Source organism: Diceros bicornis, chromosome 39 (assembly GCF_020826845.1).
Source record: "Diceros bicornis minor isolate mBicDic1 chromosome 39, mDicBic1.mat.cur, whole genome shotgun sequence".
NCBI lineage: Eukaryota > Metazoa > Chordata > Mammalia > Perissodactyla > Rhinocerotidae > Diceros > Diceros bicornis.
In genome coordinates, this window is record NC_080778.1 from 4,451,323 (window position 1) to 5,028,038 (window position 576,716).

At 44.7% G+C, this 576,716-nt stretch overlaps 4 protein-coding genes, 1 long non-coding RNA gene and 1 other non-coding gene across 13 annotated transcripts; 4 read left to right on the forward strand and 2 right to left on the reverse strand.

Moving 5' to 3' along the window:
- Positions 1-5,526: 5,526 nt before the first annotated feature.
- RPS6KA2 (ribosomal protein S6 kinase A2) lies at positions 5,527-378,428 on the forward strand. Of its 5 annotated transcripts, XM_058534008.1 has the most exons (23): positions 5,527-5,881; positions 9,625-9,684; positions 65,350-65,400; positions 271,079-271,195; positions 278,475-278,556; positions 296,116-296,196; positions 298,932-299,011; positions 302,016-302,122; positions 304,892-304,929; positions 307,660-307,802; positions 314,894-314,964; positions 316,680-316,768; positions 328,021-328,085; positions 338,744-338,846; positions 344,641-344,771; positions 345,817-345,942; positions 361,888-361,977; positions 363,896-364,054; positions 365,695-365,856; positions 368,127-368,203; positions 371,887-372,004; positions 375,506-375,643; positions 377,952-378,428. In XM_058534008.1, exons 1-23 carry the CDS (start codon positions 5,819-5,821, stop codon positions 378,075-378,077), a joined length of 2,277 nt encoding a protein of 758 aa, XP_058389991.1. In that variant the 5' UTR covers positions 5,527-5,818; the 3' UTR covers positions 378,078-378,428. The 5 variants fall into 5 exon arrangements, with proteins under 5 accessions (XP_058389991.1, XP_058389993.1, XP_058389994.1 ...); XM_058534010.1 differs by lacking the exons at positions 5,527-5,881; positions 9,625-9,684 and adding an exon at positions 65,170-65,256; XM_058534011.1 differs by lacking the exons at positions 5,527-5,881; positions 9,625-9,684; positions 65,350-65,400 and adding an exon at positions 76,288-76,350.
- A 16,861-nt stretch (positions 378,429-395,289) lies between these two features.
- Positions 395,290-404,495, reverse strand: LOC131399641 (uncharacterized). 4 transcript variants are annotated; one of them, XR_009217178.1, is made up of 4 exons: positions 404,065-404,495; positions 401,923-401,997; positions 396,773-396,906; positions 395,290-395,530 (listed from the first exon to the last, which is right to left on the reverse strand). It is a non-coding gene; the product is annotated as an uncharacterized LOC131399641 (long non-coding RNA). The 4 variants fall into 4 exon arrangements; XR_009217176.1 differs by lacking the exon at positions 401,923-401,997; XR_009217177.1 differs by lacking the exon at positions 404,065-404,495 and having other exon boundaries at positions 401,923-402,517.
- A 140-nt stretch (positions 404,496-404,635) lies between these two features.
- On the forward strand, positions 404,636-415,942 carry MPC1 (mitochondrial pyruvate carrier 1). The gene is made up of 5 exons (XM_058534014.1): positions 404,636-404,776; positions 405,868-405,871; positions 413,981-414,077; positions 414,739-414,871; positions 415,395-415,942. The coding sequence occupies exons 1-5, from the start codon at positions 404,706-404,708 to the stop codon at positions 415,432-415,434; spliced, it is 345 nt and encodes a 114-aa protein (XP_058389997.1). The 5' UTR covers positions 404,636-404,705; the 3' UTR covers positions 415,435-415,942.
- A 27,252-nt stretch (positions 415,943-443,194) lies between these two features.
- Positions 443,195-461,005, forward strand: SFT2D1 (SFT2 domain containing 1). The gene is made up of 8 exons (XM_058534015.1): positions 443,195-443,370; positions 451,367-451,453; positions 452,040-452,122; positions 453,318-453,399; positions 455,491-455,526; positions 457,471-457,529; positions 458,955-458,984; positions 460,463-461,005. Exons 1-8 carry the CDS (start codon positions 443,308-443,310, stop codon positions 460,500-460,502), a joined length of 480 nt encoding a protein of 159 aa, XP_058389998.1. The 5' UTR covers positions 443,195-443,307; the 3' UTR covers positions 460,503-461,005.
- Positions 461,006-470,129: 9,124 nt separating this feature from the next.
- On the forward strand, positions 470,130-471,145 carry PRR18 (proline rich 18). The gene has a single exon (XM_058534298.1). It carries the CDS (start codon positions 470,222-470,224, stop codon positions 471,080-471,082), a length of 861 nt encoding a protein of 286 aa, XP_058390281.1. The 5' UTR covers positions 470,130-470,221; the 3' UTR covers positions 471,083-471,145.
- Positions 471,146-570,919: 99,774 nt separating this feature from the next.
- LOC131399809 (U6 spliceosomal RNA) lies at positions 570,920-571,026 on the reverse strand. The gene has a single exon (XR_009217236.1). It is a non-coding gene; the product is annotated as a U6 spliceosomal RNA (small nuclear RNA).
- Positions 571,027-576,716: the final 5,690 nt, after the last annotated feature.

Here is a 576,716-nt window from a genome sequence, read left to right on the forward strand (position 1 = left end):
GGTCATTTCTTTCTCAGTAAAGAGACTCAACCGTTATTAAAACTTAAAGAAATAATAATAATAGTAATAATAATAAACTGTATGCCATTGACCTCGGGAAGGATGAAAAGCAAAGAGCTTCTCGGGAGTTTCCCGGGTCATCGGTCTGCGCTGGGCTCCTGATGCCCTTCACTTCTCCTCAAGGCCGCATGCTCAGTCCACGGTTTCCATAGATTTCACACTGTTTTTCGTAAAAAGGCATTTTACACTATCAGCTTAGATATCAACATTAATATTTTGCTTTCAAAAGGAACTTGAGTTGGCCCAAGAGGGAGCACTTTTTTAAAAAAAATCTATAAATATATTTATTTTCCTTTAAAAATTTTTCTTGTAGGCCATGGTATTCATGTGAATCCAATAGAAATGCCTGGTATGTACATTGCTATCGTCTTTCAGATGAGGTGTAGCTTGGGGGAGATGGCAACAGCCACATCTTCTAAGTGACATTTTGTTCCTGTGGTACTTGCTGAAGTGCTGAATGATTAGCCTTATGAAAGCTGAAATAAATTTTGGAACAAATATGTTTGACTTGAGACTAAATTAAATAAATCCCTGGAAGTTCCTTAAATGACAATTACTGCAGAGTATGGCAAATTAGAAAAGAGTTCAGCTTTTGTCTTACCATCTCTGCAGGACCAGCATGTTAGTAAGACTCAGCCAAGCAGGCCGGTGAACCCCACAGAGTTTTGTTACCAGACTGTGCTAACTTCTGGGTAGTGTTGTCTATGGGCAAATAAGATGAGGGAATTAAAAAAGTAGGTGTAGCTGTTTCATTACTTTGAATCCTTCTGTATTGTGTGTGCGTGTGTGTCTTCTCTCTTGTCTTAAGCGTGAGATTCATGCAACTGGAACCCAGAAGTATTTGCCCAAGGCTGTATTTCTACCCCAGAGATGAGACTGTCACAGCACAGAAAGACCTGGGGCCCAGCTGGAGGCGACTCGAGGACTCTCATCGGCCGGTCACGTTGACTTTTCTCACCAGTGAGTTGAAAAATTAGTTGAGAGGAGTGCAAGCAAAGCTTCTTCTTTAAAATGTTCTCCTAGCATATAATTTGCTTTTCATAATAAAGAAAGGCTGTTTACTCTGTATTCAGCCTTTTTTTCTTCTTTGTGAATAATTTCTTTTGGAAAAAAGCCACTGTTATGGTTCAGTGTGCCACGAATGACTCTGTTGTGTTGGAAAGGAGGCTTGGAGCACATCCCGTAAAAGGGGCTGGTTTGGACTCCGACGACCTTCGTGTCTTTCTGGACCAAACTGCAAAATGTTAGTAGACAAAGTGGTTTCTAGAAGCCTCTGTCAGCTTCTTTGAAGCTTAACAGTTGCCGACTAAAATGATGTGCCCTGTGCCCTGGCTAGTCCCTGTAGAAGGAAGATGTGAACAAGGGTCCTTACATGCCATTCCTCTCTGGACCTCTGGTTCCTGACTGTTGGAGAACTGCAGCGTTGTAGAGCTTTCTCATTTACTGTTATATTTTCTCATCATTCCCCAATGGGAGTTTGCTCGAGCTGCGATGACAAAGTACCACACACTGGGTGGCTTAAAAAACAGAAATTTGTTTCATAGTTCTGGAGGCTGGAAGTCTGAGATCAAAGTGTCGGCATGGCCCTGCCTCTGAAGGCTCTGGGAAGGATCTGTTCCAGGCCTCTCTCCAGCTTCTGCTAGTTCCTTAGCTTGTGGCAGCTTAACTCCAATCTTCACATGGCGTTCTCCCTGTGTACGTGTGTGTGTCCAAATTTCCCCTGTCTATAGGACACCAGTCATATTGCATCAGGGCCCACCCTACTCTGCTATGATCTCATCTTAACTAATTACAATTACAAAGACCCTATTTCCAAAGAAGGTCACATTCTGACTAGTGGGGTTAGGTCTCCAACATGTGAATTTTTGGGAGGGTGGGGTGTAAGGGACACACAATTCAGCCCATTACAGTGGATAGCATGCCTTTTGTTAAAATTAAAATTAATTTGGCTTTGTGGTTTTTGGAGAATTTTGTGAAACTCTGGAGAACAAAAATACCAAGGCTGGTGACCACTCCGCTAGAAATTAGAAATTCTCTTCACTTTACCAAATCCTTTGGAAATATCAACTTGCAAAATGGAACAACCCAGGATATACCTTTTGGGTCATTTAAAAATGTCCATCACCATTACCATGGATGTCAAGCCTGTCTTATCATCTCAAGCATCAGACAACTCGGATTTAGCTGGGGTCTCTTCTCTCAGATCTCGAAACACACTGACACACATGATTTTATTGCCATGTCATCTGGAGACAGATCATAGCAGCCATTATTCTCTCAATTATACAGATGAGAAGATGAACTTCAGAGAAGTTGGTCTTAGTAGCAGAATTGGGGCCAATATCAGATCTTCCGATTCCCACTTCTGTTCTCAGGAAGACTTAGCCTGCCATTGGTTATTGGAAATCCACAGGCTGACGGGGCTTTCTCCCTCCCTCCTCTCCTCCCTTATTTCTAAGAGAAGAGACACTTATTAAGACTTAGGGGCCATAAGCACGTAGGGTCCTCGGATTTTCATTTCAGGAGAGTAACAAGTTCTACTGGGGGCCAAGTTTCAATGAATTTGATGCCAACTTGCACATCTCATTTCACAACGATTTTGTGACGAGGGACTCTTGAAAGACTTCTCACTGCTTTTAGTCTGCAGGATTTGCTTCAATTCAGCAAGTATGCTTCAATTGCTATTTCTTCTTGGAAACTGACGCTTGTGTGGGGAGGTTCTTGGAAATCGACTTCTTTAGGTGTTGTTCCTGTTGAAAAAGTGGTTCAAGTTTTCTTGGGATTCAGTCGAACACTCTTATCCCATTGCACACAATTTCTCTGTCCTTTATTTGAAGCTTTATCCTTTTACATATTTAGATGTAATCATTTTCTTTCAGGACAATTGTCCTTCTCTTCCCTAATTGTTCATGGTTTCTAATGCAAGCTTTATAAATGAGGCTAATACTCTCCTGGATTGATATGTCTTTTTGAAAGTTGTTGTTTTTATTTTATTTTTTGGTTTCCTAGGCAGTCCTTCTCCCCTCTCTGTCCAGCATGCCTGGTACTGTTTGCTTTTAAATAAAAGTCTTAGGTGTTTCAAAAGGCAGAGTGAATCAAGCATGGAAACGTTAATCCAGAGCCCCTGGGTTACATAAGATCTCATCTGCCTCCTTGATCAGATCATATCATTGCTCCAGGCTCTACTGCTTCACCTGTGAAACGGCTCTGTCATGTTCAATCCCTTATTAGTGTCACATTTGCATAGTTTAAAAAAGAGACATCATGCTAAATTATGAACCATATTTTCAGCAATTCCTAAGATATGCCTTATAAGAATAGCTCTTTTGTGTTTGATGACGGCTGATTCTGTAAGGTTCTAGCCATCGCCCCAGAGGCTTGGCTCTGTCAGCTTTCTCAGCAGAGGTAGTGTCTCCCACCTCAGTCGAAGGCAGGAGGCTTGGCCAGTCCCAGAAGGTCCTGTCCAACATTCTTTTCCTCCATATTCCTTCCCTAAATGAAAGGACCAATGTTTGCCTTCAGTCTGCCCCATCTCAAAGTAGTTGTGGAAAATTCCAGAAAGTGGAAGTTTTATAAACACACAGTAAGGAATCCTATTTCATTTCCCTCCCTGCTGTCTTCAGGAGCTCCTCGGTTTCAGTCCTTCAGATTAAAAAGTCTTGACATCTCTTCAGTACTGTTTTTTATATCAGTGATTTCCCTATCATTATTGCATAAAAACCATTTCATTTTATCTGTTATTAATCTGTGCTCTTTTACATGATGCCCCAAATTACCTTATTATGGTGAACACATTGGACCCCTTCACTCTGCTCTGTCAATCTGTGAACATCCACTTTGAAGACAAACAATATTGGTATCATTTTTATTTTGAATGGAATTAATTTTCAAGATCCTATAGGCCTCGTTTTGTAGAAAGATAGAGTGACTCTCGTAAACCAACACTAAGAATAGAACTTCTGTTAACTCTGACTCTATTCTTTTTGCTCTGAGATATGAAATATCTGGGATTTGGGCTAGTTGAGTTTTGTTTGTCTGTTTTTTTGCTAATGAACTGGATTTTTTGGTGATTTTATAAAGATGAAAAATACAAAGGGATTATCAATAATTTGGGGGAGTGGTAAGCCATTTTCTGAGATATTTTTCTCGAAGATAAAAGAATTTGCTGTAGAAATGAATACACTTACTCCAGAAGCAACATTTAATTGTACTAGACTTTAACACTATTTCCCAAAAGAGAGAACCAAAAACGCTGTCAGACGGGCACTCAGAAGTCTGCAGAGATGAATGTATTTTCACATACATATGTCTTTTATTGTTAGATAGAAATGGGGTTAGAAGGAAGACAAAAGAAACTCCCCCCAAAAAAAGGAAATAAAAGATGGAAATTTTCCCCTAGAAAACTGTGCTCATAGTGCTCCCTCTTGTAGAAGCTGAGATCATCCGTCCTCAGTTTGAGTCACCCACCCCGGGACTTCATTTCCGGTCCTGCTACCTGGGTGTGTGGCTTTGGGCAATTCCTTCTCTCTGAGCCTCAGGACTGTCTCATCTATGAAATGGAATTGTAAAATCCACAGTAGATGGGAAATTAAATGAGAAAATGTGCGTGATACATGCAGCTTTCTTCCTGGAACTCGATAAATGATTGATATTATATTGTTGAAATTAATATTCCTCCCCTCAAAATCCCTGTCCTGACTTCCACAGATCCTGTGATTTGGGGGGTGTAAGAGCCCACTTCCTTTTCATTCTCTCCACTGAGGCCAGAGTTCTGCCTCAAGACAGCTTTGGCTGGAGCAGGTCAAGTCAAAGGCTGTACTGAGAGGCAGCAGCATGTCCACACCAGCTGGCCACTGCCAACCCTCCCGCCCTCTAACTTGACTTCTCTCCTAGGGTGTCATCCCAATGCTTTGGGGATGGGGGGTGGGGAATGGGGGCATAGGGGGGCAGGCTGCTGGTTCTGCTGCCCAGTCAGCAGCAATTCCATGATATGGAGAGTTTCTTAAATATTAATGCAGGAGAAACAGCTCCACTGCACCTGGCTTCTTGCCTTGTCCGGTAATGTTCCGGTGGCTAAAGGTGTTCGCGTGGGCTGCGAGGAGTCGTTGGCAAAGGATGGGAGGGGTGTATGTGTATTGGTGTGTGTGCGCACCGGGAGGGAGAAGGGCAGAACCTGCGGCACCGCGCCCGCCCCGCCCCCCTCTCACCCTCTCTTCCCCAGCCCTTGGTTGCTATGCAGTTTCTATGGCAGCGGCATCCTCAGACCCAACTTTCACCCATCGTTTAGAGCCAATTAAGGTAAAATAGTGGGGGAGGGGGAGGAGGAGGGAGGGCGTGGCCACGCAAGGGGAGGGGGCGAGGCAGGGAATCCAATCTGATGCTGCAAGCGAAGCGTTCACTGCCCAAGTCGCAGCACAGATTCTAAAGCTGCGATTCTGTCTCCTTCGCTCCTCCCAGCCCGAGCGGGAAGCAGCAGCAGCTCCTGGCAGAGCCCTGGGGTTGACAGGGAGAGGACACGCTGAGCAGCCATATTGAAGACCCCTGGGCTCCTTCCCGGACCCCGAGGACCTGAGCGCCGGCGCCTGCGGTCCTCCCGGCGCTGATTCCATCCTCACCATCTCCCTTCCTCCCGGCACGCCTGACTCTGCCTCCGGGGCTCTGACATCCTGCCTGGCCATCTCTCCGTCCTGTTTGGTGCCTCTGATATTTTCTTTCTTACTATCAATACTTGATCAGAGGGAAAGGAAAGTTTTTAAAGATGCCGATTGCACAGTTGCTGGAGCTATGGAAAAAGATAGAGGTGGAGCCGATGGAAATAGAGGTGAGTACAGAAAAGAGAAGAATGTACTCTCTCACCGTTTCCTGGAAAATCCTAACTCTGTAGCAAACGGAATGTTTATTTACTGTAATGAATTCGTATTTTCTGAGTGACTCCTATGTGACAGAGACTTGAATACTTAATGTATATGGATGTATATATTGTTATACATATGTATGTGTATATATATACACACATATAAACATACAAATGTGTGTATATACACACATATGGCATTGTGTGTGGTGTAAATCTATAAAGAAAAATGAATGAGTTGAAGAAAAAAATTGTTGCTCTTAAGCCAAACTTCATGATGCTTCTTAAAGTATGTGTATGTCTTAAATAAAGTGTTCACATGTTTCCAGGGTAATCTGCCTCAGTTTAATTCTCCTTCAACAAGTGGTTTAATTATAAGTACTCCATTTGCTACAGTGAAGGATGAAACCAGAGGCAAAACAAATGATGAATTCTTTTTTAAGGAACAGAAGGCATAAAGATAATGCCATCTTAATAGGGTATATGTTCAAATAAAGAGGCGTAGTTAAAGAGAAAGAGAAAAAATAATGAAATGCAAGTGTCAGTGCCCATCCCCAGGGCTGGTGGAGTGCTGGAGACACTTCTGATATTAACTATCTGCTTCCCGAGGGACATGGAACTCTCCAGTCCATGGAATTTGATTTGCTTAATTTGAATTATACATGATCAACATATATTTTTCCTAGAAAAGAAAGTTCCCCAAAGTTATTAACACCTCCTGAATTATTAGATATACCTGTGCTGTGTTTATAGCTGCGCAAATTGCATTTGAAAATGGCTAACTTACTACATCTTTACAAAATCCAAGCTTTAATTTTTGCCTTATCTTCTATACCTAGCATCATATCTATAAATTCAATTCTTACTATTTTAAATGTTATTTGTTTTTATAAATACATACTATATATTGAGGCATTCACATAACATAATTTTAAACTGAGTGAGAGATTCTGTTTTAGAAGAGAATTTACTTAATGTTTTATATTTAATACTTTTTTGGGGAGCCAAACTAACTTAATAATACTGGGAATATATATTGGTGTTCAATAGAGACTGGTGAGCATAGCACGATATTCAGCCTATTTTTTAGTTGGACCAACATAGATATTGCTGCTGAGAAGTCCCTAAGTGGGGAGAGAGATGACACCACAGCTCTTTATTGCTATTGATTCTTTTGTTTGTACCTGATGTTGTTCCTGGCGTTGAAGGCAGTGCCTGAGAAAGAGCCTATCACTTACAAGGCTTGCCAATTCCAGTTTAGTTTTTTAATTGAATTAATGAATTGAATTAATGATTTCCAGAGTCTTTTTCTTATTTCCTGATGCTTTCCGAAGCCCTCCTGGTTATCTGAACTATGTTTGTGTTGGAGGCCCAGCTGTCAGCCCTCCAGGAATCTGGCCCCACGCAGGAGGCCCTTATGTCGGGGGACGAGTTTGGCCGTGGGGTTAGAAAGAAGGACGGGAGTGAGGAAGTGAAGGGGGCTTTGAAAACTTCTCGTGGGGCTCCAGACTTTACATTATTGCCACTGACCAAAGCTCTAACGAGCAGCTTGTTTTCAGTATTTCTAAAATTGATTGAAAATAGACTAGCAATGAATATACTCATATCATTTTAAAAATATGTCATGATCCTAGGAAGAACTTGCAAATGGAGAGAATTTGAAGCAGAGTTGACTGATGGACCACACTGCCTTGTCACCCGATTGAGAGGACAAATTATAAAAGTTGTGAGGTTGATGCATATGTAACAACAAATAATGAAAATTGGATCAATTACTTGGTCCTGAGGCAAAAAAATTTTCTTCGGGCTTCCTGGGTGAATGTTTTAGAATAGTACACCCTGTGGAGTATGTATGTTCAGATAGATAGATTATTGATACCCAATTTATTTGGAACCCAGAAAATCAGAGCTCTTTCTACAGAAAGATCAAACCTGAAATATTGATCCTGAGGTACTTCGAGTCCTGAAGAAACTCCCAAATCCACAAAGATGTGGAATTTCTCTATTTTGGAACTCAGAGGCTGATGGTACTTTCCAGTTTTTCCCATGTTTTACAGGGTCTGATGTTAAAATAACTCACATAAGAAGAAATTGGGCAAAACGACATGAAGTATATTTGGCCTCTGACCTCAAATGGAAGGTCGTGAAATCCTGGCCTGAAAGCATGCACGCTATTCTTATGAGAAAATCTGCTGCGTGATGTCAGTGCTTACCTTAGTTGCTTTTACACAAATTGAACGTGACTGTTTGTTGGTTTTCCCGGGGCTGGCAATCAGCACTCTTGGATTCTGGTTTTGTTTTATCTTTATGAGTTGCTTCCCCCTGTAGTCTATAGTCTGAGAGCACCGAACCAAGTTGGGTTTGAGGTTCCCTGCACCAGAGAATACTGTATGTCCTTTAGAAAAATCATCTTCGCTTCAGCACATCAACCAGGGGAAGCTCATTTGACTGTCTCGGGAAAGTATTTGTGGCTTTATGAATTATTTTGAGATATTTTGGATGGTATATTTTACCCATTAATGAGATATGTTGACGAGGAATCATGTGCTAATTAGAAACTGAGACCTCCGTAAAACCCCTGAAGAATCTGGCATTAAAAAGAAGCACGCAGTACGGTGTGAATTAGGTTTTAGCAGGTTAAATTCACGTCTCAAAAGCAGGACTTTTAAGTCATTGCTTTCGGCCGGGTTACAATGGCCAAGGGCGTGCTCCAGGGGGAGGTGAGAAAATGGGAGATGGATGAGTAAGGTCAGTCGCACACCAGCCCACAGGTCCGGCCGACCCATTTTCTCTGTGTTCTTGCGCAGGAATAAGCATGACTGTTCTTTCTGGGATGTCATCATGCATTAGAGAAAGGAAGAGTTCTGTTTTTAAACGATGCAGACCAAACATGACTCCCTGAAGTCTCATAGTCTAGCTTGTGTAATGACCATTATCTTACGGACACTAGGCTAGAGGATGAAGCTGGAAATAGCAATGAGAGCAGCTCACTTGAGTGTCTGCCGCGTGACGGAGCCACAGCTGAGCACTCTGCTGGCGTGATTTCACCGAATTCCCTGCCCATCTCCAGCTGGTAGATACTGTTATGTTCCTGATTTTGTATATGGGGAAACTGAGGCCCAGGTTAAGCAATTTGCCTAAGGTCACTAAGTAGTAAGCAAAGACTCAGACCCAGACCTCCTTGTTAAGCTTGTCCTAAGGAAGCACTCTGCCTTATGTTTTATGGGCCAACAACTTTGCTTTCTCTGATTTAATTCATTCTCCGAGCTGAGCCCGAGATTGTGATTTTGTTCTATTCAAACGGGAATGGTTACAAACGCTGTCCCTGTCAGTTCTCTTTTTCTGTCTCAAAAGCGTTAGTCTTTTAGCCCCATGTGAATCTACCCCCCATCTTGCTGGTCAGGGAGTTACATAAATCACCTTGCTTCTCCTTTCAATTGTGGTCTAAGTTGCACACAATTGGTTTAGTAACTTGTCATTGCAGATGTAAACACTCACAGCCTGGTTTGCCTGTTCTATAGAGGACCCGTCTCTGGCATGAAGCTTCATGTAGTTACAAGTAAAATTGGCAGGAAAGGGACCTTAATGCAGTCCCCATGTCCTCTTATGCTAATATTGAGTAGTTAGTCCTTTGTGTTGCTTACCTGTGTGATGCTATTTACAAGAACACTGTCGTGCTAATGCTGTTTAATATGTATCTCTGTTATCAGACCACCGAGGAGGATCTTAACCTGGACTCGGAGCCCACCATCGAAGAAACCGTGGAAGAAGTAACTATACGTGTTTTATTTCAGCCTGATTGTTGGGGGAGGAAGGTGGGGCGGAGGGGGAAATGGAAGATTGAAATTAATAGCCGTGAGTGGTTATTTTAGTGAAATATGTGTGTATATACACACACACAAACACACATACGCACACATCTGTATTGTGTGCATATTATAGTCAAGAACTTCCCTCCAAAGGGGTGCTTAGAACATAGGAAGGAAAACTACAAGCCAAGGTAAAATTCAGTCTTCTGGACTTGTTAAAGCACTCTATAGTCAATAGACAGGCGTGAAGACCAAGCATTGAAGTGTTAAATCATTTTACCTGCTGGAAGTTAGGTAATGTAGCCTTTTGAAATGTTTGGTGGCGTGTTCTCAGCGCTATGGGAGAGGAGCAAATTCCCTTTGTGAGGAGCACCTTGCCACATATTGGGGTCCGCCCGCGCGATGACGGGCTGAGCAGTAGTGCTGAGGCTGCTCAGGGGTGGGGAGAGTGAGATCGGGACGGGAGAGCTGGGATCTTGCTAGGAGGATAATATCCTGAGGTGGACATAAAATGAGCATTAGCTGTCGCTGACCGTTTTCGTGCCGCGTAGGAGCGTGTTCTGACCCGGGCAACAGGAAACTGAGTTAGATTTTAACAGAGTGAAAAGGTCCAGGCGACATTGGTGTCCTAGGGGAGATTGTGGTAACCACAGGCATCCCAAGAGGGGGCATGGATAGTAAAGAGCTAAATTCCACAGTTGGAGTGAAGCTGTAGTAAAGGCCTTCTATTTAAGCAGCCATATTTCTATCACTTATAAAGAAATTCTCTCAAAGGCGGTTGGAGTGAGGGAAAGCTGACGAGCAATTAAGAAGACTTAGCAACCTGAGTTGCTCAGCCGTGTACCACTTGGAACCACGAAATTTGCAAAATTTGCAACTCCCTGGACTTTTTAAAATAGCTGGCCAGGTATTGGAGGCTGGGAGGGGTGGATCCACGGACACTGCTGGCTTTATAAAACGGTCTGCTCAGATCCTGAGAACTGCGTTTCACTTCCGTCTAAACTCATGCACACCAACCAATACACATTTTAAGCCCAGTGCCACTGGGTCTTATGATCATGTGACATAATATGTTGGTTAAATAAAGAAAAAGGGCTCAAAGCTGCCTCATCTTTTGCTGGCTGCCTTTCAGTCTGTGCCGTTGTCGCTGATCCGGGAGTGTGGGGCCCGGCTCCGTTCCTGGCTTTGCAGTGATCTTCCTGCAGTCTTGAACAAAACGTTCAGCCTGGCTGTGTGCCTTTGGGTTCCCTGGGAGAGCAGCTATAGCCCTGCTTTTGCCAATTCCACAGAGGTCAAAGGGTAAAGACACATGTGAGCCAGTGACTTTCCTGAAAAGGTGGATATTCAACTCGATACCTGCCCAGTAGCAGAGGTAAATAAGCAAGGAGTGTCCCCCATGCAAATTAACAAGGTCGAAGGCCCAGGGTCTCAGAGAAACCAAGCCACCCATGGGCCTGCCACTTTTCTTAACACTTTGCTAGGTGTTTGTGGGACCTTTGATTTCCAGGGAACCTTTGGTGTATTTCTTGTGGGCGGATTAACCTGGTACTTCAGCAGGTAGTCTCAGGACATGGGCTGTCTGGCACTGAGCCAACATAGGTGTGCAGACTGTCAACTCTGATAGGCCACGCTGAGTGCCACGATGGTGTAAGAGGACAGGCTCACAGGTGCTCACGCAACTAACAGAGAATCTTTTAGTTCATTGACAATATTTATTTCCTAAGACCTCCCAGTCTCCAGTTGTCTTATCCTTAACATTTTTGATGGAAACGTGGATGTTCACTTGTTGCAGGAATGCAGTAAAATCAACTGACCTCTTTAAAGTTATTTTTGATAATGGAAAATGAGATACAGGAAATGATTACTATTTTTTGATGTTGCCTTTTCTGAATGATAGAAAATGAGTATAGCTTTGGCTCTTAATAAATGAAGGAAGAGAGTTCCAAAGAGATTTTAGGTGTATTTTGCAGGACATGATGTTGATATATAGAAACATTCATAGTGTTTGTGGGAATACTGAAAAATACTGAGGGAAACCAGTTGTTTACTTATATTTCTGATAGAGGAGCTGAAAACTCAGCATGCAGTTTTTTGTGTTTTTTTTGGTAAGAAAGATTGGCCCTGAGCTAACATCTGCTGCCAGACTTACCCTTTTTTTTTTTTTTTTTGCTGAGGAAGTCTGGCCCTGGGCTAACATCTTATGCCCATCTTCCTCCACTTTATGTGGGACGCCGTCACAGCATGGCTTGACAAGCGGTACATAGTACGCACCTGGGATCTGAACCCCGGGCTGCCGTAGCAGAGCACGCACACTTAACTGCTACACCACCTGGCTGGCCCCAACCATTCTTCCTCTTTTTGCTTGAGGAGGATGGTCCCTGAGCTAACATATGTGCCCATCTTCCTCTGCTTTGTATATGGGACGCTGCCACAGCATGGCCTGATGAGCGGTGCATAGGTGCATGACCAGGATCCGAATCTGTGAACCCTGGCCACCAAAGCGGAGTGTGGGAACTTAACTACTATGCCACCAGGCCAGCCCCAGCATGTATTTTTTTCAGTAAGGGCAAGCTTTTCCTTGTACATCCACCTTGGCCTTCAGAGTGGTAATTGGCAAAGCCATCTATAACTGAAGGATTTATGGCTGAGATAAACGAGGGAAATTAGATGGTAACTGAACTGAGTACAGAAAGTTTCATACCTCTTGCCAGTCTGAATGTGTATGATGACTAAAATATCTTATTTAGGGAAAAAATGTCATTCAGATCAACAATAGTTCATTCGTTCATTCATTCATTCAATCAATCAAGAATATTTATTGGTAACCTCTGGGCAAAACATCATGTTTAACATTGAAGGATGACAAAGTAAGTAGGGCTTGTCTTGAAGGAGGGCCAGAGGGGACACTAATTACTCCAACTTTGTAATTCCTGTAATCAATGTGGCTTTTTTGTGGGGGGAGTATTCTTCATATATAGAATAGAAAAGTATATTCTTTTCTAAAGAATATAGAACACCTTTGTGAAGTAAAGTATAGAACGTGTTTGGGATGTTTTATGTACAAACATATCCATGTGTGATTCTTGTGCAATTGTGTCTCACGTCGTGGCTCTGTCCAACTTCTGAACAAAGGACTCTGGTGAAGGTCTAGAATAAAAATTAAACATGACAAGAAGTAGGTGTTGGAGCCTGAGTGTTAATGCAACATACCTTTTCTTCACCACTGCTGAGAGAAGGGCTTCCTCTCTCAGGAAGTCTGTATGGGCGCAGGGAGTTTGTGTCAGAAATTCATAGGAGGCGTGGATTCAGTCTAATTTCACATGACACATCAGAGGTGGGCACCCTTTATATTCTGGAAAACAAAAAAAAAACCAAAACAGAAATGCCTCAGCAGATCCCATCAGAAACTATTTCCTCAGCCAGGTCTTTAAGGGATTATTGGAAGGGGCTCAGTATAGAGACAGGTCACAGTTGTGGAAGGAAACTCTGAAAGCAAAGTTCACCCCCATGAACATCTGAGGCCCTGCTTTGTGAGGTTTTGTGGTTCTATTTCCTGCCCCCTTTTTGCAGGTTACATGTAGCAAAGCCAATCAAAATGCTGGGAAATTAGGACACCCAACAGAGTTTACAGTTTAATGCAGAATCACACGCCTCACTCGGCTGGGCCCTGCGGTGTGGAGTGGAGGCCTCGAGAAGGTGAATCCAGAAGTGACCGCAGCCTCCGTGTCTGGGAAGCCCCTGGGGGCCCACCTCACCACACAAGAGCCCGTTCATCAAGCTCTGGGGGAAATGGTGTGGTCAGGGAGCAGGATCAGAGGAGCGAGTGTCCACTGGCTCGAGGCCATTTCCGTAACACAAATGCTAAACCTCTAAGTATCCGTCGCCCCCAAACTCCTACATCTCTGTGCTGTCATTTAGCTTTCCGTCTCTGTGTATTTTAGGCACATGGTGATTTTTAGGCGAGCTTCTAATTTCACAGAACAACCTGTGAAAAATATTAGCTGTGTATGTATTTTTTAAAGTGCTTCGATATCTGGGTTATGTTTATTAGTAGGGACCATTTTCTTGTCTGGTCAGCTTTAGAAACCAGGTCCAGAGAAGCTAGTCGCAACATTGGCCTGGCTTTACTTCATTTCCTCGTGACCACTGGGTGTTTCCCTCTACCCCCCTGGAATTCCACTCTTGGTTTTGGTAACAGAGATGCTGGCATCTTTAAGGCAGAACAGAGGCAAGACGGTGGTTCCCCTGACTTCAGTCATCAGTTGGCAGGAGAGGTGTGGGTGGATCACGGGAGACCTGCCTCGGGGGTTGGTGGAGGGAAGTCAACTCCCAGTGGCCTGGTGAGATGCTTGAAGATGTAGTCCCAGGATGTTCTGTGACTTCCAAGCATCTGTCAACGTGACCTCCTTCAATGACCAGCAACATGACAGGAGTGGCTACAGCTTGGACCCCTCAGTTTCTTCACTTGGGGAGCATGGAGCGTGGATCAAGGCCAGGGATGAGATTTGGGGGAGCATGAAGACTCCTTCACACTTGAAGGAGAGAACAACCCAAGAGTGTTATCCCAACCCTCTGGACTCGAGTCACGGTGACAGCGGGCTATTACCCAGGTCAAGGCCAGGCCACCTGGACCCAGATCACCTGTAGATTCCAATGTGTTACCTCTTAACTGTCTTGCCCCAGGAATCTAGACAGAGAGTTTCATAGTTCCTTTAAAAAAAGGAAGAAAAAACAATTTAAACTGGTTTGAATAGAAATGATACAAGAAGAATAATGAAGTCCTGGAATTAATAAAGCAATTAAGAGCAATGCAATTACAGTTTAAAGAGATAGTTAATAGTTTTGAAAAGAGATTGATGAAGCAATCTTCCAAGCCCTGCTTATTATCTGCTATCAGTCTGCCTTTAAAGCATCTACCGTTTCTCTAAAAGCTGGTGTCATCTAAGTCACATCACTCTGTCAACCCATGTACATTTGTATTTCTTGTTGTTTTTCTGTCCAGCAAAAGACAGGAATCCCTTTAATTCTTACAGAAATTCTAGAAAAGGGTAGTGTAAACATAACCCATTTTGGAGAAAGTGCCTAAGCTGTTGAAAACCCCATCTGTGTTTAAACACACTGCAGAGTGGGTGACAATAATATTGGCTTCATGACCCTTTAGCATTTATTGAGGCAGAAATGACGGAAAATGTACGATTAGTAATGAAAATTGGTACAGTATATCATTTGTTGTGTTAGTGGTAATTATTTGCGAGAATCAGTGCGAGACAAGAAGTCTGGCTCTTATCTGTGGACATCTGTTGTTCTGGTTATCTCATTATCACTTAAGTGTCAGCCATTAATCACCACTGGAGGATGAGGACGGCTTACAGCTATTTTCACTTTCTGGGATCCTCATCTTTCGCTTCTGTAACAAAGTCAGCAGTTAGCACGTTTCCAAGAGTGCTTTCTCTCTGAAAAAAAAAAAAAAAAGGATGACTCAGTGCTAACAGGACATTCTCTAGAACGCTGGGCACAGTTGGGGACCTGTCCTGCCGTCTTAGAACTCTGCATCAGGAGGCAATGTTGCCCCCTATTTGGGCAAGCAGAGGAACTGGTGGCGTCTTACTCTGCGCAGGCTCGAGCCGTGTGAACAAGCAAGGGGCTAGCGTCGGCTTCGGCACAGCGTGCGCTGCGGGAGGGCATTCCCTGCCAGCACAGTGTTTTCAGGGATGGTCCTCTAAAGAAAGCACTGCTTCTCCTGGAGAAAAGGTGCGTACCCGATCCCAGCCAAGAATAACCTGCCGTGTTGAGATCATTGCTAAATCATGTTGCAAAACTTCTCGTTAAAGCTGCATTTCACTGTTCTTTACCGTAGAGCAGTGGGTTGGAGAAAGCCCTAAGATCAAGTCTGGGGTGTCTTTTAAGGCCTCCTGGGTTTGCACCCCTTAGGAATGATGGGGCACCAGTCCTGCCTGCAGAGGAAATCCAATGACTCGATGAAATGAGAACCCTGCCTTTTACTGTATCTGACTTCTGTCACCTTGCATCCTTCCTGAACTCTGGGAAGTGGGTGGGAGCTCTTTTACTTTCCCTCTATGTTTCAAGTGCGAAATCAAGGCATCGAAGATGCTGTAATTTGCAAAGTATAGCAGAGAACCAACGAATAAGGGAATTTCAAACCAAAGCTTTTTCTACTGACATGTTTTCTCTTTCTAGACTCTCTGATTCCCCACTAATGTACCTGATGTTGGGTGATGGAATCAGGGCCTGTGGGCTCAGATCCATTTCCCTGGGCCATCAGCCGTGTGGAGCTCATGAACCCTACACTGTCACACATAATCCTCTCTCTTAATCTCTTTTGAAAGCTCTCTCTCCTTTCTTCAAATTGGCAAAGTACAAGAATTGTTCTTTTTTTCACGTGTACAAAAATATCCAGGGGAACTTTAGCTGGTGATGCTTTTAGAAATTATAATTCCCCCACTTTTTTTTTTTGGCTAACATCTCTGTCATAGGTGGGATATATTATTGACTTACAAGAATTCCAAAACTTTCTTATATTTTATTAATCTCCAGTGGATAATTTGGATGATTATGGTAGGAGAGGATACATATATATTTTTTATTTGAGTGGCTTTTACTCCATAGTAATGCTGTCTGTGTGTGGGTAAGATACAAGGTATCAGATAGAAAATTGTGTAGTTTATTATCCTTCAGATATTTTGAAGTAATAAAAAGTAAAACGAAAGAAAACAAACTCGCTCTCGTAACATAGATGCCGCTGGGAGCTGGGTGTGGAGACATAGACTTTGCAATTTGTGTGAGTCATAAAAATCTCTAGGGAATCATTGAAACATATTTTTTCCCAAGATGTAGTACCAAAACACCCCACAGTGCCAAGTGCATCGTGAGTAACCAACCGGCGCTGCGTAGGTGATGTCTCCCCTCTCTTCCTCTCTCGTCGGTCGGGGCTTCTGTGGGAACACTAACGAGGGGCCCCGGTTCCCTCCATCCCTAAACTCCATCCTCATCTTCTGTCTCCGATAGGATGAACAGACCCAACAGTGTATAACTTACATACAAAGAAAACAAAGTTCCACAGACTGGGCGGCTTAAACAACAGAAACGTATTCTCTTGCAGGTCTGGAGGCTGGAAGTCTGAGATCAGGGTGTCAGCGTGTGGGCTCCTCTTGAGGTTGGGAGGGAGGATCCGCCCCATACCTCTCCCCTAGGCTCTGCTGGTTGCCGGTGATCTTTGATGTTCCTTGACTTGTAGATGCGTCACTTGGTCTCTGCCTCCATCTTCACGTGGCCATCTCCCTGTGAGTGTGTCTTCACGTGGCTGTCTTCCTATTCGGACATCAGTCCTATTGGATTAGGGCCCATTCTAATGACTTTCTTCCTAACTAATTATGCCTGCAATGACCCTATTTCCAAACAAGGTCGCATTCTGAGGTACTGGGGTTAGGACTTCTACATGTCTTTTGGTGGCATAGTTCAACCTGTAACAGTATGATGCTTGGAGAACGCAGTTTTGTTGGTTTCATGGGTCTAGGTCTCAGAGTCTTTGCCAGAGACCCTGCTTTTTAGGCCATGAACTAAAATCCTTGAATTGGATGCTGACTGGAATTTTGTAGCAGTTTCTGCTTCTTCCACCCTAGCTGGGCGGTGCGTGGGGTTCCCTTCTCCTGCACTCTGCTCAGGAGTTTCTAGGTCCCTTGAGACTTGTCCAAGGGCACCAGGGCACGGGTGAGCCCTACGGAAGATTAGGCCACCCCAAACTCCCCGTGGTGGGGCTGCCCAGTTTGGGACCAGAGAACACTTCTGGGGCGGTTTTGCATCAGACCGTCCGTCCTCTACCTGCACAGCCCTCACCCCTGGTTAGTCCTTGACTTTTTCAGAGGATGGTCATGGGGTGTCACACTTACACCCTGTCAAAGGGAGGGAGTAAAACATAAGTCATATGACTGCTGGAGAACCTCCCTCCCCTTTTCTCAGCAATGAAGCCTTACTCACCAGGTCCTTTTCTGACAGCCACTATGTGCCTCTGGGAGGTTGGTGAAGCCCCTGCATTGTCTAGATCACACACGTCTAAAAAGCCACCACCTCACACCTTTTCATTTTTTATGTTTTCTTGCCTCTGCAATTAGGTTCCATTCTTGTGCTGTCATCTTGTCTTCCTATAATTTGAAAAACTGTATCTTCTGCAGTTTCCTGATGCCTGACTAGCTCATCTTCGGCCTTTGCTGGCTGTTAGTCATAAACCCAGAAACTGCTCTCTCCCCAAGAGCTGGAGGCAGCACGTGCCTCCTGCCTCGACGACAAGAACCAGGTGTCGAGTGTCTGGGCCTCCAGACGTATGCTCCTTCTTCCGCAAACAAGACAGCATGGAATGGGGGTATTCAGGATACTCAGCTTTCTTTTCAACACCGTGAAGCCATGTGTTTCCTGATTGGTGATTAGTGAAGACAGGGCTCAGAAAGCAGCTCGTTGGCATATTTATTGTAATAAGTCAGTGTGGTCACTACAAAAATTAGAACATGGTTAGTATTACGTATCACGTGTGCTGCTGGTGAGGACGAGGAGGCTTTGGAAGTCCATACCTTTGTATTACTGTTGGGTTTCAGTGGCACATTTAAAACTCAACTCTCAAATTGCCGTTTTCTCAGCCCTGACATAGGCTGTGCTGGGCAAACTTTCTCTGTTTTTCAGGCCTGGGTTGCACCAGAGAGGGTCCCCAGGCAACTCCAGCTGTGCTCAGCCTTAGAGGAAGGGGAAGAGGGAGGAAACCATCCTGCTCCCTGGTGGTGCACTCTCACACAGAAGTCTGGCTCCCTTTGCCATGCGAGAACCACCTGGAGATTTCCATAAAGCTGCAGATCTGGTTCAGTGGGTCTCAGTGGGCCTGAAATTCTGCATTTCTAATCAGCTTCCTTCCCAGGGATGTGGTGCTTCTGGTCCTCGGATCACACTTTGAGTTCCAACAGTGAGGAACCCTCAGACAAGGGCATGATGCTCAGTGCTAGAGAAGTCTGTTCTAGAAGCAAAGGAGTAGACTGGGGCAGTCTTTGAGAACACTGTCATTGGCTTCCAAGTCCTTTTTGTCTCCAAGCAAATGGCATCTATTTTTCTTTGTTAGTATTTACATTTATTGCTATGTCACAAATATTTTGCTATATATATGGATAATACTAATTTTATTCGATAGTTCAACTCATTATCTATTGGGGAGGTAGCTTTTTGTCCTTTTCTCTTTTAATTATTATTATTTTTAAACAACACAAGTTTATCATCTTACAGTTCTGGAGAACAGACGTCCAAAATCAGTTTCACTGGGCTAAAATCAAGGTGTAGGCAGGCCGGCGTTCCTTGTGGAAACTCCAGGGGAGAATCCATTTTCTTGTGTCTTTCCATGTCTAGAAGCTGCCCACATTCTTTGGCTCGTGGCCACTTCCTCCATCTTCAAAGCCAATAGCATGGCATCCTCTCTCCTCTCTGACTTCTGCTTCAGTTCTCACATTTCCTCTCTCTGACTGTGCTCTTCTGCCTCCCTCTTACAAGGACCCTGTGGTTACATTGGGATGGCATTTGTTTCTAAATCGATAAACTGTACTCCTCAAAAGTCTCCATTATAAAACAAGAGATCAATTTAGTTTTACATTTAGAAAATAGTAATAAATATCAAGTAGCTAAACTCTCACATGTGGTATATTTCCCCGTTCCTCCTCACTCCATCTTCTTTTATGTTCCTTAAAAGTTACTATATGGATAGTAAACATTTATCCACTTACTTATCTAAGAAATATTTTTTCAGCATCTATCCTGAAAGAGACAATTTAGAAGACGTAGTGATGAATGACACATGTCGCCTGGCTTCAGGTGTTTGTTGTGTAGAAGTGATAAGTACAGTACAAAGTATACAGTGATAAATTCATAAAACAATGCAGGAAGTTACTTTAAATGTAACTACCAAGTTCGAGGGGAAAATGAGTAAAGAAACTAGTGGGAGAACACCATGACTTAGTACTCAGATAACTCAAGCTGGTGGTTGTATTAGTTTCTGATCACTGCTGTAACAAATAACCACGAATTTAGTAGCTTAAAGCAACACAAATTTATTATCTTACAGTTCTAGAAGTCAGAAGTCCTAAAATCTAGGTGTTGGCAAGGCTGCGCTCCAATCCAGAATCAGATTCCTTGCTTTCTCCAGCCTGTAGAGGCGCCTGAATTCCTTGGCTCATTGCCCCCTTCAGCAATGGCATCACTCCGACGTCTGCCTCCATCCTCACATCTCCTTCTCTGCCGCCGACCCTTCTGCCGCCATCTTATAAGGATCCTTGTGATGACATTAAACCCGTCCATATAATCCAGCATAATCTCCCCATCACAAGATCCTTACCTTAAACACATCTGCAGTTCCCCTTTGCCATGGAAGGTGACATATTCACATGTTCTGGGGCTTACTTCAGGGGCATCTTTGAGTGCCATTATTCTGTCTACCACTGAGGTACTGTCTATGGGAAAACTGGTCTGGTCTCTTCACAAATCTGAAACAAAGACTGGGGAAGGGCTGCTACATATTATAGAGCCAGAAGGGATATAATAACAAATATAGTGCATACTTCTTGGTTGAGTCCTGAATTACAGAAACCAACTATAAAATATATTTCTCAGGACAGCTGGAGGATTTTGAACGTGGACTAGGTAACATTTTTGTTGATTTTTTTGTTAATATTTTTTGCTTTAAGTATTTTTAGGTGAAGTATGTAAACCATATATTTCACCCCTAAATGTTTCAATATGCCTTTCAAAAATAAGAACATTTTCCTATATAAGCATAATGCCCATTATGACTGACAGGTTGGTGTTTTCATTCTGCCTTCCCCAAAACCATTGAATTAGGAAGGTCAAAAGCACTTCACATTATAAGTTAAAAGCTACCCACCCTTCTCTCCATGTTATTTTACTTCCTTGAAAAAAATCAATTACAGCTAAATTGTGCCTCTGTTGGACAAGGCATTGATTCCTAGCTGTTAATTTTAACAAAGAACGTTAGCTGCTGACTTCCTTATCCGAGGATTTTGAAGACCAAGATGCTCAGCCCGTGACTCAGGCATCCCTGTTGACCTGGGGATTTTGGGTTTGTGGGCCAGTCCTTTGCCGAGGACTGCTTGCTCGTGCACAGAGGCAGCATTATTTTTGTGTGCCTGAAGACCGGAGTAAAATCTAGCTCTTAAGCTGATTGTGAGTTAGGACAAATTCTGCTTCTTGATGGTCATTTCACATGTGAAAGCTTTGTTTAATTCTGAAGGGAAAAATACTCGGATAGGTAATTGGTAAAAAGCAAGCAAGCAAACACACAACAACAAAAAACTTAGGCTTTCTGGTTCTGCTTAGGCTGTAGAAAGCCATAGAGAACATTGTCAACAATGAGAAGAAGCCAGATAACCTACAAAGTAATAACTTTCCTTGAACCCATCAGAGAGCAAGGCAGCCAGGTGAACTTTATCCTAAAGGATGCCAAACCCCTTCGAGGAGTGCTGGGACATGTTCTATTTCACCTGTGGCAGAGAACAAGTGGACGATGCAGTCACCATGAAAGTGGGTAAAAAGAAAACAACCAAGTGGGCTTGTGCACCAGTTTAGATTCCAGGGGCCCCAGGCACAGGGGAGCCCACACTCCCTCACATCTCCTCTCCATGAGCCTTTACTGGAGGTATGTGATAAAGACTGGGGGCAAGGCATGACTTGAGCCCCTCCAGTGGTGCACAGCCACAGAACCCCAGCCAGCTCCCAGCACTTGCCTCACATGATGCAAAAGCATAAGTCACTGATGGTGGGGGTGGGGTGGAGGAAACCCTCTACACTCTGGACTCTGGCAGGACCCTGCCTGTGGGGACGATGTGGAAGCTAAAGCCAACTGTTCCGAGAGAGGGTCAGGAATCCCTCTCTGCTCTAACTGCACTTTTATATATGAGCAATAAGAGTTGGAAATTGAGGGCTGGCCCTGTGGATTAGCAGTTAAGTGCATGCGCTCCACTACTGGCAGCCTGGGTTCGGATCCTGGGCGCGCACCAGCGCACCGCTTCTCCGGCCATGCTGAGGCCGCGTCCCACATACAGCAACTAGAAGGATGTGCAGCTATGACATACAACTATCTACTGGGGCTTTGGGGAAAAAAAGGAGGAGGATTGGCAATAGATGTTAGCTCAGAGCCGGCCTTCCTCAGCAAAAAGAGGAGGATTCAGCATGGATGTTAGCTCAGGGCTGATCTTCCTCACAAAAAAAAAAAAAAAAGAATTGGAAATTGAAATTAAAATTAACTACAATAGCATCCTAACATTATAACACATAACACGTAGGGATAAAACTAACAAAGCATATGCAAGGTTTGCATACTGAAAACTATAAAACTGCTGAGAAATTAAAGAAGACTTAAATTAATGAGGAGATATACTATGTTCATGGATAAGAAGACAATATTATTAAGGTGTTCATTTTCCTAACTGATTTTGTGATTCAGTGCAATCCCAATTGAAATCCCAGTAGATTTTTTTTTCTTTTTAGATATATTTTATTTTTTAGAGCAGTTTTAGGATCACAGAAAACTGAGCAGAAAGTACAGAGATTTCCCAAATATCCCCTGCCCCACCTATGCACAGCCTCCCCCGTTATCAACATCCCCCACCACAGGGTACATTTGTTACAATTGATGAACCTACATTGACACGTCATAATCACCCAAAGTCCACAGTTTCCATTAGGGTTCACTCTTGGTGTTGTTTGGACAATGCATAATGACATATATCCATCTTATGGTATCCTACAGAGTAATTTCACTGCTGTAAAAATTCTCTGTGCTCCTCTGTGAATTTATTTTACCTTCTCAGCTGTGTGACCATCTCTGTGCTTCAGTTTCATCATTGGTAAGTGAGGATAATATTCGTATCTACTTCAGAGTTGTGAGGATTAAATGAGCTGATACTGTACAGGTGCTTGGCTGACTGCACACAGTAAGCACTCAGTAAATGTCCACTATTATGATTATTTGCATTATTACGGAAGGAAAAATCTTGCCAAACATCTTAATTAGGCAAGTTAAATTGCTCTCACATAAGGAAGCAAGCTGTTTTCAAATACATTGGCAAGATCTATTTACAATGAGACATTTTAATGTGAAAATTATAAATACATTCTGCTCTTTAAGGCATTGTGGACAAAGCTTTGGCTCAAGGATGCTTTCCCAGCATTTAGTTCCTGTAATTATGAGTGCTTGAAAGTAATAAATGTACATTTAGAAAATATTATATGTGATTTACAATTTTCATTAATTCATACATACAACACATACAACAACTAGAAGGATGTGCAACTATGACGTACAACTATCTACTGGAGCTTTGGGGGGAAAAAAAGGAGGAGGATTGGCAATAGATGTTATCTCAGAGCCAGTCTTCCTTAGCAAAAAGAGGAGGATTAGCGTGGATGTTAGCTCAGGGCTGATCTTCCTCACACACACAAAAAAAGATGAAATTAGTTTCTCTTGAAGTAAGTTGACTGACCATAGAGAAAACACCAACTTAATTCCCACATTTGCGCTATTGTATTTAAGAGCTGTGTGTTTCCTGTGTGTTACATTTTTGTCTCTAGATGCAGTAATGGTATACAAGGGAGTATCACCCAGGGGTTCTGAGCCTGGGCTCTGAGGTCCGTCAGAACTGGATTCAGACTGGATTCAAATCCTGGCCTGGCCTCTACTATCTGTGTGTCTTGAGTAAATCCAAATATGTATCAAAGTCTATATCTCTATCCTGGCTCCATTGGATAATGCCTGAGCATCACATCCAACACGTCCAAATCTGACTCATCTTCGCTCCAACTCTGCTTTCCTTCCTATCTTCCCTAGGCTTGGCAATGCCATCACCGCTAACTGTTTTCTTCCTGTTTATTCTCTTTCCTTTAATCACTAAAAATATTCCCAAGTCTATCTCAAGGCCAAAACAGAAATCTGGTATGCATCTTATATTCTACCTCTGTCATACCATGCACCTAACTCTTTACTGTGTACACAATTTCTCTCTCTCTCTGTCTAATCTATCTATTATCTACCTATCTATTATCTATCTGTCTATCTATCTATCTACCTACATACCTACCTATAGTATGTAATTATGAGATTGTATATATGTATGTATATGTGGTGGAATATAGTTTGTTTGAAATATTTCCAGTTGTATTTTCCATTCTCAGTTTTGGAATTTCTCTCTATAACCTTTTGCTACTGCGACCAGGCACAGGGCAGGTGAGGATGAACGCTGCCAGGAAAAGAGGAAAGACAACATATGCCCTAAGGGAACTCCTACCAGGAAGTGTAAAGGCCTTTTTCTGTAGGAAGAACATGCTTGTCAAGAGATGCAGAGAAGAGCAAGAGAATAAACTCAAGGATCTTTGTTCTCATTTTCCTTAGAGCTGATTTTTTTGGGGGGTAAGGGTGGGGGGCTGTGATGGTTGTGTAGAAACATGCAAAGAGATTTAAGGATAAATTCGAGAGGGAGGCATCTTCCTCATTTCTCCTGGCCAGGCCCAGAGAATTCACTGCTTCTTTAGGGAAGCTCTGTGGTCAGGATCTCCATGTCCAGCATGGCCGAGGAAGGATCCTGAGGAAGTGGATCTGTGACAGGGCCTCTGGTTTCAGCTGCCTGGAACTCAGACTCTGAGATGAAGACCTGCCATCAAGCAAGTTTCACAGGAGTGCTCTCAGGATCCACACTGGTGGGGAGTGAAGGGAGAGGTTGGGCAGAGAGGGAAGCTGTGCACGTATGAGCCACAGGAGCATGGGAAAGAGTTCTAGTCCAGAAGGGAAGGGGAAAGAAGAAAGTAGATTGTGAATCTCAAATAAAAGTTCTTAGAATTCAACATGGGGGCCAGGATGGAAGGCCATGGCTCTGGGCTCCCACCGCAGATCTGGAGAAGGGAGTAAGGTAGCAACACAAATTCCAGACCTGCTTTCAGGATCTAGAACTGAGAGAACCAACACTAAGTGGATGGAAAGCATTAGATCCCACAATAAAAAGCACACCTATAGGAACACATACCACTGAGAAGTTACTGAACTGTGCCTCTAAGACGACAATCCTGATTTCACTTGCCTTGCAGAAAGACATCCATGAACTTGGTATATATTATTTCTTGTGCATGTATTGAGAGCAATGTTTTATACTTTGGATCTATGATGTCATTTTAGGGGGGAGATATTTTCAAAATTGTGGTAAAATGCACGTAAAATTTACCATCTTAGCCATTTTTAAGTGTATAGTTCAGTGGCATTAAGTACATTCACAATGTTGTGCAACCATCACCACCAACCATCCAGAGAGCAATTTTATTTTGCAAAACTGAAACTCTGTACCCATTAAACAATAACTCTCCATCCCCCTTTCCTTCAGTCCCTCCCTGCCCCTCATGGAGATAGACACCATTCTCCTTTCTGTCTCTATGAATTTGACTACTCTAGGTGCCTCATGTAAGTGGAATCATACAGTATTTTTCCTTTTGTGACTGGCTTATTTCACTCAGCATAATGTCCTCAAGATTCATCTATGTTGTAGTATGTGTCAAAATTTCCTTCCTTTTTATGGCTAATAATATTCTATTGTATGTATATATCACATTTCATTTATCCATTAATCTGTTGATAGACACTTGGGTTATTTCCATCTTTTGGCTACTGTGAATAATGCTGCTCTGAACATAAGTGTACAAATATTTGTTTGAATCTCTACTTTAACTTCTTTTGTATGTATACCCAGAATTAGAATTGCTGGACCATATGGTAGTTCTAGTTTTAATTTTTTGAGGAATCTCTGTACTGTTTTCCACAGCAGCTGCACCATTTTACATTCCCACCAACAATGCACAAGAGTTCTAATTTCTCCATATCCTCACCAACATTAGTTATTTTCTGTTTTTTTGAGAGTAATCATCCTAATGGATATGAGGTGGTATCTCATTGGGATTTGATTTGCATTTCTGTGATGATTTGTGACGTGGAGCATCTTTTCATGTGCTTATTGACCATTTGTATATCTTTTCTGGAGAAATGTCTATTTAAGTCCTTTGCCCATTTTTTTTTTTTTTTTTTGGTGAGGAAGGTTTGCCCTGAGCTCACATCTGTTGCCAATCCTCCTCTTTTTGCTGAGGAAGCTTGGCCCTGGGCTAACATCCGTGCCCATCTTCCTCTACTCTATATGTGGGATGCCTGCCACAGCATGGCTTGATAAGTGGTGCATAGGCCTGCACCCAGGATCTGAACCTGAGAACCCTGGGCCACTGAAGCGGAGTGCATGAACTTAACCACTACGCCACCGGGCTGGCCCCTGCCCATTTTTTAACTGGATTATTTTGTTGTTGTTGTTAGGTTGTAGGAATTCTTTAAACATTCTGGACATTAACCTCTTATCTGATATATGATTTGCAAATATTTTCTCCCATTCTGTAGGTTGCCCTTTCACTCTGTTGATTCCGTGCCTTAATACTCAGAAATTTTAAGTTTTGATATAGTCCAATTTATCTATTTTTTCTTTGTTGCTGTTTTCTTTTGGGTGTCATATCTAAGAAATCATTGACAAATCTGATATCCTGAAACTTTCCCCTGTTTTCTTGTAAGAGTTTTATAGTTTTAGGTTTTGTGTTTAGGTCTTTGATCTATTTTGAGTCAGTTTTTGTATATGATGTTAGGTATGGGCCCGACTTCTTTCTTTTGCATGTGGATATCCAGTTTCCCCAACACCATTTGTTGAATTAATGACATCACTTTTTAAGGCACATTGAATACATTTTTGTCACTGGCCTTCCTAAATTTTTGTGTGATGAATTTATTCACATAAGTGAAGCACTCACTCCACTTCTACCGTAGAAACAGTAAGAGCAGAAAGAATTCTGGAAGGGAGCATCAAAGGAAGGCTGAGTACGGGGTGAGTCCAGATGATTTGTCATGTAGCCCTGGGGACTGTGGGATGGCAGCGTCTCGCTTGGATTCTGTCCTTGGAGGAAGGAGGGTGGAAGGACAGGCTGATTGGAGTCACCTTCCGTGCCATTCTGGCTACTGGGCACCAATTCTGCTCCCACACCCTCTGGCTGTCAGACCATCATCAGCCTGGGCTATGGCTGGAGGGGGACTGGGTGAGCACTCAGCACCACGTGCTGGCTCCCAGGTGCTGATCTTCTCCTTCGTGAGATTCTATCAGATTTTATCCATGGGGGTTTATTTGTTTGTCCCCCTGGCATATTTCTGTGGTTGGAGGTACCAAATTCTGTTAGGTAGACTAGCAGATTGACATCTCTTCTGTAGAACATATGCATTTGTAATGTTTTTAAATATATTTGTGTCTAACCTACATTTGAAGAGGGATTTGACGCACCTTATTAAAAACGCTCCCAGTACAGTATACTGAAACTAAAAACCAGAGAAGGTGATGGGAAATGAGGCAGAAGAGTGAAAAAAAGATAAATCTGTACCAGCCCATCCTCCCAATTGTTAAAGGTGAGCTTAGAATTCAACTCTGAGCTCCCTAGAGGTCAAAGTAAAAAGGGAAACATGACCAGTTACACAATTCACAGCATTTACACATTAAAACACAACAATTACCCAGAATATAGCCTTTCTTAGCACTGTGGTCTGAGGTTAATTTTTCCTTTATGTTTCCATCAAGGGTACTCTGTAAACAATAGAATTAACATTTGAGACATAACTAAGATATGGAAACAGTCGTCATGTATCACTACTTTTCAGTTTCCTCAGAACAAAAAACTTCATTGTCAATTTTTAGATTAAAAATATAAACTACCTGTTGACTTAGAAAGAGTTGATTTGAAGGATGAAGAGAAAAATGTGGGGAAACATTTTCTCTGCTTCAGTTATCCCAGCAACTTAATAAAATTTACATCTGTTTTCCTCAGTAAAACTTAAAATACCCACCAACCTAGAAAATTTGCCAAAAGAGAACATCTATTTATGTCCAAAGTGTTATTTAATGACTCATTGTTGTGTTTGTCTTGATTCATTCTTTCAGGTTAATTTAATCCTGTTTTCTTTGTTTTCTACTCAAGATTGTTGATGTTAAAGGCAGGGTAGTAGGGTGACAGTTACACCGAGGTACCTGGTCTCTGCTGCTGGGAGATCTCCTCTGCAGGGTGCAGGTCCCCCCAACCCGGGTGGAGTCCGGTCTAGGTCAGGGGGTCTGTTTGTCCACAGCATCAGCTAAATATAAGAATTCCAAGTTACTTCCTTTTAGAGGTCGTCCCCTCCCCGCAGTCCCCAGCTCCCTGGACTCAGCTGTCACAGGCTGCACAGAGAAGTGGCACCTTCAGCCTTTGTTTCTGACCTCTGGGGTTTGGTCCTCTCCTTGCTTCCCCACCTGGTCAGCAGGCCACACATCCTCTTTTCCCTGTCCCCCTGGAAACCTCCAGCCCAGACTCCTCCATTCATCTGGAGACCCCATCACGGCTCTCACATTGAAGTGGATTCCTGATCATGAAGTCAGCTGAGGTTTTTAAAAGGATTTCAAAGAGTGTTTTTTTGTTTTTCTGGTGAGGAAGATTGGCCCTGAGCTAACATCTGTGCCCATCTTCCTCTGTTTTGTATGTGGGATGCCACCATAGCATGGTTTGATGAGTGGCAAGTAGATCCATGCCCGGGATCTGAACCTGTGAACCCTGGGCTGCCAAAGCAGAGTGCACGAACTTAACCACTACGCCACCGGGCCGGCCCCTTCCAAGAGTGTTTTTATTCATTTATGGAAAAACAGCACTCTGAAATGTTGCTGTGTGGGTGGAACTGGACAGATGTTCACTTCCCATTAGAGGCCAGGCAGGAAGAAGGGAAACACACAGTCAGAGACGTGGCGGGCCTGTTTGGGGTGTGTGGTTGTGGCCCAGCTGCTCCCTCGACAGCAGGCTCAGATGGCTGGGGTGTCAGGGCCGCCAGGCAGCAGATGATGCTAACACATGACACTTTGGCTTGTAACTGTCTTAACAGTGACAAGGTTCAAGCACATGCACACACACTCAGAAAGATTTGACTTAGGACCGGATTAAATACTCAAGTTTCATTTCAGGTGCATTTGGGAAATGTGCATCTTATAAAGTGAAAACCCCAGTGAGTTCTAGGCTGGTCAGGCCACAGGCTGGTGTGAGTCACCCTGCAAAGTGGGCTGTTCTGCACATAGTGTCCCTTGGGCAGAGATTTGCATTAGTTCTAGTGCTGGCTTTGGTTCATACCACACTTTCGTCATTGGTCCATGCACAGCTCTTCCTGACTTACGTGTTCATTTATGTATTGTCTGTAAACATTCTTATATGTTTAGAGACATATGTAAACATTCTTATATATACAATGCCTGGAGCATCTGTGTAAGTTTCTCCTGGATATGTTGACATGTGTGTACAAGTACATATACACACACACATCCATATGCACGCACACACCACATACACGTGTCTGTGTTCACATATACATAGAGGTATACCCATCTGCATGTACACACACACACACACACACACGCACACTCACACACTACCTGAAATGGAATTGTTGAGTGGGACCACATAGAGAATGTGAATGTTCAACTGTAGGAGAGAGTGTCAAGCTATTTTCTAAATCTTTGTGCCAGTTTACACTCCTAACAGCAAAACATGAGAGATTCTGGGCTCCACATCCTCTCCAGCACTTGGCGTAGTCAGACTTTTTAGTTATTTACCAATTGAATGGGTATAAATCGCACTTCCCTGATCAAATCAAGTTCACCTCTCTTTACATGTTTAGTGGCCATGTTTGACTTCTCTCCTGTGAAATGCTGCTTCATATTCTTTGTGCTACGTAGTTTCTGTTTTCATATATAACTTTATTTTGGAAAATTGAAGCAATTACAAAAGTTCGGGGACTAACATAGTAAGCTTCCTGTCCCCTGCGCACAGCTTCAGCAGCGTCACTCATGGAATCTTGTTCCACTCCTACCCCACCCCTTCTCCCCAGCCTGTCTTCACCAGGTTATTTTGAAGAAGTTCACTATCACACATTTCAGCTACAGCTATTTCAGGAAGTGTCTCTAAAGATAAGATCCCTCTTTAAACACAGACACATGCACACACACATAGCCACAAAACCATGATAGAGCATACAAAAAATAATTTTTAATATCATCAAGTATGAAGTCTTCAACTTTCCCCATTTACCTGCTTTTTAATAGTTTGTTTGAGTCAAGTGAGGCTCCTATCTTGTGGCTGGTTAACATGTCTCTTAAGTCTCAATTTGTGGTCTCCTTCCCCATCTGTTGTTTTTCTTGCATTTTTATTTGTAAAAGAAACCAGATCATTTGTCCTGGAGTGTTTCCAATGTTCTGAATTACACTTGCCTCCTTCTTGGGTCATTGAACATGTTCCTCTGTCCCCTGTATTTTCTATAATTTGTAAGTTGGATCTAGAGTTTTAATGATATTCAAGTTTGATTTTTTTTGTCAAGAATACCTCGCAGGTAGGGTTTCTTGCTTTCATCAGGAGGCGTATAATGTCTGGCTGTCTCTCTTTTTGCAATGTTGTTCGCCATTATTGGTCATTGCCTAGATGACCATTGGAAAGTACAGAGATTTCCCATATGCCCCCTGCCTCCATACATGCACAGCCTCCCCCATGATAAACATCCTCCACCAGAGAGGTACATTTGTTACGATCAGTGAACCCACACTGACACATCATAATCACCAAAGTCCACAGCTTACATTAGGGTTCACTCTTGATGTTGTACATTCTATGGGTTTGGACAAACATATGGTGACATGTATCCACCATTATGGGATCACGCGGAGTGTTTTCCCTGCCCTAAAAGTCCTCCGTGCTCCACTTATTCATTCCGCTCCTGTGGCGACCACTACTCATCTTTTACTGTCTCCATAGTTTTGCCTTTTCCAGAATGTCATATAGTTGGAATCAGACAGTATGTAGCCTTATCAGATTGACTTCTTTCACTTCATAATATGCATTTAAGTTTCCTCCATGTCTTTTCATGGCTTGATAGCTCTTTTTTTTTTTTAGTGCTGAATCATGTTCCATTGTCTGGATGTAACGTGTAATATTTTTTGCAGGTGTTCTGCACTTTGGCATGTGTATGGGTTTTGTCATCCTTACCGTGTAGCTGAGAGGAGGGAAGGGAATTGTGATAAGGGAGGAGGGAGTGATGGGTCAGGATGTAAAGGAGGCAGGATCTGAGCCTGAGTCTCCACCCTGAACCCCGCTCTCTTTCCTCCAGGTCACCTGCCTCTCCGTCCCATCCACCCCGACCTCCCCCCCTGCAAGAACCACACCCGTGGCCTGAGCAGCTCAAAGGCACCAAAGTGGACAGTGAGCGCCTCTGCTGGAGGGGATCCAGCTGTGGATTCAGGCTCAAGGCCCAGCAGAGTTTTCTCACCTCACTTTGCCTCAAGTGTCCAAATTACTGGAGAACACAGAGACAGGTGGGAAGAAACATGAGTTGAGACTTGGTTTTTCTCAATTTCTGCCTAAGTGTGTATGTCACACTATTGATGAGGAAAGGACAGTATTGATTGTCCTGCAGGAGCACAATGATAAGCCCATCAATTCCCTCATCAATATGGGGGGCTCACTCATTGGGCACCCATCTGCAGACCCCTCCTGGGAAGCTGGAAATTTCGTCGAGACCACACGGCCCCAACATCCCTTCCCGTTAATTAGGAGTTGGTGTGACATACTTTTTCCCAGTTTTCAAGAAAAAAGAAAGAGAGAGACACAATTTTCAAAAACATTAAAGGTACCAAATCATTTGAAGGCTTTATGAGACTTCAAATGTCATTTATTTGATCATTGCCTATAGGGCCAGCCTGGGTGGGCAGCCCACACCCAGACACAGTCCACAGCTCATTGTCAACAACTGAGAGGTGAGGTCTTGTTGCTAATGTAGGATTTGTAAATTATTTCCTTCACTTTTCAAATTAGGGTGGATTCAATCTCTTCTGCATAATAAAAGACATTCCCAGATCACACCAATTCAGTTCTCTCTGTGGTGTGCACTGGGGAGCCAGCACAGATCATGTGAATGTCACCTGTCATTCCTGGGGTGTGTCTGGTGGGAAAGGAGTTTAAGAAACGCTTGTTTAGGTGTTATGTGGTAACTTTTATATTTTAAAAATAAAACCATTAAACAATTTGAAATAACACTTCAAATGTGCCTAATTTACACTATTTTATCCTAATCAATGCATGTAACTCATATGTCCTAGCTCAGCTGGCCTGTGAGTACAAATACAGTTCCCTCACTGTCAGTGCTCAAATCTCAATAGCCCTGGGCCCATAGCATCCTCTGTGACAAAATATTATTTTGTGCTATGTCTAAAAATTCATCTGTTAGAGATGCTTATTGATTTTTACTTATGTAGAATTTAAGCAAGGCGGAGTGATTTCAAATAATGTTCCAAAACTAGTAATTAACAGTGCACTTTTAACTTAGTAATTGGTTCATCATAATTAAACAAAATAATTTGAGGCTATCATAAGTGGGTTAATTATTTTTTGTTTAGGAGGCAATTTACTCTCTCATGACAAATGTAGTTTAAAATTTCACAGGCACAATTCTTGACAACAGATCTTCTGAGAAATGTGGCTGCCTATAACATACCTATATAGTTCAAGGTACAAGCCAACTCTTCTTGAAATCATTGGAACAAACCTTTCCCTATTATAAGACAGGCCTTTGTTCTTCACGGCAAAGAAACAACGCACAGTCACTCAACTTCATGGTAACAAAGTAGAGCCTTTAACTTAAATCGTGTGCTAACAGGAACCTAAGTGTGTTTTGACCTGTTTTTCTATCTTTTGAGCAGCCCAGGGCTTCACATTCCAAAGGCAGAGCTCTTTGCTGCTCAAGGCTTCTCTTCAAATTCCATTAACACAACCTATCAATCTAAACATGATTTTAACCAAGATTGAAGCAGATAAATTGGGACTCAAAGGAGAGGCACTTGACCCAATCTCAGGATGAAGTAGAGGAAGGAAATCAGGAAATCTTTAAGGAGAAAAGGGCATCAGAGTGAGGGTCTGCAGGATGGTTAGGAGTTGGCCAGGCACGAGGGTGGTGGTGGTGGTGGCAGGGCCGGGGGGAGGGTGGCCAGAGATGGGGGTGTGATGGCAGTTTTACAGACAAAGGCAAGAGCACATGAAGAGGTCTGGAAGGGAGGAGGCGCAGACTTTCAGGGGCAAGTAGAAGAGGAGGTTTTGTTCACTTATATGGATATGCCCCATAGAAAGAAGGACAAGGAAATGTACGGGTAACTCTTAGAAAACAATAAACAAATGACCCTTAAACATATTCACGGGGTGAAAGATGCAGTTAAAACTACCTTGATATACCTGTTTTCATCTATCGTATTTGCAAAAGTTCAAAAGCTTGGTATCGCACTCTGTTGGCATTCTCACACATCACTGGTGGGACTGCAAAATGGTGCCACTCTTGTAGAGGAAATTGACATTATCCAGCAAAACTGTATATGCATTTACCCTTTGACCCAAAAGTCCCACTTCTAATAATTTACCCCGAAGACACCCCTCTACAAACACAGCATACAAGATTACTCCTTGTAGCATTATCTGCATGGCCAGATATTGGAAACAACGTAAAAGCCATCCATAGGAGACTGGCTGAATAAACTATGGTACATCTACAGAACACTACACACCCTAAAAAAGAAGGAGAAAGATCTCTATGAGATATTTTAGGATAGTTTTCAGGATTTACTTTTAAGTTTTTCACTAAAAGACTTTGCAAAGTATAAACAAGCAGATACCACCACCACACAGATGGGATATACCAAAGGTAAATAAAGAGTGAGTAGGAATGGGGTAGAAAGGATAAGGATTAGATTGAGACTTAACCACTGCACCACCGGGCCAGCCCCAGAGATTAAAACTTTTTGATGAGAATGCTACAGAGGTGGTGCCATGTATTTTTCTTTGCAGCACATCCAGAGGAACACTACTGATGATGCTGTGTTTGATCAATTGATTAAAGAGGTGTCCACCAGACCTCTCATTGCAAAGTCCCCCCCCTTTCTATTTCTCAGCAATAAGTCATTTGTGTGGTGACACATGGAGACTGTGTGACTGTCCTGCTCCCCAACAACCACTCACCTGATGGTTTTAGCATCCATTGAAGATCCTTGCCTGTACTCATTATTAAATTGGAGGTTGAAAATTGGTGACTTTCTAATTCTACTATTCTTGTCACTTATTGACTGATATTCATCTATTAAGAGCTTTTTCATGACCCCCTATTTTTTCCTTTTAGTATCACAGTATGTTTATCAATTATTTTTTTATTCAAGTTTTATAATACATTGCCATTATTATTCATTTTAGTGCACATTTTTTCAAAATTTGGCCAATAGGATCCTCTTCAAACCGGCTTTGAAACGTGGTTTGAAATAAATGTGTCCTTTCTACATGTTCCCACCAATCTTTGGGCAGGTCAACAAAATTCTCCAGGCTCATCTTGTACTTTGCCTGCTCCAGACCTGGAACTGGCCCCTACTCCAAGGATCCGTGATTCCTTTTAGGAAGAATGTGACTTAGAAACCAAGATCTGGGTGCAGGCTTTCTGATAACTACTGGAGTGTCATCCTTGAAAGCCCTTTCATTGGACAAAGCTAGGAATTTATGGTTGCTAATATATAAACAAATTGTTCAAAAGCCAGAATTTTTTTTTTTTTTGGTGAGGAAGATTGGCCCTGAGCTAACATCTGTTGCCAATCTTCCTCTTTTTGCTGAGGAAGATGGTCCCTGAGCTAACATCTGTGCCAACTTTCTTCTACTTTTTATATGGGATGCTGCCACAGCATGTCTTGATGAGCAGTGTATATGTCCACATCCTAGATCCAAACCCACTAACCCCGGGCAGCCAAAGCGGAGCAGGTGAATTTAACTACTATGCCGCCGGGCTGGCCCCCCAAAAATATTTTTTAAAATATACTCTGAGAAGTCTCAATCTAATCCTTATCCTTTCTACCCCATTCCTACTCACTCTTTATTTACCTTTGGTATATCCCATCTGTGTGGTCGTGGTATCTGCTTGTTTATACTTTGCAAAGTCTTTTAGTGAAAAACTTAAAAGTAAATCCTGGAGACTATCCTAAAGTGTCTCATAGAGATCTTTCTCCTTCTTTTTTAGGGCGTGTAGTGTCCTATAGATGTACCGCAGTTTATTCAGCCAGTCTCCTGTGGATGGCTTTTGCACTCCGCTTGGCTGCCCGGGATATGTGGGGTTTGGATCCCGGGCACTGACCTGGGCACCGCTCAAGCCATGCTGTGGCGGCATCCCATATACAAAGTAGAGGAAGATGGGCACAGGTGTTAGCTCAGGGACCATCTTCAAGCAAAAATAGGAAGATTGGCAACAGATGTTAGCTCAGGGCCAATCTTCCTCACCACAAAAAAAAAAGTTTTAATCTCATTCTAATATGAGTAAACAAATAAAAAAATTCAGGTTGTGGAAGATTGTCTAACGCAACTAGCCTGGACTCTTCAGAGATAAAAGGGTTGGGGTATTCCAGATTAAATGAGACTAAAGAGACATGATGACACAATGCATTATAATCCATGGTTTGATCCTGGCTTTAAAAAAAAAAAGCTACAGGGGGCTGGCCCTGTTGCTTAGCGGTTAAGTGCGCGCGCTCCGCTACTGTCAGCCGGGGTTCAGATCCCGGGCGCGCACCGACGCACCGCTTGTCCGGCCATGCTGAGGCAGCGTCCCGCATACAGCAACTAGAAGGATGTGCAGCTATGACATACAACTATCTACTGGGGCTTTGGGGAAAAAATAAATAAATAAATAAAATTTTAAAAAAAAAGAGAGAAGGAGACATAGATTCCGTGTCTCAAAGGGGACAATTGGAGAAATTTAAATAGAAACTGTACATTTTATAATATTATCAAATTAATTTTAAATTTCTGGGGCATGATAATATTTTTTTTTTTTGGTTTAAACCATAAAGGGGATTTATTGGATCACATAATATAAAAGTTCAGAAACAGCACTGCTCTCAAATGAGTCTTAATCCATTGGTTCAAAAGAAAATGTTAGGACACAGTTTTTCCCTTTGTTCATTTCTCAGCCTTGCTTTCTCAGTGCCAGCTTTATTTTTGTTTTTAAACTTATTTTCCCTCTGGTCCCAAGTTGACTGTCAGAAACTCCTAGAGCTTCAGGTTTCCTTGTCCACATCCAGTGAGGAAAAGAGAGCATTATCCTACAGTACACATTGAAGATAAAGAGATATTCTTGCATAAAACCCATAGAAGATTATCTTTTTATACTCCTACCATCTAGCATCTCTGAACCAATCATTTTGAATAAGGGATCAAGGGTTTAATCTACTCAGGACCTACCTCCACAGAGCTGGGAGTGGAGCTAATCTCATCTAATCTTCAGGCTAAGAAATGTGGAGATTGGTGGATTGGATACAGGAGAAGCAACTAAGTTTCTTCAACTTCTGGACGTAACCTATATTTCTATCCTTACCTCGCACTTTGGACTGTATTTTCCATGCATTCTGAACTACTTCTAGTTTGGCAAGCACACCTGGATCTTCCAGCTTCTGTTCCATTCTGCTTTCTTCCTGAAATGCCCTTCTTTTTCCATGTTTTCTAAGTTATATCCACCAATTTTAAGACCCAATTCAAACAGGCCCTCCTTCATGAAGTTCTTCCATATTACTCTCAGCTGGAAGTTCTTTCTCTATCATCTTATTTCCAATAGCAACTTATATGTCCTGGCTTTCTGAGTCTGATATCTTCCAACCTTGCATTCTATTGTGCTGCATGAGTCTCCTCTGGATGCTTCAAGTTCTTTGAGAAAGACGGTTGTGCCTCTTCTGTAATTCATCGATTCCACTTAGAGTACCAAGTACCTGCCCTGAATATTGCAGGAAAATCAGCCAATGGGTTTCGGAGGTCATTTTCCCAATAACGCACAGTCTGTACATTTCTATTACTATCAATAACCTCACTTCTATTTCTTTGAGAAGGTCTAAGCATTAAGCATTCTGGCAATTTGTTTATCTAGTAGCCAATTCTTCACCCTTCCCAGCTAGTTAGTGCAGTGAGCTTGTCAGCTGACACCAAAAAAGCACAAAACCAGAGGCTTGGCGAGTATTTATTTTTCACTTTTCAAAATCGTTCCTAATACAACAGCCTTGGGCCATAAGTCAATGATTCCTGGATCAGAATAAAGTAACATTTCTTTTTTACTCTCTTCTTTCTCATAAAATCACTCTATTTAGATGACATGTAATGGAGAGGGGGAAAGAAAGCATTGCATGTTTTCAGAAATGAGTGCTTTATAAAAGAAAGCACTGTCGGTAGTGTTGGAGCATAGGATAAGTAGAGGTAGAGATAGGGCACACACCACAGAGAGCCTTCAACACGAGGCTAAGAATCAAGACCCTTATCCAGGAGGTAAAGTAGGGCCGTAGACAGGCTTAAGCTAACAAGTGACCTGTTCACATTTTTTTTTTTCACCTTGTTGAGAGTCCTATCAATTTTCTTACCACAGGGAAAAGAGTTCCTTTGCACTCTCAAATTTTGCTGTTTTTATATTTGACTATATCATTCACAGATATCTCAAACTTAGCACATTTAAAATAAAACTGTGGATTTTCCTCCAGAAACATGGCTCTTCCTCTTGTCCTCTTCATCCCAGCAAGTGGCTCCACCATTCACCTTGTTTCTCAAACCAAAAACCTAGGGATATGTTTCTTTTTTTTTTTTTTTTAATTTTTTGTTTATTGCAGTAACATTGGTTTATAACATTGTAAAAATTTCAGGTGTACATCATTGTACTTCTATTTCTGCATGGACTACATCATGTTCACCACCAAAATACTAATTACAACCCATCACCACACACATGTGCCGAATTATCCCTTTCACCCTCCTCCCTCCCCCCTTCCCCTCTGGTAACCACCAATCCACTCTCTGTCCCTATGTGTTTGTTTATTGTTGTTATTATCTACTACTTAATGAAGGAAATCATACGGTATTTGACCTTCTCCCTCTGACTTATTTCACTTTGCATTATACCCTCAATGTCCATCCATGTTGTCACAAATGGCTGGATTTCATCGTTTCTTATGGCTGAGTAGTATTCCATTGTGTATACATACCACAGCTTCTTTATCCATTCGTCCCTTGATGGGCACTTAGGTTGCTTCCAAGTCTTGGCTATTGTGAATAACGCTGCAATGAACACAGGGGTGCATGTACCTTTGCAAATTGGTGTTTTCAAGTTCTTTGGATAAATACCCAGCAGTGGAATAGCTGGATCATATGGTAGTTCTATCCTTGATTTTTTGAGGAATCTCCATACTGTTTTCCATAGTGGCTGCACCAGTTTGCACTCCCACCAGCAGTGTATGAGAGTTCCCTTTTCTCCACATCCTTTCCAACACATATTGTTTCCTGTCTTGTTAATTATAGCCATTCTGTCGGGCGTGAGGTGATATCTCATTGTAGTTTTGATTTGCATTTCCCTGATAGTTAGTGATTTTGAACATCTTTTCATGTGTCTGTTGGCCATCTGTATATCTTCTTTGGAGAAATGTCTGTTCAGGTCTTTTGCCCATTTTTTAATTGGGTTGGTAGTTTTTTTGTTGTTGAGATGCATGAGTTCTTTATATATTTTGGAGATTAAGCCCTTATCAGATGTATGGTTTGCAAATATCTTCTCCCAATTGTTAGGTTGTCTTTTCGTTTTGTTGATGGTTTCCTTTGCTGTGCAGAAGCTTTTTAGTTTGATGTAGTCCCATTTGTTTATTTTTTCTATTGTTTCTCTTGCCCGGTCAGATGTGGTGTTTGAAAAGATGTTGCTAAGACCGATGTGGAAGATTATTATTGTGACCATGGAGAATATCCTGGATCTTAGGAGAAACATGCTGAAATACTTAAAGGTGAAATGTCAAGATGTTTGCAAGTTACTTTCAAGGGGTTTGGCCAAAAAAAAAGTCATATATAATTATATACAGAGAGATAAAAAGAAATATTGCAAAATATTAGCAATTGGTGAACCCAAGTGAAGAACACATGGGTGTTCATTGTACTAATCTTTCAACCTTTCCATAGGTTTATAGTTGTTTAAAATAAAATAAAATGAAACATTTGGAGGAAGAGGTGTCTTTGATGCTAGAATCTCAGCAGATCTCAAAGAAGGTCATAATAGCTAACTGGCAGGTTTTTAATTTTACATGTTGATATCTGTGTTTGGTTCTGCTCTGCTGTTTGTGGTTCATGGTGTATGTGTGTGTGTGCACCCATCTGTGTGTTTCTTTCTTGTTTGACTCATGAGGGTCTGTGTTCCTCGTCTGATTACAGAGCAGTGATCTATGCATAATGTGTATTATGGCCAGACTGAGCCACCAGGAGTGGTCCTGAATTTTGTGGCTGGGAAATATCACTGGCTTCTGGTAACATTTTCAAATTCAGTGCTTAAATCATGGTACTAAGGGAGAGGGCCAGGAAAGGGAAGAGTGGCACTTTGGCATTCAGGTCTGATTTCTGACTTTTATTGGATGCTATTAAAATAAAATACATATTTTCTCTATTCCTCTTCACCCTTATGAAATGTGTGAAATGTTCACACATTTCATCCTATTTGTGTGTAAAATAAGAATCTGCTTTCTCTGTGGGATTCATGGTTTTAGGACATTATAGCCCCATTCAGAGGAAGCCCGTGCATTTGTGTTTTGGGTGTGGACTTGGGTGTGTGAGGCCCAGGTGATTCTGTTCTGTGTTCAATGCTGGTATTGGTCAGCAGATTGCTGTTCCATCGAGCAGTGCCTTTTGGGTTACTTTTTTTTTTAAATTTAAGTATGTATGAAATTAAAAGTTTGCTTTTTCCCCCCACCTGACCATTTGATAACCTCCCGAGAGATATTTTTATTTTAATTTTTTAATACTTCCCATGGAGTAACATATACAAGAAGTTCTGTGTAAAATATTTTGTAATAAGACTGAGTCATTTTATATCCACTTATCATTTAGTTTCCTCAAAGAACAAGTAATGGGGAAGACATTACCACCATCTTCCAATTCAGTTCAGTTCAATAATTTTTTAAAGTAAACACTTTAAGAGTGCAAGATATGAAAACACAGACCCTGCAAGGACCTTGTGATGGTGTGTGTGTGGTTATGAAGGCAATGTTGAGAAGACCTAAGCAGGATTTTGCTATGTAAGGTTATAGAATTCTTACTTTATTTTAAAATATCAATGAAATTCTTTCAATTTTCTATCATCCATATTCGTGTTTTAAAAATTAGGATGTAGTTCTGGCACATCTTCATTTTTGACATCTTCCGAAGAGGCGTCAATATCCACAGCATTATTTTAAAAAATTACCCAAAGCTCTCTGATAGGCTTCGTGCTATGTAGAAATAAATAGTACATCTACTACCCTTTATGAGCTAAACTTTGGTTTGAATTCACTCCTTTTATTTGTAGAATGAGTTAGTATAGATGAAAAACTAAGGGAGGGCCGGCCCGGTGGCTTAGCGGTTAAGTGCGCGCGCTCTGCTGCTGGCAGCCTGGGTTTGGATCCCGGGTGCGCACCGACACACCGCTTGTCCGGCCATGCTGAGGCCGCGTCCCACATACAGCAACTAGAAGGATGTACAGCTATAACATACAACTATCTACTGGGGCTTTGGGGGAAAAATAAATAAATAAAATTATAAAAAAAAAAAAGAAAAACTAAGGGAAAGTAGACTAACACAAGACCCTTGTCCATGGTACTGAAAGCTCCTCACTCAGGCTAAAAACTTCTGTGATCATTCCCTACATATTCAATCAGCCATTCTTTTGAATTTCTCTTTTATTATCTCTTCCTTTCCAATTCTGTTACCGTGGATATATCTCAGGCCCATGCTGCCTTCCTGAAATGCTGTCCTATTAAGTTGATCCCCGTGTACTGGGGAGAAGAGATGGGCATGGAACCTCCAAGCCAATGCCAGCTTTCAGTGAGAATTTCTCCTTCTGTGCGCTGGACTACTTCCTAAATTAATTGGTATCTGCAGGCCTGTAAGTTACAAGATAGATGATACAATTTTGGTAGAGTGTATTAGTTTGAATTTAGGTTTCAATAGTATCTGAATCATAAGCGTGTAATTGTATGTTAGCAACTAGAAATCAAAGTATGCTAAAAACAGCAATAAACTATCCCAGTAGCTCAGAAGTTTGATGAAATAAATGTTCATACTTTCCCCACATCACATTCAATAAAATATCTGGTGGGCTATCTTCGCGTGTAGTGAAGTGGGGGTCCTTCAATCTGGTAGGCCCACCATGCCCACCTTGCAGGTCTCAGTGGGTCTCCACATCAGTCAGAGGGGAAGTAAAAGAGATGAACATTTTTCTAAGCCATGTAGAATGGTGACTGCAGGATAATTTTTAAATTCACATTTCTTGTTCATAAAAAGTAATTTTTGATCATTATTTCTTTAATAGAGCATGCATGAGAAACAGCACTTCCCTTGGAGTTCTCTTTTCTTCTTTGTCGTGCCACAGAATACCTTCTCTCAAATGCTAGGGTAAGATATTTCTAGCTTTAAAGGATTCGTAAGAAAGCATTAACACAAATTGCCAAGATATTTTCCTTTAGCTTCAGTGAACAATAATGAGCATTTTAAAAGAAAGACATTTGTCTTTGCTCTGCTGTGCCTTTAAAGGAAAGAGCTCATATGATTTTTAGATTAGATTTTAAAAATATTTTCTCTTTGTTCTTCACTGGTTAATACAGCCAACATTTAAAAATGGTTCTTGATTATAATTGGTTTTACAGACAATCCTTTTTAAAAACATGATGTCTTCTATGTGGTATCCAATAAAATGACTGAGGCACAATTAAAAGTTTTAGGCATAAAGCCATTCATACCTTTGAAAAACTTTAAATATATTTTATGTTTTTTATTGCAAAATGTATGTACACCAGTAACATGGAGTTCATTAGTAACTATCAATCAATCAATCAATATTTATTTAATTCCTGCTGTATGCCAGATAGAATACTAGGTACCAGCCATCATTAAACTTTGGAGTACAAGACAATCCAGCCTAAATATCCAACATAAACGTGTTGGAGGGAGGTAAAGTAAAAATCTAGCTGTCTCCCATGTTATTACTCCATAATATACTCTAAATTCAATTGTAATTTTAATATACTTCCTTTAGGAAAAAAACAATGCCCAAAGAGTTTCCTTTATAGTTAAAATAAATGCTTCTATACCATATGTTATAGGTTGATGTGTTGTAGTCCTAACCCCCAATACCTGTGAATGGGACCCTATTTGGAAATAGAGACTTCACAGATGTAACAAGTTAAGATGAGGTCATTAGGGTGGGCCCTAATCAAAATATGACTGGCGCCTTTATAAGAAAAAGAGAAGAGAAGAGAAGCCCATGTGATGATGGAGGTGGAGGCTGGAGTGATGCATCTACAAGCCAAGGAACACCAAGGATCGCCAGCAACCACCAGGACCTGGAAGAGACAAGGCAGGATTCTCCCCTGCAGGTTTCAGAGGGAGCATGGCCCTGCCAACACCTCGATTTCACATGTCTAGCTTCCAGAACTGTAAGACAAGAATTCTGTTGTTTTAAGCCACCCAATTTGTGATACTTTGTTATGGCAGCCCTAGGATATTAGTACAATGTATTATAAATGAACTTGGAAAACAAATTATAAAATATAGAATGAACTAATCGTATTAGAGTGAAACATCATCAAATCTAGAGTGTTAGCAGAGTCACTTCACAGATTCAGCGGTTCTAGGAAGCTGGTCACAGAGGTAACACCACGAGGTTTGGTCAGGAGGAGCAGCGAGGGGTATTTGTCAGATGTGGCTCCTCATCCCTGCCGTGGGGTGCACTTCACCTCGACCCCTTGAGCTACAAACAGTGACAGAACATAGAGATGCATGAGGGCCTCATGATTTAGTTTGAGTTCTTTGAAAAGAAAACCCCTGAGACTATTTTTCCTCTGAATTGTCTTAAAATGATTTTCAGTTAGAAAGGGAGAGTTTTCTGGCTTTTATAGGAAATAGTCTTTATCTGGGTGCTGTTTAGTTTTGAATGGGATCATTGTAGTTTGTAAACCATCAAACACTCCTTGGCATATTTCTCGGAGAAGTAACAGTGAAGCTAAAAGATGAAAAATGCGTAAAGCTGTTTGAATTGATCTGCTCACTAGATCGCTTGAAAACATGCAAGTGAGTAGGGTGTTTTAAGGTATTTGAAGTTTTTAGTTTAAAATTATGCATGAATTGAGGTGCGAAATTGCAGGGAACAGGGACTAGGACTAAGAAAACACTGGAAGCAGGTCATCTGAGCTTTTTCCTGTTACAGTTGAGTGGAGAGGGAGGGGGCCAGGCATTCAACACACAGGGCATCGAGGATTTCCACGTGTTAAATGCCCTGAGAGAAAAGCAGAGCATCTGCAATCTCCTAGAGAACCTCTAAAGGGGCTGTCTCTCCACATTGTGTACCTCGGAGCGCCTCTCAGAGGAAGTGACATTTAGGCTGAGAACTGAAGGCAGGGCAAAGGGGCCGTGGGTTGGAGGCAGGGGCTGGGCGTGGGCTGCAAATATCCGCGAGGCTCCGACACTTCCTTTCATCTCCTTGTCTTCCAAGATGAGATGATGACAACAAGCTCTATAAGAAGTTCCCTCTACACAATTCAAAGTCTACAGTGAGCTATTGTTCAGTTTCATAATTAACATCCTCAATGAGGTACTGAAATATCCGTGGATGACTTTCGGAATCACTAGAGACAGAACGCATTATGTTCAATGTAATTTTCTTGTTAAGTAAATTTTAATTTTTGAGACTTCTTATTCCAGGAATTATATATATGATAACTTGATTAAGAAGAACAGGTGATTAACCAAGACTTTTCATTCCCTGACTACACAACCGTAGCAGAAACCAGACTGGACTCAGATTTGCAAAAATGCTATTTTGGACTTATTTTATTTTATTTTTTTGGTGAGGAAGATTTGCTCTGAGCAAACATCTATTGCCAATCTTCCTTTTTTTTTTCTTTTTTTTTGCTTGAGGAAGATTGTCCCTGAGCTAACATCTGTGCCGATCTTTCTCCATTTTGCATGTGGGTCGCCACCACAGCATGGCCACCAATGAGTGGTGTAGGTCCGCGCCCAGGATCCAAACCCACAAACCCCGGCTACCGAAGGGGAGGGCACTGGATTTAACCACTGTGCCGTGGCGGCCGGCCCCATGTTTTGGACTTATTTTAAAAGGTCAGGGGATGCCTTCCTTTGATCACAGGATTAGAAAGAATTTTTGAACATATAAAATATATTTTTTAATTAGTAAATATTGATTCTGGAGTTGTTTTAACTTGCACCTCTCCAATTAATCACAGTTTTAACCACCTCTTCATAGGCTTGGTGTCCCCTCGGGTTTTCTCTTCTGAGAATTCCCTGTCCACATCCTTCGCCCATTTCTATGTTTGAATTCTTGTCTTTTTCTTTGGATTCATAGGCTCTCGTTGTTAGTTTTAAAAATTGTAAATATCATCTTCTAATATATCTCCTGTAGAGTAATTTTGTCCTTCAGTGAGTAAAAATCCTGAAGTTGATAGCGTCAAATTCACTTCTTTTTTTTTTTTTGCCTTATGGTTTGAGCTTTGGAGATTTTTTTTGTTTGAACGTCTTTCTCCATTCTTGAGTCACAAAACTATCCTTCTCTTATGTAGAAGGTATACTCTTGCATCTTCTCTGAGCTTTATGGCTTACTTTTCCTTGTTGAGCTCTTTAGTCTTCTGGGACTCCATTGCCTCACCTAGTGACACTAGGAGTCTGGCTTCACCTTCTGTATGTCCTGATCCAGTTTTCCCAAGACCACTGGTGAAAGGTGAGATTAAGGCAGATGCCAAGACAGGGTTAGACCTGCAAGAGATTTACCGGGGCAGGAGCGCAGAGACCACACAGCAGGCCTGACACCAGCAGGAGAGAAGGAAGGAAAAGATCATGGTAGGGAGTGTCTCGGATTCGGTAGCAGCCAGGGCATCAACCCATTATGCCTCCTACAGGAGATCTGAGCCCTGCATTAATGTGGCGCCACATCAATGAAATTGTTCAGTATGTTGGAAGGTGACAAGTGCTGTGGAAGAAGTAAGTACAGCGGGGGGAGCAGAACCGAGAAGCTGCGAGTGGAAGCTGCGAGTGGAGCGGTGAACAGCATGTTCACTGTTTAAGATGCCATCTGAATAAAGACCGAAGATGGTGAGGGAGTGAGCCCCGCAGCTCCAACTGAAGAGCATTCCAGGCAGAGACAGGAGAGCACTGGCCTATGTGAGGACAGTGAGAAAAAGTGAGGATGCGGCGTGACTGCTGCACAGTGAGTGTGCAGAGAACACTGGGGTGGGGTCATGGAGGTAACAGGACCAGATTGTGTGGGGCCTTCTAGACCACTGTAAGGACAGGGCTGTGACTCAGTGAATGGAAATCACAGGTTTTCGTGATATCCAGCTCATATTCTCATGGGGTCACCCTGGCCACCATTGGAAAGGGAAGAGACTGAGAGGGACAGGAGCAGAAGCAGGGAGCCTTCTGCAATAATCCATGCAAGAAGCCACGATTGCTTGGACCAGAGGGGTAGGTAGCTAGGGAAGTGGTAAGAAGAGGTTGTGTTAGGGGCATACGTGGAACGTAGAGCCATCAGCAGTTTCTGAAAGATTGGGTGGGGTCATGCGGAGGAGTTTATGGAGCCGAATGCTGAAGGAAAAGGGTTTCGAGTAGGAGGGAATGATCTAGGTGCCAAGCAAGGTGGAGACAGAAGGGACTGCTGGATTCCACACCATGGAGAGCAGCTACCGTTGAGGGGTGAGCTCCAGAGAGATGGGGAGGAGAGGGGGTGGGGACTGAGAAGGGGAAGAAGGCGCCAAGGAAGCGGCATGCAGGCAGCAGAGGAGGCAGGATTACACACTCATTGCCAGCGCTCTATCGGGAAGGTGGAGGCCGGGACTTTGGTGAACTCGTCCAGGCATGCGTAGCCAGGACCCACGCTCAGGAAGCCTGGCTTCCTAACCCCTGCCCCTCGCTCTCTGTGGCGCCTCTGCGCCCTCTGCTAAGTCAGTGCCCAGATGTTGTGAAGCTTTAGTTGTTGTGAATGGTGCATTCTTTTTATTGTGTAGCTGGTTTTGGCTGGGAGAGAGACATGTTACTGATTTTCGTAAAGTGAACTTGTCTCAGACAACCTTACTCACCTGTCATTAGGCCCCCAAGCTCGCCTGTGTGTCCCTTAGTGTTTCTATGTGAAAGGTCGTATCATGTACGAGGGACACGCTATCCTATCCTGTCGGCCGTGGCCCTGATGCTCGCTGGGTCCAGAGTGACTGCCTCACACCAGTTGAAAATTCTGTTGCTACAAATTTGAGCCAATTTCTCGTCTAAAGTTTTAGTTTCTTCCTTGTGACTGCTCCTGTGCTTTGAGGGTGATGGGCATGAGTTATGTGGATTTGCTGACTTGCTGACACCTGGCCTGAGGTGGCCCTGTGGCTGTGGTGAGAATGGGCTCCACGGGGCGGGAGATGAGTCCACACCCGCGGCTCAGCACTCTCTGTACCTGTGGCTGATTTGGCTCTTCTGGAAGAAGAGCCTTTGACAGAACCAGGAAAAAAAGAAATTACTGGACAAGATTTATGTACATTTCCATGAGCACCAGAATGACATTCACTTTTAAATTCAAAAAAGGGTCCAAAGTGCTGGTTCTTGGCCATAATTATCTCCACCCATTTTCCTTCCTTGTAGACCATGCAGACACCGCAGATCAGACAGTGGTTCTGAGCAGTGTGGACTGAGTTTGGGACAACCCACCATTTCGAGGCTGATTTATCACTGTGGGAACGGCCTGAGGAGACCAGCGGGTGCTCTGCACAGCTGACATGGGGCCCAAGGACTTACAAGAATGCAATTTGGTCACATGCAGAGGGGCAGTGGGGAAAGTGTGTTTCTTATTATTAATAATAATAATGTCTCAGGAGGAGAGAGGAAAGAGGTTTAACCTGCTGCCTTGGCTGCTGGACCTGCTGGTGTATTTCCTTTTGGGATGTCACTAAGTTCTTTTTTTTAAATTAAAATCTATTTGTTTAGGCATGCTTTTTATCTTGTAGCTCTGCATCATTCCTCCTGTTACTGCGGGTGCACAGATCACTTATGTTCAAGAAGAGAGTAAATTTTGATGTCTCCACAGGGGGTACTGGAGAATATGAATGCGCAGAATGCTTAATATCTTTGATAGAATTTTTAAAACCAATGGATAATAACAAGAAAAGGGATAAACATACAGATATAAGATACTTATGTATAGATAAATATCTTCTAGTTAATGCCTAGACCTTTCATCAAACTCTTTATTTTTATGGGCCTGAGAGTCATTATTTATCTTATAATGGGAAACTTTAGTGTTAACTCCAGCTTTATTAACTAACTTATTTCTATAATCATATAGCATTTTAGTCATATTTCTTATTTCACATGGTACTGCTTAACTTCTAAAAACCAATCATGGAAATCAGCAAGTGTAATCGAGTCAACAACCAGAATCATCAGAGACTTCAGACCCTGATGGAAATTTCCAGTGGAGAATTTTTCAGAGCCTCGCCTTTTTACAATATGAGGTCCACAAGAACAGACTGAAAATGACATCAGCACGCTTCCACTGCAGTTTTAGAGCAGCGTTACATTTACCATCCTCTAACATCTTAAAAGCAATTTTCAGCCATTTTTGCTTATTCCCAAGGGAGTTGCCATTTTTGAATTTTAGAAAATGGCTTAGAAATACAGCCATGGGAAATTTCAGGGCAATCTTCTAGATTTTAGGTAAATTAAAACATCGCATGCTTCCCAGCTGTTCACTCCGTGGTGACTGTGAATAACTTAGAAGAGAGGTAGGGAGTCTTTTTCGAGGGTTTCCTAGTCACAGATCCTGTGAAGGTCCCAGGTGTGGAATACGGTTTTGCCGAAATCCAAAAATGTCAGCCAAGCCTGTGGCATCCCCAGGGTGCTGGTTGGGGCCCACAACTGACATCTAAATGCCTGGGCTTGTCAGGATGATCCTTGCCATGTGTTGCCAGGACTCAGATCTTTAGATTAACTGCTGATTTGGTGCCCATAACATGGGAGTCGTTCAGTTTGCTGTTCCCTTAGCACCTGCTTTCATGGATGGAGACGGTATGTCCCGCCTGTGCCCAGCCGGGTCTTCTGCTGCAGGTCTCAGGAAGGCCACAGACCCCCTGGGAGGAGGCGAGACCCTCGCCTGGGCCCCTCTTGCTCTCCCACGGGAGCAGATTTTCACGTGTGCTTCCTCCTCCCATGCTGGTTTTTCCCCATCTCTCTGAGCTCCTTCAGCGTGGCCAGGTCCAGGGTGAAGGGCAGGGACACCTGGCAGGGGTCTGCACCTCACTGATTGACCAGGTGGGTGGGGCTTAAGTGCCCATCACTGTGATGTCCAACCTGGGAGCAGCTTCTGTTCCTCCAAACAAAACCACGTCTGAAGCCGAAAGGGCAGTTATTTGGCACTGCAGTCTGCATCTCAGCATCGTGTCATGGTGGGATATTTAGGAACTGTGGGTAACGATGAAACTTAACCGTGAAACTTACCAACTTTGGGAACACTCTTGCTGCAAACATGAACACATTTTACCCATCCAGGTAACATCGAGTGGGCTTTAAAAAACAATTTGCTCTTCGTACACTTCACTAGTGGAAGCTTCATTGATTTTCCTTTTAGAAGATATTTAGTCAAAGTGCACAATAATTTCTGGGTCTGTTTCTGGACATTCTTTATTTTTCAGACCTCGATTAGTTTGTACAAAGTCTCAAGGCCAAAGAGACAGATTTAGTACCCAGTATTTAAGGAGTATTTGTTAAAAGAAATGACATAAAATCAATATACATTTTAAAAATTATTCTAATTGGTCTCCTTTCATCATTTTATATAAATATTATTTCTTGTTTACCACTTAGTCACAGAGATTATTTTAAAAATAGTAACTATAATTTACGTAGCAGTTTAATATTATGGTTAAATATGAGTAAATTATTTTGTCTTTATTAATAAGGTGGCTTGTCTAATTTTCTCTATTTCTTAATAAATGGTAAGCTTCCAACCACGGCTAAACTTTACTCCGATGTCATTTAGTCCAGGGAATTGGCTGGGCCGCTGGCCGTCTGGGTGCCCCTGGACAGACCATCCAATTCTCCTGTCTCAGTTTCTCCATCTGCAAATTGGGGGTGCCTGTTGTACTCCCCTCAGAGGCATGCCTGGAAAACCCAACGAGTCAACCTGAAGCACATCCTCTTCAGCGCCTGGCACACAGCATCGCCCAGCAGAGGCAGCCGCATCACTGTGGGACAGTGCCTATCTCCTTTTGTCTGAATTCTGCCTTATTTTGACCACGTAAGACCTTCCGAAATCCAAGACTGGGTCTTATTTTAAAATCTTGTTTTATACAGTCTATTTTCCTTGCATTTTTTCTGTCATGAATGAGTTAAAATAAAGGATCACTATAGCTAACTAAAAGTAATTCACTTCTCTTTTACTGTTTGTTGATGTCTAGGGAGGGATTTTAAAAAACATTTTCTGAAATTTTCCCTCTAGCTTTTTGAAATTACACACCTTTGAGACTGCTGAATAATTATTCCTCCAAATCCTTTTCCTCCAATCAGTTATAAACTATTCACACAATTAATAGGTAATAAGACATAAATTTAACTAATTCGATTTCTCAAAATATTACATTTTTTTGCAATCAAATATACTCATTGATGTAAAATTATATGTGTGAGTATATGTATACAGAACATTTAAATATAAAATATTTTTAGCTTTTAAAAGTTGAAAATAAGAAGAAGAATAAAATTAGATTCATTAAAAAGCATATAAACCTTCTCTCCCCTTTGCTCTCTCCTCCTTCCCACTTCTATTTCAATGGCTCTCTTCTCTTTGGATGCTCTCTTTACACTTTGTGTTTAGATTGCAAACTATCAATTACACTTTTCACAAATCTAGCACATCAGATCCTTTTAAACACTTTAAACTTCTTTAAAAGTAGACAAAATTAAATTATTATAAAACCCATGACAACACTTTCAGCAAAACCACCTACAGCAGTGCTAATGTCCTGGTTTAAATTGTTTGCTTTATCTTCCTGCTTCCACGGAGACCTTGAGTCCATGAGAGCCTAGAAAATGTCTCAATTTCACTCTCATTTCCATTATATCGAAAACCTTGGCATTTATCGCATTCCTGTTGTAGAGTAGAAGTTTTATTCCTTTTAGATTCTTCCTGTTTTAAAAGCTGAAGTGAGGAGTCCCATTTCAGTTATTTTATGTTGTAAATATTCTTTGCAATTACAGGACAAACTGAAGTCATGTTTCCAGTGCCTCTTATGACATGAAATATTTTCCCTGGGACAAATGATCGAGTAAGGGCAATGGAATTTGAAATTATCCCAGGTAAAGAAATGCCAGCTACACAAATTCATGCCTGTGTAATTTGGCTGATACGTCATTTTTACGGCTTCTATTTCCCTCCTCCATCCCCTTCTTTTTAAAAATTGTGACCAGACCCAGCTCCCGATTTAGCAGGGGACCAGGATGTGGAGGTGGACTGTGCCCAGAACCTTGCTGCGTCTCCATCCCTGCACCTGTTCTGAGAGGGCTGAGGGCAGACACGGCTGCAGAAGTGTCAAAATCTCTGGAAACCTTTTCCCAGGACCCCTACCGTGTCCGCCTAATTGCACCAGAGTGTGCTCTCATCTAGAACTCAAATGAGTCATTGACTTACAATATTCTTCTAGAACTCCTAAGGAGTTGGCCTAATTGAAACAGTGATCTGTTTTCCAGGATTTAAATGAGTTTATTCCATCAGAGACTGCCAGATCTGCTAGAAACAAAACTAGTACCTGATTTTTAAAAAGGGACCCCACATCTGGCCTGGTGGTATAGTGGTTAAGTTTGCCTGCTCCGCTTCAGTGGCCTGGGGTTTGTGGGTTTGGATCCCAGACGCGGACCTACACACCACTCATCAAGCCATCCTGTGGCAGCATCCCACATACATACTAGAGGAAGATGGGCATGGATATTAGCTCAGAGCCAATTTCCCTCAGCAAAAAGAGGAAGATTGGTAACAGATGTTAGCTCAGGGCCAATCTTCCTCACCAAAAAAAAAAAAAAGGACCTCATAATCCTGACGAAGCTGCTGCAGAGCAAGTCCTCCTACCAGAGAGACTGAGGGGTCCCATAGCTGCGGCACGAGGAGGAGGGGCCGCCCAAATAACGCCTTATAAAATCTGCTTCTAAAAGAAACTTTTATTAGTTACAAAGGTGGCATCTTCTGCCGTTTAAAAAATATTGATATTTCAAAATAAAACTATTGCAACATTGTTAAGTGTCTCCCCTGGAACCTAAAGGTCATAGTGCCTTCATAACCCACCATCATCATTTTAAAAAATGCGTGAAAATGCTTTTCTCTGAGCAGGCAAAATTTTTCTCATGACTCCTTTTTCTCCTTGAATTCGGATTTCCATCCCACCTACTGCTTAGAATATTATCCTAAGGTGATATATATGGAAATTTGCTAAAAAGTCTTTTTTTCCTTCTCTTATTTTTTGCAGTAAAAGTCTGTTCATAAATTGAAATTGATTTTTAAATTTAATTTTCTGTAACCACAACACTCTGTTGTTTCTTTTGAATTGTTATTATAATTAGTAGTAGTATACAATTGATTAAAATAAAACATTTTTTAAAATTGATAATTGTTCAATATAACAAGTAAAATCATTGAAATTCAGAGTTTATGAATGATATGGATAGTCCCTCCAGGTCATGTATCCATGGAGGGCTGCTATGAGAAGGACTCGGCATCAATATTTTCCCTAGTTTTCATTCTTAGGAGCTGAGGCAACTTGCTTACATAAATAGGAATGAAAGACGAAAATGGGGAAAAATTTGTTATACTAATGTTACTCAGTGTTTTTGAGCTCCTTCCAAGCTGTACGCTAAAAATCACCCTGTGATTGTTATAAAGATTATTTTTAAAGCTCTATCTGCTGACAGTTTGAATAGCTTCTCCTAAATTTGTCTAAAGCAAAGAACTGGAAACTGTCGGACTTGCATGAGGACTGATTCCTTGGTCATTCAAGTACAATTAGCTACTAATGTTTCAAATAGGAGCTCTGCGTGGTGCTCAGAGGGGTTTCCATCCCCCGGAAAAATGCACTGGAGGGAGATTTAGTGGGGTGAGAGGTGTCCCTTTCTTTTGAAAAAGGGTGATGGTGAAGGGGGAGGTGGAAAAGGGGAAGCGGTCAGAGGAGTTCCTCCATCACTTTTAGGAAGAGTTGAAGATCTGAAATTATAAACAATTGCTTTAAAAATACTTATGCCCACGTACCCCTGAGAAGGTCTTTGCACACACACTTACCCCGTCTGAGGACCACTGAGGAAGGGGTCTCAGCCCTAGTGCAGGGCCAGCGCCCAGCAGGGTCTGAGCACAGCTGCTAGGAGCGTCACACAGGTGACAGTCTGCATCAGATCGGCAGAGGTCGTTTGGGACTTTTGGGGGAAGCTCGGTAACGCCCTCATTTGGCATCAGGATTCCAAAAAGTTTTGCCCACATAAGCTGCTCATGGATATGAAATATCGATCCTATAGTTATCTACTTTCAGAGTGAAGGCCTCATCCACACCCTCCCAGATGTTTCGTGCCAGGTGTCACGGTTTTGACTTGTAGGTGGTGGCGGGCGGCACACGTATTGGAGGCGACCTCTCGCTCCTTCCTTGGCCGGCTCTCCCCGTTCTACACCAGTACGTGTGCACAGAAGGAGAAACACAGCGGCACGCTCCATCCCGTGAGATGACAGTTTACTCGGGGAGGCCAGTGAAAGAGTGCACTGAAGAACCTGGGAAGCGCATTTCACGGGTCAACAGTTACAGCCTGTTTTAATTACCGTGCCAAAAAGACAGAAAACATGTGGCGGAACGGAAATTTACAAATCACCCACATTTCTATTTAGCCAATAGTTTGATCTTCACTCGGCTTGCACAGCCTACACGACCGTGAGGTTGGCGACTCAGATGTTATTTCCTTCTGCCTCTTCTCACAGTAACAAATCGGGGATTCTTTTTTCTCTCTTGCCCGCCCTTCACCCCAGCATCCACTGGTCATCGAGTCTTGATGCTTGTACTTCCCACTCTCTCAACCTTTTTTCCTCGTCTCAGTCCCAGCACAGCTGGGATTCAAGTTCTAGTCTCGTGTTAACCAGGTGATTACAGCTGTCAATCATTTCTCTGCTTAAAATACTTCAAGGGTTTGTCCACATTGATATATTTTTTTTCTAAAATGAAAAAATTACATCATTCCACTGATTTAAAAAACTTTGTGAATAAAATTTAATCTCCTTTCACTGCATCTATGCCTTCTGTGAGCTCTACTCTACCTATGTCGTGCTCGGATTACACAGACCTGCAGTGACTCCCTCCACTGGGGCATGGAGCGCGCCTGGGGAAGGAGATGCTGACGTAGCAGCAGAACCTGTGATCAGAGACACTGATTTTTTCCAGCTCATGCATTCTTTCTACCTTCGTCCTCAGCTTTGTTCAGACCAGCAAACCAGTGCTGTGACTGGTCAGCTTGAACTTAAGACTCATCCTTTACAAACCGCTCTCGAGCTGCCCTGGAGAATGGATTGCTGTGTAGGGGAAGAAAAAACTTTCCTGTCTCCTCTTATGTGCAACACTTCAGGGCCTGTGAATTAACCTGACAAAAGACAAATTGACAGGAAAAAAGAAAGAGTTTATTTACAAATGCAACTAGCATACAAACGGGAGTGCTTAGTGATGAGTAACTCTAAAGGGTAGTTAGAATTGGGGGCTATTATACCTAACTTAGTAGGGAAAGGGAGGAGAGAGAAAAGGCTCCTATGGGAAGAACAAATAAGTTTCTTTAGGAAAGATAAGTAGGTTTTTTCAGGAGAAAGTTCATAGACAGCATTTTCTCGCCGTGTTCTCACATAGGAGAGGGAGGGAGGGCTCTCTGGGGTCCCTTTTACAAGGGCACAAATCCCATTCATGAGGGCTTCACCCTCACGACCTGATCATCCCCCACAGGCCCCCCTGCTGACACCATCACATTGGGATTAGGGTTTCCACATAGGGATTTGGAGGGACACACTGGTAAATGGGTTGGAGTGATCATGGTGCACGTCCCAGTTTCCTCAAATCATAAAAAATGCCCATAAATGATTATTGGGAAAGAACACTGATTTGTATATTTTTCTCTGTCACATTTGTCAAAATCCCTTTGGTCTTAGAGTTAAAAAAAAAAAGGGCCAAATTTTATGTGTTCAATTATTGTAATTGGCTACCATTATTATTTTGTTAGATTATTATTGACCTTCTAGAACAAAAAGGAAGGTATTGGCAGTGCCTTATCTTTATACTAACATTTTCTAAAAATACATTTGTGTGACTGAAATCTCCTATAGACAAGATTAATGCGCTAAAACCATGGTGCTTTAAAAAGCAAAATGCCAGGAAGCAAACGACCGTGGTTAAGGATACAGGCTTTGGAATTCTCTGGATTTCAGTTCAAATCCCAGCTCTATGACTACTAGCTGTGTGACTTTGTGAAAATTACTCACCCTCTCTCAGCCTTAGTTTCATCTTTGGAAACTCAGAATTGGCACTCGTGGACTCCCTGTGAGGACCAAGTGAGGAAGGTCTGAGATTGAAAGTAATTACTTTAGAAATAATAAACCCTCTGGTAAATAGAAGAAAAGAGCAATAGCTCTCATAAACCAAAACAGCAAATAATGTGTTTTTCCAAACCTAGAACTTTTGCAGGCCGGCAGGCTGAAAAATCCAGCAGGAATTGATATTGCAGTCTGAAGGCTGTGTGGAGGCAGAATTCCTTCTTTCTTGGGAAACCCCAGTGTTTTTCTCTTAAGGCCTTCAACTGATTGGATGCGGCCCACCCACATTAGAAGGGTCATCTGCTTTACTCAAACGCTGTTGATTTAAATGTTAATCGCATCTAAAAAAAATACCTTTACAGCAACATCTAGACTGATGTTGTACCAAACAACTCGTCACCGTAGCCTGGCCACATCGACATGTAAGTTAACTGTCCCAAGAACTAAGGGCCTGTCATTGGCTAAGGGTGAGCAGACAGGTCCCGGGAGGGTCTCGATGTTCCATCTGGGGCAGAGGAAGAAGCGCTCTGCTGAAGCAACTCACAAATCACCTAGGATTTACGAGTATGGTTATAAATCTGTGCTCCCACTTTGCACGCATTCTGGTTTACGTAGGACATAAGGCTGAAGGGGGTGGGACAGTCCCTGGGGCCAGGAAGGCCAAGTCGGGCCTGCCCGGCCACGTTCCCCTGGAGCACGGCTGGAGCCGTTTGCTTCTCATCTGCAAGTCACACTTTGAGGCAATCCTGCCTGTGCCGAGGGAGGTTTCGGGAGGCTGGCCCTGCTCTCTGGGCCTCAGAACCAAGTCCCACTGTCTTCTGGTGGCTCTAAGCCTGAGCCACAGTCTTAGCATTGGGGCTTCTGAACTGTTCTCGAGAGCGTGGCTAAGGCCTTGTTTAACAGTCAGGTGTGTGGATGTGTGTCTTCTCCATTCTGGGGTCCTCTGCCTTCACAATCTGCCAGACCCCCGACGGGCTGGAGTCATGCTCCGAAAGACATGGCTGGTTCTCTCCCAGGGGTGGCCTTGCCCCCCGGGGACATTTAAAGATGTGTGGAGACATTTTTGGTTGTCATAACTGGGGGTGGTGGTGCTCTTGGAATCTCGCTGGTGGAGGCCAGGGCTGCTGCTAACCATCCTACAGTGCACAGGACGGCCCCCACAACAAAGAGCTATCCGCCCCAAATGTCCATAGTGCTGAGGTTGGCACACGCGGCCCCAAATGCTGGCTCCCAGGAGGAGCCTGCCACTGGAACCTCCGATCCGTGCGTGCTCCTGGATCCACCGGTTGCACCGTTCGACCCGTCTCTTGGCTCGTGGCTGAGCTCCCGTTGATTTCTAGATGCCGTCTCCACCCCTGGACCGCTCTGTCGTCTGGTGCAGGAAGGTTGCTGTGTGGCTTCTCCCTCATTTGCAGCTGGGCCTGTTCACCAAGCGCCTGCCCGGCCCTGGTGAGTGCGTGCAATTCCCAGGAGTCATGACTCTGATAGAGTTTGCATCCACATGGGGTCAGATAAGGACACGCTCCAGTGATGGGGAGAAGCCCCTCATATTCATATTGTCTCAAGTAATCCCAAAGGGCATAGTCAGTTTATGGATTATTAAGAATGAAAAATAGTCTCTAGTTTCTTTGGGAGAGTAGCTAACGATGACCCTGCTTGGTCTTAAATGCACTTCATGGGAACTGTGTGTAATGCCGAATCTTCTAAATGTATGCCCTTCATAAATGGAGGCAAGGAGGAAGGTCCAGATGGTTTGTGTTTCTGTGGGAGGAGAGAGCTCTAACCTACAGTCCTGCAATACTGTTTCTTTAGAGAGATTTCTAGTCCTCAAAGGCTGGGAGAGGATCTTGACATTCCGTTGGGATTTAATAACAAGGAGTTAACAGTCTCTTTATGCTAGCAAAGTATCACAAGATATCCGAGTGGTTGTGATCTGGATTACTTGGACTGCTGTGACCGAGCAGTGTTGATTGCCTGGCTCAGGGAGTTTCCGAATCGTAGAAACATGCCTGGCCCAGTCTGCATGACCCAGCCTGCCTGATTTGCAAAGCAGGGTTGTGAATGCACGGTTTAGCCCGAGTCTCTATTTAAGGTAAGTACATATTTGCTACAGGTGCCCAGAAAGCCTATAAATAACATGTTAAATGCCCTTAAGACAACCGCAGTAGCCTCTTCAGTGTCTGGGATTGGCTCTTATTTCGAGCCCAATTACCACAATTGTTTAAATACTCAATGGATGGATGTTCTGACCTGGTTCTCTGGCTATTCTGGGTTGGCCCACAAAGGAATCCTCTGACTTCCATGGCTTTATTAGTCAGCTAGAGCTGCTGTAACAAATACCACAGACTGGGCAGCGTAAACAGCAGACATTTATTTCCCCTTAGTTCTGGAGACTGGAAGTCTGAGATCAAGGTATCGGCAGGGCTGGTTTCTCCTGAGGCCTCTCTCCTTGGCTTGTAGATGGCCCTCTCCTCCCTGTGTCCTCACATGGTCATCTCTCTGTGTGTGTCTGTGTCCTAATCTCCTTTTTTTATAAGGGCACCAGTCCTATTGGATGAGGGCCCACCCACATGACCTCATTTAACTTAATCACCTCCGCAAAGACCGTATCTCTAATCTGGTCACATTCTGAGGCCCTGGGAGTTAGAGCTTCAACATGTGAATACTTGAAGGGACACAATGCAGCCCCTAACAGTCTGTATCTAAAAATGACAGGTGTGTTTTAAATTTTTACATGGATGGAATCGTAGTCCATGTTTCCTTTTGAAACTTACTTTTAAGAAAACTCTTCATGATGCATTTGAGATTTATTCATGTTGATCATGTAGTTCTGTTTCATTCATTTTCAGTGCTGTGTAGTATTTCACAGCATGAAGAATATCAGCTTATTTTTCCATTCCCTGACCAAGGAACCAAGTTAGGTGATTTCCACTTTTTTGCTCTTTTAAGCAGTGCTCAATAAAAACTTTATCCCTGTCTCCTCGTGAACATATATTAGAGCTTTTCTCCCTGGTCTACACATATAAAAGTAAAATTGTTGGGCCACAAGATACGTGCATTTTCAAATTAACTTGGTGTTGACAAATTGCTCTCCAAAATGGTTGAACTCACTATTCTCCCTCTGGCAATGTATCAGAATTCCTGTTTCTCCAAGTACTCACCAACTCCCCTTGTGCCAATACAACTGGGCACATGTATAGCACTGTTTGTAGGGGCAAAGAATTTGCCTGTCTGAGGAGGATGAAATGCATCTCCCTATCGCGTGTGTTAATCTTAACATATCTTAACATATCTCTGATGCTGATCCTTTTTGAGTCATATGGATACAAGTATATTCTTCTCATCTGTGGCTTATTTTGACTTTGTTTGTGGTATCTTTTGTCATGCAAAATATTTTTTATTTAAATGTAGACAAATCTAATGATTTTTTAAAAGAATGTATTTTTTTTTTACTTGTTTGAAAAATCCTTAGTAGTACCAGTAAAAACGTAGTCTCTTGAATGTCCTTTAAAAAATTCTGTAGTTCAGCCTTTTCCCATTTTGGTCTTGAATTTATTTTTGTCCGTGGTATGAGGCTGATTAGTCAATTGGCGGCACCATTCATGGAGGAGACCTTCTTTTCCCCACTGTTCTTCAGTGTCAGGTCTGCCCTTTGCTGGGCTCTCATGGTCAGGCGGGTCTCCCAGGCTCTGTTTTGCTCCTTGCATGATTTAATTCCTCTGACATTAGAGCGAGTGCTGATATCTGTCTGGCGGTGTGTGTCTCCTGCCTGCTCTTCTTCAAAATAGTGTTGGCTGTTCAACCTTCACGTTTCGGTTTGAATTCTAGGAAAAAATAATCCTGCTTGGATTCGGATTGTTATTATTACGTTACATTTATAGGTTGATTTTGGGAAAATTGGCATTTTTTATCATATTAAGATTTCCGTTCTTGAATATGACATTTATCTTCATTTCTTTTGGTTTTCTTTTATTTCTTTCAATAAAGTTTGTCATCTTTTCTGTAACATCCTTGCACATTTTAGTTAGATTTCTCCTTTTATACTGTACAGGTTCCTTTTTTTCTCTTTTCTTTTCTCCCTCCCCTCCTCCTTTTTAGCAATTGTAAATGCCATCTCTTTAAATTGTTTCCTGCTGATGTTCAAAAGCCCTATTAACTTCTGAATATTACTCTTGTATCCAGTAACCTTTTCAGATTCTCTGATTAGAATTAATAAATTCTTGGATTTTTATAGAGAATTACATCATCTGTGAACCATAACAGTTTTATTTTATCCCTCTCAACTTGTTTAAATTTACTTCCTTTACTGTGTCTTTTATGAGTTTAAAAATACTTATTTTGTATTCTCTCCTTTTTTTTTTTTTTGTGAGGAAGATCAGCCCTGAGCTAACATCCATGCTAATCCCCCTCTTTTTGCTGAGGAAGACCAGCTCTGAGCTAACATCTATTGCCGATCCTCCTCCTTTTTTCCCCCAAAGCCCCAGTAGATAGTTGTATGTCATAGCTGCACATCCTTCTAGTTGCTGGATGTGGGACGAGGCCTCAGCATAGCCAGAGAAGCGGTGCGTCGGTGTGCGCCCGGGATCTGAACCCGGGCCGCCAGTAGCGGAGCGCGCGCACTTAACCGCTAAGCCACGGGGCTGGCCCTTGTATCCTCTTGAATGTTGTCCTTCTGCTCGCTGAGGTTCTTGGCTCAGCTCTTGCTTTCTTGTGTGTCTGCTGTCTTTTTCTCAGGGTGGGTTGTTTCCTGGGGTTTTTGAAATTTTGGGCTGGGAGTACACTTTAGAGCCCTTGCTCCTTCTGTGTGAATTCTATGTGGCCTGGATTTGGATCAAGTCCCTCCAGAGGAGCCTATGTTTGCATCTGCTGGGCAAATATATTCCTGGCATAAGACCAACCTTCATGTTAAACTGAACTCGACTCATGCTGTTATTATAAATCCACACCCAGACTCAAGAAGGCACAGGTCTGACATTTTCAGTTATCAGGGATGACTTTAAGAAATATTACCCTGGAGTCAAACCCGGGCCGCCAGTAGCGGAGCGCGTGCACTTAACCGCTAAGCCACGGCGGCTCCCGGGCGCACACCGATGCACCGCTTCTCTGGCCATGCTGAGGCCACGTCCCACATACAGCAACTAGAAGGATGTGCAACTATGACATGCAACTATCTACTGGGGCTTTGGGCAAAAAGAGGAGCAGGATTGGCAATAGATGTTAGCTCAGAGCCGGTCTTCCTCAGCAAAAAGAGGAGGATTAGCACGGATGTTAGCTCAGGGCTGATCTTCATCACAAAAAAAAGAAAGAAGAAGAAATATTACCCTGAACCCAGGACAAGTTAGATACATTTCCTTATTCCTTTCTCAGGCTGATCAGTGGATGTTTGTTCTAGTCTCCCCTTTCACTAAGGCATGGCCCTCCCAGTGTTCTGGCTCCCCGCCTCCCAGGGACCAGGCTCTTCTTTCCTGTACCTCCACGGGTGTTAGAACCTGAGCCTGAACAACAAAAAGACAAACAACCCAATCAAAAAGTGGGCAAAGGACTAGACACTTCTCCAAAGAAGTGTCTCCTAGGAATAGACGCTTCTCCAAAGAAGATATATAAATGGCCAACAAGCACATGAAACGCTGCTCAATATCATTGGTCATTAGGGAAATGCAAACCAAAACCACAGTGAGACACCACTTTGCACCCACTAGGATGGTTATAATAATAATAGAAAACAGAAAATAATACGTTTTGGGTGAGAATGTGGAGAAGCTGGAACCCTTGTACATTGTTGGTGGGGATGTGAAATGGTTCCGCTGCTGTGGAAAAAAATCTGACAGTTCCTCAAAAAGGTTAAACATAGAGTTATGGTGTGACCCACTAATTCTACTCCTAGATATATACCCAGGATGGTTGAAAACAAGGACTCAAACAAGTACATGTACATGCACATTCACAGCAGCACAATTCTCAACAGCCAAAAGGTGGAAACAGCCCAAGTGTCCATTAACTGGTGAACGTATAAACAAATCGTAGTTCAGCTACGCAATGGAGTATTATTCAGTCGTAAAAAGGAAAGGAGTACTAACACATGCTACAATGTGAATGAACCTCAGAAAAGATTACGCTAAATGAAAGAAGCCAGCACAAAAAGCCATCTATCGTCTGATTCCACTTATGTGAAATTCCAGAGTGGGTAAATCCACAGAGATAGAAAGCAGATTGCTGGTTGCCAGGGGCTGGGGTGGAGGGAAATGGAGAGTGACTGCCTGATTCCTACAGGGTTTTCTTTTGGGGTGATGAAAATATCCTGGAATTAGACGGAGGTGGTGGTTACACAATATCATGAGAGTACTAAGTGCCCCTGAATTGTTCTCTTTAAAATGGTTAATTTTACATTATGTGAAATTCACCTCAATTACAAAAATATTTTTTAAAAATCTGAGCTCAGAGACTACAGACACTGAAACCCCCCAGGGCTGGTCCCTCTCTCAGCCCCTGTGGGTTCACCCCTCCTTCCTTCTTACAGCTTGGCCACTCCTGCAGCGGCTTCTCGTGTTTCTCCATCGGCTGTAAGTGTGCACAGTGAGATGGTTCTGCGTTATCCTTATACGACGGTTCTGGGTTATCCTTATACGACGTCTTGCTGGAAGCAGAAGTCGGAGCTCTCTCTCGGTCTGTTTCATCGTGGACCCGGCCCGCCAGGACCCGCGGTAGCAGGGAAGGCGCCGTGAGCTGCGAGCCGGAACCCCCTCATCTGGTCACGGCTTGGCCACCATCTGTGACTAGTCACACGCCCTCTTGTCGTGCTTCATCTACAGGAGACACAGGTCACAACCCAGAAACCAGCAAATGGCTGAAGAGGGCCGATTTCTTGGTGGGTGCTGTAACCTCCCCTGCCTAGCCCTTCAGAGCCCATCACAGCCCCGCTGACAGATCTGCGGAGCTGTGGCTTCCCCTGGCGGGGAGAGGAGGGCCTGGGAAGGAGGAGCGGGGCATGGAAAACAAGCCCCGCCTTCCCTGCAATTGGTCAGCACGTGAAATGAGCATTTTATTCCTCAGGAGCACGTCGGTAAGATCTCCCAGAACAAAGGCCCCCCTGCCCCTGTGGTAAGTGTCCAGGACTTCCCGGTGGCGCAGTCCTGCAGGTTTCCCCTCGGGCCGCGTCCTCTGCTGCTGTCTGGTGGCTGACGATGCAGGTTTCGAGGGAGAAGCCGCTGCGATTAGCGAGGACTACAGGACACGTGTACACTCAGACTCTCCCCAGACAGCCGGCCCAGCTGGGGGCCTGTGAGCCCTCCCAATATGGGTGTGTAGGGGGTGGATGTGGATATGGAAGCCTCCCACCATCCGAAGACGGTTGAGAATCAATACTGCAGAGAAAGGGCTGGAACCCAACATCTGAAATGAACTATTTTGGTAATTTCTAAATGATTCCGAAAGGACAGAGTCTGAAATTGATTTCCGGCCGAATTGTTTAGAAGCACGAGAATTCAGGCGGTGCGGAGCGCAGTCTGCGCCCGGGTCCCGAGTCCCGTCGAAAGGTCTCTGGTGCCCCCTGCTGTTTCCCCTTTGCTGTTCCACCCTCGCGAGCCGGAAGCTGGATCCGAGTCAGAAGTAAAGGCCGGTTAGATCTGCTCGAACGCCTCGAGGGGCAACTCCTAAGGGATCGCGGATGAGAATCACGGATGCCAGCGTTCTCAAGGAAGGGCTGGATGTCTTCGGGGACCTCTCTCCTGCTCCACTTTGGGGAACCCCGTCATGTTCCCACATCATCAGCATGGCCAACAGCCACCGAGGGCTACTGCGTTCTGGTGCCTGAAATGTACCAGCTCCCCCATAAGGCAGGTGTTGCCTTGCCTCAACTGTGCAAATGAGGAAATTGAGTGGCTAAGTGACTTGCCCAACGTCTGGTGCCCGGAAACTAACTCTGGTCTGCTGCTCGGGAGCCTGAGCTCAGCCTTCGCTGCTGTTGCATCTTCTGAAAGGTCATCAGCGTTGGCTCCGGGGTGAGAGCCAGGGAGGAGTGTGAGCCACAGCTTTCCCCAGCACCAACAGTGATCAGTTCTGAGCACATTTGTTAATTCAAAACAACAGCAATACTCTGACCGAACCAGGGCTTAAAGTATCAAGCCATTGTAGAATCCCATGTACTGCTTCCCTATCTAAATGTGGCTTTGGAGGACTGTACACCAAGCCTGCCAGATTCTCCGTCATCCAGTAAGCAGGGACTCTGGGAGCGAGCCAGACCGCTTGTGCATTATAAAATTGGGTTGTCAGCTTTTTATACATAAAGGCCAATATTAAAGGACACACAAGGATCAAATAAAGCTTGGTCATCCAGACTAGAAATTCCAGACGCCATGAACACTGCGGTGCATGCCTTTCACATTTGTTCCATAGCACGTGATTGCTTTCTAGAGCTTTACAAAAATATTCAATCCATGTTTTTTTCCCAAGATGGTTATTTGTCTAGAAATTTATGATATTTTGTTTCAAATCAACAAAACACAAAAATATTTGCGTGCCCATGTTCATTTATTTTCCACAAGTTCTCCACTTGGAGAAAAATCCGTTTGTGCATAGTGTTTTGTGTCATCTCCATTTTAGTTTTTTCCCTGGAGGAGCTAGCTGTGATGATACTGAAATCATGCTAGAGGTATTTTGATAAGAACGCAGTTGCAGGTATCCAACAGGATAACAGGGAAGAGGCAGCGGCTAAAAGTGGACTAATTTAGAGTCAGGATTTCCTGCTGGGCCTGACTCCTCTCGTGATGGAAAACCTGTATGAGGGTGTCACTGGGAAGCGCCAGCGTGCTTTCTGTCCTCCCCTTCCTGCCTCACTGTCTTCTTTGTCTCCTTCCCCACGTGCCACAATCACATGTGCTCCCAGATCTGGAGGGGAGTCCTGTCCACTCACATCCAGGGTTGGAATGGAGTAGTAAGGACCCGGGCCTTCACTGTTGGAGTTGAAAGATCCCCTGCTCCCTGCCCACCCACGTTTGGCTCAGGAGCTGAGTCCAGCTGCTGGCCAGGAAGTAGAGGGAGTGGCAGGGAAGAGGAGTGAGGAGGGAGAGAAGGGGCAGAAGGGGCAGAGGGAATGGCATGGTGAATCACCATTTCATTTCTAAGTCATTCCTGATTCCCTGTTTAATTCACTGAATCTTATTTGCAAAGTGGGAGGCCCAGAAGATGAGAAGAGGATTCCTAATTCTAGATGAGAGAATATGCAAAATGTAGCAACTTGTCTTTTTGAGGGAGGGCCACTAAACACGGACTACCCTGTACACACAGCCTTGGGTTTCGAGACGGCCGGTGTTAGGAGCACCACGTGTGGTGCATCCCCCATTAGAAGGTGGTCTGTTGGCGGACTGATCACAGGATTGACTGGGATCATGGACGGAATGTGTGATGTTGTGACACTTTGGGGATTTCCTTTGCTTGCTATTAGGCATTGCTTGCTATTAGGCTATTTATTTGTAAACACACCACTTATGTTGCATGAAGTCTCACACTCTTTTTCAAGTTACAGAAACCAAATCAAACTGGCTTAAGCAAGGCAGGCAGTTTATAGGCTCCCATCATTGAAAAGAGATGGCTTCTGGCAGGTTTGAAGGCAAAAGTTTGAACACGTCAGTAGGACACTGACTCCCTCCGCCTCTGATTCCGTCCTCAGGCAGGCACATTTCTGAGGTAAAACAGGCACAAACCCCGGACTCAGAGCATCTGCTAAGCTGGCCATCGGTCCAGAGAGGGCCACTGGCTCAGCCCCGGGGAACCTCACTTGTCGTGGGTTTCATGTCCCTCTCTGAACAGGCACTGCGCCCGGAGAGTGACCAGGCCTGAGTCCCGCCCCTGTCCGTGGTGATGGGGGATCCTGGCGGGGCCACTCTCTCCTGGACCACGTGGAGTTCATTTCCCGCAGAAAGAAATGTACTATTCGCCAGGAAGGGAGAGGGCTGTTAGGGAGAAGGACCCACAGATGCTCGCTGTGCATCCATCTGAGGTAATTCTAGCTCTCTCTCTTCTGACCCTTGAACCACCGTTATCAGTAAGAGGGAAAGAGGTTAATTTGAAGTTTGGCCTCTTTCTTCCTCTCTTACTTTTTAGTGGTTATGAGCCGAGGATCATAAAACAGAAGAGAAACGAGGAGGAATAAAACAGAAAATGAAAATGGAGCCCCCACCATACTGGGTGTGCAGAAATAAAGACAGCCATGATTTCTATTCTCAAGATCCTAAAACCACGTTGCTAACTAAATTTGTCAGGTTACTTCAGAATCTTATTCTAGCCAAAGAGAGGCTTACGAAAAAAAACGGAGTCCTAGATGTGTGTGTTTCTGGGCTGGAACCCCTGTGACCGAAGATGACTGGAATTTTAATTAGGTGTATGTTAGAGAGTTTACAGATTAAAATTCTTCACTCTCCTGGAGCTGGGATGAATATCTTCTGTAGAATGTAGAGCCTGGAGGTCACCTTAAAACGTTTGCCCAGTTCCGTGAGTGATAAGCATGGCTAATTCGTTAAATACTGTGCATCTGAAGATAAAACGAGTCACTTTTTTTTTTGGTTGAATTTTGAGGTTGGTTTTGGGAACATCATCACTTCCTTTGGCTGAATTGTACAAGTTGCACAAAAGTTTGCAAGTTCCCTTCTTAGGGCGTTTACTAAAGGGCTTCCTGAAAGCTAGAGAAACTCCTCAAAGTGTTTAAAACCATGTGGAGATTAATGTTTAGACATAAAAAATTCCCAGGCTTGGTGAGTAACCATGTAACTGTCCTTACTAACGAAGCTGCTCGCCGTAAACGATGTCCTGACGCTTCAAGGAATTCTTTCTTTCTGCTTCCACAGGGCAAGAGTGATGTGACCTTGCCTGAGACAAAATCGGCTGCCTCAGTAGAGGTAAGAAATACTCGCACCGGTTTATTTTTCTTCATGCGAATATGAGTTACATTTTTATAACAGTGTTAAACGTGAAGTCTTTTTTCGGTTTCTCCCATTGTTTCACACTGCCCACAATCCAGCAGTGCCAGCTGTGGTGTGCTTTTAGAAGAGTGGAACCCGACACAGTAAAATTTAAATTATTTGACGTTCTGGGTGAAATATAGAAATGCCTTGGGTTGTGCAATAACGTCTTTGTACAGCAGGGGTCTGCCTTGTGCGCTGAGCTGGGAAAGTCATCTGGCTTGCCGTTAAGAGTGTGAGTTTTATTCTGAATTTGTGGATCATTGGGGGTCTAATATATATGATTCTATGTGCAGTATTCCTTTTAAAACTCTATCAGGTGCCTTCACAGTAAGCTGGAGTTACAGACAGCAGAAAAGACACAAAGTGAAGCAAGGGCCGGGTGTGGGGCTGGCCCTGTGCTGGGTCGGCTGGTGGGATTTGCAGGCTGGTGGCCTGGGAGCTTTAAGAGCCTACTGCATGTGGAGTTCAGGGTCTCGTCAGAAGCTCTTCTAGGAATTAGGCCTAACATGGATCATTTTAGATGGAGGTAGAGTTCTCGTAAGATTTCAAGCAGCCATGTGGTCTGAATAGGAATATAAATAAGACATTTCCTAAGGTAGTTTTATGGGTATTTTGTTTCTTCTGGCTCCCATAATACTAGCAAGTAAGGATGCTACTTGTCTTAGCGAAGCCATGGCACCTGTGACTGTCGGGGCTAAATGTTCAGAGTAGGCGTGGCAGGTACAGTGGGTCTGTTCCTTATAGGGACCAAATGGGTCATTTGAAACTTCGGTACTGGTCAGGTTTCTTCAATTTATGTGAATGTGTCAAATTATATTCTGGTTCATACTAAACAAAAATACATACTAAAAAAAATACTAAGCATTTGGCAGCTTTCTAAGAGTCTCATTTCACTGGCCTGTAAGGTGGTGAAGCCCTGTAACCTGTGCAGGTGGGCAGCTGCATGGAGAAGTGATGTTTTCTTAGCAACTGCTTGGTGGGTCTGTAAGTCCCGAGGTGCTATGCAGAGTCCTGGCTGGTTCTGGTAGCCTGTGGTCCTGGAGGGAAGAAGCCACTTCCGAGAATGGTTGATCTTGCCTTCGATCGCTGACGTCCACGTGAACAATGCTTACCCCTGAATTTCACTGTTTCACTTTTTACATACTCATGGTACTCCTGTCTGGGTCTGAATATATTTATTAACAGCCGAACACTAAGAATTTGGTTGAGAAAAAGGTTTTCCATACTATTATCTTGTATGAATTAGATTTCCTTATTAGACATAAAAATTGTATCAGTAGAAGTGGAGGTTGATGATAACTGATTTATGGTTGTACAGTATCTCAAGATGATTCTAATTATTTTAGCTAGGTGACTAGACAAATGTCTGAATACTGTTTTGAATTTCTTCCTAATTTAAATAAACTCAGAAAGCAAGCCATGTTGTCAGGGGAGGAAATCATCCTTTCACTTCTCTCTCATAACCTCTTTCAGTCTGGTTTATAACCTGTTCAGGAAAAAAATAGTTAAGCTCTAGTTGGTGAATCTTAGCAAAACTTTATTTGGCTTTATACAGTGCGTGAGGAAACGTGTCTCCTGGAAAGATAAAAGGTTTCATTATTCTATATGTCGTCACAAGCCACCTTTAGACTGGCCACCCTGAGCAAGAATGCAGAGTTTCGATACTGTGTACATTTCTCTTTTCTTGATCGTAGAAGCGACCGTAGGCAAATCGAACAAGAACTGGTCTGGCGGGTGATGGAAACTGAGTAACAGATGTGCCCAAATGATGTGTGGGCGTCATTTGTGAACCATCCCTTCAGAAATCAATGATCAGTCCTACAAGAGTGTTACCAAGAAGAGCCGTGGTGGGAATTAGAACACTTCCCAAGGAGAGCAGTCATTTCTATCAGCTCCCTGCTTCCCCATCACCTCCTAGCCCGGGGCTCGGGTGAGCCCAGAACAATACTGCAGCAGCCACGGCCAGCCTGATCCCCTGGGCGCTTAGCTGTGTTTTCAGATTCACCTTGAATATGACGGCAGGAGTCCCTTCTTATGTTTAGGGTAAAAAAACACAAATCAGACCTCACTCAGCATCACCTGGGAGCTCTCCGAAAGTATGGAAAGGTAGTTAGGTAGCAGCGAGCTACAAGTTAAGAGTTCACCTTTTCCTCTGCGGTCCTCCCCTCTCTCTGTACAAGGCTGTGTTAAACAGGTTGTTACACCAAGTGCGAGGGCGATAGGGTCTCCTGTTTAAAATCCTCAGGCGGATGTGGCTGCTGGGGCATAAGCAGGCGCTACTCCAACTTTGACAAGAAGTGTTGTGATATTTTACCAGGAATGTCAAGGAAGCTGCGGATACGGCAAACACAGTGATTAGCCTGTTTTTATGTATTTGGTACCTACATGATGCCTCCAGTTTAACAGCTAATTGAATTTCCTCTTTCTCTATTATGGTTTCACTCTTCATTTAATTTTATAAAAAGAAATTTACAAAGGAGACGAAGGAGGTTAAAATTCCAAGAGGGGCTGTTTTCTTTCATCCAAGCCCTGAACCTTAACACAACAGAGGGGGCAGCTGATTTAGAGCCATTTCTGCCCATTAAGGGCTGTTTTGGTTCCTTCTCTCCTTCTCCTCTTTTCTTACTGCATTGGAATGAATGCACACGGCCCTCTTTATAGAGCCATACTGCTCAGTGGTCTCTTGATTCGGTGGGACTCTAATAAAGAAAACACAGTTGTTCCCTCAGACCTCCTGCTCTGTGGGGCAGAGGAATGAGTCCACTCCTGATCACTGTGGTGTGGTACAAGAGGCCAAGGTCGCAGCTTTAGGTAGAGAGACAAAGGCAGACCATACAGTCCTAGTAAAGAATGAAAAATACTTCTAAGGCTTGTGCCCGGACTGCGAGAACACGGGATGTACCTGACACGCACTTGTCGGCTATCTGCCTGATGTCAGGGCGTGAGTGTCTATTTGTGTTGTGTGTGTTTGGTGGTGTTTTAATTCTTCTTTTTTTTTTTTTGTGGTGAGGAAGACTCGCCCTGAGGTAACATCTGTGCCCATCTTCCTCTATTTTGTATGTGGGACGCCGCCACAGCATGGCTTGATGGGTGGTGTGTAGGTCCGCGCCTGGGATCTGAACCCATGAACCCCAGGCCGCCGAAGCAGAGTGTACGAACTTAACCACTACGCCACCAGGCCAGCCCTCATTGTTTTAATTCTTAATAATTTGTGAAACAGTCTGTTCTTTTGCCAGATACCTCGATATGCAAATAAAATAACGTGATGACCCAAACTCAGTCCTTTGAAAAGAAACTTAGAGAGTTAAAATGCTGATGTGCCTGGAACCTGATGGCCACTTAGCAGATATGGGTGGAATGTCAACCCTGCTCAGCTTCTGTTTGTGAGTTATTGGCAAGCAGAGGCCCCGCCCGAGAGGCTGCTGTGTGACACGCAGCCCCTGATGGAGTTACAAAACCAGCTTTCAGACTAGAATTTTGAAACTGGAACTTGAGCTGGGTTCTCCTTTCTGTTTTGCTTTCTTTTAACTAAGGTTTAATCTTTCCAATCCTGGACCAAATTGATTCTGAGCCTTTGGAGCTCTGAATAAGGCTGATATTTCTGTTTTTCTTGGTCTTTTTCATCAAATCTTTCCTTGCCTCTGCTTTGACTCCCGAAGCATGTGAAATGGTATTCACAGAAGTAGTTTGCTTTTTGATAGTGTTGATAATGTGAAGGTGATAGGTGACATTAAAAAATGGGTGAAGCATAGGGAATAAAATACAGAACTCTGGTTTTTCAGTCTGTTTTCAGGGACAAAAATTCTACTGTGGAGCTGGCTTCTTGCACAGAGCAGCTGAGCCGTCCCTGCTTGCTAGCTCAGCTCCCAGTTAAGACCTCTTCATCCATTCACCCCACAATGACTTATTGTAGAAGTCTGTGTGGGGTCGAGATACAGAGAAGAAATGCACTCCCACCCCTCGCAGACCTTGTCCCTGTAAAAAAGGCATGGGGGGGTCCCCGGGTGGTGGGGAGAGGCACATCAGGACTGGGCCACAAGGGTGGGTACACTTCCATGGGGAAGGTTCCGGAACAGAGGTGGTAGCTTGTAAGTATAAGGAGCACATCTATAACCTCTGTGTCTTTTTTTGTTTTCATTCCTTCCTTGAATAATCACGAAAGAGACAAACACAGTCTCATTCCTATGTTTTATCACTGGATAGGCTCTCCAAGTGTGTGCAGCACTTCAGGAGAGACTGGCTAAGTATTCAGAGGCAAATTTTGAGCTAAGAAAATCCTTTGATTGAGGTCAAACTTTTAAATTTCCTTTTGGGAGAGCTGGAGAAAAACCAAACATTAACTTTAAGGAAAAAGATTGACCTCAAATTTTAGTACATTCAGCTGTAGCCTACTTCCCAACCCCCAACCCAAAACAAACACGATTTATAGAAAAAAAACTCAAAAAATTCCCAAGGCTTTTCATTAAGTTCTAGGATGATTTCTTTTTCTTCTTCTTCCTACTTTACTATAATTTCTAAAGAAATCTAAACTACCAGTGCAATAATTGTTTTTAAGAAATTAAATTAGTTAAGGCTCAACTTATCCTAAAAATATTAAAAATAACTATAATCCTTGGGTGATGATATATTACAGATGTCTTGGGTTTAGTAATACATAAATAAGTCTCACATCTTAGGTAATTTCACCAATTAAAGATGAAATTTGGTGACATTTAGTGACAAATAGCATGAAAGGAAGTATTCAGTTCATTAATTGACAAGTCATTGCAATTTAGTAATGCAGCATAAAAGATGTCATCATCGTAATTATACCCCCAAGCAGTCAAAGGGAACTTTCTGTTTGAAATTTGTAATTCACCTTGTGGGTTTCTTATATCATAATCAGAGCCGTGATGACGTTGACCTCCAGTGAACCGAAAGAAGGAGGAAGTACTTTGCTTATTTTTAACAGGCATTTAGAACTTATTTTTAACAGGCATTCAGAACTGTGTCACTGTGAAAGGACAGCAGACTTATTTCCCATCAGCTCGTTTCACTTCTCAGGAGAAGAACCGATAATTACTGAGTACCTGCCGTTGTCCTAGTCGATTTTACATGGTTACTGTTTCTTTACTGTTGTTACTGCATTTCACAGATGAGGAAATGAAGTCAAAAGAAATAATTTGCTCAGAGTCATGCAACTCGAAGGTGATGCTTAGCTGCTGTCTTGCAAACAAGCAGGATGCTCTCTACATTCTCTTTTATAAATGCCAGCTCGATGTCTTACACCCTCTACTCCAATTTAGGCCAGCATTTTCTAAGTTATGGTTTCAGGAAAAAGAAAAAGAGCTATAGAAAATTATGGCTATCTTTCGTGATCTGCTAAAAGTTAAATAAAGCTGTTATTTTTTTATTATGTATGAAGTAGGCACTATTATTGTTACTATCCCCATTTTACAGTTGATTACACTGAGGCAATTAACCACTCAAGGTCACACAGCTAAGTAGTGGAGCTGGGATTTGAACCTGGGCAGCCTGGATCCAGGGTCGTAGTGCAACTATAATGCTGTGATATAGGCATTTGCCAAAAGCTAAGATAATTTTCTCCTGTAATTTCTTTTGTGGAAGTAAATAACAGTTTTATATTCTCTTCATATAGCCCTTTGATGACTTAGAAAGAATTTAAAATTGCTCTCAGTCTTACTTTTCCATGCTAAGCAAACAACATCAAATAGGGCTCAGTTGAGCCTGGAGATCAGATTCCTCCTACCATCCTGCTCTCACTCCCGGGAACTCTAAGGTAGTAGGTCTCACAGGTTCTTGAATATGAGACTCCTTGTTTAAAATAATAATGGTAAATCAGAGATCCCACATCATAGTAGTTACATTTTTGTTATCCATGCATCGAGGAAAGCCACGCGAATCCTCCAGTTTTAAATAGAGTTTTATTTGTCACGATGTTTTCATATTGGCAAGCAGTATCACACAGGTGTGGGACACAGCCTTTGTTCAGCCTATAGAAAGTGACCTGTGTGCCTGTGTGGTCACCAACAGTTTGCAGTAGCCTCTGTACCCTCCGGTCTGCAGTTCACAGCCTGGGGGCCGGTGTCCTCCAAGGAAAACTTGGGGGTTGTGGCTGCTCCATTTTCTGGTGCCTAGAAGTCATGGGAGTGGATGGGGCTGCGGAGAGCTACTTTTCCTCTGTGGAAGCTGATGGGATGTTTACTGGAGGCTGAGCAAGTTTCTCAGGGACTGGAGTAGATGGAGAACCTCTGTATCAGTTTCCAGTCCTGGTGCATGATACCTGAGAGATAGGGACCAGTTCTAATGTGGGAAGAGCAGGCAGCTTCCCCAAGGATGCTTTCATTTAAAAAAATGTCTTTACACGTACCATGTGGGCACTAGGAAAGGTCTGTGGGGGAATTTAGGACCTGTTTTTACACACACACACACACACACACACACACACAGGCACACACACGCACACCTGTCACCTCTGGAGTGCCAAGGGGTTAGGCCAACATGGTAAAGTGATCAAGAATGATGACCATGACACACGTCTGGGGTTAAGGTGGTGGCCTGTAGGAACGAGGGGAGTCTGAAGAGGGGGAGTGTGGGAGACATAACTCTCCTGCCACCCTGCTGTGTGGCCTCTTTGGGCCTTAGTTTCCCTCTGTGAAGCCAGATGATCCATCTGTAAGGTTCCTGCCACTGGTCTTAGTCCAGATGGGATAGAGTACCTTGTTTTGTACTGACCGATAAACACCAAATACCAGGGCCTTACCATAACAGGGCTCACTACCCCCTCACAAGGTCACCAGGCCAGGCGCCTGTCCCTGGCAGCTGCCCTCAGAGGTCCAGGGTCTTGCTGCCCCAGGTTCTTCCATCTGGCAACGCCACCATCCTGGGGCTCTTTGTTCTAATCTCAAGGCTGGGGTGGGGGGTGGATAACTTGTGCCCTTTAATGTCACTTCCATTCCTGTTCCCAGCAGCGAGGACCAGCCAGGTACTCTCAACCTCACCACACCCTGCCCCTGGGCCTGGGAAGAGCAAATACATGGTGAACACATAGTGTTGCCTTGGACACCACAGGTCTAAGATGGTCTGTCTGATTCTATAGGGGTCCAGAGAAATGGAATTCTAGGTTTTACAGAGGAAGACACCTACTCATGCTTCGAGGTTGGCATTATGGTGTTTAATGGAAACATGAAATGGATGCTTTCTGTTGTGGCGGTGATTGTTTATTTCTTGGACCTAATTGTGTGGGCATTTGGGTTCTGTTGCTGGAGGGGGGGAGCCCAACATGACACATGAGCAATTCCTTTAAAGCAGTGGCCAGTAAACAGTGATAGCTGTTTTTCAAAACAATTTCTTTTCAAAACGTATTTGGAAGATGAGTAAGCCAAGATTGTCATGACGGTTTTCCGTGGCGTAAAATAAAAGGCAATTTCTTGCCATAGTCACTATGACAACATTCAGTTCACATACTTACGTACACCTGCAATTAAATTCCATTAAAAATGAAAGGTTTCTATCGCAAAGCCATTAGATCTAACATGACGACTATTTAGCCAAAGACCCAAGACCCGGTCTATTTTGCTAATGCATTTTCAAGAGCTCTAAGCCATAGATAATTACTTTTTAATTCTTGTGGAACTTTGAATTGAATCACAGTTAGGACTACTCAACATACTGCTACAAAAAGCCTAATAACTTCAGGTCAGGATGATCCAGACCATTCTGCGTCTCCATTTCTCTCTTCCTGTACTCATGCACGCTGCTACCAGACGAAGACGGGGAACAAGAATGGTCAGCAGGCTGCTTCAAGTGATTTGACAAAATGTGTGGTGCAGGAAAGATGACATTTTTGGCTGAACCATTTTTGAGCGTCCCTGTGGCTTGTGTTAACCTAACCCAGGCTAGTTTCCTATTCCCAAGATAGAACAGCCCTCATGCTCCTCGTTATCCACAACCAGACCAGGTGCGGGAGTCTCCATTCTGAGCAATCGTCTTATCCCCCCCAGGTTCAACATACAGCTTTGGTGAGCCTGTTTTTGATATTGCTCAGATGCTTCCTGTTTGACTCTTGGGATTTCTTCTTTTAGGTAGTAGACCAGATAGATACACCCTTAGAAATAGATATTTAAGCAATTTCTTAAGAAGCTTTTAATTTTATTCTGCATGGAAAATAATCTAAGAAAATATTTGTGCCCTCAAATAAGCCCACTCTCCTTTCTCCAAATAGCCATTCCCCAGGTGACACAGAGGTTGGCTATGCTGTGAACATTCTCCACGTGAGATAAGGATCTTTTTCAAAGGGTTGAATAGATTACAGATAGTGAAAATAAACAAACTGTCTATTTGTATTCCTGTGTGTTTAAGATAATACCAGAGCCTCAACATCCTCTTTTCAGGCAAAAATTCAGTAAAAAATACTAAGTTTCAATCAAGCCTGGATGCTATATTCTTTCACTAAAGCCAAGGACTATTAAAATAATAAAAACGAAATACCCATGAAGGACCACAAGAGCCCAGGTTTTAAGGAAAATTTTTTATACTGTTGTCCTTCAACACTCAGATGCCATGCCTTCGGGCTTGAAGCAGCATAAAGTTGTCTTTTGACAATGTTCTCAATGCCCACGGCAGTACCACCAGGAGAGGACAGGATGGGGTGGCGGGCTGTGTCTGCAGTGCGAGCTGAGTCCTCTGTCAGTGGTGAAGGGTGAGCCCAAGAAAGACTGTTTATTTCTGTGAAAGACCACGTACAGATTTTCAGATCCAGAACTTTGCAAAGGGGTGAGATGTGTATTAGTTGTAGGGAGAAGGAATAGAACTGGGAATCTTTTTATGCTTCTGGTGATTTGACAAAGGGAGAATTTAAAACTGGAATGGGCAGAGATTGCCTAAACCCAAATGAAATAAGGGATAAGAAATTCGGTGAGAATAGGAAGAACGTTAGTTCTATTAATTTCTCTGTGTTACTATTTTGTGCCAGTTTTCATTAGCTAAAAGTAATTGGGAGAGTTTTAAAAACAGAGGCATTTTCCTCTATTGCCATAATTCGGCCTATGAATGATCATTCTGCTTAGAATGTACCAATTGCCAATGGCTCCAGAATAGGAAAAAGCTGCATATATGATGGCAGATGTAAGGCACATGTTTTTAAAAATTCTATATTATAGGTTCTATAAGTTTTTCTCATGGAAAGTATGATTAATAAAAATTCTACCTTAGAATGCCCCTCCAAAGGGCTGACCTAGTAATTACTCTGCCCAAAGCTCTCTTACATGTTATCTGAAATATGTATGTATGTGTATATACATGCATGCACACTTACACACAAATATGACATTTATATGGATGTTACATGTTCGTCAATTCTACCATTCGAGAAGAAGAACCTACAGTATATATGCTCCAGAAGCAGTGGAGTGAAAGAGAAGTTTTGGTAGAACAAAATTCCTGGAATAGCAACCACTTGAGAAAGGACAAGTATCTTCATCTATTTTCATTTGATTGGAAAAGATATATTCTTTATTTTTACATTTTAGCGTGAGGAAGAGATGGACAGGGCTGTCCCTCTACCACGTGCGCTGCTCTGAATCAGGGCAATTTCTGTCCATTTCAGTCTTGAATTTCCTCTTTGTCTTTGATGCCTTCTTTTCGTGCCCTATATTTTTATACCAACTTGCTTCCACTCCACATCCTTAACCACGACTTCCGTTATCTGTCGCCTAAAAGCTCACTGTTAGTTGGTGGTTTTTCATATTGCCTCTTTAGGTCTTCAAAGGAGGAGTCTATTTATGTACTAACAAGAAGCTTAAAAAATAAAAGGGGAAACTCTTAACCGGTGCCATAGGTCCCACTCTAACCTATTGCTCTACGCTCAAAGGTTGCTTTCGTGCTAGACCGTGCGTGCTTCTGGCTATACCAAGGCAAGGCTCGATGCGAGTGACAGCCACAAAGGGGCTGATTGTTCTGGAGGAAACATGGGAGCTCAGTTTTCACAAGGAAGGCAAAGCAGGTATTTCTATTGCCCAGGCAGGACATACTCCAAGTGAGCCTGAGGTAGTTAGTCGGAAAGAGAAAGTATGTGTGCATGGGAGAGTGTGTACACGTGTGTGCACATGTGCATGCATGAGTGTTGTATGTATGCATATGCGTGTACAGGTGTGTGCATGTGTGTCTGTGTGTCCATGCGGTGGAGGTATTAATCAGAGGAGCAATACAGAGGATAATGCGATTCTTGCATAACTGGTGTGCGTTAGTTGACCAGTGCCACCTAAAAAAAATAAGCAGCCATTTTTCTTTCTTTCCTGTCTACTTTCTCCTCCTTTCAGTGTAAATAACAGGTGAGAAGAATGGGAGGTGCCTTCTCCCGCTCTGGCAGTCGGCAGGTGTGCTGCCCCTTGGAGCATCTCCAAGTTTTGAACATTTGCCTGGTTCCCTGTGACAGATTCCACCGGATGTGGTGTGAAAGCCTGCTCGGACTCAGAGCAGTGTCAGTAACTTTGCGTTTAGATCAGGAGAAGCGCGCAACCTGAAGGCTGGTTTTCCTTCTACTTTCCCCTTCCCACACTGGTGAGTTCGCAAGGCTGAGGTTTTCTTGGCAGCCAGAGTATTTGCATCTCCCAGCCCATGCGAGGCGCGGAGGAAGCAGAGCACCGACTCCTGGGACTGGAGATCTGTTGCTGCTGCGGAGAGGGGCGCGGCGAGGGCGGGCAGATGCGCGGGGAGATGCCCCTGGTGACGCCGCGCGCGCTCTGGTGCCGTCTGCTGGGAGGTGATAACAGAAGAGGCGGCGCAGAATGGCTCGCACACAAGAGGGACCGGCCCCTAGGCTGCTGAGGCTAAATCATGATCCGGCTGCCGCACAGGAAGCTGCAGAAACTGTTCCTCAGGAAGGTAGGGGAGAGATCTTGCACTTGAATTGGGGATCCTGGAGAAGTTTTGATCGTTTTTATTTACTGCTGGGAAACTACGAATGTGATAGATCTTGGCCAGTGAGGGGCAAGTTCACATGTTGTTTTCTGGGGCAGAGTGAAATTCTGTGTATCATTAGACATGAAAGTGTCACAAGTCGCAGGTGGATGCGAAGAGCAGGCAGCAGCTCCGGTTAAAGCTGTCATCGTTTTCAGTTTGTCTTGTTTTTGAGGGTGTGTTACAGCCCAGATGAATTTAATGTTATTGTTCTCAGGTGTGTTTTCACAATCAAGGAGAATGGGGCCGTTCGGTCATTTTCCTGCAATTTTAGAAGCAAAAGGGAGAAAATGTGACAGTTGATGTTTATTGAAACTATTACTAAAAGGTAAAGTTTTAGGTAAAGAGAATCAGATTTACCAGTTTGCTCTTAAAATAATTTTTTTTGCTTTTTAAAAAACTTTTTTATTGTAGTAAAATATATAAGACATAAAGTTTACCATCGTAACCATTTTCAAGTCTACAGTTCAGTGGCATTAAGTATATTCACATTGCCTTGCAGCCATCACCACCATCCATCTCTAGCACTCTTTCGTTTTTGCAAACAGAAATCTATACCCATTAAAATGTAACTATCCCATTCCTCTCATCCCCTCCCCCAGTTTGCTCATTTTTAAGTTAAATAATTCAAACACGTTATTGTCATATGTCAATAAGTATGCATCAGATTACAATCCAAACTGGATCATGCAGAATAACTTCTACAATTTGTTTGTTAGGTGTGTTAGAGAAATTACTTTGAATTATGTCTCATATAACTCTCCTTAAAAAGGAGAAGTATGAAATACAAGGATTTAAAAATCACTGACATACCCATGGGTATAGGATTTGTGAGTCTTAACACTTCTTTGAAGAAAATCTGTGATTTTCCAATTATGTGCATAAAATTTTTTTTTTTAGCTAGGGCAAGAAGTGTTCTGATTCCCTTGTTTTAGTAAATATCTCTAAGGGTGTATATGCTTAGTTATATGCAGTTTTGTCATTAATAAATACTCTTATATTTGTAGATCTTTATGCATAAAATATAATTTTAAGGTAAATTTATGTTTCACCTTAAAGTCACTCCTAAAATAATATTTTTAATGATTTTACAAGGTGAATGAAAGTTGTTTCTTTCTACTTTTTGGATTAAGAAAACTGAGACATTAAGGAAACAAGGGGCATGTCCACTTTTAGAAGCACAGACAGATTGACATGTACAAGTCCCACCCCCTGAATTCTGGTCCTTATCTGCCCAGCCCTTAAGTCTACCAAGGCCTCAACAGTGCTCCTCATGTAAATGGTGTAAATGAACATCACATCCATGGGACTGTTTCCTTATTGATACGCCTCCTTATTCCCCAAGACTTCAGTAAAGTTAAATATATTCAATATGAGATTAAGAAATAAGAGATTAAGGGCCTGCCCTGTGGTGCAGCGATTACGTGCGCGCCCTCCACTTTGGCGGCCCGAGAGTTCACAGGTTCGGATCCCAGGCGTGCACTGATGCACCGCTTGTCAGGCCATGCTGTGGCGGAGTCCCATATAAAGTGGAGGAAGATGGGCATGGATGTTAGCCCAGGGCCAGTCTTCCTCAGCAAAAAGAGGAGGATTGGCAGGTGTTAGCTCAGGGCCGATCTTCCTCACAAAAAAAAAAAAAGAAAGAAAGAAATAAGAGATTAAAAATAAGTAACTGCATGTCTTGAGGTGAAGGAAATAAGGTAGAAAAAGTGAATCTGAAGCTAGGCATGAGGTTAGTACCCCAAATGGAGGTCAAAAGGCACGGCACACTTGAGGCAGTGGGCCACGGATTTGGTTCTGAGATTGCTGGCTTCCCCAGGGGTGGATCAGCGTAAGCTAAAAAAAAAAACAAAAAACCCTCAAAAAAACTGAAAAGCAGTTGTTCAGATGAACACATCTCTTTTTGTCCCTGAGCTCAGAGAGAAAGATCTCCCGCAGGTCCTCCTAAAGAGGGCACCACGTAAAAAGCAAAGAACAATATCCCCAACAATAGCCTCCGGTAAGTACAGTGCATTTCTTAATAACGTTGTTTGTAATTCCCTGAATTGTAGCCTGGGGGGTAAGACCAAAATATAAAGCAGAAAAGCAGTCCTATCAGAAGTCTGCTCTCTGTGGTCCAGGGGGACAGCTCTCTGAGCATCTGACTTCATCCAAGGGCGTTTGGAGCCGTCCGAAAGTATGCATGGATGCTATACCCTCAGAAAGCTCTCTAACTTTGGAGAGGGGATCCATACATTTCACTAGAATTTAGTGGCCCTGAGTTTGGGTTCCTTGACAAGGACAGGAATACAGATGTTTTGTGTTGCAGGTTATGAGGAGGAGCTCATAAAATTTGGGAACTGAGAGGGGTCTTAGAAATCAGACAGCCCATCCATTTCATTTCCTAGACAAGGAGGCTGAGCATCCAAGAAGTTGGAATGCCTTGCCCAAGGTCATAGAGTGAGTGCGTGTCAGAGCTGGGGCCAGACCCAAGGCTCCAGACACCCACTTCTGAGCTGTTCTCTTCATACCGTGATGAACAAACATTCATCAGGGGAGGATTCAGGACAGCCGCCAGAGTGTTGAGAAAGGGACCCCTGCTCATCTTCCTTTCAACTGTCGTGGTACGCTTCACAGACCTACATCTTAGAGGCTGTCTCCTGTGCATGAAGTTCCCATCATATTAACCTGTGGCCTTAGGTGGTGGCGATATTGCCCCATTTGCTAGGCTGGCCCCTGTCTGGAGGATCACAGGTTATTAATAACTAAAATAGTTAGAAACAAAGTTTTTATTTAAAATAATAAACATTGATTTTATCTAAATTCTAATAAATGCACCTGAGCCATTGATGTAGCCTTTGCAACAAGATTTTAAAAACATCAACACCCAGGTCCAGAATAAATACTCTTCGGACTGGACAGGAAAAAAGAGATGACCCACAGACCCTGCCTGGTCTTGCCTCTCTCTGTTCTTCGGGGTCCCTTTCTCATGGGAAGACTGGCTTCTACCTTTCAGGATTTTCTGTGCTCTATAGGGCTTGACTATGAATAGTCATGAAGAATGTTCTGTTTGTTCTATAGCTTTCCAGGAGTCTGTGGGTCTGTTTGGCTTCGCATAAAATCCCAAAATTGACTAAGTGTTAGAATCCACCAATGATACAAAGTTCAATCCCACTGCCTTAAGCAAAAAATGGGAATTTATTGCTCACAAACTGAAAATGCAGAAATACCACGATTCAAAGCTCAGAGGCTCTCAGACCCTTCTCTCCAGGCTCCTTGCTGGGGTAGGGTCCTTCCCGGGCCCCACAAGGTAGCCCCTGGCTGTTCCCACAGACTCGGGTCGCCACAACACCCAGTCCAGCAGGAGAGAGGATCCTCGTCCCCATCCCTGTCATCATCTGTTATCTGTCACTGAAGGGCAATGCTCCCTGGGGACAGGCCCTGGAGTAGGCAGGCCTGTGCCATCTGCAGGCCTGCCCTTTGAGGGTTACCAGCAGGTGCTTAGGGTCTGCTGTATTGGAATGGACAGCAGCCAGCCTGATTGGCTAGAGAAAATCTCCCTCTGACTGGTGTGGTTGACTTGGGGACCGTGCAATTCTCTTCCCTGGAATTCATCAGACCCGTTAGCCTGTGGGACCCTCCAGAACTCGCCTGCACACCTCAGGAAGGATAAACAGGCAGCTTTGAAGTCATATCTCTGAAGTTTTCAGGGCAGGCTGAGGTTAACAAAACTGCCTGCTGATGTGCAGAAATACCGCTGTAATATCTTGTTCCTCTGTTGTGTCCCCGCTGACTGGAGGAGGCTGCCGTAACCCGTAGCTGCAGGGGCTGTGTAAGCATTACAGGCTCTGCGACTGGCAGGGGCAGGGCTGCTGTCACTGAAGGACCTTTCACACTTTTGAGTATGGCCAGGCTGCGGCCCCACCTCTTTTAGGGCAAACAGACTTTGTCTCCGACAGAGCTGTGCTTTTCTCTCTGAAAATGATCAGTCCACACAGCATGAGGGAGGTCTTGAAGGGGAAGAGCTTAGATGTTTGGGATTTCCAGCTTCTGTTGCTTCACACCAATTCACAGCTCGACGCACAGGTCTGCTGAGCGGGAGTCACGTCATCCCCGTTTTTCCTGAGAGATCAGGAGCGAAGTTTTCCTGGCGAGTCTCCGGTCAGCCATGCTCTCCTTTACGCTGTAGGCTGGCCTGTTCCAGGTCTGAGGACACACCAGGAACACAGCAGGGTGGCTGCCTATCCGCTGACTGTGTAGACGGGGAGATGACTATATATGCGACCATGTGTCACAGCACACAAGGACAACAAAGGGACAGAGGGAAGCGACGTGGTTAGGAGGAGGCTGTGCCAGGAGGGCAGAGTTCTGACGAAGCCAGGAGTCGGGGTGTCTGGGGAAGAGGAGGAGGGAGTCACACATGTGTGGGGCTTGGGGAGAGCAAATGAGGGTGGGGAGGTCACAGGCGTGTGTGCGTGTGTGTGCACGCATGTTTGGGGATGTGGGGCCTCGAAGTCCATGGTAAGAACAGGTGAGTTCCAGGTCCTAGAGGGATGGGCAGCTGGCTGGCACCTGGCCAGCATTTACCTGCCAGGAAAGAGGCTGCAGAGGAGAGAGGAGGGAAGACGGCCAGCGTTTTTGGAGCCCTACATGCCCACCCACCTATGTCTCCTAAAACCAGGCAAAAAGCCTGAGGTGGATGGAGTCACCATCTCCAGTTGAAGAGAGGTCACCTCTGGTCACCTCTCAGGATTGCTGGGTCTGGGCGGGGCCACCACTCTCCCTCGGCTCCTCCAGCTGGACTGGGAACACACCTGCTCCTTCTGCCCTCAGCATTCGCTGTGTCTCAGCCTCTTTACTCGCCTCTTCGTTCTTCCTCCTGCCTTTACCTGCAAAGCTTAGAGTGGAGAGAGAAGTGAGTCTCCCGATGCAACTCCACGCAGGCCAGGCTGCAAGATGCAGGGGAGGGAGGTGGACGCAGGCCGCCCGGGCAAGGCCCTACCTCTGCCGTGGGCAGGGCTCTGCCGGCTGGAGCGCTTCACCGTCTTCCTAGGTGAAGGGTCCCTGCCTCTCGGGATGCAGCAACGCTCAGATGGGGTCACGTATGCAAGCTGCTCACACAGTTTCTGGCGTAGGGTAAATGCTGCAGAAATGTTAGTTAGTGATGATTCAAAATTTAGCCTTTTCTCGTCTCCGGACTGTGTGCTAGTGCTAGTGGGTGTGAGGATGAATCACGTGGAGGATCTGAAGACCCTGTGCCTACCCTGGACCCCTGGCTTTATGGCTGAGGCTTCTTCTAAGAAAGGAGCGGCTTGTGTTTATGCAGCTCTTCCTCTAAAGAGCTTCTTCTACCTTAGGGAAAGCCTCTCCTGCCCTGTCCACCAGCGCCTCAGCCTCTGCTCACCCAACGGCCGTGTCTCTACTCTCCTGCGTTTCTTTAGGCACAGTTCCTGCACTGACAAGTGTCCACGAGTTGCGCTGGCACCCTATGCACACTTTTCTGCATAACGCTTTTCTCTGTCGACAACGCCCTCTGGGGGTCACCCCCGTCAGGACACGCTCCTTGCGTGTGGCTGCAGGGTGCCAAGAGTCTCTTCAAGACTACAGAGGAGACTGTCTGCCACCCTTTGTTGGGGTAGCTTGTGTTTGCAACAAAGAACCCCAGCAAGATGGGAACCTTAACCTCAGGTAGAGCCAACGTGAGCTCGCACCTGGGCGTCCACCGTGTCTACACTGTGGTGAAGCTGTCCAGCTGTTAGAGCAGCTCGGGATTGTCATTCTGACAAGTCGGGCTCCCGTCTCAAGGACTCGAGGATGTGCATTCAGGAGGGATGTTGTGGGACATTCTCAGTGCAAATGTGTGGACTAGACAGCCGCTAGATGGTCTTCACCTCCATCGTTTTGTGATTATTGTTGAGTGCTCCTAACAGTCTCATGCCAGGAGTAAGGACAGTACCCCAGATTTAAAGATGGGGATTAGACTCGCAGGTGCATTTGGGTCTTGTCATGTGGCTGGCTGGGATAGGAGCTCTGAGAACCCCAGGTGATTGCTCTTCTTGTCATATGGCCAACTCTCCTGCTGGGGGGAGAAGCCTCTTCCATCTGTCCTGCACAAGTTCAGAGCAACGTGCCGCTCACAGGGCGCTGGCTTCTTTACTGAAAGGACTGTCTAAAGAAAAGTTGTCGAGGCAGAAGGTCAGCAAGGGCAAGAAGAAGTGTGTATTAGTAGTCACGTATCAGCCATCAGTAGAGACCCAGAGCGGACCGCTGGCTCTGAGGCTGAGGGCTGGAGGGGGAGGGTGAGGGCGCGAGCGAGCTGCGGTGTGCGAGGTTCCGCACCTGGTTCTCAGCGTCCTTCCTGGACAATTGCAGCAGCGCTGTGAACATGTCCTGAGACCCCATGGCTCTTTCCAAATTAGTCTCTATTTTCTGAGCCACCAGTTGTTGTACAGACGATAGACTATAACCTCCACATTTTGGTAGATCATTTTATACAGTGACATGCTAGAGAGTTTTCAGCAGGTCTGAAATTCCCCAGAGCCTTAAAAAACCTGAGGTAGATAGAAAAGTGCTGCCCACATAGGGCTGTAAGCTTGTAGTATCTCCACTAGCAGCCTGGAGCTGTCACTGTGCCCTCTTGTTCTCTGAACGAATGTGGTAGAAACCCAGCATTTGGGATTCAGTCATTGGTAGGGGCTGAATTGTGTTCTTCAAAATTCACATGCTGGAGTCCTAACCTCCAGGACCTCAGGTTGGGACTATATTTGAAGATGGGGTCTTTAAAGAGGTGATAGGGGGTCGGCCCCGAGGTGTAGAAGTTAAGTGCACATGCTCCTCTTTGGCGGCCCCAGAGTTCTCGGGTTCAGATCCCAGGCTCGCACCAACACACCACTTGTCAAGCCATGCTGTGGCAGTGTCCCATATAAAGTAGAGGAAGATGGGCATGGAGGTTAGCCCAGGGCCAGTCTTCCTCAGCAAAAAGAGGAGGATTGGCAGCAGATGTTAGCTCAGGGCTGATCTTCCTCACAAAAATAAATAAATAAATAAAGAGATGATTAAATTAAAATGACATCATTAGGGTGGCCCTGATGACATATGACTGGTGTCCTTGTAAGAAGAGGGGATGAGGACACAGATATGCAGAGAGGGACGACCATGTGAGGACATAGAGAGAAGATGACCATCTACACACCAGGGAGAGAGGCCTCAGGAGGAACCAGCCCTGCTGACACCTGGATCTTGGACTTGCAGCCACCAGGCCATGAGAGAATGGATGTCTGCTGTCTGAGCCACCCACCCCGTCTGTGGTATTTGTTACGCAGGCCCAGCCGACTCATACAGTGATGTGCACTGAGGAGGAAGGCAGAGGACAGACACCGTTCCCTGTGCTGAGAGGCTGCTTCAGGGAGGGTGCCCTCGGTCCTGCAGGTACCACTTCCATGGTCTCCAGCTGGAGTCACAGTGCAGACCCCTGTCACTGAGTGAATCCAGGTGACCACTCCTGCCTCCTTCCGTAAGTGGGGGTGGAGCACAGCCGACAGGACTCACAGGATAAATAAAGAGCTGGACCCCTCCTGGAGCTCTCCCCAGGTGTTCTCCTGCGTCTTGCCCTCAAGGAGACGCAGCCAAGTCTGAGCCAGGCAGGAGGACACCGCTGCCCCCGAGGCTCTGTGGGCTTCTCCTCCGCCTGGTGGGCCATGGTATCACCCCTGGTGTGCGCCTCTCTGCCCCCTGTCCCTGCTGAACTTGACCTCTTGCTGTAGCCATCTGCAGAAGACCCAGCACTGTTCTTTCTCCAGCCTGTAGCCATAGAGGCTATGTTTTGAAAGGAGGGAAATGCCTGTGGGATCCTAATGACACCAGAGGGCCCTCCTCCGGGCTGCGCGGCTCCTCTCTCAGGCTGGCGGCAGCAGTTGCCAAGCCTCCAAGCGTTCACATCAATCGCCACCATGGCCCACGACCGGCCGGTGGTGTGGCGGGCCGGGCAGTGCCCGTGCACAGAGGCCTTTGCCCGCCTGGCCGAGGGCGAGGGACCCCACCTCGGGCCTCAGGAAGCCGCCGCAGCAGGGATGGGCGTCCTCAGAGACTTTTTGAAAAGGAAGATGCAGGTTGGTGATGGCATTTCGTGATTGCAAGGTGCTGTGTGAGAGGGAGCGGCTAGGTAGTGTGCGGTAGCGTTTATTCCTGGATGAAGGGATACAGAACCACCTCTAGAAATTCAGGTGCTCAGGGGACGAGTAGAGACATGTAGACTTGCAATCATAGTGCTGGCTCAGGGCCCCAGAGTCACACTTAGGGGTTGATGGGGAAGACCGGCCTTCGGAGAGTGCCAGAAGCTGGTAGGAGAAGGAAAATATTCAAAACGCCTTTTCTCACTCTGTTTCTGCTGCGAAGGGAGATGGGACCATGCACTGACTAGGAGCCCAGGGCCTGCCTGATGCAGGCTGGGTTTGTAATTTGGGTCGTATGAGCAGAAAAGGTAGGGAGCAGAAGGTGGAGAACCCCGTGCAGCATCCGTGTGCAAAGGACGAGCTACAAATTAGCCAGATGAATACAAATGTCGTCAAATGCTCGTGCATGTCTCGATATACTGAGGGTACCCAGGGAGCAGTGATGGCTCCCCTGGGTGCAGGATGGCACTAATGAGCTCTCTGTAGAGTAGGCAGTGCTGTTATAGCAACTCGAGGCCACAGCCTTCTGCTGGATGTTCAAGTATGTGTGCATCGCATGTCTGCTCAACTACTATTTTATATGACATCCTCGTTAAGAAGTGTGACATGGCTAAGCAACTGGGATTCAGAAGGAATACGCTTGGACTCAGGCTTGTTCTTCACTCTGCCGTGCTGAGCGTCTGGGTCTGTGTGTTTACCCAGGGTGGTGCTCTCAACAAGTCTTTCCCGGCTGAGCTGGTCTTGCCCTGGGCTGCTGTTGGCCATGGGGGATGGCTTGAGGGTCCTCGCCTGCCACCTGGGCCCAGTGAGCCTGAGATCCTGCAAAGTTAGCTTTCCTGGGCCTCGTCCCTGGTGGTGGCGGCTTAGTCTCCACCAAGGAGAGCACCTTAGTCCTCACCAAGGAGAGCACGCCGTGGGGTTTCCCTTGTGAGTCCTGTTCTGGGGTTGACAGCTTGGACCCAGCAGGAGGCTAATGTGTGCTGGTTGCCCTGGTCTGGGGGCTGAGTGTGTTGCTAGAGAAACAAGCAGAAATGAAGTACAGAAAAGCCAGTTTGGGTGGCAGTGGAAATAGATCTTTCTTGTCCGTTTTTTGTTTTATCAGAATAGTCTTTGGGGAAATACATTAGTGTTTTTTATGCCAGTTCTTTAGCTCCATAATAAATGTCTTGGGAAGAATTCTGGCTCTCTGCTGGGCCAATCATCGTGGTCTTATTCCAGCACCTTCAGCCAGAGCAACTCCTGCTTCATTGTGGGAACTGTCTCTGTGTTGGGGCTTGTGGTCCCCAGCCCCTTGGTGTTGTTGCAGGCACTACCTGGGACGCCGTCCACCCTTGTTCTCTCATCCCCTGGGGCTTGTCCCACTGTCAACAGAATAACAACAAAACCCTGCCCACGTGGAACTTACATTTGATTAAACAATTAAGTAAACAGTCTAAGTAATATAAGTAAAAACATATGGTGTGGGAGAGGGATGCGGGCCGTGGAGAAAAATAAAGCGCAGAAAAGGAACAGAGAGCTGAGAAGGAGGGTGACGGGATGAGGGAAGCAATGAGTGGTACGTGGTGTGAGTGTAGCTTACCAGACCCTTCTCATCACGCACACGCATGGGGAGGGCTGGGTCTGTGGGTTTGGCTCTTCCTCACGAACACAATGAGGGCGTATAAGCAGTTGCTAAGTCATCAGCATACTATTAATGACACAAGGATTCTAATTATCCTAATTCGATTAGGTGGTGTGCTAATTAGGGGCTGTTAAGTTATCCATTCAAGTGCCAGCTTATATTTATTTTTGTGCTTTTGCTTTTTCAATTGGGAGGAAATTAAATTTAGGAAAGTACAAAGGGTGATTTGACATTCAATGACCAACATTTAGCTATAACACTCGAGTGCCCACCACACCACACCTAAATTACATTTGCTTCACATTTGACTACATTTTCTTCAGATCGTGTTAAAATCAACCCCTTTGAAAACCTCCTCAATCCCACCTACCACCCCTCACCCCTTCCCCACCAAAGGCAGCCACTAGCACGAGTCTGGTGTGTCGGCCTCCTTGTCCACGTCTTCGTGGTTTATAGCACATGTGTGAGCATGTGCTAGAACAACAAAACCCTGCCCACATGGAACTTACATTTGATTAAACAATTATTGCACCTGCTGTTTACACAGCAGGTGCAATAGTTTCATGGGTTTTAATGTCTCATCAGTGGGATCACAGTGCACATGTTTTCTGTAACCACTGTTTTCCTTTAACATGTTACTGACTTTCCTTGTCTTACCCCTCCTGATGGACATTCACTTTACCTCCAAATTTTGGCTATTTGTCACTGCGATGGCGTCCTGAGTTTCTTGAGGTCATTCACATCGAAGTGGAATTGCGTCGTAAAGTATGTACATTTTCAATTTTATTAGGTACTGCCAATTTCTCTCTAGATTTCTACTAAGTGGAGGACTCTTGATGTTTTCAGATGTTTTAAACATTTTGCTAGTCTTGTGCATGACGTATTTTAATTTGTGTTTCTCTGTTATTTATGGGGTTGGGCATTTATTAAAATATTTTATTGGCCATTTTGGTTTCCTTGTTTGTGAATCGCCTGTTCTCATCCTTTGTTTATTTTTCTCTTGGGTTATCTGTCTTCTCCTTAATGATTCCTGACGTTCTCTATAAATCTTAGGCATTAATCCCTTGTCACAAATGCTGCAAATGTCTTTCAATGGTTTGTTGTCTTTCATTTTGTCTATGTGTGGGGTCTTTTGTAATAAGGAAGTTTTGAGCTTTTTAAACCAATAAATATTTTTGTTAATTTTTTTGGTTTGTTGTTTAAGAAGTTCTTCCTACTTAAAAACATAAAGACTGTCTCTCTTTTCTTCCAGTACTCAATTATTCTACTAAATTTGATTTTGTATATGGTGATACAGGAACCTAATTTTATTTTTCCTATACAAAGACAATTATTCTCTGTGGATCAATTGAACAGCTCATCTTTGAGTAGTCTGTCTTTTCCTCTCTGCTGCTTCTATATATATACATTTTTTTACTGGTTTTCAATGTACATTTTAGGTGCTGTGAGCCCCTTAGCCACCAGTAAAGTAAACAGATTATTAGGCTGAAAATTATTTTTGAAATAAGCACCAGGACAACTTGTTCATTCTGAATCTAGTTTTCAACAATGCTGGACTGAAGTCAAATTGCGTGTTAGGGCATGGGGGAAGAGACATTGAGTCTAGACCACGAGGGAGGTCAGCCCACACCCAGTCATTGTGTTTACTGTCCCCCGATGCACTCAAGGAACGGAAACGACCCGGGCGTGTTCCTAGAAGGGGTTTTAGGGACTCCCTTCCCCCGCTCACTGGAATGTAAGTATCCTAGACAGGGATCAGCACTTGGAGCAGGGCCTGGCCCTGGTAGGTGTTCCATAAATATTTAGTGAATAAATTATCGTAAAGCATACCCTGGAGGAAACAATGAAGGAGCTGGTGTCGTTCACGAGAGGGGAAGAACACAGTAAAAATAGGATAGGTTTCCCAACACTTGGCCATCTTGTGGAGAGGGGCTCCAGGGACTGTGGGACCAATGGGTGGAAGCTGACAGGAGGCGGATCGGTTCCCACGCAGCTCTTCTCAGATTCAGAACCCTCCGGGAACGCAGCGGCTTGCCTAAGTGGACATGTGTGTCCTGTCGTTGGGGGGTTCAGGTGGGGCTGCATGGCCAGAGGGAGGGCTGTGTAGAAGTATGATTGTCCTCTATGACCTGAGGCTCCTCATTTGGTGACTGCAAGCTCTTTCTCCGTCCGTTATGGAATGTACAGCGTCCATGCTATACATTTCAGTCACCTGAATCAGGCACAGACAAAACGACAGCAAACGAAGCCAATGGACTCCCATCCTGGTCTCAACGGCAGGGCCCAGTTTTTAGAGAAAGCTCTAAGGAGGATTTCCTTAATAGGAAGCTAGAGTGTTTCCACAGAGGTTTACGATTATGACTTAACAGTCGTTTTCAAGCAATTCACTTGAGATCCTTGTACATATCTAGTGGATTTCTTGGAGTTTGTATTTCGAAGTTTATCTGCTTAAAGATTTTTTGCATTATAGCTTTAAGTGACTTGCAGATTTAGAATGATTTAAATATGGAATAACACCATGAAAAATATCAAGGAAAAGAGGAAATGTTAAAATCCTTGAAGGTATGAGTTTAGACAAGTTAAATCTGGATGACTCACTGCAGACACTAAGCTTGTCATGAGTTTTATAAATATCTGCTAACTCTTGTAAATTTTATTTCTGATGTTAGGGTGTGTTTTCCCCTCTTTCTCTTTAAAAATAACTCCTGATTTTTTTCTGCAGTCTCCATTGAAGCAACAGCACTGGCATTGTATGAGACTGTTCGCATTTCCAAACCTATATGTGTTTTCACAAACACTCATCAAACACACAAATACAGATGTGTCTGAGCTCTAACTGTGTACCTGTTGTGTGAAGCTCAGGAACGTCTCATGGGAACCATTGGCAGGAAAGGGATGAATAACCTCTAACACCTTTGGATATTTTCTTGGTGGCAGATCCCATTGCTGGAATTAAACTTTTCTCCATCAAGGACTCCATGGATTGGTACCTCCCAAGTTCTGTGGAAAAGTTTGCTATTCCCCTGCAGATCTTGGATCAATCGTATAGACTTTTTTTTTTAACTCAAGAAAACTGTATTCTCTTTTCTCTGTAAAATGAGACCAATACTGCTAGGGCTACAGGGACAACAGAATTAGCCACGCTTGAAAGACAATTAAATATGCAAAGTCGCAAGGCAGCGCCTGGCTCAAAGGCACCATGAACGACTGGAAGTGTTAGCTGCAGCTGATGCTGGTCTCTAACATGGCCTTCATGGTGGATCCCTCCGTGTCTAAGGTCTGTCTTGGTCTTCATGCTGCATGGTCTCTGGCTTTGCTCTTGAGTGGCCTTGGCACCTGGCCCTTCCCTTCTCCCTGCACCTGTCCCTCCTAAGTCTTCCTCCAAAGCCAGGGATTCCCACCCACTCTGCTTTGCTGCCTTCCCGCAGTAAGTAATGCTTTGCAAGATAATGTGCCTGGGGGACTGACCTAGGGAATTTGCTGGAAGGGTTTCTAAAATGTTGGGGGACTTCTTCCCAAAACAGTGGCTTTTAGGATTGTTGAATTATAACTTCCCTTTCTGTCATTTTATTTATTATTATAATAATAATGAACTGGAAACAACCTAAATACACATTAATACAGGATTGGAATATTTGACAATAAAATAGACATTCAAATGTTAATTGATAAGAAAAATATCCACATGTATGAAATGCAAAAGACAGGTTAGAGACAGTGATACAGCAAAAATCATATTTTAATTAAAAATGAGGGGCTGGCCCGGTGGCGTAGCGGTTATGTTCGCGAATTCTGCTTAGGCGGCCGGAGGTTCACCGCTTCGGATCCTGGGTGTGGACCTACTCACCACTCCTCAAGCCAAACTGAGGCGGTGTCCCACATAGAAGAGCTAGAAGGACCTACAACTAGGATATACAACTATGTCCTGGGGCTTTGGGGAGAAAAAAGAAAAAAGGAGGAAGATTGGCAACAGATGTTAGCTCAGGGCCAATCTTCCTCAAAAAGAGAAAAATGAGTGTATCATGTATGCATATGACTTCTAGAAGGACATAAAAGACAACATCAAAAGTGATTCTCTATGAGTGATGGCATCACAGACTATTTTTATTTTACTTGGTATATGTTTCTGTATTTTCCATTTCTTTTGCAATGAGAAATAGTGGGTTTTTCTATAATCAGAAAAATAAGATTATTTCTCTTTCTGAAAACATTAATAAGTAGGGCATAACAAAGGGGATTAGAGGTTAATTTAGGGTTCATCTAAACAGGGAATACACTATTTTCAGAATTTTCCTGAATAGTGAGAATGGTGATAGCTGCCCCTGGTCCTGTGGGCAGGCTCTTGTGTAATCTAAGTGCCCTGTGCCTCCTGCCCTAAATTTTCCAAAAGCAGAGGCACATCTTTTTATCTCCAAGTTAAATCAGCTGATATTTGAGCTTTTATTGTGAGCATAACCACATTAGGGCTAGAAGGATGTTGGAAATGATACCCTCGGTAGCTTATAATCTACCTGGGGCCATAGGCTCAAAAACTTTGAGACAGAGCAGAGAAAAGGGGTAAGTGTGGTGATGATGAGAAGACAGATGTCGTTATGTGAAAGCACAGAGGAAGGAAACATTATTTCTGGTAGGAGAATGGGGAGAAGGTGGGTAGACCCAGACATTTCCAGGGAGAAGGTGATACTTGCACAATGCAATGAAGATGGATGTATTAGTTATCTATTGCTGTGTAACAAATTACCCCAAAACTTAGTGACTTAAAATAACACACATTTATTATTTCACAGTTTCTATGGGTCAGGAATCTGGGTCCTAAGCTTCAGGGTCTCTCACAGGCTGCAATCTGGGTGTTGACTGGGACTGGTCTCATCTGAAGACTCAGCTGGAGAAGGACCCACTTCCAGGCTCACTGATTGTTGGCAGGATTCAGTTCCTTGTGGGCTTTTGGACCGAGGACCTGAGTGCCTGGCTAGTTGCTGGCTGGAAGCTGCCCTCAGTTCCTTGACATTTGAGCATCTCCAGCACAGCATGCAAGTGGAGAAAGCAATAGATTGCTAGCAAGATGGAAGTTACACTCTCTTGTAACGTAGTTGCAAAAGAGACGTTTCATCATCTGTGCCATATTCTGTGGGTTAGAGGCAAGATACTAGGTCCAGCCCACACTCAAGGGGAGGGGGTGACACAAGAGGATACATCCCCAAGGGGTGCATTCATCGGGGGCACGTCATAGGCTGCCTGCCATGTGGAGAGTTGTATGTGCAGATTTTGGGGTGGGGACCCAGGAATAAGCTTAAGCAATAGCAAGACACAGTGAATAAAACAGTGACCCTAATTTTAGAAATATGACCCTCTTCACAGTCCTTTCAAAGAAAGCGCATCTCTTTTTGGTCCGTTAGTGTTCCTTCCTCAGAAAGGAATGACAGGTTTTCTCTATTCTTTGACCCAATTTTTCAGATGTCAAGGTCATTCTTGGAGAAAGGAGAAAGAATGACGAAGCGCTGAGCTTCTGGATAACATTTAAAGTCAGAGCATCACAGCCTCTCTTCCCTGAAACGCTCCTGGGAGCTTCCGTTCCCCGAATGCAGCATTTTTCAAGTTCACAACTATCAGTGGATTCTTTACACCAGGAGTCAGACTAGGGACCCCCACACCTGAGGGGAACTGTCCTGGCATTGGGGTGCATGGTTGGGGGGATGCTCTCACTCACTGTTTGTCTCAGTAACTTTAAAGGAGTATATAATAGTTTCCTATGTGAGAAAGCTCATTTTGTTTTTAAATTAATAATTTGCAAAGAGGAAGTTTAGAATTGTCTCTAATACCTCTGGATTGTACAGCTTCTCTCTAATTTACAGATTTTTCACTATCTGCGTGATGCTGACGATAAATGAGATGGGTAAGGTATGAGTCATTTCACAAGGTGTCTGGATACACATGCCTAGGAATCTAAGGGAGATAATTAAGCACTTTTTGGAGTAAAAAGAAAACTGTGGGTACATACCAGTTATTACACCAGGCTGCCTGAGCTGGAGCGAGGGGTCATGGCTGAGCATGATTTATTAGGTAATGAGAAGTTGACGGCTTTGCAGATCTATTTGTTTCTAAATAATTTTACAAGTGCAGTCCCATTCTTTGTAAATTAAGCACAGAATAATCACTAGCTGGCAACTGACAAGAAATGACCTGAAAATTTTGTACCTTAGTCAGGGTTTCAGTAAATTCAGATTTAGAATCTTCCTTGCAATAGGCGACAAAAGAATGTTAGACCTTTGTGTCTGTCTATCCTTTCTCCTCTGTTAAGAAGCATGGGTCTATAAGCTTTGCTGTCTCTCCCATCCCCCACCTTCCTTTCTCCTCACTGTTCCTCTCCTCCACTCCCCCTGAGCCCCCTCTCCTGTCTTCCCTCCCTTCAGTCAGTCATGTTTCTGGGAGTACTGGTCTTGAGGGATTTTCCAATTTTGTCAAATTGGCCAGGAGATATTTTTCATTTCCTCTTGCCATTATAACTCTGTCAGCTCTAGGCAGTGGTTCATGAACTTTATAACTGGAAGAAGAAGGCTTCTCCTACTCCCTCTGAAATTCCCAGCATCAATTAGCCACCCTGCCCCCTCCATGCTTCCAGAGAGAGCCTGCTTCCTAATAAGCTCATGATCCACAGAAGTTGTTGCAAGGATTGGGGGTGGGGATGGGGATGAGTCTGGGCGAGCGTCGGAGAAACAAGACTGCTGTTTAGATGGGAGAAACTGTTGATGGTATTTTAGAGTTTTGCAGATTTGGGAGTGGATATTTTTGTGGCCAGGAAAAATTTTTGAGTGGTCTTGACCTTCCCCGCTACATGCAACGTGGATATTTTGTGCCTCTCTCTTGAGTCTGGATAAATTTTCCCGGAGAAATGAGAAGGAATTGGAAGAAAAGACAGGAAAAACATGACAGAATCCAGTCGGTTGATTCCATTGAAACGGCAAGTGGCAAGGATGGCAGAAATAACATTTTAATGTGGGAATCACCTGGGAATGGTGTGCAAGCAATACACAACAACAATGTACTCTTCCGGTACGTGATGATTTCGCATGACTCTCGAGAACATCTCCACAGAGATCACTGCTTTGAAGTAACATCCACAAAAGAACAGAACAGAATGACTCAGTGATCAAATATGTTTAGAGACAAATAACTTTAACCCTCTCTTGTAAGATGTGAAGTACAGGTACCTTCAGCTCCACAAGCCTCAAGAATTTTCTGGTAGTAAAGTAGAAAATATCACACACATAGATTTAGTTTGCAAATTATTTGCATATGTTCAGTCTTATGTCGGTGACGGACAACAGGCACATCAGTGGTTCTGCATTTGTTGATGAGTCTGGCTGTTTTAGGGAGTTTTACCACGAACTTTATCATTTGGGAGCCTACATATTTTTAACAAAACAATCAGAACTTTATTCAATTGGATTCAATTTGTATTCATAAATCATACATTATCCTTCCTCTTTCTTCCTAAGTCTTCAGACCTCTCTGATATAATGTTCCCTTAAATGTGGAGTAGTCCATCATGAGAGTATTTTTATCAATTCTCTTACCTGTAAACATCCAGGTTTCTTCCCTTTTTTGTGTGTTATTATTATTTTGCTTTGCAAATCATTGCCGTGAATGTGTTTCCTTGTGCATGGATGGCAAGTGCCTGAAAGTGGAGTGGCCGGGGAAGAAAAAACCATCACTTCCAGCTTTGCTTACACTGCCAAATGGTTCTCCCGCGTGCATAAGCAAGGTGACTTTTCCACGTTCTTTTAGGTCTGTTGGGAATTTAATCTGAGATCGTCTTACTATGAATCACGGCTCAGAAACTGGATCTTCAGTAGCACAAGGACATAGGTGCAGAGCTTTACAGTTTGTAAACTGACACTCCTTTGTGTCTGAATAACGTTTCATTGATGGTGGTAGCGAGGGGAGATGAAGTTTCCGAATCCATCACAGTTTATCATTCTGTGTATGAAAAGACTGTCATGAGAAAGGTGAGGTTGTTTAATATTTCATGAGCCAAATTTATAAAATATTTAAATGCCGCTGAAGGAGAGATCGCTTTATAAATAAAACGTGGCATGGCTTAGCCCGGGCTCGGCACCCGTTGGCTCGGGCGTGCCAAACCCCAGCCGCATGCGAGCTCCTTCACGGTGAACAAGTGCAGCTTCGCGGGGACAATAAACCTGACGGCAGTCAATCTCGCCCTACTGTCAGGCCTCATGTACCTGTGTTTAAATTCATTAGGTTTCTCAACGTTCTTAATGAATAATGGCTGAGTGTTTTAATTGGCATATAAAAGAACTGATGGCTAGAACTTCCTAACTACTTCACAACTATTAGCCACTGCTTGTGAACACAGAGTAATTCCATCCTCCTGAAGTGTACGGTGTTGATGCAGTTGCTGCTAACATATTTATTTCCTAGAGTCAGAATACGGAAAGAAGAACCCGTTTGTCTTCCGCTTTGGTAGATGGCCCTTAGGGAGAAAACCTCGTGTTTGTAATCAATTTCGGTTTAAACCCTCACTCGGAAGGATCCCTGTTGAAAACTTAGACCTCTGCTAAAGAGAGAAAAAGAAAACTACGTGGCAAGAGCGATCAGGTCCTGTTAAAGGGTGTGGTAAAATAGCAGTCAGAAGAGGAAGGGCGAATATCTATTATCCTTGAGCTGGAGCCGGGCACCACTCTCTTCCTCGCTTGTCAGTGGCCATCCTGAACTTTCCACTCTCTCATTAAGGCCCTTCCAACTTCTGAACGGATGACCTCATCTCCTATTGTTCGAGAAAACAGGAGGGATCCATCAGATTACCTCAACTTCCTGTCTCCCTCTCTCAGAAGTATCTTTGCCTTGACCCACCTTCACTTACTCTCTGTCGCCCCTGGGGACGAGAAATTCTCTTCCTCTTTGAGGTCAACACTCCTTAATGCGGCAACTCTGTCCCTACCCCCACAGTGTCCTCTGAAATTTTATTTTCTTCATTTTACCACCTCTCTGTGTCATCATGTTTCTCTCTTTCTATTGGTGCACCCCATTCAGCCTATAAACTGGCTCAAATCCTTTCTCACAAACAAAGAAACCCAGAAATTTTCCTAGGACCATACACTCCCCTCTGGCTGTCACCTTCCCCACTTGACTCTCCTAAGCAGCTGGGGGGTCATATCTCCAGGAGCAGCCTCTACTTCCCCTGTTGGCTCCAGAGTTAGCTGAGAACCCACTGAGTTAGCTCTAGAACCCACTGATCTGTAAGCTGTGCTGCGGCCATTCCTCAGAATCCGCCCCTCAAGGGAAATTAGTAACCTCCATGTCTCCACACCCAAATGTGCATGTTTACACACCTTGTTCCCAAAAAGAATGACATTGGCTTACATAAATCCACGCTACAAGATAAAGTCAGAAGTATCGTATGAAGACAAGACCAGGAGGATAAGTGCACGATCAGACGAGACCAGGATGAGTGCACGATCAGATGAGAAAAGATCAGATAATAACAGCGTGAGGTCAGTGTCCACAGTTCATACTGTCGGGGTCTCTGTGTTTTAGGAACAGATATATAGTCACTCTTGTTTGCCTTCAAATTTCCTAGATGACAATGCAAAGAGAACATCCCAATTAATTAGGCGATTCGTAATCTCCAAGCAATACGCTGATGGCGGTAACTCAGACTACTCCTGTTACTGACTGGGTAGACTTCACTCCCTTGGGTCTGTAAAGAAAACAATCTGTGCCTTTAGGAACAGCCCAATTAACAATACCCTGCAGCCTCATGTCAGCAGACTTTTCCTTTAATGTCCCTCCCCGGTTAGACTGAGAACCTCACATCCAGTGTAACTCCATACGGACTCCTCAAGGTGCAGATTGATGTGGGTGGTCTGGCTTGGCCAGGGGTGCAGGCTTACCCTTCTCCAAAACAGGGCTTCCTGCCCCCAGGCTCGTTAAAGCCCCCCGAGGAGGGTCCTGAACCTCCAGAGATAGATGCGGCCTTTGGTGAAGGCATAGGGGTGCATTTTCTGGGAAGAAGACAGAAAGTGTTCATGGGACTCGCTGATCTGTCCATGATGGTTTCTGAGGAGTGTTAAGTGACTGAGTTCGAGGTTATGCATCCTGAGAAATCCCAGGTAAGCATAACTTCTGGGTTACTCACTAAAAGCAGAGTCATGTGTCCATAGTAATAGACACCCCCGGGGTAGGATTGACCTGAGAAGTGAGGGTCCAACCAGGGATGTGTGTCTAAACAGAGACTGGACAGGAGTAGACCCTCCAGGCCTGATGCCACCTGTCTGCACATCCCCTGCGTGTCCTGCCTCACTCCTATGCTCTAGACACCCCCAGTATTCCCAGGAAGAGGTTCTGCTGGGCCTCCCACGGCCTCTCTGTACTGAATATAATTTGGTGGAGCCCCTGTGATTTCCACACCTCAGACAGCAATTCCCCTGAAGACGGCACCGTCCTCAATTACTATTGATTATTCAACAGCCTGGAACATAGAACAGTAATGTTTGCTGAATGGAATTGAGATAGGTATCTGTTTGCAAACCCTGTTAACTCCCACAGCGACGCCTGAGACAAGGTGTCATGATTCCTGGTTCCCTGAGCCAGAGCTCGTGGCGCATGATGGGGTCACGGCCTGCCAGAGGCCAGCCCAGGTCAAGCTTAGTCTGTGAGGTCCCGTGACTGACCAGCTCTTTCCTGTATAGTCGACGGCCTCGGAGGATTCGATCCCACAGCAGCTGGCTTTGGGGTGGACTTGGGATATTTCTGAGAGCTACTTTATCCCAATGGCTCATAAGAATTTTTTCTTTTAATTTGGATATTTTGGAGGGAACCATACAACTATAGAGAAGTTCGGGAAACTTTTGACAGACACCAGGATCCCAGCATCCAGTTTGATATATTAACATGGTAGCATATTTTCTTCGTCTTTCTTCTTTTAGTAAAACAAAAAGGAAAAGAAAAAATAATTAAAATCTTCGCAAAAAGTATTTTAACTTTATTATTTCTTCCCTAGCCCACTCCCTCTCTGCCTCCTCAACAGCCACAGCCAACAGGAATTTGGTATGACACCTTCCAGACCATTTCTGTACTTTTTGTTAAGAATATGTATTTATTTAAAAATGCTATATAGAATAGTTTTATATAGTTTAAAATGTATATAAATAAAACCATGATGTGTGGTTCTGTAGCTTGAATGTTTCACTCCGCCTTCAATTTCTAAGATTTACCTGCAGCTGTGGTCTGTTCCTTTTAAGTGCTGCGTGGCATTCCACCCTGAGAATGTTTCTGATTTTTTATGATAAAAACTGCTGCAAAGACCATTCAGCGCCTATCTGCAAGGGTCTCCCTCTTCCCTTCTCTCTCCCCACGTGCCCAGAAGAGGAATCTCTGAGTCACAGAAGAAGGACTTTTCCGATTTTATTTGGTGCTGTCAAACTTCTCTCCAAAAGTGTCTCAGTAGAACTGTCTCCTAGGCCCAGACCCGTTGTCTATTGATTGGCCCTAAACAGATTTTAGACATAGACAGTGGTTTGTGGGGAGCGCACCTCACCATCCAGATCCCCCTAGTGAGGCCTCGGAGCTAGGAAAGCATGCCCCATGGCCGTGCTCCTTCCCTCAGCTCAGGCAGTTGGGCCGGTCCCTGGCCTCTTGGACACTGTGGCCCTGGGGGCTGTGGACCCATAAACAAGAGCAGGACGGAGGCAACTCTTAGCCTAGCTGGAGCCAGACGATTCAAGGTCGGTCTGAACACCAGGGGTTGAGAGAGTGGCCTGGCCTGAGGCAGCCTGTTGGCTTGTGGCCCCGTGGCCTCTGACTCAATCCACAGCACTGTGTTTAGTCTCCTTGGACGTGGGTAGGAAGGTCCGGCACGCAGATCAGGAGGAAAGGGGAGGTGGGGAACAGGGAGCAAAGGAAGCTTGGACTGATAGAACTTTTTGAAAGTCAGGTTTCACAAACGATTATTTCATTTTTGTATTACTTTGCTCAGGCTGCCGTGTCAGAGCACCACAGACTGGGCGGCATAAATGACAGAAGTTTACTGTCACACTGTTCTGGAGGCTGGAAGTCCCAGATCAAGGTGTCAACAGGATTGGGTCCTTCTGAGGCCATGAGGGAGAACCTGTTCCAGGCCTCTGTCCAGCTTCTGGTGGTCTGGTGGTCTTCTGGCCCTGCTTGGCGTTCCTGGGCTCATAGAGCTTCATCCCAATTCCCGCCTTTGGTGGCATTCTCCCTGTGCGTGTCTGTATCCAAATCTCCCCTTCTTATAAGGACACAGTCATATTGGATTAGAACCTACCCTAATGACGTCATTTTAACTTGATCATCTCCAAATAAGGTCACATTCTGAGGTTCTGGGGGTTAGGACTTCAATATCCTTTGGCGGGGGGGACACAACTCAACGATTTTCTTCCACTTGTAAGCTTCTAGGCACGTGGATGGTTTAAAACATAAGAGTTCTGTTTCCTCTATGCTCTCCTGTCTGATCATCCTACAGCCTGACAAACTCAGGATGCTTTTCTCCCAGACTACGTTGATTTGGAGTAGCTTATCAGGCTAGTCAGTCAAGAGGGAAGGATTAGAAAGTTCCCGTAACTTTTTTTTTTTTTTTAATTTCTAGTAAATGTATTAGAAATAATGTGCAAAGCTTGTTTTCTTTCTGGAAATTTTGGATGTGTACTAGGTTACTTGTTTACATCCACAACATTCGATGATTTTCCATGCCAAATGTTTATGTTTGAAAAACTAATCTTGCCAACAATTTACTTGTAATTTTATTTAGTATGTTAATAAAGACACATATCAGATAACAAGCAACCACTGGGTTTATATTATGTTTTATCCACCCCTATATTAGGCTTCAGGAAGAGCAGCAATCTGCAGTTATGCTCCAACAAGTTAAATATTTAGGGAATGATGAGTCCTGTGAGGTTCGTCAGGGTCATCCTCATGTGTTAGATGCCTGTGTGGAAAGCTTAGCATCATTTTTCAAGTGGAGAGCTTTTTCTTTATATTAAAAAATGGTTTTCTTTGTTTATAAACGTGCAAGTGGAACCTGCTGAAGGAAAGAGAAACGGTTCTCTTTGCTGTTAGCTCGTCTGGGTCCTTCTTGGCCAAGACCTTGCAGTCTGAGTGTGAACCAGACAGCCTGCCTAGTGCAGGCTGTTTGCCTCGTGGTGGTGGGTCAGCTGAGTGGGGCAAAGTTAGCTGAAGTGACAGAGAAGCTGCTGGGAAGAGTCCACTTGGACGGGCTTTCAATTTCTGAGCATTTGGAGGTTGAGTGGAGATAGATGCAGATTGGGGTTTATTGTCCCCAAATTTCACACCCATTCAGTTCATTCATTTGGCAAATATTGATTGAGCGCTTGCTTATTCCAGGCACAAAGGAATCTGGACTCCACCCTCTGGTCAATGCAGAAGGGATGAGCCCAGCCAAGGAGAGGAGCCTGGAGGAAAACATTGCCGGGGGCTGGGGGGAGATGAGTGTGTGAGAGAGACTTTGCAGGTAGATTTGATAAGGGTTTATGACTAATTGAATACGATGGTGAGAAAGAAAGAAGAGTCAAAAATTATACTCAGGTCTTTAGCCTGAGTGAGTGGGAACACTGATGCACCTTAGGATAGGAGATCTATTTTGGGGGAGAACATGGTGAATTTAGTGTCAGACGTGTTGTTTTTGAGGTTTCTGAGGCACCTTCTTCCTGTCTGAGTCTCCAGGTGACATCTAGAGACGCAGATTCTAGTACTTAGGACTTCAGTTAGGGCTTGAGGGGAAAAGATGAATTTTTAATGTGCAAGTGGGGGTAAAAGCCACCCCACCGAATGAACGTTACCAGGAGAGCAGCAGGGTACACTCCCGGGAGGGCAGGGACCGTAAAGGACTGAGATGGTGAAAGGCATGGTGAGGCTGAAGGATGAGAACGAGGAGCGGATGACAGACAGGTCGAGAGGACGAGGCTGAGGAGAGATGTGGGATTTGACGGAGGGGAGGCCATTGGAGGCCAGGATGAGGGCTTTCTGGAAAGGTGGGATTAAAGTCAAGTCCTGCTGAGTGTGCGGGGTGAGTGGGCAGTGAGATGGGGGAGTAAACGTAGACCATTAGAGCTAACAGCGAGGAGAAGGAGAACTCAGGGGGATTATGACTTGAAGGGGTATCAGTGGATTATTGTCCCAGGGGTGGGACAGAACAGAATCAAGAGTGGCCAGAGTGGTGCAATGCAGGTAGAAATGGGATGGAAGAGTCTAGAAGAGTCTAGGGTGCAGAATGTGCAAGCTGATGATGTTCATGCTTTGTGGCTTCTAGTTTCTAGAGCCTTGGTCATCAGGTGAGAGCGAGCGGAGGATGCTGGTTAAGTTGGTTTTACTCTGGCCACCTGTCAGCGCTTCTAGGACAAGTGGCAGGAAGGGAGGCTGGTCTGACAGTGCTTCAGACAAATTGGAGACCAAATACATAAAGAGACCCGATGAAGAGGCGAGCGTGCCATCCGGCCTTTCTCCAGCCTGACTGTCCCGCCATGACATGCACGCCTGGCACGTCCAGCCGTCTCTTTTTACCCGTGGGGCAAACCACTGGGGCCCTGGCTTCTCCCCCTGCATTTCCACCACCGTGCCCAGATGCTCTTGGCCCTGCTCCCTTCCTGCCCTTCGTTTCCTCCCTCACCTCTGTGAGACGCCTTCCCTCCTGTTACCTCCTTTCTGCTTTAAACTACTCAACAGCAGAGGAGCAGGACTGTTGGATTCTGAGGTTGAATGAAAGCTTGATACATAAACGGACATTTTGTAAAAGCAAACCCTGACTTCTCTATGTAGGTCCTGAAGTCAGGGATCGAGAGAAATGCACAGCCCATCACAGCCAAGTTCAGTGTGTTCATAGCACATTTTCACTCAGAAGATCCAGTTTTACCTTTAGGATTTTGTAACATACTTTAATAGAGGATTGACGTCTCTGATTGTGGTCTACCCATCACTGTTAGATTAATTCTGTGATGATATTTTAAAAGTGATTGCAAATATTTTGCTTTCATTAACATACTCAGACATAAAAGGCAATTTGAGCATCTAACAAGATCTAGGTCTTAGGAAAGCTAAAACAATTTTTGCTCATTATAGGATATTGAAACAAGCTGCGAATTGATCATATTCACCATCAACTTTTAAAATTAAATGCAAGTTTGAATATTTTTCTGTTGATATGTGAGATTCTTAAATCATTATCTAAATTTTGAGATTATCTCAGATGATTTTCAGTCATACATTTCAACAAATGATAATTGTTCATCTTAATACATTATAAATACACAAAGATAAAAAATAAATTCTAGAATTTAGGATATTGTAATACATATAGTTTTTTTCCAAATGTAATGTTTAAAAGAGAAAACATCATGTGGCGTAGCACAGAAGAATTTAATACTGAGCCAACGTTGTCTTCAAAGATAAAGAAAATTGAGACGTTTCTAAATATAGGAGAAATCAGATAATGGAGCAACAGTAAGCCTTTTTTTTTTTTTTAACCAAGTCTACAAACCAAAAGATAAATGGAAAAGCCACGGGAAAAAGAAAACATTGAGTCTATTTAAATATTGAACCAAAGCCACATAACTGTGGGGATTTTGTTACAGAGGAGAATGTAAATGTTATCGACTGTAAACACGTAAAATAATAATAAGCAAACACTGCGATGGTAGAAGATGAGGTGGGAGAGTCTGCATCTATTTCCTCAACTCGCAGAGCAACGAGTCAGGAGAGAGTATTTCAGCTTGATAAGCCAAGCGTAGAGATATTGAATTACTAGGAGAATTAAGTATTGTAATTTGATAAACCCAAATGAAAGGCGTGGGGGAGGTAAGCGAGCATGTTTGTCTTTCATACGAGGTTATTAAGGGAGTCTGCATCAAGTTGATGCGTCAAGGGATAGACGTTTCCATTTATCATAAAACTTTTTAATTAAAACAAGCTATAGATGGTCCAAGCTAAGAGAACAGAAACACACACAAAACTAAGAAAACAGGCCACATGGAACAAGACAGAAAACAAGGAAGCAGAAAAGACAGGAAACATAAGATGAAGCAAGACAGCAAAACTGAGGCCCAGCATCGTGATGGTTTCAAACCATATAAACGGGGTAAACACAAATTAAAAATACTTCTCAGATTGACTTAAAAAACAAAACTATTTGTATAAAAAATTGCATCCTAAATAACATATCTGTGAAAGATTGACTCTAAAAGTCTGGACTAAAAGGATTTCAAATGGACAAAGAAGCAAAGTTTGCAGTATGAAAAACAAGGTTAAATTCAAGAAAAAAGCATTAAGGGCACTTACTGGGATGATAAGGGCCCATCTACAGTGGAGGTCTAACCATCATGAATGCCGTAAATCACATAGCATCCAAGCTCCTGAAGCAAAAGCTGCAGAAAATACAAGAAGAAAAACAATCACCAAGTTAGGAAATCGATCTCAACTCCGTTAGGAGAAATTTGCCTCCGCCGCTCTCCTCACCCCAGAGTCAGACTCGTGTGCACAGCCGGGGTCGGTGCTTCAAGGTGGCGGCTGGAATCAAGTAACAGCAAGAAAATCAACAAAAGTAAGAGCATTATTTCTCAGTTGTTGCACTGTGATCAGAAACTATGGTCTAAATTAATTCTACTTTTAGGAAATGATTGAGGAAAAAATCAGAGTACATATCTGTAATATGCTTTATGGCTACTTGAAAGGCAGGTATAGCCTATTTTCAGGGTGTGGATTTCTCTCTCTCTCCCCATGTATGTATCATACACATGTGTACATACAGGGTATGTATGTCGGCTCCCACATGGCGCCTTAGTTGGTCCTGAGGAGTTAGTGCTTTATTTTCTCAGAGTGAAAACTTGGAGGTGCTGCAATGAGCCAGGGCTGATAAGCACAGAAACAGCCTCGAACACAGGACGCTCGGCCGCAGCCCACGCTGTTCCTGCTGGGCGGGGTCCAAGTTAAGACCCACCTCCCCAGCTCAGCCCTGGTTTTTGGACAATTTCATCTGGACCCTACTCAGACGTATTATCCTGCTCGTCTTTACAGAACAGTTCTGTAATTCCCCCTAGGAGGAAAGGCCCTGAATACTGCAGTCAGCTTAGAGACCTTCATGAGGAGCCAAGTACAGGGATGGACGATGTTGGAAGTGTTGGTGTCACGTGGAGCCACGAGGAGTCACGTGGACACACGGAGATGGAGTTGCTCACAAAAGAGTAAATAAAATTAGCCCAGAAATGAGCTGAAAATAAATTGGTGGATCCTGTAGAAACTGGAGAATAATTGGAAGTAAAATCAGAATAGCCCCCAAAAAAGTCAAATCTCAAAAAGGGATGCTGTGCTTCACTCAGAGAAGCACAGTGTCAGATGCTTCGGAGGATGAGATCACAGAAGATGAAAAAGCTTTCCATCTACTGCACACTCAGGCAGCCCCAACTGAAAGACGTCACAGTGTTTTTCTTCTAGAACTCCAGAGAAAGGATGATAAAAGAGGCAATGATGAACTCAAAATCGAATGAGCATTCTGCCCCCATCCGATGGTTGAGAGGTGATGCTGAGCTCAGAAGTGTGACCCCAGTGGTCTGCCGGTCCCTGGAGATGTGGACGACGGTATTTATAGAACCATGACCTGTTTGTCCTCACGACCAAAAGAGGGAAAATCAAATGAGGTGAGGCCTCCTACCAGCTCTGCCTCTGTCTCCCCGTTCCCCGCGGCTCCACCGTTTCTTCATCATTGTTATCTGCCTTGTTGAGTGTCTGCCTGACCTTACCAAACATGCTTCTGCTTTGAATGTCTTTTCAACCTCTCCTTCCCCTTGAGGAAAAAGAGAAGTGGGCTCTGTAACCTCCAAGCGCATGTCCTGACGTGCCTTTGGAAAGAGGCAGCATGGTACAGTGGTTGGAACACAGAGCTAGAATTTAGAATGAAGTATTTGGACCTTCTGAACCAGTACCCTACATCTATTTAACCAATTTCCGCAATGTAAAGTGCTTTTCTGGACAATCCAGTGTTCCATAACTCTGAGAAGACTAGCACCTACTGATTTATTCTGCTTATATTTCTGTTTTTTTTCCTGATTATATTATATTTTGATTACAATTTTGTACTGATTATATTTTCCTACTATATTTTATATTTACTTTGCCATGACATTCTGAATAAAATTGACTATTCTAATGACTCTATATGGGTAGCTAATATTTCGCAGAAATGGTGGCATCCTCACAGACAGAGTAATAGAAACTGGGCTATTTTTGAGTAGAAGGACCTGGCTCAGAGACTCACTTCGACACTTTCCTTTCTTCCCTGAGTTGGTGGTTCCTGAAGGCAAATGGCTTAGCTGATGGACAGAGGTTGCAAGACAGAGAAGGGGCTTCCATTAAACTCCTGGTTCGGGTAATTCTGTTGCTGTCCAGCAAAACATTTCCACAGCATGCTATCTTTTTTTTTTTTTTTTTGGTGAGGAAGATTGGCCCTGAGCTAACATCTATACCCATCTTCCTCTATTTTGTATGTGGGACGCCGCCACAACATGGCTTGGTGAGTGGTGTGTAGGTCTGCACCCAGGATCCGAACCCGTGAACCCCAGGCCGCCGAAGCAGAGTGCACAAACTTAACCACTATGCCACCGGGCCCGCCCCTCGTTTTGTTTTTAAGAAGCTCTGGCAGGTTCATTTGTGATTTTTGCTCAGAAAACTAGAACTCTTCTTTTAAGAAAGAGCCACTTAAAAAGCTAGGTCTTCTAGAAGTTTTTTTAAAAAGACAAACACCCTGGAGAAATCCCTAGTGAGGGAGGACTGGAGAATGGAGAAACGCAGCAAAGGGCTATGGCCACATACGCCTCCTGCCTGGAAGGGGAGGGGCGGGACGCTGGGCTGGAGGCACAAGTCTCTTTGTAATCATCTTCACTGGATGATGAAAGAAAGACAGAGTTGGAAATTAGGATGAAAAGCTATGTCCAACTGCAAAAAAATCAAGGTCTGTCCCGAGAGGGGCAGAGAGATTTGACAATGGGAGTGCACATGGTCCTGTAACATTAATATCTTCCTGATAACATATCTCCTTTCTCCGTTATCAGTACCATGAAAATGAAGACTGTAACTCCCATCACGTTCTGTCCTCTACAGCTCCCAGCAAAGAACCTTGCGATGTCTGAATAAACGAATGAATGAATGAATGACGTTCTCACAGGTACTTTAAAACCTAGCCTTACCAAGTATCCAGCAACCAACACAGCAAGTGGTAAGCAGCAGGGAGCGATGAGAGGCACAAGGCCACGCATGGAATACTGTGTGTGAATGTGCTTAATTAGTCACAAAACATCTTGGAAATGTACAAGAAAGAAAGTCTAGATAGTCTCAGCTGTGTATGTCCTGGTAGTAGGTGTGAAGACCAAGGTTATGTTCTCTTTCTTTATTTCACAGGTAACTATACAGCACTTGCTATGTGCCAGGCACTGTTCCAAGTGGTTTATAAGTATTAACTCATTTAATCCTTGTAACAACTTAGGAGGTGATACTATCATTATGTTTTACAGAGGAGGAAACTAAAGAGCAGAGAGGTTAAGTAACTTGCCCAAAGTCACACAGCTAGTAAAAGGTGGACATGAAATTTGAATCTAAGCAATCTTGCCTCCAGAGTCTGGTCTCCCAATCAGGAATGGCCATCCTGTAATGACTGATAACATGTGAGTTTTCCATGTATTGCAAGACCGTTTGTTTAATCCGTTGATAAACTGCCCAACTTGACCAATGTTTCCTTTTCATTCTGCCTGTCTGATGAGGGTATTGGTATCGTACCTGCCAGCTCTTTCTTATTGACTTCCCTTTACTCTGGAACAAGAGTTTTAGTGTTACAACATTTTAAAGGCTTTTAGGAAGTCGATGTTCTGTTGCAGATGTATAAAGAGCTGTCGAGTCTACAGCTGGCGTTCCTGTACATTAGGTCATTGATTTCCAGATCTGCCGTGTGAAGTATAAATGTGGTCATTATGATCCATATTTTCCAGACGAGGAAACTGAAGCTCAGAGAATCCACCCCGTGTCCCCAAGAGCCCACACTAGTCCAGTGCACAGCTCAGACCTGGATGCCTGCTCTGTAGTTTCTTCTGCATCAAACACAAGAGTGGGATTGTCAGGGCTCCAAAGTCCTCCAGGTCCACCCATGCCCCCATTCAATACACTTCTCCCATTTCTCAAGGTCCCTCAACCACCCAGGCCCAACTGACCGTGACCCAGGCTCTGTCCATCTCCAGGGGCTCCCAGCTGGACCAGAGTGGGGTCCTGCGGGCTGGTGCCAGTTTCTGGGCTGTGCATCCTTGCCCTGACTCCACTCTGCTCAGAGAGGCTGCTCCAGAGAGATGTGCTGACAGAGATAGAGCCTGAGGGTGCTGTGGGTCCCAATGGAGAGGCCAGTTCATTAGGGCCAGGTTCCCAAATCAACCTGAACCACTTCTGCCTTAGGGCAGCTCCAAGCACATGACAGACATCCCAGGTGCCATTTATTCTTCATTATTATTTGAAGATAATGTTCTTATAAAAAATATAAACATAGATAAGGCAAAAGTCTACTAAGACCGTGAGGAATACTCCCACCCCAATTCTTGTCCTACCAAAGGCAGCTATCTTCAGAGTGGTCTTCTTCTTATTTACAGAAACTTCCATTTGGTTATATAAAATATACAGTAGCATTTTGAAAGGGTCCATTATAACCTGCAACTTGTTTTTCCACTCAGCAGGGTGTCTAGGAGGTAAATCATTATTCTTTTAAACAGCAGCAGGAATGTGCCATGGCATATTAAGCCGTTTCCTTATAGATGGGCATTTACGGTTTTGTTTTTTTCTATTATAAACAATGATGCTTGAGTATCTTAGAACCATTGTTCTGCTAACTGCCTTCCTTGTGCCAGCCCCAACTTGCCCAGACAAGTCTCCTGCCTTAGCTTTAGCGTTTAGAGCTCTGGAATTTCAGAGCTGGGAAGGACTCCAGCAGTCATGGGTTCTAACTTCCTCATGTTAAGGATAAGGAAACAGAAATGTAGAAGCGACTATTTGCATCCACGTGGCAGCAGACGCGCTTCCGCCAGCTCCACTGAGCCCCACCTGAAACTTGTGGCCTTGGGTCAGCTTCCCTGGAAACACAGTCTCCTTTCCTGCCAGATTCAGAATATCCATTGTGGGGTTTGAGAAAATCATTCAAAATAGAAGTGGATACACAGAGGGATCACTACAGACAGACTGTGTTGTTCAAGTGACAGCGAGAAATGGGAGACATGGTAGAGGAGGCAGCACATACTTGACTTTGAAAAAAGTGTAGACTCATTTAAAGTTCTCAGTGGCATCAGACCCGGCATACGTTTTGGTTATGTGAAATGTGGAGCAGGAAGAGGACTCTGTGAGTGCCTGGGGCCATTTTAGGAAGTGGTATCTGAGGATCAGGCAGAAACAAATAGACCAGGAAAGGAAGACCAGTGGGAGGACCACGGTGGGGAGCCGGCTCTCTGGCCCCAGCACCTCTCTCCAGGAAGGAGCCAGTGCTCTCCTCTTGGTCCCTCTGGAATTACTTCCACAGGTTGGCTGTGGTTCATTCTCCGTTTCATCATGGAAATGGTCGCCCTTGGTTGACCCTCAAGGGCTGGAGGCACCATGGTCCAGCATCATCAAACCACAGCCCACCACCCATCTTTGTATGGTCCTTGAATGATTTTTAAGAATGACTTTTACATTTTTATATGGCTAGAAAAAAATCAAAAGAAGAGTATTTCATGACACTCGAAAACTCAAATTTCAGTGTCCGTAGATGAAGTGTAATAAGAACCCAGCCACATTCATTCATGTCCCTGTTGTCTCTGGCTGCTTTCCTGCTGCAGTGACAGAGTTGAGGGTTTGTGACAGAGTCTGGTGGCCCCTAAAGTATTTACCCTCTGACCCTCTACAGGAAAATTTTGATGCCTGCTGCCATAATCTATTGGCTTTGTTTTCATTGTCAGCCTCTGGTCAAAATATTGGGGATTTCTTCTTCGTGGTTAGTGGACAGTCCTCAAAGTTTTTGGCTTCCTGCAATTTTTACTAACTTTCAAATGTCCAATTATTCATGCATACACATCTGCACATGTACACAGACACACATACAAGAAAGAAAAAATCTAATGGCGGGATTTTTCACCTGATCAACCTTTTTTCTCATCCTCCAATTTTGTTATCAGGTGAAAGATCTGTTTAGTGTGTTTAGAAATATCCGGATCTCACTTTTCATGAACTCAGGGTCGTTATTGAGACATAACTGATCTCCAAGTCTTTGCCAAGTTGATGTCACGTCTGTCACGTGTGTGAGCGTGCAGGAATCATACACGGTGGGTGAGATCGTGAGATATCTCTGTGCTGAAATATTTGCTAGTTACTCTCGGGAACATATGCTCATTAATGGATGTTTTGGGGTCAAGTTATTCTGCTCATTTTAAAAGGAACGTTTGCACAAACTCTTTCATCTTGCATTTTCAGATACATTTGTATTTTATTGTCTGATTAAAAAGTCAATACATATTGGCTTAGATTTTGATGTGGCCTTAAGATTATTAATTTTATTCAAACAAGCATGAAATGCTTTGTGTTTTGAAAGGGAAAATTATTTTCAAAGGCTTTTAGTTTTTCCTGGTGGGTTGGTTTAGGTGTCCTCTTGGAGACTGAGGTACAGCCTGATGAATAAGGCTGAGCGCTGTTTTCTGAAGAACGTCTGGGCATTAACTTCCTCCCAAGGCCAGCTGCCGGTCTGAGTGGCAGCCTGTGGCAGATAAGATCTTCACTGGCTCCCTCTGTGCCTGTGACTAAGGAAGCTATGAAGGGGAAGCGAAGGCTGACTCACAAAGCTGTTTTTGTCTTTGTAGAAACTTGACAAATAAATCAATGAAGCAACCATCAGTGAAAAATCCATATCAAATATACCTGCCCCAAGTACAAGTTAATTATGAAAGGCCTGCTGTGAAATCCCTGGGGCATCTCCAGCATGCGAATTAGTATTATTGGAACATTCTGGAACTTAGATCAGCTCTACGTGTTCAGCACTCCCACTCCCCTCCCATACCCCACTGTGCTTGAACATCCACCCTTGTCCTCTTTCTGTCTCCTCCCAGACTTTGTCCGTTCGCCTATTCTCCATCCTGAAATGCCAGTCCCTCCCCCACCGGGTCCTTCTGCTCAGCTTAGAAGCTTCATTGTTCTCTTAGTAATTTGTATAAGGTCTTTATGTGGCACATTAACTCTTTGTTATACATGGTGCAAATTTTTTTTTTTTTTTGCAGGTTACTTAAATTTTGGTTATAGTGTCTTGACATCCAAAAGTTTTCAATTTAGTCTTGATTTCATGCTTAGAAAAGTTGCATCCATCATCAAAAGATGACATAAACACTCAGCCTTATTTTATTCTAGTACTTTAGTGTTTGTTTTTCACATTTAGACTTTTGAATTGTATTGTAGGCATTTTGAATTGTAAGGTATATCCTACGGATTTAACTATTTTTTCCAAATTGTTCACGTATTCTTCTCTAATCACCTTTCCTTGCTATTCTGACTTCAAATATCACCTATGTCCTAAACTCTTACATATACCTGGATCTGTCTTTGGATTTTTCTGTTTCATTCATCTGCCTTTTCATACTATTTTTTCCCAGATTTATTCAGATATAATTGACATATAATATTGTGTAAATTTAAGGTGTATATCATATTGATTTGATACACTTACATTTTGCACAGTGATTACCTCCGTAGGTTAGCTAACACCTCCATCCTGTTACCTAATTACCATTTCTTTTCTGTGGTGAGAACATTTAAGATCTACTCTCTTAGCAACTTTAAAGTATACAATACAGTGTTATTAACTATAATCACCATGCTGTACATTATATCCTCACAACTTATTCATCTTATAACTGAAGTTTATACCCTTTGACCAACATCACCCCATTTCCCCCACTTCCCAGCCCCTGCTAACTACCATTCTACACTCTGTTTCTGTGAGTTTGGTTTTTTTAGATTCCACGTATAAGTGATATCATACAATATTTGTCTTTTTCTATCTGACTTATCCCACTTGGCATAATGCCCTCGAGGTTCATCTACATTGTCCGCAAATGGCAGGGTTTCCTTCTTCCTTGTGGATGAATAATGTTCCATTGTATGTATACATATACCACATCTTTATCTATTCATCCTTTGAAGGATGCTTAGGTTGTTTCCATATCTTGGCTATTGTGAATAATGCTGCAATGAACATGGAGTACAGATATCTTTTTGAAATCCTCATTTCATTTCCTTTGGATATATACCCAGAAGTAGGATTCCTGGATCATATAGTAGGTCTATTTTTAATTTTTTGAGGAACCTCCATACTGTTTTCTTTGGTGACTGAACCAGTTGGCATTCCCGTAAACAGAGCACAAAGGTTCCCTTTTCTCCATATCCTCACCAACACTTATCTCTTGTCTTTTTGATAGTAGCCATTCTAACAAGTGTGAGGTGATATCTCATTGTGGTTTGATTTGCATTTCCCTGATAATTAGTGATGTTGAGTACCTTTTAAATGTGCCTGTTGGCCATTTAGATATTTTCTTTAAAAATACATCTATTTAGTTTCTCTGCAAATTTTTTAATCGGATCGTTTGTTTTTTTTGCAGTTGAATTATATGAATTCTTTATATATTTTGGATATTCCCCCTTTTTCAGATAATATGGTTTGCAAATATTTTCTCCCATTCAGTAGGTTTCCTTTTTATTTTGATGATGATTTCTTTTGCTATGCGGAAGCTTGTTGGTTTCATGTAGTCCATTTATTAATTTTTTGCTTTTGTTGCTTGTGCTTTTGTTGTCATACCCAAAAATTTGTTGCCAATTTTCATACTATTTTTAATACTATATTTTCATATTTGCTAGGATAAGCTGCCTCTCGTTAGTCTTCTTTTCCAGCAATTTCTGGGCTATTCTCACAGATTTAGTCTCCTGGATAAATATAATCTTTTTCATTTTTTAAGTTATTTTTTCACTGGGATTTAATTGACATAACATTATACCAGTTTCAGGTGTACAACAGAATGATTTGATATTTGTATACATTGCAAAATGATCACCATGATAAGTCTGTTTAACATCTGTCACTACACATAGTTACATTTTTTGTGTGTGTGATAACTTTTAAGATCTGCTCGTAACTTTCAGACATGTAATACAGTATTATTAACTATAGTTGCCATGTTGCACATTACATCCCCAGGACTTGTTTTATAACTGAAAGTTTGCACTTTTTTGGGGGGCTGGGGGGTGAGGAAGATTTGCCCTGAGCTTACATCTATGCCAATTGTCCTGTACTTTGTATGTGGGTCACTGCCACAGCATGGCTTGATGAGTAGTGTGTAGGTCTGTACCTGGGATCCAAACCCATGAACCCTGGGTTGCTGAAGCGGAGTGTGCAAACCTAACCACTATGCCACCGGGCCAGCCCCTGGAAGTCTGTACTTTTTGACCCCCTTCACCCATTTTGCCCACCTCCTACTCAAGTATACTCCTTTTAAAAAGGCAGCTGATGGAGGGCTGGTCAAGCTTCCTCGGTGGTCTTCACGTGTCCACCTGTGTGATGCACCAGAAGAACTGTGATTCAAGAGGATAGTATCCTGACACCTACTGAAGTGGAGTTTGCCTACCTTCTCTGAGCCAAGGTGGAGAGAAGGGCAAAGAGGAGGGATTGCACTGGACTCTTGTTTCCAGCTTCAGGTTAACCGAGGGGGCCCCGGAGGAAGCACTCTGCAATCTCCCATGTGCCTCCCTCACGAGGTTCCCCGCTGCCCAGTATTCATTGTCCTTTCCTTCCTCACTGTCACGATGCAGAGGGCTTTGTGCAGGGCTGTTACTAAACCACTGTGTTTGATGTGGTTTGGTGTTTGTGTTATCGAGTCCCTTGGCTGGATCCAAAGAGAAAGAAGCACATGGTGGGGCACAAGGCCAGGTCTGGGACAGCCACTGCACAAGTGGCAAGGGCAGCATGAGGCCTGGGCCCTGGGCCTGAAGAGAACAATCTAGAACATGGGGCTCAACACAGGGTGCTGAAGCCAAATTTTGCCTTTTGACAAAAATTTGCCATGGGCCAGATATTAGCTTCCCAGGGCTGCCATAACCAAGAACCACAAACTGGGTGACTTAAACAACAGACATTCATTCTCTGACAGTCTGGAAGCCAGAAGTCTGAAACCAAGGTGTCAGCAGTGTTGGTTCCTTCTAAGGGCTCTGGAGAACAATCTGTCCCATGCCTTTCTCTTGGCTTCCAGGGCAGTGGGCAGTCCTTGGTGCTCCTTGGCTGGTAGACACATCACCCCAATCTCTGCCTCCTCTTCGTCTTAGCTTGATGACATCTACGAAGACCCTATTTTCAAATAAGTTCACATTCACGGGTTCTGGAGGTTAGGACTTCAACGTATCGTTTGGGTGGGGCACAATTCAACCCAAAACAGACTAGTAAATAAACTATTTTCTTTCCCTCCTACATCGTCCATCTCATGGCTGTGATTTCCCGAGACCTGAACCTAGAGGACCAGAGCTCAGCTCTGAGTCAGGTGGCTTTTCTGTGGTTTGTCATGAGAACCCAAGCATGATTCCAAATGCTGCTTCAGTGTGAGAATGTGTTCCATGTTTGAAGCCAGTAGCACACAAACAAAACTTGAGTACAAGCCCCTCCCAGCCCGCCCACCGCAGGATGTTGAGGATAACCTTATAGTGTCAAGGGGGCTGGAATTAGACTTCATGTGACGGGCAGGAAGGATCCATCATAGAAGACTGGCCAAGGAATTGACTTGATTGGAGCAGGGTGTCAGGAAGACTAGAATTCTTGAGATAAACCGGAAGGGAGAGGCAGGATCCGACAGGCTGCTGTGGGAGTTCAGGCAGGAAACAGTGAGGCTTTGAACTGGGCAATGGCAACAGTGATGGGTTCATGTGGGTGACAACAGAGTGATTTTGTAGAAAAAATCGCTAGGATATGGTGACTGGCTGACCGTGATTGGTGCACTAATGAGCTGGTCAACGTCCTCTATTTTTGGAACATCACACCATGACACCAATCACCTCTACAAATAACACGACCAAAATTGACCTCCAGGATATGACAGGCAAGATGCATTTACTCTTTGCCTCTGGTTTCGCTCTGAATATTTCACCAAACTCAGTTTTGTGGTTTTTACTTTGCTTCTATAGTGAATCTGAACACATGGCTGCATCGGGTCAGGAATGACTTTGCTTCCAGGACTCATGATTCGTTTGTTGTTTGTTCTTTTTGTGTTTTCAGCCCCTCCTAGATATTTCCATTCTTTGCTCTCCCTCCACATCACGCATGAATGTTTTTGTGTTTCTGCCCCGGGCAATGACCCAGATCTCTAGACATTAATTGTTTAAAAGAACAGGGCAGAAAGCAGTAGCTGTTCCCACTGTTTTTTCTTTACAGTCCGTCTGCACAGATAGCTCACCAATGTTTCATAGGAGTCTGCTTTCTCATCCCCCTCGGTGTCCCTTAGATTTCTTTTTCTCCTCATTTTATTCAATCAAGTATGATTTTAAAAAAACTTCACACTTTCTCAGATGTGAAAACCAGCCATGGCTTTGTTCTGTTCTTCTGGTTTATGGGAATCCACCTACCCACGAGGTCAGCCTATGGAGCTAGGACCCTGCACTTTGAAAAGAGACAGAATGTCAGGTGTCTTCTTGGACGAGGGTAGGGAATAAAACTCAGTGTTGGGAAAGCGTGGGTGCTGCCCCAGAGGTGTGTGCCAAGGAGGCAGGACAGCCTGTGGATTGCAGGGGGATGATGGAAGCTCATCCAAAACTAAAATTGGGAGTGAGCCCTAGAGAACGTGGTGGATGATGCAGCTTTGGGAGAAAGCTGGGTCATTTCTGGTGATCACGTGACTCTGTTTTCTTGATCTGTGCCTGTGTTTTTTGGCTTCGTTTCTAAATAAGCTGTCAGGAATCCAAACCTCCTCCATAGAGCACTCTCCCTCTGCTCACAGCAGAACCTTCACTCCCACCTGGGGGTAGACGAGCAAGTAATTAAACACAAACAGCTGTTGAAGAAATAACCGCAGGTGGAAAATCCCTGATGGTCAGCTCCCAACCCTGTACTGGGATGTTCTAATTAACCCACCTCAGTGAGACACTGACCATCTTACTTCCTTGCCAATAAAAAGGAAAACTTTATGTCGTAGTAGCTATGCAGGTAATGTTTATCTGTCCATAGGACACATGGCAACATGTGTGATGAGGAATTGAGGAGGCAGAGCCCTCTGGCTTCGGTACATTTTCTAGACATCTAGGGACACAGCAAACCCGTGGACCTTGGTGGGACCACATGGAGACAGTGTGGGGAGAGCAGTGAACTCACCATGGTGTGTGGAGCTCATATCAATGCTGCAGGTGGGTGGCACCTCTCTCCCCAGGCTGTCTCGGGCCCTCATGTGTCTCTTTCTACCACTAGACTGTAAGCCTCGCCCAGCTCATGCTCATTGCAAGCGCTCTGTAAACGCTTGTTAAATAATGAATGGAACAGCTGCAGCACCTCGTATAAGCCTACATGATGGGTGTTAACTCTGGCCCCAAGAACGTAGTAGTCCTCTGTATCTTTGAGTGTCATCCCCTTATCAATAGAAAGAAAATCTTTAATCAGCACAATATTTAGACCTGGACAAGAGAGGTCCTTGTCCTGGGCTCTGAGTATTAGAAGACCCTCTGGCCTGCTTCTGGCCTTGCCCCTCACTAGGGGATGTGCTCATCCAGGTTCTGAACCCTTCCCTTCTAGACCATGCCAGGATCCAGAATTTCCTGCCCCAGTGACCCTGAGCCTCCTTCCCGAGCCCCTGTGGACCTCTTACTGAGGTCCATCCACCCATAGATGGGCCACATCAGCGGTGTGTCCATCCCCAAGTCCATTCCATTGACATTGTGAAATATGTGTGTGCTGAGTTGTTCCTAGGATTCCCATATTAACCTTTTGATGTCTTCGGGTTCTGTAGTAATGTCCCCTGTTCCATTCCTGTTGTTGGTAATTTGTGTCTTCTCTCTCTTTTTTTTTTATCAGTCTTGTTAGAGGTCTGTCAGTTTTATTGATCTTTAAAAAAACACACTTTTTATTTCATTGACTTTTCTCTGTTGTTTTTCTGCTTTCAATTTCGTTGATTTCTGCTCTTTATTTGTATCCATCCATTGCCTTGTGTTTATTGATGTCCTTCCTGTGCTGGCTTTGGGTTTATGTTGCTCTTCTTTCTCTAGGTTTTGAGGGGAGAGCTTCCTATTGTTTGTCCCCCGTTTCACTGATTCCTTCTTCTGTTCCCTCTATTCAGCTATGGAGCCCAACCTGTGAACTGTTTATGTTGGTCGTTGTGTTTTTTAGATCCCAAATTTCCACTTAGTTCTTCTTTACATCCCCTGTTTCTTAGCTGAGACTTTCTGTTTCTTTGCTGAGGTTTTCTGTTTTTTTGGGGGGGGATACATTCTGGGAAATGCATCATTAGGCGATTTCATCATTGTGTGAACATCATAGAGTGTACTTACACACACCTAGATGGGATCGTCTACCACACAGCTAGGCTGTATGTGGGACTACCACTAATCTTATGGGACCACCGTCATATAGGCAGTCTGTCCGTGACTGGGACATTGTTATGCGGAGCATGACTATAATTGCTTGTTGAAGCTTTGCTTTTTTGGGTATTTTTTGTGAGGAAGATTGGCCCTGAGCTAACATCTGTTGCCAATCCTCCTCTTTTTGCTTGAGGAGGATTGTCCCTGAGCTAACATCTTTGCCCATCTTCCTCCACTTTACATGTGGGATGCCACGACAGTGTGGCCTGACAAGCAGCACATAGGTCCGTGCCCAGGATCTGAATCCATGAACCCCAGGCCACCAAATCGGAGCACACAAACTTAACCATTACGCCACCAGGCTGGCCCCTTGTTGAACCTTTTTTTTTTTGGCTGCGTTGAAATCTTTGTCAGATAATTCTAACACTTCTGTCTTCTTGGTTTGGCGTCTATTGGTTGACTTTTTTTGTTCTGATTGAGATCTTCCTGGCTCTTGGTGTGGTGAGTGATTTTTTACTAAAACCTGGACTTTTTGTGTATTATGCCATGAGACCCTGAATCTTATCCAAGTCCCTGGTTTAACAGGCATGCTCCGACCCCACTCCAACAGAGGAAGTAGGGGCACCAGCTCCTCACTACAGGGAGGGATGGGAGAGGTCCAGGTTTCCGTGGCCTCAATAGACCCTAGTGGGGGAGTTCTTACTGCTTGGTGGGGGCCCTCATACTACTGGGCAGTGTTTGGAGCCCTCGTGTCCACTTGCAGTGGATGCCATCCCAGTGGGGGTATTGGGGTGCCTCATTACGGCCTGGAGAGGGGAACTTCAGGCTCCCCACAGGAGACAGCAGGCTTTTGTTGGGGCTTCCCTTTTTTTTTGATCTGTACCCAGTGGCATTTCTGGTCTGGTGGCTTCTTCATCTCCAAGTCTGAGATGTGCAAGACCAAAGAAAAACCCAGGGAACTCTCAAGTGTGTCATTCCTCGGCTCCAGAAGTCTTGAGCAAGCCTGCCTTCTTCTCTCCACCTTTCAGAATCTCATGTTTGTTTTAGATGAAATGTCCAGGGGTTTTAGTTGTACTAATGAGAGGAATAGAGAAAAGAATGTGTGCTCCATCTTCCAGGAAGTGAAAGATGGATACGTAATATATATGCCTGTAGGATGTAATAAAAAGCGATGGTGTTTGACCACACACACACACACACACACCACACACATGAGTGTGTGCATGTGCACAAGAGTATACTGAAGAAGGCAGAACGAAGTGCATTGTGCTGGGGAAACAATCAGAGTCCAACATCAGTGTTAGAAGATATCTGTCACGTCTAACTGATTTAAAGCCCCAGTGTGCTACGGGGCTGATGGCTAAAGTTTTGTCCAGATTTGAAATAAGGCTCAGCACAAAAAGCAAAATTGAACTGAATCTCTCAGATGCTCAGAGAGTGAAATTTACACGTTCTTTAGTTGACATGTCCATGATGATACCAGAAGAGTATCTGCACAGCAGTAAACCAGAAGATTCGTAAGGAAAGGAGAAAAAGACATTGCATGATGATTTAGGACATAGACAGGATTAAATTTAGGTTGTGTTGATTTGATTAGTATTCCACTGGGATTTTGAACATGACTTTATATTGAAGATTCTGGTTAAATATAGAATGTGGCATATATGAAAATTAAAGTCCTCTCAAAATTTTGAAGATGTCCTTCTGTTTAGAAAATCAGTTGTTCCGTACACGATATGGACCTTTTCAACCCCTAATTTGCTTTCAGCTGTGATGAGTCAGAGGCAGACGCAGAAACTGAAGTGTTTATTTGAAAAATACTTCTTGGTGGTAATTAAATCCATCCTAGGGAACAGAGGGTACATTTTTGCACCTATAAATCCAGGAGATGGCGGGGACCAGAAAGACTAAATACAGCTGACTAAAGAATGCACCAGGATTTAATTTCATCCCTTTCTTCTTCTTTTTTGCTATTTGACATTTACTAATCCTGTTAACCCACTTGTACATCAGGTTCTTCACCAATTTCATTTGAGATTCTGACTTTCATGAAAAGGTGGTCATGTTAAGAATAACAATGATTAGAAATGGAATGTGATTTGAGATTAAGGTGAAACACAAAGCAATCTGAAATAGCTTCCTCTTTTTTGTCATGTATTTATCTTTAAATATGTGTCCTATCTTTATTTCTGGCTTCTGAGACTGTTGTTCATATTCCTTCATTAATAAAAGTAGTGACTTGCTACATTTGTACTCAGCTTAAAGAGCACCCCACATGCATCACCCCATGGCAAGAAGAGTCTTGACAGGAACCCCGTGAAGTAAGCGGCATGAATTACTGCTCAGTTTTAAGGAGGAGGTAACTGAGCCCCAGTCGGGATAAGGGACACCCCAAGGGCAGGAGATGGCAAGTGGCGGAGTCAGGAATAACCATTGTCCGGGCTCTTGGCTTATCATGTGTGTAATCCTGCTTCTGTTTTTCTTCTTTGAGTATTGATCCACTGAGCAGAACATTATCTCTTATGTTTCCCAGTTGTCTACATAATTAGCTCAACTTAATCCACAGAACTTAATAAATTTTAATTTTGGGGTAGAATTTATTGTTTCTATCATTTTTTCTCCATGAAAATCCATGGTGGAGACTTCAATTCAGAAGTCACCTATTCTGAAAAGGTAATTAAAGGTGACAGCAAAAAGATTTCAATTGTTTTGGAAAGTAAGCCGTTGTGGTTGTGGTAAAACCTCAGAGTAAGTCAACAACTGTTAATTATTTAACTAGTAGCGAGGGTCTGCCTGTTTTACCAGAGGGCGCTACCTGACTACGTGGGCATCTATTTGGTGCATTAAAATGTTCCCTCTACAAGACGTCACGGAACATCTTCTGTATTCCTAGTTTTGTGCCAGCATCACAAAGCAGGAGAAACGGGGAGTTTCAAGGGAGAGAGAGTCTTTGTTTACGCTGAAATTATTTTTTTAACAACCTACCTCTTTACAACATCTTAATAAAGGAGATTATTGGATATGGCTGAACTTTTTGAGAGATGGAAATTTTCTTCGTAGAATCCAAGTAACTATTCCAAGCTTAATCCTATTACGTTTCCAACAGAATTAGTCATCGTGACAAAAATATACTGAGTTAAATTAGTTTTTCCCCAGATGCAATTAGAACATAAACATTTTAATGAACTAAAAATGAATTTAAATGTAAATACATAGATTTAGTTATACTAGAGAATATTTTCCTTTTTTCTGTGGTTGTATAATATTAGCAATAAAAATTCTCTTCTTAAAAGATAACAAGCAATAGGGCCGGCCCGGTGGCGCAAGCGGTTAAGTGCGCGCGCTCCGCCGCGGCGGCCCGGGGTTCGCTGGTTCGGGTCCCGGGCGCGCACCGACGCACTGCTTGGTAAGCCATGCTGTGGCGGCGTCCCATATAAAGTGGAGGAAGATGGGCACCGATGTTAGCCCAGGGCCGTCTTCCTCAGCGAAAAAAGAGGAGGATTGGCGGATGTTAGCTCAGGGCTGATCTCCTCACAAAAAAAAAAAAAAAAAAAAAAAAAAAGATAACAAGCAATAATGATAATAAAGAAAATAATTAGATAATTCTTTAGTCAACTTTTCAATCCAGTTCCCCTCTACCTCTCTGGAATTACTCTCTTGTAATGGTCCTTTATCTTGTTAGCACCTTTATTCTATATTTCTTCCATCATTTTAAATATACCCAGATATTCACTATCCTTAAATATAAGTCAAGGTATTTTAATTCTTCTGTTACCTCCCCACTGCATTCCACCTATAATCTGGCTTGGTCCTTCACCACTCCACTGAATTGTTTCTACAAGGTTCCTGTTTACCTTTTTCTTAATAAATCAACAATATTTTCTCATTAAGAATAATGCTACATTTTGGAAACTGATCATTCTGTTATCTTGCAAGTCCCTGTGCTATAACCTTCTGAACTCTATCTGGGTGAGGCAGAGCTGGGTTCTAACCCTGCTGTGTGGTTTTAGGGAGGCCACCCCTCCACGTATATAAGGAGGTGATACTGCCTACTTCAGTATTATTGAGAACATTCTATAAGATGGTATATGTCAAGCACTCATCACAAAGTAGATACCTCATAGATGCTGGTTTTCTTTCCCTTTTCCTACTCTCTCTCTTCTCTGAGCATCCTTGACTCTCAACTTGTCTGGATAATTTTCTTCTTCCTAAAACTAATTATAGATATCTTGGACCTTGTTCTATTTAGAATAATACTCATTCCCTAAATTGAACGTATCTATTTGAATGGCTATCACTACTCTGCCAATAATTCTAAAGTTCACTATTTAATCTTTTAGCATTTTTTAAAACTTCATATACCGAGTTTCACTACTACTATTCAAGGCACTCTATCACAATTGTTCAAAACAAGGTCCCTCTCATTTAACTTGATTTTGTTTTTCCCCCGACCTGCCCCCTCCTGATTATGGGAACATTCTGCTGTGCTCTCTCTGTGTTCATAGATACGTATGGCCTCTTTTGCGATGCAGAGTAATGAGCCATGTGTGTGATGTTTTCATTTACATTAACAGTTGTCCAGGGTTTTTCTTTTCCCCCAATGCTGTGTTTAAAGCCTAGCAAATAGTTGTCCTCTTGTCCATGTGCCCTTACAGTCATTGCGGGAGGGTCTCTAGACCCTATAGCATGAGAGGGACAGATCATAGATTACACTAATACTTGATTTTCATCACTGCTAAAATGTTTTCCAAAGCAGTTCCAGCAGTTCACATTCCCAGAATGAGCTGCATGAGGGTCCTTATTCTTCCCCATGCTCACCGACTCTTGGTTCTATCATACGTTTAGAATTTTATAAATACGATGGTTGTAAAGTGGCATCTCCTCCCTTTATTTTTTTCTGATTATGTTTAGTGAGTTGAGGATATCTTCATATACTTGCCGGTCATGTAAATTTCTCTTGCTTCAAGCTGTTTGCATAATTTGCCCATTTTCTGATCAAGTTCTTGTCTTTACTCGTTGGTAAGCATGTGATTATCTCTTTTGATACAGAAAGGGCTTTTGATAAAATTTCATCACATAAGTTTGATAAAAACTTTAATTGGTTACTGTAGGCAGAGAGAAATGCTATTAATTTTTAAGCTTATATCCATTAACATTGCTGAACTCTCATTAGTTTTAATTTCCTCTCTTCTGTTGGGATTTCTATGTATAAGATCATGTCATCTGATATTGAGGATATTTTTTCATCTTCCCGTTCCAAACCTTATACCACTAATTTCTTTTCTTTTTCTCCTTCCCTTCCTCCTCCTCCTTCATCTCATTGCATTGGTAATGAACTGCTTAAAAAGTGGGACTTGCTGATAGACTGGGTGTGGGAGAAGAGGGAGAGGGAAGTGTCAGAGATGACTACCAGTTCTTGTCTTGCACAGCTGGGTGGACACCATTTGCTGAGTTAGAGACTACCGCAAGAGGTATTGACTTTGCACGCGTTGAGATGGGCATGTGTTTGAGGTACTCAGAGTAAGATGTTGAGTAGCTATTGGATAGAGGGACTTGGAGCACAGAAGAGTGATCATTTCAGTCCAGATTTGAGCATCATTGAAAGCTGATGGATACGGAAAACTGGGAAATCAATGTGAACCTAAGGATTTCAGATATTACAGAAAAACAAAATGGAACGGCAAAAAACAGAAGTAATAATCAGAGACATGATTGAAAATAACTTTTTTAATCTGGGAAAAGATTGGAATACCCAAATTAAAAAGGGCATTATGTTGCAGGGGAAGTTGAAGAGGCTCACATCCCAGCAGGAGGTTTTGTTCATAAGGCCTAAATGTTACATCACGAATTATAGCAATTGTACCTAAACGTCTGGATAAACGATTAATTATAAACTCTCCAAAGTTTCAGTAATAAACATGAAATATTAAGGAGCTAATGTATTTTCAGGGTATGAATTATAACTCTGTACATCGCCACTATAACTGGAATAAAAGTTAGTGAGCCACTGAGTGCAATGAGATATTTTACCTTTGAAGTTTCACTAAGGGAATGGCAGTACAGGTGTGTTAGCTATAAAGTAATACATGTGCTCCTGAGAAACTCTGCATTGTGCAAAATCATCCACTGAAAATAGCAAGAGTTTGGGAAAATATTGAGTTGGGATAGAACACTCCAAACCTTGGAAATTTTGTAACCAGAGCACTAACCAAAAACAATAACAATCCTAATTAAAAATCCTTGCATAGGAAAAACATGTTAAATTCCTAAAATGAAATGTGCTGCTGTAAATAAAGAACTTTGCTGTAGTAAAGAGAAAAATGAAGGCAACTTGGTGAAAAAGCACGTAAGGACGGATGGGGGTGGATGACCTTGGGAGACAGGAACAGAGATGGATGGTTGCAGGCTTTGCACAAAACGCAGAGATGCCAACAATGGGTCTTCTGGATCATTGTCTGTGCTTGTTTGACAAAGATGCAGGAGAGCCATTCAACACAGACACTTTCAAGACTGAACATGTGGCCAAGCAGGACCCAGAAGAAAAGCGTGGAGTCAGAGGGCATTGTTTGCAGACGAGAACTCTCCTGTGTCTTGCCGGGTTCACTTCTGTTAGAGTCCTTTGTGTTCAGCATGGGGGCTTAGAACTTCTATGTGCTGGAGAAATTTGTCTTTGCCCACTGCAGCCTTTCCATGATATCCACACCTAGTCAGTCCCAACTCCATCAGTTACAAATGCATTTTACCAAACACACACTGTAGCGAACCAGGCTGCGTTTCCGCAGTAGCCTGCACACGTCTGGGCGTTGTTCTTGTAGATGGCCAGTGGGTGATGGGGACATGTTGACTATCTGCAGTGGCTTCTAGAAGAAGAAACTGACCTTGAATCACCTTGGCTGCATGCTGTGTGTTATCAACACCTGCCTTGTTACTGTTTTAGGATTTTCTTGTAAATGTCAGGGGTATTTATGATCTAGTTGAATTCATCCTAATTATTTGGGGTATGGGGCCGTTCTTTTCCATATGTAACCCCCGCCTCTTATGCAAAATCAAGTTCCAACTCCTCGACTGTCTGTGAGAAATGCAAGCCAATTTATTCCAAAAAATGAAAATAATATCTAGAATCAATTTAAGTTCTTCTGAAGACAGCAGTTAAAAGAATTGAAAGTAGATTCATGAAACAAATGTTACCTGAGGAAAATATGCCAAACTCTTCCATTTCTTTATCAGTTACCGTTTCATTTCATAGTCTCGTAATTTCTCCCAGTCTCCTTTTCTTTTTTCTCAAGTGGAAAAAATTAACAACTTAAAACAGAAAGATACGCATAAAGTTAATTGAATTGCAGAAAAGAAATTGGAAGCTGCCAGCTTTTCCGAATTGTACTCACAATAAATACAGCTTTGCATTCTTCTAAACAGAACCCTTGCTCTTTGATTTCACCTGCTATGTATCACTTTTTTCTCTTCTTCATATTTCTTCCATGAAGAAATTTTGGCCAACCAAGAGGAAGACTTGAGAAGAAAAAAAGATGTATTTGTAATGACACAGGGTATGGAAGAAATGACACACTCCTAGATGTCGGCCTTTTTTGTGTAACATCCTGTTGATGTGCTTTAGCTTTTATTATAAACTAATTCATCTTCCGGGCTGTGTCTCTGTTTGGTTAACATGGCAACTTGGTAAAATCATGTTCTATGCCTCCTTATGAAGTTAATATGTATATTCTTGGAATTTAAAAACCGTTCTCAGTGAATGTGAATTGAACCCTGTCTATAAGATAGAATGTCGGTCTTAACCAAGGACTTACATCATGGAGAAACTTACCTGTCATATGACTTAAGGTATAACATGAAAAGATAATTAACATCTGAAATGTGTTTGTCATTCCCATAATGGCATAATTGGGAAAGAGAGTTTTAATCAGTATGTGTACCCATTGACATCCATCTATGAGTAAGCATTCCATGTGGGTAGTAACATAAACTCAAAATGGTAACGTAGGGGATAACATGACTTTACCCATTTTGCTTGGTGAGATGAGTCATAATTAGAAAATGACTATGAAAAGTTATACCAACTCAAAGAGACAGATATATTGGGGGATTAAACCAAATAATGCTGTATGCACTGCCCCCCTACAAAAAAAAGGGGCATGTGGTTGCAGGCAAATCCATGAGTCATAGAGTAGAGACCAATAAGAAGGGAAATGGGAGAGGTTCATCAGAGGGAGGAGACAATCATGTCAAGGAAGAAGAGCCAGGCAGGTTGGACGTGTTCCAAGCTTTCGGGCGATTTGGAACCCATCTCAGCCTTATTGGCCACTAAGGTGCTTGCTGTTATGCTAGGTGTCCTGGACATCCACATGAAGGATGCATCTAATGACATGATCTCTTAGCTCCTTTGCCTCCTCATCTCCAGTGACTTCTCCTATTCCAAATTAGCCACCTCCTCTAACCTTTGTCATCCTGGAAACTTAATCTCTTCAATTTACAACACCGTTCAGCACATGCTCTTGCCTCCATTTCCTGGCCTTCTAACTGGCTGGTTACAGAAGCTGCACTGCAGATGCTCGTCTTCTTATTAGAACTTCTAGTCCATTGATGAGTCCACGCACCTGGCCCACCAGCCCATCTTGTCATCACTTCCTTTCTATCCAACAAAGACTTACTAATTGCTCTACTTCAGTACTCTGAAATGTCTTGCCTTCAGCCTTTTAATTCTGGTCCTCTGGGGAAAACATAACATTGGAAGCATCAGTCACTTCCTGTTCTCCATGTCTGTGTCTGAACTCTGATGATTGCTGGGGAAAACACACACTGGTAGATGTTACCATAAAAATAAGTGGTACCCAACATCATCAGCTGAGCCTTGAAGAGCATCCCTTTATTCTTGGTGTAGTCCTGTACTCACTCTGCTCTCTCTTTATCCACAATGACTATCTCCAACTTTCGCCATTCCCTTCAACCTGACCTCCATTCTGACCAGTAATCTTTCCAGTGGTTGACCTTGCTTCCTACTCCATAGAAAAAAGAAGAAGCCGTCACACAGAAACATCCTCAAATTCCTTCTTTCTGAGACTGCTGGTTATGCTTGTATACACACAACCCCTCCTTCTTCCCTTCTAGTAATATTAAGAAAGTATCTTTCCTCCTACTAAAGGTGATCAGGAAATTGACAAGACTGTTTAATCTACTTCCTTGGTGTGTCAATTCTTTCTCTTTTTGTATTCTTTCTACTTTTAACTGTGCTCCAGCCTTTCCTTTGTTACACACATACACGTATGCATATATGCGCGTGCACACGGATCCCAGTTCCTTAGTCACTCTCCTCTCCCCTTCAGTAAGTCTTTGTAACAGAGATGTAACCAGATACTCTTGCCCCTCTTCTTCCCTTTGCTTTCAAGTCCAGTATGGCATTTACTTCCAGTCTTCATTCCTTCAACACACATTCACTGAGTGCCTACTGTGTGCAGATACTAGTCAGTTCTCCGGGGCTACAGCCGTGAACCAAGCAGACAAATGACATTCCTTCTCTGTTGGAGGGAACTGTGAGTGGTGATCCCCGTGTTGTTAATCCAAAGGATGTGTTTCAGTGCCTGTGTCAGTTAGGATACAGGCCAAACTGTTCCAACAAAGAGACTCCAAATGCTGAGACTGAAATGGGGGGAATGTAATCTCTCTCACAGGAAACAGTCCAGAGAGGGCAGTCCAGGCTGATGTGGAAGCTCCACTCCAGGAGGTCATTCAGGGACCTAGATTTCTTCCATCTTCTCACTCCATCGTCTTTTAGGGTGTGGCTCTTGTCCATGGGGTTAAAACTGGATCATTTTCAAATTGATTTCCCAGCCTTCAGAAAACAGAAAAGGAAGAAGTCTAGGGTGGTGACTTCATGTTTAATGAGATGTTCTGGAGTTACATCAATTGCCCTCACGTAGCACTGATCTCAACTCAGCCACATGGCCGTAATTAGCAGGATGGGAGTCTGGAAGATAGGACCTCTAGCTGGGTGGCCACGCACCCTGGTGAAGCTCTGCCACAGTTTCAACCGACTTGACTTTGAAGTAAAGTCTGCTCTCATTTCTATTTCTTTGTCTACTCTAGAGTTTAGTTGTAACATTGGGGTACCCTATAGCTTATATTAGTTTTTCCAGTTTTTTGGTGTGTGTTTTGTTTTTTACTTTACCTTCTTCCTAGGCAATACCATCCCCTCTTTTGCTGATGTATTAGTGTGGCTTCTCCAGAAAAACAGAACCAATAAGATGTATATATATATATATATAGAGAGAGAGAGAGAGAGAGAGAGAGAGAAAGAGAGAGAGAGAGAGAGATTGAGATTTATTATAAGGAACTGGCTCGTGCAATTGTGGAGGCTGACAAGTCCTGATATCTGCAGTCAGCAAGCTGGAGACCCAGGAGAGCCAGTGGTGTAAGTTCCAGTCTGAAAGCTGGCAGGCTCGAGACCTGGGAAGAGCTGATGTTTCCATTTGATTCCAAAGGCAAGGAAAGACTGCTGTCCCAGCTCAAAGGCAGTCAGGCAGGTGGAGTTCCCTCTTACTTTAGGGAGGGTCAGCCTTTTTGTTCTCTTTAGGACTTCAACTGATTGGATGGGGCCTACCCACATTAGGAAGGGCAATCTGCTTTACTCAGTCTGCTGATTCACTTGTTAATCTCATGCAAAAACATTCACACAGACACACCCAGAATAAAGTTTGACCCAGTATCTGGGCACCCTGCGACCCAGTCAAGTTGACACATAAAATTAATAACCATCACAGATGATTAGCAAATGCTAGGAACATTTGCTATGATAAGGAAAAATTCAGGAGGAGCTGTTTGTTTTAATGGATGGTTCAGGGGGGAAATAATGAGTTCAGTTGTGAACGTGTTAGGTGAGTTTCCTGAGAAATCATGGAATTAAAGTTTCCAGCAAAGAGTGGATATATTAGTCTAAAGCTCAAAAGATAAGTCTGGGATGGAGATAAAAATGGAGATGTCATCTGGATATGAATGATGCGTCAGGTTTCTGAGGATGATTTTGACCTCTAAGTTTTGTTGACCCTACATCTAATCAATCACCAATCTAGTTGAACTTTTTTTTTTTTTTTTGAGAAGCTGTGATTCTTTTATTTATTTTTTTTGTGAGGGAGATCAGCCCTGAGCTAACATCCGTGCTAATCCTCCTCTTTTTGCTGAGGAAGACCGGCTCTGAGCTAACATCTATTGCCAATCCTCCTCCTTTTTTTTTTTGCCCCAAAGCCCCAGTAGATAGTTGTATGTCATAGTTGCACATCCTTCTAGTTGCTGTATGTGGGACGCGGCCTCAGCATGGCTGAAGAAGCGGTGCGTTGGTGTGCGCCCGGGATCCAAACCCGGGCCGCCAGTAGCGGAGCGCGTGCACTTAACCAGTAAGCCACGGGGCCAGCACAAACCTGAACTTTTTGAGCGGAAGCCAACCACTTTCCTCGCTGGTTCCAGCCACACAGCTGATGAGCACACCAAGCAGATCTCAGGTCAGGCTCTGCTCTTGTGGGTTTGGTTGTGTTTGTGTCTTGTTTGGCACTCTGTGTTCTTTGTGTAGGTGACTCTCTTCACTTTTCTTTGCCTGGATAATTCCTAGCTCACCTTTTGGGTTTCAGCTTTGATGACAGTTTCTCTGGGGGGTCCCCCTGTCTCTCCAGCCTGGATTAAGGTCTTCCCGCTCTCTGTTCTCATAGTCACTCCCTGCTCAGCAGTCCCAACAACTCTCTCTGTGTATTTAACCATGTAGTTGTTTGTTGAGTGACCGTTCCCCCGCTAGAATGTTAGCTCCATGACGCCACCATCTCTCTTATTCACCACTGCTTTTCCAGAGTTGATTTCACAGCCTATGTGATTAGCACGTTTCTTGAATAAATGGGTATTGCAAGCAGAATTGTGTAGACACATAACACGCTGATCACATCAGTACCTAAAACCAAGCTAGGAGGAATGGTAAATTCATTAGATGATGAAACCAGCATCTAAAATATTCTCTCCTGGTGATCAAGTGTTTAGTTGTTGATGGAAAACATACCTTGAAGCTATGATTTTCTGAGCAACTTGACATGGTAGTGTGATTGAATTGTATATTGTATATTGTATACAATGTAATTGTGAATTGTATATTGAATTGTATATTCTTCTATCTTGATAGAGAAAGGGAGTCATTCATTCATTTCATATTGCAATTCAATATTATTGCAATATGAAACAATTCATGTTACTCTTATATTTCTTTGTGTAGCCCTAGACATATGTACACATGCATTTCACTTCAGAAATGTTTACTGAGCACGCAGACTAGCCACTGGAGATGTGCAATCAAAATTACTACTATCATCAGCAGCGCCCGGGAAGTGTATAAATGGAGGCCCTTGTATCATATATTTTAAAACATTTAAAACTTATAAATAAAATATGTTATCCATTCCTACGTCAACAAATATAGTTGCCAAACATCAAAATTTAAAAACAAAATAAGTGTAAAACTATAGTTTTTCTATGATTGAAAATCAATAAAATGTCAACGATGACTAAATTTAATTATTTTTGCTCATATCTGGGGGTTGATACATGAGTGATATTTGGATGAGTAATAAAATTAAAACATACATAACTCACAAAATATTGTGTTATTCTATACATTTTATTTTTCTTGCCTTAAATTCAGCAAAATTAATTATATTGTTATAATCAAGTTTTTCACATACATTGTGTTTTAAGTCATGCCAAACAAGATAACCTTTCCTGAGTCAGTGTAGTTAGCTTATTATTCACTTCATTTTAGAGAAATTTAACTGCTGAAAGCAACTGAAATTATCAATAAAATTCGTTAAGGAATACTTAGATTCAGATATAAACCTTGAACTTTGCGTATCATGCTCAAACTTTGTAATGAGCTGCTAATTGTTAATAATAAGTTAACAATAACTTGTTATCAGAGAAAAATATTACAAAACATTTTATTTCATCATATAAATTGATACCACTCATATTGCTGTTTTCACCATTTGTTAAAGTAGCATCTAGTTTGATACAGTAAAGATTAAAGAGTCAGTAGCATGCTCATGTGCATATATATATGTATATATCTTTAGGGCCACCTGTACAAATTTAAGAGTAATGTGAATTGTTTCATATTGCAAAATGTTACTCCTCTGCCGCGCACCATTTTTGCACATCCCATGGTAGTTCCTGAGTACTTCTTAAATCATGGATTGGAGCATGAAGAGAAGCAAGAAAATGTACACGTGGCAGTGTTGGGAAGGGACACTGACATGCAAGACGCTGTTGCATCCACACTGAGAGAATAGATTTGGTAATTAATTTACCTTTCTCTTACCTAAGTGCTTCTGCTTCTCAAAGCCAGCCCACACTCTGGACCAGTATCTGCCTTCAAGGTTACCATGGCCCTCACCTTCACAGCATTCACCTTCCTGGGTTTGGAGGATGCTGGGTGAGAATTTAGAACAGCATTTCTTGGATCCTGAAGAGTTGATCAGGACAGCGAACCTTTAGGGTTGTGGATCATGCTGTGCACACACATTCTTTAATAATTTGTTGTCTGTTTGTGAAATGCGAGGTTCTCCAAAGCACAGGGCGCAGGGCAGGGGACCCTCCTTCCTGGGTCTGGGGTTGCTATTGTATACATGGTGAGGAAGATACTCTTCCTGGCCTCCAGGGGCCTAAAGACCAGAGGCGACACTGACCAAGACAGAGCTATTTCCAGACGGGGTAACCCAGGTGCTCTGGAAGCACAGAGGGTGGGGACCTCGCCCCACCCTGGGCAGTCAGTGAAGGCTCATGGAGGAAGTGATGTTTACTCTGAGACCTGAAAGGTGAGAGAAAGTTGGCCAGACTAAAGACACTGGAGTAAAGGAACAGTGTTCCAAGGGGAGCATTGGCTTGCTGTGGAATTCCCGCTGTGGGAGAGAGTGGAGGTGAGGATGGGCCGGGGAAGGGCGAGTGAGGAGGTGCACACTCTGGCCATAGCAAGTTAGGGGGCTCGTGTGCCCTTTTAAGTGTTGTGGGCTTTTTCCTGAGGATGACAGGGGTCCTGAAGGATTTTTAAGATTTTCGTTTTAGAGTTGGTCTGGCTGGTGGAGAATGGATTGAGGTGGGGAGACTGAGAGCAGAAGGGCCGGGGGGAGGGGGTGGAGACGCTGCTGCAGAAATCCAGGAGACAGGAGAGGGCTCGGGAACACTGCAAGCCGCAGGGAAGGAGGAGGAGTCCAGTGTGGGAAGTTTGGAGTCGCGTGGCCCACTGGACACTCAGAGGATCTATTCAGCAGGTGGTTGGTTTCTGCAGGTTTCTAGAGCTCAGGAATAGATGTCAGCTGTGTGGATGGAAGCAAACCTTACCTTCTTGGATCTTGGAATTGTGACTTCAGTGACAACACCTGCCAGTGTCACTTGCCAGTTCCCCAGGCTGGGCACATCCTCAGAAAATGGGAGATGAACCCCTGTGAGGCCAGACTTTGCACCTGGCAGTTTCAAATATTCTTTTCATTTGATCAGAAACTCCATCGTCAGCTCTTCAACATTACTAGAAATCTCTCCACAATTTAACTAGTTAATGCATCAGCAGTTACCGGCATGGTGACTTCACTGCACTGGATGACCTTGAGTGGACAGAGAGCTGATTCCAAATGACATGGGAAAAGCTTGGCAAATCCCCCCAGAGGAAATTCTCCCGGTCCTCTGTGACCCAGGTGGTCGCTTCAACGTGGAACAAAGCTGGTGGTTTCTGTGTAGGTCACATGAGCTGCCAGATGAAATTCCTTTGCAGGTCTCTAGGTTTCCACAGGGCAAATAAACTGGTGTGGGCGGGCTACCCCTTTGTGGAGATTTATGGGCGTAAAAATCTCTATCTTCTTATTACAAATGATACATAAATTCCCGACAAACAGCAATGTCAACTAATGCACGATAGAGATGTTTATTAGTTTTGTCATTCAACAGAATGGTGCGAATCATAATTAAGTGAGAGAGGAATTTCCTTGCAAGAAGGACAGAGAGATGCTTATAACTAAGAGGTGATGTAAACTGAGGTTCTGGCCTTTTCACTCAGGAAGCTGGGCCAGTAACTTTTGGCTAAGAGGTGTCTGAGCAAGAGCATGGCAAGTGGAACTTATTTTTTATGAATTGTTTTTATTTTTGTTGGCTTTCTTCCCAAAATTGCTAATGCCAATTAAGCTGCTATTGGGAAAGCACAGAAAAGGGACCTGGTGGGTATGGATTTCAAACCAGTAGGCAGGCTGTATTAACAGGGGATGCAAAACAGCATGTTAAATTAGCCACCCACGTCTTTTCAAGGAGCATGGGACAATATTAATGGTATAGACCTTTCTTTTTAAACTACATCATTATAAAAGTGCTGGGGACATTTTATGGACAATTTGAGTCTGCTTTAGATATTTGTGGTTACAGATTTGGAGAGAGGCTCTGATTGAGGAGACCAAGGAATCAAGTTTGAACACAAGGAACAGTGAATCTCTGTGGCTTTGCGATTAAGCTGTGTGGCCTCCAGTACATGGCTTACACTCTCCGGGTTTTAAGTTTCTTTAGTAGAGGCCCTACCAATGGTACAAGAAGCTCAGAGTTTTAAAATGACAGAAATAGAGTCTCCAGAAAAAAATGCATGAGAATAATATTAACAACAATAAGGATCACTTTCTTAGCGACCTGATTTGCAGGCTTCCAGGCGTGTTGATGGAACAGAACACCTGGATCTGGCCAGCAGTGGTCCGAGGTGTAACCCCAGTGCCGCAGCGCCCACCTGCACGTGTTCCGCACCGCTGGCTTCATGTTACTGGCTTGCTCTGATTTGGGCTTCGCTCAAGGCAGGCAGGCTTGCGGCAGAACAGGTGGCCAATCTCGCTAAACTTGCCACCCAGTGGAAATAGCAGTCCCTATATTAAGTAAATGACCCCGAGGTGTTCGATTAAGTCAGTTACTAAAAGTGGTTCTGACTTGTCCCCGCTGCAAGGAAACGCTTCCAGCCCTCCACCACCTCAGGTGATGCCCCGTGAGAAGCAGCCTGAGTGTTGACAAACTCCCCGGAGGTCTGCTCTCGGACGCGTGGAGGAGTAACGTTCTCGATGCTGAAGAGGAAGGCTGTGTGGTTCCCTGGCCGTGATCACCGTCATTTCTAACTTTAGCGATATGCTTTCTCGCTTCCGCCAAGCCTTCTCTAAATTCTACGGGGTGCTGTTAGTGAGTACCTTCCTCTGTGTTTTTAGAAAGTACTTTGAAGTGTGTGGTGTTTTGGTTTTTTTTTTAAGATGGTCCCCAATCCTATTTGGAAGCCAAACTGGCAGGTCAGTTAGGTGATTACTTTTTCCAAGTCGTGCATGACATTTGTCACCTTTGGTCCTCACTTCTTAATATTTTACTTAATGTGAATCTGAGCATATGGTTTTTTAAAACATTCACTTTTCTCATTTTTTTCTTTATTTAGGTACAAACTTGTTCTCCTATATTTCTATTTTTCTTTAAATTTTGGCTGGCAAAAGTTCCCTGTTGTGCATCGCGTCTGTTGTCTGCAAGTGTTATTCGATCCTGGTCGTGAGTTTGTGGAAGTTCGGTCGCTGTCGTGTGTCTGTGCAGCGCTGGTCGCCGGGTCGAGCGCTCACGGGGAACTCGCCCCTGGTTTCTCTTTAGGAAGGGGTCGCTTTAGTTTACCTGGAGCTTGAGGCATAAGGTTGGCGGACGGGCTGCGTTCACTTCTGTTTTTCTTGTAGTTCTTCCCCTCACTTTTCTTGGTCTTTTTCTCCTTTTTTTATTCCCTTTTTCTCCTCCCTATTCTTCCTTCCTTAAGGCAGCAGGTGCTGGGAGGGTGACGGTTACCTGGGAGGCGGGGTCCTGGTTCTAGGCGTGGTCTATGGGACTTGGTCACAAAGACCCTCACGCCCATCTCTCTAGTTCTTCCTCTTGAATGCTATTTAATTTAATGGCCTCTTTGCCATTTGTAGTTCTTCTCTCGAAACACAGGCTGCCCTGTCCTGTTACTGATCCCGGATAAAGGGGAGGATTTTAATTGACAGCGGCTGTTCATTGAGTGTCATGTACAGCTAGCTACCCGGGACCTGTGGCCTGGTTACTTTTCTTTTTTTTTTTTTTGGTGAGGAAGATCAGCCCTGAGCTAACATCCATGCTAATCCTCCTCTTTTTGCTGAGGAAGACCGGCTCTGAGCTAACGTCTATTGCCAATCCTCCTCCTTTTTTCCCCCAAAGCCCCAGTAGATAGTCGTATGTCATAGTTGCACATCCTTCTAGTTGCTGTATGTGGGACGCGGCCTCAGCATGGCCGGAGAAGCGGTGCGTCGGTGCGCGCCGGGGATCCGAACCCGGGCCGCCAGTAGCGGAGCGTGCACACTTAACCGCTAAGCCATGGGGCCGGCCCTGATTAGCTTTCTTCTAGCCTTCCATGATTCTGGATCTTCTATGGTAATCTTTGCATAAATAGGTAATTACATAAATAAATGCCTGAAACATACTTAGCCTGTTCTTTAGAATGTTCCTTTGCCTCAAACCCAAGGAGCATCCAATCCTTTTGAAGATGTGAAGATAACTATTTAGATAGGGGTCCCTAGGAAATGTCACCTATCTTGTATGTCATGCACGTAATGGTACTAACGGTGAGGTGCAGACAAAATCTGGGGTGAAGTGGGTGGGGTGGTTAAGAAGGTGTCCTGGAGAGGGTCAGACCTCACTGGGCTCTGCAGAGATGAAGATTCCCACTGGGGACATGTGGCTGAGAGCCCTGTGGAGATAAGAAGTACAGAGACCCCAAGCTGGGCAGCAGAGAGCAGTGGGCGGAGTGGGGGTGGGAGGTGCTTTCTCGGGGCATGACAGAGGAGCGGAGTTATTGTGTGAACATCAGCCGGGCAGGGCTCACACTGGATGGGGGCAGAAGGGGGGCACAGGGACTAGGAAATCCTTTTGGAGGTGGTTATAGTAAGTGGCCTAGGAGCAGTGAAAAGAGGAAGGAAAGGAGAATCCGAAAGAGCTGCCAAGGTCGAGTCCTGACAGCGCCCTCAGTGAGGATGGGAATCAGTTCTCACATGGTTTCCCTGTTCAAGATTTCCATAACTGTCACATATCACAGCCATATATATAGACATATATAAATTTACCATGACAGAAGGCAGCTTTCTCAAAATGAATTGGAGATGCCTGAATTTTCTAGAACCTAAAGTTTTTGTTTTGTTTTACTTTCATTATCATGTTTTAAAACCATCAAGAATAAATTATATAAACTGTAGGCTGTTGGTTATCGTAGATACTGTACATGGTTTATGGCCGTTAACCCATTGTTTATTTAATGTTTTCATTTGATTAATGTTCTTTATAAAACATTAGAATAGAGATGTGCATGCCAAGTAGTAAACTTCATAAACATCTCCCTACAGCAGGAACGTTCAGAGATCTCCATTAAACAATGAAAAGAACAGATCCGTGTCTTCAAAGCAAGCACATGGTACTTGTATTTATACCTTCGGACACTTAAATCTGGAAGAAGTAGCTTCTAGGACTTGCCATAGAGAGGAGCAGTGTTTGCTAAATAGAATGTTTATGTCCATTTCATAGATGAGGAAACTGAGGCTTATCTGGATGAAGGGATTGGCTCCGTTACTTGGTTAGTGGTGAAACTCGGGGTGCGGTCCCTGCAGGCTCACAGCAGAGCAGAGGTCCCTGTGAGTCCTGCCCCAGTGAGTGACCTCATGCCTCACTTGCAGAGGAGGGGCACCAACGTCAGGGAACTGCGTCGACCTGTGGGAAGACACTCGCCTCGTACATGGCAGAGCTGGGGTGATGATGGGCGTCTCCTAACCCTCAGCAAGTGTTCTTTCTTTTAAGGATCCTGAGGACTGTGTAAGGCTGTTGTGGCCCTCAAGACATACTTCTAGCAGCAAAGACACATCCATGTCTGATTCTGTGACAGATACTCGATGGGGATCCCGTTTGGCTTTCTGAGTTGATGTGTCTGTAATCTGAGTTAGCTCCGAGGCAGGATGGTCTGTGTCCAGGAATAGTCGGATTTTGCCCTGATTCTGTGGAATGGAAAGGTTTGATTAGTGGTCTCATGGACTCACTCTGGATATAAGGACCATTGACATACCATCCTACAGCCTTAGAGATCTGATCCGGGGATTTAAGTGAGAGCCACAGGAGAAAGGCCTCCATCGCTCCAAGAGAGGATGATAACAATGGGCTTGAGAGCTGTGATGTGACCAAGAGCACGAGGGGGGTCGCTGACCCAGGACTGTCACATCCATGTTGCAGAGATGTGCGGCTTCTCCTCCATATCTTCCCCCCTCCACCCCTCACTGTGGACCTTCCCAGCACAGGCCACCTCCCCAGGCCCTCAGAGGCCCGCATGCATCCCACACTGCCCCCTCCATGGGGAGGGACATAGTCACGACTCCTGGGCTCCCACCAGCAAGATCAGGCCTTGGTGATGCTGGTGGTTCTGCCTCAACTTCTTGTCATTCAACCTGGAGGCTGAATATACAAACCGCAGAGGAGAGCCGGGGGCAGACCCCCTGTCTCAGGAAATGTGGGTCGTTGGAAAGAAAGTGCTGAGGTTAACAGCCAGCCAGCTGAGCAAGGCCCTTCGAGCTGTTGCGTCTTTTAGGAACAGTTGCTGTCTGTGGCCCGTGGGCACAAGGGCCCTCTTCCTCAGGGGGATCTGAGCACCATGCGTATCGGGACTCACTGCTGCTGCGAGACTGTGATGTAAAGTGACAGCACATTGTGTCCTCGCAGATGGAGAATCGCTGTCCTCCGGGCTGTGCCGGGCACCAGGCGCTGCCGAAACACGCTCTTTATTTCCAGAAAGAGGCCCGGCCTCTGCTTCTCGGATGAGTGAGCTTTTCTGAGCAGGGGGAGACGGTGCAATGAGGAGGAAGGGAAGGTTCTGGAGCCTCGTGCAGGGGTCTGAAGGGCCAGCCATGTAGTGATCTGCAGCTGGAGGGACAGCACGCTGCCAGGGCACCGGCTGTCCTGGGGCTGGGCCTGCATGCTGAGAAGGCGTGGATGCACAATTCCTGTGGTTCATTCCTTCTCATTTCCCCTCGAGTAACACTTACGCTCTGATAATTCCCGGGGATTCGGTGTCTGCCTTTTTCTCTGGCCTGCATTTTGAAGGTGTTCTCCCCCCACCCCCCACCCCACATCATGAGCCCACCTGCTTACTCGGGGTTACACCCAGGTTCTTTTGCTAGTCGTGACTTTCTGGGGGCTCAGGTGTGTGTGTGTGCAGATGTGCATGCATGTGTGTGCATGTGTGTGCGTGCATGTGTGTGCATGCATGCATGTGTGTGCGTGCATGTCTGCACATGTGTACATGAGCTGACTCATGTCTGGAGCTCCCAGAATCCCCTGTGCTGGTAGATTTCTTCTTGACCTTTCAGTTCTGACCCTCTCTTCCACAGCTGCTGTGACAGATATGTTCTCATCCCAGGTCGCTCCCTAATTAACCGAATCAGGGGTGTTAGTAAAGCCAGTTAAGCTCTCTGGGCCTCAGATTTTAAATCTGGACAGTGAAGGTGTTGGGGCGAATTCAAGGTTCTTTAGAGATCTGAAATTCTGATTCCTCGTTTGAAAGAGGGCTGTTTGCCACATGCCAGGTGCTGTTCTGTGTGCATTACATGTAATAATTCATTTACTCCTCATAATTCTTGGGAGGGCAGTGCAATTATTACCCCATGTTACAGATGAGGAAACTGAGGTACAAGGAGGCCAGGTGTTCATATGTGAGCTGATTTGGTGTGTATAAAACCGTTCCTAAGCCTGCCTCGCATCAAGGATTCATGTCGTGTCGCTAACCTGGGGCATTTCCTGGACCCTGAACAGAATCGCTGTTCCAACCATGTTTTGTTTCCTTTGTCAGCCTGCCTCCCCCTTCTGCCTGCCCGGGTTCCACTTCATTCACAGGACCACTGTGTGCCCCTTTTGTTCCTCAAAACCCAGAGGTGATGTATTGCTTCGCGGCTCTGCTCTTTGCTACGTGGCCACAAGTGGACCTGGTGAAAATAACTCAGGGTGGACTTGTGAACAACGGCTCCTCGTCAGCAGGCCCTTTAGGAGTTACCATCCTCCTCAGAGGTGAGGCTCTAGTGGAGGAATGTTATCCCCTAGCAGGCTGAGGGCCAAGCTGGGGCGGGGCGGGTGGCCAGAGAAACCTTGTGGGATGCAGCTGGCAGCCGCCCCGCCCTCTGGCTCCTGTGTCCCTGTGTTCACAGTGCGGCTGCCAGCTGCTGACTCAGCACCTTTTCCAATCCCCCTGAGACCCACTGGCATGCAAGCTTCAGTGAACAGGAGAGACGCGCCCAGAGATTTTGAAGGGCAGGCAGAGAAGGAGAAAGATTACACCCACCGTCTCACAGGAAACCGAGCAATCCCTACCAGATCTTCCATCCTCAGAGATCACCACCAACTGTACCGCAACCAGGGCTTCCCCACCCCACAAGACACACTGTCTCTCACCTTGACATCAGGGCCTGGCTGTCTCCTTTCTCTTGCCTTTTGAATACTCCCTCCCTCTCCCTTCCATCAAATTCCTCTCCCATCGTCATATGCAGAACAGCTCTGCTCTGCCCAGCTCACTCCCAGACTGGAATAGTCGAACTAGCGATGAAACCTCTGTGAATAGGAGCCCTCCCCAATGGCAGCTGGTGGCCTTGGTGTCGCTGAGTTTAGCTTCCAGGTCTCATTCCTACCTGGCTCAGAAGTGTTTCTTTGAAGCACGTACAGTCTGAGAATAATGCTGGTGAATGCCTATTTCACATTTCTGTTCTCAAACATAACAAACCCTAATGCAGACCGGGTCTGTGAGCCACTTCAGCTTGCTCGTGGGCGATGCTGTGCCTTCTTTAAACATTTCCAAATTTCATTTGTTTGAACATTCTGTGTTTGCTATTCAGCACAGAAAATCAAAGTTTAGCAAGCAAATAAGCAAACATCTGAGCAAATAAAAATTACTGGATTCATACTGTCCAAATAATCCAGTAAACTATCTTAATAGAAAAATAAATATGATGAAGTCAGACGGGTGCCAATAATTTTATAGAATTTCTTAACAAACTCTTTTTCCTCCAAACCACATCCTCCTTTTTCTTTGGTGGCAGCAGATCCTGCTGGCCTCTGCGGGGCTTCCCTGACTCTAAGAGCCACAGTCCGATGCTCATTCAGGAAGGTGCCTGCTGCTGTTCTTTCGGTGATGAATATTTAAATGGCACCCATTTACACTGCATTAACAGTGGGTTGTACTCTCAGGCGCTTGGGCATCGAGCTCTCCAGTGCAGGTTACCGCTTCGTTTTCCTGGTCTGAAATTGGGCACAATGCAAGTGCCTGCCTCGTGCCCTGTTGTGACGCTGGCGTGAGAGAGGGCAGGGGGAGCACTAGCTCCTGGCGCATGGTAGACTCTCAACACACGATGGCTGCTGCCGTTGTGATTATCGTGCTGTCGTCATTGTCAGAGCTGCTGGGAGGGGGAGCTGAAGGACTGCCGTAGCCCTGCTGGCCATTTCTGTGTCCTGGGTCCATTGTGGGCAGAAATACAGGTGGTGCAGAACTCCCACTCACTTTCTCTGTTCCATGTGGCTTGTTATAACAGCACAGGGTAGGGCTGTTGTAAACGTGTCCTGTGGCATCTCTCGTGCTGGACAGGGTCCTTCCCTGCTCGTACTTGGACTCGATTCTCCCACTTCCCCGTCTCCTTCAAACCACTGATGGAGGAAAGGGGGTGCCATCTGGGGGTGCATGTGTGCCACCCCATGGCACCAGTGTTGGCAGTTTTCTATCCAGCAAGTATGTGTGATGCCTCCTGCAAAGATGCAAAGATGCAAACATGCGTGCAGCCTGTATGGGGCTCTCAGCTCGGCGAGGAGACAGCCTCACGAACAGAGCATCCTCATGCAGCACGGTGGAAGGCACTGACATAGATAGTGTGGAAATACAGGCAAGAGGAGTGAATCCAGGGCAGTCAAGGCAGACTTCCTGGAGGAGGGGAGTAAATGTCTCAGGGGGTAAACAGGCTGGGCCAAGTGAGGAGAGAGGAGGACACAAGCAAAAGCCACATTGCCCGGGGCATAAAATGCCATGGACGAGGCTGAAACTGTAACAGAGGACAGGCCTCGGTGGGTGTTGTGTGTGTGCTGGGTTGACCTTATCCGGCAGGTGCTAGCCTTGAGCTGGAGGTGGTCAGCAGTGACATGTCATGCTTCCGTCTCAGAGTTCATTCCACATCCTCTCATCAGCCTGCACCTGGAGTGTCAAAGGAGCTCAGGAATCTATTGAGTGACACGGACGCCAGTCCTCCCCAGGTGTTCCCACGTGGGAGAGGTGGAAGGTCTTTGTGGGCCTTCACACATCCCTGCTCCTCGTATCCAGCACCAACTCTGACTCCTGTTGCTGGCGACAGGGCCAGCAGGACGGACCGTGACCCTCCTGTCTAGGTTGGTGCCTCCACCTAATGAAATCTGCTCTGCTTCTGTAGGGCCTGGAAAGGCACCAAGGACCTCTGGTGGTTTGTTCTCATGAATCCCCTGACCTGACATTTCAGATGTGAAGACTTTGAGGCTCCTTCGTTTCCCCTCCCACCTTAGCCCCTTGTCACCCCCTTTCACAGCGCCAGCCGTCCTGTGTCATCATGATTGTCCTTGTTGGTCTCACTCCCTGGATTTCAGGAGGCAGCATGTGGTGGTAGAAAGAGCATCTGGAACATGTCATCTGGACCCGGGTTTGAGTCTCACTCCTGCCACAGCCTAGGTCACTTTTTCTCAGTCTTTTGTGTCTCATCTTTGCCATAAGAAACATGTCCACAGAACTGTTGTGAAGATCGAAAAGATGATATATGGGAGGCAAGTTTACTAGGTCACTTTTTCTCAGTCTTTTGTGTCTCATCTTTGCCATAAGAAACATGTCCACAGAACTGTTGTGAAGATCGAAAAGATGATATATGGGAGGCAAGTTTACAGATGTACAGCTGGTACATCCTGGGAGCTCGAAAAATGTGTATTGTTTTGAACTCCTGATCTTGCCTAATCCTGGATGAAGTTTCACTCCTCACGGCTCCTAAAGACACACAGCCTGTGAGTCTGTCAGCTCTCCTGAGAGCTTAAGGTAGGAAGGAAGTCAGAGCTTGAAGGCTGTGGTTCTAGTAGCTGAGGGAGGAGGGGCGGGAGGGACAGTGATAGAGATGACCAATAGATTATTGTAACTACAGCCCTGCAGGCCCTTCCATCCTCCCGGCCAGTGCTTCATGCCGGGTGCACTAACGCCCTCTCTGAGCCTCTTGACAGTGCTCATCACTGCCCACTGCATAGGGGCCTAGCACCTTAGCATCGTCTATGTAAAGCAAGAGGCCGGGCAGGGCTGGGAGCCAGCGTCCACACACGGACATCTCCCCTCCCACCATCAAGGGTGTCTGTGTGTCGCTTACTTCTGTGAGCTTCTTTTTGTCCCCACTCTGTTACAATGTTTCTTAGACACCCCACTGTGGCTCTTCAGACTCTTACAACATTCTGTTGCTACAAAATATAAAGAGGTCGAAAAAATGTTACAGTCTTAACAATTAGGTCCAGAATTCCTCTTAGGAAACAAATCGAGTTGTTTGAGGGGAAAATGCTTGATAAATGTTCATGTTGGGAAGTAAAACTGATGAGGCTTCCTGGCAGGCGGAGCAGCACCATGGATGCGTCCGAGAGGGCCCTGGTGGGGTTCCTGGGCCAGGTAGCAGGAGCCAAGGGCAGAGGGTGGCAGCACCCAGTGAAACTCCATCTCTGCTTGGGAGGGTGTTGAGCCAGGTTACCTAGACCTCAGTCCCCACTACAGCTAGATGACAAGATCTAATAGACTCACTTCGTTCCCTTAGGTTCTTTTAGGACGTCTGAGTCCAAGATGCAATCCAGGCACCATAACCCTGTGCTATGAACTGTGGTGGGTTCCAGGCCTCAATGCAGAAGAAGCTCATGAGAAGGAGAGGGAGACTTCCTGCCCCTGAATGCCTCAGCCAGTCTGAGGGGCCAGGTGCCTTAGAGGCCAGGCACCCCGAAAGGACCAGCCACCCAGGTGCTCCTCTCCATGCTCCCCTCCAGCCTCCCGCTTTTCATTTATGCGCCAGCTCGCTCGCTGACAATCTCACGGGTGGGAATTGGCTACCACCACCTAGGCTGTGGATTTTGGTCCCTGAAGGTTTACAGCTCTCAGAACGCATTCTTCTTCTATAGTTCTCAACCTGATATGCTTCTGGTGTCATTCATGTGTATATAGTGATCTGGGGACATTGATTCCCTGACAGTGAAGCACTGCTGGGAAAGGAAGGGTTATTGATTAATGGAGAGAAATACTTTAGTCCTAGATTGTCTTTAGATGAATCATTGATTTGTTACAAATGAAATCTGACATTATATGACCGCATGAGCGATTAATTAGGTAAGTTTAAAACTAATAAGGTAAATTTAAACATTTCAGATCTCTAGAACTGGGATTGTGGTCTATAGATTTTAACGGACTCCTAGAAACAAACAGTTTGTTTCTTGTTTACTCATTGCTCAATTTGGAATACATAGTGAAATTTCTCGCCTTTTCAATGTTTTCTCCTAATTAAGAGAACATAACTGCATAGAATTTATAAAATTAAAACCTTTTGAGCTTTTAGACATCTGCAATCTGCAATACTGTGTACCTACAGAGACACCGGATATTAATTGTTGTTGAAAGCACATTTGCTTGTTTTAAGCCTTTGCCTCTGCCGCCGTGGCTAACAGTGGTCCTCCTGGGAGCTCCACTGCTATGAGTGACGCTGGACTCCAGGATGCAACGTGAGAGTGCACAGTCCCTCCTGTAGACGTGCAGCTGACTGGAGTGGCCTCGGGGTTGGCTTAACCAAAGGCAAGCGATTGGACCAGAAGTCCACCTGCTGCTAGACCTTCCCATCACCCTTCATTTAATTTTCTCATTGATTTTTTTCACTTTTGAAACCTAGAGTGATTTGGCTGTAAAGACTATGGTTATAAAATTAGGACTCAAATTACTAAAGCCTTATAGAAGCAACAGTTAAAGAAGGGAATCAAAGTCTTAGGATGCAATAAAACTCATAGCTGTATTTTTTCTTGAAGTAGGACAGTCAAAGAGCATTCTGAGGACAGACAAGGCAGTTGTCTCACTGGGAGTGGGGGCTTGTTTTTGGTTCACCATTTCGTTTCAGAGTTTCTGATGAATCATCTTGCTCTGGGTCTGAAATGATCTTTGTCCCCTTTGTATCCAAGTCGCTGGTATTTATCTCACAGCTCCCACCCAGTTTTCTTCTTGGGATCCCATTCAGTCAACAGCTCATCACTGAGCCCCGACCTGCTCTGCCACTGTGACAGACTCTGGGGGTGCCATGATAAACCCACAGCTTCAGCCCCCACCCTCTGGAGTGCGCCATCCTGCCCCGCTTCCCTTGGGGGTTTCCTTGCTCTGTGCTTGTGCCCTCACCTCTGCACCACGACACCTCCCCCCTGCCTGGGGGAGCTCCAGGCTCTGAATGGAGCAAAGTAAGCACATGGCATTTACGATGTGAGCTGACTGTGAACCTGAGCAAGAAAAAAGAGCAATAATACTCATTTTTGCACAATGGCGTTTCAACACCAGTGTTTCATTAAATTAACAGGATTGAAAGAAGAATAAATGATGCATGTGCCTTTATTTTTAATTGAGCTTTTACGTTTCCCAATTCATTAATGAAGAAAAAAGGAGAAAGCTGGTACATTTTATTGCCTATAATTATTCAGTGGAAGTTTGTTTTGAAACATATTCCTTGCGTAAATTGCCAGTAGCTTAAACATAAAAGCAGCATCTGGAAACCCTTAGAACTCTATGTAAGGATGAGCAAAATTTTACAATTAAACAATATATTGTGTAGGCCATTTTTCTTTTATATTCTTATATATCACCATGAGATTTAAACCAAAGCCCACCATCGTGGGAGACAATGGCGTGGTAGGGGGTTGAGAGACACACAGAAGGAACTGAGTGTGGGGTCTCCTCACAGGAGAGCTGAGGGATGAGGAATACCTAGCCAAGGACATCAGAGGGTCAGCAGCCTTAGCATTCTGGGAGGTCTGTTGGGGGTGTCAGGACGCCAGCTCCTAGAGGTCAAGACAGGACTTCTGTCTCTGGGAGAGAGGCCACCACAGTAATTCCTACCTGTCATTTTGGGAGGAAAATCTGATGCAGAAACTAAGGAGAAGCATGGTCCTGGGGCCTGGAATCATGTGAGGAGGGAGGAGCTGAGACGGGGAGGCCCCCAGGCGCAGTTTTCCCCTTTGAGGCCCAGAATCCAGGTGTAGCCAGCAGAAAGAAGGTTCAGCCTTCCTGGGGTCCGGGTCAGCACTGGGCAGCAGGTATGAGAGAGGAACTGGGGACAGTCCTACAGGTGGAAGATGCTGAGTGGGGGTGCCGGTGAGAGACGAGCTTGGAACTGGGGCTGGCTTCCAGTGGGGTTTATAATATGGCCTCCCCAGCCGTCCAATATGCCCATTTTGCTTGGGAAATGAGCATCATTTGTAGTAGAAATAGTGAAAGTCAGATGTGCAGCCCACTGGTTCTTTTTGTCATGGAGAATGGCAAATATTTCTTATACTCAGATGATTCTTCAAAATTGTAGTGTTTTAAGCTGTGGAATTTTGTTTATACTTCATGTTTTCGCAACATGTATGAGTTGATAGGTGTGGAATAGGTTCTTTTGCTCCTGCTCGAATCTCACCCCTTTTTCTTTCTGGCTATCCCTTTTCTTTCACTCTCCTCCTGTCTTTGCTCTTAACTGCAGAACAAAGACTTAGAGCAGAAACGGCTCAGAAGAGACAGGGAGACAAGCGCTGATGGGAAGGAAGAGCGCTCCCGAGTCGAGGCTGCTAAACCCCGCCCCTGGGCAGCCTTCTGAGATTCAAGATGAGAGAAAACTGACAGCAAGCCTGCAGCATCTTCTCATTTTACCTCTGGCTGAAGCTTAAATTATGTTGCTGGTTGGGTCATGAAAGAAATCTTCCCAGAGTTCCAGTGTCTACAACTGATTAGTCAAAATGTGTCCAGGACAGGAGAAATAGTTCAGTCGTAATGAGTAGCCGCTTCCACGTACAATAAACCGTGCTCGATATTGCAGGATACACATACAGGTGTAAACTGACCTGAGTTCGAATCTAGTGGAGTACAACGTGTAGACTTAGAGACACACTCACACCGCCAAAGGGCAAGTGCCACGGAAATATGCGGCACAGATACTATGGAGTTCAGAGGGGAGAGTCTTAGCAGATGGGGGTCTAGGAAGTGGACTCTAAGTGAGCGCAGCCAAACACTCCCAGAGTGGGTGGAGCGGGAGGGAGATGGGAGTCAGAGCAGTCTGGGATCTAAGTTCTATGTGGGAATTAGGTGAGATCTTATTGCGGATGACTACTTGATAGAGTGAGGAATTAAAAATGTAATAGAGAATGAGAAGCCACCGAGGATCAGAGAAGCCAAATTACAAAAATGGGATTACACTTCAGATGAGTCTGCCGAATTTTATAGGGAGACCAGAGAAGGGCAGTTTCAAAACTTCAGGAGAGAAACAATGGGTGAGGCAGGCTCTGAAGCTGGTCTATCCTGGACTTGTTGTTTGTGAGCCAGTCAATTCGCTTATTGTGGCTAAATCGGTTTGCAGGCAGCTCTGTTATTACCATGACAGCTTCCTTTCCTATAGAGAAAAAAAGCAAAACGAATAGTGACCTCAGAGAAGTGGATAGAGCTCAGGGCACAGACGAAACTTTAAAACCCTGACAGATTTGAGAAAATATGGCCCTAGAGCCATCAATCATGAATGAAATGAATAAGGAGGAAATGAATAAGGAATAATTGAGGAAGAAGAAAGTGTTCTTCCAGATTTAAAATGATTGCCAAAACAGAAAAATTGGAAAAATGTTGAGGAACTCTTCTAGCATGAAGACCTGGAAAACAGACGCAGAAAATACGATTGAAAAGAGAAGAAACTCCATTAGATCTTCATCTGTCATGTTGGTGAGTCCATCGTATTCTTGACTCACCAAGAAGGAAGGTATCTCGTGTGGTCCATACCCGTGGAGAGAACTGCCCAGAGGGCTGAGCAGGAGCAGGCGGAGAGGCAGGGACTTTGTGTCACGAGCTTTTCTGTTTCATTAAGTTGGTGACCTTTTGCCTACAGGACCTGCCCTGAATATTTTTAGAGGTAGCTTATGAACGGAGAGGAGAATGACAGGGTGACAGTTGGGGCAGAGACCAGGGCTGAGAGATGGTGAAAGTAAAAGTGGGGTTGAAGGTGTGGGGTGGGGAGGTGGGAGCACCAGAGTCCTCTCTGGGCGGGATCGTGTGAGGGGCAGGGTGAAACGTGCCTGCCAGGGGCTCTCTGCTGCGTCTTGCTTCCTGTATCCTTTTACAATGAGGAGTTGGGTGCTGACACTGAACTTGGGTGCTTCTCAGCCAGCTGGGCGGGGCCGTGTGCAGACAGCCCAGGCTGTGGGCTCCGAAGGAGAAAGGAGAAACTCTAGGACTTGAGGACCTGATTCATTTGTCTGCTGCTGTTCACTTTCCTTATATCTGTAATGGTGTCAGAAACATTTTGTAGAAGCACGAATTTAAACAGTTTTCTTGGCGATCATGATGCTTATTTCTGGTTTGCTTCCCACGTCTTTCAAGTAGGAATTTGTTACCTCCATGAATAACTTCTGAGTGCATTCCTCGATTTCCTATTCAGTTGTTCGTAGTTCCTAAGTCCTCTCCTCACCACAGACACCAACCCATTGTTCTGGGTGCCATTGGGCTGCATGTCTGCTGTCCCCTCAGACTCAACGTGTTACAGCTGGGCCATCTTCCTCCTCAGGGTCAGCCGCCCCACCCTTTACTATCCTCCAGGACCCAATGGAAATTGCTGGCACGTTTACCTTCCTCATCCTGTCCCCAGCCGGGCAGTGGTCTCCGTGGAGAGCCCATCTGCCAGGTTCAAAGCATCTTTGTCCCTAATCAAAGTCAACAACTCTTTCAAATAAGAGCTTTCCTATTTCCCATAAATAACTTCCTGAATGCCTTATGTTGCTTGCTTTTTAAAAAATAATCTATTTATTGACATTGACAACTATCAAGGCTCATCTTGGTGAGGAACTCGACACTTTCTGTTTTCAGACTCTGCAGGGATGTCAGAATACTGGTACATGATTTTCTTTCTCAGGAAGAGGAATGAACGGTGTTACCCAGAACTCTTTCCCGAGGGTGCGGCTCTGCTCAGTGCCCGCCAGCACACTTCATGGAGACAGAACGCTTCACTGGGGAGAAAAATTATCATGGCCCTTTACATTTACATTATTTGATGGCAGCTTCTTAGAACAGGCACATTAAGTCTGGGTGACAAATCAAAGCTATTTTTGGCAGCAAAAGGTAAGGAGATTGTGAATGCCTCGGAGTGTCTGATGGCAAGCTGAGTCTAGAGTTTGCAAACTCTTTTCTGCTGTCCCATCACGTGCCTTCCGAGCCAGCGTGGAGCAGCTGCCCGTCACACAGGGCAGTCTGTCACTGCCAGGTGCTCAGGAGGTGGGGGCCAGCTGACCCATGCAGAGTCAGCCAAACAGCTCAGGGAGCCTCTTGAAGGCGGAGTCTCTGCCATCTCTGCTCCAGGTCAGAGTAGATGCCCAGGCAGCCCCAACACAGCACAGCCTGCTCCGTAGGCTCCCTTCTCACCAGCCATTTCAGTTGGGCATAAACTGTGGGAGATGAGGCTGCTCTGCTCCTGGGTCCAGCATTTCCCACAGGCCTGTCCCAGCACAGAGTCCCAGCTCTGCAGCCGACTCCCTCGGACCTCAAAAGCAGGAGGAAGAGGCTGAGTATGCAGAGAGGGGCCCTGTGTCCCCGTGCACACACGTGGCCCGGGGCCGAGGGACCAGCACTGCACGTGACTGCAGTTTGGCATTTAGCGTTACAGTAATTGTGGACAGAGTGACTGACGGGGAGGTAGAGGATGTGGGGAGGGAGAGGATGGCTGGGAAAGGACAGGAGATGGGCTTGGGGTGCCCACCCTGGGCGAGGCCTTCTGCAGCTCCCACTCCAGCAGCACCGTTCAGGGGCACAGAAGAATGTGGAATCCTGCTCGGGGCGGGGGGGGGGGGGGTGGCTTGGGGCAAGCATTTCTCTCGCAGCCAGGAAGAAGGCTTCCCTCTTGGGAGCCAAGAATTTCCTGCCCCTCCAGGCACAGAAGCCTTGGGCTTCCCGGGACAGAAGGGGGTTCCGCGTGTCCTTAGATGCTCTGGTGCCTGGTGAGCTGACACCCTCTGAGATCGTGTCCAGGTGCACCGTAAAATAAACACTGTCATCATCATCACAACAGATCTTTTAGAAGTGTAAGCAATTTAAAAATTTTTCTTAACTGAAAAATAAAGATTTGGAGATATCCAATTGGAATCATTGTCTGCAAATGAAGTGACGGTTACCCTGCCTCCATGGCAGTTATGGAACCCAGATAAGGATTTAAAAGTTTCTACCTAGTAATAGCTTAGTGCTCAAGGAAGGGGGATTCAGGAAAGAATAGGACTTAGTATCTTATTATTAGCATCTATGGGTTAACTGATTATGCTTATTATCTGGTGTTAACTAACAGATGATATTATCAGCTGGCTTTTCTTATCTTCCCTGAATTTTGGCAGTTTCAGTGAAATATCTGTTGTGGTTCAGGACTGATGCAGCTCGGACACTGGATTCATTTTCTCTCCCACCCCGTCCTCAATCCCCATATCCCGACTGTGGCGGGAGCTTCCTCATAATCCCTCTGTATTTCTTTAATCTCCACTGATAACATGGTTTTTTCCTGGGTAATAGCCCATTTTATTTTATTAAAAAAATTTTATTGAGGTAACATTGCTTTATAACATTATGTAAATTCCAGGTGTACATCATTATATTTCAATTTCTGTGTAGACTACATCGTGTTCACCACTCAAAGTCTAATTACCATCCATCACCGTACTCATGTGCCCTATCACCCCTTTCTCCCTCCTCCGTCGTCCCTTCTCCCCTGGTAACCACCAATCTAATCTCTGTATCTGTATGTTTGTTTGTTCTTGTTGTTTTTATTTTCCACTTATGAGTAAGATCATACAGTATTTGGCTTTCTCCCTTTGAATTTTTTCGATTAGCATAATACCCTCAAGGTCCATCCATGTTGTCTCAAGTGCCATGATTTTGTCTTTTTTATGGCTGACTAGTATTCCATTGTATATATATATACCACATCTTCTTTATCCATTTGTCCATTGATGGGCACTTAGGTTGTTTCCAGGTCTTGGCTATTGTGAATAATGCTACAGTGAACATAGGGGTGCATGTATCTTTACACATGCATGTTTGCATGATCTTTGGGTAAACACCCAGCAATGGAATAGCTGGATCATATGTTCTATTCTTAATTTTTTGAGGAATCTCCATTCTATTTTCCATGGTGGCTGTACCAGTTTACATTCCCACCAGCAGTGTAGGAGGGTTCCCTTTTCTCCACATCCTCTCCAACACTTGTTATTTCTTGTCTTGTTAATTATAGCCATTCTGACAGGTATGGGGTGATATCTCATTATAGTTTTGATTTGCACTTCCCTAATAATTAATGATGTTGAACATCTTTTCATGTGGCTGTTGGCCATCTGTACATCTTCTTTGGAAAAATATCTATTCAGATCCTCAGCCCATTTTTTTAATTGGGTTGTTTGATATTTGTTGTTGTATGTGTTCTCTTTATATTTTGGATATTAACCCCTTATCTTATATATGATTTGCAAATATCTTCTCCCAATTGTCAGGTTGTCTTTTCATTTTGTTGATGGTTTCCTTTGCTTTGCAGAAGATTTTCAGTCTGTTGTAGTCCTGTTTGTTTATTTTTTCTTTTGTTTCCCTTGCCTGAGGAGACATTCAAAAAGATACCACTAAGACTGTTGTCCGAGTGCACTGCCTATGTTTTCTTATAAGCATTGTATGGTTTCAGGTCTTACATTCAAGTCTTTAATACATTTTTAGTTAATTTTTGTGTACAGTGTAAGATAATGGTCTACTTTCAATTTTTGCATGTGGCTGTCCAGTTTTCTCAACATCATTTATTAAAGAGACTTTCCTTTCTCCATTGTATGTTCTGGGCTCCTTTGTTGAAAATGAGCTGTCCAAAGATGCGTGGGTTTATTTCTAGGCTCTCACTTCTGTTCCATTGATCTGTGTGTCTGTTTTTCTGCCAGTACCACGCTGTTTTGATTACTATAGCTTTGTAGTATATTTTGAAATCAGGGAGTGTGATACCTCCAGCTTTGTTCTTTTTTCTCAGGATTGCTTGGGCTATTCGAGGTCTTTTGTTGTTCCATATAAATTTTAGGATTCTTTGTTCTTTGATAGGGATTATGTTGAATCTGTAGATTGCTTTAGGAAGTATGGACATTTTAACTATGTTAATTCTTCGCACAGAATATCTTTCCATTTCTTCATGTCTTCTTTGATTTCTTTCAACAATGTTTTATAGTTTTCAGTGTACAGGTCTTTCACCTCTTTGGTTAAGTTTTTTCCTAGGTATTTTATTATTTTTGTTATGATTGTAAATGGGATTATTTTCTTAATTTCTCTTCCTGTTATTTTGTTATTCATGTATAGAAATGCAACTGATTTTTCTATGTTGATTTTGTACTCTGCAAATTTACTGTATTTATTTATTTATTATTTTTTGAGGAAGACTGGCCCTGCACTAATATCTGTTGCCAATCTTTCTCTTTTTTCTTTTTTCTCCCCAAATCCCCAGTACATATTTGTATATATCATAGTTGTAGAGTTGTAGCTCTTCTATGTGGGACACCACCTCAGCATGGCTTGATGAGTGGTGAGTAGTCCGTGCCCAGGATCCAAACCGGTGAACCTGGGTCCACCAAAGTGGAACACGTGAACTTAACCGATACACCACCAGGCCGGCCCCTGTATTTATTTATTATTTGTAATAGTTTTTTGATGGATTTTTCAGCATTTTCTATATATAAGGTCACATCATCTACAAATAGTGATAGTTTTACTTTTTCCTTTCCAATTTGGATCCCTTTTATTTCTTTTTCTTGCCTAATAGCTCTGGCTAGAACTTCTAATGCTATGTTAAATAAGAGTGGCAAGAGTGGTCATCCTTTTCTTGTTTCTTGTCTTGGAGGGATGACGTTCATTTTTTCACTGAGTATGATGTTAGTTGTGAGTTTGTCATATATGGCCTTTATTATGTTAAGGTCTATCCACTGATAACATTTTAATACAGCTTTTTTTCTGTAATTTTTTTTCCAAATAGACTTTAGAATATACTGACAACCTATAACCTCTGCTGAGAATTGGGGGCTGTGTACACCAGCTCTAACTTGTAAATCACTAGGTGAGGGCAGAGGCTGCACCTGGAGTGACCACAGATTTCAGACCCCTCTGTTCCGCCCTCTCCACTGAGGACTGACTTTTCTGATTCTGTCCTATAAATCTGAACCTCGGGGATCTCTCACCTCCCTGATTCAGACCTCTGACGCTGCTGATTCACGGATGTGGGGTTGGTGAACCCAACTCACCCCTGAGATTCCTGGTTTGGGCTGGTCCATAACAGGTGTCTACTCTAACCTTGACTCTCCCTCCCTGGGCAGCCTCTCCTGGGCTGTGTTATTGGGTTTTCCCATTCAGACTGATGTCTCTACCCTAACTCTGTGCTTCTCCCTTCACTCCATTGGTTTCATAGCATAGAGATGAAAGCAGATGCTGACACAGCATCCTGAAGCTGTGCTGTGCCTTTTCCTACTATAATAACTTAGCTGGGCTGGTACGATTGAATTTGAGTGTCTGTCTCTTGTAATTGGTGAGAATTGTGCTGTGGTTGGCTCTCCCTCCAACGTCAACATATCACTGAGGGCTCCAGGGAGGAGTGGATGCCTCATGGCTTGGAATGCTTATTTCCATATCCAGCAATCACAGATGTTAATAAATACTTTCTTCCTAATGCAGCCACAGATTGGTATGCTGTGTCTAATTTTGAATAGAGATTATCAGGCACTCCTTCTTAAATATGCTAAAAATAGACCAGAACTAGAGTGACGAGATAGGATTTTTGTTCTCTCTGCCTGAGTTTTAGCGGCTGTGTCACTCATTTTCTCAAAAGTATCATTCTACTTGTCTTAAAAATGTCTAACATCAAAATCGTCCCATTTGCAACAACACGGATAGGCCTGGAGCGTATTATGTTAAGTGAAATAAGCCAGAAAGAGAAAGACAAACACTGTATGATCTCACTCATATGTGGAATATAAACCAACAAATGGACAGAGAAAACTGGACTGTGGTTACGAGGGCAGTGGGGGTGGGGGGTGGGCACAAGGGGTGAAGGGAGTCATATATGTGGTGATGGACAAACAAAAATGTACAACCCAAAATTTCACAATGTTAGAAACCATTAAAACATCAATTAAAAAAAAAATGTCTAACATTTTACTCTGCAATGCCCTGATAAAAAAGGAAACAGGCAACTTGCATTTAAATAACATGTGGGACACTTCATGGAATTGTGGAGAAATTCCTTTTGTTCCTATCATTTGTAGGAACTATAAGTTGTCACATTTCAAATGTGACAAGTAAGTTTATGAGTACAAAGCTCTTAGAGGTGAGGTCATGCTCTTAAATGGTACATAATTGCCCACTCTACTTGGGCAATCTTGATGTCTTAAAGCATACGATTATGCTTAAGTTTAGAGAGGGATGAGCATTAACAACTAATCTCAAAATTTGGGAGTCATGTTATCTTAGCATTAAATAGTATGTTTCACCTTTTTACTCCCTGTATTAGCTACCTTTGGATGCATAGCAAATTACCCCAAAACTGATCTGCATAAAAAGTGAGCATTTACTCTCTCACAGTTGCTGTGAGTCAGTAACGTGGCTGCTGCAGCTTCGCTGGGTGCCCTGTGACCCAGGGTCTCTCATGAGGTTGCTTCCAGCTGTGAGCCAGGGCTGTGGTGTCATCTGAAGGCTTGACTGGTGGGGAATTGCTTCCAAGCTCACTCACGTGACTGCTGGCCAGCCTCAGTCCCTCACACCTGGGCCTTTTTGTGGGTCTGCATTACAGCATGGCAGCTGGTGCCCCCAGGGGTGAGCAGTCCAAGAGATCATGAGAGAGCACAAGATGGAACCCATAGTCTTTCTATAACCTAACCTTGGACAGCATGTCCCATCACTTCTGCCACATTCTATGTGTTACAGAGAAGTCACTAGGTCCAGCCCATACTTGAGGGGAGGGGTGGAGACCAGGTCAGGGGCCACTGGGGGCATCTTGGAGGCCGTCTAGGACACTCCTAGACACTCCCTTAAGATAGGAATTAGTCATTGCATGGGGTAAGAGGAGAGTAAGAAGAATCAGAGCTAACATGTTCTTCAGAAATCATGTTCCCATCTTTTTTTTTGTTTTATTTTGATGGGGAAGAGAAGAATTATTGTTATTATTTTTTCATAGTGTTGTGAAACTTTTTGGGATAATGAGACTAGAGAAGATGCTTGTTTGACTCCTCCTAAGTCACACATTCTACCAGTGAATTTCAAATGCTGTGGAGGGTTGCTATTCACCATTGCCCGGATCTTTCTGTAGTAGGCGTGAATTTTTACAATAATAGCATGGATATAGGAAATGTCATTTTAAAATTTCTTTCAACAAATTTAGTCTTCTTTGAGACCCTTCCCCACAAAACTTGCTAGGGCTGCCTAGAAATTCAGTCTTAGTCACCAACTGGCCTCTTCTCTTCTTCTTCATGTTCTCCCAACCCAAACACCCCATCAGGCAAACTCCTTGGGGTTCTTAAACAAGCCAGACCATTTGGGGGAGCTCTCTCTTCTCCAGTCAGAACTCGTGGATAAGAAAGGCAGCTCATTTCCCCCCGGGGCCTGAGGGATTTGAGGGACTCGGGTCTTTGCTGAGGACGGGAACTGCAGGGCTGAGAGCCCAGCTCCTGTGTGCACCAGTGGCGTTCTCTGGAGCCCTGGGCTTTGAAGAAACTGGTGTGGCCACACCCTCCCAGGCCCACGACCCTCTGTACAGTACTCCCACCCTTAGGGTAAGCAGGGCCAGCTGCTTCTGCCTTCCTGGTTTCCAGATCCCAGAACCCACACTCATCCCCCGGTTCAGCTCCTTAAAAGCTGTCTTGACATTCTCTGGCAGGCATGGGAGCTCCACACTCCCGGCCTCAAATCCACGCTCAAGTCACAGCCCCGAGGGGAGGCAGTGAGAGACATGGGGAAATTTCTCTTGTTCTTTCAGATTCAACAGCAGGAAAAGAAGCACCTTACTCACGTCTGCTGTTCTTATTTCCTTCTGCTTTAACGATTTAAAAATGCCTTTTGTTTTGGACCCTGCATCATACATCAGAGGATCTTTCTGTCTCTCTGCTTCTTATTCAAGATCATTTTAGCATCTGTAATATGTCAGCCAGTCGTGACCTACAGCCTCCTTCCTGAGGTCGCCACTGACTTCCTCGTCACCCCATTCAGTGACTTTGCGAAATCCTTCCCTTCCTGTCTGTCACTGCACGGTGATAACCAAGAGGCATCCCCTCAGGTGTGTGGTCACACATGAAATCCCGTAACCCTCCAGGACCTCACCTGGGAAAATCCCCACACATGTCCACGTGAGGGGTCATGTGTCTGAGCGAACGAGAGAGTTCTGTAAATATAGGATGAAACAGTGCAGTACGCAAGCCTCTAGGCACAGGTGCTGGTTATAATGTGAGGCCAAGAAGAGTCAGCTGTGATCACAGTTTTGTAGGAGGAAACCAAATCGAATGTCCTGTGCTGTGTTTGGGAAAGATGATGAGTAATGAGGCAGAGCAGAAAGGAGAAGACCAAGAGCTCACACTGGACACTCAGTCCTTGCGATCCATAGAAAGGGACACGCGTCAGGGATAGGAGCTCTGGAGAGGCGTTCGCCTGTGGGTCAACGGTATCACGTCAAAAAAACTGATCTGGATAGCTATCGAGTTCTCTATCTCCCTTTCTGGTGTCATGTCACCAAGAAACCTTTTCATAATTAATTTGGATTCCCAATGTATGGGCTCTGGCTATATCACATAACTCTCTAAAACGCAGTGGCTTAAACTAACAATTTTAGCTCCCCAGTCATGAGGCCAGATCTGCTTAAGTATCCGAGGGATGGCTGGAGTACCTTAGCCCAGACAGCAGCTCTGCTCCTCGTGTCTCCCCTTCTCCTGCTGGGGGCAGCGGCCAGCTCAGGTGTGTCCTTCTCACGGCAATGGCTGATGTGCGAGAGATAAGCCCCATCGTGCAAGTGTCACATCGGCCAGCATCCCACTGGTCAAGGCTAGTCACGTGGCTGAACTCAGTGTCAAAGGGTAGAGTTGCTACAAGTTACATGGCAAAGGGCAGGGCTCCATCGGGGGGTGAAGAACTGGGGGCTTTGATGCAATTACCCTCGGCATTAGTTTTACATTGGGAGGGCTGCCCTGGGTGTGGGACTTGAGTGACAGGGCTGACTGGTCATGTATATTCTCTATTTTAAATTCAGGCAGTGTGCTTTAATTTGCAGATCTGTGAGCTTGGTGAGCGTGAGCTTCTCCTGAAGTGCTCGTGTCTGGAGTGCCCTGGAAAAGCTGGGGTCAAGAGCCTGCAAGTGTGAGGGCAGCCCTCAGACTGCTCCTGGAAGACGCCTGGGCCAGGTGGGCCCTCCTTCCTAATGCACCTGCTTGGTGGTCACTGCTTTCAGACCTTCGCAGATGTCTCGTTAGGCCCAGTATGCCCATGTGGGATGTCCTTGAGCTCAGCCAGAATCACCAGTGAGTAACGACAAGAGAGGAGGCAGAGATCAGCCAGAGTCTGGCAAAGAGCTGGCTGCCCTTGAGCAGCTAGATGGGGATGAGGAAGAGCAGAGGGAGCAAGGAGGCACCCTGACGTAGGCTGTGAAAGTGGCATTTCTCCGAAGTCCTGCAACTGGGCATCCTTAGAGAGGACCTGGCTGCGGCAGGTCAGGCCCCTGTACCAACGATGCCTGTTCTTGTTCAAGGCACTGTCCCATCATGAGACCATGGCAGGGCTTCTCATTGGGCCCTGGTAAAGACAGAGGCAGGAGCCGGGCTGCATCCCAGGATGTGAACTTAGGATCAGATTATCCAGCTCCTGTCTCAGCTCACTGCCCTCTGGACTCGGCTCCCTGCTGAGACATGATCTGCTCCTCCAGGCCAGCTGCCCCTGTGGGCCCTGCCCAGAGCGTGCTGGAGAGAGGGATGTTGGAGGAGGGGAAGGCACCTGCTCCTCCAAGTTCTACCTCTCATTCCTGTCACTGCCACCCCATTGAGGCCTCTATTCTGGTAAGAGCCATTGGAACGAGTCTCTGGTTTTTATTTGTCCATTTTGTCACACCCCCAGAGCTGGCCTCATTGTGCCCTTCAGAGTTGCTAACCCCAGCCAGGCAGGACCCCCTCCCCAGGTCTCCACCATCCCCTCAGCTCCTGAGCTCCTGGCACCAGCCGGGCGGCACCTTCTAGCCAAGTCCCATCACGAGGGCCCAGGGGACTCTCATTTCCCTGCCTGAGGGGAACTGCTTCCTACACTCGCCATCTCTGGTTGTCTTGGGTTCCCCTTCCAGGACTTATTCAACCAAGTCCTTATGTTAAAATAACCAAGGTGGTTTCTATTGTCCTGATTGGCCCTGAGTCACTCAGATGCCAAGACCGTGCCACGCTTTGGGGAAAGTCATGTTCGGATGCTCTGTGACTTGGGGATGAGAACAGCCAGTCAGGCTGAAACCAATAGGTTCTGGGCCTGAACCACCCTGAGAACTGAGGGGCGAAGTTCAAAGGGCCCCTACACAGGAGGAAATGCGGATGGATTTGTGACGTGAGGCTTTTCTGTTCTGGAGCCTTGACGGCCTCCTCATTGTGAGTCTTCCTCAGTTCACCCAAATGTGCCAATAAACCTCACTTTCATGGCTCGGTAGTGTCATGTTTCTAGGTCAGTTCCCCAAGTTCTTTGTTGTTGCTCTGGCTTTTCAGAGCCTTTGTCGTTTGTCTTTCCGTGCCCCCACCCTCCTGCACACTGTCGCGTCCATCAGGAGGATTTTGCTCATTAGGTCAGTCAGTCATCCCCCAGACATCTCATGGGCTCCTACTGCATGACAATGACGCTTTCTTGGCCTCTAGAATCTGTGACATCTTACTCTGTACCACAGGCATCCAAAGACAGGAGATCCGTCCTTTCTTTTTACCTTCAGGACTCAGGGGAGCTTCGGAGTCCGGCAGACGCTCACTGTGGGTTGAAACTCTCAAAAGCTTGAAAGATCCCCTATTACCCACACCAAATCCTCTGGATCTCATCACCCAGATCTTCCAGATTTTATCTCATCTAAAATAACTGATCTGTGGTGCTATTCCCAAAGAGCTGTGTATTATGGTGTGTTCTGGTTACTTTCTTTGGCATGCGGTGCTGCATTGCAAATAGTCGGTGCAGGTGTGCAATACGCTCTTTTTGACCTATCCAAGGGGTCCACAGGTGTGGAATTTTTGAAAGCTGCAATCTAAAAATAACTGTGTGTTTCTGTGACATATGTTTTTTGACCGAATGACATGAAATCTGGCCTGTATGTCTATTCTGTGGAGACGTCAGAAGAGTTTAGGTTTTATACAAATGCACACACCATCAAAAAGTTTTAATATATCTTATAAATTCAACTTAGGGTTCAAGCATCTTAAAACAAAATAGCAGAAAAATAAACTTTTTATAGTGTATCTTCTGTAGCTTTTAATCCTCACATTAAAAAAAATTTAATTGTGGTAAAATACACATACCATAAAATTTGCTATCTTAACCATTTTTGAGTGTACAGTTCAGTAGTGTTAAGTACATTCATACCGTTGTGCAGCTGTCACCATCATCCATCTCCAGAATTCTTTTCCTCTTGGAAAACTGAAACTCTGTATCCATTAAACATGAACTCTCCATTCTCCCTTCCCCCAGCCCCTGGCGCCCACCGTTCTATTTTCTGTCTCTATGAATTTGACTACTCTAGGAACCTCATTTAAGTGGAATGGTACGGTATTTGTCCCTTTGCAAAGGGCTTATTTCACTAACATAAATCCTCAAGGTTCATCCATGCTGTAGCATGTGTCAGAATTTCCTTCCTTCTTAAGGCTGAAAAATATCCCATTGTATGGGTAGACCCTATTTTGTTTATCCATTCATCTGTTGATGGACACTTGGGTTGCTTGCACCTCTTGGCTACTGTGAATAATGCTACTGTGAAAATGAATGTACAAATATCTCTTCAAGACTTTGCTTTCCTTTCTTTTGGGTGATACCCAGCAGTGGAATTCTGGATCATATGGTAATTCCATGTTAAGGTTTTTGCATAACTGCCAAACTGTTTTCCACAGCAGCTGCACTATTTTACATTCCCACCAACAATGCACAAGGGTTCCAATTTCTCCACATCCTCGCCAACACTTGTTTTCTGGTTTTTTTTTTTTTATTATAGCCATCTAATAGGTGTGAGGTGGTATCTCACTGTGGCTTCTATTTGCATTTCCCTAATGCTTGGTGATGCTGAATATCTTTTCATGTGCTTATTGGCCATTTGTATATCTTTTGGAGAAATTATCCTCATGTTTTATAAGTAAAAAAATATATTGGCATTTTAGAATGGTACTTTCTAGCATTTCTACGGAACATACAAATGTCAGGATTCAGATACCTGACCAACCGTGTAACTAAGTGAAACATTATCGACGATACCAGGAAGATGGATTGGTTTAGAAACCATCAACAACTTTTAGAGAGTGCTCTTGTCGCTTGTGTCCCCCCGGGAAGATGCCACATGACATCCCCTCTCTGACATACAGAACATCCGAGCTCTACAGATGCAATGACCCAGGCATGCCTTTCAGAGCAAATCTCCAATTTTAGACATGAACTTCTGATGAGAGTTCAGCTTTTTTCTTCTGTCATCATTTCTGGATCAATCAGCTGGAAGAAAATTGCCTTTCAATAACTTTTCTATTTTGAGATCACTCATCACTGTTCTTTTCAGAACACAAGCCCAGGGGAAGATGAAGTGGATGAAGAGCTCTCTAGATGTTTTCCACTTTGATTTAAGTTATAAATGTGTAATTGGGTTCATCGTCATGACATAAGGCAGACTCTCAAGACTGTGGATGTCTTATCTGAATTTCTCACCTAGAGGCAGGCTCACAGCACGAGCCAAGTAACTTGATGGAATTTTTTTATATAGACTGTTGGGATATTGGGAAGAAGAAGAGAGTTCATACTCCAGAAATCAGCAGGCCCTTGGAAAAGTCTCCTGGAAACTCCAACAGCAGCTGCAGGTATGAACACTGCAGCCAGCCTTGGGTGAAATATTGATTTGCAGAATTTGGCATGACTTACTCGAGTTGATGTTGATCAACCAGTGATTATTAAGAGATTTTGTAACATCCATTTGATCCTTACCATTTTTTTCTTTATTGATCAAATGCTGGCATTGGAGCTTCTGGCTCTGTCCAGGTCTGATTCTAGAGCAAACATCTAGCCTAAAAGATCTGCATGATGCCTACTGCTTAGATCATGGCTGCCGTCCCTCAGTCAAGGGGGTGTCCATGAGCTGGTGGCCTTTTGCCCTAACCTTCCTCTGCTGATCATGGCCAACCCAGTGTGTGCAGCCCAGAGGAAGTGGAAATGCCAGGATGAGACCAGGAACCATCTCACACACCATGACCACGGGGGCACCCAGGTGCTCGGGAAAGCAAGAACCACTGTGTTCTAAGTTTTCCCAGGCCCAGCCAAGAGCTCAGAGACCTCACCCTCCAATCTGCACAGGATGGTCACTCACATGGCCTCTTGTAGCTTTTCCATGCCAGTGTTGTGTGACAAGAGCACAGCAAGGAGTGAGGTCAAAGAAACGTGACTGCAATGTTATTGATCCGTAACATAGTCAGTACAATCCAGCTGAGAGGAAAGCTTGAAATTATAACCATGAAGTGAAATGAATGAGACACCCACTGACAAGTCTAGGAATCATGTTGTATATACCTGTTGGCAAAATGGATTTCCAAAGGGGCACGTCGTGTCCTAATATGTAACACAGAGGGAAGGTCCTCTAGTATTCCTACACTGACCAAAGGGCAGGGTGTAGACAGGGCCATCAGCATGTGCAGGTGAAAACGTGACAACTTTGAAGAACTGAGGGAATCCAAACTCTCCAGGGCATATAACGTGAAGAGAGATGAGTCTGGAAAGGAAGATAGAACCCAGATTTTGGAGGGCCTCATAAATGGCAAATCAGTAAAGGGTTCAAGTGTGGATCATTCTGACCAGGTGTGGAGAAGAGATGGGGAGAGTGGTAAGACCAGATTCAGGCGGCTGCTGCCGAGTTCGGGAGAGCGATGGGGACTGCCTTGAGGCAGCGGCAGCGGGAAGATGAGAAACAGTAGATTCAGGCATATTCAGTAGTAGATGTGGTTCACTGGAAACAGGGAAGAGGAAAGGGCCATGGCAACGCTGAGATCACTGGCATGGTCGGGGTGGGTGGCACCATTGGAGAGGAAGGGTGAGCTAGGGAGGCACAAGGACTGAGGATGGGAAACAGCACCATTGGTTTTCTAGGATCTGGTTGATGAAAGTGTCCAGGATGGATAACTATTTCGTAAGTAAGGTCCAGAAACCTTCCTACAGAGTTGCTTTTTCTTAAATACCAAGATAAAATAAGAAGGTTCTGGCCTACGGTGGGCAGCTGAAACTGGATAGTAACAGCTGAAGCAATGCTGCTAAATGGAGCAGTCACCAGTCTAGACCGTGCGGAGGCCTGAAAGCAGGCACACTGCTTTTCAACGCTGCGCTGTATTAGAAGAGCCTAAAGATGCCACATTTGCTCATAGCTTTCCATCTCCTATACTTCTCCTGTCTGGCAGGAACTATGTACTACTGAAAACAACAACACACTTTTCAGAGAGAGGAACGAACAATGAAATGCGTTGCCTAAGATCTCGGGGAAGGAAAGTGGAGGATGGAACCCAGGGCTCTCTCTGTCATTCGTCATGAGTTCATGTAAGGAGCGTGATAGAGTCCCAACCATGTGATAGGCACTTCAGCGAGGACTGGGGATGGTGACCAAAGTCCCGACCTCAGGAACTGCCTGGCTGTGTCAGAAACAGACACGGACCCACCAACACTGAAGAAAATCAGCTTAACGGAGTGTTCCGGGACCAAAACCTCCTGTGAGCTCTCTTCCTGACGACCCTCCAATCCCGCTAGTTCCAAGTCTTCAATCTTTTACTGAAATTTTGGCTTCCAAATCAGATCCGGGTTTGATTTCTGATTTTGTGTTTACTAACTGTGAAATGACTTATGTTCTCTTTGTCACAACTCCCAAATCTGTCACATGGGGCTTATGTCCTCAGGGTGGTCATGAAGATTATGTGAGTCAAAGCGAAAGCCTGCCATTTGCACCCCAAATCTGGGAGGTGTTCTGTCAGTTGTAATTTCTCGTCTTTCTAGTCCATTGCCCAGGAGAATAATCTGTCACAAATACCATTGAACAAACTCTTTTCATGTTCTGTAGGTTCTAATATATAATATATAAAATTGTAATTTTTGTTGAAAAATGGTCAAAATTTCATGTGGCTCAGAGCAGTAATTTGTTTATCATTCAAGATTCTTTACCTGTAGGTTTTCAATTCCAGTTCTTAAACAAACAAATAAAACAATGAAACAAAATAAAAGTGTGTGTGTGTCTATAAATGTGTATGTATGTATTCTTCTGTACCTCCAGGAGAGGCACAATTTCATCTTCTTGACATAGCCCTTAAAATAACTGCTAAAGTTTACATTTGGTACTGAGTATATATTTCGGTGAGTGGCTCTACGAAAATTTTATTGTTAAGTGAATATCCCAGACATTGGCAATGACCAGCGATGACTCATCTCTCATACACTGTTTGTTTCCCCTTTGTTTGGAGCACTGGTCCCGTGGTGTGTGCACTGGGCTCAGTGGGAGGAGGGATGATGCTGTCTTTGTTGCGAAGGTTTACTCAGAGTGAGGGCCAGTGGAGATGAGAACAGAAGCATCTTGGTAGTGTTGATTGTGGTCTGGGAGGCGAACAGAACAAGGGAAATGAGATCAAGTACAGGTGGAATGCTGAAGAGTGGCCTGCGCCATTTGCAACGTGCATGTGGACAAATAAGTTGTTAACAACGGTTCTAACAAATTTCCTCCCAAAATTTAAAGTTTACAAAGCATTCTCAACCATTACTGAGCTTTCCAGAAACCTGTGAGATGGGTAGTACTAGTCCTGATTTACAGGTAATAAAACTGAGACGCCGCAAGTCTCGGTCGTTTGTTTCAAGTCCCACAGTTAACAGATGACACCTTCAGAGCTTAAACTCAGGCCTTGCCGTCAAATCTCCTGCTGTTTCTCTGATACTGTACTCCTCCATGTTTAGCGGTGAATGATTGTGGCTCCCGCATGCCTGTTTCTTGGGCACTCAAGCCAGTTGCCCTGGTCGTGCTCCCTGCTCCTGCTCCCTGTCTATAGGGACCCTCCCCCTGCGACTCCTCCTCCAAAGCTCTCCCAGGAGGAGGGTGGGAACCGCCAGCACCTACTTCTCCACAGGGTGCTGTTCTAGGTTCTTTGACGGTTGGCAGGAACAACTATTCTAACCATCCGACAGGTGCACTGCAGAAAATAAGATACTCCTTTTGGAGAAGGGGCAAAACCAAGCAGCCAAAGAGGGGAAGACCCTTTTTGTGCCCCCCACCCTTCCGTGCATCCCTGAAGAATCCTCAGCGTGGCGGGGAAGCCACTCTGAGTAGTGAAGTGCCACCATGCCGTCAGCTTCTTGAGTGGGAATCTGGGTTCTGGGTGGGTGAGTGATGGCGTGCTGCAGGGAGGTGTAGATGCTGACCCCAGGGTTTCCTGCTCCCTTCCCGGAGCCGTCTTTTCAAACCACGTCTAGTAGCTGCTTGTTGAAGCAAAGCTGCTCTGAGTGAGGATTCTATTCCCGCACACCCAGAGTCCAGAGTAGGACAATTATCCATTGGTTGTTTCTTGACAGTCTTTCAGCTCAGATCTCTGGTGAGGGAGCAGTACAGACCTGTTACTGTATCAGACTGCTGGGGCTGCCATAACGAAGTACCCCAGACTGAGTGGCTTAAACAACAGAGATTTATTTTCTCGCAGTTCTGGAGGCTGGAAGTCCATGATCAGCATGTGGGCAGGTTTGGTTTCTTCTGAGGCGTCTCTCCTTGGCTTGTAGATGGCCATCTTCTTGTCGCCTCTTCACACAGTCTTTCCTCTGTGTGTGTGCGTCCTTGGTGTCTCTCTGTGTGTCCAAATTCCTTCTTCTTATAAGGACACCAGTCAGATTGGATAGAGCCCACCCTGATGGCCTCATTTTAACTTAAGCACCTCTTTCAAGGCCCTATCTCCAAGTACAGTCACGTTCTAAGGTCCTGGGGGTTAGGGCTTCAACACGTGAATTTGGATGGTGGGCACAATTAAGTCCACAGCAGTTAATTTGGTTTAATGGGTTATAATGAAACATTAGATTTATAAGCTAAATCACAGAGTCCAGCTATATGCTACACAAGTTAAATTTATATACCCCCTGATTATGTTCACATGCTTAAGTTATGTCACTGTGTTAAGCTTATTTTTCAGTTTGTTTCCACATTTACTCTGAGCACAGTGAACCAGGCAGACACAGATGGTTCTGCATTAGGATGGGCTGGTTCCAGAGGAAATATTTCTTTACCTGTTGTGCTTAAGAGATCAGTCCTCTCTTTTGTCTTTCATTTTTGATCTCTTTCCATATTCCTGCATCCCTGGTGCTGATACTGACTGGTTGGTGTTGATCATAAATGACCCCTTGTAATGCTAAGCGACTCTTCCCAAATGGAATCACACGTTACTTTAACGTGGGGGTTGGGCTTGCAGGCAGAGCCGTTTTTACATCCCCCTGAAGTGGACACCTAATGCGTGGGTAATTTGGAGTCTGGTAAGTCTCCATCTCTCCTGTGCCAACAATCTTTTACCACCCCTGCATCAAATGTGTCCCTCGCCTGCCAGCTGATAACTAAATTGCCTTGCCGAAAAGGCTGTCACTCCACAATTGCAGCAATGCTTAGAATGACAATGTCCCAGAAATAGGAGGACCAATGTATTAAACTCATGGGAGGCAGTGAATTCTACACCTATGATAATCTTAAAAGAGAAAGAAGTAATTTTATAAAATCTAAGGCAATTTCTGATTTTAAGATATTAAATAGTTAGAAATAAAGAAATATTCATAAGATGATAAAGAAAATCTATCTTCATTCACTTAATTCACAGCCCCGTTAAGTTAGGAACAAAGTGAGGATTCCCACTAGACGATTAACAATTCGTATTAGTGAGGTACTGAACAGGAGTAAAACAGCCTGAAATAGTTCTTTAAGATTTAGTATGTTATAAAAGAAGCATCAAAATTGAGAGAGATATATATGATTCTATAAATCACATTGGAAAATCGAGTATGGGTAAAGAAGATCCTCACTTTATATTGCATCCTAAAACAAACTCTAGATGGATCAGAGTTAAATAAAATAACTAAATCATAAAGAAGTGAAAGAAAATATAGTTGAATATTTAACTGATCTCAGAATGGGTAAGGGCTTTCTAAACATACATGCAAAGGAAAGAAAAATCTCCCAGAAATAGATCATTTGATTTGACTTACTAAAATATTGAAAACTGTTTTGACAATCAGCCATTCATATCCATGGGTTCCGCATCACGGGTTCAATAGTGTGGTTGGTTGACTCCGCGGTTGTAGGACTCAAGGATATGGAGGGCTGACTAAGGGATTTGAATCCTTGGATTTTGGTATCCGTGGGGGTCTGGAACCAGTCCCCCGAGAATACTGAGGGATGACTGTCAAAATGTATAAATAAAATGATAAGGCAATTGTCTAGGAAATATATATACATAAACTTTGATAAAGGGCTAATTCTTTAATATATAAAGAACTCTTAGAAAACAATAATCAGAATACTAACTCTCCAATAGAAAGAAATGGGTATAGGACATGGACATAATTTAAAAAATAGAAGAGTAATACAAACATCCACAAAATATTTTTAAACACTACTAATAATCAAATAAATGCAAATTAAAATAGTAAACGATTTTTGGTCACACAAGGTGGTACTTTTTTAAGGACAATACTTAATCCTAGTAGGTGTTCTTTGAGTGATGTGCTTTAACCCTGCAGGGGGAGTAAGAATTGATTCAAGCTTTTGGAAAACAACTTGACATATGTATTGTCAACCTCGAAATTTTTGTGACTTTTAATCAGTGTTCCAATTTGTAGGAATGTATTCTAAGGAGATAATAAGATAGCCATTAATGATTTATGTTCCACAATGCTCCTTACAGTATTGTTTTTTACTTAAAAAAATTCTAACAGTGGGGGAGTGTCAAGCTCTGTTTCCCCACCTAATGAGGATGTTATTGGACCATCAGAAAGCTTGTGGGAATGCCCATTATATGGTGTGAGGTGGAGACAGCAGGCTTCAACACTGTGTGGACTGCGAGGCCTCAGGTTGTGGGTGTCCTCCTAGTACACACTCTCATGTCACCCGAATTCTTCTGTGTAATACTTACCCTTTTGATTAAACCATTAATTGTGTAAATAATTGTTAATGTTTCTCCAAATAGAATTTATGCTCATGAGGTAGAACTGTGTTTTTCGTGTTTCCCACTGTACCCCTGGTAAGGTTATTCCCGGCATGCTCTGTTGTGGGTTAGGCAGGCACTCAAATACTTGTTCAGTCATCTCCCTCATTCTTTCTCTCTGGCACACACACACATACACACACACACACACACACACACACACACGCAGAGTAAGATGCAGGTGGACTCACTCACACATTGGAAGTGAATACACCAAAAATCATAGCACTGATTATCTATGGACAGCAAGATTCTTTACTTTAAAAAAATGGCATCATGTTTCCATCTGATTTATGAAACAAAGATCTGTTACAAGTACTATAAAGAAACTAAAACAGACTTTAAAATTCCTCAGTTCTCCACCTGGGAAATATTAATGCCTTGCACTTATCTAGTGTTTTCCAGTTTACAGGATTAATTCTGAATATTCTTAATTTCCTTGGATTCACCCAGTATGATAAGAGCAGACATCCCCCATCTGCCCACTAAGATGCTGTCCAGGAAGCGCCCTCCCTGGTCACGTGGTTGGTGCTGGAGCCAGTGGGCAGTAGGAGCAGGGCTGGGGGGTGGGGACCCCAAGTCCCATTGCTACCTCCGGGTGCTGAGCCACCCTCTTCCCCTTATGCCCGAATCCCTGGAATTAATAACCTACTGTACTTACAGGAAGCAGACCTTTAATAAAATGCAAATTTATGGCTCCAGCCCCTGTTAGCAAAGAAGAAAACAAAATTTGGAAGCAAATACTTTCTTTCCAGAGTGGTGAAGAAAAAGCCACAAAACCATAACCTCTGAATCACTTAGGCTCTGTCCTTTTGCAGACAGGCCTCGGTGCAGAGCGGCAATCTTTCTGGGGACGGAACGCCCCTTCGGCGCCATCCCTGGGAGTCCTTCCAGGACTGTGCAGGGGCCAGCAGGGAACAGCTGGGGGAGATTTTTAGTGCAATTAGTTTTGTCAGCCTGTGTTTAAATGAAAGACTTAATGAGTGATCCTACATAATTTTAATTTTGGTTTTTAATTAATAGGGCTGAAATTGGGACATGGCACTTTTCTTCTTAATATATTTAGCACATTTGACTTGTTTTTCTTCCTGCCTCATTAGTGCTTCATTTGGGACATCTGTCCAATTTGTATTTCAGCTGATGACTCTGTGGTCCCCATGGAAGTGCCATGAAAGGCCTTTGAGAAGTAAAATTGGTTTATCATCATGTGCAGTGGGGGCGAGGAAGCAGAATAGATGAGCCACGTGAAGGGAGGGAGTTTACCGGAGAAGCATATGTGATTCTGGAAGGGACGTGGAGACCCCTACTACATGTCCAGGGGGAGAATTGGCATGTCTTGGTTGCATGGCATTTAGTTATTTAGTCACATGTCAGGGCTGTAATATGGGGCCACGAGGCATGTTCTGGCGTGTTCCACTCTTTGCCCCAAGTGCTCCTGCATGGCACACAAGGCAGATGAGGTAACTGAGGGTCAAGCTGACCTTTTGTGTGACTGAGTGTGCTCAGCTGGCTGATGCCTTCACTGATTCCCCATCTCGGGTTGCAGCCTCCACTCCAAGAACCTACACTACTAGCCCATTTCCAAGGTCATAGGAGGTTGGAGTTTGTCCACACCAGACCCCCAAGGACAAATCCCAGCCACAACTTTACACTTCAGTATCTTCTCTAATGGTGTTGAGGGACATGGAAGGTTAGGGCCTTGAGTTGCTAGTGACTTAGGTCAGCAAGTTCCCTCGAGACAGGTGGAGGTCAGAACTGCCAACGTGAAAGCCATAGCCACTCCTGAATCACCTGGGAAAACCCGGGAGCTCCCACTTTGCAGGGTTTCTTCACTGTTGCTGGCGTCTTCTGTTCCCTGGGCCCCTGGATGATTCTGCCAGGGTTTTGTGGTGCATCCTCAGATTGCTGATGGCTTTTATTAAGTAGTTTGACCTCTTTATCTGAAAAACTTTCAGCACATAATTTTCAAGTAACCTCTGACCCACAGATGCTGACTTGCCCCTGCCGCCTGTCATTCACGGAGTCTGCATACAGTGAAGGGCTAGCAAATGCAGCACGCAAAAGTTGTGGTGTGATGCTAAACGAGGCAGCTGCTGAATCGGTGCCTGGCACCCTGAGATCTTCAGTGCTTTAACTCTCGCAGCTTCAGTCACCTGTGTACGTCAGGCTGTTAGGAGAATGAAGTGAGAATCCACGTGCACTCTTGGCTGGGTTACTGACACATAGCAAACAGTCAGTAATTGCTAACTCTTGTGATTAATCTGGGGCATCTTTTATTGCTCCCCCTTCTCTCACAAATTATGCTTGGGTCAGAAATCAACCCTTGCTTCGGAACAGTAAATTCATCCCAGCTAGCCTTTTTGCTGAAATGTATCCACAGTTTCGGTTTTCTGTCATAAGATGTCTCATAAATCTGTGCGTGACTCCTTGCCTGCATTTCCCCATGCCCCTCAGCAGACAAAATCTGCTTAAACATCTCAGACAAATGAGCGTCAAGTCTTTGCCCCTTCCCGTTTCTTCTCTCCTCAGGTCTTTGCTGCACATCCCTTTCTTCAAAACTACGCAGCTCTGGGTTTCATTCCTGTCCTTGTGGTCATTTGCTGAATGCTCTGTGGAGCCTTCTACCACTCCCCAAAGTTTTGTGTGATTCGTTACAGGTCATGAGGAATATTATTGTTATGCATACATGAGCCTCATCTATGCCATCTTTTGGTGAATTTAATTTTTGTTGTTAACATCCTTTTTCTCTGCTGGTGTCTATTGAAAGCTTCCTTAAAGTTTCTTTTTTTTTTTTAGAAAATCAGCAATATTGAGACAAATAATTATTTATCATCTAACATTTATTTACCCAGCATGAGGATACTTGTCCAGCTTTGCTCATTGATCTACGTGTTTCCAAACCAGAAGTGGCACCCCTGCCCGTGCAGTGGGTTTCATGTCCCAGGTGACGTTCAGGCTCAGGGCCTGATGGTGATCTGTACCTGTATATGGTGCTTTACAGCTTCGAGCCTGCTTTCCATCTGTTATCTCATTGGCTCATCACCTCACCCTGTTAGGCAGTGATCCCCACTTTGTAGGCGAGGAAGCCGAGACTCTTAAGGGTCTTGCCAAATGTCATGCAGCAAATTAGTGACTCAGACCCTGGGCTTAGGGCCCTAAGAACACAGCAGCTGTCTTTTCCTGTTTTTCTTAGTCAGACAAGGCCTCACAAAACCCAAATGCTGGCAAGAGTAGCTCTTTAATTGAGCACCATCTGTTTACCAGGGCATTTACTTGCACCGTCGTGTATCCGGTCAATAGCCCTTTATCCGCATCTTCTTGGATAAAGGGGGTTGAGAGGTTCCAGAACATTCTGGCCTGTGCCAGAACCTGTGTTCTGGATCAAGGCCATCTCCCTGCACATCCCTCCTTGCTCCACATTGAATTTTGGCCAGTGACTAACCTCCTATGTTTGCTGGACCTGCCTATGGTTTGCCATAGCATGCACATCCTGAATTGCCATTCTTTTGGCTATTCCCAAATAAACTCATTTTGAGGCCTTTAAATTAACACAGGCAAGCAGCATAATTCAACCCTCCTTGTCATCAGCTACACCAGAGAACACTGCAGAGTGCAGAAGAGATTACTTCTCTCTGTAGGCCTGTCATGTGCAACACAGGTGCTAGCCTTATGCCTCGTTTGTGAATGAATTATTTTCCTCCCGACCAAAACTGAGAGTTCCTTGAAACCAGGAACTGCATAGTATTGTCTTTTTGTCTTTCTCAGAGCACAGAGCTGTGTGCTGGTCGTGGAAGAAGTACTACGTAAGCACTTATTGAACTGCTCCATAGTGTGCCAATCAATATACATTTGCTAAGCACTTCCTACTTGTGGGCAGCTCTATTTTAGGTGACTTGCGGCCCCTAATTCAGGAAGCACACAATGTGGGGAGATATACACAGTGTGCCTGAGTCATACCTCGTAAGGCGTGATGGGATGAGGGCCAGTTGTCCTGAACGACGTCCTACCTGTGCTCACGGCTGGAGGAGGCGCCATTTGAGCTGGGCTGTGGTGAGGAGCGTATCTTGTTAGTTTGAAATCAGTTCACATACATGGAGCATGCCTGCAGGATAAATGCCTGATTTGAGAACCATGGGGGCCAGCTTGACTGGAGCTCTTCCCAAGAATAAGCCTGACGGGGCTACAAGAATTACTTACTTCCTCAAAGAAGACTTAGGGGAAAAAAGTGGAATGATGAACAACACGGTGGCAGGTTCTGAGCTTCAGGGCTCCTCTGAGAAGGCAGAACCTCCGCAGCTCAGAGTCAAGGTCAGATCCAGCCTGTATGGAGCCGAGCATGATGGAGACAGCCTGGAGAGCCGGTGCAGCCCAGGGAGAAAGACACGGCACTCTGCAGTGTTCTCTGGTGTAGCTGATGACAAGGAGGGTTGAATTATGCTGCTTGCCTGTGTTAATTTAAAAGCCTCAAAATGAGTTTATTTGCGAATAGCCAAAAGAATGGCAATTCAGGATGTGCATGCTATGGCATGGCGGGTCCAGCAAACAAAGGAGGGGAGCTGCTTTTATAGAGAAAAAGAGAAAGTAGGAGGGGCTGTGCTAAACAAAAGTCCACTGGGGGAAAGTAACAGTTCAGGGCAGCATCTGCTTCTCATTGGCTGAGCTGCGGAGGCTTCTCATTGGCTGGGCTGTTGCCAGGTGGGGAGAGAAATCTTCCTTCAGTAGTAAAGTAGTTGTACTTCCTGTCTAAGATCCAAGTGTCTGTCTCTTCCTGTCTGGTGTAATTGGTGAGGTGTGACAGGGCGTGAGAGCTCCCCCTGCAGGCGTCCTGATCCAGTTTAGTTGAGGTTTCTTTTATTAATTTCCACACCTGTTTAATTAAAGAAAGGTCCCAGGGGCCAGCCCAGTGGTTTGGTGGTGAAGTTCCTGCATTCTGCATTTGGCAGCCCGAGGTTCGCCAGTTCGGATCCTCAGCGCGGACCTACTCACCGCTCATCACACCGTGCTGAGGCTGCCTCAGGCGTGGAAGAGCTACAGCTCTGCAGCTGTGACACACGACTATGCACCGGGGCTCTGGGGAGAAAAAAGAGAAAGAGGAAGGTTGGCAGCAGATGTTAGCACAGGGCCAATCTTCCAAAAAAAAAAAAAAAAGTCCCATTAGTCTACACTGATCAAGACCGGGCTTGCCAACTCCAGTACAGCTCACAGTGATCAATACGTCTTCCAAGCTGCCCGGTCCCGTCTGAGATTAAGAAGATTCTTGATGTCCTCTAACCCATGGAACCCAAGCAAGCAGCTCTAGGACTTTAGCCACAAGGCATTAGTGGAGCATTTCATGATTTCATCCCCTGCCAAGTGTGGAGGTTGTTTTTCAGTGACATGAAGAAGCTCGTTATGAGCAAAAATAGAAAAATCACTTGGTTAAGTCAAGAAACGGTGTCGAGTTCAATGTTGCATATGAAAGCGACCTCGGTGTGCCTTTTGCTAAGTTCCTCAAAGAGAACAAAGTGAAAATGATCAAACCCTGCATGGGAAACACGTGAATGAAAGCAGACTGATTTCTTTCACATTGAAGACTAAGCATTTTCAACCATCCTTTGGGTAAAACCACTTGGTGTAAATTTCCCAAGAAAAGTTAGTTCAAGATACTGAATAAAATTTTTGAAGTGAGGAAGAAAATTGGAAAGAAAATGCACATGAAAATAAGTTCGTAGTGAGATATTTTTTTAAAAAATAGCAAATAGAGATGAGATGATGTAATACCCCAAAATGGCCTTTGCCACATGAAATTTGCACGTGTTTTCTTTCTGAGACAATCCTTAGCTCTGGCTGGCCCTCTGACTTCGACTTTCATATAGTGAAGATGTTCAGAGAACGATATTCTCATGGAGTCTCTATTTTAACGTTCTTTAACATTCTTAAATTCTTTTAGCATCAGTGGTTGTGAAAACCCAATCGCAGAAATAAATGAAGGTTAGTGAAAGTGTAGCAGTAATAAGAACACGCTTTGAAAAGGTGAGTCTCCTGCCCCTGAAATCTGACTGTGTGCGTTGTCAGCCTTCAGGGTGGCCCAAAGAGCGGGGGATTCGTTGGCCCACAATAGTGTGGGCATCTGAAATAGTGAAGAGCGACAGCTTACACACGGATCCTCGGGAGCTATGTAGCTTGCCAATGGACTCAGAGAAGAAGCTCCTATGATGTAGTAAACTGAATAGTCGACTAACGGCGTGATATATACACGGCTCGTAAGCCATACATCACTACATAAATGTCATCGTCATCATTAACCAGCCAGTCAGACGTAATATTTGAGAATCCTGCGTAAAGTTTGGAGTCATGGATTCTACTACATGGATTCTGAGCAAGCTTAGTAACTGGTGGCATATTTGATCACTGTCACCAATATTTCAAAGTGACAGCGTAAAGTGCTTCAAGGAAATTTTTTCTCCCTTTCTTAAGATAAAAGCATTTATGAGTTTCCTTGGGTTTCTTTTGTCTTTCTGTGAAAAACTGTCTACTATTGATAAAATGTTAAGGTAAGCAAGAAAATAGCCTAATGGGTGTCACAAATCCTTTGCAAAGTGTAGAAATACATAAGAAGGGAATCAACTGCAAATCTCTAGTTTTATTGCTTGTAATAACCTATTTTTCAGGTATACTTACATAATGCAGTACATTGAGATAATTGCATAATCTGGTAAAAAAAATCTTTGAATTGCTGCCCATATGATACCACACTTTTCTGTACTTGCTGAGTGGTATAAATGGTTTCAGATGGTCAATTAGAAGTAGAAGATATGTTCTGCTTTTCACCAAAAAAAAAAAAAAAATACTAAGATGTAACTATGAGATAAAGAAGAAAAGATACCAATGTTAAGCCAAGAAATCTAGGTTCTGGTTCAAAATATGATCCTCACTTGGCTGGTGATCCTGAGCAAAGCACTGACATTTTCTGTAGATGGTGTCCACAGCTATAAACAAGGAGCTGGATGAGGGTATAACGTGGTCACATTGGGTGCATGTCCCAGCAGTCAGGGGACCTTTGCATGGAGCTGTCCCTGGGCCATAATTTTAGGTGCTGAAAACAAAAACATGGCCCATCCAGGTATTAGACCCAAACCAAGCTGAGCCTCTCCAGCTCTGCGCACCCATCTCTAATCCCGGTAGGCTGCCCAGACACGACTGGGCAGAGTCCTGTGGTCTGTCCATCATCCCAGGGGACAGCTTTCTACAGATTGGTCTGAGAGTGGAAGTGATGTAGAATTTCAGCTGGGATATTGGAGAAAGAGAGAGAGAGAAAGAGAAAGGAAGAGAGAGAGAATTGTGTGAGGTTGGAGCCAATGAATTGAGCTTTCCCAAACCCATAGAATGTGGACTATGCTTACGTGCCTGACTCAGTTTACCTCTACGCACAATATTACAAGAATATGATGCGGCTGGACTTTGTGTCTGAGGGGCAAGCTATAGTGAATGCAGGACAGAGGCCGAAAAGGAATCATGATTTCTTGACCCTCAAGTGATGGTAGGAAAAAAGGACGATGAAAATGGACCACTCTTCCCTCCCCCATGCATCCAGGCAGCCAGAGAATACCCCCTCTTCTCCATCTCTTAGTTCCTGAGGCAGATTGGATCCTGTATTATTTCAACATCTATGAGTAAGAATGTGGTGATGAAAGATTTCCCACGGAGACCCCAAAATAGAAACCCTGGGGGAAGCCTCGTCTCATTCCCACAGAAGTAGAAAGGGAATCTTGCTCAGCAGCTTGGGATGTGAGTAAATTGTGCATTTTTTGTAATTCCCAACAAAACAAATGAGTATGATGTTGAGGGAATCTTCCTTAGAGCATATACTGTAAATCTCCGATTTAAGAAATGAGAGCCTATCACATTACCCCATCTAACATTTCAGCTCAAGGCCAATGTTCTTTTAAGGGCAACAAGATTATTTTTTAAATAAGAATAGTTTAAAGACTGCCATCTTTCTACTCTCCGTGGTGACATTGACTACCTGTCAATGAAAGGTTGCCACACAAATCTGAAGTCTGTGCCAGTGAGTCCCGCTCATAATGAAAATTAGCAGGAAGACAAGGCTCCTTACAGTTCTGCGGTCCCAGTAGCATCAACAGTCACGCTGGAGGCTGGGCGCTGTCCTAGGAAGTCACCGTGGTCCCACTTCCCATGCATACAGGCTCGCTTGCCTGATGAGGTACAGGGAGCCTCCTAACATCATATTTCTCCTCATCAGCCCACCACGGTGTCTGCAATCCAACCCAATTCCACAGTCCCTTACTGAAGACCTACTACGTGCAAAACACTATCCTGGAAGCAGAGGCTGCAGAGATGAGTGAGGTAAAATCCCCATCCCTAAGTGGCAGATGATTTAGCAGGAAGGATAATACAAGAACAAATAACTAGAATACAAGTTAAAATATTATGGTCAATATAATAGCTACAAAGTGCCAAGGGTTTCATAGAAGAAAGAAGTTTTCTCCTACTGGGAAAAAGGAAATGCATGAATAAAAGATCCTCTTTGAGTTTGGCCTTAAAAGATGGAAGTATACAAGTAGATTCCCACTTTGCAATGCCTCAACTTCTAATTCTGCTAGGTGGCAAGATGAATTCTCAACTGTATTTTGAGAATTTTCCTAGAGGCAAAGGAGTTTGTTTATATATTTTGAGCATGTAAAATGTAAAATAAGAGAACAGATATCTACACACACACGGGAACCACATGTTCACATGTACATACACGCATATGAATGAATGGTGTACATTGATTTTATAAAGTATTGAATTTGATCAATGAAATATACCAACACTGAAAAAAAAGATGGAGAGAATCCCTACAGGCAGAGATTTGGAGGAGGAAAGAGTGAGCAGGCTGTGCAGGCCCCGGGGGCAGGAATGTGAAGGGCAGGTGTGCAAACCTGGCCTGGTCCAGCTGGGTTGGAGTGAAGAGCAGAGGCCATGGGTGGTGGGAGATGAGCTTGGGGGTAGATGGGGACGAATGATGGGTGTTTTGAATGGCAGCTTGAATTTAGTTGAGTTAGCACAGTATAGCACAGAGGTTGAGGGCTGAGCAGTGTAGAAGCACGAATCCATTAGTGATGTGTTGAATGAACCGGAGTAAGGTTGAAGGAAGGATATCAGCGAGGAGGGCCTAGACCTGGGGGCAGAGGCAGCACAGGTGAATTCCATGGGGCTTGGCAATTGAAAGAATGCGTATGGGTGGTGAAGAGGGAAGAGTGAATATGTTTCCTGTGCCGGGCGTCCACAGTCTGAGTGACAGCTAAGTGGTTAGGAGATGGACAGCGCCATTACAGAGGTCAGGCCTCGCATGAGATGCAGGTGTTGGAGTAAATATTACAAATATAGTTGGAACGACATCCAGATGGAGCCATACAGCAGACAGTTATAAATATGAGACTCCAGCCATTGAGAGCTGTTGGAGTTGGAAAGACAGATTTAGAAGTTCATAGATGAAAATACTCAAATGGTGAGTCCCTGCATGAGAATCATTGGGTCCCTATACATGAAATCATTCATTTGTTCAATCAAGAAACAATGATTAAATGAATCTCCCATGCCAGTTGCCTTCTTGTGAAATGAGACACGGCATCTACCCTGAAGTGGCTTTTTGTCCAGTCACGGATACAAAGACAAAGGGACGATTACGGTTATTGTAAGGTACATGAGGGAGGGGGTCCATCATGCTGTAGGTGCTTAGGGAAAGAGCATGAAATTAGCAGTGGGGCCATATGTGTGTGTGTTGGAGTGGGTATGTGTGCACGTGTGTGTTCAATGTGCACACGTGTGTGTGCAATCACATATGTATGTGTGTGTGGAGTGTGTGTGTGTAGGAAAGTTTCCCATAGAAAATGGTTCTTAAATAAAGCTTTGAAGAATGAGAGGAAATTAGATAAGTGAAGGTGCTATTTAAAAAAATAAGAATAAAAACACTACCTTTGGATAATTTAAGGTAAGTCAGAACAAACGTAGCAAAGAGGTCCTCTTATCAAGTAGCATAGAAAGAGGTTGAAGAGGCATATGGGGACCTTGTGGGGTCTCCAAGGGACCTAAACTTTATCCTAAAAAGTATGGGAAATCATTGAGGTTGTAGATAAGGGAGGGGCTCACCAGACTTGAATTTTTAAAACATACTCGAATGGTGTGGATATGATCCCAAGTGTGGAATGACCCCAAAGCACATTGTAAACATTAGAGCGACTTTCTGAGACGCGTAAAGTATAGACACGTCTGTGCTCAGGAGCCCTCACCGCACACCTGAAACTGTCCTAGTGCAATCCGGGGAACACATGGCTTCACTGATGCCTGTCACAGTACCTTTCCTGTCCTGAGAGCATCTCTCCATTCAGCACGATTGCTAGCAGGCTGCAGGCTTGGCAGCAGAAGTGTGGAAAATCCAACCAGCTCCCTGCAGAGATCCATCTGGACCCCCAGGCTGTGGACAGAGGGAAAAGCAGCTCCAACAGGGAAGGACGGATTGTGGGAAACATGGAAGCGCGTCCTGACCTGCGGGGCTGGATCATCCCAAGATCAGTGCATTCCAACAGGCCATAAAAATAAAACAAAACAAAAACTCTACCAAATGAAGAGCTGTAGTAACCAAAGAAGAAAATCAAGCTGTCGAAATGACTGTGGGCAACACTGATCCTTTAAGGGAGAAGTCCTAGGCGAGGGAGGAGAATACCCAAGTCAGAGTGGGGTCTGATTTTATTCCAGATGTTGTGTCTGTGCAGAGGGAGAACCCCTTGCTAGGATGGCTTGTCCGGGGGCTCACAGTCCTGCCAGAGGCTTCTCACACCAGTGCGTACCCCCAAGAAGTTACCCCCGTAAGCCCTCACCACCTCCCCTGGCTCTCAAGACGGTCTCCCCCAGCTAGGACTCCAAAATCAAGGTGTGGGCAGAGCCGAGCTCTCTCTGAAGGCTCTAGAGAATCTGACCCAACCTCTCTCCAGCTTCTGGTGTTGCCGGCTGTCCTTAGCATTCTTGGCAAGTAGAGGCATCACTCCAATCTCTGTTTCTGTCTTCACATGATGTTCTTCTGTGTGTGTGTCTCTTCTTATAAAGATACCAGTCATATTGGATTTAGGGCCCACCCTAATCCAATTATGACCTCCTCTTAACTTGATTACCTTTACAAAGACCCTAGTATTTCCACATAAGGTCCCACACACAGGTTTTGGGGTGGGGAGCTCAATATATCTTTCTGGGGGACACAAACCACAACACCAGTCGTGTTAATACTCCATGGAAATGACAAATTCCCAGATCTTTATTTCTTTTTTGGTTTTTTATATTTTTAGGCTGTTACTTAAAATATTTCCAAGCTAAAATGCTTTTGCAATGTACTTTCAAGTTTGCAACTTAAGTCTAATCCTTGCCTGAGAAGCCTGGGAGATTTAGATAAAGCAGCTGCTCCCAGCGAACGGTGACAGGACCAGAGTCTCAAACTTCCTGAAAAGTCAGCAGACTGCCTGGCCAGTTGTCCCAGGAAGGAAGTGCAATCACAAGAATGACCGGAAGCAGTGACGTCACGGGCTGGGGTAGCAGGCAGCGTAAATGGGGCACATGTTGGCTCAGAAATGTGGGCCGGACACAATGGTGAACTTCAGGATGTACCACTGTGACTCTAACATCTGTTCCCTACTAAAGAATTCTGTTTTTTTTTTTTTAAAAACAGTATATAGTGTATGTCGTTAGCAAACCTAAAAATATTATTTAGGGTTCCTGACTTGGCCCCTCAGTTAGGTGAGGTGCTAATTACTGGCTGAAAGAAAGGAAGAGGGATGGAGAGAAGGGGAGATCTAGCCTTTCCAAGTCAATCCTCATTCTACACTCTGTCCTGCATCACAAAGCACATGGTGTAGAAAAAGCAATGGTGGCTATCTAGCTGCCAGTCCACTGCCTGATTCACTCATCTATCCATTCAACAAATATTTGTTTTGCACGTACCAGGCATCATAACTGTGTGTAGTAGTTGGCAAAATAGACACAATTCCTGCCCTCACAGAGTCTAAGGTCCAGTGGGAATAAAAGCATTAATCAAATGATCATACACGTACACCTAAGTGTTCCAATCTAAGGAATTCCTTTTACTTTAAGAGGATTTACCCAGAGGCCTGGCTGATTCTGGGGGTTCATGGAAAGCATCCCTGAAAGACTGGAAATGGAGTGAAAGCTGGAGGCAGATTTTAATCTCAGTGAGTGAGAGTAGGGGTCCAGCATGGTCCAGATGTGGGTAACTGGATGTACAATGGCCTGAGGCAGTGAGGAGTGTGATATAGCTGCAGAGCTGAGAGCAGGTCAGTGGGCTAGAGCACAGGCAGCAAGAGGAAGAGTGTGGTGAGATGACCTTGGAGAGCAGAGGTCAGTTTAGGCATTTACATCAAGTTGGTTCCATAGAATTGGGTGAGGACTGGCAGCCTTGCTTGGGTTTGTAGGAAAAAAAAGGTAGCCCAAGGCATTGATCTGGAAATAGGTCTGAGATTTGTGTCAAAATATCATGGCTGTTTCATGAAGCCTCTATACATGAGAGTACTATTAAAATTATATTTAAAATTTTTCCAATCATATGAGGTTATTAATAATCAAATAAAAGTGATCTTTATGGTATGGAAGAAAAATCTATCTATATGATACTTGTGAGATTATTTTTTAGGTAATTTACTGGTCTGTGCTTTGTGGCCTAGATTACAACATGGTCAATTTTTGTAAATATTTTGTCTGTACTTAAAAAGAAGGCACAACCTAAAGTGGTTGGATGTTGTGTACTATATATGTTCCTTAAGTCAACTTTCTTAAATTATTGCTGAATTATCAAAATACTTACTGATTTTTGTTTTTCTGCTTGATTTATCATTTACTGAAAGATATGTCAAACATTTCCCCAAATGATAATGGATTTGTCAATTTCTCCTCTTGATTCTGTCAATTTTTGTTTAATATATTTTGAAGCTATATTATTTGGTGCATGCAAGTTTAGAATTATTGTATCGTGGTGAATTGAAACATTCATCAATATGTAGTTTTTTTAATGTCTTTGAATGCTTGTTGTATATAATTTGTGTGACATTAATATTGCTTCATTAGCTCTCTTTGCGTTACTATTTGCATGATATATCTTTTTAAATTCTTTTATTTGAAACATTCTATGTCTCTTGTTTTAGACATGACTTTATAATTAAATTTATTTTAAACCAGTTTGACATTTTTTGTCTTTTAACTGGAGAGTTTAGCCTACTAACATTGATAGTAATTTTTTTTTTTTTTTGTGAGAAAGATCAGCCCTGAGCTAACATCTGTGCTAATCCTCCTCTTTTTGCTGAGGAAGACCGGCTCTAAGCTAACATCTAGTGCCAATCCTCCTCCTTTTTTTCTCCAAAGCCCCAGCAGATAGCTGTATGTCATAGTTGCACATCCTTCTGGTTGCTCTACGTGGGATGTGGCCTCAGCATGGCTGGAGAAGCAGTGCATCGGTGCGCACCCGGGATCCGAACCTGGGCCGCCAGTAGCAGAGCACGCGCACTAAACCGCTAAGCCATGGGCCGGCCCCTGATTGTAATTTTTGATATATTTTGGTTTGTTTTACCCTTTTAGTTTGTGTTTGGTCTAGGACTTGATTTTACTTTATTTACAAACTAATAATCAGCCTGTTACTGTTTTGTGGATGCTGGAAGAAGACATAAGCTTCCAGGACCAGAAAGAAGGGACTTCATCACTCAAGTGGCATGACTATCATATTTGCGTTGGTTTCCATTGCACCCAAGCCTCAAGGAGGCAATGCAGGGGGCCCCAGATGGATGCTATGCTCACACTGAAACTGCATCTCAATTGAGGAACACTTAGCTTGGGGACCCTGGTGTTTTATAACAAGGAGTAAGCAAGCCTGTTCTTTGTCTTGGGGGGAAATATTACCTCATCCCTCAAGGTTCCTCATTGCAAACACAACTCTGAGAAATGGCCTGGGTTAAGAGTGGGCAGTACCTTGTGTTCTTCCCATACTCAGCAAGAATGAATGAAGAATGCAGAGACCCAGGTTGCCACTCCCAATGGTTTGTGTTTTCTACTTATGCTACTTTTTCTAAATTTCTTTTTTTCCTTCTTTCTTGACCTCTTTTAGAGTATTTTTCTTGTTCTATACTTTGCGTCTATTTGTTTAGCAATTACACACTGAACTTCTATTTTTTTTTTTTTTTTTTTTTTGTGAGGAGATCAGCCCTGTGCTAACATCCGCCAATCCTCCTCTTTTTTTTTTTTTTTTGCTGAGGAAGACGGCCCTGGGCTAACATCTGTGCCCATCTTCCTCCACTTTATATGGGACGCCGCCACAGCATGGCTTGCCAAGCAGTGCGTCGGTGCACGCCCGGGATCCGAACCAGCGAACCCCGGGCCCCCGCAGCGGAGTGCGCGCACTTAACCGCTTGCGCCACCGGGCCGGCCCCTGAACTTCTATTTTTTTATGCGTTACTTTAGAAATTTTAGCATGTATATTTAACTTAATCTGCATCTTTGTTGACTTCCCGGAAAATACTAGGACATTAGAAGATTGTAACTCTGATCCCACTTCCTTCTGTATATGCTATTTTTTTAAATCAAGATTTCATTTCTAATTTGATGTAAGTCCACAAATCATGCAATACATTTATTTCTTTTTATGCAAGCCATGAGTGTGTAGCTTTACCCATAAGTTTTCATTAGAAGTGAACTTTCTCAGGTAGTTTATCTGGAAATGTCCTTATTTTGCCTTCATTCTTGAAAGATTTTGGAAGGCAGAGAATTTGAGGTTGAAATTATTTTCTCTTGGCACTTTGCAGATAGTATTCCACTCTCTTTGGCTTCCAATGTTGCTCTTGAGATGTTAGTTAACACTCTAACATTCATTTGTAGAAAATCTCTCTTTTCTTCTCGTTCCTCTGAAGAGATTCTTTTCTGTTTTTGGCATTCTGCAGATTTAATATGATGTATTTAGGTATGGATTTATTTTTATTTAATTCTTAGTATTTTGGGAGAATTAAATTTATTTTGGGGCCTTTATAAATATGAGGATTGGTGTATTTTATCAACCCTGAAAAGTTCTCAATTATTATCTCACCTCTTTGAATAGTGAATTTCTACTTTTCTTTCTTTCTTCCTTCTCTCTTATTCTAAGACTCAAAGGCATGCTGGAATTTTCTCCTTCTATCTTCCATATCTCTTAACCTGCCTTTCATATTTCCTGTCTTTTTGACTTTCTGATTTACATTCTGTCAATTTTCATCAGATCTAACTTCTCCTTTATCAACTCTTTCTTGGACTTTGTCTAAACTACTGTTTACTCTATCTATTGGGTTTCTAATTTAAATTATTATAGTTTAATTTTTAAAGTTATACTTATGTTTACAAATCTGCTTGATCATTTTATAATCTCTAATTTCCTTGTAATGCTTTCAATCCCCCTTTTTGTTTTTAAACATTAAAAAACATATTTTCTATTATTTATACAAAAATGTCAATGTCTGCAGTCTTGGCAAGTCTGTTTCTGCAATTTATTCTCTCTACTGACTCTTGCTCATGGTAGCCTATTTCCTCGGGTATTCGACAATTTATGATTGCGAGCTCATGTCCTTAGAATTTTCTCTGTGTTTAAGCTTTGAGACATGTTTAAAGCACGTTGCTCCAGAGGACTTATATTTGCTTCTGCCCGGTCCCTGCGGTGCTACAATGTGGGACCATTAAAAAGTTAATTGTTGACTTGGAGTTTTCCGGGCCACACTAGGAGTGTGAATTTTGGCCTCAAACTAGAACGAGCATGAACTGCAGAAGTCCAAGAGGAGAATTCTTTTTCCTTCCCTTCCCAGTGCTCACATCTGAATAAACACCTTTCCTCCTGCTGAGTGAGGTTTTCCTGGCTGACCCATTAGAGTTTGCCCTACGAGGATCCTGACTTTCCACAGGGTGGCTCTGACCTGACCTCCCACCCTACATGAGCCCCAGGCTTTCCCCAGTTCTCCCTGTTCTCCAGACCTTGCTGAAACCTCACATCTAGGTTACGGGACTGATACAGACTCCAGGACAAATGCTGCTCATAACATTGCTTACTATTAGGAAATGTCTTCTTCTTCTCATTTTTTGCCTAAATTTATTTTCCCCCATTTACTATTGGATCAGCCATGCTTTTAAAGACAGAGGATTTTTCCCTGTTTTATCTAGCATTTTTATGTGTCTCAGGAATGCTCCTCTACATGTGTAATCCATCATATTCCCAAAAATGGTCTTCCCCCACCCCAGCCTCCTCCTGTACCCCTCTGATGAGAAAGATGAGGAAGACGGACCACAGACACTATATACTATGAGGATTAACCCTATTGTTTTAGTGTCCCTGAGTGTTTCCTTAACATGTTCATTCAGTTCCCATCTCTAGTATAAGTATTTAGTGCCTGAAATGCTCCAGATATCTATGAAATCTTTTTTAAAAGATGAACATTTCTTGGGGCTGGCCCGGTGGCGCAAGTGGTTGGGTGCACGTGCTCCACTGCGGTGGCCCAGGGTTCGCCAGTTCGGATCCTGGGCGTGCACTGACACACCGCTTGGCAGGCCATGCTGTGGTGGCATCCCACGTAAAGTGGAGGAAGATGGGCACGGATGTTAGCCCAGGGCCAGTCTTCCTCAGCAAAAAAAAGAGGAGGATTGGCAGATGTTAGCACCAGGCTGATCGCCTCACACACACACAAAAAATGAACATTTCTTGCTAAAAAATTCTGGCAAGGATTTTACATTCTCCATTGTACTCATTCCAGGTCTGGAGAGACTTTTCCATTATGAGGGATTTTTTTTTTTCCTTTTTAAGTTACAGAAATCCTTCCTGCTATAGTTTTAACCAGCTTCCTCTTTCCTGCTAACTCCTTTCCTTTTAAAGTTCCTCTATAATTTATGTATAGGCTTGGGTTGACAAGAAAAAGCCCCTTATTTCTCTATTCACAGCTAAGTTTCCTTATATACTGTTAGACCAAATACTCCAAGGACACCAGTCATATTGGATCAAGGCCCACTCTACCCCAGTGAAATCTCATCTTAACTAATTACATCTGCAACAACGCTATTTCCAAAAAAGGTCACATTCCAAGGTATTAGGGGTCAGGACTTCAACATATCTTTTTGGGGGAACACAATTCAACCCATCACAACGTGTGAACAATAATAAAGCTCAAACCCAGAAGTTCTACAGATGCTGTCACCTCCCAATGAAACAATGGTTCTTTTGCCCTTCTGTCTTTTAAAATATTGATGATTAGAGAAGACCAGAGGCATGTTATAGCATCTACATGAAATGTTTTTCACATTTCTTACCCTTGGCACACGCACTTGGATGCCTTTTTCTCTCAATGCTATTCCATGGAATAAGCCTCACTTTGGTGTCCCTCTACTGTCTCGTGAGTAAACTAACCTTTAACAAGAAAATCTAGCCATTCTGCACGCTAGAGCTCAACATTCCTGCTGCCAAAGGCACTCACATGACCCCAAAGCCATAATCAAGCCGGTGGAGGCCGCCACCGGGGACTTCTGTCTGTGAGATGCTCTGTCTGCAGGATCTTGGCCTCGGGGCATTTCTTGACCAAGTGTAATCGTCTAGAGAAATGAAGTCCTGGCCTGTCGCCCTCTTGATTGCTACTCACTCATGATTTCTTTTGACACACAGCTAGTATAGTGCTCGACACACTGAGAATTTGTGAATTCATTGATGCACAGACCTTGGACGAACGCTTTTCATCTTGTGTGTAAGTGTAGATGGTCAGTTCACCTCCCTGGGCCTCAGTCTCTTCACCTCATTAGATGGGGTTCACCATGTCTGTTTTGTAGATTTCATGTGTGTTACAGACATGAAATAATAATGTAGGCCCAGCTCTTCATAACCAGCAAATCTCTGAAAATAATCATCATAAAATCTCTTTAAACAAACACATATGGAGTGCTGCAGACAGTGGCCATCCTGAGTATTTCCAAGTTGGTGGGAGAGGTAGACAGACAAGCCAAGAGCCGTGATCCAGTGTGATTAGTAAAACGGGGACCCCAGGGAAGGACTCCATAAGACAGCCTCTGGCGTGGAGGGATTTCAGTAGGCTTCCTGGGGAATGATACTGAATCTCGAAAGAGGTGTGACCAGTAGGTAGAGGCAGGAGGGCAGAAAGGACATACCAGGCAGTGACCAGCATGCACAGCATCATGGAGGCTGGAAGTTCATCTTGACACAGCATGTCAGCATGGCGGGCACAGCCCGAGTTCTAGGGGAGTGGGAGGAGAGGCAAATAACAAAGCAGAGGGAGACGTGATCAAGAAGAACACAGCCTGTGAGCTCTGGAGTTTGCCCTTCATCCTGGCAGACATGGGGTGGGCGCTATGGTGCATAGGGGGTAACTTGACCTGATTTGCTTCTAGAAAGATCAGTTTGGTAGTAGGATCACAGATGGGTTGTGGGGGATAGCATTTAGCCTGTAATTACTATATTCTGGCAAGAACTGATGAGGGCCCCAACTATATTACTTGGAAAGAAAGGGAGACATGGACAATATTTAGAAAGTCATCATTGACAAGTCTGTCTGTCGTTAGACATAAGGAATGAAGAAGTGACAGAAGCGAATGGGAATTCTTACCTTCTGGTTTGGGCAGCAGAGTGAATGTTCGTGCCCTGCACAAGACAATATAGTTTAATAGAGAGAGCATTCAAATACAAATTCTGGAATTCGGGGTCTACGCCTTTCTAGTCATGTCATTAATTTTCTGTGTGAAACGCTAGGATTTTAACAAATAACTTTGTTGAGCATATATTGGTTTAACTGCACAAAATTGCCATTTTTGTAGGTGACAACCTTGTGTGAAAAGTGCCACAGGTTTCTCCTCCTCCTCCCCCCCCCCCCCTTCATCGCACAGAGTGGGGTTTCTCAGCCTCAGCAGGACGGCCTTTGGGACGAGATCATTCTTTGTGGAGGGGCTGTCCCGCGCAAAGGGGATGTTCATCAGCCTCCCTGGCCTCTGCTCACTGGATGCCAGCAGCATCTCTCATCACCCCCCCGTTGTGACAACCAAAAATGGTTGTCTAGACATTACCAAATGTCCCCTTGGGCGACAAAGTCACCTCTAGTTGATAATCCCTGTTCTAGAGGCTTAGAGAATTTCAGCAAAGGTCAAGTCACAATTGGAACAGTGGGTGGAAATTTAATTCAAGATATTTCACTCTCCAATGTACATTCCATCTCACGATACTTCGTACCACTGTGCACTTGAGCGCTTCCACCTGTATCGAATGTGCTCTCTCACGAAGAGCACGTTTATGCTCAGCTGTATCTAATCTGTGCTACATGGTTTCAATCGCAGTAACCCAGTACTACATGGTTTCAATCGCAGCGTATATTGTTCATTTTCCTATCTGCTCGGGCGCTCTGAGGGTCTCTTGTTCTTCAATCATATTTTCCTTTCTTCCTTTTATTTCCTTAAACATAGTAGATTTGATAATTTTATATTCTACATCTGGTAAGTCCAGGAGCGAAGTCCACGTGTCTGATTCTGTGGTCGGTTGTCCCTCTGGCTTTGCTGATCCCAGCGTCCTTGTGGACCGTGTGTTCAGTGACTGTGAGCACATCATCTTTGGAACTGCATCTGAAGGAGTTCTCTGAAGCCTGGGTTTAATGTGGTTTCTCTAGAGAGCGTTTCTGTGTGCCTCTGCTAGGCACCTGGAGTAAGAACCATTTGAGACCACTTTAAATTCTCAATTTGAGGTTTTGTTGTTTTTAGATTACATAGGAGTGAATTAAGGCCACAGGCCCCTGTAAGGCCCGCCTGTGCTCACAAATTATCAGGGGATAGTTCTTGCCCTGCCCTGCTCCCACATTTAGTGCCAGTGTTCAATTATGATTCCCTGTCTACGGCGGGGGGGATGGTTATTGTAGTCCACCCGCACCCTGAGGGAAGAGCCCTGCTGCAACCCTGCGCTGGGTGGGTGGGCTTTGGTTCTCCGTGCCCCTCAGGGCTGTCGGAACGGAATCTCAGAGTTGCAAACCTGGACATCATTTTTGACTCTTCCTTCTCCTCACTCACAGTTGTAACTGGTTTGTTGAATAAACTTGGCTGTGATTGGATCAAAACATACCTTTCAATATTTGTCAGTAGTGTGAACAACGGGAGGACCCTGTCAATCTCCATGGCTTTTCTTCCCACTCTTGGACAACAGACAACCATATTTGCTTTAAGTTTTAAACACTTGATTAAGAAATTAATATTTCTAGTCCTAAGTACTGATCAAACTCAGACACTCTCTGTTTGCCTGGCTTAAGTTCCCATCACGCTGGAAGCCTGCAGTGTCCCTTTCAGGGTCAGAGCCAGGAGGAGAGGAGAGAGAAGGAGATAGAAAAGGCTTCCTCAAACTGGTCCTGACTCAGCTGGTCTCGCTCCCTGGGCCCAGCCTGAACCTTTCTCTCATGGAGAGCTGTTTTGTCTTCTTCTGATGTTGCTGTGGCTGGAGACCCTCTCCCCCACAGCCTGCAGCCCACTTACAGGACAGAGGCATTCCATTTGGGGGTTACTTAGAATTCTTCCCTCAGCCCTCCACCTGGTGCCAGATGCTTCTGTTCCAGACTGGGTCTCAGAGACCTCCAAACTGCCCCTGTACTGCATGGCCATGTCTGAGCTATAGGAAACGTTCATATATCCTTTGGTCCACTCAATGAACAGCCCCACCCCACCCCCATCCCCCCTGGCACCTCCCCGGAGCAATGGCCATCCCTCTTCTCCTCTAGAAGCCAGACCTCAGGTGCTCTGTCCCCAGCAAATCACAGTTCTTGTGGGGGCTGGAAAGAAAGGAGGTAGCACTCCTTCCCCGCCCAAGTCCTTTGGGTGGAAGGCAAGGAAGGGGGTGGCAGCACAGATCTTGCCCAAGTCAGCTTCCTGACAAAAGCCCCCTCTCCTTCCTGTCCAGGGCATTTTGTGTTCTCAAAGACAGGGGAGTCTCAGGGTGTGGAACAGGCTCTCGGTTAACTATCTTTGAAGTTTTGAAATTTTATAGCTCACTTGTCTTGGGGACTTCATAGGGACTTTAATTTTCGTTAATCAATCATGAAATCTTGTTTGTTCTAAGGTCTCAATAGCCCTGTTCTTCCACATCCTGGGGCCCCGCCTCCTCTTTCTGCCCAGGAAATCTCCTTATCCCCAGGGGTCACCCCAGAGGCCACCTCCTCTTGGCTTCTCTGCTGAGGATAGACTTCTCATTTATTGCTGCTCACAGAGCATCCTCCTACATGTTTCTTTCACATTACACAAAAACTGCATTGTATTTGTCTATTCACTTTCCTTCTCTTCCACTCGACTGTGAACTTCTGGAGGTCAGGAGCCATGTGGTCACCATTTTTGCCTCCCTGATGCGGAGCACAGTGCCGGGTGCTAGTAGGTGTTCCATAATCATTGGTTGAACAGAATTGAATGCATACTGGCCAATCCGGTACTCTCTTAGAAGCAGCAGTAGCCACCGAATTCAGTCGCAGACTTTTAGTGCTAAGTCAGGGAGAAACTTGAGGTAACCGAGGAGCTGCTGAGCAATCTGCCTTCTCTCCCGGCCCACCCACTCCTCATCTGGGCACGAGCCTTTATCAACCTCACCTTTTCTCTTCTGGTATTTGGTAATGGTCATTTGGACCCAATTTCAAGTGGCCCTGACACCTATCCCAGATTTGGTGGTCTGCAGGGTTTCCTTGTATAAGCACATGAAGTGGTGGTCAATGCTTGCTAGAGATTTCAATACACTTTTATTTTACCAGGACAAAAACAAAGGCAAACAGATTTGTTCTAGCAATGAAATGAATTCCACGATTGACAAATGAAAGCTGATTTTTCTTTTGAGATTTCCAAGTTCAATAGAACAGTTTTGTGGCACTCAAATTTGGGAGTATCATGAATGTTCCATAAGACGTTTCCTTTCCAGTGCTGTTACTCCAGATCGTCAAAATGCTCTTCTTGCTAAAACACAGCCTTGATTTAGGCCTGCCCCAGGGCCTTGTCTGGAGCAGGGTGCCCCTGAGCTGGCATAGTCGGCATACCACACTCCTGTCTCTGACCAGTCATACCAGCTCCCCACAGTGAAGCCCAGTCAAATTAGAGTTGGTGACCAGCCCAATGTCCAACATCTTTCAGCTGCTCTCTTTGCCAGAACAGCAACGTGGCATAGCCCAACGCTGTCTTTGCATTTGCTTAGAGCTGGGATGCCTGGGTGGTGGCGAGGGTGTGGGGGGGGAACTGCCCACCAGAATACCAATAATTGCCCCCCAGCACAATCCTTGAGGGCAGCAGGAACCAGTTTTGATGGGCACATTGTCATCTTAGAAATGCAGAGTGGGAACACAAAACATGCCAGTGTGCTCAAGCTCACCAAACAAGGAAGTGGCACTGCCAGCCCTGATGCCAAACTCTCTGTGCTTGCCACTACCAAGCCTGCAGCATTCATTAAGCCCCAGAGAGTGTATCTGACCTCACCTTGTGACCCAGACGCATCATGAACTCACCAGTTCTTGTTTGGGGGCATCCACCCTCTTGACTCACTTTACAAAGATAGCCTATCCCAAATATTAATGCTATCTTTGATTCAGCCAAGGGGATGACACGACACGTGGATTTTCACAATCTGCCAGGCCAAAGCAGCGTGTGTGATACGTACCGAAGCACTAATGCTTCTGGACTTTGCAGGGGGTGGTGGCAGTAGCTAATGAGATTGTTTGACCCTATCTTAAACATAAACTCAAAACGTGGACATTGCACAAGAGTAAAACAGAAAAAGCTGCACGGAGTCCTGAGCTCACAGACCTGGAACTGCCTGCAGCCATCTGACGAGCGTTTCTAGAAAAGAAACCAGTGCGTTCTCCTTTAAGGCAAATCCCCTGCAGCCCTCCAGCCAGCAGCTGGCCTCTGAGAGCCCTGCCTCAGGACGCTGTCTGGGCCGGCCCTGATAGGTCATTCCTTTGGATAATTTTCTATATATGGAGTCGGAGGTCAGGGAGGACGGATTTTGTCTTTGTTCTCCAACCACAGCCAAGGGAGGCTTCCCTGGCTGCCCGATGAACCTTGTGGGGATGCGTTCACCACCCGGGCAGTGATGGGTGGACCCCTAGATCGGGGCGCGAGGGCTGCGGGGCCAGGGTCGAGGAGAGGGTCCCGGGGCCGAGAGGGGGTGCGAAGAGAGGGTGCTTGGGGCCGGAGTCGAGGAGAAAGTCCCCGGGGCCAGGAAGGGTTGCAAGGAGAGGGTCCCCGAGGCCGGGGCGAGGAAAGGTGCAAAGCGCACCAGTGAAGGCTCACAGTGGCCCCCGGATTTTGTTCCATTTTCTAGAAGTGTTTGCTAGTCAACAATTAAAGTTTTGTTCGGCAGAGGAGAGCATTGTGCCAAAGTGTGTATATAGATGTTTTAAGGAAAGGAAACATAATGACACCCCCAAGCCCAGCAGGCAACGGAGCCGAACGGAGAGCAAGAGGCAGACGCAGCTGAGCAGCCGCACCGCCCGCCTAGCGCAGCGGTCCTCCGCGGGGCTTATTAGGCATGCGCCCCCGCGGGCGCTGATTGGCGGTGGAGGCTGTGGGCGGGGCAGTGGGCGGGACGGGGCTGCACCCAGCGGCTACTCGGAGGGAGAGAGGAGGAGGAGTGAGCGCCTGGGCGGTGGGCACTGATTGGTGGTAGTGGCAGAGATTGAGGAGGTGGGCGTGGCTAGGCGTAACGGCGGGCGTTGATTGGCGGTAGTGGCAGGGGGCGGGGCAGGTGTGGGGCGGGGTTGCTCGGAGGACAGGAGGAGGAGTAGGAGGAGGGGGCGCCTGGGGCGGTGGGCGCTGATTGGTGGCAGTGGCAGAGGGCGGGGCGAGGAGGCAGGAACTGATTGGTGGTAGTGGATGTAGGCGGGGCGGGGGCGGGCTGTCCGGGGCCGGTCCTCTCAGGGCAAGAGGAGGAGGAGGAGGAGGAGGGAGCGCCTGCGGCGGCGGGCGCTGATTGGCGGTAGTGGCGGAGGGCGGGGCGGGGCGAGGCTGCCGGGGCTGTTCCTCGCTGGGAAGCAGCTGGCGGAGGAGGAGGCAGAGGAGGAGGAGGGAGCATTGTGGCCCGGCCGCCGTGGCCGGCTCGGCCTGCCCTTTGTGCCCGCAGCCCGCGCCCCGCGCCGATGGCCGCTGCGCTGGGCTCCCCAGCCTCACGCGCCCGCCCGCGGACCTAACCCCGCGCGCCTGGGATGCGCCGGGGATGCGCGTCCTCCGGCCCTGCGGCTCCTCCCGGCTGGGCGCGGGACGATGGAGCTGAGCATGAAGAAGTTCACCGTGCGCAGGTTCTTCTCGGTGTACCTGCGCAAGAAGTCGCGCTCCAAGAGCTCCAGTCTAAGTCGACTCGAGGTAAATACCATCGTCTGTGTGCGCGCAGGTTCCCAGGTCCCCGCAGCGCCCTGGAGAATGCTGTGGGTCTTGGGGCTATCCCATTGTCACATGCACGGTTATCCTGAGACCCACGTTAGGGAGTTAAAGTTACTTGAGAGCTGGTCCGGTTTTCCTAAAATCGAACGTTATTGTTGGGACTTAGTAATAATTGGACCGGTTCTCCGGTCCTCGGTGGGGACTAAAGTCTGCCCCTGTTGAATTTCTAACTACTTTTGTTTCACGATCTGTGCAGGATTTGGGGTAGTCACCCTGGGTGCCCCCATGGATGCCTGGGTGAGGAGGGCGTTTCAGTCCGTGCAGCTGGACTGCCTGGTGTGGCTGGCACCTTAGAAGTCCCAGTACAGAACCTCCTCAGCCCTGCCCTCGACTAGTGTTGATCGGGTTTATTTTACTGTGGCCCAGAGCCGCACAAGTACTACCGTATAGTGTAGATCGTTCGTGCATTTGAAATCAGTGTAGAATTAACAAAAAAGGATGGAAAAAAAAAAAGGCTACAACAGAATCTACTCGGGCCAGTCTGAAACGGTGCTCAGTAGTGAAGTGCCTGATGCAATATTCCTGCAGCTCCGGGTTTGATATGGATTCGTCTGTATATTTTCAGAGGACCCCGAAAATCATGTCCTTTTCTCCTGTCCCTCATCTTGTCATCTTCGCGTTTCCAAAGAGGTCTGTGGACAGTTCTCTAACGTGTTTTTTATTGCAACAACCAAATCTTATTCTCTTCATCCCAGTATGCAAATTCCATTGTTGAATGTATAGATGACCAAATGGTGAAGCATGTTTAAATAAAAAAGAGACATTGGGATGGGGGTGGGGGGAGACGGATGACACAACCCAGAGATTTCCTTTGACTTTGCCCTCGCCTTTGCCACGGGCTGGCACCTACTGAGGTTTTGATTTGTTTACTGAAGTCAAATCAATTGGAACAGTGTCGCATCTCTCATCTTGGTTTTCTTTGTCCCAGCTGCCGTGACATTAGATACAGGCATGGGTTCTGCAACAATTCAAAGGTCTTTAAGCAAAGCTCAGGAATAGATGTGAAGGCAGCGGGATCACATGTTTAAAAAGTTTCTGTTACGGTTTCACTAAATCAGAATTTGAAGTACTAGACAGGATCTTTGTGACTAGTTTCTAAGAGTAAAACATCTTTTCAAACAAATACAACTATTAATCAAATAATGGAGGAGGGCTTGCTTTAAACCTGACGTTGGCAGAAATTAAACATAAGTTCATTGAGATAAGTCATTTTCCTGGGTCTTAGGCATTTTAAAAAGCTGAAGTTGATAAGAACAGAAACTCAGAACAGTATTTGCTTTCATATCTCATAAGTTTTTATTCATCAAAACGCCAAGTTTATTATCTAGCTCCTTGTCTCCTTCCCTGTATTGTCCTTTCCAAGGGGAGGCACACGTGTGAGCAAAAGCTCGACATTGTTCAGGAAGACCAGCAGCAGACAGCGGGCTGGACCTGTGGAGACTCAGGCATCCTACCAGCACGATCCACTCCCCTCCAGTGTTATGGTTCAGCAAGGAGAACTGGGTTGTGGAAGTACCTCCAAAAAGAATATAATGGGAACCAAGCAGGGGGGACGGAAATGAGGTTTCTTCAATGTGAAAATTAAATTTCTAAAAGCCATAAATAAACCATCAGATGTGCAGAAGGTCAAACTGACTAGAAAGAAATGTAGTCTGTCAGAACATCATCAATGAGCGCTTCGTTTGACCTGGATGCCTGTGCTGGGTGCCGGATAGAAGTACTAATGAAGAGGACCCCACCGATACCTCGCTCTGTTCCTACAGATGCGTTCACCAGCTTCTGTCCATTGATACTTGTGAACATCTAGGCAGGCATGTTATACTATTCTCATCCTATTGCTGGGGGAAATAACCCTGGGAAATTGAGGGTCTTGCTGAAAGCTTACCAACTGATTCATTCTGCAAGTGTTTATTGAGTACATGCTATGTGGTCAGCCTTTTTTTAGGCATTGTGGATCCGAGAGATATGAGACACAGAAGTCCTGGCCTCATCGTGCCTCCACCTAGTGGGGGATTTAGTGAGTGGCTGGCCCTGCACTCCAGTCCAGTAAATCCCATATTCCTGCCCAGCTATCCTCCCATCTGTTTCCAGAGAAGCCTGCCTATTCGTTTGTATATTCACGGCAGATTATAGGCCAAGAATCACTCATCACAACATGTAAAATTTAAGAGGGGAGGTCCATCAATAGTTTGAGGTTGAGAAATAGGATGTATAAAGCGCTTAACACAAATGTACATTTCTTCTGTTTGGACTGATGAAAAAGATAACTCATTTCGTAAAAAGAAACATGGTGTTTCTTTTGTTTCTGTGAAATTTATATTTTGAAATATACACAGAGACTTTGAAAAATTTTTTCTGAAATTCAAGATCTAGTGACATAAATGGGAAAGTAATAGTAGTTACTTAAGTTTAAAACAATATCATCCTTATTTAAAAGGCTTCAGGGAGAGCCTTAGTCTTAATGTTTTCATACTTGCTTTTAAATTTAACTTTACATGTAGAACCCAACATTTGGTAAACTCTAACCAACAGAGAAGCTGGGACACTTAATCAGATTTGGAAACAGTTTATGAATTACAACTTAAATATTTTTATAGTGTATCAGCATTACGCCAATTGAGATGGCTGGATAATTGACTCTGGCAAGAATGATTTCAGGGTTTTCTAAAGGAAATTAGATATCTTGCATTGACTTCTATGTGCATGCCCTAGAAATGTATCAGGGCTCAGCATGTGCCAGACCCTCACCCCCAAGAGAACTCTGATTTCAGGGCATTAACAACATTGCCTACAAACCGCAGCACTTAGCTGGAAGGTGTCACCATCACTTCATTCGACAGTCCATTATATAGATGAGAGAATGGAGCCCAGGGAAGCAAAATGACTTGCTTATGCTCCTTCTCCTAAAATGTTTTACAGGAAGTTCTCACTGTAAGAGCATGTGCTATCTATTATTAATTTTAGCCGTTTCAGTCGTGTGGTTATTGACGTCTACCATGGATTAGGTGAGGCATGAAGGCGGGCTATTGGGATTTTTAAAAGGAAATCACTCTATAGGATATTTTGGAATGTGCCCCACAACCTAAAATGATTCTAGAGAACCTTTTCTGGAAGTTGGAAAGTTCCAGGTGAATTGGGTCTTTGTCTTGGATGCACTTAAATTGGATTCTCACTTCTGCGTTTTACAGCAGGGCGGTTCCTTAAACTCTCTACGCCTCATTTTTCTCTCTGGTAAAATGGGGATAATAATAGTTCCTACCTCATAGGGTTAATATGACGATTATGCGCTACCATATGTGAGAACTTAACATGGAGTCTGGATGATGAAATCACTAGTCAATAATTGTTAGCTATGGATATGGATCAAATATTTCCTGGGTTTATTGATGTTTTTCATATTCTTCAATGTCTACTGGTTCTGTCTGAAGCTGAGGTTGCCCCTATGGCCTGCAGAACCCATGGCTTCTGCTACCTCAGTAAACTCTTGGCCTGGTAATTGATAGTTTGGATGCCCTTCTTGAGCGCCTAGGGGAAGAGAAGGCTGGAGATCAGTTCTCCCAGGCTGTGTTCTGGACTGTTTCATTTGATAGCACTGGCCCCATTTGCTAAGATGGAATTCCTATCATCTGGCTGGGATAGCGATATTCCTCTTCCTTATCTTATGTGTCGCCCTGTGAGTCACCTGCCCTGATCCGTGAATGCAGGTCCCCTTGCCATGGCATCATGTGCTAAGGTGGCTTCTACAGCCAGGAAATGCCCCAGCATCAGCATCTCAACTTAGCAGAGCTTCAAGGAATCCTCCCCTGCTCAACCTTCAGTCACCCAAGAGAGCCTCCACAGGTGTGACATGAGAGCTCCAAAGCCTGGCTCAGGGCTGTGGAAGGTTGCGAGGGGGTGGCTAGGAAAGGTTTGGGAGGGCATATAGGTCTTAAGGGAATGAAAAATGATTTTATTTACTAAGAGTAAGATTTATTTACCAATTTGCTGAAGATATCAATACTCAAAGTCAGTTGATCTAGGAGACAGTTGTTTTGTTTAGGGTTGGTTCTCTTTGGTTACCTATCATTTGGGACCTTTCATGTGTTTTTGACATTTCTACTGAAAGACAGTGGGGGTGAGTGAGAAGGGCAAAGTAGAAGCCCTTGAACTGGGATATTGATAGTGGTAAACTGTTGAGTGGAAGAAGAGTTTGATTTATTTGCTGAATTGTTTACATACTCAAAAAAGTTTTAGCACTTTACGTGCATTGTCCTAAGCAACTGGGGTATAAAGATATGATCTTTATATGATCAATGAATTGAATGAACTTAACATCTATTGAGAGAGGCAAACACATAAACGGAAGCCTGCTGTGTAGGATGTTATCACTGGGCTTAAATGCTCTAATTAGATCAATTGTCAATTCATTTCGATTTCCCATGGTCACAGATAACCAAGTGTGATCTGTGTGCACATATGAATATATTTTAATTGCTTACCCCTTTTTAAGGGAAACATGGTGTCCTAAGAAAATAAACGTTAAGAAACTCTTAGCAAATGTTGTGAACAATGTTGGCTCCAGTCATGGAACAAGAGAAAGCTTCCTGGAAAGTTAAACATTAGGGCTTATTCTTGATTCTTGATAGGTAAGCTCTTCTAGATGTTGAGTGGTTTCCAGGAAAACCATTTCTTATTAAAATAATTTTCAGGTACTTTCCGTAAGTGCATCCAAAGAAATTCTATGTTAATCCTGATTCTATTTGGCTTTCAGACAACAACAACAAAATCAGAGAAGACAACAATAAATTGTCTGTATTAGTGAATACTTAATTAGCTTGTCATTTTGCTTATTTATGCTTCCTTTTCTTTTAAAGACACTAAACATAATTCCTGATTTGTGGTCACTGTTTCTGTGATGTGCCTTATCTTTGAGTTTCATTCCATACTTTCTCTCCTTACATCCAAGAAAACTTCCCAAAGTATTGTTGCTTATTCAAAAATATGTGAAAAGATGACCCAAAATATTGAGATTTCACTCCTTTTTCTTTACCTCCTTAACCCATGTGCCTACCGTCTCCTACCACACACGGTGATGCAGCGAAGACTATTTCCATATATTTTTCATGCATTCAGAAGCAGAGGAATGAAATAAAAGTACTCTAAGTAAAAAATGGCATATCTGTCCACATCATCTGACTTACTGATTACGCAGGATTTCACTGTGTTTCTGCGTGCTGGGTGAACGATTTCTTAGATGTGGCGAATTAATAAGCAGGTAGGATACATCCAAGCTCTCTGAGGCAGGGAGGGAGGTGGGGACAGAGACTTGGGGGCTTGGGAAGAAAGATGAAGAGAATCCTGTTAACCAGTGTTGTGTGGATGATTCAGTTCATTCAGAGTGCTCCGTGGAAAGTGCTCCTTTGAAATGTGGGGAAACAGAGGATGAGTTCATTTTGTGTTAAGTGGGGTTAGCATCCAGTAGTTTAGCCAGAAATACTCTTCATCTTTTGCTCCAAACTTCTGTGCTTGTTAAATAAGTAAAGCTAGTTTGGCACTAGAGGCGTTCTCTGCAATGCTCTGCTTTTATTTCTGATTATGCTGATTTATGTTTTGTTGTATTTTTCCCCCAGCATTATATGTTTGCTGATATATTTTCATGGGTAAAAACTATGAAATTAAACTCAAATAAACAGGAATTATCAACAGTCGGTTAAGCTACAGTGAGATTTAATCAAGCAAGTGGATCAGACACAAATATATTCAGTATAAAGTATTGTTCATCGTATCTGGTTTGCAGCTCTGTCAGAAGCCTTTCCTGCTGACAGTTAGCTGAGGAGACGTCATGGTGGTGCAGCTGTAATTAAGCGCGAGGAACCCGCACACCAGGATGAGGAGGGTGAACGTGCAGTAAGCGCATTCCTGTGCTTTAGCACTAAGCAGGCAGCGGCCAGTGTTTGGAGCCACCTGAGATGTTCATTGACCAAGACTCTCCTTGACCCAACGTCAGGCAGGCTCTCCCGACCCCACTGCTCAACCAGGCCCCAACCTTGCACTTCCGGGTCGTCCTCGTCAGGCCCGCAGCACCTGGTTTTATCAAGAATCCTGCTGAGGCAATGTAGAGAAAATCCCCCAGCCTCAATATTTGAGCAGCCTCAGTGTCTGGTCAAATTCCTCATCCTCACCATCTGCCCGGTGTGTCTGATCACCTTGACTTGCCTTCAGCAGAAATCTTCTTAGGTCAGTTTAGAAAGAATCACCCTGCCCTCTTAGGCGTTTTCCATCCACCAGCACCACCCCCACCCACCCACCTGCTCCTTGGCTGTAAATCCCCTCTTTCCTTATTGTATTGGAGTTGAGCTCGATCTGTGTCCCCTACTGCAAAATCCCATTGCAGTGGTCCCTTGAGTTAAAGTCTTCCTTACCATCTTTAACAAGCGTCAGAGTCATTTTCCTTGAGCAGTACCTGTTGTTATTGGTAATTTGCATATACTCCTTGAGATCCATTAAAGGGCGTCCCAGGAACACCGCTGATCAGAGTGCCCTACTCAATTCCACCCAGCAAATGCACAGCAGCCACTCTTTCTCCCTGAGATCTGGTTTGCAAAGGTCCCTAGGATCCGCAGGCAGTGTTCCTAACCCCCCACCCCACACTGAGCCCCCCTGGACAGTGCTACCCTCCCTGCTACCAGATATGCCCCAACCTTGCTGGCTGCCCCTTCTCCTGGTGGCCACCTCGCACTCCCTCCTTCCCCTGCCGTCTGCCTCACCAGGCCACTGCATCCTTTTGTAGCTGCATCAGCTACAAAACAGGGAGAACCATGTAGTAATGCTATCCTCAAAAGGTATTAAGTGCTTGGAAAGTGAAATGTGCCTTGTCGGGGAAGAGTTTGCACTTGGCATTCTATGCTGTTACGCAAAGTTGGCTTTGGTTGGACCCTGTAAATGGTTTCGCACATTAAGGGGAAAAAAAAGCTTTTCCTCTTTTGTCAGCCTCCTCTCCCTCACCCTTTTGAGTACACATCTGTTTCAAGTTAGTATTATCACCATGAACTAGCTTTTCCTAGGTTGCAGCAATGTTAGGGTTACTGAGAGTCATGGTTAATCTACGTTGCTGTCATTTTAAACATCATTCATGGGCATAGCAGCTCTTGTAAAACAGAGAAGCAAGTTCACACTGTTCCTGGTGTCAGCCCTCCAGCTCGTGGGCTGACACGGAATGGCCGAGGCCCGGAGTGTTGGAAGAAGCAGTGAGGAGCTGGTAGAAATTTCCTGGCTTCTTACGGAAAAGAATTATTTTTTCTTTTGGCTATTCTATTCTCCTATGTGAAATTAGTAAGATCAAAAAAAAAAAAATGAATTGGAGAATGAGTGTTTAGGCTATTGGCCAGTGTCTTTCCTCCTGTTGCCAGAGAAAACAAGGTTCTGAATAAGATTGACAAGCTAAGAAAAATATGCTTCACGCTCCTGGAATGATTTGTGTGCCATGTTTCCACTGTCTTGGGATTTTCAGATGGACATTAACCACAACACAAGTGTGGGACCTGCTTGGACGTGTCTCTCTGGTCAACATGAGCTGTGACATTCTTTGCAGCGAGACATCCCGGCCACACCATCCTGCCCAAAGCCCACGGGCTTGTAGCTTTTACTCGTTACGATATGCGGTCGAATTTATAAGGGAAAGGGATGGAGGGATTTTACCTTGGAAGACTATTTTGAAATGGTTATGGTAGAAATGCTCTAGTGACTGCTTAAGAAATTGCTCATTTGAGTCTCTAATTTTAACTCAATTTTTGGACTGGGATAATTGCAAACTTTCTAGAACTAAGGTTAGATATAATACTAACTTTCAAATGTATTTTTACATCCAAAGTATAGTGTGGACCATCTCTTTCTAAGGATGAAAAAATAGGAAAGCTCCTTACTCTGAAATGTGAGTGAAACACAAGAGGAGTGGAGAAGGTGCCTTGGAGAGACTGTGTGCAAGAGAAGCTGGGAGTGAGGGTGGAAAAGCAGAAGCCAGGCCAGGAGGAGACTGCAGCAGCCTGGTGGACTGGGCAGGCTCTGCAGCGTCCGTGTGCCTCCTCATTTGCACGGCTATCAGCTCACTCAGGCACCCATCAGCCGGTGAAACACTGGAGAGACAGGGGTGCGTCACATCCCACGGCTGCACGCAAACGTGCAGAGGGGCCGCAAGAGATGCTCTTGTCCTGTGACTTGCTAAAGTCACTCTGTTTGGTTGACTTTGAAGAAAAAGTAGAGGAAAGAAAACCAGACAAACAAAGCAGAAAAGAGCACTTATTTCTAGAACACCTTCCACTCCTTGCGTTCTGCTTGGTTTGTACTGACGTTGGGGACCAGGGCAGATGGGCCGCGGGAATAGAGTGGCGATTCCAGCTCACTGCCTTCAGCCCAGAGAGCCCCAAGCAGCAGCAGGAGGTTGGGCAGGACTTTTCTATTTCTAGGTCTTAGCAAAAGGAGAATGCATGTATTCTGATGTGTGACTCAATCAAGACTTTGTAGACTTGATCCCGATGGCGAAGTGAATAAAAATGTCCAGCCTGATAAGACCTGTTGGAGCTAATATGCACAGGACTCATGTGCACTTCCATGGCTGTAAATAATTAGACCTCATCTCAAAATCTTCCTCAGTGCGTCTGACTTTGTTCTTTGACACTCTGTGTTGTTCAGGTTCTGACAATAGAACTCCAACAATTGATGAGAGAAAGTGGAGTGATCTGGTAACGTGCACGGGCCGTGGCCATTTTGTGTGTGCGTGAGGGAGGGAGAAGGGTATAGATTTGAGATGCCATCCCTGCCCAGATGGAGCTACTTAATAGGAGTGATGCACGTTTGCCCAAATCGTCGCGGGCGTTACGGAGCAGACCTGTGTTTTCATGTTGATGTCTCCATGTAGCGCCTCTCGCCAGCTATGAGCTCGATCTTCTGCCTTCACTCCTTACTCTTCGCTGCAGCCTGTTCAGCCCGTTCCATCTGCGGCCCCTCCCTCCGTGTCACCTTTCCACTCCACTAGTCGTCCCCTCCCCTGAGGGGACCACTTTCACCACGACCATCCCTCAGCTCTCCCTCCATGCCCAGGCCTCCCACTTTGCTCTGAGCTCATCTGTGACTTGGATTCAGGGCCCCCTCTTCCTTCAGAGGACTCCGGCCCTGGAGCGCCTGGATTTGGACAGGGAAGCTGTGTGGGAATTGGGAAGGAGAAGCGTTCATCGCTGTGTGACCGAGGATGGGGTGGAGCACGCTGCCTGAGTCCTAGCCTAGAGGGGTGGTGTGTGTTCACAATCACGCCCCATCTGAGAGAGAAGTGTGTTGGATGGAGAAACAACTGGAAGAGTTCTTCCCTGTGGTGTGGGCTTGGTCTCCCGTTTCTGTAATGTTCTGGATTTTTAGCAAGTTCCCTGAATCGTGTATCTTCCTGCACGGGTCTGGGGAGCTCAGTGCTCCCTCCGCTGCTGGGGAAGAACACACCTGTCCTCCCCACTGGTGTCAGCAGTGTGGGCCTGGCTCCTCTGTGCTAGTTCAGTGATTTGTGGCCACGTGTGCATCTGTACAGAACCTTCTTGAACCAACTTGTGGCTGAGCGGGAGCACGTCAGGCTCTCCTCTGGGTGGCTCGTGTCCAGGGACAGCTGTGAGCAGCCATCAGGACTGCGCCCCTGCTGTGTCACGTGACCTTCTCTGTGTAGTGAGTGTCTTCTGGGTCAGTGTGTGAGAAGTCCCTGGAGGTCCTTTGGAACTTCTCTCTTAGGTATGAACTGAATATTCACCCTGTGCCTAGAAATGATCTATAGAACTTGTGTTTGGGGAGTTAAAATGTAGGAAAAAACGGTTGTGACCTAAGACTAGTGGTGGGGGATTGAAAGCACTATATGTGTGAAATAACTAAGAAACTATGACAAACCGCACATCAGCTTAAGTTAGTCCTGGCGTTGGGCAGCTCACAGCCGTAGGTCTACTGTTGGGCATTCAAAAGTGTTCCATAGAAATGGTGTCTAATCTCCCTTCACAGTATAGCTAATATAGTGTCATTTTGCAATAAAGATTGTGGTAAAAAACAAAATGATTTTTATCACTTAAAAATTTTAAAAGCTGTAAACTATCTTAGGAGGCTGAGAAACTATCAGCATTTAAAAGCAAATTCAGAAATTTCAAAATGTATTAACACGAGCAATTTTAAAAAACAGAGAGACAGTAAAAGTCAATAAGGATTTTTATTTTTAAAGCTGGTGCTTAGAGAAGAGTAGGTTGAATTCCAGGAGATGGCTTTTGCGACTTCCCTGAAGGCAAGTTCTAATCAAATTTAAAAGCTTTCGCACTCCTAACATGGATGTTTTTGCAGTACATAATTTCCCTTTAAAGCTTCCAAGCCCAGGCTGCTTTCTGGCTCCTCAGTGGAGCGGGTTGCACATGTCCTCGCAGGAGCCAGCGTTGTGCCGAGATTCCCTCTGTGCATGTGGCCGCGGGCCGTCCGGGCTCAGTGCTTTCTTGAATGCTCATTTTGTTCCTCTTCCTCTCAAGTGTGGTGCACCTTCGGTCAGGGGCCTTGGGCACCTTCATGTAGGGACCTCGGGGCACCTGCCCTGGATGTCGAATTCTCCATCCACCCCTTCTTCAAATCCCTCCTGATCTAGTCCAAGCATGCTCTGGGTGAGGACGTTTACGTCACTACTTCATGTTTTAGGCAGGAAAGTCACGGCTTCTCTGAAGTTCCAGAGAGTCGGCAGTTCATTTCAACACGACCTGAAATCTCATCCTCACCTGCATCCAGGACTTTCCTTAGGTTAAAAGAAAAACGGCTTCGTGTCTGGTATCTTCAAAAGTCTTCAAAGGCTCCTTACTCCTTTCTCTATCCCGATCGCCTTTCTCCTTGTTGCCCTCTTCCTTTCGCCATCTCTGGCCCATGTGTTGTGCTTGATAAGTAAGCGGTGCCACAGGAAGCAGCCCGCGAGTGTGGAAACGTTGTGTTCTTTATGGCTGACAGAGGGCCCGTGGCTCGACACCCAGGGGAATGTGTGGGATTGTTTTCCAGTCAGGTGAATCGGGCAAGATGGAGCGTTCATTTATTAGACCGAAGATCTGAAAAAAGGTGCTCATGAACAATGCCACTGTGTCCTGCTGGGATTCCAAAGGCAGGAGATAAAGTAGGAAGAGTTGGGGTCTGGGCTCCAGGGCTGGGGGCTGCCCAGTGAACCTCTCATCCAGCCCCTGGAGTGTCCGAGGGCCCATCCCCAGTGTCCATGTGATGAGCTCAGGCCGGGTACACTAGTGTGGGCTGGTGGCATCCTTGGTGGTTTGGGCCGATGGCATCCTTGGTGGGTTGGAAGGCTGAATAATGGCCCGGAAAGAGATTTGCATCCTAACTCCGAGAACCTGTGACTCTTACCGTAAATGGCACAAGGCACTTTGCAGATTTGATTAAATTAAGGGTCTTGATATGAGTCCTGGATTATCCCGGTGGGCCCGAAATGTAATCACAAGTGTCCTTACAAGGGGGAGGCAGAGGGAGACTGGGCCTCAGAAGAGGAACAGGGGTTGTGTTGATGGAAGCAGAGACTGGTGATGAGGAGGGGGCCCCTAGAAGCTCAAAAGGCAAGGACCGGATTCTCCCTTGGAGCCTCCAGAAGGCACCAGCCCTGCCGATACCAGTGCCGCTGATTTGGACTCCTACCTCCGGAAGTGTAAAAGAAAAATCTATGTTGTTTCAAGCCGCTGTTTGGTGATCTGTCACAGCAGGAAAAGGGAACAGACACAGCGGGTCAGTCTGGTTTTAAGGAAGATCTCAGTTTGTGGAAGATGTGGAGCAAGGTGAGGGGCTGAGCTCTGGTCTCCAGTGGGGTGGGGCATCGTCAGGGAACAGTGGCAGGGCGTCAGGCTCAGACCATGAGCACCTCATGGGGGTGTCGCGGGGCCTTGTTGGGGTCGGCACGGGGCTGGAGGCGTTACAGTTCATGCTGGACCCCACCTTTAGTGTCTCCATGGCATCCTAGGAATCTTGCCTGGCGTCCAGCCCCCTATAGTTGCAGGAAGCTCAGCTGTAATCAACATTCATTCTGTAAATATCCCTCGAGCACCCACTTGAAGGTGAAGGGCCTGTCCTCAGGGACTTTGCATTCTAGTGCGGAAGAGAAAAAAGCCAGCTTCACATAGAAAAATGTACCAATTTCAATAATGACAAGTGTTGGGGAGAAAAACCATACAGAGCGAGTGGGAGTCGTGGGGGGACAGAGGAGAACAATTTCTGATGGGCTGGTCCAGGAAAATGTCTGGGAGTTATTTTAGCAGAGCTAAATGAAAAGGGGGAGCAGCTCACAGTGTTTCTGAGGGAGAAGCCATGAGTACATGGGTCCCGAGTGGGAACAGCCAGAAGGTGCATGTGCCCAGAGTGCGGGAGGAGGGGATGGGTGTGAGGGCGCAGGATCCAGAGCCCGAGCAGGGCCCCGGAGGCTTGGGAGAGTCGTAATTCAGCCTAAAGGCAATGGAAACCCTGGAAGGTCTCACCCCAGGGAGTGGTAGGGTCATGTCTGGCTTGAAAAGCCCCTCTGGGTGGAGTGTGGGAACTGGGCCATAGGGCAGCAGGGGAAGGCGAGGAGATGAGCCGGACAGCTCCCGTAGGCCAGGAGGGTTGGCAGGTCTTGCAGCTGACCTGATCCTGGGCCCCGGCATAAATGAGAGAGAAATCACCATGACTCCCAGGACTTTGATGATGCGAGAGCTACCCCTTAAAGGCAGTGCTGAACCTGAGTGGAATGAAGAGCAGGGAGTGTAGGTGAGGGAACTCCCTTTTGTAGGTGCCCAGTTCGAGTCCTTCAGACAGCGATTTGCTTTGCAACTTAAAGCAGTAGACAAAATTGTTTGTAAAAAGCTCCATGCTTCCCATTGCTCTACGATCTGTTTACACACTGAGTCCTCACTTCTTGCAACACTGCTCCTCGTCCTGTGCACCAGCCGCGGGATCGGGGCAGCCCGGCTGGCTACAAGTCAGTGGGTTTGTTAAATATAACATCAGAAGCATTAGTCCAGAATTGCAAATGCCACCTACAGTGAAGGGTTCCAGGCAGAGGCAGTCATGTTTTGGGACTGGGATTTTTCCAGATTACTGGATCTAACTTCCCTTCCGACTTAGAAAAATCAGACACGTGCTTTTTCACTAAAGGCGTGAAATATAAGGAAAGGTCTGAAAATTTAATACAAATGGACGGCTCCACTTGCTCTGGCTAGGCCTTCTCTGTGGGTCCTGATGACTCCCAACAACTACTTATTTTTAAAAAGAAATAAAGGGTTGGAGTGGAGGAGAGAGAAGAGGGAGAAACTGAGGGAAGGGAAAGGAAGGGGAAGAATGTAGACTGCAGAAGCAGAAAGAAAGCAGGACGGGTGGACAAAGAGACAAAGAGAAAGATGCGTAAAAAGAAGGTAAGGGGGCTAGCCCCGTGGCCTAGTGGTGAAGTTTGGCGCAGTCCGCTTTGGCGGTCCGGGGTTCGCAGGTTCAGATCCCAGGCGTGGACCCACACCACTCGTCAACCATGCTGTGGCAGCATCCCACATACAAAATAGAGGAAGATTGGCACAGACGTTAGGTCAGGGTGAATCTTCCTCAGCAAAAAAGAGGAAGATTGGCAACGGATGTTAGCTCAGGGCCAATCTTCCTCACCAAAAAAAAAAGAAGGTGAGAGACCGACATTGAGAATAGTTGGTACTGGCCACTTCAGGAAAAATATCAAAATGTGGGAAGAAATTGACATCTAAACTGTAGAGTCCTGCTACCCTAACTCCCTGAGCGTGAGAGCAGCGTGCGGCTGGCACCGGAACAGATAGAGCGTTGTCTGTGGGCTCTGCAGAGTTGTTTCTAACTTAGATTAGAGTCGTAGGATTAGACGCAGTTGAGAGGAAAGGGACAGCAGGCGCTGAGCAGGGATCTAGGACCCAGCTCCTCATTTCTGGTCCCCTCACCCTGGTTTACAGCTGGGACACAGAGGAGAGTTCTAAGACGCAAGCCTGGAGTGAATTCAGCGTGTCCACAGGTGTACTCTCCTTTTCTGTAGGGGACCCAGTGATTCATGAAATCTTCCTCCTACAGAAGAGCTAGGAATTCAGGATTCCACCAGTGTGCTGGTTGTAAGGAGGATAAACATCCGTCAGCAGACCACTGAGATGCCAAAAACACTGGAGTCACAGCTTCGTTTCTTACATCACACCTGGCAGACACAGGGGGACAGGGATGTGGTGAGCCCTGAGCATCCCAACTAGACGCGGATCTCCTCCGGGCTCTTCTTAGAGGGACAATGGAGTTCCCTCCTGCTGTCCTGAACCTACCCTCCGAGACAGGTGGACAGAGCCCTGGCATCTGGGAGTGGGAACACCATAGAAAAATTGGAGGGAAATAGACCAAAACGGTCCTTGGAGACGGACACTGGAGAGGAGGTCGCACGCTTAGTTAATTGGCAGTGTGTCTTCTGAAGTTAGAGAATGCACCAGGCAGAGAAAGCCGAGGCCTCCATGTTTCAGAGAATGCTTTTGTGTTTAAGTGACTGGCTGCCCGTGTGCCCCCAGGAGCATCCGTGCCTGAGCCTCCCGTTCATACCCCGTGGGGATATCCTTGCCCACCGGTGGGGGCCAGATGCATTTTGATACCTAAAGCATTATGGAAATGTAAGAAGGTTTTGCCATCCATGAGACAGTGGAAAATATTTGTGAGGAGCTTAAAAGGCTGATTTTATAGAGCTTTTACAGTGTCTGTGATGAAAGATTCTAGAATGACAACTTCCAAGATCTTGTTTTACTTCACCAAATTCTTCATAGCCAACGTACTCTATGAATTTCCCTCTCGTACAATATCATGTCATCATTGGCAGCTCACCTTTGCATTTGAAAAGACGTGGTTATCCGTAATTACCGTTCAAGTGCGTTTCATGTTTCCAAATACACATCTGTCACTGAAACAATGACAGATATGGCACACTCCCCGAGCTCCTGCATCTGGGAAGAAAAAAGTAGAGACAAAACCAGGATTAAAATGACTATTATTTTTCCAGTCAACAAGTCTTTCACGCATTTTATAGTTTTTAAGGTGAGGGGGATTGAGCCATTTGAAAATTAAATAACACAAGTTTTCTTTCTCGCCAAAGATAAGTATGACATAATCTCTTTGACAGTCTGGGGAATAAAAGAAAATGATCAGCTCTCCATAAATATGTAAGTTCACGTGTCTGTTTGTTTATAGGTATATGTGTGTGTATGTGTGTGTGTGTGTGCACGCGCACGCGCATGCACTACATGTGGCATTTTCCTGGCCACAGTGATTAGCTCAGAGTCAAGCATGGCCTGAGACAGTCAAAATAGGATGTAACTTGGGACCTTTGTTCATTGGCTGTAGAGGAATGAGGAGGCGTGGGGCCTGGCAGCTTTCTGTGACCAAGAGATAACCCAGCCTGCAGATGGAACCAACACACAGAGGAGGGCAGAGCCAAGAAAACCGTAGAGATTGGAGCCCTGATCAGCTCAAGCCTGAAGTCCGTGTTCCCTTGGGACATTTAGTTAAAACCAAGTCTTTCTGTTGTTTAAGCTAGTTTGATTTGCGTTTTCTATTATGCAAATAAAACCATCCTGACACACATATACGTTCTTTACAAGAACCCTAAAAAGTAAGTACAATTATGTCCTTTTCATAGATGAGGAAATCGAATATGAAAAGGTCCAATAGCTTGACCGAAGTCACGCTAAGACTAAGTGGGGAATCAGAGTTAGTTGTCTTTGCCCCCAAAGCTTGTTCCCTTAACCACTGTGATGTATATTAGACCCAAACAACGTGTCTAGACCAGATTACCTGTTCCATTCACACTGGCCAGGAAAATGCCATGCTAACGAGGTTTTCTATCTGAAAAAAAATCACAAGGGGGTTTTCTTGTGAGTTATGCATTGTGTTTAAGTTTTGGGCCCCGTTGTAGCAGAGACCTGGTACACATAGGTGCTAAATTAATACCCAGTGAAGGAACAAATGTGGGGCTGCCTCCCAGTCCTCTCCCAGGGAGACCTGAGAGGTTAGTGGGTCCAGCTCCTTCATGAGTCCCGAGTTTCAATCCCCAGAGAACAGATCATTCCATTAAACCACAATGCTTTTGATGCCTTTATAATTACAGAAGAGAGGTGTCTGCCACTACACCTTATTTTCCCTTTTTTGCTCTTGTTTTGTGAATAAATCATGCTGAAAACTACAAGTAAGGCTGAGCAGATTCCCAGAGGTAATGACAGCCTCTTGGAATTCTCTGAGAGGGGGACTTGGTCCTGCTAATGCCTTTATGTTATTGGTCCATTAGGATAAATGGACACAGCTGGTATATTGAACAGTTTTGGAAATGTTAATAGAATTCTGCCAAATGGCTACCTATGAAGTATAGGGACATGTCTTAACAGGATGTGTATTTGGAAAATATAATAATACTTTTAAATTTATGTTTAAAAATATAGGAGAAACACTTTTCAGATTTTCTAGTTTAATTGAGACGGTAAATTGGGAAAATTAAAGTTAGACTTTTTTATTCATTGAAAAAAATGAAATGTGTTATTTTATATGTTGGCAATTGTTTTATTCTTCAGTGTGTTTAGTGGGTCTAAGTATACTTTTGTTCCTTTTCTGTCTACTACTAATAATTATTATAAATAAAAATAAAAAATAATAACAAATAATAATTAATTAATTAATAATTATGTAAATTATTATTTACATAATAATTTAAAGAAAGATTCACACAGATAGAAATGGGAATTGATTCTAGAAAAAGTATTTTATTTATTATACTTAGCTTCCCACTTCTTAAAACTATTCAGAGTTATAACTATATGATGAATGGATATGCATATATTCATTTTATAGAATAAATTTTATGAAAATGTTGCAACATTATTTTCTTTCTTTTTCTCTCTCTCTCTCTTTTTTTTTTTGTGGTGAGGAAGATAGGCCCTAGGCTAACATCTGTGCCAGTCTTCCTCTGTTTTGCTTGTGTGATGCCACCACAGCATGGCTTGATGAGCGATATGTAGGTCCGTGCCCAGGATCTGAACCTGCAAACCTAGGCCACCAAAGCCGAGCACGCCAGATTAACCACTACACCACTGTGCTTGCCCCCATGTTTTTCTTTACTGTTACATTTCATGTGCTTTTGTGACCAAATTTTTGCCAACACTGTCTCTTGACTATAGTGATCATATTTTGATAAATTACTAGAAGGAATTTGTTACATAAAATAGTGTACAAAACTATGACGTACAAGATAAAGGCTCTGAGTGAGCAGCCTTTTCTACCCTGGAGGTATCCACAAACTTTATACTAAATGCATTTTTAAGTGCTTGGAATCATGGAGCGTGTAACCTAGTTGCACAGGATTTTATCTGTATTAACCATCATGAATTCTTTCCTTTAAATTCTGTCCTTGATTTTTGCTTGTAGGTGATAGGCAGCTAATTCTTTCAGAATTCAGGAAATTCACATGAATTTCCTGCCCCTCCTTCTGCCACCATTGTCTGTGTTGGCTGGATTATCTTTTATTCACAGGGAGGAAACGCTCATTTGCATTTACCTTCCACAATACTGTCATGCTGCTTGACTGTGAAAAAAATGTCTTGCTTTTTATACATTTTTTAAATGATGTGCCGCACATTGTAGTAATGCCTGGCATGCTTATATAACCACTTCAGAATACTTTTTTTTTATGTGATATTTACCATTAAGTATTGCTGTTTCTAGCAAGCTACTTGGTAGTAAAAGATACTGTGTTGAAATAAATAGCAAGAGATATAATGAGGAGATAGGAGTGGAGAAAAAAATCAAAACAAGAAAAAAGAGTCAGAACGATTAGAAAAATATATAGTCAGGCGTCACTTAACAATTGGGGTACGTTCTGAGACCTGTGTCAGGCGATTTCGTCATGTAAGCATTGTAGTGTACTTACACAAACCTACATGGTACAGCCTACTACACACCTGGGCTATATCCTACTAATCTTATGAGACCACCATGATATATGTGGTCTATCATTGACCAAAATGTTGTTAGGCGGCACATAAAAGAGAAGAAGGGATTCAAAGCTAATAAATTCTCTTATCTTGAAATAAGTGTAGAAAGATATTTTCTTATTACCTGAATATTCTAGTTTGTGAAATCTCCATCTTCCAATAATTACAGATTAATAAAATATACTGGGCACTAAAACTTTTCTAAATAAAATTAAGCTTTTGATAAATCAGAGTATACTTTACGATGTTTCAATGTTCCTAGGTCTTCAATGTAAATATCAAACAGTATGGTCCACCACTGTAGCTATAACAATACTATATCATAGAAAACTGATGAGATCATCTAATCCAACTGCTGAACAGCCCAGCAGTTCCTTCTGTAATAACTCTGAAAGTTGATTTAAATCAAGGTTTTTCCATTTGTCTCATACACTGGAACCCTGTTTTCAGACATCTTGTGCAGAACTGCAGTATATGAAACAAATTTTGGAGAAGAGCCACTCTTGTTGTGTGGGAATGGGAGGGACTTGATCTCCCTGTGGCCTCACCTCTCCCCAGCTGAGTCTGAAGTCAGGCCACAGAACCCCAGGGTTCCAGAGAACCCAGTTTGAAAATCATCAGTCTAGACAAAAACTTATCCATGGGGGAGAAACTAAATAGCAGCCTCTTTGTCACCTCCCATTAGTACTGGACTGGAGGAAACAAAATATCCCAGGTCTCCCTCCTGCCTGACAATTTTCCAAATGTCAGCGGAGATTGGGATGGGTTTGGCCTCGTCCTATTTCATATTCCGGAAGTTGCTCTTCAGAGTAAATCTCCAGTCTTAAATTGTTTAGTTCATTTTTCTCTTCCATAAAAATTCTATTTTTAAACCATATCCTTAGCTTCCTGGTTGTTTGGATTTGAAAATAAACATGACTTTGTATCTAAATATGTATCAACTGTGGAAGAGACAGAATAAACACCTAAAGAATAATTCCACCTCATGAGGGGCCAAGGTCAAGGCTAGCTGAGAAAGTCTTTCCCCGAAGAAGAACAGAACCCAGAAAACGAATGAGGGAAAGTTCTGTAAGGCTCATAGGAAAAAAGCCATTAGACCCTTTGACCAATTTCTACAATATTGCCTCTAGCTGTGTTGTTGGCAGGGACATTTTCTTTAATATACCTTTTAGGTCCAAACAAGAGTCAAAATGTTATATTTTCCCTGAGACTCAAAAGTTACTCCTCATTTTCTCTCCCTCACAGATGGAAATAATCCCAAGTCTGTAACTGGAAATTCTTGGATGGGGATTTGTTTCTTCCATGTACAGATAGGTTGTTAAATTAGATGTGAGAGTTTTGAGTCAAGCATTTTTTATTTTTGTAGCACCAAATTGGATTAAGTTTACATGGATATCGAGATACCTGTTACCATCATACAAATAAAGTTGTCCAACTTCTAAACTGTCAGTAGCTGTTGTATACAGTGGCTAAGGGAGCACTGTTTATACCCCATGGGACTCCATTTCCGAAATCTGTTATGGGTCCCATCCTAAATTCTCTTATGTTGTCGGTAAGCAAATATCCTGTGGAGAGTGTCTTCTGGGGGTCCTGTGAAAAATTCCAAAAGTTTTCCCTGAGAATTGACTCAGAATTAAAATTAGGTTCGTGAGGAGAATGTACTCTGCTTTGTTTTTAAGTTGCACTGTCATAAAATGCACCAACAAAGGCTCTTCTTTGAATCACCTTGGTAGTTGTTTTGTTCTAAATTCCCCCGAATGCCGTGGCTTTTTTCTTGTTTTTATAAACAGCTTTATGAGATCTAATTCACATACCATACGATTCACCCACTTCAAGTGTACCACTCCAAGTTTTTAGTGTATTCACAGAGCTGTACACCCATCACCACACTCTTGAACTTTTTCATCACCCCAGAAGGAACTCTGTACCCATTAGCTGTGATCCCTCCTTTTGTCCCTCCATGACATTAGCTACCCACCACTCTCTATCTCTAGATAGACCTGTTCTGGACATTTCATATAAATGGAATCCTACAATATGTGGTGTTTTGTGACTGCCTTCATTCATTTATCATAATGTTTCCAAGTTTCTTCCATGTTATAGTAGGTTTCTCTCTTTGTTGCCAAATTCTCCATTGTATGGACATAGCACGTATTATTTAGCCAAGAATTAGTTGATAGATGCTTACGTTGTTTTCACTTTTTGACTCTTGTGACTAATGCTGCTATGAACATTTGTGTACAAATCTTTGTATGGACATATGTTTTCATATCTTGGGTGAATACCTAGAACTGGAGTTTCCAGATCAGACCGTAACTCTGTGTTTAAGCTTTTGAGAAACTTCCAGACTGTTTTCCAAAGTGGCCGCAGCATTTTATGTTCCCACCAGCGGTGACAGAGGGTCCGATTTCTCACCAACGCTCCTTATTGTTCATCTTTTTGGTGACAGCCATCCTAGTGTGTGTGAAGTGGTGTCTCATTGTGGATTTGAGTTGTGTTTCCCTCATGACTAGTGATATTGAGCATCTTTTCATGTGTGTATTAGCCATGTCTTCCTTGGAGAAATGTGTATTCAGGTCATTTCACCATTTTTAAATATTAGGTGATTTTTTATTTGTTATTGAGTTATAAGAATATATTCTGGATACAAGGCCCTTATCAAATATATTATTTGCAAATCTTTTCCCCCATTTTGGGGGTTGTCTTTTCGTTTTCTCAATGGTATCTTTTGCAGCATAAGTGCCATAACTTGTGTGTTAACCATATCATTCCACCATGATGTGCAGTCGCTTTCAAGGCCCTTTGAAATCCTGCTTAGACATCCAGATTTCCAGTAGGGTGTTATGTTCAGGATATATTTGTGCAGAATTAAATTCACAGTGCCACTGTCTTTTCTCATATAATAAAGCCAGGAAGGTGAGGGGTCTCTTTAGCTTGGTTTCCCCACAGTGAGCAGGTAGGCATATTTCAAAGGAATCAATTTTGACTCTCTACAAGCGCTCAGGTCTATGGGTCTCAAAAGAAAGAGTACAGATGGCTGAAGTCTTATCTATTTAAATTGTCTTGTAAGGTGTCCACCATTTTATTTTCATGTGGCAGGAATTGTTGAAACCACAACCCCGGGCTGTAGCTATAACAAAAAGTATTGGAAAATCTAATGTAGGGAGTCCCCCTCACTCCCATCCATGGGGTAGCCTTGCACTGGCTTTGCCTTCTTGTAGACACTTATTCAAGTTCTGAACCTGCAGTAGGGAATCAGGACCCAGAAGCCAGTGATCTGATAACAGGTGGTGATTTTGTGCCTTAGGCTAAATTCACATCAGCCTGCAAGGTAAAAAGGTTTCTATTTGTGTTGTCACATCTTGGTAGAATAATGCCTTTCTCACTCAGCGATTGATCATGTGTTTTCATTTCAGGTCTTATTACCCCAGAAAACAATCTTTTGGTTTGCTCTTTTCAATAAAATTGGGATGCTATTTTTATTTTTATGTCACCTTTGAAACATCTCAGTTGAATGCATAAAGGGGAGTGTTTGAGTGTTCCTGCACGCATTTCTATCTGAAATGCCACCCACACACAGCCCTTTTACAGTTAGACTCATAGCCTATGTGTTAATTTTTTGCTGTAATGTCATGTCAAGTTTTAAGTGCTTAGATAGAAAGCATGGTATTTTAAAACTTAAATAGGAATATCTACTAGAGACTTATAAATTCTGATATTCTAATTGGATTAAGCCTTAACAAGCAATTTTAAGTTCCAAGCCAGAACTCTGGGACCCCATATTTAATCTCATCTTTTAGGCTAAGTGATGACCCAAAGGTCACCTTTAAAGGAGTTTGTAACCTAATTAAGAAAATAGGAGTAGTAGTCTTGAAATAATTGTGAATGCTGTAAGATTTTATGTCACATGCATGGCGTAGATGACAGTAGGAATCTACTGTAAAACCATGGGGTTTTAGAAGAGGGCTGAACTCCTCACTGACATAGTGAACAGATGTCCAGTGACCAGTCCATGAACCTTAAGAACCAGGACCTAAAGGCAGATGACTTGGTTGCAAGTTGCAGCTTCTACTGGGCCAGGATCTTCAGATACAGTCTGATTGGAGGTGGTTCTAGGAGAGGCAGAGGGAGTAGGATCATGAATGTGAAGATGGAAGGATATCAAGTGAAGAGCAGTGGAGGGGAGGAAATGCACGGATTCGGAGGCTGTGGAGAGAGCCTATAGCACACAGAGCCCCCAGCCCGTGCACATTGGATGGTGCAGGCTTACACAGTCTTACCTAGTCGTAGTGTGAATAATTGCTTGGTGGTAGAAATATTCTTGTTTAATAACTGTATGCTTTGCCAGACCTCAGATGCACCAGGCTCTAAGCACTCTCCATATTTACGTTTGATTCTCATGACAGCCCCATCATGTAAGTACTGTTATTAACTTGGGCTTTCAGATGAGGCAATGAAGGCACCAAATGCTTACATGGGACCAAGCGTGCATCCTAGCTCGAGTCCCAGCCTCACCTCCATCTCGGTGGCCCTAGCCCAGAAGGGCCTCCGATCCTCTCTGACAGAAGTCTGCTATTTAACACACTAGCTGAACTAGCTCAAGACTATTTCAGTTGCCCCTATCGGGGGACCATGGCCACTCTGGACAATATTAAATGTGGAGTTCATTCCTTTATTTGCCTCTGGCTTTTTTCTTTTTTTCGAGTTTTCCACAAGCTCACTCCAAACCCCTAAAAAGGTCACAGAAGCAAATTATGTTAGGAGGAAGTTTTAAAAGGAAAGTAAGACATTTTTCTTACTTTTTATTAATGAACTGTGATGTTCCCATTTGAGTAAACTCTGAAACTTCCAAACACTGATTTTAATTATTTCCTAGACCATTTGTCCAAATCACATCTCAACGCCAGAGCTGTCTGCAAGGAGAAAGTATTAGTGCACGTCTTTTAAAGAGCGTTGCTCACAGTTAACAACTTTAACTTGGAACAGTCTCCTCCTTGGGAATGTTTTCACGGAGGGTTAGTAAGAAGGAGCTTTTCTTTATTTTATTATCATCACTTCTTTTCGCCATTAAATGTTTGGGCATTTCGTTCCTCTTGTTTTGTGGTCCCTCCCCATTTTCCTTAGTGACCTTTAGAAGGAGGAATGCGTGGGGAGAGTTGGAGAAGTTCTTAGCTGCAGCCTCACCACTTCCAACATGTAAACGTGGCAGTTATCCCGTTCTGCCCTCAGCAGCATTGACAGCCAGTTTGGTGGGTGTTGGGGGAGGGTGTCTTTGGATCCTCCACCATTCCTGTCATTCCATCCTGAGCAGCAGGGTGAGGGGGTTCATGTGGTCGCCTGGGCCATAGCCGCTTCCCAGACCACCCTGCCCAAGACTCTGCCACACTGAAGGTCCTTGGTGATGCTGTGGCTGTGTAACTCACCCCTGAGGTCAGCTTGAACTCGCCTGCCGTCTTTCACAGTGTCCTCCCAACAGCGGATGTGGGGCAGGGGAAACCCGCTGATAACATCCTCCCGGCAGCCTCTCGTGCTGGAGTTCTTTATCCAGTGTCCTCCACTCCCAAGGGAACTCAGACAGTGGCCGTCCCAGTGCTGATCCCATTTGTGAGCCAAATGAAGCGTCGAAGATCCTATGTCCGACACAGCCCCAGGTGTTTCTGGTGGGTGATGAGTTGGAACCACCCCCTCCCTTGGCTGTGCCCCGCCCCCCCCGGCCTCTAAGACTGTATTAAGCTCCTGAGTAATTGCATTAAGGGACACCATCTTTTTTGGAAGTGCCATGGCCCATATGAGGCAAGAACAGATACGATGGATCTCAGCATAGCTTCCCTTGTCTCTCAGAAACCAGAATGTGGTCACAGATCTCAGAGAGAGAGGGAGTTGGCAGAAGGAAAGATCTTTCTGGATCTGGAATGTTCAACTTTGATATCCCAGCGCCTTTTATACGAAGGGCTTATCCCATCATTTCAGAGGAACTCAACACTGACAACCTATGTAGATTTATGTGAATGTTTACATTTACAAACATTGGGATCTGTCAGTCTTTGAACAAACTCATTCAGAGTGAAAGTTGAATGAGTTTCTAGGTGCCCCTGAGCGTCTTTCTCTCCACATTTCCACACTCTGGATGGCCCATTGCTCTGCAGAAAACTTCCTCAAGTCAATAAACAGAAATATTGACTTGACTCCTTTTCAAATTTTTATTATGAAACATTTCATTTCAGACATATATACAAATTAAAAAATACTTCAGCACTTATGTATCCATAATTCAGCTTTAGAAATAAAATGTTAGCGATACAGTGGAACACCCATTACCCTTCTCCCGCTCATTCCTCTCCTCACCCAGAGGTTACCATTGTCCTGGATTTGGTATCTTCATCCCTACTTATTTCTTCATATTTTATGATATATATCCTAAACGCTATATAATATTGTTTTGGTGGGTTTACATGGTATATAATGGAATCACATTGCACTATTCTAATGCAGCTTGCTCAATATTATATTGATGAGATACATCCGTGTTGATCAGTATGGCTTAGTTCCCTGTGTTGCTTCTGTGTGGTATTTGCTATCTGCTATATGAATATTCCCTTATCATTTCTCCTGTTGGTTTCTTCTATTTTTATTTTGAGCAATGTTGCTCTGATGACCTTGCCCATCACTCCTTGTGCACGTGGGGGAGGGAGTTTTTTAGGGTATAATGCCTGGGAGTGAAATTGCTAGGCTGTGGAGCACATGATCTTCAACTTTACCAAATATAACCCAATTTCCCTCCAAATCGGTTGTGTATAATACGCACTAGCAATCAAGTCGTGTCCCAGTCTCCTCATCCTTGCCTTCAGCAGGGTGTCAGAAGTGAGGTTTCTGCCCAGCTGAGGCATGTGAGGTGGTATCTCGTTGTGGCTCTAACTCACACCACCCAGTGACCAGTGGGGCTGGCACCTTTCACACATCATTGGTCATTTGTATTTCTAGTTGCATTGCCCATCCATGTAATTTTCCTACTCTCTTTTTCTCTGTCTCTTTTAATTGCTTTATGGAGATTTTTATGTATTCTGGATAATAATTCTTCATCAGTTTTATGTATTGTAAGTAGCATCTAGTGCGTGGCTTTTTATGTTTTTATGTAGCTGAATTTATCTATTTTTTTTTCCTTACAGTTTGTGCTTTCTGTGTTAAGAAATCTGTCCTTACTCTGAAGTCATAAAGATAATCTGTTTTCATCTAAAAGTTTTAAAGTTTTATTTCTAACATTTTGGCCTTTAACTACTTGAAATGAGTTCTTTGTATAGTCTAAGATATGGAACTAATTTGGGTTTCTGTCTTTTTAAATAAGATAACCAGTTTTCTCAACCCCACTTAATGAATTGTCTATCCTTTCTCCACTGGCCCGCATGGCCACTCTGTCACATTGCAAGATGCCCTAGAAGGACTGGGTCTATTTCTGTTCCATTTGTCTAACCTGGGCCAAAATCACAGTCTTATTGACTATCAATTTAAAGTAACTCTTGATATCAAGTTTGGCAAGTCTTTCCTGCCTTCTCATTGTGTTTCTTCAATATTATCTTAGTTTTACACTCCCAATAGCTTTTAGAGACAGCTTGTCATTGACACAACTCTTTAATCTAACTAGATTAACTTACTTTCAAATTAAATAAGATGTTTTATGTGGAAGTGTTTTATCAGCAGTGGAGTGCTATATAGATTTAAGTTGTGCATATTCACATCGTGAAAATGTTGTCATTTATATGGATTTAACAGCATTTTATGTTTTCCTTATATCTGCTAGTATATAACTTGCTTACAAGTGAAGAAATATGGCTTTATTTTTATTACTCTCTCTTTATAATGTCATATAGCCTATGGGTGCTCAGTAAATATTATCTGAATGGTATCATCAGGCAGTCAGGCTCGAGGTAGACCAGTTAGCTGGGTTTTTTTCTTTTTTTTATTTTTTTATTTCTGACTCTCTTCATTTATCCCCATTTTTGAGGTGAGAGCAAGAGATTTTTCTTTGAAGAGGTATTGGATTCACGGGGTCTTTTAATAAATTGCTCCCTATGTCGGCTCGGCAAAAGCAAGACAGATTTCAATAGGAATAATATAATAAAATGACTTCAATTTAAAATTTAATTTCCTACTGATTTGGATAAGACCATTTTCAACATGCACGAGTATTCCATTTGCCATTTCTATTCACCTTGTGAAATAAAGAGATTTATTCACTGATTTCTACACATTTGAAATTTAATTTCACTTAAAAAAGTTGACATGTAGCTTTATTATTTAGTCCTGAAAATGGGGCAAGTACAGCAACTTTTATGTTAAAAGAATTATCATTTTGTTCACCCATTCATTTATTCAACCAGCCTTTGGGCTTGATACTCTTGTAGGAGCTTATTCAAAGATTAATTAGGCATGCTGCCTACACTAAAGGATCTTAAATCCATCAAGAGTAAGAGATGCCCCCAAATTCCTAAGGCAGTGTGTCAAAGAGGAAAAGTTAGACGAATTCAGATAGGAAGATCACATCTGACTGGATTGACTCATTCATTTCTTCATCGAACAAGTCTTTGTTGAGTTTCTACAACACGCCTTGGGAAAACCTCCAGGAATGAGACGGAAACAGCAATAGTGTCATGAGTGGACAAGGGAGGCGAAGAGAGTGCCATGGCTCATGTAAGTGAGGGATCTAACCTAACGGGTGTTCACGAAAGGCCTCACGGAGGAGATGCCTTTGCTCCAGGTCTTGACGAGTGAGTGATGTGTCAGTGGGAGGAAATTGCATGGGAGGAGAGGACAGTGAGACCACACAAGCGAAGTCGGAGGAGTGTGCCTGGGAGGAAGAGTAGTAATGACTTATTAGAAGTGATCTGACTGCCTAGAAAAGACTTCAACTGTCATCTCCCTTGTTTCATGTAATGTTCGTCGTCATTATTATCATCACATTGCTGAACTCATGTGGGGCTAGAACCCCTCGCTAGTCTAGCTCTTCATTCTGCAGCTTATTTGTTTAACAAGAGCAAGGCCTTACATTTATTTTTGTTATTTTACTGGTTTTTGTTGTTAAATTCAGGTTTCCAATTTGTCAGTATTTTTAGAGATAGATATTCCGTCTTCCTGCAAGCGCAGTGTCCCTTCAGCTTCAGGAAGTTTCGTGCCTCCCACAGGCACCAGTAAGACCACTGAATGGAAGAAGGCCAAGATGCGCCCGGCAGAAACCTCCTTCCTGGTTGACATGGATTGATTAATTACTGCGCTTCACTGAATAAAATGAAGAAATAACCACTGGTGGATTAATAGTTGCCTGACTGACTCAACCCAAGCGGAGTAACCTCATCAAAGAAGAAAAGGAAATCCGCTTACTTTTAGTATAACTCTCTGATTGCCATTGATCCCAGCTTTCTATTTAACGTGTTCTCACTGCCCTCAAGTCTCCTGGCCTGTAGTTGACAGAATCCACCTTTCTGAAAGCCTTTGTCTGTGTTCAGTCTTTGGTGTCAATTCAGCTTCTTCAAAAGTCACCAAGAGTGGGTCTTCAAGTACTGGTCACTGAGCTGTGGCACAATATAAACCTGGGCAGTTACAGTGCCCTAGATGTGCAGGTGACCCGGGCCATGCCTGCACACCTGCTCCGCAACCATCCCTTTCCATCCCGGGGCCATGAGGGACCGGACATCGTATCATCTGAGAGTGGCTGAAGTGGTGTCTAATGGGGCTGAGTCCCCGTCAGCTGGGAACAAGTACAAGGAAGGAGGGAAGAGAAAAGGGAGGCGAAAAGAGAAATTGCTGGGTGCTTAGACAAAGAAACCCCTTTTTGCTTTGAGACTGCTACAGAGTCTAGCAGAGTCGGGACATGATTTCTCTTCCCTGCCTCTATTCTCCCAAAGAAAACAGGCTTCCTTTTCCTGACGCAAGAGGAAAGAATGTTGTGTAAACAGAGACACTTAGAACCAAAATGTTTAGAGCTTTTACCTACACAAACCACCCATGATTTAGTTCATGAGGAGCAGATTCCAGGTTGTTTAACCACAAGTCTTCAAGTTCAAAGGGCCATCTGATTCCAGCTTCTCCATCCAGAACTGGCTTTGAAATTGCATTCGCTCCGAATGTAGCCTGACTTTTCATTCAGTTGTTTTCCTGTCTACATTGTGGAGAATCCGGTCTTCATTCTGCAAACCATCTAATCCATCCATTAGCCTCTCTAAACTGTTCCTGTAAGAGCATAAAGGCCTACGAGAAAATGAAAACGTGGTCTGTCTGCCCCCATCACCTTCTGCAGGGAGCCCTTTGCACCAGGCTGAGGAGGAGGAAGGGATGATCTGCACAGCAGGAGGGTAAGGCTCCAGAGGAAGCAACAGATCAGCTCCTGGGCTCTGCTTAGGGCCCACGATGCCTTCTCTTCCCTTTCTTTCCCCTCCTTCCTGAGAAGTGTTTTGTTTACTCTCTGCCGGAGAGGTGAACAGTGAGGGAAATAATAGCATCAGTTGTGGTCTTCAGGCACCCATGTGACAGCGAACTGTGCCCCAGTGTGACTGGAGATGTCTCTGGGACCGCTCCTGAACCCACTCAGATGGGAACAGAGTGGAACACTTCAGTGGAGGGAGAAAAATACCCTTGTCACGAAAGCTCTGCCTGCTGCGTGGTTGCGGTGGTCCTGTTAGGCGGGACAAGTGCTCCAAATCAAGCAAGAGGAGCTGGGGATGAATGCCAAGGGCATGGCCGGCACACCAGAGAGCAGAGCCGGGCACACTGGACCATTGTGACCAGCAGCTGACTCTGCAGATCTGTCTCTCTCCTCTCCAGGGGCCGGGCCCCCTTGGGTATTTCCTGGCTCTTTAGGTTTAATCATTTGAAAGAGCCATTTCGATGCTACTGGTTAAATCTCGAGGAAACTCCATGAACATTTTGGTTTTGCATGGGTTATCTATTAGAGCTACAGTCCTGTGTATCGTCAGGATCGTTGCATCGCCTTTCTACAGTCACTGACATTTTAATTTAACTTTCCCTTAAGTATTGAACATCTTTATCTGTGCGCCAGTCTTTCTTCCTCCGTTTTTCCAGAAGAAGAGAAATTCTTCCTTTTTTCTTTACCGATTTCCCCTCACCTCCAGCCGACTTGTCTACACTCGCTCTGAGCACTCACTTCCCAGTCAATGCTCCCCATCTGTACTGCATCACCAGCTGGTCCTCTGTCCTCGCCCAGGTTCTGCGTCTTAAGCTGGAAAGAGACTCAGGTCACCAGTGGCCGGCTTCCATCCGTTTGTCTTCTGTGCTCCTCTTCCTTGCACTGCCGGCCTCGCAGACCGGCCGCCTGCACCTGCTGCGTCCCATCGCCCTCCCTCACCTCGCCCTCCAGAGGCACAGGTGGCAGCCCTGCCCTCGGGAGGCTCTTTCTGACTTACTCGCAGTCTTTATCTGAAACCACCATTACTCACTCCCTCCCTTGCCTGCCCTGTTGCAAACTGTCTTGTTTCTCCTCCTTTCTCTCTGAGATTTCACTCTGTCCAGTTTTTCGTTGATTTTTCCTTTCCCTCCATAAATGTGGGCAGACTCCTTAGCCACGTTCTTAAATCCTGGTTTTCGGCACTCTCTCCCTTCTTGCCCTTGACGGGCTCCTCTACTTCCACGGTTTTGCTGCCACCTCCATGTGGCCACCTCTCAGGCCTCTCTGTTGAGCTGCTCACTCAACACGTCTCTGGAGAGTTAGTACATCCCCCTCAAAATCTCCTTTTCCTTCTACGTGGCTGTTGGTGGTGTAACCATCCTCCTGGTCAGAGTGAAAGCCTGTGTTAGAAATCCTCCACCCTTGTATCTCCCACATCCAGGTCCAGTGTTGGCTCGCACGGTGTGTACCATGAAATTCAAATAGAGCTTTTTCCTTTTTTCCTCAGTTTACTCTGGTCCTTACCTTATCACCTTTCCCACGGCCCGTGACCCCAGCCTTGAGGTTGTTCCATCTTCCAAACGATCCTGCACATCAACTCCAGAGCAGTGTCCCTGGCATCATGGTGCGGTTCACATATTTTAAACCCATCAAAAGCCTGTCCCTTCCTATAAGCTCAGATACCAATTACTGTTCAAGGCTTTCTGTAGCCAGACCCTGGGCCGTACTTCCACACTTATCTTCTTTTAAGCTTTTCAAAACTGGTTGAATACCATTCCAATAAGTTCTAGGAGACATTCCACTTCTAGAGGTCTTGATCTGCAGTTGGCCTGGATTTGTCTGCCTCATCAGACTGGCCGATAACATCCCATTCATTGATTTGGTAATCATCAGTTGACGGGAGTTCCCTCCAATTAGCTATAAGGTCTTCAATCCTTCTCCTTTTATATCCTTCTACCTGTCTTCATCAATTAGTAGATCTCATAAGTACAGAATGGCTCCTTCAAGATCATTTTACACTAAATGGGTCTCTAAAACATACGGGGTAGGTTTTCCTAAGGAGACAACTTTTTAGAAGTGTGGGTCTTGGTGTAGTTAGTCAAACAGCTTTTTGTGAGGTTCTTACGATTTCTAGAGATTGCTAATGTATAAAAATATGTGCCTAAATATCAATGGCAAAATAGAACGAGCTGTGGCTGTCCCACTTTTCTATATTTCAGAGCAGAAGAGGGGTTTACAATTAAGATTATCTGGGGAATACAGTCCCAGTGGAAAGGCCTTGTCTGTGAGGACCCAGGATATAACCTGCCCCCCCCCCGGGCAGCTTTCCGATTGTTGAACCTAGGGTTTTGGGAATTATGACACAGCATCATACAATTTGAGAGTACACAATTGTGTGAGAAATTACCCATTTCAACCTCTTCATTTCCTGGGTGAGAAAACCAAGACCAAGGACTTTGGCTGAAGTCACAGAACTAGTTAATTTTAAAACTAACACTTGAATCCCAAACCCAGTGAACAGATTTCTTTCTGTTATATTCTTTTTCCCCTTTTATCTTTGTACTGCTTTTATTTGTCTGTATCTCAATAAATATTTTATAGGAATAACTTTGGTATTCCAAGAGCTAAGTACTAATTTACAACAGAAAAGCAATATGAAAGTGATATTTTAGGACAGATCTTTGAAAAATTTGTGTGTCTGGGATGGCAAACTTTTTTTACATTTGACACTTAATTCCTTATAAGCTATTTTTGCTCTGATTTATAAAATAACACTTGTTTATTGTAAAAAATTATGAGGGGAATAAATAAAATAAAAACTAAAATAATCTAAAGTCTCCTACTCCAAAATAACTGCTGTTAGGTTTCTGGTGTGGTTCCACTGGTCTTTTCTCCATATGTACATACATGTGGTTCTTAAGAAATTGAATCACACTCTAGAAACTGCTCCATAATCTACTTTTGTCCCTTACCACTACATTTTCAGCATTTTGTCTATGTCATTAAATATTCCACACACTCAAAAATAATAATCACACACCAAATAAAGTAGGTAGGCTTCATTTAGTTAATTTTCCATTTTCAGCATTAAATTTATTTCGATTTCTCTATTATTAAAAACATTATGGTGGGGCCGGCCCCGTGGCGTAGCGGTTAAGTGCACGCACTCCACTGCTGGTGGCCCGGGTTCAGATCCTGGGCGCACACCGAGGCACTGCTTGTCAGGCCATGCTGTGGCGGCATCCCACACAAAGTGGAGGAAGATGGGCATGGATTTAGCCCAGGGCCAGTCTTCCTCAGCAAAAAGAGGAGGATTGGCATGGACGTTAGCTCAGGGCTGATCTTCCTCACACACACACAAATAAAAAACATTATGGTGAACAGTCTTCTACATGAATTGTCCGTACATCTTTTATATTCTTAGGATAAATTCTCAGAAGTGGAACTGCCAGGTCAGTGGCACAAACAGGAGCATTTCTACCTGTTTACATTTGCAATCATGTTTTCTGAGATTTTTACTTTCCTGTACTCTCAGAACCCTTAATATCTTCGTTTTATTACTTGGAGCCATTTCATACATTAAAAATGATGTGGTTTTTTTGTTCTTTACATATCAGTAAGTTTGAAATTTGTTCATATGTTTTTTGATTATTTGTTTATCTGTGTTAATCATCTGTTTGGATCCTTTGCCATTTTTAATTGAGCTGTTTGTCTTTTTCTTGTTAGTTTGTAAGAGCTCTTTACATATAAAGAATGGCAGCAATTTGCCTTTTGCAAGTGATTTTTTTTAATCCAGTTTGCCTTGTTCCTTCTTTTATGGAATGTTTTGATATGGGTAAGTTTCACATTATAATGTAGCCAAATCTATAAATCATTTCCTTCATAACTTCTCCCTTTGCTCTTGTACCTAAATAAGAAAGTTCTGCATCACTGTGAGATTTGGGGAGATGTTCACCTCTATTTATGCTAGTTATGTTATCATTTCACTGTTCTGACACTTTATCACAATGATTCCAAATGCTTGTATAGTGTGAGACACCATCTTTTTTTGTAACTGTCTATTTACTCACATTTTTAAATGCTACTTTTGTCATATGCTTTTTTCGTATAGTCTCAGATTCACTTCATTTTCTATTTTGTTCCATGCTGTTCTATGGATCTTTCTTTCTCTTTTAGCACTGGTCTAACCTTTAAAGTATTTTTCTTCCAAACACTTAGAATTCAGTTTCAGGATCCAAAAATACTCATTGGGATTTGATTGGAATTAAAATAAACACATCAATTATTTGGGAAAATTAACTGTTAAGGCCCAAAGAACTCTCTCGTGATTCCTCATCGCTGTCTTTCGCTTTCCCATGGAATTCTGCAGCTTCTCTCTGTCACTCGCGTCTCCCCTCTCCTCTGTTCTTTCGCTCAGCACTTCCTTCACAGAGGCTGTATGAGTGATGAGCTCTGAGGCCTCGAATGACTAAAGCGCCTTTGTTTTGCCCTTTTGTGTGATTCGGACTGCAGCTAGATGTTGACTTAGAAGTTCAAAATACTTACTCTCGAGATTTGGTGCAGATGTTGTTTCTGTTCCCAGATATCTAATGATCCTTTGTTATGGATTCATACTTACGAATAAATGAATGTAATTAGAGTAGGCTGCTGGCGTGGTCTCTTCTCTCGACAAGCTTGTTGTTTAAGTAAGGAGGACATGTCCAAGGGCAGCAATCTTGGAGAATGCAAGGTCAGGCAGCAGGTGGGGGGGACGCCCTCAGACTCCCCGCTAAGAAGGCTTCATTGAAGGTGAAGTGCTTCTGTGCAGCTCCCATCTGAGGGCTGCCTGCCTGCTTTCCCTCATCCCCCTCTCCTTCCCTTTCTGTGCCTCTTTCTTTCATCCCTCAGGGTCTGAAGTAGTGACAGGTATTAACTCACGTCCTGATTTGCTTCCCCTTGTGTATCAGGCATCGGAATCAAGTGGTCAGAAGCATTGCCTCTGGGTCCTGGGTTCAGATTCCAGCTGCTCACTTACTAGTTAGCTGAGGAATTAGTCAGCTACTTTGGTTCCCTGGTATAAAGTGAGATTAACAAACAGTGCCTAACTCATAGGGTTGTGTTAATCAGTTAGTGCATCCAAAGCTCTGAGAACAGGGCCTGGCACATAGTAGGCCATCAGAACCAGCTGTACCTGTCAGCATGCTGCAGCTCCCCACCAGGTCCCTTCTTGCCCTGGACGCCAGTTCTCTACTTTTCCCTGGAGGCAACACCCCGCTGATGCTCTCTGTAGCCAGCTCTTCCAAGTGCAGTTGCTAATCAGTTATCCTGTTGATTTCCCCACGGCCCATGCCTCCTATTTATAAGTTTTGACCTTCCCGTTCCTTTGGGGAGTAGTTCTCTTTCTGCTGATTTGTGACATCGGTTTCCCCAGCCAGCCAGTCCCATCTCTTTTCCACCTTTCAGGATTTCTGCAAACTCTGGTCCACTGCTACATCCCGGCTGGTTGTCCAGCAAGGTCGTGGGGTCATTATTTTTTTATTAAATAAATCTTTCTTCATTTTCTCATTTTCTAAGCCCTGAACTATTTCTATTTCACAGATGTTCTCTGTCCCTTAAAGGTATGAAAGATTCATCAGACCTTTTAGTTTGGGCTGATTTGGGTTTCGTGGCTGTTATTATATTTGTGGTACTAATTGTACAATATAGACAAACTCGAAGGTGTCACAGTGGGTCACTGTGGGGTGTTGGTGCACTGGTGATGTTTTAGTAAAAGTCAACAGCGTTTGCTACGTGCCAGAGTAGTTTCCTGTGGCTGTCGTAACAAACAACCACAAACCGGGTGGCTTAAACAACAGGAATTTATGCTCTCACAGCTCTGGAGGCCAGAAGTCTGAAATCAAGGTTTCAGCAGGGCTGTGCTCTCTTCACGTCTCTAGAGGAAGATCCTTCTTTGCCTCCTCCAGCTTCTGGTGGCTCCAGGCCTTGCTGGGCTTGTAGAAGTATCCCTCCCATCTCTGCCTCCACCATCACATGGCGCTCTCCTCTGTGTGTCTCTGCCTTCACGTGGCCTTCTTACAAGGACACCAGTCATGCTGGATTAGGGCCCACTCTACTACAGTGTAACCTCGTCTTAACTAATTACATCTGCAATGACCCTATTTCCAAATAAGCTCACATTCTCAGAGACAGAGGGCTAAGACTTCAACATACATTTTTTGAGGGGACACAATTCAACCCTTAACACATGCCAGTTACCATTTTGACTGAAGCAGCCCCACCACTACCAGTCTAAAAACATTCTACTAAAACCGCATAGAACTTTCCCATCGTTGAGCTTTTTGCTTTGTTCCATATCTCGACCATATCATTCAGATATGCCTTCAGTACCTTCTGGAAGAAGAGGGCATGGGTGGTGTCTTTGCTGAGGCCTTGATATTGACTCTCCTTTCATTGCCTCCATCTATTAAAGATTAAAGCAGTCCATCTTGGGTACTCTGTGCCCTGAAATAGGATCTTCTCTCTCGCAAATGTGAGGGAGATTGAGGTCACATCCGAGAATCTGTTATCTTATATTGATGTTTTATCTGCCTGACCCTAATGGCTGTCGTTCCTATCTACTTCTTGGGAGGTTCTTGCTCCTTCAAGCCCATTGACGTGGAAACTAGTAACTTACTATTCTGATCTTATTTCCCATTATTTCAAGTTTTGTGCAAAAAGTAAAAACAAAACAACAAAGAGAAGAAGACCTCTCTAGTCAGACACTTAGTCTTTGTTGTTCAAATGATGCCACCTCCAGCCCCTCTGTCTTTCTCTTGAGCTGCTTTGTCCCATCTTGAATGTCCTCTCCCCAGCACAATCTTTGATCCCCAAATTGCCCCACTTCCTCCTGGAAGCATGCCCTAATCAAGCCAGCCCCATCCTCCCTCCTCCGACCTCCATCCTGACCTCTCCTGCTCTCATTGTCCACTCGTCTCAGGTTGCCTGCCCGTGACCTCGGATGTCTGTGTTTGGCGATATATCATCTTGTTCTCAATTTGATTACAAGTGTCTCTCCATTCCAATCACATTACAAGAGTTCAGTTTGTATTGTATCCAAAATAAGGGAGTTAGACATTTTGAAAATGTTTCTAACAAATACAATTTGTATGGGCCTAGACATTCTGGGAAAGTCTTTCCTGAGACTGATATCCATGCGATGTGTCTCTAAAACACAGCACTGCTTTTCACTACATTTCTGGTGAAGTCGGCATTGGAGCCAGTATTGAAAGTTTCTAATGTCCCCTTAGGCACTTATCGTCCATGACTTTGAAAAAAAACAAGGATAAAACAAAAGGCCTAAGGATAGAATGGCATTGTTAATGGAACTTTTCCATAAAACATGACTCATTTCAACTGATTTCTAGTCTCAGGGCACAGTCCCTCCTGTAGGAACAGAGTCGATTCTGATCGTGGAGGCTGGGTCATTGGGCCAGTGAGTCAAGCTGGCCGATTTTTCAATTCCAGTGTGAATATGTAATGGTAATAATTTAGAACATGTGTTCGCAAAACCACATACTTGGTCGAGGAGTTCTGCAGACTAATCCCGGCCGTTCCTTTCCTTTCTTCGTATGAAAATGAGCAAAGGAATGCTGAGCAGGGCCTGGAAGGTGCTCAGGTCCTTGTTGAGATGTTGAGCTGATTGTTTCCCACACCGGCTGTTAAACATTATTGCCTTTTGCTGGTGGTAGGAGGCGATTGGCCCCATGGCCGATATTTTCATTTCAATCTGACCATCTGTTTCCAGAAAGCCTAGGCTCTCTTTTAGAGCCCTTAACTTTTGAAAGAGTGGTGACAACCCAAAGTCCCTGGGAGGTACGTTGCTAATTTCGGCTATGATTCATCAAAGGCTTAGAGCTGTTTTCCTCCTGTTCTGCAAAGGGCCCACTCTCTGGCCACCCGCCTTCTAGATTCCCTTAACCACCCTCTCCTCCTCCTCCCAATTTGAAAATAAGCCCTGAGAAAGTGATTGTATTCCTTTCCTGGTGACTTGTGCATAACATGAGTAGTTGCACCTAGGATTCTGTAGATGGTCTCCGGCAGTCATGTTGACAGTGAGCAAAGACATGGTTCCCAGCCCTGGGCTGCACACGCAGCATCATTGTCACCAGGGCGCTGGCACCTCCCCTGCTCTCTCAGGGCCCAGGCTTCTGGGCACCTCTGTGTCCATTATCAGGGCCACAATAGAAACCCCAGGCTAGGGGTCTTCCTCAAACATCCCAGCAACAAAGCCGACAGTCGTGGGACTTGAGATCTCAGGATCCAGTCTGCCCTTGATTGTGTTTCTGGAAGAATATGAATCATGTACATGCAGAGCTACAAGTCACCAGATGGAAAACTGCTCCCATGCCAGGTGCCACGAGCCTGGCCGGGGCAAGAGGGTGGAGATGTACAGAACTTGCTTGGAACTGCAGCGTCTCAGCCACATGCTGGGGAGTCCACAGGTCGGGGCCCTCCCTGCAGAAGGGCAGTGAGGGGCGTCTGTGCCGGCAGGGAGAGAGGAGTCCTCGGAGCCCCGGAGGTCTGGGAGCGAGATGCCCTATGTCCACCAGCGCCTGAGTGACTCAGTTCACCCACCCCAGACTGCAGTGACTCACTCTTCCCTCACCTGACAATAGTAACGCGTTGTTTTGAGCAGCTACCATGGAGCAAGCTTTATAAATGGTGCTTTGACTATTTCTTTAAAACTTTAATTTTTTGTTTAATCCTCAAAGGCGTCTTCCTGTAAATATTATCATCTACATTGTCCTAATGAAGAAGAAAGTTCAGGGAGGGGATGGGTTTACTCAAGGTTCCACGCTGGGAAATGGTGGAGGTGGGAAATGGTGGAACTTAGCCCAGACAAGTTTGATCCAAAGATGGGGTTTCCTCCACAAAGTGAAAATGCCTCCCGGTCCTAGTCTCAGTGCCTGAGTGGTGTCAGGGAAGGGGGTGCACACATACACGTGTGTGCATACACACGTGTGCACATACACTCTCACATGCATACATGTGTACATACCTTCACACACACTTGTGCATATGCTCACACATGCACTCATACCCTCACACCCATACACGTGCTCGCACATGCACACACACATACGTGTGCACACACACATGCATACTATTTCTATGAGAAGATTTGATTCTGTGCTCCCCCTCAGAATGTGGAGCAAATTTTTGGAGGTCTCTGTCCCTGTTTTCAAACCTCACCCCCAAAGCAGCCTAGGGTAGAGGGTGAGTGGGATGGGGCTGAGTTCCTGCCTTCTCCCTGGGGGCACCTGGGTTCCTTCAGACCTCAACTTGAGGTTTTAAATTGGGGAGCAAAATAAAGGTAGCTCCTGTTTCTTTAGGAGAAGTCCAAATGTAGTCCCTGGCTCTGAAGTTCTCTGACCATCCCGAGTGAGGGGAGAGCTCAGCAGGCAGAAGGTTTTCCCTCTCACCTGCTCAGAACCCCCATACTGGGCAGGAAGTGGGGTCTTTGAAACACTGCAGAGAAACAAGTCTCTGTGAAATCCTGCCGTATATGACAGTCTCACTGCCATAAGAGCCAGGAGAAAGTCGGACTATTGAAAATGCCAGGAGGAACAAACCTCTAGTGTTTTTTTTTTCCTGTTTTTTTTTTTCTTTGTGAGGAAGATCAGCCCTGAGCTAACATCCATGCCAATCCTCCTCTTTTTGCTGAGGAAGACTGGCTCTGAGCTAACATCTATTGCCAATCCTCCTCCTTTTTTCCCTTTTTCTCCCCAAAGCCCCAGTAGATAGTTGTATGTCATAGTTGCACATCCTTCTAGTTGCTGCATGTGGGACGTGGCCTCAGCATCACCGGAGAAGCGGTGTGTCGGTGCGTGCCTGGGATCCGAACCCTGGCCTCTAGTAGCGGAGCGCGTGCACTTAACTGCTAAGCCACGGGGCCGGCGCCAAACCTCTAGTTTCATCATCTCAAGATTTATTTTTTTCAGAGATTCAGGCCCTCCATCTTATTCTTCCGACTTTGTTTATATATTATGTTTATTTTATGATGATTTGCTTTCTTGATCTTTTACTACAGAAGCACAAACTTTTTCAAGGAAGATGTTATATTACTATATCATTATATATCAGATATTCAAGAATAATAACAATAACATTTCTTATGACAAGTACTATTTTGAGGGCTGACACGTGCCAGGTCCTGTGATGAGTTTGCATGTGTTAGCTCTTCTGTTTCTCACAGTAACCAATTAAGGTAGGATCGCCCCATTTGACAGAGGAGGGAACAGAAGTGAAGAGGGAGTTAGGTGCTTGCCTCCTGTCACGTGATGGTGATGATGGTAATTAGAATTGATTTTGATGGTACAGTTCCCTTGCAGAGGCAGATACGAATCTCTAGTTTGTTATTTATTCTTCACCTGCTTCGTGCTGCCCCGTGCAGCGTGTGAGCTTAGAGGATGTCAGGCTAACCCAGCGTTTCTCAGGCCTTCAGGGGTACCCCAGGACTCTGAACTTTGTTGGTGTTTTACAGGAATGCCATATATGATACTGCAGTGAGTTAATAAAAGAAAAATTTATTTCTTGCTCAAGTCTCAGTCTAATGTCAGTGCTCCTGGTCAGCGGCCAGTTATCTTCTACGTGGTGAGTTGGGGCTCCAGGCTCCTTCACCTTATAGCTCCACCACTCCCAGGCCTGGAAGGGCTCTATGTTCCCCCTTGATGGAGAGAGACTGAAGAAGGAGGGAACTTCTTACAGACACATCACCCGCTCTCTTTCCATTGGCCAGAACTAGTCACATGACCACACCTGGCCACAAGGAGGGCTGGGAAATGTAGTCCTGGGCTGGGAGGCCCTCACAGTACAACCTACCTGTGGTGGGAGAAGATAGATTTCTGTTCATGGTGGTAATGAGGACATTTGACTTTATGTGTAACTGATTTACTTCAAATCTGTCATTACTTCGGAATAAACCTTGGTAATTCTATGGAGTAGTTCATAGGCCTTATTAATAAATATTTTGATACCATGTTTGAGTTTTTCTCTTAATGTTAAAAAATCAGCCTGGGCAATTGTACACATTTATAAATAAAGTTCAAAAATAGGTTCTATACTTAGATTGACAGCTAGACGTAATGGAGAACTGTAACTGATCAATACAGATAGATGGGCAAGCCTCAATTCCTCATTCTCCAAAGGAAAAAAGTCCTAATTAAGAAGCTGCAGTTGCCAAACGTGTGAGAATGAAGTGCTGTCCCAGTGGGGATGCCTCGAACTCTCGGCCCCTTGTAGCTCACTACCTTCTCCATGCAGCCAGGGCTGTGTCTACGTTTATCTACTTTGGGACATTCTGGGTGGAAAGAAAAATGTGTTTGTGATAATCTCCTTTTGGAACCGAAGCTTCCAGGGCCCCACATCCTTGTAGACACTCGTCTGCCTGCACACACACGGCGTTCAGAGGGGCAGAGACAGCCAATGCGCTCGCAGGTTGTCCCACATCAGTTGCCATAGTAAAACTCTGCTGTGTTTCTAAGACACTGTGATGGGCTGCCCCCCTCCACCGATCTTAAAATATCCCCAGATTGAACCTTTAGTCACTGTCGTTTGTGTAAACCTCCAGTTCTGGCAAATGTTTCTGAGTTTCTGGACCAATATCACATTTCAAATAGATCATTCATGATCCGTTCAATGGAAAGTGAATCCTTTGGAATGATTTCTGGGTTCCCAGCTCTTCAAAGAATTTATTTACTGAAAACTTGGCATGGCAGCCTAACGCCTTTGTCGCATTTAAACTTCCAGTTGGAACTACTATAAAATAAGGTGGAAACGAGTGACACATACACTCACAATCACTTACAGAAACGAGCAAATTGGGGGCCCGGCCCCACGACCGAGTGGTTGAAGTTCTGGGCGCTCCGCTTCAGCAGCCTGGGTTTGGGGGCTCGGATCCCAGGCGCGAGCCTAGTCCACTCACCGGCCATGCTGTGGAGGTGCCCCACATACAAAAAAATAAAGGAAGATTGGCACAGATGTTAGCTCAGGGCTAATCTTCCTTAAGCAAAAAAAAAAAAAAGAGCAAATTGGGGTGCACTGAATGACACAGTGTGTCATTTACATACTGGAGGGCTGTGTGGTATCCATGGAATGCCTAGACATTTGTCATTTATTGACCGTATTTCATGACATAACTGGATGGTATATGCTAAATAAATTTTAAGATATAAATTTTTATTGGCCCTTAATTAGAGTGTCTCTATCACCACTGAGTGAGCTTATAAAATTAGTGTAAATAAAACAAATGTATTGACTGTGTTTCTCTGTAAGCTATGTCACTGTTAAACAGAACCTCGAGTACATTTATGGGAGTAAAATGCTGTAGAAAAATATGAGAACCAGCACATTTGCACGTTTCTTCTTGGATAGGTTAGTTCTTTGTTTTGCAAGGTGCTTCCTGGACAGAAATGAGCCTGGACAAACATCCCCAGCTGTCCAGTGGGGGAAGCTGGGAATCTTGTGATGTTTGTTGTCTCTTGTGGCTTTTAATAAGCATCCAAAAGGGATCTGATGGGCTTAGCTTTGGTTTTTTATGACGAGCTGTCATGTGCAAACATTTCTCAGGGGCGTGAGATGTTTAGCTACTAAGATATATGGGAGGCAAAGTGGGGGCAGTCATTTTTGCAGGTTAAGGGTGACAACGCAATGGTCCTGCCAGGATGCCGGCAATGTAGATCCAGGTTAACGGACCCTGGACATCACAGGTGAGGGCTGAGTGCTTTCTTAACAAACACAATTCCTGTGATTTTAGCTCACAAATAGCAATTTGGTAGTTTCCAGGAACTAATTACTATGTGTAATATGATACTTTGAAAAATATGTAGATTTAGAGTAAAATTTATCAAATTGATTTATCTTAATTAGAATTGATGTTGAAATAATTATTTTGTTTTTCCAAGTTCAATAATATGCTTTAATTCTATTTTCCCCAAGTGAATTTTTTATGAAGTCAACAATCAAATTAAGATAAGTTGAAAGAATTTAAAGCAGGAGAAAGCAAGGAGGAGAAAAATACAGTGAGGTGTTTTTCCTTCAAATTATTATCCACATCAAATTACAAAAAATATGTAAGTTTTAAAACCAGCTTAGAATTACACTGCCGTATTTTATAGCTTTTACTATTGAAGAGGCTCTTTTCCTTCTCTGTAAATTGAACACATAATGGCGTTCATTACATAAGAACCTCTAAAGATTCTTTCTAAGTATTCTGGCTTTTTCAGTTAAGATGGAAATCCCATCTAACATTTTTAATAATGGAAATTTTATTACTTTCTGTTTATTTTTTGGCACTCTTTTCCATAGAGAAAGTAAATGTCTATTAAATTTTGTATGCGTTTATGTTGTGATATGAATTTGGTAAAAATTAATTGCATGTTATAAAATTATGATAAAAAGTAACTCTCACAGATTCATGACATGTTTAAGTTGTGAAATATAATTTGTGCTTGAAAGATTGCTGTGTATTCCTCGACACCCAATTAATGAGGTCCCTGGTGCCAGGCTGCTGTGAATAGTCTGTGCAGTGGGTTAGTAGATGGCAATTTAAAAATCTTTCACTGTCTCTAGAAGTTTGGTTTTATTGCACATGTCCCTGTTCGAATAAAAAGGCTTTATTTCAAAAAGTTCATGCTGTTAGAAGCCAGCCTCACAGATGCAAATAACCTTGATGGCACAGTAGTTAAGATGGGCAATGAACTTGCCTTCTCCTGTGTCCTGTGGGCTGTGCCCTCCTGCTCTGGGCCACACCTGCTCAGCCGAGATTCAAGGGATGATTTCTAAGGGCTTTTCAAATCTAAACTAGTATGCATCTAAGTTCAATTCCACGTAATTCAAACTGAAGGTTATGTGGAGGAAATGTTCACAATGACACACCTGGCCACCCCTCCAACCAGAAGCCAGCCTCTCCATGGCGTGATGTTCTGCTGTGTCTCTTCCTGGGTGTCTGGGAAATACTGAATCCCACCTTGATGGGTAATAACAGCTGAGAGGGGACATCAGCTCCCTCCTCAGGGGGCAAGGTGGATCCACACCTCTAGATGGGTGTGGGGTTGGGGCAGAAGCTGGGTGGAGAAGGCTGGAGGTCAGACGCCAGAGGGCACATCGGGCTGGGCACATGGGGAGAGCTCAGGCTCCTCCATCCTCATTCCTGGTACGTGTCCCCGAGGGAAAGTTTTTGTAGTGAGAAAAGTAAGTAATATCACAAGTAGAATGGCTGTTTGAGTGAATTTCAGATAGAGAATCCAGGCAGGATGAATATACAGTGAGGACGTTTTCATTGCCGTGGGTTTTGTGGCTTCAACCATTTGAAGCTTCCATGTCTCCACTCCTCCTCCCACCAAACACAATATCCGATCCTCGTCAGATCCCAGGGGCGTCACTGCCTAGGACAGGGAGCCAAGAGGGCGCCCCGGCCCGGTGGAGAGGGAGCTGGAGGTGTTGTCTCAGCCTGGGTGGAAAGTGCCCGCCATCCAGGGCGCCGGGACCTGTGCCGGCTCCCTTGGTTGTTATACTCCTGGGGATCGAGGGGTGAGAATGTGGGGCAGAGCCGGTTGCTGGAGGTTATCAGATAGTCTCACCTTTGCTTTGGGAGACACCTCAGGGTTTGTAATGCCCTGGAGTGCCCGGCCTCTTCCCGGGCAGGGGAACCCCTATTTCCAGGTGTTCCTCTCTTTCCTGACACCAAACCCTCCTAAAGGGCTGCCTGTCTCGTAGGAAAGATACCTGGGGTAGCGCCCCCATCTGCCCTTCCTGTGCGCCAGTCCCGCCCTGGATCCCCAGCCACTCCCCTGAGGCTACAGGCCCAGGAGTCACAGGAAAGGTCTGGATTGTGGGAGATGCTTGTTCAGCTGTGTGTACTGGGGGCAAGGGCGGAAGTAGGGATGAGGACGAGGGGGCGCCAAGAATAGATTGAAAACCACTGCTTATGTTCAGTGAGCATGTCAGATCACTCTGCTGCGCTTTCATTGCACACGATGAAAGGAGTGGACTTGGTGAGACCTCAGGTGTTTTCAGACCTGTGGACATTCACAGGCACGTTAACCAAGGTGTGTTGGAGCGCGGGGTTTGAGGCCACCCGTCTAGGCCTGGGCACAGCGTTCACCTGATTGATGTGGCGCATCCCCACTTTCCTGGGGTCCTGGGCCCTTTCACCTCTAGCTCTTGTCAATGCTTTATGTAGGTGGGCTGGCCTCTGGCTCAGGGGCTGGGTGGCCGGGTAAGTGAAGACATCCTTGGTCATCAGAGCCAAGGGACAGGACCACTCTGATGAGGGGAGAACAATCCAGAACCACTGGTGGTGACTCATAGAAAAAACTCTTTTTAAACACTTTAAATGCTATCAATTGATAAAGTACCATGATTCTAAAGGTCACGATTAGGAATACCTTGTAATTACATATTCCCCAATCTCTCTGGTTAGGAGATCAGAGAAATCATCCTCAAATTATTTAATTGTCTGTTTTTTCCTTGTTAAAACAATATTTGAGTTATTCACAGAATTATAAAAGTGAACTTTTTAAAAGGCTCATTTGTAATCTAGAAATGAGATTATCATGTGATCTTTACATCGCAGAAAAAAAAAACGTAGAGAATGTTAAATCGTGAAATTTAGTAGCATTAAATACCACAGAACTGGTCTTTTTATGCCCAATGACCTGATTCAGATTTACAGGCCTGTTCCTTCTCATAACTTGAGTCCATTTCCTAGTGGCCTGATCATAAGTATGCCAATTTCATGGTGACACAGGTTGTTCATCTCCAAAAATGATTTTGTACTTAGCAACATTTTCATTTAAATTTTTTCTCTAAATTTTCTTTAAATACAGTCTTCTTGCAACAAGCCAGTGCAAAGATAATGTATTTTTAATAATCACAGTAGAATATCTGTCACCAAAACCCTCGGAAGCATGAGATTCTCACAGACATTTCTTCCTCCCTCACAGAAGTCAGCAACTGTAGGGTGAAAACCAATGCGTGAAGGGCATGGGGAACATGCCCTGTTCTGGAAGGGGCTCTGCTCCCCGTTCTGTGCAGAAGGCAGTTACTATTTCTTGGGCCCATTGCAACCTGGGTTTTAGAAAAACTTTAAAAGACAATATAAATGTTACACAAAAAAGGATGAACCCAGAAAACAGAACACAACTATATACAGTTTACTAAATCGCAGAAACAAATACTTATAAATGTTCAGAGAACCCTCATGCAGACATGGCCAAGGTCCACAGCTCAGGACAGGTCTGACCAACCCGGCTTCTCGTGGCATATTCTTGTTTGACTCTGTTCACGGTCTTCTCTATCCCGTGCTGCTCAACATCGGGATTGTTGTTTCTTTTTCCCCAGGCTTTCTCATTAAACGCTGAATGTGAAATGCAGAGGGGTTTTTGTCTCTCTGAATGCACTTGAGTCAAGTTTGGATTTTAAGCGCAGAGTTTTGTAAATTGCATTTCTAAGCTGTCTGCCTGCTGTATCTTGCTTATCTCTGTGCGGAGCCTTGCCGTACCCTGGATCAGTGGTCTTACGCTTTGTTTCTGTATAAAAACGCATGAGGCACCTGGTGAAAGTTCGTGTGGCTGAGCCCAGAGGCCCTGGTTTGGCAGGTGGGGGCCCAGCGGCTGCATTTCAGGGAGCACCCCGCTGGTTCAGATGCAGGCCTTCCCCTGAGGAGCAGCTTCACGAAACCTCTCCTCTGCATTGGAGCCTGTGGTCAAGAGGGAGTTTTTGAGCCATAACCTTTTAAGAGAGAAGAGAGAAGTGTAGTACAGTAATAGCCAAGATTCTTCAGAGGCTTGCTTTGCTCGACATCCTCTCACGCTGTTGAACTTCACTGTTAAAATATTCATCTCTGGGGGCCAGCCTGGTGGCGCAGGCGGTTAAGTGCACACGTTCCGCTGCGGCGGCCCGGGGTTCGCCGGCCCGAATCCCGGGTGCGCACCGACGCACCGCTTGTTAGGCCATGCTGTGGCGGCGTCCCATATAAAGTAGAGGAAGATGGGCATGGATGTTAGCCCAGGGCCAATCTTCCTCAGCAAAAAAGAGGAGGATTGGCATTGGATGTTAGCTCAGGGCTGGTCCTCCTCACAAAAAAAAAAAAAAAAAATTCATCTCTGCTTTACAGAAGAGCAAATAAGGCAGTTGCCGGGGTCACACAGCTCGTAATACCAGCGTCAGGATTTGAGTCCAGGCAGTCCACCCCCGGCGTCCACAGGTCTACATGTTAGTGGGCTGCCTCACTCTCGTAAGGCGAATCTTTTGGACTCACTGTTTTAGGAGCCTCCTATTTCCTAACTGCTAAATTATAACCTCTTTTTATCAAATTAGGGTACCTCTGTGTGTGTGGCAGCCACACATTCAAGGCAGGGGTGAAGGGCCCGCGGCACATGTTTTCTGATAGAAGGAGCCCTAGGCTGAGCGTTTTGGGGGTCAGGAGGCTGGGTTCCAACCCTGCCTTGTCCTATTTGTGATTTCAAGTCATTCACTCTCATCTTTGGAATCCATTTCTTCATCTGAAATGAATTGATTGATTCCCTGACCGGCTCCCTTCCACCTGAAAATTTTATTCTTCCAAGTCAATCGATGGAGGGAATTCTACTTATAAAGAGAGGTGGTGATCCCTATTCATAAAGAGGCAACGGACCCATTAAGTTTTTTCAGTTCATCAAGAGGGTGGGCATTGGGGGGTCTGGCCCAGTGGTGTAGCGGTTAAGTTCATGCGTTCCATTTCGGCAGCCCAGGGTTTGCCAGTTCGGATCCTGAGCACGGGTGTGCTCACCACTCATCAAGCCATGCTGGGGAGGCATCCCACATAGAAGAGCTACAACTCTGCTACTATGATACACAACTATGTACTGGGGCTTTGGGGAGAAAAAAAAAGACAAAGAAGAAGATTGGCAACAGATGTTAGCACAGGGCCAATCTTCCTCAAAAAAAAAAAAAAGAGGATGAGCGTTGTTCTGAGCTCTTAACTCTCCTCAGATAAACGGTTTAGTAACAAAAGCACATACGAGAGAAAGTCATTCCACTTCCGTGAAGTGAAAATGGTGGGATATTTCCAGATGTAGAGAGAGTAAACAAAAGCAAGTAAATAAACAAAAGCAACACCAAATTCATTGGATAATAAATGCATTTTCATTAAAAACAGCAATTGGCTTTTTTCTCTGAAAAGCCCCACTTCTCACAATAAACAAAATAAACAGGAAATGAGCAGCCTGGCCATTATGAAGTGCCCTCCATCTTGGCCATAAGGTGCCTACTCTTGCTGGGGTTGGCAGGTCTGGACCCAAGCAGAAGCCAGTGCTGAAAATAGCTCTTCTCAGTACCTTCCAGAGAGCTCGCCACCAAGTCCTGACCACATACATAACCTGGGGTCGTGCTTCTGACTTTTTAATGTAGAGACAGAAAAAGTCACGTAAGCCATTCCAGTTCCTCAAAGGTTTCACTTTATCGTTTTGTATCTTTAAAATCTTCCCTCCATGTGCTGTGAGAAGCTGTATATCTTTTGCCAACATTCAGCTTGTAGAAGCAGAAGCCGTTTCTGAGAGGCTGGCGGTTCACATTTATAGTTTTGACGGTGGCAATACCTGTGGTTGTTGGGGACATCGCCTCCCACTCAGCCGGCGATGGTTCACGTAGAAACAGTGGCGCCGACAAAGGGAATCTGTAAGGTATTTGCTCCATCTTGATTTGTTAGTTTAAAATCGTTCTTATCTGTTGGCAAAAATAGGACCCCCACAGAGCTCTTCCCAGTCATTCTCAGCATCTTAATAACACTATTCTATTTTAAAGTAAAAAAAGTTTTATTTTTATAAAGTCTGTTATTTAGATATTTTACTACTTAAGAAAGTCCTGCTTGTCAAGCCACCTGATGAGTTAGCGTGGTTTTCTTGTAGTTATTTGTATGGTTCCTATTTCCGTTTCACCCTTGTATTTATATAAGATTGTACTTAAGATACTCTTGTGGTCAGCCAAGGGTCAGTGTGTTAGGACTTATGGAAAGAGTGAGGAGTCCGTGCTTTACCCATGTGAGCAAGAGATGTACCTGTGATGTTGCCTAAGGGCATCTTCCTTGGACTGAATAGAAATGGTTTTCTTTTGAGTTTATTAGAACTGAAAATCTTTTGCCTTTGAACTCTTTAATTTGTTATCTTTTTTTTAATCTCAAAACTGGCAAAATCCCAGACTATTTCACTACCAGCTAATTGATTCTAGTTTGGACTCTCACCCTCTCAGGCTCTCCGAGAGAACTCTGGTATTTACGAGAATGACCATGGGAATCTTAGGAAGTAATTACTCTGGGACAATCAGCAGCCCCACAATGTCGATATCATAAAACCTATATGGGCTTTAGAGAGACGAGCCCAGTTTGTAAACAGTCAACCACACGGGACAGTCCAGGGTCACGTTCTGCACAGAGACAGCTGGCCTCCTTCCCCAGCGGGCTTTCTGTTGTTCCATAATTTGAATGAGGAGCAATCTGTCTCCCAGCACTGGTATAGGATATGCGCGTGATATGCTGCCCTTGACACAGAAAAAGATGAGTTCACCCTGTAAGCCTTGTCATTCTCCTCAGCAGCGATCATCCGTCTCCTCTGAGATTACAGAGTGGGGTTCTGTGTCCGTGCACATCAAACATGCTGTTCAAAAGGAACTAACCAGGAGTAAGTGGTGCTTTCCCAGTGGAGTGTAATTCCCATGAAATGTCATGAGCTGGACTTTACAGGGTTGGCCTTATCTCTGACATACACTTTCTGCTTCTGGTGCAGCTTCACAGATGAAGGATAAGGAGGGGTGTTGCCCTCCTTCTCTCCCGGTGCAGGCAGCCCTTAGCAGCCAGGGAAGGACACTTCCCACATGGCTCCTGACAGTCCCTGGGCAGCCTGTCCCCTCCGCCCACGGCCCCTATCCCCCGACCCTTAGTGGACTCCTTTCCCCTTGCTCCCTCCTCCAGTGGGCAGTGGGAAGGCCCCAAGATGCGATTCTAGGGGCCCAGGGGACATGGGAGCTCTGGTCTCCCGCCCTGGATGAGGCTAGTGGCCCCCATGCAGTTGTCGGTGACAGGGCCCCATGTGAGCACTGCTGCTCCTCTGAAACTTGGTGGAGGGAGGGACAGGAGCGCTGGTGGGTCCACACCCCATGTCCCCTAGAATGGAATACAACCCAGTGGCACAGGGGCAAGGGCTGTGAGCCTTTACCAGAGGGATCGGCCACCAGGACAGCCGTTCAGGGAAGCACTCGGCCTCGTGTGCCCTGAAAGGAGTGGTTTCATACGTGATCTGTAGAAATCATCTCAGAATCTTCTGGAGAGCTCAGAGGAAAGAGTTGACTATGTCCCCTGTCACTGTGTCGTTTCTGTGAAATCTGACAAGAGTGAACATCCTCCTGCGCTTGGGAGGACAGCGCGGTGACAGGCCACCAGCCATCCATTTGCTGGGGGGGAGAATTGCTCTCTTACACTGATAATTTTTTTTTTAAAGATTTTATTTATTTATTTATTCCCCCCCAAAGCCCCAGTAGATAGTTGTATGTCATAGCTGCACATCCTTCTAGTTGCTGTATGTGGGACGTGGCCTCAGCATGGCTGGAGAAGCGGTGCGTCGGTGCACGCCCGGGATCCGAACCCGGGCCGCCAGCAGCGGAGCGCACGTACTTAACCGCTAAGCCACGGGGCCGGACCTACATTGATAATTTTTATATAAATTTTTGTTTTATAACATGGTTTTGTTCTTTTCTTAATATAAAATTAGTAACTGTATATGTTTATGTCAGAAATTTGAAATACCTTCCTTCTTTTCACCAATATTTATTAATTAATATGTGGAAGACATGACACCAGAATGAAGAAAACTATCAAGAAAGTTAGAATCCCTCATAAATCCCACCACTCACTAAATATATAATATTTGGGGACATTTTCATTCTTTCTGAAGTGTCTACCTACATAGGAATTTTGTTATAATTATGAACTTAGAATTTTGTGTTCTTTAAAAAAATATTATAGTATAAGTATGTTTCTATATCATTAAATATTATCATAAATGAATTTTATTTTATATATAAGGTGTGTTGTATGTCTTTATTTGAACGGTACAGAATATTTAGGGTTCTTTTTCCCTAGTGTTTTTCACTATAAATAACACTAAGATGGCGTCCTTACACATAAATATTTGCCCCTACCTCTGATTATTTCCAAAAATCCTGAAAGTGAAATCATTTGTTTCAATATTAAGGCTTTTGGCACGAAGGTGCCAAGTTGCTTTCCAACATGAGTGTTTCATCTGTGTTTGCACTGCCAGTTGCCAGCAGTCACTACACTTCAATTTGGCCAACATTGGATATTTTTATTATCAGCGTCCTGGTTAACTAGACAGACAAAAAAAATGTCTCCTCTATTTAATTTCAACTCTGTGATAACTGGTGGGACTACTTCAAAAAATACATTTCTTGGATTTTTAATTTTCTTACGTGTAAACTGTCTACTCCTTCCATTGACCACTTTTTCTTTTGGGTGCCGGAACACACACACGTGCACACACACACACACATACACACAAGCTAACTACTGTTTTAATTCCAAATATTTACCCTGTTTGCCATTGGCCTTTTCATTGTGTTTATGAGCTTTTAGAGTCTGGAACTTTTTGTGGAGTTAAATATTTGTCTTTCTGCTTTGCCTTTGCTTTTAGACTTTGTTCTTCCCTCTTGTGAAAGCAGCAGCGTCTTTGCTTATCTTTTTCCTAGCCTTCCAGGTTGTGTGCGTGTCAGGGTGTGTGTGCACGTAACGTCAAACCTCCTGGAAGGCACCTTGGTGTCTGATGTCAATGGAGATGGACTGAATGTCCCAGACACTCAGACAGTCCTCCCCGCTGCACTTGGTTGACCCAGCACTTCCCCCGTCTGTGTGCTGTTCCTTCTTCACGTCCTGGGTTCTTATGTCTGCAGGAGTCCACTCAGAGCTGAAGTCCTGCCCCATTAATCTGGCAGTTACGGCATCTGTACACACCGTTGTAACTGTAAAGAACTTACAATGTAGTTTAGTAACAAGATGGCAAATTCCCCTTGGAATGCTTTTTATTTTCCCCAAATTTCTATGCTACTCTTTGTTATTTCATGTAAAGTTCAGAAAAATTTTGTCATTTTTAAATCCCTAAAGAAGCCCCTTAAACTTTGGATTTAAACTGGATGAAACATCTATTACATTGGAAAGAATTAACAACATTCCGTCTTCCCAGCACTTCTTACTACTTATTCAAATCCGCTTTTGTGTCTCTGTAATGTTTTAGGCTACTTTTCTATATACCCTGTAGTTGTTATTGTTAATATTTTATGACCCCTTTGAATGTTACCTAGTTTCCCTGTTGCATTCACTGTCTCACTAATTTTGATTTACAAGAATGGAATAATTGAGTTGTGTATTTTGCTTTGCATCCAAGCCCTCTATTATTAGGTCTAATATATTTATTTTGGTTTACGCTCTTAGTATGCTAAATATACATGAATTCTGTCTTTGAACTACATTTGTAGTTCTTATTTCTTTTTTTTTTTTAATTCTTTTTTTTTTTTTAAAGATTTTATTTATTTATTTTTCCCCCAAAGCCCCAGCAGATAGTTGTCTGTCATAGCTGCACATCCTTCTAGTTGCCGCATGTGGGACGCGGCCTCAGCATGGCCAGAGGAGTAGTGCGTCGGTGCGCACCCGGGATCCGAACCCGGGCCGCCGGCAGCACAGTGTGCGCACTTAACCGCCAAGCCACGGGGCCAGCCCTGTAGTTCTTATTTCTATTTCTGTGCTTATTGTGTTTTCTAGAATTTCCAGGGGACTGTTAAGTAATGGTGGTAATTATGTGTATCTTTATAAGTCCCGTAGTCTGGGGGGTTTTTTGTTTTTGTTTCTGCAGATGAAATACAGGAAACAAAAATTACAGCATTCTCATTGGCGACATTAATTTTTGACTGTGGAACAGTTATAGCTGTCAATCCTATCATGTAAGTGGGCAGAAGACAACAGAGACCATGTTGAATGACCTCTTCTGTGCCTCTTACTGAGACGACAATAACAGCCTGTATTGAAACGTCCTCAGGCCCTGGGTTTGCAGGGTCGCTGTCCCCGAGGGTTTTGGGGCTTTTGCAGTGAGCCTCCTCTGGGGGCAGAGACCAGGTTGACCACAGCTCTGTCCCTAGGAGTTAGCACAGCATGGAGCAGACGTGTTAGTAGGTGTTAAATGAACAAAGCACAGAGGCTCAGGCTTCGTAGTGTGTAAATGTGTTTTCAGGTCATCCTGATGCTGGGTGCCTCATCCTCGAGTCTATGTATATGATTTCCTGAACATTCTTCCAAGTGATAACTGTCGAACCAACACTTGTCTTATGAGCTTTAGGACCCCCAAGTAAAAAATAAAAACCAATCTCTTGTGTGAGTCCTGTCGTTCTAGGTACAGTAGTAGAGTTGAAAGTACAGATAAGACTTTTCTCCTGGGGTGGCAGAATTCGAATATAAGCCACAGCTCCCACCCGGCAGCTGTGGGACGAAGCGAAGATGCTTTTCAAGGAAATCTCACCAACTCAACGCTAGGGAGATGTGTCATTTCTGAGGGGAAGTATTTTTAGAAACATTTTACGAGTCCTTCCCCTCCTGAATCACAGTGGCAGGATAAATGTCAGTCCCCAGAAGGATCATAAAGACCTGAGAGTCGAGAAAACAAAACAGCCTGGAAGGTACATTCCTTCTAGCCTATGCAGCTACTGACACATGTGGCTGGTGCTGACAGAGGGGTCGTAGGAGTGGCCAGGAAGGCCCCTCACAAAAGAGCAAATCCACCGAGGGCGCCACTCCCAGAGGACCAGGACCCCTGAGAGCTCCCAGACCTGGGCAAGAGGCCAGTGAGAAAGTTTGGCCTCAGAAAGATGCCCAGGCAGCTCAGAGGGGAGAGCCCGTGACAAAGCACAGAAGGGACCTCCCACCACCCTGAGCAGATGCAGCTGACGAGAGGATGGCCATGCCTCCTGCAGACTGCCCAGGTCCTTCCATGTGAACAGACTCCACATACCAGGATACGAGGTCAAAAGCGGAGCGCTCTGAAAAGCAAGCGCATTCGGAGGCAACCCCCGTAGTTAGGCCGCAGCATCTTGTCCAGCGCCAGTCCCTGCACCTTCCCGGAAGGGTCATCAGGCAGGGCAGGGCGGGGGCGGCCCGACTGGCATTGGCCCGGTGCTTCTCAGATGGTGCTTCTCAGCGCTCTCGGGTTGAGAATTGCGCCAGCCTGTGGGGGAAATCCGCATTGAAAGAAAATAAATCTGCGTGGTTTGCTTACGTGCTCCCTAATTTCTAGTAAACTTCTATTTTATCTTACTGACAGACTTTCCTGTTTCTTCTCGATGAATTTCTTTGTTAACACATCCAGAATATAATATTTTTACATATATTTATTAAAGTAAGTTTAATTTTTTTGATACACCTTTAACATTCATTATTTGGCAAATGAGACTAAGAAACTTACTTGTCCAAAATCATAAAACCAGGAAGAAGCAGAATCTAAACCAAAACCCAGATTTTGGTTTAGAACCCAAAGAATATGAAATGTCATATTCTTTGAACAAAACATACTTGTGATTTGCGTGTTTGTTTTCCAGTATCTTAAATTGGGCCGAAAACCTTCGGCGGCCCTCACCAGAGGAGGCTGAGGTCTGTGCTGTGGTCACCAGCGATGCAGAGACTTGTGACAGTCAGATTCTATGTGCAGACCCTAGGTTGAGTGGATTCTCTGAAGTCCGATGTTTCAGAAACCCTGAAATAAATTCAGCCCCAAAATATAATAGTCATTAACAGACTCTGGGTTCAATTTTCCTTTAGAGGTGTCCTCTCAGAACAGGTATTCTAAACTTGGGGTCCTATGGCTGGGTCTCAGGAATGCTGGACTTTCTGTGGCACATTTCATTTGCAGGTGCACTTCTGTGGTTTTCTGGGAAGAAGATGCCAAGATTTCATCAGATTCTCAAGGATTTCTCTCACCCCAGGAAAGTTGAGATCTATTGCATGCAACCAAGTTCCCTTTGGTGGTTACAGAGAACAAGGGGCAGCGGCGAGGAGGTGACTCCTGGACCAGTAGATGGGGGAGCTCTGGGCAGTGGGTCTGTCTTCCATCTTCCTAGACTCAAGATGTGATCCTGCCCTTGGGTTCCCTTGAGGTGGGTCTACACTGGCACGGACGCGGGAGTATGGAGTAATTCCACTTTGGTGGTGTGCTCGTTCCCCGAATGAGTTCGCTCTTAGATTAAGAAGAAGGAAATAGATTTCTCTCAGCCTTTATTTCTTACAAACGCTTGGGAAATTTAAGTTTATCATAGATTGCCTGAGAGAGGTGTCATCTCCCGTGCACCACTGGTCTGAGAAATTCTGCATATTCCATTGCAACACCATGGGTTTCCTCTGGGCAGATTTTCCAGTTCAGATGGGCAGTGAGCATGAACTCTGTTATATCTCAGTCCCAGCTACAGTTTTAGCACAGGCTCCGTTCAGTGATACAATAAATTGCACATCATCTTATAAGCACGTCAACCCACTGCTGATGTTCTGTTCTATCTGATGTAGTTTCCTGGTCAAAAATTATTGTCTTAGAAACCTAGACTGTTAACATGTCAGCATTTCTCCCTGGTTAATCTGTCCAAGTCTACATTCTTCTGTGAAATTGGAGCCCTGGGAAATGGACCAAAGTTAGTCATCTTTTTCTTATTTCCCCCTGGGTGTTTGCTCATCTCTTACAGTCTCTCTAACTTGGCCACCCATTTTTCCTTCTGGTTTTTGAGTCCCTAGTGTGAATCTTCTGGTTATAGTCTCCTTGTTAATCATTCACACCCAGGGCCACGTGTAGAAAGTGAATACCAGGATTGTGTCAAGATGTGGGGTTTGCGGCAGGGAACGGGGCAGTGCTGCATGCAGATGGCAGAGGACCTGGTGGGGGCTTATTGGAGCCTGACTTCTCAAATCACCCTTCAGAAAGAACATCAGATTGGCCACAATGGAGGTGACCCTTAGGCAATTCAACTTGGAGTCTGTTTTTACAGGTAGTAAAAGAGCTGTTTTGTGGAAGAGAACCACTGATGTTTTAACGTCTTTCTAACTTACCTCAATAGCTCATCATGGATTTTTTTTATCCATTAGTTCATCTGACCTATCCTGGAAGCTCTTTTCAGCATATTCCCAACTCTTTGGGCTGACAAACTTCTTTAGTTTACTTTTGCCATCTACTAAGTAGAGAGGACTTTTCTTTTGTAATTCATTGAAATCTGAGAGAAAGTCCCTTTTGCTCAGTCTGCTCTCTCTACACGACGAGCCTGTGCTGTCTCTAGCCCCTGCGCTGCCTCTAGTCGGCTGCATGACCTTGAGCCATCATTGAACTTCTCTGGGCCCACTGGGTGCAGGAGTGAGGAGGGAGCGCTGACGGGGGGAGGCTGACCAGTGTCGTCTAATGAGGAGGCAGAGGCTGGGAGGCTCGTCCAGAGGCTGGAGGGCTGGGAGTGAACAGAACTCCTTTCCTGGAAAGGTTTGATGAGATTCCAGACAGGGTGGAGTGATGTTCAGAAGCTGGTGAGGCTGGGGCAGATGATCAAGTACCGCACAGAGTTGAGGAGAAAGCCATTGTCCCCGCCTGGTGGAGTTCTGCTTCACCAGAGATCCCGAAGGGCCGATACTTCCGAATCATCCCGAGACAGAACCTCTCTGTCTCTCTTTCTGGAGGCAGAACCTGTGGCACCAAACAGTGAGGCTGTCGAGGCGACGGAAGAGTGGTGGCTGTTGGTTCCTCTATCAGCAGGCCGGGGCAGGCAGGGCCGGGGATGGAGGGAGAGCTGAGCCCTTGGATGCTCACACTTGTCAGGCTGGTACACCCGCACGTGTGAGAGTCCCTTAGAGATGCCGGGAAATAGCCCATGAACACTTCCGGGGGAGAACGTTCTGGAAATGATGCCGATGTAGGCTTCTCCCTGTGTAGTACAATTATAAAAAGGAAAGCGGCCTTATCCTACAGTAAAGGGCAGCGATAAGGCCTAGGACATTGGGTTCCAGGGCGGACGAACAGTCTGTTCTCATCCTCTGCACACTCGGATGATATAAGTTGTCACATAGCTGAGACTTACCTTTGTGGGTTAATTTCTAAATTCTAGTGTGGATTTATGTGAAAACCTTCTCGTTCTTTATCCCTACCCCAAGTTTCACGTGTCTCTCTTGGGAGGTAGTTATCAAAACTGCATGGCAGTTTTATGCCCAGACAGGAAAACATCCCTCCTGGCGATGTCCCTGCCTGGCATTCCTGGCTGCAGGAGCTCACGGACGATGTCTCCTGAAATGGTCCGAGGCTACCTTTAGATCCATTTGGAATCCGGAGTCTCTGCATGTAGCTCAGAGCACGCCATCCTCAAGGACATCGCCTGGGGGTGCGACTTCACCTGGGCCTGCTGGTTCTCCTGCAGCCTCACACCAGCTGTCCGCTCTGGCACTGGGCTTCTCCGGCCGAGTTTCCTGGCTCATGGCATCAACTTTGGATTAAAGTCTAAACCATCTCGGACAGCTCTTCTCTCCTGCCAGATCCCAGCACAGCTGAGGGGTGGACAGTTGGCCTCAGGCATGGTGTTCAAGCGCTCGGGGACGGGCCAGGACGGGTCTGGGGGAGCGCAGTCACTGTGGCCCGAGCACCCAGGGAAGCCCTTCCGACAGGCAGCGGGGAGGCCCACAGCGACGCTGGGACCATCTCTAACATCACCAAGAAGGACTCCCAGACAGATGCTTGGATCCTGGGGACTGATGGTCCAGAATGAGAGGCACATCGCATGCCTCCTGAGAGAAGCTGCAAAAAAGACAAAAGTACGTTGCAAAAGAGAGAATTCAGGACTCTAATTTTTAAAGCTGATTCCTTCTCATCGTCATGACTGTCTTTCAACTTAAACAATGAACCTCTCTCTCCTGGTCTAAACTTAATGATTTGGAATTAGTTGTAAATTAAATTATTTGGAGGGAGGAGGTGCAGGGGGAGCCCGTAATCCCTCAGCAGGTGGCCGAGCAAACTGTCCTTCTAACCTACTCTGTCTCCCAGGCCTGACGTGCCGGGACCAGTCTTAGGATTTTTCAGCTTTTATAAGATGCCTCCCTAAGATTCACTGCTCAGAATGATTTTAGCATTAGAATAAAATTGGCTTCTCTTAAGCATGTCTGCATTGTTTAAAACAATTTTATACCCTAGAACGTGAAGTGAGATTTTTAGTAGAACGCTTTTAGTGAGGTTTTTGTAGAATGCTCATTTTCCTTGTCTCTTCTCAATGTTAGGGATTTACTTCAGGAGCCTTTGAGAGGAATCAACCTGATTCCATTGTTTCACAAGAGACAGTTTCTCTTTCTTAAAACCCTGTAATATTGAAGTCCTGAGAAGTAAGGAGGCAGTGCTCACCTCACGTGACTTCAAGTGGGATTCAACCCATAAAAGGGGGAATTAGTCTAACAACAGCCCTCTCCCACCTTATCCAATAGCCTTTGGTTGTCTTTGTTCCTCCTGGAGCCTCATAATGGGTTACTCAATAAAAGGCTCTTGATAGGTCATTAAAACGATCATCTTGAAAACATTTTCATGGCCCGCTTGTGGACGGCTCAGATATGAAAAGGGGGTCATTTACCCCAAAGCCTCTACCCTCTCCTTGACACTTAGGTCTCTTGAAAGGAGAGCTGGTCACTCAGGGCCACTCAGGAAGGTGGCATCTGAATGGGAAGGAAAGCAGTCCTCGGCCACAGTGGACAGACGCGCTAGTGGCGACCTTGATCAGGTGACCTCGAGGAGAACATGCAAAACTTTCCTCCTTGGAAAGTTCCCAAATTCTGTCTTCATCTATCTAGACTATGTCATCTGTGTATCAGAAAAATGCCCATTTTTATAGTGTCAGATGAGAACTCCTACAACAGGCAGGAAATATTCAAAACACTGTGTAGTAAAGAATCGATGCGAGATAGACACCTACAAGGTGGCCCTAACAAAGAGAAATTCGTCTAGAGATTTGTCAGCTCTTATTCGCATTTCCTTCAGAAACTCTTTAAAATTGGAGATGAGACAGAAAAAAAGAAGAATGGGGGTGCGTGGGACAGACAGCAAATATCCTAAGTGACAAAATGAATGAAATGAACAAAAGCTGCTTGTAACTTGTCAGGGGCTTTGCCAGTGGAAGGTAATAGGCTTACTGGGCTTGGCTGTGAGGGGACGGGCTCTCGAGAGAGCTGAAGGAGAGAGGGGGGACACGAGGCCCCCCGTTACACCGGTCCCTCCAAAGGCAGCCCGAGATGCATCCCTGGGAAACGGTCAGGAGCTATATGTGCCCATGAGCACGCACATGATAGTTTTAAATGTGAAACATTATAGCTGATCTCTGCCTTGATTATGGCCAGTTTCAGAGACAGTTTCAGATAACACAGATACCTGGAGGGGGAAAGTGCAAAAAATGGGCCTAATTGCTTCTTAAAATGAATTTTGCATTTTTCCTGGGAAATGTTAATGCGCTGCTTCTCTAAGTTGATCGTGTCCTTAGGACACAAGCATCTGGCAGAGCCCAATGTGGTTGATTACCCCCAGCAGCTCACCGATAGTCTGAAACTGACCTAGTCGATAAGCACAGACCCTCAGTGCTTAAGCATTTGTGGTGCTAAAATCTGTCATTTCTTCATATTGAGAAACAGCAAGTGATTGTTTCTTCTTTCTCCCCATCTCCGTCATGTATTGGCAGCATGTAATTTACAAACAGCAAAGGTCATTTGTAAATTGGGTGTCAAACACAGGAAGCACTTTTTTTGTGGAAACAATATTATACACGCTATTATAAATATTAAAATAATATGCTTATTGTAAACAATGTTCTAAAAGTCCAGCTCCTAAAAACTGAGCCAACTCACCACATTGCTGAAGTATTTAAGTTGGTTTGAACGTTTTCTTCATAAGTAATCACCTTTGACCCAGATAGATACCCATGAGGTCTGGGCAGGGCGGGATCTTGTTTTTTGGGGCTGAAGAGCCAGGGGCACCCCATCTGCAGGGGGAGAGGGAAGGTGGGGCCTGGGGGTCAGTTTAGTGACCAGTCAGCCTGCTGCCCAAGGCAGGGAGGAGAGGACAGGGGAGCGTGTGGCCCATAGGAGAGGCGTTGGTGACTATGAGAAAGGAAGAAGCTCATGAAAGAGAAAGAACCCCACAGACGAGGGCGGCCCTGGGTGTTGGTGAGGAAAATTGAGGGAAAGATGAACCTGAGCAGAGAGAAGGGAATTGTTCCAAGCAGGGACAGGACTGATTCCACTAACCGTGGCAGGTCGGGTCACTGTGTGCCCCTCTCCAGACCTGTAATGTGAGGGCATGGTCTTCCTCGTGAGTTGGCTTTGAAGATTGAGTGATGTAGTGTTTGCAAAGTGCTTTTCCTGGTGCCTGACACACCAGTGTCTGCCTGCTGCTTCCTTCGATGCCTTTTGCTGCTGCCAAATGGGAGGCAGTCACTTCTTTGACTTCCCCAGAACCACCGTCTCCAGAAATATGTGTGTCACCAAACTCTGCTGAAGTGTCAGCGCAAGGTAGGAGCTATGTCACAGCTACAAAACAACTTAAAACAAGTGGGAGGCAACCTCGCTCTTAAAGCCCTTCAGCCATTTGCCACCTGGGAATTCCCACTGCTCAGCATTTCCCAGGACTCAGGCTCCTGCTGGCTGAGTGGATGAAAGAGTCAGGGCAACTCCCAGGGACGAGCTCCACCAGTGGGAGACAGGCGCCAACCACAAGGCTACAGCACAGGAGGAGTCCCCAGGCCCAGAGCCAGGCAGGGGCTCAGAAAGTCGGTGTGCACCAAAGTCAAGGCAGCAGAGGACTGATTTCGTTTCTGCAGAAAGTTAGCGAAGGAGAGAGCAGATGTACAGCTGATTGATGAGGAAACAAGTGCCAAGGTCTTTTCTGTACATGGGAGGGAGGTGACCTGTTCGCAGGTGAGAAGAGCCTGGGAAAGTGGGCAGGGTTGAAGACCGATGAAGAGGAGTGAGACCTTGAACGGGAGAAGGGTCTTCATCCTCTGAGGCTGCGGGGAAGGTCTTGAGGACGGGTGAAGATGAAAACATGTTTGCAGGCTGGGCTGAGCGTCCAGCTCGTGTCTGATTGCCTCCCAGGGTCTCCTGAATGAGAGTGCGTGTGCACACGTATACACTTGTATGCACCCCTCCAACTTGGAGGAAAATCTATTTACATTGTTTCTGCCACTGAAAATAACAGCACTGGGTTTCTTTTAAAATGGTTGTAAGTGAACTCTCTTCCCTGATTGATGTCTCCCTCAGGGTCATACTGAGGGCATGAATCACATGCACACACTGGTGAAGGGGCAGTAGCCTGGGGAAAAAACACCATGTTTGGCTGAGAAATGCCCCCCAAGGACCAGAGAACAGGCCACCTGCACAGAGTGAGTGACCTTAATAGCTTGTCTTTGGGCGTATGCTCAGTGAAGGCCAGGGAAGGAAAAATTATAAATAAGACAGTTGTAAAAATGGTGCAGACTTGTGGCCAGGAGGCTGGTCCTTCCGTTCCCGGGGTGGGGGTCACATGAGCCCCCCTCCCCACAGCGCTGGGAAGCCCACGATGGGTGCCCTGGATGGTGGTGACTGCTCCATTCTCTTTTTCTTCTGCTGCTGCTTCCCTGCCACCATGGATGTGTGTTTGTGATTTTCCCCCCACAAATGCCCCCTAGGCGTATCAAGACCTGGGCCCCGTCTGAATTCTGGTCACATGTTTCAAGGGACATACGTGGAAGCCATCATCGGTCCTCGTGCTGCCTTCTGGCACAGTGTCTTAGGCTGTTCACTTCTTTCAGTAAAACAATAGTAGACTCTCCTGATGGAATGATAATGTATTAATGTATCTTTTTGTCTTCCTTCATTGTGTGTGGTTATTATTTATAGTACTGTATGGTACTTGTTAAGACCTTAAAAGAAATGCTAAGACTAGTTTTTCTCTGAAATAAAAAAATCTGTTATTTCATTAAAGCACATTGAAATATGTGCTTAAAATCCCAGGAATCAGACAATCTGTAGTGACCATTCCCCTAGATACATAGGGTGGGAATATGTGCCATACAGCATGTGTCAGCGTCCTCACTCCGTGGCCTGGTGTTCAGCAGTGACAGTGGGTTGAAAGTGTCAGTGGTCTGGACTGAGCATACATCTCAGTCTCAAGAACTCCTTTTTACATCTTCCACCACTGATGATGAGAGGCTTCATGTGGTTGAATTCGGTGTCAGCTCACACCTCCATCTTTTCCTGGTTTCTTCCCAAACACCATTAAGAGGAATTGTTTTTGTTTTTTTGTTTTTGTTTTTTTGTGAGGAAGATCAGCCCTGAGCTAACATCCGTGCTAATCCTCTTTTTGCTGAGGAAGACTGGCTCTGAGCTAACATCTATTGCCAATCCTCCTCCTTTATTTTTTCCCCCAAAGCCCCAGTAGATAGTTGTATGTCATAGTTGCACATCCTTCTAGTTGCTGTATGTGGGACACGGCCTCAGCATGGCCGGAGAAGCGGTGCGTCGGTGCGCGCCCAGGATCTGAACCCGGGCCACCAGTAACGGAGTGCGCACACTTAACCACTAAGCCACAGGGCCGGCCCAAGAGGAATTGTTGATAGTTCTTGTAAATATGGGTCGTTGGTTCTAGCATAGGTTTTCTCTTTTTAGTAACATTTTAGAAAACATGCTTATCATTTTTACTGAACACATTACTGAACCTCAGCAAAGTCTACTAGTGGTATTTTTAGACATATGATATATTTATTTACTAATGTGGTTATTAACTCATATTTAATAAGAAAAGCATTTATCAGTTAGCACGATGGTTTTCAACCCATTCTGATGTGAGAGTTCAGTGTCAGGAAGTATTTGAGGATTTGCATGTTTGGCGATTGGATACAGACTTGGAAAATGAGGCTGTGCCAATAAAATTCATATGTCATATACATATGTATTTTTTCTCCTAAATTATGTACCTCCAACCCTATGTGTTGAGAAAGAAAATATAAACCTTTTTCCTCTACTGAATGCCTTCGCCCCACTGTGTCATGAGCTAGTAGAGCTTGGAGCATCATATTCTAATTCCAAAGGCCTCCCTCTTGACCCGAATCTAATCCATTCATGAAGAGATGGGGGATAATAAGTTTTTGAATATCAGGAGCCTATATTCCTTTATCTTAAATGGCAAAAATTATACTATGTTCCCAGCTCGAACAGCTCAAAACCATAATCCTTTTCCCCAAATATCACTAAACTCTCTGAAACCCCAATAGGATAATCCCCTGAGGATTTCTGCCTCGCGTAAAGCCCTTGAAACACCCGATGTCTCCTTAGTTCACACCTCCGTAAACTCGCCAGCTGTGTGTTCACGCACAGGGTCTGTCTCAGGGATGTGCGCACGGCCAAGGTTCTGTCTTTCACGAGTTTACCTCTCACAGATGCATCCTGACTTTCAACTTTCTCTGCTGTGCCGGCTTCTCTGGGCCTCTCAGGCTCACCCACTTTCTTTATGGGGTTTTTCCATTTTCTTAGAGGATGTTTTCCTCTAACAGGGTGGGGCAGATGACAGTGATGTCCCACAACACGTTTAAACGCTCAAGCATGGCCCCATCCAATTGGGAGAATAGCTGAGACACCGTGGGTCTCCCACCCTTCCTCCCATCCTCCATACGGTCTTGAGTGTTCTCACTGGTGAACACTTGTCCTCCAGGCTTGGACCAGGCTTGCTGCTTGGGTAGTGAATTGGGGGTAAAACATTCTACAGGTCATTATAGGAAATATTAGGAAAGGAAGGGTTCAGAGGGGAGGATACCTGTATATAAATTGGAGACTAGAATGACGTCCAGCTTTATTCTGATCTCTTGATATTTGCCTGGGAGTAACCTGATGTTCTTGTAATTTATCTCCATTATTTCCTTATGTGTAGAAAACCCTAGCTGTTTCAGTACATGGTATTATATCTTCATTAGCAACACTTTTCTTTCTTTTCTTTTTTTTTTTGCTAACACAGATACACAAACCCCAAAGCGGATTTTTTACCCACTCAACTTGGGTGACAGAGAAACTCTCATGTGCGATAATACTCAATTAGGATGCTGAGTAGAGGAGATATTGGCATAATTCAGTTCATGCATTTTCCCCCTCTATAAACACAACTTCAAGTTAATTTGAACTGAGTCACGGCCAGGCGCTATGGGGCATGGCTCAGGGCAAGAACCGTCCAGTTCCAGAGTGATCCAAGCCGCCTGGCCGTCGAAAATCTATGGGGGCATGGCTGCCAGCATTCTGTTTCTGTCGGCCAGAGAGCCTTCGGGGATTCATCTCTGCAGGCCGAGCCTGGGAAGGATGCTCTGCACCCTGACTGCTCACCCATAGGAGTGTGCCCTTGCACACTCAGGCTCCAGTAGGGTCTGCCTTCATGTGTGTGGAGGAAGGAGCCACCCGGCCCACTGCTCTCGCATGGACTTCATGGCACAGACAGGATGAGGGCACATGCGCTCTGGACTCTCCCAGTCGGCATGGTCAGCGCCATTGCGCAACTGAAAAAGAGAATGCATTTGGGGAGGCAGGATGTAATTCATAGGCGCTGGTTAATGTGCCACGGTCTCAGGGTGTTGGCATGTGAGCTTCTTGGCATTTGCCTAACTGGGAACAGGTGGAGTGGCTAGGATGCAGGACTCGAATTATACACCAAGTTCATGCCGGTCACCCTGAGCCTCCAGTGGGCTCCTGAGTCGGCCTTGGTGGAAGAGTAGAAAATGTGTATTAAAGCCGTGTGCTTTCACCAAGAGGGCCCTGACAGGTGTTTGGGTTTGGTTTTGTTTCGTTTCTGGTGGAACTTCTTGGAAGACTATAGATCCCCTGCCTAGAATAACGATGCTCAGTCCAGACGGTTGGATGCAGAAGTATTCAATTCCACATGAAAACAGTAATTTCAGATCCTCTCTTGAGTTTTGTTATTCTGACTATAAAGGACGGTGTGTGTCATTTATATGTTCATTTGGGTGCCTGCCTCTCCACCCAAGTCTGTTCCAGGATGAACCTGACAGTCTTTGTTCCTGTGGGTCAGTCGTGGGTTCTACTGGCCTCTCAATAGACAAATGATCTTCAGCCACAGCTCCCTATGGAACTTCTTTCTAAGTTCCTTTCTTTCCTTAAAAGGAGCTTTCTTCTAAGATGAAGGGTAGCTTGCTGAAAAAACGGATTGACTCAGAGGTAGAGATGAACATGTTTAGGTATGTTTCGATTGCTATAGGAATGGCCTTTCCTATAATGTCAAGTATTAAGAGGAATGTCGTCAGGGACTCACAAGTCAAGAAAAATGAAAATGCAATAACAATGACATCCACAGTCAGGAATCTATGACACTGAGGAGCCAATACAGATGAATTTAGCACCTAGTGAGGACGGCTGTTCCTGAAACCTGAGCAGCGTCCCTCAAACAGTTATTCAGATGAAGCCAGGGCAGCAACACAGCCACTTAGGAGCTGGAGAGGAGGGGCCCCTCTGATTGCCTGTTCACCTAGAACTTCAGAGAAGGAGAGAAGGACGGCCTAGGAACAGGCTGTTCACTGAATCCCCAGAAGCAAGCCCTGGATGAAGAACATGCCGATCATTCCTGGATTACAGGAGAAAGAGAATCAGAAAGCACCTTCTTCTTCAAGATTTCCAAACATGGCCTTTCTGTCCTAGTGCCTGCTCTCACTCTCCCCACACAGTTTGCCCCTCCAGAGCCCCACATACCAACTCTTGTGTGTCTTAGTCCATTAGGGTTGCTATAACAAAAATACCACAGACTAGATGGCTTGTAACCAACAGATATTTACATCTCACAGTTCTGGAGGCTAGAAGTCCAAGATCCAGGTGTGGGCAGATTCCGTGTCTGGTGAGGTGCATTTCCTGGTTCATAGATGGCCATCTTCTCACCTTGTCCTCACATGGTAGAAGGGTGAGGGATCTTACTGGGGTCCTTTCATAAGGGTACTAACCCCGTTCATGAGGGCTCCACAGTCATGTAGCCTCCCGAGACCCCACCTCCTAATGCCATCACCTTGGGGGTTAGGGCTTTCACATATGAATTTTGGGGGGACACAAGCATCTAGTCCACAGCAATGTCCTAGGACTTCTCCCATCACCTTCATTCTTAGTGGTCCCTCCCTAGAGGCCAGCACCCCTCAATCTCTCTCCTTTCTTCACAGGATGCTCTTGCTCAGTGATAACTTTTTCCTCTATCAGAATAAAGAAATCTCAGACATTAAAGGTGATGGGGGGGAATGTCTCAGAAAGAGATGCATAAATAACTAAGATTGGAGAATGCCCCTTTCCCGTTGTAAGACCTACCATGTACCTGTGATAAAAACAATTTTGCTTAGGCTGGCTGTTCTTGGTCCAAGCTATTTTAGTATATTTAAGAGTCCAAATTGCTAGAGAAATTGCTAATTTTTACATGGAGTTTATTGAACCAATGTTTTCTGCCATCCCTGAAACAGTATTCTAGCTACAGGGAAAAATTCTAGGAGCCATAAATCTCTAAACTCATTTCAAAATCAAGTTTTGTAAATTACCAATTTATCTTCAAAAAACTCATGACTGCTTTTCCTTTGATGGGTCCTGAGTGTACAGGCAATTTGTGTATTTCTACGACTTGCAATAGAGTTGTGGGCGGAGTCAGAGGGTCAGAGTGTCTCCTCAGCCGTATGTCAGAATTCCATCATAGGCCGGCTTTGCACCAGATGGAAGATCACACTTGTTTTCTTAAAAACAACAACAACAACAACTGTTTCAGACAGCATGTTGGTTTGTTTGCTTGATTTCACATCTCATGGGCCAGAGTGCGCCTTCGAGGACCACTGCAAGGGGACACAGCATCCTCACTACCACCAGCATGCCTGCCTCTATGTCCTCATCAACTGAAGCCTCGTGATTCGGTTGCCATTCCTGGCCATCGCTCTCCTCTTCCCCAAACAGGATGCACATCCAGAGGGATAGCAGTGGAAGAGAAATTCCTGTGGGATTTTTATTCAGTCAGCAGCTCCTAGTCCAATTGTTAATTCTTTGCATCCAATTTTCACATTAAAAAGAAGCGGTGAAGCTTTGTATCATATCCAGCTTTATAAAGCTGGCCTGGCAATCTGGGAATATGGTGGTCACAAGACGTGAAACAGAAGTTAAAATTTGCAGGAACTAGTGAAAATCTGCAGAGCTCTTGCTTATGGAGCTTATGGAAAGGGCAGTAGTAATTTCCTGGTAACTATAGGAAGAAAAATATGCCAGTCTGTGGGAAGAAGAAGCTGAGAACTGAGCTTAGGAACTGCATCAGCTGCTTCAATGATGGCAACTCCAAGAACACACTAGGTCCTTCCATCCAGTCCCCCTGCGCGCGCGCACACACACGTGCACACGCGCCCGCACATGCGCACACACACAGGGTTTGGTGCAATTTTAGCCACTGCTTCGGGGCAGCCTGCTGGCGAGAGCCCCTTCTGAGACTCGGACACTCCTTCCCACAAACAGACGGTGACCTACCCCCTTGTATTTTCCAGTGGGGCTCAGTTCTGGCTAAGATCCAAGAATACCGTGCAAATCTCAGTGGAATTTGCACCAACGTTCCAAAGCTGTCATTTTGAGAAAGAAGGGCACTTTGGAAACAGTCCAAAACGTGATAGTAGTCTGGTTTTCTTTTATAGATGCCACAGAAATCGGCCAAGTCCATTTAAAGCAGTACCCTGTGTTTGACTCAGTAGCAGTGTCATCAGCAAGGGCACGTGACAGTTGAGTCCGGGCGGGGCACAGCAGGGGCAGGGACCGTGCATTGTGGGGAGGGCTGGCTATCTGAGCAATCCCTGAGGGTCCTTCCTGCTCTGCCCAGGATGCTCGCTACTTGTAAACACTACCGGTGGTTGCCGTGCTGTGCAAGCGGTTCCTGTTCCTCCTCAGTGTTGTCTTGTAGCAAAGATTTTAACCAAAAAAAAAAAAACAGAGAGTTTGAATAAACATGAGTAAGTGGCCAAGGTACTTGATACCTACAGCTTATGAGTTCAGCCTACCATGAGAATTTTAAATTCAGCAATGTTATATTATATTAGTGTGCTCATGTGCTAACGATTATGGAACCATTCTGATTTTAAACTGTTAATATACCCTGGAAGATGGCATGTCAAATCTTGACTGCAGAATTAACAAAGAGAGCCTCTGAGTGCCTGCAGCTGTTGCCAGGACCCCAGCATGCATCCTAAGTTCACGGATGATGTGTGGTGGTGGGTCCATCACTGATATACCACCAAAGGAAGAACTAGTCTTCTCTGAGCATAGGAAATGATAGGACCTCTACTCAGCGACTCAGAATCATTTCCTCAACTGACGGGGTTTTCTAAACGAGTTTTCAAATCATTTTTTCTAGTATAAATAGCTAACTTTTTGGGATACAACAAAGTATGTTGTTGCCACCAGAGCTTCAGAAAAGTTTTAGGATTTTCCCCACCATCACTTAAGTCTGTTATGGACAAAGTACATGGTCTCCATGTGCAATAAGATACTTGAAATTGGTGAACGTGGCTGAAGCCTTTTGGCAAATCTCTGAGCTAGGATAGACTTTTAAAAAGTTTTATAATGTGATTTCTTTGAATTTAAAGATTATATATAATACAAATAATGACTCCAAGAGTGTGGAAAGTTCCCAAGGCTGTGTCTTTTTTTTTTTTTTTGCAAGGAAGATCAACCCTGAGCTAACATCTATTGCCAATCCTCCTTTTTTTCCCCATAGCCCCAGTAGATAGTTGTATGTCGTAGTTGCACATCCTTCTAGTTGCTGCATGTGGGACGCGGCCTCAGCATGGCCGAAGAAGCGGTGTGTCGGTGCGTGCCCAGGATCCAAACCCCTGGCCGCCAGCAGCGGAGTGCGCACACTTAACCGTTAAGCCGCAGGGCCGGCCCGCAAGGCTGTGTCTTACGCCATAAATAGGATCAACTAGCATCACGTTGGCATGGTCACACCACACGTGTGGTTCCGCAGACTGATGCTTGGAGCAGAGCATCCTGTGGAATGCCACGTGGGAGGGCATTTGATACACCTTTTTAAACCACCCACAAGGTGCTCCTTTATTCCTGCACAAACACTTATTGAGTAAATACTGTGTGCCAGGCGCTGTGCTAGGTAGGAGCATGCAACCGAGAACAAAACCGGTATTCCCACAAAGGGGCCAGGCAAATGGGGATTCAACTGATAATGGAACTGACATTGTATTTACCTTGCGCATAATCTCTAATTTGAGAAGCATTTGCCAGGTCCCCCGCCTCTTTCAAACAGTGTCACAGGTGGTTGGGTAACAAGGAACTTTAGGCAGATGAGATCTATCTACTGTGGAGTAAAATTTAATTGTCCAGATTCTTCGGTGGGCTCTACAGTGAATCTTTAGATTCTCAATTACCATGTTTTGTGAACAATGGCAATGCTCATAGCAGGGAGCTGTGTTGTAAGAGACAGTCGAAAAGGACACTCTACTGTGTAAACCAGTTCAGTTTGTCACCTTGCTTGAAATTCTTCATCTGTGCTCTTGACTGTTTGGAAGTCTGTCGTTTATAGCTCATAGTGGCCGAAACTAACGTATGTGTGGATTTCAACCATTAGCTTAATTCCATTTGACTTGATCCTTTTGGGCGAGTTCTCCCAGTTCTGATAGCTCTGCAGGCTCAGGGGTGGAGGGCAGTGTGATGTGGGTGGGCCGGTGGGGGCATTTGAAAACTTTAAGCCATATCTGATTTTTTTTAGCAGAATGTTTCATAGTCTTTTAAAATGTCAACTAAGTTGGTCTCAAAAAAAAAGAAAGGGATGGTTATTCAGCTAAGTTCTTTGAATGAGGTTTTTGTCTGCAAGTTCCAGCTTTTCAGCAGTTTTAGGAACGGGTAAAAGATTGCACATTACCGTTGAAATTGTTTAAAGTTAATTCTGAAGTTCATGATTGTTTCTGTCTGGATTCTGTTTGTACGAGTCATCGGGGTGGGAAAGATAGTGTACACAGCAGGGCCAGGTGCATGTCACACGTGTTCTGAAACTCTGATAACCACATTGGCAGTTTTCTCTAACAATGTTTGGGATGATCTACTTTTAGCAGGAAACTGGAAAAATAGTTTGGATCAGTGTATTGACAGAAATAATTCTCCTCCATGGACCCAAGTATCGCCTTTATGCATTGGCTTTATATGGGGGAACACTGCTCACACGGAACCTTCCCTCAGAGATTAAGGAATTATTAATCCAACACACACACACACCACAAAAGTGTCTGCAATTGATTTTACTTAGATTACTACTCACGACTATTCAAGAAAAAAAATGTAAACCCTTGATATTTATATCTACAAAACTATTTAAGAGAAAGAAATTTGAAACACTCAACTTGGTTATCTAATTCACTATAGTAGACAGTCATCTCTAATTTCACTTTTAAGCCGGGTTCTTTCTTTGTCAATTTCCAGTTAATTTATACCACCAACCCTCAAGCACCCCACCTCCCAGGAAAAGAAATCTATCAATTCACTGACTACCTGCCAGGCTGGAAAGTTTGTGTTGGTCGCCATATTGCACATGTTTATGTTGACCATCTGTACCCTGACTGGAAATTCTGTGTTAATCCACAAGATGAATCTTGGATGTTGAGTATAAAAATTTTAATAGCTTTAAAAATATTGAGCCCTTCTTTTTCACCAAATGGTAGGTTTATTCTTTGCATCCAGAAATGGTATCCAAATTATTTAATGTTGGCTTCCATCCTTTTGTTTTCTTGCAGCAAGTTATTTGATCTTATTTGCTTTTCAAAACTCACAGTTAATTTTGCCTAAACTTTCCATTGTATTTCAGTGTAGCTGGATACAATAAGCAACGGGTGAACATAGGCATCTCACATAAATGGCTAGTGAGGTGATTTATTGTATTAAATTTCCTTATATAGAAGCCTGGGTCTTCTTGATCATTTTTACATTTCTGTGTAAAAAACTTAGAAAACAAAGGAAGGAAAATTAATCATTTATATTCCTCTTATACCATCACTGTTAATATCTTAATATGTTTCCCATAAATATTTTTCCTACAAATCTTTTAAAGGTCATGGTAATCATCATTACATAAAATTTATTTACTGCCTTTTTAAATTTAAAATCTTATAACAAGCTTCTTTCAGTGTTGCCAAATAGACTTCAAAATCATTTAAAATTTTTTTTTTTAATTCTGAAATGCCTAGTACAGAGCTCCTATCTGCCCTTTGCCCAATTCCGCCCACTGGTAATATCTTGCATAACTATAGTACAGTATTAAAACTAGGAATTTGACATTTGATGTAATCAACAGAGTTTATTCAGATTTCACCAGTTTTACATGAACTCATTTGTGAATGTGTGTGTGTGTAGGTCTTTGCAAGTTGATCACGTGTAGGTTCATGAAACCACCACCACAATCAAAACACAGAATTGGGGGACAGCCTGGTGGCGTAGCGGTTAGGTGCGCGTGCTCCACTTCGGCGGCCGAGAGTTTGCCGGTTTGGATCCCGGAACAGGACATACGCACGGCTCATCAAGCCATGCTGAGGCGGTGTCCCACATAGAGCAACTAGAAGGATGTACAGCTATAACATACAACTATCTACTGGGACTTCGGGGAGGAAAAAAGGAGGAAGATTGGCAACAGATGTTAGCTCAGGGCCAATCTTTCTAAAAAAAAAAAAAAACACCACAGAATTGTTCCATCTCCACAAAGATCCCTCCTGCTACTCTTTTATGGACATGTACACACATCATCCATTACCTCTGGCAAGCACTAATCTGTTCTTTTTCTCTATAATTTTGTCATTTCAAGAATGTTACACAAATGGAATCATATAAATATAATCTTTTGAGGTTGGCTTTTTTTACTCAGCATAATCTCTGGAGATTCATCCAAGTTGTGTATATCCGTACTTTGTTTCTCTTTATTGCTGTGGGATGATGATCTCAGTTTGCTTAACCATTCACCCGTTGGAGGATGTCTGGGTTGTTTCCAGTTTGGGTATTATGAATAAAGCTGCTGTGAATTATCATGTATAAGTTTTTGTGTGAACGTAGTCTTCATTTCTCTGGGTTAAGTGCCCAAGAATCCAACTGCTGGATTGCATGGTAAGTGCGTGTTTCATTTTAGAAAAATCTACCTGACTGTTTTCCGGTGGTTGTACCATATTCCATTCCCACTGACAATGTATGAGAGATCCAGTTTCTCTGCATCCCTGCCAGCATTTGATGTTATCACTATTTTTTTTATTTTAGTCCTTAATAGGTGTGTAATGATATCTTACTGTGGTTTTGCATTTCTCTAATGGCTAATGGTGGTGAATCCATTTTCATGTGCTTATTTGCCATCTGTATATCTTTTTTTGTGAAATGACTTTCTTTTGCCCATTTTCTAATAGGATTATTTGTTTTATTTTACTGTTGAGTTTTGAGAATTCTTTATATGTTGTAGATACAAGACCTTTGTAGGATGAGTGATTTGCAAATATTTTATCCCACTCTATAGCTTCTCTTTTCGTCGTCTTAGCAGAGTCTTTGCAGAGCAAAGGTTTTCAATTTTGATTAAGTTCAGTTTATCAATTTTTCCTTTTATGGATCATGCTTTTGGGGTCAAGTCTAAGAATTTTTCCCCTAGCCCTGGGTCCTGAAGCTTTCCTCATAAAAGTTTTATGTTTACATTTAAGTCTGTGATCCATTTTCAGTTCATTGTTGTATGATTTAGGTCAAATGTCTTTTTTTTTGCCTTTGGAGGTCCAATGCTCCAGCACCGTTTGTTGAAAAGGCTCCCCTCCCTCCATTGAATTCCTGTTTCATCCTTACCAAGATCAGTTGGTACATTTGACTGAGTCTCTTCCAGGGCCCTCTGTTCTGTTCCATTGGTCTGTGTGCCTGTCCTTCCACCAGTACCACACTGTCTTGATTACTGCAGCTATGTTGTAAGCCTTAACATCAATAGAGTGATTCCTCCCATTTTGTTATTCTTTTTCAAAGTTGTTTTTAGCTATTCTACGTCTTTTGCATTTCTATATAAATTTTAGAATAAGCTTGTCTATATCTACAAAAAGCCTTGCTCAGATTTTGATAGGAATTGTGTTATACCTACAGATCAGTTTTTGGAGAATTAAACTCTGCTATGTTGTCTTCCAATCTATGAACACGTCTCTCCATTTATTTAGCTCTTCGATTTCTTTCAGTAGTGTTCAGTAATTTTCAGTACACAGATACTGTATGTGTTTTGTTAGTTTTTCCGTAAGTATTTCATTGCTCTGGGAGCAATTCTAAATGGCACAATCACTTTTAATGCCTGTGTAAAATTTCATTTGGTGGATGTGTCATCATTTACTTAATTCTTCCGTGTTTGCTGGACGTTTAAATTGTTTCCCATTTCTTCTCTCTTATAAAAAGCATTGTAACAAACAGCTTTCCATATTCAGATTTTTTTGATCAAATCTAAGAAGTGAGATCCTTGGGTCAGAAGATATGAACATGTGTGCTTCTTGGTAGACCATGGAATTTGTGTATGGAATAAAAGAATGCTTTCTGCTCAGTGCCCACCAGTCTGCCCAGGAAGACTGCATGCTTTTCTATTCATAGTGGCATTTATTTTTCTAAACATGGACTCAGTGGCTCTTTAGATTGTTTCCTACACTATGGCTGATTACTCTTTTTTTTTTTTTTTGAGGAAGATTGGCCCTCTGCTAACATCTGTTGCCAATCTTCCTCTTGTCTCTTTTTTCTCCCCAAAGCCCCAGTACATAGTTGTATCATAGTTGTTACATAGTTGTATCATAGTTGTAGAGTTGTAGCTCTACTATGTGGGAAGCTGCCTCAGCCTGGCTTGATGAGCGGTGAGTAGGTCCTCGCCCAGGATCTGAACTGGTGAACCCTGGGCCCCTGAAAAGGAACAGGCAAACTTAACTGCTATGCCAACAGGCTGGCACCCCTGATTATTCTATATTATAATATAAAATTCTTTATAGGGCACAATTATTGGTTTCCCCAAAACATGACCTCATCCTGCACACTTTCCCATATGTTAAATGATGCTACCATCATTCTGCTCACCCAAGTGGTCTTTTATGATCCTTTTGCAAATTATTCCCATTTGCCAAGATGTTATCAATTTGAATAATTCATCCATAGCTGAACCCTACAGATTCTGCTTTGCCTGCCCTCATGCAGATCACAAATATACGCCTTCTATTTGAGTGGGGTGCCAGCACCACTTCCGGGGAGGGGTACTTTGCATCTCTACTTTCAGAGGAAGAGCTATGAAGACAGAATTCCCAGGTAAGACTTTCCCAAATCATAGCAATCAGTTTTAATAGTTATTGCTGTGTATTTGTTGGGCCATTAAAAAAATCTATTAAGCGTCTTTTTCCTCGCAGAATCCAAATGGCTTTTCTCCACATAGGCGTTGCTGAGAGACGCTCGGTCTCTGTGTTCCTGTGCATGCTCCTTTTTCTGCTCTCTAGATAGGAGCAGGCATCAGGCTGGTCTGTGGTACCCGAGTCAGGTGTCTTCCAATGGATGTCTGAATGATTGAATTAATACAGCCCATAGTTTTTGCCCAATACTTTGATATTCACCGTTGAATCACTTTTTAAGTCTAGTTGCCAGTGAGTGCTAGAGAATGTGTACTTTCATTACAAATTGTACCTTTGACTTAAATGTTCCCAAGGACAAATTTACAGTGATGATCTTCCCAGTGTAGCAAGGAAAACACAAACAATCCATGTTGACTTTGACTTTTCACATTATCTTCAAGAATATTCTTTGCCCTTTTGAAAATTCGAATCTACCACCTGACCACTGGCCTCAAATGTGTAAAGACATTCTTATTGATGGTTCTGGAGAACTTTGGTTACATACCTCAACTTCTCTTTTGATGAGAAAAATAAGTAAAACCTCCATAATGACACTCACAGATTTGTCTTCTGCCTCTAATTATGTAGTCCTGCCATGAGTCTGTCACCTTTTATTAGAGAAGGAACAAGAACTTGCCATGTGCAATCGTGAGAATTAATGTCTCAATTGATCAAGTATTTACTAAAATGTTGATTTTGAAAAAAAACTAAAATATCAAGTCAGAAATATGTAAATAAGTCTTGGAGAAGATGATATTCAGATAAACGCAATTTTCCATTTTCTGGAAAAAATATGAAGCTTGTCCCAGTAGACCTCACTGGGATGTGACTATAACTTCTTTAATTATATTGATCATGTGCGTTATCATCATGTAAGATTTTCATTTGGGATGTTGAAGCCTGTGTTGTCAGTTTTCTGTCATCTTTCGGTGCATCCTCTCTTTCATACACATACCTCAAAGGCAGAGTGAAAAGGTTCTAAAGATGAGGAAGGGACAGAGAAAAGTGTGATCATTGCCTGTTCGTACACACCAGGCGTGCAGCCCCGTATCATTATATCACCTTCTGCGGGTTTTTACTCGGCACTATTTTAAAGTGTGCTAAAGATAAAGATTTAGTTAGCCCCTGTTAGGCACACATCCCACTGCCCCATCACAGAGATTGTCCCATATAAAGCTGTTTGTTCTGTTAGGAAACTTCTCTGTGGCTGGACCTAACTGCGTGCATTTTCCATCCACTCCCAATTTCGAGATTCTTTGGAGATTCTTCTTAACATCTCAACAAATTCACATCGATAGATAACAACTTTCTCATCCCCTCGGGTTAGAAATGACTCTTTATTAAGAACATCATCAAAGGTCACTTTGGAGATGAGATGGAAAGGGTCAACGGGCCATATTTAGAGCCGACACCTAAAACACCACATTGATACCAGAGCCTTGCACCTGTCATTGTCACTTCACAGTTAGTGTTTCATGGTATGTTGCTTTCTCAGGGAGCTCAGCTTTGACGGAACTTATTAGAATTAATGTAAGAATTAATCCTTACCCCGAAGGATGACGAGTTATTAGAACTCAGGAACCTGCAGCCTGTGTGTTTGTAGGACGCCTGCGTCCTCCACTCTTTGCAAGTCTTTTCTGGGTGAAGGAGGCCCCTGCAAAGATACTGCTCCATCTGTCAGTCACCATTTATAATCATAGCTTTCAGGGAGTCCGATTTGCGTAGACTGTGATTTATAAAAATACCAGCAGACAGAGAGGCTTCCAGAAGGATGGAAGGGAAAATAATTAGAGGGGACAAAGGACAATGGGGTGAAAAAGAGAGAAACAGTGAAGGAGTGGAGCTTTCATTTAAAGGCCACTCTTTGCTGATTGTCACTGTGTGTGAGTTACTGTGGTGACTGTCCCTGTATGCTGAATCACTTTCTTTGGTAAGAAAAAGGAAAAACAGTATTCCAGGATGGATGAGAAAAGAGTACCCCGCATGTTAGCCACACTTCGGTCCCTCTGGGAATTCTGCTGCATCCGGTTGAGCATCGTGTCAAATATATCTGTAGTTCAAGCACTGAAAATTACCAGGGGTGGAAAACAGATCTCGGAGAGCCCAACAAGTCTCCTCCCCTCTACTCAGGTGTAGTGTATCACGCTCCTGAAATTTCAGAGCTCCCACCTCCTGTCTCAACATTTCATCCAGCATTTTCCTTTTTCTTTCCCATCCATTATCCTTCCTGCTTCCCTCACTCCTATGATTTCGTGGAGGATTTATTCTTCTGCAATAAAGCCATCCTTGTTTTGTCTAGATTTCCACTAATGCCCATAGAACCAGCTTGATTTCCACTCTGTTTGGGAGTGGTGCCACTGTCCTAAATGGCTCAGCTTACATTGAGCCCTTTAGAGATGGAGGGGAAAGTTTGTGCAGAAGTAGTTTCCTGGGAAATTGATTGGACAAGTGCAGCTGGTCCTACAATTTCATTTCGCATTTGCTCACACCAGTAAAAGCAAACACATTTGCTGAGACATTTGCGTGAAGGGCAATTTAAAGAGCAGAGAAAACAACGGAATTTATTGGCCGCTGCTTCTCAAGAACTGCCTAAGGCCTGGTCAGAAGGGAAGCGATGTTGCCTGGAGCATGGATCCAGGTGTCAGGAGGTGGAGATTTGCTTATGGCTCTCCCCCCTGGGGTCCCTTGAAGAAACCGCCCAACCTGTCTAAAAGAAGTAGGTTCCTTCTGGTTCTTAGAGTCTGTGGTTTAAAGGTCGAGCCATTCTCACTTTATATTAGTAATATGTGCAAAAACCACCTACGCTGGGATTTTTGTAGTGCACAGCATATGTTTATTGGCGCAGAAAGCTTTACTGGTAACAAGACCCAAAACGTAGTAGGCAATACCGTACACTAGGTATAGCGAGCCTTTGTGCTGAAAACAATTAAAAGTATTGGATAGAGTATCTTTTTAAAAATAGTTAAATGCATTCATGAGTTGGGAAGTTAGGGAAATATTCAGAGGCCACAACCTGTTTTAGAGCAAGAACCCAGAGGAAGAAGACACTTGTAGCTGACTTTCTCTGAGGGCAATTGACAAAGTGAACTGAGGTGAACTTGAGGTTGGTGGAGTCATAGCCTCACAGGGCAGGGGGACCAGCGACAGATCCCAGGGCTTGCCCTAGGGAGACCTCTTACCCATCCCTGCATACAGCTGAGACCTCAAGGAGGTGCCCCTGTCCCTGGGCCCCTTCAGATCTCTCTCTCACACACACGTGCACACACACACTCAGGACAGTTGTCTGTGATGAGCCTCTAGGACTGGAGTTCTGGGGAGAGGTCCTGCCTGCAGATCTAGATTTGGGAGTCATCAGTGTTGAGATGGTAACGTAAAGCGCCAGACAGGATGAGGTCCCAAGGGGGTGATTACACGGAAGAAGAGGCCAGGGACTGAGCTCTGGTGGGAGGGGACGTTGGGAGAAGGGAGTTAAGGACAGAACCCTCCGAGGAGACAGAAGAATGGGCAGGTTGGGGGACCAGGGAGCACGACGTCCTGGAGTCCAAGTGAGGAAGATGGAGTGATGGATCATGCCCGGGGCCAGGAGCTCCGAGATCTGACCACTGGACTTAGCAACGAGGAAGGTTTTGATGATCTGACCACAGCAGTTTTGGTGAAATGGTGAAAGCTGATGGCAGTGGGTTCAGGAGAGAAGAGGGATTGGAGAGAGTGAGTATGGAAAATCCCTCTAGAGAGATGTGTCAGGAAGGGGACACGGTGGTGGCTGGTGGGGCAGTGGGGGGACAATGAAGTTTTCATTTTTACTGAGAAGAGTATCGCCAGCCTGTTTGTAAGCTGGGAACCATCCAGTAGGAGAGGGAAAGGAATGCTGGTGTCAGTGGGAAGCTCCGTGAAGCCAAGTTCTGAGCTAGGACCCCGCTCTTTCCAGAGATTCCACACTCAACAGGCCTCGCCCAGGGCCTGGAATCTGCATTTTTAACACGTTCTCCGGTGGTTCTGATGCAGCGGGGACCCTGGCCACATTGAGAGCCTCTGGAACAAGATGTTGTGTCTGGGCAGGCCCATCACGTTTTGGTGTCTGGAAGAGTAACTGATGGTGCTCTGATATGAAACACTGAGATGTCAGCGTCTTGCTGACCTGAGGTTCTGTGGGACTATCAGAGCTCTCCGAAAACCAGGGTGTGGTTTACCTGTCGCTGCTGTACTAACATGTCAGAAGTAGGACGGGGTTGGCTTGGCAGGACTTGCTCGCAGCGAGTCAGAGTTTAGGAAATTTCTTTGTTCTTTTCTACATTTTCATAAACCACCTGTTTAATCGTTTATTCTATAATCTTCCTGGGAATTGATATCCTACATGTGAATTGGTGATTTCTAGAAGGATGTCTCCCCTTTTTTGGAGATAAAGCTAACACTTGCCCAATTTTTATTTTCTATGTCTTCATCATTAATATTTCACAACTTTTACCTTGCATTTATTTTTCATAAATATTCTCTTTTTAATGACATGGAAAGCAGATGATTCAGAACAAAGGGAATTCTACAAAGATGACTTTGGTGCAGAGAAGAGGGGACAGCCGTGATGTGTCCTCCTCTGGCTGGCTTTTGTCTCTGTCTTTCCAACCCACCAGCCTCTCATGACAGCTCCTGATATACCTGCACGGAATTTCTGCGATTGGTCAGCATTTCAAACACAATTCAATGGGGATTTAAAAAAATTCATTGTCACAAATTATTTTGTCATGCAGTAATGTTGTTTAAACAATTTATTTCTCTAGTTTTTAGCTCTCACATTAGGACATTTTTGAAATCCTTGCTTGTAGAGCAAGCACCTGATCATGGTACCAGGTTCTCCCCCAAATTTCTCAAGTTATTTTTAAAAAATACCCATTCACAGGAGTTATGCTGGAAACCAAATATTTAGTGCTCTATGTAGAGGGTGTAGGAACAGACATTATTTTCCTACGGGAATGGCGTTAAAATCCACAGAGTTCTAGATAAAATGACCTGCCCCATAAAAGAGAAAAGGCATTTATTTCAAAATGAGGCATGGATAATATTTTAGTTCTAGTTGCCTAATAATCATGAAATGACTCAGAAAATAGGGCCGTCCCATCTGGAAACAGTTAGAAGCAGGCCTGCCTGGGCATGTTCCCCTCCTGCTTCCGTCCGGGTGTTTTCTGTGCACACAGGCCCCTATAGTCAGCATTGGATTCTACACCTTTTTCCTTTCCTTTTTTTTTTTTTAAGTTCTTGGGACAGAGAAGAACAAAGTATCCCCAGGCAAGTTCAAGCCAAAATGTCACTATGAATGCAGAACTCTAAAATCGAAAAGGTTACCCTCTAGGGCCAGCCCCGTGGCTTGGCGGTTAAGTGCGCGCGCTCCGCTGCCGGCTGCCCGGGTTCGGATCCCGGGCTCACCGACACACCGCTTCTCCGGCCATGTTGAGGCTGTGTCCCACATACAGCAACTAGAAGGATGTGTAGCTATAACATACAACTATCTACTGGGGCTTTGGGGGAAAATAAATAAATAAATAAAATTACTAAAAAATAAAATAAATAAAAGGTTACCCTCTTGGTTCCTTTCTCTAGGGATAGTTGAGATTCTTTGCTGTTAAAGATGTAATTGATTTTCAGTGAGAAGGTAACTGCATTGCAATATGATCAGGGAAGACACGTGAGGTTTGCAATGCCATCTTCGGAGGTGAAAGTAGATACGTGCTTTGGGTATCTTTGCCCTAAATACTTTGACAGCAAGAATCTACACGAAACTGGAAATGTCAGGAGAGATTCACGTCCAGACCTTTGATTTGAAATGTTAAGGCGATGACTCAAGAAGGTGAAATACTGCATGGAAGGGGAGTGAGGTGGACTGGGGAAGAGCAGGCAGCCTGGGATGCTGATCGGATGTTCTTAGAAAGGCGTGAAGATTGACGTACTGTTACCAAACCAGGTTCCTTTTGCTCCCGTGTGATTATGCCAATCACTGAGACGATGACAAGTTTTCAAAGAAGAAGGATTTAATCACAAGGCAGCCAAGCGAGGAGGTGGGAGAATCTATCTCAGATCTGCCTTCCCAAAAATAGGGACTCAGGGATATTTATGGGGCAGGGGGCAAGGTGGTCTGAAGTGTAGAGATAGATGATTGGAGGTAAGGAGAAATGAGGTAACTGATGATCTGCAAAAGCGTAGTCCAGCTTCATGGCTCTTCAGAGGATGCATGTTCATAAAATGGCAGTGTTCCCATGATCTGGGGGTCTGAGGGTGAAGTTTTTAGCTTCCTGACGTCAAAGGATCATTTATCAGTCACCGGCGCAGGCCCAGTTGATGAGTTGGTGGTCTCAACTGGCCTGAAAGAGGCAAGGAGTTGACTCTCAGTTTCTGAAAAACTTGAGCACCCCACCTGTTACCATGGTGACCCAAACATCAGAGATGTTATCTGTTGGGTGGGCTTTAGTAATGCATTATCTAACTAATCTAAAAGACAACTAACTAAGTATAGTTAAAGCAAGTTGGCCCCTGGTGTCAGTACCAGGCACAGGAACCACTGGTGGGAATCCCGAGGTTCTAGGGGTGAGATGCTGGATGCTGTGGGCTCCCTCTGTAAGAACACCGGCCGCCTGCTGGGCAAACCTGTGCGATGATGGGTCCACAGAGGCAGAGAGGGGCCTGCTGGTGTCCCGGCAGATTGAGTGGCCTCATTTACCACAGCTGCAGGACTCCATCCTCCAAAAAGAGCTACTAAAGAGTAGGAATGATCTAGAAATCTTAAACGCACACATGTGCTGTGAAATGGTCTCAGAGAAGAGACCTCCAGGCTAATAGTCCACACCCCTGTTGTCACTTGTCTCCTTGGCCATTTCATTGACACCACATTCTCTCTCCCACCCTACGCCTTTGGACACTGTTGAATTTTGCTTTCTATTCAGCAGTGTGACCGTTAATGTGTTCATGTTACCAAAATGATGTCACAGAAGATGTGATTTGGTGAATTATTACATCTCTCATAACATAGGTGTTGCAAGAACACAGCTGCATGATTGAAGTTATTTTAGGAGGAAAGTTGGGATTCTGAATGACTCTCACAGTGCGGTCCCGTAGGTAGAGGATGGTAATGGGCCCAGTGCCAGGGAAGTGCTTCCTTAACAGGAAAGGGGCATTTTCTTCTTATGTAAAGGAAAATAAGCTTCCATTTCTTTCTTCAATTGCTAAGACAATGGCAGAAAAACATAGCATCTATGTTTCTTTGGGGTCTTGGAGAATTATTTTGAACTTCAGCTTTTGGCCTTGTTTTCTAAGTGGGAAATCAGAGTCTGCAGCAGCCATGCCAAATGCAGTTCTGGAAAACACAGGTGACACAATGAACCCTGAGGTCTCCTTTTCCTCTTTCTCTTCCTGTTATAAATAGAGATTTCCCTACAAAAGCTGCAGTCTCCTGCAGCTAACGGGGTCCTTCTGCTCCACAGAGCCTGAGGTATGAAGCTGAAATGTCTTCAAATGCGGTCTCCACTCCCAAATTATGATCTGAATATCATGCCCATTGGTTGGCCTATGCCCCCAACATTCTTACTTATTTATTCAAGAAGTAATTACAAAGCAATGACATAATTCTTTGTCTTCTGACTGAGCTCATATAAGCCTCATGAACTGACCAAAGAGAATCCATCTTGGCTATATTCATTGTTTGTTTTCACAAATAGAAAAACCATTGTTTTTACAAAAATGGCAAGTAATTCTTGAAGATGTAGACATTGAAGTGTTTCCTTTAACCATCAGAATAAAAAAAGCAAAAGATCACTTCAGAGCCCACCGATCTGCTGTGTGAGGTTTGACAGCATGTACAACCTTTCTCTACTGTCAAAGGTGTCCGATGTTAGTGACAGGGAGACAAGATAATAAAATGCGTAACTTTTGGGCAACCAATTTCTCATACATTTTAGAGAGAGACCACTGTAGTGTAAATTATTGCTATTATGATTTCATTTGAAAATATTTGCTCTTAGACTAAAATAGAAGGAGGAAGTGTGTGGCTTTAAAGTAGTCCTTGATTGGAAACTCAACTCGAACATGTCTATCTGTGTAACCTTAGTCGGGATAAAATCTCCACATCATAGAGTTTTCTAAGGAGTAAAAGAAATGAGGTATGAAAAGTCCTGAGTGCCCAGTACACAATATGCACGCAATTCCTGGTAGCTATTTTTGGATGAGCTTTTTAGCCAGCCCATTCTGATGTTTTCCAGTACCCAGCCCAATGCCAAAACTGTAATAAAGGATGAAGGATCAGATGGATGGCCGGAGTGGGAAGGGAATCTCAGAGAAGGGCAGAGACAGATTCAAGGAACAGCTGGGCTCTAATGTCAGGAGAAACACCTCCTTTCCAGTTTTTCAATTTCAGATTGCTGGTGATGGGCGGATAGCCTTCCCCTTTGCAAGTGAAGTAATGCATCTGCAGGGGCAGGCAGGAAGCTCTCTGATGAAAATTTGTGGTGATTTCTGTCAATGTTTTCATTCAAAGATCAGGGGCTTTTTTCCTACTGGGAAATCTTGCTTCTGGACTGGCAGAAAATCTTATCCAACTGCTTCCTCAGAAATACAGTCTCTAGGATGGCAAGGAAACGTTCTTTGCATTAGCTGTGGCAAAAGAAAATATCAGGGACAGTATAAGAAAAAGGAGGAGGAGGGAAAAAATCTGCATTTCACAAACTACATCCACATATGGAAACTATCTCTGACCCTTCTGAACATAGCAGTGTAGACATTAAAACAGACATTCTCAGAGAATCATTTTGTTCCACAGTTTCCATATTCATTCCTATCCTAACTTTTGCCCAAACTGTTGAGAAGCAGCATGGATTTCAATGACAATCCCTTTAGATTTCCTTGAGATACTGGTAAGAACAAATGACAAAAATCCATGAAGAAAAGAAACGAAGGCTCCCATGGCCTGCAAACAGGGTAATTGACACAAATCAGCAAGTTAAGTAAAGTTAAATGGTGTCAAAACTTTTAAACTCCAATCCTAAAAATCTGTAACATACTCAACTAGTCAGAACTTCAATGTAGGACGAAACTGTGATCAATTCAAAGGAACCTCTTGGTTTGTATTTTTATTGTGTGTTACACTGTCTTGTAGGAAGAAGGCATCGTGAAGGAAATCGACATCAGTCATCATGTGAAAGAAGGATTTGAAAAGGCCGACCCTTCCCAGTTTGAACTGTTGAAAGTTTTAGGACAAGGATCCTATGGGAAGGTAAGTCAGATCTTGGATTCCCGCTGTGTGAGCCTCATTCCACTGTGGACAGCCCCACCTCGAGGCGGAAGCACTTGAGTGTCTGGTGACGGAGAGACGGTCAAGAGGCCCCCTGAACACAAAGGAAACTGGCCGTGCGGCCGCCGACGGAAGGACACCCCAGGCAGTCCTCCCTTTGCAGGGTCCCGGGTTGATGGAATGCACGTCAGGACCGTGGCCTCACTTGGCACGGCTAGGATTCCGTTGATGCCTGCGCCCTTGAGAGCGCCGCCACGCTTTCCCTCTAATAGCTTCTAATAGCCTCTAATGGCTTCCCGAGGCTCTTAATGTATCACCATGGTGAGGAGGGTTATTGAACGTCAGCCAATGCATCTTTGAAAGCACATGCTCAACAGGTATTTTTCAAAAAGAAAGAAAAAATAGTAAGAGAACAAGAAAGAAAGAAAAGGAGAAAACGGACGCCCCTCAGGACTGGTCCCCCTGACTGTCACTCAGGAGTCAGGAAGGCGGGACTTGCAGGCCAGCTCCTCTCCTTCCCCTCCATGTCAATTGGGCAGTGATTTTGTCTCTTTAAGCCTCAGTTTCCCCATCAATAAAATGGGGATAACATAAACTATATAATTATTCTATGGCTTAAATATGACATGAATCCCAGCTAGCAGTTGCCTAAGACGTGCCTGTGCATAGAATTATTTCCTTTCTTTTTCACCTTCAAATTATAATAAAAGCTAATTCCTCTCAGGAAATGATAAATAGTTGGCTCTTCATTTAGGGCCACATCTATATACAACAGGATATCAATAAATCTTTTCAGTTACGACGACATGTGAGTTATTCCAGTGCACTGCTCATTTCTCTACATCCTTGGTGTAACTGTTAGGAATATACAGACTCTGACAACATGATTTCTAGAACATAAGGTCCTGAGATAAACCTTGAAGCCAACCTTTCCTAGAAGGTAAGCAGAACCAAGTCCTGGTCTTTAAAATAACTGGTTTTGTACAGTATGTGGACATTCACTACATCTCTCCATTCTTCATAGGACTTTGTGCCAAGGTGCAGTGTGGTCCCTGTTGATTTAATATAGGATTAATAGTACGTTAATGATGTTCTGGGAAATCTCTTACAGAGCATGTAAATTTGATTGTTTGCAAAATTTATCTTTTGGCATTCTTATAAGTTAGAATGTCTTTTTCTTTTCTCTTTCTCTCGTCTACATGGTAATATGATAAGGAACGTGTGTTTATAGTAATGTATATACAAACGTATTGGTTTGAACCATACGAAATTACCAGTATTTAAATTTTTGTGGCCTACAAAAATGGCTAATACGGTTCATAAGGTATTTATGGAAGTAGGAAAATGAAGATTCACCCTCTCACAGTGTAAATAGCCTTTACGAAAAACAGAGAGGCAGAGCCTATTTATGTGGTACTGGAGTGTCTTGCCATTAATTAAAAATGTTGGAAAAAAGGAGAACAGCACATTATTTCTCTAAGAACCATGGTTTGGAAATACAGACAAGCAAAGGTGTTTCTTTTTCTACCTTCAAAGACGCTGCCCTCATGTTCTTCCTTGAGAACAAATTCAATTATGCAAGTGCATTATCCTCTTTGTGAAGATGAGGAAGTGCCTGATGGACAGGCCCAAGGCGCATTGGTGGACTTGCTCCGTTACTAAGGGACTCTTATTTTGTTGGGGATCCCCCCCAACTCAAGATGTCTGGTGACAGCAGAGATGGGAAAATGCTTTCTGAGCTCAACAGAAACGTAGATCTGAGGCTCCAGGTGTCCATTCAGAAACTCCACTGAACAAAAGCTACCCTTAAAAATGTCCTCCTCAGAGACCTGGGGGATTAAAAATGAAAGGAGAAAAGGCTTTTTCCAATTCCCTCCAAATTTCAAATTTTGAATTTCAATTTTGCTTTTAAACAACATTCTTTGGAAAACAAGTGAAATAATGGTGTTGGCAGAATCTGCTTAGAACGATAGTCTTCAAGACACTCCATGCTTTTCCTTCTTAGCCCTTCTCACAACTTCTCATTTTATTATTACATGAGGGATAAAAAAGTAAAGTGCAGAAGGTGAAAATGAGCAAGAGGAATAAAAGGAAGCAGCAGTGGCAACCCCTTCGGATGCTTAACCTCCATCAACTACTTAACGCACCAACTCAACCGCCACTGCGCGTCGGCCGGGTCAGCCAGTCGGAGCCATCGCTGACCTCGGAGGGGAAGTTCGGGCCTCCTTGTGCTGCATTAACACAGCAGGACTCTGGAAAGCAGAGGCGTTGTTCTGGAAAGCTCCACTCAGAAGTCCCCTGGGAATGGCTCAGAGCCAACATTAGGCGCTAGAGAGCCACAAGTAGAAACTGTATTTGTCCACACAGGGCTGCTTGTTATGAATTTTTTATAAAAGTGAAACTAATGACGAGAGGGGGAGATGCCGTGTGTTCTAACACCCCGTCTATCTTCTCCCTCATCTCTTAATAAAAACTGTATGTCCTGTGCACGTGTAATCTTCCTTATTCTGTCTATAAGGGAAAGACCGGCAAAACTAAATGTTTTCATCCTGCAGGAAGCTCCTGTTAAACAGATTTCCACCTCCTGCCTCCGCTCCAAAGAGCAAAGAAGTGGTGTCAATCTGGACTCCAGCATCCCCAGGGTCGTATCCACCTGTCACTGGGTTTTCCGTTCTTTCTTTCATCCCTTCAGTGACTGCTGATGCTGGAGACACAGAAATGAATGAAATGCAGTCTCTACCACTTCGACCTTCAAGCTAGTGCCTGCTTCTGACCCCAGACTAGTCCCTGAGTCCTTGACCAATCTTCTCCTCAGCCACCACTCTCTGCTTGTGCAGCCAAAAGGCTGTTCCTCGAACAAAGCAACACTAAACCCCAGAGGAATGAATCCTGGAGCAGCATCTCCTACGTGGACAGTTGAGGCTGGCAGCCTCGGGCTTATCCCCCGTACAGGACCACATAAAGAGTGACGTGCACTGTCATCTTGAAGATCAGTCCTGCAAAGCGGAGGGAGCCGAGAAACCAGTTTGCTGGAACAATTTTCTGGGAATAATAGAGAATCTCTGATCATTAGTAATTTGTTCAAACCATCATGATTTCGATGCTGTGTCTGGACAGCAGCGGGTAGCAGTGGTGCTGGGGACAAGAGACACAAGCCTTATCCTCACACAGAAAAGCAATTTAAACACTGAAGTGAGAAAGCAATGAAACGCTTTGGAAACTATGGCCAAGGGCATTCAAGTGTTGAAATGAGTGATGCGGATCGGGTGTTCCTTGCGAGTGTAGAGGAAGGAGAGGTGCGGGAGGTGCCGGGAGAGTTGGAGATGGTGTGCCTTTGCCCTGCTCCCCATCTGCTCACTTGCTGCTGTGCTCCCTTGTGTGGGTAACCAACAGGGCCGATGTGGAAACCTTTCCTTTAAAATGTCCTGGGGAATGGTCTGTGTGTTATGATTCCACATTCTGAGAAGGGATCAAACCAGAATAAAAAAATGTCCTTGCTTTCCTATGACTTAATTTGTGGCATTGTAAGAATGGGTCTTTGAGTGTCTTCCTTTTGGGGGACATTGTTACCCTAAAGTCTCCTGAAAGTGCATAACCACCATCCTGTTGACTCACGTGTTGGAGGACATTGCAGACCAGTTGCGATGATGCAGATCTGAGAGAGAGCTGAAAATCTTGCTAAGAGAAGCAGGTAGTGGTTTTGCTGATGATGGTGACACCTGAAGATCTGGGGCAATTTAGAATGACATAGCATCTGTCTCCACCTGCCTTCTCATGTCACGTCTGTGCAGCATCGCAGGCTGAGCTGCTGAAGAAGCAGTTCTAAAAATGAAATGAGGGAGCATATAAAAAGCCAACTAGATTATTAAAGATTCAGGGACTATATTTGCTGAAATCGTCGGAGTTGTTTGGGAACTTATTTCACTACGTCAAAATGTATTCCTAAATTACATAAGGGTGACAGAAGAGGAGCAAAGAGAAATGCGAGACGCAGCAGTACCTGCGTGCTCTCCCTGGGGCTGCTGAAGCAGTCTCTTCGCTCATATTAAATTCACTTTTGAAATGGATTTTTACTGTATTTTGTTGTTTCTCTCAAGATGCTTTATATCTCCTGTTGGGCGCTCTGCTTGCCAGCACGGCCATTCCTGCTGCAGTCCTCGTGGTAACTTGCAGGACCTGGTGCCTAGCAGGAGCTTGACAAATATTGACAGGATGGGATTTTGTCCTGTTCTTTTCCAAAGTAAAAGTAGAACTCCTTTTTTTTTAAACAGATAAGTGTGAATAGCCATTACTGTCAATCATCTCGTGTTTAAAGCTTGAAATACAATAGAGAAAAAGTTTTATGTGCAACTATCTATGCAAAATTTGACATCATTTAAACTAAATCTTAACTGGCGGCTGCCCAGGTGAATTCAGTTTCCAGTCTAGACTGAAGGGGACTAGGGTTTTCACTATTTCTTGAATTCAAGTATATACTACCATATATGTTCATACATGCATTCATATGGACCCTCCTTGTATTGTTGGGGAGGGTCCACTGGGAGGAAGAGGCAGAGAAAGGAATGAAAAAGGAGACAGAAAAGATGGTTCTGGATATTGCAAAGCCTGGACCATCTGAACACAAATCCTTCCTATACTTTGCTTACTTTTTCTTCAGTGTTTCCCATGAAAGGGGGGTTTATTGTTGTTGCTAGTTCTCTGATTATAAGAATGCCTCATCTTGGGGCTAATAAGTGGGTTTCACTGTAATAGAATGGGGAGCGTAGTCTGTCCCCCAACCAAAGGCGCCTGTGGATTTAAGCAACAATCCACCACAGCTTCTCCCTGTGGTGCCTGGGTTACCCAGGCTGCTTCGCCCATGCAGCCCTGCACAGCCGTCCTCAGTCGCCACGGCAGGGAAAGTGGCAGCTGGAATGTTTTGCATCAGCTCTTCAGTGCTCTGGCCTGGAGGGTCACACCCACTTCTCCTCACCTGATGCAGGGTGACTGGCCAGCAGCCACAAACACAACTGTCCCTTGCCCCCATCCCTTTCAAGGTGCAGCTTCCTTTCTTGTGTACTGGGAAACTGACGCTCTGACCCACGTCCCCGAGGTAGGGCCCCAGCCTCTCACACCTGCTCATTCGGCTGCTACTCGTCACCTGAATTCCTGGCCGCTCCCCTTCTCCCACCTGCCCACACCAGCCCAGGAGGGACAGGGCTGCCCACACTCTCCTGCTGACCCCACTTCCCCACTACGCTACTCATCACATTGACATCAGGCCCCACGGAAGGGCTGGAGAAATTAGAGGACTTAAAGCACAAATGGGAAACAAACTGTATGGCATGTGACGTCCCATGATTCAAAGGACTCAGAAGTCAAACACCAGTGTTTTTCTCTGTGTCCCCCTCTGGCTACTGCTGTCTCAGCTCTACCTGCCTGTCAGGAAGCTCATCCCCAGCAGGACGTTTCCCAGGCAAAACCCTCAGTCTGCAGTAACTGGTGGGGCCACAGGAGGCCTGTCCACTACAGAAGAGCTTGTGCCCCACATCTTGTGCCTGTGAGGGAGAGGACCTAGAGTCCCTCCCCAGGAGTCTGCACCACAAGCTTATTTATCTGGCTAACAAGCAAAACCCGTGGGACACACCTGTACACACAGACACGCCACACGTCTCCCAAAGATAAGTATTAATTCTCAGCAGCAGTGAAGTCCAAGACCCAGGAGAAAAGGGAAACCTGTTTCTAATCGCAAATAAGGATTTGCTGGGACCCTCACTCCTGGAGGCAGCGTCTGTCCTATGAAACGGTGCCGCCCTATCTTCCTTTGCCCCCATTTGTGTCTGGGCAGAGGGGAGGGGTGTTTCCGTTGATGCGGGATACTCCCGTCTGGGGAGGGAACCGTGACTCGAGTGGTGACAGCGGTCAGGAAGGAGCTGGCGAGAGCAGTCCTGGGTCAGGAGGCAGCTGGATGGTCTCAAGGGCACATGGTGCAACCGTGAAGTGACATGCTTTCACCCTTAACTCCAGTTCACGTGCTGCGGCCCCGTGCCTTCCAGGTCCGCCCTCCCTTGTCTCTAGAACAGACGTCTCGCGGGCTCCGTCGGGAAGGCAGGTTCGGTTTGCACCAGCAGACACTGTGCTCCAGGAGCTCCTGCCCTCGGTCACTGTCTTCACATCCTCTCTCCTCATCTGCACGGGAAGCTAAGAGCACGGAAATCCACCTGCTGCACCTCTGTCTGTGGCGAGTGGAACCGCAGCCCCTTCCACTCAGTCCACGTGTAGTGGGCCTGGCCCCCGGAGCTGGAATCCCCAGATGTATCTATATTGGCAGGTCTTCCTGGTTTTATGAGGCTTGGTGAGGAGGCGTTTGGGAAGGAGTGAGTGACCCACCATTACCGATCCAAGCGCACCACACAGGCCACACCTGTCTCCTGGACGCAGCTCCATCTGCATGTGTGGTCTCCAATAGGCCAGCCGATTTTTGCATCTATTGGGAAATATTGTTAGGAAACGCAAATACTATTATTTTTTCATTTGCATGGAAGTTTTTTGTTTTTGCTTTTATAAAGGATATCCCAGGTTTGTTTTTTGGTTTTTTGTTTGTTTGTTTACCAATTTTGTTTAAAAGTCATTAATATGACTTTAAGCTCAGCAACTCTCAAATAATTATCTTTTCTTTTTGGTTATCCTCAATGATACACCTCAAAAAGTGTTTCAGAAAGTGTTGTTAAGTGTCCACATGAGTCTATTTAAGAGCCATTGAGAAAATAACTCTATGTTTAAACTTACACTGCTCGAAGCTAAAATTTGGGTGAAGAAAGCTCAAAATACGAGAACCTAGTTTATCTTGAGAATCGTTTAGAGCCTGTTCTGTGCGATTGGCAATAACTCTCAGGATGAGGACTTACAATAAACCAAATGACCTCCCTTAAAACTTGTGAATATTGTTTGTATTTCTAAACAACTGGTCTTTTTTTTAAAAAAAAAAGGAGGGTGGTATTCCTTCTGATATAAAATGTTTAATAGAAAGTCAATGGTACCTAAAACAAATAATTCTTCTCACAAACACATCATGGTGTTCATCACAGAGCTGTAGTTGATTAGATGCAACTTTTCCTGGCAGCCTAGATGTCGGAGAAAATTTTAAATGTAAAATTTCCCTACAGCATATTTATTTTATTGGAATTTTCTAAACTTCCTGGTGTATCCCCTTGTCAAATCAAATAAGGAAAATGAATTTAGCATCTTATCAATGTCAGCTTTTGTGTATTCTCTTCCACAGGTGTTCCTGGTGAGAAAGGTCAAGGGATCAGACGCTGGGCAGCTCTATGCAATGAAAGTTCTTAAGAAAGCGACCTTAAAAGGTGAGGATTTCCCAGAGGGCTGGCTGTGTTTGAGACTTGTAACTGTGGCTTATACTCTGCTTGTTATTAGAGGAAATGTACATTCTATTGAGTGTTGCATGATTTCTGAAGATATGTCTAGAGGAGAATATCAGACACATAACCCTCTAATTGATAATACACAGTATAAACATTTCCCTGAATATTTAGCATATCCCTGCACAATTTCCACAGTCTTCAGAGGGAAAAGCCAGATTGCGTAGCTACCATCCTTCCATGCATGCTCACTTAGACGACAGATCAGTCTAAATATAAATATAATCAGTCAGACTGGATTGCTCAGTTTTAAACAAAATGTGATTCATGGCTTCGTTATTTCCCTTTTGTTCTGGTGACTGGGTTTAGAAATATAGTCCAACACCAGATTCCCCGTCCTCTGTGCTCTTACTGTCAGGTAAAGTATATGCACCAAACACGTGGTCAAAATAAAGCTGTTAGATAAAATCTGTATTCCAAGTTCACGGTCATTTAGCCAAGAGTACATATGAACTGAGCACCCACTATGTCGTCTCTGATCACCTCCTATTCACCTGTTGGTGAGGGAGGGATCCCTTGCCCTAAATAGTGTGAGATGGCCAAACCCATGACACCCGGCACTGGGCATCTGAGACGATGGATCTCATTAGTCACTTATACTCATCACCCCCTGGGGAGGAGGGCACATGCACCATGCTAGGCCACGCAGGGCTGCACTCAGGAGCAGAGTGAACAAGAGGGGCTGTGGGAGGCAGGTTTTGTAGTAACAGGAGGGTGGGGTGGCCCCTGGTTCTGCAAAGGATGTGATGGGCTTGTTTGAATAATTCTGTGGGCTGGCAGGGAACTGAAGCCTCTTAGGTTGAGGACCAGGTGGGGTGCAGCTGGTCCAGTTTATGGAGAACCAGCAGGGTGGGGAGCCTGTCATGGCGGATCGGGGGGCATACCTGTCAAGGGCAAAGGAACTCAGGGTTCCTTCAGAGATGTCAAGGCAGCACATATATTTTTAGGTCTTATAACACAGTATCCTCAGCAACTACATGCAGGGGGCCATGCAAAGAATATGTCCTTCTCAGAGCTCAAGTCACTTACTGTCTAGCTGGGGAAATTAGATATATATTTTGAACCACGTATAACCAACAATATAGGACAAGAAAAGAATAGACCAAGTATGTACAGACATAAACATCTCATATATACAAAGGAAGAAGAGGTCCTCCTCCAAATGAGGTTGTTCAGGAAGGATCAGGGAGGCGAGTGAGACTCAAGTCCAAAAGGGTGAGCGAATAGAAGGCAGGAGTCTGGTTGACGTTGTCAGCACAGCCGGCAGTGACTGCTTTGCCAGGCTGGAGCCTGCTCTAGAACCGCCTCTGTGTGTTTGGGGAAAGTTGTTGAACATCGATTCCCAGGCTCCACTCCTGACCTTGATTGAATCATAATCTCTTAGAGGCAGAGCATAGAATTTGACTTTTTAAAAGTTATCCCAGTAGTTCTTATGTACACCAAAGTTTCAGGTTCTGTGATATAGGCATTCCACTTTATGAGCAGACAGTTGAGTTTTTAATTGTGTTATCAATAGCAATGTCATTTAAGCCATGCTCTTTATAGTGAACGTTTTTATTATAGCTGTAACAATATTTCTAAAACTGTTTGTTAGTCGAACTTGGCCAAATATTCCAAGATTTCCATAATAGTGTAATCTTAAAGAATTGTTCTTTAAAAATATATAGGAGGGGCTGGCCCAGTGGCGTAGCTCTTAAGTGCACGTGCTCTGCTTTGGCAGCCCGAGGGTTTGCAAGTTTGGATCCCAGGTGGGCACCGATGCACTGCTTGTCAAGCCATGCTGTGGCGGCGTCCCGTATAAAGTAGAGGAAGATGGGCACGGATGTTAGCCAAAGGCCAATCTTCCTCAGCAAAGAGAGGAGGATTGGCATCAGGTGTTAGCTCAGGGCTGATCTTACTCGCAAAAAATAATATATATATATATACACACATAAGAAACAAAGAGATGTATAGGCAAATGTACAGGAAACAAAGCAGATTTTGACTTTCTATCCCCAACTTTTTTTTTTTTTATTGATGTTTTAATGGTTTCTAACATTGTGAAATTTTGGGTTGTACATTTTTGTTTGTCCATCACCATATATATGACTCCCTTCACCCCTTGTGCCCACCCCCCCCACCCCCACTGCCCCTGGTAACCACAGTACAGTTTTCTCTGTCCATGTGTTGGTTTATATTCCACATATGAGTGAGATCATACAGTGTTTGTCTTTCTCTTTCTGGCTTATTTCACTTAACATAATACGCTCCAGGCCCATCCATGTTGTTGCAAATGGGACCATTTTGTCTTTTTTTATGGCTGAGTAGTATTCCATTGTATATATATACCACATTTTCTTAATCCAATCGTCAGTCTAGGGACACTTAGGTTGCTTCCACTTCTTGGCTATGGTGAATAATGCTGCAATGAACATAGGGGTGCATAAGCCTCTTTGGATTGTTGATTTCAGGTGCATTGGATAGATTCCCAGTAGTGGGATGGCTGGATCATAGGGCATCTCTATTTTTAATTCTTTGAGGAATCTCCATACCGTTTTCCATAGAGGCTGCACCAATTTGCATTCCCACCAGCTGTGTATGAGGGTTCCTGTTTTTCCACATCCTCTCCAACATTTGTTGTTTTTTGTCTTGGTGATTATAGCCATTCTAACGGGCGTGAGGTGGTATCTTAGTGTTGTTTTGATTTGCATTTCCCTGATGAGTAGTGATGTTGAGCATCTTTTCATGTGCCTATTGGCCATCTGTATATCTTCCTTGGGGAAGTGTCTGTTCATTTCCTCTGCCCATTTTTCGATCGGGTTGTTTGTTTTTTTGTTGTTCAGTTGTGTGAGTTCTTTATATATTATGGAGATCAACCCCTTGTCGGATGTATGTTTTGCTAATATTCTCTCCCAGCTGGTTGGTTGTCTGTTCATCTTTATTCTGGTTTCATTTGTCTTATAAAAGCTCTTTAATCTGATAAAGTCCCACTTGTTTATTTTTTCTTTAGTTTCCCTAGTCTGGGTAGGCATGTCATCCGAAAAGATTCCTTTAAAACCAATGTCAAATAGTGTGTTGCCTATATTTTCTTCTATGAGTTTTATAGTTTCAGGTCTCACCTTCAGGTCTTTGATCCATTTTGAGTTAATTTTTGTGAATGGCGATAGCAGATGGTCCACTTTCATTCTTTTGCATGTGGCTGTCCAGTTTTCCCAACACCATTTATTGAAGAGACTTTCCTTTCTCCATTGCATGTTCTTGGCACCTTTGTCAAAAATTAGCTGTCCGTATATGTGTGGTTTTACTTCTGGGCTTTCAATTCTGTTCCATTGATCTGTGTGTCTGTTTTTGTACCAGTACCGTGCTGTTTTGATTACTATTGCTTTGTAGTATATTTTGAAGTCAGGGATTGTGATGCCTCCTGCTTTGTTCTTTTTTTTTTTAGGATTTCTTTAGCTATTCGGGGTCTTTTGTTGCCCCATATAAATTTTAGTATTCTTTTTTCTATTTCTGTGAAGAATGTCATTGGGATTCTGATTGGGATTGCATTGAATCTGTAGATTGCTTTAGGTAATATAGACATTTTAACTATGTTTATTCTTCCAATCCACGTGCATTCTATCCCCAACTTTTAATAAAATAATCTCTTCACTTAACAGTAGTTCCATAGAAATAGAAAATTAAATTATACATTGGTTAATTCAGGATCATCTGAATGTCTAAATGAACAGCTGCTCTGGCACCTGCTCGAAAGGTTAAAGACGCAGTCACCATGTGACCCAGCTATCCTGCTTCTAGGTATATGACTAAGAGAAATGAAAACATGTGTCTGCACGAAAATTTGTACGTGAATGTCCACAGCAGCACTGGCCCATTCACAATAGTGAGAAAGTAGAAAAAACCCAAATGTCCATCAACTGATGAATAAATGAAATGTGGTGTATCTATACAATGTTACATTGTCCGCCAATGAAAGAAGTGAAATACTGATACATGCTATAACGTAGATGATCCTTGAAAACATGATGCTAAGGGAAAGAAGCCAGTCACAAAGTTCCCCATATTGTCTGATTCCATTTATAGAATGTCCAGAATAGGCAAATCCATAAAGACAGAAAGCAGATTAGTGGTTGCCTGGGGCTGGGAGGTTAGGGAGAAAGGGAATGACTGTTAACGGATATGAGGTTTCTTTTTACCGTGATGGAAATGTTTTAAAACTGACTGTGGTGATGGTTGCATAAGTCTGCGAATATTCTAAAAAACCGTTGAAGTGTGGACTTTAAACGAGTGAATTGAATGGTATATGAATTATATCTCAGTCAAGCTGTTATTTTTTAAATGAACAGGTGCTAAATAACGGCTATTTGCATAAACCCACTCTTTCATCCTCAAAGCATTGAAATTTGCTCTCAAACACAGAGCGGGCAACTTCCTGTAGTTTAAGACAAAAACAGGTAGAAACAGGAAGCTGTGATGGTTCAATCTTATCATCAGCTCGTGCCTGGTGATCGCAGACCATCTGACTTTCCATCTACAGGTTCTGTATTAACCTTTCCAGCATATGCGCAGCGACCTTAAACAGTTCCTTTTCTCCTTGAATCACAACTGTTCCTTCTTTCCCCTCAACTATGACCTCACCCTCTCCTGCTCCTGAAAGGAGAAGGAAGAAAAAGTAGGACTGAAATTGGAAGCGCTGGGAGAGAATCTGTGGCTGTTCAGCCTGCTCTGGAGGAGTGGAATCAAATCCAGGAACTGGAGAGTTGTTCTCTTTGTTTAACCCGTTGCTAAGCCTGCGCTCCATCAGTGGTAACCTTGCCCCCTCGGCTCGTGTGCAAAACCCTCCCTCTCAGTGCTGTCACCCTCAGTGGGCACGTGAGCCTCCGCATTTCTTCCTAATCCAATCCGGTGCCCTTGAGAAAGCGCTCCTGATACAGTGTTACGCGGGTTGAGTGGGATATTTATGTATATAACTGTGTATACCAAGGGATTGTAATGTTGTTCAATACACGCGTCTCTCCATCAGCACAGGTAGATGCATATATGTGTACACATGTTAAATGTATATCATGCTGGTAGGAAATATGCCAAAATGAAAACACTTATAGGATTATTGGTAGCTTTTATTTTCTTCCCTATACTCTATATTAAATTTTCTACAAAAATAAAACATAGTTGACTTTTTATAATGTAAAGTTATTTGTAAAATATTCCAGAACAATATCTTGACTATGTAAAATCCTTTTTCCATTGCGAGAATGAGCCATATAAGCATACAAGAATAGAAAATTTTCCCATTTCCCTATGCTCCTTTAAAAGCCAGCTTTAAAACCAAACATTATTTTACATCATATACTTTTTTTAGTTTTCCATAATGGTCCATCACTAAAGAATATTGTTTTCCAAAAATGCAACTGCAATTTATTTTTTAAGAGAAAATAAAAAAGCTTTACAAAACAGTCCTTTGCGTGAGGTGGCACTTGGACCCATCACAGGAGGACCGAGTATGTGCAGAAAGGACACCAGGTCTGGATCTGCATCACTGACCAGGCTGCCCCTCGGAAAGGATGCCTGGCCTCTCTAAACCTTCATTTCTCCTCACTCATGAAGGAAGAGGGTTGGTTCAAAGGATTATTTAAAGTTGCTTTGGCTCCAGCACCTCTGCATTCCATCAGCCTGAGTTATCCAAATATTCCATAAGTCATTCTCCATCTTGTACCATCACCAGTTTGCAAGCTAATTGGTAATCCCGAAGAAGGATAAAGACAGAGGAATGCACTGTGACAATGGTGGTGACAATTGCCACTCGCCAACAATGGAACCTGGAAATGCAGCCAGCCACCCAAAGGAAAATGCAAGGAGTTTGAATCGTGAAATTATTTTGAAAAGGAAAAATGAACAGGGGGCAGAGGACTTGTGGGAATGAGGGTAAAACTCCAGATTGTTTCTCAAAAACACGGCTGCCTGTCATGTATGCAGAAGTGAGAATTGCTGTAGGTGGGATTCCAAATAACCACACGAGGGATAATCGTTTCTGACAGCTCTATTTGATCTTTAAAGAAGTTTGAAGTTGTCAGGCACCTGCCCCTCCTCTCTTTAAAGAGGCGGCATGTCATTTCTGAGGGAAATGCCAGCTGCTTCAGCAGCTGAAGGTGTGACAAGCTGGCACGCGTGTGCTCACTCCCCACGCTCCCCGCCCCCTCATCTTCCCAACGTATCCTCCCCACCTCTCGTGGCTGGTGCTGCTGCTCTCCTAGTTGTTTAACGACCCTTTGAAAATGTTCAACTTCTTTAATTGACAAAGTTTCTGTGTTAGTGACTCAACACTGAGTTATTACAGGTAACAATTCTGTATAATGTATTCCAAAGATAATGAATTCCAAAGGGGGATGTCCCACTTTGTGTTGTAAGGAAATTCAGTTTGTAAGACTGTAAATATATTCCCAAGCATGAGACCAGAAAGAATCGCCATCCCCTGTGTAGTGAGTTGGCAAGTGGGCACTGTTACCCATGTTAAATAACAGTGGTTCCCAACCTTGGCTACAAGCTGGAATTGCCTTGAGACTGTCACAAAATGCTGACGCCTGGGGGCCCGTCCCCAGGTTCTACATTAGTTGGTGTGGGTGTGGTCTGGACATGAGAATTCGTAAACCCGCTCTCCGTGTGCTGCCAAGGAGGGGACCCCTGATGCGGTGCTTGGAGCACACACTCTGGACCCTGAGGCCTCATCCTGCTTAAAATCCTGCCTGTGTCACTTTGAGGAGCCTCTCCTGGCCTCCCTTTCCTCCTACTTAAAATGGGGTTATGTCAGTAATAGCACCTACCCTATAGCGTTGTTGATGTGAGGATTAAATTCGTTGATGCATGTAAACTGCTGCTGGCTCAGCAGAGGTTCAGAAAGTGTTAGCTATGTTCATCTCTGGTCCTTTTCTCCATGAAAATGGGCTTTGGAGATGAGTTAGGACTTTTCTTGTCTGGGTTTTGTTTAGGTCAGATTGAGAGGAGGAGAGAGGAGGAAAGTTGAACATTACCATCTGGTTAGAAAGAGTGATGTCTTAGTTCAGCCCTAGTCCCTCCAGCTACACTCTGAAGAGCGTATGATTGTGTCAGTTATTAAGGATGACAGGTACCTGCGAAGAGACCGCAAACACACACCCACAGGAGGGTCCCTGTGTAGAATTCTCTTGTTTCAGTGGACAACAGAGAGCACCCGATATGAATATATTTCTTTGCAATGATAATTATTCCATTGGACTTTCTCATTGGATAATTTTCATGCCTAACTAATTTTTCAATCATTTTCCCTGTAAGTCAGCTTTCTAACCCCAAAGGTGATACACATTCCTTGGTTTGAAGGAAATAAATTATGTCCTGTTGATCCTAAAGGAGAAAAAATACCATTCTGGCAAAATCTCTTTGTTTAGCAAGTTAAGTAACTAATGGGCAGTTATGGTCATTTCACATGTGTTTCTTGGCAGCTGTGTGTGGGTTACTGTGGTGGCCTGCCCTGCGAGGAAGTAGGGAAATGGACCAGAACAGCGTGTTCTGAGCTCGTGGGGTTCAGGCGGACCCCTGTTTCTGTTACTCCTCATCCTCTCTTTGAGAAGTAGAGCTCAGATGACATCACGGAAAATGTCAGCAGATGTGCTGGGGGATGCAAAAGTGTACATGGTGACCAGGATGGGAATGCATGGATTACGTTCACATTGATTACAGCATCTTGGAATAGTCCCCAGTCGGAGTTAGCCCAGTTGGTTTCAAACCTCAGAATGTTATTTTCAGCACCATTTTATTTCTTTCTGTTTCCCTAGCACTGAGATGCTTCATTTAAAAACACTTACTTACTCAGAAACTCAGCTTCCGTCAGTGCCTTAGTTTGAACAGATTTTATTTCTACCCTAATTCATTTATGTCATTTGATTCACATTTGGATCCTTACAAATTCCTGGGGGCCAGGGGAGGAAGGCAAATTCCAAGCACACATTGTAAGCGCTCCTATTGGTATTATTATTATCCTCATTTTACAAATGGGGAAACCGAGGCACAAAGCAGTGAAGCCACGCACTCAGAATCACATGATTTGGAGATGGGGAGTCAGAATCCTATGCTCCTCCCACGATAACAGGCACCTGGGACCCAGCCCGTCCCCGCCACCCCAGAGCGTCATTTCCTCATCAGGAAGCCACATCCTGGCTAATTGTACTTAGGATATTTATGTACTTAGGATATTTACTATTCAGGGGATTTATTTTCCCAACAGATGGTCAAGATGAACAGTAAGATGAAAATGACGCCCCCTTAAGCATCTTTGACTTCTCTCTTTCTCAGGCCCTCAGGGAGCTGCCTGTACCTTAGGTAAACATCATCCTTAAGTAAGAGGCACTCCAGTTCATTATTATACACCGCCTGTGTACCCCGAGATCCTTGATATATTTGTTTCTACCAGAATTGCATTTCTTGAATTGTGAATAGGTAAAAAGCAGGAAATCGATTTTTTTTCACTACTTGTCATCTTTAATGCCTGTGCAATGTAAATACAGGAGAGTGATGAGCTAAAGATTTATCCACAGAAAGATTCTCTGGTAAAGAAGCTAGTTAAGTAACCATGTCAGTCTTGTTTTAAATAATTTAGTATAGAGAAATAGACACATCTTGAGGAGTCATGCTCCTCAAGATGTGGATATGGTCATCCACGTGGTTAACATTTTATTTTTATTTGTTTATGGTTTTCTTCCTTTCTTCTTTCTCTGGAGTAATGGACAGTGCAAAGTTTTGGCCACCCCATGTGTAGCCACACAACTTCTCACGGGAGGCCACTTTTTGCCATGAATTAGACCTTCGAAGGCTGAAAGATATTGTTTGAAGATGGATTTTTATTCTGCATCTGGGAGACTGCTGGGGATGTAATTTCCAGCCTGGTAGGTTTTTGTGGCAAAGGAAGGAAGTGGTTAGCAGTGGTCACTCAGCCGGGCAGAGCCTGAGTTCATCACCGACCTGGTGTGTGGACTCGACTTCGTAAGTCTCAGGCCGAAACTTTGTGCATGGGCTCCATCTTCAGAGTCCCTAAAGCTGTGCTGCCTGGATCACAGAGACAGAATCTGCCACTGCCACGCTTCTTGGTGGCTGGAGCCGTCTGCAGAGCCCACGTGCAGCTGCCCACAGTATTGTGTGGAAGCCTGTCCCCTGCAGTCCCTGAGGGCGATCGTGGCTGCACATCCAGCATTCCATCCCCACGACCCAGTGCTTTTCTAGGTGTACTTCCTACCCAGCCACTCCTCATCTTCACAGTGACTCAGAGAGTCTCATTTATTTTTATCTTACCTTTAATTTGATACACGATCTATATATAATATACAGCAGCATAATGTAACATAATGTAATATGATATAATCTGATATATAATATAATATAAAAGTAATGTGTATTGATGGAGACAATTTAAAAATCAGACAAATTCAGGCAATGGTGTCCAACTCTCAGGAGAGGGTTTCGGGCCTACCCTCATTGCAGATGGAGCTTTTCTAGCTAAATCCATCTTCCAAAATAAATGATTGTTCTTACCAGGGATTCTTATGGAGCTTGCAATTGCCAAGTCCTTCAAGATCAATTTCATGAGCATTTCCGCCTCTGGCTTCATAAGATCGTGTTGGCCCTTTTACAGGGAGTTTTGGTGCCTCCCACGGGCGTGAGGATGCCCCGAGGTTCACAACCGCTTAGCCCCAGTGTGCGGATCGCCAGGCTGGCTGGCGAAATGGGACCCACTTGCATTTTGGTTTCTCACTTGCCAGGAGATGTCAAAGGATAATGGATATTTTTTAGGACTGAAAGGAACATTAGCCAACTTTTTAACTCCTCAAAATCTAGAATAGGCCAAGAGATTGAGGAAACAAAATCAACCGGATGGAGTGTCTTGAGCCCCAAGTTTCTCATGAGCACAAAGGAGTAGGTGCACCTGAAATTGGCCAAGGGAGTGTGGGGCTTGAAAGTCGTGAGGACATGGTTGTGATCCAAAACAAAAGGGCTTCCAGAAAGTGGCTTTAGTTTGCATTGTGTCATGTCCACGAGGGTCATCTCACAATATGCTTCTTCCCTGATTTTCCTGGGAGGGAAGCCATGCCCTTCACAATGGCGTGAGTTGATAGATGCTTCCACCTTCATCTCAGCCCCAGGGGTGGCCATGGACCGTGATGGCTGAAGGACACATGAAGGTCACAGCTGGCACCAGGAGGTGCAGATTGCCATGCAGAACAGAGCACCCCCTGAAAGCCACATCACCCTAATCCTCCACATGGCAGGTCAGCCACAAGTACAGGGTTGGTTTGAAGTACAAAAACATTTTATCTCCAATATCTACAGTTTATTAGTGAATCTCAAAATAGCCTAGAACATTTTTCTATTTACATCTGTAGTAGCAAGCCCCACTTGATTCCAGACTCACGTGTCAAATGCGAGAGAGTAAATATCCCATGGAGGCCCTGGCCTGGCTTCAGATTCTGGGGTCCAGACTGCCCAGCCGGAGACTGCTGGAGATGTTCTGCTGCAGGCTGGCGTGAGTAGTCTTTGACTCAAGCTTTCTACAGCTCTCACGATTTCTCTAACTCATTGACACAGTAGCAATGGAGGGATGAAGGGAGCATCTCTCTGGGCTTTCTCTGCATCTAGGTCTTAGGAATCAAAACCCCTTGGTAACCTTAGCTGTCCATGAGGCAGCTTGAATGTACTCAGCATCAGAAAACGAAGCGTTTGCTCTCAATGCCTGTTTCTTTCTTAGTGGAAGGACCACTCCGTGGCTGCCAGTCAAATGGCAGATCCATAGTTCCAGGCCTTTCACTCAGTCCCTGGATCTAGCACGTGTGTGATTGCCGCCACAAAGAATGGGCAGTGGTGAGGTCGGAGTGTGGGGCTCTGCCCAGCAAAGCCAGAATTTGCGCAGACCCGGAGATCTCCCCCATCACCTTTGGAGAGCCAGTCTCACACGTGTTATTTCATATACGAAGGGCATTTCTGGTGTGACTGTTCTTTGACATCTTGTTGGCTTGTCCTTGCGTTGGTCTATGGAAACTGGGCATGGTCAGTTCCGTAGTTGGTCGTCAGCAGTGATAAAATCTCTCCTGGAGTGAACACAGCCATTTCCTGTTTCCTCCACCCTGGACCCAATATTTGCTTGGGTTTGGCCAATTTATGCCCAGGGAGTCAATCCTACAAAACAAGTTAATCCTACAAGACATTTGTGAAATGTCTTCCCCGAAATGATGTGTTTAATCTGCATTACGTTACGTTCTCTGTCAGGGCTGGATTCTTGGTTTTTCGTCTGATACTTTAGACATAATAAGGGTATTGAGATATTGTGTTTATTTAGGCTCCTGGCCCTTTCTTCTGTGTGTTTCAGATAATCTCTAAATTGTTTGCCTTTTAATTTTATGATCTTTTTGGATGGCCGATTTATAGATGTTTTGTAACTCAGTCTATCACTCTTTCCTATGTTATTTCTTCCATTGCTTTTATTAAAACAAGATTCCTACCCAGGACTCAGATAGGTATTCATCTTTGTTATCATTTTTATGGCTTGATTTTTTTTAACACTTAACTCTTTAATAGATCTGGGATTTATTTTTGTTTAAAACATAGGGAGGAAATGTATATTTATTTTTCCGCTATAACTAGACAGCTCCTTGGAAATTCGAATGTAAGATATCTTTTTCTAGTTTTTTTCACCAGGCTTATTATGGCCTTAGGTTTCCATTACCAATACTATAATCAGATATGTGACTAAACAGTTATCCTCGTTCCAAATAGGTCTGAACTCAATGATAACAACATCAATCCTATTTAGAGATTTTTTAGATGATCTTAACCAGAGTCAAAGACCAAGCTTTGCGAGGAGATGGCAAGATGGGTGTAGGAACACAGTGTCCCCTTTCCTCTGCCACTTGCTTCACCAGATCATGTCGTGGGGTGGGCAGGGGACAGGCGGATGTACTTCTCCCCAGAAGAGCATGCACCTGGGGGTGACAGGAGACTGCTCCCCCACAGGCCCTGTCAGCCTGGTCGGCTCTCCTGAGATAAAGGACAGACACCGCCCTAGGAGGCTGGCCAGATGCATCAGATGAGGTTCTCACCGTGAGGATGCAGCCCAGTTCTGGGGTGTGGCAGAGTTCTGTGGGTCTACACAGCAGGTTGCTCAGAGAGGCTTCTTGTCTATCAGTATGAGAAGGGGCAGTCCTGTAGCCCACTGTCACTGACTCTCCGCCCTTCGCTTCCTGTGAGCCTGCCGACCATGCCACCTGGGGCCTCCTTCTCAGCCTGTGCGTTTGTTGTGAGAGATGTCTTTCTGATTCCACTGCTTCACATGGCCTTTCTTCCTTTGCGGTCTTCAGCTAGTATCCTCTGTATCTTTTATTGAATGAGAGGATTTCAGTTTTTGCTTCTGCTAACTCATTTGAATTCCTTTCTTTGGTGTTCATGCTGGCAGTCGCTGTTGGAACCTATAACTCGGGATAGGCAGAAATGGAGAGATTCCTTGTACTGTCTCCCTGTGAACTGTCTTGCTTTTCCCTCTGTGTTCATTCTCTTAAGCGGCAGAGCTAGGGTGATAGATAATGAGAGAATCGTCCTGGAGTCTGCAATGTATCTAATGTGAGGGAACGAGCTGTGTTGGGAGAGCGTCCTAATGAAGTCACACAGAAGCTGCCAAAAAATGTTCTCTCTGGTGTGTAACTGTGGTCATGTTTGATATCAAACTATCTTATTTTTATCTATGTCATAAACTACATTTTTTCAAGAATGAATGGATGAAATATGTTTTAATTAAAAAGTATATAGAAACTTCTAAAAATCACACTAAAAGAATCTCCCAGAGACACGACTGCTCCGGTTTTATTCACCCCACCCCATCCTAGACCCAGCTTCCTGCGTATCTCCAGGGCTGAATGTGGCCACCGCAGCATCATTTCCTGACAGGCGAGCCGCTGCTGTCACAAAGCCGCCCGAGACCCCCTGAAAGAGGGGCTCACCCACAGACGGTCTCTGGCGCGTTTGCTGTCGCTGAACTCACTTTCTTTCACATTTCTTGAGGTCTCTACCTCCATCTTCTCCTGGTCATCCACATTGCTGACCACAGAGTGGTGAAGCCCCCACCCACCGCGATGACACCAGACCCCCCGTGATGTTCTCGCATGGTCCTCTTCCCGTCCTGTGCGTCTCCTGGGGGTGGTCTCTGCACACCTCCTGGAGGTGGCCCCGAATGCCCACAGCTCCCGCCAGGAGACGAGGGCCGCGAGGCTGCATTGCAGCACAGCTCCAGACCAGCCTCTCTTACTGACCGCTGCTCGTCCCCGACGCCCTCACGCGACGTGCCTGCTGGTGGCCCTCTTCTCTCCTCCCCGCAGCTTCTTCCCCACCCGTCACCCAGGCCAGAGGGCCAGGGTGACACACCTCTCTCCTTCCTAGCCCAGCAGCTAAGCGATCACCAGGTCTCTCGGTTCTAACCCCCCAGGCCCCGTCCCCAGCTCCCCCATGCACGCAGAGGCGATTGGCGCTCTAGAGGTGCCCCTGCTGCCCTCTACAGTCTGGCCCGCAGACTCGGACTTCCTGGGGCAGAGCCTGCAGCTGCATGTCTTGTGTCGCATGAAGAAGACTTATAAATAGTGATGGAAGAGGAGTGGGATGCAGGAAGAGAGGCAGGAGGAAAAGGAAATTCGAGGCCAGGTTACAAGAATTTTGACTTCACTGTTCAGTCATCATCCAGGTGCTAAAGGAGCTGGGGAGAGCCATCCCCTCTCTGGTCAGTGTCTTCTCACCGGAAAGGAACCCTTGCTCTGCCTTCAACACCTCCACCAAATTTGCTGTCGTAGGGCCTATTTTCTGGTTACTTTACATAGAAAAGAAAAACTACACGGACAAAAACTCAAATGCAGATCACTAAGATGTCAACTCACAAATGATAAACAGGAAAGGTGAGGTTAATTCTGCAACACAGCCCCCTAAAAAGGTTTGCACGCAATTACTACTATCAGAGAGGAAAAAGGAATCTCTGAACTCGGGGATCCTTGCTCCAGAGGCAAAACCACAGCTGACAATATGAAATTGCATTAAGTAAAAATGCTCAGTGACCGTCTTAACTCCGAATGCCGTGCTCCATGTCCATCACTTGGGCAACAGTTTCCGTTCGCAGCCCTTACTTGTGAGACCTTTCCAGCTGAGGTCGCTTTGTTTCTCTGTGGTCCTCCCTGAGTATCCTGTCTTCTGTGCTGGAATCTGTTCCCAGTGGTAACAGTGCCCTGCACCCTGGAGGGTGCACCCAGTGGAAAGGCGGCCTGTGGGGGTCTGCTCCCTGCTGCACCAACCAGCCGTCGGGCTTAGAGCACCCGCTTTAGCCTCAGTTTGCTGTCCTGTGAAATAACGGGGTTGAATTGCATGCTCTCCAAGGTCTTTCCAGCAACAAAATTCTATTCCACTGGTCTAGCCAGAAGGAGGACCCACCGTTTGTCACCCTGGATGTGGACAGTGATGAGCTGGACCCCACACTCCTCTGCCTGGTGCTTTGGTCCTGGGGGTTCAGAGCTGCTGGGGACACAGAGGAGACCGGCTGCGGGCTGTGGAGATGCCGCTGGGCAACCTGCAGCTCTGCCTTCTGTGTGCCCCTTCTAGATTCTGAGGGATATTTGGGGCCACTGCGATTACAAAGTTCCGGTGTTGCTACAGGAAGATGAGCAGTGGGGCATAAGAGAATAATCAGAGCAAGCCAAGGAATCTTATCACACAGTGAAGCTAACTCCACCAATGACAGTAGAGCGAGCACAGTGCTTGCTGCGGCCGGCACTGCTGTAAGGGTTTCACACATTACTTCATTCACTTCTCATAGGAGTCCTGTGAGGTAGACACCATATCATCCCCACTTTACAGATGAGGAAACTGAGCAGGGAGCAGCCCACGATCTGAGTGACAGACACAGGGTGCAAACGCAGGCCGTGAGCTCCAGAGTTGCCACTCTACCACCAGGCTACACTGTCACAGACCAACGGGGCACGTACAGTGGCCGTGGTACCAGAACACAGGTGGACTCTGGAGAGCAGGGACAACGCGAACGATGAAAGTAGAGTGAACAAAGCAAAATGGAGCAGCCTGTCCTTGTGACCCAGGAGTGAGGACTCCTTTTTTCTTTAATTGTGATAGAATATACATAAAATAATATTGATCATTTTAACCATTTGTAAGTGGCGTTAAGTACATTCACAATATTGTGTAACCACCACCACTCTCTATACCCAAAACTTTTTCACCATCCCAAACAGAAACTTTGTCCCTATTAAACAACTCTCCGTTGCCCTTCCCCAGTCCCTGGCACCCACCCGTCTACTTTCTGTCTCTATGAATTTGACGACCCTAAGTACCTCATATAAGTGGAATCATACAGTGTTTCTCCTCTTGTGTCTGGCTTATTTCATTTGGCATAATGTTTTTAAGGTTCAGCCATGCTTGGGCCGGCCCCATGGCTTAGCGGTTAAGTGCGCGCGCTCCGCTGCTGGCGGCCCAGGTTTGGATCCCGGGCGTGCACCGAGGCACCACTTCTCCTGCCATGCTGAGGCCGCATCCCACGTACAGCAACTAGAAGGATGTGCATCTATGACATACAACTATCTACTGGGCTTTGGGGGAAAACAATAAATAAATAAAAAAATAAAAAAGGTTCAGCCATGCAGTAGCATGTGTCAGAGTTTTATTGCTTTTTAAGGCTGAATAATATTCCATTGTATGGAACACCATGTTGTGTTTGCCCGTTCATCTGTTGATGGACACTTGGGTGCCTCCACTTTCTGGCTGTTGTGAATAATGCTGTTGTTAACTTTGGTGGACAAGTATCTAGAGCCCCTGTTTTCAATTCTTTTGGATAAATACCTAGGAGTGGAATTGCTGGGTCCTATAGTAGTTCTATGTTTAACTTTTTGAGGACCCGCCCAACTGTTTTCCACAGCGGCTACACCATTTTACATTCCCACCAACATCTCCACAGGATTCCCATTGCTCCACATCCTCACCAATGCTTGTTATTTTCTGAGGCTTTTTTATTATTATTATTATTTTAGCCGTCCTTAGGGAAGGACTTCTTAAATAAAACTTTAAAAGTACGTATTGCAAGGCCAAACTAAGGCTGACTGTAAATGCCTGGCCCAGTGATATGATACTTACCATCTTTGTCACACATGTGAATGTTTGAGGAAATTCCTGCGGTCACTTACGTGGGGCCATGTGAGGTCACTTGATGCTGCACTGGGTGGACCAGTTAACTTGTGGCAATTTGCAGTTCTTAGTCTCAAGTGGTGATATTTCTTTCTTTCTTTATTTTTGCCTCGAAACTAATTACATCTGTATTCCCAGATGGCTAAACTTGGGGCAGTGTGAGCACCAAAAAGAATAATGTTGTAATTGGTTATAATACACTAAATTTTAAAAAATCTACAGTCCATAGTTATGCTCAGGGAGAGAGACAGAGAAGAACTCTTCCTCTTGATTTCTAGTTCCATCAGAAATGAGAAAATCGCATTTTGCAACCCTAAATGACTCAAGCAAGGATCATACGTGTGTGCTGACACCATTGGATGAAGGGTTGTTAGGAACCCACAGATACTCGAGGCCAAAATGTCACCCTGCAGGTGACTTATTACTTACAAAGGGACATGGGTCTTTACAATGAGAGATTGGTGACTTGCCACCCTAAACACGTCATCCAGTTCAGCATCACGTAGCAAGATAACGCTGCATCACCACCTCGGCTGCTGCAATCTGAGGCACACAGCATCACCTGGAGGGTATTTTTGCCAAAAATGTTCAGCCTCAATCTTATAAAGCTTCTGGACCTATCCTCAGTTTCCAAGAAACATAGGAGTTCAAGTGACTGGTAAAGCAACAATCAGACAAACCCAGAATGTGGACCAATCTATAGGAAAACTGGCCTGGACTTACGAAAAAGTCCACAAAAAACACAGGAAAAAAGATGTGGCACTATTCTATTCTAGCAGCAAAAACAATAAAAAAATACAACAACCAAATATAAGGTGTGAACCTCTTCTGGATCCTGGGTTAGAAAAAATAACAACTGTAAATGACATGGGAGTGGAGTTGAATATGGATTGGATATTAGATGATATTATGGAATGACTGTGATTTTCTTAGCAGTGACATTCACATTGGTTATGTAAGAGACTGTCTTTATTCTTAGGATACGCTGCATGCAAATGCATCCAAGGGTCAAGTGTCATGGTGTCCACAATTTACTGTCAGATTTTTTACTAAAATGTGTGTATGTGTGGAGAGAGAGAGAGCACAAATGTGTTAACACTATTGTTGAATCTAGTTAGGGGTGATCATTATTATTTCAACTTTGTACGTGTTTGAAAATTTTTATAACAAACAGTTGGGGGAGATTATTTATATCTAATGTTTTATATTCCACATTCTCCAGAATTCTAATGTCTCCTTCTTGAAAGCCTTCGTTTTTCTTTGTTGCAGTGCGGGACCGAGTCAGATCGAAGATGGAGAGAGACATTTTGGCAGAAGTGAATCACCCTTTCATTGTAAAGCTTCATTATGGTAAATACAGTAAAAAATAACCCACTTTTGGGGCCGGCCCAGTGGCGTGGTGGTTAAGTTCGCTCGCTCCAATTCAGCAACCTGGGGTTTGCAGGTTCTGATCCCTGGCGGGGACCTACATACCGCCCATCAAGCCATGCTGTGGTGGCATTCCACATACCAAATAGAGGAAGATTGGCACAAATGTTAGCTCAAGGCCAGTCTTCCTCACCAAAAACAAAAAATTAAAAATAACCTACTTTTGAGAGGACCTAGGGCAACATTCCCCAAAGCAGAGGACATTGAGGAAGAGGAATAGATCGGAAGATGAAAACCCTCCCTGTGTCGTAGCGTCCAGTCCTATCTGGGTGGGGTTGTCTTCTCTCCCAATTCCTTAGTCTCTTGCACGGTTCTTCTCTGAAGGAGCAAGATGCCTGTTTTCGTCTCCAAGACCCACTATGAGGGACTCTATATTATTATTAATTAAATTATCATCATTGATAAAGTGCTAAAGAAAAAAGTTCTCTTGACCTAGATTGGAGTGAATCTATCACATATTTTTTTGTTGTTTCAGAATAAAATGCTTTATGACCCAATTATTTCTTTAAACCAGAATGGTAACAACTCCCACATTTTAAGTGAATACCATGTGTCAAGCATTTTAAAGATTGTAGCTCATTGAACCCTCAAAACTTCCTCTCCAGGGGCCGGCCCGGTGGTGTAGCAGTTAAGTGTGCGCACTCCACTGTTGGCAGCCTGAGTTTGGATCCTGGGCGTGCACCGACGCACTGCTTGTCAAGCCATACTGTGGCAGCATCCCATATAAAGTGGAGGAAGATGGGCACAGATGTTAGCCCTGGGCCAGTCTTCCTCAGCAAAAAGAGGAGGATTGGCGACAGATGTTAGCTCAGGGCTAATCTTCCTCACAAAAAAAATAAATAAAAATAAATGGTCTCTCTCTAAAAAAAAGAAACTTCCTTTCCAGGTGGATTATTGTTTCCATTTTTCAGAAGTGAAACTGAGGCTCAGATCACATACTGTAGCCCAGACCACATGTCTGCGGTGGCACACAGCTCCTCCTAGTTTGCTCTCTGCCTTTTAATCTCCTCAGAGAAGCAATAGTGAAATCTTCAAATTAAAAATAATTAAGGAAATGGCCCCTCCAGAGTCGTGCCAGACTGCAGTCAAGTTTACAACCCGACTTGAATAATGATGTGAGTGAAGGACAGAAGGAAGAAAACGAAACCGCGCTTGTTGTTTCAAAGGCACTGGGGAGGGCGGGGTTTGGGGAGATTGTGGTGAGATTACACAAATTGGCAGCAAAGGCATAAACACGTGCCCAAAGGTAGGAGGGCAGAGACTTCTAGCTCTTTGCTGATTAATTTCTGATATTGCTAAGAAAACAGTTCAGTCTTGTTTGGAAATTCTGTGGCCTCTCCTTTGAAAAATAATAAGAGCGAATATGGATGTGAACTTGCTGGAAGCCAGGCAGTAACCACGGTCCCCAGGCCTGCGGGCAGGTGCCCTGGGATCTCGTCCCACAGCAGACGGCAGAGAGGCTGCCTTCGCTCCATTACACTGCCGCCTCTACTGCTGCTGACTTGCTGGCATCAGATCCAGTCCCCTGTGTCATTTCAGTTGGCTTTCAGGGTGTTTTCCTGGGTTAAGGAAGATGTTAAGAACTGGGTGTCTCACAAAGATTTTTAAAGGCGTCCTCCCTGTTACCTCTGTGGTTGATCAAAAGACGCTTGTTCTCCATCTGCCCGTCCAGAGCTAGGATGGAGCATTTAATTCAAGCTTCAAGTCTCACAATTCTGTCGTGTTTTCTAGTTAGAGGCTATGTGTTTCTAAAACCTCAACATTTATAATGCTTCTAGGACTTACTTTTAGAAAATAAAAAGTTTTCAAGTGTGTAGGGATATCAGGACCCCTCCCAGCCGTACTGCCCGTGTATATAAAGTAGATGCCAAATGATAGGTCATCAATAACATTGAGCTGACCGTCCAGTAGTAACGGTGAGTGGTTTCTCTTGGCCCCCACATGGCATTCAGCCCCCTTTCGACTGCGGCATGCCCTTGCTGAGTGGTGGGCGAGAGCTGAAACAAACAATACACCCATAACTATAGCACACGGCCATCAAACAGAGAACGTGAGCCCTGTTGCCCTAAGTACAAATAGCCATGCCGGCCGGTCACCAACGCTGCCGTAAAGGAAGGAATCAGATGACTGATGCTTGAACCCTTAGTTGTACAAAGTGCAGTTCTGTTGGAAGGAAAGGAGACTGTCCAAACACGGTCAGAGCTGTCATCCTGCTCCTCACCAAACACCTACAGCAAAAGCCGACACTCCAGTGAGACCCAGTTGTACCCAAAGCCCAGCATTTATAGTGGTGGAACGAGAGCAAGTGGAAACATACAGATACTTCTCTCCCTTTCAGTCCCCTTTGTGACTGAAAAAGGAAGGCGAGAGGGAAGCAAAGAAGGAGGGAAGGAAGGGAGAAAAAAGAAAAGAGAAAACATCTCCAGACTCTTAATAAAAGTGAGAGAGGCAGAGCCCATTACTGTCGGCTCTCTTTCCCTGAATTCCGCCCTGGCGAGCTGTCCCAAGCGGTTCAGGTCCCGTTTCTGAAATGACCCAGCATTACAGACTACGTGGTATTATTTGAGTCAGAGACGGGGCTTTTTGCCAAGGGAACAATATCCACCCCTGGGGACCTCTGTGACTGCCGAAATGCTCAACTCTCGCTCCTTCCGCAGCCTTTCAGACGGAAGGGAAGCTCTATCTGATATTGGACTTCCTGCGGGGAGGGGACCTCTTCACCAGGCTCTCCAAAGAGGTAAACGGCCCTCCTCCAGGAGGTGGCAGGCTGTGGGTTTGTGTCTAGAATTCGAGGGACAAAGAGGGGTGGAGAGCACTGAGGGGAGGGGTGTGTGTGTGGTACGTGTGTGTGCTTTGGCATATGTGTGTGTGTGTCGTATGGTGAGTGTGTAGTGTGTGTGAGAGTCACGTGGGTGTATGTGTGCATTTGCCTGTATGTGTAGTGTATAGTATGTTTGAGACTGTACATGTACACGTGCATATGTATGTGTGGTATATGTGTGATGCGTGTGGTTGGTGTGGGGGCTGTTGGTGTGTGTGTGTGTATTCGTTTTAAAGAAGCCATACTAGTTGCACAGAGAAGACATCTGTTGTCCTTGGAAGATCTTAAGAAAACTGACTCTTCCAAAGACCTCTGTGAAGCTCTAGAACTTTCTGTTGCACTCTGTTCACTGCCCTTGTAGAGCAGATGGCAATGGAAAGTTGGTTGTGTAACAGTTGGGAACGACTTTATTTCACAGTATCTCACTTTCCGTGGTAGGAAGATGCTATTAACACGCCAACCACACATCCTGGGAGGCACTTCAGGAGCCTCTAACCAGGTCACCACACACGAGGTCTCCATGACCACCAGCCACTTCACAACCCTCAAGTTTATCCTTGACCTCACAGTACCTGACATACGAACTTTCCGGAATGTTATGCAGTGCAACATGAGAGCTCTCTGTCCCCCACTTGACTTGAAGAGCTCTCTGCTTCGTGGAATGGAAAAAACCAGCATTCTGCCTCAGGCAACACTACTGCTGGGCTTCATGATGCTGTGTGGGCTGGTGAGGGTGTCCCTTTATCCAGAACAGAGGGTGGTGAAGGCAGCACACATTACTACCGCACACAGGACAGGTTCCAATCCTTCTGAATCTCACCCCAGCGTGGCGGATGTTATGGACTCTCACAGTGGCTTCAAACTGTCCTCTCCCCCTTTTCTCCCCTCCTACTTGTTTAGCAGGAGATCCCTCCATTCTGCAGGAAATCCCAAAGTGAACAGTAGATCAAGGTGGAGCAGGGGTGGGTGTCCCGGAGACCTCAGGCTGCCCTCTCTCTCTGTTTTTGAATGGTCCCTCGGGTGATGGCACAACTGATAGATTGGGCTCCTTGCAATATAAGTTGAAAGCCTGGGGCTGGAAGAATCAGATCCAAGTTCTACAACAAGCTGTTGTGGAGCAGGTGTCTGGTCCTTTATGTGCCTCCTGCCTGTGCTCACGCTTCCAAAGACGCCAAGTCGTTGACTCCTGCCAGTTTTCGTCCGATACCTACGGATCTGATCCTTTCCTCTCTCGTCTACAGGGAGCCAGGCCTTGGGTTTGGTTTTGTCCAGCATCCAGGATGACACACCCTGTTGTTGGGCTTCTTGACCAAAAAGGCAATGATAATGAGCAAAAAGCCCTGTCACGCCTCATAATGGGGACATGTGTCTCCCGTAAGACCCTTATTTCAGAAGAGAAGTAAAGTTGTCAGGCGTGGGCACCACAGATTCTCAGAGTTCACAGACACACTTGCAAAGGATTTTCCTTTCAGTCTCTTTCAACGAGTCCATTGGACAACATCCTACCATGTGTCGGGCACTGTACTGACTGCCTCCAAGAACTCACATCTGTGGGTTTTTCGTTTCTATGGGGAAACTATTTGCCAGCTGTACTTGGGGACTACACTGAGATGTGCCCTAAGACTTGGACAAGTGGAAAATTACGGTTGCCCTCAGAGCAGTAAGCTGCAGACACACCCGTGTGATTAGATAGATAAATAAGTCAGATGAAAGAGAATTCGGCAGCCCGCAGAATTTGACTGTAAGTAAGCCCACTGAAGATGTTAACCAATTTAGGAAAGAAACACCCAACCAGGAAAGGTGCTGGTTGAGCGTGGAAGATAGAACAGGAGATTCCAGAGGCCAGAGGGGCAGTGAGGGTCAGCAGCCCCAAATGCCTCTGTCCAGGACCATGGGGCATGTGTCTCTGCCCCAGTGGCAAGCATCCCTTTTGTGAAATGGATGTTCTCCATCTGCATCAGCCTGACGTATTCATCGTTCCGTTCCCTGAACTGCCCTTATGCTAATTCCATGCTTACCAGGCAACCTTCTGATTAGGTAGTGAGTTTTCATATGTCTGCCTTCAGAGAGAGAACTCAGTGATAATATGGACTTTTGATCTCTGTGACATTGATTTCTCGTGGTGAATGTCAAAAATGGTTTCTGATAACCATCTGCCTTCCTAGTAAGGTGACCACAAAAATTACGTACTGGCGCTAACCAGCACCGGGGACAAGGAACTGTCGCTATAGATGATGACCATGAAGTCTGCCGGGCATCGTGGCCTCCTGTGTGTTTTAGCTTGCCTGAATCAGGGTGTCCAACGCGTGGACCCAGACACCCCACATCCCCTCTCCAACCAGCCTCCCTCGGCTTAGGGCGCCCCAGCTGACTCTACACCATGTGTGTTGTATTTGGTAGAACTAATCCCACTTTGGGTAACTAGCAGTTACTAGTTTGCATCAACCCAGGGGATGAAGATATCAAATCTAAGGGAGAGGGAGTGAGATTCGAGACGCGTTTTCCATGGCTCCTCATCAGGCTTGACAGTGTGGTTTAGTTATTTTATTAAAATGTGATGAGTTCACATCAGAGGCACTCACATTAAAATATAAACCCAGAAATACACTCCAGAGTTGTGTGATTTGTGGGGGCAAGGAGGACAGGGTGGAGAGGACTCTAAGGGCTCCACTCACAAGGCTAATTAAGTCGTCTTTGCAGGAGAGGGCTCTTCTTCCTTCACGGGTCTTAAAACTATCAAGAGAACACGTTTCTAGTGGCAAAGCCAGCAGAGGATTGCTGGGAGGAGCCCGTGATCTTCTGCAGAGCACATCTGCCCCGGGGGTGGACTTTGTGGGGCTGAGTCGTGCTCTCTGGCAGAGTTCTTTAAAACAAACTAGCCACAAAATGAGCTGAACGGTCTTGTTCCCTCTCTCTCTAGGTAATGTTTACAGAGGAGGATGTCAAGTTCTACTTGGCAGAGCTGGCCTTGGCTTTAGACCACCTCCACAGTCTGGGCATCATCTACAGAGACCTGAAACCTGAGAAGTAAGTGAGAACACAGGGGGGCGCAGCCCTCAACACCCGCTTTCTTGCTGGCCCACGTCGGTGGCCATTGCTCTGTATTTATTTCCCACGTGAGTGCACATCAGAGAGTAGACTGGGACATCGTCATGCTGGCATGTCCCATGTAGGGATTCCAAGTAGGGTGAGCAGATCCACCTGTCCGCCCCTGAACAGGTGCCCAGACACAGGTGTAGCTTATGCTGATTTGTATGGGATGTTTCTAGCCTGTTCTCAGCTGATCCCCATGACAACTCTCTGAGGGAGGCAAGGCCAGGGTCAATGTCCCTTCTGTTGCGCTAAGCCTGGGCAGGTAAGAGGCCCCCCCAGCACTCCTTCCACATTCACTGCCCCTCCCTGCCACGATGCTGCCTCCCACTTGTAGGTGGGACTCATCCTGCCGTTGGGAACATCTCAGACATGGCCACCTCTGCCCTTGTTTCTCTCTTCCCTTCCAGTCTCTTCTCCACCGTCCTCCTCCAGATTTAGGAAGCCCTTTCAGCTGCTTCAACAAACCCACTTCTAGATGACAAGTCAGGTGACCTTTTCTGAGAGTTTTTCTAAAAGACAGTGGCACCAGATTCCTAGGCAAGGTGTGTGTATCTTTAGCAGTGATCATCTGTAATGTTATTTCTAGGATATTTTGCTAACCTATTCTAAATTAAAGAAATAAAGTCCCTCCAAAGTAATAGTCTTTCCATCTCAGGTTTTTTCTTGTATTTCCTGTGTGGAGCTGACACATAAACTGGGAGTAATCCACTTGAAAAAGGAGAGATCTAGTGAATGCTATTTTAGGTCCAGTTGGCTGACCTGAACAAGAGTCCCTGATTTTCTCACTCACTGTGCACTGCCCTGGGAGGCGAGTGATACCGCCCACCGAGCCTGAGGTCTACACCTGCCCCTGGATGAGGCGGGGCCTGCTGGGACCCACCAGCTTTGGGCACAAGGTGCCCGAGCCGTGAGCTAAGACCTCGTGGCTGAGGGCTCGGTAGTGGGACTCGGTCCATGCTCCAGATCCTTACTCTCACCCACACTGCACTGAGGAAAGGACGGACTCTCTCTGCAGCCGTTTTTATTAGATGTGGCAGCCATTTATGGGAAGCCTCTGGGTTTGCCCAGAAACCAGGTCGTGTTATGTACATGTGTGATGCAAAGTGCGCCTACCTGTGACCAGAGGAAAGTGGGTACCATGCGTGGCTTTGACATGACCATCAGCACAGTAGAACATCGCTAGCTGCACATATAAATACACATTTAAATCATCGTAAAAGGCCCTCTCTTGAGTGTCCCCACAGAGAGGACAGTATCCTGTTAAATATGGCGTCTCCTAGAGAGAGCGGGAATGTGAGGCGGATTTCAGATCCGACTCGCCTGACATGCTCACAGATGCCGTGAGCCCTGGGCCCCCTGGGTCTCTCTCTCATTAAAAGTCAAAAGGATCTTTACAGCTAAAAATAGTACTGCATAATTGCAGCATTGAACAGAAAAGATTTTGTTGTCAATTAGAATTAGTAGGGAATTAATCTTGAAAGTTGCTCATTTCTGGGCAGAGATTAAGTATGACTGAAAATCGAAGATAATCCCATGGCAGATTTTTTTTAAATCGTGGTGAGATAAATGTAACATAAAATTTAGCATCTTTGCCGTTTTTAAGTGTACAGTTTAGCAGTGTTGAGAGTGGTCACGATGTCGTGGAATCAGTGGAATCAGTCTTTGTCCTTTTGTGTCTGGCTTCTTTCACTCAGCGTAATATCCTCAAGGTCCATCCATGTGGTAGCAGGTGTGAGAACCTCCTTCCTTTCCCAGATTTTTTAAGGTATCACATATTAATCCTCAAAGCCTTGCTTTGGTTTCTATCTGGTCCACTTCCTGGTCTCTGTAGGGCTGGGCTGCTACCTCCCAGGAGCTGGTGGAACAGGATTTATTACAGCAAACAAACTGGGAAGTCTAGGAGCCCCGGGACCCGAGGGCTGACAGCCTGGAAGACGGGCTTCTTGGGGTGCTCGCCTGCATCCGCCCCTTGCAGACTCTCCCTCTGGCCTCCAAGGGGGAGTGCACGCTGCCCTACACAGGAAAGCCAGGCGAAGCAAGGCCAACACTCCCTTCCAGGGTGTCTAGATGTCAGACGCTGGTGTGACGAGGGCTTGGACCAGGGAGCAAGGCAGGGACCCAGTGGGACCAGATCTTATAACAAGATGAAGGCTGCAGAGCCCCGAGGCTCCTCTGTGCCATGGCCCAAAGTGTCACAGGCTTCCGTGGAAGTCGGGTTGATCCCGAGACCCAGGCGGGGCTCACGGAGAGATCTGGGGAGAAGGAGTGGGGCTCTGGCCATCGAGAGCCTACCTGGGTACAAAAAACCCCCTCTAAGAGGTTTCAGATCTCCACGGGCCAGGGCAGTCCTGGACCCTCTCAGTCCTATTCTTCATGCAGGACAGTCCGGAAGGTTCCCAAACCTTCCCCGTGGGCTCAAGAGGTCTCAAAACCGCAGTCTCCTGCATTTGCCTGGCTAACCAGGTGCAAGAACACAGGGAGCCCCTCAGCCTCCCCAAACACCGTGGATCTGAATATGCTTCTGACCTAGCAGAGCTGCTGGCGAGGGGACCAGTAATCTGAAAACCCACATCTGTGAATGCAGCTAACTCCCGGCCAGAGACTGTGGCCCTAGTGGCCCTAAGGGTGTCCCCCTGAGATCCACGTGCCCTCCAGCATGTCCAGTCTCTTTTAAATCATCTGTTTTCTTCCTCTTTCTTTCAGCATCCTCCTGGATGAAGAGGGACATATTAAGATTACAGGTTTGTAAAAGACGATGGTCTCCCTCATCTCAGCCCTAGTCAAGCCAGGGACCCACGCAAAGCCAAAGCCCTGGTATTGCACCAGTGTGTGCAGATGTGCATCTCTGATTTGGCTGAATTCTTCATAACTATGTATTAGTTATGTTGGTGTGTGTCCTCACAGCATCTCAAAATGCTCAAGACTTTCCAGATGGGCCCTCCTTTCCTTCTCTCTTCTGACTGAAGACTCTTCTAGCACCTTCCCTGCGGAATCTCAGCATCACTGGATGTTTTGTCCAAGAATCACGATGCACAGCCCTGATCTTAGGGCAAATGTCTGTGATCTCACTTTGGCATGTTCCAGCACCATGGTCCTTGTCACCGCCATACCCCTCCCACCTTCATCATTTCTGAGGGACCAATCTCCCTGCTGAAACCTCAAACCCCGCATTGCCACCAAATTCAATCAGACTGACAACACACCCTCTAGTTCCATGACACCCATTTGTATTGGTTTCCTCTTGCTGCTGTCACAAATTGCCACAGACTTGGTGGCTTAAAACAACACAAATTTATCATCTTATGGTTCTGGAGGCCAGAAGTCCAAAATGGGTCTCTCGGGGCTAAGATAAAGGTGTCAGCAGGGCTGCGTTCCTTTCTGGAGGCTCCAGGGGGAGAATCCGTTTTCCTTCTCCAGCCTGTGGGATCACCTACATCCCTTGGCTCGCAGCCCCGTCCTCCATCTTCAGAGCTGCAGTGCAGCATCTCCCAGTCTCTCTCGGACTCTGACCTCCACCCCGTCCTCCACATAAGAGCCTTGTGGTTCATTGGCCCACCTGGTAATCCAGGATCACCTCCCCATCTCACAATTCTTGACTTAATCACATCTGCAGGGGCCCCCTTGTAAGGTGACTTATTCACAGGTTCTGGGCGTTGGAGTGTGGACGTCTCTGGGGGCTGTTCTCCTGCCAGCCACCCTGCTGACCTGGCCTGGCCTCATCTCCACGCACACTCGCTCCCGCCTGTCCATCCCTGACCTAATGCTCTCTCCTCACCTCTGTTGGGAAGCCCTCCCTGCTCAGGGCACGTGGTTGACCCTCGTTCTTCCTTCAAAGCTTTCCTCGGCCGCCCCTTCTTCCCGAGGCCTCTCCTTCTCCACTCTGCAGCCTCCGCACTGTCTCGCTGCTGCTTAGTTACTGTCTGCGTCTCGCCACAGCCTCTTCTCAAGGGCAGGTTTACCGCTCTTGCTGGATCCCCAGCATCCTGCAGCGTCCACAGAGCAACTGACAATAAATGTCAGTCAAGTCGGCCCAGTGAGGCTTAGTAAATATTTTTAAATGCTTGTTAATGTTGCAAAGTTAGACTTTTTAAATTTCTCATGAACTTACACACAAGGTCGTGACTCTCCCTTTAACAGCACCTTCAGGCCACGTGCTCCTGGCAGGTGAAGCACAGCCTCTGGGGCGCCTGCAGTGTCACGTGGTCAACAGCTGTGCCTCTTCGGTGGCTGGTGGGAGCTGCCCCACTGCAGTTTGATCTGTTGTTGATGTCTCTGTGCCTTCCCACACATACGACAGCAGAAGAAATTAACCCCTACCACCTGAGAAAGTAAAATTAACTTCTGCAACTGGTTAAGGTGTTCAGAAGTGCCACTGTGGCATTTTGTGCACATTTCAGGTTCTGCTAATTCTTTACAAGTTTTCTCTGCTGACTGAGGATCAGCATATGTCATATATAAATCACACATGTGCAGCCGTAGCTGGAATAAGTATGGAGCTGCCACGTCAAATTTATCTAATTTTAAAGAGTTTTGGCTTTCCTCATCTAATAATCATGGTCTCTGTTACTTATTCATGACTTTAAGTTAATAATATGCAATAATTTTTCATTTTGGCAAGGCACAAATTGTAAACAAACCCCGGGGACCCTAATTGCAAACGAGTCACTTAAGCAGTGAGTGAGCAAATCTCTGTTCTCACTCAGGGTGTGATTTTGCTTCATCCTCATGTGCCCTGGAAGGAAGTGATGTCATCCTTATTTTCACAGATGACAAAACTGAGAGGTGCACTAATCTTAGAGCCAGTGTGTTCACCGTGTCTGTCATCCGCTAAGTGTATTAACATGCAGGCATTGGAGGAAGGTTGAGTTTACTGAGGATTTCAGGAGGAGGCGGAGGGGAGGGTGCTCGTTGCATACCCCCCAAATGCTCTAAGATCCTATGGGACTTGTCTTCTTCCCCTTTGTGCCTCACCAACCAGGACCTCCTTCCCAAGTAGCCTTCTGCCCGTAACTCCGTTCCAGTCCTTTCCTTCAGAACCAACGCCTTCCTTCCCATCTCATCAGAGCAGCAGCACATGCTTCTCTCCATCCTGGGCCCGCTGACCTGCAGCATCAGAGCTCTACGTTCCACCTGAGTGTCCCTATTAACAATCGGGTCTCCTGGGGAGTTCATGTGATCACTAAGAAATACACCTTCTTGATATCGTTACAAGGCACTCCTGAATTGTAGATTCTTGAAGGATTTTGACTTGGGGAACTTACCAGGCATTGCCCAGCATGCGTGAGGATGATGACGCCTGCATCCCAAGAGGGTTATGTTGCGCCCTGACAGAACGGGTGGGAGAAGAGATGCCCAGTCAGGCAGAGTTCACGTAAATGATGCTGAAGCCCGCGGGTTAGGAGTCATCATGGGAACAGTCCAGAAGGCCACTCCGGGACTGAAAAAGTGCTGTGTACTGTGTTTACCTTTAGATTTCGGGCTGAGTAAGGAGGCCATCGACCACGACAAGAGAGCATACTCATTCTGTGGGACAATAGAATACATGGCACCCGAGGTGGTGAACCGACGAGGACACACGCAGAGCGCTGACTGGTGGTCCTTCGGTGTGCTGATGGTAATGGCCCCCTTCTCATCCGCTTCAGTGCTCCTTGTCACAGTTCCCCATGCTGTGCACTTTCCCATCCCCGGGTTGGTTCAGAGGTCCGGCAATGACCTGCGGAAGCGGAAAACAAGGCTTGAAATGTAGACAACCAGCACCCGTTACGTGACTTGGGACATGGAGGAGGCCCCCAAATTCCTGACCCTGGCATTTCCTGGCCTCGTTTGTCCATCCCAAACACCTCTAGACAAGGTATTCTATGGTCATAAGGGAAATGGTGTGGGCTCCTTCTCCCCTATCCCCAGATGGCCCCTCCTCTCCTCCCTTCCTTGTACACTCTCACTTTGCCCATCCTCCCAGCTGGGCACAGTGCTCACAGACCCTCCATGCTCACCAAGCCCTCAGCGTAGACCAGACTTCTGATGCCATGGAATCTGACGCTGAATGAGCAGCATCGTGACATTCCAGGGTTGTCCAGTCTCCTCCATCTAGTGCATTTTACAAACAAGGAAACTGCAGCTCCGAGAGTTTCAGTAGATTTGACGAAGGTCGTTCAGCTAGCACAAGGCACCACCATGTGCATTTCAAACCCAGCTTCCATCAGTGTCCAGGCCACCTCTCTTCCCACCACACCATATGCCTCATCCCCTGGCTACGGTACCGCTGGGCTGCATCCTGCACCCATGATTCAGAGGTGTCGCCTGGTACCCAGGAGGACTCGTGGAGCAATGGTCACTTGGTTTCTAGGTTCTGGTCCCCGTGGGCTCAGAAATGCTGGCTGTGGTGGATTCATCAGCACACAGATCACTAACCTCTCTCTGCGGGGGCAGATGTACATTACCCAGCTCGGGAGGTGGGCTTGCAGGGCTTAAACCAGAATGCCAGTTTACAAGTTTACAACAACAGATGTCTTCATCATGTTGGTGGGAGTGCGCCTGTCTCCAGGGTCAGCATTTCTCTCCAGTGTCAGCCAAATTATAATGAAAGGGCTGCTCCGTAAAATGAAATCACAACAAATTGAACAAGTTAATACGAGTGAAGTGATTGAAACATGTCTGAGACATTATAAGGGCTCCATAAATGTTAGCAAAGAGGGTAATGGTGACATCTATTGTGTTTATGATCATTCAGGCATTTAATGGCATCAGCTAAGACGCAATCCATCTCCATACTGGAGACCGCTGAAATAAGCCCCCCACAGCTGTCACTAGACTCTTTCCTGCTCTGCTCACCCTCTGACTGAACAGTCTTTCTTTAGATATGTTAATGAGACAATTAGGTTAGCTTTGCTCTCTGCAGGGTGAATTTTGCATCATGGGTCTGCTCCATCCAAATGTGTGGTTTCCTGTGTTCCCCTCTCTGGAGGGTGTTTGGTGATGGTGGAGGTGGTCGACTTCACTGCCCCTGCTGCAGATTTTACTGGAAGTTTGATGTTGCCTTCCTAACACTGGGTTATAGGTCCAAGATTCCAGGTCTGCAGCTTCAGGAACAATTCCAGCTCTTAAGCCCCTGCCTTGCTGAGAAGCACATTCCTCTGGAGGGTAGGGTGGGCCCCCTCAGGGACTCCAGGCTTCATCCTGTTCCTGCATCCCATCTCTACCCTCCTCCTGTCCTTCCCTGGGTGACCTCCAGCTGTTATCGCTCCTCTCAAGTCAAACCCAAAGCGCATGTGGATGACAGGTGGTGGTAAACTGGTCTCGAAAACGACCACAGAGCAGTTCTCCAGGCATCCCTTTTTCTGATGAACTGAAGGCACAGATTGCTGCCACATGTATCTCGGTGTAACTGATATTTAGAAGAACAGGAGGCCAGCCTGAGACTGGAGAGAAGGGTCTTAGCCGGACAACACGGCAGAGAAAACTGCTCCCAAAAACCACACATCAGTCAAGGCGAGCTTGATTTAGCTTTGTGAGGTTTCTGGGGGAAAAGGGAAATATGATATTCCTCTAATCTGTTCCTGTGTGTTAAGACAATGGGCCATAAAATCTATCCCACAAATATAAAATGTACCTTAAAATTTATTTTTCTGGTCAAAATCGTGAGATATTAAAGAAATAAATGGAGAAGCTGAAAGGAAAAAAAAGAAGAACAGCAAAGACATATAAAAAGAAAGATTGAAAGTAAAACAACTACACACGCCCACGAGAGAGAGAGAGAGAGAGAGAGAGAGAGAGAGAAGAAATCCAGAGATAGAGAAACAGGAGGGATGAGAAAAGAGGAAATAGGACTTACTTTGAGCTGATCTCCCTTCCTCGAGCTTCTCCCCAGTTTTCTCCCTCCACGCCCTCCCCCACGCGAGCACAGTCACTTCTGGAACCTTCTCTAATTCTCCCGGCCGAGCTGCTTGGCACTTTCACACGTTGCTGTTACAGCATCTGGCCTCTTATGTTGTGAATATCTGTCTCTGCAAGCGTCTCCTGGGCCCAGGGCGGTTCCTAAGCACCAGGTGACCTTCGCCGTGGTGCCCAGCACAGACACAGCGCCCGTGCCCAGGAAGGTCTGTGCCCCATGTGGGGGGCTGACACGACACTGAAAGCAGAGCAGGGCTGGGCTCGACCGGCCTTACCTCATCCCTGGGTCCCTGCCCTTCCCGTCCAGCGCTCTGGACAGGCTCCGAAGGTCGGAGTTGACTCGGAGAGGTGGCTCCTTGCTCTCCTGAAGGAGGCCCGCTCCCGCTGCTGTCCGCACGGTTGGCACACCGGGAATTTTCCAGCCACCTTTCCCACGGGGCACAGCATTTCTTACTAAACTGCTCACTTGTTAGGTGGAATCGTCCGGTCCTTTTAGTAGAAAGGACTCCACATTCAGTGTCTTGTAACCTCTGGGGAATTGGATCTCATGGGTTCCAGAACTGCTGTTTTACTCACTAGCGTGAAGTGGGAGGGGTGGGAGTCACAGTGATGACAACAAATTGAGTCTGCATGGCACTCAGAGTTATAAAGCACCTTCACATTTGATCTGAACCAAAAAAATCTTTGCTACACAGGAAAGATATCATTCTTTCTGTTTACAGAAGTGAAAACAAGGCTCAAAGAGCATAAGAGGTTGCTTTAAAACCACATCTAAAAACCACATTCTCATTTAGTCCTGCCCATCATACCCTCTGGGCCCCACGTGGTAACCAGCTCACAGACAGATGTCAGGACTGTTGCTTTTAACACTTCCTTAGGCAGCACCAGGAATGACTTCCGAATTCTCATTTGCAATAGAGATGGCTGTGGGTCTAGTGTGGCACTTAGTGTGGTATCTTAGCTAAGCCTTGGGAGGAGATGAGTTTTAGAGTATGTTGTGTTTATAAGGTGCCCTCCACTGGCTTTGTTAAAAAAGGTATAGAACCATGAAGGAACAGTCTCTACACCTGAGGGATCGTGGCCTTCCCTTCCTTGAATGTCTTCACTGAGGAACTAAACCTGTGTCATCTGAGAATCTGCAAGTTCCCTCCACAGAGCTCAAAAGACAGCTATGTTGAGGGTGGAAATCTCTGTCCTTGAACAAAATTGAGTGTCCAAAGTTAGGAATTTGTAACTGGAAAAGGACTTGAACAGGTAGTGCTGGGCTCCATGTGATAGTCAATTACCAGCCCGTCCCCACACTCACCTGGAAGTCAGTTTTTAGGACATTTGGGTTGCATTTTGTGGATGTTTTGTAAACATCTCCTGAACACTCTGGTTTTGTACATAAGACCACCTCGTGTTCTTCTCATGTTTCTTAACCACTGGCACTGCGTGTGTGGACGTTCACACGCAGGTAACTGGCCAATTGTTCTTAGGCTGCTACAGCAAGCATGGCTGGGTCAGGGCTCAGGTGCTGCCCCCGTGAAAGGATATGAAGACCGCACCTTCCTCCGGAGGCTGTTGGAGGATCAGGTCGGTGTAGACATCTAACCCACTCCGAGCAAGCGTGGCACATAGTGAGTGCTCAAGAGGTGTGAACTAGCCAATCTGTGTCCCATATGCTCTGACACATCTGCACATCTGTTGAGCGATATCCAGCCGCACCTGCCCCACACAGGGGGTACTGCGACCACTTCAAACAATCCATTTCACAATAGGGTGTGTCCTTAACTTTTCAGATGAAAATAGTAACTTGCTTTTGGTTTCTTTTTAAGAACGTTGGTCAGCCAAGTGAGCTTGAATTCTAGGCTTCCTGTTATGCAGTGTCTCCCTTACGAGAACCTTCTCATTTCACTGCCCCCAGCACCATTCGGGCTCCTCCAGTGGTGTCATGTCTGTACCCCATGGCTGGCCACTTTCTTTAGGTTCATTAGATGTCCCTTTAGACAGGGCTTCTAAACTCCGGCACTGTTGGATATTCTTTGTGGTGGGGGCTGTCCTGTGTCTTGTGGAATGTTGCGCAGCATCCCTGGCCCCTAAAGAGTAGACACCACTGTCGCCAACACCCCCCCACGCCTGCAGTCCTAACCATCAAAACTGTCCCTAGACATTGGGAAATGTCTTAAAATTGTCCCTAGTTGAGAACCACTGCTTTAGATAGATCAAATTATTTATCTTCCTGGAAGCATCGTAACTGCTCACAGTGACTCTGCACCTGCGTGTCGTCGGGTCCCCTCTGTGTGTTTCCGCAGCCTGCCCTGGTGCTGATCTGTGAATGAATCACTTGGGGTGCCCCCCAGTACACGTGCTTGAGTGTGCAACCCCACAGTGCTATGACTTTTATCAGTTTGCCCTGGAAACGTTGGTCACTTTCAGGATTGTTCAACACTAGAGCAAAACACTTACTGTATGTAGTGTCCCAGGGATGCTCATCAGTAATACCCCAATTTAATGAGATACTTAAATACTGAGAAATTTCTGAGCAGCTTTATTCAGAACAGAAATATTTAAATGATCTCCTTTCTCCACATCTGACAGAAAGGAAACTCTTGAGGGGGCTGGAAGTGAGGCCAAAGTACCCTGACTCTTGTAGGCTGATAAAATAGCTTCATCGTCATTGCCACCACCACCACCGTCATCATCATCATCAAGAAGCATTTATTGAACACCCATGTGTGTCATTGCATTGGATGTGAAGAAATGGTTCGGGACCTCCCACTGTGTAGCTAGTTGCATGGGATGGAACAACGTGGAGGGAAAAAGGGGATGGAGAGAGAGAAGCACAAAGGATTTGTACCCTCAACATCAGAGATCATAGTCAAGGCTAAAAGTAGTCACTGAATGAATGTATGCAAGACACTGGTTGGTCTATAATAAATAGTTAAATGATATACAGACGTCAGGATGGGCACCATCTTTGTAGCAAAGATTAAATGGTGAGAGTCAAGTAATAGCTTTCTCATTTCACGTGGCCAGAAAGGATTTGTGTTGAAATGGAATTTCATTCATAGTAGACTCGAGAGAAAAAGAAGAGAGAGAGAGGCAGAGAAGGGAAGAGCCAAACTAGGAAGGGAATTTTCCTTGCTAATATGATTCTATTTTAAGAGATATTTTAATTTGTGTGCTCAACTTACAAACTCTCATCCTATTTTATCAGCTGAACAGTTCATCTGCGGTCAGAGCATTCTAGTCTTGCAATTTAATTACATTTGTCTATTTTTAGATTCTTTTCTGGACTCACTGTCGATTTTTATTGCTTATATATTGATTGATTGCCTGCGGCCTGTCTGCTCTGTGAGCCTTCACTTAATGGTGCACATGGGACAGACAGCAAGTGTTAGTGTGATAGAGCAGGCTTCCAACATCTGAATGGACAGGAATTTTTAAATTTCTTTTAAAATTTGCTTTCAGAAAGTAGACCAATAATGTTAATAAAGCCATAAATCCGTCCAACTATTTAAACTTGTAATTTCATTCCCGGTAGATAGATAAGGATAACTCCAAATCTTAGGAAAACTTTATGTGCATTTCAATATTATTTATAATAGTGGAAAATCGGAAACATCCTAAATGTCCAATGATAGATAAACTATTATATTTTGGCATATCCACATATAAGATGATATTATGAAGATTATATAATAAGCATTGAAAGTTTTTATATTATTCTGTGAAAAGTTAGTATACAAAACCTTATCTCTGTTTAAAAGAAACAGCTTGAAGAAAGTACTAGAAGGAAATAAATGTTAATTGTGGCTATCTTTGGATAATGGGATTATGGGTGATTATTTTGATCTTTCTACTTTGATGTATTTCCCAAGATTTTCATAATGCAGAAGAAAAATACTGGAGGATCGGTTTTAAAGGGACAGAGATGTACGCGGTAAAGAATCGGGACCAGGGCAAATTGAAGATCATATAGACACGTGCACTGGGGCTGCTTCCTTATCATTTAACTGACATGAAGACTCTGCGGGGGCGGGGGTGGTGTTTAGCACATTGCAGTTAGATTCTTTGGAAGAAAAGGATTTGTTGTTGCTGCCGCCCCAGTTCCTGTCCTCAGAAGTAGACAGACGTGTGTGGTGTTCTGGTAAACCCTGCAATTCCAGGCCACTGCTTCCAGAGCCCTGTAATCACAGCTGTTTGTGTGGGAAAGAAATCCCTGCTCAGGAAAGTCTATCCTTCAATCCTGCCTTTATCACCAGCTCCATCTTGGCAGACGTCCACTTAGTATTTTCGGCATGTGTTGGAGAGGTTATTGGTGCCATATTATTTTTACCAGAGCTTGTTAATGGACTGAAGTCAGGGGCTGTTCCACCCTGGTGAGCGGTCGGTCCCCTGCCCTTTCCTGATACGCATAAGCATTTAATACAAGTTAGCTGTCCTCTTCCTCCTCCTCCTCGCTCAGCGCCTCCCAACACCCCCCAGAGAAGGACACTGTCCTCAACCAACCCCAGTGAAGATGTGTGGCCCAAACTGCCATCCCCTCCCTATCCCTCAGCACCCAGCCTATTTCTTCTGTCCATAGCACCTAGCACCTTAGCACCGTCCGTGGAGCTGAGTTACTGACTGTTTATCGTGGGTCCATCTCCCTGCCGACCTTCGAGCTCCGGGAGGCAGTTCAGCTCACTGATGTCGCCAAGCGTGTCAGCTGGCGCCTGCACTGAATTGATCACGATTTTGAATGGATAAATGAACTTCGGGTGTGGGGCTCTCTACTGTTGAATCCGGTTGGTCTGAACACTCGCTCTCCCTGTCTGTGTTGCTCTGCAGTTCGAGATGCTCACGGGATCCCTGCCATTCCAGGGGAAGGACAGGAAGGAGACCATGGCCCTCATCCTCAAGTGAGTAGGAGGCACCCACCCTTGGGGGTCCACCCCAGGACTTGTTAGCACCTTCTGATGTCAAGAGCTTCAGTCTTCAAAACCGGGGTTGTTAAGTAGGCATTAGCAATAATGACAATAAGCATTCTTGGCATCTTAATTACGGTGGATAACGTGAATGGCCAATGGTGAATGGGATCACTGAGTGCTCTGATGAACTCGGCTACCACAGATCAAGTTTTCCATCAGTAAAAATCGTCTAAATTATCCAATGGCAGATGTGGTGATTGGTGACCTCCAGAATAAATTTACAGATTTAGAAGGGCAGAGGATTTAGGGGCTCCAGGGAGAAGGCAAGAGCAGGGGTTTCCTTCCCTTCTCTGCCTGGGACCCCATTCACGCAGGTACCTGAGCTCTCCTGCCTGGCGTCGGCAGGAATCACGCTGCCCATGTGACTGAACACAAACATGATTTTCTGATTAATTCTCATGAAGAGCCGTTTTCCACGCAAATGATTTTGTTCTTAGAATCCTAGAAAGAAGTCTAAACTCAGTGCCAGTCTTGCTATAACATCTTAAATGTGAGCAAGCTGTCTCTGAGCAAGATGTCAGAAGGGACAGATCTGGGAGGAAAGAAGCAGAGGGGAGGGTGGACAGAAATAGGGAAGTGGCCCCAGAGACAGGTGGACGGTGAGAAGCAGGTAGACGGTGAACTCCAAATCGAGGGAGCGGGCTTACTGCAGCTGAAGCAGAAATCATAAAGCCACTTGCCCTCACGACCAGCTCTCTCAAACCCTGCAAATGGGTACGTAACTTTCATAAAATCAAGAGGCAACTTTAGGTGCTGTAAATTAAGTTTTCGTAAATTACATCATTCTGCAAGTGGAAGGAGAGAGATGAGTGGGGGAAGCCCCATAGAAAGGACTTCATCAGTGTCTTCCTGTATCAAGGGACCTTATGTTGTGGATGACATCTGTAGCTGCAGTCGTGATTTTTGTATTGATTACCTCTATTCCTTTTCATTTTAAGGGGGAACAAGGTCTTTACTTTTTCTAAAGCTAGAATAATTACCAAATCCCAGGTGTGGACTCGTGACCAGCCACTTGGGCGTGACACAGCGTTTCTGAGGAGGCAGCATCCAATTGTGGTCCCGTGGTTCCCAAAGCATGGTCTGAGGACCCCTGGGGGCCTGAACCCCTCCCGGGGGCTTGCAAGGTCCTCCTTTCCCAGGTTTTCTTCATAGTGTTGCAGCAGACCGAATGCAGAGGCAGATAAGAGAATCCAGCCATCTCTCATCAAATCAAGGGGAGATTCCTCAATGTGAACAGTGCCACTCTCCTCACCAGGGCCGTTCTTGTTGTCATAGAAAACATAGTTTCCATTAAAAATGTTATTTATATGAATGGAATTGTTATTGTTTATTTTCAGTGGCTTTATTATTTTTGAATGAATTATTAAATAGCTATCGTAAACATTTCTCACTTTTAATTTCTAATATGGTCAGCATCACAGATACGACCCACATAAGCCAAAACTCTTTGGTGTCCTCAATAACTTTTAAGGCATGAAGGGGCCCTAGGACCAAAAAGTTTAGGCACTGTTGTTCTGGGTCGCTTTGATTTGCTTTGATTCGATTTGTCTGTTCATGCTGACTGAGCAGGATTGCAAAAGACAGAAGAAACTCTGGTTACTTTAGGGCTTGTCCTTCTCATCCTAAAAGCCGCCTCTGTTTTTCAGAGCCAAGCTGGGCATGCCTCAGTTCCTCAGCTTGGAGGCCCAGAGTTTGCTCAGAGCCCTCTTCAAACGGAACCCGTGCAACCGACTGGGTAAGAGCCCCCGTGAGCCCCGCGCTGCGTGGGCACCTGCGGGCCACCTGCCTGCTCCTGCTCGGCTGGTTTACCAAGTTCACCTAAAGCAGAAGGTCCTGAGGCAGGGGTGGAAATACCCTCACGTATTGCCCGAGCTCCAGGGGTTTCCAGAACACACAGTCACTGCCCAAGTATTGTAAGTTATTTCCTAAAATTTCCCGATTTTACACAAAATGGTGGCACTTTTTTCTACCGCTTTTCCTTCCCTTACTTTCGGAACTCCATAAACTATGGACAGAACGATTGAAAAGCTGCTTCTAATTTAATCCCTCTTAAATTAAGAAATCTCAACATATATTAAAATCGAGTTTTCCGTGAATGTTAACTAAGTACTAATTCATTTTCAAAATAACTCTTTGCAAATGATTTCCCATAGTTGCCTTTCTGTGTCAATTCTCCTACAATGTAACTGGATATTTACACATTCCACAAGTAGTGCATCTCCTGAAATCTTTGTCCACTTGCCCGATTTTCATTCCTCCTGCTATCCGGTGAAACAGTCTGTCGTTGTCACCAGTACGTCCGCACGTGCTGAGCGTAGTTGAGAGTGGTAAGTAATGAGGTGAACTCATCCGAGGTTGGGAGGCGGTGTCCCGATGTGGCGCCACCTGTGTGAGGAGCTGGAAACGCAATTAAAACCACAAGGCGCCATTTTTCTGCCCACAATGGTGGCAAATAGTGTAGATATCGGTAATGCTCAGGTGGGACGGGTGTGGGCCCTCCTGCTCACCGTTGTCAGAGAGCAAATCGCTGCAACGTGTTGTCACTTTGGCAAAACCTAACAACATTTCAATTGTGTACACCCTTTCACTGACAAATTTTACTTCTAGAGGTCTATCCAACGGAAATACCGTGCTAGGGTATAAGTTACATGTGTTAAAAAAATGCCTGTTGGTGATCTTTCTGTTTAGCACAGACCCAGAGACAAAGTAATGTCAGTCAATAAGGAAACCGTTAAATAAACTATGACACCTTCTCACCAGGCCTATGGGGCAGCTGTTTATATGGGATAGGCTGTAGCTGGGTCTCTACTGTGGTGCTGTTGACAGCTTGGCTGGATGATTCTTTCTTGTGGGGGACCGTCTTGAGCATTGTACGATGTGTAACAGCATGCCTGGTCTCTACCTCCAGGGCCAGTAGCACCTCCCTCTCCCAGCTATAGCAACCAAAACTGTCTCCAGACTTGCCCGTGGGGGCAGAATCCCCTGGTGAGGCCCCTGCTCTGTGGGCACTGACCAAGAGATGCCCAGGATCTATCTGAGCTGCTGCAGAGTCTGAGTGCATCCCCCGGTGGAACCTATACTCATTTCACACCAGAGTGTTTCCTGCGTAGTTCCCTGCAAAAGGAGGCCTAGAGGGACCTACGTGGGTCCCAGCCCCTAACACCAGCCTGGCACCGACCCCACCATAATATCTATTAAAATGACTGTTAAAATGTTAAAATGACTCAACAGTTAAAATGACTGTTGTTGAGTGAGTTTGATTAAGACCAGCCCACGTGGCAACCACACACATCTATAAGGGCTGCCCCAGGTAGAGGTCCCCAGAGGCTGGGCCCTGAATACAGGGACTGCTTGTGCGGCCAGAGGCAGCTTTCCTAGAGGGAAGCTCCTGCGCTGTCAGAGAGGAAGGCCAAGGCCCTCCCAGGAGACCAGCTCTGGGCACTGGGCTGCTGACGTGTCCGGGACACCAACGGGGGGTGGCAATGAGCTCGGAAGTCTGGAGATGGAGCACACACCTGGTCTCCACAGTGGGGCTTAACGCCGTGGCCCTCACTGGGGCAGATGGATGTGGTGTGTGTGGGTTGGGTATTTGATTTGGAGGAATCTTGAGGACTAAACAGAATTTCCTCCACATTGTTGTTACTGGGGCCCCTCGGCAAAGCCCCAGATGGGACCTGGGGCCTCTGGCCAAGAATCGTCACGGCCCCTCTGTCTCACAGTTTTGACCTGGGCGAGGCCTCAGCCCTGGATTCTGTGAGAGGCAGCTCCTATAGATGCCCTGCACCACGTGCCACCTGTAGGAACTCCACTGGCCTCTTCTTTGGACACAGTGCCTCCATAAATGAGTATCCATTCAGGGGATCAGCAAAAGGCTCACCTGAGGGTGGGGGTCACGGGGACAGCATGAGACTTCAGCCCCGGGTGGAGGGACAGCCTGGAGCAGGTGATACATGGACAGGGAATAAAGGACACAGGGACCTTTGGGTCTGACCCTTCGTCCTGAAATCGCAATGTTATCAAATGCAGTGTAGCCCGGCCTGGGTGCCTCCCCGAGTGTGCAGCCCCTCACGCTCATCACTGTGCTTTCTGAGCAGGTGAGGCCATGTTTCTTAATTGTAAATTTTGAGATGTAGAACCAAATTAAGGCAATAAATGTGTCCCTCAATTAAGTCTAAATTGCACTTCCCTCTAATTTGTCTCTAAATGACACACAAAGATCATCATTGTTTGTCCATTTCTGATCTGACTTTCCTGGGTCATGAATTAATTGATTATCTTTCTTCAACGTCTCCATCAGTGTCAGAGGACACTGAAATAACCCCTTCCTGGTGCAGGGTGACAGCGCCGTGCAGCTCAGCAGATCTTAACACGCTTCGGAACACGCCTGCCTCAAATCTGGGATGCAGTGCTGTGAACCACCCAGAGCACACGGGGCACCTGGGTGTGTCATGTCCACTCACCGCTGAACCCTCTCCCCTTCTCCAGGCTTCAGGCCTCACCCTCTCCTCCAAAAGAAGAGGTTTCATTTTGTGAAACTGAAGAAGTCCATGAAGTTCATTTTTCTTTTCATCTTTTTCCTCTAGTGACAAATACCTATTTTTCCCCTGTGGGGTCAGCCTGAGAGATACTCCATTCCTCCCTGTTTTCTCACTGACACCTGAAACTTGATGTTTCAGCACCATGATAATTCAGGGCCGCCATAAAATGAACCTGGTAGCTCTCTAACCTGGCTCTGGTCTTCAAATATAAAAAAAATACATAAATTATTTAGAAAATGATTTCTTCCCCCCAGATCCAAGGAGAGCATAAATATTACACTTCCCACACATCCACCCTCCAAGCATCGTCCTATTTACTAGGACAACCCCACCACCACCAACACCGAGCGCAGTGACATGGGAAAGGAAAGAGCAGCATCTCTGGAAAATCACTGAGGACTCCAGATCTGGAGATTCACCCTTTAACTATTTGGAGCAGATTTGGGGCTGGGACTACAAGAGCTGGCACAGAATGTCCTGCTAGAAACTGGTGACAACCCGAGTAGCGTAAGCACGGGATCAATACACTCGTGTGCACACAGAAAACAAAGGCAGACTTTATATATATATATATATATATGTGTATATATATATATATATATATATGAGTCTCTATTTATGATCTCATCAAGGAAACTCAAGCAGAGCCTTCCACTCTGGAGCAAATATCGTAAGATCCATCCATTCAGTTTCATTTATTTTATTTATTTATTTATTTTTCCCCCAAAGCCCCACTAGATAGTTGTATGTTATAGTTGCACATCCTTCTAGTTGCTGTATGTGGGACGCGGCCGCAGCATGGCTGGAGAAGCGGTGCATCGCTGCACACCCGGGATCCGAACCCGGGCCGGCAGCAGCGGAGCGCACGCACTTAACCGCTATTCCACGGGGCCGGCCCCATCCATTCAGTTTCAGAGGGAGCTTTAACTTGATTCTAGAACAATGTCAGACATCGGTATCCAGTTTAAAAGCCATAAATTAGAGCTAAGCATTCATGGTTTATTTGTTTCTAATCTTTGAAACAACAAAGGCCATGTTCAGCTTTTCTAAGTCTTAATTAGAAATTGAAAAAATTTTTCAGGAAAATTCCACATAGCTCTGCTTATATTTCTGATAAGAGGAACACTTTCACATGACTGTTAGACTTGAGAAGTGAACTATCTTCAGCTCACAATTTGATTCTTTTTTGCTCTAATTTGAGCTGAGGACATAATTTTTCTCCTTTCTCCTACAGAGGACTCCCTGAAATTTCACTATAATTGAATTTGATGAATTGTGTAAAAATCTCTACTTGTTTTCATTGAATTTTATACAGAATTTTCATTCTGTAGAAAAATTGGACGGAAAGTATCAAGATTTAGAAGAAGAAAGATAATTTATATAAGTTATATAACCACAGTCTTAAGGTATAAAAGAGTATTTATCAGACCCAAATGTGTAGTGAGGGTTTCGATTTTTACCTAAAGACCACCCTGTATCATAAAGGGGCTGTTCAGACCAATTATTTTAAGTGTACAGTTCAGTAGCATTAAGTACATTCACACTGTTGTGCAGCCATCATCACCATCCATCTCCAGAACTTTTTCATTTTCCCAAATTGAAACTGTGTCCCCCTTAAACAGCAACTCCCCATTCTCCTCTCTCCCAGCCGCTGGCACCTAGAATTCTACTCTCTCTCTCCATGTTTTGACTATTCTTGGTGCCTCATATAAGTGGAATCATACAGTATTTGCCTGTTTGTGACTGGCTTATTTCACTTAGCGTAATGTCCACAAGGTTTATCCATATTGTATCCATATTGTAGCATATGTCAGAATTTCCTTCCTTTTTAAGGCTTAATAATAGTCCACTGAATGGGTATACCACATTTTGCTTATTCATTGCTCCATCAGTGGACATTTGGGTTGCTTCCACCTTTTGACTACTGTGAATAATGCTGCTATGAACATGAGTATACAGGTATCCCTTCAAGACCTTGAATTCTCTTGGGTATACACCCAGAAGTGGAATTACTGAGTCATATGGTAATTCTGGTTTTAATTTTTTGAGGAACCACCTTACTGTTTATCGTAGTGCCTGCTGCATCTTCCTATCTATAGGAAGAGTTCTGGACCAATTTTACCTCTCGAGTGAGCGTGGAGGCAAACGTTTGTACTGTCCAGTGTAGGTGAGGATGTGATGGAAGAGGATCACTTCCAGTAGAGATGTGCATTTTTTCCGCCTTTCCATAAGTCACCTTCAAATCATCTATCAAAATATTTAAAGCACATACTCTTCATTCAAGTAATTTCACTTCAAGAAATGTTTCCTCCAGATGTATTCACACAAGTGCAGAGATATGTGGGATGTTAATGTGGGAAGGAAGGGAAGAAAGAAACCCAAGTTGCCATCACAGATGGATGGTTCCAGGAATGGTGGTTGGTCTACAGAGACGCCTAAGTAGCTCTGGAAAGTGAGGCAGTTCTGCACCCACTAACATGGGGAGGTGTTTCCACTAGAAAAGAAGAGTCCGGTGAAAATAGCCAGTTGCAGAACAGAATGTCCAGAACGATCTTGTATGTGTTTTTAGAAGAAACAGGGGAAGGTAAGTAAAGAAAATTTCTGGAAACAACTATTTGGACAAATAAACTCATGAAAAAGCAGAGATCATCGATGTGCAAAGACCTGATGTGAGGGAGCATGTCTGGACCTGTTGGCCACATTACGTCCTACCAACTGGACCCTTTTCTCTCTCTACCACTTGGTTTCGGGACAGAACAAAGAAAAGTTATCTGATGCACAATTACTGGTAAGCCATAATTCTGTAAAGAAAACTATCATTTTGTGGGATACGTTTTAACAGATATTGTTAAACTCTGTCCCGAGAACATTACAAAAAGGAAAAATTGTTTGACCTGCCTTTGGAAAGTGTTATATTACTTGACAGGAAGCATTAGGATAACCTGCCAGGTCCTGAATTTGTCCTAGAAGGAGAACAAGACCTCTCCAGTCTTACAGGGAAGAGGGGCCTCCAGGTCTGCCCCCCTCAGGATTCTCTACACAATTTGCCACCAGTAACAATGCCGATGGTTGAAACTTTTCTTTCAATACCAAGTTTTTGTTGTGAAAATCTGTCCAGTCTCTGCCTTGTCATTCTTGAGTGCCAGAATAAAATCTGGACACTTAGGATATCAGGAATAGGTGAGCGTATGTGAAAATTGCACACTTCCCAAGGTAGCAGGCATTTCGAATCCACTCCATCATCACATCCTGTTGGCCAGGTAAACGTCCCCCAGGCCTTCAGGAAGCCGCCACATCACTGCCTGGGGGGGCCAAGTGAGTGAGGGTTTGCGATGCATTCTTACCCTGTGACCTCCCCTTGGGGGTGGAAATTGGAATCAGGAAGGAGAAATGAAGACATCGGACATGTTTATTCATTTAAACACACACCTGAGAGCAACAATTCAGACCCATCTTTTGCAGCGACAGAAGATAGAAGAATTTTGTCCCGGAAGTCACTCATTTCTATCAAGTATCGTTGTGTTTGGTGGAGAGGATTTGTCAAAGTGAGCTGAGTGAGTGTGACTGGGGTGGGGCTGTGTTCATTCTCCATTTGTTCTGGAGGAAGAAAACAATTTTATAAATAATCTATTTATTTTTTCTCTTGGAATTTAACATCACAAAACTCATAGTTCTCTGGCCCAAAGTATTGTTTTATTATTTAGTTGAATAACTGATAAGAGAGAAAGATGGGCTCATCTCATTAGCAGTCTGAGGCCTTGAAGCAGAAATGTGGTGCAAATTCTCACTGCAGCAGAAGAAAGAAGGTACCGATAAAAATGTGCTCATTGAGTACCAAAAGACCCAGCATGTGCTAGTGAAGAATTTATAGTTACGCCAGTACCTGCCTCCCTTTGCATCTCACTTTGTTCTAGTTCCTACAGACCATATTTGCAAATGATGGGTACAATGTAATGGGTACAAGATGCAAAGTAGACTCTTCATAGAAGTAGAGCCGATGCGTCCCTCTGCAGGTGCGTGTTGGCTCTGAAGTGTGTGCTCAGGTCTCCCGCCTCTGCTGACCACAGTGCTTCTGCAGCACATCAGCGTTCACCAAAAAAGAGCTGGGAAGAGGTGCGAATCGGAGGTGGTTTTTCCTTTTCCTTTAATCCCTGTGACAAGAAGGATTTTTCACTCCAGAGCTCTGGTCTTCATCAAGGAGACCAGCACGCAGGACGGGCGTGGAGGGAGGAGGGCATCGGAAGGCAGACCGCTCATTCGTTCTCGGAGTCGTATTACAGCAGCTGTTGGGGCAGCTGTCAAACAGTTGTCTTTGGGCGCTGGGGCTGCAAAGGCCTGAGATCAGATCTCGGGGCTCTGTCAGGGATTATGGAACAAGGAGGACAGACACGTAAATCCAGGGGTCCTCAGCGTGAGGTCTACAAAGAATAAAAACTGTTTCTCTTGACTCCCGCCAGCACTTCTAACACCAGATGTGTGGGTTTTCCACACCAACAAATTCTCCAGTTCTCAGCAGACACCAGCTTGGTGTCCTAGGATTCAGCTCAGTTCTGGCTTTAGCCACCCAGAGTTAGCTCAGACCCCACAGGTTAGGGGCTCAGTCCCACAAGACGCCCCCACTTCAGGCGCTGGACTCCAGTCCCAGGTTGTCACCTCTGCTTCCAACTGACGAGCTGTGGATCGGGGGTTCTCAAGACCCCGTCTTCTCGTTTGAGAGTTTGCCAGTTAAAGCTCACAGAACTCAGGAACTCACTTTACTATTACCAATTTATTACAAAGGATGTTTTAAAGGATGCAGACGAACAGCCAGATGAAAAGGTGCATAGGGTGAGGTTCGGAAGGGCCCAGGTGCTTCTGTCCCCTTGGGGTTTGGGATGTGCCACCCTCCCAGCATGTGGAGGTGTTCTTGTTCTCCAGCCCAGAAACTCTCAGAAGGCTGTTGTTGGGCCGGCCCGGTGGTGCAAGCGGTTAAGTGCGTGAGCTCCGCTGCGGCGGCCCGGGGTTCGCCGGTTCGGATCCCGGGCGTGCACGGACGCACTACTTGTCAAGCCATGCTGTGGCGGCCTCCCATACAAAGTGGAGGAAGATGGGCATGGATGTTAGCCTAGGGCCAGTCTTCCTCAGCAAAAAAAGAAGAGGATTGGCAGATGTAAGCACAGGCCTGATCTCCTCACAAAAAAAAAAAAAAAAAAAAGAATGCGGTTGTTTAGGTTTTTCATGGAGGTTCCATTACATAACCCGGTTGATTAAATCATTGGCCACTGGTGATTGACAGCCTCCAGCCCCTTCCACTGCCTGGAGGTTGGAGGTGAGGCTCAAAGTTCCAACCATTTAATCTCCTGGTTGGTTCCCGTGGTCACCAGCCCCCATCCTTAGGAGCTTTCCCAAAGTCACTTAATTCACATAAATTCAGGGGTGGTTGAAAGGGGCTTGTTATGAATAACAAAAGATGCTCTTTTAACCTTGAGCTGTTCCTGGAGCCAGTGACAAAACCAAATACTATAACAAAAGATGCTTCTCTCTCTCTTATCCCTTAGGAATTCCCAAGGGTTTTAGGAGCTCTGGCAAGGAGCCAGAGACAAAGAACAAAATATATATTTCTTAGTATGTCATAATGTCACAGGTCCTCAGAAGAAAGATCCAAATTGGGCCAGCCCCATGGCTTAGCGGTTAAGTGCTCGCGCTCCGGGCTCGGATCCCGGGTGAGCACCGACGCACCGCTTCTCCGGCCATGCTGAGGCCGCGTCCCACGTACAGCAACTAGAAGGATGTGCAGCTATGACATACAACTATCTACTGGAGCTTTGGGGGGAAAAATAAATAAATAAAAATTAAAAAAAAAAATCCAAGTTGGATCTGAGGGTCAGGTGGAGTCCCAGCCCAGGGGACACTTGGACTAATGTCAACGCGAAATAACCAATGACCGTTATATAGATAAGAGAAATAAGGTGAGTTTACTTGAGCCAGAGTGAGGATTATAACCCAAGAAGGCCTTAGAAAGTGTTCCAGAGAAGCATGGTTTTCAGTACTCATATCTTTTTAGAACAAAGAACATACATTAAACACACCCAGGACACATTTTCATCAAAATTTCAAAGAAGTAGTTAGTTGCAAATTAGAAGGCCAACATGACCCCCGTGATGTCAGGAAAGGGAGTTACCAATAGGGCATTACCAATAGGGCGTGGGGGGCGAGTATGTATTCTTATCTTAAGAGAATGCATTCTTTAATGGTTAAGCAGATGTACAATGTAAGTTTAATGGGCCATAAGTCAGGCTTTTTAGTTCAAGCCTAATCAGTTTTGAACCCGAATAGTTACCCCATATGCCTCAATATGTGAAAATCTCTTGTCACTAAGTGGGACGGATCTGCCCTCAAATCCCAGGTCTACTCATAGCTCTGGTTTGACCTTGAGCAGGTTACCCAGCCTCCTTCAGCCTGTTTGCTCACCTTTAAAGTAGGAATGATAACTGTAGGCCCTGGGCGTGGTGGCATTAAAGGGGAGAGCACATGTGAAGTGTCTGCCCCACAGTGGCCTCCCCGCATCCTCGTGGAGGAGAAATCCCGATCTTTGACCTGCCCCCCTTCCTTTATATGTTCATTTCCACGCCAAAGTATGATAACCGCCCGAATCACACGGGAGTAATAACGGTGTGAGGATGCCAGCGGTGTTCCTGCCAAGGATGTGGGCCTGGCTAGGCTTCCCGGGCAGAGGTGGAAGCTGGCCCTGGGCCTTCGTCCACCTAGAGACATCCTTGACCAAGGGCAGCTCTCGAGCCTCCTTTTTGCCCCTGTCACTGCCAAGACCGGGGTCAGATGATGACAATGTGAAAGCCTCCAGCCCACAACAGGCTTTATTTCCTGGGACCCCCCACGTCCTGTGGGGAGGGTCCCCCATCCAGACTTCTCAGGCCAGACCTGGCGGACGGCGCCACCGTGACTACAGCAGTCAGGGCCTCTCGCCATCCTCCATATCTTCCTGCTCCCACGTTTCTTCTGCATCACCCAGCAGCCACCCAGCTGCCTGCCTTCCCAGGGTGAGAACTGAGACGGGAGCAGGGAGCTCAGCCCCGTGGGGACGGACGTGAGACAGACGAGGCTTCCATCTGGAACAGGACTGGGCCTGGGAGCTCGGGTGCAGAAAGGGGAAAGCTGCACCTCTCACACCAAGTGGGCATTTGAGATGTAGAACCCATTGCCCCAGACTTGGGACAGAAGCTGGCTGGAGTCCCCGGCCTGCAGCTGCCATCTCCCCTCCTGAGTCCGGGCCCGCTGATCTGAGCTCCTGCCCCCTCCCCGACTCACCAAGGGAGGGAACTTGCTCCTCTCCCGCCTTCCTGTCCTGGAGAAAATGCAGAGTTCTTAAGGCCTTAGGGTTTTGTTGTTCTTTTAGTTAATAGACTTATTTTTGGAGCAGTTTTAAGCTTACAGAAAAATTGAACAGAAGGTACAGCGAGTTCCCTTACACGCCCTCATCGTCCTCCCCCACCCCACATCCCTACACCCTGTGTGCATGCTTGTGCGCGCACACACACGCACACACAGTTTCCTCTAATACTAACTCTTGCGTTAGTGCGGTGCCTTTGTTAAAATCGATGAATGGTATTGCCACATTGTTGCTAACTACATATGGTCCACAGTTCACGTTAGGTTCTCGCTGGGTGACGGACAGTCATTGGTTTTGGCAAACGTGTAATGACATTACAGGTATCAGAACAGTTTCATGACCCTAAAAGTCATCTGTGCTGTGCTGCTTCACCCCCTCTCCGCACCCCCCCAACCCCTAGGACCTTAGGATATAATGTGAGCAACAAAGTAAGGAGAGAGGCTCGGTAGGAATAACAGACAAAGCAGAAACATTGGTAGCAGCCTCCAGATGAAAGCGACCGCCCACGGGCAGGCCCAGGTGTTCACTGCGGGGACGCAGGTCAGCTGCAGTCTTTCTCCAGGTTTCTGTCCTGCTGGAACCCCCTCTTTGGTTCCTGGCTTTCTTCCCTTCCCTGTAAACCCCAGAACAGCCTTACAAGGTGCTCTGTGCTGCAGCCTCCCCCCTGCCCTCTCCTGCACTTCTGGAAGGCCCTGACTGATGCTAGTGCAGCCGGGGCCTGACGGCCCTCAGCTTCCTCTCCCGGGTTCCCAGGCGTCCCCACACCTGCAGCAGGACGCTCCTAGCCCCTCCCACCCTAATCTTTTCTACCTCTCACCCCACCCCTGCCCCAGGCCTCCCCCATCACAGCCCTACGGGGCTGAATGTGGCCTCTCTGGGCTATGAGGCAGGGAGCAGGGGCAACTGGGCAGGAGCAGGGTCAGTAGGGGCGCCTTCCCGCAGGAGGAATGCGTCAAGACCCATCGGGACATCTCTCAGCCCCCCTTGTTGTGTCAGAAGCTCTCAGAGGTCACGTCCTGGTGGATGTGCTCTGATGCTTGTCTCTGCTGTGCTGTTCTCCAGGTGCCGGCATTGATGGAGTGGAGGAGATCAAGCGCCATCCTTTCTTTGTCACCATCGACTGGAATGTAAGTTGCCCGCCGTGGTCCCCGACTGTGCACAGATGGCAGGGAGGTGGGTGGAGGGCATGGCAGCTGCTTGTACAAACCAGAGCGAAGTGTGGACCCGTCACCTGGAGGAGGCGCTCTCTCAGGAATCTTCTGACCAGGCTGGCGTTTCACAGGCACAAACCAGGGACAACCCCTTCCCTGCAGCTCCAGGCCTGAAATCCCCTTAACTCTTTGCCCTTTAGAGACAGGCTTAGATGGCCCTGCAGCCACTCCCACCCCACTGAGGTCAGAGCAGAGATCACCTTCCACCCAGCAAGAGGCTGCAGGAGCCCTTTGGGGTCGCTAGGCCAGGCTGCAAAGGCCTTTTCAGTGTTGGGGCCTCTGGGCACCCCAGATTCCAAATCGCATTTCCAGTCTCCTTTCGGGTTCAGGCCCACACAGTTAGCAGTCTTGTAGAAGTTATTACCGCGCAAAGGGCACGATCTGCTCGCCGCAAGACAAAAGCCACTCATCAAGAGGCAAAATGGTGGAAAAGAAAGGGCAGTTGATTACAGCTTGCTAGCAAGGGGGAAGATGGCCGACTAATGTTTCAAAGACCCATCTTACAGAAAAAAGACTACAGGCCAGTTATATAGAGGGCTGGTCTCTGAGTGGAGGAGGCATCTGGTCTCAGGGTGGGGGCATCCATCTGGTCATCTGGTCATCTGGTCCTGGCAGTCTTTTGTTTTACTGGGTATGCATCAGAGACTGGAGCAACGCCCTCTACCCTGATCCTTCAGTATAGGGTAGTATACAGATAGCCTCATTGATGATGGCTATCAGCATAGACTCTCTGCCCTGGGGTCATCACATTCCTAAGGAACTCAGAAGAACAAAGTTATCAACTTATAGCAGCTGGGAGGGGCCACAAAGTCCTGAGTTGGTCAGAGGTCATCCAAAGTTACAATATGATCTCTTCTCCTCTACAATATGGCTTCTTTTATGTCAACTCTGTATTGAGCCGGTATCAAAGTCGTTAAAGAAAAAATATTATCCAGACTGTGAAAGTATTCATGACACTTGTTAAAGATGAAAGGAAGATTTCATTCAAGGGGGCCATTGTCATGGTGGAGGGACCACTGTGGCAAGGTCTTGCAGGGGGAGAGAGATGGGGCTCAACTCTGAACACAGGAGGGCCAACTGGGGATTTATAGCCGGGGAGTGGGGTGGGGGTCGGTGGATGGACAGTTACTAAGAGGAAGCATCAGGGCGAGGGGGTTCTGTCCTACTAGGATTCTTCAAGGCAGGCCAGGTGGGCAGACGTCACCTGGTGGGGGGCCATGAGGAACCCAATCAGTTATCTAGGTGGTCAGATACCGCCAGTGGAACTTCTGGCTAAACTGACCAAGGATTCTTGCTAAGACTGGACAATGCAGAGATGAACTCAGACGTCCAAGAGTCAGGCCTGGCTGGAAGAGAGCTCAGGAGGCCGAGTAGTTTGGTCAGAGTAGTTTGGTCAAAGTCACGTTGCTCTGCATGGTTAGGTGATAAACTGGAGCTTCCCTGAGGGGGTGATGCCTCGTCTCCAGTTCTCCAAGCCGCCAGACTTGACGCCACGTGGAGCGGGACACCAAGGAGTTCTCAAATCTCACTTCCCACAACCCCTTGGTGCCAGCTCTGTCAGGAAGGGTTGGCGCGGTTGGCTCTCAGTGCATCAGCGACCATGGGGCTGTGCAATGCAGTGCGTCTCCACAGCTGGCGATGGGCTCCCTATCTGAAGGAAGGCAGACCTCCTTGGATGTCAGTTCTTTTAGTCGTTTCCTTGAGGTGAACACAACAATAATTACATTAGGCATTTTCTTTTCTTGAGCTAACAAATTAACCTCAGGGAATTTAAACAGAATATAGAGGGGAAAAAAAATAAATGTCCTTGATAGTACAGAGGATATTAACTATATTTGCCCTTTCCTCTTCATGGCCCCGGGGAATCTGGTGCCTTGGGGAGTTCAGGAAGGTGGGGCTGAGACAGGTGGCGGCCCCAGCCCAGCGAAACCAGCTGTTCTCAGAGCTTCTCCACCTCGCTTCTGACAGGACTCTCCTCCTCCTTCCTCCTGAGCCCCAGGAAACCATTCAAAGTTTGGGGAGAGTATGGGGATTTTTTAACACCTAGTTTTATATTCTGATTACAGAACTTTTGTGAGATTAGACTTCTTTTCAAAGGTAAGATTAGAGAGAAGCATGTGAAATTGCAGCATATCCATGACCTCCCGACCAGGTTAAAAAAATGACCAGATAGAAATCAGAATGTGTCCAAAAAAAATGGAGAGCAGAGGATCTCAAAGAAGTGAAGCCCCTGCCTCCCTTTGAAATCTCTTTTTACTTAGCTTTCCTGAAAATTTAGGCTCATAAGGAGCACAGGTCCTCCTCAACTCACAGAGACGCACCTAAAGATCACGTTTAGTCCACTGTGTATGAGTTGGAATCATTTTCTATGGAAACGAGGCTGCGTTGTATAATTAGACCTCAGACGAGCCTGTTGAATTGACAGTGGGCCTGTGTGTTACCCCCAGGACACTAGTGCAGTACAACATATGGGCTCTCAGAAGCTGACCCCTGAGGGGACAGCGCCTCCTATGAGGACATACACTGGTGACTCTGGTGACATAATGGGGCCCCACCATGTTGCATCCCCTCCCCCCACGGGCAGTCAGGGTAAAACGGCACAGCCCATCCAGTTATTCCTCGTTTGTCCGTTGATTCAGCCTTGCTTGTTGACCACGTTCCAGGCACTTTCCAGCGCATGGGGACAGAGCAGTGGACGAGACAGGCAAAGTCCTACGCCCGGGGATTTAAGATCTGGTTGGGAGAGAGGGGCAGTAAACAAAGGGGTATGTGCTTTGTCACAAAGAGAATGCCAGGCGAGGAAGAGGAATGTGCGGGGAGGGCTGGAGAAGCGGAAGAGGTGGGGAGAGCGAGCCCCTCCCTGTCCTCCCACTCCCCACACTCCAGCCTCGGGCTCTGGAGCTGGTCTGTCCTTCTGGAGCCCTTGCCCAGAGAGGCCCCACTGGCTTACTTCTCCTCCTTCAAGTCCACCTTCTCCCTGAGACCTGTCCTGCCGGCCCCTTCCAGAACTACAGGTCCTCGCCCCGCGCCCCTGACTCCACAGGCCTCCCTGTTTCCCACGCCCTTTATCCCCTTCCAGCACGATACATAATGTGGTTTATGATGTTGATTATTATTGTCCATCTCCTGCTGCTGGCGTTTAAGCTCCAAGAGGTCAGGAATCTGTCAGTTTGGCTTAGGGGTGTGTCCCACACCTCCAAAACAGGGCCCAGCTCTGAGGGGGTACCTGATGAATACTGAGTGAGTGAATATGTGAGTGAGCCAGTGAATGAGTGAGTGAGTGAATGAGTAACTAAGTGAATGAATGAATGAGTGTGTGAGCGAGTGTAAGGGCCAGGCCTTGTGAGGGTCTCAGGACAGCAGTGTCAGGTGGGGGGGATTCCAGCTCCTTTCCCTCTCTCTGTGGCCCCACCAGCCCTTCCAGCAAAGACGACACATGGGAAAACGGAGAACAGGATTGCTTGGGGGGGCACGCTGCAGACAGGGCCTGGGGCTGCGCTGGGGGTGCAGAGCCTGGGATGGGCAGTCCTGAGGGCTGCAGCTGGGAGGAAAGGGAAGTCCCTGCTCAACACCAGGACCTGGCTCAGGAGAGCTGTTGGCAGGTGCTGCAGACAGACTCTTATCTCAGCCAAGAAGGGGCACCCCCTGGAGACGTGGGCATGTTGCAGGGGGAACTAAGAGAACTTGGTGAGATGTGTGGACTTGTAACAGCATGATGGCCTCGAACGCTGTCCGAGGTTGGGTTAACGTACATTCCAGGAAGCCCAGGTGTGCGTGAGCTCTGAGCAGAAGCCTGTCTTCTTTCCCCAGCAGTGAGAGCCGGGCTGTGAGGGCACTTTCTAGTTGGGGCAGAGTCTTTGCAGGGGCAGACATGGTCACTGGGTTTCTGCACCAAGAAGGTGGCATTTCTGCCTTATTTCAAAGTAATCAGACTGAAATTAAGATTGGGGAGTTTCTTTTGTTGCTTTTAGCATTTAGTTTTATTTAATTTTGTTTTGCTTGGTTTTTGAGAGGGGCCCTTCAGATGCATTAGGGCCAAGTATATTTACTGTCATTTCCGCATTTGCCAGAGGATGACAAGGTGGGACAGGGGAATGGGAGGATCTCATTTCATCCTGCACTCTGAATGAAAGCAGCCAGCAAGGGGTAAAGGAGCTCCACATGCCACGTCCGTGCAAATTCATCTATTTAATAAATAATACTCGGTGCTTGCCCATGTCAAGATGAGCAAGGTGTTCGTGCCTTAATGTTGTCCTCAGGCTGCTAGCCATCTGAGCACTGCATGATCGTGTCGCCATCCAGCCACAGAGGAGGTGTGCAGTGTGGGAGTCTGGTCAGAGAGAGAGGAGATGCCGCAAAGAATGGAATTGACAGGAGAAGGGCCAGGAGGAGAGGAGAGAGATTCCCAGCAAAGATCTACTGGGAACCACAGTCTTACTTAGCTACTGCGGCCTTTCCTGGGGACTAAAGAGTAGTCCTCCGTCTCAGCCGGTCTGCTCCCTGCATCAGCCGTTGAGCCTGTTCGCTCTCCTCATGTCTGTCAGCCACGTGGGAGCCACTATGTTGTCGCGGCCCAGCTCGGCCCCCAGTCACACACCCAGGCAAGCGACTGACCGTTGCTTTAGAAAGCAGACCCGAAAGTGAGAGACGTTTAAAGGTCTGTAACAAGTATTGTTACTCAATGATATATTTGTCCAGAGAGGCCCATTTTCAGCAGCTTAGATAACTGAAAGTCACAGCAGAGTGGCATTTGTAAAAACTGTTAACCAGGAGCCATTCCCTCTGCCACCAAGATGCTCAGAACGATGATGAGAAGCCATTTCTCTGACCATTCTATCTCTGCCTGCGTGCTCTCCTCCGGTGCCTGCCTCAGGGTCCAACCTGGAAAGTGGAACGATGTTTATTTTACTTTTTGCTTCCTCCTATGACCCAAAACTGCCAGCAGAAGTTTTTTGGGTTTTTTTGCGTAAACACCTACCATCCAATACTTCTCCCCTGGGGTCTTCTGGGTGACCTGCTGGAGCAGAAGTCCACTGACAACAGAAGTGAGCGTCGCTGCCCCCGTTTGTCCTGCTCTGTCATCTAACTTGCCTATTTAACGAGCCCAGCAAATTAATGTCTGCTCAGGAGGCGTTCTTCCTGAAAGCTTGCTCAGTTTGACTAGCTAAATGAAAAATTACAAGTTAATGATAGACGGAAAGCCTCTGTGGAGGGTTATGGAAGAGTCCAGCCCACATAAGCTGTGTTTGCTTCTCCCCTGTGGCTGGAGCAGTGCTGAGAACACAGAATTAGCACAAACCCAAAATACGCTTCATGAAAGTTAATCACCGCAGGCCACAGGAACCCGTCTGAGGAAGCCCCCGAGTGAGAATAATGCCTGCCTAGACACACAGGCACCGGGGAGGAATGTCTGCTGATCAACATCCTTGCTTCCTGGCCAAAGCCAAGACCCTCTTTATGACTATTTAGTACTCATTATTGTGGCAACTTCTGTTGATGCTAATACCTTACACTGGCGGTGTTCTTTTTACATTGCGAAACCCTTCCAAGCATATCATCAATTGTTATGCTGTGAGGTGGGAAGGACTCCTGGGGGAAACCAAGGCACAGGACAGTGAGAAGAGTGCCCAAGGTCACTGAGTGTCCTGGCAGCATGTGCCAGAGCCCCCCGACCTAGCTGGCTGTGTGTCCTGGAGGAGCAGAGTGAAGACCCCAGGTCTACTGGTGGCCTCCTGCCCACAGGTGGAGTTTGCACAGGACTGCACAGAGAGTGGGTATTAGGGGTCTAGTTCCCGGGAGCTGTCAGCTGCTGGTCAGTATCTCAGAGCACATGTGGCATCAGCAGGCAGCAGTTCCTTCCACTGCCCGGGAGAAAGACTTCTGTCATTTTGTTTTCATGTTAATACACCAGGAGAGCTCCTTGTCGAGGAACCCCACAGGACTATGTCCAGTAATCACCCTTGGGTTCAGCAGTTTTGTAAATCCTGTTACTTTTGATGGCATCGCTTACACTGGTGGTACCCTGCATGGGCAGAGTTCTGCTCCGTGGACCACCGACACATCACATCCACCCATGGTGCACTGGAATCATTTAAATTCTTCCTGTTACTCCTTCCATCCTGTCATCACTCTGCATCTTGCTCTGCATTATTTCTGCATTGCTATTTCAGGAATAATCTATCACTGTGCCTTTTGCCTAATTGGAGAGAGTTAATTTTGAAATGCCTGGAGCCGAAACTGCCTGCAGAAAACAGATGTCAGGTCCGTAACCCCGAGCTAGGATCAGTTTCCTATTCCATTGTCAAGTCACCATTTGTGTTTGACTCCCTGCGTCCTTCCCTTGGTCCTCTGAAGGTCTTTTAGGTATAAATAGAACCCTAATGCACCAGCTTAGAGCTTCCTAGCGTATACTTGTGGGATGTGAAATCCATCCCAGCGTCGCTACAACTTGTGTCATCCTCAGATCCTGGGACAAATGAGATGATTTGAAGTGATGCCCAGTGAATTTGATCATGAGACCCCATTGTCTTTCATCAGTGTGGGATGGATGGTTCCAGAGACTCAGAGAGGGGAATCTGGGTCAGAATTATAATGCATCTCGTCAAGCTCAGAATCCTACACAAGCTGCTACCACCATCTCATTCTTGATTTAACCCCGTGTGCGGCAGCTTACATTACAAAATGTGAAGCAAGATTGTTTTTTTCCCTAAAACCTCAAACTGACTCCTAGGTTTGGATACAGGGAAAGAAAAGCACGTATAATAATAACACACATTAGCACTTTCCAAAATGTTTATCCAGTAACAGGAAGGAATTGGCCAGCCTTTAAGACTGCATCAAACATAAGGGAGCCATCCAAAGGGCAGGGTGACAGGCTCCAAATGCCCCAGGTAGCTATGTGGTCCTTTTCTGCCTGCTTGAAACCAGGATGAAACCCAGCAACCTCAGGGGGACGGAGATGGTGGTGTTCTGGGCCTGCTCAGCACAGGGACCAGTGTTCCTGGGGCAGAGGGACCTGCGTGGAAGCTTCCTGCTGCACAGACAATGCCCCTGCCCTCCTGCAAGCCCTTGGTGGACTCACACACGCTCTCCCTTCTGGTCAGTTAGCATCTCCTTGGCTGAAGCCCAGGCTTACAGAGGAGGGTTGGAAAGCACAAGGCAGAGCAGACATGTGCTTGCACAAGCTAGCACGTATAGCTGGAGTTTCTACACGCTACAGATGTCTTGCGTAATTGCTGGGTTCTGTGACTGGCTCAGTGGGCGTGCACTAAGTGGCTTCCAGCACGGGCCTAGGCATGCAGAGGGGAGAAGATGGAATTGGGACTGTGCAGGGGCCAGAGCAGGGCAAGTGTGAGCCGAGCCACATGGCACAGCATCCTGGGACAGGGGAACCAGGGCCCTGTCCTCTCTCGCTCCCTGAGTTATTGCTAAATACTTCAGTTAAAAGGATGCAATGCTGTCCACCCAATGGAAGTTCACAGCAGCCTCATTGCTGGGTTGCAAGTCTGGTTCTGATGAATTCTTTTTCCTTATGGGTAAAGACTTGGAAAGTGGGAAGCTGCGTCTTCCCGCAAGGAGTCAGCCTCCCAGCCTAGACTGCCAAGCTGCTCTCGAGGAAGGTGTGAAGAATGAGGCCCCTGGAGTCTGCTTGGCGGGAGGTGAAACCTGTGCTTTCTTAGGCAGCTTGAATTCTCAAAGCATCGATTTCCTGATGGGAGGGAGGGGTAGAGGTGATGGCAGAGAACAAGCAGAGCTGGGTGGGTTTCTGCAAGGAGGGGAAGGGGTCCCGGGAAAGTGCTAGTCACCTCGACATCCCAGCTGTGCTTCTTAACAAGGCTGACGTTCAGTTATAGTGTTCATGGTTAGAGAGGAAGCAAGGCTACAGGGTTGTCCTGAGCATGTTGGGAAAGCGAGCAGCATCCCTGGCCTCTACCCACTGGATACCAGCAGCATTCACACAGCTGTGACAACCCAGATGTCTCCAGGTGCTGCCAGATGTCCCGCGGTGGGCAGAACCGCCCTTGGCTGAGAAGCACCGGGCTAAGGGGATTGTTTCATCCGCAGCTGTGAAGTTAGGGGCAGCGTGGGAGACTGCCCTGCCCTCCCTCCTGCGCCCCGGGGTCCCTGTGGTGGTGAAGTTGGGGCGAGGAAAGGAGCTGAAATGTATGAGCTTCAGCTTTCCAGATGCAAAACATCTCTCATTTGGATTAAGTGACAGCAGCTTTGTGTGTGTGGTTTTGGTTAATGGAAACCTCTTGTGTAAATTAATTCCCCTTCGTAATAACGGTAGGATTCTTGGCCCTGTGGCAGACAAGTGGCTCGCTCTCCTCTCTCATTCTCCATCTCCCTCCCTCCCTCCTACCCGACCCTCCCCCAGGTAGCAAGAGAACAGGGCCTGCGGAGGAGAGGAGGTGATTTTTGCTGGAGCAGGACAGATATTTATTCAATAATCCAGCTCGAATATCACAGGAGATTTATGGTGCGAGGGGAAAGGGTCTGAGCCCCGCAGGGCAGCCATCCGTCTCAGTAATGCCCAGCATTTTAATCAGGGCGCAGAGCTCGCCTCTGCCCATTAGATTTCCTCTGACAAGTGCATGCGTCAGGGAAGTTTATTCTAACCCGACCAGTGCGTCACCACTGAAAGCAGTGTCTTTCTATTTCTGGAAAGGGCTAAGGAGTAACTCAATTCCTAGTGCAATCTATTCAACCAGGGCAGGAAATTACCAAATAATTCAGGGCTGAATTCACTCATTTTTTCTTTTCTGATGGCTTCTAAGTGCACACCCTAAGCCCCCACAGATGCACACGCAGTCATGCTGCTCCTTAAAGCTAGCGGGAGCCCGGTGGTCATCAGCAGCGGCCTGCTGGCACCTTATCTCTGGACATAGCTGTTGTGCTGACAGCCACGCCTGCAGTTTCCACAGCTCCCGTGGCTTCTGGAAGGGTGTGCTCCAGGCGGGGATGGGGACATCCGGGGCCCTCCTGCTGATGGGCTGGACCCTCCCTTCCGAGAGCTGTTGTAACTGGAAGAGTTGGGAGACTCAGGTCCTCCTCCGTCTGCCCCGTAGACACTCTTGGCCTTGGACAACTTACCTAGCCTGTCTTAGCCTCACTTTCCTTGTCTGTAAAACCAGCGTGACAAAAGCTGCTTTTTGGTGTTACTGAGAGCTTTAGAGCAGATCTCAGTGAAAGTGACTGCATCCGTTTCCCAGACTTACCCGTCCACTGGGGGCCCTGGCTCCAGAGCAGAGCTCCAGACCTGCCGAGACGGAGCGCCAGGAAAGGGATTGGGGTTTTTGGCCAACGCCTGGGGGACCCCTCTGATCAGGCAGGATTGGGAAAACTCGTGCTAAATGGTTGCAGCAAGACCCCCCTCCTGTTTCCAAGCTCTGCTGCTGGTGTGCCAGCCTGCCAGGTGGACGGCCTCTTGTCACGCTGGCCATCGCCTATGACTTATGTTTCTGGGGTGATTTAAATAAACCCAGGTCCTCCGTGTTCTGAAATCCACCTGGGCAAAAAAAACCCTTCTCAGCCTCCATCTGGAGGGGCATCCTGTAGCCCCTGCCTCTCCCACAATGCCCCACCCCACTCTGTTCTGGAACCCACCTCTGCAGACTGGCATTCCAAGCCTCTCGGGCTCCCCCAGCTTCCTTCCTTCTGACCACACTGGCTTCTGCACCATCTGCAGCACTCTCCACCTCATTACTGAGCCTGATTCCAAACGCCTTTGTATTGTTCCTTGAAGTGAGTCATCGCGAAAGAATGAGTCGTTGCCATGCCTAAGAGATTGAAAACCACATCCATCAGGTTGGGGAGGCATTGTCAAGAAGGCCACTGTAAGATGGGGGTGGCATCTCTGTGCATTCTCTCAGAGGTGGTACCAGGGAAATAAGTTTGAGGTCCCTGATGTGGCTGGCTCTCTGACTACATGCCAGTGTTCCCGTGGGCCCGTTACAGTGCACAAAAGTGTGCAAAGGAACGTGACTCGGCCCACTTGCACAGAGGGGTCTGGATGCCTGAATCTGGTGACAGCCTGAGCAGGTGCCCAGGGGAAGTGGCATGGCCCCCGGAGCGCAGTCCCCGGGGTGTGTGGGCGAGAAAGGACCTGGAGCATTTCTAGGCAGCCGTTCCTGCAGTGTCCCCACAGAGCTGAAGGGTCCAAGATGCTGGCTCCAAGGTCACCAGGGCAGGGAGGAGGCACCTAGAAGCAGGCCCCCCACCCCCATGGTTGCCTGGGGGGAGGGCTAGATGTCCTGTCAGGCTTTACTTGAAAAAAAACTTGTACTGCCCCAAAAAAAAGGTTGAAAACCATTGCCCTAAAATGAAGAATATGTAGCATGTCTCCAAACCCTTATACCTTGAAGTATAACTTTTATATATTTTTACAAAATAATTACATATCATATATATCAATATTAGTATATTTTATGTGTATTCACAAGTCTGTCAGGGCACTGAGCGGTGCTGCTGGCGCAGGGACGGCGAGGCGTTGTGTAATACAGGTGTCTCTGCCATTCCTCAGCATTCTGCGTGCGGCGGCGGCTCCTCAGCGCCCTGTCTTGCTTTCCTTGCAGAAGCTATACCGGAAGGAGATCAAGCCGCCCTTCAAACCTGCGGTGGGCCGGCCAGAGGACACCTTCCACTTTGACCCCGAGTTCACAGCGCGGACGCCCACAGGTGTGTGCCCGCAGTGAGGGTTCTTTCCAATGGGTCCTCCTGCCTGGCCAGGGAGGGACAGACACGAGGAACCAGAGAGTCCCGTGTGCACGGACGCTTTCATGGAAACTCATGGTCAGCTCTGTCTGATTTTCTTGTTTGCTCAGTCATAACGATTTAAGTCATAGAGCCAATTCTTGGTTATCCCCCACGTGACAGCCAGTTTGGAAGTCATCCAGGTGTTCTGTAGACAGCCCCCTTCCTGCCTCTTGGTCTGAGTGGACCATCCAGCGACCACCTCTTTCAGAGGGACGCAGACGCGCAAGTGCAAGAAAAGAACCTTGAGACACTGAAATTCTCTCATTTAATTAGAGAGTTTTTATGGAAAGAGGGAAGCTATCAGTTATGTCTGTAGATTTTTAAAGTATAGATCTTATTCATGCAAAAAACGAATGCTTGTTTGAAAAGTTTTATCAAAACTACTGGATCTCAGCATAGCAGATGGACGTGTAAATTTAGATGTTGTGGTGTGTCTAAAATTACTCTTAAGGTCTACCAAATTCGATCAGAACTGGTCAGCTCCTTTTAAAAGTTATCCTTTTGTGATATTAAATGAATTAATATTAACTTTTTTCAGTTATAGTAATTGTCTTAGTCTGCTCAGGCCTCCATAACAAAATACCACAGACTGGGCAGCCTAAACAACAGAAATGTAGTTTGGTCTCTGGTGAGGACCCTCTTCCTGGCTTGCAGACGGCTGCCTTCTCACTCTGTCCTCACATGACCTTGCTCTGTGCACAAGGAGAGAGTGAGCTCTGGTGTCTCTTCCTCTTCTTATAAGGGACCAGTCCAGGGCTGGCCCAGTGGCGCAGTGGTTAAGTGCATGCTCTCCTCTTTGGCAACCCAGGGTTCACAGGTTCGGATCCCAGGTGAGCACCGATGCACCGCTTGTCAAGCCATGCTGTGGCAGCATCCCATATAAAGCAGAGGAAGATGGGCACGGATGTTAGCCCAGAGCCAGTCTTCCTCAGCAAAAAAGAGGAGGATTGGCGTCAGATGTTAGCTTAGGGCTGATCTTCCTCACACAAAAAAACAAAAGACAAACAAACAAACAAAATAAATAAATAAGACACCAGTCCTATCGGATCAGGGCCCCACCCTTATGACCTCATTTAACCTTAATTATGACCCTAAAGGCCCCATTTCCAAATACAGTCACAATGGGGGTTAAGACTTCAATGTGTGAATTTAGGGGGACACAATTCAGTCTATAACAGTAATGGTATGGTGGTTACGTAAAACAAAATTAACAAGCCCCTTCTGGAGATGTAGGTGGGACAGGTTCAGCCAATTGGGAGTTATTGGGCTGTGTGATGTGTATACAGGGGGTCTTTTCTCACTACTTTTGAATCTGAAATTTTCTATGATTTTTAAAGATAATTGTGAGACAAATAGATGGTCAAATACAAAATATCAGGTGGATGAAGTTGGAACAGAGAATCCATCTTGTTGGCAAAAGCCCATCTCCCAGACCACAAATGAGCATATCGAGGATATGAGCTGTGTCAGATGGCGAGCATAGGGAGGCTTTCCTGGGACTTCTCGCGGACCTGGAGCAGGCAGCATCGGCTCCAAGAACAGGAAGTAAGCTGCTTCTGGGCGCTGTCAGTTAGGGAGCTGTGACACAGACTGTTCACTCATTTCTTCTGCGTCCTTCTGCAGTCCCCAGATAAAACCAAGACTGTCATCAGAGACAAAGCTTGAGAGATGACGGCCATCAAAGTTTTGCGTAGTTGCTGCTGCCAGATTTGATGTGGCTGCTGAGGAGGAGGAAACATCCAGCCTGTTCTCTCCAGTAGAGATGGCGGGATCTCCATCCAGTTCTCAACTTCCTTAGAAATTATGTGTGTCGGGATCAGTCCTTATTGTTGACAAAGTTGACCCAATTCACAGGATAGGATTACGTTTTTAGCTTCAGAGGTTGGAAGGGTGGGGCGGGATTTGGGGATTCCATCCTGGCTCTGCCCACAGCTCGCCTGAACAGGTCATTTTATTCCTCCTCCTGTGAATGTGAAAGGAACACAAAAGCAATCTCTGACAAAGAACAGTGCCTATGAGTGCTTACACAAACCTCCCCGTCCTTAATGAAATGTGCAGTGTTTCATCTCGAGTTTCCAGCATTTGGAGCCATGTGTTTAAAATACTGAGATAAAGACCATCCTTGTGCTGCCTGGTAAGAAAATGCTAATACAATCAACTCTAAATTATTCACACATGCCTGCTTCTTATATGATCCATGCAGAGTTCAAACTCCAACCTCATCGGCCAATGTGACCAGCGAGGTATTTTTGAGCACCTCATAAGCCTTTTGTGCACAGAGAGAATTCAATTTTATTTCAATATTAGCCTAAGGAAAACATAATTAGACACAATGCATTCTAATGCTTTCCAGAAATGGCTTTTTATTCCTTACTATTTTGAATTCTCCAATCAATTTTAAAGTTAATTTATTATACCACACAGTTTGCCTTTAAGGTAGGTAGTAGTTGAAGTGCTAAGGACACAGAGAAATCATTCTCTCTCTGTCTATATATTTATAAGAGGGTAGAATTTTCTAAGCACGTGAGCTGAGCACAGAGCTGGGTTAATGGCAATTGGTAGCAACGCGATTCTGAAATGGCAGATAATCCACATCCGTGTATTAGACTTGGACACACAGTGGGAATTTCTCGTATGAGTCTTACCGTCTTTTTTTGTTTTCAACTTAAGCCAGTGCTAAAGCTAGTTGATGTTCCCTGATTACACAGCAGCTGCGCACTGGAGCATGCTGACTGCTGAGGGAGGCCAGTTTAAGATTTAAAACCCGTCAAACGCATCATACAAGTCACAAAACACTCATGAGATCAACAAAGCTTGATTGTACTCAGTTTAAAATTTCCTTTTATCCAACTCATATTTTTTCTGTTCTTTAAGTATTGTGCCAAAAATCAGCATCCCCTAGGTGATTATCAAGCATTTTAAATGTTATTTATGCCACCTATCGTTTAGTCACCTTCTGCCCACATCCATCAAGTGTTAGCTGATGTAACCTTGTGTGAAGATCCATCTGAGCCTTGGTCTGTGCAGGGAGAGGCGGCCCATAGCAATAGACGGCGCGGCCATGACTTCGCGCCTCATTGTTAGTTAAGAGTCATTGCTTATTTGATCCACAAATTTTCCACTCACTAATGAAAGTGTATCAGTTCAAGTTATCAGGGCTGTACCCTCCCCCCAACAAACACACTCTGAGATGCTGAAAATGAGCCTCCTGATCTTCTCAACCCTTAACATTCCCACGGCTCATGCTAATTCCCTAGGACAGCCTCAAGTTCTTCAACCTAAAACCCTAAGAGAGGATGCCAGAGCAGTCTAGGGGTTGACGATAGATTGATGATGTACCCATTGTGTTTGTGGAGACTGAGTGAAGCACATGGTAACTTAGAGGATTTTCAAGAGCAGGCAGACCTCAAAGCCAGAATTCTGTGCAGGGAAAAGAATACACAGCACAAAGCGAGCCCGTGAGCTGGAGCCCACCGTCTGCAGCATCCCAAGCCGCTGCAGCCCAACAGACTTGTGACTGTTCACTGCCTCTGCTCTCTCACAGCACATAATTTCCAGATTCTAAAAACGATTCAGCCAAGCCTTCTGTTTTTTAATTAAGCTTCCCTCGTCTCACATGTTGGCAGTTTCTTTCCAAGCACAGTCAATTCTCATCACATTAGTGACTGTGAAGCCCCTTGTGAGGTCACAGGTCCAGGGCTGAGTCTCGTGGTCCACGGTGCTGAAGATGAGCCCATGCACACGGAGCTTCCCCTCGCACAGGGAGGTGAGGTCTCCCCTAGAAGAACAATGTGGGCACTCGCTCATTCGTCTGTAGGGAGGGCTCATGGTTTAGCTTTTGGGCATGGAAGGAGCCATCTTCATCGCCTTTCTCCCCATAATACAATACTAAGGAATAAAACCCACATTCTCTGCAGCAGCCCACCCTCCCACCTGCTCCACGAGGAAGGGATAAAACTAGAAGGATCAAACTAAAGGATCAAAACAAAGAAAACAGGTAAAAAGTAGAAAAGCAAAGACCCACACAGAGAGCCTCTCCAGGGTGGAATATATAAGATGTACTTAGTATTCTTTACATATATACGTTGTCAGAAAAAATTTAAATACATTTTATATACTTTAATATTGTTATTTATTTATATATTTACGATGTATACATTATAGGATTTATGTTATATTGTTTTATAGTTTATTATTTTATTGTAATGTAATATATATTAAAATATATTTTTTTAAAATTTTTATTGCAACATGTATGTTCTCCAGCATGGTTTTTCTTTTTGGACTTGACAAACTATTGGGACTCTCCTCCCATGTTGGTTCACGTAGTGTGTCTCATTCTGGTTAGGGTAGTCTTACTGGCATTGGGTACACCCGTGACAAAGCATCCTGGCGTGGGTGCACCATTACTGGTAATGCCCATGATTTCCTAATGGTGAGTAGTTAGGTTGCCTCCAGTTTTTTTTGCTGTTACAGATATTACTAAAACAAACATTTTTTACATTTATTTCTAAGCACTTTTGAAAGTATTCTGTAGGATAAATTCCTGGATATAGAGTTGCACTTCAAAGGTCACATGAATTTTAAATTTTGATAATTTTGAAGACTTGATACTATCAAATCAATCCTCTAAAAGGTTATGCGAGCTTCTGCTCCTGCCTGCCATTATAATGTCCACCCTCTTGCCAAACCTAGATATGGCTGATTGCCTTCATTTTTGCTAATTGGTTAGGCAAAGTGTCATCTCAGTTAAATGTGTATACACCTGCTCGTTAGAGAGGTGGTGGACTCCTTTTCTTAGTTATCATAGCAATGAATACTCCATGCTGTCCCCGTTTTTCTTCTGGGCACTTTGCTCTCTTCTCATTGATCTCTGGGAGCTCTTTGCATGAGAGAGTTTAGACCTTTGTCTGTTATATTTGGTGCAGATACTTTCTCCCTGCCAGTGACTTATCCTTTTGTTTTACTTAATGATAAACCTGAAATGGGACCAGTATCACAGCAGTCAAGCCTTTGAATAAATCATGCAGAGCTTAGAGAAGTTGTAACCTAAAGAAACTCCTCCCTTCACACTCCTGCCCCCTGTGGACAGGAGCACCTTTCCCCAAACACCCCTTGAAGAGCAGAGCTCCATCATGTGCTGCACACAGAGCCATGCAGGCTGGGGAACAGGCGGGGCTGGAAGAGTCACTTAGGCTCCTGGATGCCATCCCTGCACACAGTTCCTGTTGAACCTAGAAACTCAGAACGTGGCCTCCATGTCTACTGGTCCATGAGCTGATGACTCCACCTTGAGGTTCCTGGTGGCTTTCTGTCTCAGGGTGGAGTGGATAGGGGCAGAGGGTTGTGGTTTAGAATATTTAGGAGGTTATGATCAATGATTATCCTAAAGTGTTTGTTCTAGGTATTTTGCCGTTTAAAAATCAAACCACTGGCACTACCCAAAGTAGTGTAGTTTCATATGGTTCAGCATGTCTAAACCTTTGTTTTATCTCCTCCTCCAACACACACAAATGCACACATGTCCATGTGTGCACGCACACACACACCACGCACACGTGCGCACGCTACACACACTCCACACACACATCACACACACATATCACATACAGCACACACTATCACAAACACACACACACCACACACTCACAGTGTTACTGCACCACACAGTCACTCAGCTCCTCCTGGAAGGCTGAACTCTCATTGTCACCTACAGACTCACCTGGTGTTCCCCCCAGCGCCAACGCTCATCATCTGTTTAGAGGATTCAGTTTCGTGGCCTCAAGTCTGGTCCAGGAGCCCTCGCAGCAAGATCTGCACAAAGCCACGGTTCCCCCCATCGTGCAGGTAATCCCATGGTGCTGGACTCTGTTCGCCTCCAGCGGGTCGGGGGTGAGGAGGTGCTGGCACAGATGTCGCACGTGGACTGAGAGCCATCTCTGATGAGGCAGGGTGCATTTTCCATCACAAACTTTCCCCAACCTCCCAGGTGTTAGTGAGTGTCTGCCATGTGATCTGAACCTGGCTCTTAGCCCTGCTGCACATTCGTCCTAAAGAGGGGAAAAGAGTCCTGAGAAGGGTGTCACCATGGTGGGTCTGTGGCTGCAGCCACACAGGGGTCAGATGTGGGCATCTTCGCTGTGTGGGGTTGAGCCAGTACCCCAAGAGAGCGGTTCGGTCTGTGGGTGCCATTTCTCTGTTGTGAAATGTGCTCTTTGGGAGGTCAAAGAAGGTGACATTTTTATAAGGAGAAATATAACAGATATAGGGAACTCTAAGAAGGAAATATATATTTTACTAAAGAACCGAGTCAGGGTAAATTGGATGGGAAGGTAAGGCCATGGCATTTCTCTCCCTGAGGCGTTTTGGAAAAACACAGCATCTGTAAAGTGGACACTTGATGTCTACAGTCCTTGGTGGCTTTGTGTCTACAGTGGAATAGGTAGGATGGAGGATCCTATAGACGGGCAGAAGCGGGTGGTGAGTGGGACATCATGGGGTCAGATTTCCAATTAGATGTTAACATGCACATACCCTCTCTGACACAAGCATCAGCCCCACATGCCCTAAATCTACAGGGCTTCTGTCCTTTCACTCCGGATTCTCACTCTCAGATCTTTGGGGAAATGTGGCCAGTCAGCTGACACAGTGTACTGTGGTGTCTAAAAATTCAGAGTCAGCACCCGAGAGGCCAGGGAAGTTGGGGTTTAGATCTGGGACCATCACTCACTAGCTCCGTGACCTTGGTCAGAGGACTCCAGTAACTCCTGGCCTCGGTGTCCGCCAGTGTGCAATCTGGAACCTCCCTTGGCACCGCATTCTGTGTGCTGGGGTTGTGCCTTTGCATGAAACAGCTCTGACCGCGCTCTCTCCCCTTGGTCTCTCTCTGCAGCAGTTACACGGGAACAACATCCTCTTCACCGATGGCTATGAGATCAAGGAGGACATCGGGGTGGGCTCCTACTCCGTGTGCAAGCGATGTGTGCATAAAGCTACTGACGCAGAGTATGCTGTGAAGGTAAGGCCGAGCATGCGCATGGGCAAGGCTGTGTAGGGGCACGATGCACACCTGCAGCTGCTCAAGGTGCCCTGACCCCAGCAGGCACTGCTGAACCCTGGCCAACATCCTCTCTGTTCACTATTTTCTAAGCTCTAATATGATGGAGTTCGCTTTTCTTTGATATTAGGTCACCCAGTAAAAAATTATTATGCAAATCATGAATATTTTCAGTTCTAGCCAACATATAGGCCCTGACCCCCTTAGTAGCTTTACATATAACACACACTGGAATAAAAGCTTCAGACTCTCAGTATTTTGGAAAACAGAGTCGGGGACAGGCATTGCATTTGATGCAGGAAGGGAAGGAGAGAGGAAAGGAGGGAGGGAGGAAGCTACAGTCACCAAAAATTAAATCAGAGAAATAAATAGAAGCACAAACTGGTAGTATTTGCAAAAACTTAAGCAGAGAGCTGGTATTTTTAGTCTCAACCATCAAAACCAGTAAATAGTACCAATTATCTATAATTCTATTTGGCAGTCTCTACATAGTACCTTTAGCTTCTGTAATTGTAACTAGATTAAATATTTGATCTGGAATCCAAAATACCAGTTTCTTGAGTTTTCTGATTGGTAAAATTGAAGCTAAAGCTTCCTACTGAAATCAGAATCTAATTTATGTAAGAAGCATAAATGGTACATTCCCTCTACAAGAGAGCGAGAGATGATCTAACTTCAACACTCTCCTGCTAAGCTGAACTCAAGGCACTTGAGGAGCTAGGTCCAGCCTGTGATGTCATCGTGACCAGACCCACTCTGGCTTAACCCAAACATGTCTGTAGCACGTGGGGCTGCACCTGCTCTGCAAAGAACCTGTGGGGAAAAGATGGAACCTGCCCAGCAGGCAGCAGTGTAAAAGGGGTAATTCCGTCCATTGTGATTTTCCTAACCTTTGAAAAAATTGTTCAAAATGATGACTACAGTAAGATGGCCACTTTCCATCATAGCTCACCACAGCTCCACTGCCTTTCGTGAAAACTGCCATTTTTGAAAAAGGTCGATCCTCAAGAATAGCATGTGTATCCACTGGGGACATCTACCCAGTGTTTCTTGCTCTGAGAAAATGCTCAGCCCTGTGGAAAATAACACCAACCCAAAAAAACTCAGGCCCCTTGGTTTAGTTTGCGTTGGAAATATATGGCTTTTTGACAAGTTTATCTTGAATTCCTCAAACACAAAGAATGTTTAAATATGGAAGAACAATTAACCTGTGAGTTCCGCTGATAGATTCTCCATGTTCAGCCTGCCCAGTGTCTTTTGTTTTTGTGGTTTTTTTTGTGAGGAAGATCAGCCCTGAGCTAACATCCATATTAATCCTCGTCTTTTTTTGCTGAGGAAGACCGGCTCTGAGCTAACATCTATTGCCAATCCTCCTCCTTTTTTCCCCAAAGCCCCAGTAGAGAGTTGTATGTCATAGTTGCACATCCTTCTAGTTGCTGTATGTGGGAACGCAGCCTCAGCATGGCCGGAGAAGTGGTGCGTCAGGGCGCGCCCGGGATCCAAACCCCGGGCCGCCAGTAGCGGAGTGTGCACACTTAACTGCTAAGCCACGGGGCCAGCCCCTGCCCAGTGTCTTGAACACATGAAGGAGAGGTTGAAGGAAGGTAATACAGCACGATTTACAATTCCTGGGAGAAGTGGGTTGAGACGACAATGAGGGTTACCGGCATGTCACAACGTCCAGTGGTGGATTTACGAGCAAGAGAAAACCAGGTTGGGTCATGAGGTGGTTACCTCTATAGCATGGGAATGTGGGTTGCTGTATTTCTAGGATTGGGACTGTTGAGGACTTTTATTTTTCTTTATCCTTGGGAGAGTTTAAAGGAGAACTTGGATGGACGCCCACCATTTGCACATCCAGATGCTGTTTCCGTGTACAGCTGTGATGATGGTGGAGCATAGAGACCTGCATTCTGCCTCAGACGAGAGAATTTCATTTGTACTTTGAAATATATTGCACGTATGCTTAATAAGCATGCATGAGCTTCTTAGAATTTTTTTCTGTGTGGGTCATCTCTCATGGAATTTCTTTAGATAGTTTATTGGGTGACCAGCAGCAATCCTAGAAACAATCGCTGCTTCCAGGGAGTGCAAAGAAACAAGTCTGTTGTTTGGCCAGCTCAGCGACCAGGATGCCTTCATGAAAACAGCCTGCTACTGTGAGGCTGATCAGCTACTGTTTTGTGCTTCTGAAAACAAATCTCCCATTGACAAAGGCAAGGGTATGTTTTCCACTAACGTTCTCATATCCAGTGCTCATAAAAAGACACCATCTGAATTCAGCTTTGTTAAATGGCTTATAACTCAGTCCCCGAAGATGTCGTTGAAGCCAAACGCCGTGATGGGAATTTCTGAGGAATTTCAGCTACAGCCCTCTCAGGGCAGAGAAGCCAGGCACTGTAACTGAAACTGATGGTAGAAGAAAGAACCAAGTCTTCCTGCTTTTTTATGAGCCTTGAAGCTCCCTGGACAAATTTAGCTGAGGGACATTACAGAGATTTCCCTCATCCTCTCAGAGACTGCAGTGGATCATAACTTACTGTCTGGAAGATGCTTAAACTAACCAAGCACAGGAGGGAGCAGGGCCCCACGAAGACAGTGACTTTCCAGTGAGATGAAGCTCCCTGCACAGCACAACCCTGGGACCCAGAACTGTTTCAGAGCACGTTTAAGCTGCTTCTTGGAAAGGTTCATTTGTCTGAGGGCTGACACCTGGTTTGGATTTCCTTCAAAGATGAAAGAGCTGGCAGGAGTTTCGTGGCAAAGAACTCATTATTTAGGATGGCCTGTTTGTTACCCAAACTGCCCACGTAGCACAGATCACTGTGCTGTTTCATGGTCAGCATTTTCCAGGTAGAACGTAACTGAAATATTTTTCAGCCTTGTTCTCTGTCAGCTGACCTATTGATAAGTAGCAGTGTCCCTACTTGACATTGGAGGAACTGGGACACGGCAAAATTGAGTGTGTTCTAATGTAACCCAGAAGGAGGAACGTGGTGTTCAACTCCTTGGCCTGTGTGTTAGATCTCAGTTCAACAGACGCCCTCGAATTTGGCCACCCCTCTCTCAGCGACCATGCGGACAGTTTGCAAACCCGGCTATCCGAATTCTTGGATGGGAAAGGGTGTCTGTTTCATTTTGAGAAACAATCCATTCAGAGCCAGTCAGGGCCTCCTCGTCCAACTATGTGGGTGATTCAGAACTTCCCCACTGAGTAACGAGCAGAAAAAAGAATGCGCAATCTTGAGTGAACAGCAGGACTGAGGCCAGAATACATGGTTTTTCCCTGGGGCGGTCATGATCAAGCAGGGTGATATTGCTCCCTGTGGACTCTGGCGATGCCTGGAGACATCCTGGTTGTCACAAAGGGTCGTGAGTCACTACCAGCCTCTAGTATACAGACGCCAGGGGTGCTGCTTCACACCCTGCGGTGCACAGGACAGCCCCCACCCCTCCCACAAAGAATTATCCCCCCTGAAATGTCGGTAGTGCTGAGGTTGAGCACCCCAGCCTACAGCACCCTTCTGGGGTGGGGAGAGAGCCCACACAAATAAATTCCCACAGGCTGATATTTGGGAGACGAAAATGGGGTTTTCCTTCTGTTAAGTTTCTGTTTCTTGTGTGGTAGCAGGGTGATGATATGACCAAGCTCAGCGCTGCCCACGCTCTGTGCAGGCGCGGGGCAGCCCCTTGCTATGATGGAGCAGGGACTCCAAGTGTGGGTCCTTCTGAGAGGGGTCAGAGCCAGCTCTTAACTCCACGAAGATCAGGCCAGCAGCCTCAAAGCGAGGATGGGATGCAATGGTTCTCATGTTCTTGGAAATATCATTGTGTTTTGCTCTAAGTTTATTTCTGTGTCTTGTAGGTACCTAATTTTGCCACTGTAATTACTGTCATCATATTAACCACATTTAAGGCTATATTTAAACCAGTCTACCCAAGTTTACTCTCAGTCAACGAGACTACTGGTTTTGCATTTATTCTCAGCTGCATTTTTATATGCAGGGCCTAAAATTAGTGAGACGAATTGTAGCTACCACTTAACAAAACCTTTAGCCCAGTGCCCACGTAGAGTCGGGACTCAATAAGAGTTGGTTCAATCAGAGTCTGAATCCCTAGGCTGGTTCCTCCCTATGAGCTGTGGCAAACAGCATGACATTGCCCAGGCTCGTCCACCATCCTCAGGCGCTGAAGACAGGTCGCTGACCCTCAGCTTCCTCACAAACACCACTCAGGTTGGACTTGGCATGGGACGCTCCACCAGTGCACCCACCTCGTGCATCATGTTCTCTCGGTGCCTCCTCTTCCCTTTGTCAGACACGCTGTAGTTGAACATATGTGCCTATGTAAGAACTCGCAGCTATTTCCTTGGGACAGAGCAGCTAGTAGTCTAATGGAGAACTAAAGTCTGTCTGTTTTCATAACCAGCCCCAGAACGCTAGTGGTAGGAAATGAAATTATACCCAACTTTGAAATAACAAGACATAAAACTGCATAGATGCCAAGCCATGAATGCACCTTTCCTTTAAAATAAGATTAAAATGGAGTCAGTTATTAAGTGCAGGTTACTGTGATTGAGTAGGATTCAAAGGAAGGGGAGAGGTAGATTTGAAAGGAAAAAATCATTAATATTCTTATTCCACCAAAGGTGCTGAGGTCACTTTACAAGAATTGAGTGAGAAGGTTGTTTTTATTTTGTTTTTAGATCTTTGTGGCTTAATGTGATCAGGCACATATTGTAGACAATGCCAATTTGTGTAAAAGGAAGGGCTCCTGGCATTGTGTTGGTTGGGGAAAGTACATAGAAATATATAAATATATGTACACGTGTCAGAGCTGATTCACTACAGGAAAGTTGCCTTGTGTGGCTTATGTCTCACCTTCTCATAAGCTTACACAGGTGTGCCTCGAGAGTGTGCTGGACAGTGTCTGCTAATGACTCAAGTTTTTATATATTGCAGGGCACAGCAATGGGCATAGCACTAACTTATATACCTGAGGTACCGATTTTGCCACCTTGATCCTCTTTTGCAAAGCACAAACATCAGTAAATTATAAGGAGCAAATGATCCAACAACTGAAGCTCATGAGACCAGGAGCAGCTGACATTAAATAGAATTCAGACTTATTGCAAATTGTATTACGTTGTGTATTGTATATTACATCATATAACAATGATGGTGAAGACAGTAACTACTCAGTGCTCACTGTATTCCAAACACTCTTCCAAACGCTCTGCATATGTTAAGTCGTTTAATCCTCACAACCCTGTGATGTAATTATTCTCATTGTCCCTTGAGGGAACAGAGATGGAGAGGTTAACCAGCTAGTAAATGGGAGAGCCTGGTTCCCATCCAAGTGGTCAGACGCGAGCGCGTGCCCTTCTCCTCCACGGGGCACCGCCTCTCTGCTTCTGAGGAGCAAGAGCCATAATGCACCATTTCAGCTACTCTGTCATGCATCTTGCAATGCCCAAATCACAAAAGAAAGAGACAGCCATGCAGATCAGATGGGGTGGGTGGTAAAGTTGGGCTTCAGAATAAATTTAAAGCACACATCATGGGACCTGCAAGAAAAATTCATTGTTTTATAAACATCTGAGTTCCTCAAACTTTAAGGTGAAGTTGTAACTGGTAAAAGTGGAGGCCCATGTGAAATCGGATCCAGGTTCCTTCTCTTGAGAGTTCCTGGCTGGTGGGGCCGTGGGGTGGCTGTGTGAGAGCCTAGCCTAGCCGCACCAAGGCCGCCCCATCAGCTTTACCTACCAGCCCACGGTGTGCCGTCGTCTTCTGCCCAGCACCCTGCAAGCCCTTCCATCCAGGCCCCCCCCAGTCAGCTGCTCCGGCCTGTTCCACACAGCTTTTCGGGCAGTCCAAGTCCCTGCTGACCTTTGTTTCAGTTCTTTGCTCCGAGGTCATTGGCATCGATAGGCCCAGCTCCTATTTCTATACGCCTGCTCCTCCTCCGGACAGCGCTTCAGAAACTGCATCCTGAGAACCCCAGCGACGTAAAGCTGGGAAGTCAACCTGAGACTGATGGGGGGACACCTCTGGGAACCTTCGTTCAAGGTGACTCCAGGATACCAGGCTCCGAGAAGAACATGAAGCCATTGAGAAAGCAGAGGGTCGCCATAACCTGAGACTTAAGGAATCATCGGTGGCAGCCCGTGCGCGAGTCAACCTCAAGAGAGGATCGTGCTGCTAGAGCGGAACCATCTGCGGCCAGACCTGGAGAGAGGAGAACAACGCTGATCCTCACGTTAGGGACTGAAAACACGTTTATTTTATAGAAATCATGTGGAAATGTGAAGCAAGGAGGAACAGTGATTGAAGGTTTGGAGAGCAGGTCCCATGGAAGAAGCGCAACATCACAGGAGACAAGATCGCTGCTGTAAATACCTTCCCGGCCCAGCGCAAGCAAAGGGAATGTTCCACAGGCACGGAGGCCGGACAAGGGGCAGTGGGTTCCAGATAAAACAGAAAAGAAAGAAGGTGACATTTAGACTGACAAGGAAGGAAGAGAAGTGGCAGTTTTGGTGGCGAAATGTATGACTGAGGAAAATAGCAGGGACAGCGTTCTCTCCCTGCAGAAGAAAGGGATTCAGGAAAAACGGAGAAATAGTGGTGTCTCCAGCCTCTCCCGGCGGAAGGCGTCTCTACCCTGCCCAGCCGTTTTTCTATCAGCACAGCCGTTTTTCTCTGATCAAAGAAGCTCCTGGATGGAGTCAGGCGGGGATTTGCGTTCTCCACGAAACACATGCTGGGAAGCTGCATTGCTGGATATATTTAAATTAATTGCTTCAGAAGATGTCTCGAAAGTGGCAGCAGATGGATGGATTTCTCCACAGTGAGCACCTCCTCACAGGCTTGCTTCTTAAGAAGGCTCTTTGGGTCATCAGTAATAAACATCCAGGGCCGGCCCCGTGGCATAGCGGTTAAGTGCGCACGCTTCGCTGCTGGCGGCCCGGGTTTGGATCCCGGGCACGCACCAAGGCACCACTTCTCCAGCCATGCTGAGGCCACGTCCCACATGCAGCAACTAGAGGGATGTGCAGCTATGACATACAGCTATCTACTGGGGCTTTGGGGAAAAAATAAATAAATAAAATTAAAAAAAAAAAAAAAACACATCCATTGTGTCCACCTGACTCCTCCCCATGACCCCTGGTGTCTAACCAATGTCTCAGCTCATCATAGCCTAAACATGATTCTTCATCTCCCACCACAACTTCTCCTGCGGGCTTCCTCCAAGTGTTAGTTTCCCATCGTTGATGTCACACATCACCACAAAAGTAGTGGCTTAAAACAACGTGCACATATGTCTTGCAGTCCTGGAGGTCAGAGTCCAAAATTGGCCTCACCAGGCTGAAGTCAGGTGTTGGTGGGGCTGGTTCCTTCAGGAGGCTCCACAGGATGAGAGACAGAGCACACGCACGGACAACGGTCAGACCGTCTGTAAAAATAGAGCTCCGACCACAGCCTGCAGCGAGCTGCCCAGGAAGCCCACCCCTCATCTAGAGCGAGCATCCCAGGGAGCCGAGCCCTCATCTACAGTGAGCATCCCAGGGAGCCGACCCCTCACCTATAGTGAACACCCCAGGGAGTGGCTGCGTATGTCAGACCTGCAGGAAGCCAGGCTGCTGTCTCCGGGGACAATCCAGGAAGCTGAACAGTAACTTCTCTAACAATCAGCCCAGAATAGTGGGAACTTGATCAATAACTGATGGCAGCCCTAAATTCAGTTCCTGCTTCCAACTCAGGGCCAACCAGAGAAAGTCAGATGTGCTCTGCTCTCCAGCCACATAGGAGCCCCACTTCTAGTAACCCGACCCCAGCTCCCCCAGGCCCACAGCCTCCACTGGGGTGCTCTTGAGCCCCCCTTCCCACTAGAAAGCTCCCCCACTCCCCTGCCTGCCTGGAGTCTTGCCAGACGACCCCTTTTTTTTTTTTTCTTTCCACTTGCACATGGTCCCTTGATTTATTAAAAATGTGCCATTGCAGAGAAGTGGGAAAAGGGCAGTACTTTTATGAAGAAATGACAGTGGAACATTTGCCTTTAGAAGAATTTAGACCAGGGATCTAGTCCTGTGAACTTGGCACGTTACCAAACTTTATGAGCCTCAGGCTCTTCATCTGTTGAATGGGTTTGATATTCCCTGTCTTCTAGGACTGTAGGAATATATGTAATATATATAAAGTACATATCACAGTGCCTGGCATGTCTTAGATCATTAATGAATAGTTTATGAATGCATGTCTCAGAAAACATTAAGTGATATAGGTCATGGAATAGCAAATCAACCAAAATGCTGCTTAGCGAGTAAAATTTCATCAATTTTCCCCAGGTGAAGATATATTATTTGTTAATGTCTCCTTTTAGGTTTGTTAATAGTTGCTTTATGTACGTTGGTGCTCCTATGTTGGGTGCATATATATTTATAAGTGATATGTCTTCTTGATGGAGTGTCCCTTTTATCATTATATATTTCCCTTCTTTGTCTTTCTTCACCTGTTTTATCTTGAAGTCTACTTTGTCTGATATGAGTATGGCAACACCTGCTTTCTTTTGTTTGCCATTAGCTTGGAGTATTGTCTTCCATCCTTTCACTCTGAGCCTGTGCTTGTCTTTAGAGCTGAGATGTGTTTCCTGGAGGCAGCATATTGTTGGGTCTTGCTTTTTAATCCATCCAGCCACTCTGTATCTTTTGATTGGAGAGTTCAATCCATTTACATTTAGGGTAATTATTGATATATGAGGGCTTAATGTTGCTGTTCTGTCACTTATTTTCTGGTTCTTTTGCATTTCCTTTGTTACTTGTCCCATTTGTTTCGGACTGCCAATTCAGTTTGGTTGTTCTGTCTTATGACTCTTCTAGTTTTCTCTTTGTTTATCATATGTGGTTTTGATTATTTGTTTACTGGTTACCTTCAGGTTTGTGTAAAAAATCTTGTGTATGAGATATTCCATTATCTGACGACTTCCTATTTCCTTATACTAAGTCAATGCAATCACTTTCCTCTTCCCCTTCTGAGTAGTTCTTGTTATACCTTGTTCTATCTTGTGTTGTGGCTGTGTGTTTACAGTGATGAGGTTAAATATATTTTTGGTGAATTTCTTCCTTTGGTCTTTGATTTTAGTATTTAAGTGGTTGCTAACCTATTCCGGTAAAGATCTACTATTTTTCTGAGTTTATTACCTATTTTTCTCCTTGCTCCAAGCTTTGTATTCCCTTTCTCTTCTTTTTTTCAGGGCTGAGGGCCTTCTTGAGTATTTCTTGTAGTGGGGGTCTCGTGGCCATGAACTCCCTTAGCTTTTGTTTATCTGGGAGAGTTACTATTTCTCCATCATATTTGAAGGATATTTTTGCTGGATAGAGTATTCTTGGCTGAAAGTTTTTGTCTTTCAGTATTTTGAATATATCATTCCAGTCTCTCCTAGCCTGTAAAGTTTCTGTTGAGAAATCCGCTGAGAGCCTGATGGGAGTTCCTTTGTACGTTATTTTTTGTTTTTGTCTAGCTGCCCTTAATGTTGTTTCTTTGTCATTGACTCTGGCTAGCCTTACCACTAGGTGTCGTGGAGTGGGCCTTTGTCTGTTAATATATTTAGGTGACCTGTTGACTTTGCTTACTAGTATTTCCTGCTCCTTCCCCAGATTTGGGAAATTCTCAGCTATTATTTCCTTGAATAGGCTCTCTGTTCCTCTTTCCCTCTCTTCTCCCTCAGGAATACCTATAATTCTTATGTTACATTTCCTAATAGAGTGAGATATTTCTCAGAGACTTTCTTCACTTCTTTTTAGTCTTAGTTCTCTCTCCTCTTCCATCTGGAGTATATCTGTATTCCTATCCTCTAAGGTGCTAATTCTTTCCTCTATATTGTCAGCTCTGTTCTTTAAAGATTCCAGATTCTCCTTTATCTCCTCCATTGTGTTCTTCATCTCCATCAGCACTGATTGGTTTTTCTTTATGATTTCAATCTCTTTTGTGAAGAAAGTGCTAATCTCGTTGAATTGTGTTGTCTCGTATTTCGTTGAGTGTTTTTATGATAGCTATTTTGAAATCTCTGTCTTTTAGATTATGGATTTCTGTGTCTTCAGGATTGCTTTCTGGGTACTTGTCAATTTCCTTCTGGTCTAGTGATTTCATGTATCTTTGCATTGTGGTTCCTGTGTTGGCTTTGTTTTTGCTCATCCTGGAAATCTCTGGTTGCAATTTCCACCCGCCACCACTGTGTGGTGGTAAAGGGCTGTGTAATCTAAGCCCCCTGTGCTCTGCCGTGGTTTTTCTGCTGCGATCTGCAGGTCGGATCGTTTGGTCTGGTCTGCCGTGGATCGCTTGGTCTGGTCGGGTGGGCTGAGCTGCAGGGTCCGGTTTGGGGGGAGTGGGGGGCTCTCTCTTTTGCCCTCTGGGTCCCTGGCCTGGGGGGCCCCTCGTTATCTACTCTCTGGGGTGCTCAGATGTTGATGGTAGCCCTGTGGCTCTTCTGAGTCCTCTGTATGGGAGTTTCCCACTGGCTGAGAGAGCCCGAAGAGCTACGGTTTCCCCGCCGAGGGCTGCCCCTCCCCCCTCTCTGGGAACCATGGGGACTGGGATCGCTGATCTGATGGGGAGGGAGGGGAGTTCTCCTTACCTCTCCCCACTTCCTCCGGGGGCCCAGCATGTTCCACTCTCAGATGTGTGGCAGTGTGGATCTTGCCGATCTAGCTTTTCTCTGTCTGGGATTCCATTGTTGGTCTGTGACTGTTCCTTTTGTTGTATCTTCTCGGGGAAGAGTTCACGGGAAAGCTCACTCCGCCATGACGCTGATGTCACTGAAGATATATCCAGATGATACCCTTGCTATAGCAGCTCTGAGTGGACAGCCTCTGCTGTTCTCTTGGGTGGTCTTCATTTATTTCCATGGTGAGGATCCGTTGCCTTGCCTTTTCCGGCTTCTAGAGGCTGCCAGCATTCCTTGGCTCATGGCCCCTGCTTGAATCATTATAAATTCTTGCTTCTGGTGCCACATCTCCTGCTGCTAGCTCTAGCCTCCTGCCTTAGTGATTAGATTGAGCACACCTGATAAGCAGGTAATCCCCACATCTGAAGATACTTAATCCCATCTGCAAAGTTCCTTCTGAATGTAAGGCAACATATTCACAGGTTCCAGGAATTAGGATGTGGATGCCTTTGGGGACTGTATTCTGCCTCCCACACTCCATCACAGTAGGCCAGATTGTCATGTCCTGTACCTACTCTCTCTCTCATTCTCTCTAGTCTAGAACCCAACCAGCTCTCTTCGTCTCCAGTGTTACTACCCCAGTCCAAGCAGCCGTCACCTCTTGCCTGTTCTGCTTCTGTAGCATCCTAACAGTCTCCCAGGTCCATCTTTGCCCTTTACCATCTCTTCCACATGGCCACCAAAGCTAAACCTCAACAACATACATTGAATCTCATCATTCCTCTGCCCTAAACCCTCCTCCAGTGGTTTTCCATCTCACTCAGATGGAACCCAACCCTTACAGGAGGCAGTAAGGCCCCATCACCCCATTCCCCATGTTTCTCTAGCCCCTCTAGCCCTCCCCTTTCCTCTGTCCCCCACCCACTCCTCTCCAGCTGGACCAAGCTCCTCTGAGTTGATCCCAGAACACATGACACTCCTACATGGGTGACATTCTTGCCTTCCCTGTGCCCAGAACTTTCCTCCTTGAGACCTGGGTGCCGGTCTCCTCATTTCCACAGGTCTCTGCTCTCAGTCAATGTCTCCCTGACCACCCTGTGGCTCCTCTCCTGTCTCTCTATCCTCCTTGGCCTGGAGTACCTTTCTTAATGTCACTCATTACCCGTGACATGCTTCCTAGCTTGTTTCCTGTCTCCACACTCCCGTTATAATGCTTGGTGGTGACAAGGTAAAGTATTATTTAAAAAAGAAATATCCATTGGGAGCTTTTCTTCAAATTCAAAATCACTTCATCCATTTCTTTGGCTTTCTTATTGTCAGGGTTGACAATACAATTGTTCAATAGAGCATTTCTTGTCTCTAGAATGCATTTCACTCTGCATAGATTCCGCTGTTCAGTTAGTTGGTTACTTTCATTCATTGACACAGTCTTTTTATTGAACTCTTTTTTATGGCAGTTCTGGGTTCCAGGCAAGAACACAAACCTGTTCTCAGGGAACTCACAATCCAGCCGTTTAGGAATTTTATTGATCACAGAACCAGAAGCTAGAGCAAAAAGTGCAACATAACTGAAGAATCTGAAACAAAGAGAGCTTTACTATCATCACGGCTTTTCCTGTTGGCCAATTTTAGCTTCAAACATAGACACACAGACACCTCTTCATTCAGAGTTCCATTTTTAGATTTCTTCTTTGTCTGAAAGGTTTATGCAGGAGATGGATGTACGTCATCAGCGGTGGCCAAGTTTTCCTGGAAGGAAGCACATGCCTTAAGAGATGGCCACACCTTCTCAGTAGCATATTTTTGTTATGTTATTAAAAGTACCTTAGTTTGTTTTTGCAATAGAATCAGGTAAAAACAAAGTGAGATCCTTATGATTGTGCAAGAGCACGTCTTACTCAATTCTTAATTCTAGTGATGAAGTGTGGCTGATACGTGCATGACTGAAGCTGGGGCAAGCTCTCCCAAGAAGGAGCCCCGATTTGCATTCACAACAGACAGTTTAAAATAACATGAGTGTTTCTGTGCTCATTTTCATACTGTGTATGTAATTTGTCAACCAAAAAAGCAATGGAATTAAGACAGATGTTTGACATGAATAGAGCTTATTTTTAGAAGGAAAACTGGCATGGAAATTTTAATTTTTTCCGGCAGGAAAACTTAGAGTTCTTTCTCTGTGTCATTTGTTTAAATTAATTGTGCAGGAGAAGGTGTCTGTTAAATTTTACGAGTGATTACAAGCTCTATTACCCTTGTTTCAAATATGGTATTGATCCTTTTGGCAAGTCAGCGGAAATACCCTGCCTAGTGAGGGTGTTTTGGAAGCCTGTGAGTTAACTCCCCCTCTTGTTCAGTTAGAACCTCAAAGCCCGTTTCCCCAAGCTATTTAATGTCCCAGGAGGGGAGTGCAGTGCTGGAGAGAAATGAGGAAGAGGACGATGGAGAAATGTAGAGAGCAAAAACGAAGAGAAAAAAGCGTGTTTAATGGTTTAATGAAGTCTCATCCAGTGCTGTTCCCATCTTCAGCCACCAGGAATAGAAATGTATTTGATACGTTCCTATATGTTTCACCTGCTCAGGAAAATCATTGTTGTCTGCCATCCATTATTGAGGCCAGACTTGCCTCATGGGTATTCCTACTTGACATCCCTAAGGAGAGTGGAAGTATACAGCCTGCTATACAGCAACACCGTGAAAGGCTTATTTACCAGCCATGGTGGGTGGCTGAGCTCTGAGCAGTGTCCTGCGCTCTTTGGCTATTGCCGGAGGAGAGTGAGAGAGAGACCATTCCTCCCAACTCCTTTGTGGTCTGTCATTATTATTTGAGCATTAACACGGAGAGAGAAAGCCTTGTTCATGAAGGTGTTTACTGAGAATCCTCCCCGGGTTTTGCTGCACAAGAAAGATTATAAAACCATATTATTCTCAAAATAAGGAACTCGATCCACCAGGGCTGGCTTGAACAAGAGGCAAGTCTAACAATAGGAATCCCAAGAAACTGACCCCACAGAGAATAAATTCATTCCTTGACATGTCTAAACAATATGTCAGAACCTCTCTCTGGGCCCTCCCGTCCCCCAGCACAGACTGCGGCTTTGTGCTCAGGGACCAGTGATCGCACCTCACTGCTCAGTGTCTCCGTTAGGAGTCTTCTTCCTTACCTTTGGGGAAAAAAATCCCAGAAAAAGATTTGTGGGTAAAAGCAGCCAGCACTGACACTAGTCGAGATCAAAACACTGGGTCTGAGCAGAACTTGCAGCTGTGTGTTGGACCCGTGTCGGCTCAGGTTAGGTTTGAGATAGCCCTGCCCAGATCAAGGGAAAGGTGGAAAGCCAGGAGGGCAGGTTTAAGAACCTGCTCCTGCCCCAGTTCTAGTGGGGACTTCTCTTCCAGGCTGACTATCTCATTTCCTGTGCAGACTCTCTTCCTCCCCTCCCTGTGCTAGGGGCCCAGGATACTGACCGTAGGGACCCCATCACAGTGCCCTGCCTGCCCTCTGGCTTCCTGTCAGTTCTGCCGTGGAGAGACACCACAGGAGGGAGGAGTTGGGGGGAAGGTGAGGCTCCCTCCACCAAAGCCCCCAGCTCCTGTCAGACACCCTCTGCCTGGAGCTGCCCCTCTGCTCTAGTAACTGCAACCTTCCCTGCCCCGGGGCCACTGACAGGAGAGAAAAGGCTTCCTCTTTCCTGTTTATCCTGCACCCTATTCCATTGTGAGGGGGATAAAACAGATTTGTGCTGAGAATACATCTCTTTTATCACAAAATTTTATTTGAAAAAAAGTATCTACTACTAATGTTTTTAAATCCACTAATGTATTTTAACCTTCTCAAATTGCAAAGAGAAGATCACAGCCCAGCGAGATTGCATGGCCCTGCAGGCAGCTGGGGCAGAGAGAGTTCTAGAACCTGGTTGGTCGACATGCAATCCAAGTAGTGTAAAGACCCACCTCCCAGTGGCCAGCTCTGCGCCGCCATATTGAGGAACCCCCTTCCCCATTGAAGGAACCTTTAAAAATGTTTCTCCTTTAGAAAGATGCATTATCTGTGGGCTTGTTTCAATAATAGAAGTAATCCTGGTGTCTTGGTGAAAACTTTAGTGGAATTAAATGTAGCAAGAGGAAAAGAATGCTGTGTCAAGAATGAGAGCTTGACTTTCTGCCTGTTTAACAACTCATGTCATTGGACTCGCTGTCCTGGACACCAGTGTCATCAGAGCTTGGCAGTGGGCCAAGGTGGAGAGAGAAGAGAGAAGATGGAGAGATGGAGGTGGAGAGAGAAGAACTGGCCCTACGGCGATCTTTCATCACAGGGAGGGGGAGGGGAGGGAGGGTGACGGGGCAGAGCACCAACAGCCGGTCACATGCTGCCCAAGCATTTTGTTCATCTAAAGGAAAGAGGTTGAGTTTTATGCAAAGCTCCACTTAGAGTCTTTGACATGATAGAACTTAAAAGCAAATCTCCCTTATACTCTGATCGCAAAATGCTTGCACATCCTCCAAATAGCGAGTATTTTAAAATTGAGTGGAATTAATGCACAGCAACAGTATGAACGACTCTTCTATTCTGAGTGTCATTTCCAACATGTGCTGGAGATTTCACATGAATGGGGTCCCCTACCGCCACCAGTTCCATCCCCATAAAAGAGGAGCAAGGGCATAATTGAGCTACTTCCAGAGGTATTAGCCGTTATCTACCAACAGATGACTCCCTATTTCAGGGTAGGCTTTTATTCGTGACACCTTGTTGTTGGGAGCCATCTATTTTCATGGGGTAAAATTATTTTTATCTGTTATCCTAAGACATGAGATACAAATGCCGGGTGGTGGGGAGGATGGAAACCAGGCAGAGAGTCTGTGTGTCCAAGCCACAGCGGCAGATTCAGTGTACACGCCAGCCCGGTGTCCTTGGTGAGAACCATGCCCTTGATCTCACAGGAGGATCATTATGGACAGAGCAGGCCCCCAACCCAAAGCCAGCCATGGTGGTTAAAAAGCACATTCCTTTATTGGGTGGTGCCTGTGTGATCTCCCCAAACCTACACTTCTCCATCCAATCCTGTAATATCTTAAAATTAGTATCTGATGGGTTGTACTCTCTTTTTTAAATGTTGATCTCGTGTTAGTTGGGAAAGAATGGATTGCCATGAATTTCTAGACCACTGCGAGTTATCTTGGTTGAGCGTGAGCTGGAGGGGAGGAGGAGACAGAAAGGGTCCAAGCCTCATGCACATGCTCTGTTTGTTCCAGATAATCGATAAGAGCAAAAGAGACCCCTCGGAAGAGATTGAGATTCTGCTGCGGTATGGCCAGCACCCGAACATCATCACCCTCAAAGATGTAAGTGGTCTCCATGCAGCCACCATGTCACTTATGCTCCGTGTTTCTTCAACTGGAACAGAAAGTTAGTTTCTGCAGGTTCGACAACTGTGGGCTGTGCCCAGGAGCGCGGGCCCGAGCCGGCTTCTGCCACGTGCTCCTTGCAATCACTCAGCTGCTGGTTGGCCTGACCCGCTAGACCGTTGATCCACCTCCCTGTTGATAGCACACACCCCCTACTCCTCCCAAATCGCATGACATGCACGTATAAAAGAGAAAAAGATACCTGCTGGGAATGCTCATCCAGATGCGGAACTTTTTGTTGTCATTTGTAAATATGACAGAAATGGAGAGTGTGGAGTCCATGAGCTGGGCTGGGTCAGATCTGAGACTCCAGATCCAGAGTTCTGGCTATGCTGCTCCTCGTAGCTTACTTTGCTTTCTCTGTTGGGTGATTGGTGGTCCTTTCTCTGGGAGAGGGAAGGGGCTGGAACCAGCCTCACAGGAGCCTGTCGGGAGGCGCCCCCCAGCATACTGTGAAGGCCCAGGGGCCGGGTGTTTGGGGTCAGGGAGGGGAGAGAGAGACTTTTCTTCCTCTCCACCTTTACCCTCAAACTCCAGAATGATTCCAGCATCGTGAACCCAAAACCTCAAGATATTGGGGCCGCCTCAATTTCCCTTTGGGCCTCATAAATTCCTGGAGTAAGTGACCTTCAAAATGCCAATTCAGTTCTAAGGAAAGCTTAAAACAAGTGCCTTGTGTGAACAAAGCTGAAACTGAAGCCTCACTTTGTTCCTCTTGGGTTACAGTCAGCCCCACACAAGGTCAATCCTTGCCATTTCGTTTTTTATTTATGTAAGATCCATGACAGAAACCAGCTAATTAGAAAACTCCCAGAGCATTTCAGACCACTTTTATTCTGTTTGGAATGAGTGATTCCAAGTCCATGATGTCATCGTGTGTACGTTCTCAAAAGTAGAGCCTTCGAGTTCGTAAACTTGGAAATAAATACACCAGAATTAACTTTACATCTTTTGAGTTCAGAGTCAAGCAAATTATTTTAGTAAATTCACTGATTTGTAAGCTAAAACAGAATTGTATTTAGGAGCTTTTCTCCGTTGCCATCAAGCTCTTCTCAGTGCTTGGGCACCATCTGCAGAGTGATTGGTGCACACACAGCGCGACACAAAAAGCCAGAGTGTAGTTTTATTTTGTTTGAAGTTCGCGCGATTAAAGCTAGTATGGCCAGAGCTCTCTTTTTCTGTTGCTTTTCTGAAATGAAAGCACAGCTCCAACCTGGTAGATTCGCCGTGACTCTGCCTTCTTCCCCTGCCAGGACTCGAGGGCCTGGCTGCTCCATCTAGGCCAGGCACAGAGGCTGGTCACATGCAAGGGTGGGCTCCACCCAGACCTGGTGGGTCAGAAGCTGCCTGTTAACAAGATCCCCCCAAGGTGAAGTGCACGTTAAAGTTTGAAAAGCAGAGAGAGCTGCTCGAGAGCAGCCTTAGAGAGCTGCTGCTGCTGAGTGGTGTCGTCCGAGCCTCCTCACGTTCCACCCCTAAATACCTCCACCTCGGGGAGGTGGGGCAGCACCAGGATTCGTCTCAGCTAAAATCCCACCGTGCAGTCTTCGCGCGTAGCATTGCTGGCTCGTTCCCTACTTAGCAGCAGATGATGAGAGCTGCTTTTATCCCAAGAACAGCTTAGGTAGACCACGTCTGGCGTCACTGGAATGGCAGTTCACTTATGTTTTACAGAAGTCTTGTTTTTACTCCCAGGGGGGCACTGTGACCCCAGACTCTGCTTATTGACTTCCCCTTCTGCCCCTTCTGGAGCCATCTCTGCTTCCCAGAAGCAAGGGACATGTGAGGGCAGGATGGCCATGGGCGACTGCGCGGTCCCTGAGGTCTGCACGTTCCTCCTCTCTCGGCCTCCCAGGTCTACGACGACGGCAAGTTTGTGTACCTGGTGATGGAGCTGATGCGCGGCGGAGAGCTCCTGGACCGCATCCTCCGGCAGAGGTACTTCTCAGAGCGGGAGGCCAGTGATGTGCTGTGCACCATCACCAAGACCATGGACTACCTCCACTCCCAGGGGGTAAGACCGCGCGCTCCCAGCTGCCTTATTGGGGGAGGGGACAGAGGAGGAACAGGAAGCTGAGCTCATGGAGGAGTTCCAGGGCTCAGATCTGGGAGCTCAGGTCATCCTTGATTTCTCCCGTATCACAGTCGTCCCTCTTGTGTCTAAAATCATCGTACACGTAGTGTATCCAGGAGCCAGGCAAAGAAATTAAATTTACCTGGCCTAGTTATAGCGAAAAAATACTTGGGGCTTGATAAAGGGAAATGTTGGAATTTTCATCACTTGCCTTATTTAAATTTGAATTCCTTAACCAAGACAAAGGAATATTGTCAATAAAAATGGCAAGAATAGCTAAGGTTCATCTAGCCCTCACATGGTCCAGGCAGTGCTATAAGCTCTTCATTTCTACAGTCCTCAACTCTGGATTACACCCATTGTACAGATGGGGAGACTAGAGCACAGGAAGTTTAAGCGTCTTGCCCAAGGTCGCACACGAGGGAGTGATAGAGGCTGGTTCCAAACCAGCACTCTGCTTCCAGACCCCACACTCTCAGCCCAGACCTGGCCTCACCGGGCTGGTCACATGGTACCCCACCTCTTCTCCTGCCCCCATCCCTTCTCAGCACTTCTCTTGGAGCAGGCAATACTTCCTCAGCCAGCCGTGTGCATGTGGTCATAGCTTTTAAAATGCAGTCACCTCTGCACAGGAGGATATTCCTCCAGACACACCAGGGGTCCGTTTTGCATGGTCACCCAGTGGTCTGGGCGTATTAAGCATTTCTGGGTATTCCCAGGACAGTCAAAGTCTAGAGAAAGCCCTTTGGATGACGGTGTGTGCAGATTTGCTTCTCTTTAGAGAGGGGAGGGATGAACAGGAACTAAACTCCCTCGTTTCCCTGCCGTCGGGGCCCCTGTAAACCGAGCTGGCTGCCTGGCTGTGTCCCTTTAATTTCCCTCCGACATCCTCCCACTGGGTTTTAACAGGACAATGGAGACGTCCAGGTTCCAAGCTGTGTGAAGGCACAACCCGTGATCTTATAATCAGCCTCTGTGCCCTGCAGAAGAAATCGCTTTGTGCCCTAAATAGCTGCTTAGCTTTGAGGATTCGCTGGCCCTGCCATCGTTACAGCTTTCTCAGACCCATCCCTCGTGCTCAGAGCGCCCGCACCCCCCTCAGCACAGGTGCAGCGTTAGGGTTTCTGTGCAATGGCTTGATCCCTGTCCTCTGTCATGTGTCCTGTGACAGAGGTGTCTTGCCTGCCTCACTCACTGGTGTACCCGACACCTAGCCTCGCTTGGAATGTGCTAGGCATGTGGTAAATATTTGTCTTTAGAAATCTTTTTATTCACATTGCCTGAACTCACCGCACTTCCTTTTATGGTAATGACCCCAATAAGCCACTCCCTCATCTTGGATAGCTGCTTATTTATTCATTCATTCAAATATTCATTCATCAAAAGGGTTTGTACTGGGTCCTCGGATTGAGAGAAAGACAGGAGGGAGGACCGCTCTAAAGAGTACAGCATCCAGGTGGATTGCTTCCTGCCTCAGGACCTGCTGGGAATAAACCCTTAAATGCGGAATGCACCCCCTTCTCTTTCCTGCTCCGTCCTGGGCCCTGGAGTGTTAGGTGTGATTCCTCCTGCCTTTCCAGGTTGTTCATCGAGACCTGAAGCCGAGTAACATACTGTATGTGGACGAGTCTGGAAACCCTGAATCCATCCGAATCTGTGACTTTGGGTTTGCCAAGCAGCTGCGCGCTGAGAATGGGCTGCTGATGACGCCCTGTTACACGGCGAACTTCGTTGCTCCAGAGGTAAGAAGATCGCTGAGCTGGCGGGAGACTGGCTGTCAGTCCCTCCAAGAGGGCGCCCTGCCCTCTCCTACTTGCAGAGTAACCAGAGAGTTTGGTATATTAGAGGCAGCTTGAGTTAGTTCAGCAGTGATATTAGAGAATAGAAATGAGAAGCTTTAGTCTTTTTCGAATCAGCCACTGATCTCACTCAAACACAGTTATTTTATCATTTTATTTTCCTGTTTGTAAAATTTTGAATGGTGACATTTTCCTGTGAAATTGCCATTGTGCTGTAGACCCTGTGGATCAAATCAGCATATTTGTTAGGAGTCACGGTGAGACATCATACCGCCAGTCTCTCCTGCAGCCGGGAAGGAGGCTGAGGGGTCGTCTGTGATCAGAACTCTACCTACAACTGCACCCGGAGAGACGGCAAAGTGCGTGGACGTTGTGCCAGAATTCCTGCTCCCAATTGTTTTCCATGAGTCAGCAGCTACGGGATTAACAGTAGGGTTCCCTAGAGATTGGCAGATGAGAGCTCCCGCAGATCCTAAGGGCGCTCCCTCCCGCCCCTCGTCTCAGAGAGCCGAGACCCTCCGCCGCAGCGTCGTGAGCTCTTCTCCCTTCTCAGATTCCTGGAATCATCTCCGTCAGGTTCTGGAGTCACTGATAGGTTTATGAGGACAAGTCCAGTTTCATGCTTTTCAGAAAAGCAACCAAACTTGAGACGATAGTAAATGCAGGACTGGAGCAGTAGAGGCTGCCGCTGCTGCGGGGATGGGGAGAGGGGCCAGGAGTGAAAGCAGACATTAGATTCCATGTGCGTCCTCCTGGTTGTTGATGAAACTAGACCGGAGTTGCCTGGCGTGGGTGCAACGGAGGAAACAGCCAGTCCTGAGAGAAAGGCATGCTGGCACCTAGTGGTGGGTCTGTGAGCTGTCGGAGAGATTCCAGTGATTACAGAATGCCTTAAATTGGTATATTACTTTACCATTTACAAAGCTAGTTACCAATATTTTTTACTTTTATCCTCATACACCATGTGACATGGACAGGGTAGATACTGTCAGCCGCGTTTCACAGGCTCAGTGCGTTGAAGTGACTTTTGAAGAAGGCCCAGCTAGTGAACTATGAGGCAAGGGTTTGACAATGAGCATTCAGTTCGGTCACATATGCTGGTTGAACCCCTACCACACTGCAGGCACAGCACATGGTGTCAGGGATACACAGAGGAAGAGCTGGAATCCTTGCCTTCATGTCTAAGGAAATTGAACACAGCTCTCCTGACTCCATGTTTAATGCTAAATTCAGTAATCTGCAATAATCCATGAGCACTTATGCTACTTGCTTTGTTACTATTCAAATATAAATATATCAGAGGATTGCCCTCTACTGAAGTATGTAATCCTGGGACACACAAAAATTCTCTGTCTTAACAATTCCTCAAAAAATTAAACATAGAATCACCATGTGATCCAGCAACCCCACTTTTGGGTATAAACCCAAGAGAGTTGAAAGTAGAGACAAGAACAGATGGTTGAACACCCATGTTCAAAGCAGCATTATTCATAATAGCCAAAATGTGGAACAACCGAAGTGTCCATTGACAGATGAATGGAGGAACAAAATGTTGTCCATCCATACAGTGGAATATTATTCAGCCTTAGAAAGGAGGGAAATCTTTTCACATGCCACAGCATGGATGAACCTTGAAGACATTATGTTAAGTGTGATGAGCCAGACACAAAAGGACAAATACTGTGTGATTACACTTATATGAAGTGTCTAGAGTAGTCAATTTCATAGAGACAGAAAGTAGAATGGTGGGTGCCAGGGGCTGGGGGAGGGAGAATGGGGAGTGTTTTAGTGGTTAATGGGAACAGATTACAGTTTGGGAAAATGAAAAAGTTCTGGAGACAGATGGTGGTGTTGGTTACACAATGATGTCAATGTGCTTAATGCCACTGTACTGTACTCTTAAAAATAGTTATGATGGTAAATTTTATGTTATGTGTTATAAAAAAAATTCTTCTGCCTTAAGAATTAAATGCTTCCTTTCAATCTATCTGTCATGTTCCATCAAGAGCTATGGCTCCCTGCATGTGAGCTAGTCATTGGTGAATCCTACTGCAGAGCATTAGGGTTGGCTTTGCCTTAATAAATGACAGTCTCACTGAAGACATTCTCCCTACCCCCCACTCTGCTGGGCTCATGATCCCATCAGAACAACACGCTGTGAACTTGAATTTTCTTCACAAAGTGCTTATCTGTCCTCTGCTTTTCCCCTCCAGGTCCTGAAGCGGCAGGGCTATGACGCAGCGTGTGACATCTGGAGTTTGGGGATCCTGCTGTACACCATGCTGGCAGGGTAATGCAAACCCTCAGATAGGGGTCAGCTCTTGGTGGCATTCTTGCTTGAGGCGGAGGTCTCTATGGCTGTCCCATCTGGGGCCAGGGTCGGGCCTGTCCCCGGTGTCAGGTGTGGGCAAACCCTCGCAGGTCTTCAGTGAACTCTTTCAGACTTCCTTAGTCCCTTTCAGGACACCTGAGAACAAGGATAAGAAATTTAGCCATGTATTTTCTTTAAAATATGTCCCCAGCAGGGCTGCCCACTCTTACCACTCCTGTTCAACATAGTGCTGGAGGTTTTGGCCAGAGCAATTAGGCAAGAAAAAGGAATAAAAGGAATCCAAATAGGTAACGAAGAAGTGAAACTCTCACTATTTGCAGATGACATGATTGTATATATAGAAAACCCTAAAGAATCTGTTGGAAAACTATTAGAAACAATCAACAACTACAGCAAAGTTGCAGGGTACAAAATCAATCTACAAAAATCAGTTGCATTTCTGTATGCTAATAATGAACTAACAGAAAGAAACTCAAACAGATAATACCATTTACAATTGCATCAAAAAGAATAAAATACCTAGGAATAAATCTTACCAAGGAGGTGAAGGACCTATACGATGAGAACTACAAGACATTATTGAAAGAAATTGAAGATGACATAAAGAAATGGAAAGATATCCCATGCACGTGGATTGGAAGAATAAACATAGTTAAAATGTCTATATTACCTAAAGCAATCTACAGATTCAATGCAATCCCAATCAGAATCCCAATGACATTCTTCACAGAAATAGAAAAAAAAATACTAAAATTCATATGGGGCAAGAAAAGACCCTGAATAGCTAAAGAAATCCTAAGAAAAAAGAACAAAGCAGGAGGCATCACAATCCCCGACTTCAAAACATACTACAAAGCAATAGTAATCAAAACAGCATGGCACTGGTACAAAAACAGACACACAAATCAATGGAACAGAATTGAAAGCCCAGAAATAAAACCACACATATAGGGACAGCTGATTTTCGACAAAGGTGCTAAGAACATACAATGGAGAAAGGAAAGTCTCTTCAATAAATGGTGTTGGGAAACCTGGACAGCCACATGCAAAAGAATGAAAGTGGACCATCTGCTATCGCCATTCACAAAAATTAACTCAAAATGGATCAAAGACCTGAAGATGAGACCTGAAACTATAAAACTCATAGAAGAAAATATAGGCAACACACTATTTGACATTGGTTATAAAGGAATCTTTTCAGATGACATGCCTACCCAGACTAGGGAAACTAAAGAAAAAATAAACAAGTGGGACTTTATCAGATTAAAGAGCTTCTATACGACAAACAAAACCAGAATCAAGATGAACAGACAACCCACCAGCTGGGAGAGAATATTTGCAAAACATACATCTGACAAGGGGTTGATCTCCATAATATATAAAGAACTCACACAACTGAACAACATAAAAACAAACAACCCGATCAAAAAATGGGCAGAGGAAATGAACAGACACTTCTCCAAAGAAGATATACAGATGGCCAATAGGCACATGAAAAGATGCTCAACATCACTAATCATCAGGGAAATGCAAATCAAAACAACACTAAGATACCACCTGATGCCCGTTAGAATGGCTATAATCACCAAGACAAAAAACAACAAATGTTGGAGAGGATGTGGAGAAACAGGAACCCTCATACACAGCTGGTGGGAATGCAAACTGGTGCAGCCTCTATGGAAAACGGTATGGAGATTCCTCAAAGACTTAAAAATAGAGATGCCCTATGATCCAGCCATCCCATTACTGGGAATCTATCCAACGCACCTTAAATCAACAATCCAAAGAGGCTTATGCACCCCTATGTTCACTGCAGCATTATTCACCATAGCCAAGAAGTGGAAGCAACCTAAGTGTCCCTCGACTGACTATTGGATTAAGAAAATGTGGTATATATGTACAATGGAATACTACGCAGCCATAAAAAAAGACAAAATGTCCCATTTGCAACAACATGGATGGGCCTGGAGCGTATTATGTTAAGTGAAATAAGCCAGAAAGAGAAAGACAAACACTGTATGATCTCACTCATATGTGGAATATAAACCAACACATGGACAGAGAAAACTGTACTGTGGTTACCAGGGGCAGTGGGGGTGGGGGGTGGGCACAGGGGTGAAGGGAGTCATATATATGGTGATGGACAAACAAAAATGCACAACCCAAAATTTCACAATGTTAAAAACCATTAAAAGATCAATAAAAAAAAAAAAAGAATGCATACATTAAAAAAAAAAAAAAAAAGTCCCCAGAATTAGGGAACCGGGGCTGCAGAATGCAGCTCATTCACAAAAACCGGAGCCCCTGACCACACGTCCACACTCTCTCCTCTGCAGCACGCCACTCTCTTGAAAGGTCACATCTTCCCTTAAAGACATCCTCTTGAGGCAAGAAGCACCCATAAAATCTTCAAGGTCAAACAGCATCTAGAAGATGGCAACCAGTTAACGGCTCTGTGACCGACTCTCAGGGCCCTCAGATGAGATACCTGTTGTCTCAGAACAGTGAGAGGGTCAGGTCTGCCATCTGTGCCTCTCCTTCCGATCTGAGCTCTGCGCCTCACGAAGGCTGCTCCTGGGCTGCATCCTTGGCCCTTATTGGTCTCACTTCCCCCACTTTTGAATGAGAAGAGAACACCGCTTGATATTTAAGGCTCCTTCCAGCCAGGAAGGTCTAGAAGCCTAAGAAATCCACTGGTTCTGAATGTTTCTAAGTTTAATAAATACTTGAGTGAAGGAGAAAAAAGGGGATGCTCTAAATGCTCCAGTGCTCTTTACTGCAGCAAAGCAGACAAGAGAATGAGAATGGCCTGCTTTTTCTGTGGCCTTAATGAGGTGTTTCCTAATAAATCAGTAATTAGTGTTCGCAACAAAAGGAGGGCAGCTCGCCAGCCTGGAGCTGTGCCTGAGGTCTGCGATGGCGAAGGGAGGCCTTGCAATGTCTTCCCGATGGCCCACTGCGGGATTACTTCGTCATTCTGGTGCTCACTTTGCCTGTACCTAAAACTAGCATCACAAACTTTGCCACTAGAGGAAGTGCTGTTAGAATCACACGTAATTCCTTGTCTAGGAAAGCGGATACTGACATGCCCTGGTTTATGCTAAGGGGCGACAGAACAACCATCTATGACATACTCACAATACGACAAGTACTGCATTTTATGTGTGTTTGTGTATGTCACTGCTGAGGATCCCTGAGTGTCTTATTCTACCATTTTGCAATTGAGGCTCAAAAAATTAATTTGTCAAAGAACGCAGAGTTGATAATAGATCAACCATGGGTCTCTCAGACTTCAGATCTCAAGCTCGCATCATTATACCACACTCTCACCATGGAAACCGAATCACTGGGCAAGCCACTCTAACCACTGTCACCAAGGAAGCCAGAAACAGCCCAGAAGGGCTCCTCCTTGGGTCCACAGAGCATTCCTCACTTGCCTTATCGACCTAGAGCATTGACCAAGTAGGAAAATGGACATAGCATCAAGAAATAAATTATGCTTTACCATGATTCCTGGATTTGGAGCATAACAGAAAAGAAAAAGCTCTTCTTTTTAAAAACAAAGTGGTAATATTGAATTGTGAACTTTACTTTAGGTTATAAAATGGAAGCTCATTACCATAAATTCTCTCATTGCACAGATTTACCCCTTTTGCAAACGGACCAGATGATACCCCTGAGGAGATTTTGGCAAGGATTGGCAGCGGAAAGTATGCGCTTTCTGGGGGAAACTGGGATTCCATATCTGACGCGGCAAAGGTGACTTCATTTCCCAATATTCTTAATTCTTAGGTATAGAGATTCTTTAGTAACCATTTTATCTATCAGAAAGCTAAAGGACACCTTTCTTTTTTTGTTCTTTTTTTTTTTATTGTGGTAACATTGGTTTATAACATTATATAAATTTCAGATTAGAGCACACCTTTCATATAAATAATATAGATATTTTATCCTCATAGATTTTTGTAAGCCACTCAGCTAAAAAAAAAATTTTGCAAAAATATTTTATAGCACTTTGTGCATTTTCTGCACTCTTGGTGTATTAGGATTCTCCAGAGAAACAGAACCAAAGGGACATGTATATATGGGGGGGGGGGGGGCGGGGACGGAGACAGAGAGATTTATTTTTATGAAATTGGCTTACATGATCGTGGGGGCTAGTAAGTCCAAAATCTGCAGGGTGACCCAGCAGGCTGGAGACTCAGGCAAGAGTAGAGCTGCAGCTCGAATCCAAAGGCCCTCTGCTGGCAGAATTCCCTCTTCCTCAAGAACCGCAGTCTTTTTTCCTCTTAATACCTCCAACTGTTTGGATGCGTCCCACTCACATTATGAAGGATAATCTGCTTTACTCAAAGTGAACTGATTTCAATGTTAATCTCATCTAAGAAATACCTTCACAGAAACATCTAGACTGGTGTTTGATCAAACACTGGGTACCACGGCCTAACCAAGTTGACACATGAAATTAACCATCACACTTTCATTGACGTTGCAAAATGATTGCCCCGAATGTTCACATACTGATCAAGTAGAGCTCTGGTACAGAGGTGTACTTCTGTTATTTTAAAATACTTTGCATTTGGGCTTCTCTGCAGCTGCACTCTTTGTGACCAGTCCTATTTCTTTTATCCATCAGCCTTAGTCTTTTTTAGTTCAGATCATTAAATTCTTCTCTAATAATCCAACCACTATTAAGAGACAGCATCAACAGTCTATTTCCTGTGTTAATGTAAAATGACTAGAAGAGGAGTAGCAGATCTCGGGTTCTGATCCCAACTCTGCTATCACCATCACTGCGTGACTTCATACAGTGATGGTGGAGGAGGTGGCAGAGGTGATGATGGAGATGGCAGAGGAAATGGCAGAGATGATGATGGAGGTGATTGTGAGATGGAGGAGATAGCAGAGGTGATGGTGAAGGAAGTCGTAGAAGTGATGGAAATGACGGAGGTGATGGTGGAGGTGGTATGGAGACGATGGAGGTGATGGCAGAGGAGATGATGGAAATGGTGGAGATGATAGTGGAGGAGATGGTGAAGATTGTGGAGCTCATGGTGGAGGAGATGGTAGACAAAGTGGCCAAGGTGATGGAGGTGATGGTGAAGGTGATGGCAGAGGTGATGATGGAGATGGTGGAGATGATGGAGGTGATGGTGGAGGTGGTATGGAGACGATGGAGGTGATGGCAGAGGAGATGATGGAAATGGTGGAGATGATAGTGGAGGAGATGGGGAAGATTGTGGAGCTCATGGTGGAGGAGATGGTAGACAAAGTGGCCAAGGTGATGGAGGTGATGGTGAAGGTGATGGCAGAGGTGATGATGGAGATGGTGGAGATGATGGAGTTGATGGTGGAGGTGGTATGGAGACGATGGAGGTGATGGCAGAGGAGATGATGGTGGAGGAGATGATGGAAATGGAGGAGATGATGTCTTGGTGGAGATGATGGTGGAGGTGATGGTGGAGGAAGTTTCCAAGGTGTGGGGGAGGTGATGGTGAAGGTCATGGCGGAGGTGATGGCAGCAGGCGTTTAGTGAGCACTTCCCATGTGTCAGACCCTGACGCTCCCAGTGCTACCTTCCATCCACTCTGTCTCAACTGGATATAGGACTTCTCTTAGTTCTGGTTCCCACAGTGGAGCCTCAGAACAGGACTTGGGTGCCAGTGGGTTCTCTGGGAGGTGATCTCTGAAGCAGGAGTGGGGGCAGGGAGAAGGTGTCCAGGAAGGAGTGAAGTCAAGGACAGGATGCATTACCAAGATCGCTGCTGCAGGCACAGGGCTTCACTGCCTCCCAGGACCTTGCCCACTTCTTCCTGCCCCTTCACTGCCATGTCTTCTCCTCCCTCGCCCCTTCTGTGGCTTTTTCCCTCTCTGTGCTCACCATACAACAAAACATCCAACCCTCCAAAAACGGGCAAAGCCTATGGATTCGTATATTTTTACTTTATCTGCATTCTGCATGTTCCGTGTAAAAACATTACTTTACTGTGAGATCTTGAGCAAGTCAATAGAGATCTCTGCTTTCATTTTTACACCTGAAAATGGAAACAACAATAGTTCCAGGAGATATTTGTTTGAAGAAATTACCAAGATTAATGTTATCAAATATTAAAAGGCATTGGATTTCTCTATAGAAAAGCAATATTGTATTAGGACATAGTATTTCTTTATTGTGGTTTATGACTAGAAATTCTGTTAATAATTCAACTTCACATTATGCTATACTCCAATTCATTTCATTTCACTTCAAAATGTGGTGGGAACACTAAAGGAAGGAGACTAGACTAGTGGAAAAGCATGGATTCTTGCCGTGGGTCTTCCTTGGCACTTGGTTAACGACTATAAACGTCAACATCTTTATCTACGAAATGGGAAAATAATATTCGTCCTCTTCCCCAAAGACGATCCTGATGAGTCTCAAGAACAGATGCATCACGTGTGAAGACATTCTCATGAATGCTGTGCAGATGCTAATCACAGTTGTAATTGTATGTGCGTGTACATGTATGTACACGTGCATACATGTGTTGCCACGTGTAAATGTAAAGTGGTGCTCTGTCTTCAAGCCAATTTTAGGAGTTTTTATTGTTAGTACTTTACAATCGAGTAAGAGAATCACCTCCTGGGCAGGAGCCCATTGGACATACGTGATGGCGACAGAGTGTCAGTTCCGTGGTTGGTGATTATTTGCAGCAAATATTTGTGGATAGTCCTGATAAAAATGTAACTACGTCCATTGTTATGATTTGGTTTATATCTGCAGGCTATTCATTATTTCTGCTTCTCTCTTTGGAAGGATATAATTTTCCTAAAATAATATTTTGATAACTTACACGTACCATTTAACATTTCCACATTTCATTTCTCTTTAGACATAACATCTTTAATACACTATAAACCTGGGGTGAATTGCTGAGTTGGTGATGGTTAAAATTCTAAAACCACTCACATACTTATAAACCTGAAAGTAAACATTTGACCCCCAAATGCAAAGACTCACTCTCAGAACAGCGGTAAGGTTTTGCCATTTAATACACTATAAACCTGGGGTGAATTGCTGAGTTGGTGATGGTTAAAATTCTAAAACCACTCACATACTTATAAACCTGAAAGTAAACATTTGACCCCCAAATGCAAAGACTCACTCTCAGAACAGCGGTAAGGTTTTGCCATAAGGGAGAGAAAAGGAATTTTGCCAGGAAGACTCTGTGAACCAGCACCAATTACTTCCCTTCCTCCCCTCTCCGACCTTCCTCACAGGACGTCGTATCCAAGATGCTCCACGTGGACCCCCATCAGCGCCTGACGGCAGTTCAAGTCCTGAAACACCCATGGATTGTGAACAGAGAGTACCTGTCCCAAAACCAGCTCAGCAGACAAGACGTCCACCTGGTGAAGGTACCGACAGTGGGCATGAGAGCAAAACGGGCGGGGGAGACCAGAAAAGTTGCCCTGATTCCTTGCAGTTAACCTAAAGAAGTCAGAGTGTGCAGAAAGGGAACCAATAACAGGCACAAACAGGTATCCCTAATTTATTTACTTTTCCACATTTCATCACCTATGTTCAGTGACACACAAAACTCAATAAGTTACAACATTCCTTAACAGTTACATTTTCTGTGTATGTGTGTGTGTAAGAAAGAGACAGAGACAGAGGAGAGCGAGAGGGAGAGGGAGAGAGAGAGAAATAGGAGACGGAGAGAGGGAGAGAGAAGAGACAGACAGACAGACAGAGGGAGACGTAGAGATAGGGAGAGAGGAGAGAGAGACAGACAGAGACAGAGAGATGGAAAGAGATAGGGAGGAGAGAGAGAGGCAGAGGGAGGGAATCTTGAGGCTGGACCAACTCTAGGTTTCAAAGTCCTCAATTCTAGACCAAAAATCTGCAAACTTCTCCGTGAAGGCCCAGAGAGTAAATATTTTAGGCTTTTTGAGCCAAATGTCTGTCTCAACTGCTTAACTCTTCTGCTGTGGCGCAGAAACAGCCGTAGACAATATGTAAGTAGACGGATGTGGCTGCACTTCAGCAAAACTTTCTTTATAAAAACAGGCAGCTGCTGGGTGGTCCCGAGGGCCATGGTTTGCAGACCCCGGCTCTGCACACTGCTCTCTCACTTAATATTCCTAATAGATTTCACACGGCACATGCCACATGGAACTTGGCTTTGCCTCTTAAATTAGAGGGTCCTGAGACTGAGGGGCCATGAAAGAGACACCAGGCTGTAGACTGAGCAAAGACCAGGACACAACCAGCAGCTCCCAGCAGACGTCAGCAAGAATGTCTTATTCCCTGGTTCAAGAAGTTTTCAGGGGGCCGGCCCGGTGGTGCAAGCGGTTAAGTGCATGAGCTCTGCTTCGGTGGCCCGGGATTCGCAGGTTCGGATCCCGGACGCACACCGATGCACAGCTTGTCAAGCCATGCTGTGGAGGCATCCCACATAAAGTAGAGGAAGATGGTCATGGATGTTAGCTCAGGGCTGATCTTCCTCACAAAAAAAAAAAAAAAAGAAGTTTTCACCCACAGGGTAACAGCTCATTTAATTAATGTGTCATGGTAGACCTTGCCATCTGACAGTCCCCAACCTTATTTTTTCTGACCTTGTGGTACAGTTATTACTTACGAGTCACTGCAGTCATGTGTCCCTGAACCTACCTAGAACAGGACAGTGGCTTCTGGTCACCTCGGTTGTGACGCACTGGCGCTCTCTTGTGCAACCCAGGTAGACTGATGGACGTCCAGAGGACTAGGGGGTGTACACTGCAGGAACAGGCAGGTCCCACCTCACACGCTTGGTGCTGGCTGCTTGGAGCCCTGCAAGGAGAAGGACTGAGGCCACACCACTCCCAGGCCTTAGGATCGGCCCATGGAGGGCTGAGACACATCTTGTACCAAATCCACTATTGTGGTAATACACCATGTTAACACACTAGTGCTGCTTGTCAAGGTATCCTGTCCCGTCTTGTACAGCCTTCCAGAAACGTTACACTCACCTTTTAGGTTACAATTTTAATACTTCCCTGGCCCCTTCATCTCAGTAGGATGTGTGAGACCGTGGGCCCCCAGTACATAAACCAGGCTAATGTTCCTATTCGACAAGTGATCACATCAGAGCTCATTTATCTCACGGGTGGCCTCGTATTCAGGGTAGGACCCCTCTTCTGAGAAGTGTGGACTGCCCCCAGCCACGCAGGGCTTGGAGTCATCCAGCTAGGAGCCATCTCTTCCAAACCATCCTGAGGATTTAGAGTTCCTCCAAGATAAACTCAGCTGCCCAAGTCAGTCCAGCCTCCTCAGAGCGGCAAAGCTGGGGGTGGACAGACCCTGGCCGTTGTCACGCGTGCACTCCCGTGGACCCAGCAGGCCGCAGGGCAGACCTGGCCCACTGCCAGAAGTGGAAGCCGTTGACCTCATCCTGGGGCTCTGAGCGAATCTGAAAAATCTACCCCAAGTCACAAGCGTAGTGCGAGGTTGGCATGGGGTGGTAAATGGACCCAGTAATAAGGACAAAATCGTCATTATTTCCAAGGGCCCAGTGTGTGCTGGACACAGCAGCGAGCTCACTGCACTCGGTGCTCCAGCGGCCCTGCAGTGGTCTTCCCTCCCCCTGTGCATAGGGGAAACAGGCTCAGAGAAGTCCCTGCTCCAGGTTCCCAGGCAGGAGTGGGTGGGCACCATGGTCACCAGCCCTTTCCCTTCGTTTTGCAGGGTGCGATGGCCGCCACCTACTTTGCTCTCAACAGAACCCCTCAGGCCCCGAGGCTGGAGCCTGTGCTGTCGTCCAGCCTGGCTCAGCGCAGGGGCATGAAGAGACTCACGTCCACGAGGTTATAGCGGCCGGCAGGACCTGCACATGACCCCGGGCTGCGGACGCCGGCCTGGGACCCCGCTCCCGGCCACCAGTGGAGGGACCGCAGCCCGACTCCAAGGCCTCGGCGCCTTCGCTCGGTCCAGTTTCCTTCCTCAGCCCGGAGAGGATCCAGACGGGGACCTCCCAACACCTCGCTGTGCCAACCTTGCCACCTCCTTCCCCCCAGCAAACCAAATGGACTCATTTCACCGCACACCACCCCGCTGACTGCCTGTAGGGTTCCTTCCAACTCTGTAGGTCTTTTACTATTATGGCTTATTATATTTATATGGAGAGATATTTTTTCCACTTATAAAGCCAGTAACTTGGTCAGATTTCCGGCACACGCGTCCTAGTTATTACGGTGAGAAGATGCACCGACCAGTGTATGACAGGGCCTTCCTGGGATTGGCTGGCTGCTCCGTCCTGGTGTCGAGAGTGGGCAGAATGACGAGTGATGGGGTGGGCTCCTGGCGCCTCCTCGACACCAGGTCCCCTCCAAATGATCCAAAGAGCCCTTGTCTCCTTGCCCCTCATGTCGGCTGCGGTGCTGGGTGTCCTGTCCCGTCACAGATCTGAATGGGGAGGAGCAGCCACATTTCACGAGAATCTTTGCCTTGGCAGCCGCATTTCACAAGAATGGCACGTATCCTGGGAAGGAGGCAGCTGAAGCCTGTGCCCGCCCGTTCCTCATCCCGATGGAGGGCCAGGGCTGCAGGAGCAGCTCCCACAGGCTCCTGCCCCTGGCTGGAGCAGTCTCGAAGGCCACCCGGAGCTTCCGAGAGCTTTGGGCTCTCCTGCCGGCTGAGGTCTCCGTTAGCCTGTGTGTGTTTACCCAGAGCAGTGGCTTTGCTGTGTTTACTTTCACTTTTCTGGTCCACGGAAAAGCTGTGACTGTTGGAAACCCTGAGCTCTCTGGGTCCCATCGGAGACGGGAGGGAGACATGCGGCCCTGCCCACCACGCTGGGGGCCCAGAGGGGGCTGAAAGATGAGTTACCAGAGGAGCGATGCACTTTGTAGAAGCCGTGCTTTGTGTTGTTTTGTGTTTCTGTTGCACAGATAGGTCTGTTTTTGACTGGTTGTTTCAATGATATTTAATATTTCCCTGGCAGTATGCGCACACGGTCCTGGGCGTGGTGCAGAGCAAGCAGGGCTGTGTGCTCCTTTGTTAAACAGAATCATGACAGGCCCAGCGCCACTGCCCAGGCCTGGAGGAGAGAGCGCGCACGTCCTTCACCCTTCTCCTAGCGGGGCCCCAAACCAGGGGAGACCTGCTGGGCTGCCAGGAGGACTCTCGCCTGCGCCTCAGTGACGGCCGTCCAGCATCGCTGAGGAGCCCTCTGCACTCAGGTGGGGGTGCTGGAGGTGCCTGTGGGTCTCAGCCACATTTTCACCAAAAAGACAATATTTCATTGTTTTGGGGATTTATTTTTTGGGGGGTTTTTTTTGTTTTTTGTTTTTTGTTTTTTTTTGCTGAGGAAGATTCGCCCTGAGTTGTCCCTCCATCTCAAAAAAAAAGCAAAAAAAAACTCCTTAACTTGGTCTACTGTTTTCAGACCTTAAATATAAACTTATTTCAGAAGCTTTAATTATTCCACGAGGCTTTTTTCTTTTTCTCAGAGAACCACAGGAATAAAAGGTAGGGGACAGATTCCTGTACCTGTGTCCCCACAAAGCCCCATTAGGCATTGCTCATATTTTCTCAATAGAAAATGCTTTTTCCCAAGGCTCAAAAGACTTCTACCTATGGTAGTTTTGTTTTGGGTCTGAATTATTTCATTTATCAATAGAAACTTAGGAAAAACTGGATGGTCCTGAGGTCACAGGTTTTGCCCTCCTAGAGATCGGCAAACGGCATTCTAGCGTCCGTTGGCTGTGCAGGCCACTCTTCCTCCACAGCTGCCAGGGCTCTGGCCTGGGTTTGTTTGCCTGTCGGTTTGTTTGCTTCAAGTCCCTGAGTTCTGATGGAGCGAGAGAGATCTGAGAGAAATAAATGAGAAAGCACGGCGGGGAAAGTGGCCAGTGTATATTCTGTGTGCGCTTCCCTTGCACCAGCTCACTGTCTGCAGTTTCATCAGTGCATGCAGCCTTACATTCTGAACTCAGAACTCCAAAGGGATACACGAGACTCACATGGCACCAAACTCTGCCCCTACCGTGTGGCTGATGCGCGGCAGCAGAGGCCACTGGCTCCCGCCTGCTCCACTAAACCAACTCTACTTGAATGTCTGTAAAATACCTCTACTTTCTCACCCTTCTCCAGAACGCAGTGATACTTGAAAGCTTCCACAGAGACATCAGGAGATAATATTTTAAACTGAACTTTCAAAAATCTTAAGTGAAGTAGCAAGTGGCTGGGCTTTGTAAAGAGCAGTCGGTGTGGGAATGAAGGTATTATTACTATTTCCGTGTCACCTGTGCGGTGCACCTCCACACTTAGTGAAAGGCTCCGTAGGATTTGCACAGACGGTGTAAGTGCACAGAGAGTTAACTAGCTGCCCCTGCTCACACAGAAGCATACCCGCTCTGAATCAAAAGAGCCACCGACTTGGTCGTGAGAAATCTGAGCCCTGCCTCTCAGGCCTCCCAACCCACCGCCGAGCAGCCGAGCAGCCCCTTCCTGGTGCCGTGGCAGCCTCCCCAGCCCATTTGAGAGAAACGCCTGACTCGCCCCGAGGGTGGGAGAGCTTTCACAGATGCCCCCCCACCAAGTCAAACTGGGCAGGAGGGAGGTTTCACATCCATCCTTAGGTCAGAGTGTCCGAGATTTTAAACTAACTTTGTGTGCGTTGACGTTAGGAAGACTGTTGGGTTTTTTTGCCGATGATTGTATTTACTGTTAGCCAGTGTTGTTCATCACACGGTGTTATTCCGCACGCCGCACGTTGGGTTTGTCCCTCATGCTTTCCTGACTCTCAGGCACGGGATACATTTGATTTGCACTCCGTTCTCTTTCCAACATGGTTTTGTTGCCCTGCACCTCTCATAAAGATTCTAGAGTAGAAAAGGACCCCGCGTGGTGAGGAGAAGACAGAAAGTGAACCCAGTGTCGCTTCAGAGCCCAGGAAGCCACAGGGCAGAGACACGGCCTCTCCACGCTCGTGGCCGCCGGCGCGGAGCACGCTTCGGCCCCGACCTCCGCCTCAGCACTTTGTTTACAGCCTGCCGTTATGTTTACAGGTCACTCGTACATTCACGCTTTGTATTTTATGTTTGAGATGGGCGGCTGCTGTACAGATATTTATTACGCTTTCCAGACTTTCTGAATAGATTTTTTTTAAATAAACATGGGTTTTATGAAGTGTAATATTGTTCTAGCATAACGGTAACCTTTGGATTTTCTACATCGTCACTGGTAGTAGCCTGCAAATAAGCTTCTTCCTCCCCTGTCCCCCAGCACCATCTCCCAGCTGCTGCCAGCCTCTGTTGCTGCGTGCGAGAGGGCATCCTCATGGGGGAGGTGGGGCCGCACCACCTGCTCCACACTGAGAGCCGTGTGTGTGTGTGCAAGGGTGCTTGTGCGTGCATGTGTGGCATGTGTGTGAGTACATGTGTAAGTGCATTGTGTGGTGTGTATATGTATTTGTGTGTGTGTGCATGCACATGTGCACATGAATGTGTGTCATTGTGAGCATGTATTTGCATGTGTGCAATGTATGTGAGCGTGTGTATGTGTGTGGTTTATGCATGTGTACATGTTTGTGCGAGTACATGGGTGCACGTGTGTGATGTGTGTGCCTGTGTGCGCATGCATGTGTTGGGTGTGAGAATGTATGCACATGTATGTGTGGTGTTGGTGGCGTGCGTGTGTGTAGTGTGTATATGTATGTGCATTGTGTGTGTAGTGTGTGTTTGCATGTATGCAAGCATGCGTGTGCAAGTGTGATATATGCGTGTGCACCGGTGTGTGGTGTGCTTGCATATGCATTCCGCACAGAGCCCGGCCATGTGATGGGATGGGGACGCTGGCAGGAGGCAGTGGACAGTCTTGGTAGCAAGCAGGTGGCCCAGGGGTGGGGTGCTGGGGGCCATCCCCACTGTCTCCTGTGTGCTGCCAGCTGCCCCCTACGCCCGTCCTTTCTTTATACAGAAATAAAACAAAAAGCTACACTGCTTTTCAACATAATTTCTTCTTCCCATTTGGTAAACTCCTAACCAGCATGCGTCAGCAAGTGAGAGACACATACACGTTTCTGCCATCATTTTCTGGGCTGCTTCCCCAGCAGAGTGAGGGAAATCTTTCAGACTCACTGCACAGGCAGGAGCTTTGAAACCACCGAGGAATTTCAGGGCCAAGAATTGATGCACAAGACATTCTGCCTCCTGCTACGCCAGAGTGTGCAGAAAATGCCAACTGAAAAAGATGCGAACTGGGAAAAGCATCTCTTACATCCGATGTGTGTTATTTTCTATGGTGCCGTAACAAATTCCCCCAAACCTGGTGGCATGAAACAACAATTCATAATGTTACAGTTCTGGAGGTCAAAAGTCCAAGACGGGTCACCTGGGGCTAAAACCGAGGTGTCGGCAGGGCTGGGTTCCTTCTGGGGCCTCCGGGGGATCAGAACCCTGTGTTCTCCAGTTTTTAGAGGCGCCTGCCTGTCTCGGCTTCTGGCCCCTTCCTCTGCTCTCAGAGCCAGCCACAGCAGGTTGAGTCCTGCTCTTATCACATCGCCCACCCTCCTCTGCCTCCTCTTCCACTTACGAGGACCCTTGTGAGGACATTAGCCCGCCGGGACGGTCCAGGACACTCTTCCTATTTGAAGGTTGGCTGATGAGCAGCCTTTGTTTCACCTGCCACCTCAGTTCCCATTCGCCACATAACCTGGCGCAGTCACCAGTTCTGGGGACTAGGACGTGACATGTTGTGAGGGCCCGTTACTCTATCTGCCACACTATATCGAGCTGAGCATAGATCTGCTGACGGCTTTCAGCCTATGTGTCTGTTCAGAGAGGGGAGGATGAGGTGTCGAGAACTGTGCCATTTCTGAGGCTTTGCCTTCTCGCAGCTGTGAGTTAGCCTCCTGCAGCCTCACGGATGCTGGACCAAGACCCGAGACTAGGGTCAGAGCCCACACGGCCAACAGCATGACCCCGTGTACACGTCAGTTCCCCTCGGCCGCCGGTCTCACGGGAGTGACGGAGAACAGTCCAGGCAGAGGATGCACGCAGTGTGGGCTGTGTCACAGCTGGGCACCCTGATTTGGGAAACTCCAATCCTTTGTAAGGGACCACAGGCAAGCTGCCCACCCTTTGCCCCAGAGGGGGACACAGTCTCTATCTTTCCAGGCTGTCGGCTGTGCAAAGGTCCTTGAGAAGACAGTCCAGTGACTGCTCACAAGTGTGCAGAAATGCAAGACCCGTGGGGATTTGCCTCCCAACAACAGCAGCTCTGTTGTGTATCTATTGTCCCCATATGCTGAACTGGGTGTCATCTGAGAAACCACTGACAGGTGGGGGAGGAGGCGGGCTTGTGGGTGGGCTGCTGCCTTTATCTCTTGGGGCCGTCCAGCTAACTCTCAATCATAAAGGCATCTGAGGATATAAATAGCCACCTTTTGTAGGACCCAAGATGGTCCTCCAGGCGCCTTTCATGCAGAAGATTGTGTATATATTCTCAAATTCAGCTAGTCACTTGTCCTAAATAACACCAACCCAGGCCGTTAGTATTTGCTCCGAGATGCTGAAGACCAGAGAGGCGTGTAAAGGAGCCGCAGACCTAGACTCCTCGTTTCAAACGCAACCCCACGGTCACCCAATTCTAGGGGCCAACAAGTCCCTGACATTTTATCTGGTCTGTGACCTTCTAGGTAAAGTGAGTAAACTGGTTTTCTAGGGCAGGTCCCAGCGTAGCTCGTGACTCGTGATCTAGACTCGGAGGCCTTGTGTCAGGTCCAGTCCTGCCACCCACGTGGCGTGGACACATCCCCGTCCCCGTAGCTCGGCCTACTCGGCCTAATGCAGAACGAGGACACCTCTCTGTACGTGAGGGCACCTTCTTCACTCTTTTTCAGTTTGTCCATGTTTTTACATAGCGACAGTAGTTTCAGAATTGAGGGTGGAAACTCAGCCTAAATGTGATGATCCCTCATGGCAGAGTCACTAGTTCAGAAAACATTTCCTGAGCGCGGACCGCATGTCCATTGCTGGCCTGGGAGCCGCAATGCAAACAACAAAGCAACAAAGCAAAGTCCTTCTCTGTGAAGCTAAGCTTCTCAGGGGAGAGAGAAATGAACAAGTAAACAGTAAAATACTCAGTAGGTTCCAGCGTGATGAGTGTCATGAAGAAGAACAAAGCAGAGCAGAGCAAGGAGATGGGAATTCAAAACAGAAATCAAGCAATTTGCCAGTGCTTCTCAGCAACAGATATTACCAAGCTTTCGATGTTAAGCCTGACCTTTGTAGTTTTATTTAATTTATTCCCCAGGAATGGCTATAATTCAGGATCTAAACTCCAAAGCACTCATTTATGACATATGTCCAATCTGGATATATGTTTGTCACTTTACCATAATGAGGAAAAACATCAAATAAATATTTGGCATAGAAACGGTCCTCAATGTGTTGTTTTTGTCACACCTGAGCTTAGGCAAGAAAGCCACATTTTCTAAATTGTAGCTGTGGTTTCAGCTTAGAAGCATCATTACTGGCAGTGAGTTCCATTTATTTCAGTGTTTTTCCATGAATTTTATCCACGCATTTTTCTTTCCTGATGGAATAAGATGCTAGTTCACCCCCTGAACTCAGCTCCCCTGGGGTTCTGCTTTGGACTGAAGGGTAGATTGTGCAATGGGAAACTGATCATATGGAATATGTCAAAACACACAGGCTTTCAAACTTGGCTTCTTTATCATTTAAAACTACGGACTTAGAAGCTGGATCAATCAGGTTTTGCATTTAGTCCTAAGTAACAGTTGAAAAGGTAAACATTCAGATAGAAGGAAACGTTTTTTATTAAAAAAGAGGAATTAAGGGAGTGGGGGGTGGGCACAAGGGTTGGAGGGATGCCCTTATATGGTGACTGATAAACAATAATGTACAACAAAAATTTCAGAATAAAAAAAAAAGAGGAATTAAGATCAGAATTAGGCTCTTCACATAAATTTAAAACACATTTGTAGAACCTGAAGTTTCACTAACGTAAACTCTAATCTTGTTACAAAATATCTCTGCTGAAACCTAGAAAACGTCCAAAGAAATCCAACATTACATAGAGCTCAACCTAAAAGACTTGGACATGAACAGCAGCAAAAGTTTAATTTCTAAACCCTGCAGAATATTAATGATAAAATAATGAATTTGGGCCTCTCAGCAGCCCGACAAATGACTGCCCCTGATGTTTTAGACAAAAGGATGCCAGAGGTTGTGACTGTTACCGCCCAACATGGGGCCTTCTGCTCACCACAAGACATTCCAATAGTCAAGAGGCAAGGTGGTAGGAGAAAAAGGACTTTTTATTACATCTTGCTAGCAAGAGGGCAGATGGCCGACTCATGTCCAAAAGAACCATCTTAAGGGGGCACAAAGTCTTACAGCAGTTATATAGGATGGTGGGTTATAGGGGAGGGGGTTAGGAATGTTGACCTTCTGGTGTTACAGACTGGGAGTCGCTAAACCAGATCTTTCAGTTGTCATTGATGATGGCTATTAGCATAGAGTCTCTGTTTGGGGGTCATCACATTCCTAAGAACTCAAAAGTTGTCATCTTATCACAGCTGGGAGGTACATGCACAAGCAGGGGTCGTAAAATCTACAGAGCAGGTAGATCTCCTGGAGGGTGCAGATCCAGCTGGGTTAGTCAGAGGTCATTCATAGTTACAATAGAGGTTTTTTTCCTTACAATATGGCTTCCCTTATGTCAACCTTGTCTTGAGCTGGTATCATGACTGGGCGAGGACTTGCCACCAGCTCCACACAGAAGCTGATACTGTGTTACACCATTCTTTGAGGGAAGAAAGTTTATTTTATTATTATTATTATTATTATTTTGTGTGAGGAAGATCAGCCCTGTGCTAACATCTGCCAATCCTCCTTTTTTTTTTTTTTTTTTTGCTGAGGAAGACTGGCCCTGGGCTAACATCTGTGCCCATCTTCCTCTACTTTATATGGGACGCTGCCACAGCATGGCTTGCCAAGCGGTGCATCAGTGCACGCCTGGGATCCGAACTGGCGAACCCCAGGCCACTGCAGCGGAGCGCTCACACTTAACCACTTGTGCCACCAGGCCAGCCCCAAGAAAGTTTATTATGAAATCGATTAGTAAAGAGACAGAAGGATAGGCTCTCAACCCTGTCTCCCTGAGCCGGCGTATGGGGTAAGGTTTAAGAGATCAGGGAGGGCAGGCTGGTATAGGGAAGCACTGGCAGGATGAGTTTTGATTGGCAGATCAAAATTTTCTCTTCTGCGCCTGCTCCTGGCTGGCTCACCACCCCTGAAAAATAGCTTTAACATTCTGTGAAGATGAGGTCATTACAGTAAACAAAGGTAAAGTTGTCATGCAGATTTAAGTCGCTCCCTTCTCTATTGATTACAGTTTGTAGAGATTTAGTTGTCCTCTCCTTCCTGGCACAGAGAGGAAGGCGCCTTTACAAATGGAGATTTCTCTTATTAATGTAAATTTCCCTTACAAACCGATAACTTCTACTAGGTTTTCAGAGCCTTCCCTGTGTCTGCTTTTTCTTAAAAATAATCAGCCTAAAATATTTCTTATGCCAAAGAGGCATATTTTGGGGTGGTGAATTCTGTTCCTGGTCCCGTGGTTACAAGGTCACTAAGTTCTCAAAACCGCATTGCATCAGAGCTGGGACTCCCACATCCCCCCAAAGTTCTAGTGGTTTTCAGACTTCCCTTTCCTCCAGCAAAGACTTTCATGGCCCCCTATGTAAATTGGAGAAGGCAGGGTGGCTCTGAGTGAGGTGGGTGGTCTCCCCTTGTCCCTAGAGCTGCACCATGTGACTGCTTCTCTGGGGTGGGGTCTTAGGGTTCTTGATGGCTGACGGAAACAGTCACAGGAGAAACCACACAGCAGTGGGTGTCTGGTGGTGTCCAGAAAAGACAGTGCCCTGAACCGCAGTCAGGAAGATTATACCATGGAGACAGCTTGCCCAACTCTTCATTCATTCAGACAAATATTTACTGACACCAACTCTTCTCCAGGCACCATGGAAGCCTCAATGACAAATCAGACACAACTCCTTGCCCTCCATCAGCTTATATCCTAGTGAGAGGAGAGGGAAGCAAACAAATAAATAATGCAAACAAGGTGGTCTGTCAAAGGGTAATGAGTGCTGGGGGGGCAGGGAGGGACATGGGAGGGTGACAAATCCAAACAGGGACAGAGAACGCTTCACTGAGAAGAGACATTGAAGGAGCTGGTGGGTAGTGAGCAGGGCAGGGAGAGGACTGCAGGGCAGGGAGGGGAGGTAAAAATGCAGAGAAGGCAGGGAGGAAACTGGAGGACAGGGAGGGGAGGGGACTGTAGGGCAGGGCAGGGAGAGGCTTTTAAAAGTCCAATCTGGGGCCGGCCTGTGGCGTAGCAGTTAAGTGCGTGCGCTCCGCTGCTGGCAGCCCAGGCTCGGATCCCAGGTGTGCACCGACGCACTGCTTGTCAGGCCATGCTGTGGTGGCGTCCCATATAAAGTGGAGGAAGATGAGCACAGATGTTAGCCCAGGGCCAGTCTTCCTGAGCAAAAAGAGGAGGATTGGCATGGATGTTAGCTCAGGGCTGATCTTCCTCACAAAAATTAAATAAATAAAAAAAATAGAAGTCCAATCTGAGATTCCTTATGGAAAGTTCCAGCAAAGCAGACTTAAAAACAGCTTGTACGGTCAATCACTGTTCTTGCTGCACTTGTTACCGCACAAAATTGGGGTTCTCTGCCTGATGCGCATAAACAAGCCAATTTATTATGGCACCAGCCTTTGAGAGAGAAATCAGCTTTTATTCTGCAAGATCGATCTCCAGGGAGACGAGGACTTGTACCCTCAGATCTGTCTCCCCGATTCAGGATTTGGGACAAAATTTAAGAGGTTAGGGAGAACAGGTTGGCACGCAGAAACGCTGGTGGGACAGGTTTTGATTGGTGGGCTTAAGGTATTTATGGTAAGGTTATAAACATTTATGATAGGGTTCTAAACATTTATGATGGGGTTCTAAACATTTATGATGAGGTTCTAAACATTTTTGCATGAAGAGGAGAAGGAATTTTAACACCAGATCTTCCTGAATGTTGGACCCCTGCTTCTGATAAGAGTCCAGCTTTCGAGTTCCGGTTGCGTCCTGGTCCTTGAGTTCCATCGAAGGAGGATCTTTGATTCGGAAGATGTTTCAGGTCACGATTTCTTCTTTTGCACATGCCCTGGCTGCGTGACTTTGTGGTTTTTCAGAAAGACAATCCTCAATCACTTTGTTGATAAGAGATGAGGTCTATGCGAACTGGCTCTAAATGAGCCCATGGGGGCCGGCCCGGTGGCGCAAGCAGTTAAGTGTGCACACTCCGCTGCGGTGGTTTGCCGGTTCGGATCCCGGGCGCGCACCAACACACCGCTTGTCAAGCCATGCTGTGGTGGCATCCAATATAAAGTGGAGGAAGATGGGCACAGATGTTAGCTCAGGGCCAGTCTTCCTCAGCAAAAAAAAGAGGAGGATTGGCAGATGTTAGCTCAGGGCTGATCTTCCTCACAAAAAAAAATTAAAAAATAAAAAATAAATGAGCCCATGGTTACCCACTTATGTAAATAATCAGGCCAAGCTTAATGAGACTAGACTTATTTTACAAACAAATTAGTCTGACTTTAATCATCTTTGGTAGAAATGACAGTGATTGTAGAGAGAAAAATTATGTTTCAGTAGAAAACCAAAACACACCCTTGTGGAAATCAGATTCTGGTCCTGTTCATTGTGCTACCAAACCTCTTGATCTCAAGTGTGTGTGCCCGATGCACAGTAAGCCAAACACTGAGACATTGGTGCTTGGAAAGTTTTATTCAAATTGGCCAAAACAAGAAGGTGGGAGGATAGGTTCTCTCAAATCCACCTTCACAAGAAAAGAGAGCAGAGGTTTTTAGAGAGCTAAGGGGCTTGGCAGGAGGGGTTTCAGAGAAACAAAGGGGTAATCCATGTTTCTTTCACTCCAGATAAGCCCCTGGGCAGTCTGACTTCTGGGCATCAAGCAGCTGGGGGCTGGTTGTCTGGTGATTGTGACTTCCTTGAAGGCATTCTCTTTCTTCTACAAAACAAGCTCATAAATCCTTGTGACCCTTGAGTCACTCCTGAGGTCAAACAGGAAAACAGCAAATTGACAAGGTTAACTTCTTTTCATAACAAGTTCAAAAGGTAATCTTATTGAATATTTACAGTAACCTCCCAGGCTTCAATTGTCTTTGAGGTTTTGTTATCTACCTGCAGATTGGACTGGATCCTGAATTCTAGTTTCCTCGATATCTGGCTACAATTCTTCAAACTAACATTTCCAATTTTATTCCACCTTTCTGACTTGAAGTCACTAATGACAAAAACTGCCTCTTTCCCTGCAAACTGAAGCTGGACGATTTGAGATAAACTTCAGGGAAATCACTGCAACAGCTCATGCATGGACGGCCTTTGTGCCCGTTGCTGTGTGGGCCACAAAGAAAGTTCACCAGAATACTTGACACACTGTTTAACTGAACTGACCTATTCTCAGGACTAAGAGACCAGTTCAGCGAGACGGAGCAATCTCTGAACTCAGCTTCTGGACTGTGAAACTTCTTGGGGAAGTTTCAAAGGCAGGAATGATGGGAAGAAGAATATGCCACCTCCAATTATGCTTCTTTAGCATACGCATTATTTTGAGCTGATTATTTTTAAGAAACAGCAGACATAGAAGAAGCTCTGAAAACAGAGTAGAAGTTATCCTTTTGTAAGGGACATTTACATTTATAAGAGAAATCTCCCATTTCTAAGAGTGTCTCCCTCTCTGTACTAGGAAGAGAAAGGTGACTCTAAATCACAAAATACTCTTGTCAATGGAGAAAGCAGAGACTTAAATCTGCATAACAGCATTACCCTTATTTACCGTGCTCTTCTTGGTCACTTCCCATAACTTGTCCACCCCTTCAAGATCTTTTTTTTTGTCTTTAACTGAAGATGGTATTTAAGGTGGTGGCCTGGGCCATCTTGGGTATTGTACTCTGGTCTGGGTCTCTACCATATATACAGGAGGTATACATGTTATCAAACTTCTGTTTGTTTTTCTCTTGTTAATCTTTCTTTTACTACAGGGGGTCTCAGCTGAGAACCGAGGAGGGTAGAGGGAAAATTTTTCCCTCCCCTACAGCAGCAAAGCTGACCTGAACTATTGCAGAGCGATCAATGGTCCTTAATTACCCTAGCTGGCATGAGTATTCATGCTTTATTGCAGAAATATTTGTTTGTGGGATTCTAAGGTGGAGCCCCAGATCACACTGAGACTCTAATGCAATAGGCAGTATTTACACCACATGACCTTCCTAAAATCCAGAACATTCTGACTTCTTAACTACATAGGCTCCCAGTATCTTGGACAAGGGATTGTAGATGATGTGTCCAGTTCCTCTACCACACACTTAACTTCTTTTTCATTTCCATTCACCTATTCTAATTCTTCCAAGAGTAGGAACTCGCAGTTGGACAATAACAGAGCCCAAACTCTCACAGCTGTGGAAGCAGCATTTAGAAATCAATTTGAGCACCACCGTTTGCACAGGGACTCGTAGTTATGGAGGGAATGCTGTGCTCACCACTTTTTCCTGCAGCTACTGCTCTGCTGCCCACTCACCCAAATTCCCTGGACAAAACTGTCATCTCTACCCCCATGCCTTGAAAAGAGGACACCACCTCCACGTGGCTCTCACCTGACCCCGGGTCTCACCTGGGTAACTGGAAAGCTCAGGTCACAAGGGGAATAAGTCTGAGAAAGTCTGAGAAATGATTCCAGCTTTCAAATATCTACAGTCCAAGAAATCCAATCCGTTATGCCCTCCACACTCCAGCCTGTGGCCACTCAACATCCTTGTGTTACAGAACCAGGTACGTTTTGCTCACTGCATGATCATGCCAACCACCAAGACAATGAGTTTGCAAAGAGAAAGGGTTTAATCACAAGGCAGCCAATCAGGGAGATGGGAGAACCAATCTCAAACCCTCCTCCCCGAAAATGGAAACTTAGGGATATTTATGGCATAAAGGAGCAGGGTGGTCTTAAGTGTGGAAATAGATGATTGGATGTAAGAAGAAGTGAGGTATGTGATGATCTGCGCAAGTGTAGTCAAGCTTCATGGCTCTTCAGAGAACATGTGTTCACAAAATGGTGGCATTTCCATGATCTGAGGGTGGAGTTTTTAGCTCCCTGACATCAGAAGGTCACTTATTGGTCTTCCACACAGGCCCAGTTGATGAAATGGTGGTCTCAACTGGCCTGAACTGGACAAGAAGTAGACTCTCAGTTCCTGAAAAACTTAAGCACCAGACCCATTTCCATGGTGACCTAAGTGTCAGAGATGTTATTATCTACACAGTGGGCTTTACTAATGCATTATCTAACTATTTTTGCAAACAGACAACTAACTGAGTATAGTTAAAGTAAGTTAGCCCCCAGTTTCACTTGAAGCCTTCTCTCTGTACTTAAACTCGAAGCAACAGTAGCAGCAGTAATATGCCCACCTAACTATGCAACCACTCTTCATAAATAGTGAAAACGTACACACCCTCTCCCAGAGAAAACCCAAAGTCGCCTCAGCCAATCCATCCATGGAGTTCTGGGTGAGCTTTCCTTCCCTCCCAGGTCAGTTCAGGTTGACAGACCGAAAACAAGGGCAACATACAAAGCTGACTGCCATCAGCACACTCCATATATGATAACAGGGAAACAAGAGAGAGGAAACTTATGATAAGATCTAGGAAGAACTCGTGTGTGGTTACTGTTATAGGTTGAATTGTATATCCTCCCCTACCCCATGCCCCCCAAAAATTCTTATGTCGGAGTCCTAACCCTCAAGTCCCTCAGAATGTGCCCATGTTTGGAAATGGGGTGGCCAGGTTAAAACAAGGTCATTAAGGTGGCCATAATCCAATATGACTGGTGTCCTTATCAAAAGGGGAGATTTAGACCCAGAGACAGACACACACAGAGGGATGACCATGTGAGGACACAGGGACATGCCCAGCAGAGAGGCCTCAGGAGAAACCAACCCTGCCAACACCTTGATCTTGGAATTACAGCCACCAGAACTGTTAGACAGTCAATTTCTGTCATTTAACCCAGTTTGTGGTACTTTGTTACCACAGCTGGAGCAGACTAATGCAGCTGCTGCAGCCCTCATCCCCGAAGCAGGTCCCATTGCCTTGGTGGCACCCCTAACTGCCTCCTCCATGGCCCCTCAATGTTCCTTCCCCTCAACTAGCACCTGAGCTGGTTGGGAATTTTTGCTTCATTTTCATCTGGTCCCATCTCTGGGAGTCTATGCCTGCGACAGCCCCACAGGTGTGGTGTTGCCCTCATCTCTGTTAGTATTTCCCCATCAGGTGAGCAGTGTGGGGGTGCCTCCCCTGTGCCTCATGGCAGCGAGAGCCCTAGTTTCCCTCATTCATCAGAAGTGAGCGCCACACAGTGACACCTCTTGGCCTGCGGCTTACGGGCCAGTTTGATAGAACCACATTTGTGTCCCCTGGGGAAAGATTCCTCCAGCAGAGCCCAAGAGCACAGAAAGGAAATGAACATTTTGCTAGTGAGTCATGGGGTATAAACACTCCCTTGAGCTCCAGTCAGTGGAATCCGGCAGGGGAGGAGAGCCCATAACTGCAGTGGCTCAGAGTCCACTGCCTAGCACAGGGCCACACCCCATGCCCCTGGGGCTATGACCCATCCTCAACTGGCCACTCCCCAACCCTAAGAAGACACAGTCCATAAGAGAGCCCAGCAGGACTCCTGACTCCTGGAAGTGTCAGCCTGTTCATTTCCTTACTTCCTGTGATAGCTCGGGCTGCTATAACAAAATGACAGACTGGGGCTGAAACAACAGGCATTTATTTCTCACAGCTCAGGAGTCAGGGAAGTCTAAGATCAAGCACTGGCAGAGTCGGTATCCGGTGAAAGCCCACTTCCTGGTTCACAGAAGGCACTTGTGGGGCCGCCCAGTGGCACAGTGGTTAAGTGCGTGCACTCCGCTTTGGCGGCCTGGGATTCACAGGTTCGGATCCTGGGCCCGCACCGACGCACTGTTTGTCAAGCCAGGCTGTGATGGCAACCCATATAAAGTAGAGGAAGATGAGCTTGGACGTTAGCCCAGGGCCCGTCTTCCTCAGCAAAAAGAGGAGGATTGGCATCAGATTTAGCTCAGGGCTGATCTTCCTCACAAAAAAAAAAAATTAAAAAAAAAAGAAGGCTCTTGTCTCTTCTTCTTCTTGTAAAGACACTAATCACATCCTGGGGGCCCCACCCTTGTGACTGCATCTAAACCTAATCACCTCCCAAAGGCCCCTCTCCAAATATCATCACATGGGAGATTAGGGCTTCAGCATATGGTTGGCTCTGCTGTTTCCTCTGCTTGGAGCACCTTCCCCAGGCCTCACGAGGGCTGCACCTGCTCATGATTTAGGCCTTATCTTCTCAGAGAAGCTTTCCTTGATGATCCCATCCAAAAGAGCAGCCCCCCCACCCCGCCCTGTCACAGTTCTGCTCTATTATGTCACCTACTATCACCTGCCATATCTTATGGCACTTAGCATAACCTTGCATCAGTTTTTTCTCTCTCCCTCTGCCTGTTTCTCCAGTCGGACTGTGAGCACAGCAGAATCCTTACCTGTTTGTGTTTATCTGGACCCCAGACACAATACATACCGTCTCCTAGGCAATGCCTGTGTGACCAGTGGAAGACTGAATGATGAGACAAGAGTGAGGAATAGGCAGAGACAAGGGTGGGAGCTCACACATGAGTTCTAAGCTGGGTTCACTTAGAAACGACCTCCCCTTCCTCCCACTCCCACCACCCCCCAAAAGTCACTAGAAAACTTAATTTCAACACATAGTTCTGGCGGTGTGTGCAAGTAGAAAACGCGTTCGCTTTGGCACCCGGCTGTCACAGGTTCAAATTCTAGCTCCTGCCATTTTGAGCTGAGTAAGGACCAACCATCGTCTCGGAGCTTCAGTGAAGTAAATGTGGACTAGAGCGTGGACGTGCCACTTCTTCTCCCTTGAGGGGAGATGTGTGGACACGCATGGAACCCAGGAGGTGCCCAGAGATGCTGGAGCCCTTTCTCACTTGGTGGAAATATCACTTTTATTGCAGCCAATATCCCCTTCAGGTAAATGATCCGATGACACGAGAGTTTGCTTAATCAGCATAAAATTCTGTAAAGTGGCATCTCCTCTTTTTAAGAGAAGGATACGGGCCGGCTAGGTGGCGTAGTGGTTAAGTGCGCGCGCTCCGCTGCTGGTGGCCCGGGGTTCAGATCCCGGGCGCGCACAGACACACCGCTTGTCAGGCCATGCTGTGGTGGTGTCCCACATAAAGTGGAGGAAGATGGGCGCAGATGTTAGCTCAGGGCCAGTCTTCCTTAGCAAAGAGAGGAGGATTGGCAGATGTTAGCTCACGGCTGATCTTCCTCACCAAAAAAAAAAAAAAAAAAGACGGATAAAGGCCAAGGATAATGGATGAGGACAAACCAAATATTAGCTTTCAGATATGCTGCTTAGAACTGCAATCCAGACCACAGTGGCATGGTCCACGTGGAAGTTTCTTTGAGGTCAACTAAACAAACTTACCCCTGTCAAACTTTAACCCATTTTGTGGGTGCAAGGTTTCTGAAGAAATAGACTGAACTTATTCTGTGTTTTAATGTTTCTGACTAAAGTGTGTAACAGTGTTATATTCATAGTGTATTCACGTCAAGTATGCCACAATTCAGCTGGCTATTTTGATCTCCATAACCTACACCACATTTAGAAAAAGAATCAAAACAGAGGCCTAGACAAAGCCCTAGAATTCAAGTTTCCAACCCGCTGTCTTCATGCTAGAAAGAGGCGCCACTGTGGAAAGCTGGCAGAGCTTGCTAGGGGTTATTGAGGTAAAACAAGAGGAAAATGACACAATTGCAATGACCAGGAAGAAACTGATACCGAGCAATGGGCTTGCTCTGCTCACTGCGATCTGAGCCAATTAATCACAAGTTAGAGATGAAGAAACAAAGTTTAATTAGATTAGCCAGCAAATTGGAAGACAGGTGACTCATGTCTCAAAAACCCATCTTCCAAGATTACACAATCTTGAGGAAGTTATATAGGGGAAATGGGCAGTGAGGAGGGGTCCAGCATGTTGGTCTCCAGGCGTGACGGGCTCCAGGCATCATATTGTTCCATTCTTCTGTCAGCTGTGATGGATACCTTGCAGGTGTGTTTCCCGCCTGTGGTCAGCCTGTTCCTGGAGAGAAACTCATAGAACACAGTTTTAATTTATCAAGCTATCGGGGAGTACATACGTAAGTGGAGGCCATGAATCAGGAGAGCATGTGAATTTTTTCAGAGTACCTGTAGAGCAGTGAGTAGTCACATAGAGGAGTGGCCGGGGCCATTTAGTGTAACAAGATGGCCTCACTTATGCTCACTTACAAAACCAAAATGGAGCATCAGAGGAAACAGTTTGTAATGTGTCTTAAGGAAACTAGCAACTGACCATGTATAGAGAATAGCCGGGCAGGCACTGCAATTTATGATAGCTAAAGAAAATTCATATTCACGGAAAACATGTTAAGCCAACATTATGTATTTAGAATATACATAAATTTTTCTACCGTGTGAACACAACTGGGACCCCTCTCCCTGGTCTAACAGGTGACTCTAACAAACAAGCTGCATAGGCTTGAAGTCAGTGCAATAAAAATCCGTGCTGTCCTGTGAAGCAGCCGTGCAGGCATCAGAAGCCTGTGTCTAAATGACCTTGCAACCCCTCATCTCGTGACTGAGGACACCAGCAGGATGAATGTGCAACAGGAAGAGATGATGGGTGCCTCACTCCCACATTGCCCAGCTGCATTTCTTAGAAACTGAGGAAAAATTAATGACCCTGATCCTTGCCTCCCTCTACACATAGATAACTCCAACATTACAAGCCTTGTCTGATGCTTAACCAAAAACTTCTTGTTATCCTTTTTTTTTTTTTTTGTGAGGAAGATCAGCCCTGAGCTAACATCCATGCCAATCCTCCTCTTTTTTTGCTGAGGAAGACTGGCCCTGGGCTAACATCCGAGCTGATTTTCCTTTACTTTATATGGGACGCCGACACAGCATGGCTTGACAAGCAGTGCATTGGTGCACACCCGGGATCCAAACTCAGGCCGCTAGCAGCGGAGCAAGCGCACTTAACCGCTACGCACCACTGGGCCGGCCCCTTGTTATCCCTGAAGTAGAGGACTATTAGATGTGTAAGCCCTTTCCTGCATGGACACTGCCTGTTAAACGGTATATAAACTGTGTGTAGACCTCGGATCGATTCCTCAGAATACTCTGTTGGACTGTTTCCCAGGATTCGAATTCCTCACTTTGATTATCGAATAAATTGCTTCATTTAACATTTATCTAGACTCTTTATTTCAGTTGACAACTGCTTGAAACATTTAGGTTAAAAATTAACAAAGTAATAATAATAAACTGATTAAAAACATACCTAAGCAACTCCCATATGGAACAAGATAGGAAAGGAAGGAAGACCCTCTCCACTGGTCCACGGATGAAAGCCACGTGGGCCCCAGGCCAACAGCAGACTTTCAAATGCAGAAAGAAACGTTGCCAGTTCATGGCCTGAAAGATAGAATCCATGGAGTGAGTACTTTTGAGTCTTTAGAGTCAGCTGGAGGTGAAAAACTAATTTCTATCACAACGGATGGTGCTCCAGCTGTGTTAGCCGAAAAGCGAGATTCATTGGAATTTTAAAACGAGACACTGACGTTTCTCTTATTGTTTCACTCCATTATGTGATACACATTGAAAATATTTGTGTTTGGTTCTCTGAAGCAGACACTATGAAGAGTGTAATGGATAGAGTTTTTTAATTGTTCAGTAAATATGTGCAAATGCTATGAATCATCGGTTTTTAGAACCATCGAAAGAAATAAAAGACAACGAATATAATGATATTTGCCAGTGCTTGTTGGTTGAGTAGTGGAAGAGTTGTACAAAGATTTATTATATTTATCTCCAAGATTTCTTGCAATAAAGGGAATGTTTGCCAAATATTCAATAATCAAAGACAACAAAGGCAGTGTGATCTACGTTTTCTCACCAATATCACAGTGCACATGATGAGCTAAACCTGAAGCTTAAAAACTTCATTTAAAAACTTGTTTGTGATCTAGTTAGACAGGAGAATTTATTCGCAATTGAAATTTTTGGAATATAAATCAATAATACTGATGTTACAAATTCTTCTAACATGAATAAATAAGAAGATTTTAATAGTAATAAACAACATTGCGTAAATTAGCTGCAAACCCCTCCCCAAACTGAAGTGATGCTTTTCCATTTATGCAATAACTAACCTATGAATTCAATGTTAACTGAGTTAGAAACAAGAGTAGGTGAATTTACTTAAGTTGAACTGATGTAATATTGAAGCTGATATGCTTTTCCTTCAAAGTAAATTCTTCTAAAACAGATGAACTAGTTTTGTCAATGTAAACACAAATGTTAAAGGAACATTTTATTTATTTGTTTATTTATTTATTTATTTATTTATTTGGTACTCAGTTCAATTTTGGAAAACTTTTCTGTATGTTTGGAACAACTCAGGCACGTGAATATACTTTTTTAAACTGCAAATTCTATGAGATTTAAATACAGATCAAGTGTCGCCAGTGAAAATTGAGCATCTGAATTGAGATGAATCATAAGTGTAACATACACACTGGATTTTGAAGACTTGGTACAAAAAGAAGAAAATAGAATATTTCGATAAACATTTTTATATTGATTGCATATTGAAACAATATTTTGGATATATTGGGCTAAATAGACTGCATTATTAAAATTAATTAAACTGTTTATTCTTACATTTTTAATGTGGCTACTAAAAACTTAAAGCTTTTCAAGTTCCTCACGTGGCTCCCGCTAGATTTCTGTTGGGCAGCGTTGGTTCAGACTGGCCCCTTTTCCTCATGCCAGTGGTGTGAGGACGAGCGGGGTTTGGTTGTCCTCTTGTCCTGTTAAATGTTCCACTTACTGGACATGTTTGATTACTTCTTCATAGTTTCCTTTACTAGTTCCTCTAATCCTTTCACGTTCTATAAACTGGAGGTGGAGCTACAGGCTTGACTGGACTCAAGTTCAAGATGTGGGGTAGACCGTACACCAGTGGTGCTGTCTACTTGATGCTGCATCACACCAGGAAGCGCTTAGCGTTGGGTGGTCCTGCTGAGAGTAACGCTGAGTGAGTGCAGCTGGATCCCTCCTTGTAAATTTGCATTTTCCCCTTTCTGACCAGCAAATAATCCCTGGGAAGACACTGCTGCCCTGTGAAGATCCAGTTCCCATTCATTTGCTGAATGGTTTTAGCATCCCTAGATGATTTTTGTCTCCACCAATCATTTCATTGGGGATTGCAAACTGGTGTCGTTTTAATTCTACCATTCTCTCATGTTTATTCCCATAAGCTAGACTTATTCTGACAAGAGCAGCTTTCCTTTACCGCCAGGGCTATCTGAAATAGTTCACACAGGTATATACTTCTTTCCCTTCAATTAACCAAAGAGTGGGTGCACGGATCATGACAAAAGAGCTTTTGTTTTGTTTGCTTTTCTATGCATCTTTTTAAAGATTTTTTTTTTACTGCTGAGTTTTTTAAAATAACTTTATTGCGATATAATTCACATATGACCAAGAGATTATCACATATTGAGGTATATGGGGTAACTGTTCTGGTTTAAAACTGATTTGGCCTGAACTAAAGAAGCCTGACTTATGGCCTATCAAACTCACATCATACATGTGCTTTAGCCATTAAAGTGAAGAATGCATTAAACATTATCTCAAAGTACAAGAATGCACTCTTTTAAGATAAGAGTGCACACTTCCCCTCCTACGCCCACCACTATTAGCAAGTACTCCTGAAGACAAGTTCTCTTTCCCAGATATCAGAGTCATGTTGACCTGTTAATTCGCAACTGAGTACCTCCTTGCAACTTTGATGAATATGTATCCTGGGCATGTTTAATGTACGTTCTTTGTTCTAAAAAGGTATAAAACTGCACTGAAAACCATGCTTCTCCAGAACACTTTCTTCCTTTGTGGAAATTGCCTTCCCAGATAATAATCCTCAGCTTGGCTCAAGTAAAACTCACTTTATGTCTCTTATCTATAGAATGGTTATTGGTTACTTTGTATCGACACATATCACACAACTCACCCCTCTAAAGTGTCCAATTCAATGGTTTCTAGCATATTCACAGTTGTGCAACCATCACAACAAATGCTGGACCATTTTTATCACTCCAAGAGGAAAGCGCAGATCCATTAGCATCACTCTCTGTTTCCCCAACCCTCGCAGCCCTAGGCAGCCACCAGTCTACTCACTGTCTCTCTGGCCTTGCGTACTCTGGACACTTCACATAAGTGCAATGACACAATATGTGGTCCTTTGTGTCTGGCTTCTTTCTTTTTAGCATAGTGTTTGCAAGATCCACTCATGTCATAGCACACATCAGAATTTCATTTCTTTTTATTGCTGAATAATATTCCATTGTATAGATAGTTCATATTTTATTTATCTATTCATCAGTTGATTCGACATTTGGGTTGTTTTCACTTTTTGGCTATTATTTATAATGTTGCGATGAGCATTCGTATACAAGTTTTTATGTGAATGCATGTTTTCATTTCATTTCTTAAATAGTTTAGATATAAGTCCCTTATCAGATATATGATTTATAAAAATATTCTCCCATTCTGTGATTCTGATGGGGTTCAGGGCAGGCTGCCCCACCATGTGCCACTCTGGTATGTGGATTATTTCGAGCTGAAGACGAGAAAGGCGCAGAAGAATCATGAAGGATATCTGACCTTCCTCCAAACTGCCTAAAAGAATTTAAGATAAGATGGCTGGGGACAGGCCATCACCATAGATAACTCTGGGTATTGATAGACTGGGAGGGTCCTTGCTAAGCCCATTCTTATCAGAGTTCTGTTTACCAAATATTTACATTTGTAAGGGAAATCTCCACTTGTAAAAGTATCTCTCTTTCTGTACTGGGAAGAAGGGGGGATGACATCATCTCTAGAAACTTATCAATGCAGATGGCAAGGCTGCATAATAACCTTACTCTTGATTACTGTGCTTTTCTGTTACTCTCCCATAGCTGGCTCCCCCCATCCTGAACATCCTCCCTTGTCTTTACCTGAATCTATTGAAGAACATCCACCATTTTGTCAAGTTACCCAGTGGGTCTCTCCCATGTATACATGTTATGAAGCTTTGTTTGATTTTTCTCCTGCTATTTGGTCTCAGGTCAACTTAATTTGTAGCCCAGCCAGAAAGGACCCAGAGTGGGTAGAGGATAGTCTTCCTCCCCTTCAATACCCAGGAGTGGACTTGCTGGCTCATACAGTAACTCTGTGTGTTTAATCATTTGAAGAACTGCTAGAGTGTTTTCCAAAGCAGTGCACCATTGTACATCCCCACCAGCAGCGTACAAAGGTTCCTCTTTCTCTACACCCTCACCAACACCTGTTGTTTTCTGTTTTTTTGATTGTAGTCATTCTGGGGAGTGCGAAGTGGTGTCTTGTAATGGTTTTGATTAGCATTTCCCTGATGGTTAATAATGTTGAGCATCTTTTCATGTGCTTATTGACCATTTGTATATCTTCTTTGGAGAAATATCTATTCAGATCCTTCACTAATTATTTAATTGGGTTATTGGTCTTTATATTATTGAGTTGTAAGAGTTTCTTAAATAGTTTAGCTATAAGTCCCTTATCAGATATATGATTTATAAAAATATTCTCCCATTCTGTGATCTTTCTTTATATCTTTTCGTTTTCCCTTGAAGAGTATGAACTCACAGAATTTTGTGTACAGTGTTTCCATTGTTTGTAGTCATTGTTCTTTTTGATACTCAAAACATCCTGTGTTTAGCCAGTGGGAGCCCCTCCAAGTATGGTTTCTTGCTCTATGACACACCCCCTATTGTGTAGTGTCCTCATCAAGGTAGAATCTCAGCCACTGTCAGAAGCAGATGAGAGGGGCCTGCCCCATGGCTTAGTGGTTAAGTGCGCGCGCTCCACTACTGGCAGCCCGGGTTAGGACCCCGGTCGCGCACGGACATACTACTTGTCCGGCCGTGCTGGGGTGGCGTCCCACAAACAGCAACTAGAAGGATATGCAACTATGACATACAACTATCTACTGGGGCTTTGGGGAGAAAAAGGGGGAAAAAAGGAGGAGGACTGGCAATAGATTAGCTCAGGGCTGGTCTTCCTCAGCAAAAAGAGGAGGATTGGCATGGATGTTAGCTCAGGGCTGATCTTCCTCACAAAAAAAAAAAAAGAAGAAGAAGAAGAAGCAGATGAGAGAGGGCCTTCCAGCCTCCTGCAATCACACCCCAAGAGCCCATCCCGTTGCCCAAGGATACCTCTGTCCTGTTCCCACCACCAGCTAAGTCTGTGGCCAGAGATGTGAGCTACCATTTCTGTTGATCTCATTTTTCCCCAACCTGGTTTTCACCACACACGGAACCAAACAATTGTGCAAGAGAAGCAGAGATGAGGACCCAGAGATAGCTATGACACCTCTGACCTTTCTCCAAGGATGGAAAGCCACACAATTACCTCTCAGCCTTTTGTCCTTGAAGAGTAGATAATGCTTGGAGGATTAAAGGGTGGTACGACATTTACAACCTCTCCCTGGTTAAAACAAAAACAAAAACCAAACCTTGTCTGCCTAGTAACAAAAGAAAGAGGATAGCAGGTAGCAGTGTTCATTCAAACCACCCCAACGTAGAATAAAGCGAATTGAGAAAGGAACACTCGCAGTCTCTTGTTGACCATGTCAGGTCTTGTACACATATTATTCCTTTTCATTCTCACAAAAACTCAACAATGTATATGCTATTTATTGTTCCCATTTATAGATTAAAAAAACAAGGCCTGGGGAGTTTGAATAACTTGCCAAATGCAAACAGCTAAAAAGTGGCAGAGTTCATTCACTTAATTTGAAGGACTGAGTTCTTCCACTGCACACCCAGGCTCAAAGGGAGTGGAAGTGCTGGCAGGGCACACAGCCACTGGAACCCTGGGACCATCGGTCCCACAAGATGCTCCTTCTGAAAGGGCTCTGTGGTTAAGAAGGTGTCGGGGGAAGAGAGAGAATCTCCCTCTGCCATTTTCCTTAAGGTTCTTATGGCTGGCCAAATAATCAATAAGACAGGTTAGCAGGATAAAATAACACCCAAGTTTAATAACATGTATACATGGGAGAAAGCAGGGACACTGCGTTTCTCAACACAATAGCAGAAATTCTCGTCTTAAATACCATGTTCAGCCAATGACAAAGGAGGATTTTGGGGGTGGGGGGAGTCAGTTACAGGAGAGTACCACTAAAGCACAGTAAACAAGAGTAAGGTTATTATGCAGATTTAAGGCCTCATCTTCCACATTGACAAGCCTCTAGAAATGAGGCCATCCCCCCCTCTTCCCAAAACAGAGAGGGAGATACCTTTACAAATGGAGATTTCCCTTATAAATGTAAATGTTTGTCTGGCAACTCCTTGCAGGGCCATCCAGAGAATGTGGCCAGAGAGACAGAACTTCCGATGATAAGATGGGCTTTTAGTGCCTTTCCTATTGTAACATTTATCCTACATTATCTTTACAGCCATCATGATAGAAGATCTGTTCCAGGAAGGAGCCACCATGTCAAATTCTTTAGGCAGTTAGTGGGGGAGGTCAAATGTCCCTCAGAGAAAACAATCAAGGTAAAGAGATAGATTTCAGGGTGACCAAATCTTGATCTCCCACAAAGGTTTGGGAAACGCTACATAGAATACACTTCTTTTATGGTATCACAATTCACAAGAGTTTAGTAAAGGCTCTCCAAAGAGCTGCAGAAAAAAAATAATCTTGTCTGATTCAAACAAATTTCCTAAATACATCTGACCAAGAAAACTCCCCTCTCCACTTTTCGCCTTGAAATATACTTTCACAGAAGACCAAGGTCAGGGGAGACCCACTGAGATCCTAACAGAAAACGAAACTGACTCAATCAAATGCTTGCTATTTTAATTCTCAAAGGCATTTATTTTCTTCTTTAATGTTATTTCTTTATTTTGAATACATAGCATATTGTTCTTTGCACAAACTTCAAAAGCGACAACAGTAGACAGTGAATACTTTCCCTCCATCCCTCGCTCCCTTAGCCAACCTTAGAGGCAGCCACTAACATTTCTCCTTTATCTTTGGAAACATAAATTTATATATTTTCTTTGTCCCTATGTACCAATGAGTAGCACACTTTACACACGACTCTGCACCTTAATTTTCTTATAAATCTTAAAGATCTTTCCATATCAGCACATAGAGCTCCCTTATTCTTTTAAGCTGCTGTATATATACGTTTCCAATGGAATGGATGCACCATGATTTCTTTAACTCTCTCCCTATGGATGGATATGTAAATCGTTTCCAATCCTTCCATATTAAAAGCAATGCTGTATGTGTGAAATTGCACAAGCTTGCTTGTCTATCTTAGGAAAAACCTCTAGAAATGGACTTGCTGGGTCAAAGGGCATGTCCACTATTAATGTCACTACATTATACCGAATTGCCCTCTAAAGAGGTGTTTACATTCCAATTTACGTTCCTGCCAGCGATGTCCGCAAGTCCCTGTCTCCTATACCTTCACCAAAGGCATTTTAAATGACAATCGTCTACATTTTTGGCCAGTACAAAAAATTTTAAAAAACACAAACACACCCTGAACAACCGCAACCTGCCGTGTTCCTGCCCTGACTCATGCATCCGCCCGCCCCAGCTAACGGTCCCGCTCTCCGCGGCGCGCACGCCGCCTGGACTATGCAGCCTCTGTCTGGGCACAGGGCTGCGTGCTACCGAACCGCGCTCCCCGCCGCGCCCCCCTCTCCGTCTAGAGCCTGCTGCCCGGGCGGCCGCGCTGGCGCCCCGGGCTCTGCAAAGGCGCACCCGCGATCCGGGCCGCGGTGCCCTTGCACGGACGTGGGCAAGAACCCGGCCCGCCGCCCCCGCAGTGTCACCTTCACGCCTGCAGCGCCACGACCAGCGGGTGCCTAGCAACCGCCAGCCAATCCCCGCCGGGCCCCGGCCGTTTTACGGCAGCAGGCCCCGCCCCCGCACGCCGCCGAGGGGCGGGGAGGAGGTGTGCGGAGTACGCCAGCTAATCCGCGCCGCTGCCACCCGCCTTGCGCCCTCCCGTAGGCCGAGAGCCGGGCGGTGCGGCGCGGCCGTAAGGCGGGGCCGGGCTGTCGTGAGGCGGGCCCGCGCGCGGGTGCGCTGTCCGCCTTCTCAGCTGGGCCGGGTGTCATTGGGCTCCGAGAAACGGCGGTGAGGGCAGCGCGGGCGGCTTGGGGTCCGGCTCGGCCATGGCGGGCGCGCTGGTGCGGAAGGCGGCAGATTATGTCCGGAGCAAGGACTTCCGGGACTACCTCATGAGGTGACGAGTCCCCCGGGTAGGACCCTCGGACCACCGAGGGTTCCCGGAGTCCAGGGCTGACGCTGCCCGGGAAGAGGGGCCGCGAGGGCGCGGGGGCCGGGCAGCGGGGCTGGGGGCTCCGGACAGCGGCTCGGTCTCGGGACAGTGGGGCGAGGGTCCGGGCAGCGGGAGACCCCCGCCCCTGGCGCGGTCTCCTGAGCGGTCCCTCCTGGTCCCCCGAGTGGCGCGGAGGCTCCTCCTCGCTGCACCTGCCGGGCAGGTGTGCGCCAGGTGTGCGGTGGAAATGCCGGGTTGCGCCGGGAGGGGCCAGGGGGAGGCGCTGTGCGAGCGCGCTGGCGGCGCTGCTGAAGGTGAGCGGCAGGTGCCCCAGCTCCTCGGCAAGGACGGAGATAAAACGTGCTGGGGCGAGTGCGCCTTTCGGGTTTCTGCGTCAAGGACTTTAAGCGTGGGAGGAAATCAAATCTAAAATGGTTTTATATACGGATATTTTGCCAAGCGGAGTAAAATAATGTGTCTCCAAGGGCGTGCTTTTTCTTGCTCTATTTTTCATTAACTCCTCTTTTCCGGTTAGAAACAAAGGGCGTTCCCGGCTGAAAGGCCTGAAGACACACTTTCTATATTTTATTTTCACTTCTAATATTGAGACGCCTGCTTTTATTTCAAAATATTTACTATAACTTTGAAACAGTTTTAAGTAGTTTATATAGAAGTGTAATTTTTTAGTTCTTCTGTGTGTGATTTTAAAACCCAGATAAGTGTAGGGCTGCGAATTTTTTTTTTTCCAGTAGTTAGTAGTGTGGTAAAGAGGTAAGATGATGAGAGCTGAGAAGTGAGTCCTAGTATAACCATCCAAAGGGTACAGTATGGAGGCGACTTAATTTTACCAATATAAAAAGGATTAATTTTTTTAAATCCTGAGTTTTATTGCAAATACTATTTACTTCTAGTTTTACAGAGCAGCAGGGTAAGAAAAATAATTCAGTCTGCCATATGGTAGAGTAAATTTGGAAACAGAAGCTTCACTCCTAACTTTCCAAAAAAGAAGTTTCTGTACTTAAATAGGACTATGACTAATTAAAATAGATGGTTAGTACTGTGGAGCAATTTATCAGATTAGTGTGTTGGAAAAATCTGGGCAAAGTAGTGGTAATGTGAGGATGTGTTCTTAGTCCGGGCGGGTGAGTTTCTCTGTGGCTTTGAATATCACCTTAGTTTTTTAGTAATGTTTTCTCCTTTGTGTTATGAGCCTTCCTGATAGGTACAACTCGGGATAAAATTGTATGGTACAATTAAGAATAAAATGATTACACCTTATTCATGTAAGAAATATGTGATAATTACCTCACTTCTATTACATAGGAAGAATTTGTTACATATATTTTCAAGGAAGAGAGTTAACCCTGCTTTTCTACATTCACAGTTGTCCCTCAACATCCCCAGGGAATTGGTTCCAGAACCCCCTACCAATACCAAAATCCGAGGATCCTCAAATCCCTAATATAAAATGCCATAGTACCACGAACACCACGGTTGGTTGAATCTGCGGATGCTGAGAGCCAACTGTATATTTTTTTCTCCTGGATAGTTTTCCGAGAGCCAGGCTTTTCAATTAAGTACTTTCATATATGGTCTAACCTTTTTTTCTAAGATTAGCTTCATGTTGCTTTAATGTTTATATACTTTGTTTTCCCAGTACTAGTTTAATTGAATTAAGCTTTGACTACATAAGGAAGAAAAGAGAATTGCAGTGTCCGGGACATTGCTGCCTGGTAGGGCACCAGACTAGGATTCAGAAGAATCACTGCTAGCCAAGGGATCCCAAGCAAGTCAATCCCAGTGGACTTTAGTTACCCTGTCTATAAAATGGGTTTACTGCTAGCCAAGGGATCCCAAGCAAGTCAATCCCAGTGGACTTTAGTTACCCTGTCTATGAAATGGGTTTATCACTAATGCCCTCTCTAGTCGGGTTGTTGAGAAAAACTGGATGCAGCATGTGAAAATGCTTGGACGCTCCAAACCACTGTACGTTTTTATTATAACCTGCTATTTTTTTGTCAGCAAAGGCATTTTAAAAAAGTTTACTGTTATGGAAAAAGTTAAGATCTTAAGTGCGAGGTATAAAGCTCTGTGATTCTGACCTGAAATTACTTTTGTGAACTGAACAGGTAAAGTGAGATGTCACACTGGCCTTGTTTGCCTGCTGTTCTTGACAAGAGTGGGCTTTCGCGCTAGTGCTGCCACTCAGTGATCGGGGCAAGTTTGATGTCTGGCAGCAAAATTTTCACCAGACGCTCTTTATTTTATTTAGCCTTTATCCCCTGGAAAGAGAAACCTTTCTTCCTAGAACTTATCAAGGAAAGTTTTCCCTATTTGTTCTTCCAAGCTTCTTGCTCAAAGCCCCTGCTTTCCTTTTGCAAAGGAGAAAGAATAAAGCAGAAACAAGAGAATTTCATTATGGCTGTCTTCCGATCAGAAATGAAGTCTACACCTTCCTTCTCACCTCATCAATAACTTGTTCTACCTACTTTCTGCTCCCTACCAACTGAAGATCTGCATTGTTTTTACAGCCTACTGAAGGGGTATAGAGGTTTTCTAAACTAAAGCTGTTTTAAAATTTAAAAAATTGTTTTATTAACAACACAGTTGAGTTTTTCAGCAAAAATTTAAAACCATATTTCATATAAATTATAAACTCCTATCAACCACATTTTATGGATAAGATTGAAATGTCTTTCTTACTAAAGTGGATTTCCAAGTGTATTTTAAAATGTTGATTTTCTTCACCGAGAAACAGGAGTTAAGAGAACAGGCTCCAACCAAAGCAATGTGTGGACTTTGATTGGATCCGGAATGAAAAAAAAACAGCTGTAAAAGGCATTACCAGGACAACTGGGGACACTTAAACAGGGCCTTAGTAATAATATTAAGTAAATATTGACCATTGTTGTTAGATGTGATGATGACGGTCCTGTTAAACCTAGCTAGTGAGTGTGAATGATAGGTTTGAATCCTAGCCCTGTTACTTTCTAGCTGTGTAGTCTTGGGCCAGTTACTTAGTTTTTGTGCTTTGGTAGCTGTTTAATGACACAGCATAGTGCTTGACAAAAGTAAGTGTCCGTTTATTTTTTATTAATATTCCATGTTTAATCCACTGGTGCCTTCCATCTCTCCTTTCACTGATTTCTTCTTACTTACTTTAATGAGGATCTTGAATCCAGAACTTCCTGGATCTCTATTCTGTTATCTTTTTTTTAAGAAACTATTTCCTCACGTATCTTATTATGGAGTAAAAGAAGGAAGCTCTTTTTTGCTCTTTCTCTCCTCTCATTATCCCTCCTGAATTTTGGTTAAGAAGAATAAATGAGAATGAGCCAGTAAGTTTTGAGGTAGGACATATATTTTAGTGATTGAGTCAACGAAGGTCTGTGTGTGTTTATTCTAGAGATTTACTCCCCTTCCTGAGAGAAGTGAACAGATATGTATACGCACATGTGTAATTGGATGTATGTAAAAGGATGTTTTCTTAAGTAGAACCTAGATCGTGGAGCGTTTTAAAATCAGGTAATCAGTTAGCTTGCTTATAAATCTGAAGTTAGTTGGGTGTTTGCAATGAATATTCTCTGGTTAATAAGGTATTCTATTCTAAGTTAATTTTAACTTCTAAGAACTTTAAGAATTTATACTTATTAACCAGGTGAGAAGTTGCAGTGGAATAACAGGGAATCTTTCCCAAATGATAGAAGATTAGAGTTGGGAAGGACCTTAGATGTCAGAGATAGTCCAACACTTCACTTGCTACACGAGAAAACTGATACCTAGACCCTAGACCGAGTAGAAAACTTGAGACCCTCTGGGCATGAAACTTGTGAAGCCAAAAGAGGAATGTCCATTTAGGATTTAAAGGAAAAGAGTTATGCACAAGAATGGTTTTGAAAAGAAGTAAGGTTCAGGTACTTTTTGCACGCCTCCTTTTCCTGCGTGTGCCTCCCTTCGTTCTGCCAGGCTGCTCCCCATTCCCTGCCCTTGGATTTGCTTCCTGGCCATATCATTGACTTTCAGAAATTTAATGAAGCCCAAAGTGTTGCAGCAGAACTGGCCGTAAGAGTCTCTTGATATGTGGACAGTCCAGTTTCCAGAGGTCTTTTCTCTCATCCAGTTTAGTTGACCAGCTACATACAGTTAAATATCATGCATTATAATTGTTAAAACTCTCCCTCATTTCAACTCCAACCAGAAAATCAGACAAAGCTTGGAGAGAATAAATGAAATGCAAGTGAGCATTTTCAGCCTGCAAGAGAATAGCAATCTAGAATATCTCAAAATCTTACCCCACTTTTCCTTCAGTAGTGTTATAAATAGACTGTGCTGGGCTGTCAATTTGATCCTTTCAGTACTATTTAAGCACCTTATAAATTACCTAAATTGCTCACAGTACTTTCAGAGAAAGCTAACAATTACTGGCAGTAATTTTAGGAAAATAAGAAACTGAGTTGGGCAATGCCCAGGAGACATTGTGAAAATAGAAATGATCTTAGAAGAAACCTCGAATCAGCCAGTCAGTATTCCAAATTAAGGAGAAAAACAAGATAAAGTTTATTCCGTGGTAGTCATCCTCCTTCATCATCTCCATTATCATCCTTTCATCCTTCTTTTTTTTTTTTTTTTTTTGTGCGGAAGATCAGCCATGAGCTAACATCTGTTGCCAATCCTCCTCTTTTTGCTGAGGAAGACTGGCCCTGGGCTAACATCCATGCCCATCTTCCTCCACTTTTTATGGGATGCTGCCACAGCATGGCTTGACGAGTGGTGCATTGGTGTGTGCTGGGGTCCAAACCTGTGAACCCCGGGCCGCCGCAGCGGAGTTCGTGCACCTAAATGCTACGCCACCGAGCCGGCCCCATCATCATCCTTCTTAACTAGGATGATCGAGTTTCTCCTTCATGAGAATGCAAGGTCATAAGTGAACCCAAGAAAACCCTTATACATTTTTTTTTTTTTAACCTTCTCTGAAATAAAATAAAGGCAGCATACCAAATACAGAGAAAATCAGGGATATTTTCTACATAGTTTTACATTACTGTCCCCAAATTGCAGCTCGTGTGTGGCTTGTCAATTTATCTTTCTTTGGAACAGATACTCGTACATACTAGGTAGCTTTTTTTTTCCTAGTTTGCCTCTGCATAAATATTCTTTTCAGATTTTTTGACTGAGTAGCTGATTCATGTTTTGGACAACTCTGACATAGAATTCAGGGATGTTGGGTTGTGGATTTTTGTGTTTGCCAGGTATTCTCGGATTGTTTTACAATTGTTCGTTGAACCACGTTAAAGGGAATGATCAACATTGTTTTTGTGATCATTTCATGTAGGACTTTTGGATTGGCAGCACTTGAAGACGGAAATTAGTGCCCTCTTCTTCACATCCCTTTATGAGCTGTACTAAGGTCACCTGTTGTTAAATGGGGTACAGTTTAAACTATTGTACAATTCAAGAAGAGAGTCCTGAACTGAAAACTGTTATCTCCAGGTTGACATTTTGAATTTTAAGTACTACGTCTTTTAAAATATTTTTGTAGGAAAAAAATGTGCCATTGGTAGTTTATAGTGAAATAAAAGGCCTGTGTTCAGATCCTGAACAAAAATGTTTTAAGGAGCATGACACTGTGACTGGTCCATAATCAACTGGATTGTGCTGTCTGAGCTGGCAAAGTAATCAACCCTCTGCCGGAGAGCACTGTGCTCGGTGTAGACCTGCTGTGAAGTACAATCTTGGAAACATAATCTGTTAAACAATTCACTTCACACTGAAAGACAGGCTCTTTCTAGGCTTGTCATATTTCATGATAGAACCTACTTGAAGTATATTATTAGCACTGTCAACAGATGTTTTCATGCTGGAAATTATAACTTCCTTGGCCTCTGAATCAAAATAGCTAGAAGAGTTGTCTGGACAGCAGTGCGTTTCATAAAGGATTTTATTACTTTATTTCACTAACCGAAATTTTCAGTAGTTAAACTTGATGATATTGCCTTAACGGAGCAATTAAGCTATATCATGGAAAGAAGAATTGCCATTTCAGAAAGAAAAGTAATTCACTATAAAACTCAATGTACTTTTAAATAGTATTAAGTTGAACATTCAGGAAAACAATTCACTTAACACTGAAAGTTTTTACTATTCATTCATTCAACAAATATTTTTTGAATGCCTTATAAATGCTGGGGACCACTTGAGGTTCCAGATTTTCGGTAGTAAACAAAATATAAAATTACACACCTATTTTTAGGGGCTTACGTTCTGGTGATAAACCTATTAGTAAGTAAAAATGGAAAGTTCATTGTTAATAGAATTCTGTGGCATTATGCTTTTCTCCAACTTGTCGTCTTCAAAGAAATGCCCCCTTTAAGCCTATGCTATCCAGTTGGAGAGCCACCAGCCACGGATGGCAGCTGAGCACTTGAAATGTGCCCAGTCCAAACTGAAATGTGCTGTGAGTGTCAACACACACTGGATCTCAGAGACTTAGTACAGGAGGAAAATGTGCAAGATCTCCTTAATAAGTTTTTATTGATCACTTGTTCCAATTAAAATATTTTTGATATGTTGGAATAAATAAACGTAATAAAATGAACTTCTGTTGTTTCTTTTTACTTTTGTTGATGTGGCTTTTAGAAATTTTTAAATTACATCTATGGTCCTATTTGTGACTTGCATTATATTTCTATTGGACAGCTCCACTCTAGGGATTTTCTTTTTCGTAAAATTAAGGTTTAATTTCATTAGGTCAAAGTTGTTATTAGAAATATTACTAGATCTTTTCAAGAAAAATAAAAGAATGCATGCTGATAACATTGTGGTTCTGTTACAGAAACTGGAATACACGTGTGAGGTTGAAGTAACCTAATAGAACCGAAATCTTTCAAAGCATCTGACCTTTTTTTTTTTTTTCCATGTCTCCCCTGTTTGAACCTCGGTGACTCTTCACAAAATAGTACGGTAAGAAAATTGTTTCTACTTCATTTCAGGTTTTTGCAGACTTTCTGCACTAACAAAGTTATGGACAGCAGACCTGGCTTCCCCTGTTTGAGATAGCATATCTAGCTACCATGACTGGTGAGTTATGGGCCAAGTGCGCTCCCAGTGTCCCCTGGGGTCTCCTGGTCCACTCTGGACGGTAACTTCTCTGCAGGACCAATGCATTGACTGATGAATATCGGACAGAGCATAGACCAAACATGTATTTCGAAAAAGGGAAGAGAGAACTAGAATCTTGTGTTAGATAGAAAGGATGCATTATTAACTTTCTAAGGTTAGATGTTTTAGTAAACTAATGTTGAAATTATTTTTCCCTTTTGTGTTCTTTTTAAGAAATATGTTTTAGGTATAGCTCAGTGGTTACAATCACAAGTGTATATATAATCCTTAACTCATAAAGCTCTGCTTCATATAACCCTAACACTTATCACCTAAAACTTTTAATACCATCATTTGGTCAGAAGTCCCCAGGGCTACTTAAGGTTTCAGATTTCTGCTGTGGTCTTACTACGTGGCCCCGGCTGTGAGAGAAGACGCCTGTATGCTGGTGTGGATAAGCCCCTCTTAGTCTAACTCTTCGGGCTCCATTACAGCCCTGAGTCTCTGCATGATAAAATGGGAATCGAGACCACTCTGCAGAGCAGAGCAGTGGAAAGAGATAAAGAGGAAAATGGAGCAAAGTGGAGAAAGGCCTGGTCCAAAAGGAGGAAAGGAAGATGACTATGGGTGATAGAGAGTGAACAGTGAAGTGGCACCCGAGAAAAGGGCGGATGGGAGAAGAAGTGGGCAAGGGGGGATGCTCTCCCCACAGAGGCCTGGTGGGTGAGGGAAAAGGGAAATGGCTACCCCTCACCTCGACATAAGACATAGTCACGTTGTTCTGGCAGTGAGCAGCTTAAGATAATACCCAGTCTGGAGACTAGAGGACTAATTTAGCCACCCCAGAACCTCAAAGATTCTTTATTCCAACTGGACCTAATTTACAGGGTTCATAACTCAGATGTTAGGCTCTTAAGTACTTGCCCTACTGGCTCTAGAGGAGCTCTGACAGTTTCATGGCTATTTAAGGCATAGGCCTCATGTTTACACTTGAGTGTGTTAAGTAAACATTTCAAAAATATTCTTATATCATGCCAAATGTAATTCTCATTTGTTTTTCTCATATTTCCCTTGTTTCCCACTTCTGTGGAATTTTTGGAGTTACTGACTCCTGGTCAATATTAGAAATACAAGTCTAAAAATGTATTCTGCAGTCTGAATTTATCTTAAATGCTCCAACAGGCAGAAATTGAGCACTGTTTAATGTTCTGATGACTACAAAGAATGTTTAGCCAACAATGTGTGGTTTCTTTCATATTTTAAAGTATTGTTTGCAAATTGTACATTAATAAAACAATTTTTAATTTCGTGGGAAAAACCACAGGACTTATTTCAGCCTCAGAAATGAAGTTAAATTGGATGTCGCTGCTATTAAACATGAACAACTTAATTTTAGTATCTTGGGATGGCTGTAGTTGTAGAATGAAAAACTGTTGGTCCTTTTTTTTAATACAGGTTGTTGCTGTTACTTCAAAAGTACTTTTCAATCTTAATTTCTTAGTATCTGGGGTTCTGAGTGTGGATTTCCAGGTTCTCTGATCTTAATATAGCTCATATGAGCTGAAAAGCAATTTCTTCCTTTATTAAGTTCCTTTCTTCAGAAAAAGTGTCCAATTTAGGGTCTGCATTTTAAGAGATACATTGACAAATATCTTAATGAAAATTTGAAAAAGGAAATTTTGATAGATTTAAGCATTACATTATGAAGAATAGTTCTCACAAGGTTTAAGTGATGGCAAGAGTGAATTGTGTAAGAATTTAATCTCCTTTTAAAGTTCTCTGAATGGGACAATCAGAGATTACTATGCTGTAATCTGGAAGTTGGTAAATTGCCAAGTCTTTCCTAGCTCTGGGCTCACTTTGTAAGAACTGCTGATTCATAGGTAAACACTTGAACAATGAAGTGTCTCCGTGTTTACCATCCATCAGTTAACTATTAAACCTGTAAGATGTAAACCTGAAGATTCATTTTCACACATTTCACATTATTGTTTAAAGTAAGAGAAATCACAGCTGTTCATAGTGCTGCCTTATCGTTTTCCTCTCTTCTTTTCCCCTCATTTTTTATAGCACTTCTGGGGCCCAGTAGCTAACTGGGGTCTTCCCATTGCTGCCATCAATGACATGAAAAAGTCTCCTGAGATTATCAGTGGACGGATGACATTTGGTAAGAATGCAGCTGTGAGTAATTGGGAAAACTTAAATATATATAATTATAGCATAATATAGCTGCTGCCTACACTTCACATTTGTAGCTACAGTCACTGCCGGAAAGTAACATAAAGAATATGATGGCATTGAAGGTGCTACTTCTCCATGGCGAGAAAGAAACAGGGTTATTTTGAAATACTTATCTAGGAAGTATTAAGGTCTTGTTGCCTTTCAGATTTAGTATACCCGGTTGAAAAATGTGTCCTCTTGAACTTTATTTGGAAAAAGTGTCATTAAATTTACTTGAAACCCTGATATTTGACCATAAAACTATTGTTGAGGTGATTAAAAAGCAATTGTTTCAGATAATGGATTGTGAGCAACTCTAGGGGACAGAAAAAGTGGCTAGAACTAATTTCAGCCCACTCTAGCTAACAAGTATGTTCCTAAAGTGTTTAAGTAATAAATAACAAAATACTTAACAGTCAAATCCAATATCTGATGTGTTACCATTCATGGAAGCGTTTAAGCGGTAACTTATCGTCTGTCAAAGGTTTTGGCAGAAGAGATTCTTTTCTTGATTAAGGCAATTGAGCCATTGATCTCTGTGGTCCCTACAACTCTAAGGCTTCTAAATTATAAGTCAACGCTTTTCTTTGCTTTGATTTTTTTGGCAGCCCTCTGTTGTTACTCCTTAACATTCATGAGATTTGCCTACAAGGTACAGCCTCGAAACTGGCTTTTGTTTGCATGCCATGCCACAAATGAAGTAGCCCAGCTCATTCAGGGAGGACGGCTTATCAAACACGAGTAAGCAGATTCCGATTTAATCATGTTTGTTTTGAGGAACTGGGGAGAATGAAACTAAAATCTTAAGAGGCATTGAGGGGCTGGGATGAGTTCGTACAGCTGTGCATTAGCAGTTGGGGAAACTTGATTTGCAGCAAAAATATGCTGTTCAATTTAAAACAGTGGTTGGGCACTTAGTACAATGCAATGCAAATTCACTTATTAAAACAGGAGAAGTAACATGTAATAGGATATTACTGGGGTTTTTTCGTGTGTGTGGGGAAGATCAGCCCTGAGCTAACATCCATGCCAATCCTCCTCTTTTTGCCGAGAAAGACTGGCCCTGAGCTAATATCTGTGCCCATCTTCCTCCACTTTATGTAGGACTATGCCACGGGTCCGGCCCCAGGATATTACTGTTTTTATAGAATTGTACATTGAAATAAATGTTATGTAAAGGTGTCTTCTTAAAGCCAGCCCGGGCCTTTGGGGCTGGCAGTGAGGTTCTGTTTTTCACTGAGTGTTTCCTTGTGTTTATTTCTAGGATGACGAAAAGGCATCAGCAGAGCAACAGTGGGAAGTGAGGATCGGCTCTTGGCAGGGGCAGCACTGCCAGCTGCTGCTGCTGAGTCACAGGTTCCAGCACCGTGACCGGTCCTGCTAAGGAAGATAGGCTGGATGCTATTTTTATTAACCAGAATCTTTTTATAGACCCAGCTGAGAGTCCCTAACCCAACTCTCTGCTGCCTTATAAGACGGGATATTGTGCTTCTCTTCATAAAGATAAAGAGTAGCTCAGAATATGCAATCAATATACTAATTCCCCATGATGGTTTTATCTGCAGTAAGATGTATATTATCTATTAGAATTTACTTCATGGAAAACTGAAGAGAACAAAATTTGTAACTATTAGCATTTAAGTACTCAGAATTCTTGACTTTTTCTTTAATGACCATGAGACAACTGACCACTGGCCACATAACTAAAATCTCATTGCCAGTGTTTGAAAAAGTATCTGTATTTCCATGCAGTGTGTGTATTGAAATGCTGTCATTGAATGGCAATAAATGATTTAAATATTTGTCAAATGAGTATGATTGAATATCTTGCTGTTAGTTAAGAAACGGTAGAACTGTATCCCTGAAAAGACAATTATAGGTTAAACAACAGAGCTCCTTGGACATTAAGGTGGCTGAGGGCAATGACGAGCTGGAAGGCTGGTTTCTGGAAAGCATCAGCGGTCCCAGCTATTGAGAATGCATCCTCTTCCTCCTGGGCAAGCATTAGAAAACACAGCCAGATACTGCGCCTGAAAAAGGCCCCAAAGTAACTGACTTCAGGCCCGTCACAGAAGTGTCCTGAACTGCAGTTTTCCGTGAAGTAGGTGATCTAGGAACTGTGCTGTTTTCCAGAGAAAACTGTCAAGGTTGCAATCCCACAGGATATGTTGATGGGCTGGTCACCAGCACTGCACCAGCACTGCACCTGGGTAGAGGAAGCCACCCCCAGGGAAGGATGGAGCCTGTGATCTGGGAACTGTTCCCAGAGGAAGTGTCCTGAGAACACAGTCCTGGCTTCTTAGTTCACACTGTGCCATTAAGGTAGGGTTTAAAAACCTCATGGAGAATAGGGGCCCAGTTTTCTATCTTCTGTGGCAGAAATGGATGAGAGCAGCAGACACAAAGCTGATCTCCTCTCAGCCAGCCTGTTCCCTCTGAATAGTTTGTCTTCTGTCACTTTTTCTTTTCTTCCTTTAAAGGTGCTAGGCAGTTTACAAAGCATTTTCATAGATGTCTCCTCTTTTGAGCCACACACAGCCCTGGGAAGCAAGCAGGACTAGTGCTGCTTCCATTTTCTAGGTGAGGGAACATGGGCAAGAGGCTGGGAGACACCTAGTACCTGGCAGGGCCAGGGCACCACACCTGCTGCAGGCCTCCTCATGCGTCACCGCATCTGGTCCCTGGCAGGCGACAGCTGGGCACAGTGCCTATCCTTGGCCACCTCGGCCTCATTCCTCCATTACTGGAGGAATGAGCTAAGTGGAGTTCAGGCAGGGTAAAAGGAACTATCGATAAGAGCCTAGATTGGTTTAATTAAGTTAAAACAATGTGTTCTACTTTATTTATCATACAGGTAGCATTACTTGTCAAGAATTCAAACTGTCCAGAGGCATATAAAGTAACAACTGAAACCTCGCGTCTTTGCTCTGGTCCCATCTCTCCGGAGTCAGCTGTCAGTGTTTGTGCTTTGGGCTCTTCCTCTTCCTTGTGTCACCTTGGAAGAATTCTCGTCCTACCTGTCCTTTAGTGCTAAGTGAGGAGCAAGGGCATTTCCCCCACCTCCATCAGAAAGATTTGTTAGCTCCCAGAAGAGGCAGCCTGTAGGTGTCAGCCCCACTGGAAACCCCTAGAGCCCCAGGACTCAGGAGCAGATGGTGCGGAGAGCAGAGCAGGAAAGGCCCCTGATACAGTCGGGTCTGCAGGCTGCTTCACTGAGCTTCCCCCCACACCTGATGAGAAAATGCAGAGAGGCCGGCGACCTCACTTCTGCTCTCCAGAAGCCTCCTCTGATGTGAGAGAGAAACCCGGAATGAACACAGACTGACACCTACAAGGGAAGTCTGTGCTGCCGTCCTACAAGGGATGACTCATGCTGAGCACCCATAGGAGCCATGAGATGGACCTTCCCGGGTAAGAAAGAGGAAGGAGTCAAATAGCAGGCTGACCTTGTGCCTGGCTCCCTTATGGGGTCTCGGCAAGCTCGCATCAGTGCCACTTTCTCTCTGCATGGAGCCCCCAGTGCTTACAAGGACAAAGGCAAGGATATAGAATGAAGACTACAGTGGTGGGACAAGGTGTGAAATGTCCCCTCTGGGATCTGTTTCCTAATTTCATATGACATCAACACCAACATGAGACACTATTCTACAGCAAGATTTTTTTTTTTTGGCGAGGAAGATCAGCCCTGAGCTAACATCCATGCCAATCCTCCTCCTTTTTTCTGTGTGTGTGTGCTGAGGAAGACTGGCCCTGGGCTAATATCTGTGCCCATTTTCCTCCACTTTACATGGGACGCCGCCGCAGCACAGCCAAACAAGCGGTGCATCGGTACGCGCCAGGGATCTGAACCCGGGCCGCCAGCAGTGGAGCGCGCACACCTAACCACCACGCCACGGGGCTGGCCCCAAGATTTTCTTTTTTTTAAAGGTTCTTAGTTGCTTTAAGATTGCCATATCCAATGTCTATCATTAGCAAAAAGGATGCTTAGAACAGCAGGGCATTCAGTGCATAAGTGATGGCCTTATCCAAAGAAGACGGACCCGTTAGTTAGATTCGTTCTCCCTGGACTTGGGAGGTGGGAGCCGTCCAGGCAGCACTGACTCCTGGGCCCTCTCACTTCTCTTTTATTCTGGGGATTTGCCGAACTTTGTTGTCTAGAGACATTGGGAGTGTTCTATCACAGAATGTGGTAAATGTTTGGTCTGTACTTAGAGCAGTGTGCATGATAATGTTCCATTGGATCTGGTGCCTTCAGTGTATTCTCAGAGCAGTCAGACCTCAGGATTCTGGTACTTGTTAGCAGAGAACACTGCTGGCAATGCAGACACATTAACCATTACAGGGAGTCAGCGTTTAAAGGAATGAAAGCCACGTCACTAAAACGTGGAAACACAAAAATTGGGTTGATGCAAAACTTGATCCTGTTGAAAGCCCAATAATACAGATTCAAAATGTTTGATTACTGCGTATAACATTCTCTCTAAAAAGAATACTCAAGGGATCCAAATGTTTTTCGTTTCAAATCATAAAATACAGAGTTCAAATACAGATGCAAATACATTGTGACTAATTCCACGAGGGAGTGACTCCAGCTGTCAGTACCAATGTGCCAAGATGGTTCCAGCCACAAAGGCATTTCCCTTCTTTGTTATGGTAAATTCATGGGGCAGAGGTAACAACTGTGAAGTACCTCCTTCACAACCCAAGCCTCCCAGCACAGGCAGTGTGCATACTGGCACTGCGAGGTGGAACTCCCTGGGGCACACGGGGCCGGAATTGGCAGTGGGAGGAAAGAGTTGGGAAACCAGCAGCCTTTTGTTTCGTCATTCTCCTCTGGTGCAGTTGCTTCCGAATTGCCTGACTCCCTCCTTTCAGTCCTTGCCCACACTCTGCACAGCAGTCATGACTTTCTGCCGTTCTAGGCCTCACGCTGGGTGCAATTAGTCTTTTGTCTTTTTACATTTTCATCTTGGATTTCTCAGATGTTTTCTCAGATTCATTTATATGGAGCGTTTACAGAGAGTAGTAAGAAAGTAAGCACGATCTTTGGATAAATACCCAGCAGTGGAATAGCTGGATCATATGGTAGTTCTATCCTTGATTTTTTGAGGAATCTCCATACTGTTTTCCATAGTGGCTGCACCAGTTTGCACTCCCACCAGCAGTGTATGAGAGTTCCCTTCTCTCCACATCCTCTCCAACACATGTTGTTTCCTGTCTTGTTAATTATAGCCATTCTGACAGGTGTGAGGTGATATCTCATTGTAGTTTTGATTTGCATTTCCCTGATAGTGATTTTGAACATTTTTTCATGTGTCTGTTGGCCATCTGTATATCTTCTTTGGAGAAATGTCTGTTCAGGTCTTTTGCCCATTTTGTACATGCACCCCTGTGTTCATTGCAGCTTTATTCACAATAGCCAAGACTTGGAAGCAACCTAAGTGCCCATCAAGGGACGAATAGATAAAGAAGATGTGGTATATATACACAATGGAATACTACTGAGCCAAAAGAAACGATGAAATCCAGCCATTTGTGACAACATGGATGGACATTGAGGGTATAATGCAAAGAGAAATAAGTCAGAGGGAGAAGGTCAAATACCGTATGATTTCCTTCATTAAGTAGTAGATAATAACAACAATAAACAAACACATAGGGACAGAGATTGGATTGGTGGTTGCCAGAGGGGAAGGGCGGGGGGAGGAGGGTGAAAGGGATAATTTGGTACATGTGTGTGGTGATGGGTTGTAATTAGTATTTTGGTGGTGAACATGATGTAATCTATGCAGAAATAGAAGTATAATGATGTACACCTGAAATTTTTACAATGTTATAAACCAATGTTACTGCAATAAACAAAAAATTAAAAAAAAAAAGAAAGTAAGCACGAGTTGTAACTTCTGACGCGCTGACGTTTTCAGATTACTTAGTCATTTGATAGTTTCAAAAAGGATGTTCTTGGTAAGGTCTAGAAGAGAAGTGAACATCAAGACTGTTACTGCCCAGTGGCCTGCCCTGTGGCGTAGCAGTTAAGTGCACATGCTCCGCTGTTGGCAGCACGGGTTCGGATCCCAGGCGCGCACCGACGCACCACTTGTTGGGCCACGTTGTGGTGGCGTCCCATATAAAAAGTGGAGGAAGATGGGCACAGATGTTACCCCAGGGCCAGTCTTCCTCAGCAAATAGAGGAGGACTGGCATGGATGTTAGCTCAGGGCTGATCTTCCTCACCAAAAAAAAAAAAAAATACTGTTTACTGCCCAACGTGGGGCCTTCTGTTTGCTGCAAGACATGCCAATAGTCAAGAGGCAAGGTCTTAGGAGAAAAAGCACTTTTTTATTACAGCTTGATAGCAAGAGGGAAGATGGCCGACTCATGTCTAAAAGAACCATCTTAAGGGGCACAAATCTTACAGCATTTATATAGGCCCGTGGGTTATATGGGAGGGGGTTAGGAATGTTGACCTTCTGGTGTTACAGACTGGGAGTCGCTAAACCGGATCTTTCAGTTGTCGTTGATGATGGCTATTAGCATAGACTCTCTGTTCAGAGGTCATCACATTCCTAAGGAACTCAAAAGAACAAAGTTATCATCTTATCGCAGCTGGGAGGTACATGCACAAGCAGGGGTTGTAAAATCTACAGAGCAGTTAGATCTCCTGGAGGGTGCATATCCAGCTGGGTTAGTTTGTCAGAGGTCGTTCCAAGTTACGACAGAGTTTTTCTTTTCTACAATATGGCTTCCCTTATGTCAACCCTGTCTTGAGCCAGTATCAAGACCACATCATCGTCAAAAGCAGAGGCCAAGTTACCCGGGTCTGTAGCCCTAGGCGGGTTAGTGGCCTCGGGGAGTGGGAGGGGAGCAGACAGCAGAGGTCTGGGAGAGAGGTGCCATCCCCGTCAGAAATCCCGGTCCTCATCCTCTGACTGGGGCAGCTGCTGAGATCTGACCTAAGCCGCGTTGGCCCACAGGACTCCCCGGTTTCGTTGTAGCTTTTGGCGGATGTAACAGTAACCACAGAAAAGTTGTGTGAGGATTAGCTGCTCCCTGACAACTTGATTACGAAAGGTGGTCGCAGGTCAAGATCCGCTTCACCCACAGGAGTGTTAAGCAAACATTCATTAGCCAGCAGGCCCCAGACACCGCTGTTCACCTGTCTTCTTGATGAGCCTCAGCCCTGATTGCTTTCAGATGCTCTGAAAGGCCCCTCTGAGTATTTCAGCCCCACTGATAATTCCCACCTAAACTGAAACCGGCAAACAGCCGTTGATGATCAAGCAGCTAGTAACTATGGGGGATTGGAATTTGCCACCTCAAAATGTGTCTCTGCCTGAATGACATTTTGACCCCCACTCCCACTAACAGACCAAAGGAGTTTGGGATGGGAGGCCTGTCCCCAGAAAAGGCCATTACCATAAACGTCTCCAGGTACCTGGGTTGGTCGGGTACCTGGGTGGGTCCTGCTAAGCCCATTCTTAGTTCTGGCTACCCTATATAGGAGACATTTACATTTGTAAATAAAATCTCCATTTGTAAAGGTATCTTCTTCCCTGTATCAGGAAGAAGAGGAGGATGGCCTTACCTAGAAACTTCTCAGAATGGAAGGCGAGGACTTAAATCTGCGTGATAAATTTACTCATTGTTAACTGTGCTGTTTGGGCAATATGCCATCTGACTCCCACTAGGTTCCTATAGATGACATCTCCCTGGAGCCTGGGTCACCATGGTAATGGGTGTTGGAGCTATTTTTTTCAGGAACTGAACCCCTTGTCCACTTCAGGCCGGATTGAGACCACCAACCCATCAACTGGGCCCTTTTGACAGCAAGAGGTTGGAACCCCACCCTCAGGGCAGGCTAATGCCGCCATTCTGTGAACACGTGTCCTCTGAAGAGGCATGAAACCTGACTACGCTTGCGCAGATCATCAATTCCCTCATCTCTCCTCACCTCCAATCATTTCAGACCACCTTGCCCCCCCATAAATACCCTTGAGGCCCTATTATCGGGGAGGCAGATTTGAGTCTTGTTCTCCCGTTTTCCTCACTTGGCTGCCTTGTGATTAAACCCTCTCTCTCTGCAATCTCGTCTTCTCAGTGACTGGCTTTCTGGGTGGCGGACAAAAACGGACCTGGTGCGGTAACCAAACTAACAGTTCCATTAGATGACTAAATGGTGGTTTCTTATTTCTAGTCATCAGGTGGCCTGCTATAAAGTAGTTTACTCCATTAACTAAGACTGTTCACTCACACCAAACGTGGGCCTGATACCGGCTCAAGACAAGGTTGACATAAGGGAAGCCATATTGTAGAAAAGAAAAACTCTGTCGTAACTTGGAACGACCTCTGACAAACTAACCCAGCTGGATATGCACCCTCCAGGAGATCTAACTGCTCTGTAGATTTTACGACCCCTGCTTGTGCATGCACTTCCCAGCTGCGATAAGATGATAACTTTGCTTTTTTGAGTTCCTTAGGAATGTGATGACCCCTGAACAGAGAATCTATGCTGAGAGCCATCATCAGTGAAAACTGAAAGATCTGGTGTGGCGCTCCCAGTCTGTAACACCAGGTCAACATTCCTAATCCCCTCCTCAAAAACCCAATGGCCTATATAACTGCTGTAAGATTTCGTGCCCCCTTAAGATGGTTCTTTTGGGGCCTGCCCCGTGGTGTAGCGGTTAAGTGCGCATGCTCCCCTGCTGGCGGCCCGGGTTCGGATTCTGGGCACACACCGATGCACTGCTTGTCAGGCCATGCTGTGGCCGTGTCCCATATAAAGTGGAGGAAGATAGGCACAGATGTTAGCCCAGGGCCAGTCTTCCTCTGGAAAAAAAGAGAAGGATTGGCATGGATGTTAGCTCAGGGTTGATCTTCCTCACACACACAAAAAAAAGATGGTTCTTTTGGACATGAGTCCGCCATCTTCCCTCTTGCTAGCAAGCTATAATAAAAAAGTCCATTTTCTCCTACCACCTTGCCTCTTGACTATTGGCATGTCTTGCAGCGAGGCGCAAGGCCCCACATTGGCCGGTAACAGGCCCCAATGAAAAGGCAGGATAAATGCTCAATTCTTTCCTTTTCTACCTAATTTGAAAAATAAGGAATTAGTTCAATAGCTATTTCAGTTGTAGCAAAATTATTTTGAATTTTTTTTTGGCTTTTTCTCTTTTGAACACGAATACAGACTCATGAATTTTCATAGATTTAATGTGTCTTTATCAACTCCAGTTATTATTCTTTTTGTTTTTTGGGTTTTTTTTAACTCCTCATTTCCCCCTTCCCCTAGGCCCAAGTAGAGAAAATATTTCTAATCATATTGACTGGTGGCATGAAAAAGTGAGGAAGTGAAATATATATATTTGTCAGTATTGGAATAATTAAGTCAATATGACCAATTCATTCAACAAGCATTACTGGATAAACATTATTTCCTCCTGTTTATGTAAAAATATAAACAGATACATAGAGGGGGAGAGAGAGAGGGAGAAAGATGGAGAGAGAGAGAACAACAGGACTAGGAAGGTGTTTACTGAAATATTAACATTGGTTTGGGTAGTGGGTTTAAGATGATTTTTATTTTTCTTATAAGCTTCTCTATTGAGTTTTTTTTTTTCAAAGCAAGCAGATATGATTTTTACAACTGGAATAAACTTATTTTTAAAAGAAAAACCATGTTGTCATGTGTTCTCTGTTGTTTTAGATATTGGGAGGGGAGTAAATAAAAGATGCAGAGTCTGGAATGGCTCCCTGTCTCCTACCAAGTGGGGAGTTAGATGTTATTGGAAAGTGAAAGCTACGTCCACATAAAATTGACATTAGTTTGTTCTCAGTTGTGTGATTAATGACTATAAATTTAATCAGAGTTTAGAGAAGAGAAAAATCAGTGTGGAGCAGTCCAGGAGCAGGGGTTCAGGTAGAAGATGGGGTTTTATGTTGGGATCCTTGATCTTGTGACCCAATGTGAACATGTAGAGGTTAAAAGATAAGTATTAGGATTTGTGAAAGATTTAATTTGGGGTCAAGTTTTAAGTAAGTGATAAATTTCACCATTTTTTATTGAGGTATAATTGACACATAACATGATATTTCAGGTGTACAACACAATGATTTGAAGTTTGTATGTATTGCAAAGTGATCACCACAATAAGTTTAGTTAACATCCATCACCATACATAGTTACAAAAACTTTTTTTCTTGTGATAAGGACTTTTAAGAAGGACTCTCTTAACAACTTTCAAATATGCAATACAGTATTATTGACTATGGTCACCATGGTGTACATTACATCCCAGTACTTACTTTATAGCTGGAAGATTGTACCTTTTGACCTCTTCACCCATTATTCTTTTTGGCTCAAATGGCATACCTTTGGCCACTAGAAGCCCCTTTAAAGGTATCTTCTCATATGATCCCACTCATCTTCGAGAGCTTCTGTGTGTCCTGGCACAAGATGCCTCCTGCCCGCTCCACCTTCCTGCCCCCAACATGGGACATTTCCCAGGGGGCTCTGGCTCCACACAGAAGGAATGGTGTCTGTACCCAGCATACAAGCCCCGGGCACTGTCTTGCTGCTGGAGGGACGTCACTTCTTGGCCATTTCAGTGCATGGTACTAAAAAGGATTTTTTAAATTAAATCATGAGTTCATATTGATATTTCCACTTTAATTCTAGTATAGTATTTCTACTTAATTTTTTTTATTTTTGTAATTGAATCTGTATACTAAATAGCATTATTTCTAACAACACAAACATTTCATTACTTAATTGCTTTACCCAACAATATAAAGAAAAATAGTTTCCCAATCATGCCATTATTACCACAAACAATGAAACTACTGAATAAAAGCTCAAAATTTTCCATGCAGTTTGTCCTGAAAATGCACGTCCTAAGTCTGTAAGTTTCCAGTAATAGTTCTAAATTCACTTAAAATAATCTTTTCCTGTATGTTATGTAAGCACTTAACAAATGTCGAGTTTACTACAACTGTCAATGTTCATTTTCAGTGTGAAGGCTTTTGGATTCTGGCAGCCGATAGTTCCGAGAAGGCGGTGGCTTTTGGCTAGAATTCTTAGTACAGGAGCTTGGAGGTCAGTCTGCCAACATGCTGCGAGATGAGACAGCCATCTGAGCGATTCAGTCTCCACAAGTGCTTCCATTCTATTCTGACTACACTAGAAACAAATCAGTTTTACCCTTTACTATTTAATTTCCAGTGCTGTTATAACTGACATATTTTAACTTTCTAATCTTGTCCTAATGTGAAAGTTTTATCTTGTGCCCTTTTGAGTTATAACTTTTCTCTTTATATAAAAATAATGATATCCAATCTTTCTACATACATGCTATGTATTTTCACACCAAGGCTTCCATTGCATCAATTAAAATGATTCTCTCAGTTAACATTCCCTTGACTTAGTGTGAGTCAGTGTTTATTTTTCCTCTAGGGAGAGTGTAAGGAGATCTATGGTTTCTCAAGATCTCACAGGATAAGCGAAGGTGACATACGTAAAGGCAGCTCTTCTTGGTTGTGTCTGAAATCTTCTCTTCACTCAGAAGTCAGAATAAAGCCAACTTTGCTTTATTTATATATTTTCCAGCACAATCAAATACGCTTCAAGTAGCTCACCCACCTCAAACCATTTAGTGACTAGAGTTATTTATTTAAAAATACAAACAAAAAGACCTAACAGCTGTGCATGACCAGATTTGCTGGGTTTGGAAGAGCAACACCACTTTTGGCATGGTTTTTGCTAAAAGTAAGAGTGAGGGTCAACACGAGGCAGCTAGAAGGCTGATGTGTGCACGATTGCAATAGCTCTGCTTCTGGCCAAGAGAAAGAAATAAGAGCACAGCAGAACACGCTTCAGACAGACTCCGGGAGCATGCCCAGGGCCCGCCGCTGTTCCTTCCTCTCTGTGAGTCCCGCGCACTGCACATTTAATTAGAGAAAGCAGAGAACTACACATACCATAACAGAGTGATCAGCAGATCCGGTCTTTTAAATTCTGATTCATTTAAATTCAACCACATTTCACTTTTTTCTGAAAGCCTTTCTAATTATAATTACTTCATAATTTTTTTATTGTAGTTTTCAAAAGTTGCAACTTAGAACAAAGAGTAAGTCTTTAAAAACACTTGGGGTACATAAGCCAGTTGAGGAGCAGGGAAGGAATCTTTTTCTGGACAGATGGTCTGAAAGATCAAAGAGATAACATTTCTGTAGAACAAGCAAGCTTACAATGTTTTTAAAATCACCTGAAAAACTCTTGAACATATGAGCAAGAACTGCAAATTTTATTTAAAAAGCTTCCTTTTCATTTAGAAAGGAGAATTAAACCATCCCTCTAAGAAATGTGTACATTTTTCATGTTGGTATCAGCTGTCTTAGGTTGTATAACATCTTGGGTATACCTTAGTCTGCCCTCAGTTCTGAAAATGTTTGCTTCTCTCGCTCCTCCATTAGACTGTAGGTTCCTTGGGGGCTCTGCAGGGAACACTTGTCACAATCACAGCTCATAATGATTTAAATAGCCTTTATATATTTTAGGAAGTTCCCATGTCTCTGCTCTCTCCCAACACGCCTCCCTAGCAGCTGGCAGCAAGGCGGGGGCTCCCTCTGTGCCAATCAAGCACTTGCAGAAGTGAGCGTCACAAGGAAGCAGGCTCTCTGCAGAACATCCGCTTTGCTGGCCTACATGCAGTTTTAACCACTGAGAATGGCTTCAGTCCTGGCAGCAGAAGCCCAGGCATTAATCTGGTGTTGGCAGCAGTGATGGCAGCGTTCTCAGTGTCCAGTCCCACAGCACAGTTCGGGTGTTGGTCTTCGTAGCATAGTCTCAAAGCTTGTTCCCATTCTGCATGATTCTGTGAGCGACCTCATAGCATTTAGTAAATCCCTTTTCTGCTTAAACTGGTCAGAGTAGATTCTGTTTGCAATTAACAGATTCTAACCAACCTCAGACAAGAAGCATGACTTCTTAGTCTTCATGTTCACAGTTCCTGATGAGAGATCAGTAGAGGCCATGCGCATCTGGAAATATCTCTTACAGTTATTACAATACAACGTCTTCTTAGGGAAGACCAAAGAATTGGGTTCCTTACTTTGCAGGCCCAGAGAATTTTATCAGTGACTAAGGCTCTATAAGCACTCAAAAATTGAAATGTACTGGAGATGGAGGTATAAAACAGAATGCCTTCTTAAAGTTTTTAGTAATAAATATAAATCTCAAATGGATTGAAACAGCTCATGTTGTCAGGATAAATGACTCTCTACATTTAACTACTATTAAAGAGTCTGGGAGCAAAATTATAGCAGGAATCACTGGAACATAGATGAAAGGAAGGAAGGAAGGAGGGAGGGAGTGAGAGTGGAAGGAAAGAGAGAGAGAGAGAGAGAGAGAGAAAGGGAAAAGAAAAGAAGTGGTTCAAATGGAAAAAATTCATAGAAGGCCAAGCAAGGATGACAGAAAACCCACATCTAGAAGTATTATAGCAAACCTAAGAATATCAAATGCAAGGAGAAAGTTCTAAAAGCTTCCAGAGAGAAAGAATTAATCATCTATAAATAGGGTGATTAAACAACCTATCAATAAGTAGACCATATGTCTTAGTTTACCCAGGAACAGTCCTGGTTTACACATACTGTCCAAGCTTAGTTATTAGTAGCGTCTTTGTCACTCTCAAAAGTGTCTTGGTTGAATGATAAATTATATCTTCACCCTATTGACAAAGAAATAAGAGGCAGATTGATAGAGGACTTCTCAATAGCAAAATAGTACAAGAGCATAACAGGGTAGTGTTTTTAAAGTATTAAAAGAAAAGAACTTTGAAGGTTAAAATTTTATCCAAGTTGCCATTCAGATGTGAGAGTATAATATAAATATTTTAACTCACATAAAGCCTCAAAAATTTTGCCATTTGTTGAAAATGCTCTTGACATAAGGATTCAGATAAGAAAAGAAACAAATCCAGGAGATTATTACAACAGACATGGAATTAAGGGTGATCAAATACCTCGGTAAAGTCTACTATAGGACAAAAGAGGAAATAGACTGTGTCCATTATAGCCAAGAACTAAAATATCCACACTATAGGAGTTGAGGGAAGAGGGAGACCAAGGGACATGATTATGTACAAAAATTCTTGAATTGTAAGGGGTACAATATAGATATTTCTAAGTGTACTACTAAGGGTAAATATGCATAATTAAAGGCTTTAAATTAAGGGTAACCACTGTAAGAACAAAAATATAATGTTTAGCTTTTAAATGGGCAGAATACTCAAAATGACCAAAAGAAAGCAGGAAAAGAGAAAAAATAAATAAAAAAGAACAATAAAAGCCAAATATGAAATAAGACAGCAAAAACAAAACTTAATGTATAGTCATTATAATAATTGTAAATAGATAAACCTTAAAAATATAAAAGATAAAGACTCTCGGATTGAATATAGAAACAATAATGTCCAGTGATATGATGTCTAGAAGAGGCATGATTAAAACAGAAAGATCCAGAAGGATTGAAAATAAAGGATGGCAAAAATACAAATAAAATGTCAGCAAGTAGAATTCAGCACCACACACATTAAGAAAATAATTCACCATGACCAAGTGGGATTTATTCCAGGAATGCAAAGTTGGCTCAATATTTGACAATACATTAATATCATACACATATTTACAAATCCAGGAAAATATCGTATAATTATATCCACAGATGCTGTAAAAGCCTTGGACAAAATTCAAAACCCATTCCTGATAACAATTTGGTAAATCCATCATCTTACTTAATGGAGAAAAATTAGAGGCATTTTCACTAAGATCAAGAACAAGGTAACAGGGCCAGCCCCGTGGCTTAGCGGTTAAGTGCGCACGCTCCGCTGCTGGCGGCCCGGGTTCGGATCCCGGGTGCGCACCGATGCACCGCTCCTCTGGCCATGCTGAGGCCGCGTCCCACATACAGCAACTAGAAGGATGTGCACCTATGACATACAACTATCTACTGGGGCTTTGGGGAAGAAAAAAAGGAGGAGAATTGGCAATAGATGTTAGCTCAGAGCCGGTCTTCCTCAGCAAAAAGAGGAGAATTAGCATGGATGTTAGCTCAGGGCTGATCTCCCTCACACATACACAAAAAGAACAAGGTAACAATGCCCAGTATCTCTTCGACTATTCAACACTGTATAGGGGTATTAGCAAATGCAATTATATAAGAAAAATCAATTATAGGCATAAGAATTGGTAAAGAAGATGGAAAAATGATATCTTTGCTTATGTTATGAAAGTATACTAGGAAAACCCTGGAAAATCAATGATAAAACTAACTCAAACAATAAAAGAATTCAATATGGTAGCAGAATATAAAACTTACATACAGAAATCAAGAGTCTTCATATACAAACAATAACCAATTGTAGGACATGACAGTAGAGAAAATCCTATTTATAATGGCAACAAAGAGGTGAAATACTTAGGAATAAACATAACATGAAATGGGGAAAACTATAAGGTACACCCAAAAGACACAAAAATAGACTTGAACAAATGGAAAGACACCCCCTGTTCTTGGATAGGATGATTCATCATTATAAAGATGTCAGTTCTCCCTGACACTGGATTAACTTATGCAATAAATGCAATAAAATCCTAATAAAAATATCAATAAGCTTTTTTTTAATGGAGTTAGACAAGTTAATGTTAAAGTTCATATGGGAAAAGAAACATGCAAATATACGTAGAAACTATACTCCCCCCTTCCACAGATAAAGAGACTGGATACGAAGAGGAAAACAGCTTGTGTGAATCAGTCACACGCAAGGGGGTTCAGAGTCTGAACCCAGCTCTTTAAAACCAGAACCCACCACCTCCCTACTAAGCAATGCTATCAATCTCAGTTCCCAGTAATCCTGGAATGTTAGCCGAAGACTACAAGTTCTGACGTGTTAATTGCCCATAGTCATGCTAGCTAAGATGTTTGCGTCATTTTACCTGGTCTCAGCTCAAGCTCCATAAGAGTGGTACAGGCATTTGTCATCCAGCTGGAGTTTTCTTAACTGGAACTCAGACGACGAACAACTCGTCAGGGAAAATAATTTTCATTGTGTGGAAGCAACATAACCAGTATGAGGAGTCCTTCCAGAGTGCCCCGGGCACAGGGCTGCTCTCCCAGGCGTGGGTCCTGACCCTCTGCTCTTTCTCCTCTTACCCTGGCACTTGCGAGCTGGTGCACAGGCAGAACTGCAAGGCGTAGGCCAAAAGTAATATAGGAGATGGAGGCTCCTAAGTATGAGGTAGGAAAGAGAGAGAGAGAGGAAGGAAGGAAAAGAAAGAAGGAGAAAGGATGGAAGGAAGGAAGGGAGGAACAAATGAAGAGAAAAAGAAATTTGTCAATCTGTTTTTGTCAGTTTTAGCAACCAATTAAATATTTTGAGTTCGCAACAAAATACACTTCTATCAATAAAATATAGTCTGCCATTGACCTTTTTGCAGGGATAACTTTGCTTTTCCCATTTGTAAGTTCAGATCTCTTGGGAATACAGTCATGGGTTGTGTGGGAAGACCTCCAGAATCCCAGTACTTTAGAGCCCAATATATTTTTATCCTCATTTGCCTTGTCTTCAGGTTGAGAGTATTTTGTGGCAAAATCACGCCATCTTGTGGCCTCATGAGATTCGAAAGCTGAGGTCGTGGGTGACATGTTGTAATTTGTGTTCAGCTAATATTTGTTGTAAGGAATACAAAAACACTTTTCAAAATACACACACCCTCCTTATTAGAATATCCCTCTTATCTACTAACATATACATGAAAACCTGGGACAAACAGCACACAGATTTCTCAGATTTAGTGTCTGGGCTAGGTCAGGCAGGGCAGACTGTGTGAGAAAAGTGCTTTAGATTATAGAACTTTTATTTTTTTGTTTGTAATCAACTCCTCTGCAAGAGTGATTAACAAATGATCCTGATACAAAAAAAAACACACACACACACAAAAAGCCCCCAAAAAACTACCTCTTACCCGCCTTCTGCCTCAATAAATATATCCGAGTGGGAAATGTAGGTGGTATATGAAGGAGACTTCTCACATCAGCAAGATGCCTGAGCATCCGTCCTCACCATCCCACCCAGGCTGATCAAGATGAGTAAGTCTCTGGTCACAAATGGTTTGTAAGTTCAAGTGTCATTTGCTCGGTTCCTAACAGCTACAAGACTGTAAGAAAGTCACTGAATGTCCCTGGACCCTTGGTTTGTTTAAAAAAAAAAAAAGAGGAAGGTTAAGATAATTTCTTTTTTGTGTCTGTGTGTGAGGAAGATTAGCCCTAAGCTAACATCCACTACCAATCCTCCTCTTTTTGCTGGGGAAGATGGGCTAACATCTGTGCCCATCTTCCTCTACTTTATATGGGATGCTGCTACAGCATGGCTTGACAAGTGGTGCATTGGCACGTGCCCGAGATCCAAACCTGTGAACCCCAGGCTGCCGAAGTGGAGTGCACACCCTTAACCGCTATGCCACCAGGCCAGCTCCAAGATAATTTCTAAGTGAACTTTTGGAAATATAACCCATTCATTTTGTCCATTTACTCATGCAAAAAAATATTTATGGAGCATCAACTATGTTATGCGACTGTGCTAGACTCTGGGAATACATGAAGACAGAGGGGAAAAAGAATCAGAATAACAAAGATGTGGTACCCAAATTCAAGAAGCTTATCCTGTGGGGAGATGCTCATCCTTTTCACTGGGAAAAGTATACTGTGTCTAGGTCATCACTTCATTACCAAGCAAAAATTACAAGTCCAAACTTTGATACTAGAAAAACCACGTAAAGGGCTGAAGAAATCACATTGTACCCAGCTAAAATACTTTATAGCATTTTGAAAGATGACCCCTACATATGGCTATGCACCATCCTCAGGTAGAGTTGGAGAGCCCACTTGGACATTTAGTAAGCTAATCAGGTGTGTTCCAATCTCAAAGGTTCTAGAGGGCTCATTGATAGTGAAAACTGGTACACACAACCCTTGGATTACTCTGGCTTTTATAATCATTGCCACAAGTCATCCGATTTATATTAAGAGAAATGAGAAACTCTTGGTTGCACCTAGAATGAACAGTTTTCCATATAACTTTTTAGGAACTTTTATCCGCATCAATTATATTTACTGCACTTGCCTAGAATTTTTGTACAGCGTGTGAAAAGTTCCCGCCAAAAGTTCTGTAAAATACATTCACTTTTCTGGTGATGGGAAAACAAAGACAGCCTTGATAATTGTGATAGATGTTCAGTATATTTTCTGACATTCAAATATAAGTGTTCTGGAGTAAAGATAGCATGCAATTCACTCAGCAAACCTTAATACAGTACCAAGAAAGAGAGTGCTGTGTGCAAAGTAAGACCCCACTGCATGCATCTTAGATGTTAATGTTCTGTTAATGTTCTTAAAGTTCTGTCCTTTTCTCCTTTGATTATCTAAATAGATTGCGTAACATAAAATTGCAATTCATTTTCTTATGAAGGGAGTAGAATTTCCAAAAAATGTAATCAACAAAAAAGTGCGTGAAATAATGTTATTTCTAAGCAGAGACATGATGAAGTTAAAAAAAAAAAGAGAAACAATCAAAGAAACCTGCACAAGTTCACAGCAAGTAAGTGACCAAGCTGGGATACAAATATTGGTTTGTCCAAATAAATCCAAATAAACGATGCTAATATCCATCATTCGTTGAGGGAGCACTTAATATGTAGCAGGCACTGTTCTAAATTCTCTACTTGTATAATGTCGTTTAATCCTCACAACATCCCTATGATGTCGGTACTGTTATGATTCCCAGTTTACAGAAAAGGAAAAGGAGATAGAGCAAAATGGGAAGTGAGTTGGTCATACCAAATGACAGGCAGGATTCAAATGGACTGTGTGTATTTGAATCAACATTGATATAAGCTGTTGCCGAGCTGTCCCTAAAGTAACTTTCAGTTCTTCAGTCAAGTCGGCTTCAAGGGTATAACTCAGCGCTCTTTGTCCCCAGCAACTGCCCGAGTACCCCAGGTTCCCTCACAAGTCCCCTTAGGTGGTCAGTAAACCTGCAGGGCCGTCCGCATTCCAATGCCTGTCTGCCCACCCTGCTCCTGTGTCCTGTGGAACCCAGTTTGGGTCAGGCGGTGAGGACGTGGCCTGTTTGTAAGGGAGACCCTTGCAGGATTAAAGCCGAGGGGCCACCACCTGCATCCAGTGGGCACTTGGGCAGTGGAATGGGAAATGAGTTAGAACAGGAGCAGGGGCCCTCCTTAAGAAGGGACGAGGCTATGCTCTCCAGAGGGAGTTGAGATGGAGAAAGAAGGAGGGAATCAATAGAGATTTTGAAAGTGAAATCTCTGAAATTTGGCAGCAAATTTTTTTGGCAGCCTTGTTTTTGTACAAGTGTCCTTCCAAATCCACTTCCTGAATAAAACTGCCTCCGAATCTCCCTATTCCCCTGAGCATCCCTGGAGACTTTGTCGCACTTTCCTGTGGATATTCATCACCGGAGGGTCCTGTTAGGGTGAGGCTCTCACTCATTGGCTGAGTGGGGGCCTGAGACTCTGCATTTCCGGGTGCTGCTGGTGCTGCCATCAAGAATCATGCTAGCAGCGGGGGCTAATTTTCCAAGTTAGAGTTCACTGTGCTCTGTCTTGCTTTGTTCATCTTTGATTAAATCTAATTTCAAAAATTAATTTGTAAATTCTTCAAGGGTAAGGTGGTATCTTTTTCTTTTCTGAATAAAGTGCCAACTACACAATCAATACATCTTAATCCACAAATCCCTTAAAGGTGAGATTATGTTATTTTTAATGAAGTCATAATTAGTTGCACTGATGCACCCTCTTTTTCTGTGGATTGTCTCCTGGTGGTTACCAAAGTTACTGTCAGGACATTTTTTATTGATTTGTGCAATATTGTGGTTCTATTTCCATCAACCACTCACAACAGTCATACAGTAAATGGACCAAGAGAAATAAGTGATCAAAATGCTGAAGTTATTTTTGCTTTTTTTTTTCTTTTTTGTGAGGAGGACCAGCCCTGAGCTAACATCCAATGCCAATCCTCCTCTTTTTTGCTGAGCAAGACTGGCCCTGAGCTAACGTCCATGCCCATCTTCCTCTACTTTATATGGGACGCCACCACAGCATGGCTTAACAAGTGGTGCATCGGTGCGCGCCCCGGATCTGAAGTGGCGAACCCTGGGCCGCCACAGTGGAACACGTGCACCCAACCGCTTCCGCCACCGGGCCAGACCCTACTTTGCTTTTAAACAAGCAACATCCAAAACTTGTTTTTTGCTGGTTCATTATTCTAAAGCATCAGTCACGAAAGTTGCACTTGTCTTCAGGGACTAGCACGTGAGTTTCTTGAAGGCCTCCAACGGGCATTAACAGGAGGACTGGCAGCTCTATTCCCCAGCACGGCTGTGACCACAGCAGGGATTTTACGGCTGACAACACCAGCAGTTGTCAGACAGATAAAGTAAAGAGTAGAGTCCTGTGCTTAGGCATCAGGGTCTGTCTGCCATCTCTTGGGAGACAGGACTGGAGGAAGGCACTTTCTCCCTTGATGGGGTTTGAGGTGCAAAAGCTTCTCTCCCAGAAAGATATAACTCCCAACAGATAACTGTAAAAAATCACCTTTGTGTCTTTCTTTGGAACAACACATATGAGCAAAATTTAGGAGCAGGATGTTTTCTACAAGAGCAGATCCTTGGGGAAAATATTTCACTCACTCTTCATTCAACGGTTTACAGCAAATGAGAAGAGAACCTGAGTGTCAAGGCAAGTTGAGCATCGCTGGACATTATTTGATCCACACACAGCAAAGATTCTGGATCTTGTCTTCGGTAATGGAGTGATGGGCCATGAGCACCACTGGTAGAAGAAACTCCTGCTTTATTTTGACCATTTGAATACTCAGTTGTATCTTTCCAGACCTCACGAGCCCTCTGAAAGGAGAGCTACAGAAATATGGAGGCACTGTGGTGGCTGACTTAAATCTCGCCATCCTTGCTTATCTTAGACAAGGGGGCAGCCGACCACTGCATGAGCCACGCCCCATGGTGCTGCTTCTCCTGTTCTCTGCTTGCTGCCCCCACTCCTCCATCGTGGGGCCCGACCCAGTGTCTCTTCTGCCCCTCATTCTTCCTGGGGGGTTGCCTGTACCACCAGATGCCTCCCAAACCTCCATCTCCAATCTGTCCACACTCGGATGTCTCACAAGCACAGCAAACCCCTCCCTCCTGCTCCTCAGTGCGCTGTGCTCCGTGTACATCCTGGAAGCCCCCTGGGACCCCACCTCTGTCACACTCTCTGCAATCAGTCAAGGCCTGTAGATCCCCCTCGAAAATTCTCAGGACTGTTCATTTCTGCCGATCTCCAGGCCATCCTTGTCTAAGCCACCGTGACCCTCCTCCGGTCTCCCACGAAAACCCTCACAGATCCCTGCACATTCACGCCTGTACTCTGAGACTCACTTTCCAAGCATGCATGAGTGAGCTTCCTAAAATGCAAACCTGACGCATCATATTCACATTTGGTGTGACAGATTCAATGGCTTCCCGTCTCTCAGAGGATACAGTCCAAAATCTTTAACATGCTGGATATGGACTGAATGTTTGTGTCCCCCCAAATTTATATGTTGAAGTCCTAACCCCCAGTGTGACGGTATTTGGAGGGGGCCTTTGGAGGTGATTAGGGTTGGATTAGGTGGTCAGAGTGGGGCCCTCGTGATGGAATTAACGCCTTTATAAAACAAGGACGAGACCAGAGCTTCCTCTTGCTCCACCATGAGAAGACCCAGGGAGAAGGCGGCCATCTGCGAGCCAGGAAGCAAGTCCTCACCACGAGCTGAATCAGCCGGCACCCTGACCTCGGGTTTCCAGCCTCCAGAACTGTGAGATATAAATGTCTGTGGTATTTTGGAACAACAGCCTGAGCAGACTCAGACAATGGTCTGCAAGGCTTCCCCAGTCAGCCTCTTCCAACCTCGTCTAACTCATCTCTCCCTCTCGTGCTCCACGTACCAGCCAAAAACCACGCTTACAACTTGCTTTCCATTTCAGATATAAAGTTCCTTCCCACCTCCAGCCCTTTGCATGAGCTGTTCCCTCATCCTGGAGCCCCTTCCCCACTGACTACGCCCACTCATTCCTGATCCTCCTCCACTCTGTGACCAGCAGAGCTCCCAGGCACAACTCCGGCAGAAACCTACACATCCTTTCATAGCTGTGCTCACAAATACAATGAACTCAGTCATGTATAATTATTATTTTTAATTAATAGCTTTTTTTGAGCAGTTTTAGGTCTACTGAAAAATAAGCAGCAAGTACAGAGTTCCCATATATCTCCTCCCCCCACCTGGTTTCCCCTATTATTAACATCTTGCATTAGTGTGGTGCATTTGTTACAATTGATGAGGCAACTGATACGATGTTATTAACTGAAGTCCCTCATTTACATGAGGGTCCACTCTTTGTGTTGTACATTCTATGGGTTTTGACAAAAGCAAGATGACTTGTATCTACCACTACCATGTTATACAGAACAGTTTCACTGCCCTAAAAATCCCCTGTTCTTCACCTATTCATTCCCTCCCTCCCCAACCCACGAACCACCAATCTTTTTACTGTCTCCATAGTTTTGCCTTTTCTAAAATGTCATATAGTTGGTATCATGCAGCATGTAGCCTTTTCAGATTGGCTTCTTTCACTTGGTAATATGCATTTAAGTTTCCTCCATGTCTTTTCATGGCTTGATAGCTCATTTCTTTTAGGCACTGTGTAATATTCCATTGTCTGGCTGTACCACAGTTTGTTTATTCATTGTAATGATTTCTTAGACTCTTCATGTTATAGAACACAACCATAGGTCCATTACTGGATGTGCAGGAGGGCCAACTAACTGAAACGTCAGGCTCCCGGCAAGGAAAGAGGTTTGTTATCAAAAAGCAGCCAGATGAGGAGACGGGAGTTAGAACGTAGATCCACCTTCTCAAAAGGAAAAAGGCAGGCATGTTTATCTGGGATTTTAGGTAGGGGAGGAAGAGCGTGTGCTGGGGTTTTAAGTAGGGGAGGGAGAGCATGTGCTGGGGTTTTAGGTAGGGGGGAGCGTGTGCCGTGGGGGAGGGGGAGCACATGGCCTTGCTTTCTGGTGTCTTCAGCCTGTGTTTGGTCTTGAAGATTCAATCCCTTTTTTTCTTTGACGGTCTGGACTTTTCTGGTTAGTTTTCATCCTTAGCCTGCGTTTGGCCTTGTGTGGCTAAATCTCTTTCCTTTCTTGACTCCGGATCTTGACTTCCTGGGAAAAACGGCTCACTCATATACTAACGGGGGACGGAAAGACCTGGTTAATTTTAAACAATAGTTAATTATGCTGAGTCTGCATAGCTGCAGTTAGCAAAGCTTATCTCAAATTCTTTTGTTTTCTTCTTCTAGCCCAGAGAAGATTTTTAACTCCTTCGTTCTCGGTTTCACTCTCTTCCCAGTTAGTCCCCCCACTGCACAGGGACAGGACTTCTCTCAGTCATCTATGAACCTACGCTGCCAACCCAGGCAGTGCCTGCCACACAGGACACACTCCACGAATAACTGTTAATTAACTGACACCTAGGTTTATTTTCTCCCCTACAATTAACGCTAGATGTCATATGGAGGCAATTTGTGTCTCAGATTCTTTAACATGCTCTAGTTATTGTTACTCTTTTATCCATTCTAGAAACATACACTGAGCTTCTATCTTGTGCTAGGCTCTGTGCCAAGGGACGGGTCTGAGCAGGAATGAGGCAGTCTAGTGGGATCACTGACTGCAGCCAGGCAGAGTCAATGGAGTGATTGGTGAGTCTGCTTACGGATGGACAGAGAGCTAGGGGGGCACGGGGCAAGTGCCCTTGGCCATGTCTTAAGCGGTCCGGGAAGGCTTTTGCAAGGGGGAGACCCATAGGTCAAGTGGGAACTGGCCAAGAAGGGAAGCTTGGAGGGGTCGGGGGTGGCGGACAAGGCATTTCGGGGGAGCAAGATCTCAAGCAATGAGAACCAATCGAGTGTAGAAAGGCCTGTAGGTGGGACTATGGATTTCACAGACCCCAAGCAGGGCAGTCTGGCTAAACATGTGAGTCTCTGCGTGTGTTTATACAGTGTGTGTATACATGTACACACGTGTGCCCATGCGTGTGTTGTGGAAAGAAAGGATGTGGTGATGCATGAGACTAGAGAGAAGAGCTGAGGCTGCATCCACCAGCTCTGTGTGTTGTGCTAATTTATTATGTCCTTTATTATTATTATTATGTCCTTTATTCTGAGGACACTGGGGAGTCATTGAAGGTGCTTAAGCAGGGGAGTGAGATGAACAGATTTAAAATGACCTCCACCCCCATGGAGTGGAGAATGGCTGCAATGGGCCAGACTGGAAGAGTTAGCTGGGGCTGATGTTGGCCACTTCTGTGCCTTGTGTCTACCAGGATTGTGGGCGTGGTCAAACCCTGTGTAATCTATTTGCCTACATGTCTGCTTTCCCTTAGGGCAGGGTTGGCCCATGGTCCTCTCAATAGCCCTGCTGCCCTAGATGGGAGTGGGCTGATGGTGCCCCCTTTCTGTTCTAACCTGACACTTCCCTCCTCTCCCCTTTACCCAGCGGTTGTCAGAGCGGTTCACTTTGTTTCTCTGGATGGTGTCAGCAACAGAAACACTGAAACGTGAGAGAAAAGCATTAAGGTCTCTTTGGAAAAATAAGAAGCATAATTAGAACTAAGCCCGTGTGTTGCTAAATGTTCATCTCATCTCTTCATTTGAGTCATCTTTCTTCTGAGCAAGTATCCCTATTTCTTCTTGCCCTCCCACACCTTGACAACCAGTCCTGTTTCCTCTGCCCAGGCGCCTCACTCCCTCTGCTCTTTTGCTGTGAGTCCAGGTAACCATGGCAACACACTGATGATGGACAACGACTTTGTTCATTCACAAAGCATTCTGGGCCTCAGTCCTTAAGGAGGAAAAGCTATTGTGTTACTTTTTGTACCAAGATTTGCTATCACGTCCAGAGAAGTGATTAAGGCAAACTTAGGAGACATAGGAAATGACCAGTGATTAAATCTTATTAGATCTATCCCAAATTCGTGGGCTCTGCACTCTTTCTAAGGTACTTCTAATTGCTCAGGGACTCAATTTCAAGGGTCATTTCCTACCTGTTATCACTTGAGAGTGTTTGATACATTCAACATTTTCTACCAAGTACTCTATGAATTCTTAGAGATGGGAATAGGAAATTTAAAAGGTTCTATATTATCTCCAAAATGCTTAAAATGTTGCCATTGGGGAAAGGTTCCCACATACCTTCTGATGTTCCCCTCCTAAGAAACCCTCTGGGAACCGAGCTCCTTTCACCACGTCAGCTGGTGTAAGGGGTGCTGCTTTGTGCACGAGGTTGGGGGCAGAGATCCTGATGTGGGATGGAGTGTCACATCTGAGGGCGTGGGCTGGGCCTGGGCTTACCTGTGGAAAGGACCACACTCACCAGCCCCCAACAGCCCACTCCCCCAGGGGGGAAGATCTCTGTCTCGCTGACCAGGGCTCTTCTCTTTGAACTTGTCTTTGCCTCGCTCGCTCCTGCTTTCCTGCAGCCAGGTGAAGAGAGGGAGGTGAGGGGAGGGAGGAGGGGCTGTTTTCAGGCGTGGAGGCCAGGGTCTGTTACTCTCCCTTTGGCAGCTTGGAGGAAAGCAGGGCCGGAGATGCGCTCATCCCAGCGTGGGGGAAAGGCTCGTTTTCTCAAGCGCCCTGCCTCTTGCCACCTGGAACTCCCTCCTGTTTTTTGCCTGGGCTGCCCATCTTCAGGAAGGTCACTGGCTCTAGGAAGGTACACGGCTGAGAAGCAGGAAGAGGAAGAGAATAGGAAGCTACTTAAATTTTTTTCTAGGTTTATGGGAGAAAGGTAAAGACTCACTTTAGGTTTCCTTATGGACTGTTCAATAGTTCACTAGGATGGGAAGGGAGGTGGGGATCCAGAGCAGAAATTATACATGATGAAACAACGGTAATTATTTTAATCACAAAACCCAGCATTTCTACCACACAGTAGGCCCTGTGGTAAGTGTTTACACATACAGTCAATTCTTGTTATTCGCAGTAGTTACATTTGATAAAGTTTTTGCCACAAACACTGAATTAGTGATACTGAAGCCCTGCCCCTAAGAGAAATACAGATGGGGTTCCTGCCAGCCTCTGGCTACACTTTCTTCAACCGATCAAACACATACCCCTGTTGATGTGTGTTTCTGTGTAAAGACGCCTTATTTAATACATATTGTTGACTCACTGACCCTGAACTCACAGTCATCAGCACTATATAACTCACACCTGAAATAAGTTTCTCTAACACGTATTTTCTCCCTAAGGCACATCGCAGCCTTCTTGTGCTTAGGAACACTGGCCACACTTCAGCACTAGGCCTGGGGGCCATTTTAAAGGTGAAATCACCAAAAAAACCCCACAAAAATGTGAAAAACGCGGTACTAAGTAGACCATGAAAAAGGTGCTTGTTTGCAGTATGAGAGCTGAGACAAGAAGCCAGAACATCGCCTCGTCCCATCTCAGCTGGGGCCGTGTGCCTTGAGTGACTCCAAGTTTTCACTCTTCTGCACGTCCTTGAACGACCATGCAAGTGTTTGCAAGTGTTGATTTGGGGGTTACTAATACATTTTGGCAACTGGGCAAATTTGCAAATGTAAGGAAGAATGAGGATCGATTGTAGCACTGTTTTATTTAATCCTCCTAACAACCCCGCAAGGTGGGAGCTGTCGCCACCTGGTTTCACAAATGGGAAAGAGAAAGAGTTTAGGTTGATGTGCCCCAAATTCCCGTTGCAAAATGCAGAGCCAGGATTCTTACCCAGACAGTGTGACTCCAGACCCTCAATCATTTGACGGTCTCCATAAGGGTTACGCCTGCAATAAACTTTGTGCAGTATTTTTCAGGAAACTGAGCTCAGCTAATAGGGTATGAGAGGTGAAAAGGCCCAAACCACATTCCTAAACCTTCAGCATTATTTCTAAGTAAAATTTCTTGCACCCAAGTATAAGATGAAACATAGGAAATTGACCTTTTCAGGTTAAAAATAGTTTAACATTGGCATTTTACATGGTTCAACCTCATATATCCTTAGAAATCTTTCTCTCTATTACTAGAAATATCAGTTGATTTCATCTTTTTGCATCTGGAAAACTTAAAAAGGAAAATCTTTAAAGAAAGTATATATGTACTTTTATTAAATAAAAGCATAAAGGTTTATTATTTTACAGCAGATGTTTATCATCTACTTTCTGATCTTTTAAAATTAAGGACAAAAGGACAAGATCTCACACTCCAGTATAAATAGACCAAATATAAGTACTTTCTGACCAAAAGATGTTGAGCATTGGACTGTTTTATCAGAGCGAGTGTATTATCTGCTTTTCTGGGGTCTTATAATATCTGTTTTCATCTAACTGAGATTAGATAAAATCTCCACTGAAGGCAGAAGGAAGGACAATAAAAGCCTTTGGGGATCCACCTTTTAATTGTCAGATTTTAGGAAGGAATAGAGTGGGTGATGTAATAAAACAAAATAATAGACATTTGCATTACAGTCTTACCAAACCGAAAAGCACAACCTATTACTTGATGACCTTGGAGTAGTATATTTATGGACAACTCCAAGATTCTCTGGAATTCCTATTTACAGGCAGCCCTAATTTTTAATCTCTCCTTAGCATGGTGGAGACTAAAAGGAAAAAAAAAGAGCCACTTCCCCATTTGCTAGAGTTTGTTCACCCAGCGCTGGCCAGAGAACAGTAAACACTTGTTCAAAGGTTTGCAGTGTTTATACAAAACTGGAAAGGTGGGTTGGCTTAGCTATTCCTCTTATAAGTAGAGTTTCACTCTTTCAAATTCCTAGTTGGAAGATGAACTGAGTAAATAAATACCTCTCACAAGTAAAAAGGAATAAGGCAGCCTCCTGCTATTTCTTCTGAGATAATTTGAAGTGTATTCTCACTTAACCTTGAAAAGTAGGTGTTGTCAAGCCCGGATGAGGAGCCCGGGCTGGGAAATGGCTAGTCCCCAATGCCACACAGCAGCGGCAGGGCTGAAATCAGGGCATAGAACCACCTGTCCCCAAAGCCTGCCCTTCCCTCCCTGACTCCTTCCAAGCAGATGGTTTGAGAACTTTGCTCCTGGTAAGGAAGTGTTCAGTTTAGAACTGAACCCATGCCTGCCAGTGTTCCCAAACTGGCACCCAGGATTCTCCTCCTCCTGGTGTCAGGCCTGAACGTGGAGTCTGTGGCACTGGAAGTCAGGACTGCAGCAGTGGACGTGGGTCTGCAGAATTGGACCTCAGGTCTGCAGGCCTGGACACGGGTCTGCGGTAGGCGTGCAGGTCTTCAGAATTGGACCTCGGGTCTGCAGAACTGGACGTGGGCCTGGGCACTGGATGTGGGTCTGCAGTACTGGACGTAGGTCTGGGTACTGGACGGGGGTCTGGCACTGGACGCGGGTCTGCAGTCCTGGACGTCGGTCTGGGTACTGGACGTGGGTCTGGTCACTGGACGCAGGTCTGGGTACTGGAGGTGGGTCTGCAGTCCTGGACGTCGGTCTGGGTACTGGACGTGGGTCTGGGCACTGGAGGCGGGTCTGCAGTACTGGCCGTGGGTCTGGGCACTGGACGCGGGTCTGGCACTGGACGTGGGTCTGCAGTACTGGACGCGGGTCTGGGCACCCAGCGTCGAGAACCCTCGTGAGGATGTACGTTCGTGGGTTCAGTATCCAACATGCAATGGCTGTCGCCCGCCGTGTCCCGACTCCAGTGGATGAGGAGGCAGCGACTGCTGAAATCCGAGCACCGGGGACCCGCCGCTGCTCTGCGTCCCCGTGTGACCAATTCCAACCACCCGACCCGCGGAGAGCAAGCGCAGCGACAGCTCCCCGCCCCATCCTCCACGGCCCGCGGAGCCCCAGTGCGCACGCGCCCGCCGCTACGGCAGCCGCAGGGGCCGCGCCGGCGCGCCGGAAGCGGGCGGGGCCGCACTTCCGTTCGCCCCTGTGGTGTCTGCTTTCGGCTTCCCGGGTTCTTGGTGGGCTCGAGAGGCCGGCGAGCTTGTGGTGGCCCTTGCGCCGGGGAAGCAGGGCCATGGAGAAGCTGCGGCGGGTCCTGAGCGGCCAGGACGACGAGGAGCAGGGCCTGACCGCGCAGGTAGCGAGCCCGCGCCCGTCCCCGGGCGGCATCCTCGGTCCCAGCGCCCCCAGCGCCCCCGACCCCCGGGCGCTGCGGGGACAGGCGGAGCGGGGCGAGCGGGGCCGCGCGTGTGGGGAGCGGGGCCTCCTCTAACCCCAGCTGATGCTGGAGGGCTCCACGCGCCCCACGGCAAGAGTCTGGGGAGCTTTCCAGGTTTTCGTGGAGTCTGCAGAAGCTCCCTTTGAGACCCCTCCCCCCCCATTGGGTCTTCTGACTCTTAGGAACCACGTAGCGCGTCTCCCCTCTGCCCCACGCTCCTCTCACCCACCCCGATTTGGTTTTCTGCGCCTCATGTGTGCACGCGCTGTGCAGCGCCAGTAGGTGTGCAGGTCCTTCGTCCTGCGACCGCAGAAAGCCGAAATCTTAAAGTTTCCTTGCATCCGTTTGCCCCTGGAGGTAAATGAGGTGCTGTGTGTGTGTGTGTGTGTGTGTCTTTTGGAAGTAGGGAGACTGGAGAGAAAAAAGCAGGTCATTGAGAAGTGGAATAATACTGAATTAAAGGTTGTCTGTTGAGGCATTGAGCCCTGGTAAGAGATTTAAAAAAACAAAAACAGAAAAACCCCCTTGTCTCTGTGCTTTCCCCACGAGACTTGATAAGAGTTACTTCCTCTAGTGAGAGGGTTAAAAATAGGAGTGGAGCGGGGACTGCTCTGTTAAGTATTTTTGTTATTTGCATCCTCACAAATTCTTGTTTGCTGGTCACAGAAGTGGAACGCTTAAAATCGAAGACTATGATGTAAGGATCTTTTCTTTGTCCCCTTTCCTAGCTTCTCTCCCTGTCATATTTTTTCAGCACCTCTTGTGGGCAGAATCTGGGCTAGTGTGTGAGGGTTCAGAGACTAGAAGAGAAGCGTCTCCTCTCACTGAACTCTATAACCAGTTTGGCAAATCATAATGGTAACACAAGAACCCATAAATAGTAACGAGAGATGTGAAAGAGAAGGGTGAAGAATGAGGTAGAAGAACGAGAAGTGAGAAGGATGAGACCCAGGGAGGTGTGACCAAGGAGGAGGGTGACCCGGGGAGGTGTGACCTGGGGGTGGTGGGGAACGCAGTGAGGAGGAGCAGCAGATGGCTAGTGTGATGGCAGGATCTTGAAAGCAGATGTTTCTGGGGCATAGGAAGGGACGGGAAGCAGCAATGAGGAGGAGGGTGTTCACCTAGACCCCCTCTTGTCCCAGTGGTAAGGATGTGTGGGCAAGAAGACAGGCCCCACTTGAGAGGGTGCAGGGGAGACCCAGTTGCAGACAGAGAAGGATGTGGGGAATGGTCAGAGAAGAGGATGAAAGTTAGGGAGTTTGCTGGTGGTGTTTAGGGATGGGTGGGAGTGTCCTGGGAGTGACGTAGGGCTTGATGAGATTGGCTGGGGACAGATTGAGGAGTTTGGCGAGGCAGTGAGTGTTGGTGGGGGAGCATCCTGAGATCTGGGGCTGCTCCATCCCCTGCTCGGGTGGTGTGTAGGCCAGGGGGAAGACAGAGTAGCCAGAGTTCTGGGGCCCCTCCTTAGGAGAGCTCTGAGGAGATGTCAAGGAGGGATTGACCTGAGCCAGGTCTTAAAGAGTCAAGTCAGATCATATGACTTCCTATAGCACGTGGAATAAAATCCAGACTCCTTTCATGGCACCGCAGACCTCTGCACAGCCTGGCCTCTGCCTACGGCTCCACCTCACCTCACGCCACCCTCTGCCAGGGCTCCTGTGATCCCTCAGCTTTCTCTTTCCCAGTCTAAGCCATTTTTTTTTTTATCTTCTTGGGGGACTTGGCGGTTGTATTTCTTTTTTCTGGGATGCCCTTAATGTGGCTCTTCAGGATTGCATTTGTCATTTCCTTCTGCCTCCTTTCAGCCACCTCTTCAGAGAGGCGGCTTTCCTGATCTCCAATTAATCTATCCTGTCTGTTTCCTTGCAGAACTTACCTTGGGCTGTAATCTGTTTTCCCTCATTTGAATGTATCTCCGTTAAGGGCTGGAATCTTCTCTGTCTTGTTCCCTATTCTATGTCCAGAACCTACCAAGTACCTGGCATGTAATATCTGTTCTTAAATCCTTGCTGAGCAAGTGAATGAATGACTAGTTTGGGTTTGGACAAGTACTGAGGAGAGAGGAGGACATGGATATAAGGCACTAGTTGGTACTTACATGGCAAGGCTGTAACGTGTGAACGTGCCACAGAGGTCTCTTATTTGAACCCCCATCACCTTTATTTAACAGACAGTTTGCATGGTTTGAGACAGGCTATTTTCTTGTGGATTGAATATACCTTATGGATTTGAGTATTTACAAATGGAAACAATTTGTTAGGATGTTTCATTTTAAAGATCACGTGGAAGATAGTAAGGAGAAAAATACCTGTTGTTATACAAATTAAGCTCTCTCTCTACCTTTCTCACTTAAATGATTGCAAGTGTAATACCTGCCTTATGTCTGTTTCCCTGTGTTCACGTTGTGGACACGGATGAGATTGTTTAGGGAGAAGTATAGAGAAGGGCGAGGGGAAGCCTTAGAAAGAAATATTTCATTTACTGGTGGAGCGAAATAAGATGAAGAGGAGACAGAAGGAGCAGCCTGCACTGCTGCTTTGCACCAAAAGTGCACTGATTTGCACCAAAGGCAGATCAGAAGAGAGCACTCTGAAGGAACCGATGGAAGAGAATGTTTCCAGTGGGGGGCTAGGGGGACGGTGGTGAAGTTTCTGGTGAGGGTGAGATGGAAGGGAGACTGGAGTCTTAAGAGTGTCCCCTGGAATGAAGGGCAGGGAAGTTGCTCTCTTGTCTGGAGGATTCTAGTCGGGTGAGTGGGGGAGCTAGATTGCTCAAGGAGAGTGTGCACGGGCAGGCGGGAGCCCATCAGCTCTCAGAGTCTGCCTGCTGGGCCTCACCTGTGCTGGCTCTTCCCAAGCCAGGAGCCGACACCGGGGACAGGCGCTTGTTTCTAGAGTGCGAGTCGAGAAATGGCCCTGGGAGGAGGTCTGGCGGGATGAGGAGGGCGCTCTCTGATGTTTGCTGGCTCGCTGCTTATTTCAGTCAGGTCTCTGTGTCACCTCCCAGAAGGGCCTCTAGCAAGACGGTGCAGTCTAAAGTAGTGCCTGCCTCACTGCTCTCCACCCTTTGACCTGCTTAGATTCTCTTCACAGCACTTAGAACACCTGATGTTCTATTGTACAGGCATTTGCTTGTTTGAAGATAGTGATCTTACCGTGTTCATTGTTATATTACCCATGTTGGAGCTCAGCCGAGCTGGGAGAGAGAGAGCTGGGCCGTCAGGTATCGGAGTAGCTGATCAGAGCAACAAGCCAAAAACGAAAGGGCTGATTCAGCCTTAAGTCACTTTCTGCAATGGTATAAGCAAGAGGCTGAAACGGGAGGAAGTGCCGACTCCCCTGGGTTCCATTTTCCCCCATGGAATGGACACTGGTTGGGGGCCAGATGGATCAGCAAAGATGTGGGGGTCGTCTCGCTGTTGAGGGAGCCCCAGACAAGAGGCTTGGGCAGTTTTATGGACCCTGAGGTCAGGGGAGGAGGGCAAGTGGAAAGACAAAGAGTGGACTGAGTCAGAGAGGAGAAAAGTGTCTTCAAGGTCCCCTCATCCCCTGTGAGGAGGCCTCAGCAGAAGAAGAACTCTGCCCAGGGCCTCAGATAAAGAAACCCTGGAGTGGGGGCCCCGGGGCTGGGAATGAGATGTGTGAGAGGGCATGACTGGCCAGGGCTGAGTCCTTGGCTGCAGCTGCTGTCGGAGATGGCGATGCATGGGCTGTGCACCAAGCCTGCCGTGGAAGGGCAGCCTACCCCAGGACAGCTTTTAATGAGGAGCCGGACCTCACCCAGCACTTAGAACAAGCACCTAGGAGCATTCAGGAGGTGTTGGTTGGATGAACAGACAAATGAATGAGCGGAGGCTGGAGGGTAAAATGAAGAGAGCTTTGTGTTTGTTTAAGATGGAAGAGGCTTAAGCATGTTTAAAGGATGAGGGAAATGTGTCAGGGAGAGAGCATGGTTCACTGTTGGAGATTGTGTAAGATCCTGAGAAGGTCAGAGAGTTGGGATCTACAGCAGGTAGACGGATTGACTTTAGCCCCTCTGCAGTAATCCGAGGAAAGAGAGGACGTTCTTGAGGTGGGCTTGGTGGTGGTAGCCACAGGCAGTGGAGGGAGTTCCCACTGCCAGCTTCCGTTTTCTGTGTGAAATAGGGGAAGTCGTCTGCTGAGAGTGGAAGTGTCAGGGCCAGAACTGGAGGTTTGAACTGGAGGTGGTTTGAAATAGTCAATGGGTGGTAGGGCAAGAAGGCAGGTTGACTTAGAAACAACAGCGCACGTCAGCTTGCTGGGCAGGCAGTGTCCAGGGCCTGTTTGCCGTTGATGTTGACCAGGTGATGATGCCCTGTCCTGCTGCGGGACTCCGCCCAGAGGAAGAGGAAGGAGGGCTTTAGTTATGGTGGGATTTTCCCAGATGGATGCAGTAGAAAGGGCATTTTAAATGTCTCAGTGATGTGAGGTGCCATGTAATTTCCACAGAAAAGGAAGGAGAAGGATTGGTGGGCTGGATAAAGGGGCCCAAGAGGCTGCAGAGCAGTCGAGGCAGGAGCAGTTGAATCCGTGCCACCGGGAGGGTATCGGGGTGGGGTCGGAGAGCAGCAGCTTCCAGTTTGGAGATGGAGTAATTTTGGGTAGTAAGAGTGCCCTGGGTCACTGAGTGGAGTGGAGGGGAAAGACCGTTGAGATTAGGGGACAAGGAACAGAAAGGCCAGGCTGTCCGTGTTGACGTTGAAATCATCCAAGACTCTGCTTGGATCCGGAGTGGGACTTGTGATCAGGGGTCGTGAGTGGGAGAGAAGGACAGAGAGAGCAGTAGGTGATGGAAATGAGGAGGGCGGGGTGGCTGTTAATGTGTGAGCCTCCTGGTGAGGGGAGTGGCCGAGTAAGGAGCAGGACGTCTGAGGAGGTGGGTGAGGACTCAACTGAAGAGGGTCTGTGGACGCCTGTTTCTTGTGCTGTCTGCTCATTTTGATCTTTTTATACACTGCTATCGTTTTGAAAGAGGAGTTTTAGGAATACTGCATTCAGTGCTTTCATTAGTTGAAAGCCACACTGTGCTTCCTGTATTCAAATGGTAGCCGTGGTCAAGGCTCAGGCCTCTGCAGCTGTCTCCTCTGTCATAAGGTCCATCTCCTCCTGGCTTCTGCATCACTGTAGGAAAGAAGCGAGCGTCTACTGTGCCGTGGGTTCATTCATTCATCTGTAATGTTGGTGCTGCGATGATGTTTTCCTCCATTATGTTTTCAACTAGTTTTTTAAATTAATCAAGTTCTAGTTCCAGGTGGTGCTGTTTACTGCAGCACGAAGAGGACACCAGAGAATGGGCGAGTCTCGCTCCTGCTCTCCGGAGATTTCTCTTTGCTTCCTCTTCCTTTGATAACAAATAAGTGAAGTAATTGGTAGCAATGTCAATGTATATTTCTTTTCTGAGACTACATTTAAGAACTCAACACAGTTGGTGGTTTTGGTGGGCTCGTTCCTGATCACGGTCGGACAAGAACGTGGCTTCTAAATGCTTGTGCTAAGGCGGGCCTGGAGCATCCAGTTCCTTCTGTCTCTACGGGAGGAGACAGGTTCTCTGCATGGTGAAGCATAGTATAATCTGCCCAGTTAGGACTTAGGAGATCTGTGATTTGTTTCTGCACCCAGGACAATTTGCAAGATTTGAGATAAATCATTTGCTTGTGGATTGAATATTCCATATTTACAAAAGGAAGTAATTCATTATACATTTCATTTTAAAGATCAGCATGTGCGAGATGGTAATAAGGGGGAAAATAAGCACAAATAACCTGAGAGAAATGCTGAGAGAAATGCTGAGAGACAAAGAGACTGGCTATTGAAAACCAAAAATTGAACTTATGGATAATGGGTGATTTAAACTTGTGGAAAAAAAAGTAAAAATAGATGCTTTTCCTCTCTCGTTAAGCCCTTCTCACACTATGGTGCACTTACGCTGACCATTTAGAAGTCACGCCTACTTAGGATACTGTTCCCGTCTCTTTACGAGCCAGTAGGTCATTCCTATGTAATGTGCAGTCTTCAGGGTTTATTCTGTTCTGTGTGGTTAAAATATACTCGATGTGTATTCTTCCTCATCAGAAAGAATGAAATTTAGATGTTTTTATAGGCAAGTTCATTCTTTGTTTAAAATCCAGTGATCAGTTTTGCTATAAACAGGTGAGATTGCTGGAAACAAGAATGTCTGTGAGTTAAGGCAACTTTTTTTATAATTTTATTTATTTATTTATTTTTCCCCCAAAGCCCCAGTAGATAGTTGTATGTCATAGCTGCACATCCTTCTAGTTGCTGTATGTGGGACGTGGCCTCAGCATGGCCAGAGAAGCGGTGCGTTGGTGCACGCCCGGGATCCGAACCCGGGCCACCAGCAGCGGAGTGCGCTCACTTAACCGCTAAGCCATGGGGCTGGCCCATGGCAACTTTTAAAAAACATTTAAAATATGTTAGAAAGTGATTTATGTTACAGTGACATCATAACTTTACTTAGTTATTTTTATCTACTTTTCATGCTACATAAGGATTCACAGATTAATCTCTTGAGGTAAGGATTCTAACCAAAGATATTTTGAGCTTTTGCATATAAAACTTTTTATTTTTTCTTCATTATTCTTAAAAATACATTATAAGCATGTGGTCTTATTTTTAAGTGTATGTGGTATATAAGTTACACATTTTAATTTTGGTATATAAATTATTAATGTATATTTCTAGCTTCTTGAAACAGCTGTTGATACTTTTTCAGCCATATTGAGAAAATAAGTTTTAATAGTGTACTCAGTAATGTGTACTAAGTAAATGTGTCTACTTAATCATGACTGCATCCTGGATTATTGTACTGTATAAAGTATACACAGTAATTTCTACCTTTTTCCCACATAATTTGGTTAGAGTTTGCATGGCATACAGGAATGTTGTTGCTTGAGAATAAACTATCATTGCAAAAATGTGTTTTTAATAATGGCTAAGGAGCTACCCAAGTTTTCATAAGTTGGTCTTAAATGAACTTTTTATAATGGAAGTTGTCAAATGTATTTGATGGTGACACTACTGGTGTCTGCCCAGGTCCCCGTCATTAGGAGGGTGTGCCCATGCCCCCTCGGCTCACAGCTGTACCCTTCTGTTCACCCTGGAGGTCCTACAGCTACCCTGGCCCTGCCCCCAGCCTACAGCCAGTGACCACCTGACAGGAGTGGGTTCCAGGGGCCAGCCCCCTGCCTCAAGGCAGGGCTGACACTGAATTGCAGTTTACATTGCAGGCCCAGCTCAGCTCCCCCTGAAACCACATCCTTGCTCCATCCTTCCCCTTCTCTGTCCAGCTTCCCTCACTTCCCTCAAGGTTTCTCCTGAGAGCAGTTCCTGCATGAGGACCCCCATCTCAGGCTCTGTGCCCTGGGGACCTCGCCTCAGCGACCTCAGACAGACAGTTGAGAGTAGGGATGGTGAGCCCCGTGTATCCGGATCCAGCCTCAATACTTGGCAATAGTTTACCTGTCTTGTTTCATCTTTCCCCTATATTTTTAATCATCGAGTATTTTATAATATATCTCACACATTAGGTCATTTCATCCACATCAGTGTGCACCTGCTGTTCCTGACAGGTAGGGGCTTTGTAAATCTGTGAACACGGTGCTGTTTTCACATCTGGCACAGTGAACAGTGATTCCGCAGGGCCCTCTGATTCCCAGACCACGTTCACATTTCCCTTCACAACCTTAGGATCTTAATATTAATGTATCTTAATAAATATTATTAAGATATTTATTATCTTAATAAACGACACTATGGTATGCAAAATAAAGATTCATCTTATAGGTTAAAATGAAACTTTGCCTTAATTTAGTGTAAAGAATTAGATTGCTACATGGCGACTTCAGAACATGTTCTAATTTCCCTTCTTTCTTAAGGTCCTGGATGCCTCGTCCCTTAGTTTCAACACCAGGTTGAAGTGGTTTGCCATATGCTTCGTGTGCGGCATTTTCTTCTCTATCCTTGTGAGTTAAGGCTTTATATTGCTTAATAATTTTTATTTTGTGTCAGACTGATAATTCCATTCAGTACCAACAGGCAGTCCACTTTATCTGGATTGCTGGGAGACAATTTTGATGGGGTGTGTTTAGTCATCTGAAATAAGGGGGTAGGGATCAATACAGAGATGTAGAAATTAATATTTTGGGGGGTTATATGAATTGTTAAAATAATTTTACTTAACAAAAGTCAACGTGTGTTAAGAGAGCTGCAGAATCAGTAATTTAGATATGTTAATTATTTTTTAACTTGCCATTTAAAAAGAATATTTAATTTGTAGAGTGAGATTTACTCACATGTATACAGAAGGTTATGTTATGTCTCATTTATATATACTTATATGCAAATAGGCAGAAGATTAAAATTAGCAAATAACATTCAAAATTAACTGATTTTTTAAACTATATAGAGACTATATACTAGCACATTTATACTTAAATTTTATATTATAAAATATTTATATTATAGTATTACTATTGTAGTAGCATATTTATATTTTAAGCCATTACAGTGGTAAAATTGTTTTTAAATAACTGTAATATCTTAACTCAGGGAACTGGATTGCTGTGGGTTCCTGGCGGCATAAAACTTTTTGCAGTGTTTTATACCCTTGGAAATATTGCTGCATTAGCCAGGTATGTGTAGAAGTTTGGCTTCTAAAAATGTTTTGTTTGCTATAGCTATAAAACTTTTCCTTTCTAATTAGCACTGTCCTAACAGGATATATTTCTCTAGCTCTATTCATACCATGAATTCAGCCACAAAATTTCTGTTCGTTCAATAAATATGTGTTGACTCCTGCTATGTGCCAGCTGCCACGATAGACAGAGTCAGTGGCAGGAATGGCCAGCATTTGGGGGCACTTACTGTGTCCAGGGACTCTGTTAAGTGTTCTGTATCTGTTACCCCAGTTCACGAGGTGGGCACTGTCATCACCCCCACCTTATGGCTGGGGTGGTGGTGCAGAGAGGGTTAGTCCCCGCCTGGTGATGTGCCTAGAAGTTGACAGGCCGGCTTCCCACCAGACAGTCCTCCGGAGCTCCGGCTTAGCACTGCCGCGCCCCGTCCCTGCTCTTGTGAAGCCCGCGTCTCAGCGAGGGAGCTGACCGGCCCACCAGCCGGAAGGAGACCTGACGGTCGCAGTGCCAAGCAGAGACGTCAGAGAGCTGACGAGCACCAGGCCCCGGCAGCACTTGGATTGGGCGCTCTGGGAATCCTCTCTGAGGACGTTTGGTGCAGCTTTGCCTGTGTTGGTGTCTGTTGGAGTAGTTGTGTACACTTAGCTTTCAGAGGTGACCTTCAATTTCCTCAGGAGTTTTCTGGATCAGAGGTATTGTCGAGTGAACATGCATGAGCCAGGGCCACGCTCAGGCAGTTTTCCTGGGCTCGTCCCCGCAGTGATTCTCCCTCAGGCTGCGGTCGGGAAGAAGCATGGGGGAGCAGCTTGATGTTGTGCTGTCTGACTGACAGTTCCCCGTGGCGCTGGTTTTTGTTGTTCTGACGGGTGATGTGCATGGAGATCAAGAGGTGGTGACTGGGCTGGCACAGACTGAAAACACACTCCCTTGTCGTTTAGGGTCACTTTGCTGTCATGTTCACCTGTCGCTGTAAACAATGCTACGAATAATTTGTAAAAAGGCGTTTATGTGTCAGAAAACTGAAAGATTAAGGTTTCCTTTTAATACTAAGGAAAAAGAAAGCAGATTTAGTGAGAGATTTTTATCAATAAACTAACATAGGATTTCTTTTCTTTTCTCAAAAGCATTTATTTGTATATAGCCAGATAAATTGGTAGAGCCATCTCTTAGTTCTCTTATTTGTTTCAAATAGTACATGCTTTTTAATGGGACCCATGAAGCAACTGAAGAAAATGTTTGAAACAACAAGATTGCTTGCAACAGTTGTTATGCTTGTAAGTAAATAATGAAAATTTTAAAAAACCTTTTATTGAAGTATTTTTTGCATTTTTTTTTTACAAGTAATGGCCCCCTCTTATGTATGTGCTATTGTTATATTTCTCTTGTTGAATATAATAATCATATCCTTAAACCTGTAAAGAGTTTGGATTGTACAGTATAACCTGGAGTGCCTGGCTGGGTGCATCCTGCTTTCTGTTGCATGTATCTAACACTGTAGCTCTGTGTATTTAAAGTGACGATTAGAGCTGGATGTATTTCATTTTCAAGCCCTGTCGAGTGTTTGTTAATGAACTGCTGTGTGTGCCCTTTGGAGGGTGGGACTGGACAGCAGGTCACTTCTGGTTCCGTTCGAGTCTTCTCAGAGCAAGTTGCCTGAATCGAAGTAGCCTGTCACGTGGCTTTTGTCCCGTCCCTGTTTGACTGCAGTCATGTAGTCTTAATGATGGGGATGTGTTCTAAGAAATGCCTTCTTAGGCCATTTTGTCCTTGTGTGAACATCATAGAGTGTACTTAGACACGCGTAGACGGTGCAGCCTACTACACACCTAGGCTGTATGGTACTAATCTTATGGGACCACCGTCATCTATGCGGTCTGTTGTCAACCGAGATGTTGCTATGCGACATCTTCCAACAGCGTGGTCTTCTGGAGCAATGCCCTAAGTGTACTGTTCATCATATTGTAGGTTCTGTACCTGGCCGGCAGGTCATCACTCCTAAGTTCAATGTTCTCTTTATCTTTGAACAGGGGAGGGGTATACTCGGGGTTAGAAACTAGTTTTATCATCATGCATGTTGGATTCTTAGCTGATCATCGTTTGGGGTATTATGGGCGGAGGAACCCAAGGCCCCCTCTCTACCGAGCCTCTGGCTCCTAACGTCTTGTTCTGTGTCTCTTGCCTTAAAGCATGTTGTTGAATTTAGGTATCAGCATTAGCTAGTTGGTTCTTCTAGCCAATAATGAGCTTTTCAAACACAGCTAACCTCAGTATGTTTCTAAGTAAGGAAATGTTTTCAACTGTAGTGTCTGCGAGTCTTCTCCCACCTCTTTACCAGAGGAAAACTTGACCCTGTTGGACTATGAGAAGTGTGTATTCCACTAAGATTGTTTGTAGATTGGTTTTATTTAGGATGTCCTGGAACCTATCTTAGTAATGTACTGTACCTTGTGAAAACAAGCATAAAGCTGAGAGACTGTTCAAACATTTAGAAATAACAAAATATTTCCCAAAAGAGGCCATTAGTTATTTATATAACATAACTTTGGTGATGACTTGAATCCTAATGTTTCCAGTTGAATCTTCCAAGTGGTCTGATTTGCTGCTGATATAAGATGATGCCTAATAACGATGGCAAAGAAATACTGCCACTTACTTAGCGTCTTCTGAGTGCTGGCCCCTAACTGGAGCACGTTACAGACAAATTCTGATTTGTTCATGATAACAGCCCTGTAGAGCAGGTAGCTAGATACTGTCCTCATTTTAAAGAGAAGAGGACTGAAGTCTAGACCAGATAACTAACTTAACCAAGGACACTCGGCTGCTACTGGGCATCAGAGCTGGGATCTCACCTAGGTCTCTCTGTCTCCAATCCTCCCGCCCGTCACTGTTGCTGTCACCTGCCTCTCATTTTCACTCCCCTGCCTCTTTGGGGGACACAGGGATGTAGGGTGGTGATGATGTGTAAAAGTTGTCACAGTAGATTCTTTATGTAAAGCCAACAAAATAGAATTTACCGTGTGTTAGCAGTTGTACTGAACGCTGTGTTGGCAGTATTCTGTTACTAAACACTAACATAAGCATCATAGGAACAGCTGTTGTCGCTCTAGATCGTTCTACAGACGTTCTTTCTGTTGACTCAAGCAACAGATTAATTACCAGGTGCTTCCAGTTTGCCAAGGAGTATTGCAGTTGTAGACTTTATTTTAAATAACACTCATGGAATATGTAAGGACAAGTAGAGTCATTTATCTCTTTAATTTTGTTCTGTAGTACATTATCCGTGCAGATGAATGCAGATTAGTTCATGCATTTTTCTTAAGTTTTTGAAAGGACTCAAACGTACAATTTTCTTTCTTTCCCTGTAGTTGTGTTTCATATTTACCCTGTGTGCTGCTCTTTGGGTAAGTTACACCAACCATGCCTACTTTCTACTAACTGTGTGGCCCCTCACCAGCTAAAGTGTCCTCACACCGTCATCTCAAAGGAGCTCAAAGTCTGACTTCTTAAAACCCACCAGAGATCGGGTGTCCCTAAAATTGTGTATGGTCACATCCAGTTAGTGGCTAGACTTGGCGCTAGATTCTGCCATCTGAAACAGACAGAGGTGAGTTCGCACTTGCTTTTAGGTCTGGTTGGCTCCTCTGTCAGTCCTGGGCCTTGCGAGGCTCTTGCTGAGGGTCTGTGTCTCTGCTGGGCTAACTGACCAGGCTGATCTTAGCTCTCAGGCAGGGAGGATGCCCGCTGATGAGGGAGTGTACTGTGTGTAATAAGTTCTCGAAACTGATAAGGAGAAAGGGCCAGAAAACAAACCAGAACAAGTGAGAACTTAGTCTTGTAGCACTTACGGATAAGGTGAGCAGCTCTTCATTAGCCTTTAAAGAAGTTGTGGTATTACACTTCATTTGACTTATTGCTGCTCCCGAGTCTTCATTATATTTATGTATTGTTCCTTGTCTGCTTCCCAAAAGAGTTTAAGGTGGTTCTTGAGCTATCAGGAAAACTGCACATTTTAAAGAAGAAAGGGTGGTTTATAATATGTTTTAGAAATGCTCTCTCAAAAAATGTTCTAGTTTTCTTTTTAATTTTGGTGATGTAAGGACTAAACTTCATGTGAGAATTCACTTACCCTTCATTTCCCAATGATAACTTAAAAGAATATTCTTAAACAATTTTTGCATATCCCTATGGAACATGGACTTCTGGTTTTAAAATGGTTTAGGCAGCCTGTTTATTTATAAGCAGTAGATTAAAAAGAAAGAAATAAATAAATAAAAAATAAAAATGGACAGGGAATTCTAAAAATAGATAATTTTATTCTGTTTCTTTTTTTTTTGTGAGGAAGATCAGCCCTGAGCTAACATCCACGCTAATCCTCCTCTTTTTTTGCTGAGGAAGATCGGCTCTGAGCTAACATCTATTGCCAATCCTCCTCCTTTTTTTTTTTCCCCCAAAGCCCCAGTGGATAGTTGTATGTCATAGTTGCACATCCTTCTAGTTGCTGTATGTGGGACACGGCCTCAGCATGGCCAGAGAAGCGGTGTGTCGGTGTGCGCCCGGGATCCAAACCCGGGCCGCCAGTAGCAGAGTGTGCGCACTTAACCGCTAAGCCACGGGGCTGGCCCGAAAAAAAAAACAGATAATTTTAAAACAACCATGGAAACTTTATTTTACATTGTTCCGGAAGATCACAATAAAATACGGTTTTCCTTCAAAAAATAACTCAAGAAAAGGAACAAGTAAAAATGAGTAAGATATGTAAATTCGACATAGCATATAGATCTAAGAGCTAAGGGGCATTTTAAATGTTGATTTTAGAAAAGTTAACATTGACTTTAAGGATCTTACATTAAAGAGTTTTAATATTTTCACCCCATGCACTGTTATTTAGGTAATAGTCATTTAATGCCATATATTTAGCAGTACAGTCATGTGTTGCTTAACGACACAGATATGTTCTGAGAAATACATCTTTAGGCGATTTTGTCGTGTGAACATCGTAGAGTGCACTTACACAAACTTAGATGGCATAGCCTACCGCACGCCTAGGCTCTATGGTACTAATCTTATGGGACTACCATTGTATATTCGGTCTGTCGTTGACTGAAATGTTGTTATGTGGCCCATGACTGTATTTAAATTAAGAGCTACAGAGAATTTTAGAAAGGAAATGTACTTTATGGATATTTAAGTTTCAGATCTACTGAATCTTAAATTTGTCATACTAAAATTTAATAAAATAAATGGAGCTATCATCTGTGTTTTTGAAGGGGAGGAATTGAACTTGGTTGTGAAAAATGTTTTTAAAAATTCTTAACTCGTCGTTTCTCTGTTTTTGCTGTTGTTAGTGGCATAAGAAGGCACTGGCCGTGTTATTCTGTGTATTGCAGTTCTTGTCAATGACCTGGTAAGTCTTAACTGATTAGAAAGTTAAAGTGCCCTAAGTGGTGATAAGCATTTTGTTCTGAGCCTGTAAGCCCTAGGGAAGTCGCTGGCATTTCATCTGCTGAGTATAAGCATGTGCCTTGGAGGGGACAGACCTCCTGAGAGGTCAGATGAGTGAGGTCTGCCATGTGTCCCATGGGACATGGCTCATTGGCCCCAGAGGGAGAGCTGTGGAGAGGTGGGGTCACACAAGTGGTGGGGTGCTGTGCTAACATAGTTACATGATGATGCAGTCACTTCTGATATGTGAAAGAGAAATGGTAAGAAATGTAGGTGATACATATGAGTCCGTAAAAGTGAGGCTGTGTCATAGGATGAGCCCAAGGGAATAATGGTTCACCATTCCTTTTGTACCGTGTTGCTGAATAATCACGAAGTCGAATTCATTGTGATGCTGACTCTGTGGCCCTGTAATACCTGGAGCTGTCTTCTGAATCATCAGTGAACAAACCCTTGTTTACTAGTGCTCCTCTGCCTTAGTTTCCTCTGCCTCTCGCTCCGAGTGTTCGCTCATGCCCATTCTTCACACTTGCCCCTTCATGAAGCCTTTTATGCCTTGGACTACGGCCAGTCCAGCTGCATGGAAGGCCCAGTGAAGGTGGGATTGAGTTGAATCTGCCCCTCCTTGCACATGTCTGTATTAGAATAGGAAATTTTTTTCGTGTATAAAATATTTTTAAGAGTGTTTTTCCTTATTCTTTAGAGCTAAGTCTTGTTTGCTCCTTCTGATAGTCCTGGTTTTGCTGTCTTAAATGTCTCCTTTTTGTTATGGCCCACTCTGCGATCAGTCTTTCTTGTGGCCCTGCTTCCGCCTCTCTGCTGACGGATGTGGCATCAACGTGTGATCAGTGCGGTTTTCTGCGTGTTACGGACCAGCTGCGTGGGGATGTTTTAGTTTCCTTCAGTGAAATGTGAAAAATTTAAATTGAATCCCTTAGTGTTCTATAATATGTTGCTTTTTATTGCATAATCTGTACTCAACGATTCATCTATCTCTAAGGGAGAATGCAGTTTATTCTCATTTTTGTTTCTATTTTAAAAAATAAAAAGAGTAACCTTTTTATTATAACAAGCTCAAGCTTTAGCAGGCATCAGAATTACTTAGGGAGTTCGTTAGAACACAGATTGTTTATCAAAACACCGAGTTTCTCATTCAGGAGGTGTGGGGTGGGGCCTCAGAACTGGCATTTTTAACAAGTCCCTGGGTGGTGGTGTTGCTGGTCCACTTTGAGAATCATACTGGAGTCGTGACTTTGGGGGTCATACTTTGAGAATCACTGTGCAATATTCTGCTGCTTTGTTTTTTATGGTGTTAGAATATGGCCATTTGGCATAAAGAAAAATGTCATTTAGATTAAATTTCAACAAACTTGAATTTTTCTTGCAGGTATAGTCTATCATACATCCCATATGCAAGGTGAGCTTGTTTGAATTCCATCTTGTTATTTCTGGTCCTCTAATTCTCTTTGCACAAATACATGAATTTTAGCAAATAATTTGCACATTAGAATATTATTTAAAAGGCTGTTTTTTGTTCACTTTTACTTTCTCCCCAAAAGGAAATTATTTTTTTAATGACATGAATAGAAGCTTGCCATATGAAGTGAAACCAATTTGAACACATGTAATGGATAGGTTGGGAATTTACTCCTACTTTACCATATGAACATTTGCAGTTAGGGGATTCTGACAAGAGATTCCGGAATCTTCCATGACTGCAAATATTCAGTAAATAGGATGTGGAGACTATGGAAACAAGTTGTACTTTAAAAAAAGGAAGTAGTGAAAAAATGAGATCTGATACATAAGTGTTTGTTTTAAGCCGGTAGAAACATATTTATTCTGTATGTCAAGAGGTAACTGCCATTTTCTTATATTTTTTTGGAGAAATGTACTAATTCACTTGTGGAGAGAAAAGTAAAACTAATTTCAATCTTAAATCTGGCAGATTCAGAAAAATATCCTGTTGAGGCACAGCTTTGCTTCTTTGTGAAATTTGGAAACACAGGTTGTATATGAAAAACAGCAAAATTGTATGCCTCGTATGAGCAGTGAAGGAAACTGGTAGACCTTCTGTTTTATTCAGTTTCCAGTGGTTGATTCTTTTTGATGAACATGTATCGGGAGAAAAAGCAAAACAGGATCAGCTGCAGGTGAGCAGGGTGTAGAACAGGAGCGCCAAAGGTAGTTTACCAGTCCTCGGGCCAGAGAGGACAGCTCTGCTGCTGCTCAGCAAGGGGAAAGGTCACCAGGATATGACTTCCGCTCCTGGACCACCTGAGCTCGCAGACGTGGCAGGGTGTCTGGAAAATGACCAATCCTGCCCTGGACGTCTAGGATCCTGCACTTGAGAGCAGCGTGCGGAATGTGCCCGTGTCTCCAGTTTATTGGTGCATGCATTTAACAGTCTGTGTAAAAGTGGTAATTTTCATTGAATACAAGTATCAAGTACTAGTTTAAACAAACTGTTTTGGAAGAAAAATATGAAAGGAGAGTGAGGTTTATCACATGAATTTTTTTGGAATTCTTAGGAGGCAGTTATAAATATTTTACTTTGTAAAAGCTAGTTCATTATTTCTTTTTAAAAATTAGTTCTTTTGTTAGGTTACTTTTGGCATTTAAATTTATTTCTTCATATTAAGATTAGCATATGTGCTGGTAAATATTTCCTAAAATAAGGCCCATTTCAGAAATTAACAAATTATTTCCGAGTCTCGGTTCTTGATTTCAAATATGTTCAGCACAGTTTTAGTTCATCAGGAAATGTGTGGGAGTTGCACTGAGTTCTGATTTAAAAGGCTGATCGTGCACTTGTCTCTTTTTAGGCATGTTTTCTGAAAGGTGGCTCTCGAGGCAGATTATTATATTGTTCTTTCCTCCTTGTTTTTCCACCAGGGACGCAGTAATTAAATGCTGTTCTTCTCTCCTAAGTTGAAAATCAGAAACTCTTCGAAAAAAGCATTGGAAAGTTGATGTTCTGTTTTTGGTGAAGTATGCTTTTACTGATACAATAATCACTCCAAGAAGAAGTGCTGTGACAGTTTTCAGACCATTTTGTGCGCTAGTAAAGACTATATGCTTGATTAAACTGTTAAATGCTTGTAATGGTAAATTCATTGTGTGTCATTAATGTGCTCTTCCAAAGATAAGGAGACTTTAATCACTGCCAATTGTAAATGATTTTTCGCCAGTTTTTTAATCTTTTCTAAACAGCATTTGAGATGTGAATATTTAAGGATCAACCTGTTCTGCAAGATTTATTCAGCTTTTTTGTTTCTTAAAATGTCTACATTTTTAAAATATCTTTTTTTAAAAAAACTTTAAATGTGAAAGTTTTTACTTTAAGCTCAAAGCTTTTTATTATATGTAATAAAAATAATATATAAATCTTTACAATTTTGAAATAAACCCACACTTGGAAAAATAACATTTTCTGGATCAAATTTCTAATGTTTTAAGTCGGCAGTACATTGATTGAGTTCAATAAAATTTAGTTCAGACATTATGCAGTTTTTCTGTAGGAAAATGAATAAGATACAAGCTGTGTGCTAGTGCTCCTGAGTACAAATGTGTAAAAACTAACAGGACGGCGTAATGACACATTCACAAGTGTGTCGTTGAGGGCGCAGACCTGAAAGCAGAGCGTGCCCGGAAGTCCAGGAGAGGCTGTAACGTGGGGGACTAGTTGTAGGTGTAAGGAGAGCGGACAAGCCACGTTGGCAGGGGAGGCAGCCAGACACTAGCAACAAGGGAAGAAGCTGCTTTCACGCCAGGGCTGGAGGAATGAGGGGAAGGAGGCGCCTGGCAGGAGCTGGGCCCTCCAGGGAGAGCCTGCTGAGGGAGGAGCCTGCTTGGTGGGGCTAGAGCATTGCAGAAGTGGGGCGGGGGGTGGGGGCAGCTCCCCCTGCCCCTCCACCCAGGTCTCCCACCAGTGCCCCAGCTCCGTTGGCTGGTCCTGGTCAAGTCACTTGCCCACTGAGCTTCAGAAATGCGGTCTGCAGGGAAAGGACCGATGGGCGAGTGCCGGCCCAGACCGCGGTGCAGAGGAGGTGGCGGTGCTCAGCCTGGTGTCATGAGCGTTAGTGGAGGAAAGGGCTCATGAGAGGATGATGGTAGGGTTACTTCTTGAGTGGTTAGCTTCCTGAACACATCGTGGGGAGAGTGTTCTAGAGGGGACGGCAGGAGAGGAGGTTTGGCTGGGACAGAGTAGATCAGGTGCTTGATATTGCTGGAGTGCGGAGAGGGGATGGAGGGAGCTGAAGCTGGGGAGAGAGGCAGGACCAGGTGGTGAAGGACCATGGGAGTCAGGCATTGGTACAGGGTGAGTCAGCTCTGGGAAGTCGGGCACTGCGCCAGGTGGTGGCGGTAGATGAAAACACACGTCCTTACCCCAAAGGTCCCGGTTATGGGAGAGGCAGACGCATTCCCATCTGTCATCAGGATATGTGACTGCGGTTACAGAGAGTCACAGGACATCGTGGGAGTGTAGAGAGGGGCAGCTCTCCATTCTGTGGGCAGAGGTGATGCATGCGGACCAGCGAGGAAGAGGAGAAAGGGCATGCAGGTAGCATGGCGTGTGCAGAGCACCACAAAGAAGTTGGGGGCATGCGGAAAACATCCTAAAGGGGCTGGAGTTTGACCCTGAAAGTAGCCTGGAGCTCAAAGAAGAAGAGTGTTATTTTAGACAATTAGTAGTTGACAATAGCAGTAAAGAAAATAAAAGGTCCTAGTTCTCAGAAGAGATTAGGGGACAGCCCAGCATCCTCATTTGCCGAGCATCCTCCAGGTGCCTCTCCACAGTGCACCCCCGGCCAACCGTACTTTATGGTCAGGAGAGCAGAGCAGCAGAGCTGAGGTGACTTGTCCTTGGCAGGGCCAGCATGACCGAGGCTGAGTTTGAAGAGGCCTGTCTGTGTCCGGAGGTGCCTGAGCTCTGCTGTGCCCTCTGCCTCCTAAATCCTTGTGCTCTGCCCTCCTGTTTGTCAGCTGCATCAGAAACCTTACCTGGAGAAGACAGGGAATTGAGAATCTTACTGAGAAGTCTCTCTGCAGTCTCGTTGCTTTCAGGTAGACTTGGTTTTCTGGATTGAAATTGTATTACTTGCTTACCTTTCATCCGGCGTTGGCTGTAGGGTTCAGCCACGCCAGGGTGAGGGGCCTGCCAGGAGTCAGTGTGGGAGAGGCGGGGTGAAACTGAAAACCATTCAGTCCGGGTAGTGCCAGAGGGAGATCCTGAGCCAGAGTCAGCTCAGGGACAGTTGGCGATGGTCAGCAGAGAGCAGAAGATGCAGCTTGTCTTGAAGGGTTTTCTAGTCTTCAGATCGGAGGCCACTGTTGGTGTTATGGTTTGGAGTGACACGTACCCAGAACTAACTGGAAGCACATTGCTATACTGGAGCAGAGGAGCCCAGGACAGAACAGAGAGTAGCTTTGGGTAAAGATGTCCACCGTGGAGGTGGGGCACAGCCTCGGGGTGGAGGAGAAGCCTTAAATCCACTGAAATGGTACGAGAGAGAGACCCCTGAGACAGGAAGGGTGTTGCCCTGCTTGGAGCTCCCAGGCAGCCCAGGAGGCCCTCTGTCCCAGCCCACACGGCAGCAGTGGCAGATGTTCCCGGGGGCTGGGGGGTGATGGAAAGCACTAATGATTGATGAGCACATGTTCTGTGCCAGGCATGGTGTTCATGTGCCTTGGGAAATTTCACGCCCACCGGAACCCGGCTCTGCCCACTCACAGCTGGGGAAGTTCAGTCTGGAAGGTGAGCCAGCCCCAAGATGAGCGAGAGTTGGGGTTGGAATGTGGATCTGGTTGTGTGGCTGCTCCATCCCCCCTGCAAGGGAGGAGGGACATTGTCATGGGCTTCAGAGCCTGTGGGTGTGAGCAGGACACCGTGATGCGTGTGTGTCCCCGGCAGGAAGGGACGGTGAGAGGTCAGCCAAAGCCCGTGCTAGGCCCTGCACTGGGTGTGAAGATCACAGATCAGTCTCCCATAAATCACGTGAGAGAATCCCACATCAGACTGTTTCCTGAAGCTTCTTCAGGATGGACTTCCCTTGGGAGGGGTTCTGCTGTGGTCAGAGGCCCGGATCCACAGCAGGATATCCTGATCTGTCTCCATCCTACTTTTCCTCTGGTTTGCCACCTTCCTGTCTCCTGGCGAGTCCTGCAGCCAGCCAACAGCCCACAGCATGCACAGAGACTAGGCCGGCCTGCTCGGCCTCCCTGAGAGAATTCTTGCGAAGGTTCACAGCCGGTGCCCACGGATAGGCTTTGCAGGTTTCATGATCCCCCCACCCATCCTCCACATTGTATGCAAAATTTAGTGTTTTCTCAAAGGGGTCCCCAAAATGTTTACATCCACTGGCATAAACAGCTGAGGCCCTCTCTGGTTGAAGGCCCGTGGCAGCTGTGAGAGGAGGGGAACGGGAGCTAGTGTAGGGTACCCTCGCTAAGACTGCGGCAGCTCCCCTTCTGTGTGGAGGTCAGAGTGTGCAGGGCATGGGGTGGCCCCAGCACAGTCCGGCTGTGCACGTTTGGGCAAGGCCCTTACCTCTGTAAGCTTCCACTTTCTTATCTCAAGAAAAAGGTTAAGAATGAAGTTCTACCAGTATTGGCTTGGTAGGATTGCTGGGAGGGATCAGTGAGGGAGCAGTGCCTGGCACGTAGCATTCAGTGGAGACTATCAAAGGAGAGAAGCCTTGGGCGGCTATGTCAAAAGCTGCTTTTACACACACGTCTGTGAGACTTGGGGACTATAATGAACTTGTCCCTGAGTGCTCCCAGAGTGAACCTCAGGGACACGGGAGGGAGGCGTCCGCTGCCCCCTTCAGAGAAGGCCCCTGCAGCCCCATGGGCCTGAGTGCATCATGACCGGCCTGGCGGGAGCTTCGGCCCCATCCTCCTCTGGCAGAGACCTGCGGGAAGCGGTGCTAAGGGCTGCCCCTGCTGGTGGCAGCAGTAATGACAAGCCTTTGGCACAGTTTCTCCGGTCCTGGCGGCGGCAGTGGCTGGTGCCGGTCTCAGGAACTGGAGCTGGAGGACATGAGGGCCCTGTACGTGACAGTGACCCCAGGGAACCTGTGGGGGATCTTGGAAGGGGACCAGCACCAGAGGGTGGGGGCCAAGGCAGAGAAACAGTTCATGTTCATAACCCTCTATCCCCAGACTGGTGTGATCTAAGGAAATGGGGACTTCACTCTATTATTCTCTTTAAATATTAATTAAACCATCTCCTGAAGTATAAACTAGCTGTGAAAATGTCTGTGAGGTCATTTAAAATTGGACTTTGCTTTTACGAAGCTGCTTTACAGCTGCTGCTGCATTTGCAGTGCTAGATTGAAAATACCGAATACGCACAGTGGTCGTTGTGGGGGGACTGTCTGAAATCGGCGCCGTCCTCCGTCACCGTCTCGCTGTCCGAGCACACCCGTCCCCAGCTGGTGTACTCAGGCATTATCTTTTGCTGTCAAGTGAATTATTTAAGGAACGGCTTACGACTAGATGCTTTTGTGGGGCGTGAGGGAGCAAGTGGAAGTACCAGCCTCTTGTGGAAAAGTGTTCAGTGTTTTGATCTAATGTATAATGGGATGAATCGAGGTGACCAGAGAGGTGACGCTGACACAGAACTGCCCCGCCCCGTGAAGGCACACTCACCCGGGGTTAATGTGGACCGTGAGGCCCTAGGGCGCACCCGGCTGGTTCAACAGCAGCCGCGCAACCACAGGGCGGCTCTGCTTTCTGTCCTCGAGTCCTTTCCTCTCGTTCTGCGGTGCTCGGAGCCACGTTACAACTTTTGCTGCCTAACTACGTGTCCCCAGGGTAGTTTCCGCACGCATCCCTTGGCCCAGTGTTTCCAAGCAAGCACTCATTAGCACACAAGTTCCATGCTCATTATTAGAAGACTTACTGCTACTGCTTCTCCCTGCCGTATGGGAAGATTGTGAGTACATTTAATATATCTAAAACCCTGAGCTTTCCAAGAAAAAAGTGTAATAACAACTTAAGGCATATCACTTTTCATAGTAGAGTTTGTGACTTTTCTTCAGACTGCATGATCTCGTTCTTATTTGCTTCACTTTTTTCCAGGCTGTTACAAGAAAGAACCAAGTATTAAGCTTTGCTTTTAAAGTGGAGAATACACTCCTACTAGCCAAGATTTTGGTTAGCCGTATCAGAGCGTAGGGGCTCCTTGTGCAACACGGCAGGCAGTGTAGCAGTTTTCAAAGTGTGGCCCAGGGACGTGCCTGGGGTCCCGGAGACACTTTCAGGGTCTGCTCTGGTGATAATCCCAAGACACTGCCTATGCTTTTCACTCTGTTGCTGCCGTGAGCGCACAGTGGAGTTACGAGGCTGCAGATGTGTGAGCGCACAAGGACCGAGCACAGAGCCCGCCTCTGATTTGATTTGTTTGTTTTAGAAAATATTATTTTTTTATTAAAAATATGTTAGCATAATGGGTTTATTGTTAATGTGATGTGTTTATTATTATTTTAGAATACATTAATAAACATTTCTTAGACTCTCAGTTTAAATTTCTAGGGGCCGGCCCGGTGGCACAGTGGTTAAGTGCTCAAGCTCTGCTGCGGTGGCCCAGGGTTTGGATCCCGGGTGTGCACTGATGCACCGCTTGTCAAGCCATGCTGTGGCAGTGTCCCATATAAAGTGGAGGAAGATGGGCACGGATGTTAGCCCAGGGCCAATCTTGCTTGGCAAAAAGAGGAGGATTGGCAACACATGTTAGCTCAGGGCTAATCTTCCTCACACAAAAACAATAAAAATAAAAAATAAATTTCTAATAAGGTCAACATCAATAGATAGAGGCCATGAAAACAAGAAGCTGTTGGGGTCCTAAGAGTCTTGAGACCCATTAGCATCGAGGGAGCTCTTGGGTCTCACGAGTCTCGCCCTGGCCGCATGCTAGTGGTGGGGCTACTTGGGCAAACCGTGGTTTCTTCATCTGTAAAATACAAGTATGGCTGGTACTTCTCTTAAGGCTCTCGTGAGGTTCCAATGAAGGAATCCAGATAACGTGGATTATTATCTTCATGATGAGAAAAAAGAAAGACTCTCAAGAAAATAGCATCTGAACAATTTCCTAAATGTTTTCTTACTCCTGAATGCTTTCGCAGTAACAGACAGTGTTAGAAGAAATTTAGGTAATTTTTAGGTATTGACCAAGTTCTCTATTTCTCAGTAATAGGATTTATAAAACATTTTAGTTCCAAATGTTTGACTACTTATTGCTATATCAAGTGAAATTATTTGAATCAAGACAGAGAGATGAAGTATAGCACATGGGAAGAGAATGTACTTAGAAAAACTTATACTGATTTGGTTTCCTTTTTGAAATTGTACTGAATGTACATTGGAGTATTATATGCCTTAGTAAAACCAAGAAATTAATAAGTTTATGAGAAAAATAAAACATTTCTTAAAATCATGGCTAATTTCCTCGTCTTATGGTGTGCTTACTGGCTCTAATTTAATTAACTGGTAACTCCATGGTAATGAACAGTTGAGCACCAACGTGTCTGTGTGTAATGTACATTCATTCTGGATGACATCTGTGAGTCCAGGCAGTGATGTGTGGTCAGATCTGTGGCTTTCTTTGCAGAGCAAGGTCATCATACCACAGCCTCCATGATTCTCAGTTCAGTTCACACCCCAACTGAACTTACCCTCTATCATTTTAGTTTGGCCTGGATATAATCTTCTTGGTATTTTATTTTAGTGATTGAAATATTTTCTGCATACATTATGTTCATTCTGGAAATATTTTAAAGGGTTGTTGTAATGAAAAGTCTTTATTCGTACACTTACTCTGATAAAATAGTAGGAGAAAAAATTACCATGAATTCCTAAATGGTGGACAATAATTGTGTTATTGTTTATGTGAAATTTGAAAATCAAATAAGTATAATTTGAAAATTAAATGTCATAAGTAAAAAATATGGACAGTTCTAATATATATATTTGATCTTGCTTAATTGACCTTTCACATCAACCAGCTTATGTGGAATAGTAAATTTCATAACCTCAAGATGAAATGTAATCATGTATTTTAGAGATCAACTCTTGTACGCTGGTGATCCAGAAATACACTTGGGAAACGGATGAGCTGATCACAGTATTCTAGCACTCGACTTTTATTATTTAGTATATAAATAGTTATCCCTGTTGCTGTGTTGTGGGCATGTTATCCAAAATCCCATGTGAATTATGAGTTAAATTTAACTCTATTTCTTGACTAATCAGTTTTCCGTCACATTTCCTATTCTGAACTTAAATTTGGCTTACTTCTCCTAGTGTGACTTTCCTTACTGGTAACTGTCACCAGCTAGTCAAGTCAACCAAATAGAATGTGTAACGGATTCTTAACAGGCCAGTGTGCCAGTGACGAGGGCAGTGACACATGCTGCTTTCCCACGTTCCCTGTGGGCCCATGCCAGTCGTTCTAGCCTCTGATTTTCAAGGGCTGAAGGTTTCAAGTAGAAGAGGTAGCTGGCAGGGAGCAGTGGTGCTGTCATGTGGATGTTTTAGCAGAGTCTGAAGACCAGAGTCCTGCTGGAAATGCTAACTTCTCAACCAATTCTGAGACAGCAGCCCACCATGAGGTACGGGAACTCCTCATCCCCCCACAAGAGCGCCTACCTTCAGGAGAGAGAGGGCAGAGATGCCCTTCCAACCTGGGCGGGAGAGGGACCCCTGTAGCTGGTATCATTACAGCTTTTGAACTGCTGGGGTCCATACTCAGATCTCTGGGTGTCCAGCTGTTGTTGATGTTTCTCCGTAGCCTGTCTACCTCTGGAGCTGTGCCCACGGGAAATGCACTGACACCTTCCCCTCCCAGTCCTCTCCTGCTGCCATCCTCTCCTGTCTTAGTGTCTTCATCTCATCTCCTCTCCTCCACTCTCCTGGTACAAGACTGTGGACCTGCGGCCACCGCTTACATACCTAGTCCCACCCCCACCTAGAAATACTAAAACCTGGAATCAAATGCACGTGTGCTTTCAGTACCTACAACGGACATTTTATGACCTAAACTCTCCAGTGTTCACACCTGAGCGGCAAGCCCTTGCAGTCTGGTGGGGAAGGGGAGAATGTCCAGGCAGAAGAAGGAGAGCGGGGAGACTTGTCTTGAAACTGTTTCCCTATTTTATGGAGAATATGTAAACGTGTGGGTGGTTTTGGGGGTGCTGTGGAGATTATGGGGCCTAAACCCACCCCTCCACCCCCAGCTGTGGGGAGAAGTGTTTCTGGCCACCATCCAGTTTCCTTCTTGCCTCCCGCCCTATACCCAGTGTCCCCCTCTAGTGGAATACTTGGGGATCGGAGGGGAATGTGGCCAGTGCCCTGGTGGTGGACGGCCACAGGGAGGTGCTGCTGCTGCCGCCGCCACTGCAACAGCGGTGGCGCCATGCTGTGTGGACTACCGGGACCCTGGCACAGGCATATCTGAATGCTTGTGGGCTAGCCTGGGGCCATGACCACAACCTGATTATGTTCCCGGGTTAGTCCAGAAAAGCATATCCCATGGAAAAATATTTTTTGGAGATCTAAACAATTGATAATTATCCTTAAGTGATGCAGGGACTGCTTATATGAAACGCTGACTTTTTGAGACATTGCTTTGTAATTGTTCAAGCAATTTTTTTCATTTACTCCACAAAAATTTGAATATTATAGGAATGTTTTCATGTGTCTAGAAGTAGAACATGAATTGATTGTGAAGATGTCTCATTCATTTTGAACCACTGCCATAGCAATAAATATATCGCTTTGCCCATAGTAATCACTCACTAAAAGAACTTCGTGTCCAATATTTCCTATATTAGAAGCTGGACTATTTTGCCTATTCATTGGAAACTGGGTTTTTAATTTTAAAATGACTGTCTTTCAGCAGTGGCATTAACATTATATAAAAGCAAAACCAGAACGATTCACTGAAATGCCTTTTCCCCACCCCCAAGTTCCAAGTTTCTCCTGTGATACCAGCATGCAGGCTAGCCCGGCCACGTTAGCGCGCAGCCTTCTTTCCCACCTTCCTCAAGGCCCTGGGAGGTTGTGAAGGATTTTCTCCAGCGTGCGAGGACTCCGCCTAGGACTTAGGACGCCCGCTCTCCCCGGCGGCCTCTCCCCGCTCTGAGGGATTAAAACCAGCCCGGGCGGTGGGAGGCCGGCTGGCGGAGCCGAGCCCCCGCCCTCCCCGCTGTCCCGGCTCTGTGTCTCGTCGCGTGCAACAGTCGGTCGTGACACCAGCCAGGCGCAGCCAGCACCTCGCGGGGCCGCGGCCTCGGCCGGCGCGCTCGGCTCCTCCTCCTGCCGGCGCGGCCCAGCCCGGCGCGTCTCCCTCGCCGGGGACCAGGCGGCGCCCGCACTCGCGCGGCCGGGCGGCTGGTGGCTGTCTTCACCGGATCGGGCCGAGGAGCCCCCGAGTTAGGGGAGAGTCCCCGGCCCCGGGAGGAAGGAAGGAAAGGTGCCTTGGCTTAAAGTCCCTGAGTGTGGGCGCCGGGCCGTGAGGAAGCCAGAGATGCTGCGGCTGGTCGGAGGTGGGTGCGGAGCGGGGACGAGGGGGCCGACCTGGCCACCGATCGGGAGGGCACCGGGCTCCGCGCGCCAGTGACTAAGGGCCGCCCCTCTCCTTTCAGGACGCTGATGATCCGCCGGCTCGGCAGCACCATGCCTTTCCCGCCCGTGCCGCCGCCGCCCTCCGCCCCGGCCCCAGGGGTCCCCGCTGCGCGCCCGCCGCCCCGGAGGCCCGGCGCCCCCCGGAAGGCGGCGGCGCCCGCCTGCGCCCCGCCCGGGCCCTCGCCGCCCGCCGCGGCCGGGGAGAAGAAGAAGAGGCCCCCCGAGCGGCCCGAGGGGCTGCTGTCCAGTTCCTGGCCCTCAGCCACCCTGAAGAGGCCGCCGGCCCGCCGCGCCCCGGGCCCGGCCCCTCCGCGCGCCCCGCCCCAGGCCGCGCCCGGCCGCCCGCGCGCCGCGACCACGTGCGTCCCGCCCCGGCCGGCCGGCTCCGGCCACAGCCCTGCTGGGGCCACGGGCTCGGGGGCGCGGACCGCCGGCTCCGGGACCGCCGCCCCGGGGGCAGGGCCCGACGACGCCGTGCGCTTCTCCCTGAGCCTCACCCCCGAGGCCGTTCTGGTCATCCAGAGGCGCCACCTGGAGAAGCAGCTGCTGGCGCGGCCCCGCCGGCCGGTCCCCTCGCCCTCGGCCGACGCCAGGCGCCTGCTCGCCCCCTGCCCCCGGGCCAGGGCCGCGGGGCTCTCCCGGCGCCCGCCCGCGCCCGGCGGCCTGCAGGCCCCCGACCCCGGCCCGCGGCCCGCCGACCTGCGCCCGGTGCTCAAGGTGTCGCTGCTCAACGAGCGGCACAGGTACGACGACGTGGAGTACGAGGAGGAGTCCGAGGCCGTGGACGAGGGCCTGGTCCGCAAGTGCACCGAGTGGCTGCGGGGCGTGGAGTCGGCGGCCGGTCGCGCCGGGCCCGTGGACGCGCTGCCGCACCTGAGCACGCTGTGACGCACGGGACGGACGGCCTCCCGCGGCCCGCCGCCGCCTCCCGGCGCCTGGGAGCCAGGGGATGCTCGCCGCCCGCCTCCTGGGTACCTGTGAGCCAGGTGACGCCCGCCGTCGCCTCCCGGCATCTGGGAGCCAGGTGATGATCGCCACCGCCTCCTGGCGCCTGTGAGCCAAGTGATGCCCGCTGCCACATTCCGGGTACCTGTGAGCTAGGTGGGCCTCCTGATTCCCACCGCCCGCTTCCGGGGCGCTCTGCGGCACCTGAGCACTTGTGTGGCACGTAGGCCTGGTGGGATGCGAAGGGCTCGCTCACACTCACTGAGCACCCCCCTGGACGTGCTGCTCCACGTGGGCGCCCCGGTGGAGACACAGACAGCCTTGCCCGACCCCAGGGGCCCACCTCCTGCCCAGACCGCTCCCCACTCCTCAGCCGGACAGCCGACGACACTGGTGGCCTCTGCCCTACAAATCTGCCATCTGCACCATCCTGGCCTCCTCTGCCACCCACAGATGTCCTTGCAGCTCATGGGGGTGTAAGCAGCAGCGAACACGCCCCTCGGCCCCCCATCCTCAGGTTCGTTTAGGTCCCAGCAGCCCTTTGTTGGGGGCGGGCCGCAGTCTGCGGGTGTCACTCTCTGTGGGTGCTGGGCCCGGGTGCTCTGGTCTGAACAGCGGGTGACAGCCATGAGGAGGGATGGGGGACCAGGAGCGTGGCGTCTGTGGCAGAACCGGACTGCGTTTGTTTTTGTTTCTCCTAAATAGAAAAGACGTCGGGGATATTGGGAAGCCTGGAAACTCAAGGTAACCTAGTTTTCGAACTCGGAAGGGGAAGGGCAGTCATCACCAGAACTCGTCCACCTGGGGGATGGACGTGTGATGGAAACAGTGCTGTGGGTGCAACACTGACTCCCCCAGGCCGGTCCTCTGCGGGCCGGCGGCCCCTCTGCGGCCGGTGCAAGTCCCCCCCTACACTCACACACGCATCCATGCTCACACACTCACCATGTTTACTCACACTCACACACGCTCTTGCTTACACTCATACTTACTCACACATGCATGTGCACACACACGCTCACACACCATGTTTGCCTTCACACACACACATTTGCTTACATGCTCACGTAGAGCCTCACACACTTGCTCTCACAATCACACATGCATGCACACACAGGCTCACTCAATGCTCACACGTATATACACCCTTGCACACTCATACTCCTGTACACACACGTATACATACTATGCTCTCACGCTCAACATATACTCATGCTTACATACCTACACACCCTCACACACAGTCTCATGTTCATGCACACACCCTCACACTTGTTCTCACACACACTTTCTCACACGTACATACCCTCACACACTTGCTCACAGGGACACGCACACACACACCGTCTCACACTCACACACACATCCTCACACACAAGTCTTCTGAAGCACAGCTGCGGGAAATGTCTTCAATGGCTGAGTTAAGGTGTGAGCAGGAGCAGGGCTCAGCTTCTGCTAAAATTCGTTTTTATTTGAAGCGCTGCTCACAAAATACCTTTTGTGAGACGGAAAGAAAGAGTAACCAAAGGAGAGGGGAAAAATGCAGAAAGCTGTACCCAGACTCAGAACAAAATGTCCTGGGCCAGAGGAGCAATTTCTTTGAGAGAGAAAGCAGGGAGTTCCTGGGGGAGCAGTGGGGTAGCTATGTATGTTTTCAGTGCTTTTAATCACTGTGTGAAAATCGGTGACATGGTGACTTTGTACAGTTGTATATAGTGATTTAAAAAAAATAGAAAATTTCTATTTATTATTTGAATAAAGGGTAAAACTCCTCTGCCTTTTAGGAGCCATACCCTTCCCGGCTAACACCAGGCTGATTTCTAGATATTTCCTCCATGCATCTGAGTATATTTAACTCTAAGATTGAGAAGGAAAAACAGTGTTATAATCAGATAGGGCTGATTATAGAAGAGTGCTATTACCTCAGTTTTTGACTTCTTTTATAAAAGTCAGTAACTACTTTAATGTTTATCTCATTAGACTTTAATGTGTCAAGTCTTAACTATATTTTCCATTGAAGCCTTACATTTTTAAAAATCAATTTTCTATTTTTCTTGTGGAGGTCTTTGCTCTAATCTCTCTCTCTCTAGTGCTAGGCACAAATTTAGTTAGACATGAAGCATTGAATTCAGTGGGAGCTAGATCAGCCGCCAGATGAGTTGCAAAAATAAAAACCCTCCCCACTGAATAGCTTGTCTTCTCTGACGCCTGCTTGAATGCCGAGAGCTGATTGTCTTTTATTTAAAATGAGCATACTAGTACCAGAGAGGCAAAGTTAGCAATCATGTCGAGGTGAAATTGAGACACGCCCCCATGATGCTCTGGCCACCCCCTGTGGAATCTGCCGTGCTCAGGCCTGGCGAGGGAGGCTCCTTCTGGATGTGCACTAGCAGGTTAGGAGTGAACTGACCATGAGTTCAAGGTGGGCAGCATCCTAATGTGGCCTCATGTGTACTTCGTGCAAACACCAATAGTTAAGTGGCCCAGGTTTCTGCCCATGGTTACAATAACAACAAAGCTTTTAAAGACTTTCCTAAAATAATCGACTCTGCTGAGCATCTGTTCCTGCCCTCGTGTGTCTTCCCAGTCCTGCTGCTGTTACAGTGCGTGGTTCTCTCTCTTCATCTGGGGGATCTATCTCCGTGTCTCCGTCTCTTCCTTTTCCTTTCCTCACCCTCCGTCTCTGGGTCCCCTTGTCCACTTCTCCCTCTTAACCGGCCACAGTACGATGCGAAGCACTTTCTTCTCGTGTGCGCTTGTCGGGTGGAGTTTTGTGTGCCTTGTTCTTCACTTGAAAAGCAGATGAGTGGAACATGAATGTTGCCCTGGTTGATGACCCTCAATAAAGAACAAAAAAGGTTCTACCCATGACACACGATGTCTAGTCATGCTGTTACTATTTGAGAAAGTTTTCTGTCACTGCGCTGCAATTTCTTAATATTTTAAATAAAAGAGAAATTCAATGCCTTGTATTTCTTCTTGAGGAGGATATTAAAAACTGATCAGGAAGAGATCACTGAGGTATTTAGAATTCATCTGAGATGGTCTCTCCATAGTGCTACCCCATCTGAGGTTCTGGAATTTCCAGAGGTTGACAAAATTTCGCTGGCCTTAATTACTACTAGCAATTACCAGGATTTTAAGAATTCTAACCATAATCAAATATTATCATAATAAAGCTGTTTGGCAATGATACTTAGCCTTTTGTCAGGTCACAAACCACCATGAGAGCTATATCCCAATATACTCCTAAGAATATACCACCTACCAAGAGAAATGTGCATATATTTTAGGAAGCTCGTGGACCCCAGATTAAGAACTCCTTCTATATGTGCTCACTAGAACATTTTTCTTTTGTCATTTCAACTTGGTAGGTCATATCAATCGGAAGTTGAAGGGCCAGTTTAAAGAATGGTGAGGACTATTGGATTACTCCAAAGGGGAGAGATCACTTAGTAAATGTGGTTTGTCTTTCAAATCTTTGGGTCCATGGAGAAAAAAGTAATAAAAGACGTCCATGGAAGTAAGACGGTGGGAACCATGCTCTCTCTGCATAAGTAGTGACATTATTGTTGAATTCTCCCATTGCAGGGTCGGGAGGGGCTCCCACTCCAGAGGATTAAGCCTTCTAAGTTGTAGTGAGAGATGATCAAACCAGAGATTGTGCGTATATGACTTAATGTCATATATTCTGGGAATACCCTGGCACTTTAAGACAGGTTTTATGTTGATCTGCTTTACTTCCAGAAAAAGTAGACGCCACAAGTCAGAAACTTCAGTTCTGTAGTTTCCCAGAAGCTGCACAACTCTGTTGAGGGTGGTGATCTGTGGGATCTGGTATGTTAAACTGCCTCTGAAATCGTGATTGGATTCCATTGATTTTAGCTTGGACATTTCAGCCAACTGTGGTGTGTCATTCAAAGCAAGGTCTGAACTAAGAGTCTATGTCAAATAAGCCACAAGAACACTTGTGTGTTACCAGAACTCCACTCAGAAGCCTTTGCAACCTATGGGTGCCCAGAGTGGCCCGGTGCAGACCAGCATTGTCCAGACGCTGACTAGTTTAGAGGGCCCCGTGGCCAGGGATGGTGGCCCCATGCCCACCTTAGAGACTGAGCACCTCCCCTGGGGAGAAGGTACCTCCCCAAGGTTAAAGGTGGCCTTTGGAGCTTTTGAGGCTGGAGTTCCAATACTGATGCTGTCCTTCGTCAGCCCTCTCTCATTAAACTGCTGAGTCTCCCTCTCCTCTTAGTAGAATGGGGATGAGATGCCATAGTGGGTCCCTTAAGGATTGTGACGGGGTGTGTGTAAAGCATTTGGGACAACCCCTGTACATCACCAACTCAAGGTCAGCTGTAATTACTACCACCTCAAAAAGTCTTCACTAAGCAAAAAACATCATTCTCTGGCACTTACATGTGCAAAATCAAACCCCTTCCTGGCTACAGTATTCTGAGGTTTTTCTCTCTAACCATTTAATGCACACCTGTTGTGGAGGCTGCAGTTTTATTTCCCTGAGGAGTTTAAAAAATAAAAATGTCTATTGCGTTTTACCTTCTCATTTCAAACTGACTTATTATTTATGCCCTGAACACAAAATTTAGCTCTGAGCTTCCTGGTAGTGAAGTCAAAATTAAAAATAGGTAAATAATCTCAATATCTAATAACAAGAAGCACTAACACATTATAAGAGACAAACTTTTTCTTAGATAAAATTATTTTTGTGTTATGTTTATATTTATATTATATACAATATAATGGATGGTATCCCTGAATGCAGTTTCTGGAAGATGCATAAATGTTCTTCATATCACTATTGGTTCTCGAAGAAAGCCAATGGGAGAATATTCAGTGGCATCCTCTCCTATATTGGGCCATCCTACCTTATGGAGGTGGATTGTATAGAACCTTGCAAAAAATGGTAGGGAATCTTTAGGAAGTAGTTATAGATATGTTCAAATATTTAGCAAGTACTGGCCTAAAAACCCCAGCAAATTGTCTGTACATCGGTTCCTAAATTTTTGGTCTCAAGACCCCGTCATACCCTTAAAAGTTATTAAGGGAAGCCAAAGAGCTATGTTTACATGGATTACATCTATCAACCCTTCCGGTATTAGGAATAAAAACCAAGACCCTCAAAGAGTGTAGGGTCCCTCAAAAGTCTTTGGGCCATACTTTGAGAACCACTGGTTTCCACCATATATATCAGTTCCTAGTGCCTGTCATCTGTGCTGGGGCCTCCAACTGAAATACTAGGGAAACATTTTAAGATGCAGATGATCCAGACCCCAATCCTAGTTAGTAGACCTGGGAAGGGGGCCAGGAGAGGCTGGTGTACAGTGGGGTTTGGGAACCACTGCTCTAAAGCAAGAAATACAGGGCAGGACTCAGCAAATACTTGAGGTGGATTTTACCAATTGTGTTCTGTCATCAAAGACCCCAAATGTTACTCTGACAATATCAGAATCTCCCTTTCTAGGTGTCACACCCCCTTCCCCAGCCACGTGTTACTCACGGTGTGGAGAGTATAACATGGCGACCAGAATGACAAAAGTTATCACACGTCAGTTTTGTTTGCCCCATGGCTCAGCGTGGCCATGGGACGCTGGCACTGGGCCGTACTGGGCGTCCCACTTCTGGAGGCCTCACCGCAGGCCCTCCTCTCCAGAGTGCCCCGCTGACTGATGTTCCAGGTCTGCCTAGGCCGCCTCTGTAATCATCACTATAATTGTCTCCAGATATCCGCTTACAAACTGCACTTTCTATAGCTCTATGCCATGATATTGCCAGACGGCTAGGCCTGCTTGGAGGACCGCAGACACCGACCTGTGTATTGAAAAGTCACCTCCAAACACTGTACAATTTTTTCTGATTTTATGGACACACTCTAATAAATATTTATAGAATATTTTGCTTTGAGCAGGATAGTAACCCAGTAGGCCCAGAATAATTCATTTCTTCACTCAGCAAATATTTACCCTTTTTCTACTGGATGAGGGGTACCTGAGACACGAGACTAATTAGACACGGTCCCCTAAACAACTTAATGAACTGACCTGTTAAAAGGTGTGATTTAGGCTACTGTCCGCCAAGAGCAATGATTTTGGTTGGACGACGGTTAATATTGAGTTGTTCTTTGGGACAGCGATTGTTCTGCTTGGGCTGCCGTAACAGAACACCACGGCCTGGCGGCTTCAATGAAAAGACAAGGAGGAGGGAAAATGTGATGTTAGAGCTTCATATAGATAAACCCCACACATGGCTAAAAATATTAGAGACACGTGGGCAGAATCAACATTGACAAGCAAATCATATCACGCACTGAACACCACGGTAATTCCACGTGGGTGCTGGGGTCAGCAGAGGGGAAACGTGTCCACCCCGCTTCCCTGCGTTTGTGTCTCACGTCACAAATTTGGGAAACATCACAAATCTGCTCTGGACAATTGCCAGTGTGGACTCGACACTTTGTCCCTTTACGAGTGGAGGGCCAGCACCCTTCAAGTTAAGATGATTGTACAGAGACTACGGAAAGTGACCTGCATTTTATTAGTGTGTCACACAGCGGAGAGGGTAGGATGGGGTTATGTGGTTTCTGTGATGAAAGCATGAAAACCTGACTCCAGGGAGTCGCTGAAAAGACCCTCTGAGATGAAGCCAACTCTCTGGCAAAATGAGAAAGGCTGCGGGAGACTCAGTGACTGAAGGGGCGCTGTGTCCAGGTGTCGGCTCACGGGGATGCAGATGGGCTGGCAGTGCCTTGGCCCAGCTGCCTGGCTGCGATCCCAGGTCCACCAGGTTCTCAGGGACCTTAGTTGGTCACTGTCTCTCTGCCCCTGGACAAGGGACAATGGGAGCTGCCCGAGGTGGGGTGAGTGCTGCTTTCCCGGGTGCAGAGGACGGAGCCTGGCGGGTGGCAACGCGCTGTTCACCGTTGTTGGTCATCACCGCATTTACTCGCTGGGCACAGACCCTGAATGTGAGCCCCGCTGCCTGCAGTGCTGCACTGGCTGAGACAGTCAAGCCAGAGAGTTCCGGAACAATCGCAACTCTTTGTGGGGACAGCAACTCAAACAAAGGGCTCATTCATGACTTAAGTACAGCAAGCACCCACTTCGGCATCGTCCCGGGGTCTGAGGAGAAATACCGGGAGTCGTGGAAGGGCCAACTAAAGAAGATCTAATGATAGAACGTCTCAGATAATTCCACAGTTATTATAAAGCACGCTATCCCGGGTAGACCGGCTCCTGTGGGTGCCCAAGGCCCCATAGTTAAAGCCGCGTTAAGGAGAAGAGGATTTCGTCTGCATGCTTTGGTTCCCCCCCACACACATAAGATGTGTCTGAAAGTCATGGGCCCTCTTCTGGGGATGCCTATCTGTGCTGAGAGCCTAGCAACTCCTGGGAGAAATCATACCCACTCTTCCACAAACAATGGAATACTGGCAGAATCTTAGAAAAATGCGTTCGAAACATAAATGCAGCAGAAAGTGAGGGGAACCCCACACCAGTAGACTCGGAAAGGACGACTGGATGTCCAGGGAAAATTGGACTGCGCTCGAGTCAGTATTATTTCTCCGTGTGTTGTCTCTAAGTTACACCTACCTTTGTTCTAGAATTACCAATAGACCTCGTTAGGAAATAAACGAGGAGCTGAGTTACGAAGGGAAAGGGAATTTTTGAATCACGTGAAGATCGGCTGACTAAGAAACAGATCTGTGCTTTCTGAACACAAACTCGGCTGTTTCCAGTTGTACCCGAGACCATGGAAAGGGCTGGAATTGGCCTGATTTCTTCATTTTCTATAGTCACCCCATCCCTGAACTCAGCATGCAGGCACTTATTGTCAGTGGCCCGAAGATTCTAATTTTTCCCTAAGACACAGATTTATAAGGCTATGCCTGCATGGCAACTGGAGGTGACCCATTTGCCCCAGAACAAGTTGTTGGAATTCTTATTTTCAAGGGGAGAGGGGAGGGCGTGAAACATCAGAGGAGGTGATGGTGGGTGGGATAGCAGAACTCAGGGAGAGATGTGAATGGAAGGAATGGGTTAGCCGATGCCCTGTCACTTTCTGTCTGCCGATGCCCTGTCACTTTCTGTCTGCTGACCCTAGAGGAGGGGGAGGAGAAAGCTGGGGAGCAGGGAGGGAGGGAGAAGGACCCATTCGTGTGGGCTTTGTAAAGTGCCCAAGGGGTCCCCTTCATCCTCTCTCCCAGGCCCCACCTTCCAGCAAAGTGCACAGGCCAGCCCCTCTCCAAACCTCCCTCATCCTCCAGGTCCACCAAACTCTCCAAGGCTTAAAACAGTCCTGATACCTCTCTATGGGAAACGCCTTCAGAGTTAGTTTTTAAGGAAAAAAACCCAAATCACTATCATTACATCATTGTCCAAACATAGATGTGGAATATTTCTATTCACAGAAGAGTTCTGAACAGGGGCAGCCTGCACGGTTTGCGGGCGTCTGAATGCCCCTCGTACTTAGACTGCTTCACGTGGGCTGGGCTTATTGAAGTGTCCAGTCACTCTTTCAGCCAGCAAAGCCGGCTGTGTCTCGGAACCCTATCTGTTCTTCGAGATGCCAATTTCTTTAACTGTAATAGAACCATTAACATCCCCATGTGGGATTCAGAGAATGAGAGGCTTGTTCCTTCAGCTGGGGCCGGAGAGCCTGCGATTGTTTCCAGAACAGGACTGCCTGACTCTGGTACAGCGTGTTGATATTGTTGGCTCGTTCAGCAAATCAAGAGATCGGGAATTGTAAGTGCTCCATCTCCTGGGTCCCCTCCCTGGGCATGCACAGTGATGGAATGGTGCTGCCAGGAGACACATCTACGTCTTTCAGGAAGCTTGAACAGAATACAGTCAGGAGATTTGCTCTTTGATATCATTGAGCTACAAATGATCCATTTATAGTGGGTTGTGTTGACATGGCACAGGTTTGTTTACCAGCAGTGTTGGAAGGACCTAGAAGCTGTCTCACATAATTTCTACAATCCCAGATACCTGACAGATGGAAAGAGGAAATTCCGCCATATGCAACTGAACGTCAGGCATCAGGTAGTAGAATAATTTTCAGTTAAAGCTATCTTTATCAGGTTTTTAAAAACTATAAAATTACACATGCTCCTTGTGACCAAAGATACCAGATATATAGAGAAAAAGTTGGGAGTCCCTGTCCCCTGTGCCCCAAGGCCCTCGGTGAGTAGCCCAGATCCAGCTGGAGTGGGTTCCTTCTCCGTTCAACCTTAGGTTTACTATCATCCTCACTGCTTATGATAATGTACTATGCATTTTGCAATTTAAAAAACTGAAGACAGATGAAATTATGTTTTTTTTTTAAATATTCATCTGGTATTAGAAAAAGACTCACCATTTGCCCAGCAAAAGGATCTGACAGTCACCAGTGGGAATCAAAGGGGCCCCAGGCCCCAGTGGCCGTCACCAAGGCATTAGGCAAACAAGTGGTTGTCCAGCTCTGACCGCTGGGAGGACCTGCCCATTGTCCTCCTGGGGACAAACTGTCAGGACAGCAGGCTGTGTGTGCACCCTGCCCCGGGGTTATGTTTTCCCGTGGTACCCTAAGTCAGAGTGTGATGATGGGCGTGTACTCGTTCTGTGGCCCCTTCTGGCAGCAAGGGAAGTCCCTCCACAGGCATGGAGAGGAGACCCCGCCTCCCCTCGTCCGTCTGCACCCATCGGGGCAGGGGGAGCGAACCTCACCCAGGCCAGGTGTGCCTTCATCTCTCGATGAGTCATCCATTCCTGGACGGAGGGAAATGCAAAGTTACACCGACTTCATAACCACCGATTCTGGGTTTTCCAGGGACATCCTGGTTCCCTGAGATTCTCCCCCACGTCAATTTCAATTTCTAGTTGGGAGGAAGAGGCAGCCGTCACCCAGAGCCAGTGTGCGACCGGGCTGGGCATCTTTCTCTTCTCTCCTTGTTTCCTCTGCCGGCTGCAAGGCCTCAAAGGGCCCTTGCGTGTTTTTCGGAAGTAGCCCTTCACCCCTTTTTTATTAAGGAAGGGACCCTTCAGGGCACACTAACCCCAAAGTGAGAAAGGGAGCGCCTTTATTCGGAATTCTCTATGCTTCTTGGTCAAATAGTAATTTCTTAAAATAACAAAAACCACAACAAAATGTGAGCCCAGGGCAAGGCACACACCTGTGCTCTCAGGCTTAAAGCCACCACCAAAACGAACACACAAGAACCTGTTAAATAAATGAGAAGACCTCTCCCATGGCTGCCGCAGTTCCCTCTGACGTCTCAAGGAGTCTGCTCTGTTTGTATCCACTGACTTGACTGTAGGACATTGTTCATTTGGTGTTTCCGTTCTCAAAACACTTAGTACCTTATAAAAGCTTACGATCAAGTACAAATTTTATAATTTGCAACAAACAGAAACACTAGATCTCTAGTGACATTAATCAACCCCTCATGGCTGAATAATACTAAAATTTAAAAAGTAAAAGATCAGTTAGGAGCAAAGAAGGGACAGCTACCCATGATCCCGTGATCACCGGAATCTTGATTGAAAAGACGAATTGTCTCTTGTCTTGTCTTTTCTGGGTTTGTTCAAGGAGACAAAGAAATAAGATGTAAACAAAAGTACTTTGTGCATTATGTGATTGGAATTAAATATCAGTTCAGATTTGAACACGGCTGTGGTTCAAATTTAAACTGATATTTAATTCTAAGGATGAAATAGTCTGGATTAGCTCTTTCCTAATCTCTCCATCGCTTTGGAGGACTGAAAGAGCTGGTACTGACTCTTTGTCCCCCTAATTAAGATTTGAGGTCCGTTTGGCCTTCTTCACTCCTATAAACTCATTGACTCATATTTAACTCCTACTTTAAAATGTTGACGGTCCGTGGGGATTTCAAGGGAAGGAGATAACGCAGGAGCGCGTGTTGAGCGCCTGCGTCTCCCGGGCGCCTGGCTCTGCACCTCAGGGCTGTCCTCGCGTGGCGGGTCCTGACACTCAGCCCTCCTTTCAGGTCATTGTCATCCCAGCTACTTCCTGCACAAGCTCCAGACTCGCAGCTGCCAACGGCTCTCCTGTTTGTGCTTGTGTGTGTGCTAATAGAAGCAGGAGAAACTGTCTCACTTGAAAGCTCAGTGTCACCTCCTTGCTGCTCGCCCACAGTTACCTCCCTTCCTGCCCTGCTCTCCCCTGACACAGGCCATATCCACCCTGAGATGGAGCTATCTTTGCCCCTGTGTCTTCTCTCCTGTTAGACGCATCCTCCTTCATCAGAACCGGGTACTGCAACCCCCTTGAAGGGGACTTGTATTCTGCTCTCTCAGCACGGGGAGAAATCTTCAGGCAGGTAGGATGACTAAGCAAAGGCTTCGGGAGAATCAGGCATGAAATGGGGTTTCCGGGGTCGCCCAGTTTTCTCCCCACTTGTTCCCACTGTCCCTCTATCAGAGTTCTAAATGGGCTGGGATAATCCACCACCTTTAGTGCTAGACTTTAGCACTCCAGCATATACTTGAAACCTCGCCTTGTTTACTCTTTGAGTATATATCCACCTCTACCTAAAGTATTAAGGAGCCAAATAAGATTGCAATCTGATGATTTCTCAACATAGCAGCAGCAAGAAAGCTAGTAACTCAAAAATCAACTCACTAGGAGCATCAATAGCAACCAGAAACGGGAAACAAGTGGATGTCCTTTCTGCTAACAGGATCGTGATGTAAGTGAGCGACCACGGATGCTGGGAAGAATGGAGATTTTTAACGTGATTTCTTTGGTATCAGATCCTGCTAGTAATTAACACCAGTAAGTAACATGGTCTCTGCTAGGTTAATCTGCAGCTTGAGACCTGATGGCTTCTATGGTCTGCAGAATGTGATAGCGCTGTGTGGTTTTCTAGTTCGAGGAAGTGACTCTTCAAGGGTTATTTGGGCAGGAACCGCACCCTAGCACATCTAGGGCTTAGTCCAGTTATTAACTAAAGACAAGCGACTTTCTAATCTTAGTTTTCACCATCCATAAAAGCATTTAAATAGAGAAGTAGAAAAAAACCAAATCTATTTTTATGGTTCTTTGGTTCCTAGAAATAAAAGCCAACTCTGCTTCAACTCGAGCAAAAACCAAAGTTCTGAGAAGGCTGTGGGATCTGAAAAGACTGGGAAGAAAAGCAGAGGAGCCAGGCTTTGGAAAGGGTGGGACCGGAGCAGCCTCGGGGATCCAGGCCGTAGGCACTAATGGGGGGCTCTGTCAGGGTCTTGGATGACTCTGGTGTCTCTGCCAGGGGGTCACTCCCTGCAGGATGCAGATTTGTTTGGGGAAGAGAGTGGCTGTGGTTTGACCTCACACATTGCGGGTGGAGAAATGAGGGTGAGACCAGAGAAGTGTGGGGTGGATGCCGCCAGTCACTACAGCTCAGGAACACGGAGCACCTGCTCTGCGCTGGGCACCCTACGTGCATTGTACCACGCGGCAACCACGGTTGTTCACTTACCGGATGCCGTATATGGACCAGCACTGGTCTGAGAGCTCGGACGCATCACTGCACATCCTTGTGGGGCTTGTATTCCAGTGGTGGGAGACAATAAATGACGAGGAAAGTGAGGTGGTATGTCAGAAGGGATCTGTGCCGTGGGAAAAAGCAGTGGCAGATCCAGTACAGTGGGGAGGTGGCTGCCACTGCAGTATTACGTTAGGTAGCCGGTAGGCATCATCGAGAAGGTCAATCTGGGCAAGGACTTTAAGAAGGTGAGGGCACTGACCACTCAAACCCTGGGGGGCTAACGGTCAGGCAGGGGGTCAGCTAAGTGGCCAGATTAAGCTACAAGGAAGCCAGAGTGGCGAATGAGCAGTGAGCCCAGAGGGAGGTGAGGGGCTTGGGCGGATCATAGAGGGTCTTGCAGGGACCCCCATGAGTAGGGATGCGTTGTTTTAAGGAGTTGCTTGCCCAAGTCTCCAGAGCTGTTAAGTGGCAGAGCTGAAAGTTAAACCTAAGGAATTTTATGCTTTAGTGCATAGCCTGCCTTCCACACTCCAGAGGAAGGACCCAGCATTCTGTGAGTGTCACCACACCTCAGGGGACCGTCCCCTATCTCTGAGAAGCCCTCTGAGGAGGGAAGAGATGTAGCCAACACTACTGCTCATTTGTCAGCTAGGTTGCCATTCTTTTTCAGTAGTAGCTTAAGGACATTTGAAATATTTTTTAAAAAGTAATTAAATACCGAAAATAGAAAAAATGAGTTCATTTTTCATCAAGAGGAATTCTGTGGTTTTTTTCTCATGTTGGTCACCTATTTTATCATCCCCATCCAGAGAGGTAACTAAAGACGATGTGTGCTACAGAGCAAAGTCAGGCCGTAACTGAGATTCTGAACCCCTTATGATCCCGTACCAGTTTTCTGAACGGAATGAGGATTCTTCTTATTAATCATAATAGTACCCTACATTTGGTTCCTGAGTAACAGTATTCAAAGCATTTTCTTACGCGTTGTCTTGTTTTTCTACTAATGAAAATACCAGATTGAGGGGAAAAAAACCTATTTCTTAGGAGACGGGGCATTTGACAACGGTACTACACAAACAAAAGGAAATAAGATGATTCCCGTATGTTTTCCATGACATTTGGCGCTTAGGAAGGAACTGCAGTCCTGCGCCACGTAACGATGTCTTAGTCGACAGACCGAGTATACGATGGTGGTCCCATAAGATTAATACCATAGAGCCTTGGTGTGCAGTAGGCTATGCCATCTAGATTTGTGTGAGTGCACTCTATGATGTTCACACAATGATGAAATCACCTAACGATGCATTTCTCAGAACATGTCCTGTTGTTAAGTGACACATGATTGTATTGACTGAAAGTGATTGTTTCTTCTAAATATCAAAATAGAACAATAAGCTTTTGTTCTTTTTAATAACTAGGTTTTTCCTGCTTGTAAAAATCCTAGGGGAATACAGAAAGGTTTAATTAGAAAATAAAAATCATTCATGGTTCTAGTATCTGGATATCACCTCTTTATCATCTTCATGTATTTGCCTTTTAGTGTCTATGCCTATATAAAGAGAGCTACTGAACATTAACAGGAGAATCTTCCCGCATTATTAAACACTTTCCTACCACATGATTTTATTGGCTGTGTAGCTCTCCACAATTACCATAATTTTTAAAACAAAGTCCAGAAACAAATATTTAGTTGGCCCTTCTTTTTTATGGGCCTTATAAAAACTACTACAGTGAATAGCTTTGTCCTCCAATATTTAGGTATCTACGAATTGTAAAGGACACTTCAGCAAAGAGTGATGTTCATGTATCTTTATGTACACCTCTGATTTTCTTGGGATGAACTTCTGGAAAAGGGAGCCAAGAGTATGAATATATTGAATTGTTTTTGATGACTTTTCCTCCAGAAAGCTTTTATCAAAGTGGTGTCTGAGAAAGTCCTTTCCACTCACCCCTAAAAACACGTCATATTATTTTTTTAAATGTTAATTTGATAGGTGAAACAAAAAGACATCTTGTTGGATCTCTTTGATTAATAGTAAAGTTGAACTTTTTATTTATTTTCACGTGGTGGCCGTTTGTCTTTCTTTGACAAATTGTTTGCTCACCTTGGCTGTTTTCAAAAGCATTCTACTCAGCGTGTGAAATGTGACAATAATCGCTAACGTTTATGAAGTATGTACAGTCTACCAGACTTCGCTTCCAATAACAGACTCTCTCCGCGACGGGCCTTGAGACAGCCTGGGCCTCTTTTCCACCAGTCCTCGTCCTTGGCCCCGCCCTCGGCCTGCCTAGTCCAGTCATAGCAGGAATCCTGTTAAGTCAGTTTCAAGATTCCCACCCTTGACGCCGGATCCTCCTGGCCTGCCCTCAGCAAGAATCTCCCACCCTTGACGCCTCCTCTTAGGAATTTTCCATCCACTGACCCCTGCTCTGCTCCTCAGCCATCAATACCCAGCTGTCTTCGCTCTGTTTGGCCTTGAGCCCACTCTCTTTCCCTATTGCAATCGTCTTGACACCTAACACAATAGTCCTGAATAAAGTCACCCTTATCGTTTTAACGAGTCCGAGAGTAACTTTTTCTTTAACACCGCACAATGCAGGTATATGAACTCATTTCATTATCTTGAATCCTTGTGAGGTAGGCACTATTTTGCAGATGAGAAGACTGAGGCCCAGAAAGGCTGATCAACTTGCCCACTGTCACATGGCTGTCAGTGTGGGAGCTAAACCTCAGCAGGTCAGCTCCTAACGCCTGCTACAGGTACAGATCACAGGCTTCAAGGATGGAAGGGAGGAGGCTTGTAGTTTTATAACCAATAAAGGAACTCCCTTCCAAACCATTTTATTTTTCTTGGTAGATCAGCACCCGGCCCCAGCCCCTTAGGGCCGAATGGAGGAGGTTACTGGAGTAACTCGAGGCTTCCATCTCTCTCCCGTGTAACTGCTGACTTCCCGGCTGGAGTAAACAAATTAAGTGCAGAAGGAAGTAGCTTCAGCTGTGTTTCCTACTTCAGGGACTCCTGCCCCTACAGGAACGGGGTCTCACTCACAGACTCCCCTATCCCTAGGATGTTCAACCCTCACTTCTCTCCCTCCTGGTGTCGGGATCTGACCTGTGGAAGCAGCTAAAAGGATGGAATGAGGCAATTGATTGAATAATAGACACAGAAAAAGACTTCCATTTCCATAGTTATTTAGCCTAATCAAGCTATATATTTAGTATAATTCTAAGTATCACACGTGCATGCAGCTTTTAAAAATGCAAACACATAGGGTGTTCCTGAGTGCCTACTAATTTCCGGGCAAGAGTAAGGATGTAAAACCTCAAGGAGCTTTCTCAGAGGAAGGAATCTAAAAAGAGCAAGAAAATTACATCGCGAGGACAAATCAGCAATAAATTTCAACATGAGCCAGGTAGCTGTTGGATAGAATGGTAAATGAGAATGATAGGGGACGCTGAGCGCACGGACGCTGAGCGCGCTCGCGCGTCAGTCGCCAGGCGCGGCTGGCTCGTGTTGTGACAACCGGCTGGAGACGCCGGGCCGCGGTGAGTCCGGGCCTGAACATGCCCGGGCTGGACCCTGCACCCCCACCCCCAACCCCGCGCCGCACCGGGGATCCCCTGCCAGCTGGAGTCGCGCCCAGGGCGTGCGCGGGTGGGCGCGCGGGGCCCGGGGAGGGCGGGGAGAGTCAACGCGGGGTTGGTGAGGAGGGTGAAAGACAGCTGAGAGAGAAGAGGAGATGGGGAGGGGAGGGGATGGACGCGCAGACGCTTCTGAGCACCTGCCCATCGGTGAGGCCACCTGGGCACCACCGTGTGAGCCCGGGAAGGACGGCTGGCCTGACTGTTTCTCTAGGGAATTAACGGAAGATTAAAGCCACGCCTGAAAATGCTCCGGCAGGCCTGAAAGGCCACTTTATTTAAAATAGCACTGGGGAAAAAACAGACACTGCATTGTTGGGGAGTTCTTGGATTTTGTTTTGCAAAAATAAATCTAGCAATGGAGAAGCAGATTGTTGTACTCCTCCAATTTTCATGAAAAAGATTCAAGAAAAAAACGAAACATTTTTCATTCTTAAATACTCTTGGTAACAATGTGGAGTTTTTTTGAGTCATTACAATGACTTAAATGGCAGCACCATTACACGATTTTTTTCCTTCCCATCTGACTTAGCTGTTCTGTTGCATGACTGAGTGATCTGTGTTCAACCTCGGCTGTCCCTGGATAGTTCAAGACAAAAGCCAACGAAAACCCAGTGATGCAGGGTCTCCATTCAGAGTCTCGGGGGTGGCCTGGGCATCAGGGTGAACCTCCGCAGGTGATTCTAATGTGCGGAGGCGTTGGGAACCACTGACTAAAACTTTACCTCTTACACCCCTGCCCTGTGGAGTTATTTAAATATATCAGGCGTGTCAATAACTTAAATCCCCTTCTTACTTTGTTCCTTTCCTCACCATCATTTACGATGGGGAAACCTTGGAAACGCAGGTCCCAGGAGAGACCCACATCTCCGGGTAACGGAGGGAATAGAAGAAGTTCTAGAGAGACTTCAGTTCCCAGGATGAAACTCTGAGGAAATGACTTTCTGGCTTTCAGTAATGTTGAAACTTCTCGAAGACCCTGGGGAACAAAATTCCACATTTTACTGAACTATAGAGCCACGTCGCTTCCAGTTGGTTTAGGGTACAGACAGATGAGCCCCTTAGAGTTTGTAGCCAGAGAGTCCCAAGATGTTAACTTCAACTCCCTGCCTCAGGCAGGTAAAGTCTTTCCAATTCCAAGTTAAGTCATTGAAATCCAAAGGGAGGCAGAGCATTCCCTAACAGAGCACCAGAGTGTTAACAACGTACTTGGGAAGAATCCTTGTTCTTTCATTTCTTAGCCAGGTGAACTTGGAGTTATGTGATCAAAGTCACACAGTTGGTGGAAGACCATGGTAGACACTGACATCCAGGTCTCCTGCCGTCCAGTGGTCTTTTCATCATCCAGGAGCCCCCCACTGTAAATGGAACCCCAGCTTTGGCCGGTTGGCTTCATTCTGCTCCGTGGCCACAGGCCTTGTTCTCTGATCACTGAGGGACCAACAGAGGCTTGAGGTGGCACCCCAAACCCACCTCCACTGCTGGAAAAGCACCTGAGAAGGCCCCTAGGGTCCTTCCCATTCTGAAGTGCTTCCCTCATGGACCAGACCATCTCCTTCATCATGAAAGGAAAATGCACTATTATTAAGTGTTTTCCTGGCAGTGCTGAAGAGGAGTCAGCAATCAAATAAATTTTCAACATCGGACTTTCTGACCACCCTGACCTCTGCCCCTGGGAGACCGTCCATGAATAAACCATGTGTTTAGAGTAAAAGTTACTTGCTCTTTTTCATCCTCCCATTCAATGTCATGCCAACAGGGATTGCAGGGAGGCAGGTGGTAAAGGCAGCTTCTAATTTAGGGTGCGTGGAGTGGCTGTATATTCCTCAGGTGTGTCACACTTTGGAGAGGTGGTCCTCAGCAGAAGAGGACCCTGATTTGGCCCTCTGTCTTCATAACAGGTGGTGGAGCCTCTTCTAGAACATGGCAGCCTGCCTTCCCCTTTACCGAAAACACACATTTCCTTCTCTCCTGAGTCACTACCCGCCATGTAGCTCGCTCCCATGAACAGGTACCATTTTGCATAACTGGTCACAGAGGAAATGACTCTAATCCAATTATAGAAAGGTAATGGTTCTCACCTTTCTTTCCCCTTCATTTATTTGGGACTATCTTCATATGGCAGGTCTCTAATAAGGTCAGATTTGGGATGGGGAAAAATGTGTGGAAGTCCAGGGCACAATCGGGATGTCTGAAGGAGTCAACGAGAACAGAGTCCCATCGGCCTTGGAGTGCTGGCCAGGGAGGGGGATGCAGCCTCTGTCGAGAGACTGAGGCTCCACGATGCAGCTGATGGTCTCTGCTTCCCGAGCTGTTGGTCTTAAAGAGATAAAATATTAACGTTTATTTTAATACAATTACCACTTGTTACTGGTAATGTGTGATATTTTGTGTGTTTGTAAAATACTAAACTTAATTACATGGCTCCGCTGAGTATCCTGGCAAAACTGAGCAGTCCAAAGCTCTGCAGAAGCTTTGGCATTTGCCCTCACAGGCTGGTGATAAACCTCCGATGGGGTTGGCAGAAGTCACAAGAGAATAAAGGATAGGCGTGGAATGGGGCTGGTGTGAGAGTCAGGAGAGCGCTCAGGAGAGAAGAAGAGCATCTTTGAATTGTATTTGCCGTTTTGAATTCTGGAACTTGTCCTTGTCAGAAGATGGGGGCCCTAATGACCTAAGTGTCACTAACCGTGTGAACTTGGGTTGGTCAGTTTTGTACTCTGTGAAGAGACTAGATGATCCTGAGGCTCCTTTCAGTCCTAAAGCTCTCATCACTTCTTCCCACCTGTGCCCCATTCCCACTCTGTCTCCTGGCTCCAGGCCTTATGGAGGTCATGGGCACTCCTGGGGATGTGGGGCTGAAATCACCTGTCCCTAAGTCAATGGCCTCTTCCTCTGAAATGTTTGTACGTAGTGTGTGCAGACCCACAGGCTCTGTGGGGTCACTGGTCATGTGAGTGGAACTCCCAAGGCACCCACAGCTTGTCCTGTGTAGTAGGCAAGTTAAAAATTTTGACCGAGGCCCCTAGAGACGGTAGAGATCCCATTGTGGAGCAGAAAACTTCTGGATGCCGTTTCAAGGATCTTGACCCCTTACCTAAGACAAAGGTCAAAGGGTCAGTTAGTTGGTGACTGGGGGATTCATCTGGAGAAGGTTGTTGGTGGCCTGTGAGCCCCTGTGGTGGGAGCTGGGTGTAGTGTTTCCCTCTGATCGTAGGTTTGGTGAGGGGGCTTCTGGAGCCCCTCTGGGTTCTCTGACCCACATCCTCTGAAGAGGTGAATGCCATCGTGCTGTTCCACTGGAACATTCAGATTTCCCTGGTTTTAGGTTGCAATGCGTCCTCCTTACTTTCCTGCTTAGTAATGACATTTATTCAACAAATATTTATTGAGTTCTTTCTAGTGCCAGACACACTAAGTCACAAGGGCTGTGCCAGTCAGAATCCTGGCTACAGACAGTAGAAACTAATTCTGAATAACTTAGCAAAAAAAAAAAAAGAAGGAATTGAGTAGAAGGATATTAAGTAGCTCACGGAGTTGATGAGGAGTCTAGAGAGCACGGCATGGCAAAGGGAGCAGGAACCAGGGAGACCAGGCGTGTAGCAAACAGGGAGGCGCCTGACACCACTGCTGTCCCGGCTCCACTGCGCTGCGGGGTGCCGGACTCTGTCGCGGCACCACAGCTCTGAGTCACTCCCCAGGAATCGTATTCTAAACAGAAGCTTTTGCCTGGGCAAGGGTAGGTCACGGACCTAGGGTTCGGACAGAAGGTGGTGGGGAGGTACAGAGAGCACGGTGAGTGTGCAGAGGTACAGACTGCTGGGTCTCCTTGAATGTCTCCTTTTTGGGGACATCACACTGGGAAGCTGGGAGGGGCCACGTCACACATGGCTTCGTGTGTCATTCAAAGGAGACGAGCCTCATCCTTCAGGCCAGGGAACCTCAGCCTCCACAACAGTGAAATTTTAGACTGGAGGATTCTTCGCTGTGGCGAGGCGGGTGGGGGTTGTCCTGTGCGTTGTGGGATGTTCAGCAGCATCCCTGGCCTCTACCCACTGGATGCCATTACCACGCCCCCCTCCCCAGTTATGACAACAAATCAAAAATATCTCTGGGTTTCTTGAAGTAGCCCGCTCCCGCTCCCCCCTAGTCCCCAAGCACCTGGGGTTTTGTTAAATAATAGATTCCTGAGCCCACCTCAGAGTTGTGGAGCAGAAACTCTGGGATGTGAGGCTGGACTCTGTCTCTCAAACAATCCTCCCACCTGATTTTATACACATTCAAGTATGAGTGGGAAGAGAAATGGGAAGAGACAGGAAGATTTGTAGGTGGGACGGGGGATGGTGATTAGATTTACCTGTTAGAAAGATGGCTCTGGCAGGCAGAGGTAGAGGAAACAGGAGAATTCAGATAAAGCCGGGGTTTAGAGAGGGTGAAGGCTGAGATCAAGGCCAGCGGTGGGTGTGCAGCGAGGGACTGAACTTGAAGACTCCTTGCAGGTGGATTTCGTAAGGCTTGGTGACTGATTATGGATGTACAGGGAGGTGTCAGAACACTCCTCCTTTCCTGACTTGGAGGATGGGGTGCCGTTGCTCAAGATAGCGAATGTGGGAGGGTGAATCTCGGGAGAAGAGAATGAGCTCAGATTTGGACGCATGGGATTTCAGGGGCTGATGGGACCTCCCGATGGATATGAGTGTGGGGTTGGGAGAGAGGTCAGAGTGCAGAGAGGGGTGGAGTCGTCAGCATCCTGATGGCGGCTACAGAAGGAGGAGTGGCTGAGATCCCCAAGGAAGACGTAGATGAGAACCAAAGAGGGCAAAAACCCAAAGAGAGCCCTGACAAACCAACTTGTAAGAAGTAGGCAAGTGGGAGGACCAACGAAGGAGATGTAGGTGAGTGGCCCTCGAGATGAGAGAACCGGGAGGCTGAGCACAGAGACAGAGAGATGACGGTGATCTGACCATGGTGTCAGATGCCATGATGAGGTCCACTAGGAAAAGGGCCAGTGGGTTTACACTCTGCGGATAATCAGTGGCCTTTGCAAGAGTGGTTTTGGTAGAGTTGTGGGGGTAGAAATCAGATCACAGAGGCAATATATAAGTAGCAAGGTGGCGAAGAAGGTGACTGTAACGTTAGAAGAAATAAGACAGTTGACAGTGTTGAGAGGGGCCTCCAGAGGCAAAGGAGTGTTTTTGTTTGTTTTATAGCTTTTTTGAGGTGTCCTTGACATACAAAAAGCGGCACATACATAACCCTGTATATTTTGGTAAGATTTGACATATGTATACACCTGTGCAACCATCACCATATGCAAAACAGTGGACATATCCATCGCCCCTAAAATTTCCTGTGTCTCTTTGGAAATCCTTCCCCCTGCCCCTCTCTGACCCCTCCCCTCATCATCCCAAAGCAAACACTGATTGGCTTTTTGACACGATAGATTAGCTTGTATTTTCTAGAATTCTAGACAAGTGGAATCTTCCAATATGCACTCTTTTTTTGTTTATTATTTTTTCTCTCTCAGAGAATCAGTCTTGTTGCAGGGTGTAGTGTGTATCAATAGATGAGTAATATTCCACTGCATGGCTAGACCACGGTTTGGTTATCCATTCACCTCTTGGACATTCCGGTGTACCCGTGTACGCGTCTGTGTATGCACATATAATTTCTCTTGGGTAAATACCTAGGAGTGGAAAGGGGGGTCATGTGGTAAATATATGTTTAACTTTTTAAGAAACCATGAAACTGGTTTCCAAAGTGATTGCGCCATTCTGCTTTCCCACCAGCAGTAGACGAGTTTTTGTTGTTCCACATCCTGGCCAGCACTTGGTGTGGTCACACTGGAGTCGTAGCTATTCTCCTGGGTCTGTGGCAGCATCTCACTGTGGTTTTGATTTTCATTTCCCTGATGACGGATACTGTGAGCAGCATCTCTATTTGCCATCCCTATACCTTCTCTAGTGGAGTCTGCGCAAATCTTTAAGCTCATTTTTAAAATTGGTTGTTTTCTGATTATTATCCTCATTCTAGTCTTAAAGAATCCCTTAAACTCACTGAAAAGGGATTAAATATTTGATGAAAAAATATAATGGACTTAGAGAACACTAGACTTAGACACTGTCAGAGGACGTGGTTTTCTTAAACAATTCCTTTACTTTCGGTGTTTCTGTTCTTAAGAATCTCAGTTTCCTTTCTTCAATGACTGAAAGATCAAAATGCAGAGACTACGTAGTGAAGATGAAGCAGGATCTGGATAGAGATCCTGTCACCACGCCAGGAGCGTCTCGGGGCTGCTTTTGTGGCGTTTTCTCTGTTTGGAGCAGGAGGAGTTGCCCAGGCGCCGTTGGGGAGGTGGCATGACACCTCATTTGTCTGGTCTCATCATCAGTGAGGTGGGAGCCCCGCCCGAGTCTGCTGCCCAATTGTGACACGGAGGTTCAGGCTGTCGCCAAGGGAACAGGAGCCATCTGTCTGTTCTTTCCCTCCACCCGCTCCTGGTCCTCTGAACACATCTCTCCCAGAACAGGAAACAAGACAGGAGCCCGATCAGAACCAATCACTCAGCCCCAAGGAGGGTCTTCCACGCCTGTTCCGGCTCCCGGGGGCTTCCCATTGGACTCCCATCCCCCCCGCGGGCATCAGGGGCTCGGAGCAACACACAGAGCCCTGTACAGCAGGCTCTCATAGGCACAGAGGCGGCAAATGACAAGATCCTGCAGATGTGGAGATGGTGGAAGCCTAACAGGTTGCTATGGCAACACAGCGTGTAGGCTCCATCTGGGCCCCAGTCTCAGCACACGCTGAGAGCGACATCCACGTTGGCCTCGACTGTGTTTGGTAGGGCCAGTTTTCTGCTGGTTAGGTGGTCAGTAGAGCCACTTCCAACCACTTTGGGACCTTGACTGTGACCTACAGTAAGAAATACACTTTACATTGTGATGGAGTGGGTGTGTGTGTGTGCGTGTGTATCTGAAACAAAAGAATGTAACGAAACCACACTTACCCTTACTATGTGAAATGCAATCTCTTCTAGTCTCTTACATTATATATGATATAGAATATGTTATAACATTATTTTCTCTTCTATTATATTAAAAAAAATACTGGCCATACACATTAAATTGAATATGTGAACCACTGATGGTTGCAGACCTGAGATTCGGAAAATGCTGCCCAGGTTAACATGCCTGGATGGGAAGGGGTGGGTTCAGACCTTCCGCTTCCTCCGTGTCGTGTCTGCCTTCCGTCCGGCTTCAAGACTAAGCCGAAGGAAGAGTCATGAACGAGCACAGCCTCGTGATGCCAAATTCATGCCTGTTGGGTTACATATGCTTTCAGAGAATAAGCCTAGATATGGTCAGAGGCGTGGTTTCTTTCTTCCCTCTTTTACACATGAGGAAACTGAGGCACCGGCTCTTGAAGGTTCTTGTGTGAAACTGCGCAGCTGAGTGTGGCGGAGCCTGGGCCGGTGCTCGTGTTCCCAGCAGCAAGCCCAGGGTCTTTCTGGGTTTTTTGATTTATAGAATTTAAAATTTTTCTTTCTATCTTTAGAATTTAATGCTACAAACTTTTGAGTTGTAGGTAATACACAACATGATGAGCTGGGAGGGGCTCAGAGCTGGTAGTATAATTACTTACTGAAGAAAATAAAACTCTACAAAGAATCATGTAATTATGAGAATTTGCAAAAGAGCATAAGATTTATTTCAAATTGCAAAAACCTGGCTCTGTTCTTTCCTCCGTTGTTTTCTATGCATTCTTCTTTTTCTTTCCTCCCTCCCTCTCACCTTCTTTCTCTTCCCTCCTTTCTTCCTCCCTTCCGCCCCCCCATCCTTCCTTCCTTCCTTCTCTTTCTTTCTTTTTTCACCTCTTCTGTCTTTCCCTCCCATTCATCCAGGGGGCTGAGTACGATTGTTTATTTTGACATGTCAGCAACATTCCTCTTCTGTCATTTGTCCGGTAGTCCAGTTAAACGCCCACGCTGTTCACCTTTCTCTCTATTCCTGTCTCACCCTCATTGCCCTCGAAGCTCTGGGGTGCGGTCTGAGCTGGCCTGGACTTGTCCTGCCCTGAGAACGAGGGCTGAACCAGGTGTGAATTCCCAAGAAATGGGGATCCTGTGAGCCTTGGTTGTCAGGAATTGGCGCGAGAAATATTGAGATAGCATCATTTATAAAGATGCCCTCTAAAACGAAAACATAAAACGTTCGGGAGATTAGCAAGAGAACATTGAATTTGGATGTGACAAACAAAATCGATAATAATGCCATCTTTCTTCCGGGAAACAAGGCTGTCCGATGAGTGAGAGGGAGCAGCTGCAGCAGGCCCTGACCTCACTTTCCCCGGAGGAGGCGTGGGGAGAGAGTCCAGCCGCGAGCCGTGTCTCCTGCCGCCTGGCTGTGCCTACCGCCGTTGGCAAGTTCAATAGCACCTGCTCAAAATGGAGCTAAGGAGAAATCCCATGAAGAGTCATCAGCTTCTAATCTAGAATCTGAGAACGGTAGTGAAAAGCCAGCTTATAATAACCCTCTAGGAGAACAGACTAAGGCACCCAAATGGCTAATTGCTTAGACACAAGTGACACATCCCACACACGTCACTCATAGTCCCTCTTGCCCTGGTCCCTTCCTCCCCACCCTCCACATCTCTCTCTCTCTCTCACAGACAGCTGCCCTTTCCCTCCCTAAGTTTCCTCCTGCTGGAACACTGTGTCCCATGCATGGTACCCTAAGCAAGAAATCAGCTCTGCGAATGTTTTGGAAAGTGGGATATTGGCATTCATCGTTGCATAAAATCTCTTTCAAAGCCGTAGTTCAATTTCTCAAACTCTCACCAGACGTGGACCTGGGTCTTGGAGCTCTGGACTTGTGCTACCGTGGAGACTTGCATGGAATTTATAAGTCGGTGGCATTCCATTATCTGGGAATCAGTACCCAATGCTGAAAAGAAGGAAGAGGATGATGTGAGAACTGAAACCCTCTCAGGTCGCAGCTTCTAAGAGTCACAAATATATTTATCATGTCATAATAATCACTATTTAAAAAGATAACTATACTATTTCAGGAGCTTTTCTCCTAAACCTTAAAATTTACAAATTTCATACTCTGATAATTTTTTTTCAGAAAAGTTAATTACAGAAAAAAAGGAGTATTTAGTATTCAGTCACATAGAAAACAGCATAATACTAATAAGACTTAGGAGCCATCTCTTCACTTAAGAATATTTTCTTCTATGAAGTGCAGTTGGTATGGAAATCTGAAGGTTAGTTAGTAGGGGACAAAACAGAAATACAGGAAAATTGAAAACTTGTTTCCTCAGCAGTGAAAGGAAATTGCTGTAATCCGAGGACTCGACTCTGGGGGACATAGGTCAGCTGCCAGCGCTAAGAGGGGTGTCCTTTCTGCGTGTAATTCTCAGTATGAGGATGGCACCCTTCCTGTCCCATCCAGAGCTACGACTGCACTGGTGGGTCAACGGAGAGCCTCGCCTGCAGGGAAGGGAAGGCCCAACACCTGGTGAGAACAAGCCACCAGCACGTGGACAGGAGGGATAAGGATCTCTCGCTGGATGTGAACTTGACCAGGTTAGGTGGCCTGTTGGGGGACTGGGCTGCTGGTGGCGGGATGGGTGCAGTGTTAAAGGGCATGTGTTAAAGACGGAGGGATACGGCTGCATCCAGGAAGTGAGACAGGAACTCTTCTCTCTTTCTGGGGATTCTACAAAGAACAGAGCCACCGTCATGGAACGTAAGCCAGCAATGACCTGGGCCTTCATGTCAGGAACCAGGGTGTTCTATTTGCTTGTCCTTTGTGTTCACACATGCACATCCTCAAAGAGGTGGGACAAGGGAGTGTAAGCCAGGCTGTGAGATCCAGACCTGCCTCTCGGGAAGGAGACTCCCCTCCAGCACCAGACTTAGGGACCGTGGGACCAGCACGAAAGAACAACATCCGGGGTAGGGGCCCAGGCCTTAAATGCTCCCCAAGTGTTGCGCCGGGGGCTGGAACTCGTCTCCTCCTGGAGCAGGACCTTTGTTAACATTTCAGGAATTTCCTGAGCCAGTTGACCTCATATCGGAAGCTTGAAATCTGCCTGTGTGTGTTTACACCACAGAAATCAGCAAACGCAACAAGTCAGCACACCGCTGGTGAATGTTGCAGAGAAGCCTTGTGTAGAACAAGCCCACACTCAGCCACCTGACCAAGCCCCCCAGTAACTGAAACTCCCAATCACGAAGGATCTAAAATCTTCATGTAGATTCAGCTAATGCCCTGAAACCTGCTTCTCAAAGATCTTGCCTGCAACCCTCCCTCGAGCAGTAGAGATGGAAACAACAACTCAGAGCCCTGAGATCATCCGTCAGTTGTCTGCCACACTGACCCTTGGGCTGCAGCTGCCCACTGTTCCTGATGGCTCTCGTGGGGACTATATTGCACTAATTTGCACAGTTGTGCTAATGCACCCAAGGAGATGCCCCAACGCTAGGTAACAAAAATAATTCAGGAGATAGTAACTTGAACAGAAATTCTAGGCCTTTCTGGAAAGGCTGAGGCTGAGGGCTATGACCAGGGCCCTGAATCATGGAATGCAAGCTCTTGGAGTTTCGTGGGCTCTGAGCCCTTGTCCCGTGGAGATCCTCTACAGGACAGCTCTGGGAGACAGTTGTCCATGTTCTGTGAAGACTCCGAGAACACACTGTCCTCTGAGGTAACCTTCTCTGCTCTCCAAGGGCCTGGTCCTTTGACAAAGTTCCTATGATCCCAGGCAGTGAAGAGGTGGGGTGGCAGGAGTCACAGCAAGAGTGACAAGGTCTGCTTACACTTCTCACTTACAGCTCCTCTTTCCGTGATTCTGTTTGATCTTCAGAACAACCTCACAGGCACTGTTTTCCCCATGTTCCTACAAAGAAAAGAAATCTCAGGGGTACGCACCCCTGCAGTGTGTTCATCGTGTGCCTGGTGCCCAGACATATCGTGTCTACTTGCTCTTGTGTGAAATATGGACACCGTAGATGTCTGTCAATTGGATTAGAACCTGCAATCCAATTATTCTTTTTTCCCACTTTTACTGTTTTCACTTATTCATGCGTGATATGCCAGATGGGTACTCAGTATTGGGAATAGAAGAGTGGAAGGTTGTGGTACCTGTTGCCTCAGAACTTGCATGGTGATGGGGGCAAGTGTGCCAATACACAGCTCCATGCGTGTGGCGCACGCAGTGATGGGGAGCACAGAGGGCACATCCACCAGAATCAAGAGGACATCAAAGGCTTCCCTGAGGAGGTGGAGGATGAGCAGGAGAAAGCCAGGTGACGATGAAGGTGATGTGGGAGCAAGGAGGGAAAATGGTGTTCTGTTCTAGGCAGATGAGGAGAGTGTTCAGAAGACAGAGATAAGGAGGCTGTGTATGAGGGGGAGATGAGAAATGTTATGGGAGAAATACTCAGGGGCTGGATCAAAAGGAGTCTTGTAGATCGAACTCACACAATTGAACAACAAAAAAACAAACAACCCGATCAAAAAATGGGCAGAGGAAATGAACAGACACTTCTCCAAGGAAGATATACAGATGGCCAATAGGCACATGAAAAGATGCTCAACATCACTAATCATCAGGGAAATGCAAATCAAAATAACACTAAGATACCACCTCACGCCCATTAGAATGGCTATAATCACCAAGACAAAAAACAACAAATGTTGGAGAGGATGTGGAGAAACAGGAACCCTCATACACAGCTGGTGGGAATGCAAATTGGTGCAGCCTCTATGGAAAACGGTATGGAGATTCCTCAAAGAATTAAAAATAGAGATGCCCTATGATCCAGCCATCCCACTACTGGGAATCTATCCAACGCACCTGAAATCAACAATCCAAAGAGGCTTATGCACCCCTATGTTCATTGCAGCATTATTCACCATAGCCAAGAAGTGTCCCTCGACTGACGATTGGATTAAGAAAATGTGGTATATATATACAATGGAATACTACTCAGCCATAAAAAAAGACAAAATGGTCCCATTTGCAACAACATGGATGGGCCTGGAGCGTATTATGTTAAGTGAAATAAGCCAGAAAGAGAAAGACAAACACTGTATGATCTCACTCATATGTGGAACATAAACCAACACATGGACAGAGAAAACTGGACTGTGGTTATCCGGGAAGTGGGGGTGGGGGGTGGGCACAAGGGGTGAAGGGAGTCATATATGGGGTGATGGACAAACAAAAATGTACAACCCAAAATTTCACAATGTTAGAAACCATTAAAACATCAATTAAAAAAAAAAAAAAAAGGAGTCTTGTAGATCATACTAAAGTGTTGGGGCTTCATCCTAAGGGGAACGGGAGGCCAGGAGCCCACAGCATGTTTTAAATGGGGTGGTGATGTGATGAGGTCATCATCCTAGAGACAGTACTCTATGACCGTGAGTAGGGGCTGGTTTGGAGGCTGGGGGACTAGAAGTTGGAAGTGGTTGGATTCGTCCAGGTGAGCGAGGCCTGAACTGATGTACGGTTGTGGGGATGGAGAAGGGTTAACAGATGCCAGAGAGACTCCAGACACAGAAGTGACAAGAGCTGGTAACGGGCTGGGGTGGGGTGAAGGGGAGGGAGAAGCCCAGCATCGTCACAGGGTCCTGGCTTGCGCTGTGGGTTATAGAGGTGCCCTTCACTGAGCAGGACTGCGACGGGAGGGTATGTGTACGCGCGTCAGTTGCGGCCATGCTGCTTTCAGACACCGAGGAGACGTCCATGCACCTCTATCCAGTGACAGTGACGTTCTGAGGAGAGAGAGGGTGAGACGGTGCCTGGTGGCATGGGCGTGGTGGGAACGTCTGGGGAGAATGTGCTGGAATGTCAAGAGAAGTCTAAAGACAGAGACGTGATGGGAGAGGAGGACACTGAGGGGGGCCCAAGAGGAATAAGGACATTAAGAAGACGAAGTGCAACAGAGGTCCCTGGAAGAGAGTTTGGGGGTTTGGATAATGGCATCAACTGTAAATGTAAGATACAGATGAAAAGCACCCACAGACTTAACTACATGGAGATCTCCAGCATCCTGTCAAGAGCAGATTCTGCAGGCGGTGGGAGGAAAATGAGATGCGAGTGAGTGGAAGAATGGGTGGGAGATGTGGAAATGGAAGCAGCCATCATGGGTAACTCTTCCTAGAATTCTAGAATTTTAGCTCTGCAGGAAAGGAGAGTGATCAGTTGGCAAGTGAAGGGGGTGGATCACGGTGTTTTGTTTTGTTTTGCTTTTTAAAAACATGGAAAAGATTTGAGCATGTTTAAGTGATGATGAAAAGAACACATACAGAGAGAGGCTTCAGGTGGAAGACTAGAAGGAAGATAAGCTAATGTGAGGTCCCCGGATGGTGGGAGAGATGAACCCCCGCGGAGATGGAGGGCTTCTCGAGGAGGAGGAAGACCAAGAGGGATGAGGAGGGTGGAGGAGAGGACGGGCGCCCCAGCAGGCAAGCTGATAAGACGGGTGTTGGGAAGTCTCTGTCGGGCGACCTCACTTCTTTCTGTGAAGTGGGAAGTGAGATCACGTGATCAAGCTGGAGGGAGGCAGGTGCAGTCAGCAATTTAGGGAGAAGTGAGGCTCTGCGTAGAGTGGATTTGGGAACTAGAAGCCTTGCTGGGCAGCAGGAGGGTCCAGTTTGGGCTGGAGACCATGAATGGACAGGCCGTGTGACCCCCCTCCTGTACTGGAGGCTCTCGGTGGAGAAGTGGTAGGTTGGGTTGACCCAAGGTGGGGTTTTGATGCAAGTTTCAAGTCTAGGACAAGGGCCTCCAGGATGTAGACAAGAGAATGGTGGGGTGATGGATCATGGAGTCCAAACTAGCTCGGGACCACGAAGACAGGAGGGAGCCTGACACAAAGTGGACGGGCATAGAGGAGGCAGGGGCCGGCGTTTGAAGAACAGACGCAAAGCAGGATGCAGAGAAGGTGTGGTCTGGGAGCAGACGCCTGGCGCAGTGTTGCAGACTGGAGATGGTTCAAGTGATGGGAAGGCTGGCGGGTGCCGGTGGAAGTGGGTGGCTGAAGTGGAATAGAGGGAAAGGACGCTGATGGCGTGCAGAAAGAGGACAGTCCGGTTGTTCTCCATATAGACACTGACGCCAGGATTCTCGCAGAGAGGAAGGCCACGGGCAGGTGCAGCAGGCCCAGCACCTGAGATGGGGCGACGACGAGCAGGCCAGGAGATGACAGGACCAGCACGTGTAAACTCATATTTGAGATGTTGGCCTCTGTCTTTGCCTACCTCACCAATGTGGGGGTGAATTTGGTGTGGTAAAGCTCAGAGCCCTCTGGCATGCCTGGGGGAGGGTCACCACCCATCCGCATTCTCCCGTGGACGTCAGCCACGTTAGGCTCTCCTTAATAACTGAGAGGTCGTGGGGAGAACGTGGATGCAGGCCCTAGAGCTAAGGGGACCCCTCAAAGAAAAGGCAGGTCTAAGATAAAATGAATTACTACTTTGTGAAGCATGTGGTAAACTTTCAAATCTTGTTATCCCAAGACTAGTATAGGCCAAAAACAAACAAAAAAAATGAATAAAACAAACAAAAAAACCTTAAGAAGGTTTTGGTGACTTGACGGGTAACAAATCCATTATCAAACACACTTCGGAGCACACTCCTGTCGTTTTGCAGCTGAAATGTTAGGGAACACTCCTGTGCTCCCGTAAATGGTCCCTTTGTGCCACTGTCAGGGCTGCAGTTCTGGGCTGGATGGAGGCAGGATGGCGATTCTTGTGTCCTGATTCTGTTGGCTGTCCCTCTGGAAGATGAAATACCTAGTAGCTGAGAACGTTCTGGGAAGCAGGCGCGGCTTTCCCTGAAGCCTCCACGTTCACGCCTCTCCAGGCCTCCCAGCTCTCCTGTCTCCAGGGCCACAGTGGGGCCAGCTAACAAACAGAATTGCAGTTTTCTTGATTTGGGATCTTAGTATTAATTTTTTTTCTCATAATTTAACAGTTTAGGTTTCTCCTTCCTTAAATTAGTGGCTTTCATAGCACCAACCCTCAGGTCAAAATTTGACCCAGAATATTCTATGATTTTAAAAATATTTTCCCCCAATGAAATAGATAAAACTACCTGAATAGATAAAAATACCTGAGTATTATGTTAGTTTACTGGGGTTTCTGTAACAAAGTGACACAAACTTGGTACCTCAAACAACAGAAATTTACTGTCTCAGAGTCTGGAGGCCAGAAGTCCAAGATAAGGTGTGGGCAGGGTTGCCTCCCTCTGGGGGCCGTGAGGGAGAATCTGTTCCAGGCGTCTCTGTTAGCTTCTGCTGGTTGCTGGCATCTTTGGTGTTCCTGGGTTTGTAGATGTGTCAGCCCGATCTCTGCCTTCATCTTCATGGGGCATTCTCCCTGTGGGCATGTCTGTGTCCAAATTTCTCCTGTTTATAAGGATACTGGTCATACTGGATTAGGGGTCCACCTAGCTCCAGTATGATCTCATCTTAACTAGTTACATCTCCAGTGACCCTATTTCCAAATAAAGTCACATTTTGGGCGCTGGGGGTTAAGACAACTACATATGAATTTTTAGCGAAGACAATTCAACCCATAAGAGGTATAGTCAAATTATAGTTGTCCTCTTTCCTTTTTAAATTGCAACTTGTTTTTAGCATAACGTGTGTATCAAGACCTCAGGTTTTCAAAGGATTATTCTGTCATCAGCAGCGGGCTCTGTGAAAGTTGTGAAGATAACAAATGAGATTCCAGAATGCATTAGTCATGCCTTCTTCAGTTGTGTTTTGACCAGACTGCCGTGTTGTGATGTGTTGCTAAGAAAGAAATGTTTGGGTTCATTGTGACACCACGATTTCCTTCTGTAAACCTCGGTGACTTTGATGCTTCCTTGCTCCTTAAATAGAGGGTTCGAACACATATGTACTTTACTCGTGTGTGACATTTCCCATCTGTTCCTGTCTTAAGGTTTTCTTCTTCTAAAGCCCTCCCATTTCTGTTACCATGGCAAAGCCCAAGCCTTGTAGGAAGGCGTTTGCTGAGATCTCAACACTCTGAATAATTCCTTTAAAAGCTAGAGTCAAATTGACATGAAAAGATTTCAACTGTATTATTTCATTATCAAATTTAAAACAATGTCATTTAAGACGTTCAAAGTTGCTGTATTACTTGGCCTGGAAGTTCCTACCTTTCATTTCCTTCTCTGATGGGATTAAAATGATCAATTGCGTGACTGCGGTTTTTATCAGCTGATCGGGTGTTCTTTCCTCCTCTGACCAGCGTAAGACACACCCAGTTCAGCAAATACTCATTGAGCGAGAACCTCCTGTGTGCCAGGGGCGTCTGGGGGTGGGATTCCAGCAGCGGGCAGAACACAGATGCCTAGGCTTGTGGGCCTGATTCCGGTGGAGGGAGACAGCCAGGAAGCCAGAGAAGTAAGTAAATCATTTATAAAACTATACATAAAATTATATATAAGTGAATTATGTATATAATAAATAGTTTGTTAAAACGTAATAAGCAATGTAGAGAAAAATAAAGCTAGGATGGCATTGAAGACCACGGGGTGGGCTGAAGACCTCAGCAAAGGGCCTCCTGGGAAGGCGGCATCTGAGCAAACACTTAGGGGTGAAGGGGCAAACTGAGCAGACACGTGGAAAGACCTTCACTGATGGGCAGCAAGGACAAGGCAGGAGTGGGACTCTCCTGGCCTGGGAGGGAGCTAGGGAGAGTGAGGGGGTAGATGAAGTCAGAGAGGGAGGGTGTGGTGGCACAGATCACAGGGAGGGTTGAAGGCCACTGGGAAGATGGCGAGGGAACCTCTAATGGCAACAAGTCTCGGGGAGTGAAGAGGATGGGCCGGAGCTCTGTTCTTGAAGGCAGTGAGATGAGCCACCTGTGGACCATAAATGTAGGAGTGAGTTCTCCAAGTCCATCTGGAACAGTACCGTCCCAGCAACTCCCGGTGTTTAACAGCTGCTGAGTTTGTAGCGTTGTGCTGCGAAAGATGGTCAAGGGAACCAACAACGTCCCTCATGACCAGGAGATGATGTAGTCGTGTGGGAAGGGGACACGTATGCACATGCCTGTGCATGCCCGCACACACACATGCATCCACACTTAGAGAAGTTCAACAGTGCCAAAATGGATGAACTACAAAACCGTTGGGTAAGATTCAAGAATGGGCCACACAACTAGTGATTATGTTTCTGATGTTTGTGAAAAGTACAAATATTGGAAGGTGGGGCACAGAGAAAGAAACTATGTTGTGCTAACCATTCTTCACATAAAAGAATATTGTAACCACAACAAGCTATCACTTCGTACTCACCAGGAGGGCTATAATAAGAAAGACAGACAATAAACAACCGTTGGCAAGGATGTGGAGAAATCAGAACCCTTTTATGTTACTGGTGGGAATGTAAAATGCTGCAGCCACTTTGGGAAACAGTTTGACAGTTCCTTAAAAAATTAAACGTAGAATTACCTTATGAACCAGAAATTCCACTTCTAAGTATATACTCAAGATAATTGAAAATATATGTTCATGCAAAAACTTGTGCATGATTTTCATAACAGCATCATTCATAACAGTCAAACAGTGAAAACAACCCACATGTTCATGAAGTGTAAGTGGATAATTAAAATGTAACATATCCATACAATGGAATACTATTCAGCCGTAAAAAGGAATAAAGGACTTATATACATGGATATATACTACAACATGGATGAAACTTGAAAACATTTTGCTAAGTGAAAGAAACTAGATGCCAGGGGCTGGCCCAGTAGTGTAGTGGTTAAGTTCAAGTGCTCTGCTTTGGCAGCCTGGGGTTCACAGGTTCGGATCCCAGGCACGGACCTATGCCCTGCTCATCAAGCCATGCTGTGGCAGGCATCCCACATATAAAGCCAATCTTCCTCACACACACAAAAAAGAAGAAACTAGATGCCAAAGACTATATGTTGTATAATTCCATTTATATGAAATACCCAGAGTAGAAAAGCCTATTGTACTGTGTTAATCTGCTAATCTTCTTATAAGGGCACCAGTCAGATGGAATGAGCACCCAATGTAAGAGCCTCATTTTAACTTAATCACCTCTTTAAAGACCCCATCTCCAAATACAGTCACATTCTGAGATCTTAGGAGTTAGGGCCTCAACATAAGAATTTTGTTGGGTGGGGGAAGACACAATTCAACCATAACATCTCTAGAGACAGAAAGCAGATTAGTGGTTGCCAGGGGCTGCGAGGAGGGGAAATGGGGAGTGAGTGCTAATGGGTACAGGGCTTCCTTTTAGGGTGATGAAAATGTTCTAAAATTGATTCTGGTGACAATTGTATAACCCTGAAAATATACTAAAGCCACTGAATTGAATGCTTTAAAAGGGTGAGTTTTATGGTATGTGAATTATATTTCTCAATTAAAAAACAGAGTATTCTGCTAACCTCTGAAAGAGATTAATATAGGTGCCAGTGGGAGAGACAAGGAGGAATAGGGACGAATCAAGAAGACAATGTCTCCTGTGGCTCTCCAAGACCCCTTGGCTGTTTTCCCTGTGCCTTTGATAAGCCCCCCACCTCCCCCGCCCCCACCCCAGCTCCTCTCCACTCCATTGCCAGGCTCCGAAATCCAGGAAGGAAAGAAAGCCGACAAAGGGAACAAGGGCCTCCGCGGTGGCTGAGAGCGCCCTGGCCCCGGCTTCTGCAGGCTGGAGCAGGACTGGGTGCTGCTCTGCTTGTGGTTCCTTCTCAGCGGCAGAGGGATGCGTCTGGATTCTCCCGCCTGCTTCTCCATTTCTCTCTCGCCTCTTTCATAAAAATCGTTACTCCTGTTCTGAGCCGCTCCTGTGCCCCAAGCGAGCCTGGGGAAGAGCGGCCGGGACGTGGGGCCCCCTGCTGCTCGTGGCAGGGCGAGCTGGACGGCATCGCGCCGCGCCGGGGAAGGAGAGCGGCCCCCCGGCCCTCCTAACTGCACCTACCATCCGCCTGCTCGTCCTTTTGGTCGCGAGTTTGCACACAAACTGAACACCACAACCTCACTCCCAACCAGAGTTCTCGGGAACCACATTTTGTTATATGTATGAAAAAAACACAAGGTAAAATATGTCTTAGAGTAAAAATTATCCTGATCCAAAATTTGATGCCCTTTTTAAAAAATGTGTGACTTAGGATGTCTCGGATCTTGAAAGATGATCCGGAACAGTGAATGCAGAGACGCTCAGTCCACATTTTCACACCGATGAAGACACAGAACAGAAGTTGGTGGCGCAGGCAGGAACTGAGTCCGTTTCATGGCCGTTGCGCCCTCTGTTGGATGTCCTCAGCTCATGTTCTAACAACAGCGCCATTATTAGGGGCAGAAAATGTCACTGCGCGTTTATACTAAGCGTATAGAGTCTGGCAAAATTACAACTTTGAGAGCATAAAGTTGCAATTTCTAACCAAGTTTTTAGAAAAAGGTCACTTTTACATGAATGAGTGTGAAAAATTCACGCAGCTGTTGGTCATCCACGATCACAAAAGGGAACATGACAAGTTGAAATCAACCAATAATATAGGAAACCCGTAAACTTCGCGTGTTTTTAATTCTCTCTCCCCCGCCCCCAGAGCAACGGTCTGCCGCCGGCGCGCCTAGAGCCGCGGCTCCTTGCTCTGCGGTGCCTCCTAGAGGAGGACAGGGGAAGCGGCGCGAGGCCGGCGGGACGTCTAGGTGAGAGCAGGTGCGCGCAGGTGCGCTCGTGGGAAAACCAGACGTGCCCCCACATGTGCCCTCGGCATTTCAAGACTGCAAGAACGCTCTGGGGTCCTCTACATCCACCCCTTGAATTTAAAGTTGAGAAGCTTGAAATCCAGAAAAGAGAGGTTGTGTCCGACCCTGGTCCTTTGAGGCCAGGATCCTGGGGAAGGAAGAACTGAGCCTCCTCCCCTCTCGACCACCGAGCTCACAGGACAATAGGGTGCGGGCAGGCAGATCCCAGGATTTGGTAGAGCGAGATTTGGTAAAGAAAGCACACGATGCTTTCTGTGCTCTTTATAAAGGAGGGCAGCGTCTGCGGTGGAGGTGTGTGGGCAGCTGGAGAACATCGGAAATAGTCGTTGCACAGAGTGAGCAAGCAAACAGCCAGAGCAGGCCCAGGTGAGGCTGGGGATCACGGCTGGAATGCAAAGGTTTGCTCTTGTTGGGGCAGGTGGTAGCTTTTTGTGTCAGTGTTAGCAAATTGAATTTGTGGGCTTTAATATTTCTCTGTTTGATGTCCTCAGTTCCTACTCTGCACTGTGTGGCTTGGGCTGTGTCTTTAATGCTTCTGTGCTAAGGTTTACATGTCTGTAAATTAGGCTAATACCCGTGCCTGCATCTTGAGGGTTTAGTGAGTTAATTTGTGTCAAACCCTTGGAGTTGTGCCTGCACTTGGCACACACGCGAGAAAGCTAGGGTCTATGGGGACGGTGATGACGATGACGTAGGAGCCAGTCTAGGGAGGGCTGTGGGGCGTGCTGGCTTACTCGGCAGAGCAAATCACACACACACACACACACACACACACACACACCCCGGAAATCAATAATGACATCCACCTCTGCCCTCACTTGGGGCGGCTGAAACAAAACCTGGGCAAAACTGCTAACTCATTATCGTTTCTGTATCTCCAGTCAGCTGGAGCCCAAGTAAGCAAAATAAATAAGATTTTCCATTATTTTGTTCATAGATTAAAAGATACTCATGCGAGACCCACAAATTTCTAAAAAAAAGATAAAACCCCAAAATGTCAATACTGGAAAAATTATAGGCCCTGCCACCCCCACAGCACCACAGGCTCCTCCCCCCCCAAAACCTACAAACATACGCAGACACACGAGCAGACACACACACACACAGTAGCCAGACACAGACACACACACAGGCACACATGAGCGGAAACACACACAGACATACGTGAGAACACATACACATGAGTGCCCACACAGACACAAGCACTCACACAGACACACATGAGCACACATACACGAGTACATGCACGCGCGCGTATACTCACACACTTGAGGAATAAGACAGTGAAAACAAATGACCAGACACAGCAAAGATTCAGAGGTATAGAATAGGGGAATCATTCTGGGGCTTCAGAACAAATAGTATCGTATAAAACAAATTTACTTTTTAATACAGGAGGAAAAACTAAAGGCCTAATCCATAGTCTCAAACAGGTTTGAGAGATTATTTCATCTAATACAGGCGAGATCAGCAAAGATTGCCTTCGGATTAAAAACACTATTTCGTTTAAAAAAGCAATAGAAACAAAGTAACAGCTGCATTTACCCTTCAATCTAGCAACCCCACTTCCAGCAATCTATCACAAAGCTGCACCTGCACAAGCACGTAATGGCCTGTGCACGGTGTTATTAACTGCAGTATTATTTGTGACAGCATGAGACTGGAAACAGTGGAAACATCCATGAATAGAGGGCCGGACTATGAAGCTACACAAAGGAAGAAGAAGATCTCTGTGTACTGATACGATGAGATCTCCAAAATACCATATCAGGTGAAAAAAAGCCAGGGTCAGAACAGAGTAAGTAGAATGCTACATCTTGTGTACTGTAGGTGGGAAATAAGAATACAGGTATATGTATTCACAAAAAGAAACAAATAAACCAGAAACTCATGGTAAGATGGTTCCCTTAGGGGACACATAGGGAGAACAAGCTGGAATGAAAGTGAGACTCAACCGTAAATCCTCTAACCCTCTTTGATGTTAGAACCATGCAAATATATCACGTAATTAACAGAAAAAAGCAGCCCAAACATTGAAAACCGTAATTAGTGAAGCTAACTGTATATCACACTGATAATGTAACCACAGGGAGAAAATAATTATTTCATGGGTTTTTAAAACGTAGTATTTTTATTATTTACATTATTGTACATGCTTAGTGGACTATAGTCTAAGTACAAAAGGAGTTACAAAGACCTCTTGAACTTTACGTGGTAATTTTATTGTTATTAATCATATTAGAATTATTACTTTAAAATTATTTTATGAATGTAATAAGATAAAAAAAGAAGTACTTTTTAGTGCTCTTGTAAACCAAGATTTTTAGTGTGAGAAAATACAGGTACAAAATGAAAGTCGATGCAAAAACTTACAATGTTCTGTTTGCACTGCAAATATTAATATGAAGTCATGCTTTATTTTTAAGACGTGTTCTCTAGCTTAGCCCACTAAAAGGGCATAGAAGCAGTGACACCCAGTAGCAGTGAGCACCCATCTTTGAACTCAGATTTGATCACTAAATTTTCTTCCAACTAAAAACAATGAAAGCTCTACAGTAGACTGAAGTTTTCACCCTCCCTGCACTCCTGCTCTTTGCTGTGTCCCTGTGCAGTTCCTCTCATCTTTGATGGAGAGTCTTCTTTCCCACTTTTTGTCTTGAAGCTGGGCCATGTGATTTTCTCTGGCTGATGGAATCATAGCAGACATGTTGGGCGTGCAGGGGTTAAAATGTGTCGGTTGGGCAGGCCCCCTTGTGTGTGGGCCATCACTGTGGAAGGAATATTCCCAGGCTAGCCCACTGGTTAAAGAATATATGATCATGCTGCATAGAACTCTAGAGTAAACATTGAACATCTCTGTGGAGTGGGTGGTTTTATAAGAAAATGCAAAGAAGAAAGCAAGCCTGGATAGATCAATAACCAGGAAATAGAAGAAGTAATCAAAGAACTATCTTCCTATAATGGACTCTGACATTTCACAACTGAGTTTTAACGTGTTTTCATAAAATAGATCAATTTTCTGCTATTTAAACTGATCCAGTGCATTAATAAAGAAAGCTATCTAATTTTTTGAAACTAGAAAAATGTTGATTTTGGAAAAGATAGTTCCTCTAAAACTTAAAAATTGATCTTATGGGGGCCGGCCCCATGGCTTAGCGGTTAAGTGTATGTGCTCTGCTTCTGGCGGCCCGGGTTCGGATCCCGCGTGCGCACCGACGCACTGCTTGTCGGGCCATGCTGTGGCAGCGTCCCACACACAGCAACTAGAAGGATGTGCAACTATGACATACAACTATCTACTGGGGCTTTGGGGAGAAAAAGGGGAAAAAAAAGGAGGAGGATTGGCAATAGATGTTAGCTCAGGGCCGGTCTTCCTCAGCAGAAAAGAGGAGGATTGGCATGGACGTTAGCTCAGGGCTGATCTTCCTCACACACACACTCAAAAAATTGATCTTATGAATAAAGATTCAAAAACTCTAAATCAATTTCTATTAAAATCCATCAAAATGTAAATAGAATATAAAAACAATAATATGAGACCAAGCTGGATTTGTGTTAAGACAGAAAAGTGGTTCAATATTAGAAAATAGACTATTATAATATAATTCATTATATTATTAGTTCAAGTGAGAAAATAATATATAATTTCAGTAGATACTGAAAAGGAAATTGATAAAACTCAAAATTTATCCTTGATTTAAAAAACTCTACATAAAATAGGAATAGAAGAATATTAACTTGATTACTATGTCATGCTTAATGGTGAAAAATGACAAGTGAGCCTCAGTGAGATTAACAGATGACTTCTCATCAGAAACCACAGAGGTCAGGATGAAGTAGCCTTTGATATTTTCAGACATTGAAAGAGAAACACTGTCAATCCAGGATCTTATACCTGGTGAAAATGTCCTTCAGGAATGAATGGGAAATTAAGATTTTCTCAGATAAAGAAAAATGAAGAGAATTTGTCACCTTCAGACATACCCTAAAATAATCATTAAAGATAGTTCTCTGAAAATGAAGTAAATAATAATAGAAGGACCTTGGAACATCAAGAAAGAAGAAGGGGCCTAATAAGAAAAAATGTGGACAAATACAGTAGGTTTTTCTTTTCTTCTTGAGTTTTCTAAATTATGTTCGATAGTTGAAGCAAAAAGTATAATGCTGTCTAATATGGTTCTAAATGTGTGTAGAGGAAATATCTAAGACAATTATTTTATAAGCCGTGGAGGGGAAAGAACTCAGAGGGAGGTAAGGTCTCTATACTTCACCACCAGTGGACTGTGATACGTTATGTATACGTAATGTCATACCTGGAACAACCACTAAAAAAGCTGCGTAATTGATCCACTCAATAACACTATAGTTAAATCAAATTGGAAATCTAAAAAAGGTTCAAGTAACCCACAAGAAGGCAGAGAAAGGGAAACAGAGAAACAGAAAACAAAAATAAAGTGGTAGACCTAAGCCCTAATAAATCATTAATTACCATTAAATGTAAATGACCTAAATACACCAATGAAAAGTGATTGTCAGAATGGATTTAAAACATGACCCAATTCTATGCTTTCTACAAGGAATTTACTTTAAATATTATAATATTGGCAGCTAGAAAGTAAAAGGATGGAAAAACGGTATGTCATGCAAATATTAATCAAAGGCAAGCAGGAGTAGCTATATTAATATCAGGTGAAGTAGACTTCAGAGCAAAGAAAATTGCCAGACAGAGAAGGATGTTATGTACTGATAAAAGAGTTGATCTACCGAGAAAACATAGCAATCTTAAATATATGATGATACATATACTGCATTGCAACCATGTGGGCCTGGAGATTTTATTGTCAATTTTATTGATCTTCTCAAAGAACCAATTCTTTGTTTCATTGATTTGCTCTATTGTTTTTCTCTAAGTTCATTGATTTGTGCTCTTTATAATTTCCTGTGTTCTGCTGCAAAATATGTGAAACAAAAATGCATACAAGTGAAAGGAGAAATAGACAAGTCCACAATTGTAGTTGGAGACTTCAACATACCCTCTCAGCAACTAATAGCACAAGTGGACAGAAAATCACCAGGAATAGAGAAGACCTCAACAACCCCATTAACCGATGGATCAATTTAACATTTATGGAACACTCCACCCAACAACAACAGAACACATTCTCTCAAGTGCCCAGGAACAGACACCAAGAGAGATCATATCCTGGGACATAAAACAAACCTCAAAAAATATAAAAGATTTGAAATCATACAGAGTTTGTCTTCTGATCACAGCAGAGTCTCTGAGACTAACTTCCTCTAAAGTGAGAGGATTCAAAAGGATAAAGGCAGTAGGAATTTAAGGTGCAGTTACACAGTTCCTTTAACTTCATTTATTTTGATTTAAATAACAGTGATTCTCTCCAATTCTGAAAAAGTTTTGATCTAAGACAAAATACTTCTTTTCTGGATGGGAGTATTCATGTGATGTGTGGATTGACAATCGAGTTTTGTATCTGCAGCCTAATGACTATCAGGAAAAAAAGTGTGTCTAAATTTTGGAAAGTGAAAACTTCTTCAAGATTTCCTCCTATTTTGCCCTGAATGAAAGTAGAGAGGAGCTACAAGGTGGTCAGAAGAGATCTATGGGGCTGGCCCCATGGCTTGGCAGTTGGGTGTGCACGCTCCGCTGCTGGTGGCCCGGGTTCGGATCCCGGGCACACACCGCTTGTCCGGCCATGCTGGGGCAGCGTCCCACATACAGCAGCTAGAAGGATGTGCAACTATGACATACAACTATCTACTGGGGCTTTGGAGAGAAAAAGGGAAAAAAAGGAGGAGGATTGGCAATGGATGTTAGCTCAGGGCCATTCTTCTTCAGCAAAAAGAGGAGGATTGGCATGGATGTTAGCTCAGGGCTGATCTTCCTAAAAAAAAGAAGAGGAGATCTATGCATACACCTGTCTTTCTCCTATCTGCCTCCTGGACCCAAACATGTAATTTTTCAAGATTAAGTTAAAGGGATAAATCTAGTTCTCAGTTATGATTATACATTATCCATGGCAATAGATCATTTACTACATTAAATTTTTCCCTTTCTTGACTATGCTATCCTAAAATAATAAGACTGTTTTCGTATCTGCTTATGGATATTAGTCTTATTTCTTTATAGTTAAAGCTTGTCGATATAGAACTCAGAACTTAACTGAAGAATCATCTATGACATAGAATAGGAGGGTAGGGACATATTTTATCTTATTTTTATTTTTTTTTTGAGGAAGATTAGCCCTGAGGTAACATCTGTTGCCAATCCCCCTCTTTTTTTTGCTGTGGAAGATTGGCCCTGGGCTAACATCTGTGCCCATCTTCCTCTACTTTATATGGGATGCCTGCCACAGTGTGACTTGATAAGTGGTGCATAGGTCTGTACCCAGGATCCCAACCTGTGAACCCCGGGCAGCCGAACGGGAGTGTACAAACTTAACCACTATGCCACCAGCCTGGCCCCTTATTTTATTATTTTTAGAATCATATAATCAACTTTATAAGGTGTAATTTACACACAATAAAGTGCCCACATTTTAAGTGTGCCAATGGATGACTTTTGAAAAATATGTACATCTATGAGCCTTTACCCAAATCAAGGTGTAGGATGTTCTGTCTCCCCGGTAAGTTCCCTTGTGCTGTGCGCATTCTTTTAATTATGAATTTCTGATTCGGTAATGGGATATTTCTCTTAGCACGACCTTGAGTTCCACAAGGACAAGCACAGACTAAGAAACGTCACGTATGTGAAGTCCATGAATCCGCTCCATGTGAAAATGGAGAAGCAACAGATGCAGATGAAAATGCGTGATCTCAACTTTCAACAGGACCTTGAAAACCGAGAGAAGAGAAAGGTACCCTGTTGTTCATCGTGCTCTCATGTTAGTTTTTGTTTGCTGCCTTTAATGTGCTGTAGGAAGTAACTTCATCTCATTTCGTTGTCCCGAAAGCCCTTCTGGTTGGGTTTTATCTACACCCGTTTCCCGAATGAGAACTTGGAGACGCAGAGAGGTTGGAGAAGTGACCGGGACGCAGCTGGGCGGTGGCAGAGCCAGGGTTCTGCCCCAGGCCTGTTATTATTCCTCACTGCCTTTGGCGAAGTAAGGTCTGGCCAGCCCCCACCACCCACTCCCTCACAGTCCTCAGGGCCAGTGTCCAGCCCTGGCCCTGGGCAGGCCTCCGTGCCATTTTGAAGTGGAGGCTGACGAAGATTGGCTTCTTCCTAATTCCCCTTCTCAAGGCTCCCCAGAGAGGCTGCCTACACGTCTCAAACCTGTGTAAGCTCTAATATTTATCTCTGTGCTAGGTCAAGGTTCCTTCTCAGTTGATTAATTTCAGGTAGATATTAGGGAGAAAAAATCTGATTAAAGATATTTCCGCTAACATAGCTTCTGTGCATGGATGTGTGTGTGTGTATAAAGCTGCTTTCTAGCTGAAATAAATCTCAAATTAGTGGTGTTTCTAGAACTATGCGGAAGACGTGTGAGATGAAGGACCTTTCCTCTAGTCATTTTTCTTTCTTCAAAATACAGCATAGTAAATACTGCTCACCTTCCACAAGAAGGCTGGGTCTACCCCCCCCCCCCCGCCCCACCGCCCTGTCCCATCCTATTCAGAAACCTTTCATCTACTCCCAGTACCACCCAAACACACATAAAACCACTTCTCAAAGTTTGCTAGCTTCATGGCTCGTGCTTGTTGCCCCTACCCAAGCCATCAAGTTCCAGAAATTTTGAGGAGCTCTCTTTTTTTTTTTTATGAGGAAGCTCGGCCATGAGCTAACATCTGCCAATCCTCCTCTTTTTGCTGTGGAAGACTGGCCCTGGGCTAACATCCGTGCCCATCTTCCTCCACTTTATATGGGACGCCGCCACAGCATGGCTTGCCAAACAGCGTGTCGGTGCGCGCCCGGGATCTGAACCGGGGAAGCCCGGGCCGCCGCAGCGGAGCGCGCGCACTTAACCACTTGCACCACCCGGCCGGCCCCTGAGGGGTTCTTTAGGGTACATGACGAATGCAGTGTGAGCCCATGGTCACAGGTAAGAGTTGACTCTGAAAGGTTTTGCACTAGGTCCCAGGTTTTAAGCCCTATGACTGAGAGCTCATAAGATGGAACTCTCCCCTCAGAGCCGCCTGAGCTGATAGCTGCCCTCCGCGTGTGCTCACAGCACAGCCCCTGCGATCACTGGTCTTCCTGACTGACAATCAGTGATGCGATCAGCACTTCAGGCCCTGGGGCCACAGTCAAAACAAGAAGGCCTGAACCAAAGCAAGCCCCGCCTGCTACATTGGGGAGGCTGTGAAAAACCAGAGCAAGAGTTCAGAGGATTCTTTTAGCTCAAGAAAATGGAGAAACTAGTAGAAAATTCTACCTCCTCTCTCTACCTGTCTAGCTAGGTTTACTTCTGTAATTTTTAAAATCATACTATCTATTTTTGTTGAATATTCATTTGCATGATGTTTTTTCTTAAAAATTTTAAAATTGTGGTAAAAGATACATATCATAAAATTTACCATCATAACCTTTTATTTTTTTTTTTTTTTGGTGAGAAAGATTGGCTCTGAGCTAACATCCATTGCCAATCTTCCTCTTTTTGCTTGAGGAAGACTGTCCCTGAGCTAACATCTGTGCCAATTTTCCTCTCTTTTTTTGTATGTGGGATGCCACCACAGCATGGCTTGATGAGCAGTGTGTAGGTCCACACCTGGGATCCGAACCTGTGAACCCTGGGCCGCTGAAGCGGAACACATGAACTTAACCACTAAGCCACCAGGCCAGCCCCTCATACTAACGATTTTTAAGTGTACAGTTCTGTGGCACTAAGTACATCCACATTATTGTGCAACCATCACCACCATACATCCCCATGATTCTAAAAAAGAGTTTTAATTTTGAAAAAAGAGCTTTTCATCTTGTAAAACTGAAACTCTGTGCCCATTAAACACCAACTCCCCATTCCCCCCTCCCTCCAACCCTGGCAACCACCATTCTACTGTCTGTCTCTATGAATTTGACTACTCTGGGGACCTAGAGTAAGTGGGATCATACAGTAGTTGTCTTTTTGTGACTGGCTTATTTCACTCAGCATAATGTCTGCAAAGTTCACCCATGCTGTGGCATGTGTCAAAATTTCCTTCCTTTTCAAGGCTGAATAATATTCCATTGTCTGTATAGACCACATTTTGTTTATCCACCCATCTGTCAGCCAGTGGACACTGGGGTTGCTTCCATTTTTTGTCCATTGTGAAGAATGCTGCTATGAACATGAGTGTACAAATATATGAGTGTTGTTTTTGACTCAGCCAACTGCTGAAAAAGGTTGATGCATCAAAAGATTCCAAAATAAATAAACAAAAAATCTTCATGGTTTTTCCAGTCAGTGATGAGTGGTTTGGGGAGCCATAGTAGGCTCTTGCTGGAATCCAACTGTACAAGCAGTTGATGTTAAAAAAAGAAAGAAGGGGGAAAATGCTTATTGATTTTAGTTTCTGTGGAGTCCCTCAACATTGTAGAGCACTTGAAGTTCACAGAAGGCTTTCGTTGGTTGATTTATTCCATCACAATATGTGTTGACACCTGGCACCAGCCTATGCAGGCTGAGCAGGCTCGGAGGTGATGGACAGGAAGATCAGCTTAGCCTGTCTGCACAGGGTGTGGATGTTTGGACAAAACACAGTCGATTCTCATTGTCCACGGTAGTGATATGCTATAAGTCTCCACAGACACTGGACTAGTGAATACTGAAGGATTGCTCCAGGAGAAATACAGGGTTAAGCTCCTTTGAGCCTCTTGTCCCAACATTTTCCTCAACTGATCAATACTCAACCTTGTTTGGTGTGTGTTTCTGTGTAAAGACGTCTTATTTAATACATATTGTGGACTCACTGATACTGAACTCACAGGCATCAGCCCTATAACTCACACATAAAAGAAGCTTCTCTAACACGTACTTTCTCCGTAAGGCACATCGCAGCCTTCTCGTGCTTAGAAACACTGGCCATACCTCAGCACAGGCCTGGGGGCCACTGTAGACAGTGAAATCAGCAAGAAAAAGCACAAAAATGCAAAAAAACATGGCACCAAACAGACTTCGAGAAGGACACGTGTAGAGCATGGGAGCAGAAACACGAAGGCAGAGCACAGCCTCCTTCGGCCTCATCTGGGAATGTGCAAGGCAAGCGACTCAAATCTTGGGCTGCTCTGTCCATGTCGCAAATGAGCAAGAACTCACAAGCATTGATTTGGGGGTTACAAATACTTTCCAGCAAGTAGGCAAACTTGCAGATGCGGAATCAGCGAATAATGCGGATGACCGTGCTTATCTCACTTAATCATTTTGCAGCTGAGGAAGTGAGGCTGAGTGCCACGTCACAGGGGTAAGGTCCCATAGGAAGGGACGGAGCTAGGACTCCCGTCCAGATTTCCACTTGGAGCCTTGGCATTTGCCCCCTGTCCGGCTGCCGTCAGCCCCTCTGCTGTGCCGCCCACTGGATCTTTGTCCCCGGCTGAGTCCCGGCCAGCCCGTTCCGTCTCAGCGCTGGGGAGCAGCTGCACGTTTGTGGTTCTGCTGTCTTGAGCTTGACGCACGCTGGCTAAAATAAAGCAGCCTCGGAAAGGAAGCGTCTGTGGAAAATACGACAATTAAGGACAATTAACTGATACCTTGGGAGGAAAAGTCTACTCTTAGGAAACCTCATGTTTTCACGGAGCAGACATGTTCATTTCATTCATTCAACAAATATTTATTCAGCATCCACTAGCCTGCCACGTGTCTAGTGAGGGAAAGAGATAAATCCCCGCCCTCAGGGGGTCTACTTTACACAGACAGGAGACAGATAAAAAATAAAACACAAAGATGGATAAATAAATTAGATGGTGTGATTGGAGGGGATACATGCCATGAAATAAATCAAGCAGTTTAAGGGATATTTCGGTGCTGGGGGAGGGGCTGCGATTTAAATGGGATCATCATGAGGGGCTTGAAGGAGGAGAGGGAGGCGACCCTGTGGGTCTCTGGGTCTGACCATCTCAGTAGAGGAGCAGCAGGGGGTTCATGATGCATGAGGAACACTGAGGATTCTAATGTTTCTGGAGGGTAGAGAGGCAGGGATAGTGGCAGAGTTGTGATGGGCAGGGGACAGGGGTGGGGACAATGTGCCTACAGGGCCTAGAAAGGACTTTGGCTTTTACTCTGGGTCAGACAAGGAGCCACAGCAGAGTTTTAGCAGCAGACTATTAACAAGGTCATGGTTAATAATTCCCAAACTTCAGAATCCAATCTAATGCTACCACGTGTTTTTGCTTATTGCTGTTAAGGTGTCCTCAGGTGTATTTATATTGTGTTTCTTTTTAATATAGCATATGGAGCAGCTGGAATATGTGTGAAATGCTCATATCTCCCAAAGTGATAGGGCAGGGCACCTTTGTGAAGAGCACCCCAGCATGTGTCACGGGCAGCAAAATTCACACTTATCAGCTGTGCTGGGCAGGGGACTGTTGGGACTAGACACCACGCAGGGCAGGTGACGGGCCTGGGGAGGTGATGGAGGGCGAGCCTGTGGGAGTGAATAAGTGCACACACAGAGGAGTTGGGAATCTTCCATCAGGGAGTTGTGAATAGGCTCTCTGTCATGGGTTGAATTGTCCCCTCAAAACAGGTTTGTTGAAATCTTAGCCCCTAGACCTCAGAATGTGCCTTTCTTGGGAAATAGGGTCATTGAAGATGTAATTAGTTAGATGAGGTCCTGCTGGAGTGGGGGGGTCCCTAACCCAATATGACTTGTGTCCTCATAAAAAGGGGACATCTGGGCACATACACGGAGGAGAAGCCATGTCAAGACAGAGACAGAGAATGCCAAAGACCATCTACAGCACCAGAAGCTGGAAGGGGCAAGGAGGACCCTCCCCTAGAGCCTTCAGAGGGAGCGCTGCCGGCCTCCAGAACTGTGAGAGGATAACAGGTTTCTGTTGTTCTAAGCCGCCCAGTTTGTGCTACTTTGTTAGGGCGGCACTAAGAAGCTAGTACCTTCTCTGATGGATCATGAACTGACTTCTTGGGGTGTATTTGTGTGTGCCTCTACTAAGGAAATCACACAAAACAGGATCACCCGGGACAATTGCTCTCTCTCCATATACAAACCACATGGCTCTTCACCGTATATGGAACCTTGTTACTCGGGCCACCTTCCCCCTCTCCTGGTCCAGGCCACTGTCGCCTTTCCCTGGACAGCTATGACACCCTCATTGCTGGCCCTGCTCCACCTTGGGCCACCGTGGTCTGATCTCCACACAGCGGCCACACTCAGTCTGGTCTGGTCACTCCCTGTCTGGCCCACTTGCCCTCTGGCCTCCTTGCTGCCTCCTGAGTATCCCGGTAGATTCCAATTTAGGACCTGTGCCCAGACAGCTGCCTCTCCCTCCCTCACTTCCTTCTCATCTGTGCTCGCCTACCCCCTGGTGATGGACGGGCTGACCACCCTGCTTAGCTGCCCTCTCAGCGGCTCCCCGCTCCACACTCCCCAAATTCCTCTGCTTTTCCTTCTGTCTGTAGCACCCGATCATCTTCTAACACGCTACAGAATTACTTACTCTTTATGTTTCTCGACTGTTTCTCCCCAGCTGAGCTCCACCAAGGAGTTTATCTGTTTTGTTCACCAATGTTTCCCTAAAGCCCAGAACAGTGCCTGCCACAGAGGAGGCATTTAATACATGTTTTTGAATGAATGAACGGATGCATGAATAAAAAGCAATTAGAATTTCTCTTAAGTGTGTCTACAGCTTTCTGCACAATATAATCTGTGGTTAAATGGCTTTTCTATCTCTACCGGGGAACACTCTGTATAAAAAAGACAACCACACAACACTCGGGCTTGAAAGCATGCATTTCCTCTACCTCTGAGACTTCACCTCGCCCCTCCCCACAGGTTTCACGCAGTGGAGCTTGAGAGATTTCATCCTATTGCACTGAATGAGCATAATTCCTTATCCCATCTGCAGTGAAAGCTCCAGTGTGCTGCCCCCCTTTTAGGATCATGAAAGCTTTGGAGTATCTGAGACTCAAAATGAATGCTTGAGAGCAGTGGGTCTCCCAGTGTGGTCCTTGGACTGGCAGCATGGGCGTTCCCTGGGAACCCGCTAGAAATGCAGAGTCTCAGGCCCCACCCAGCCCTGCGGAATCTGGAATCTGAGCCCAGGGTGCAAACTGTTGTCAGAAGCACTTCAGGTGACTCTGGGTCCCACTCAAGTTTGAGAACCCCTGCTCTCAGGGAGGAGAATGGGGTTAAATAAATAGAGCCACCTGAAGACTTTGAAGAAGACGTTTACACCTTTTAGAAAACCCCTTGATGTGGAGATAATTCCATAAATCACTTTGGTCTCCTCCACCCAACTGGAAGTCAAACCAGGAATTCATTCCCAGGCACTGGGATCTCCCACCTCCCCCAACACAGGCCCCCCCTTATGTGCACCTTGATGGGATTAAAAAAATACACCAAAAAACCTTTCTGTTGACAATACTTAGTGTCAAATACCGCTGTCCTTGCAGGAGGCTCATTAGCATTCTATTAATATGTGCATAAAATGTTGTCTGCGTCTGGGCCCAAATACACAGACGGGGGAATCAAAGGGAAATTCTTCCCACCTTTTGCTGGCTTCCTCCTGAACAGTTATTTGTTTTAAAACAACTTCCTCAGGGAATTTCCTTTCTAAAAGAAACTCCTCTCCATTTTAAAGGAAAATTGCCCCTATTCCCCTCTCCTTAACCAATTTCTGACAGGGAGCCCCTCGTGAGAAACGGGATGTTGCAACCGGCGTTTTTCCTGCCCTCCTCTTTAAGGCTGTAGGCGAAGCTCTTTAGAAAATATTCTAAGGAAGTGTACTGACTACAAAGAATTTGCATTTTGTATGGAATTTATACTAATACCTAACTAATGCCTATGTTTTTGTGGAGGGCAAATAATTACCAAAATGCAGCAGACTCTGAACCACGTTCCGATCAGGAAATTATAAAAAGGTCTCTAACCAAATATTTACAGACATGAAAGAATGGATTTCCTCCTCAAAAGAGCATGCCATCATTAAAGTAGATTCAACAGTGGTACCCAAAGTAAAAATGGGAAAAAACATCAACTTCTAATACAAAGGTTTAAAGTGTTTAATAATGCTATGCTCAGCAAATACTGTTGGTAAATTTTTGATAGTTCCAAGAGTTAAAATAGGTGTTTTTTTGACAAAAAATTTCTCTGAGACAGATTTAATGAAGATCTTAAAGGCTTTAATGGACCCATTTAGTTATCTCATTATTCTCATGACCAAAGATGTGAAAATCTTGAAATCTGTGCAATTGTAGAGTTAAACAGCTTGGAAGTCATTTCGGCCAACCCTTCACTTTCTCAGTAAGGAAACTGCCCTGTGTCCCGAAGCCTCCACTCGCACAGCCCTTTCCACCGACTGCTGTCTGTCTGAACGAGAGGCTTCAGAAATAATGCCTGTCTGCAACAATATTTAATCACTCAAGGACTCTGTCTCATTAATTAGAAGTGAATGGAATGCATCTTTATTGTATCTGCAATATTTACCACAATTTGGGAAAAGCCAAGCTCCCTTAGTTTACAGTCATCTACTCAAGGCTCAACCTCGTGAAAAGTTCCTGTATTTCTTCATAAAACCATCCCACAGACTTTAGAGGCTACGTTAATTGGACTGTGGAGACTTTGGAATTTCAGTATCCTAAGTTTTAGGCTTCCTCAGCTCCTTACCCATTTCAGCCTTGGTTTCCTCCTTTCAGAGATGTGGACATGTGAGAAGGGGAGAGGGCGGGACGGGTTGGACTAGATAATCTCTGGGTCTCACTTGCTGTCACTTTCTGAGAGTCTCCTCACACAGACTTCTGGAAGCGTGACCTTTGTTAGCTCACATCATCCTTATAAGATTGTCATGTAATTTCCTCAGGCACGTCAGTCTGTGATGGCAAAGGCTTTCCTTTAAAGCACATTTTTTAAATTGACTTTTGAGGGATTGGACAGACTTTATACAGTTATGTTTACAAGAAACATAATTAGAGTGAATTTCCAACTTAGAAAATGACTCACCATTTCCTTGCCCATGTATTTAAGATACGATTTACATTGCCCCTAGGATTTCCAGAATATATCTCTCTTGTACAATGAGTCACACCTTCAATTCAAACCTATTTGAGCGGGATGCGGTGTCATTTCGCAAAAGGTGAAAATATTTTTTTGTTCTATTTTCTGTGGATAAGCTAAATATATTGCTCTGAAATATAAAAGGTATACATTTTGTAGCACAGTGAAGGTCCACATATTTATTTTTATCATTACCACCTAACACCTTATTTAATGCTGGAGGAATACAAAGGTGATGGATTCATAGGGCTTTATAAGGAAGCAGGAAGAAGGAGGACTTTTTCAGTCAGTTCAGGGAAGGACTTGTATTTTACGCTTAGAAGGGCTGACACCTAGAGAGCTGGAGTGACTTACTCAGGACAATACCGCCTCTCCCCCAGGGGCTCAGGGAACACTTGGGAGTCACCAACACGATATTCAAACAACAATATCAAGCTACATGGTTATTTCATTACTGACTTAATTACAATTATGACATGAATATATTTTAGGCTCTTAATAAACGTAAATTGGTTTGAATTAGTTGAACTGTAAAAATAGATTATTTCCTCAATAGTATATGTTATTGATTTTTCTTTCAACATTTCCATTTTGAAGTTCTTTAGCCAGAGACTTGGAATATTATGAGATTTTTAAAGGATATGCCATTTTGAGTTTTATTGTGCTAAATTTGCTAAATTGCTAAATTTGAATTTGTTTTTACTTTTCCATGGTGTTGATTTTTTTCCTTCATTGAGAGGATCTAGACTTCCACATTTAACCAAATTAATAGATATTAACATCAAGCAGACTGTCGAAATGTGACTCAGAGGATTAGCATGCCGAGTGGGAACTAGGGGAGCACCGACCCACCCACCGCCCCCCAGCCTCCTCAAGCCCCTGAGACACAGGTTCTATGACCACGTGTTTCAAGACCAGGCCTGCAAATGTGTTCCCTGGGCACCAGTATCTTTGGATGGAAAAGCCAATGCCCATTTTTTTTCTTTCCAAGTAGCTATCAGCACATGTGCAACCCACTTATTTTTCCCATCCATAGCATACTGATGATGGCATTTGTTGTTAAGAGCAGTAAGTCTCCAGTTTTGAGGAAAGAGCTGGAGAAATGCAGAGCAAGGTATTTTAGGAAGAGTTGGCCAGAGACATCAGCGCATCAAGTCTCAAAGGACTGTGATGTCAGGCTTCCTTCCAACAAGCTCTTTGGTCGTTCCACGTAGAACTTGGCATGGCCAGCACATTGAAGCCCAAATAACAAATACCAGCCCCAGCCCAGTTCAGTCTACCAAACTGTGCCTTTCCCAACCTCCAGCACCAGAAAAGGAGAGCCTGATTTAGGATTTGAGAATCCCTTGTTTGAGCCAGCCCTGATGGCTTAGTGGTTAAAGTTTGGTGCTCTCACTGCTTCGGTGGCCCAGGTTCATTTCCTGGGCATGGAACCACACCAGTCCTCTGTCAGTAGCCATGCGGCGGCGGCAGCTCACACAGAAGAACTAGAAGGACTTACGACTAGGATATACAACTATGTACTGGGGATTTGGGGAAAGGAAAAAAAGGAAGATTGGCAACAGATGTTAGCTCAGGACAAATCTTTCCCTGCCAAAAAACAAAAAGAATATCCTGTTTTAAGCCTGAAGAGGGCAGATTGTAATCTCTCCCATTTCTGAAATTATCAACTCACCTTTGTTATAGAAGTACAGCTCTATAAACTTGCTCTCTCAGAGAGTCCATGATTACCAAGATAAAATTAACTTAAAGAATTTTAATATAATAAATGTGAATAATTTAGAAGGAACTGAAGTCTCAAGTCTCAAAGGACTGTGATGTCAGGCTTCCTTCCAACGAGCTCTTTGGTCGTTCCACGTAGAACTTGGCATGGCCAGCACATTGAAGCCCAAATAACAAATACCAGCCCCAGCCCACTTTCACTTAAGTGAAAATGCTAGCATTTGGCAGATTTTGATGGATTTGAAAGATCATATTATTCATTATTTTCAGCAAACGTTTCAGATCGGCATTTTTCTATTAATAATTATACTTGACATTTATATCAAATATCTAATCAATAAAAATAAATAAGTATCAGGGAAAAAACTGATTATAATTAAATGATTATTACTGGTACCACAATAAATATTGTGCATAATATTTAGGTGCACAATAAATACTGATTTCATGGGTTTTGCTTATAAATAATAACTGATTATTTGATCAAAATGGTTTTTTGTGTCAGAGAATCTAGTATACAATTTCCTATGAACTTGAACTCAATGGAGAAGACTATACCAAGAAAAATTACATTGTACCCCAAAACAGAGTGATCAGAATCAAATTGAGACAATCTATTTCAATATGTTAGCATTACTATTTTCATTACTCACGGTAGAGTGCTTTTTGCTAGTCCTGGTGGTATTAAATCTACCTTTATTATTTTGCACAAATGAATGCATGAAATGTATGCGTATGTATATGTATGTGTGTGCATAGCTTTTAAAATCATACTAAAAAGGAAGATCAAGATCAGCTCTCTTTATCCCATCATTAATGCATCACTGAAACATTTGGAGTGATATCTTTCCTACATATAACTTAACTATCCAGCACCTTCAGCCATTCAGAACTTTGCTAATAACAGGAAATAAGATAAATGACCTTAAGGAATCAAAATAGGTATCACAGAGTCTATGAATTACATAATCAAAATTGTTGACATATTGATAAAAATATAACAACAGCAAGCACATATATAGCATTTACTGTGGTCAGCCCATCACTGAATGCTTTGTAGGTATCAACTAACTTGGTTCTTAGAAAAATCGTATAAACTAGGCACTGTTATTTTCAACTCCATTTTACAGATGAGGAAAATTGAGGTTCAAAGAAGTGAAGTAACTTGTTAAAGTCACGTAGCACGTAAGTGGCAGAGCTGGAATCTGAACTCAGGCAGGGTACCTCTAGATTCTGGCTCCTAAACACTATTTTATTTGACCTTTCAGCCCTTCACATGGTCTTTTGTGTAAAGGTATTCACGTAAGTTCACAAATTTTTCTTGCAGGCAGGATAAATATTCATCTGGATTTTACAGAGCATTTTTTTTATTGTCTACACAGTTGGCCAACCAAATATCCCAGACCTTGAAATCTAATCAAGGGACTTCCAGCCTTACCCATCTGCACTCAGAACTGCTATAGAGCTCACATTCCTTTTTACCTTCCATTTTCTCCTCTTTTGAATAGAACTGTCTATAGGCGTTACCTGCTGCCTGTTCCACCATTGTATGTTGGGTGTGTTAGGGACTTCTCTTTAGTATCACGGGTCCATAGATGAACAAAAATTGTGTCCCAGAAACTGAACTTAATGATTACAGCCAGGAGCCTTCTCTGACCTTTGACCTGATAATGAGATTTTGGACTTTGAGTTGATGCTATGAAGAGACAGGAATCTTGGGAACCTTGGGAGAGGCTGAATGTTTTTTGCATGTGGGAGGGACATGAATCATGGGGGACTGTGGCAGACAAACTCTGAGGTGGCCCCTATGATTCTTGCCTCTTGGAATTTATACAGGACCTGTGACTTGCTTCTAACCAATGGCATATGGCAACAATGATGGATGTCACTCTGGGGACCATGGTACATTTTATAAGACTCCATCTTGCTAGTAAATTCACTCTCCCTTTTGACTCTGAAAAAGCTACCTTCCATAAATCCTATAACTGAAAGAAATTAAATTTTGCCAACATCCTTGTGAACAGGGATATGCACGCTTCCCCAGTCCTACCTCCAGATGACAGCACAGCCTGGACAATGCCTTAGTTGCAACCATCTGAGACCCTAAGCAGAAGACTTGGCTAATCTGTTCCTAGACTTCTAACTCACAGAAACTGTGAGATCATAAATGTGTGTTGTTTTAAGCTGCTACAGCTGTGGTAATTTATTATACAGCAATAGATAATTAATGCATGAAATTTATTCTGTTAACATGAGTAAAGAGTGTGATGCCAATACATAGTAAAGATTTTAATGGCTACGTGATTATTGGTTTGCATCATTATTTTTATTAATCTGAGCATATGTTTAAAATATTTATAGCCTGGGGGCCGGCCTGGTGGGGCAGTGGTTAAGTGTGCGTGCTCCTCTTTGGCAGCCCAGAGTTTGCAGGTTCGGATCCCCGGGGGGCGCACTGATGCACCGCTTATCAAGCCATGCTGTGGCGGCGTCCCATATAAAGTAGAGGAAGATGGGCACGGATGTGAGCCCATGGCCAATGTTCCTCAGCAAAAAGAGGAGAATTGGCATCTGTTGTTAGCTCAGGGCTGGTCTTCCTCACAAAAAAAAAAAAAAAAAAAAAAATTTATAGCCCAGGGACCGGCCCGGTGGAGTAGTGGTTGAGTTTGCGCGTTCTACTTCCGAGGCCTGGGGTTCGCCAGCTCGGATCCTGAGCCTGGACGTACTCACTGGTCATCAAACCATGCTGAGGCAGCGTCCCATATAGAAGAGCTATGACTCTACAACTATGATACACAACTATGTACCAGGGCTTTGGGGAGAAAAAAGAAAAAAAGAGGAAGATTGGCAACAGATGTTAGCCCAGGGCCAATCTTCCTCAAAAAAATAAATAAATAAAAATTAAAATATTTATAGCCCAGATCATTTATGAAATAGATAAATGTTAAGATTTTAAAACAATTTTGCACATAGTAGTAATTTTTCTATATATTTTAGCCCTCAAGTTTTAGTTGATACAATTTAGTAGATAAAAATTAAAGACTCATGCAGTGCAAAAAGATTACTTAACATGCATTGATCTCCCACTGTTTGCCAGACAGCTCCAGGCACTTCACAGACAGGATCTTATCCTCAGAGCAGCCTGAGAGGAAGGTATTATCACTAAGTCTAGTGATAACAGCTGAAAAAACTGAGGGTTGGAGAATTTAAGTAACTTACCCAAAGGAAAGAGCTTACATATGGGCTCAAGTTAGATTGACTCCCAAACTTAGGTCCATTCCATACATTATGCTGTTTATTTTTTAAGTTTTAAAACTTTAGAGAGGTAGAAGATCCCCCCCTTTATTCATCAATTTACTTTTACCAATATATGTTTAAAATGAGAATCTAAATATTTTTAAATTTTCATAATTATGTCAAACCCATGAAATAGTGGAAATGCAAGCACTTTCCTTTGTTTTTTCAGCAAATACTTCTGTGTCTTTTATTAAATATTATACAAATACAAAATAAATCATTTTAATTTTGTTAGTTGTTAGCCACATTATTTCTTTTTATTATTTCCATAACGATTTGCATCACAAAGAATACTGCATTTTATATTTATACTAGATATGAATGAGCTTCAATTAGTGTTTACTGAGAACATCCCAGATGTTGTTAAAGTATCATTTTCAAAAAGTTAAAAATATAGTTCCCACACAAATAAAAAATGAACATGTAGAAAAGATCAATGAAACTAAGAGTTTGTTCTTTGAAAAGACAAACAATTGACACACCTTTAGCTAGACTCACCAAGAAAAAGAGAGGAGATTCAAACCAATGAGATCAGAAATGATAGAGGAGATGTTACAACTGATACCAAAGAAATACAAAGGACCATAAAAAACTACTATGAACAATTATACACCAACAAATTGGACAACCTAGAAGAAATGGAAAATTTCTGGAAGCATACAACCTACCAAGACTGAATCATGATGAAACAGAAAATCTGAATAGACCGATTATGAGTAGGGAGTTTGAATCCGTAATCAAAAACCTCTCAACAAACAAAAGTCTAGAACCAGATGGCTTTACTGGTGAATTCTACCAAACATTCAAAGAAGAATTAAAACCAATCCTTCTCAAACTCTTCCAAAAAATAAAGAGGAGGGAACTCTTCCAAACTCATTTTATGAGGCCAGAATTACCTTGAGACCAAAACCAGAGAAGGATGCCACAAGAAAAGAAAATTTCAGGCCAATATCCCTGATGAACATAGATGCAAAAGTCTTTAGCAAAATATTAGCAAACCGAATACAACAGTACATTAAAAGGATCATATACCATAATCAAGTGGGATTTACTCCAGGAATACAAGAATGGTTCATTATCCACAAATCAGTCAATGTGATACATCACACTAACAAAATGAAGGATAAAAATCATATGATTATCTTAATAGATGCCAGAAAAGCATTTGACAAAATTCAACATCCATTTATGATGAAAACTCAACAAAAGCAGATATAGAGGGACTGTACCTCAACATAATAAAGACCATGTATGACAAGCCCACAGCTAACATCATACTTAATAGTAAAAAGCTGAAAGCTTTTCCTCCAAGATCAGGAAGAAGACAAAGATGCCCACTCTCACCACTTTTATTCAACATAGTATTGGAAGTTCTTGCCAGAGCAATTAGGCAAGAAAAAGAAATAAAAGGCATCTAAATTGGAAAAGAAGAAGTAAAACTGTCACTATTTGCAGATGACATGATATTATATATAGAAAACCCTAAAGACTCCACCAAAAAACTGTTAGAACTAACCAACAAATGCAGTAAAGTTGCAAGATATAAAATCAACATATGAAAATCTGTTGCCTTTGTATACACTAATCATGAACTATTAGAAAGAGAAATTAAGAAAAAATCCCACTTACAATTGCATCAAAAAGAATAAAATACCTAGGAATAAATTTAACCGAGGAGGTAAAGACCTATATATTGAAAACCACAAGACATTAATGAAAGAAATTGAAGAAGACACAAATAAATGGAAAGATATTCTGTGCTCACGGATTGGAAGAACTAACATTCTTAAAATGTCCATACTACCCAAAGCAATCTACAGATTCAATGCAATCCCTATCAAAATTCCAATGGCATTTTTCATAGAAATAGAACAAACCATCCTAAAATTTGTAAAGAACCACAGAAGACCCGAATAGCCAAAGCAATTTTGAGAAAGAAGAACAAAGCTGGAGGCATCACACTCCCTGATTTCAAACTCTAGTACAAAGCTGTAGTAATTTAACCAGTATGGTATTGGCATAAAAAATAGACACATAGATCAATGGAATAGAATAGAGAGCCCAGAAATAAACCCATACATTTATGGTCAATTAATTTTCAACAAAGGAGCCAAGAATATACAATGGGGAAAGGACAGTCTCTTCAATAAATGATGTTGGGAAAACTGGACAGCCACATGCAAAAGAATGAAACTGGACCACTGTCTTACACTATACACAAAAATTAATTCAAAATGAATTAAAGACTTGAATGTAAGACCTGAAACCATAAAACTTCTGGAAGAAAACATAGGTGGTAAGCTCCTTACATAGGTCTTGGCAATGATTTTCTGAATCTGACACCAAAAGCAAAAATAAACAAGTGGGACTACATCAAACTAACAAGCTTTTGCACAGCAGAAGGAAACCATCAACAAAAAGAAAAGGTAACCTACTTAATGGGAGAAAATATTTGCAAATCATGTATCTGAAAAAGGGCTAATATCTAAAATATATAAAGAACTCATACGACTCAATAGCAAAAAAACAAAAATTCCGATTGAAAAATGGGCAGAAGATCTTTTCCAAAGAAGACATACAGATGGCCAATGGGCACATGAAAAGATGCTCAACATCACTAATCATCAGGGAAACGCAAATCAAAACCACAGATACCATCTCACACATGTCAGAATGGCTATTATCAAAAAGACAAGAAATAAGAAGTGTTGGCAAGAATGTGGAGACAAGGGAACCCTGTGCACTGTTGGTGGGAATGTAAATTGGTGCAGTCACTATGGAAAACAGTACAGAAGTTCCTCAAAAAATTAAAAATAGAACTACCATTTGATCCAGCAATTCCATTTCTGGGTATTACCCGAAGAAAATGAAAACACTAACTCAAAAAGATACATGCACCCCCATGTTCATTGCAGCATTACTTACAATAGCCAAGATATGGAAACAACCTAAGTGTCCATCAATGGATGACAGGAAAAAGAAATTGTGGTATACACACACACACACACACACACACACACACACACAAACAAATGAAATATTATTTAGCCATAAAAAAGAATGAAATCTTGCCATTTCCAATAACATGGATAAACCTCGAGGACATTATGCTAAGTAAAATAAGTCAGACAGAGAAAGACAAGTATCATGTGATTTCTCTTATATGTGGAATTGTGAGAAAACAACAAAAAGCCAAGCTCATAGATACAGAGAACAGGTTGGTGGTTGCCAAAGGCAGGGGTGGGGGGTGGGAGAAATGGGTAAACTTTATTTTTAGTGAAAAAAAAAAGCATGTATCAAAGATTCAATCTAACTAATTAATAAGAGGATAAGGGGATAAGTAAGACGTTAAGATTGAGTCAAAAGAGAATTTCAGGTATGAAGATTTATATAGTGGTCAGTCGGAGAAATGCTGAAATGAATTTGCTATTAGATATAAAACTGGTTAGTGTCCTAGAAGACAATAAACCATAACCTTTGTTATTATCCTTTTCCACTGGACAGAAATCTGCATCTCTATTGGGTGGAAATCTACAACTCAATATGTAACTTCACTAAATCTTTAACTTGAATCAATAGTAAACAGTGAGTCCAACCAAATATATCCATTAAATAACCCGTGGGCAGGCTTTGAAACAATGTTCATATCTGACACTGAAAAGAAATGCTATCTACCTTTTTAATTTTTTCCAAGTTTTGGATAATTTGTCATAGTCTAAGAATATCTTTAAGACAATTTTTTATTCATAGATTTCTTTCTGGGTTCATATGGGAAATATTCCCCCAAAATATTGATTTGAAAGAAAAGGTCAAAATTTTATCATCAAGTCTGGTATATATGGTATGTAGACACTATAATTTTTGGCTGTTGAGGGTTAAAATTCCTCACAGTAATTAAATCCTCATTGGCACAATGGTTCCATGACTGGAAGGTCCCTCTCAGTGAACTGGAGGAATACTAAGGTATAAAATCAGGAGTCGAGGGGGGCACCCACGAGGGTCTGGTGTTGCACATTTTGGGAAATCAATGCAAGTGAGTTATTAAGAAAACAGGAAAATCTTCTAGGAAACTCAAGATTTGCGTAAGGAAAATTCTTGCTGGATGCCTCCATTCTTCTGAGAGGTGCCATGCTCGCTCACAACGAAACAGAGACATCTTTCTATACATCTAAAGAAAGAAAGAAAAGAGACAGCAGAGGGTTGCAAATCTTTTTCTAGGGTGGTGGTTATTCAATTTGGGACAAGGCTTATTCAAACATAATTAATAACAGAAGTGGGTAGAAGTGGTTTTTGTTGGCTTGGGGGTGGAGTGGGATGGAAGAGAGGACAGTTGCTTTTTATTTTAAGCCCTTCCGAAAAGTTTGATTTTTTAAAACCATGCACATATATTAATGTAGTATTTTATTTTATTTTATTTTTTTAATTTTTTGTTTATTGCAGTAACATTGGTTTATAACATTGTAAAAATTTCAGGTGTACATCATTGTACTTCTATTTCTGCATAGATTACATCATGTTCACCACCAAAATACTAATTACAACCCATCACCACACACGTGTGCCGAATTAACCCTTTCACCCTCCTCCCTCCCCCCTTCCCCTCTGGTAACCACCAATCCAATCTCTGTCCCTATGTGTTTGTTTATTGTTGTTATTATCTACTACTTAATGAAGGAAATCATACGGTATTTGACCTTCTCCCTCTGACTTATTTCACTTTGCATTATACCCTCAATGTCCATCCACGTTGTCACAAATGGCTGGATTTCATCGTTTCTTATGGCTGAGTAGTATTCCATTGTGTATATATACCACAGCTTCTTTATCCATTCGTCCCTTGATGGGCACTTAGGTTGCTTCCAAGTCTTGGCTATTGTGAATAACGCTGCAATGAACACATGGGTGCATGTACCTTTACAAATTGGTGTTTTCAAGTTCTTTGGATAAATACCCAGCAGTGGGATAGCTGGATCATATGGTAGTTCTATCCTTGATTTTTTGAGGAATCTCCATACTGTTTTCCATAGTGGCTGCACCAGTTTGCACTCCCACCAGCAGTGTATGAGAGTTCCCTTCTCTCCAGATCCTCTCCAACACATGTTGTTTCCTGTCTTGTTAATTATAGCCATTCTGACGGCGTCAGGTGATATCTCATTGTAGTTTTGATTTGCATTTCCCTGATAGTTAATGATTTTGAACATCTTTTCATGTGTCTGTTGGCCATCTGCATATCTTCTTTGGAGAAATGTCTGTTCAGGTCTTTTGCCCATTTTTTAATTGGGTTGGTAGTTTTTTTGTTGGTAAGATGCATGAGTTCTTTATATATTTTGGAGATTAAGCCCTTATCAGAAGTATGGTTTGCAAATATCTTCTCCCAATTGTTAGGTTGTCTTTTCGTTTTGTTGATGGTTTCCTTTGCTGTGCAGAAGCTTTTTAGTTTGATGTAGTCCCATTTGTTTATTTTTTCTATTGTTTCTCTTGCCCGGTCAGACGTGGTGTTTGAGAAGATGTTGCTAAGACTGATGTCGAAGAGCCTACTGCCTATGTTTTCTTCTAGAAGTTTCACAGTTTCAGGTCTTACTAATGTAGTATTTTAAAACAAAGTTATTAAGAAATCTAAAATATTAGATTCAGAAGAGACTGAAGGGGCCATCTGATCCAATTCATTTTATAGAGTAGTTTTAGTGTCAGGACCAAAAATGTTGTCTTAGAACTAAAAATAATATATAAAGGGAACTTATCACATATAAAGAAATAACTCTCAAGTCTTAGGTAATACTTAGCAAACACTTGGTTGGCCAAGCATCTAATGTAGACGTTATGAAATTTACCCTCAACCACTTTGCCACCTACTTTCTAAAATGTTTAAGATAAACAAGCTTAAAAGGCACGGTTCTGTTGGAAGTTCCTTTGCATAATTCTCTAACTTCATAAGCCCATCTCTGTGTGTGGTCCGGGGCTGAACCCGGGGAGGGAGGAACCCGCGGGGTTCCCAATGCCCCAGCGACCGGGAGGGGACGCGGCGAGGTTTCACTGGGATGGACCGGGCTGACCGCCGGGTGTCGCTGCTGTAAGGACCTCGACCAACGTGGAGGCTGCAGGCTGGACATCCGCGGAGGATGCTCGGGGACTGCGGGCGAGAGCGCCACCCGCCCGATCTACCCAACCGGAGGAAGGGCTGTCTCTCCAAAAATTAAAGCTAGCTAAAAGGCATCTTAAATAATTCACCAGAGAAGTGAAAGTGAGGTCATTAACCTTTGCTTGACAAACCACTGCTACTTGGAAAAAATTTTTAAAGAATGGTTTAAAATTTAAGGGACCACAAAGGAATATCTGATTATTTAAAATGGTTGATTTTTACGAGAAACTGTTTCAAAAGGCTCCTTGGACAGTGATTCGACACTCACACCTTCGTGTTCGCACACGGCTAGTCGGGCCCTTTACCTTGGAGTTGGTGGTGTTCCCCACCCCCAGGCTGTGGTGTCCCTTCGCGGCCTGGGAGGACGTGAGAATGTGCGAGATCACAGAATCTCCGTTTTCTTTTCTGGAGTGCTCTTATTGGGGCTGACAGTAATTGCGGCTTCTAATGGCCCAACTTGAAGGGGAACGGAGACCACAGCAGGTTTACAGCCTGCCAGCGGGGCTCCGGGCCGAGCCGCCGATTCCTCGGCGGGCGGGGCGCGCGGCGGGCGGCGGGTCCCCGCTGCGCGCTCATTAGCGCCCACTCTCCTTAATGGCTTCCTGTGGCTGGATGTTTACTTGTCATTTGTTTTCGCCTTTGTTTCCCAGCTACTGAACTGCAGGCTGACCGCGACTTTTCTTTCCTTCTTGGCAGCGCGTTCCTGGAGCTGGACAGGCGCCCCGGCGCACCGCCCTGCGCCTCGCGTGCACTCTGCGCTCGGGCTCCTACCGGCTAGGACACAGGACCGGGCTGGCACAGGGCTGAGAACCCCCTGCACAGGCGTTGCTGCCGCTGCAGTATTCTGTGTGTCCTGTCTCCAATGCACTTCATTGTCAGAACGACTCAGGAATTGGGGGGCCCAGGCCCCCAGCATGCGCGGTGCAAACCTTTGCCCTGGAGCCCCTCTGCCCAGAATTAGGTGGGAGCCATGTCGGCCCCCATCAGCCCCTCGGGGACACGCGAAATACTGGGAGCTGGACGGGAGGGAGACCCAAACACCAGGCCTCCAAACCCCGTACACTTCTTGGGGGGCCGCCTTCTGTGCCATAGCGTGGCCTAGTGATGAATCTCATAGCAGACCTCCATCTCATTTTAATGTTAGTCTGTTCTGAGCAGAGTCCCGACAACAGCCGGGGTGAATGAAAGCGCTTCCCGCAGAGGGAGGGAGGGACCTACCTGGAGGGGCCACCGCCATGGGTATCTGAGGAATTCCATGGTCTCCACATAAAGCGACGTCCCTTAAATGAGGAATTGCTCTAGAAATTAAACTGAAAAAATGGTCTCCCTCGTGCTGATGTAAGCTACATTTGCATCATCCAAAAAACATCCCCCCATCTTTTTAGAGCCCTGAGCTTCTAATTTTATTCTTCTTGAATTAAACATGGAACATTCCACCCTCAAGCTATAAATCCCTGGGGGAGTTAGTGAGTTCCTGGGGGGGTGGTGGTGGTGTCACTGTTTTAAAGAAGCTACTCACTTATGTCTAGTTATACTTCCTAAAGCAGGCCTTATCACTTGGACGGGTACCCCCCAGTTTCTGAGATGAGATGATATTTAAAAGAGGTGAGAAATCGTCTTTCACTAAACTGGCAAAGACATCATTTATTATCACAAGCAGCATATTCCTATGTGACAATTGGTTTACAGTGTATGGTAATTCTAGCGTCTCCATGTCAAAGGGAGATAAAATTAGAAACTGAATTTTAAGGGAAAGGTATCTTTATCGACTTCCTCTCGTTGTCCTCAAACCTGTTCTTCCCTTTCTTCCTCCCTAATGCCGTCCTTCTCTCCTCCACCATCCTCTCCCAAAGAACTCCTTTTATATTAACTCCTGACTACTACTACCTAGGATAAAAAAAAGAAGAAAGAGAGAAAAACAGTCTACCTCCCTTCAAACTGTTCCCTTTAATCATTAAATATAAATGAACCTCTAGAATTTAGGGACAGAGAGTTTCAAAAGTGTCACTTTTTTTGTTTCAATTACTGTTGAAAATAACCCTTTCCCAATTAGATAGCTGCAAGTTATCCGGAGGTTATTCTCTGATGCTTAGAAATGGGATTTTAAATTTCTAGTCGTCTGCTGATTTCTAATTTGCCATTAAAAATGTCACTCTGAAATATATATACTATTCTCTTTGAAAATAAGATTATAGGGTTGCAAAATGAGTTGACCAAATGTGGAATCTTGAAGAACATGAACGACTATGAGGAGTTCTGGAAGCTGATTCAGGAGGAAGATTGTGGAACAGAAATCAAACAAAAGCTCCAGAACACAAAATCTAAAAGTTTGTATTTTTCCTGTTTTTTTTCCTTCTGGATTTTGATGAATACTTTCACTTTTTAGCAATTAGTTCTGAGAAGTAGTGATCTAATCCGCCCTGCAGTTAGGTTAATATAGCAGAGAGCTGTTTTTTAAAGATTTTTAAAGTGTATTTTTAAGATTATTGATTTTTAATATCATTTTTAAATAAAATGAGCACTGTAAAATAGTGCTTATATGTTTGATATTTTCCTTTCGTGTACTAACATCAGCGACAGCAATAATCATCAAGAACCACAGTTCAGAGTGAGAAAAAACTACACACTTTCCCTCAGCGCGTTGCCTGGGCTGCCTCTCTCACCGAAGTGAAGAAATTCATTTCAGTAAATGTTGAGCATTCACTTCTCGCTGAGAACTGTGCACAAATACATGCGATAAGTAGCTTGGAGGATGAAAAACCAGTGTTCCCCGAAAGTATTCGAGGTTTGAGAACATCGGATTTTAAAGTAGGGCTGCCAGGAATTTTCTAAGTTAAATTTACTTTATCAAGTCATACGACAACTAATAACATCACTCATTGGGTTTCTTTTTTTTTTTTTTTTATAATTTTATTTATTTATTTATTTTTCCCCCAAAGCCCCAGTAGATTGTTGTAGGTCATAGTTCCACATCCTTCTAGTTGCTGTGTGTGGGACGCGGCCTCAGCATGGCTGGAGAAGCCGTGCGTCGGTGCGCGCCCGGGATCTGAACCCGGGCCGCCAGCAGCGGAGCGCGCGCACTTAACCGCCAAGCCACGGGGCCGGCCCACTTATTGGGTTTCATCTCAACAGTATCACTGACGCTTATGAAGTACAATTTTTAAATGGGTAGGATATATCAATATTTTGAAATGAATGAAACTCATGCCAACGCCATTGGGTGTCTTGGGGTGCTTTCAGATAAATTGGTTGGTTCAAGTGACCCACATGAGAACCTCATGGAGTTTGGGAGATGGATGCTACTTTTTCTGAAGTCTGTTGTATTCTATGATGAAGTCCTCTTGGATTCTTGCATAAATATTTATTAAATGTTCACTGTGCCAGGCACTGGTCTAGGCAATGTTGGTACGTGGTGAACAGGACAGGCTAATAGTCACAACTTTTCCTTTGGGCCAAATGCTGAGGCAAAGTATTCTTAGGTGAGCATCGTCTTTTTTAACTATGCATTCACATTCATATCCTGCAGGAATATTCTAGGCTGCCTTCTCTAACCTACCTTCTGGGTTTTACAGGCAATATTATCTTTTACATTACCCCATATATTGTTATGTGCTATTACCATAAAAATATCTAAAGAAAGTTTGTTCAAACTTGCAAATTTCTTAGGTAGTTTGTGCATTTAATCCATTTAACATGAAAAGTTAACTTTCAGAGAAGATTTAAACATTGTTAGTAGAGTGGCTTTTTTTTTTTTGGAATGAAAAAATTGAAGTGCAAATTTTGGGGTGGTGTGTTGGAGCAAAAGGGCCCCTTGCTTTTTCACGTGAACAGAACTCCTGAAGGGAGGTAATGGTGTGCCGAAGCCTGCTGGGAAAGAAAGCTCCTCTACGGAGAACTGGTGGAAGGGGGCCAGGCCTCTCTGGTGTAAGGAAGGAGTGAGGGGTGCAGTCTGGAGCTGCTCATTGTGGAATGCGTGGCTGATGCATGGTCGCTCTGAACTACCCATTTATGTATGTAAACAGGACTTAAATCCTGGGAACTCACAGACTGTGGATCTTTTTGAATGGACACGGAAAGCTGGAACATCTGAACAAAAGTTTTAGACTAGAGATGGAAGGTAGAACAAAAGAACCTTTCTCACTATTGAGACCATATATGTGCGAAGGGGAAATAAGAAAGTTCTGTTGTCAGTTCAGGAGAGTATCTGTCTTCAAAACATTTCTCTCCAACGTTAATGGGTGTTTTGTGTTTTATAATAGCCCAGTGTGATGGAAGTGTCCTAATTACCAGTGGAAATCTCCATCATCATTTGGTAATCACAGATCTGTTACAGTTGTGAGACTAAAGTGTCTGATAAGAAGGACTTTTGAATATTCACAAAAGAAAAGTAGCACCATTTTCTAGAAAATACAGGACTTTGATCCAAATAGGTGTCTATGAATGTTTTTACTATAATTTTGGAATATTTAAATGGTATATATAAAATGTGTTTTTTGTCTCTACCAAAATAAATTTAGTTTTTCTCAGAATTTTAAGAATTAAACCATGTTGATATAATTTTTGACTTTTATACGATGATAAATAATAAATCTACCAGCATTTGTGTATACAAATAATATTATTAAATACCAAAATACCAGAATAAATCTTGCATAGTTGAAAGGACTGTAAATTTCCAGTTTTATGCCAAAAGGAAGAATTTATTATTCAAATGTTAAGCTTGATCTTAAATATTAAGCAGTATATCTCAATGTGAATTCATATTCTTTTCTATTTATAGGGTAATGAAAATTTATAATATCAAATGCTACATTCCATTACCACATGAGCACTTTGGTCCTTGGTAACTCTAAAACATCTCTTCCCAGTGTCTGCCGCTAGACCCTGGCCTGCGGCTGTGCCTTGGAGAAGAAAAACTGGGCTGTTGGTCAAAGCTGATCAGAGTAAAGAGGCGAGATTTCTCACATCGATGAAAAATGTGTTTCCTAACACGATATTTTAATTCCCATTAGGGAATATTTTTTGCATGCAACTATGTTCCGAGCTTCTTAATTACTTACAATTAAAATATTCATTTCAGTAAAGTGATTTGTGTGATAAGCATTTTAAAATTCTTATTGTATGCAAAGTAATGTTTCGCATCATCTAGATAGTTTCATTTGGATGATATAAAAGAAGACACTCATGATTCTTGTCTCCAAAGAAGCATATATAGAATATAAAGAGAATATAGTGTGTGGGGGAGATAAAAAATACACTTAAAATGAGTCAAGAAGAATAACAAAATCACCAAATAGAAACACAAGTTTGGAGACAAAGAAAATAAATTATTCTTGTTCTTTATTAAATAAAATCAGAGTGAAAATGAACTAAGAATTTTTCCTATAGAAAGCAGGTCTGAAAGGATTTGCTTTTCTAGAAAGGAGGGGGCTTGTCTCCGTGTGTCTCTGGGCTTCTGAGCTAGTTTTAGCTGGTGTGGTCTCTGTAAGTGGCCGGCTCTGCTACTATTGGACCGGGGAATGGATTTCTTCTGATAGGATATGTGCTTTCCATCTTTCTGCCTTTTGCTATTCTGCACATCTCCATTCCCTCCTCAAGTGGCATTTTAACTGTTATTCTAAAGCTAAGGAAACATTTTCATCATTGCACGATTTGGAAATCAAAGAAAGATCTAGGATAAAATGAAGATATCATGAAATGATCTAGGGTAGAATGTAGATATGATTAAATGTCTTTTAACACCTGCACTTCACAGGTTAGATTTCAAAATTAAGATAATTTTTTTGCCTTGGTTCATAGTGTTGGATTTTTATTTGCATAGTCACACGTTGTAGCAGCGATTGAGGGATGAGCTCAGGCTTGGAGGAAGAAAATCTGGATCTGGCCCGTCATCTCGTTCCTTGCCAGGGGATTTGAGCAAGTCCTCAACTCCCTGAGTTCATCGAGAAACTGGTAATGATAATGCCTATTTTATGAAGTTATTATGAGAGGAACTTATTTGAAAGTGCCTGGCACAAATTCATTTAAAGATAAAAGTGAAGAGTGTATGCTGTTTAAATATGTTTTGTTTTGTTGTGTATGGTTTTATCAAATTCTTTTTCTTAACAACGTGCCATGTTGCATCCTGAACTTTTTCTTCACCAGAAAATTGTCTGGACGCATAAGGTAACCAAAGCTGTTTGGAGGGGGGCAGGCTACTTTTGTTTGTCCTCTTCTCCCTGGGGTGTCTGGGCCAGGACACAGTTCACTGTGTCCTCCTAGACGAGCCGGGATGGCTGGGCCTTCGCACCTGAGTGCAAGGAGCACATCATTCTGAATCTGCTGGGCAGGGCAGTATTTTGGGGGCCACTCTGTCAGATGGCTGGAGATGGCTGAAAGTTTAATTTGCTGCGAATGTTTGTCTACGTACTGCATTCTCTGGAGAGCAGACAAAATGGTCCCACGACTGTAGACTCAGAAGTTCCGTTTAACACTTTGCAAGCAAGATCAGTCTTACAATATTGAACTAGGAAAGGTGGTTTTCTCAAATCGTGTTAGCAGTGTGGAGCTTTGGAGAATAAAATCACCATCCACCTGAAAGTAAGGCTTTATGGTCTCTGGAGAAATTGAGTAAATTAAAAGTGTGTTTGATGTGAATGATTTCTGGTCGCTCCTCTGTGTTCAGAGAAGAACCGAAAGCAGTTTCTTTGTCCGTACAGACGTGCATGTGTGCACAAGTATTACACCGGTGTGCACAAGTATTACACAGGAAAGAGAGGGAAAGACGAGCATGTGTGCACAAGTATTACACCGGAAAGAGAGGGAAAGACGAGCATGTGTGCACAAGTATTACACCGGAAAGAGAGGGAAAGACGAGCCTGTGTGCACAAGTATTACACCGGAAAGAGAGGGAAAGACGAGCATGTGTGCACAAGTATTACACCGGAAAGAGAGGGAAAGACGAGCATGTGTGCACAAGTATTACACCGGAAAGAGAGGGAAAGACGAGCATGTGTGCACAAGTATTACACCGGAAAGAGAGGGAAAGACGAGCATGTGTGCACAAGTATTACACCGGAAAGAGAGGGAAAGATGAGCATGTGTGCACAAGTATTTACACCGGAAAGAGAGGGAAAGACTTTGGTAGACGACTTACAAGAGTTTGTGGAGGTTTCAAGACAAGGATGAAAATGTAGTCCCATTTTAAAAAGAAAGCTGGTCTGGATACTAAGGCTCTAGAAACTTCCACCCAGGAGAGACTCAAACAGGCTTACGTGAGCCTGGGAAGACAAATCTAAGGGGAGTGGAAGTGGCCTCAGACACTTGGGGTTTTCATGCAGATTTCATATGTTTCATATTCTAATAAACATACTTCATCTGTATTTCATATTTATCCTAACCAGAACTAGGACCAATGGGAAGAAGTTACAAAGGGGTGAATTTTAGTTCAATATGAGGGGGATTTTTTTTAGTGACTGAAGGTGTATCTTCGGTCCAGGCTGACCTTTGGTAACTTGGAGGTGTGTAAGCCTAAACTGGACACTACTCCTTCTCCCTTTCCCCTTCCCCCTATCCAACCCCCCCACTAGGGATTTCTGTTTTGAGAAGGAGGTTCACCTAGGTGGATGCTAATGTTCCTTTCAATTCAAAGTGTATAATCATCTAAATACAGAGAAGAGACAACTAGAAAAATTAAAACACACAATGTGAGAAGAAACACACTACACAGAAAACTCCCTTTTCAGAAGACTGTTTGAGTAGATCCATGAGTTCATAAACTGGAAACCACGGTACAGATGTAAGTGCTTGTTCACGTGTAATGCTGCCATTAGAGATCTCCATTTTATTGCTTTTTTTAGGGAATGTTAACATTATTTTATATATAAACAAACCACAGCCAAATTTAAATGTTATTTTACAGGCATCAATCTGTAATATTTACAGTGCAATGGGAAAAGCCTTCAGAGAATGAACTAAAAATAAAAAATGTCCTACATAAAATATTATAATTAGGAGAAAAATAGATCTTATACTAAGGCAATAAGATATAGGCTAAGCAAATGACTAAAATGATAACACTGCATATTTATTTACTATGATATTTCAGGCATTGTGCATGGATTATCCCAATTAATTCTCACACAAACCCTGTGAAATGGTATACCTACTATTTTTTAGAAGCTCATTTTGCAAATGAGAGGGTAGAAACTTAGGACAATCAATAACTCACTTGCCCTGGGGTAACAAGTTAGCACAGCACAGACCTTGTGTCCAAACCCAGCCTGTCTCTGAGGCCCATAAACCTAGCCACACTGTTGCACCACCTGCATAGAGTTGAACACAAAATTTCTTAATAGGTACAACAAATGCACAGAGAAGAAGCCTTTCCTTGTGAGTAGTGACATTAGTCCACCAATTCCAATGTCATTTTTACTTAGTAAAATGATGTAAAGTACATTACAAGAAAACTACAGACCAATGTGTCTCATGAACGTAGATACAAAAATCTTCAGCAAAATGTTAGCAAATCAAATTCAAGAAAGTATAAAAAGAATTATACAATATGACCCAGTGGGATTTATCCCAGGTATGCAATGCTGATTCAACATTGGAAAATCAGTTGATGTAATCAATCACATCAACAGACTAAAAAAGAAAAATCACATGTTCATATCAGTAGATGCAGAAAAGGCATTTGACAAAAGCCAGCACCCATTCGTGATAAACACTCTCAGTAAAATAGGAGTAGAAGAGAACTTTCTCAATTTGATAAAGACTATTTATGAAAACCTAGAGCTAACATCATACTTAATGGTGAGAAACTTGAAGCTTTTCCACTAAGATCAGGTACAAGGCAAGGATGTCCCCTCTCACCACTTCTTTTCAACATTGTACTGGAATTCTTTGCTAATGCAATTAGACAAGAAAACGAAATAAGAGGTATACTGATCAGGAAGGAAGACATAAAACTGTCTTTGTTTGCAGATGACATGATTGTCTATGTAAAAAATTTGAAAGTATTGACAAAAATGACCCTGGAATTAATCAGCAATCATAGCAAGGTTTGCAGGATACAAGGTTAGTATACAAAAGTTGATTGCTTTCCTATACATCAACAATGAAAAAGTGGAATTTGAAACTAAAAACAAAATACTATTTACACTGGCACCCCCCAAAATAAAATACTTAGGTATAAATCTAAGAAAATATGTACAAGGTCTATATAAGGAAAACTACAAAGCTCTAATAAAGGAAATCAAAGAACTAAATTAATGGAGAGATGTTCCATGTTCACGGATAGGAAGACTCAATATTGTCAAGATGTCAGTTCTTCCTAACTTGATCTACAGAGTCAATGCAATCTTAAGTTATTTTGTGAATATCAATAATTGATCCTAAAGTTTATATGGAGAGATAAAAGACCCAGAATAGCCAACACAATATTGACGGAGAAGAGCAAATTTGGAGGGCTGACACTATCGACTTCAAGACTTCGTATAAAGCTACAGTAATCAAGACAGCATGGTTTTGGTGAAAGAACAGACAAACAGATGAATGGAACAGAATAAAAAGCCCAGAAATACACCTCATAAATGTAGTCAATTGATCTTTGACAAAGGTAAAAGGCAATACGATGGAGCAAAGATAGTCTTTTCAACAAGTGGTGCTGAAATAACTAGACATTCTCATGCAAAAAAATGAACCTAGGCACAGACCTTACACCCGTCACAAAAATTAACTCAAAATGGATCACAGACCTAAATGTAAAATACAAAACTATAAAACTCCTAGAAGATAACATAAGAGAAAACCTAGATGACCTTGGGTACAGCAATGGGTTTTTAGATACAACACCAAAGGCACAAACCATGAAAGAAATAATTGATGAGCTGGTCTTCATAAAATTAAAAACTTCTGTGAAATACAATGTCAAGAGAATTAGAAGACAAGCCACAAGACTGGGAGAATATATTTGCCAAAGACACATATGACAAAGGACTGTTATCCAAAATACACAAAGAACCCATAAAACTAAAAAATAAGAAAACAACCAAATTAAAAAATGGGCCAAAGACCTTAACAGAAGATATATAGATATCAAATAAGCGTATGAAAAGATGCTCCACATCATATGTCACCAAGAAAATGCAAATTAAAACAACAATGAGATACCACTACACACCTATTAGAATGGCCAGAATCCAGAACACTGACACCAGCAAATGCTGGCAAGAATGTGGAGCAAGAACAGTATTGCAAAATGGTGCATCCACTTTAGAAGGCAGCGTGGCGGTTTCTTGTAAGACTGCACATTCTCTTACAATATAATCCAGCAATCAAGCTCCTCGTTATTTACCCAAAGCAGCTGAAAACTTACATCCACACAAAAACCTACACATGGATGTTTATAGCAGCCTCATTCATAATTGCTAAAACTAGGAAGCAACCAAGATGTCCTTCAGTAGGTGAATGGATAAAGAAACTGTGGTGCACCCAAACTATGAAATATTATTTAGCACTAAAAAGAAATGAGCTATAAAGTCATGATAAGACATGGAGGGACCTTAAATGCATCTTACTAAGTGAAAGAAGCCAATCTGATAAGGCTACATACTGTATGATTGCAACTATATGACATTCTGGAAAAGGCAAAACAATGGAGACGGTAAAAAGGTCAGTGGTTGCTGGAGGAGGAGGTGAGGTGGAGGGATGAATAGATGGAGCATAGAGGATTTTTAGGACAATGAAAATATTCTGTGCAATATTATAATGTTGAATATATGTCATTATACATTTGTCTAAACCCATAGAATATATAACACCAAGAATGAACCGTAAGGTAAACTATGGACTTCTGTCAATGTAGATTCATCCTTGGTAACCAATGTACCACTCTGGTGAGTGAGGTTGATCATGGGGGAGGCTACGGGAAATCTCTGTGCCTTCTCCTCAATTTTGTTGTGAACCTAAACTGCTTTAAAAAAATAAAATCTTTAATCAAAACAAGGCTAACTATAAACAATAGAACGCAGCATTTATGTGTATACTGAAAATAAAATGGCTTCTTTCTCAATTTTCCAATTAAACACAATGGTATAAAGTGACTCAATTCTGAAAGTCCCTCCCTGATGATTGCTGTCTGCTACGTGGAAGTGTTTTCAGCAGAAACCTTTCTGTAGAAGGACCCTTCAGGTGAATTTGGAACCTGGTTTCCACCCCAGGGGGTCGGAGCAGCTCGCACCACGCTGTGAGAAAGCCTCCTGGCCTTTTATCTGGGCCTCGGGTCTCTGCTGGCCTCCGAGCTCCTGTTTGGCTTGCCGGCATTAAGGCAAACATATCCTGGGCTCAAAGTTGTTATTAAAGAGCTGACCAAGGAGGAGATTGTTGGCAGAGAGGCGAGAAAAAAATAAAAGTGAAATGAGGCAAGACGCTTTTCAACATGAAAAGGAGAAGTGCCACTTGAAATTAAATCCAAAATGAATTTCAGGTGATCGCTCTAACCGTTTGTCAACAGAAAGGGCAAATAAGTGTCAACAACAGAGAAAATTAAAGGAAAACAGAAAATACCAGTGAAACGTGGCCAGCCAGTCATAGATTCATGCATATATCTGTGGACTCCAGTGGGTCCAGTTTTACAATTTTTGCCTGCGTACTTTCACATTTTCTTCCTAAAACCATGTTGCACAAGACCGTGGTTTCTATCAGAGATGCAACTCAAGTGGACGTGTCACTGTGGCCACTGGTGTGAGGTGCTGGGTAAAATGTAACCAATAAGCCTTGCATCCACTTAATTACCTGAACTTCAGAAATCCTGGGAAGAACGCCCTTGAAATGATGAAACCAGGTCACGTGGCTTGTGAGCAACTCAGACCCACGTGGCTGTAGGTCCCATCTCAGCAGCCACATGTCGCCTCCCAGAAACTCAGACACACCACAGTCCTTAGTGGCACTTTCCTCAGAGAATGTGGGATTCGGTCGTCCACAAAATCATAAAGGTCTATCCACGGTGGGAACTGCCCCCTTGACAGTCAAACTTTGGGCTGCTGGTTGAATTATATTGGGAGAGCACTTTTGATTGATGCCTAAATATTTTATTATCACCTTATTGATTTTTCTGTATTACCACATAATTCTATTCATAGATCTTACCTTTCACAGATGGAACAATCATACTTTCCACTGTTTGGGAGCCACTGTGAAGGTCTAAGATGAGGTTGTTTGTCATTTTGCTATAAATTGAGCCCCTTTTCACCAGCTCCTTGGCACTTGTGTCTCAACACCCTGCCCTTGACTAGAGCCGGTAGACTCGCTTGACAAGGCAGTGATATAACAGCACTTATGTGCACACATGTGGGAGTATGAGCAAATTTGGGCTTTCTTAAGTGTGTTGGGATAGATTCTGCACCATTTTCAGACAACAGTCCATCCAATCTCACACCATACCCTGTATCGCTGGTTTGCCAGGAGCAGTCCATACCAGCCCAGCATGCCTGGGAACGTCTTAGAAATGCAGATTCCCAGGCCCACAGGAGACCTGCTGAATCAGAAACTCTGCGTGGGGCCCAGCAGTCTGTTTTTCACAAGCTGCCCTCTGCCCTGGGTAATTCTGATTCAGGCTTCGGTTTGAGAACCAGGGCCCTTGGCAGTAACCCAGCTGAGGTGTGTAACTGTCCCATTTAATTGTTAGGAATCTAGAGCTCTGCTTTTGGATTTGCTAATGATTGACTGCCTGACTTTAAGTAATGAACAGCAGGGCTTGTTTCTGAAAGTGATTCTTTGCTGTTTTGCACACCAGCCTGGCTGGTGGGGGGCACTCCCCATCCTCTCCTCAGTGCCCTTTTCTCCTCTTGCTACAGATGTTGACGGCAGAACAGTTACAGCCCAATCAGCTGTCAGGTGATCTGGAATCTGAGGTGTTTCTTCACTGGTGAGAGTGGATTTGCCCTGTCCGGGCACCTGGTGACCAATGGCACACAGTTGTGAGAAATTCATTTGCGATTAAGCTGTTCTACTCGGTGCTAAAGCTAACCCTGACTCCACTGGCCCCGAATCTCAGCCTGTGGGCTGCAGGAGTGAACCTGCTAAGGAGCATCTCCTACCGACCCAAAGTGAGGAAGATGAGAAGGGAGACTTATCTTGTGGTGTGAACAAGTGTTTGTGTGAATCACCCATTCAACACCTGCTAGAGCATAGGCCCTGGGCCCACTGAGCACAGGGCAGTGACCAAAACTGGTCCCCAGAGGAGTTTCAGTGTGCTTCCAAATCGGATTAATTGCACACAACCTGAATCCCCGGTAGGCCTTTTACTTTAGTCTTAAATCCCATTATTAATAATAACAACTGCTGATGTCCGAAGAGCGCCTGTGCACTTCACAGAGCAAGTCCGTGGTGTTTATAGGACACAGTTGGCTCTGTGGTTGTTCCTGGATGCTTGTTCCACTGGTCAGTTAACTGAAACCCATCTTCTCACCCTCCACGGCATGAGATTCAGAACCCGCACACCTCAGGCTCTGAATAAATGTTATTGCAGGCGATGAGAGGAGAGTTAGGAGGAGGAAAGAAAGGAGACGAGAAAAGGATTGAAACGGAAAATAAAGAACATTTTTATCCTCTTGTGAACCATATTAGAGAAGAGATTTCTTAAAAGGGAATTTGTAGGGGGCTCTGGGGACCACCAAGGTGGCTCTGGGAAGGACACAGCATGCCAGATAATTTTACAGACTGCTAGTCTGCAAGGAGCCAGATTTGAACTTCAGTTTCCCAACTCTTAATCAAGAAGAGCTCCTTTCGGGTATCTAGTAACCAGAAGGAAGCTGGGCACGCAGTCGATGCCCAGTGAAGATTCGCTGGATGACTGACTCATGGGGAAAACCAGAGGCATCCCAGAGCTGATTCCTCAACGAGGAAGGTGGGGCTCCAACTGGGTTCCCTGGAAACGAGCGTCTTGGTTGTGGGACCAGGGCTTTGTGGGGAGACACAAGGAAGGGGTCTGAGCAGCAGTGTTGGCCCATTGGGATGTCTCCTTCCTTCTGACCACTCCTACTTGGACCTCAGCCCACCTGGTGCCCCCAGCGAGCTAGGGCAGTTCTCCCTGGAGGAATGTCCAGGAAGAAGTGAACTAGGGCTTGATGACTGTCTACAGATTGAAGTCCCCATGATGCTGCCCTCACAGGTTCTCCCTGACGGCTCCTCTCCCCTTCAGTGCTGCGTCCTCTTTGAGAGCAAATAAACAGAACCTGCTGCTTGAGAAGAAGAGAGCTGAGCCATTGTCCAGCTTTTAGAAAGAAACCACCATCAACGTTCATCTCCAAGAACCTGCTTGATGACTCTGGAGGAGTCTCAAATAATGAGTTTTCCTTGCTGCCTGCCTTTTGTGGTCTCAGCACTAGTATGTGGAGTTGTAAGGAATTCCTATTTACCTGTGCGTTCTCAGGTGACAGGTGACTCCTGACGGCTCTGCTCACCTCCAGCACCGGCTCACTTTCGCTTCTGAATGCAAGAACCTCCCGCACGGCCACTCTCAGGAGCAATTTGCCTTGTAGCTCTAAGACCATGCACCTGCTGATGTAGAATTTGGACATTTGTGCTGCTGCTTTTGAGGAAGAATGAGCTGTCAAGTGGTGAGGTCAACTTTGTCATCGACTTGTCTTTTTTTGTCACACCTCACATACGATCTGTCAGCAATTGTGTTGGCCCATCTTTCAGGATACAGCCAGAGGAAGCCACAGATAAGTTCTGCCTATATCTGAGCTCTGTATCAATGGAATCATACTGCAATACCTCTCTCTCCAGAATCTGACCACGTCTCACCGTCTGTGAATTTCTGACTACCCAGGTCCAGCCAGGCTTGCTTCTGGTCAAAGTCATTGTTCTTTCTGCCCCTTAGCTCCAACACACTCCCATGTAGGCTAGTCTTAACACAAGAGCCAGAGGAATCCCTGAACAAGGTTTCAGTCATCTGTGGCTGTGTAACAAAGTGCCCTGGAGCTTAGTGGCTTCAAACAACAGCTCTGTGTTATTTCTGAGGGTTGGTGGGGCTCAGGTGGAGGATTCTTTTGCTGGTCTCCCTAAGGCTCAGTCCTGTGGCTGTGTCAGCTGTGAGCTGGCCTGACTCTAGTACATCAGAGATGGCTTCAGATCTCTTCTCTCTCCCATCTCTGTCTGTCTCTCTGTCTGTCTGTCTCTCTCTCTTTCTCCTTCTCTCTCTGTCTCTCTCTTTCTGTGTCCCCCTCTCTCTGTGTCTCTCACTCTGATTCTCTCTGTCTATCTCTCTGTTTCTCTCTCCCTCCCTGTCTCTTTCTCTCTCTCTTGTTCTCTGTTTCTGTCTCTGTCTCTCTGTTTCTCTCTCTCTCCGTCTTTCTCCCTCTCTCTCTTTCTGTTTCTCTCTCTTTCTTTGGCAGCGTAGCCATGTTTCCTAAATGGTGCCTGTCTTCTAAAAAAGAGGAAGCAGAAACTGAGTGTCCTCTTAAGGCCTGGGTTTGGAAGTCCCGGAATTTCACTCTTGTCACATTCTGTGAATCGAAGCCCGTCACGGGGCTGCCCAGGTGCAAGGGGAGAGGAAATCCATCTCACCGCTTGCTGGGAGCAGCCTCGTGTCCACACAAAGATGGAGGAGTTGGGCTGCCTTTGGAGACTAGCTCCCGTAGCCGTGAGCCTGCTCCTACGAGCTCCCACCAAAACCCTCAGACAGCTTCATGTGCTGTAACAGCCAACATCCTTACCTGCTATAGCCTACAGGTAGGATGTATTTGTCTGTCTGTCTGTCTCCCTTCACTTGAATGCAAGTTCCCTGTGGGCAGGCATTTCTATCCATTTGTTCGCTGTGATCCTCAATGCCCAGAGCGGTGCTGGGGGCATAGGAAGAACTCAACAATTATTTGTTGAATGAGTAGAGAGAAAATATGTATGTGTACATTTAGGTAAACCCATACATATGTTTTTATCTAATTGCCAGATTGTATTTTATAAGCATGCCCTGCAGGATACTGTATAAGACAGTGCGTCATGACTGTTCGTGGTTGTGCAGTATTCGAGACAGAAAATACTGTCCTGAATCTGTCTGAGTTGAGGTTTGGGCCTTGAAGTAAAGGTATGACACTGCTGAGAGCCTAGTGTGACCAAAGGTGGGTGTCCCTCACACTGCCCGATGCGGTGCCCCAGAACCTAGTCTCGGCCAGTCTGAACAAGACAGTGGATGCCACAGCTGTGCAGTCAGCCACGTTGAACAAGGGAAACAATGTGGCAGGGCCGGGGTTGCTGAGCCAATGCTGCGAGGGGCTCATGTTGGGCTTGTTCTGTCACAGGATTTATCAGAGAAGTTTCTCTATTCCTGTTAAACTAGTGTTAACGTTAAAATGACTATCGTCTTCCCCAGTATTTTGTTAATTTATGAATTCTTGTTAAGTGAATCCTGTTTTTTCTTCCATTTTTTCTGGTTGGTTAACAAAAATGGTCCAGTTTTAAGAGTAAAATATATTAAAATAATATAGCATAAAATATTTTTAGCTCCTGGATGGATCTCCAGTGTTGAATTCTTTCATTTAATTGCCTTTGTTTTGGAGTTGTGACAAATTAGCCACCAAGAACATGAGTTTAGTCTGTTTACACAGTATAATAGATCACAAATATCAGGTTCTAATTCTAGAAGCTTGGTCCATGGCACTTTGTTCAACAAGAGGGCCCTTAAATTTGGAGGGGTTCTTTAATTTTTACACTATAAGAAAGATGTCTGCTAACGTTTTCAGTAAGAATGGAAGAAAAAACAAGTCATAATTGTACCAGGTCTAGAATAGCAGTCATAAGAAATTCTTCATGTTTCTAAAACATCAAGAGTATATCAGAAACGTGTGAGAAGATTCCTTTAGAAGACCATTATCTGGCCATTCTTTACTTTTTATTTTTCACTTCTTTTACATTTTCATTTTTATTTATCTTTCACAATTTTCACAATTTTGAAGCCTTTAGAGTTCAGCAGTAAAGCTTCTGTCACTCCACGCGGTTACATCACACACTCGTTTTTAGTAGATAATGTTGAATTCTTCATTTTCCTTAAAGGTAAATGGAAACAATATTTGTTATTGATCTATCAGGAATAATAAAACTTTTCAAACTTCAAAAATGAGAAGACAAAACAATTACCATTATATCAAATATAGATTTATTTGACTTAACTAGTTTTAATGAATCTGAAATAGCAAAAATTAATTCAACTTTTCTAATTATGCCTGCTTTTTCTTGACAGTCTGTCTGTCTATCTTTATTTTGACCAGAAAGCTGTTCTGAAGCATATCTAGATATTCTGAGAAGCAACAAATAATACAGATTGTGGATACTTAGTGCTGTGTTTTATAAATATTGGCGATCACTAATATTTACATAAAAGGAAATTTTCAAGATCCAAAGATAACTTTCCTCTAAAAATGATACAAAATAACAGTACAGTTTGGGCATCTTATATGTAAGCGTTTGTTATATGCTGACAGTCTGGACAAATATAAAGATTATATTTATCCAAATGGGAAAAGGTTACATAAATTACTAAATATATATGTAATAATTTGTTTTTAATTCCAGAAATATTGAAATGCATGATATGATCTCCAAATAAGAGGTGTTTTATTTTTGTGAAATGCTTTTGTGCAATGAGGCATCTCTTCATTGGGAAGAGATGCGTCTGGAATTGAGCATTTAATGCTGTTTTTTACGGACCCAGATATCTTCCCCAGAATCAATCGCCTGTCTGCCCCAAACACAAGAAGAATCTCAGCAGCTCCCTCACAGGGTGAGTGATGTAAGAATCTTCTGTGTGGCCTTGAAATCGTAATGTTATTTATCAACTTGGTAATTAAACCAGGACAGAGTGTGGTGAAGAATGGTCTTCCTTCCCAAGACATTAATTGTAGAATCTCTAAGTTTGTGTGTGTGTATGTGTGTGTGATGAGATTGTATTTGTGGAAGCCATTTCTCCATGAAGATGAAATTGGTTGTTTTTATTGACGTCTTTCCCAGTAGTGGGGATATTGTTCTATATGTGAGGGTGTGTGTCTCTAAAGATCAAATACTTACTTCTAAACTTGATCAAATATCATCCATCCATCCACCCATCCATCTATCTATTAAAACAAACACACACTTATTTGAGTGTGCACCAAAATAGATTTTGTGAGAGATAAAGAGATGAAACAACTTCTCAAATGACTAACATTTTGATAAATTTTTAGTATCTATTGTACTGCAACTTGATTTTGGTTTTAGAAGTAGTGGTAATTTTTAATTGTGATATATATGTGCAATTTGATTTTGCTGGGATTTTTTTCTTAAAAATAATTCCAGTGTTAGAAAGTCTCTAAAGGGATCAGAAATAACAGCTTTTGAGAAAATTTCAATGAAAATACATGCTCTCTCCTTATTTTCTCCCTGATTGACTACTAGCAATTCAGTGTCTCTATTTTTCTTTCATTTACATAGGCATATTTCAATCTGCACTTAATACTCACCCTAAACATTCTTCACTAAATGCAGAAGGAATGGTTTAGAATTATCTTTGCCAAGATGTTCGTAAGAGGTAAAAAAATACAGTACTCATTCTGGAGCGCCTATAACTGGAATTTTAAAGAAATTTTCATAGTTCCAAGATTCCTAAGGGTTTGGGCAGCACCCTAGAAATAGACAGGAGGGTGTGTAAGGGGGTGGCCCTTTCCCCGTTTTTCTTTCGATTTCAACAGGCAAATCATTGGCTCCTTTTCACATTGGAAATAAAGTGTGGAAAGCATCTGACTGGCTTTTACAAGGCAGCGGTGATGTTTGCACTAAAAATAAAATTCCCTGGGCAGAGATCGGCTCACTGCCCTTCCAGGACGCAGTGTGAATGCTGAGAGAGAGGCTCCCGCTGCCCAGATGCCCAGAGCCCGCGGGCCGATTCCTGGGTGCTCAGACCATAAACAGCCGTCAAGGCATTTAGAAAATCTGCACTTTGTGGGTGTTGGCGGAACGCTCCCAGCTCTTCACCGGCCATCTGTCCTCGCGTCTGAGTCTCCCTTTGAACATTTGCCTGGCTTGTAAATTCGTCCATTTATTTCACTTTGGGTTTTGAGGTGATGCCATTTTGCCAAATGCACTTGCAGTGGGTCCGTTCCTAAAAAAAAAGTCTTCATGTTTGTTAACCGGACTCAGCCTTTCTTGGTAAAAAGCCAAGGTTTTAGGGAGCTGAAGAGCACCCCTGGGACCTGGCAGTCTCTCCTCCAGACAACAATGGCGAGGGGAGAGGCCGCCTTTTCCGGCCCTTTTTATGACCCGTTTCAGGCTGTGTCACTTCAGATCCCACACTGAAATCCCCGGAGGCCTGTTAGGAGAGGTTGTCTCAAACTGGCCTCAAGTGAGATTTTCCTCTTCATCCCATCAGGGCTGAGTCAGGGCACAGGAGCTAGACAGGAGTGTCGCAGCCCCGTGCCCCCATGTACGGGAGCACACGGCACGTGTAGCTGAGAAAGTGCATTGTTTCAGGGTTTGTGCTCAGGAGAAACCCGGCTCCCTAAGGGGGCTCGTGTGCACCCAGCAGGCCGGCCTGCTTCCCGCCCGTTCCTCCTCCTGTAGTGCTTGACCTGCCGGAAACCCTGGGGTCTCACTGTCAGTGTCAGGGACCAGGTCTCTGTTCTACGGATTTTCTAAATGAGGCTTCCTAATGCCTAAGGAGGCCTAAAGAGGACTTTGTAACATTAGTGACTTCTAAAAGCAGACCTGGGCCGGCCCCATGGCTTACCGGTTAAGTGTGCGCGCTCCGCTGCTGGCGGCCCGGGGTTCGGATCCCGGGCGCGCATGGATGCACCGCTTCTCTGGCCATGCTGAGGCGGCGTCCCACATACGGCAACTAGAAGGATGTGCACCTATGACATACAACTATCTGCTGGGGCTTTGGGGGTAAAACAATAAATAAATAAAATTATTTAAAAAAAATAAATAAAAGCAGAACTGCTAACTCCCTTCATGATGTTGGGAAGGAATCAGAATTTGTGAATGGATTTCTTTATTGTGTGTCATGAGCAGAAATAAGTCTAAAAATAAAACTGTGCTGACATAGAAAGCTAGGTTCTACCCCATGTCACCCAAGTGTTGGAAGACACTCTGGTTACTCTCCCTCTGTCTGGGGTCTCAGCTCCTTGTTTCCAGGCTTCATAGCTTTGTCCCCCTTAGCTGGCTGCTTCTGGCTCTTTCTGCCCAGGCCACCCCAGCCTCCTTGTTCCTCACGCTCTGTGTGCCTTCCACCCCAGGGTCTTTGCACTGCCCTTCCCTTTTCCTGGAATGCTCTTCCTCCAGAGATCCCCACTGCTGACTCCCTCACTTCCTTCCGGTCTTTGCTCAGAAGGCTTACATGAAGTAATCTATCTGACATTTCTACACTGCCTCCGCGCCCTCTGCTGTATTTAAATCACCTTCCCTGCTTTCGTTTTCTTTCTTAGCACTTGTCACTCTCTGGCACAATATACCTTTTATTTATACATTCCTTTTAGTGTTTTTCTTTACCCTCTGGAGCATCCTTCTCACTCTGTAGAGTGTCTTCCATACATCCCCAGTGTCTAGAAAAAAGTGCCTGGCATTCAGTAAATAGTTGATGAATTAATGAAAAGATTATGGAATTTTCTAAGAAACGTTAATTTCCCTGGCAGTATTTTTCAGTTTATTTCATGACATACAGTTTCTGAACCATGAGTATAGGATAAATGAAGGCAGTTTTACTCGTGGACCTGGTCAGACCCAGCACTCAAGGCCTTCTGTAGTCTGGCCCCCGAGGGCAGTGGGTCCTCAATCCCCCCGGGGCTTCCCTGCATTGGCCCAGGCTGGCCCTCTGCCCCTACTGCACATCGTCCCTTCTCTGCCGTCCAGACTCTCCTCTGGCCAAGCTCACGCTTCACCTCCTTGGCAAACCTTCCCAGGTGGATCCCAGTGATGATACACGTTCCTCTCTCAGGTGTGCTTTGGCATATAATTTAGGCCTTGAGTAGTTTGTAAGCTCCTCCGTGGAATGGGCCGGTCTTCTCCTTCAGCTCTACCCATGGCGGACCCGTGAGCAGCACCAGTGCCGACTCAGTCTGACCCCTGGAACTTCCTGCCGGAGAGCGCCCGAGCTCCTTGTGGCTGGGCCTGTTGATGCACAGCTTGTCTGCTTGGTCAACGTTAGCTTATACTCAACTTTCCCCAGCAGAGTTGTGGATTTAAAACTTCTTAGGGACAGAGGATCTTTCAGACGGGCCCCACTCCTGCGACACACCACGTTGATCATCTGGTTAGAAATGGGGTTACCGAGGCCATCGTCACTGGTTCCTTCGTGCATGGTTGATCCGCTCCAAGAGGGAGAAAACTTTCTTCCACAGCCCCAGCCTGCTCCTTTCCTTCACCCGATGCGTGTCTACTGAGCTCACTTCACGCCTGGCTGAGACGGTGTGGTCACCTCCCATACCGGAAAGAGCACACGTTTCTGACCTCGGGTCAGTCATCAAGGTAACACATGTGTCGTATACAAGTCTGCTTGTAATGATGCTCAACCTTCAAAGATAATTGCTGAAAGTTATCTTCATTTTAAAGAATATTTTATTTTTTGGCCGAAAGCTTCATTTCAGGAAATCTCTTCTTCCTTTGCCGTGAACAACGTGCTCATGACTTGAGAGAAATGATTAACCTCTGCTTACCTCTACTGAATATACTTTTTCCTAAGCAATATTAGACTCTATGTTAGACCTAATGTAGGCTTTTGAAATGCAAGGAATAAAGGATATATATAACAAAGAAAAAATGAGTATTATTATCGTCTCTCATAACTGGTGGCCTTTATTTTTATAATATTTTATTTTCCTTTGAGAGTACTAATTATTATTAGGTTACGTAGATTCAGTTTGGAGAGTGTTTTCACTCATTTTGTTTTCTCATTTAATCTGTGTAGAAGACTGAGTGCCTTTAGGCCAAAATGAGATCTTTTTTATCTTTATGTATCTAAGGTCCAGTGTGGTTGTAGGCACAGATTTAGTAGGAACACAATAAATATTTAAGGTGCAAGGAATGAATGAATGAATGAATGAAGTCCTAACCCTCCACACTGGGTTACAAGAATGACCTGTGATAACCTGTGTGGCAATGTCTTATGAGTCGTGAAGCTGTCACTAGTACTGGTCTCATCGTGGGGCCTCTTGGGGGAACTGCAGATCCATTACGTCACTTCACAGAGAGGTTAGCAACTTGCTGGACATAATCTCCCCCATTGGGAATGCTCAGAATCCTGATTCTTCTCAACCAGGATGCAAATAGGGAGGTAGGAAAAATATACTTTTAAAGCTATTTACTACCTACTTATAGGATATTCTCAACTATGCCTCAAAGCATTTTACTTTTTTAGCTTTATTGGTAACTGTTTCAGACTGCCTCATGCAGTATTGTTGAGCTGTTCTGAGCCTGCCGGACATGGGATCTGACCTGGTTCTCCCAGTTGTCTGTCGTAGACCCTGGGTAAGTCTCTTATGTTCACCACGTGTCAGTTTTCCTATTTTTAAAATGGGGGCAGTAATTCCTGCTCCACAAGGTCATTAAAGATTTCAGTTAAACAAATTCAGTTATATGAAGTTCCTCTCACAAACTTACCACTCATTCAATGTGCTTTCTTCTTTTTTATTTCTCCAACTGAGTTCAATTTAAAAGATAATAGCCATGCTCAATTACAATTTTTTCATGGGAATATGAAGTAAGGAATTGAAAATAAAGGAACGAGAACAAACATTATACCAGGCTGTATCTCTATTTATAATTTCATCATTATTCAGAATAAGTTCAGTATTCAGGGAATGCCACAGCCACTTTCTCTAATTGTTTTATAAATTTAAGAAATGGTTCCATTTCACATTGATCCAATGCACAATTTTATTCTTTTATATGAGAGTAGGATGGGGAACTTCGGTTCGTGGGCAATAGACGGATGCTGTCAATCAAACATGATACAGGATTTCAATGATTTCACGCTTTTCTATGCCAGGTGCTCCTTCCTTTGGGTGGTGCATCGTTTCTATTACAACAGCTGAAGGCTCTTGTGAGGGGAGTTAGCTGTTTGGCCTGTCAAACACAGATGGCATCATTCTCACTTAAGTGGTTTCATTTAATAAGGAAAGTTACATTCATGCTTCTCAATATTTCTTTTCCCCACATTTCTTGGAACATTTAAGGCAGTCTGTTAACCTCCTTTGTCCTCAAATTTACTCCAATAATCTTTTGTAACTAATTACTTGCGTCTATTTTATAGCATATCTCCCCAAAACTTTGCAACTTGGCAGAATCTATTGGGCCACAAAGATGTGTCTTATTACATTCTATGCAAAGGGATTGAAAAATGAACTTTGGGGAAATGTGTGGTTGTGGCTGACAGAACTTCTTACCGTTATGCAGATCTAGAAACCACTTTTTGTAGTCTTTATGGCTTCAGTTGGGAATTTTACATGCAGTTGCTTAATTGTGGCAGACGACATGTACTTAATCAGACCCCACTCGTCCTGCAGGTAGGTTGTAATATATTACTCAGAGCCTGTCCCTGTGGGGACCAGCCAGCTGTGAAATGTGACTGCGGCTCTGTGTAGTACAAATGGCATTAATGACCTCAAATGGGCATAAGCCAAATGGAGTCATTGGTTTTAGGAACTAACCATATCCTCCACTTAGATCAAGGATCAAACTTTTATTTTGCCTAGTTCCAGGAAAACACATTTTTTGACATTTATATTGAGCAAACCTATAATCAAAAAAATGAGGAAAATCTAAAATATGTTTCCTTCTTCTCTGATTTGCTTTCTTTTTAGATACTCTATATATGCATAAATAAATCCAGGCTGATTTGTTTTGCCTTAATCTCTCAAAATGTATAAATTTCCATTCACTCCCAAATATACTTAAAAGTAATATAAAATGCATACAGTAAAAATCCTAAAAATTCCAACTTCAGCATATGAATAGATTACCATACCAAATAAGTAATGAAAAGGGCAGCATGTAGATTTATCCGTGGAAATTGAAATGGCTTCATTATTTACTCCTTCTAGAAATCGACAGAGTATGAGGTTTTGCTTAAACCATATATTTTGTTAGGGAGGACAGACATCCTTTGGTGATTAAAGAAAGACTTGTCTTCAATTACACCTGAAAAGTAGTTTTGTCCCTGGATGAAACAGTCTTTGTGGTTTAACTACAATTAGAAACCATGGTTCTTAAAAAGGCAGATTACCCAATATATATATGTTTATTTTACCACATAAAATATCTGGGCTAGAAGAGGTAGCACAGTGAAGTGACCAGAAAGACCTTTCAGAAATCAACAACGTTTGAATACTGTTAAATAATGTACCAATTTCTTCATTAAGAAAAATGTTACAGAATCAAGGCTAAACCAGGAATTCAGAAATAAGTTTAAAATTAATCTAAATTTAATATAGAGCCTTCAGATATCTGAAACCCTGAGAAATCTAAGAATAGGAAGAGAATGATGTTCTGGAGTAAGTACGGCTTTTTTTCCTAGCTCTTCTAACCTAGGCAAGCATTTTCTGGAAAGGAAATCATTTTAGACTTTGCAGGCCACATTCCATCTCTGTGACATATTCTTTTCTTTCCTTCTTCTTTCCTTCCTTCCTTCTTGCTTCCCTTGCTTACTTTTCTTCCCTTTCTTCCCTTCCTGCTTTCTCACAACCCTTTTAAAATATAACAACCACAGACTTGGCACAGGCTGGAGTTTTCAGTCTTCTGATCTAGGATGTTAAGTTGATGATTCTCCATTCTGGACTTAAATTAGAGAAAAATGAATTGAAACATCATACATCTTTTGGAATCTAAAAGTATCAAAGCCACCTCCTTTCTGATCTTGCATTCTTCATTTAAACCACATGCTTTGTCTTATTTAATCCTTATATGCCAAGATCCTAGCCCAATGCCTGACGTGTGGTACATTCTCAGAAAATGTTTGCCAAACAATAGCGTTTCTTATTTCATCTAATCCTACCGCATTGAAAGAGTGACTTCCATTCTGAAGGGCGGGTTTTTTGATATCAGCCTAAACAGTAAGGTTTTCATGGATCGGCTCACCCAGCTCCACCCGTTTCCTGTAGAATTTAACATGTGGAATCCAACAGATACAATTTCTCAAAACCATTGACTTGATAAGCAGTATTGTGCATAATGCAAACAGTGTTAGAGAGTGAAAATAATTTAAGGGTATAAGATAAATTCTTGGCTGCTTATTTTTAAAATGTGTTTAAGTCCATTTTGTGTTTATTTGTTGGGTGTCCTCAATTATAAAGTAATGTTCTAGAGGGCAGAACCAGGACTTTTTCTGCCTTATATTTCTTTCCAGTTTCTTTTTTCTCCCCTCCTCCCCACCCTAAAGTGGTGACATGTTCACTACTCAGCACAGTGGGGGCTTAATAAATGTTGCAGACCCCCTCATTTGCTTTCTACGCCATCTCTAAGATAGTCCTTTCCCTTGTTCATCCTCCTTCCTTTGCAAAAATTCCACATCCACTTTTCTGTTTCTTTAAAGAAATGTATGTTTTTCTCAATCTGCCAAATAAAAACAATAGGAACAATTTAAGATTGCTTTAAATAAATCGATTTTCTGTTTTTTTTCCCTTCCTTTTCAAAATATTGGCACAAAGCCCTCAGCATAATGAGCTAGTGGTTTGCCAAGTTCCATGACAATTGACTAACAGGTGGTCTATAATGATTAATTTCTTCTATCACTAAAAAAAAAGAAAAAGGGCAAAATGTATTACATCCTTACTATGAAATCCCAACAGAGATCTGACATCTTGGAAAACACGTATGATATTTATTTATCTCTCCCCATCTGAGGAGAAAACAGAACCTGGTCTTGTAGATTTTAGAAGCATTTTGTTATAGTACTTGATGCTGTTGAAGACTCTTTTTTTAACTTGGGTTTTCACATGTCTGACTTAAATTGTCTTCTCTCTGCTTCCCTCCTTCAGTGGTCTAAGTTTTGGTGGGCTCGTGTTGCCCAAAAGTTTTCTACTGGGAAGTTGCATGGGACAGAAGGATCTGTGGGAGGTTAGACGCTGGCTTCACCCATGCCCCAGCACAAGTAGCAGTGGTGATTTTGGGAATAGTGTTAGGAGCTAACAGCCAACAGCCTTGCTGTGGGAAGAGGGAGCTGGCCCGGCACACCCTCACCAACAGGGAAAGCTCCCATCTCCCTCCAGCTCCGCTTTCTCCACCGGCTCAGCATGGGGTGTCAGAGAAATCATTAAGGAGCATCCTGGCCTCTCCCTCCCACACCTGCTGGTCGTGGTTCCCTGCTGTAATTTTATGGGCCGTGAGGAGGCAGGTTTGACGCCACGGAACACAGTCTCTGCCAACAGCTGCAGACGAGTCCGCTCACCAGACAGTAAAATGTAAAGAGGGGGGAGGGAGAGAGAACCTTTGAAGTTTACAAAAAAGCATGACTTTGACCACTTCCTTTTTCCTTTTTAAATTGGTGTCCCAGGTATGTGGAGAGCAACTATCAGCTAACTTTACAAGGAAAGATCCACTTCCTCCCAACACTTAAGGGCTGAGTGCTTCTCAGCATTTTAATACCGTGCTCAAGGGCCTCCTCCTTTTTGGGGACAGCATCTGTAAGGGGGAGATGAGACGTGTGTTATTTCAAGTGAAGGTGTGTATTAGAGGATAGGACGGACGTGCACTGGAAATAAGCACCTACATGGACGCAGGAGCTCTCTGGATTCAAGTTGAAGGTTGCAAGCCTCAAGCCATCACTGAGTGCTCCCGATATCTCTTTGGACATTTCTCTGTACTGGGCCTTCTTGCGTTTGTCCTCAAAGGAACGCTAAGGAAGGGAATCGAAGCTGCGGTGTTACATTTTCCTCCTATTTTCATATCTCAATTTTAATCTCCAATTAATGCTTTTCCTCTCCACTTTGCTTTCAATATTTTTCTCTTTTTGCTTGAAAAGGGATTCCAGGATTTTGGTTGGTCTGTCACTTTTATACAATTTAGTAGGAAATGTCCCTGAGGTGTGTGTGTGCACATTAGTGTGTGTGAATCTAATAGCGTTGATCTTCGGGAGACCTTGCTGGATTGTGGGGTTTGAATCTCTAGTTTGAACCACGCACATGAGAAAAGCATAGAAGATTCCTTTCAAATTACATAATGCACCTCATATTTGACAGCTTTGTGATTTCCAGATGGAACATCTTTCATTTTAACAATGGTCTTAACTTTCTGTTTAATGAAATGCAGGCTAAATGGATCAGATTTAGAATCTTTGATGTTCAATTCTAAAATAAGAATTAGGGTCATTATAAAAGGCTGTTTCCAGGCCAGCATAAAATTTAGAGAGAACAAAGAATCTCACGATTCTCGCATGTTTTTCTTCAAAGAATTAAAAGGAACAGAAGTACTTGCATCCTTTCTTGTGGGGTAGAAACTAACTTAGAAACTAACCCATACAAACTCATGATACCATCATCAAAGTGCTTGGTCTCTCACCACTTAGTTGTAAGACTCTTTTTCCCCATTTGGAAAAACAAGGCACTTGATCTAGACCTCTTCTGTCCAATAGCCACTAGTCACATCTGACTATTTAAATTTAAATTTGATACAATTAAGTAACATTAAAAATTTAGTTGCCCAGTTGCACCAGCAACATTTCCAGTGCTCCATAGCCGCGTGTGCCTAGTGGCTGTTGTATTGGTTGGAGGGGAGAGGGATGGTCCCCTATCATGGTGGACACGGTGGGCAGGTCAAGTGTGTGCTACACCTTACGACCGGAGATGCAGAACAGGAAGGTGCCTCCACGCTGCTCTGCTCCAATCACAACTTGCTCAGTCTCCTCCTTATTGCTGCAAGTGCATTGAGTCATTATGATGTTATTTAGAACAGCAGTTCTGCATAGAGCCATTGATTCATTAAACATGTAATGAGCACTTGCTGTATGCCAGGAATTGTGCAATAACTTGGGAACATAAAGATAAGTAGAACCTCTCGCTTGTGTGCTAGGTGCCTAGTGCCTGACGGGGAAAGGATGCAGACTAACAATTCCCGAGTGAAGAGGAGAGACAGGAAGAGCGGTGCTGAGGGTGCTGGGGGATCCTAGAATAAGAGGCTCTGAATCAGGCTGGAGGCCAGGGATAGCTTCCCAGTGGAGCGCTAACCCTCAGTGGGGGCTAACCGTTTTGTGCACAGATTGTTCCAGGACAGCAAAGTTCAGAGATGGAATTACTGAGTTAAGGAGTATGACATAGCTTCAAGAGTTTGATGCTCTGAATTGTCCTTTCACTGACAATATGAGAGCACCCATCTCCACACTTTAGCCAAAACTGAGGAGTTTCAATAAAAAAACACTTTTTACCAATATTATAAATAAAAAATGGTTAGTTTTGCATTTCTTTTATTACTGGTGAGATGGATCACACTTTCATTATTTCACTGATACATATTTCACTTGTCACTTTCATTATCAGCTATGTCTGTGTGTGTGCACATGATATTGATAGCCCAGTTTCTTTTTGATTTGTAAGTTTCTTCATTGGAATATTCACCTTGTGCCTGTCGTAGAATTGCAGAAACAAGTTTGTCATTTACCTTTTAATGCTTATATTTTTTTTAATTTATGAAAGCAATAGATACTTTTAATTCTTAGGTAATTTAAATATTTCAATCTTTTCCTTTATTCCATTTCTCTTCCCAAAGCAACTATTACATAAATGTTGATCTATATTATGGCTCTTCACTTTGGCTGTACATTGGAGTCCTCTGAGAAGCTTGAAAAAATAAGGGTGCCTGGGACCTACCAGCTAACTGGGTTAATTCCTCCATGCAGCCAAGCTTGAAAAACATTGATTTATATTTTGTAGTACTTTATAATTTCATTTTCTACATTTGCTGGATTATGAGGTAGGGATCTGACATTATATTCCCAAGAAATTTAGCCATTTGTCTTAAAACCATTTGTTAAAAAATCCATTCTCTCCCAACTCATTTGGAATGTCATCTTTATCACATACTCCCTTTTCAAAGATATTTGGGTCTTGTTCTGTACTTTCTATCCTGTCCAATTGATTCAGGTGACACTACCTTACAGTATCACATAGGATGAATCCACCCTTGTTACTTTTCTAGATGTGGAGCTCACATTTTAAATGGCACTCATATGGGCCGGCCCCGTGGCTTAGCGGTTAAGTGCGTGCGCTCCGCTACTGGCGGCCCGGGTTCGGATCCCGGGCGTGCACCGAGGCACTGCTTCTCTGGCCATGCTGAGGCCACGTCCCACATACAGCAAATAGAAGGATGTGCAGCTACGACAGACAACTATCTACTGGGGCTTTGGGGGAAAAATAAATAAAATTATAAAAAAAAAATAAATGGCACTCATAAATTTTGGTTGATTAAGTAGAGGGGACCCTAACAGATTCATGGTTCAAATAATAACAAACAATTTATAGAGCCATCTGGATTGGTTGGCCGTCAGTTAATATTAACAGCTGGTTTATTCTTGGTTCATTTAATGTCAATATGTTTAGTGCTAAATATGTAATCATATATTCATTCAACAACTTTTTGATGGGCCAAGGTTTTTCTTTTGAGGTTGGGTCTGCTGATGAGTTTTGTGTGGTTTTTTGGCATAGTCCACAACTTGAAGGCATTGTTTACATTTTAGATTTCCAGTTACATGATTACTTAAACACCCCTGCACCCAACCTGTGCAGAATCCTTTTCAGACTCTTATAGTTTTCTTGCCTGCACCCAATTTGTTGGGTCTTTTAGGAGACTTACCTTTATTATGTCTTCACAAAGCGTTCAGCATGGTGGTTTTGTTTTTTAGAAATAACTCCCTTTCACAGTCATATTTTATGAGATTAAATTATAAAACTCCAATTATAACTACGCTGGGCTTCAGGAGGGAACAAACAGTGGACTCCTGATGGACATCAACTTGGTGGTGGAGGTAGAGCCACATGGTGACACACGGAGGTGGCCTGTCATTCAGGGCTCAGCCTGCCCAGGGCACCAGTTGGTATATTTCAAAGAGTGTCAGGGGCTAATCTGGTTGGTGGATTCGTGGGATTTGAGGGAGGTTCTGGGGTGGCCAGGAAGTTGAGGCAGCAAGGTATTAGGAAACAAGTTTTGGAGCCAGCAGAGCCAGATGAGCCTGTGTGGAAATCCTGCAGTGCCCACCGGCTGTGAGGCACTGGGGAAGCCACTTCTGTCACCCCCACTTTCATCCTGGGCCTAACAAGGGTGAGATAATGCATCATTGTGAGGATTCAACGTGGCAATATAAAGGGACTACTATGCAAGCCAAAAACCCGGGAATCATCCCTTCTTTCACCTCTTCTTTCCTCTATATCTACTCTACCCCTGAACTTGTTGCTAATATCCCAAACTTCCAACATCGCTCAGGTCCATAGCCTTCTCCCATCTCCATCATCCTCATGCTGGGCCGGGCCACTGTTATCTGCCACCTGGACCAATGGCCTCCCTGCGTCCACTCTTGTCTTTCTTACGTTGATTTTCACTAGGGTAGTGATTTCAAAACACATCTAGGATCATGTCAGACTCCTCTTCAAAACATTTCAGTGTCTTCGTAGTGCTCCTAAGATAAAGACGAAAACCCTGATCGTGATCGACCCTGTCCAGAATGATCTGCCTCTCCTGTGTCCTCAGCTCCCATCTCACTGGCCTTTTGGTTCCTGAAATGGACCGAGCACCTCCTAACAGAGGGCCTTGTCCACACTCTTCCCTCCTTCTCCGTCTGCCTCGTCAGGTCCTGTTCACTCTTCACAGGCTGAGTTGGCCCGAGCCCCACTCCTGGAGGAGCATTTCCCACCTCCTCATACCTGTCCTAGGTTCTTGGGGTGGACTCCCTGTCCTCCAGATCGCTCGCCCAGTTATAGCTGCAGGCGCATTTCTGTGGTTATTTGGTTAACATCTGTCTCCCTGGTGAACTGTGGGCTCCACAGGGGCAGGAATCCTGCTCGTTGTTGCTTGCCATTAAGCCCACTGTGGCTGGCGCAGGGTCTGAGCAAACTCTCAATAAGTAGTCTATGGAATGAATAAGGGAGAGAATGATAATTGTATAAAACCATCTAACAGAGTGACAAGTAAGATGCACTTTTACATATTTATTTCCTTTTTCCTCTTCTTTCAGTTAATCCAACAGAATCACGTTATTTATTAAATGAAATGTTTCAGCTTCAGGCCAACTGCTGCTGACGTCGGAGGGAAATGAAATGGCACCACCTTAGAAATGATTTCTCTGTATGGGAAGGAGTGGATCTGAGAACATGTCTTAGCAGACACCAAGGTAGTAAATTCTCCAGAAAAAAGGTTCAAGTTCCAGAGTATTCTAAACTGGTCCTGAGAAAACTGCTCTCCATAAACCTTATCCTGGGTAACAAACTGTCACAGTTTCAGATCATACCAAATTGCAGCTTATTTTTAATTATGTTAGACTTTCTTCTCCCCCGTTGGGAGGGCACAGGGAGAGCAGAGCTCTCTTTGATCCAGGAGTAGGTATGCTAATGTTAGAACAACAGGAAGCCCTGGGCCCAGATTGCCTCCCAGCCCGCTCGGCCCCCCACACCATTATCTGCTGGCTTGATTAGGGAAACCAACTTGAAAGGGTCCAGGCTTTCAGTCCTATTTACACCAACATTAGGAAAAAAAATACTTTAAGGATAAAAATGTTTAAATGATTCACTAGTTGATTTGAATCAGCAGAGTATCTGATTTGGGACTTTTATGATTTCCAGGGATCTGCAAACATTCCTGTAAACGCCTGGGGCAGGGGTGGGGGTGGGGCACATCTTCACTCTCCTTTATGGGACTGCTCACCCCTAACTCGGGTCCTCATCACTGGTGTTGCTAGAACCACCCCTGGCTCGTCACCTTTCCTCCCACACCCCTTACGCATTACCAGCAGACTAAGCTTCCTAATATGATTAGCTGATAGTCTACAGTCCCGCTGGAAATCCCCCCCAGCTGCCTGCTGGGCAAAGTCAGATCCCTGGATGGGGGGTATCCATGTCCACCCTCTCCCCTCACTGAGACAGAAGCCGGCCTTTGTCAGCCAGAAGTCTCATTTCCATCCTCTGACTTCGGCATTTGTATTCCAGGCATAAAGGATTTTTTTCCCACCACTTATCCCTCCTTTTCTTCCCCTCACCTGTTCAAAGCATTCTCTTCAAAGACCCCCCAAAGCCTCCCCTCTCTCCACACTGCTTCCCATCTTCTGTTTCCTCCTATAGCCCGAACTACCTACGGGGATCCCACTCGTGTTGCCCTTTACTGTGGCCCAGCTGGCATTGCTGCTCACCTCTGTCTTCTCCTCCCAGCTCTTTGCAAACCCCTACAGGGCAAGAAATGTATGTTCCGCTTGTATCTCCCCAAAATATGGCAGGTTCACTTAAACACTTAAGGAGCGGAATAAATCACCCCTTGATGGCATTTCATACACAGGTGTTTGCAGAGTTGCATCGTGTGTTTTGGTTCAGAGAGGACTGGCTACCCTGCCACTGTGATTTGGGTGAGATCTCCCTCCCCTGCAAGGGAGATGAAATCCTGAAATTCAACTATGTGAGTCAGTGTCCTCCAAAACAGACTGCTCAAAATCACCCCGTTAGGGGAAGGAGAAAACTTCTATTCACATTTTTTTTTTCTAAAAATAAAAAAGGAGTTAAGCATGACTGATATTTAATATACAGGTTGACCCTGGCTGGCTCACTGTCCCATGTGTCAGCCCCTCACACAGCGCCGGGGCCGAGCCAGGCTGTGTGGGGCCTGGAGCTTATACACTTCTTGGGGCAGAAGTGGGATATGGGAGATTCTTTCACCAAAAGAATTCATACCGATAAGTGAAGTATCCTGAAGCCACCCAGGGGGATAGACGGTGCTCACGTCACTCACTTCAGCTCTTTGGGACACGCTACAGTTTTTGTGTGTTTGCTTAAGTGAACTTAACAGATTTTGCCTATCCACACATTGGTAATGACTCAAAAGCAAAAGAAACCACAAGAAAATGGCAGAGGGGGCAGTCTTGGGGTCCTGGGAGGAGCTCTTGGTCAGCCTCATGAGAAGGTGGCTTGACAGGAAGGTCTAATCAGAGCTAATTCAGAAAAAACAATGACAAAAACACCACCAAAAATTTATATTTTCACCCACTCCCACTCAGACAGACTTTCCCCTCGGGGCACGTTGTGATTTGAGAAACTAGCTAACAACCCTATGACGCCTTCGTGACCTAGCAATATACTTAAAAATAAAGTATTGGGAACTTTCGAATTAACTGCTATAGTTCTCAGAGACATTTAAAATCATGTGCTATTACATCCAATATTTTACAAAGTTTTACTTAACCTAATGAGGGTCATTTAGATGCCTCTTCTGTGAGGCTTCTTTCTTAGAGAAAGGTGAAAAAATATCATGTGTCATTTGTGAGAAGTTTGTCCTCTGGCTGAGATAAAAATGGCCAAAATAATGTACAGAAAACAGTAAGGTGACGAATGAAAATGTATTCCTGAAGCATATGCTGTTAGGTGACATTTAGGAAACCTTGCTGAAGATTTGAAGAAACCAGTATTCCAAGAAATTTACAGTGTGAGAATTTTGTCTCATATTTCACAAGAAGTTCAGGTGTTCTGATAGGTCTCAGTTCATGCATTCACTAGCACCTGTTTCAGGAATGAAATCTATGTTTACCTAAGGGTGACCATTAGTCTGAACGTGTGGGTATAGCCATTGGAGTTGTCAACACATCAAAATACTTCTATGCAGGTTGGTGAACAGCCATAGCCCTGAGGGAACCCTCCCCACGTCCACTGCCCAGGCCACACCGCAATCCAGCAGCTGAATCTCAGGGACTGCAGCTGCTGGTCTAACTGTTAGGTGACTGTGCAATACCATTGTTAAACATTTTGAATATCACCCTATGGGTGTATATAATAAAGATTTGTTCTTAAGAATATTAACTTTAATTAAAAAAATTATGGAAAATCAGTGAAAATGCAATAGCTGAGGTAGTGACAACTTTGAAAGGAATGAACAGAGAATGATTCTGGGGTGGGTTATAGACATAGCATCAGATGTGAAATTAATTCACTGCTTCATTCCTAAGTAAACTCAGGCAAAATGAGTGGAATCTGGAAGTGAGGAAAGTGATATAGAATATCATTAATATGGTTAACTTAATAAAAGTAAAACTTAAAAAATATGGCAGGATTGTCATAATGGCATGTGTCTTCACATGGGCTGTGGCCATAACACTCCTGTGCCACACAAGAGGTTATTGGTTACTTCTAAGTGCAGCACTTGGAAGATTTCAATGACAGATAAATTATGTGCTCTTCTTCTATGCAAAGAAAATGTTCCAAATTTGCTGATCTTTTCTGTGATAACAAATGACTGCTAGTTGGCTACCTTGTAGAGAGTTAAAAAGAGAAGCCTAATCCAGATCCTTTAAGGTAAAGATAAAATTATCATTTTATATTTAGGCCTGTGATCCATTTTGAGTCAATGTTTTGTGAAAGATGTGAGGTTTATGCCTAGATTCCCTTTTCTTTTTTTTTTTTTGTATGTAGATGTTTTCTTGTTCCAGTACCATTTGTTGAAAAGGCTATCCTTTGTCTATGGAATAGCCTTTGCTCCTGTGTCAAAGATCAGTTACCTATATTTGTGTGGGTCTGTATCTGGACTCTTTATTCTGTTCCCTTGATCTGTTTGTCTATTCATTCACCAATACCACACCATGCTAATTATTGTAACTTTATAGTAAATCTTCACGTCGAAGGTGTCAGTCCTCTGACCTTATTCTCCTTTGGTATTGTGTTGGCTAGTCTACGTCTTTTGCCTTTTCTTTCATATAAATTGTAGAATCCATTTGTTGACATTCACAAAATAGCTTGCTGGGATTTTGTTTGGGATTGCACTGAATCCAGAGATCAAGTTGGAAAGAACTGACATCTTGACAATATTGAGTCTTCCCATCCACGAGTGTGGAATCTCTCTCTATTTATTTAGATGTGCTTTGATTTCTTTCATTAGAGTTTTGTAGTTTTCCTCAAATAGATCTTGTACATGTTTGGTAGATTTATTCCTAAATACTTCTTCTTCTTTTTTTTTTTCCGATGCTAATGTGATTTATGTCTTTTTATTTTTGTCAGTCTTGCAAGAAGCTTATATATTTGAGTTTTTTTCAAAGAACTACCTTTTGTTTCATGGGCTTTTTTTATTTTCAATTTTATTGTTAGGCTATTATCTTTACTATTTCCTTCCTTCTGCTTTCTTTGGGTTTACTTTGCTACTCTTTTTCTAGTTATGAGCAGTAAGAACTTATAAAATTGATTTGATGGGGCTGGCCTGGTGGTGTAGTGGTTAAGTTCGTGAGTTCCGCTTTGGTGGCAGCCCGGGGTTCATGGGTTTGGATCCCGGGTGCAGACCTACACACCACTCATCAAGCCATGTTGTGGTGGCAATCGACATACAAGATAGAGGAAGATTGGCATGGATAGAGGTTCTATCAGCATGAATCTTCCTCAAGCAAAAAGAGGAAGGTTGGTGGCAGATGTTAGCTCAGGGCCAATCTTCCTCACCAAAAAAAAATGGATTAATTTGAGACTTTTCCTCTTTTCTTAATGTATGCACTTAGTGTTATAAATTTCCCTCTCAGTACTACTTTAGCTGCATCTCACAAGTTTTGATATGTTGTGTTTTCATTTTCAACCAGTTCAATATATTATAAAATTTTCTGTGAGACTTCCTCTTGGATTTTTTAGGAGTGTCTTGGTTATTTTCCACATGTTTTAAGATTTTTATATTTTTGATTTCTAGTATGATTACATTATGATCAGAGAACAAACTGTATAATTTCAGTTCTTTTAAATTTGTTAAAAAAATTTTTTTAAAGATTTTTCATTTATTTTTTCCTCCCAAAGCCACAGTAGATAGTTGTATGTCATAGCTGCACATCCTTCTAGTTTCTGTATGTGGGACGCGGCCTCAGCATGGCCGGAGAAGCAGTGCATCGGTGCACGCCCGGGATCCGAACCCGGGCCGCCAGCAGCAGAGTGCGCGCACTTAACCACTAAGCCACAGGGCTGGTCCTAAAAAATTTTTTTATCAGACAGGATATGATCTATTTTGATGAGTGTTGCATGAGTGCTCAAAAAATATATATATTCTGTTTTTCTTGGATGATGTGTTCTATAAATGTTAATTAGATCATGTTGGTTGATAGTGTTCAATTCTACTATATCCTTGCTGATTTTCTATTTAGAGGTTCTATCAATTGCTGAGAGGGGTGATGAAGTCCCCAACTATAACCATGGATTTGTCTCTTTCTCCTTTCAGTTCTTTCAGTGTTTCCTTCCTGTATTTTGAAGCTCTGTTGTTTGGTGCATACATATTTAGGACTGCTATATCTTTTTGGTGAATTGATTCTTTATTATGTAATGTCTCTTTGTGTCCCTAGGAATTTTCTTTGCCCTGAAGTGTACTTTATCTGATATAATATAGCCACTCCTGCTGTTTTAACTTTGCATGATATATCTTTTTTCATCCTTTTATTTTCAAACTACCTATGTACTTATGTTTGAAGTGAATTTTGTGTAGATAGCATATGGTTGGATTGTGTATTTCTATCTATTCTGTCACTCTCTGTTGTTTAATTAGAGTATTTAGACCATTTACATTTAGAGTAATTATTGGTGCTTAAGGCTTATGATACTGCCATTTGATTATTTGTTTTGTTTGTTCTCTCTGCTTCTCATTGCACTGTTTCTCTTTTCTTGCCTTCCTGTGGATTACCTCAGCATATTTTGGAATTCCATTTTATTTACTGATAATGTTTTTTTATCATATCACTTTGTATAGTTTTCTCAGTTGCTTTTCCAGATATTACAACATATATGAGTAGTTTATCATAGCCTCCTTGTATCGAAATCTACAACTTTGAGTGAAGTATTGAATGTTTACTTCCATTTATGTCTCTTATCCCTTTCCACTTTTTAAATAAAATTGTCATAAATATTTCCTCTACATACATTGAGCACTACGTCAGATGGTATTATAATGTTTGCTTCAACCATCAAATTTGATTTAAGAAACTCATGAGAAGGATAGTCTATTATTTTTACCTCTATTTTTACCCAGTCTAGTCTGCTAGGGCTTCCGTAGCAGAATACCACACACTGGGTGGCTTAAACAACAGCAATTTATTTCTCACAGTTCTGGAATTCTGGAAGTCCAAGATTAAGGTGCCAGCAGAATGAGTTCCTGGTGAGAGCTCTCTTTCTGGCTTGCAGATGGCTGCCTTCTCACTGTGTCCTCACATGGTCTTTCCTCTGTGTGAGCACACCCCTGGTGTCTCTTCCTCTCCTTATAAGGACACTAGTCCTATTGGATTAGGGCCCCACCCTTACGATCACATTTAACCTTAACTGCTTTTTAAAGGCTCTATCTCCAAATATGTCACATTGAGGGTTAGGGCTTCAACATATGAATTTTGGGGGAATACAATTCAGTCCATAACACTCAACCATCTTTTTTCTTTCTGAAGAAAATAGTAAACATCTCATGAATTTGTGTGTCATCCTTGTGCAGGGGCCATGCTAATCTTCTCTACATTGTTGCAATTTTAGTGTGTATGTTGCCAAAGGGATCACTCCCATAGTTTTTTGAATACTTAAATAATTCTTGTTGATTCAGTCTGTTTCTCACCATAGAACCTGGCATTTTTTATATTTATGATATAGATTCATTTTCAAAAGCAAGTTAATGTTCCCTTATCTTAGTTGACTTGTTCTCAACATGTCCTTAAAACATTATAACTTTACCAATGTATTGGAGCAATTGGTGAAATTTGAATTTAGTCTGTAAATTAGATACTTGCATTATAGCAATATTCAATTCCTAAATTTGGTCATTCTACTGACATTATATAAGATAATGGCCTTTTTATTAGGAAATATATGATGAAATATTTAGGGGTAAAGGGACTGCAACTTTCAAATGTGAAGTAATAATAATAATAGTATAATTATATGTGTACATACATACATACACATATATATATGAAAACACATATGTAAAGTGAGAGAAAGGGAGACATAAAACATGCATTTTATGTGACACATAATGTGAAAAAATGTTTACAATTGATACATCTAGCTGATGTATCGTCTTGTTTTTGCAAAAAAGAACAGGTTTTTGTAAATGGAGGTGATTAATCTGACAGGGCACTTCAGTGCAGCCCAAGTTCTAAAATGGGTTGAATGAATGAAAACAGGTAATAAAGGGAAAGATCATAAGTGACCTAAGATCTAGACCGCAACATCTAGAAGTATATGAAAACATTTATAAACTCTGAGATACAAACAATTCTAGAATAAAGAAAGAAATAAAATATTTGAAGACCTTTTAGGCACATGTGACTCTCTTAGAAGAGAATAGGAAATATTCAATGATTCTTTAGCTGCCAATGAATTGTTTGAAGGACATACACAGATATATGGCCTAAAAAGGATTATTTCAAACCGCAAAACTCCACTTAAGCATGTAGATAATGAAACTAGGTAAAATCTTCATCATCATTCCAAAATTGACCTGAGGCCATCACTAGCAACCTTAGGTGTCAGCTTGAAGCGGTTGATCTGCAAGGAGAATACTCTATCTTTACAGTTCCTGGACATCCTGGAGAGCATCGCAAAGACCTGAGTAAGAAATGTCGTCTCCTGAGCGCCCTCCTCAGTTCATGTGGAGATTCACCAAGTGGGTACTGATAAAGGAGAAGAGGAAGAAGAGAAGAAAAGAAGGATAAAGAAGAGCTGAAGGAGGAAGACGAAGAGGAAGGGAAGGAGAAGGAAGAATTGATGGCTCAAACTGAAGCGCACAAGCAGAAAAGAGGATGCCTCCAGTGAAACACTACAGCTCCAGCTGAGTAAAATTTCTTCCAGGGGTAAACATAGTAGTGATTTAATTACTGATCTTCACCGAGGGCACTGTCTTGACCAACTTCAAGTCACGGATCAAATACTCCCACAAATGAAGAGATTATGTGAGCACGAGTGCCTGTGGTTTATCATCCAATGCGGCTTCCGTAAAGAAAAGTTTCTCCCTAAGATTTAGTCATTTTAGCAAATGAAAGCAGTTCAACTCAACAAGGTATCTTTTGTGACTTAACTCCTGGCACTAAAAAAATTTGTAATTATGCAAGGTGATGGATGTTAACTAAATTTAGTGGGGTAATCGTTTTGTAATAAATACATATATCAAATCATTATGTTGTATACCTTAAACTTATACAATGTTACATGTCAATTATATCTCAATACAACTGGGAAAAAATTAAAAATAAACTCCTGCCACTATTTTTAGACTGTGTGAAAAAAATACCTGACCCACAAAATAGAGTTCAAGGCCAGGACTCCGGGATGCAGGTGATACAGAGAGTAGGGACTTGAATGTGCATCATGGGGGCACACGGAGACTGAGCGGGCGTGCCTGTCTCCAGATGCCCTGTGTCATCTTCAGGGTTCTCTCCCCTCCCAATCTTGCTTTGCTTTGTGTTTGGCATCATTTTCTCCTCTTGCAGCTCAGCCTCATCCAGGCCATGATGGGATGACAGTGCCTGGCTGGTGATGACCCCAGAGTGACATGGATGGGGGAGGAGGGCAGTTCCCCAAGGAGTTGGGGGCTATTGCCAAAAGAAAGGCAGTGAGGGGGACAGGAAAACAATAGCTGTGACCTCAGCAGGTGGCAAAGCTTGACTTGAAAATTTGCCTAAATTTGGTGATTACAATACAATATTTTATGGGCCATAATAGAGGGGGAATGTTATGAACACGAAAGCAAAAGATTAAAGATTTTTGAACATATCATATTTTCCATGCTGGCTGGACACTGTGGTTTTTAGCCAAGACGGGCCAATCCCATGTTCAGTGTACACAGCCATTAAACCAATTTGACTACTAGGATTGCTTCTCATTTGGAATGATCAGGATCATGCATGCTGAATTGCTGCTCTGTGCCCGTATAAAGACACATCTTATTGTTATGTAGCTCAAAGACTTACCTCAATTGAGGCTACTTTTGCCATCAGTGCTCTGAGTCATCTGTCATGCTTGGGTGAAAGGGATGATGGGCATCATTTTTCAGGGGCATGAAGCTGTCCACAGAACTCGAGACAAGGTTGCTGGGACTAGTATAGGCCTGTCTGTAATACCATCCCAAACCATCTTGTATAGCTCCCGTCTCCATCCCCCTCTGCTTTGTCTAGTCGTCTGTGACATGAGAATGATGGTATCTATGTCCTGGGGTGATTAAGAAGATCAAACCCAGCACTGAATGTTAGGTGAGGTGACGTGACCTGGAGAAGCCAGAGGGGCAGCATCAGACGGAAGAGTGCCAGGGGGCAGCCAGCACAGAGAACAGAACTTAGGCTGGGGCGACCTGTGCTGAGAGGAAGCTGGAGGAGGGGTCCTGGAGGCAGGAGGGGGCCAGGTCAGACCGTCGGCCTTCTCTGAAAGGGTCGTGTGGGGAGCTAAAAGGCAGAAATGGCCCATTATCCTCAGTCAGCCAACAGGTAGTAAATGTCCACCGTGCACGAAGGTTTTTACATACCTTACTTCTCATCCTTATAATATGATTAGGTATCGTGGTCTTTACTAGACTGATGGGGCAAGTGAGGTGCTGAGTTAGCTGGTGACCCAGAGTGACAGGAAAGAAGAGCCGGAGCTGAAGTTTCAACCCAGAAAGACAGAGCTCCAGAATCCACACGTTCCCGTCCCACCACACTGCCGACCGCAAGGCCCTGCAGAAGTGAGGGAAAGAACTGGATTCTGTTGCTGAAATTTCTCCTGGTTTTCCACTGGAGATAATTCGAGAAAAAAAAATATGGACAAATCTGAAAGAAGGCTAAGAACTGAAATTCCCAAAGCGTGTAAAACCAGCCACGAGAGGAACCGAAACAAGGAAAGAGGAAATCGGCAATACTGTTATATATCTGATACATCACATTTATACTTAACCAGAAAATAAGAGACAGACACAATAGCTAGCATTCTGCATAAGACACGACTCCGTCAGAATTCCGAAAAATAGCTCCTGGCACCGTTAAACCAGACAGCCCACGTAAAGAGGTACAACATGCACACATCTTAGAATTAGCAATGGGAAGTGTCACTGAAAGGGGGTCTAGGCAACGCGGGGCTGCATTTGGAATCTTAGCCTTGAAGTGCAGTGGGGACCTTGCCGCCGACTAGGTGTAAACTGGTGCGGCAAGTTTCCAACTTTTTAAGTTGCAGTGGAAACCAGAGGAACATAGCTTGGCTGACAGTGTCAATAAAGTGCGGTGTTGAAGGATATTTGTAAAAAGATGTCTCGCATTTTCCTCTAAGGGCCTTCTTTCTCTGCTTACGGAATGCAGGAACAAGTGCGAACAGCGAGAAACTGCAGAAAAACTACCCCAAGGCTGGGAGAAAGTGAGCTGCGTGGGTCTCCTTAACACACTCTGCTGGATATTTCCAGCACCTTTCCCTTCCTCTCCCAGCTCTTTTCACAATGGGTCCCGGGTTGAGTCCAGCTGTCTCTAACCTGAGAAAAGGCCCAAGGTGTGGGAGTTCAAAGTGAAATTGAGAAGAATCAAGAGTGGAGAAGAAAAGAAAGGATGCAGACAAATGCTTTTTTCAATCATGAGGATAGCAGCGAAGCCTGGCTGAGCAGGTGAGGCCAAGCCTAAGTCCCACAGATGTTCCCACTCATTGAGGCCAGGAGTTATCTTTACCAAGTTGGAGCGCCAGCCACAAAGCCAGGTATTTTGGCTTAATTTCCTAAAAGCATGTCAAGATTACATCAGCAATATTCGATCTTCTTAGGGTTCATGTGAATTCTTGAAACTCATGGAATTTAATGAACAAACTTCAAGGATTTATTGTCATGAATTACGAAAGCTAGAATTAGAATCTGTTTGACTTATTTATAGGCTATAGTTTAAGGATGTAGGCTCCAGAATTCTCCCAAACTCAGAAGAGGGTAAAAGACACCCACCTGTAAACACATACTCATAAATGCATGGATGTGCAAACTCGCGTGGCACACAGAGGCATGTCCTGGCCTGTCAAGTGAGGGGGTTTGACAAGGTGCTCTTAGTGACTCATCCTAACTGTAAAATTCCATGAATGTACATGTCTAGAATCTAGGGACCAGGTTACAACCACCACCCCAACGGGGTAACACACACACTTACTAAGGCCTTTCATTTACAAAATAGATCTTGTCCTATAACTAATATAGTCTAGCTTGAAGTCTGATTCTTTAAGCAAAGAATACAATGCGCATGTTTGGGGGCTGTCTGAAAGACCAGCCTCTTTCTTTCGGGTTCTCTCCTGAGCCATACTCGGCTATAGGCGTGCTGCCCAAGTGTGCTGGATCACAGCCGTCACCTGGAACTCCTGGTAAAAACGTGCGATTCCAGGCCTTTCCGCAGAGACTTTGATTTAGTTGGTCTGTGTGGGGATCCAGGAATCTGTGTTGTTATTGAGATCCCCAGATAATTCCTGGGATGCTGATGATTAGACAAACGTGGGAAATCCTGTGACCACTGGCGCCTTATTCTACCTGGCCGCGTTCATGACCATAGCGCTCCTCCTCTGAAGCACTGAACCAGAATGAGTTCTGATTTATCTGCAAGAATTTCCTCACCAAAGCCCCAAGGGCTTGAAAGTTTGCTGCCTCATAATCACTGTCTCAGCCCTTCCATTCTCCCTGCTTTATAGTCCTACTTATTTCGTGCATTATTTTCATCTGTTTGAAATTTTGTCTAACTTGATATTCTATCGCTTGAGATTCAACTGGGTTTTACTTTAGTTTTCCAGCTCTTTCTATAGCTTTTTTTAAAAAAATAATTTCTCTTCATTTTCTTAATTTAGAGTGGTATAATTTATGTCACTATTTTTGGATTTTTAAAATATTATCTCAAATGTTATACTTGGTACCACCTTTAATTTATGCTATGCTAAATTGTATATATATATATTTTAAACCAGTCTTAGCCTAGGTATCTAGCTCTCTGTCAGATATTATCGCTCTCTAGTGGCGATATTTAATGAGATATTAGCATTATCTCATTAACTAATTTATAGTGGAAGACCAAGACAGAGAAAGCTAAGTATTTATAGCATTCCCAGAATATTTTGACATGCATCCAAAAGCACTGTAAATGCAAATAGGTAACGTTATAAATCTAAAAGTGCTAGATTTACTCATCATAAGAAACAATACAGCATACACCTACCATATGTAATACACTGATCTGTTCATTAGAGACAGAAAGAGGGATAAGTACCCATTCATGACA

Coding starts and splice junctions, on each gene's coding strand:
- RPS6KA2 (XM_058534008.1), top strand. CDS start 5,819: ATGCCGATTGCACAGTTGCTGGAGCTATGGAAAAAGATAGAGGTGGAG. Junction 316,769..328,020: donor GAACCCGTGCAACCGACTGG/GTAAGAGCCCCC, acceptor GCTGTTCTCCAG/GTGCCGGCATTGATGGAGTG. Junction 344,772..345,816: donor CGGTTCCCCCCATCGTGCAG/GTAATCCCATGG, acceptor CTCTCTCTGCAG/CAGTTACACGGGAACAACAT.
- MPC1 (XM_058534014.1), top strand. CDS start 404,706: ATGGCGGGCGCGCTGGTGCGGAAGGCGGCAGATTATGTCCGGAGCAAG. Junction 414,078..414,738: donor CAGTGGACGGATGACATTTG/GTAAGAATGCAG, acceptor TTTTTTTGGCAG/CCCTCTGTTGTTACTCCTTA. Junction 414,872..415,394: donor GGACGGCTTATCAAACACGA/GTAAGCAGATTC, acceptor GTTTATTTCTAG/GATGACGAAAAGGCATCAGC.
- SFT2D1 (XM_058534015.1), top strand. CDS start 443,308: ATGGAGAAGCTGCGGCGGGTCCTGAGCGGCCAGGACGACGAGGAGCAG. Junction 451,454..452,039: donor GCATTTTCTTCTCTATCCTT/GTGAGTTAAGGC, acceptor ATCTTAACTCAG/GGAACTGGATTGCTGTGGGT. Junction 455,527..457,470: donor CCCTGTGTGCTGCTCTTTGG/GTAAGTTACACC, acceptor TGCTGTTGTTAG/TGGCATAAGAAGGCACTGGC.
- PRR18 (XM_058534298.1), top strand. CDS start 470,222: ATGATCCGCCGGCTCGGCAGCACCATGCCTTTCCCGCCCGTGCCGCCG.